The sequence below is a fragment of the Lissotriton vulgaris genome, chromosome 1_1, assembly GCF_964263255.1.
Source record: "Lissotriton vulgaris chromosome 1_1, aLisVul1.2, whole genome shotgun sequence".
NCBI classification, from domain to species: Eukaryota; Metazoa; Chordata; class Amphibia; order Caudata; family Salamandridae; genus Lissotriton; species Lissotriton vulgaris.
This window is the reverse complement of record NC_141685.1, coordinates 981,359,772-981,936,487: the sequence shown is the minus strand read 5'-3', so window position 1 is coordinate 981,936,487 and position 576,716 is coordinate 981,359,772. Positions and strand designations below refer to the sequence as shown.

The window sequence follows — 576,716 nt, the reverse complement described above, 5'->3', positions numbered from 1 at the left end:
GGGCTGTGTGTGTGCCGGCTCGTACATGATTGGTTTTGCCGGATGCAACGTGAACCTGTGGTTGTTACGGGGATTAAAACCCTAGTCTAGTAAAAGCACGTAACCCAACCGGCTAGGTACCTATAGCCAGTGGGGCACATACAAGTATCCCAACTACCTTGTGAGTGATGTAAAATCCTAGGCATGGATAGGGGACATCTCCCCTCACCCCCCTGACAGTTGGTTGATAAACATTCGTCCTAGGAGTTAAATTATCCCCCCGTTTAAGGAATCGCACAATTGCGATTCCTTAAATGCTTAAGCAAAATAAGGAATCGCATATTTTTGAGGTTCTTTATTTTGCGAATTTTTGTTACATGTCAAAACATGCAAAAAGACCGTTTGCGATTCGCAAATGCCGGAACTCTGCGAATTCTGGCCTTTGCGAATCGGAAACTGCTTGATACATCTAGCCCAAAATCCTAAAGGTGGCGCATAAGCCATTAAGAGCCCAGCTGGGTCAAAATGCGGTCCCACTCTCGCATGTATCAGCACAGACCTGCCGCTGATACAGGCACCTGTAGGGGGGTGGGCACTTCCCTTAACTAGCATTGCATCTAGTGGGAAGTCTTCTTAAGCTGCACCCCGGTAACCCAAGCAGTTCCTTGCCCAATCTGAGTTGTCCCCCACTGCTCCATTCTTTCCAGACTTGCATCCCCTACAGTACTGGCACTCCGTCAGGAGCTTTCAGGCCTTAGTGGCTTCATGGCGAGCTCACGCCGCCAGAGCAGGGGCGTAACACAGGCCCCCGCAGCCCACGCAGTGCGGGGGGGGCCCCGCGCTCCAGGGGGCCCCTCCGCGGCCGTGGAGCAGCTAGAAAGGCTGAAAGTGTAAAAGGGGGTTAATTTTTGCGCAAACCTAGGGACACACACAGGCACTATAAGGAGAGACAAAGTGCCATGAAGTTCGGAACTGGGGAGGGGAGGCACGGCATGGCGCCGGAAGGGGGGAGTGGGGACGTAAGGTCACGTCCTGCTGCCAGGGCGCTGAGAGTTACATTTTCTAGGGAACCAACGTGGAGGTAGAGGCTGGCTGCAGAGCTCTCTGGTTTGCGGGCAGCAGTGCCACCGGAAACATGGTGCTCGGCTGGCTGGCAGCACTACAGATCGGATCGCACCTTCTGCCGGGCCTGTTGCAGTGGGGCTAAAATATCTATGGCTGCCCCCTGCCAGTAAATAATTATTTCCGAGGTGGAGGGCTGGTCGAGGGAGAGTGCTGGAGCCTGTGTCTGACTGTGACGAGAGCGAGAGGTACAGGCAGAGTGAGGCTGCTTCTCATCACAGCTGTACAGGTCTCTGCAGTAATAATGTGCCCCATTTTCTGTCATGTATACAGATGAGCCCTAAAATAATGGAGTAAAGTCGAGACAACACCCTCAGAGAAGCAAAGAGCAGGACCACTAATGTCAGTCATGCTCATTTGCAGCACAACAATTAAAAGTGCGCAATAAGTCGTTACCAGTAAAAAAAAGACCGGAGCAGGTGCCTTGCTCTGTGGAAGGAAGGTAGGCCCAAGAGAAGCGGCTAGTACAGAGTGTTGCTAGGATTTTTGGAGCAGCAACTTAGACTGTGAAAGGTAAGGCTGAGTGAGAGCAGATGCGTAGCTGTTTGCCAAAAATGTTTTCATTTTTCTTGACGGATATGGCCTTTATGGAGAACACATGACTCAAAATTAATGTTTTCATATCGAAACAAACAGTGCAGCCTGGTGCGAGAGGGGGAGAGGGATAATGACAGCGAGGAAAGGGCTAGAGATTGAGCGCGTGGGAGAGAGGGATAAAAAGAGACAGAGAGGGGAGAGGGATAAAAGGCTATAGAGGATAGAGAGGAGAGGGATGAAAGGATAGAGAGGAGAGGGATAGAGAGAGAGAGCGTGCGAGAGGGGAGAGAGGGATAATGACAGAGGAGAGGGATAGGAAGCAAGCGCATGAGAGAGAGGAGAAGAATAAAAAGAGACAGAGAGGAGAGGGATAAAAAGAGACAGAAGAGGGATGAAAGGATAGAGAGAGAGAGCCTGCCAGAGTGGGGAGGGATAAAGACAGAGAGGAGAGGGCTAGAGAGCGACAGAGAGGAGAGGGATAAAAAGAGACAGAGAGGGGAGAGGGATAAAAGGATAGAGAGGAGGGGGATAGAGAGAGAAAGCGTGCGAGAGGGGGAGAGGGATACAAAGAGACAGAGAGGAGAGGGATAAAAGGCTAGAGAGGAGAGGGATAAAAGGATAGAGAGGAGAGGGATTGATAGAGAGTGCAGGGGAGGGATAATAACAAAGGAGAGGGATAGAGAGTGAGCGCGTGAGAGAGAGGAGAGGGCTAGATATAGAGCGAGTGAGAGAGGAGAGGGATAAAAAGAGGAAGAGAGAGGGGAGAGGGATAGAAGGCTAGAGAGGAGAGGGATAGAGAGAGAGAGCGTGTGAGAGGGGGAGAGGGATACAAAGAGACAGAGAGGAGAGGGATAAAAGGCTAGAGAGGAGAGGGATAAAAGGATAGAGAGGAGAGGGATTGATAGAGAGTGCAGGGGAGGGATAATAACAGAGGAGAGGGATAGAGAGTGAGCGCGTGAGAGAGAGGAGAGGGCTAGATATTGAGCGAGTGAGAGAGGAGAGGGATAAAATGAGACAGATAGATAGGAGAGATAAAAGAATAGAGAGGTGAGGGATAGAGAGAGAGCGTGCAAGAGGGGGAGAGGGATGAAATGAGACAGAGAGGATAGGGATAAAAGGATAGAGAGGAGAGGGATACAAGGACAGAGAGGAGAGGGCTAGAGTGAGCGCGTGGGAGAGGGATAAAAAGAGACAGACAGGAGAGGGATAAAAGGATAGAGACGAGAGGGATAGAGAGAGCGAAAGCATCGTGGTCACACACAGAGGAAAGCTTGCATTGTGAGATATAGTTGCCGTAGTAGTTTATTCAAAAGACTGAGGTGTTTCGATTGGAACTCTCTTTGTAGTGTTATTTCTGATATTTACATGTGTTGATCGTCTTCATTGCTTAATTTTGCCTGCAAGAAAGTGTCACTCATAGTCACAGAAATGTCACTCATAATTACACTGAAATTATGAAAATGTCACGCATGGCAATCTGAAACCTTGGCAGCTATGAGGACGAGCTGGGGGAGTCTGCCCCTCCCCATCTCCACTCACAGGGCTACCAGCAGCATGTGTGCTGACCTCATTGTACCCCCTGTAGTTGGTAGATATGATTATTTTATTAATGAACATGCCTATTTGTTTAACAATAACCCCCTCCCATTGCAGGCTCAGGCCTCCTGCATTTTCAAGCATGTGCTACTGTGGAGCTTCTCCTATTAGGGCTCGGATTTAAAGGCGTCTTGTTTCTTCCGCTATTCAAAAGGTCGTGCTACTGTGGATGGGTGTTTTTTGGAGGGGGCACATGCCAGCCATGCATTTAAAGAGCTTGGAAAGACCTCGTCTTGGCAATAAATAGGGTTATAAATAAAAAAGTATGTATTAATTTGTAATGTGAATTTTCTGTCTTTATTCCCTTTAATTATCAGTCATGGATCTCATCATTCAGGCAGCCAAAGAACGCAATTAAAGTGCATTCTATTTGTATTTGCTGTTCGAAGTATACACAAATAAGTGCTGAAAATACAGCTTTAAGTGTCTGCTTATTTTGTCGGGGGGCAAAGTGGTAGGAGGTGGGCCGGGCCACTGGAGGGGTCCCTCATTGTGCTTTGCAGGGGGGCCCCCTCAAGTTTCGTTACGCCACTGCGCCAGAGAGCTCAACTCGGACCACTCTTGAGTACAAAGGGAATTTTCCACTGCCCTCTAACACCGATACTTCCTACTTTTCCCTGTCCCAGCCATGTCTCAACAATTTTTACTACAAAACAAAATGCTTAAATCCAGGCTTCGCTGAAATACACCACATAGACCCTGATGATCCTCGTCTGCTCAGACCTTGCCGTTCTCAGCGTTCATCCTGATCCATTTGTACCTAGGCTGCCCTAGGGCTCTGAACTGGCTGCAAGATGACATTTTAGTGTTATATAAAAAAACCAAATTAATGAATGAATAAATAAATAAATTATTATTATTCCTGGCTGAAAATAAAATAAGTCAGCAGCCAATGATATCAGGGTGTAGCTTTTGTAGGGGCTCCTCCCAAAACTGCCAGGGCATTGCTTAACGTATAGGAGTGCTAAGAGGAAAAACTGCATGTTGGTCAATATACAGGGCGGTGACAGCAATGTCAGGCTGATGCTTACATGCACAAGGATGCTACCAGTGACATCAAGGAGTTGATGAATATGCTAGAGTGCTGCCAGTCATGTCATGGTGCCATTTACTATACCAGGGAGCTGCCAAAAACATCACAGTACAGTTTAATCTATCATGGTCTTGTCAATATTTTCAGGGAGTACATAATGTGCGAGGGTTAATGTGCAATATTATGGTCAATATGACCTGGTGGTGTTATATTTGCCAGTGGTCTGCAAATTCTACAAAGAATTGACAACCCACAAATGCCACTCTAAATATTCTACCTTAGCTAAGGGTGAGAAATTGTGCGCCAACACAAACAATACCTCACGACTAGAGCCCGCTTTATAAGTAGCCTGGAAAATGGCCGGGATTATTCCCATCCTTGGAGTAAACGATTTCAATGTGGACTTTGTGGACCTCCTTAGAAACGAGGAATTACTGGGGGGATTCTGGAACGTCATAGGTGCCAAGGTTTCAGATTGCTATGTATGACATTTTCCGAATTTTAGTGCAATTATGAGTGAACTTACAACGACTATGAGTGACACTTATTTGCGAGTAAAATCAAGCAATGGAGTAAGGGCCACATGCATCAAGGTATTTAGGAGTCGCAAACGGTGCGAATCGGTAAATTCGGCCGTTTGCGATTCCTAAATATCTTGTTTGAATGCATCAAGCATTTTTGGTAAAATCGCTATTTTTAGCGAATTCCAAAAATGCAATTGCTTTTAAGGAATCACAAATTTGCGATTCCTTAAAAGCAATGCATGATTGCTTTTGAAATTGCGAATTCGCAATTAGCGGGTGCAAATTACCACGAGGGTGAACCTCGTGGTAATTAGCGAAAAAGATTTAAAATGCACAAAATTTCATTTTAAACACGGTCATGTCACAGACACACATGTCCTTAGGACATGTGTGTGTGTAACATGCACTTAAAAATGCATTTCAGGGGTGCAGGGGGGGTCATTTGGACCCCCTGCACCCATGGAATGCATTTTTGAAATGAAATGATTTTTTTTTTATTGTTTCAGTTAATTAAAACCACAACAATACATTTAAAGGAATCAACTAATGTTTTCAAAGTTTCTTAATATATAAGTGCAATCTCTGTTAGTAAGTTCTAAAACATTCTCAGTCTAGTACAGTGTTTAAAATAGAATGAAGTGAAATTAAAATACAGTCTGTCTAACTTAGTTCAAAAGTTCTTGTTTTTTTTCCATGGAATGCATTAACATTTTGCGAATCGCTAATAGAAATTCGCAAAATGTCAATGCCTTCCCATTGATTCCTATGGGCCTTTTGGCCCATAGGAATCAATGGGAATTGCGAAATCGCTATTTAGAATTCGCATAATCATTGCGATTCGGTAAAAATTGCGATTTTCACCGAATCGCAAAAATTATGCGAATAAATTGATGCATCCCGTTTTGCGATTCCTTATTTGCGATTCCCTAAAAATCGCAAATAAGGAATCGCAAAACCTTACAATGATGCATGTAGCTGTAAGTGAGGCATATAAATATCAGAAATGATACCTATTTGAGCAAGAGAAACTCTAAGAAGATCTTAAAACTGTTACGATGCACCAGAAGTGCAAGGGCACTAAGGTGTGAATGTGCGAAGTGCTCTGCTCCTAAGCACCTCAAGCCACTGACCTCCAGGACCTCCAGCCCTCTCTGAATTCTAGGGTGCTCCATACACCCTATCATACCTTTTACACTCCTAAGGGGCCACCAATGGTGCATGCACAGAGAGCACATGTAGCATCGTGCTACAGGTGTAAATGTGCTGGACCCTGGCACCTCCAGCACTCCCTGAGCTTTGATGAGCTCCCTCTGCCCTATCATGCCTCTCACACTCCCAAGGGGACACTTAGGCTGCAGACACACTTATAGAACTCAGGTAGGGTCATGCTACATGTGTGAATCAAGTGCTGTGTGACTTCAATATTGTCACGTGGCTGAGAGCTTGCTCCACTCTGGGGCTCCTGGAAAGTACACTTTGTAACTAATAGTGTAGCCAGAGAGACTAGTATTCGAAAATACAAAGTGAGGGGCACTGTTTACGAATGGTGTAAATACAGAGTTCAATTCAACTAATTTCTGTGCTCCTGTTCTTGGTAACGGCTTGAGCGTAGGATCACATGAGAATCCCAGGCAGAGCCCGAGTGGGAGGGTTACGTTAGAGACAGAGAGATAAATGTAAGGGCAGGGAGACAGAATGACTGGCATCGGCATCTCTCTGCAGGAGGGTGCCAGACTCAGGCTGAGAGCCACCCCCTGCTGCAAATATTTCAGTTTCGAATGCTGCAGCCCACTTTAGTCCAGGCTGACTGTCTCTGCTGTGAGCCCTGTCTGTCCTGGCAAACGCTGCATGAACCTTACCAGTCAATGAGTGTAATGGAGGTTAAATTATATCTCTGATACGCAACCTGTATACCAACGCCAAAGCTAATATCATCATAAATACTGCAATGGTTGGGTCAGTTTCAGTTAAACGTGGCACGAGGCAAGGGTGCCCACTATCGCCAGTCCTCTTTGCTTTTTTTATCGAGCCTCTCGCAGTCGCATTGAGGAACTGTGCGGAAATTCTTTCCCTGATTCCATTAATGGCTAAAGTGAAACTGTACGCAGATGACATCATGCTTATTATTAAACCCGAATTACGAACTCAAGCCAAAGTATTTCAGATCTTTGAGGATTTTGAAGCCCTGGGGGTATATCGTATAAATAAAAAGAAAAACGGAAATATTAGTCTGTGGGGGTAAAACTCTGGAATTGCATCCCGATATACATAGGTGTATCAACACTAAGCCCAAGAAATATCTCAGAGTCTTTTTCTCAGCGTCAGTTAAAGATTTGTATAATTAGAATTTTGATCCCCTTCTCCGGAAAGTTCAAGCATTGTTTCTTCGCTGGAATGCTTTGCCATTACCCATTCTAGGTCGAGTGGCCTTGATAAAAATGTCAGTTCTCCCCTTATTCAATTTTTGTTTTCAACTTTTTCATGCTTTATACCGGGGTCTTTTTTTACTAGGGTAGAATCGATGTTCTCGGTCTTCATCTGGGCGAAGAAGACACCCCGCATTGCATTAAGTACTTTATATGAGGATTTGGATCAGGGAGGGCTCGCCCTGCCAAATCTCAGGGACTATTGTAATGCATACTTTGCACAGTACTTATCAAGATGTAAAGGTCAAATCTATAGTAAACAATTATATATTCATTTCTTTTTCGATTTATTGTGTACAGAAACTCAGATACCAGCCCCTCTGCAGGTGGTTAAATCTCCCAAATTAGTCCATTACAAGTCATTACTATGTTTTTTTTTTAAAACGTCAGGCTCTGTTTAAAAGATATTCGGTTCCCCCTATTAACTCAACAACTTTACTGTCCAGTATTCTCCCATTGATGGGGGTGGTACAAGGCTTAGATCTAGATGGTAATTGGGCTGGGGCAGGATTTTCTAAAGTTTTTGACTTTTTGAGAAATGGAGTTTGGATCACCTCGGTGGAAATGTCGCAATTAACCCCTAGGAACTTTATGTTGTTAGGGTCTTAGAATATTGTGTATAAGTTTCTCGTGCAACTTGACACTACGCAGCTAGGTCCATCAAGTCAATTAACTAATGAGCTTTTAGTTATTAAATTTGACAGAAAACCTGGGGATTGGAAACGTTGTCTAGCTCAGAGTAGGAGGGCTGACTTAAGTCAGAAGGCAATTAAAAAATGGCAGGAGCAGGAAAACCACGCAATGTCCTTGAATACTCGGGCAGTTATTAATAAATTAAATTTCAGTACATTGCGTGGTGCTAATTGGCACAGAATGCTATTTTTCAGTAAATGGCTGCTGTATCGTACACCTGCCTCTATCTCTAAAATGTACTCCAACTATTCAGCACACTGTTTTAGATGTATGCACCATTCTCTAGCCAACTGCTCACATGTAATGGTTTATTGTGTCAAGATTGTGAAATTCTGGGAATACATTTTTGCTTTTTTCCAAATTAATCCTGCATGGTTTTGACTCGGAACTTATGTTTTCCGATCAGATAGCTAAATTACTGTACATTTCTATGGCAGTGGCTAGATCTTTTTTGTTACAGCAATGGCGTACAGAAAAGATTCCATCTATGTATGAATGGCTGCAAAAGATGAGACGAGTTAAATCCAGTGAGCAGATCTATGCACTGCGCGTAGGGGGGATTAGAAGATTCGATAAGATCTGGGGGACATTTTTTTATTAAATCGGAGAGGAATTATCTTTTTTTTGAGAGAGAGATCTGGAGAGATTTTGAGGATTCAAGTATATTGTAATTTTATGCTGTGCTATAAATCTTGGCCTATAGTGTGTTGCTTTAGTTAAAAAAAGGCTTTTGTTTGTATTTTATGTTTAAGAAATGATGTTGAAATGTTAATTTGTAATGACATTAAAGGACTTCAATAATAAAAATATTAATTAAAAAAAGAGTGTAATAGAGGACTCTGAGTATGTCCACTGCACTCTCTCTTGCCGGGCCCAGCAATAATGAATTTGCTGCAAGCGGCGCTATCTTATGCTCCACAACCCAGTCCACGCCACTGCGAGCACTCAGCAGCAGAGAGCAGCGATGAGAGCTGAGCGCCACCTGCAAACCAGTGAGCCCCTGTGCCGGCATTCCTCATAAACGTTCCCTGGCACTCTGGCAGCAGGATATGGCTTCTCCTTGTGGCACATCGACCAATTGTATCAAATTACCTGACTGAGGTTAGGCTGTCTTGCGCCGTAGCGAAGTTAAGAATGCCCCAAGCCTGTTGGAACAGCATGCGTATGCCGCAGCCACAGGTGGTGCACTGCCACCTGCCACATACTCAGTTCCTTCAACAGCACTTCACAGTGACAGCTGACATTTGCAGATGTGCATGAAAATTAACTTCAGCGAGAGATGCGAAGCATCACACTGAAATGGGTTAGTCTAATGCCTGATGCGTGGTACTTGGCAGGACTGCCCCTACAAATCCCTCTCATTCTTAACAATATAACTGAAAACTAACATTTGACCAGCTTTATATCTCATTGTTCCTTTGAACTCTTTGACTTTTCCTGCAATGGTTCCACTTTCTAACACATCAAGTCTGTTACAGGACCAGTATTACTTTCTGATGGACCTTACTTCTTTCGCCAACTCTACTATTCCATTCCTTCATTTACCAGCCCTCCAGTTATTGTTCTTTTGGCCATCACTCTGCCACCAGAAAAACCTTTCCCTCGACTAATTCCCCAGTAGTTCCTCAGTTTTCCTCAGGTTTTTACACAGGGATTTTCCTGTATTAAAATAAACCTATCAGTGGAAACACAGCACGCCATAATGACGACTCAAATGTCACTCTACACACTACATCACTATGTAACACCATACAAAATATCATCACACTATTTGTCACCACTCTTTCACCAGATCACACTACACTACGTTACTCCACATATTATAGTACAGCACCCACACACAATAAACCACATTACACAATCAATCAATCAATCAATCAATCAATCAATCAATCAAAACATTTATAGAGCACGCTACTCACCCGTGGGGTTTCAAGGTGCTGAAGGGGCGGTGGGGATGCTGCTACTGCCCGAAGAGCCAGGTCTTGAGGTGTTTCCTGAAGGTGAGATGGTCCTGGGTCATTCGAAGGTGTGAGGGGAGGGAGTTCCATGTTTTGGCTGCTAGGTAGGAGAATGATCTTCCTCTGGTGGTGGTTCTACGAATCTGTGGGATGGTGGCGAGGGCGAGGCTGGCAGAGTGGAGTTGGCGGGTGGGAGTGTAGAACAAGAGGCGGTTGTTTAGATATTTGGGGCCCACGTTGTGGAGTGCTTTGTGTGCGTGGGTGAGGAGCCTGAACATGATCCTCTTGTTGGCGAGGAGCCAGTGCAGTTTTCTCAGGTGGGCGGTTATGTGGCTGTGGCGAGGGAGGTCGAGGATGAGTCGTGCGGAGGCGTTTTGTATGCGTTGTAGACGATTCAGAAGTTTGGCAGTGGTTCCTGCGTATAGGGGGTTTCCGTAGTCCAGTCTGCTGGTGATGCCGGCCTGGGTGACGGTCTTTCTGGTTTCGGTGGGGATTCATCTGAAGATTTTTCGGAGCATGCGTAGGGTGTTGAAGCAGGAGGACGAGACGGCATTGACTTGCTTGGTCATCGTAAGGGATATTTCCGGGATGAATCCCAGGTTGCGTGTGTTGTCCGCGGGTGTTGGCACGGAGCCCAGTGCTGTGGGCCACCAGGAGTCGTCCCAGGTGGAAGGGGATTGTCCGAGGATGAGGACCTCCGTCTTGTCTGAGTTCAACTTCAGGTGACTGAGTTTCATCCATTCTGCGACGTCTTTCATACCTTCTTGGAGGTTGGTTTTGGCGGTGGCTGGGTCTTTGGTGAGAGAGAGTATCAGCTGGGTGTCATCCGCGTAGGAGATGATGTTGATGTTGTGTTTGCGTGCGATGGTGGTGAGGGGGCTCATGTAGATGTTGAAGAGGGTTGGGCTGAGCGAGGAGCCCTGGGGTACGTCGCAGATGATCTTGGTGGCCTCTGAACGGAAGGGCTGGAGGCGGACTCTCTGGGTTCTGGTGGAAAGGAACAAGGTGATCCAGTCCAGGGCCTTTCCTTGGACACCAGTGTTGAAGAGGCGGGTTCTTAGAGTGCGATGGCATACAGTATCGAAGGCTGCCGAGAGGTCCAGGAGGATGAGGGCGGCTGTTTCTCCGTTGTCCATCTGGGTTCTGATGTCGTCGGTGGCTGCGATGAGGACAGTCTCAGTGCTGTGGTTGGCTCAAAATCTGGACTGGGACGGGTGGAGCGAGTTGTTTGCCTCGAGGAAAGCAGTCAGCTGTTTATTTACAGTTTTCTCCATGACTTTGGCCGGGAAGGGAAGAAGAGAGATGGGGCGGAAGTTCTTGAGGTCTCTGCTTGTACTGCCTACCCCACTTTTTTCAGTGCGGGGACACGCCGGTAGGCGTACACCAGGTGCTTTACAAATCTCCCTAATATTAAATAATAATTTGGGGTCCGCCGTGGCTTTCTTCAGAAGGGCGTTGATTTCTGCGTGCTTCCAGGTCTTGGGGAAGGCGGCTGACGTGAACGAGATGTTTAGGACGTTCCAGGGATGGCATGCGATGATGGTGTCGACTTTGTTGAAGATATGATGGGGGCATGGGTCAGAGGGGGAGCCGGAGTGGATGGAGTTCATGATGTTGGTGGTGTCTTCAGTGCTGATGGGGGTCCAGGCGCTGAGGGTGGAGGGGGGGCCGCTGGTTCGATGACTGGAGGCAGAGTCTGGGGTCCAAAGCTGTCGTGTATATCTGCGATCTTGCAGTGGAAGAACGTGGCAAGGGAGTTGCACCACACCGAAGTAAAAGATTTTCTACCAATAAATATTTCATTTTAATATCACTATCATTAAAAGAACGTAAAAAAAAACAGAAAATGAGCTCTACTCTACTCAACACCCTAAAACTATTTAATTAATTAAATACTTATTTACAATGCTTCACAGGTGCTTGACTGGTGTTTTTCCACTCAGGTCAAAGCGCAGAGAAAGAAAGCAATTTCAGCTTACACTATGTGAAGTTGCATTAGTATGGGAGGGTAAGAGTTACACATACATTTGTTTCTTATATATGGAACTGGCAGTGACATCAGGCTCATGCTACAGACACTGTTTTGCTGCTTTACATATAAAAGTTTGTTTTGGGGTCTCATGGCAACATGTTTATATAAGTGACATTAGGACTGAGTGCGGCCAGACCAGTCCCCACCTTTTCACGTAACATTAAGGTTGAGAACACAGACCTCTAGTATGCAAGTGAGTCTCCAGCACATCACATACATGCATAATATGTCTGTGTTTTTGCTATTGTAATTGCATTTACATAGCGCTTACTACCCCTGTTGATTCATCAAATCGCTTTTTCGGTGAGGAGCAGGCTACTTGGAACCCAAAAGGTTTACTGGTGAATTACTATAGTGAAATATGAAATTAATTTGAGCAGTGGTTAGACTGTCATTTGGATTGAGAAGGGTTGTGGTAGGATAGAGGAGCTAAAGTTTTGCAGCTATAGAGCGCTTGCTACCCTTGATGAGGTGTTGTGCTTTTCGGCGAGTAGCACTTTACTCCGGAACCAAAAAAGGATTAGTGGTGAATTAGTCTAGGAAAAAGAGAAATTAATTTGAGTGGTGGATATGCTAGTCTGTTATTTGGGCTGAAAATGATAGTGAAGGGATGGAAAAGTTAAGGGTTTGTATTTATACTGCGCTTGCTACCCCTGATGAGGTGTTATGTGTTTTTAGGTGTACCTATGTTTGTGTATGCGTTTTAAATCTTGCACCATAACTTTGAGCAACCTCTTTGCCTGCTTGGAATGAAACTAATTGTACCTGTCAGCTAGAAGGGCTAAAGGGATTGATCTCATTTCACGTTTTATGGTTCCTGTGTACGTGCGCGATATAAGAATTAAAAAGAAAATTCTATGACTGCAAACAAACTTCTCAGATACGTAGCCTTCTCTTGCTTGGGATAATCTGGCAGGCAGAGGCGATACGGATATACGCTGAGGTCATTTTGGTTAACAGCCACGTTGTCAACAACTAATTGCAGCTGGAGTACTTTATATAGCCTCCACTGCTGCAGAGGCAGGAGGCAGAAGCACATTTTGGCAGCAGGAGAGCTCAGATTGTGGAAGGTAGGTAAGTAGTACATTACTAAGGATGGCACTTCCACTACGGTGATCAGTTTCTCTTTTACTTTCTCCATTATGGATAGTTTATGAAACTGTTTTGATATTGTTGCAGTTTTTAGGTTCGAGGTTAGCCATGACCTTTTAATGTTATTAAATTGATATGTGTAATATACTTATGTATGTGGATTGCAGCTAGCCCTCTTCATCCATTGGTCTCTTATTGTTTCATTTCTTGGTATTTGCAGACGATGTATCTCAATCAGAGATCAAAGGTTTGAATTATGTCAAATTGCTTTTTTGAGACGGGGACAATGATACATGTGATGAGGTATGTCATAGAGGGCTGTATTGTCATAGTGGGTGTTTTATAGGCATGGGCATAGCATATGTGATTATTTCTAGCATAATTACAGCAAAACTACTCCTAATTATGTGTAATTGTGTGAGAAGTGTAATCCAACATTTAGCGTTATTTTGTTAGGGCAAAATGTATCCTTGCATCCAAAATGGGCCAAAGGAGGCCTTTTGTGCTAAGACAATATCACTAACTGCTACAGGACACAAACAGCAGTAGCCTTCAGCAGCTTACACTCTCTTAGTTAATTGTTTCTGTGCTCCTGCCATAGGATTGTTGTCCAAAAGTAGTCCTAATAACTCTAGCTGGAGTATTTTCATATTTTCAGTAATTTTACAACATGAGAGCAATGCATACTTACTTAAATTACTCCACAACTCCAGCATATTTAAAATTTTGACAAGGCTTAGTTTACTATTAGTGAGGTAATTAAGAGGTGTGTGCAAAGCACAGGTGAGAGGTAATTGAATTTTCAGGTGAGCCCTTTGAGCATATACAATTTAAGGTGTGTACGTGAGAGTGATGGGCTCTCATATGAGACTTGCTGTGACATTGGAGAGATCATACATGATTATGTGTGATTTTGCTGTTTCTGATTGTGCAAGGCTCATATGTGTGTGCGAGTTTTAGCTGCAGTGCAAAAAAGATGAAATGAAAGGCCAGATTCATCAACATTTTGCACTGGTGAGTAGTTACCAAAAGTAATTTATGCAGTGCAAAGTGTTGAACTGTCATACTTTCCAGTGCAAAACTTATTTTGTGCTCTATAATTGCCTTACTGTAACAAACAGTAGCAATTTGTACTGCTTCATGCTTCATTGCATCCAAGAGGTGTCCTGTGGTTGACACATGAGCATTCCCAAACTACCACCCACGGAGTTTGACACAAAGCCTGATCTGCTAACAAAGGTAGATGGGATTGTGTCAAAAAACGTGGATTTTCCTAACTGAATAGTAAAGTAAAGTTCTGTTTTTATCAAAAGCACAGAGGAGAATATTATGCCGACTTTTCTTTCCCAAAAAACCCATAATGTCTTTCATCAGAACAGTAGTAGTAATCATAGAGAAAGACTACCCATAACACATTAGTAGAAGCCATTGAACCAGCACTGCCTCAAAATAAGTGCCAGGGCCCTCAAGAGGAGGCTCTGCAGCTTGCCCCACCAACTGCAAGATCAAACTAAGCATAGGTATTTCTTTCTTGATTATAAGCTCAGAGTCCAGGAATAAAGTGTACATATATATATGTGTGTGTATGTATATTGAGATATATATGCATGTGTACATATCTTTATATATCTAAATATATAAATGTAGTTAGAAAGTTATGCTTTTGCCAAATTATCCCCCATTTTAATAGCTGAATGATACTGGTGGTATCTGACTGTACCCTGTGCTCAGCTTAGCAGGTCCATGGTCAGTGCTATGTTTAACAAGGTGCAAGTAATAGTGTACACTTCCAATTGGCAATGACAGACCCTATAAGTCCCTATTAGATAATAAGGGCAGGGGGTGAAATCTACCTACAAGTTCCTAGTAGATAATGGGCCATGGACGTTTAGAGGCCCAGCAGATTTCCGGCACATACATATGTGTGCTTCTGTGTGCTACTCACCTCTTAAAGGCAGTGCTGCCCTGCAGCCTGTCTTTAACAGTAAATTATCACAATTGGCATTTGATAGACCCTATAAGTCCCTAGTAGATAATAGGGCATGGAAGGTTAGAGGCCCAGCAGATTTCCTGCACTCGCATGTGTGCACTACTGAGTGCTGCTGTCATTTTAAATGCAGCCTGGCTTTGCAGACTGTCTTTAAAAGTGCATTCTGTACAAACATGACTTTGGTGGTATGGGCACTTTAAAATGATATTCTATCTTACTTTACCATATTAGGCAACCTCCAGGTCTCCCTTGATGTCCCTGGGGTGGGGATCATGTAAGTATAAGTAGAGACCTTATAAAATATGTTTAATATGTCCTGGTGAGAAAAAATGCCCATTTCATTTTTTCCCCATTGTGGATACATAGCTCCATAGGCTAACACTGCTCTTTTTTATGTAGATATAAGTATTGCTAGGTAACGAGTAAAATATCATTCAAGGACTTAAAAGATTGGTATTGATAAATAGAACAACTTGCCACTGTTGAATTTATCATACCTAGTACAGTAGAGAAGTTATAGAACTTTCTCTGCTGTAAGCCAAAATCCAGCCTTCTAGGGGTCTCTGCTGATTGATCAGCCTTAACAGGCTTAGCCAGGCAGCTTTGACTAGGTGATAAGTGGCCTGGCCGGAGCACATCTGATGGAAATATCTCTGCAGCTGGGGAGGATGGGTCCTGTAGGGGGGTCTGGGTAATTCAAACTGAGCTCAAAGAGAGAGCAGATCAGTAAGGAATGCCAGGCGTACCTACCCCCAAATCCTGTGCCCCACCCAGATGAAGACTTAGAACAGGAATTTGAAGAGGTCTGTGGGAGCAAAGCTAATGGAAATGAGCCACACTGTGGGATGGTTTAGCTAGCTCTTACTACTCTGGAGAGAAATCATCCATGTTGGATTTTAGAAGTGCAGCAGTGATTTATAGGGCAAGGAAATGCCACACTTTGGAGGAAGCTGTTGAGCTTTGAGGTAGCACCCATCATCTCATTGGACAGAGACCCCCCTGCTTGTCGCCCGGAACACTGGATAAATATGAGAGAGCTGCATAGTCTCTCAGATCTGCTTCCATATACACTTCTTATGATCTCACAAATTACATTATTCATGACAAGGTCTGTCACATCACTAATGACATAATTGATGCCATTTTAAAAGACAGCACAGATGACATCACTGATGGCATCATCCACATAATCTCTGACACACCCACTCACACCCCAATATAACCTTTCATACATCCACTCCAACTTCTACATTACTCTTCTCAAAACGATTTACACACCCCTACCACTACATACACACCCACCCACTGATTCATAGGTCTACACAAACATCCATTCAGTCTCCCATACAGGCACTCATACATCAATTAACTCACTAATACAGCCACTGATATATCCCCTTGTATACCTATACAGCCACTCACACACTGTCAGTCACACATAAAGCTACTCACACATCTACTCACTCACCCAAAGTGCCAATCACACAGCTACTAACTGACCTGTACAGTTATACACACATCTACTCACTTATTCATACAGATACTAACACATACTCACTCACCTATAAAGTAACTGACACAAGCACACACTCATGCATGCAGCCACTCTAAACAACCACTTACTCACTCACACATACAGGCACTCATATACTCCAACACTCACCTATACTGCGTTTGAAATATACAGTTACTTACCCATATACCACTGACGCATCCATTCACTCACTCGCACAGCCATACACACACTCAGTCACCAATACAGACCTTAACAGATGCACTCACTAACCCATACAGCCACTGACTCACCCACTGTCAGGAATTCCTGTCACACTATCCTTAGCTCGCCATTTGTTATTTGCCAACATACATGTGGTCAAAAGATTAATCATGTTGCAGTAATTCCAACAATGAATTAACTGTGACCAGTGGTTTCTTTCATTATTCATGTGTTGCTGTTTTCTGTGACAAATGCTTATTTGTATATTGTTTTCTTTTTTAACATTTGTTTTTGCCAATGCTTGTTGGAAGTAAGGAGACCGGAAAGCATGTGCATTTGAATGAGACAGCTGCTATTTGAAACTTAAACATGTGCTTGGTACTTGAATTTATACATTGGCAGAACATGCCCAGACAATGCCCAAGATCCAGGCTATAAATAGCCTTGCTCTTCAAAGCACTGGTTGCTTGGCTTTTTCACTCCTGCATGACGTTTAAGGCTTCTACAGATCCCTGCGTCATTCAAGCCTTCAAGGAAGAATTCCCCAGAGCCTTCTCCTCTTCAGCAAGCACTGTAACTTCAGCCTGCAGGCATTTCTCCCATCTTCAAGTTCAGACAGAGTTCAAGGACATTGCAGTGCAGTGAATCACTCAGAAGAGCTACGTTTTCAATCATTGTTTATTTTAACTAAGTCTCCTTTCCGCTTCAGTTATCTCTGTGTTAATTGCTTGGGACTTTACATGCATTTTTGATGAGTGGACATTTTGGGACAAAATTGATCTTGTAAATTATTGTTATTCGTGTAAAGAGTGTAACCCTGTTTGTACACGTATTTGGCAGCGTGTGCGCAGAGAACAGATCTTCTACAGGTCGCCTGATTTAGGCATACATTGTTTTTGTTTGTTTTAAAAGTGACTTTATTTGAAGGCGAAAGTAACTCCCTCTAAAGGTGCTCCATCCCCAAGTTGTTGGAGAATGCTGGCAGCGTATTGAGGACACTTTGGCCAAAGCATTAAATCATTGACATTTGGAAAATTCTTGCACACATTAAGGTGAGATCATAGAATGGTATAAATCAATTGCATAACATCTCATGTTATGATATAGATTACTGAGCATAATACAATGCCTGTTTATGCTATAGAAGCAAAAAGGTAATGTGAACATTAACCCACGTGTATGTTTTACATGTAGTCCAATGAAATTGGGGAATGCAATGCTTATGCGATTTATGTATTTTTTTAGGATATATCTCAAGTAGCTTGCCGAGTAACCTTCCAGAACCTGGCTTGCCCAGACGGCACATCTCCTTTTGGTGAAGCACGAAGTGTAGCAGTCTCTCTCTCTCTTTGTCTCTCATCCCAAATCCTCTTCCATCTTTGGACACCTTCCAGGGCTTCTGTTTTTATCAGCAGCACTGAGAGGTGCTCATGGTGGGTTGAGGAATCGTCATCGCCCTTGCAGACGGACTTAGTTTTCAGGTGAGTGGCTGCACTCACATCTTACATAAAGCCATGCCTCAAAAATTAAGTCTGCCTTGGCGATGGATACCCCCACAGAAGATGACACCATGAGTGTACAAGATTTGTCTAGACTAGTGTTAGGCTTACAGCAGGAAGTCGCCATGTTAAAACAAGAAAATCACACGCTAAACTGCGAGTTGCAACAATAAAAGCCATGGGAAAATCCTTTGGTGACCACCTCGGTCAAAACTAAACCAGTGGTTCAACCAAAGCGCTTTACCTTCACCCCATTGGGTACAGAAGGAACAGGGATGACACAACCTGTAAATGTCAGCGTCACCACTCCAACTCCAGTCCCATTGGCTCCCCCTGAAAGGGTCTTTGGAGACCAGACTAAATTTAGTATTTTTCTGAACCAGTGCCAATTACATTTCCTCTGTAAAGCAGCTGCCTTTCCCGATGATGCCTCAAAGGCATTCATCTTATCCTATCTAGGTGGGACTGCAGCCACGTGGTCAATACCCTTTGTCGAAAGGGATGACTCGATTCTGCATAATTTTCATCTCTTCAAGGAAACTATTCAAAAACTCTTTGCAAGACACCAATTTATTCAAGCAAGCGACAATGAGATTTTGAATCTGCGTCAAGGCAATAAGGATTTATTGTTAAGCATGGGCGGAAAATCCGTTCCGCTCGTGGATTTTGCGGATTTTCGATAAATTTGCAATCCGCGAACGCTCGCGATTTTACCGAAAATCCGCAAATTCGCACACAGCTGATTTTTTTTTCTTGGTGATACAATTTTGCGGCGTGCGGTGTAAGTTCGCAATTGCGAACATGTAGGTGCGGCGGGCAGCAACAATCTCGCACTCGCGAAATTACAAAATTTGCAATTCTGCACAAGAAATCCACTAGCAAGCAGCATAGACCTTCTGAAAATGATGATTTTTATCAGAATAACTCCTCAGGTTGACATTTGCCTGCCCTTTTTTGGATTTGAGGCATTTTGACTTTCTTTGGATCACTCTTGGATTAGAAATAAACGTTCACAAGTAAATTTGTTGGCATTACATTTGCTGTTCTGCAGAAAAACGAGTTTTGCTAAACTGAAAGCACTCAGCAGCAGGTGCAAAAGTTCAAATTCATCATTAGTAACCATTCCCTGTAGTGCTTCCTGACTGGGGCCCCTCCAGAGTTCAGTTGCTAGTTGCAACAATTGTATGACCCTGCTCTGACCCTCACAGCTGGATCATAGAATAGCTACAAGTAGGCCACAAAGGTCCTGGGAAAAAAAATTGCACTGCAACAGAAAGTAAATTACAGATAAGGAAGCAGGTGCAGACTGGAATTTTAAAACAGTGACACATTAATAAATCAACCCCAAATTAATTCATGTCAGTTGAAGCAGGGCAGGTGTGCTTGCTTTTCCCCCCCATAATCTACAGTGATGATGAACCAGAGGGTGGCATTGATGTACCAGAGGGTGGCATGGGTGAAACAGAGGGTGGCAGTGGTGAAACAGAGGGTGCTGGGAATCTGTGATGATGACCAGACATAGAAACAACATAATCGCGACCGTTGCAAGCCGACATGTAAGTTCGCAATTGCAAACTGGTACAAAACCCTCGCGAACTGGCAGAAATCCTTGCGAACACAAAAAAAACCCCGCAAATTTGCGAGAATTCACGGATTTTGCGGATTGCGAGTTCGCAAATCTGCAAATTCGCAAACGCCAGATTCGCAAAATTCGCCCATGCTTATTTATTGTCTTACATCACATCCTTTAATTGGCTGATTACTGAGACACAATGGCCAGATGAGAAAACAATATCACTTTTTTATCATCACCTTCGGGATGATTTAAAGGATGTACTTACCCAAATTGTTGATTTGCCGTCTGATTGTGGTGAATTTATTGACTTAGTGGTCTGCTTAGATCATTGTTTGGGAGAAAGAAAGAGTGAAAAGACTCGTGGCAAAATGCCTGAAGTTAATGTAGTTAAACATGAGAAGAAAGAAACATCAAATTCCAATCCTTCTGCTGATCATACCGAGCCCATGCAGATTGGGGGAATTAGGGGACCTTTATCCAAGGAAGAGAAGGACAGGAGACGGTGCTTCAATCTTTGTTAATACTGTGGGAAGCCTGGGCATTTCGCCTGAGAACGTTTGACTAAGAATGCCCCAAAAAGGGCGGTCGCAGTAATTGTGTCCCCTCTCCCGCTTGTAAAATGTAAGCAGTCGGAAAACTCCCAGGCCTGATAAGGAGTGAGGCCCCCTTATCGAGCACAAAAGACTATTTGGCCTCTTATCATTTTTTAGGAAACACTATGACAACTACGCCTCCCCATTTAACTTTAATTGTCACATTGCTCTTATCAACTCAGACTAGAAAGGTTATTCCGTTATTGTTGGATTCTGGGGCTACCGGAAATTTCCTGGACATTGCCCTAGCTAAAACTTTAAACATCCCAACTGTCAAGAAAGAGGTTCTTGAACTTGTGCGTGCCGTAGATGGTTCAGAATTATCGTCAGGTTTAATACTTTTCCAGACCTCTCCTGTAACCATGATCTGTGCTGATGGGCACACTGAACAGATCCAATTAGATTTAATTGACACCCCTGTGTTTGGAGCCGTACTGGGAATACCTTGGCTCCAATTACACAACCCTAAAATTGATTGGTGCAAGCGCACAGTAACATTAGATTTTGCACATTGTTGGTAGAAATGCTATTCACTTGATCAACATCCTATAACACCTGTGCACTGTGCCTCCGTGCTTGAGAAACCAACCTTGGTGCATGGGGTGCAAAAGGGGGAATCTGAAATCACTCTACCTCAACAATACAACAATTTTCATGATGTGTTCTCTGAACAACAGGCAACACAGTTACCACCCCACCGGTCATACAAATGCTGTATTGATTTTCTCCCCAGAGCTTCTCTACCTTGCAGTCGAGTATACACCTTGCCTGAACCCGAGACCCAATATTTGCGAGAGTACTTGGATGACTTATTACTGAAAGGATTTATTAGACACTTCACATCCCCCGTCAGTTCGCCACTCTTTTTCGTCCCGAAGAACAAAGAACTTTGTGCCTGTATAGATTATTGCACCTTAAATAAGATGACAGTAAAAAAACGTTATCCACTCCCCTTAATACCGGTACTATTAGATCAGGTACGAAATTCCACCAACTTTACCAAATTAGACCCGAGAGGTGCATACCACCTAATTAGAGCAAACGATGGGGCTGAGTGGAAGATCGCATTTAGGACTAAAATCGATCTTTTTGAATACACAGTGATGCCTTTCGGTCTATGTAATGCTCCTGCAGCATTTCAATTTTTCATCAATGATGTGCTGCAGGATTTCCTGGAGGTCTTCGTAGTAGTATACATAGACAATATCCTGATCTTCTCCTCCACCACCGAAGAACATGTGGGACATGTCCGCACTGTGTTACAATGATTAAGAAAACATCAGTTATTTTTTAAGTTAGAGAAATGTGTCTTTCATGCTTTCATGCTTTCATTCTTGAATTTTTGAGTTAACTAATTTCCCCCAACGGCATAGCTATGGATGATTCCAAAGTTCAGGTCATTCTGAAATGGGAAACACCCGGATCACAGAAAGACATTCAGAGATTTTTGGGCTTCGCTCATTTTTATCGATGGTTTTTTCCTCAGTTCTCCTCTGTGGTGTCACCCATTACCCAGCTTCTCAAAAAGGGAGTTACATTTCATTGGTCCTCAGCAGCAGAAGCAGCATTCCAAAAACTCAAGCGGGCCTTTACCGAAGCCCCTCTATTACATCACCCAGACCCTTCACAACCCTTCTATGTGCAGCCTGACGCTTCTCAGGTTGCTATTGGTGGCATTTTGTCCCAGAGAGATCCTACATCGGGGCATTTACATCCAGTGGCTTATTTTTCGAAAAAACTCTTGCCTGCAGAGCAAATCTATACGGTGGCCGAATGAGAGCTGTTGGCCATCAAGCTTGCTTTTCATAAATGGCGTCACCATTTGCTAGGAGCCCGTCACACTATAACCATTTACTCTGATCACCGAAATTTGCAATTCTATCAGATTGTCAAAGCATTAACCCTAGGACAACTATGATGGCTTTTGTTTTTCAACAAATTCGGTTTTGTAATCACATTCAGGCCTGAAAAAGAACAACAGAATGCTGACACGCTGTCATGATTACATTTTCCAGCTCCAGAAAAGAACACTGACCCACCTTCCACTATTATTCCAGAACACAAGATCATTGCCATATGTGTTACCAAAGATTTCTTAGAACAGGTCCAGGTAGCGCAACAAAAGGAGTCCATACCTCCTTATACCATTAAACAAGGAGACCTGTTAAATCATGATAACCGGTTATACATTCCCACACAGGAATTGTGTGAAACTGTCCTTCACTGGCATCATGACACAGCATTTGCTGGTCATCCAAGGATAAAAAAAATTCTAGAATTATTGCAGAGAGACTTCTGGTGGCCCACCTTCCTATTGGATGTTAAAGAATATGTCAATTTCTATCCAATCTGTGTACAATCCAAACCTCTTCATGTTGCATCTGCTGGTCTTTTGCAACCAATGCCTGTCCCACCTGCGCCTTGGCATAGCATAAGCATGCATTTTATTACCCGTTTATCCACATCAAACAGTTTTTCCATCATATGGTTGATAATAGATTATTTGACAAAAATGGCACACTTTGGCCCACATGCATCAATGTAGGATTTTGCATTTCTCAAATAGCGAAAATTAAGGAATCGCTATTTGAGAAATGCAAAATGCTATGCATCAAGAAATCCTAAAAGTTTTTAGGATTTCTTCATTTTCGAAAATTGCGATTCCTTAATTGCGAAGTGCAATTAAGGAATCGCATTACATTGATTCCTATGGGCCTAGAGGCCCATAGGAATCAATGTAGTCAATTTGAAGCCAGTAGCAAATTGCGAGTGGCACTTAGAACATTTCATGGGTGCAGGGGGGGGGTCCAAAGGACCCCCCCATGCACCCCTGAAATGTATTTTTCGCATCATGTTGCACACACACATGTCCTAAGGACATGTGTGTCCGTAACATGAACGTTTTAAAAATGCATTTTCTGCATTATTTACAGTTTTTGCAAATTTACCGAGTAGTTCAACTACTCGGTAAATCTGTCCCGCAAAATGCGATTTCTCTTTTGAAAATGTATTCATGCATTGCTTTTAGGAAATCGCACATTTGCGATTTCCTAAAAGCAATCGCATTTTTGGAAATCGCTCAAATGTAGCGATTTCCAAAAATGATTGATGCATTCCAAAATGCATTTTTGGAGTCGCAAACGGCCGATTTTAAGGAATCGCACCGTTTGCGACTCCATAAATGCTTGATGCATGTGGGCCTTTGTTCCTTTAAAATGCATGCCCTCGGCTAAGGCACTCACTAGCCTGTTTGTACAAAATTGGTCAAACTACATGGATTACCAACATCGATAGTGTCCAATAGGGGATCACAGTTTGTTGCTAGGTTTTGGCGAAGTCTTTGTTCCTCTATGAAAATTGATATTTGCCTATCCTCTGCTTACCATCTTCAAACGGATGGTCAAATGAATGCCTAAATCAGACCCTTGAGCAAACAATGCGTTGTTTTTTCGCTACCATGACCCCCGACTAGAATATGGTTTTACCACTAGCCAAATTTGTACATAATAATTCAATCCCCCAAATTTCACCTTTTTATTGTATGTTTGGTTACCATCCCAGAATGCTCCCTGTTTTGCAGTCATCTGTTGTTAATCGGGTCCCAGCAGTCCATGAACATAATCACCAACTAGTACACATTCAGACACAAGCTAAGAAACACTTAGAGTCATATCAAAAGCAGGTAAAGACACAAGCAGATAAAAATAAACTCCCAGCTCCACAATACGGAATAGGAGACCAAGTATGGCTTTCAACTAAAAACCTGTACATGGACGGATCTCGTAAATTAAACCCAAAATACCTGGGACCATTTACCGTCACCAAAATGATCAATCCTGTGACAGTAAAACTAGATCTCCTATTAGATTATCGGATTCATCCGCTTTTTATGTTTCTTTACTATGACCATACTCTCCCACTACTCAGACAGGACCCCCCCCCGATTAAGGTACAAGGAGAATGGGAGTTTGAAGTGGCCAAGGTTTTGGATGCAAAGAGAATCCGGGTAGTATTGCATTATTTATTGGCATGGAAGGGTTACAGTGCAGATGACAATTCTTGGGAACCCGCTTCTTCAGTAGATGCCCGCCGAATGGTGCAACAATTTTACCATCAGAACCCCTCTAAACCCCAACCACTACCAGGACTTTTGAAAGATAGCACTGTCAGGAATTCCTGTCACACTATCTTTGGCTCGCCATGTGTTATTTGCCTACATACATGTGGTCAAAGGATTAACCATGTTGCAGTAATTCAACAATGAATTAACTGTGACCAGTGGTTTCTTTCATTATTCATTTGTTGCTGTTTTCTGTTACCATTGCTTATTTGTATATTGCTTTCCTTTTTAACATTTGTTTTGCCAATGCTTGTTGGAAGTAAGGAGACCGAAGGGCATGTGCATTTAAATGAGACAGCTGCACTTTGCAGCTTAAAAATGTGCTTGGTAACTGAATTGACACGTTGCCAGAACATGCCTAGATAACGCCCAGGATCCAGGTTATAAATAGCCTTGCTCCTCTAAGCACTGGTTGCTTGACTTTTTGATTCCTGCACGTCGTTCAAGGATTCCACAGAGCCCTGCATCATTCAAGCCTTCAAGGAAGAATTCCCCAGAGCCTTTTCCTCTTCAGCAAGCATTCTGACCTCAGCCTGCAGGCATTTCTCCCATCTTCAAGTTCAGACAGAGTTCAAGGACATTGCTGAGCTCGTGAATCTCTCGGAAGAGCTACGTTTTCAATCATTGTTTATTTTAACTTAGTCTCCTTTCCACTTCAGTTATCTCTGTGTTAATTGTTTGGGACTTTACATTGATTTTTGATGAGTGGACATTTTGGGACAATGTTGATCTTGTTAATACTATCCTTTCTGAGGATAATAATTATTTTGTTTTTATGACCATTGCCTAATGTAAATGCACATGTTACTTGGCTGAGAATAGGCAATAATTATTCTTATTCTTGTAAAGTGTGTAACCCTGTTTGTACGCGTATTTGGCAGCGTGTGCGCAGAGAACAGATCTACTACAGGTCGCCTGATTTAGGCATACATGTTTTTTGTTTGTTTTAAAAGTGACTTTATTTAAAGGCGAAATTAACTCCCTCTAAAGGTGCTCCATCCCCAAGTTGTTGGAGAGTGCTGGCAGCGTATTAAGGACACTTTGGCCAAGGCATTATATGATTGACATTAGGAAACTTCTTGCACACATTAAGGTGAGATCATAGAATGGAATAAATCAATTGCATAACATTTCATGTTATGATATTGATTACTTAACCTAATACAATGCCTGTTTATGTTGTAGAAGCAAACTGTATATACCATAGTCCTTACTGAGAGACAAACTAGTTGACAAGGCATCACACAAAGAAAGGTAATGTGAACATTAACCCACATGTATGTTTTGCATGTAGTCCAACAAAATGAGGGGATGCAATGCTGATGTGCTTTGTGTATTTTTTTAGGATATATCTCAAGTAGCTTTCCGTGTAACCTTCCAGAACTGGCTGGCCCAGACGGCACATCCTCCTTTTGGTGAATCACGAAGCTTAGAAGTCTCACTCTCTTTGTCTCTCATCAAAAATCCCCTTCCCTCTTTAGGCACCTGCCAGGGCTTCTGTTTTTATCAGCAGCACTGAGAGGTTCTCGGGGTGTGTTGAGGACTAGTCATCGTACCTGCAGACGGACCTGGTTTTCAGGTGAGTGGCTGGACTCACATCTTACACCCACTCACTCATCCATGCAGGCAGTCACACACACCTTCACCCATCCATACAGTTACTCATACACCCATACTGATACTCAAGCAACCAATCAATAACCCATATGGTCACTGATGTACCCACTCACCAACCCATACATCTACTTAGACACCATCCGAGAGACTGATCCAGACATTCACACAACCTAGTCATTTACCCAAACAGTCACTGAGACACCTGATCAATAATGTATACAGTCAGTCATGAATCCACTGAATCATCCATGCAGGCACTCATACACCCACTGATTCACCAGTATATCTTGGTACATATATTTAACTCTAATAAACTTTTTTAAAACACAGTCACTGGATGATGCCATCCGTGATGTCACTGACCATGTCATGGGTGATGTAATATGTGAGGTCATAAGCAATGCATTGAGTGGCGCGAGTTAAAGTTAGCTCACTAACTATAACGGCTGATTTTTTCTGGTTTTGTACAAGTGAAACATCAGCCTAATTTTTAACGTTCCTGTATAGTACAGTGCACAGTGAAGGGTTTTTGCTTCTCATTATTCTAGTTAGATAAAAAACGCTAGTAAGGGGAGATAATCATAGCACAAGTCATGCTGGCTCATTATTGTATGAGCACCTTGAATACCTTGTAAAAATAAGGCCTTAGTAACTGTAAAGATTTGAGATGACTTTACACAAAGCACATTACACTTTTATACCGTATGTGACATGTGCTCACTTTATCTAATGCCAGGGCCCAGTAAAAAATAAAAAAGCTTGTGAGATATCCAGCAGGACATATTATAGTGATTCATTTTTTACCCCCACTGATTGGGATAACTTATATTATGTAGTGTGTAACTATAACAAGAGTCACACAGGCTCATTATTATATGAGCATTTTGAACAAAGTGAAAAATAAGGGCCTAGTAACTGTAAAGCTTTGAGATGATTTTACAAAAGGCATGTTGCACTTTAAAACCTTATATGAGGTAAACTCACTTTATTTATTGCCAGAGGTCAAAAAAAGGCTTGCTAAGATACCCTGCAGGTCATACCATAGTAATTTACCTTGTTACCCCACTGAATGGGATTACCTTAGCGTGTAGCATGATTAATAATTAATAGGGGAAATAGGGCACTTTAGGCACAGTGGAAATAGTAGGTGGAACATGTCTGTCGAAAAAACACATTTTGGCAGTATATTTTAGGTGGTTTTTAACTAGGAATCAATTGTTTTAATTATGGGAATAAACTTTATTTTTTAGTTGGGCATTTAGAAATTTTGTAATTTGTGATGTTATGTATGAAATGTGCAAAAAGGCGTTACATTGTAAGTTTTTATTTACTAACCAATACATTCTTCTTCTTAACTTTCCTGTAACCTTTCGTTTCTCAGTGAACATATATATATATATGAGATAACTTTCCTGTAACCTTTAGTTTCTCAGTGAATATATATCTTTCAGTCATACAAAACCACAGAAATTCAGCCATTATAGTTAGTGAGCTAACTATAACTCGCGCCCCTCAATGCATTCCTTATGACCTCACATATTACATCACCCATGACATGGTCAGCGAATTCACTGATGACATCTCAAATATATATATGCACTGATGTGTTCCGTCAACCACCAGCTCAAATTAAGCAGTGACTAAGAATGAAAGTCGAAGGTGTGGCAAAGGGTTAGAGGGCATTCTCAATTCCCTAGTATCAGTACAAGACTGTTTAACACACCAAATTGCACAAAAATGTAGAATGGGAATTAAAGGGAGGGTAGGTCTCGGAAGTAGAAGCAATCTACAATGTATCTCAAGATTGCAAAATATGCCCCAGTTGGACAAAAATGCATTGAGGTGATATCCAAAGATCTAATATTAGACACTTTCCTGAATGATCTCAAATATAATAACATCAAAAACTTGGTAGATAATATCTTTAATCGAAGTACATTGCTATCTAGCCAAAAGTGAAACAACCAATGACCCAAGGTCACATCCCACTACGCTGAATAACATGGTTTCGGGGGTAAGTGTTCTATCTCCTTTAGGTAACCTGCGCACCAATGGGTGTTCACTCACTGGCTTATTATGTCCTGTCGCATAAAATGCATAAATGGCCAATCTATAACCCTTCAAACTGCAATAAGAATTGAACATGCTCCTATACAGGATTACAATTCCTCTCCTCACGCCAGCAAGTCCAAGATACGTAAGCTGATTAGTATTCTATGTTTATTTGATGCCCAGAAAGCTTGGATAAGCTCTGAAGCCTCTTTTGAAAGTCCTGGAAGATGCCAGGAAGGCCCAGAGGCCTCTACACCACCGAGACGAGATTGCCCTCTAATAAACAAAAGTAAATCATCTGAGCTTTTCAAAGAGTTGCTATAAATAAAACATCAGCTTCCTGCTGGCAGGCCTGTCCCAGGGACATGTATATCATCACTAAAGCCGCACTCAAGCTAACGAAGGTGGTGGGGGGATCCAGCGGTTGCATAAAATGTCCGAATTCAAACCTGCGGCCCCAGTAATTGAAATTTACGGTGTACAGGCTAGAGTGGCAGCCCTCTATGGGACCGAGCTTTGGGGGCACGAGAAATCTCAAATTCTATCCAGGGTAGAGCATGCATTTGTTAGGAACCTACTGGGTCTTCCTGTAAGTACCCCTCTGTTACCACTGCGTATGGACTTAGGGCTACTCCCTATATAGGAAGTTATGCCCTTACATCCTCTATTATATTGGAAAAGACTGTGGCCCGTCCGGAACTCTCCTGCTATAAAAATGAATTTGTGGAAATTTGGGGCACATTAAGAAGCAAGAACATTAGGTGGCTTGCCCACATAAAGTTAACAATTTACAGGTTAGGCATACCGAATCTTTGGGAAACACCGGAAGTTGCTTGCCCGGAGATATCTAAAGCTGACCTGAAGCACCACTACAAGACATATAACCCAGCTTCCCTGCATGAAAGAACTACGGGGGAAAACTGACCATTGAGTTCCTCCAGGTCAAAGAAGATTACAAAAGGGAGGAATTCCTAGATTTAATATTCCCCGCAGTAGCACGTAAATTTTATATGCAATACAGACTTGGCAATCTCCCACTCAGAGCACTTACACGCAAATGGGTTAGAGCCATGAGTGGGGAGTGCCCTGCATGCGGCTCTGGTCTAGAGGATGAAATCCACACATTTTTCTTCTGCCAGCGTATCAGGGTCTACGCAAGCACTGGCTTATTGCAATTTGCAGAAATCTAGGTTTTCGTCGGTGTGCGCATGCATTTAGGGTGTTAAAATACGATACTCATCCCCCAATAGTTTTTGCAGTTTCCCGTTTTTTAAACGCAATGCGGCACAAACACAGGAAATTAATTATTGTTCCTATATGAAGTTCGATAATGAGAAGTAGTTTAATCTTGTTTTATACTATGTACAGTATTGTATGTATTTGTATATCTCTATACACAATGTACTTTTAATTGTTATTTCTATTTATTGTCTTAAACTTTGTATTATATGTTTAAACTTTTATGGTCCTTGGCGGCCGAAATAAAGCTATTGATAAATGTATATCATCACAAAAGGAGGAAAAAGGTTAAGGACCCTTCATGACTAATCTTGAAAAAAGATACCTGTTACCAGAGAATCTGGGCCAGGCCTCCAATTGAAATAACATTATAACTGAGCTGTTAATCAAGATGTAAAGATTTCAATCCTGAAAGGATCCAGACTCTGAGAAACCTGTGCATTTAGCAAATCTCCATGTTGTCCCTGCATTTTTAAATACTAGTTTGCTAGTCAATTTTCTGGAACCACAGGATATTCTGCTCTCATGGAAATAGCTGAGTTGAGACAAATCTTTGTAGTAACTTCATCAAGTCTGCTAGCATGATTGACATTGATCCTCCAAATCATTTATGGATTGCACTACTACCAGGTTGTCCAGCCTTAAGGGAGTCACACCTTCCACTTTGCTTTTCTCGAAGCTCTAATCAATGCATGTGCAGCAATTACTCCCATTCTGAGCATCCTCCCCTATTTGAGTACCTTCCACGTCAAGCCCCTTATCCACGGAAATATGAGCCTGATTCTAATACCAAATTTGGGCGAATCAGGAAGATTGGTCTTCTGTTCCATGTTTTCATATGGCTTATCCACCAGGAAATTTCTAAGCAAGCCTTACTGTCTAAAGCCAGACCTCTTGGTAAGTATCTTTTTCAGGCGCTGCAAGGACCAATAGTTAAACCAAAATGGAAAATTGCTTGAATTTAAGAAGATAAAAGTCCCACCCACCTCGCACTCAAAGACACTGTCTGCAGATTAAATAACAACTCCAATTTTCACTTGATAATTTTGCTTCTGAAAGTTTTAATAACTCTCTTCCGGAATCTACTAAAAATTCAATTAGCTGGGAAAGGGTTCTTGAAATATACTAAAAAGTCTCAAACATGAATTAGTTATATGGCTGAAAGGAAGATCATATCATTCAGATATCTCAGTATTGAAGCAAAAGGGTGCTTTTATGCAAAGCAAACCTTCTGAGCCCTGGTTCACTAATAAACAGCTTTAACAGAAGAAAGCTTGTACAGAACTAGAGATATTATGCTAGAAGGGCTGTAGCCTTGATAGTAAATCAATCTACTCAACTACTCTTCACATTTGTAATAACATGGTTAGGGAAGCATAAAACCTTTATTGTACGTCTCAACTGCAATCATCAGGGAATCCCCAGGCGTCTGAATTTTGACAACCACAATCCTCAAAAGACTCGTAATGATTTAGCCATTTTTTTCTTCTAGAAAATTTAAATAACTTCATACTAATTTATGGGACCCAATCATAATGCTTTCCTTGCTAGGTCAACCACTATTTCAGCCTAGTCTGGTGGAGAAGTGTGGCTCAATTGTTAGAGCGGCAGACCCTGATGCAGAGGTCTGGCCCGGGACCAGGGTTCAATTCCTGCCTCGGCGGCTCTTGGGCTCAATTTCCCCGGACCTTATAATTCTCGCCTCAGTGCCTATTCTAATCATGGGTCCCACTCTTCAACTCTGGCCAATAGCTTGCTTAATCTCCTCAACGGCCCCATCAACGCTAGAATGCCTGGCTTCACCTTGGGGGTGCCTAGGAGTGGGCACTTCACAGGGAAAGGCCAGGAAAGGTTCCTTAGCAGTATTCGTACAAGCGCCGAGATGCCTCATGGTGATTTGTGCGCTATACAAGTACCATTACATTACATTTACATTACATTACATAAAGTAAAATATTTTGAATATCATTTCCTGCCGCCTATTACATCCAGGCATCAATGCTGTTGTCCCTGCTTTTATAATCTTATGCAACTCAGCCCCAGACACTGTAGTAGTCCTAGCTAGTTGCAAACATGCCATAATTTCTCCAATACCTAAAACGACAAGTGTCAATCTTGCTGTCCCTCTAGTTAGAGCTCAGTTTTCCTTATTGTCAGTCCTCATTAACAGCTAGGAAAACATGGCAACCACATTTTGTCATCCTAAGCATGGCAACAACATTTTGTCATCCTAAGCATGGCAACAAAATGTTGTCATCCTACCTCTCTAGCTAATCAATGCTGGAGCCAGTTCTTTCAGGTTTCAAGACGTTAAACAACACTGAGTCAGCACGTGTGGAAGATGAACTGCACTGGGTATTCGATCATGGAGGGGATATTGCAGCACTGATTCTCTAAGATCTCTCTGCCACCTTTGATATTATATTCTATGAGATCCTTTTAACTCAGACTTGTGGGACAGGATTCAGTAGAGTAGAACTAAATTGACTGACTTCTTATCTTCTTGGTTTCTTTCAGGTATTTGCTATTCAATCATCCATGGCTAAATCATTTCCTGTCCCATTTGGAGTCCAGCACAGCTCCCTGGTGAGCCCCTCTCTAGTCAACATATACATGGCCCTTTGGGAAAATTCATTTGCTCCTTTGGCCATTTTTCAAAGATGTATGCAGATGACATTCAGCTGGTTACCCAATTCCATAAATCTTGAGACAAGAACAGCTCTTCTTTATTTGATTGCATTTCAGCAGGGCCAACTGAATGGATTTTAATGTCCCTAAATGAACTCTGAAAAGACTGAGATCCTGTTCCTAGGGTGTTCCAACTCCCTGCAGACAATCAGTTTATGATTTTAACCTTTAACAGTCTACGTATGACCTTTAACATTAGGTCCAGCCTTGGCTTTCATGCTGAATGACAAGCTCCCTTTGTCTTCTCAAGTTTGCAAGACTATTTCTTCAATTTATTTCCTGTTTAAAACAACTAGACAAATCTTTTCTTATCTGCCAACACACAGTTGTAAGACAGTAACCCATGTTCTTATGATTACAAGGAATCACTATTTTTGCGGGGCTTAAAATGTTTCATCACTTCACAATGTGGCTGTTTACCTTATTCAAGGATAGGAAGAAGTGTTCATGTTACCCATTATATGCATACAGTTAAAATGCCTTCCAGTGGAAAAATAGATCAACCTAAAGTTACTCCGTCTCATTCAATATGCTAATAACAAACTTGGTCTAAGGTTCCCTTTAGGACCAATTCCATTTACAGTCTCCTTGTATTTTCTGCCCAATGGCAGAAAATTATTTGGCATTTCCCCTTTTCAGGAAATTTCGATGCCTGACCAAAGTTTCATTCGGCTCATTGCCAAGCTTTAAAAAGACTGTCCATGTTCTATAAAACAGATTGACTGACATCTCCTTTTTAGGAAACTACTGAAAACCTTCTTTGAGTGTGGTACCATTTGAACTTTTTTTTGCTCCTGCAGTAATTTTGACTTCAGAGTGGGGATGCATTTTTTATAACAGCTCACTCTCTATGAATTAACTAACATAGCATAACATAATGTAATAACGTAACACAATGCAATGCAAAACAATGTAAAGTAATGCAGCAAATATGACATGACATTACATCTAACCAAACCACTGAGTCACCTGTGACTAGTATGTCCCTGAGATGTCTCCATCTAGAGGCAACCGTATACAAAGTGATTGAGTCCCTTTATATGTTAATGATTGGACAACATTTGTTGTTCTTTTGCTTAACTGAGGGCTGATTATGAGTTTGGCTGCCCAAGGCCTGCCAAACTCACCATCCTATAGCGGTAGTAGTCCAGCCACTGCTGCACTGTCCGACTGCCAGATTACAACTAGGGTGTTCGGACCACGATTGCACTGCCGCAACTGCCAGGAAACCATGTTCCTTGGCGGTGGTGCTGCTGTCTGAGGGCCGGAATATGTGTGGTGGTTCCCTGAGGCACAGCCAAGCATATTGCAACTTTCCTCACTGCCAGCAGTGTCATGGAGGTCTTCCTCTATGCCACTGCTGGCAGTGAGAAAAGAAGGGCTTCATTTTTCCCCTGTGCATGGGGGTGCATGCAGGGGGGCACATGTCTTACCCCCCTGTATTTTTGCACTCCCAGTTCAGACATGGGAAGAAATGCACAACATGGTGCCTTCCTTCCTGTGCAGGAATGTGCACTGGCGGTCCCATGGCGGTGCTGTTTAAGGTTCACAGTAAACCTTTAAACAGCACCCGATAGGAACACCATGTTACCCACCTGCCAGACTACAAACATAATTGTAATCTGGCCACAAAACTACAAAAATCAGCCAACGCTATTACCCCGACACACGCTTTACCTGCCCTAGATGTCCAGAACCGGGCGCGTCCTTTATCCACACGTTTTGGAGTTGCCCAGCGCTCCACTCATACTGGGCTACAATTCATGCCACGATTCATGTCACCTTACTAGAGGTCACAGGACTCACAGATCTTAATACGTGGGAGGCCTGTGCGCTAGGCTTCACCAGGCGCCGTAAGCAACAGAAAGTAGGGACACGTTTCGCTGCCCTGGCGATCCTGCTTGCCAAAAGATGCATAGCCATGCACTGGAGCGCCCCGGAAGGGCCATCAATTGAGGCCCCAAGTGTGGGGACCGCAGAGGAGGAGCTGCTCCGATCTGAAGAGCTGCGGGGAATGCGTAAGCATCACATCTCCATGCATTCAAATACCATGCAGCAGAAGACCTTCATGAGCAGGCCACGCTGCCACCAGCAACAGTGGTACCCCAAGAGAGCGCACAGCACGCCACCACTTCATAGTGACACATGATCGAGGATAACTCATAACCAGACCGTGTCAAGTATCGTATACAACACACACTGGTGCCCACGCCCCACACCCTGCACTACAGGTGTTAAAACTGACACCAGCTTCTTGGCCTCTCAGCCTTCATTACAGCGAGTCATTTTCCATCCAGTGAATCACAGTTCTAGTTACCAATATTTTTGAGTTATTTTCCTACAGTCTTTAGGCACAACTCGGGGTGGTTTATAGCACCAATGCAACAGGTCAGCACATAAGGGACAAAACAGCATACAATTCGTGACTTGCAATTGAATGGAGCTCAATAACATACCAATTCCAGTAACAAAGACTCTGAAAGTGGCCTAATGTATGTTAATTCTTATTATCATAATTTCTAAGAAATGCACAGCAGGCAGAATCTGTATTGAAGTGTTTCTCCTTAAACTGTTAAGTTTTATGCACCCTACATAATAATAAAATGCCAATAAAAAGAGTTTTTTTTTTAAAAACTAAAAAAATCAGAACTCACATGAGCTTCAGTATATAAACAGAAACTAAGTAAATAAGTAAACACAGCACCTAAGTTTTGCAAATCAATACACATATAATTAAAACACTGGTAATTAGCTTGTGAAATTTCAACAAAAAATCAAGATTGACGGATCCATGTAATAGATGAATAGCACATTTAAGACACTGCTAAAAATGAAAGTGCCTAATGCAGTTATAGTTATAGATCCTCTCCACTAGAATAGAAAGTCATAAGGAGGAATGCTTTCAATCTTTTCTAACTATCAATATTAACAAGCAGTCAAAGTTCCTTGCTAATAAACTACCTTGTTAATAATTCATCCGTAAAACAAAGACACTTGAAACATAAGTCCCTTCAAACAAAGGTAGCTCTGTTCTTCAGCAGAAAGTCACAACTGTAGAGAAGGTCACCTGGGCCTAAAATGTTCCACGTACGGGTCAATTATTCCTCAGACAGGCACCTGAGTTTCTTGACACGCACACCTGAAAGATAATTACTCTCACAAATGCATGAGAAAACTGTAAGCAGCTGTTTAAAAACATGCCTACACTTAGCTTGAGGAGGAGTACGATTTCACAAAAAGGAAATGGTCACAGGCAGTAACGCTGGAACAAACACCCTACCAACATGAACAAACGCTGAGCCACCAAAGGTAATCTGACAGGAAAACTCCAATAACAGGCGCCTGCCTACGTTTCCGTGCAGTTAAATGCTGGATCATGAGGCACATACTAGACATTCAAATCAGTTTCTATTCCTGATTCCTGTGGTTGTCCTGTTGGAATGGTGTACCACGGCACATCTCCACCATTTTCTTCCATACTCTTTGTGAGTTTTTCCCCATAATCAGACACTCGAAATATAACCACTGAATGTGGGATGGGCATGAGTATAGCTGATCATGACACTCGTCCCTCACTCTGGCAGAGGGACTGGGAGATGGACTTGCCTTGTATGTCAGCCAATCTCCCTTGTCCTCCACATGAGGGTATGGAAGCTTCTCTCCTTCACTGAGAGAAGAGCATGGGCTGTTAGGGCTCATACGACTGCCCCTATTGGGGACTTCAACTTGATGTAAAGTGAATTGACCTCTGTCTAAACAGATCACTGAGATAATCTCGATCCATTGAGAAACGCAAATATTGGAAATGTAATATCGCGAATAAAAATATTTCCTTCGTACACAGAATAAAAATAAACACTAATATTGAGCACAAATATCAGAAACACTAATATCGTTACCTATAAATGCGCATATAAAATGTCACAAATATTCATTATGACAATATCAACTACCAGATAATTGTCAAAACCACTAAGAATTACTCAAAATAAATTCAATGTAACAATTTTAACATAAACCATTTACTTCAAATAACCTCTGCCCTTATTATTAACTTCTATAATTGAATTAAAGTAAATTACACCAACACAAAATAAACATTCCCTCCCAAAAAATAAATATGTAATAAATTAATTTTACAAAAAACATAATTTTCATATTAAAAAATAATTAACTAAAATTGTAAGTATACATTTTTTTAAAAATTTCCACAGTTTTATCCCCTAAAAACCTAGCACCCCTCCACTAAAAATATGTTTTCTTTAAGCAATAAAAATAAATTAAAACAATTAACATAGACATTGTCACAATTTAATAAAAAAATCTTTAACAATTAAAGATATATACATATATAAAAACAATTTTTTTAACACATTACATACTATTTTATAATCAAAAACAATATGATGTCAAATGATATTTACTACATTGATATTTTAAACACCAATATTATAAACAATACTAAAAACAATAGGCTTTACTTCAATATTACTTACCATGATATTTGTGAAGTACTGATATTCTTGACACAATATTTCTGCAGCATCATATTTTTTATTCCATATTTTGTCTAAACACCACATATATTGGCCCTGTAGAAAACACGGCCACCAAAGTAACATATCAGGGAAGAGTATGCTTTGTAAAGATAAGAAACAGCATGGGCATCATTACCAATCTTCTTAATAAAACTGTCATCCAAAAAAAGGCTTCAGCTTCTATTTCCTTTTCAGGTCCTGCTGAATGCCCAAGATTTGTATCAGTCTTTATCAATAACCACTTTCTTTATTTTAAGGGATAAGGCTGTATGTCTGTATAGGGTGCCTGTGAAAGACTCATAAAGGTGTGGAATTTATGTTTGCATACTGTGAGCTCCTTTGAGTTTGTGAGGTTTTGGGTGGCACGTTCTCAGCTGGCACTTAAATGTGTGTAACTTGTGGAGATTGCAGTGTCTGCAGTCAAGATTAGTTGTGTTTGAAGAGAGCTTATATAAGTGCAAGTAAGATTTTGATTAGGCCTGGGCGGTGAACTCCGCTCATGGAGTTTTCAGAGTTTTCCACACTCTACGGAGCACACAGAGTTCCGAAAATGTTTTTTCCTTGCTCGTGCTTGCCGACGCCAAGTTGGCGAGCGCGATCGAGGAAAATCCACCTCCTGGCAAGATTTCTCAAAGTGGATGGTCATATTTCTCAATGCAGGTGGCCGCAGATGGTCACAACCACTCTTATTGAGAAACCTTCCAATCGCTTTGAAAAGCTGCAGCTCGGGTAGAAAATCTACATGAGGGGCAAGAATAGAAGCAGTGCCCTTTTGCCCTGCGCATGGTGCCTTTCTAACTGATTTTACAACGTGGGCCAAACAATCGGCACTGAAAATCAACGCGACCGGCATGACCAAATGTACTCCACCTCTTGCGGAACTCCGCATAGCCCAGCAGTGTTTGTGGTCCCTTCGTGGAGCTGCAAGTAGCGAGCGGAACTCTATCCAAGCCTAATTTTGATGTGTCATCTGAAACAAAATCCCGATTGCATCAGGATCACCGTAATCATGCTCCAATTTAGCAAAGAGTTGAAGACACACCTCTTTAAAGAACCCAACATTACAAGGTACAATCCAATAAACAGCAACCTCTCCTATTACCTCCTGACTGTGTGCTTGCTTTTCATCCGTTACAGCGGTCTGCCACCTTTTTAGCTAGGTTTTTACAACACAAATTTCACATACATAAATACATTCGATGTTGCTAGTGAAGTGCCATGATTTTATTCAGCAGATTATTTTTATACAAATTTACAAATTTTTACTTTGCCAAGTGGAAAGTAGTGGGTCAAGTCAGTTGATATTTTAGATGTCTATATGTTGATATAAGTATGTGTGCGTGAGCACACATGCGTGGTTGCCTGTGTATGTGTTTGTGCGAATGTTCAAATGTCGGCAGTGCTGAATAAGTCCTTCGTCCTGACTCCATAAATTGGAGACCACTGGTTACACAATGTATTTACAGAGCTATTCAATGGCAAACAATTTTAGTAGCAAGCCCTATATCAAAATAGGTTCTTATTGAACCATGGTTATGTAAATGTTGTATTCTGCTACGTATTTGTTGGGCAAAACAGAAAACTCATGCAGTGAGACCTGATAGGGCTCTGGTTTGGTTACAAGAGTCAAATAGCAAGTAAAGCCCTCAAGAGTTGGGATGTAAGTGATATAGCAAATGTCTAATAAAACAATGATAAGACTATTTCCAAATTAATAATAGGGTGTTTTCTTGAATACCAGTGTTTCACTATAAAATACCAGTTAATACCACTGGGTTGCAGTTTTTAGATATGAACTTGTCCTCACATATAATGCCCTGACAACACTGCCCTGACTTAACCATGACTTGTCAGTTTAGTATGTGTACTGTTTGAATGTCCAATAGTGTTTTTGTGTGAGGTATTTCTTTAGCACAAGTCCTGAACTGAATTTCTACAAGATTGTTTCAGGTTTGAGACTCAATTAAAATGTTTCATAGTGAAAAAAAACAATTTGTGCAAAACCACATAAGTTGCTCAAGTGGAGGAGCTCTGTTTTCAACCCAAGAATCCTGGTTATGAATGGAACAATATAGCCACTGGGTGGGGTTTACCTTCTCTCTCTCATTTAACAACAAAAGACAATGATATGGATTTCCTTCAGGAGAAAAATGAATACATTGTGGTAAATAAATGCATACATGGGGGTGCCAGAGTGCCAGGTTCCAAGATGGCCGCACACTAGTGAGGCTCCTTGTGCCAGATACCCCATCCATTGCCATCTGGGCAGATTTTCCCCGCTCAAGTTCCTTGACACTTAGAAGCTGCAGTGACTTCACTCTGTCCAGATTTTTGTCACCCCCAGACAGACTTTGATGTGAGGAAGAAATGAAGATTCGGCTACCTATGCTGCTCACACACCTGTAAATGCAACACAAAAATATGATGGACGGAATGTTGAACATTGTCAAACATTCACCCCCAGTCACAGATCTGGGTTTAATCTATCGTTATTTTGCTCACCACACCATACCAGTTCAGACATGGCCATATGCAAATCAGTCTTGACCCTGTGCCTCAAGGGAACAGTCCAGACCAAACTACCAAGCCATATCTTCCCAAGACTGGAATCAAGCATCCTAGGACCAGTTTCAGGCTTTCAGCCCTCATCAGCCAGGATAGCTTGACTCCAGTGGCATAGTGAGCACTGGACTCACGTCTGGGCATACCCTTCCCACTTAGGGTGAAAATGTAACACAAAAAGATGATGGACGGAATGTTGAACATTGTCAAACATTCACCCCCAGTCACAGATCTGGGTTTAATCCATCGTTATTTTGCTCACTACGCCATCCCAGTTCAGACATAGCCATATGCAAATCAGTCTTGACCCTGTGCCTCAATGGAACAGTCAAGACCGAACTACCAAGCCATGTCTTCCCTGGACCGGAATAAAGCATCCTAGGACCGGTTTCAGGCTTTCAGCCCTCATCAGCCAGGATAGCTTGACTCCAGTGACGTAGTGAGCACGGGACCCACGCCTGGGCATACCCTTCCCACTTAGAGTGAAAATGCTACACAAAAAGATGATGGACGGAATGTTGAACATTGTCAAACATTCACCCCAGTCACAGATCTGGGTTTGATCCATTGTTATTTTGATCACCACGCCACCCCAGTTCAGAAATGGCCATATGCAAATCAGTAACAGCACGATGGTGCCCACGAGCCGAGCTAGCCTGTGAAGCATTGTTTGGAGGGGCCTGTTACCTGCCCCCATCGGCATGCTGAACAATAGCTTCAGAGCAGGCAGGGCTGCTACTGTGGCTGTGATGATCTTCTCCCCCACCTCACCCCCCAGCGAGAGATGACCATGGGTGCTGGGAGCCGCAGGGAGGCCGTCAGGGCCTGTTGGAGACCCACGGATAGGACAACTCACCCTGCTGGGGGCAGCTCGTGCCTCTGGGGCTGTAGCTTAGCCTGGACTCAGGGCTCCACCATCACACCTATTCGTGTGAATGGCCTCCATGGGACCCACAAAACCTGATGAAGAGCGTTGACCTGGGGGAGCTGAAACCCAGGGGAGCCAGCATGCCCCGATTTCACAACTTCCCCCTTCCATCTCTCCTAAAGCAGGGACTGTGGCTGCCATGGACTACCAGGTGATGCTGTGACAGGGCCGGAGGCTGCGAGGAAGCAACACGAGACCTGCAGCTGTGGGAGCTAGGTGGTGTACTGGTGTGCGGTGCCACCCGTTGTGTCTGCCGGATGATGCTTGGGCCTTGAGTCGCTCAAGGAGGGGCTCGAAGACTAAGGCTAATGAGGTCTATCTTGGCCTGCCAATGAAGTGTGCTGGGCTGCAATGTGGTCAGGGCGGACACTACACCTGCGTCCCCTGTAAAGCTTATTATGCAGCCCCCAGAGAGCACAGCTTTGGCAGCAAGAAATCCCTGCTATGAACCATCCATTTATTGATATGCAATGAGGGGTGATTGAGGCACAGAGCCCCACTATGATCGAGTTGTGCAGCAGGGCACTTGACTGGCTTTGGAGAGAGGACTGCTGACTGTGAGATTGCTGGTACCCGACCACAAAGTGAGGTGAGAAACCCGTGACTGCGAGCCCTCCGAGTCTGTGCTTTCCAAAATGGGGAAAGCTGAGGACATACAGGCTAAACTACAGTTTGAGACCAAGAAGGTGGCCAAAATGCACCATACTGAAGAGGCCACTACCTCTCAAGAACGTTTACAGGAGCTGGAAATGGACAAACGTGCCTTAATGCTCAAAATCCCAAAAAGCCTTGCCTCAATAGACACTTAGATCAAAACCCTTACCTCCTGGATTGACAAACTAACCAGTGCCATTATAATCACAAAATGCGCATTGTCACGGCAGAGAACTTCTCCCAGATGGATGATGAAGCTGCTGGTCATACCAAGAAACTCCTGGATATGGGGAAGTTGCTCTGCATCATCAAGGCAAAGAACGAACACTTAGGGCCTGATTATGAGCCTCCTGCCAGAGTGTCTCTCGTGTCTGGTGAGCTTTTTTTGGTGGTCCTATGGCAGTGCATCTGAAAATGGACACTGCAATGGGAACGCCCAAAAACACCCCAAAAAGTTCCTGCAAAGGCATGGACTGTAAAGTCCATGCCATGCAAGAAATGGGGTGCATCCTCACAGTGGGGAAAATGTTGTGCCCCCCTGCATGCACCCCATGGCCCTGAGGCAACAGCAGGCCTGGACCCCTTTGCTTCCTCTTTGCCACGGTTTTCATGGAGGAGGAACCACTATGAAAACCCTAGCAGACAGTAAACTCTTAATATGCTTGGCAGGACCACAGCGGTCCCGCCAAGCATATTGCTGCCTCAAGACCGCTGTGCCATCGCCAGGGAACGGCGGATCTCTGGTGGCTGCAGTGGTCAGACCTCCCTAGTTGTAATAGGGTGGTCGGAACACCGGTGCAGTGGTGGCTGGACTGCCACCATCGCGCCCCGTGAGTTTTAAGGTCCTTGGACTGACAGACTTGTAATTAGGCCTTGATAGGCAGGATCCTGCAGAAACAAGTTGCGCATATCGGGCTATCCTGAATCCACTGCCACGTGCAACATGACGGACTACATCGAGTCCTTTCTCAAAATGCTCCTGGGAACAGACCATTTCTACCCCTTTTTCGTGCTGGAATAGGTGCACCGGTTCCTATGCCCCAGGCCCCCATCCTGGGGCACTACCACATCTCATAATTGTCTTGCTGTTCAACTACTGGGACACCACCCTGAGACATACCAGAGAAAAAAGGACCTTAACCACAAGGGCTAGAAGGTTTAGATTTTTTCTGATTTCACCCTCGCACTGCAGGAGGCATGCTGTGAATATGTGCCCTTAAATTGTAAGCTGAACCTGCCTAATGTGCAATACACCATGCTGTACCCAGCGTGATTGAAAATCAGGCATTATGGGAAATCCCACCTCTTCATTATGCCTCAAAATGCTAAGCCATTCATCAATAAACTCCTCAAGGATCAACGTACACATACTTGGAAAGGAACGCAGGGTCAGGACAGCAAGGACGGTTACTCAGAATCAGTTTCTCATGACTGAGGTGGCTGTGACAAGCTATGGACTTATTCTGGACTGACGGATCTGATCTACTTACTGAGATTATCCTAGTGCACTTGCTTTGTATGGTTGCCTCTCATTTCTCATTCTCATGCTTTGGCTGGTAGGCACTCCCACGACGGTGGTGTCATTTGGCCAGCACTCTGGACCCCCTCAGGGTGACCCCACATTTAAACGTACATATTGTTTGGAGTTGCTTTCATTGTTTTGACAAAGGGATGAATGGTGTTTTTGAGTGTCATCACTGGCAGGTTGGGGTTGCTGGTGTGGGAGTGGAGATTTATGTTCTGCATGGCAGACACACTACTATGACCTCAGTCACTATACACACAGGGGGTATGGCGCTTTTGACTTCTGTGCACAGTGGACTAAGTCTACAAATAGGGCACAGAGCCTTTATCACCTCACTTATGTGCTGCTTATCCCTCTGTCCTGGTGCACAACTTAACTGCCTCCCTTCCGCTCATTATGCTGACCTGGAATGTGAGAGGGCTAAATAATACCCGCAAAGCATGGCTAGTTTTAGCATATATTGGTTGTCACAAAATTAATGTTCTCCTCTTGCAGGAGACCCACCACCCACCACAGCTCCCTAGCCTCTCAATGGAGCGCACATGGCTCCCTCTCCAATTATGCTTCCTATACCTGGGGGATGATCATCCTCATTAAATGAGGTGTCCCCTATTGCTTTTTACTTGAAGCTAGTGATCCACAAGGCCGCTATGACATAATACAGGTGAAACTAGGGGGTAAACATATTGCCCTCATGAACTCCTACTCCACTAATACTGACTAATCTGACTTTGTCACATGGCAGTGGACATGGCAGTGGCAAACCAAGATCAGGTCTTGGTTTGCCACTGTATACTTTTGGGAGGGAAATTTAACCTGGTCCTAAACAGAAAACCCAATTGTTCCAACACCGCTATCTGCAAACATCAGGTGGCCTTGGCTGCCATTGCTAACATACTTACTATGGGAGAACTCTGGTGCACCCGTTCCCCACTCATACTGAGGGCACACATGTGTCTACAGTCCACGGTTCTTGGGCCCTCTTAGATTATTGGCTTTATACAGCGGACATTTACGGGTGAGTGACGGATGTTGGCCAGCTTCTCCACACTTCTGACTGACCATTCTCTGTTTGCGTTGGCAATACCTACACCTTCTACCAAACACTGTACTTTCACATGACACCTATCCCCACTTTCCTTCCTGGACACAGTATTCGCTAAAGAGTTGGCAAGCAGAAATCCTGCAATATTTTTGAGCTAATGAAGGGTCTGTAGGGTCCTCTGGAATGGTGTGGGAGGCGTTCAAATCGTACATTCGAGATATATGCATTGCAAAACATCACTGGGTGCGAAAGGCACTTTGAGCAAACCATGGCCAGCTTGAATGGGAACTAAAAACCTTAGAGGCCAACTACCAGATGTCACCATCTGCTACAATTCTGGCTGAACTTTGATGCAAACAGACAGAGTTCTCGGATGCAGCACAACAGGAAGTCTACCATTCTCAGTGTGGGAGGACAAGGGCCTATGGCGATGTGAGAGACCAAACAGTGAGCGGAAAATGATCTCTCACTGCAACATAGGTAGCCAAACTTATCACTTCCATAAAGTCAGGCGCCCCTATGGACCCTTGTCCCCCCACATTTATCATGAGGTCTCCGACACAGTGTCCTCACTGAACTGTTGAATAACATCATGTCGGAAGGAAAGTTTTCAGCAGCCTAGAAAAAAGCATATGTACTCCTGTTGACAAAAAAGGGACTCTTGATCCTCAGGATATTACCGGCCCATCTTATGACTCCCGCTGCCTGCTAAGATACCGGAAAAAGTAATAAACGAGGAAATGCTGACCTTTTTAGACTCAAAAAACATTCAGGATTTGTCTCAACATGGTTTCTAGTTCAACCATTGCACACAGTAGGACTTAGCAGCATCTCGGGAAGGAATAAGAATGGAGGTCGACAAGGGCGGGAAGGTGGCATTGATTCTTCTTGATCTATCCTATGCCTTAGATATGGTCAACTACTCAATTTTTATTAGCCTGCTTTAGACCATTGGCTTCAGAGATAGAGCACTTCCCCTTCTCAGCTCTTTTCTGTGGGTTAGAGAGCAAGTTATTACCCATGGGGATTTTGTCTGTGATCCCTTCCCCCTTCCATATGGGATGCCACCATGCTCCAATGTATGTCACCCCAGTGGCATATCTCCTCCGCAGCTATGGCAATAGTAACTTCTTATGTTGATGACACACAAATTGTGGTGTCAATAACATCTTAAGTTGAGAAAGTGGCCAAAAACTTTAGGGAATGTATTTCTCATATTGTGAGCTGGAGGGAGAGCAATTATCTGAAACTAAGGGTCTGTTTACGATAGCAGGAGGTCAAACCGCCACCCGCTATTGCTGTGGTCAGGAGATCCCCCAAAAGCTGGCGGTGGTCCGACCAATGCATTATGATGCGACCACCTGGCTGGCAGTCGCAAAGTGCTCCTTTTCATGGAGTCTTGTACTGCAGCCCAGGAAAAGGGCCACAGCACAAGCTGCTGTGAAAAGAAGCACATTCATAGACCGTGTGCCATCTTCCATGTGGTGCATGGCACACAGTGCATTGAGGTGAGTGGGGGCACTACTTGTGTGTCCCCAGGGCCACTTTACAGTGGACCCGATAGACCCCATAGACATTTCTGATAGCCTTTTCATGGCAGTTTTGCCGCTGCTAAAAGGCTCTTCAAAAGGGATATCGTATTACCGATGATGGTGCCTGCCTTGGCACCGCCGCCCTGTTGGGATCACTGATTCTAGCAAAGGTGGCGAACTTCCAATCACTGCTTTGCGTCCAACCGCCAGTATTGGAATCCGGTGGTCAAACAGAGGGGCTGTCGTGGTCAGGCCATCACTGTGGAGGTCCACCCGCCATCATAATCAGAACCTAAATTCAGTCAAAACTGAAGTAATACCCTTTGCAAATGACACAACCTTCTGAGGCTCATCTTGGTAGCCGCCAAGTTTAGGCCCACTCCTTTCCCCAGTCCAAAAAGCAAGAAATTTGGGAGTTGTTTTTACAGGAAATTATGATTTTGCAATCAGATTAACCAAATAAATCACTTCATCTTGTTTTTTCTACTAGAATTCTAAAAAAACTCTTTACTGTTATTCCTCTAGATCTTCAAAAGACAGTCATTGTTACATTAGTCGTCATAAAAATTGACTACTGTAATGCCTTATATGTAGGCTCTCAGCAACATTTATTGCAAAAACCTCAGATCTGTCAAAATGTCGAAATTGACATCTGTTTCTCAGTTCATCCGAAGCCATCACTGACTCCTGGTCTGGGACAGGATGAAGGTCAAAGCTCTCTCTCTGGTGCATAAAGCTCTCCATCGGACAGGATCAGAGTCCTTTAAAAAGTTGTTTACCTGGTATAGACAAGGACGTACACTAAAATCGGGCTCAGCTAAACTAGTAGCCGTCCTCAGAATAAATAAGGCAAGATGGGGCGGCAAGAACTTTTTGCTCTGCGCCTCTGAACTTTAGAACTCAATTCCCTGGATGTTGAAATCCCAATACAATTTGCTTCCCTCTAGGAAAGGACTAAAAACCTGTCTCTTTTGTCTGGTTTCCATTTAAAACCATCTGCTATTAGTAATTGCATTGGGAACGCTAGTGCCAAGACACCCTTGGGCATTTGAGCGCTATACAAAATGGTTACTTACTTACACTTGCTATACTTTTGTGACCTGACTGACATATCCAAGACAACACACCTAAGGAAGGGGGATGGTAACGCAATATACAAGATTTCTGATATATTGCCGGAACTAGTTGACAATTACACTGCCTTATATGCTTCCTCTGCCTTGCCACACTGCGGGAGCATACAAAATATTTCGACTGGCTTGCTTAGGCATGGATGGACGGGCTGTACAGATGCCGCTTGGCAGGATCCCATTTACCTAGAGGAGGTCCGATCAATTATATGCGAGCTCCCTGCATGGAAAGCATCAGGAGACGGGTTACTGGTTCAGTTTTATAAATGCTATGCGGCTTTACTGGCCCAGCAACTCTTGCAGGTATTTAATGAAGCAGTCAAACAAGGGGTACTTTCCCTCACAATGAGGCAATCTAACCTCATTATGTCACTTATACCGAGTAAACCGCTGGATGCCCCTGATTCATATCAACCACTATCACTTATAAATCTAGATGCCAAGATCTTGGACAAAATATTGGCCAACAGGCTAACTCTTATGATGCCCACCCTGGTGCTCCCAGACCGGGTGGGGTTTATACCAGGCAGCTCTACCACACATAATTTGAAAACCCTATTTATGCTTCTGCACCAGCTTAACCCAACGCAGGAGGCAGTGGAGGTCTTCTTGGATGTCACCATAACCAACGACTCCCTGGAGAGGTCATACGTCTTTGTGGTACTCGTGTGGATAGGCATCACACAGCAGTTAATACTCTGGGTGAAATTATTGTATACTCTCCCGACCACTCGCAGATGCATGGGGGCTCCCGTCAGAGAGCTTCCCTTCCCCATTGAATGGGGCACCGGACAGGGCTGCCCACTGTCCCTCCCTTCTTTGTGCCCTGGCCTTGGAGCCCCTGGCCTGAGCCATATAACAGCTGCACAAGCAGAGGGAGGGTTGACTTTTTCCCGCCAGACCTTGTAGTGTCCCTATATGTAGACGGTATCATGCTGTACCTGACAGACCCGGTACACAACCTTACCCCGTTTATCTGAGAATATACTCTGCTTCGCACTGTTTGAGGGGTATCTATAAACTGGAACAAATCCACAATGGCCCCATCTACACTAGACTTCCAAGTTCCCTGGTCAAAGCAATCTATCAAGTATCTGGGAGTCTGGATACACTGTGATAAAAAAAATGGTCCAGGAAAATTATGGGACACCTTTGACCCTCATTGAGGAGTGCGTGGTCCATGGGAGGACTCTCCCACTATCGCTGATGAGATGGATTGCAATGGTAAAAATGATTATTTTGCCTAAGCTTCTTTACCTATTCACCAACATCTTCATTTCTCTTATCAAGCATTTTATCACCACATTCAAGCTGCATCTAATTGCATTGATCTGGGTGGGACAACAACCCCGGGTGAGGTGGGAAAAACTGATTCTGCTGAATGCTAAGGGAATTCTCCAGACTTTGAGCTATTTTACAGGTGCATGCAAGTGCATTTTGCACTCTCTCGGTACGTACCTCAAACTTACTTGGCACCTCAGGAAATGGGCCCCGCAATGGGAATGCCAAAAACAATTACCACACGGCATGGACTGTAAAGTCCATGCCGCTCATGAACTGGGGTGAATACACACAGGGGGGAACATGCTGTGCCCCCATGCATGCACCTCTTGTGCCTGAGGCATAAGGGGGTCCTGTAGGGCCCTCTTTCTTTCCTCTACGTCATGGTTTTCATGGAGTAGGAACCTCCATGAGAACTGGCGCATAGAGGAAACTCATAATATGCTTGGTGGCACCACAATGGTCCCACCAATCATATTGTGGCCTCAAGACCGCCACAACACCGCCAGGGAATGGTGATTGCCTGGTGGCTGCGGCAGGGCAATGGCTGTCCGACCGCCCTAATTGCAATAGGGCTGTCAGAAGACCGCCACAACCGCGCCACTGTGAGTCTGGTGGTCTTTGTACTGCAAGACTCGTAATCAAACCCCAGGTGCTTTACATTGCTTGCACTCCTGCTGGTGAAGAGGCAGGTCTTGTGTGTGTGGGGGGACGTGGCCAACCCAGGACCTGGGACTGGCTAGAAGACATTTTTAATTTGTAAGTCACAACAGCAACCCAAAAAGGGTTTCCCAGCGCCAGCTAGGAAGGACCAAGAAGAAGGGAACACTTATTGATTAAACAGCCAAGTTTTTAGGCTTTTACGAAAAAATGATCAACTGCCCAATTCTAATTTTAGGTACAGAGAATTTCGCCTGAGTGGCAGAGCCTGCAGGTATTGTGGGGCCGCTCCAGATATGATTTTGAACATGAAGCTCAGGGCTTTGAACTTAATTCTGCTCTCCACCATGAGCCAATGAAGGTCATGCAGATGGCCTTAGATAGAGGCAATTCTGCGAACCTGACAAATCAGTCTGGTGGCAGAGTTCTGGACTACCTGTAGCTTGCGGGTTACCTCCTTATTTGCCCGCAAATAGAGGATGTTGCCATAGTCCAGTCTTGAGGTGTGTGAGAAGTTGGCCTGGTATATAATGCTCACTAATTCTAGTGATCACTTTGTACCATGCCAAGCAACCCTTATGATGATGGTTGTAATTCAACCTTGTAGACCAGTTATCCTAGTGGTAACGTGGACAAAGCAGTCTTAGGCTAAACTCTGAAAGGCATGTGAAGCCAGCTGTTATACCATACACAACCCCCTTGAATACCAAATGAAAGGGACACCACACAGATATATATTGAAAATATATATTGATTTATTAACTATTAAAATCCCCTGGACTCTTTATGAGCACAGAAGCACAAGCGTAAAATCACAAGACAGTTTAAAATACACAAAAGTTGCACAATATGGATGAGCCCTAGGGGCCACCTAAACCATATACTAAGAAAATGGTATAAGAGATACCTAGAGGAAAGTGAAGAGGCCTAGGGCCTTGGGAATCGCTGGAGCTATTCGAGACTGGAGTTAACTAAGTCGGGAAAGGCCCACGGGACTCGGGTGCAGTGTTCAAAGTGCACGCACTTCTCAATACAAAGTCTATGGTGCGTAAAAAGCACAAAGTTAGAAAGTTAGGAACCTTCCGAGTGACCTACGGAGCTGAAACTTAAAACACAGGCCCTTGGGATGTGTACCAGTGCAGGAGCACCGGCGGAGCTGAGTTACCTCACCCACAGGAAGCGGGTGCACAGGGTCGAAGTTGTGTCGGGTTTCGTCACGCTGGTCGATGGTGCTTGGAGCTGAAGATGCTGCAGGCGGCTCGATGAGAAGAGTTCCGGTGGATCCAAGGGTGGATCAGAAGATGTGAAGACCTGAAAGCAGAGGGGACAGTGTTCAAAGTCACTAGCCAGTGACTACCGTGGAACCAGATTGGAACCAGGCGATGTCGGGTGCAAACAGGCGTTGTCGGGTAGCTTCTTTCTGCAGCCACGTGGATACGCGGGGTCGAGGACGTCCAGGAGTCGGTCACGAGCTGTCCCATGTAGGCTTCTCGCTGTTGGCGGTGTCGGCGACCTAATCGGAGCAAACAGGCCTTGGCAAATGCAAGCCACGCAGAAGTTGAAAGATGCTGTTCACTCGGACCAGCAAGGTCAGAGCGGGTGCTCCTTTTCACAGGAGCTTGGGTAGGTCTGGAGCAACCAGACCTGCTGTTTAAATCTTCGGGTTCGTCGCCAAGATGGCCGCTGACCACGTGGCTAGTGGCCGGGATGGCGCGTCGAGTGGCACAATGCAAAAGGGCCCCACGCAGATCGTGGAGATGCTGGAGGGCTGATCTTCTGTGCAAGGGCTGCTCGGTGGTGGGGGTTCTCAATCCCCAAAGCACAACGTCGAGGATACCTCGGAAGCTGCGCAGTCAGCTTTTCGAGTGTCTTCCAAGAGGTCCGGTCCCACGTCACTCGGTGCCTCCACGGGTCCCTTCTTCGCAGGGACTGTGGATCGGGCTCTGAGAGGTCTGGGAGTCTGGTTCTTGTCGGGCTCTGGGCTCGGTCTCCGGCGGGAGGCGGCGGCAAAGCAGACGTCGAGTTGCTGGTTGGTACCTGTGTTCACAGGGTGGCCACTCCTAGGCCACAAGGGAGATTCTCTTCAGTCTTCTGTGCAGCAGAATGTCGAAGTCCAGTCTTCTTCTTGTTTAAAGTTGATTTCGGGATGATCTGCTGTGCAATGGCACTGCTCCCCCTCTTATTCCAAAACTGGGGGTGGATCACCTACTAGGTCCCTCCTCTGGGAGGAACCAGGAAGGGGGGCGGTTACACCCCCTTTCCTTTGTCCAGCTCCACGCCAGGACTGGGGCTGGAAGGCCCCAGAACCGGTTTGGACTGGCCTATGCACGGGGACACCTTGTGTGCCCCGGGCATGTCTGATTCTATTCAGCCCTGTCCTACCCAATACACAAAATCCTGTCTGGGGTGGTGCTCGCACCTCCCAAGGCAGGAAACCCTTTGTCCAGGCCACCATCTGCCGAGTTTCGGTCAGCAGCAGGAGGCCAGACTTGTGTCTGTGGTGGCAGCGTCCATTTTGTGAAGCTGAGGCTCTGTTTAACTTTAACCGGGGTTAAGGCTACACACATGGCGTGTCCCTCTAGAAGGGTGGAATGCTATCCCCGTCGCCAGAATTGGCGAGGGGATAGTATTCCAATTCGTATGACACCTTACTCGACATGTTTTGATAAAGCCAAACCAAAGATAGCATTTAACCGCGAGGATTATAATGCACTTAAGAGTATATGGTATGGCAATATCCCGGAACAGCTTAGGGAGTTGTTCCCGACAGCTGCAGACAGGCTCAGCTCATGCCAGAGCACCATCTCACATATTTCCAAGCACTCTGCCTCCAGGATTGATGAGGCCTTCCATAGGAGTGGCTGATAGGAACATATGTGTCCAGTTTAGGGTTAGGCACAGACATACTGCACCTAAGTAAGAGGTGGTTACACCGACTTACCCCAGCTGAGTGATCAGCCAGTTGTGTCAAATATGGAGGCCAGGCCAGGGGTGGCACAATACGTGCTGCAGCCCCTGGTAGGCCTTGGATACACCTATGCCCTGGGCACCTAGGGTGCACTATTACAGGGGCTCATAAGGTGAACCAGTTCCGATTCGTAATGCACCTAAAGTGCATTGGCATTAATTTAGAGAGAGAACAGCAGGCTGTGGGTCTGATTAGCAGGCCCACAGCCACATTAAGTCAGAAACCAGTGAAGCAAAAAGCAAAAATTTGGGGTGACCATAGGATAGCAGACCCTACTCTCCTACATAACCCCCCCCCAAACGCAGGGACATTAGACTAACCTTGACCAGTTGTGTCTTCATGTTCTAAGTGGAAGTACCTGGAGAGACCATCTGCGTTGCCATGGTCAGTCCCTGGGCGGTGCTCCACTGTAAAGTCCATCCCCTGTAGGGAAATGGACCACCTGAGTAGTTTGGGGTTTTCACCCTTCATCTGATTAAGCCATAGGAGGGGCTTATGGTCGGTCTGAATCTTGAAGTGAGTGCCAAATAAGTATGGTCTCAACTTCTTCAGGGCCCACACCACAGCAAAGGCCTCCCTCTCTATAGCTGACCAACGTTTCTCTCTGGGGGTCAGCCTTCTGCTAATGAAAGCGATGGGCTGGTCCTGGCCATCTACATTAAGCTGTGAAAGCACTGCTCCCACTCCCAACTCAGAAGCATCTGTTTGGACAATGAACTCTCTTGAGTAGTCAGGACTCTTCAGGGTAGGTGCAGAGCACATGGCCTTCTTCAGGTCATCAAATGCCTTTTGACAGATTTCTGTCCACTGAACCTTTTTGGGCATCTTCTTGGATGTCAGATCATTAAGAGGAGTCACAATGGACCCATAGTTCTTAACAAACTTCCTGTAGTACCCAGTCAGGCCCAAGAAAGCTCTGACCTGAGTCTGGGTAGTTGGAGGGGACCAGTCCTTGATGGTCTGGATCTTACTCTCCAGTGGTTGAACTTGGCCTCCACCTACAAGGTGGCCCAGGTATACAACCTTGCTCTGCCCTATCTGGCACTTTGTTGCCTTGATAGTGAGGCCTGCCTTCTGCAGAGCCTCAAGCACTTCCTTCAGGTGGATCAGGTGATCCTCCCAGGTGGAGCTAAAGACAGCAATATCGTCCAGATAAGCTGCACAAAAGTCATCCAACCCAGTGAGGACTTGGTTCACCAACCTTTGGAAGGTGGCAGGTGCATTTTTCAAACCAAAGGGCATCACCACAAACTGATAATGCCCACTAGGGGTAGAAAATGCTGTCTTGGCTTTAGACTCCTCAGCTAACCTGATTTGCCAGTAGCCAGCTGTCAAGTCAAATGTGCTCAAATATTTGGCAGAAGCCAACTTGTCAATGAGCTCATCAGCCCTTGGATATAGGGTGTGCATCTGTCCTGGTGACAGCATTGAGTCCTCTGTAATCCACACAGAACCTCATCTCTCTCTTGCCATCTTTGGTGTGAGGTTTGGGGACCAGAACCACTGGGCTAGCCCAGGGGCTCTCTGAAGGCTCAATGACACCTAATTCCAGCATCTTTTGCACCTCAGTCTTTATACAGTCCCTGACGTGGTCAGGTTGCCTGTAAATTTTGCTCTTTACAGGAAGACTGTCACCAGTGTCCACCACATGTGTACACCAGTTAGTCTGACTGGGTGTCAATGAGAACATATGCCCGTATGCCTGTAGAACTTGTCTGCAGTCATGTTGCTGATGTTCAGTGAGGCTGCCACCTAAGGCCACACCATCAACTGAGCCATCCTCAGGGTTCTGAGTGAGCAGGTCTGGGAGAGGGTCACTCTCTTCCTCCTGTCCCTCATCTGTAGCCATGAGCAAGCCCATGTCTGCCCTGCTGACATATGCCTTCAATCTGTTCACATGGAGCACCCTGTGGGGGCTCCTGGGAGTTCCTAGGTCCACCAAGTAGGTAACCTCTCCCTTCTTTTCCAGAATTGTATGGGGTCCAGACCATTTGTCTTGGAGTGCTGCTGGGGCCACTGGCTCCAACACCCATACCTTCTGTCCAGGCTGAAATTCAACAAGGACAGCCTTTTGGTCATGCCAAGCTTTTTGTAATTCTTGGCTAGCCTCAAGGTTTTTGGATGCCTTTTCCATGTACTCTGCCATCCTGGAGCGGAGACCAAGTACATAGTCCACTATGTCCTGTTTAGGCTTTTTGAGAGGTAACTCCCATCCTTCCTTCACAAGACACAGGGGTCCTCTTACAGGGTGCCCAAACAACAATTCAAAGGGGCTGAAGCCAACCCCCTTTTGAGGGACCTCTCTGTAAGCGAACAAAAGGCAGGGCAGAAGGATGTCCCATCTTCGCCTGAGCTTTTCAGGTAATCCTTTAATCATGCCCTTTAGGGTCTTGTTAAATCTCTCAACAAGCCCATTGCATTGTGGGTGATAAGGAGTGGTGAACTTGTAGTTTACACCACATTCCTTCCACATAGCTGTTAAATATCCAGACATTAAGTTGGTACCTCTATCGGATATTACCTCCTTAGGAAACCCCACTCTGGAGAAAACTCCAAGTAAGGCCCTGGCCACAACAGGAGCTGTTGTGGTCCTAAGGGGAATTGCCTCTGGGTACCTGGTGGCATGATCCACTACCACCAGTATGAATCTGTGCCCAGATGCTGTAGGGGGATCCATTGGACCAACAATATCAATCCCCACTCTCTCAAAGGGAACCCCCACCACAGGTAGTGGTATCAGGGGGGCCTTTGTTGTTCCACCTGCTTTACCACTGGCTTGGCAGGTTTCACAGGAGCGACAAAACTCCTTGGTGTCTTCAGACATGTGAGGCCAGTGAAAGTGAGGGACAAGCCTGTCCCAAGTCTTGTTCTGGCCTATGTGTCCTGCTAAAGGAATATCATGGGCCAAGGTGAGTAGGAAGCCCCTAAATTGCAGAGGTATAACCAACCTCCTGGTAGCACCAGGCTTGGGGTCTCTAGCCTCTGAATAAAGGAGTCCATCGTCCCAATATACTTTATGGGCACCTTGAGCATTCCCAGCAGCCTCAGCAGCAGCCTGCTGTCTGAGGGGTTCAAGAGAAGGACAGGTTAACTGAGCCTGCCCCAAGTCTGCCCTAGAAGGTCCCCTGTCCCCAGAAACTCAACCTGATCAGGTTCAAGTTCTTCAGGGACAGTTCCTTCAGGGGTCTCAAGATCAGTTTCCTGTGAAGCCTGATCCTCACTTGTAGGCAGTTGGGAAGGCGCAGCCTTAACCCTCCTGTTCTTCTTCTTGGGAGGTACTTGGTCCATTGTTCCAGGATCCAAGACCTGAGGTTCAGAGAGGCACTTTTTGGCCTGTGACCTGGTCACAGCAAGGATATGTGATGATATCCCTAACATCTCTGCATGAGTCCTGTACTCAACTTCTGACCATAGAGAGTTCTCCAGGTCATTGCCCAACAAACATTCTACTAGGAGATCAGCACTAACCACAACTTTCTTTAGGCCAGTTACCCCTCCCCAGGAAAAGTTAACAAGTGCCACACTATGTGTAGTAGTGACATTGCTGGCATTGGTCACCAGGTAATCATCGCCTGGCATGTATTGTCCAGGGTCCACAAAGTTAGGTGTCACCGTAGTGACACTGGCACATGTGTCCCTGTAAGCTTGAGCCACTTTGTTGTTAATCAAAGGTGTCTGTCTGTATTTGCCCAGGTTACTGGGACTTATGTCAGGGGTCAAATCTATGTCCCCTTCACAAACCAGAACAGCCTGTGTAAGGGTTCTGACTAGGTCAGAATCTCCTTCAGTTCCCAAAGTGATTCCCACTAATCCCTTGGCTTGAGGACCAACACTGCTAACTGTACTAGTGGTTGCAGGTGCCTTAGGGGCTGCAGTGCTGGGGGCTCCACCCTTTTTACACTCACTTGTCCAGTGAGAGGTGTTCTTACAAGTTTTACACCAGGGTTTCTTCTGACCTTCTTTCTTCTTCTTCTTGGAAGTTTGGGACCCACCCTCTGTCTCAGTTTGGGGCCCTGTTGAAGACTTCTGGTCTTTAGCTTTCTGCTCCCCACCCTTCTGGTCTGTTTTCTTCTGGTCACCACCCTGGTTCTGGTTCTGGTTCTTTTGCTTAACTCTGGTTCTTACCCATTTATCTGCCCTCTTTCCCAATTCTTGGGGAGAGGTCAAATCTGAGTCAACCAAATGTTGATGCAACTGCTGGTTCTGACAATTATTTAAAATTTGTTCTCTCATCAGCAAATTATACAATCCTTCATAGTCTGTAACCTTGCTTCCCAGCAACCATCCCTCCAGAGCCTTAGTGGCACACTCAACAAATTCAGACCAGTCCTGAGTCTGTGTCTTCTGGGTATCTCTGAACATTAACCTGTACTGTTCAGTGGTTAAGCCTAACCCATCAATCAGAGCACTCTTCAGGACCAGGTAGTTTCTAGAATCCCCATCACTAACTGTGAGGAGTCTGTCTCGGCCTCTACCTTCAAAGGAGAGCCACAAGATTGCTGCCCACTGCTCCTGAGGGATCTGCTGTACTCTGCAGGCTCTCTCCATTGCAGTAATCCATTTATGGATATCATCCCCAGCTTTGTAGGGGGGCACAATCTTACTCAGGTTTCTATTATCAAAAGACCTGTCTTTATCCTTGTGGATATTGCTGCCACCAGTGGGTTCTATTATCCCACTCTCTCTAGGCTGTCTTGCTCTAGCAAGTTTCTCCTTAGCCAGGGCAACCTCTAACTCTTGCCTCTGGATCCTAAGCTCAGCCTCTCTCATCTTGGCCTCATGTTCCCTTCTCTGAGGGCTAGTCATCTCCTTTCTGGAGTGACCATGAGAGCCTCTAGAGACATGGGAGGTATTGGATTCACCTGAGTGATGCCTTCTCCTCCTATGGCCCTGGTTAAGTCCACCTGGGGGTCTGAATGGGTTGTTACCTGATTCATTCCCAAGTTGACTTAAGTTAGCCTGGTTCAGTCTACTGACCAGCACCTGACTATCTCTGTCATCATCTGACTCACTGCTTTCCACCTCCTCCTCCTCTTCTTCTTCCTCTTCCTCTACATCTACTTGAGGAGCTCCACTGGTGGAGGCTTCCTCGTCTACTAGGATGATAGGGGTAGGGGTGTCTACAGTGTCATCCTCTGAAGGATGGCCTCCCTCAGCATTCCCTGTGGGGTTTGCTTTAGAGGTCTTTAGAGCCTCAGACTGATCCAAGAGCTCTCTTAGGTGGTCTGTAGTAGGGGAAGGCCCTGTCTTCAGACCCCTTAAGACACAAAGCTGTCTTAATTCCTTAAAGGGAAAAATAGCAAATTGGGATGGTGCCCTTGGAGGGTCACTCTCAACAGGAGTAAGTCCACTGGACCCCTCTGTTCCCGACATTGCTCTAGTGTGGGTGGATGTGTTGCAATCTACCTACACTGGTGTTTACCTACTAAACCTATCTAGTAGTTGTAGCTAGGGTGTGCTACTCCCTTTGCTCTACAACAACTAAGTTCAGTAGAACTTATGTATACTAGTCTTGTTTTATATGTACCTAGTAGGTACCTGTATGATCTTTCAAATGATAATCTCAAAGATTGTAATGGTAAAACAACAGCAAGCTCAGATCCCAATCCGCTGCTCACCAATGTGAGAAGTTGGCCTGGTATATAATGCTCACTAATTCTAGTGATCACTTTGTACCATGCCAAGCAACCCTTATGATGATGGTTGTAATTCAACCTTGTAGACCAGTTATCCTAGTGGTAACATGGACAAAGCAGTCTTAGGCTAAACTCTGAAAGGCATGTGAAGCCAGCTGTTATACCATACATAACCCCCTTGAATACCAAATGAAAGGGACACCACACAGATATATATTGAAAATATATATTGATTTATTAACTATTAAAATCCCCTGGCCTCTTTATGAGCACAGAAGCACAAGCGTAAAATCACAAGACAGTTTAAAATACACAAAAGTTGCACAATATGGATGAGCCCTAGGGGCCACCTAAACCATATACTAAGAAAGTGGTATAAGAGATACCTAGAGGAAAGTGAAGAGGCCTAGGGCCTTGGGAATCGCTGGAGCTATTCGAGACTGGAGTTAACTAAGTCGGGAAAGGCCCACGGGACTCGGGTGCAGTGTTCAAAGTGCACGCACTTCTCAATACAAAGTCTATGGTGCGTAAAAAGCACAAAGTTAGAAAGTTAGGAACCTTCCGAGTGACCTACGGAGCTGAAACTTAAAACACAGGCCCTTGGGATGTGTACCAGTGCAGGAGCACCGGCGGAGCTGAGTTACCTCACCCACAGGAAGCGGGTGCACAGGGTCGAAGTTGTGTCGGGTTTCGTCACGCTGGTCGATGGTGCTTGGAGCTGAAGATGCTGCAGGCGGCTCGATGAGAAGAGTTCCGGTGGATCCAAGGGTGGATCAGAAGATGTGAAGACCTGAAAGCAGAGGGGACAGTGTTCAAAGTCACTAGCCAGTGACTACCGTGGAACCAGATTGGAACCAGGCGATGTCGGGTGCAAACAGGCATTGTCGGGTAGCTTCTTTCTGCAGCCACGTGGATACCCGGGGTCGAGGACGTCCAGGAGTCGGTCACGAGCTGTCCCACGTAGGCTTCTCGCTGTTGGCGGTGTCGGCGACCTGATCGGAGCAAACAGGCCTTGGCAAATGCAAGCCACGCAGAAGTTGAAAGATGCTGTTCACTCGGACCAGCAAGGTCAGAGCGGGTGCTCCTTTTCACAGGAGCTTGGGTAGGTCTGGAGCAACCAGACCTGCTGTTTAAATCTTCGGGTTCGTCGCCAAGATGGCCGCTGACCACGTGGCTAGTGGCCGGGATGGCGCGTCAAGTGGCACAATGCAAAAGGGCCCCACGCAGATCGTGGAGATGCTGGAGGGCTGATCTTCTGTGCAAGGGCTGCTCGGTGGTGGGGGTTCTCAATCCCCAAAGCACAACGTCGAGGATACCTCAGAAGCTGCGCAGTCAGCTTTTCGAGTGTCTTCCAAGAGGTCCGGTCCCACGTCACTCGGTGCCTCCACGGGTCCCTTCTTCGCAGGGACTGTGGATCGGGCTCTGAGAGGTCTGGGAGTCTGGTTCTTGTCGGGCTCTGGGCTCGGTCTCCGGCGGGAGGCGGCGGCAAAGCAGACGTCGAGTTGCTGGTTGGTACCTGTGTTCACAGGGTGGCCACTCCTAGGCCACAAGGGAGATTCTCTTCAGTCTTCTGTGCAGCAGAATGTCGAAGTCCAGTCTTCTTCTTGTTTAAAGTTGATTTCGGGATGATCTGCTGTGCAATGGCACTGCTCCCCCTCTTATTCCCAAACTGGGGGTGGATCACCTACTAGGTCCCTCCTCTGGGAGGAACCAGGAAGGGGGGCGGTTACACCCCCTTTCCTTTGTCCAGCTCCGCGCCAGGACTGGGGCTGGAAGGCCCCAGAACCGGTTTGGACTGGCCTATGCACGGGGACACCTTGTGTGCCCCGGGCATGTCTGATTCTATTCAGCCCTGTCCTACCCAATACACAAAATCCTGTCTGGGGTGGTGCTCGCACCTCCCAAGGCAGGAAACCCTTTGTCCAGGCCACCATCTGCCGAGTTTCGGTCAGCAGCAGGAGGCCAGACTTGTGTCTGTGGTGGCAGCGTCCATTTTGTGAAGCTGAGGCTCTGTTTAACTTTAACCGGGGTTAAGGCTACACACATGTCGTGTCCCTCTAGAAGGGTGGAATGCTATCCCCGTCGCCAGAATTGGCGAGGGGATAGTATTCCAATTCGTATGACACCTTACTCGACATGTTTTGATAAAGCCAAACCAAAGATAGCATTTAACCGCGAGGATTATAATGCACTTAAGAGTATATGGTATGGCAATATCCCGGAACAGCTTAGGGAGTTGTTCCCGACAGCTGCAGACAGGCTCAGCTCATGCCAGAGCACCATCTCACATATTTCCAAGCACTCTGCCTCCAGGATTGATGAGGCCTTCCATAGGAGTGGCTGATAGGAACATATGTGTCCAGTTTAGGGTTAGGCACAGACATACTGCACCTAAGTAAGAGGTGGTTACACCGACTTACCCCAGCTGAGTGATCAGCCAGTTGTGTCAAATATGGAGGCCAGGCCAGGGGAGGCACAATACGTGCTGCAGCCCCTGGTAGGCCTTGGATACACCTATGCCCTGGGCACCTAGGGTGCACTATTACAGGGGCTCATAAGGTGAACCAGTTCCGATTCGTAATGCACCTAAAGTGCATTGGCATTAATTTAGAGAGAGAACAGCAGGCTGTGGGTCTGATTAGCAGGCCCACAGCCACATTAAGTCAGAAACCAGTGAAGCAAAAAGCAAAAATTTGGGGTGACCATACGATAGCAGACCCTACTCTCCTACAAGGTGACAAGAGCTTGAACCACCATTCTCTGGGTCAAGCTGGGCAGCATCCAGATAATCTTTTTGAGCCATTTCAGTGTGGTAAAACAATTTGCAGCCGGTATACACCCGTTACAACGCATCTTTCACTCCACACTACCATTACAACGCGACTTTTACAACGCATACCATTACAACGCATTGCGCTGGGGGGCTTGGTTTCTCATAGATGGTGAGTTGTCTATGATGAAGCCAAGATTGCGAATATGGCCAGAAGGTTCAGGCACAGCACCCATTTCAAAGGGCCAATGTTGGGGGCCCCAAAGATCTTTATGCTTCCCCAGGATCAAGACCTAATTTTCTCCCCATTAAGTCTAAGACAATTAGCCTGCATCCAAGATGCAATATTACGCAGACCTAGCTGCAAAGCTGATGTTACAGATGCTTTCTAAGCATAGAGGGAGAAGATAATCTGGGTGCCATTTGCATAGGAGAACAAGGATAACCCAGTCTCTTCTGCAATGTTGGCTAAAGGTCTGACATACACGTTGAACAATAAAGGGTTTAAAATAGAGCTCTGAGGTACCCCATAGGGGGAGACATGCTTATTGGACCAGGCAGCAGGAGAGAAGACCTGGAATATACGGTCCGTGAGAAAAAAAAAGAGGCAATTAAGTGCTGTTCCAATTATATCCAAGGATCATAAAGCCTCCACTAACACGGTATGAGACCGTGTCAAACGCTGCGTTGAAGCCCAGCAGTATGAGGGTTACTGTAGCTCCTGCATCTAGATGGTATCACAGCCTTTCCTTGACTCCAATGAGTGTTGTTTCAGTCAAAGAACCTGCTCTAAAGCCTGACTGAGATGGATGCAAAAATCTTTGTGATTCAACAAATAGGGTTAGTTGAGAGTTTATGTGCTTTTCAAGAATTTTTGAAAAGGACAGAAGCAGTGAAATAGGCGGTAGTTGGACGGCTGGTCCGGATCAGCGTTGGCCTTCTTTAAGAAAGGAAGCATCATTGCGTGCTTCCACTCTGAAGGAACTGTTGCTTCCTCCAGGGAGGCGCTCAGAAGTTTCATAATTAACAGGAGTGAAGGTGACTCAAACTGTTGAAGCACCGAGATTGGAAGAGGATCACAATGTGAACCAGATGAAATGCTCTCGATAATCCATTTTAAGGAGTTCATATCTAGTGGAGAGCAGGATTCAAGTGTAGCCCTAGATTCTGATGTCTCATTGTCTTGGTAAAAGATTGTCCTAGCTAAAGGAGGAAATGAGGATGTTTGTTGAAGGCTGTTGTCCGGTTTCCTATCCTTCATTTTGGAATATATTTTTTCTACTTTATGGAAAAAATATTTGGCCAAGTCTTCACATTGTAGATTATTTAGTGCAGGAGGCATGGCTTGGTTTCAGAGCCCGAAAGCTTTTAAAAAGGGTCTCAGAACAATTCAATGTACTAGAAATAGTCGAAGTGACATATTCGGCACAAGCCGATTTGCAGAGAATATGGTTAGTCCTTTTTAGCCTTTTTGTATGCGAGTTGGGTGTCAGGCGCATAGTCCCTCCTCCAGCGTCTTTCCAGAACTTTGCATTTTGATTTTTCCAATTATAAGTTGTCAGTGAACCAAGGTGCAGGAGGGCGATGGTTGTTCACCTTCCTGATAGAGGGAGGAAGACAGGCATCAATGGCTTTTAAAAGCCACTCTTGAACAGTACCCAAAAGAGTAGTCAGCATTTGTTTGGTTATAGGAACCTTGGAGGATGAAAGCTTATTAAGGACTTGAATATTTAGTCTTACCCAATTCCTGGTAGGTTTGCTAATATTAGCGGCAACTGTAGGTAAATTAGCTGACATCTCAAAGCGGAAGCTGACTGCAAAATGGTCAGACCAGCTTAAGGGAAGAGCTGGTGAGCATTGAATATTTGACAGAATGAAAAAGAGAGGGTCCAGTAGATGGCCAGCAACGGGAGTGGGACCAGATTTGCAGAGTGTAATATTCAATGCCGCCAGATCATTGATAAATGTAGTGCTATTCACATATGCAGGATCATCCAAGTGCAAATTAAGGTCGCCCAGAATTGAAAAATTTGCTGTATTGAAAAGAAAAGGTGTTATTGAATCCGCAAAGGATGAAACCCGCAGGCCAGACAGCCCAGGGGGACGATACAGTAATATGCCTGAAAAAGTGAACTTGTGAGACAAGGTAAGCTTAAATAACGCTGCCTCGCAGCTCACAAGTGGCAGTTCTTCAAATCTACACAGAAATGATTTCTTATAAATAATGGCAATACCCCCACTGGGCTTAAGCCCCATATCTTTCCTGACTATGCATAGTTAAATGGTAGGGTGGCCCTATTATCAGGGCAAAAACTCATATGCTGCCATGTTTCAGTTAGAAACATGGCGTCCAGTTGCTCATTAATCAGGAGGTGAAATATGTCTGCTTTATGCTTCTGTAATGAGTAACAATTGATACTGAGGAAGACAAATTCCTTTCTGACTGGGGTAGCACAGCCAAAAGAGGAATCTGCTCGTGAAGATCAGCTCAAGCTTTACTATTCCTTGCTGCCAAGGCACTTCACCTGAAAAAACATCTTGGGTCCCCTGCAGGCATAGGTGTTGAACCATGACCGCAAGAAAGTGCCACTCTCTCATTGAGGAAATCATGCCCTGGAAGTACAGACACCAGTGTCTCCCAAGCAGCCGCACACTGTCCTGGCTGGCTCCCAGGGAATGGGTGGAGCGGGACTCAGATGGTGGGCTCAATCTAACCCTAGACACTCATGAACTAAACCTGGGTATAAATTTTCCTGCTTTCGCCAGTCACATGCTCTCCGTATGCCTCTTGTCGTAGCTGAACATAGCCTTGAATCATGCAACCTTATATGCCCTGCTATGCTTTGGTTTGTTATTGCGTTTCCTTTTATTTTATCTTCAGTCCTACATCAGGCTTCTATTCGTGCTGTATGATGAAAATTGATAATAAATAAAATAAATAAAAAGGTGCACCTATTACATTTTAAATGGTGATGAAACAAGAACTTTTTCTAGGATAAAGAACTCATTATAAGGAAGGAAAGGCATTTTACTATTTATCTTGCTATAACTGACTTCTCCAACTTAACAAAGCAGCCAAAATCAGGTCAGGTTGAACGGCTCCGTCATGGCAATTACAAGTATTAGAAAAACAAAGGTCTCACTAAAACTCTGACTCCTCTATCCCCACCACCACAGAGTTAAATGTCTTCACAGAGACAAGGGTGGAGGGCATAGCTCAGCAGCACACAGATGGGAGTTCAGATGGGCCTATCAGGCTTTTTATATTTTGGATTACTTGCTGGGGTTGGGACAGACTTTTATGAGCTTGTCATGAATGGACTTTGGAGTTCAGGCCATTCAGTTTCTCATGGCCTTTGCCAGTCAGCTCATCTGAACCCCTCAGGGCATGATGAAAAATTAAGAAAGACTTCTTCACTGTGATGGTGGACAGTACATCATCTGCTGCACAGGTAGTGTGTGAAAATTGCAACAAAACACAGTTGATGGACAGAATGCCGATAGCCAGAAACCGGTCCTTGGATGCTTGATTCCGGTCTGGGAAAGACATGGCTTGGTAGTTCGGACTGGACTGTTCCCATGAGGCACCGGGTCAGAGCTGATTTGCATATAGCCAGTGTCTAACCCAGGGTGGTGTGGAGTGCAAAAAAACGATGGATTTAGGCCCAGATCCTTGTACTGGGGTGAATGTATGACATTGTTCTACATTCTGTCCATCAACTGTGTTTTTTGCAATTTTCACCCCGAGTGGGCTGGGTATGCTCACTGGGCTGGGTATGCTCAGACGTGAGTCCCAGGCTCTCCACACCACTGGATTCAAGCTATCCAGGCTGAAGAAGGCTGATAGCCAGAAACCAGTCCTTGGATGCTTGATTCCGGTCTGGGAAAGACATGGCTTGGTAGTTCGGACTGGACTGTTCCCATGAGGCACAGGGTCAGAGCTGATTTGCATATAGCCAGTGTCTAACCCAGGGTGGTGTGGAGTGCAAAAAAACGATGGATTTAGGCCCAGATCCTTGTACTGGGGTGAATGTATGACATTGTTCTACATTCTGTCCATCAACTGTGTTTTTTGCAATTTTCACCCCGAGTGGGCTGGGTATGCTCAGACGTGAGTCCCAGGCTCTCCACACCACTGGAGTCAAGCTATCCAGGCTGAAGAAGGCTGATAGCCAGAAACCGGTCCTTGGATGCTTGATTCCGGTCTGGGAAAGACATGGCTTGGTAGTTCAGACTGGACTGTTCCCATGAGGCACATGGTCAGAGCTGATTTGCATATAGCCAGTGTCTAACCCAGGGTGGTGTGGAGTGCAAAAAAACGATGGGTTTAGGCCCAGATCCTTGTACTGGGGTGAATGTATGACATTGTTCTACATTCGTTCCATCAACTGTGTTTTTTGCAATTTCCCCCCCGAGTGGGCGGGTATGCTCAGACGTGAGTCCCAGGCTCTCCACACCACTGGAGTCAAGCTATCCAGGCTGAAGAAGGCTGATAGCCAGAAACCGGTCCTTGGATGCTTGATTCCGGTCTGGGAAAGACATGGCTTGGTAGTTCGGACTGGACTGTTCCCATGAGGCACAGGGTCAGAGCTGATTTGCATATAGCTAGTGTCTAACCCAGGGTGGTGTGGAGTGCTAAAAAACGATGGATTTAGGCCCAGATCCTTGTACTGGGGTGAATGTATGACATTGTTCTACATTCTGTCCATCAACTGTGTTTTTTGCAATTTTCACCTCGAGTGGGCTGGGTATGCTCAGACGTGAGTCCCAGGCTCTCCACACCACTGGAGTCAAGCTATCCAGGCTGAAGAAGGCTGATAGCCAGAAACCGGTCCTTGGATGCTTGATTCCGGTCTGGGAAAGACATGGCTTGGTAATTTGGACTGGACTGTTCACTTGAGGCACAGGGTCAGAGCTGATTTGCATATGGCCAGTGTCTTACCCAGGGTGGTGTGGAGTGCAAAAAAACGATGGATTTAGGCCCAGATCCTTGTACTGGGGTGAATGTATGACATTGTTCTATATTCAGTCCATCAACTGTGTTTTTTGCACAGGTAGTGGGGGCACACACTGGGGCTTTGAGAATGAGATGCAATTACCAAAGGACTGACTCGTTTTGGTCTCAGGAGTCCAGAAGGACTTCACACTGAGCCAGGCAAGTTGTTCAACCCCTGAACAAGTATTCAGTGGGTCACCCACCTCTACTTTTCTACATGTTCAAATAAGCCAATTTCAGAACACTATTGCATTAAACCGCTTAACTTGCATGTGCATGAAAAAGGTTACATCGTAGTTTTAGCAGGCGTTGTTAAAAATATCGTTTTCAGTTGTTTCACACAAATAAACCTTCCCTTTTCTGTTTTGGGGTTTTTGTTCTGAAAAGTCCATAACTTGGATAGATGGAAACTGGTTGATCCTAGTTGGTTTTTCAAACTTCAGTACATTTCAGAGAAACTTTGTCAAAGTAAGTAGGGAATGATAAAGAGCTGGAAAAACAACAAAGTGGAAGTATACCCAGAGTTAGCCTCTATTAAAGGCCAATATCTCTGCTTCCTTTCTTTTCTAAAGCCCTTCAAAAAATGTTGAATCATGTCACCAACGCATTTGTTGAAACTAATTCAATACTCCACCAGAGTCAGTCTGGATTCAGGGCAAAGTTCAGCACTGAGACGGCATTGCTGAAAGTCATAAAGGATGTTTTGGATATGGGTGGCAAGGCTGTACTGATATTACCGAACCTATCTGCGGCCTTTGACACCGTCCCCCATGACCGCCCCCTGTTGAGGCTTCGGTAGTGCGGTTTTGGGGGTACGGTATTGTGACGACCGGATTTTCGGACCAGATAGAATCAGCTCACAAAACACCATCAATCCAGCCGAAACGTAACCATCTCCCTCCTCAGGACCCATTTATCCAGGCACCTGGGTACCTCCCTGAGGATGGGGAATTAGCAATATACAAGCTCATATCATCAAAAACACCACTAAATCTATAGGATTACTAGGAATACTCACTGATTACTAAGGACGTCCATGCTCTACACCACACTCATACCTTATAGTCTCGCGGCAACTCAGACCCAGACTATGCTACCCTCCTACTCATAGTGAAGGGGGTAGTTCCGATAACTTACCATTACACACTGACCACAATCAGTGCTCTCTCAAGCCACAATCCTGTGGGTATACACACTGACCACAATCAGTGCTCTCACTATTTCATACATACACAAGCCACAATCCGGTGGGTATACACATTGACCACAATCAATGCTCTCATTAACGCCACTTTCCCTAGCGGCGATCTCATTACACACTGACCACACTCAGTGCTCACTCAAGCCACAATCCTGTGGGTATATACACTGACCACAATCAGTGCTCTCACTAATGCCACTCTCTCTCTAGTGGCAATCTCTGTCCTATGACTACCTTCAGCTCTCTCTCTCTCTGTTGGGAAGTTTCTCTCATACATCTAATATCTACTGGGGATGTAATTGTTATATTTTATGTGGTACACAAGAATGGCCAAATCACAATATGCAAAGGTTTTTATCAAATACAAGTGCTCCTCCACTCCCTTGCTCAGTTACCATTTACCTGGACGGGAGTCGCATCCGTTCACATAACAGCATCTGACTAGAAGAAAGGTTAACTTTATTATGAATAATAAAGATTGCACAATGGTTCACTAAGAACTGGGGTTCCTTTATTCATTATTAACATCAACAATAACTAGCAATCTAGACATAGCCTGAAAAGTAAAAGGGGAACAGACACATACACAGATCTGCGGGGTCTCTTTATTATAATAGAAAGCTTTATTACTAATTATAACAGGCTGCACACCGCTGAAAGAAAAAGGATTAGCAATACAGTAGGGAATCTAGCCTAGGAAATAAAAGACAAGATTAATGTATATGGGCACTAATATAACAGGACAGATATCACCTGCTTGATATGAAGTCTTGTTCTAGCTGTCATCTGGGTTCCTCTCTCGTCTGTGCCTTGGTTCATCTCAGATTCTCCCCTGCACTCTTGGACACACATCTGCGCTGATCACTCTGCACTGGATTCCTCTCCCCCACGAACTGTCTTCACCTTCAAACTTCAGTCTAATGATATAGTTTCTGCCGCTCTGATAACCGTCTGCTTCACTAGCTTCTTCACTCTGTCTGATTATCCCAGCTCCAATGTCCAACTCACTCCAGCTGCTCCCACAGACTAATCCACGATATAACTTCAGTCTCTTCCAAAAGGCATCACTCCAGACTCCAGCTGTTAACTGCCTGCTCCAGCTGATCACAACTCATTCTGATAAGTAACTGCTTCTGACTGCTTTCTTCAGCTCCAGCAATCATCTGCCTTCTCTCTCCATTCCAAAACACCAACTTACTTCTCTCTCCAGCTCCAACTGACTTGAACCATCCCAAAAACCGACTGACTGCTCTCTCTGGTTCCAACTCACTGACTGACTGCTCCGCCTCTTCTGCACTTCGCTAATATGGAATGCTCTCTCCTAGTGGAAAGTTCCAGCCAGTAGCCTCCTCCCACCGAATCCATGCACCAGGCTCCCTGCTCCAGACACCCCCACAGTGATCAACTGCTTGTTTCGTCTAGAGGCCTGAGCCCAGGGACATTTCCTGATAAGATTCAGCTCCGGCCAGTTCTCTCCAGTTTGCAAAGAGCGAACAACACCTCATAACTAAAACATCACCTTTACCCTGCAAGCATCTCAATCTGCAGAGGCAGAAAGCAAAATGGAGTCTCTCTGGTTCGGGGCCTTGTAGGCCCGAAAAGGACTTAACTCTATCAGAGTACATACACAAACCATACCAATATGTAGTATAAAGTCAGGACTACAGGATCCACCCTCTACTATAGGTAGGATGATGAAAGGACACATAATTATGTCAAATCCAATAGTCAATAGATGGATTAGAGCCAAGAATAAGGGATCTATCATCATATAAAGCAGCTATCCTCTAGTTTATGCTTCTAGGTCTGAAAAGGGGCCTAAAAAGACCAAAACAAGCTAAGAATATGGATCCAGGATGGTAGCAAGCTTAAAGTCACCATCAATCAGAAATAGAGCAAAAAACCCGGTCAGAACAGGTATTCAACTGGTTTGCCTCCTTTTTAAAGGATCACCAGCAAACAGTTTAGATCTCACCTTTAGCTGCTCTTATCCCTCCTCTGGAGGTGGGTTTTCCTCGGGGCTCAATTTTGATCCCCACCATTTTTAATATATATATGGCACCCTTATGGAATCTGGCTGAGGGCCATAGAGCAAAAATAGTATTGTATGCGGACGACACACAGTTGGTCTTCACTTGCAATAAAGACGCAGTTTTTAAAGGAGACGTGATTAACTGCTGCCTAACAAAAGTGTTCTCCTGACTTCAATTAAATCAGCTTAAATGCAATCCTGAAAAGTCGGAGATCATCTTCTTTGGCCACCCCCCAGCGCCGTCTGGCGTAACTGGTGGCCAGCTGACATGTCCTCCCCTACATCTTCCGTAAAGACTGTGATAAATTTATGGGTGAAGATGGACAGGAATCTCTCCATGCAGACAAAGATCCAGGCAGTGGCTTGATCCTCCTTTGACATGCTAAAGATGCTAAAGCAGTTTCTGCCTCTCCTGCCTATCACCGATAGGAAAACGGTGGTCCAAGCACCAATAGTCTCCAGGTTGGACTACGTGAATGTACTGTACCTATGGTTGTCGGAGTATTTATTGGCAAGGCTGCAGATGGCCCAGAATGCAGCAGCCAGAGCTTTACTCATGCTTGTCCCTAGAGCACGGATGTACACACAGTTGAAATCCCTGCATTGGCTCACAGTCTGCAAGAGGATTCATTTTAAGGCCATGGTTCTGGCTTTTAAAGCTCTCCATGGCATAGGTGCCGGGTACATTGTGAAGAGAGTCCAATTTTATTGCCCTCAACGTACACTAAGGTCCTCAAAACTTCAGCTGGCACTTTAGTTCTGAAAAAAAAACTTCAGCTGGCACGTACCCCCAAATACCACCGATCGGGGGTCGTTCCTTCCAGGTACAAGTGGAGCAATTGTGGAATAAGCTGCCAGGTTCTTCTTATATTCCGGAAATCACTGAAAACCTGGTTATTCCAACTATAGTACTCAATTTGGTGGTCATAGTGCTTCAGGGCCGGCTTTAGCACTGGTGGCACCCTGTGCAACAATGTTTGTTGGCGCCCATCCCAATGGCACCTCCACCACAGATTCCCTTGCTACCATTCTTTGACAATGCCCCTCAAGTCTCCATAACCACTGTCTCTTAGATTCATTTCGTTTTAAAGAGACACTCATGCCAGTTTAAGATGTCAGAAAACTTAACATCACCCATGCATTGCAGACGATCAATCATCGCTGTGAAAGTCAGTATATGGGCTAATGTTACATAAGATAGAGGCCTGCAAGGTAGGAGTCACATGCCATCCATACTGGTGGGCAGTATTGTTAAAGAGTCCTTGGACTGGAAAAGCACAAATTCAGAATTTAAAATGTAACAGCATTGTTAGGGGTTCTCTTTATATAAAGAATGTATTCCTACTCAAATGACCCCCTTTTGCAACAATAGGTCAACAAAAGTCTGGGGAAAAAATATATAGCTCTAATATTTTCCTTGAAGTTTGCATGCAGCTCTTTGATGGCAGTTGTTCACTCACTGCTCTATATTAAGATTATAACTTGTAAACTGCAGGTAAAAAAAGGATCTCTGACAAAACCGGTAACCCAATGACCTATTTATATTATATGCACTTTGTTAATGGGACACGTTCTTTGCAGAAGGCATGTCAAGGCATGTCAACCCTCTGCCCTATGACCAGCCAAAACTTTCACTAGAAAAAGCTCCATACTCTCTCTAGGAATATCATTAGTCACTGGAGTTGTCATTTTTTTACGGGGACAAAGTACACGGCATCAGGTGCTTTTAAAGCGAGGAACATGGCGCCCCCACCCCAAGTAAGTGCCCGGTGCTGTGGCGCCGATTGCACCGCCCTAGAGCCGGCCCTGTAGTGCATAGTCAATGTCGTCATCACGCCTTAGCAGCGGGACACTCAATTGAGTAGCTGCGCGCTTTACAAATACCCATTTAACATAACATAACATACTGTTTAGCCTCTGAATTTAACATAAGATCCTTATTTGTCAGTTTCTTGGGGCTCCTGAGTAAGCTCTACCATGCCTGGAAATCCCAATTTCACATGGTTTGTAAATTTGTGGTACCCTCTTCCAAAACCGTTATGATATTGCCCCTTAACAATAGGGAATTATTGCAAACCTCAATGTTTCTAAACCGATTTCTGCATGTTTTAACCACCTTCTGGGACATTTTCTATGGACATATTCCGGCATGTTTAACAAAACTGACTCCACTGCATATGAATTCAACCTTCTTGCTTATACTGCTGTGGAAGAGAAACGGCAATACGGTCCTAAAAATAGTACCACGTTATCAGGAATTCTTTAAAACGTTTTGAGAATTAGCCAGGTGCATTAAATGCCAATGTTTGCGTTTTGTAAATGCATTTGGACATTTTTTAATTGCTTAATCAATTTAAGCAATATGCATGATCGTGACCTCTACAAAACATGCCTGACCTCTCACTACTGATATTTCCTGTCAAATGTTGGAGCAGCGTGCCGTAATCACAAAACCGAATAAAAAAGACTTAAATGTACTCCTGGATCATTACTTTGATCTTTGAATTATTAACATTTTAGTGATTCGTAATGAATACCTGAAATGTTACAGAATATCATAAATATGTGATTAGAGAGATGCAAATGTAGTTTCTCAAGAAAAACTGTAACAGAAGAACAATATTTCATGTTTCAAGTTTCAAGTTTATTTTATTTGCATAGTTCGTTAAAACCATTGCAATACAAGAATATTTCATTTCAAGACAATTTTTACATACAAAAACTCCTTCCTTCTAAAAACATAAAAATTCTGTTAAAAGACTGTACTATGATTGTTAAAATGTTACAAGTCTAGTGTCTATTTTATAGGCGCATTATGACTAGCAGTGCACATCTTGTTTGTTTGTCCTGGATATTTGGTTTAAGTCTGTATGTTCCTTAGTGTGTTAATCGTTAATACATACAAAATGAGGAGTTTGTAGCTCAGAAATAAAGTTCATTAGAGCAAGAAATCGAGCTCCTCCTGTTCCTGCTTTTTTTTCCGTATCACTGGGTAGGTTATCTGTTAATAATTCAGTTTCTGACATTTTCTTTTCGCATGTCATCAAGAATTTTACCAAGGAACAGTTTCATTGAGGGTCACTCAGTGCGAAACAAGCCAGGACAGCCTGCCTCCTAGTTCGAATTCCTCGCTGGGTGAATTTAACTTTCAGCAGTTGTTTCCGTTCTTGTGAGAGTTGTTTGCAGGAGCATGGTAGGTGCAGCAGATCTTCGGGTGCTGACCCGCATAAGCGGCACCTAGGGTCCGCCTTCTCCTTTAGCCAGGGTGGAAAATGCTGAGTGCACGGTAGCAGGCCAAGTCTAAACTTCATAAAACACATTTTTGTATGCTTGGCATAACCCAAAATGAAGTACTTCTGAGCTACTGGCTCACAGTAGGTATTCAAAGTCATCCATCCGTGATACCTTTCAGCGAGTTAGGCTTTATCCTCCAGCCACGAAAGGAGTTTGACTGTTTTCCAGACTAGTTTCTTAAGCACGCCGGTACTAGTGGTTGTTTCCCACAGCTGGTTCACTCCCAATTTGTGTAGGCCATTTTTGAGATATCTTGCTGCGGCTCAGGTGGTGTAACGTTTTATCTCTTTCCATAACTGTGCATTTAATGTCCTTGGAGCGGCTTTCCATATTTTGTCCCACGCTATCAATCAATCAATCAATCAATCAAAGACATTTATAGAGCGCACTACCTACCCGTAGGGTCTCGAGGCGCTTGGGGGGGGGGGGGAGGTGCCGCTACTGCTCGAACAGCCAGGTCTTGAGCTTCTTCCTGAAGGAGAGGTGGTCTTGGGTCAGGCGCAGGTCGGCCGGGAGGGAGTTCCAGGTCTTGGCGGCCAGGTAGGAGAAGGACCTTCCTCCTGTGGTGGCTCTGCGGATGCGTGGGACGGCGGCGAGGGCGTGGCTGGCAGATCGGAGGTGGCGTTTGGGAGCGTAGAAGTTAATGCGGCTGTTGAGGTAGCTCGGGCCTTGATCGTGGAGAGCTTTGTGTGCGTGGGTAAGGAGGCGGAAGGTGATTCTCTTGTTGACCGGGAGCCAGTGTAGGTCTCTTAGGTGTCCGGAGATGTGGCTGTGTCGTGGGATGTCGAGGATGAGTCTGGCTGAGGCGTTCTGGATGCGCTGGAGTCTCTTCTGGATTTTGGCTGTGGTTCCGGCGTAGAGTGCGTTGCCGCAGTCCAGTCGGCTGGTGACGAGGGCCTGGGTGACGGTCTTCCTGGTCTCTGTGGGGATCCACCAGAAGATCTTCCGCAGCATGATGTATGCCCCATGTCTTTTTGTTTTGTTGAGATTTATTGTTAAACCATTTTCTTTTGAATAGTCCTGTATAGCGTTTATAAGATGTTGAAGGCCCACTTGTGTTTGGCTAATCATGACTATGTTGTCTGCGTATAGGAGACATGACAATAAAATGTCTCCCAGTTCTGGAGCTTGTAAGGTGCAGGCGTTTAATATCGGTACAAGATCAGCTATGACCAGGTTAAAAAGTGTAGGTGCTAAAATGCAACCTTGTTTAAGCCCGTTGTCCGTTGGTATGCGTCTTGACAGGTATGATCCGTCACCCAACTTAATCTGGACCCAGGTGTTGGTATGTAAGTTTATCAGCAGGTTTAGAAGGGATTGGGGGAGCCCCCTGCTACGCAATTTGGACCACAGTCTGTTTCGATTGACGTGGTCAAAGACTGCTTTATAGTCGATAAAGCACAAATGCAGGGAACTCCTTGTCATTTCGGACTTTTCAAAGAGCATTGCCATCGTTATTATATTTGTGATTGTCCCTACTTCTTTCTCAAATCTATTCTGGTTTATTGGGATAGCGGATTTTTCTTCTGCCCATGCCTGGAGCTCTTCCAATACCATACCAGCAAAAGATGTTTCCTCATTGTCCATTAGTGCCACTAGTCGATAGTTCTGTGGCTTTGACCTATCCCCTGACTTGTGAATTGGTGCAATGATACATCCTCTCCAGGACTCTGGCAGGATGTTTGACATCCTTATTTCCCTGAACAGTGGTTCTAGTGCTTCTGCCCAGAAAGTTGGCTCTTGCTTCTAGAGCACCGGTGGTCTTCCATTTGGGTCAGGTGCCCCTTCTCCCCTGCCCTTGCCTATTTGCCTTTTATTGATCTTGATTCGATTTGCTGGCGAGTCGTCAATTAGGATGTCTTCATCAGCTTCGCGAAGTGCAATCTGGTTGGTTCTTGCATACACCGTGCTGATGTTAAGACCGTCAGATGCGCCCGAGGAATTTTCCCCCTTTGTGCTAAACTCTGTGTCTTGATGGAAATGAGACCAAAGATATTTTTCCATACTTCCTCAGAAATGTTTGAGGAAATTCCATTGTGGTTAGGATGAACACATTTATTTATGGCTCTCCAAAAACCTGTGCTGTGATTTTGTTTGATATCAGCGTGTAGTTTTGCCCATAGATCATTCTCTATATCTTTGTTAGCATCCCTTTTTTGTTTTTTCAGCAGAGCCTTTTTCTTTCGCAGTGAGTTTTATTGTGTTATATCTTGAGTATTACACCATAACTGTCTCAATGAGCGATAGATAGATTTCTTGGTATGCTCAATTTCTTTCATAGCAGATTGCGATATTGACTTCGCTCCGCCGAATCTCTGGTGGGTTTTGGGTTTGATGTTGGTTGCATAGACTGCCATGGTTTCAGTGAAGTTTTACCACTTCCTGACCTCATCTAGTCCGGTCCTCAAGTCAAAGTGTTCTTTTGCAGTTCCCAGCATTCTACAATATGTGGCAGTCCCAAATGTGATTCTCTTAAGATTAATAGTGAAGTCTGTTCCATGAGGGGTCCGGCACTGCTCGAACATATAGACAGTTGTTCTGAGCTAGATTTCTTGTGGCCGGGGATCGCTGTCTCCTTTATCACCTAATTTAAATAGGGTAATTTGGTGGAACAACTCAAGGGAGACAAAAGTGTAGTCTAGTATGGTGTTCGTTCTGAATGAACTGTGTGCTGCTATGGATGGATTATCTCCTCTTGATCTGCCATTTAGTGCTCTTAAGTTTAGATGTTCCAATTCCTCCAGAGCCAACTGTTCCACCTTAGATTTCTTGCATGAAAATGGCTTCCCTTGCGTTGGGATATTCCAAATTGTATTTTGTAAGGACATTTCATCGTCCACGGACTATCCCATTAAGTTTAAGGTTAGGTCACTCGTAGCAATAAGATCCATTGTGGGTCCTTCTTTAATGTATGTTTCTACCAAATTGCACATTTCTTTTATTAATTTGCTTTTTTGTTTTGGTTGAATATAAACGTTGATTATCACAATGTTGAAGTCCATTGCTTGTGTTGAGTCCGAAGAGAATAAATTTACAGCAAGCGCTGCCGATGAAGGGGGACTTAGTTCACGGGCGGTAAGATTGATTGCGCATGCAACATATATGATCAGACCCCCCTGAAGGTGACCATATTTTGCCCCTGCTAGTGCACTTGTGTAGAAGAGCAGGAATCCTTGCATATCCCAGCCAGGTCTCTTGTAGAGCCACAATATCAAAAGTCCTGGTATAATTGATAAATTCCAGATCCAACAGTTTATTTGCCATGCCATTCACGTTCCATGAGCATATCCATATAGACCCTTTAGTGTCCGGCCTTTTTTTTGTTCCAGAAAATCATCAATCTTTTTTCTTGTTGTTTATTGTTCCCATTTGAGCGATGTAGTGGAGTCTTGATGGCTTTCAGATTCTGCTGAAAAGACTTCTCCATTAATTTGGCTTTGCCCCATGGCTCCTTTCAGTACCGATGTAGTGGACCTGTTTACCGACACCACGTTTTCCCCTGTGTGTTTTGGCCTCAACAGGTCGGTATATCCTGGCTTAATATATGGAGTAATATTTATCCCCAGCTCTTGAAAATGTCACTTTCTTGGTGTATTCTTTGTACAATAGTAGATGGGCTCCATGTTGCTATAGTTTTTTCTCCTGCCATGGAGTCCTGCATTTGATCAATTCAATCGAGTCTAGGTCAGTTTTCTTTATCTCAGTCAAGGATGGAATGTGGGATAATAGACGGAGTATGTTGGCTCGGTTCATGATGTCATACCTACCCTTAGAGGTGTATTCTGGTATGAACAAAAGGGCACTTGTTTCTTTCCAGTTTATGCCTTTGGGGTCAGTTTTTTGCTTAGAAATTTGTGGGACAGAATTATTCTAACATTCTCCTGTTTACCATATATTCCCGACTGTTCTTGTCAATTGTACCTTTTATTCAGCTTCCGTCAGTCGGCTTGCTGGCTCTCTTTGATATAATTCTGCGCTGATGCGGTTGGGCTCTGAGAGTATCACAAGATGCTGTCCCTGACGGTGCTCTGTATTTGTAGATGCTGAAGATTGTGTGTCTATCGTAACCTCATTTCGAGATTGACAAGTGCTAGTAATTTCCCTGTGGACCAGGACCTGATTGAAGTGATGGCTCCTCTTTGTGATCTTTGGATCCGTACATTTAATATCCTGATTGTTCAAATTTGCTTTGCTTCCCCCAGAGACATGACCATTAGTATTTGTATTTTGCGAAATTCCAGATGGCATGTCAGCCTGGTTATAGTCTTGCGACTGAGTTCTCGTCATAGTTTCGGTTTTAGTATTTTTGAAACAATTTATAATGCTGTTCCTTTCCGAGGATGCCTGTGTAGAATCTGTATCCACTGCCTCTCCTAGTTGCTCCATCGTTCTTGCTTCTAGGGTCCTGATTGTAGATTTTTGACTTAATACCGCCTTCATATTAATTCCTTTTGTTTAAGTTATTTCTGGTATCAATGGATTTTGTTGGTCAATCTCTTTTTAGGTTGTTGTTGTCCCAAAGAGGCGCATAAATCCATTTTTGTCACAGATTTGTTTTTGGTTCTGACCTTTTCACTTTTGTGCTCGTCTTTGTTTTGCATTCAGTCGGTTTTCCCCTTTCTCCTCTCCTGAAATCTCTAGCGCTTTATGTGCAGTGTAAGTTTTTTCGACTGATCATATTTTTTCTATTGTTTTGTATTTGTTTAGTCATGGTGGGTTGATTCTCACCTTTTGTGGTCTCAAGTGGGAGGGTTGTCATGTCTTTATAGTTTCCGTTTAAGGACTGTTCCACTGTCAAATCAGAGCGGCTGTTAATTGAGCACTTGTTTATTTTTTGCGCATAGATCACTCAACATTGTCTGGAGAGTGGCTAGTTTGTCTACAATCGGGCTGCATCCACAGCTTTGACTACTGGCTAAAGCATAGTCCTGAATGTTCTCCAGAGAGGTGTTCAGCGTGCCAAGCTTACTGTCAATTGCAACCACCAACACTTCCAAAGTGTTCATTAAGGTTAGTTGAGTGTCCATTTTGTAGGACTGATATTGTAAGGCCTCTACTAGGAGTTGCACTGTTTTTAGCAAACTTGCCCAGGTATTCCCATTATCTGATTGATGCACGTTTTTGGATTGTTTCTTAGGCGCGCTCTTTAGACATCCAGGTACGTTTGTTTTAGCTTATGGACCCTCTTTTCTATTGTGGGCCATATACCCCACTTGCTCCTCTGTTTTTGTGTCTGTTGGGGTATTGTTCCTGCCATTATCCTGAGAGTAGGTTTCAAGGAGTGCCTCCCATTCTTCCTTGTCTAGGTATGAAAGATTATCCAGATTATCGCTCTCGTCCAGTTTGCTGATTGCTGGGGTGGGATATCGCGAGGTTGTGTTGAGTTGGTGATGTAGCAAACAGTTTTTTGTGTTCAAAGACAGGGTTTTTCTTTTGGATTTCGGGTGCACCCACTGTTATTTTTTGTTTTTTTCTATTTCATCGCAGGCATGTGTGTTCTTTCCTTTGCCTGTTGGTTTTCTTCAAAGCTGTCTAGCTCATGAATTCTTAATGCCTCGGTTATAACGAAGTTACCCCCTTCAGCCTTGTATCGTGATTTGCTCTTAGGAGAAGGAGTGTTTAAAATGACTGTTTCTTCGAAGTTGTGAAACCCTTTTCTTTCAGTAGTGGCTTCCCATTCGTCCCCGATCTTTATCTTTGTATTGATCTCCCATGTTAATTCCATAACTTCTTCCTTGGGTTTATTTCCCAGGGTCTGAGGTATCCTGGGGGCTGAGCAAGCTAGATCCTGTAAGATTGTTGGTTGGTTTATTCGTTGGTTTGTTGGTAAGATGACTGGACTGTTTAGACCAGTGGCTTCCGCCCCGCTGCTTTGATTTATGTTTCCTTCACCCTCTCTGCTTTCCAGTTGGTAAAGGGGCTGTAGGGGTGTCAGATGGCCCATTGTAGCAGTAGGGCCTGAGAGAAGAGTGTCGCCGGCGTTTTTTAGGAAGAAAAATTTTGTGTCTATTTTTGGCTGAAAAAGATGATGCTTTACACATTTTCTTCCTGGAGTTATGTTGTTTATGTTGTATGGCTTTTAGTGTCTGAGGTTAATTCAAATATGGCGTCAGGATTCTGTGTAGCAGGTCTGGTTTTTGCCTGTGGTTTTCCCACGGTGCCAGCAGGTACTTTCAGATTCCTTTTCCGCTTGCTGGAGTTATTTGTAGATATAACTCCTCCACGCACACGTCCTGACCTCATGCTTTGCAGTACTATGCTGCAACTATGTTGTTTGATTTTATCGTTCTATTGTTTTATTGTTTTGAGACTTGCACTGACTTGCCATTGACTTTACGATGGCCTTACAGGTTGCTTGCACCCCCTTTCTATTTGTTTTTTTTTGTTGTTTGTGCAGTAACTCCCAGTTCCCAGCTCCTGGTTCTAATGCTATTTTCGAGCTGGGCTGAGCTGGGTTAGGCTGGGCTAGACTGGACTGGACAGAGGTCGTTGGTGAATCCAGACACTGCTCTGCTCAGAAAATGGTTTGCGTTGGCTTGCCTTGCGTGTTATCTCCCCTGGCCCTTAATCAGAATGATATGCCGTGCCGACAGTCCCTGCAGTCCCGGCAAAGTCCCAGCACCCACCACCCAACACCTGCTGACAGAGCAAGGCAGGCGGGCAAGGCTGGGCAGGCGAGGACTAGGAGCAAGGCGCAGCGAGGAGCGACAAGGAACAACAAGGAGCAACAAGGAGGGGCCTGCCACCCAACAGAGGCTGTGAGCGATGGCCTGAGGCCTCAGCTGCCTTGGCTGCTATAACAACTTTAGCTCATAGCAGAGACTTGGCAGTGGCTCTCCTCCCCCTGCCTGCTCCTGCCTACTCCTGTGCGTAGAAACACAGTGCTAGATTCGCACTCAATGCGATAGTTTGCCTGGTTCTGGGTGGGTGAGCGGGCTCTCTTGAGGCTCTAAAGGCTCTCCAAGGAGCCCCAGTGCAGCTGATCACGTCATCCACCTCTCGCCGCTTCTCACCTCAACACAGCTTTTGGAATCCTGGACCTGGGGATCTAGTTGCATGCAGGCTGTCCTCTGTTGGATGATTGTAGCAGCAGACACCTGGGGGCGCAGAGCCGGAGAGGGGTGGCTGTCACTGAGGCCAGAGAAGTGAGGGCTGTGCGAAGGCTGTTTGAGCGATGAGCACCGTGCCTCGCAGTGAAGAGATGCGCCGGGAGCACCAATGAGAATTTATGAAATGCAGGGCGCCACCCCCCTTAAGGGCGTGGCGCCGTTAGTGGCAGCCAAAGGGCCACCTAAATGAGGGAATCACTTCCGGGTCACCCGACCCGGAAGTGAAAGTATTGGGGCTACCGGAAATACGAGGAAGGTGCCCCGGAAGCAGACAGAGGGCACGAGGCTTAAAAGCCAGCGACCATCTGTGTGACCCCCTCTTTGTCTGCTGACCGCCCAGGAGTTGGACGTCGCAGAAGGAAGTTGCCCGAAGACCGTCGCGTGGACTGTAGTTTCGCGAGGGTCAATCCGACTCTGGGGTAAGGTTAGCGGGCCTCGCAGTGTGTGTGCGTTGTTTCTTTATGCTTTATGGCGTGTGAGTTGTCCCTCGAGTGAGCATGTGGGGCAAAGAAGGATTTTGTTAGAGCGGTATGCGGGGAAAGCGCATGGCACGTGTGAGTGACTCGAAAGAAGGAGGGGGGCGGGGGCATGCATCGCGTGAACGATAAACATTGCTGTGTGTGCAGAACCGCTCCTTCCTTCCTTTTATGCTTCAAGCATAATCGCGTGCATCGTTGACGCAGGGGTCGGGAGGGCATACAAATAATTTTGAAGGGTTTGAAGATAATTAGGTGTTGCCGCGCGACCGGTTGCAGCGCAGATCCCTCTAGCCCCGCCTTGTTCGTCAGTGTCTAAGGTTCGCAATGTGGGAGAGGGCAAGGGCGCATAGCGGTAATAATAGATGGGCATGGCAAGAATAGTGAGCTGCTTTATTATCGACACGCATCGTGGAGGAGACGCGCCCCCCCCTCCCCTACCAGGTTTTTAAAGGGATATCCCAAAATGACGAGGAAAGCCCGGCGCTCTCAGGAGGATTAAGTGCCTCATCAGGGAGAGACGTGCTCATTGTTAAAAACATTTAGCGGTCAAGGGAGCTCCCGAATCATACCATTAGGAGCCGGGCTAGTGTAACTAATGCAGTTTAATTGTTTCAAGAGGCATTCGAAGGGGTGCTGATTTAGGTAACAACTGCCTCATTAGAGAAGGGAATTTTATGTACAAAGCTGAAAGCATATCATTTTATTTATGGTTGCAATGAAAAGCATAGGTACATTTCAAAATTAGTAACTTCAAATGTAATCATAGCAGGTAGTGAACACCAAAACATTTGGTGTAATGACACAGAAAATGAAGCCTTTTCTTTTTAGAGGCTGAAAAGAGCGCCCTGGAATAACTAATTCTTAGGAACGCGGGGGTGCTCGATAATTAACACAGCAGACAAGCACAAGGGGTGATTGCTTTACAGGCTGGTAACTTATCATAAAGGTCATTATATTATCGCACCCAGCGTTGCATTCGCAAGTAATTAAAAAACATCCTTGTTCGTCCTGGGCAAGCTGACAGCAACGACGCTTGGGGGGGCTAAAGGCTGGGTAAAAGAGATGTGTATAGACCTTTCAATTGGGTGGATAATCCGGATGCATGTATGTCAATTAAGTAGCACTAACACAATTTTCTTTTAAGTGCAGAATACCGCCAAAACGGCCATCGAAGGGCAAAAAGGCCCCAGCCAGAAGAGATGACTACCTTGCGCTTACAGAGATCATGGAGTTTACGAAAGAAAAAGGCGTGGATTGGGCTCTAAAGACTATGAGAGAAGGGGCTAGAGCGGACGCGAACGCACAAGAGGAAAGAGGGAGAGGCAAGAGAACGCGGCGTACGCCGGAAAGATTTAAAGAGGCGTTGAAAGACAAGCGGCCCAGGGCAGCTGAGCCCCAACCAGCATCACCTGGTGAGAAGGAGGTGCTAGAGACAATAGATTTGAGCCCGAACACGAATAGGGACAATGACGCTCCTGAGGGAAACCGAGATATTTTGAATGCAGCGCAAACAGGAGGGGCGCCCGCCGCTAATGCGGAGGCGCTCTGCTCTGAGGTTACTTTGCCGCCAGTGGTTGCGCAACCGGGTAGCGGAGTGGCACAAGTTGGGGTGCAATCTGGAGGAGTAGCACAATTACCGGGGATGCAGTTATATAATTCACATGGGTAGGCAATCAGTAATGGCCCTGTAAACACGATGATTCCCACCACAGCATATCCGGGAAGTGGGGGGTCTGTAATGATGAGCGCCTTCCCGAATGTGGGGATGTCTACCACAGGCTCCAACAGCTAACATCGCCGTTAATTTGGCTGGGCCATCTAGTACTCAGATGCAAGGGGGGGCTGGGGTGCAGACGGCATGTCATCCAATTTTAGCATACAACCCGTTAATGTACGGTTCCGCATCTCTGACCTTATCGCCATCTACGGGGATCACTTGGCACGTACCCGCAGACATTAAGGAAAAGATACTTAAGGGCGAATACGTTGATGTGTTCGATCTTATTAATGCAGGGGTGGTCTCAGGTAAAGCCAGAGGAGGTAAGGAAGGCGAATATAACCAAAAAGAGGTATGGGTAGACTGGTCCATGAAGAATTGGATCACGGGATTTGCCATTTATGCCGCAATTATGTTGGAGAAATACCCCGGGTTGGGCCCTCAAATGATGAGTTACATATCCTTGATACATGGGGCGGCATCTGAGTTCCCAGGCGTGGGATGGTTAAAATATGATAACAAGTTCAGACAAATGAAAGCAGTACACCCAGGGATAGCATGGGATCAATGTGAGATCAATCTATGGCACACAGTTTTTTATTCTTCCCCTTCAACGTCCAAGACCAGTTCCCCTACTCAGAGCCAGTCCATTCGGAGCGACAAGGGGGCTGGAGATAAAAAAGAGTCCTGCTGGCTGTTTAACAAAAATGAGTGCACCAGGGGGACTTCATGCAGGTTCAAACATTGCTGTTCCTACTGTGGGGGAACATCTCACCCAGAAATCAGATGCTTCAAGAAATCAGGAAACCCAAAAGAGCAGCCGGCCCATACCACTCCAAAAGGGAAGCCATCTAAAGCATCCGACAGGCCTCCCAACTCCCATTAAAAGACATGTTTTGACACACCTCCTTAGCAAGTATGACAAACTAGAGGAGGCTCAGTTCCTACTTAATGGTTTTACGTTAGGTTTCCGTATCCCGTCTTCAGCTACCCCCACCAGCGTCCCGCCTCGCAACCAGAGTTCGGTGCTCCAGAATATGGAAGCAGCGCAAAATGAGATAATGCAAGAAGTTGTTTTGGGGTGAGTCGCAGGTCCATTCAAAAATCTCCCAAACCCTGATCTGGTCTGCTCACCCCTGGGTTTAGTTCCTAAAAAAGAGGAAGGTAAATTCCGTCTTATACATAATCTATCTAGTCCCCCAGGGTTATCTGTCAATGACAAGCTGGATCCAGATCTCTGCACAGTGCGCTATACAACGTTCGACACAGCAATTGAAAAACTGCAGGCTTTGGGTGAAGGAGCTTTAATGGCCAAATCCGATATCGAGTCAGCGTTTAGGCTACTCCCGGTTCACCCGGAGGATACCAAGTTCTTGGGCTTCACTTTCAAAGACAATTATTTCATAGATCTGTGCATGCCCATGGGATGCTCCATCGCTTGTGCAGTATTTGAGGCTTTTGCCAGGTTCTTAGAATGGGCGGTGGAACAATTCCTGACCTCAGACAAATCCCATGCGGTTGTACACTATTTGGATGATTTTCTATTTCTGGGTCCGAAGGGTTCACAGTCATGCAGGAAGGCCCTGCTGGGCTTCCAGCACCTGGCTGAAGCCCTCGGGGTACCATTAGCAGCCGAAAAAACAGAAGGCCCTAATACATGCTTGACATTTCTGGGCATTGAAATAGATACCAGAGAAGGCGTTTGCAGGTTACCCATGTCAAAAGTGGCTGCCTTTAAGGCGGCGATTGATGACTGCTTAAAAGCAAAGAAAGTTACATTACACCAGCTACAAGTCTTGGTAGGGCAACTGAACTTCGCCTTGAGGGTCATACCAATGGGCAGGGCATTCTCCAGGAGTATAGCAAGGGCAATGTCGGGTCTTCGTGCAAAGCACCATAGAGTTGATGTGAACTCAGCTGATGTGAGGAGGGACTTGCTGACCTGGAAGTGTTTCTTACAGGATTTCAATGGCTCAGTGTTATGGCGGACAGCGAGCACCTCAAATGCGGACCTTGAATTGTTTACTGATGCAGCAGGGAGTGTTGGTTTTGGGGCAATTTTGGGTCCTAAGTGGTGCATGCAGTATTGGCCAGAGGACTGGGCACAACAGGGTCTGACGCGCAACGTCACTTTCCTAGAACTGTTTCCCATAGTAGTGGCTTTACATTTGTGGGGTGATACGCTCGCAAACACATTGTATTCTGGTCAGACAGCATGTCAGTAGTGATGGTCATCAATAACCAGAGAGCAACTTGCACATGGGTGCTGCGTCTACTAAAAGAACTAGTATTGCAATGTCTGAGTCACAATGTACATTTCACTGCAAGGCATGTCCCTGGGGGTGAGAACCAAGCTGCTGACGCTTTATCTCATTTTAAGTTGACAGAATTCCGCACACATTGGCCACAAGCAGAGAAGACAATGACAACATTCCCAGCGGAGCTATGGAAGTTTGGTGCCCCACGGCCTCTGAGTTGATAACTGCATCCTTGGCCCCCAAGACTAAGAGTATGTATCAGAAGTCGTGGGAATGTTATCAGTTATACCTAAGGGGAGCGGGCCTAGTGGATGCTTTTGTACCCCTGAGCGTATTAGGCTTTATAGTACATCAGAAGGGGAGTGGGAAATCAGTGGCATTGATGAAGAGACAGCTGTCAGCTTTGGCATTCTATGCGGGCTTAAAAGGGGTTACAGATCCAACAAAGGATCAGAGGGTGAGGAGAGCCGTGAAGGGATGGGAGCGCTTAACATCAGGTGTGAAGGACTCGAGAAGGCCTATAGATGTGGGAAAGCTGGTGAAGATCTTAGAGACCCTGCCGCTCGTTTGCTTTTCCCCTTATGAGACTCAACTATTTAGGGTAGCATACGTGTTAGCCTTTTGTGGAGCCCTTAGAATTTCGGAGTTGCTCCCGGCCTCTAAGGCGGATAGGGAAGGAGGTATAAGGTGTACAGACATAATCGAGTCAGAAGATGTCCTGAGAGTCAGGGTTCGAAGGACTAAAACAGATCCTTTAGGCAAGGGGACTTGGCTACAATTAGGCAGAGTGGCGGGGGAGTCTTACTGCCCAGTGAGGCTGATGAGGGAGTTCATGCAAACCAGGACTCAAGGGTGCGATGACAGAGTGTTGCTCCACAGGAACGGCTTACTCCTCACCAGATTTCAGTTCACAAGGGTAGTTAAAATGACCTTGTCAAAGATGGTCGTTGACCCGGCCGACTTCACATCCCATTCTTTTCGTATCGATGCAGCAACTACAGCTGCTGGCATGGGGTTGCCGGAACAGACTATCATGAGATTAGGACGTTGGAAATCAACATGCTATGAACGTTATGTGCGCCCGCAATTAGTATGAAAGTCCCCGTCATAACCCCCCCTCCCCACTGTCAAAGGCGGTTCTGACCATTTCTTTCGATATTTACTCTAGGTACTACCTCCCAAAGAACCCAAATATGTTGGTGCGGCCACTCCTTTATTCGCAGGGCGGGGTTGATCTTCAAGGAAATGCTTGAGAAAAAAGTGCAAGTGGCGCAAGGATGGGACCATCATTGGGTAGGAATAGGTGGTCAACACTTAGCTGACGTCCAGAACGATTTGAGGGTGGCCTTAGGCAGAGGCATGCCCTATCCCGATGTATTCGTGTTGCATTGTGGAGGCAACGACATGATCCCGGCGGGAAGGAGAGGGGTGAAAGAGTTTTTGTTTACTACGCTAGCAGCAGTCAGAAATATTTTGCCAGAGGCCATGTTATTATGGTCTGAAGTCATTCCGAGGCAGACTTGGTCGCGGGCGCACCCACGAAAGCAGTGAATAAATCAGTTAAAAGATTGAACCAGTCAGTGGCGGAAATTCTTCAGAGGTCTTGCATTCGAACTATTCATCACAAGCTAATACAAACGTCCAGGCCGGAGCTATACGCGGTGGACGGAGTGCACCTATCAGAGGCGGGCACTGAAATTTTTATACAAACAGTCTTAGGGGCCATTTCCGAAGCCCTGGAGTGCAGGGGGAGAGGACGAGTCCACCAGTAAGCGCCTCGCCCTGTGGCGGGGTCCTGGACAAGAATATCACGGGAACTTCTTTGGGCAATGCCAGTTTTACCTCAGAACAGGTTTTTAAATCATCATGGGCTCCGGGCTGGCGAGAGAGTTGGGGTTGACCTGCTGGTGGCCCAGGCTTCTCTAGCCCTACCCTGGAAGCCGCTCGTTGCCACAAGTGGTGGCAGATTATTTACCTGCGGCTCTGTTGACCGGAAGGTGGTTAACTTAAGGAGAGCAGGCTAACTTGGTTGTGGCCTGCTGGCACAACCCGAAGGTCAACCAAAAGCCCATTGGAGAACGGGCTGTAAAAGAGTAATTGTATATAAGTGTGAGTATCTTAATACTGTGATGTGAAAATAATTTTGAGTTTAAATAAAGAAATGGTCAATGAAGTAATTGACATGTTAAATCATCTTAATAATCATCTTAATAAAAATATGCACACTGCAGAAAATCAAACAAGGCTCGGGTGTTTAATTTGGGAAGGGGACTTAATGAGTTGGGGGAGTGTGCACTTTGTATGCCAACTATGCAGGGCGCCACCCCCTTAAGGGTGTGGCGCCGTTAGTGGCAGCCAAAGGGCCGCCTAAATGAGGGAATCACTTCTGGGTCACCCGACCCGGAAGTGAAAGTATTGGGGCTACCGGAAATACGAGGAAGGTGCCCCGGAAGCAGACAGAGGGCGCGAGGCTTAAAAGCCAGCGACCATCTGTGTGACCCCCTCTTTGTCTGCTGACCGCCCAGGAGTCGGACGTCGCAAAAGGAAGTCGCCCACCCACCCATCCCAAAAGTAAAGCTTAGGCAGGGGCAGTAGGGCGGGGTCCTGGACAAGAATATCACGGGAACTTCTTTGGGCAATGCCAGTTTTACCTCAGAACAGGTTTTTAAATCATCATGGGCTCCGGGCTGGCGAGAGAGTTGGGGTTGACCTGCTGGTGGCCCTGGCTTCTCTAGCCCTACCCTGGAAGCCGCTCGTTGCCACAAGTGGTGGCAGATTATTTACCTGCGGCTCTGTTGACCGGAAGGTGGTTAACTTAAGGAGAGCAGGAGTATACTCCAGTGGTTTTTGTTTCCCCCCCTCGTTCCTGGACCTACAAAGTACTTTTAGGGGGTACCTTTCTTCATAAAATGGTTATGCGTGGTAACAGTGCATGCTTTGTAACACATGGGTGGTAAAGGTACTTCGTGGTTACGGCCGCGTTGTAATGGCTGTCTCCCGGCTAACTTGGTTGTGGCCTGCTGGCACAACCCGAAGGTCAACCAAAAGCCCATTGGAGAACGGGCTGTAAAAGAGTAATTGTATATAAGTGTGAGTATCTTAATACTGTGATGTGAAAATAATTTTGAGTTTAAATAAAGAAATGGTCAATGAATTAATTGACATGTTAAATCATCTTAGTAATCGTCTTAATAAAAATATGCACACTGCAGAAAATCAAACAAGGCTCAGGTGTTTAATTTGAGAAGGGGCCTTAATGTGTTGGGGGAGTGTGCACTTTGTTTGCCAACTAAGAAGAAAGTTTTGTGGAATTTTGTAAAGGCTGTGGTGGCAGATTCTGCAACCATGCTTGCTGTCTCCCCTTCTGCTCTCTTGCCCTCCTGGGCAGTCACAGGCAATAACAGAGCTGATACATGCCCCAAATTGAAATGACCGCTGCCTCCCCTGCCTCTCCTCGCACTGTCCGCACTACCCTGCACGCTCGACAGGTTGGAAGTAGTAAGACGTCGGTGTGGCAGATCGGGGGCGGGAAACTGGATGCAATGGAGAGCTGCCTGCACCCTCGCGGCAGTCTCAAGGGCTTCCACAGCATGGACTGCGTATGCGGATGACAGCGTTGGGTGTCGGCGTAGAGTGATGTGAAGCAGAGAGGCGCCAGCAACGTCGACAGTGGCAGCACAGCGGCAAGTAGGCTCTTTTCAAGACCCGAACTGGAGGCTTTCAGAGTTGGATGAGGAGAGAGGTTTAAGACAGCTGGGCAAGTGGAAAATTGATGAAAAAGTGTGCTTGTGCACAAGGAATTTTCTCCATGGGGGATCGTACCCCCATGGTAATTTGATGGTGTTCCCACAACATCCCTTCTCTGAAAACGCATTTAGTCCAGCTCCTCGCTGGAGTACACTTTAAACATTTCCAGGATGGAAATCTATGTTCAAATAATTACTGGTGAATATTTATACAGTTATGAGTATGCAGATTTTCACCTGGTAGATTAGCCCAGGAGCATCCATAAGACCTCACCTAGCCCCTAAATATGTGGTCAGAAATGTCACCATACTAAGGGCATTTCTGTGGTTGCTAGTGAGACCCTGTGTTTATTTTCAGAACTTCATTGAAAATATTTAATATAGATGTGCATGATTTTATATGTTTATGAGTAAAATGTAATACCTATACGTTTATGCATGTTTTCAATTTTCAGTGCAATGGAGGGACCATATTGGGTGGCAAAGTCATCAGAATTATGCACAAGAATATTCAAATTATGATCCATAATGTCAAGCGCAAATAATTTCATCCAGTTTGGGTAGAAACTATTTGTTTTGTGAAATCCAAAAATCATGCACGTTATGGAGCAAATGCATAAATCCATAATTGTGCTGAAATCACTGCAGTTCCCAAATGGAAATAATCCACAAGTTCTCACCATTGTCCATTGGTTTATCAACAATTTATTAATGGGAAACATCCTTTACACCTCCCATGCTCCCTGCACCAACTTTCTTCGCTCCCGCCCCAACGACGCACACAAGTGGTTTACACCTGCTTTGAAAAACTTTAAGCTTGAGGTCCGTCAACTGGAGCGAAAATGGCGTTCCGCCTATTTAGAGCAAGATAAGGACAATTACCGTAAAGCTCTCAGGGACTATCATAAGCTGATCTTAAAACATAAAACTGAATATTTTTCTGAAAAAATTCTCAAAGCTAACAACAAATCCAGAGAACTATTCAACATAGTGGAAAATCTCAGTACTAGTGATAGAACCTCCCTTCCGATAACCCCCACTCAGGAACTCTGTAATTCACTTAATTCTTTCTTTTTTGATAAAATTTGCACCATTAAACAGAGCATCGCCACCACTCAGCTATCTCTTTTGTTCTCCGATGTTTCCCATAACCCTGCCATTTTGACTTCATACCCTCAAATTGATAATGTCATCTTATCCAAGCTTCTCACTAAAGTTAAATCAGGCTCCCCTGACGACATCTGTCCCCCTTTCATTCTGAAAGAAATAGGCTCCCTCTTCCCTGAGGGCCTACTCCCCTTGTTGAATGGTTCACTCATCCAAGGGAAAGTTCCAAGTAACTTCAAAAAAGCCCTACTCATTCCTCTTTTAAAAAAGATAGGAGCTAATCCATCAGACCCTCTGAATTATAGGCCTATTTCTTTGTTGCCTTACTGCGCCAAACTTTTGGAATCTCATGTCTGTGAGAGTATCTCCGCTTTCCTGGAGAAATCTGAGTACCTTGCACCCAACCAAGCTGGCTTCCGCCCTTGCCACTCAACCGAAGCAGTCATTCTTTCGGTACAGAATTCTCTGAGGCGGAATGCGGACGAGGGGATTCACCAGGCCTTGGTGCTATTGGATCTTTCCGCTGCGTTCGACACGGTCGACCACACCATCTTGGTCGACCGTGTCGAGCAGGCTGGCCTTAGAGGCTCGGCTCTGAGTTGGATCCGCTCGTTCATTTCTGGCCGAACTCAATCGGTCAGACTGGGTACCTTTACGGCCCCCACCATCTCCACCAACTGTGGAGTGCCTCAAGGCTCTTCACTGTCCCCCCTACTTTTTAATTTATACCTGCGCCCTCTTCTGTTTTCTCTTAGAAACGCCAATGTTACCATCTTCAACTATGCCGATGATTTGCAGCTCATCTTTCCCCTTAACACCAAGGACTCTGTGGTAGAATTTCAAAACACCATGTCCCACATTTTGAGTTGGATGAGCTGCAATCACTTAAAACTCAATCCAGGAAAGACCGAATTGGTCTTACCTGGACAGAGTATACATAGTTGGAATCCCAGTTTTTGGCCTTCCTGCATGGGCGCCCCACCGTCTAAATCATCTTCGGTAAAAAGTTTAGGCATCCATATCAGTGAAGATCTTTCCTTGAAGAAACAGGTGGGAACAGTTGTTTCCTCCAGCTTTTTTCAGCTGAAAAAAATTAAAAAAATTGCACGTTTTTTTTCCTTTTCCGCTCTTACTCAGATCATCATCTCCTTGGTCCTATCCAGACTGGATTTTTCCAATAGTCTTTACCTTGGGCTCCCAAAAGGAGAGCTTAAACGCCTCCAGCTGGTTCAGAACCAAGCAGCCAGACTCCTTTTGAACATCCCCAGAAGGCAATCAGTCAGATCTGGTCTGAAACAACTACACTGGTTACCGGTGGAACAACGTGTGGCCTTCAAGGCGGGCTGCATTTTATTCAAATCTCTGCATGACACTGGCCCCTTATTCACCAGGAACCTTTTCCATAAATATAATCCTTCCCGATACCTCCGGTCCACCCATAAATCTTTGCTGATTGTGCCATCGTACAAGAGGAAACGTCTCGGAGGCAGCTGCTTTGACCATCTGGCAGCTGTCTTCTGGAACTCGCTCCCCCCTCACCTTAAACTAAGCGACAATCTCCTCAGTTTTAGACACCTTCTGAAGACCTGGCTCTTTTCGCAGGCATACCCTTGAGCTGCTTTTTCTTTATCATATGACTGACGTGCCTTGTTCCTTCCTATAGCGCCATGAAGCCTCCGGGCGTACGTGCGCTCAATAAATATTTGTTAACATAACATAACATAACAACTGTACCGTTACAACGCAGGATTTACACGAAAGTCGTTACAACGACTTTCGCTGGAGGGCGCTCTAGGATAGGGGATAGTTTAATTTACTATCCAACACCTTCCCTACTATCCACGGGGACTGGAGTTGGAATAGTAAATTAAACTATTCACTATCCAGCGGCCCCCCCAACGCAAGTCGTTGTAACGACTTGCATTGTTAAACCTGCGTCGTAAAGGTACGCGTTGTAACGGTACGCGTTGTACCGTCATACATCCGTATTCATGAAAGTTAAATGAAACCTAAAAATTATAATCCAATCAGTGGCCATTATTTGCTATATTTTATAGAGACTTGGTTTGGGTTTTACCTGCCCTGTGCTTATGACGAGTTGACCTTGTCACAAACAATGGGATTTTGAGAAATCCAGCGCAGGAGGGGGAATATAGTCTAGCAACGATGCGGTTAACTAACCACTCAGTTGTTGGCCTTGTAGTTTATGTCACCAAAAACCCTTGATGGAAATATTGACCCGTATTACATGGTTGCCCTTTATGTATTCTTTCTCTCATGCCCCTCTTTGTGTGTGGGGGGGAGAAAATATATGCATATTTCCTGAAAAAACAAAGGAGTTATAATTAGGTCTTATAATAATTTTAAAAAAATGTTTTTTTTTTAATACTGAAATTCACCAGTTAGACATAACACATCAGTTTAACTTGCATTGCCGTAGATTTCAGACACCATCAATGACGTAATATGCAGTCATAAACAGTGCATCATAGTGTTGCAAGTTATACTGATGTCAGTTAAGTTTTTCTTGTTTTAAAAAGTATTTTTTTTATAATTACGAGATCTTTGTACAACTCCACTTTAGCATTTGTTTTTTTTCAGCGACTTTTCTGTTTTGTTTTCACATAAGTTAAAATCTTACTGTCTTACTTATGTATAACTCCAATTTACCCTTTGTATTTTTTACAGTGAATTTCATTTGTTTTGCTGTAAGGTAATACCTTAGTATGATACATCTGAATCCAACCCATGTGTGGTGTTTGCCACAGGGGTATTAACATATATATATAGATTGCAGGGGCCATATTATTACAATAACAGATCTCACCAGCTCCAAATAATGCCCAAAGCCTTCAAGTCCACCATTCATTTAAATTTCTGAACACTACACATAATGCCAGTTCAGCTCAGAAGCCATCACGCTAGCATTATAGTGTTGAATACTTAAGTACATCTATGGTGAATGTATGATGGTATAAGACATTCCACTGCAATGTATGCCTTTACAATGCATGCGTTACAATGCAAGTGCCGCAATGTATGCCTTTACAATGCATGCGTTACAATGCAAGTGCCTTTACCATGCATAACCTTTACCATGCATCTTTTTATAATATATATGACTTTATCACACATTCTTTACAATGAATTTCATTGGAAAAGCATGTATGTTAAAGGCCTATGCTTGGTAATAGAGCTCCCTTCACCCTGCCCTTACCCCAGTCCCGGGCACCCCCACCCCTAGACCCCAACCCTTATTAAAATATTCAACCGTGGTCCTGAGCCATGAAAGTATACTCCAGCGTGCCCCCCTGCCCTTTTTAGGTCGAGGACCGTAGGCTGCGCTTGCGCAGTTCGGTCCGAAGATTTAATGTTTCTTAGAAAGGGGGCTTTAACACGCCCCTCTTCTCCATTGGCTGGCCTCATAAATGCTGGCCAGCCATTGGAGGATAGGGTGTCACTCCCTTTAAGCCCCGTCTTTTCCCGATTCGGGGGCCTTTGTTCTCTCTTCTTTCTCTCCCTGTCGTCATCGGGAGAGAGCAGCCCCTCATCACTCTGCCTGCACGCGCCAGTCGGCCCTCTGATTGGTATTCCTTATTAACCAATCTGAGGGCCGACTGGTGCGTGCAGGCAGCGTGAGCAGACTCTGCCTCGCTTTTCTTGCCGCCGCCATCAATCACCCAAGTGGTTGAAGTGCTGCTTGTTTTTCTTTTTTGTCGTATTTTGGATTTTCTTGTTCGCTACCTTTTTAAACCACGTGGATAATATAAACAGCAACAAAGTGAAAAGACAACTTTCTTTTGCATACAAGTTGAATTTGGAGCTTGGCACTCCTGGACGGGATGGCGACGTTATGCGTCTTTGGTTTGACGTTTCTCTCCTTGGTTTTGCAACAGGTAAATAAATGAGCGGTGGAGGCAGGCGTCGCGGAGGCCTGGGTGCTAGGTGGGGGGCAGGCAGTCAGGTCTGACGTGGGTGTCTCTCTTGTGTGCAGGTGTCCTGCTCGGGGGTCTTCCAGCTGCAGGACTTTGTGAACAGCGACAGTCTCCTAGAGAACGGGCGCTCCTGCTGGCCCGACTGCCGAACCTTCTTCAGGGTCTGCCTGATGCACTTCCAGAAGGTGCCCTCCCTGGTGGCCTGCACCTTCGGCAGCCTCGTCACCCCGGTGCTGGGGGCCAACTCGTTCGCCATCACTGAGGTCCCGGGATTCAGCAACCCCATCAGGCTGCCCTTTAACTTCACCTGGCCAGTGAGACTGCGGGATGAGTGCAATGAGACCGGGGTGTGTCTGTGTATGGGGGGGTGCAGGGGGCATCAGATCGTTTGTGCGTGAGACTGGGGTGGTTTGCGGCGTATGACTGGGGGGCTGCAGGGATCGTGCTTGTGACTGGGGAGGCTCAGGTTAATCAGGATAGTTGTGTGTGTGTTTGATTCTTTGCGAGTGAGGTGCGTGCTAGGATGGATCGGATGACAGAGGGAAGCTTTTGCATGTGAATGAAAATGTCCTGGTGTGTGCGATTAACACAAACTGTATGCGTGTAAATGTCTGAGGGGCTCTGCTGTGTATGGTTGAGTGACTGGAGACACTGTTGTATGTATGCCCAAGCAGAGAGAGTAGAGAGAGTGTGTGTGTGTGTGTGTGTGTGCGTGTGTTTGCGCGTGTGTGTGCATAGTCTGAGGGGCTCTGCTGTGTATGGTTGAGTGACCGGAGACACTGTTGTATGTATGCCCAAGCAGAGAGAGTAGAGAGAGTGTGTGTGTGTGAGTGTTTGTGTGCATTTGGGTGTGCGTGCGTGTGTGTGTGCATTGCTGTAACCCCCTGAAACAATGACCTAAGCTAAAGTAATAGAAACTACTGATGACATAAAAAACAAATGCATCAGTTGAAACTTACCAAATAATGGTGGAAAGGGTTGGATTGTGTCAGACATGAACAGGATGGACTGGAGGATGATGTCTATCATTAATATATTTACTTGTTTAAATGTGCATTATTTAAATAGCTTTTTGTCAATAGTGTCTACAAACGAGAACTTACAGGAACCCCTCAATTTTACACGTAATCTACTGACAAAAAATGTAATAAACACGCAATTACATTGCAACCTAAAATATACATATTCAAACAATATGTGTTTTCCCAAATATTTTATTAAGCAAAAAAAAGAAACCGATATTTTAATTCATAGGCAAAGAGGGGTGGAGTGGGTTTAGACAGGCATCATAAAAGGTGCCGTTATAGAAAATATGCCTGAGTGCAGAGTGAGTGTGACTGCAGTGTGAGTGCAGAGTGAGAGTGAGTGCAGAGTGAGTGCAGAGTGAGTGCAGAGTGAGTGCAGTGAGTGTGAGTGCAGAGTGAGTGCAGATTGAGTGCAGAGTGAGTGTGAGTGCAGAGTGAGTGCAGAGTGAGTGCAGAGTGAGTGCAGAGTGAGTGCAGAGTAAGTGCATAGTGAGTGCAGAGTGAGTGTGAGTGCAGAATGAGTGTGAGTGCAGAGTGAGTGTGACTGCAGAGTGAGAGAAGAGGGAGTGCAGTGAGTGTCAGCGCAGACTGAGTGCAGACTGAGTGCAGAGTGAGTGTGACTATAGAGTGAGTGCAGATTGAGTGCAGTGAGTGTGAGTGCAGAGTGAGTGCAGAGTGAGCGTGACTGCAGAGTGAGTGCAGAGTGAGTGCGAGTGCAGTGAGTGCAGAGTGAGTGTGAGTGCAGAGTGAGTGTGAGTGCAGGATGAGTGTGAGTGCAGAGTGAGTATGAGTGCAGAGTGAGAGTGAGTGCAGAGTGAGTGTGAGTGCAGAGTGCTGCTAATGTTTGTCACGTGTATGTCCTACCGCCTCTAAAATAGTGACTACTTGTTTTTATGTAGCAGTTCATACCATACGTATGTGATTTCCAAGCACTTATAATAACTGGCGATAAAAATGTAATGTTTCTCAGTTCACCTACTTCCTATCAATGGTATGCTGGAATGTTGCATCAGCCTTGCCAGCATTCGAGCACATGAACTGAACATTACTGCACGTTTCAGTCACTGGAGTTCAACTCACTGAGTCATGTTTAACAATCCTCTTCCTCTGTTACGTTGTGTAGGTTTTGGTCATCACGTCCCTTCTCTTCTTTCTCTTGCCTAAATAACCCACCAAGTCTAGTGAAGTCTGTATAAGAGGCTGTACCCCTTTTATAGTGCAGAGGTCAGTTGTATTTGCCATGTACTAGTTTCTTAAGCGCATAGAAGCAGGATCAATTCAACAAAAAACATTGTTCCGATTGCAACACTCTGCAGAGAGGCCATGGACTGAATGAGCATCATGGCCTCTTGAGCTTCTTGCTTGCTTGTCCAGCATGAGTTGCATTGGTGGACAGTGTCAGAAGCTTGTTATTTGAGATTGTTTTAAGGACTTCACACGTACACAGAATGCAATTTTGCAAATGTCTGAAGGCAAATTCGCTCACTTTGTTACTCTGCCCCCTCGTTGCTGGTGCTTGCTGTCCGGCACCATCGTTGCTTGTGCTTGCTGTCCTGCACCCTCGTTGCTTGTGCTTGCTGTCCTGCACCCTCGTTGCTTGTGCACCCTCAACTCCATTCCCAACTCCACCCTCCGAATCCAACTCCACCCTCCGAATCCAACTCCACCCTCCAAATCCAACTCCACCCTCAAAATACAACTCCACCCTCCAACTCCACCTCCACCATCAAAATACACCATCCAAAAACAGCATCCAACTCCAAATCCTACCCTCCAAATCAAAATCTTACAAAAGAAAAAACACACTTTGTATATGTAAGAGTGTGGCTGTGCATGTAAATGTGTGTAACTCTAAGACTCTTTACTACTCACTCTTTCACTCCTTAATACTAAATATTACACTCTAGACTACTCGCTCTCTAATACTCTCTACTAATCACTCTCTACTACTCACTCTAATACTGAACTACTTAATCTACAACTCTCTAATACTGCCTAATAGATTTAGTAATGAGAAAAAATGCTGTGAGGTACTGACTGCAATACTCTACAAAAAACTTTCTACTACACACAACTTACTACACACTACTACTCACTCTTTACTACTCACTCTCTAATATTCTCACTACTCACTCTACTAGTTACACGACAAATATCTAATACTCTATACTCACTGTACTACTCAATATCAACTACTCACTACTACTCAGTCTACTACTAAAGTACTTATTCAACAACTCTCTAATACTCCCTACTCACTTTAGTACACAAATAAATACTCTACAGTACTCACTATAACACTCTATTACACACTCTACTACACACCCTTTACTACACTCTCTACTACTCACAAATACTCACTCAAATAGTCACTCTATACTACTCACTATCAAATATTATCAATACTCACTTGAATAATTACTATACAACTCCATAACACTCTCTTCTCACTGTAATACTAAATATCAACTACTCGCTACTACTCACTCTACTAAATAGTATCTAATGTATAGTACTTACTGTAATACTGTACTACACACTCTGCTACACTCTACTACTCAACATTACTCACTCATAATTAGTCACTCTTTACTACTGAAACTAAAAATAAACTTTGTATATGTAAGGGTGTGGCTGTGCATGTAAATGTGTGTGGCTCCAGGACTCTTTACTACTGACTCTCTCACTATTTAATACTCACTCTTTCACTTTTTACTACTCGCTCTCTAATACTCTCTTTACTAATAACTCTCTCCTACTCACTATCAACTACTCACTCTACTACTCTACTACTTACTCTGTGTGTGGGTGCTAATGCAATAGGTCTTGCATATGCAAGCGATTAAGCTATTGGCAATATAAATGACAATGCCATTTATTTATGATTTAAAAAAAAAAAAGAAAGAAATGTCATGAGCAATGCCAATAGCTCTACCTTTAATAATGCTGAGACCATTGCATTGTAAATGCTTGTTAAATATGTCCGACCCCTGCCTTGTGCCCTAAAACAAGACCCCAGCAGGATCCCTTCCCCCCGCCCTTTTTAAAAATACCCGACTTTTAAGCCTGAGTCTTGAAATACCACCCTACCCTTACCCCCCCCACACCCTAGGATTTGTTTTTTAAAACCCACCCCCAGTCTAAAGACCAAAATCAGTACCCCAACGCACCAGGTCCAATCCCCTTATCTATCTACAGGAATATGAGGCAGCTCTTCTGACGCGAGACGTGGCAGAGGACGTCAAGAGGAAGCAGAAGGGTCTCTCCATTTCCTATAACAACGCTGATAGCCTTGACCAAGCCAGTGCCTTTACCACAATTACCAGCATATACCGTTCCCACCAGTGCAACGTACATGCTTTTACCATTTCTACCTTTACAATGTTAATTTGTTGTAAAGGCATACGTGGTAAAGGCATATGTCTTGTAAAAATATGCATGGTAATGGCTATAAGTGGTAACAAAAACCACTATAGCCTTCCTCTGGGCAAGCATGTTGGACCCATCAATTACCAATTTATAGTAACAAGCAAGGGGTTCTTGAGGCTCAGCTTCCTATGCATACAGATACCCCCTTCCACTCACCTAAAATTAGCCAAATATGTGGTCCTGATGAAGGTGGAAGATAACTGTCATTCCCACCGAAACGTGCTCTTGACCTGACTATTCTGAATTCCTAACTGACAACACCAGTGTGGATTACCTTTGAAAGTTTCTCTTCATTTCTTCTATCAGGGTATGTTTGCAAGGTTGGGGAGTTCCAAGTGTGAGATAAGAGTGTGTGAGTGTGTTACTGCGTATGAGGTGAGAATGGTCAAGTGTGGTTGAATTTACAGGGAGCGTATTAAAGGTCATTATTGCTATCGTTGTTACTGCATATGTATAGTTTTTAGATCTGTCTCAGCACGATAGACAAAAAATATGTGATGTATTATGATGAAGAATAACTGCATTAGCATTTATGAATAATTTGTGTACTCACAAACATGTTTTAACTCTGTATAATCAGTCTATTTTTGTAATATTATCAACTATAATAGTTTGTCTTTAAAAACAGATTATACATATTAAATATTAGAAAAATTGTGCCTATGTTTATGCCTTAACAATCTCCATGATGGACAGCCCACAGAGCTCTAGCACGCCTAAAAAGAAACAATACAGGTCGTGCAGGAGTATACTCCAGTGGTTTTTGTTTCCCCCCTCGCTCCTGGACCTACAAAGTACTTTTAGTGGGTACCTTTCTTCATAAAATGGTTATGCATGGTAACAGTGCATGCTTTGTAACACATGCGTGGTAAAGGTACTGCGTGGTTACGGCTGCGTTGTAATGGCTGTCTCCCGGGGCCATATCTCATTGTTCTGGTTGATTCAACAGTCTACTGACCACAGGGCAAATGTGTTTGATCTAAATTATGTGGTATTGTATTACTGTTTCCTATATAATAGTATGATGTGAATAACGTTGGATGTATTAATGTAGCACAATGAAACTCTTTTTTTTACTTTGATTTCACTCAGCGGTATAATGAAGTTGGAACCCCGTCAACTTTTTCTTTTTGTGGAGATTCTTCTGCTGTTCATGATGAAGTCTTCAGGCTTCAACCCATCCAACTACCTGTCCCCAATATTAGGGAAGGGGATGACACACTCTGATATAACAAAGCAAGGAGTGTTAAGATGGATCTGCAGAATGTTCCAAGAAACCCCAAATTTCAAAGGCATTACCTTACCACCACAATCCTGCCAAGTAAGTTCTTTGAGCTTTGAAAGTGTGAGAGAGCATCAGTAGAATGTCAGCAGGATATACATGTGAGCACACCTGTAATATATAGGAGGTGATTGTACCAAGAGAAAGGAGAAGTCAGAAACTGTGCAAGAACAAAGAATGCATGACAAGGATGAAATGAATGATGAGTAAACTTGAGAAGGAAATAATTAAAAGAGGCATTGGTGCATTTAAGAGTTGTTTCATTGTGAACTTGTTTACAATCTTGCCTCATAAAAATTTCGCCCATTACTGCATAAAGTGGGGACACTTGGCGAAGACAAAGCAATTCTGAAGATTTGGCACAGACAGTCAGCCACATGAGATGAGGTTCGACGGTCAACTATAGCAGTTTACATATGTTGTTGTCTGGATGCTGATTTTCGCTTCCTCGGAATCACATATTTGTATTTGTGTTATGGGTTATTGTATGCTGCATAAAAAGTTAAACCTTGCGCATAGCTCTTTTGGTCACTGTCACCTGTATTTTGTCTTGGTCATTCTCCAAATATTTTGTATCCTATTAATGACCCCTGCATTACAAGTATTACAGGACAATCAAGGTAATCTGAAAGAAATTTGTTTTCTGTATTTTGCATTACTTTTAATTTGGATCGTCCCGAAGATGCTATTTGGGGATCACTAGAGTGATATGTGCTACCAGTGATATTCCATCAGCAACACTCATAATTAGGGCTCCTGGTTTTATGGTATTTATTTTTTTAACATTCCCATCTGTATTTATCCATATTTATTTTTGGGAATTTTTTTCTGTATATATCCACATTTATTTGTTTTGCTAAGCAAAAGAAGACGCTGCAGCTAGTATTTTTCCACATTTATTTAATTAGACAATGCACACTTGAACTCAGGCATTATAGGTATATATATATATATATATATATATATATATATATATATATATATATATATATATATATATATATATATATATATATATATATATACATATATACACATATACACATATATATATATATATATATATATATATATATATATATATATATATATATATATATATATATATATATATATATATATATATATATATGTATATATTAAGTGTGGGCTGAAAATCCGTTCCGCTCGTGGAATTTGAGAATTTTTGACAATTGCTGCACCATTTTCGATCTTGCTGCGTGATCGCGCAATACTTTTGGACCGCGAGTACATCATAGCGTCACGCCATCTTGCCCTGCGAGACTTTCAGAACGCGAATACGTCATAAGGGCTCGCGATCAAGCATCGCAAAAGTAAACTATTGCGAACACATAGATGCACCGCGCAGCTGACATCCGGCGGGAGATTTGAAAATCTCTCTTTCCCGAAATAGCAAAAATTGCAATTCTGCACAAGAAATCTATCGCTGGCAGCATAAACCTTCTGAAAATGATGATTTGGATCAGAATAACTCCTCAGATTGACATTTGGCTACACTTTTTTTGTGCAAGGAGTCCATTTTTGGGGGGGGGGTGGGAGGAAGTAAGTGCCCCAGAGTCTCCAACTTCCTGTTCCTGTCCAGCAGGCTCCTCCCAGTGCTTTGTCCATGTCCTGGTCACTTTTCATTTGGATCTGGAGCTGGAAGGATTACTCTTTGTGGCTGCTGCTGGATATTTGTATTTGAGGACTTTTTGTTTGGATCACTTTTGGATTTGAGATTTTACAAGTAAGTTGGTGTTGTTTGGGGCATTGTAATTGCTGCAACTACAATTTATAACATTTTTCACAAATTTAAAAAATATATATTGTGGGTAGCCACAGTATCCAGTAGGCCCAAGGTTAGTCATGGGTGCATGATACAACTGTTTCTGTGAGTTTTGTTGAACTTAAATATCATTTACGACATGGATGGCATTGAATTGAATAGCTCACTGTTATTATATCTATGTGGATGTTTTTTGTAATTTTGGGGTGTGTGTTAATTAAAGACACACTAGCCAGTAGGCCCAGGGGTAATCAATCAGTGGTGCATGGGCAAGTCTTTCTCTGTGTTCTCTTGATTTTAAACATCATTTAGGGCATGGATGCCATTGGATTGGGGTGATTTTTGTGTGTATTTCGATTTTTTGATTGTTGTTGGGGCCTGGTTCAGGGCCTGGCCTTGTGGGTGGGGGCCATTTTGAGACCTGGTACAGGGCCTGGCCATGTGGGTGGGGGTCTGGGGGCCATTTTGAAGCCAGGTAGTGTGCCTTGTGCCATAGGCCTGCACCCAGTCTGCCTTGCTTGCTTTCATCCATTATGCCCAGGGGTACTCAGTGGTGCATGGGCCAAGTCTTTCTGAGTGTTCTCTTGATGTTAAACATCATTTAGGGCATGGATGCCATTGGATTGGGGTGATTTTTGTGTGTATTTCAATTTTTTGATTGTTGTTGGGGCCTGGCCATGTGGGTGGGGGTCTAGGGGCCATTTTGAAGCCAGGCAGTGTGCTTTGTGCCATAGGCCTGCACCCAGTCTACCTTGCTTTCATCCATTATATGCCCAGGGGTAGTCAGTGGTGCATGAAACAACTCTCTCTGTGCGGTCTTTCTTCTATTAATTTAAACATCCATTTTGGATTAGAATTGCAAATTGTATTTTGGGTCTTTCCATTTTTGGGTGTGTTTTGTTAATAATAATAAATGCCTAGTTGCAAACATTAATTGAAGCACGACATATGCAACATTTATTTAATTGATGTTCCTCTGGATTCCTTTGCTTTAGGAGCACAAAGACTGAGGTGAGAACCAGGAATCATCCTCATCATCAACACTTGTTGTAGTGCCAGGAAAAAGTCTTGCTGTGGTGTGTGCACAACGTCAAGTGACGTCACGTGTGGTGGCCACAGACAACTCTGCAACTAGTGCAACTGCGTCCTGCTGTTCTGACATCTGAAGAAGATGGGCCCAAAGAAAGGTGGCCGTAGCTCCTCTACCAAGAAAGTTGACAGTGCCACTGCCAGTAAGAAGGAGCAAAAGAAGCAAGTGGCGCCACTAACCAATGAGACTGGTGTGCCGACAGACACTTTTTTGGGGAAAGAAACGATGCCTGCAGCAGCAGTGTCCGCCGGATACCAAGCGGGGAGCAGCACCTCCGCTTCATTGGTATCAGTGCCACCACGCCAAGTTAGGCCCAAGTCCATGAGTGCCGCAGAGGCAGCCTCTTTAATTGCTGTTTCACCATCAACCAGTGATGTTGGTGTTGACTCATCGCAAAGTAGCATCCAATCAATGCAGGGTGTAACTCATCTGGCGAGTGTTCAACCACAGCCGCAACGACAACCATAGGTGCAACAAGGAGAGGCGCAAGGAGAGGCGCATGGAGAGGCACAACTGCCCACAATGCTTGTTCCTCCAGAAGTAGGGGCACATCAGGAAATCGAGTTTCAAGCGGAGGTATCATCCAAGCAAGCCACTCCTCCTGATGATCCATTGTCTTCCAGATCCCAGCAAGAAAAAGGTCAAGGAGGGCTCTTACAAGTTCTTCTTCAAGCCCCCTTCCTTCTGATGATCTGGATCTTGATTGGCAGCCGCCAATGCAGTCTGATAAGGAGGTACACCATTAGCCGACAAAGGTAGCTGAAAGGAAGGTTCCCGCAAGGCTTTCACTTATGGGGGATGATGACAAACAAGAAGTAGAAGTGGTGTATTCTGCTGCTGATGAACAGTCTGACGATGACGACCCAGTCATCACAGTCGTCACTCCAGCCCCAGTGGGTATGCAGCAGACAGACATTTTTACCCTATCCAAAAATGCTGCTTTGCAGGATGTGTGTGGCGTGGCACCACTGGTGGTACCACCACCAACACAGGTAACTACTACACCAACACGACCTACAGCTTCCATATTTTCTCGTCAGAAGGGCAGGCAGGTTCCTCCATCCAGAACGACCTCCATTACCTCAAGTAGTGGTGCTGCAAGTGCACAACAGAGTCAAATTCAGCCACGCCCATCCTCCACTTCATCTGGCATTAAAAGTAGCACCACCACCAGAAATCTCCAGTCCCCAGTTTGGGACTTCTTTAGTATTGGCAAAAAGGCGGAAAACCTAGTCATTTGTTCGATTTGTAAAAAAGTAGTTAGTCGGGGTAAGCTTGGTACCAACTATGGTACCAGAGGCCAGAGAGGTCCTCTAAAAAAACACCACTTTATCCAGTATGAGGCGCACCTAAGTAACATCCGGAGAGCCAAAAGTACAAATCCAAATGTAGACATTGAAATTGCATCTGATGACGAGGAGGAGCTGATCGTGCAGGGGGGAGGTGAACAACCGAGAGACATTTTTTCTGGTAAACACTGTACCCCTGGCAGCAGCACTGCCATGGTAGCATCCACACCCTCCTCTACCCCAGCAACATCAAGGAGGCACAGTAGTCTGGTAGAGACACCAATGCGAAAAAGTACATCGATGAGCCTAACTGTGTTGAAGAGGTCTGGATTCTCCTCATCACATATGAAAACAATCCAGAATACCATTAAAAGCATGTTTTGGTCGGAGGCGCCATTTGAACGCAACCACCTAATGGCACGTCTTTATAATGCAATGCTGGCTAAAATGTTAGCGCTGGACCTTCTCCTTTTTTCTGTCGTGGAAGGGGTGGGTTTTCTAGAATTTGTGGCAACAGTCTGCCCTAAATGGAAGGTTCCCAGCCGGTCCTATTTTGCCAGAGTTGCGGTTCCAGCACTACATCAAGATGTGCTGGAGTTGATTGGGGCAGCTTTGTAGAAGAGTGCTGTTCACACTATCCACCTGACAACAGACACGTGGACCAGTTGTCAAGCCATTGATTACATGTGCATCACTGCACACTGGATCTCTTTTACGGGGGTTAGAGACAAGATAGTTGCAGGTGGTCACAGTGCGACAATGTTTCAAGCTACTCGGAAACATGCAACAGTAGCTATGTTTGCCATGGAGAAATCTCATAAAGCAGTAAACATTTTGGAGGAGTTTAACAGTAAGGTCTTTAAATGGCTGCATACAAGAAAGCGCATGATTAGTTATGTTTCCACGGATAATGGCAGTAATATAGTTAGGGCCATGAATGATGGTAACTATTTCAGAGTGCCGTGTTTGGTGCACAGTATTAACATTGTTGTTCAAGATTTCTTGAAAAAAGAAAACAAAGTCAGCCAGTTACTGACCACCTGCCTAAGAATCTGCACACATTTCAGCCATTCTTTTAAGGCTCGGAAGCAGCTGAGGATCATTCAATGTGTCGGTAGAGTGCCAGTCAGAGGACTCATCCAGGAGGTGGCAACACGTTTGAACTCAACCTTCTACATGCTTGAGCGTCTGTTTGAGCAGTACTTGGTAATCAATGAGTATGTCTTTAACGCACAGGGTTCTTCTACGAAAGACATGAGGCTAGAGGTGGAGGAATGGGACCTAGTTAAAAGCCTGACAGACATGCTTCATCCTTTTGAGGTCTTCACGGGGTTAAGTCAGCAGGGAGGACTGTAGTTTGAGCAAAGCTATCCCATTGTTGCGCATGCTAGAGCACCAACTGAAGGCGGTGTCTTCAACGTTCAAAGATGATACTGACAAGCAAGAAGCATATCAGTTGGCGAAGAGCTTATTAACCCACCTACTTTACAATGCAAGGCTTAAAGGAATACATTCTCAACAACATTACATTTATGCCACTCTTCTGGATCCACGGTACAAAAAGGCACTGGCCAGCAATACATCCATTCCTTTTAATGAAGCAGATGTTTCAAAGTACAAACATTGGCTAGCTCTGTCAGCCACTCGGTTCGAAAAAGAGCGGCAGGAAATTGAAGGAACCTGCAGAAGTACTACTGAATCAGCATGCCATCCGGCATTAATGTCCACTTCTGGGGCCGAAGGCAGTCACTTTCCCTCAGAGCTGTTACAGACACCAGCAACCATACCATCATCATCTTCTTCACCTGCGCCAGGCTCAGCCAAAATATTGTCGGACAAAGCGGTACAAAAGGGGGTGGTGAAGGACGGAGCATCCGAACCAATCAAACACTCACATCCAGTCAACAGATCTGGGTTTAATCCATCACCGTTCTTTAGCCCACTCTGCCACCCCAGTTCAGACATGTCCATATGCAAATCAGTCTGACCCTGTGCCTCATGGGAACAGTCCAGCACGAACTGCCAAGCCATGCCTTCCCTGGACCGAAAACAAGCTTCCTAGACCAGTTTCTGGCATTTCAGCCGCCTTCATGGCAAAGTGAGCAAGGGACTCACGTCTGAGCATATCCTGCCAACTTACGGCGGACAAAGCGGTACAAAAGGGGGTGGTGATGGATGGAGAATCTGAACCAATCAAACACTCACACCCAGTCAACAGATCTGGGTTTAATCCATCACTACTCTTTAGCTCACTCTGCCACCCCCGTTCAGACATGGCCATATGCAAATCAGTCAGATCCTGAGCTTCATGGGAACAGTCCCTTGCTCACTTTGCCACTGGATTCAAGCAAGCCTGGCTGAAGACGGCTGAAATGCCAGAAACCGGTCCTAGGAAGTTTGATTCCGGTCCAGGAAGGCATGGCTTGGCAGTTCGGGCTGGACTGTTCCCATGAGGCACAGGGTCAGACTGATTTGCATATGGCCATGTCTGAACTGGGGTGGCAGACTGGGCTAAAGAACGGTGATGGATTAAACCCAGATCCGTTGACTAGGTGTGAGTGTTTGATTGGTTCAGATGCTCCGTCCATCACCAACTCCTTTTGTACCGCTTCGTTCGGCATAAGTTGGCAGGGTAAGCTCAGACATTGAGTCCCTTGCTCACTTTACCACTGGATTCAAGCAAGCCTGGCTGAAGATGGCTGAAATTCTATGAAAATAACAAGGACCCCCTGATTATGGATTAAATTCCTGGGTCAAGGTGAGACGATTTGTGTGAAGTAACAGGCCCAGGCAAGATATCGAAAGAAGGCGATGTGAGTGAAGTTAAAGAAAAAATATGTGCACTGAAAGTAGCAAAAGTATTCAATTTAATAAATTCAATATAAAATCATAAAAGTAATTTGTGATGTGTATACTTAAAAATACATAGAGTAAAAAGTTATATTTATCAATAATTGAATACAGTTTGAGTCAATATGGATGGTAATAGCCCAATTCATATAAAAAGACAAGACGGTTTCTTCTACGCGTTTCGACACAGTCGTGTCTTCATCAGGAAAATACCATCTTTAATGGGGAATCTAAAAACAAGTAAACAATTTAAAAAAAAATAGTACACAAGTATAATATATAAAGTGCATATTCAGAGGCCAAGTTGTGGTACAATACATAGCCTTCAATTTGGTGAGTAAAACATGATGTAAAGCTATTAGCTTTTCTTCTAACAAAAAATGTCTACTTCTAACATTTGGTGGACCAATTGATTTACAAAGTCATGATTAATATCCTTAGTGATAATAAAGGGTGAATAGAGAAATGAAAGTGAAAAAAGGAAAGGGATAAGAACTGGAGAAATAGCAACACTGGTATATTGTTAGGAATAATGGTCCACAAAAAAAGGGGTATCTATTGAATGTAGAGTATGCAGCAATGTGTGTGAGTTTATATTGGGACTCTATACATGGAGAGGCTTGTGCATTTAGGTGGGGCTTTATTGATAACCTATACAGAGGAGACTTAAGTTAAAGACAGACTTTATTTTGTTATTAGATGAAAAACCTCTAGGTTGTCTATGGTTGTTATCGTTGGCTTGGTTTATCTTACCTTATTATAACCTATAGGGAGGAGACTTAAGCTAAAGACAGACTTTATTTTGTTATTAGATGAAAAACGTCTAAGTCGTCTATTATTGGTATTGTTGGCTTAGTCTATCTTACCTTATTATACATCACAGAGAGGTGGTGAATATTGGACAAAGGTCACGATGGGACGACCAGTTAACTAGAAAATGGCGTCGGTATAGAAACTGTAAGAAAGGTAAAAACGCTAGATGAAACTGGGGGATATTGACGGGTACGCTAAAGAGAGCTGTGATGAGAAGTCTCCGGGGTGTTTAAGAGAATGAGGGGTGTATATAGATACTTGTAGGCTCCGTTGGACTAGAATACTGTATAAAGCTGTAGATGCCGGATTGAGAATGCTGGTTTGGAACTATTGGTAAGCTTTAGGGCACCTTAGTTTGTTGAGCAGGGATGATGTCAGCGAGAGGCGTTGCAGGCATATGATAACATCGCTTTGTGCCCTGTGGTATTAAGATACATTGTAAATACTTGCGAACAGTGATTAGTGTACACTATAGGACCATGAATTGATCCAATGGACATGACTATTATTTGGGTGTTGTGCTCTGGTCGATTGACAGTATAACATGCATTAAATACCTGGATGGGACTACTACGTATTGTAGGGTGCGATTCGTTGGTCGAATCTTCCCCTTGCCAGTCGAGACACTTGCAAATAGGCGAAAATTCACTATGAAATAGAAATGTGCCCGAGAGTTTATTTTGGAGTGAACCCGGGTACATGGTTATCATTCAAATGGGGAAACGGGTTGGTAGTTTCAAATGCAATCAATATAGTGGATACCTTAATTAAAATAACGCATATAGTAAGATGCAGTCCATAGGGTGGCGCGTTATGTCGAGTATTCCTCTCTCTTGTTCTGGATATTTGTTAGTAGGAGGAATCTCGCTGTTAAAATAATGATACACGCCGGTAATGGTAAGAAATGCACCCGGGAACAAGTATATCCTTTAAATGACACGTCCTAAATAATAGCAGTTCAAAATGTAGTTTTACTAAATACCTGTGTTAAAATTGTGTGCATGAAGAGATGCAGTTCTTGAGGCGGCGGGTTTGGTCAAATGTTCCGCTCTCGATTCAAGACGTATTATTAATGGGCAAGCTCTTTCTGTTAAAGTGAAAGAACATGACCCGGGTTAGTTAATGGTCACATTTGGCTCTAAAGGAGCGACGAAGATTTGCAATAAAGGTACATACCTCAATATCGGGCCGTTAGGTTCTCACGAGGTACTCTGTAATTTCTCCAACCGGCAGCAATGAGTGTAAGGTGGCTGTTGGTTTGTTTATATATGCAGCAAGGTGATGGGACGGGTTTGAATGTCCCGCCTATTCTTAAAGTGAGAGGTACCTAAGTAATAACTGCATCTTACCATATGCGTCATTTTAATTAAGGTATCCACTATATCGATTGCATTTGAAACTACCAACCCGTTTCCCCATTTGAATGATAACCATGTACCCGGGTTCACTCCAAAATAAACTCTCGGGCACATTTTTATTTCATAGTGAATTTTCGCCTATTTGCAAGTGTCTCGACTGGCAAGGGGAAGATTCGACCAACGAACCGCACCCTACAATATGTGCTAGTCCCATCCATGTATTTAATGCATGTTATACTGTCAATCGACCAGAGCACGACACCCAAATAATAGTTATGTCCATTGGATCAATTCATGGTCCTATAGTGTACACTAATCACTGTTCGCAAGTATTTATGATGTATCTTAATACCACAGGGTACAAAGCGATGTTATCATATGCTTGCAACGCCTCTGGCTGACATCATCCCTGCTCAAGAAACTTAGGTGCCCTAAAGCTTACCAATAGTTCGAAACCAGCAACCTCAATCCGGCAGCTACAGCTTTATACAGTATTCTAGTCCAACGGAGCCTACAGGCATCTATATACACTCCTCATTCTCTTAAACACTCCGGAGACTTCTCATCACAGCTCTCTTTAGCGTACCCATCAATATCCCCCAGTTTCATCTAGCGTTTTTACCTTTCTTACAGTTTCTATACCGACGCCATTTTCTAGTTAACTGGTCGTCCCATCGTGACCTTTGTCCAATATTCACCACCTCTTTGTGATTTATAATAAGGTAAGATAGACTAAGCCAACGATACCAATAATAGACGACTTAGACGTTTTTCATCTAAATAACAAAATAAAGTCTGTCTTTAGCTTATGTCTCCTCCCTATAGGTTATAATAAGGTAAGATAAACCAAGCCAACGATAACAACCATAGACAACCTAGACGTTTTTCATCTAATAACAAAATAAAGTCTGTCTTTAACTTAAGTCTCCTCTGTATAGGTTATCAATAAAGCCCACCTAAATGCACAAGCCTCTCCATGTATAGAGTCCAATATAAACTTACACACACTGCTGCATACTCTACATACAATAGATACCCCTTTTTTCGTGGTCCATTATTCCTAACAATGTACCAGTGTGGCTATTTCTCCAGTTCTCATTCCTTTTCTTTTCTCACTTTCATTTTTCTATTCACCCTTCATACCCTTTATTATCACTAAGGATATGAATCATGACTTTGTAAATCAATTGGTCCACCAAATGTTAGAAGTAGACATTTTTTGTTAGAAGAAAAGCTTATAGCGGTACATCATGTTTTACTCACCAAATTGAAGGCAATGTATTGTACCACAACTTGGCCTTTGTATATGCACTTTATATAATATACTTTTGTACTATTTTTAAAAAATTGTTTACTTGTTTTTAGATTCACCATTAAAGATGGTATTTTCCTGATGAAGACACGTCTGTGTCGAAACGCGTAGAAGAAACCGTCTTGTCTTCCCATATGAAATGGGCTATTACCATCCATATTGACTCAAACTGTATTAAATTATTGATAAATATAACTTTTTACTCTATGTATTTTTAAGTATACACATCACAAAGTAATTTTATGATTTTATATTGAATTTATTAAATTGAATACTTTTGCTACTTTCAGTGCACATATTGTTTCTTTCACTCACATTGCCTTCTTTCGATATCTTGCCTGGGCCTGTTACTTCACACAAAATGAAGATGGCTGAAATGCCAGAAACCAGCCCTAGGAAGCTCGATTCCAGTCCAGTGAAGGCATGGCTTGTCAGTTCGGGCTGGACTGTTCCCATGAGGCACAGGGTCAGACTGATTTGCATACAGCAATGTCTGAACTGGGGTGGCAGAGTGGGCTAAAGTAAGGTGATGGATTAAACCCAGATCTGTTGACTGGGTGTGAGTGTTTGATTGGTTCAGATGCTCCGTCCATCACCACCCCCTTTTGTACCGCATAATATTGTCGGAAGCGGATTGAATAACTCATTAAGGGTTTGCTCGTTCCAGTCCTGATGCAAAGGCCACAGATGGTATGCAAAGTGGAGCACCCCAGGATGACATTGAGTGGATGGTGCAGGCCTATCTGGATGACCCAACAGAGGTCTTCATTGATCACAACCCATTGATGTATTGGTATGGGAAAAGGGGTCAATGTCCACTGATCACCAAGCTGGCTCTACATTATTTGTCTTGCCCACTCGCAAGCGTATCTTCTGAACTTGTTTTCAGTGCTGCTGGTGCCATTGTAACTTCAAAAAGGACCCACCTCTCACCCAAAATTGTGGAGAGGTTAACAATGATCAAGATGAATCAGCACTTCCTACCACCAGATTACAAAATACGTGAATCCACGCAGGAAGAAGAGGAGGACACCGACTTAGGTGATGGAAGTTCTTCACTGTTAGCTGACCTAATCCCGTTGCAAGTCACAGAGTTTGAGGACGAGCTCTATTTCCCTGACACCTAGGCCTGAAATACTGACTTCCTTTTTTTCGTCCTTATTCACTTTTATTCCTGTGTGTCTTTCTTTGTTTTGCAACTTTTACCACAAGAAAACTCTAATCACAACAAATCCATCACCAGCACTGTCTTCGTCTTCGTCCTTTTTGAAGGTGCCGCTGTCTGCATTCCTGAAGTTCACAATTTCACAACTCAGTCATGCTCCGGCTCTAACCTCCTCCTCCAGACTCCCCCTACCCATTTCCCTCAAGCAGATGGCTGGATTACGTAGAAACTGTCGCTTTGTAGACGACTCCATGTCCCCTTAAAAAAGAAGTGGGACTGGAATTACTGACTATATGCTGATTGCTGACTGTTACTTCGGAAATGGACACGAGAGGCTGCCCTGTGGGCCTTAACTTTAAGAACAAGATGCGGACAAAAAGTGGAACAGGTAATGAATAATGAGATGGCATGCAGTGAACAACACTGGCTGTCTGGCTCTGTTGAAAGCAATTGCTGTTTGTTTGTTGTGCATGAAATGAATCATATGTGTTCTGTTATTATTTAATCTTTTACACACTAAATCTAACTCAAGTCTACTCTGTTTTTACCTTGTTTAATTCAAATTGTACTTCTACTGCAGGGGCCACTACGTTGCATTTGTAAATATGGAAAATGTCCTTGGACTCACTCTGTGTAGACTGTGACTGCATGAAGAACATTGAGTTTGCCAATATACCATGATGATGAGTCTTGATGATCAAAGTTACATAATATCTTTATTCTTTACAGTCAGCCACTGGGATGGATGGATCATCATCGTCGGTTTACGGAAGAACTATGGCCATTTCTTGAGTGGCAAACAGGTAAACAAGTCAACAACAACCACAGCAGAACTACATGTCTGTCTAGTCGTGGTATGGAATGGTCGAGCCAGTGTAGTGGTGTTATGCCAGAGTCCAGAGACAGCAGTTCATGTAAAATTGCGGCTATGTGGCTTGCTGCATACAATTAGATATGCTTTGTCTGTCTGTGTCAAAGAGGTATGCTACATCAGGTTGGTTGGTTCACTCAGTGGTGCCTGCCTTGACTGTCTGCATGGCCCTGGCCTGCTGTGTGCTAACTACTATCCCTGAAAAGGAGACTCAGAGTATGCACTTTTGAAATGATGCTTGTTGTATGTAATACTGTTGCCTCTGAAACTGAAAGTGTTATTTTTGCACTGCACAGCATACCTTATATTTTTTCTCTGTGGTGTTTTAATATCACTTCCTGTTTTTCCATCAACAATTACAGGCCGGCTTTTACCCTGTGCCATGGGAAAAACATGAACTCAGGCTTACCATTAGCAATCCGCAATTCCGCATCCGCCAGGCAGGCAGTGAGTGGACAGTGTGTCTGGTCACCAAGATTGATCGACGGAGCGTCAGAGGGAATGGAGGAGTACAGCTAATAAGAGGAATGGCTGGATGCATGCAACTTCCCAAATTGAACAGGACAACTACAACATACAGTTACAGTATCCTCTTCACTGCTCCTTATGTTTAAAATAATGTTATTGTTGTCAACTTCTATGAGTGTGACTCTGTGCGTTTGCTCTCTGCTTCAAAATCATCCCTACAGCTATTTGATAAGTTTCTTCGCTACTTTTAAAACTAATTTAATGTACTAATAAGTGTTTATTCTCTCTGAGGGCAGATAGGCAAGTTAAATTGCGTAATTACTGCAGCCCTGTACTGTCAAATTGTTTATTCATAGTTAGTACGTTGTAGTAAGTACTACTTTTCAGTAACCTAACCATCCATTTAGCAAACAACTTCATGCATGCAGTGCACTTTTATTATGTCCCTTAAAAGATTTATGGATATCTTCATATCCAAACATTTCTTTTTCTTCATTTGTTGTTTGTCCATGCTGTGTTTTTTTTCATCTCTCCACAAAATTTTGCCAAAGACCCCCTTCCCATCCAATTTTCAAACCCTAACCCTCTTCCCCCGGGCTGTGTGGTTTTCATTGAAGTGTGACTAAATGACAACAATAATTCCACACACTTGCTGAAAAGGATAAGGTCAAAGTAACAGAAAATCAATTTCAAGGCTGGTGAAGGAATCCGAGGATACATTCTTATTCTTATTCTGCTTGACAAACACCCATGAGTATTTGCAAATCAAATCAGAATTTCATGTGCGCCATCAAGTGGATTGATCATCAACAACATCCTCCTCCTACATGTCACGAATGCTTACGCTGCTGTGTCCATCACCTTCAATTACTATCTCTTGTAGTAGCTATACTCCACACAACTAGTATTTATATTTTGAATACTTTAGCATTGCTTAGGCTACAATTTATGTCACTGTTCTTGTGTACTGTACTATCTATCGTACTGTTCTAATGCTCCGCTCAGGCCACTCAATGTTTAATTTCCTTTTTTTTCATATGCTGCTACTGCCAGTGTGTACCACTACTACTACCACCACAACAATGGCATCCAGGATTCCATAGCCAACCTTAATCGTCATTTGCCATGCAGCCAGCCCTGTGCCTAGCCCTATTCTCAAACACGAATTACAGGTAAGATAAGCATTTTGAGGGAAGAAGAATAATGGAGTAGGAGGAGAGGAGAGACTGACGGTAGTACTAGTAAAGTAGTGGGACAATTGAATTCACTAACTCTGTCAGTGGCACTTTTGTACAAATTTGGGCAATTAGACAATTTGAATCAACTAGCCAGTTAAGTTTCAGGAAAACAAACGTACAGTTAAACCCCCCTGCCTCCACCACAAAACAGTAAAAAAAAAATGCGTATGCTAAGTTTAAGTAGTAATAAATAATTATTGGAGCCCTAACAAAAATAAACTATCCCACAAGAAGACCCGACCACCCCCTCCCTAACCCCAACTAATGTCCATGAATCAAATCAGTCCCCAAAAGTCCAAAACCCCCAACGCCCAATTCCCACCCCCCCCAAAAGCCTTTAAAAAAGGGGCAAGGGACAGTCTCTCTACTTCTGGCGGCGGTGTCCTTTGGCCAGGTGGTCACGCTGCTCTCTCCGGAAGGTCCTTGAGCAGGGCTTTCAGCCTCCCCACCTCCTGCTCAAGGTTGGACCCTCTCAGGGTCAAGCGGTGCATACGACCCTTGCACCTGCAGGCACTGTGGGGGGGCAGCTGTTATTTTTGCTGCTCAGCGGTGGCGGGTGGCTGCCGGACCGCGGCTCTGTACCCCTGGAAGTTTGCACTGACTGGATGACTCAGGGGCAGCGGAAGAGGATGCAGCTTTCGTGTATGTTGTTGACTGCGACTGCGTGTCATCCTCTCCTCCTGGGCCACCAGCCGCCGATATTCTGCAACAATTGCCTCCAACTTCCATTGCCGGGCCTGTCTAGCCAACTCCTTCCTAGTTAGTTTAGAAGGAGTATCTATATGAAGAAAGAAAAACGTACTGTAACCAAGGCTCTTTAAGATTAACACAAAATAATTCAGCAGAAAGTTGTGTCACAGTAGCACTAGCAACTTGCAAGCACAGTACATAACATTTGTGGCATGTATCTATCTAACCTCCCACTTCGTCGGCCTCTGCTCTAACATTAGTGGGAGTTTCAGGAATTCTACTAGCACTATATGGACTCACTACATTAGACTCAGACAGTACACCAGTCTTCTTCTTCTCTCTTGTTTAGCGAAATTGGTACGTAAACTTGTGGAAGCCGACATAATGCCAGCACAGTCAACTTGCACCCGAGAAAAACAGACGCAAGCCATGATGACACAGACTTGTGTTACTGTTACCACTTACCAGTCCAGTACATGCAGGTGGTGAAGCTCTTACTTTTCTATTACGCGTGGCACTGGCCATGCTCTGTTACAAGGGCTACTGCTTAATTAATTTAACTTTCACCCTGCCCTGCCCCTGACTACTATAAAAGGAAAATTAAGAAGATAAATAACAGAGTCAGTGAGTGGTCCCCGTAATCGCCGAATATATGCTGTGCTTGCAAACTACTGTTACTAGTCATGGTAGTATTCTGAAAAATTAAAAATTCTACTTTCCTCGGCTTTGCTACTCTGGCATGGACGTGTGGTGTTACATGCTCTTCAAAGTAATACTCTTCATCCAGTGACCGTCTACTCTGTCTACATACACCTATGCTACCTATGAGGAAGATACCATCCAGGCATCCATCCATTCAAAGTAAATGTCAATAATTCTTCTTAATGTCTCAACTGGACAAACCTTACTTTTTCTCACTGAAAAACAACCTTTTTTATTTTATTTTGAAAACCGCCAGCCATGCATCCGTGCTTGACTTCCATTTGAATTTCAACCAAAGGATATATTGCGCACACATACAATTTCTGTTTCACCCACCCAGGTAGTCCTCTTTACCTTCTCCTTCCACCCATCCTTGCTTCAGCCTTCAACCGGCCATGCATCAGATTCCCAGCCACCTCAGGCAGCATTCAAAAACACCTATCATTCTTTGCCAGTCATTAATTTTAACTCGCTCGTCCTTCCTTACACACTTCTTTCCCTTTTCGTTCATTACATCCATCAAGTTCATCTCTGATCTGACTTGGCTTCTCAATAAAACTTTCACAGCTGAGTTGAAGTCAAATTTAGAGGAGGCCATTGGTTACTCGTCAACTCCCGCCGCTAATGCTATTGCTAATGAGAAGTCAAGGGTGACTGTCTACCTGGTTGACAAAAACTTAGCTCTAAATTTGTAAGTCTTCTTAACAGTAAAGTGTACTTGTACTGAACAACATATACACCCCTGCAGAGAGCCCACTCTGCAATCTCAATAAGTAAGGAATACAATAGCTTACAAGTGCCCGCCACTATCGTGGCATCCTCCACCGCAGTTCCTTCTGGCTGTGGAACTGCATCTGCCCCTGGAGTGACCACCTCCGCGCTGGCCCCGGCATTGGTGGCTGGCTGTGCCGATGGTGTTACACCTAGAAAATACATTTAATATTTTTAGATGCCATATACACCACTCCCTAATTTGTCTAGGAATGAAAAAATTTTACTAGTACTACATAAACAAATTTAATAATTTGTGACTCTCTAGTCTAAACTTTCTTCAGGGAAGGCTGTTCTTTATTCATGCTTAGCCATAACATGTGATGCTACACTTTTTGGCCCAACTGATGAATGCTTGCTTTTTAACACCCACCATTTTTCTCATAACAGACAGAAGCTTCCCTTCTACGAACAAGAGCAAGATCATGAATGTTAGTCAGAGTCGTCAACGATTCATCGCCACCTAGACTTTAAGTTCCAACTAGGTGAGGTCTCTCCCACAATTAATGTGTGAAATCAGCCTCTTTTCTGTCGTTCACCGTTTATCTTATAGCAAGTTGATTTTAATACATGTTTTTATATAATGCACAATTTGCATTTTTACAGAGTACACACAGAGCTAGTTGTTTTACTTTTAATAAAGCTTTAAAACTTACATAGACTCTGTGGATTTTGGTCATGAGTGAGAGAGAGAAAGGTTTTGCAATTTGCAAGCATGAGTCAGTGACTCTGAGATGTCGGGACTCTGATTACGTAGTCTTATGTTTTGGGTTGCATAATCATTGGGGATCATCGCTGCATTCGGGAGCTAAATAATGACTCTGACACACTAGCTAGTCAGTAGGGAGATTGGGGGTTCAACTTCTGTTATGACTGAGGTATGTGGAAAGTCTAACTGCGCCTATTATATCACCAATGCCCTATTTCTTGTCCATAGTTCTGTATGTGCAGAATAGTCCCTGTAACAGTAGAAGTATGTCCTCCTATCCAATACAAAAGTAAACTAGTATCTTATTCTTGGTGGCCATTGACATTTTATTGTTGGGAATTGTCAAAGCATAAACATTTAGAAGACTTCAATAGACATTATGGACAACACAGAGGACTGCACTTCAGTGCCTAGAGCTATTGCTGAATAGGAGTTTTGTTTAACACATTTTGCGAACTGTGCAAGCTTAGCTAGCTACACAGACAGACTAATAATAATCTAGTAGTAGCACAGAGAGTCAGAGTAGAGGCAGGGTAAGAATTTAGAAACAGTCTACAAGAAGATCAAAGACGTTTTAGGAAAAAATAGAATTATGAGGAAGGTTTGGAATAAATAGGTGCTGTAAAAGATAGGGAAGTATAATTAATAATATTAACAGGAAATCTTACTGGGGCCAGCAGAGGAGCCCTCGGCGGACCTATCCTGGCCTTTCTGTTCCTGCTCCGCCGGCGCCTCTACCTCCTCCTCTGTCCTCTTGCTCCTGGAGGGAGCTGATGTACAACATGAAAGAAAGACACAAACATGGAGTATTGTTGTGAACCAAATCAAACATTTCAAAAAAACAATAAAAAATTATTTCGGGGAAATAGACAACAATTGCACTAAATTTATTGACCTATGTGATGTGGTGTACTAGGATATTAGTATTGCTGGATTCGAGGAACGTCTAGTTGGAAATTTATGTAACTCACTAAACCAACTACAAAAAGGTTCTACTAGTACTGGCAGGCAGCACTCCGCAGCACGCAAAGTGACAGACACAGTCCGTCATGATTGCAGACCACTAAAAAGTTTCCTACTAAGTTATTAGTAAATAACCAGTCATAATTATACTCAACCTATCAATCCACCACCACTATCTCTTCTTAGTGGCAGGAGTACAAAGGAAGGACTGGACTTGAGACTCTAGTGTTTTGCATTACTCAGTTCTGTAAATTACACTCATACATAATCACTCAGGCCAAATGAGCACAAAATTGAAAACAAGTAAGCATAGTAACACCGCCAGTGAGCAGGCGAGCACCTGCAATCACAGAAGCTTTTGAAACATAATTTACCTGCAATGTAATCTCTAGTGTCTAGCATTACGCACTTCTGTAGAGTACACTCATACATAATCACCCAGGCCAAATGAGCACAAAATTGAAAAAAAGTAAGCATAGTAGCACCGCCAGTGAGCAGGCGAGTGCCTGCAATCACTGAAGCTTTTGAAACATAATTTACCTGCATTGTAATTTATAGTGTCTAGCATTACGCACTTCTGTAAAGTACACTCATACATAATCACCCAGGCCAAATGAGCACAAAATTGAAAACGAGTAAGCATAGTAGCACCGCCAGTGAGCAGGCGAGCACCTGCAATCACAGAAGATTTTGAAACTTAATTTACCTGCAATGTTATCAGCAGCATTCTTGCTCTTCGGAAAAACAAATATTTGCAATATCATAATACAGAGCAGGAGAAAACAAAGTAGTCAATAAATAGCTACTACTACTCACCAAGCCCCGGAATCTCGACGCCAAGCAGGTCGCGCAGGTCGTGTTCCCAGTCCAGGATGTCGGACCACCGGTGTGTCGCCTGGCTGTAGGTGCACGGACCCCAGACTCTCGACACATGGCCCAACACACCTTCCCCCATAGCTGGCGACGCTCCCGGAGTCCGTAACCGGTACCGGGCCTGCCGCCTACTGCGACGGTCTTGGGGAGGTGGCGCTGGATAAAGAATACCAGTGCAGCCACCTCCACCGCGCTGAAGATCTCCCGAGCAGTTACTGCCTCCCCCCTTAAGCGCCAGTAAGGGAGCCGGCTACGGGGTGCGGGACCCTTCCCCTTAGACTTGCCAGCTCCCTTTGCCATAGTCCAGGGTGAAAGAAGGAAAGAATAGGGAAAAAAAAAGAAAAAAAAGAAAAGAGAGCTAAACAAAAAAAGTAGTTATTAAAGTAACAAAAAGTTGAAAAAAACACAAAATACAGATGTAGAAAAATAGAGATAGATAATGAGTAAAAAGATTTTAAAAAAGTTCAAACAAACAAAGGATTGCAAAGATTAAATCAGGATAGAAAAAGCATACCCAGAACCATAGCAATGAATGAAAAACAAGATGGCCGCGCCCATTGCGACCACCTGGGTAAGTTTGCACGATATTTCCCCCGCGAGCACGCAAAAACAGACACGAACACGTAATTGCGCCCCGCACGTAGGAAATGCCCAATGCGAGCATGCAACTAGCGCAAGGAAACGGAAATACGCAACGCGAACACTGAAAACAAGATGGCAGCGCCCATGTACGACTGCATGGGTAACTTCGCTGTAGCTGCGCTTAAAAAAAACCCCGCAAACACGCAAAAATAAAAATTCCACAAATTCCCACAGATTCGCGAATTTTGCGGACCGCGAGTATGTATTCGCACAAATTTGTGTACCGCGAAATCGCAAATTTCGCCCATACTTAATATATATATATATATATATATATATATATATATGTCAAATTAAATAAACACAATACATTCACTTGAAAGCTTTGTCATTGTAGGACAAGAACATGTGTATTTCAATAGACTTTGAGGACATTGACGCTCTTTATGGTTGTTTTTTACCTTAATGCTGTCTGGTCTCCTGACTATAGTACATACTATTCAGAGTACAGACTGAGGTAGTCCCTGTGTCCTAGTTATCCATATGGTCTGTACGGCTTAACCCCGTTAAGGACTTCTGATGTACAACTTCTGATCTACAACTTTATCAACTGTTAACCCCTTCGCTGCAGGGGAAATTGCCCCATGGCGCGGGGTGAGCATGGCCCTGCGGTGGTCGTGACTAGCCATGCTCGTCATGAGTCATAGTGGAGCTGTGCTCATGATGAGCTGGGCTCATCACGACTCCGCTCACTGATGAATTCTCCCGCACAGGGGGGGAATCAATTGCACGAGGGTGGAGCGCAGCCGTTATGACAAGCCCAGCTCGTCATGAGCACAGCTCCACTGTGACTCATGATGAGCTGGGCTTGTCATGAGCACCAAAGGAGTTAACACCCTTCACTTCAGAGCAAAAGCAGTCCAGGGAACAGCGTGCGAGTGGCCTCTTGCTGCTTGTACCCGTTACATGAGCCAACATTTCACTTTAAGTGATTTGGCCAGAATCACGGGATGGGTAAGTAAACATAAAGATTCAAATTTTACTTTAATGCCTCACATTTCTTCATGTTTCTCATGCCCATCTTGAATGGTTACCTTTTGCTTGGGGATCGTTTTTTCCCAAAGAAAATAATGATGTTTTACATCATTGTGCATTGTTGCCTGTTATGCATAGAACGCTCCAAAGGCATTGAAGCACTTGATATGAGCGCCAGTTTGATTACACAAAATCACTCTAATTTCTACAGGCACTGGTAAATCAAGTGATTTGCCCAGGATCACAGGATGGTGAGCAGACGCCGAGATTTGGACATGGTTACTGCCAGTGAAGGACCAGTCTAAGGGGCTTGACCAAATGAGGGAATCCTACTTGCCTATGCCCTTAAGCTGTCCCTTATTGGCAACCGTTTGAAGTTATTAAGAACGCTCCATTCATGCCTAAGAGAGGTGTTTGACTGGATGACCAGGTCATCGCTCAAATTGAACGGCTCAAAAACTGAGCTGATGATCTTGGGCCACTCAAGTTTTGCCCTCTCGCCGAGCAGCTGGCCCAACTGTATGGGCACTCCGCCTGACCCAAAGAAGGAGATTAAGAGCCTGGGGGTCTGGCTGGAGCCTGATTTGTCCTTTAGGACACACGCCAAGAAGATCGCTGGCGTGTGTTATGGACTGCTCCGTTCGGCCCGAAAGGTTCTCCCCCTCTTACCTGAACTCTCCCGGAAGCTGTTAGTCCAAGGTCTAATCATCTCACGCCTGGACTACAGTAATGCACTCTTTCTCGGAGCACCGGAATCAACGTTCAAAATCCTGCAACAAGTGCAGAACGCGGCAGCCAGGCTGCTGCGGAACGTTCCGGCCAGGCAATCAGCCAGGCCCGCTCTAAAGGCACTCCATTGGCTCCCGGTCAAAGAGAGAGTGACCTTCAAGGCCCTCTGTATTGCTCAAAAGAGCATTCAGGGGAAAGAACCTGCTATTCTGAAGGACATGATTCGGCCCTATAAGCCCACTAGAGCCTTACGCTCCGATAATAAACACCTCCTTCAGATAAAGAGAATTAGGAGAGCCCGTTCAGGTGGCAGGAGCTTTTCGATCCATACTGCACACGCCTGGAACTCCCTCCCACTCTCACTACGCTCTGAAACAAACCTGCTCAGGTTCCGGAAACATCTGAAAACGTATCTATTTCCAGAATAATTCCAGATCTGTTCTGCTCCACACAGGCAGCTTGCTCTGATTCTCTATAAGCGCTGGGATGCCTCTGGGTAACCGTGCGCGGTACAAAATTCGTTTAATTAATTAATTAACTCCAGTAGAGGGATGACACTACTTGGGACTCAAAGCCAGAAAGGATTTTTGTGTGGTGATGCTAGAGAGGTGTTGCATATAACCCCTTCTGTTTAAATAATTTCTGAGTGAGTCGGGACAGCACCCTGCATTATCAATGCTGGCACAGTCACTCGAGATGATATAATAATGACCTTTTCACTCCTTGAGAATTTCCCCCAAACAGGAATGGTAAAGATACTGAGACCATCTACCTCCTCTGACATCATGATGACCCTCCTGGTATCGCTCCGTGCCCCCTGCGCTTGACTTTGTGAATTTTTCAGGTTCAAACTTTCCTTAGTGTCCATTACTTGGCTATGACATCACTATACCAGACACTGTGATGGCCAATGGCCACACTGTGATTTTAGAGTGTCCCAGGGTCCCCTCCCACTTACCCATGGTGGTCCCTCCTTTTCCTTTCTAGTGATCCACACAGGCACCGAGTCCAGAGAAACAGCCAGCTAATTCCAGCCTAAACAGCCGAGAGTGTGCATTCAAAACAGCCGATAAGTGCTCCTGGCCTGCTGCTTTCAGGGCGGTAGAGGCTCACTGCAAACAAATCAGTTTCTCTCAACATGGGGGTGCTTAGAGTAATTTAGATGGAAGAATAGTATGCAGGAGAATCTGGCAACAGTTTCACATTTCTTTCTGCAGCCCCTGTGAACCTCAGACACGGATTACCACATGGTTGGTTGGTCAGTATTTTGCCCTGTCTTTTTATAAATACAGAGAAAGGAAAAAAAATTTCCACCTGTATTTATATGTAAATATCTGTTTAAATGGAAAACCAGGAGCCCTACTCATAATCAACTTCAACTGCTTGTAAATAAATGCAATTGGGATAAAAATAAATATTATCAGTCAGTAAACTCTAAGACCTAGATTTCCTAAATTGTAAAGTAACTCAACCAAGTTTGGGTACTACATTGTGCAAGACAGAAAACAAAGTCCAAAGCCATATCTACTAAGATTGACCTGCTTCTGCGGTCAGTCCCTGCACTGGCAATTTCACATGGTTGCCTTTTATCACACACAGTACTGCACTACGGTGCAAAGGTGACAGTACGCTGTTTAGTATAGCATTTTTAATGGGAGTTGACCTTCCTGTGGAGATTCCTATTCCTAGACAAACTCAGAAGGAATCTCAACGTGATGTTTGCTATGCAATATGCTTGGTTGTTTTTGAGAAGCAAACACATTTTCCCTTGTTACGGTCTGCTTCATGTAGGTGTTTGTCTTTTACTCAATGTCCAGTCTGGCTACCTTACTACATTGGGTTTTGCATCAGAACCACCTATGGTTGTATGCACTGAGTTGCCCCCTACCCCCCCCCCCCCAGTAGAGACCCCTTGATGCAAAGAGACCAGAAATTGGCATTTTATTTCAGCGCAAACGATCTTTTTCACTTGGTAATAAACACCATTTGCTGCCTTGCACAGTCAAAGACATGGTAAAGCTGGGCCTTACGCTTTTCACATAATAACTTTTAATGTGTAGGGAGAACAAGAGCACATGACCTCAGATCAAGTAAAAAAATCTCTTGGGTAGATCTCAAGGGCAGGAACATCACTACCAACTTTATCTCCAAAAAGGGCATGCTTGTGCAGGCTGACACTAAACAAGGCCCATCCAAGTATCATAAATGTGGTATTAGTTGGGGGTCGAGGTATGTACTGCCTTCAAGTAACACATGCAATCTTTGTTGGGATGAATCATTCAAGTTTCTAAATAAACCTGATAACAACCACCCTGCAGCTGTGCTGTGGCACAGAGCAGCCAGTCTAGATTTAGAGGCAATTTGTAAAACATTTAGCAGGACTAAATCAGTAATTATTATGCAAAATATTAAAAATCCTAAAATTATTTAGCAATATTGAGTAAAATGTAATCAACAGAACTACACCAACATGACACAAATCTATTAAGGGAAACTGAAGATATACATTTGAAAATTTTCAGGCAATACAGGGTTAAGAAACAAAAAGTTCCAGAGATAGTGAAGTGATAGTGATAGTGATAGTTGTGGTAGAACATTGAGATAGGAGAAAATTGAAACTAACCGAAATGGAGCGTGGGTCAGGGACACTAATGGGGTTCGTCCTGGTCAAACATTTTACCTTCTCACTTTAGTCCTTTAAGCCTCAATTCACCACAGTAGTACAATTCTAAAGCCTTTCCTCCTCCCCAGACGTCACTGTAGGCCCTTGGAGACTTACATGGTGGCAGTAGGCCCATCCTGGTCCAGTTGCGACTGATCAGTTGGGCTGATGCAGGAATGGCCTCTTGAAGCCTGTTGTATTGCCGTAGCTTAAGCAGGAGGTCAGCCTTATGACCCTTGGTGTCCACTTCTTTGTCCTGGGTACAATAGAGAGAGCAAGTCTGCACCACAATTATGTCTGACACAAGATAGTGGATGAGAGTGGCTCCTGGGGCACACCATCCAATGGAATAAAGTTTCCCAGGGCTAACCCTACCCACTTTGGACATTTTCAAGATAGATGAAGTCCTCTGCCACACCTAACTTCGGCTCTGAGGGCTGTAGTTCTCTGTGGGCTTTAAACATGGTAATCATAGTGTCCTATATATTATACAGATCAAAAAGAGAGAGAGGACTAGATAGGCTAGTCCGGATCCCCTGGGTTATATATGTAAAATCAATAGGGACTAGCTAATTTTAGGGAGAGTATAAGAGACTCAAGTACGTCAGACAATATAAGTAAGGAAAAAACGCTGTTTTCCTTAGTAAGCCCTCACCCACCGACCTAGTCGGTGGCATGCTTCATCATCGGGCCCACCACAGTGGCACCGAATGTGCCCCGGGTGTGCTTCAACGCCAGGTGACTGCGGAGCTGGTATATTGCTGAGTGTGCAGTGAAGGTGTGAGAAGGTGAAGTTTAAAATGCTATACGAGGGATCCCAGCACCCGAGGGTTAACAAATTTTAATAAACTGGGTCTCTGTTAGCAGGTTAAAAGGCAAAAGAACGTAAGTAGGAGTGTTATGATGACCTCCAGCGTCCAGTGTGGTCTACATGTTTCAGCCAGTGCCTTTATATTCTAAGCTGGCTTTCCTCAGGACCAATAGGATAAGTGAAGGTGCAAAATTAAATAATAATAAACTATATTAAGTGGTTGTGTTATTTTTTAACTATGTGTTGCGCACGCTAAGGCGCCGTAGCTGTTAGAGGGGGATTCCCTCAAGCTTTGCTACATAAAACACAAAGGACAAAGACAGGACGTACAAGGTAGAGTCATGTTAAAATGGTAGGTTTTTCTGACCCATTGATTGCCGACTAATAAGGTGAAGTGCGACCTATATGCGGCTAGTGTGGGCTCATGGCTACTGCATGGTCCCAGTGAGGGTTTAATAAAACCGTTAGTGAGAGGTGGTGGGCTAAAAAAGCGAAATCACAAGGTGAGGTACAGGTAAGTAAGATGCTGGGTCCTCACTCTGTGTTTCCACTGCGCATGCGCCTCTACACGCACTGATCCGCCGCACAGGCGCAGGAACCGCCTGCCATGACATGGCGCGCTATGCGCACCCCTCCTTCTCTGTCTACCAATTTTACCTCTACTCAGGTGAAACGCATTAAACAACCAGTATAAAAGAGAATCCAGGCGGCCCACTCATTTCGAACCGGGCGCCGCGGAAGGACGAATAGGTCCAAGGAGGAACCAGACCGAACTACTCGTGAGTAAACAAGACCACTATACCTACAACTGGGGTAAGCACCAATCCTCTTTCCTTACAGGTTAGACAGCCTTGTACAACCTTCTATTCCCACAGGGTCTCTTTCTCTGCCAGGCGACCCATGAGGCTTTGTACCAGAAAACACAGAGTGAGGACCCAGCATCTTACTTACCTGTACCTCACCTTGTGATTTCGCTTTTTTAGCCCACCACCTCTCACTAACGGTTTTATTAAACCCTCACTGGGACCATGCAGTAGCCATGAGCCCACACTAGCCGCATATAGGTCGCACACCACCTTATTAGTCGGCAATCAATGGGTCAGAAAAACCTACCATTTTAACATGACTCTACCTTGTACGTCCTGTCTTTGTCCTTTGTGTTTTATGTAGCAAAGCTTGAGGGAATCCCCCTCTAACAGCTACGGCGCCTTAGCGTGCGCAACACATAGTTAAAAAATAACACAACCACTTAATATAGTTTATTATTATTTAATTTTGCACCTTCACTTATCCTATTGGTCCTGAGGAAAGCCAGCTTAGAATATAAAGGCACTGGCTGAAACATGTAGACCACACTGGACGCTGGAGGTCATCATAACACTCCTACTTACGTCCTTTTGCCTTTTAACCTGCTAACAGAGACCCAGTTTATTAAAATTTGTTAACCCTCGGGTGCTGGGATCCCTCGTATAGCATTTTAAACTTCACCTTCTCACTCCTTCACTGCACACTCAGCAATATACCAGCTCCGCAGTCACCTGGCGTTGAAGCACACCCGGGGCACATTCGGTGCCACTGTGGTGGGCCCGATGATGAAGCATGCCACCGACTAGGTCGGTGGGTGAGGGCTTACTAAGGAAAACAGCGTTTTTTCCTTACTTATATTGTCTGACGTACTTGAGTCTCTTATACTCTCCCTAAAATTAGCTAGTCCCTATTGATTTTACAATCATAGTGTCCTCCCATGTCTAACACTAGGTTTTAGGCAGTCTCTGTACCCTCAATAAACTCAGAGACAGGCGTCTGAAAAAACAAAGCTAAGCTTTCAGTAACCAGACATTAGATACATACAAATTATTGTGGCATTCTGTTTATCTCCTTTGAAGTACACCTCAAATGGTATATGAAACCCCACCAGACCTGTCACACAAAATGTGAGACCTTAATTTCAGGCTGAACACTGTGTTTGGGCCCTGACTTTCTTTGACAAAAGAAGAGCACTGATCAAGTGTCATCTATCATTTGCCTGTGACATGGAAGTTCTCTTAGAAGTATGCCGCAAGTGTCATATGAACAACCTGAGCAGACTTGTCAAGCAGGTACTAACACTCCAACAGGATCTGATACTGTGATGTCCACAAGCAGTCCTCTGTGATGGAGGCCTGTCTGACTGGGGAAAAAAAGAAGAATGCAGGCCTGGGTGTTAGCTTCACCTGCTTGTGATAGGGTAGACCTCTTTGAAGTTAATCAAGTCCTTGGGCCAAACCCTAGGCCATGCTGTCAAGGGAACAACAACACCTTCTTACACTCAAGGTGTTTTGTCTCAGTGCTGAGAGCAACTTTACCTCATTCACACCCCCTGAAATGCTAATTAGTGACTTATCAAAGAGGGAGAACAAAAGGCAGATTTAGCTTCCTTATGGTCACTAACGTCCAATTAGGGGGTAACTTTTAAATATTTAAATGGAAGATTTAGGCCTTTCAAAAGGGGTTGGTGTGACAGGCCCAAATACAGGTTACTGATGGCTGGCCTCAGGTTGTGTTTACATTATTAATATAGAGTTGGTACAATGGGTGCTGCTGTCCACTTGTCATATTTAACTTACAGGCCTGGGTAAACCTTGCTATCATTTATTAGGGACTCATATGTAAGTTAAACATGCCAATCATGTGTATACCAATTTCTTCATGTTGAAAGGAGGTATGCAAACACTTTAGCCTGGTTAGCAGCAGTAAAGTGCACAGAGGTATATAGCCTGCAAATTATAGTGTTCAGCAATAGGCAGAAAAATCAGGGGTGATGCTGAAGAAAGGGCAAAATTCCCAACAACTATTCTGGCTAATTATCTGATTACAATATCAAGGTGAGAGTTGTGCACATGAAATTCTGCTAATCTTCGTATTCGATCAGAACAGACAGGGATCATGAGTGCTGAGCATCAGAGAAAACATCTGTACATAAGATGACATGCAAGTATACCGAGATCGCAACAGGAAAAAGTCATGAATTCTTAAATGTGTCCAAAATCCTAAATTTCAATTTCCTGACCCCTTACTTTTTCCTCTATCAAGACCATTTGAGGAATAGAAGACTAGTGTAACATGTAGACAGACCCAGTTTTCAAATAGGAGCAGTACTGAAATCTCTGAAATGGTAACTAAATCTCCTCAAACAAAAACAGCCCTCACAAGTTTCATAAAGAACCCTATGGTCCTCAGCGCTGGTGTCAACTGTCTTCTGGTCTATGCCAGGGCATTTTTGCCAGGTTACATCCACACAAAGGAAAGTCACTTAAAAAAGCCCAAACCATGGCTAGTTGTCACAGAGAACCCTATGAAAGCATCATTCCAACACTTTTCGCTATTTGGACCTCAAAATGGTCACAAGAACTGACTGCAAAAGCAAATAGATACTTCTCTTCTGCTGACACCCACCTGTAGGGTAGCCTTGCCATTGGCATTCCCAAAGTTCTCATGCTCCGGCTAATCAGTGCAGAACTAATAAAAACAATGTATTCTGAATACAACATATCCTAGAGCCAGATTATTCTGATGCCATATGATACTAAGCCAATCATATTTCTACTTAGTAAGATTTGACCAATGTGACCCATTTCACATGTTGTCAAAATGTTTAAACAGAGACAACTAAATGGTTATGCTTCAAAATACATGTCCACAGCAACCCTGATCATTTGCTAACTAATATTCTTATTTTTGCTCTCTGAATGGAGAGATGGTTTCCTTGCAACCCAGATGAGTGCTTAATTTGAGCCTGTGGTTACAGGTGGGGCTCATCAGCACACATTTTGGGGGATTTGAACGTATTCCTCATCACCGGTCGTTGATCCAGAGATAAAGGCATCAAAGGGGAAAATAGAAGGAAGTTTCAATAAAAATTGACAGCACATACCTCCCCCCCCAAAAAAAAGATTACATTTATGTTGATGCTCTTAGTCTCTCTGACAAGACCGTACAAGATACAAATGACGTTTACTAACTGAGCGGGCCAGTGTGTTCCTACAAATACTAACTCTACTTTTTGAACTTCTATCACAAGACATGTCACCCTTGTGAGAGTAAACAATGACAATATTTGCCATAAAAAACGAAAATAGGAGGAAGACAAACAGTGACAAACAGTGATAAAGGGAGAAAAAGGTATGGAAAAGAACCTGTAGGAGTGAGGTAAAGGGACATGGAGTTTAGGGTGGTGGATGCAAGTGTAAGAGGCATGATGTGGAGTCAAGGTTGGACAGACATTCAGCAGCAGGTTGGGAAGGCTCCTGAAAATACTTTAGGACCTGCACTTATTCTTTTACAAACTATCCCCCGACCTGAACATCTGTTGATGATACTTCTAAAAGATGATCATTGTAAACATGAACATGCCTCACAAGTAACTGTCTCCTTTCACAAGTGCATATAGAAGCAATTAAGTAACCTAGAGGTGGTAATACAAACAAAATAAGCATAAAATAAACAAAAAACATAACAGCTTATTGTAGCTCACGGTCACAATGAATTTAGATAATATATGAACAACCAAGTATATGCATGTTTTTAGGGTGTTTGGACAAAATGTCAAGTTAAAAATATCAAGAGACAGAAATTAAATATTGTGAACCAAAATAGTGTACTGCACAAATATGGTTGAGAAGAATATTTGTTGAAGTAAGTAATACTGTTTTAAATAATATTGATGTTTTAAAAATCCTTTTCATTGATGTAAGACCTTATTACGATAGCTGTGGGACTGCTGCCGACAGAATGTGAGGCGGTCTCGCCGCTGCCAGACCGTTGGTCCAACCACCACATTTTGATGCATGTGGTTGAGCGTCAGCCACTTATGACAGGATCTAGGATCATGTTGGGGTGGGGGTTTAAATTGTCTTCCTTGCATCGGACCGGTGTCATTCCGACAGCCTCGACCCGCCATGGAAAGGCTGTCAGAATGGGCTTTGGGGGTCCAAGCAGAGCCACTGTAAAGAGGGCCTGGGGGCAAATGTAGTGCCTTCACGCACATTCATGCACCGTGTGCCAGGAAACACATGGTGCCTGGCACGCGGTGCGTGGATGTGCACAAACTGCTCCTTCATACTGCAGCCTGTGCTGCAGCCCTTTTCCTAGGTCCGGAGCACAAGCCGCAAAGTAAAAGAGCACTTTTCTAACCGCCAGCACGGTGATCTCATCCTAATCACCTGCTTGGGGGACCGAAAAAAAAGAAGGGGTCCCAAAACATGATTTCCCAATGCAGTTTTCCATAGGGATTTTATACACCTACACCAAGTTTGGCTGAAATGTAGCCACACCAGATAGGATCCCGAATCCACTGAAAGGATCAGAGTCCCCAGATATATATCTTTTTTAAACTTAAATATCTATAAAACTACTAGACAGATTTACTCCAAATCACAAAAGGCACGCTTTCGGGACCAACATCTAGCTTTCTGCCAAATTTAGTGCAATTCCAATCAGCAGTTCAGGCTGTAATCGTGTTATATATATATATATACTCCTGTGCAACAACCAGTCAGGCTTATATGGTCCTTTAATAGCCAACATGGGGCTTTGTGTAAGATCATAAATAAACACTGGGATTTGGTGAAATGTGATCCTGTCATTGGTAACGGCATGCCCAAGAAACCGGCAATAACCTACCGGAAAGCTTTTTCCCTACAGGACGCTCTGGTTAAATCTAGTCCTGAATTAGAAATAAGAAAAGATTGGCTGGCAGGTAGTAAAGGCTTCAGGAGGTGTGCTTCTTGCAAAGCTTGTATACATGGGGTGAACAAGACAGAATACTGTATCCCTTTTTCCGATGTCCCATGTAAGATCAATAAAAAGCTCACATGTAAAAGCGACTTCTCAGTATACGTGCTGGAATGCCCGTGTGGGCTAAGATACGTGGGCAGTTCCAAATTCCTGTGGCGAGGCACTTCAGGGAAAAACACAACAGTAATAGTGCACTACTGAAGTACTATGCCATTGATTCCATCGCACCAATGAGAAGGGGTGGCAGCAGGGAAGCCGCACTGCGGAGATTGGAAACCAGGTACATCCTCATGTTAGATAGCAAGGCACCCAATGGGCCTAATGCATCGGAAGACTTTTACACCTGTCTTTAGATCATTCCTACATCTTCCTTCTGCTGTATTGTTGTTCTTTAATGACACCACACTAAAGTCAATTCAAATAAACGCATCAGACGGCTTTTTGTATGTAATTCCAGCTTGGCCGGGGCGTTTGTGACTTTTTCTTATGTGATGTCATAGTGTTTAATATAATGTTCAGATATCCTGCCACTCCGATAGACAGACTTGGTTACAGTCAGTTTAACATCTGTGATGTATTTAATGACGATATCAGGCTTTTTGTCTTTTTAAATATCACCCAGCACTTTATTTCACATTTTTTCATTATACAACGTAGTGATTTGACTTTTCCAATATCAGCCAGATTAGTTACAATTGCACATATTTTACCGAAGAGTTTATTTGTTGGGGATTAATGATTTTTCATTCCCCCTTAATGATTCTCACGATATAAACTATCTCGGCAAATATATGGGTTTCTAATGCAAATGCAAGTTGGTTAAAAGCATTGACATGTTTCTAATGCATAAGTATAATTATGGATTTAACAATTTATGGTTTACACGGTATGTGACCGGATCATGTATTCATATGTAGATATTGATCAACATGTATATATGTGCTTAAATTATCTTGAGAAGGGTTGTTTACAAATGGATTTACCCATTCATTGTACTTCTTGCTGCATTTACATCACTACAGTTAGACAGACATGGTGCCCGTCTATTTATCTATGTATAATGTAATGACTGGCTATGTATACTTTAAGGATTTATCCCAATACTTGTATTTTGGAAAGTCGCGGTGTATGGTTAATTTCAACATTAAGTTAACATGTTGTATGTTTACTATGTTTATCACACCGGTGTACATATCTCTACGTTGATTGGCTAACGCCATATGCACTTGCACTTTAAATTTCTGCTATTCCCCTCTGGAATGCCATGTGACCAAGGCCTCTGGGAGGCCGAAACGTTATGCTGTCCGTGTGTTGCAGAATAAACTAAACTTACTCACGGTAATCTTTGGGTCTGCTGTTTTCTGATGGCGTTGGTGTGATACGATACTTCGGCGCTGTTTGGTGAGAACCCGTGTGGATATATATATATATATATATATATATATATATATATATATATATATACGCCGAGAACGTTGTTGTGTCTTTAATCAAAAAGATACCAAGTTGAGGCCCATTTGCATTTCACGGTGAAATTTATTAGCGTTTCACACCCAACGCGTTTCGCAGCCGCTTGATCACGAGTGAGTTCAAGTGTTAAACAATAAAGTTATGTACAAGTGAAAAAAACATTCATCATGTGACCTTCGATCAACAGTGAAAACATACTCTCTCACAATCGGTTATTACTGATATATCATCACTTCATGTAATAAACAGTGTTAATTCACACATTTATATTATTTAAAGTTTATCAGGCTCATAAATGTCATTCTATTCTCGACTGTTTTGGTGATCGTTTGACTCAGGAACTACAAGTCCCATAATCCCCAAACCGGTTACATCAAAAGGCAGTCTTCAAATTTCAAACAGTCAATAGTCTTTGCTCCGATGCCACTATATGCATCAAAAACCAAAATAATCGGTGCCAAAATTCGGTTGCGACAACTGTCATTCACCATTTCATCATTTCGCCCTAGTGGGCTTATACTCTTAATGTCTGTAGTCTCATCGGAACCCTTATGTCTCCTTCCCGAAACATATATGAGTGCCCATTTTTAGATTCCGCTACCCTTCTCTAATGATTGCGCCCTAGTGGGCTTATGTTCACAGTGCTTATTCTAACCCATTATCACAGTACCTGGGCATTCATAGTTTCCTTATTCCATTATTTCGTCCATGGATTAATAATCAATCTTTCATCGAAAGAAAATTGACAAAATATCGCCCCAGTGGGCAAAATCAAATTTATGAGCAGAAATGGCATCTTGTAACTGTGTTCCATCACCCAGTTTGTAATATCAGGTATTATGAGCCTTTAACATTCAGGAATGCTTAAATCTTCATTGACCTGTAAATGAGAGAGCAACCCATTAAAATGTATACTTAAGTCAGATCATATAAAATTCAGATTTTCAATATACTTGTCTTTGCAGCTAATTTTAAAACAATCTCAACAGAACAACTCTGGACTACTTCTCAACCAAGATGGACTGCTAGTGCCTCATCTCCATTATGCCCTGATGGGTACAGTGTTTGATATTTAATTATCATTCTCGATTCCAAGTGTCTCAGTTCCCTCAACCTGTCACCTCCTCTGTCTCTTTGCTGTATACAATCTAATACCACAAACACGCATACCTAAGGGGCACGAACATCTGAGTCAAGCGTTATTATTTAACCCTTGACGTGTCATTTTACACGAAAGCCCGGCCTCACATTGCAGGATAATAACAACACGGGAAACCCCTCCTTTTTCACAAGAGTGGGTACGGCAACTATCTTTATACAGACACCGTATAGACCGTGTATAGTCCTTCCGGTTGGCCCATTCTGCCCAGTGTGACTGTTTTGCTTAACGATTTGGCACAGACCTTTTAGAAGTTCCATACAGCGTTTGGCATGATTTTGTCTGTTATGCTGTTTTGCTTAACGATTTGGCACAGACCGTTTGGAAGTACCATACAGTGTTTGGCATGATTTTGTCTGTTATGCTGGCAATTTTAACAACTAGCCTATGTTTAAAGGATCGAGTGAGCAGGGTGACTGCATTGGGGACCTCTCAGACCTCTAGTCACACTTCAAGTTGGGTGAGGCTTTATATCCTTACTGAATCCGGCCACTTGGGGCTTTATCAGCATGCCAACCTGACGACCCCACACCGATAATCTGCCATTGAATAAACAAGTATTCAACATGAATGATTAGGGCGCAAAATGAAATGCTGTCCCATATCTTAACAACATCCTCTGACATTTAACCCCCTCCTCCCTAGCCTCAATCCCTATGGTTTCTCCCCTGATGTCAGACCTACCGGGTACTGTTGACACCTTTTTACTCTAACCATTAGGTGAGTAACTTGCTCCCACTGTTTTGAACACTTTAACTAAGATGATTGATGCTGCAACCTATTGTTTTTATGCATCCAACCTTGGGCTTGCCACTTTGGTTTTTAGTCACATACCAGTCACACCTATCACTAGTATGTCACAATATCACAGTGTGTTCATGGTCACTATAGGAATCACAGATTGTCACTTACCTGTAGTAACAATCTCTTTTGTCTCCCAATATAGGCAAGAGCAGGTGTTAAGCAGGTAGTACAACATGTGTGCTGTTTGCTAACTGATACTTTTGCAGGTCATGTTCTTGTAGATAGTAGGTTTTATTAGGTCCTGAAGAATCGCAGCCAATGCGCTTGAAGAGAGAAACATGTTGACCACACCCTTCACCTCGTAGTACTGTATCGTCTCTGGAAACCTAAGGTCCAGCGAATACAGACTACCCCTGATTTTACTTGCCGCAGAGGACCACCAGAATAACATTGTTTTCCGGTACCTTGTGCCTCATTTTATCTTCACCCACACCATCTACTCTGTCCTGGCCCCTCACCCACTCTTCACCCATAGGCAGTTGGATAAAAGATCTCCGATAAAGAGCCCCTCTTTGAGGTGTGCCAGTTGGGCATTGCACCGCCTGCCCAATGGGGAGCATTGCCTATGATGAAGCATGACTCTCGCAAGGGTGTGTGAGGCCATTATATCCAACATATTGGATGCCCAGGGTTAGTTCTCATCCGAGTACTACCCCTAGCACCTTAGTGACCCCCCCCTTCCTTTCCTTTAGGAACAGCCCAGTTTCCTCTTTGTTGTCTTCACTAATTTACACAGACATACAGTTTTATTGATAAAATTATGTTGCACACAAATGATATTGTGTGGAAATGAGGTTTCAGTGAATATATGTAATTTGCACATCACCAAGAAGTTTCTTGATTTGTTTTGATTCTATTAAAATCTTTGTTTCCATGACACTTCAGAATTGAAAAAAAATCTTTATTTTTGCTTTCCAAACTGCTGAATGTGTGCAGTACATTTACAGGTGTTTAAATTTTGCTGTGTTTTACAAAACAATATATCTTTTCAGATTTTGTTGTGTGTTACAAAAAAGTACAACTTTTCCCAATCTCTGGACTCCAGCAACATTGTTACATAGTTCACATTACTCTCTTTTTCAGACTGCAAAGTTAGTGGAGTTGTAAACAACAATACCCATATAAAAAAAATAGCCAGCAATTTGTCAGAAGGCATAGCCTGACATTTGACCTATGTTATTGAAGTGCAGAAAACTGCAGATTGCCACACACGAAATACATTCCCAGCCGTCCTCCTGCCTATCCTGCCCATCCGCCAATCACCTTCACCTGTTCCTCAGCACCCCCCTTGCGTGGTTACAGGCGCGGCTGTGCGGACCAGACACACAGGTCATTTTGGGGGCTGCATGGACATGATGGACACTACGGATAGGGCGGTTTAAGAGGTACAGGTGTAGCACAGGGGAGACAGCACAACGGGCAGAGGACCCACGCCTCCCTGCAGTGGGTCACGGGAGCGGTGGTGCGGTGGAGCAGTGGAGCAGCGCACCGCCATCGACACCCCCACACAATACATAGTGTCGCAAAAGAGGAGAAGGGACGAAGCGGCGAGCGGAGGAAGCAAACGCTCGAAGCCCGCCAGGAGAAAGCAAAACGGGGAGCCAGTAGAACAAAGGGACAGCGCACAAGAGCAGCTGAGGACATAGAACTTTTGGGAGCCCGAGAAAGTCCAAGAGAGCCTGTGCGCCAGGCCCAGGGAAGCAAAGTGCCTAGCTAGGCTGGGCCACTCATTTAACTGAGCAGCTGTTCACACATCCCCCGACCTCGTCAAGACCACATCGTAACAATTACCACCAACCACGACCAGAGTCTCGACGGGGGGTCAAAGGGACCCAATTGGGGAAATGAGATCAGGAAAAACGCGACAACCTGTGGAGAGCAAAAAACCCCCAAAAAAGCTAAGAAAGACAACCACGGAACCCAACACGTCATCAGGTATAGGGCCTGAATTAAATCCCAGGGAGAGGCTGGTATCCGTACCAACCCCTGAGTTAAAATCAGACCCCAGAAGGAAATCCGGACTCCTAAAATTCTTTTATCTCAAGGATCCAATGGCGGCCATCTACGCACAGACTGCGGAGGCGGGAAAGTTACCAAGCCCCATTGCGCCATTGAACGCACCCTCCCCCCGGGCCAATATTCTGCAGAATACGCCATGTAGCGATACAGCGTGTGTATCCCCACCACCGTTTTGGGGCTCCAACTGTCAAGGCAAACAAGAGTTAGTCATCGCCCAGGTGCATGGCCCCAACATACCCGCAGCTACAAACGAAACAGAGGGAGGTAGTGCAGAAAAGAATACCACAGATAATTGCCTCAAGAAGGACATCAGGTCGAGCAAGAACAAAAGTGAGGCAATCAAGGAGCCAACAGAGAATAGAGATCACGGAATGGCGAGCAAGAGCGCGCAGGAGGTCAATACAGACCACAAAAATCAATCCATCACATCTGGGCAAGAAGGAGACCCATGGTTACAGCCTCTTTTTCTATCCAATGACTCCCAACTTGAGGAACTCTCAGAGAGAATTATAAAGTATATCGATTCACAAGGAAGAACGTCACGAGAAGAATACGGTTTTGATGGCCGACATCTGAGTCCGGTTATGCGGGTCTCAACCCCGCGTGGCCTAGGGCCAATAAGAGGCCAACAAAAAGGAAGCGTAAATGACAGCATCATCATGCAGGCAAATCAACCATACCACGCGCATACCGACCCAATTACAATCTCATCAGGGAGCGCGTCGGACTTAGAGTCCAAGGACCCAAGTAAAATCCAAAATGCCGAGCCCGCCGCATCATGGACCCAACCTTTGTTAAGCACTCTAGAGCAAGCAATTAGGGTGCTGAACTTTCAATCAAACAAAATGGAAGTCCAGATCGACCTCATCACTTTGATGGCTGGGCATATCTCAAGCATAAACACAAAATTGGACTCCCTTTCATTGCTCCTGTCAACCCAGGGGAAATTAGAACCCAAAACCAGCTGGAGCAACCAACAACAAATCTGCGGATGTGAAAGTATTATTGAAAAGCTGGCAAGCCTCCCGGCCATTTGGATGGACATTTTAGGGGAAGTAAAACTATCTCGTGGCCACAGCCAGATGACAGAAACTAAGCCAACCCCGGAGAACTTTCAGTCGCGCAAGAGAAATCTCTCAAACGGCCCAAAGAAAAGCGAACAAATAATGGACAAAGTACCATTACTAAAGGAATGTGGCCCAGATAAAGGAGACCCAAATATTGAAGAAATCGAACCATCTCACCAATCCACATTTGAGGAGCATCCCACAAAGAGACAAAGGAAAAGGGCAAGGAAGGCAAGGCTCAAATACAAGAACAATCAACATATAGATCAGGGCAAAACTTTCCCCATCTTTAACACCAATACCCTCAGAGAAAAAAAATCTAACCTTTTGAATGGGCCGTCAGTGAGTGAGGAAATCCACATAGACCGACTCGACCACTCAAACACTTCATTCATATCAAGGGGTGATGGCCCCCGGTCAGGAGCCAAATTAACCAAATCCCCTTCCACAATGGAAATTAGTAAAACGCTCACAATATTGAACCACCAATCACAAGCTCCAGAACCGGGAAAAGAACAAATAAAGCCAAAACAGGTGGTCAAACAGGGAGGCATCGAGCAACATGAGCCGACCACAGCCCGGGTAAAAAATAGTTTGGATTCTAAATGTGACTCCAAAGAGGGCCACAATGTCGGCACAAAAACTACAATTGAGCAACAACTTTCTACCATATTGGAAAGTAACGCATATGAACCTCAAGGACCAGCAGCAATACCCGAATTTCAAACAGCCTCAAGCCCCATACAAATCACAGTTCTAGCAAAGGAACGCAAATGTTCGTTATTACGAAGGGAGCAAAGAACGGCCCAAACGCAACCCTATAACTCACTACTTTGCAAAACCGGAACATCACAAATGGAGCCAACTAATTACCCAGAGTTGTTTGATTTAAAGCTAACTTTTATCCCCGAATATGTAACTAGGGGGCCACAGGATTTCTTAAATCGAGGCAACTTGTTAAAATTGTTTAGCGAACTACCGGCTTTAAAAGAAATCAGTTCCCAGGATCTCAACTCTGTTGAATTTCAACAAAATGCTAACAATGGGGCGATTGAGGAAACAATTACAACTTGGGCCTCAAAGGATCTGGTAGAAAGAATATATCTTGAAAAATCGCAGTTTGAATCATGGGGAATATCTATAATGAGACACAAGCGCCCAAGGTACCCCCATCCCCTACAATCAAATAAAACTGTTCAAGACAAGGGACAGGGGAGCAGAGGTCAAAACATCTCTTGTCTACGTGGCGCCAGGGCCTCCACGATAGAGCCATCAAGCGAAAGTTGTAAAGCGCAAAGAAACGGTTTTCACCACGCTGATAGAACGGATTGGTCATGGATACCTAATGTCCTCGGCAATAAAGCTACCTAACCCAGATCCAAACTTCCCCGTAAACCAGCAGAACGAATTGCTCCCCCAGAACCTAACAAAGAACTCATCAGTTTCAATTTGTTCATGGAACGTGCATGGTTTTCGAGAAATGGCCCATGATAGTGAAACCAGAGGCTTTTTCCAACAACAAGACATAATTCTGATTCAGGAATCTTGGAAACTGCAATCAACCCCAGTCCAAGGTTTCCATGAACATCAAATATATGCAGAAAGACTCTCCATGCATGGCCATCCCCGTGGTGGACTATCAACTTACGTAACCCATAAATATAATTGGGTATCTGAGGAAATAGACGTTAGCCTGAAGTGGGCCCAAGTGATCAAATTCACCGAAGTATCGCCACCGGGGACTGAACCATGGAAATTGTTAATATTTAACATCTATATCCATCCAGACAAAAAGGTACAAAAAGAAAAACACGCAACATTATTGTCACTTATCAAGTCCATGCAAAGAACCTACTCGCAATACCCAATGGTAATTTCCGGGGACTTCAACAACGCCCTTATTGATCAAAACAAGGCGAAGGTGAAGATGACGGGAAATGATAGCGGAAAAAAATTTGCATCCAGCTTAAAAGACTATGGTCTGGCGATTATGAATGGCAATACTAAGGGGGACATGCCGGCAGCAGTTACATACCTGAGCGGCAGGGTACACTCAATAATCGACTACTCCTTAGTAAGTGACGAATTAACTCCTAACATCAAATCATTCCATATAGAACATCGGGTAGAAAGCGACCACTTCCCACAAATACTAACCTTGAATATTGCACCAAGTATGGCGCTAACAACGACCGCCCTTCTGTATCAGGCATCAAAGTTCAACTTGAAAAAATTGAAATGGCACGGAGAGGGGTTGGGCAAAATTACGGACACAGTAAAATCACATATAGCCAATTTTGGAATTCAAAATGAAGAGGACCTCGTAATAAGCTGGGAGCAAATGATTCAAGTTCTGCAGCAAAAGTTCCCAGCAAGGGAAGGGAAGCACAGTAACTTTAACATCAAGAAGGAGCCCTGGTTCAATATGGACTTAAGAGCCAAAAAAAGAAAGGTCGCTAAGGAGGTTCGGGCCGTCGCAAACCAAAAAATGTCGGGGCTAGTGGTAAACAAATCCAACCTGAGGGGAGCAAGGAACATCTACAGGAAGGCATTGAGAGCCGCAAAGTATTCATACAAAGAATCTGTTTGGAATAAACTGCTAATTGCGGGAAAACAACCTAATAGCAGGGTCTTCTGGGGCATCATAAACGAGCTTAACCAAGGGGCAAAAATCTTACAAGAAGCCGGGGTTGGAGCAGAAACCTGGATCAGACATGTGCAAACCCTATATAGCAATACAAATACAGGTCTCGTTAAAGATTCAGGGGCAGTTAAAGCCAACATGGAGGAACCAAAAGGAGTGACGAAGAAGGACAATTGGAAATCCAACCAGGAAAAACCCCTTAAGGGGTCAACAGACCCGGCTGACTTAATCACCAAAACTGAATTAAGAGGTATAATTTCAAGACTAAAGTCAGAGGGTGCAGCAGGACCAAACGGTCTACCGAATGCGATATTTAAGCATGACCCGGATCTGTGGGCAGAAATTCTAACGCCACTGTTCAATCGAATATACAATCTCGCAGAGATACCCGCCTCTTGGGAGGGAAGTATCATCCACCCAATTTTTAAGCATGGCGATCATCGCAATCCTGCAAATTTTAGACTGATATCCTTACTAGATGTAGAGGCCAAACTCTACGCCTCTTGCATTCTACGTGAATTACAAGTCTGGATATCAGAAACAAAGATCATGCCAAAATTTCAAACAGGCTTCAGGCAAGGAATGGGAACAACAACTAACCTAACCTGCCTGTCTATCCTAACCAAGCAATAGCAAATGGCACTCGCTTGTACGCCTGTTTCATAGACATCAAGTCTGCCTTCGATCGGGTAAACAGAGTGCGCTTGTGGAGCAAACTAGAGAGTTGGGGGATGCCTTACCAACTCCTAAGAGCCATCAAAGCTCTTCATTACCATACTTGGGTAAGAGTTAAGCATGGGCGAATTTTGCGAATCTCGCGTTCGCGAATTTTGCGGATTTTTTTTTTTTGTGTGTTTGCGCGGGTTTCTGCCAGTTCGCGAGGGTTTTGTACAATGTCGCAAATTGCGAACTTACCTGTCGGGTCGCAAGTTTCGCGAACTTGTTGTTTCTACGTGTCCAGCCTGATTGGGACACTCTTCTTCATCACTGCCACTCTCTGTCACCACTGCCACTCTCTGACTACTCATGCCACCCTCTGGCCCACCCATGCCACCCTCTGTTTCATCACAGCACCCTCTGGTTGTCCAGTCAGTGTACATTATTGTGGCAACGCAAGCACACCTTCCCTGCCTCAAGTGACCTGAATTAATTTGGGGCTGATTAATGTGTCACAGAATATTTTTTTAGCTGGCACCTGCTTCCTTAGTGCTTCCTGATTAGTGAACTTTTGCACTTGCTAAGTGCTTTCATTGTTGCAAAATTAGTTACAACACCTGCCCTGCCCCAACTGACAATAATGAATTAGGGGCTGATTAATGGATTTGAACTGCCAGCCTGGCTCCTGCTTGTCTCCCTTAGCTGTAATTCAGGACCTTTGTGGCATATGTGTAACTATTCTGAGGTTCAGAGCAGGGTCACATAATAGTTGCAACTGGCAACTGAACTCTGGAGGGGCCCCTCAGCAAGCACTACAGGTAATGGCTACTAATGATGAGCCTGAACTTTTGAACCTGGTAAGTAGTTACTTTCAGTTTGCTAAAATCGTATTTCTGCAATTTTGCACTTATTCGCGGGGCGCGAACTCACGCGAACTCACGCGAACAGTGCGAGCAAAATCCGCTGCTCGCGGATTTGCGGATTTTGCGGGAGATTCGCGAATCTCGCGGATTGCGAATTTCCCGAAAATCCGCAAAATCCGCGAGCGAAACGGATTTTCCGCCCATGCTTAGTAAGAGTAAAGTTGGGAAATGGTGGCAGTACCACCAGTAGCATCCAAACGCCCCAAGGCTTAAAGCAAGGCTGTGTACTAGCCCCTACCCTTTTTAACCTTTTTCTCTCTGACCTCACAAGCGCGATCGAATCAGCAGACAACCATCCTCCATTTTTGGCAAACAATCCAATATACTATTTACAATATGCCGACGATATTGTATTATTGAGCAAGACACCTATTGGCTTACAAAGAGCTATTAATAAATTAACTCTGTACCTAGAACGGGAAGGCCTAGCACTTAACAAAGAGAAAACTAAAGTGGTCCGCCTAGTTGACCGGCAAAACCTAAAGTACAAATGGATGGCCCAAGGGGCACCAGTGAAAGAACAAGAACACTATAAGTACTTGGGCATTACAATAACAAAAGGAGCAAATTATAAGGACCACAAAATAGCACTCAAAGCAAAAGTACAATCTTTAATCTTCGCGTATCGCTCTCTAAAGGAAAAAATGGACTGCCCCAACTACAATCATTTATTAAAAACAATGGCTGCACAGATTATGCCCACTTTATCCTATGGCTTAGTCACGTGGTGCGGTAAGGAGGTGGACCTTTTGAATGAACTACAAATTATAATTTATAAAGCGGTCTTCAATCTTCCCAAATCTGCTTCAGCCGCACAAGTCAGGCTCGAATTTGGACTGCAAAATCAGAAGTTCCGGAGCATGAGCGGCTTCGTGAACTTCTGCCACAAACTTAGATCTGCAGATCCAGACTCCTTGGACTGGCTAAGCTGGGAGGAAATTAAAAAACGAGGGGAAACTGAATCCATGAACAATTGGGGAAAGTATTTGACATTCTGCGTGGAAAAGTTAGAGCTAGCAGTCGCTTGGAAATCAGGGGCAGATAAAGTAAGTCTAAAAAAATCAGCCAATACGGCAGCAAAATGGAAATCTTTTTTTGAGGACAAAGAGTTATTGGCAAAACGGCGGCATGCCTGGACCATCCTAAACAGCTTCACAACCCCAAAAACACACACATATCTAACATCCCACTTCAGTGGTCACCTAAAAAAGTCTTTTACAGCCTATCGGATGGGGATGCATGTCACAAAGGATTTACTACCGTCCTGGAAATCATCACACCAGACGAATCAATGTCGCCTTTGTGGGTACAACACCGAAACACTTGTCCACCTTTTCTGCTTATGTCCGGCCCTGATAAGTCAGAGACGACTCTTATTGAAACCCATCTTTAATGCTCTCAACATTCGATCCTGCAGACACGCAGTCACAAGCTGGCTCGGTGGTTCCAACATAATCCTAGTATGCCGTGGAGTCAAATTCTTGGCAGAAGCAAGAAAACTTTTAGACCTAATAGAATATGAGGACCATCCAGTTCGTGGGCAAACAGGGCCAGCTTAACCCTAGGACCTCACAAGCCCCGCCCCCAAACAAAACAATAGCCGAGAGACAACAATTTTTGTAATTTTTTTAATAAATTTTGTATCGTTATTTTATTATGCACATTTTGTAATATTTTTAACTAATTATGCAAATAAAAAAACCTTTGAACCTTTGTGACAAGATATCTTCATTTATTGCTAGGACTTTCATGACCCACCAAAAATTGGCTCATCACAGAACCCACAGTTTGTGAAACAGTGCTGTAGAGTGAACTAGAGTAAGCCTGGGCGTAGTTCGCGTAGCCGCACTCCGCCGAGCTACGCGAAGATGCACTTGCACTCCGCGAACTACGCATAACTCCGCGAACATGCGTAGTAGCTTGCTTGACCCGTTCGCGAGCTGTTTTTCGTCTTCGGGAGCGCCGTGGAACTCTGGAACCTGCTCGACACCACATCTCCAGACGTCGCCTTCCTCACGGAAATATGGATGAATGCCTCCTCAGCGCCCAACATCGCCGTCGCCATCCCGGACGGATACAAGATCACCCGGAGAGACCGTGTCAACCAGACAGGAGGAGGCATCGCCATCGTCCACAAGAACACCATCCGCATCACAACCAACTCAGACGACACCCTCACAGCCGCCGAACATCTTCACTTCCAGATACACACTGACCCCAAGACCACACTCAGAGGCATCCTCATCTACAGACCCCCAGGACCTCACACACAATTCAGCGAAGACATCGCAGACTTCATCAGCACGCACGCCCTCGCCTCCGCTGACTACATCCTCCTAGGGGACCTCAACTTCCACCTGGAGAACAACAACGACAACAACAGCACCACCCTGCTGGTCAACCTCGCCAACCACGGACTCAAGCAACTGGGGAACACCCCCACCCACTACGTCGGACACACGCTTGACCCAGTCTTCTCCTCCAGAAAGTACATCTCCTTCAGCCACTCCACCGGACTCCACTGGACAGACCACAGCTGCGTCCACTTCAGCTTCAGAAAGACCACGACTCACCACCACCCGCAACAGATTCCCAGCAGGAGCTGGAACAAGATCACCACCGACCAGCTCACCACTTCACTGAGCCAGAACCCTCCCGCCAGCTCAACGGACCCCAACCAAACAGCCAACAACCTCACACAGTGGATCACCAACTGCGCTGACGACCTTGCACTTCTGAAAAACCATCCCAGCAGGCCCGGCAGCAAGAAAGCCTCCTGGTTCAACGACGACCTCAAGAACTCCAAGAACAGCCATACCCTCGAGAAAGCCTGGCGAAAAAACCTAACTACAGACAACATGACCGCCCTCAAGCACGCCACCCGCTAACACCACCAGCTGATCCACACCACCAAGAAGACACCATTCAAGGAACGTCTCGACAACAATGCACACAACAGCAAGGAACTCTTCAGCATCGTCAAAGAGCTCTCCAACCCCAGCGCCGGAAACAACAACATCACTCCCTCACAAGACCACCGAACCCACACCCCCCACGACCACCCTCCGCGACTGGACCCCGGTCAGCACCGAAGACACCATCCACACGATGAACACCATCCACTCCGGATCACCAACCGACCCATGCCCCCACCACGTCTTCAACAATGCCGACTCCGTCATCGCACCCCAACTCCGGGACATCATCAACTGCTCCTTCAGCACCGCCACCTTCCCGGAGAGCTGGAAGCATGCCGAACTCAGCGCCCTCCTGAAGAAACCATCAGCGGACCCTGCCGACCTCAAGAACTACCACAACATCTCGCTCCTCCCCTTTCCTGCCAAAGTCATCGAGAACACCGTCAACAGACAGCTTGCTGCCTTCCTCGAGACAAACGGATCCCTCGACCACTCGCAGTCCAGCATCTGCGCCCACCACAGCACCGAGACTGCCCTCATAGCAGCCACTGACGACATCCGAGCCCTGCTCGACAACGGGGAAACAGTGGCCCTCATCCTCCTGGACCTCTCCGCAGCATTCGATACTGTCTGCCACCGCACCCTAGTGTAGCGCCTCAGCAACATCGGAATCCAAGAGAAGGCACTGGAGTGGATCATCTCGTTCCTCACCGGAAGAACCCAGAGAGTCCATCTCCCCCGTACAGATCCAAGGCCACCGAAGTCATCTGCGGCGTACCGCAAGGATCATCACTCAGCCCCACCCTCTTCAACATCTACATGAGCCCCCTCGCAGCCATCGTACGCCAACACAACCTCAACATCATCTCCTACTCCGACGACACCCAGCTGATCCTCTCCCTCACCAATGACCCAGCCACCGCCAGAACCAACCTACACGAAGGGATGAAAGACGTAGCCGAGTGGATGAGGAACAGCCGCCTGAAACTGAACTCAGACAAGACAGAATGGGACGACTCCTGGTGGCCCCCTGCCCTGGGCAGCGCACCGAAACCAACGGACCACGCACGCAACCTGGGCTTCATCCTGGTCTCCTCCCTCTCGATGACCAGACAAGTCAACGCCGTCTCATCATCATGCTTCAACATCCTACGCATGCTCCGAAAGATCTTCCGATGGCTCCCCACCGAAACCAAGGAAGATGGTCACACAGGCACTCGTTACCAGCCTACTGGACTTCGGAACACCCTCTATACCGGAACCACAGCCAAACTCCAGAAAAGACTCCAACGCATCCAGAACGCCTCCGCATGACTCATCTTGGACATCCCCGGACACAGCCACATCTCCGGACACCTGAGACCTTCACTGGCTCCCCGTCAGCAAGAGAATCACGTTCCAACTCCTCAACCACGCACACAAGGCCCTCAACGACCTGGGCCCCAGGTACCTCAACAACTGCCTGACCTTCTACACTCCCACCCGCCAGCTACGATCGACCAGCCACGCCCTCGCCGCTGTGCCACGCATCCGAAGATCCACCATGGGAGGAAGATCCTTCTCCTACCTGGCAGCCAAGACTTGGAACTCCCTTCCCATCCACCTCCGCCTGACCCAAGACCACCTCTGCTTCAGTAAGCTACTCAAGACATGGCTGTTCGAGCAGTAGCGGACCCCCTCCCCCAAGCGCCTTGAGACCCTCTGGGTGAGTAGCGCGCTATACAAATATCCTGATTGATTGATTGATTGCCTGCATGCTCGTAATGTGTAGCGCGCGAAGTTACCCGTGAGGTCTGTCCCGCCCGCTCGCGTCCCCTTATTTCCGGTCACTACTAACGTGTTCGCGAGTTATTCTGTGCCAGATTGCAGTTTCTGTGTATTCGGCAACTCGATCTTACCGACAAGCATCCTCGCGCACGCGAAAATGCTATTGAGCGCGCGAGAACTAGGCTACGCAGCAGTTTGCGGAGTATTCGACAACTTCGCGTTCTCCGCGGAGCGCGGATTTGCCGAAACTCCGCAAACTCCGCGAACGGAGCGTAGTTCTTCGCCCAGGGTTAAACTAGAGCAGCAGGGCTAGTGTAAGTGAAGGTGGCCAAAGATGAGCAGATGAGCAGTGTAGGGGCTGAGTAAAGTTTTGTGTTAGGGGTGGTCTTGGAATTAGTTATGGCTAACATTATTTATAGGATTCATGTTAGTTTTAAACGTTTAAGAATTCTAAGTAGAATTTGGGTTACATATATGAATAGAGTTATCCCTCCTGCTAGGATTAGTGTTGGAGATTGTTAGGGTTAGACTTATGGATTCACAGTTTATTGCTAGGGATAGAATCTGGAAACGGTTGGGGTTCAGCTTGGTCTCATTGCTTAGCGATTTCACTGTGCAAATACCTTATAGCAGAGAACAGTTAGCATCACACATTTTTACTGGTCAGTATAGCCCCATGTATTCTCCTTCCAAACAGAGAAACAATCACTTACTAAAACCATCCATTGTAATACTGTAATCTTGCGATAAAAGTTATCGTTATGATTAGGTTAAATTTTGAGTTAGAGTTTGGCTTAGTTTTAGGTTTAGGATTAGGATTTGGTTTAGAGTTATGCTTTTTTTAACGGTTACAGTTATTGTATCTTTAGATATAGTATTTGTAATATGGTTAGGGATAGGTTTAAGGCTATGGTTTGAGTTAAGATTAGGTTTAAAATGAGAATTTCAAAATGTGGGGTTAGTTAAAGAATTTGTTAATGATTGGTTAGGTATTTGTTATGGATGGGGTTCGAGTTTGGGTCCTGAATAGGGCTGGGTTTTCCCTCCACAATGCTGGTTCCACCCCCTGTGGTGCGTCTGATGTCCCTAGCCTGGGCAGTGAAAGGAGTTCCCTATAACCAGTTGTAGCTTCTTCTCACACTGCCTGCACCCTGCTAGACAAAGGATTTTGGGTATTAAAAGGGGCTGTGTCCCCTTACAAAATGTTCTTGTCTTGCTACTTGAATCCTGCCAGGGGCTTGCTGCTGCTTGGGCCCAGGGGAAGGCTTGCCGCCCTGGGCCCTGCCCAGCCCCTAGATACCTGATGGACCTGGATGCCTGGAGGATCTTTTCTTCTTGGGGTCCTCTTTGCTTCACTTTGCACCAGGACCTTTTGCCAGATGGGAGCGCTGTACTTTTACTTTTGGTTGCTGAGGTCCCTTTGCTATGGGAGCCCTTCTTGGGGGGCTTGAGGTCTGCCTGCTCCCGAGCGCTTCGTGAGCTCTTTATTTGAGCTCTGCAGCGTGGAGCAGCTCTATGTCCTGCTCGTGTTGACCGAGGGTGCCCACCCCTCGTTATGCCCCTTTGTATCACCGCCGCAGCCATGAGCTGTTTGTTGACACGTTGCCGGGCCGCTGCCGCGACCCAGAAGTAGTGGAGGTGGGCGGGGCCTGGTGTCCCTTTGTTCCGCTTCCCCCTGCCTGGGGAAAGCCTTTGTGTGCTTTCTTTTCCGGTCTCCCGTATGGAGAGGGAGACCGGAGATACCTGCCTGCCCGCCCACCTGCCAGAATGCAGAGAGGAAGCTTGCGAGAGAGAGGTCAGGAGCCCACCCCGCCTCCTCGAGGACCGGGTGAAGGGGCCGGCGTGAGCGCGTAGACGCGGGGCTCCCATGCGGAGAGGAAAGCCCCGCGATTGCTGCCGGGTGGAGAGGTTGCTGCGCCGGGGGCCGAGGCACATGGTTGGTGCCGGCCTCCGCCACGTATCCCGGACCACGCGAGGAGCCCGGTAAGGAGAGGGCTCGGGGTGGTCCCAGTTGTGTTCCGAGCGGCCCCACTTGGCAGCGGGCCTCTCCACCGTCTTCCTCAGCATTAGTCCTAGAGCCAGAAAGCTCCTGCGAGGCGATCCTGCATTGAAAGTCCCAGCAAGAGGCTGGGGCCATATTTGTGTTTACTGAGTCCCCCGGGAGGGGCTCCAACATTACACAAGATTTGCTGAAAGAGCCTGTGCCTGGCCCTAGCGATGGGCTAACCAGAGGGAAGGGGCCCCAGTGGGGGTCCCCCAGGCACAGTGGTGCCAGTTCTTTAGGGGGCATGTTGGTGTAAAGAGCCTGTGTGGCTCTAGCCTGGCCTTATTTGTTTAAAGCGCCAGTGCACTCCCTATACTGCGCCTAGCTAGTTCAGGGGCCGAGAGCCCCAAGGCACATGCTTATTGTCTAGAGCCTGAGGGCTCCAACATGGGGCGCAATTTGCTTTAAGGGCCAGTGAGGGCCCTGTCGCAGGTTTGCTGATGTCACAGCTGCCCAGCAAGTAGTGGGCAGCTGCACCGTTTAGGCCCTTGTTGTTGTTCTCAGCTGCCCAGCAATTAGTGGGCAGCTGCAACGTTTAGGTTTGCACCTGTGGCGCACCCCTGACTGGCGCTGCATTGGCAGCGCGCCCTGACATTGGGGACACAGGGCATTTGAGCCCTCCTTGAGATGGCCAGTTGGCCAGGGGGCTGGTATGTGATTATTAAGTAATGTGATTTTCGGATGTTTATAATGGTAATTGCCTAATGTGATTTTTGCGCAATGTGGTGTTACTATGATTATGAGGTTATTTTACCTATGTAGGTTTATGTTAGTGAGAGTTTACTCCACTGTGAGTCACGCCCCTAAATGTGAGTTATGCTTAGGGGGAGAGTCTAATGTGTTTAGACTAGTGAGGAGATTGCCTACTGTATTTTTACTGGTTAGGCCTAAATGTGATTGCTGCGTAATGTGCTTTGCCTTTATGCTTGTGGTATACTTCTAAAGGTGCTTATGCTTAGAAGTTTGCTTTGCCTAGTATGTTATACTAGAGAGGTTATGTGTCCATGCGTGATCTAGGCCTATCGTTATTAGTATTGCATAGTGTGTACCTACCTGTTACCAGTGGTTACTGGTTGTGACCTATGAATGTTATTTTGTGCTACACGTATTCTAAGTTCTAGAAGTGCTATTTCTGCTAAGTGTTGATTCTGACAGTGGCCCATGTGGCCCTGTCCTGGTGTAAATAATCCTGTGTGAATATTGCCCGTGCCAGTTGGCACAATGTATATTGTGTGATACTATCTGATTTGTTTTGACAATACAAAAGTTATTTTTATATAACCTTGTGTGGAGTTCCTTTTGTGGTGTGCCTAGGATGTTGTTGCTGTTGTGTGCGCGCGCAAATGCTTTACACATCACCTCCGGGATAAGCCTGTTTGCTCGTGCCAAGCTACCAAGGGGGTTAGCAGGGGTTATCTTGGCGTGTGACTCCCTTGCCCTGACTAGAATGGTGGTTTCTGCCTGGCTTTGGCGTAAGCCTTAGCCAACCAGAAATCCCAGTTCTAACACTGTTGGACAGCAGTGAGGATTAGGACTTGTGTTTGCACAGTGCAACAGCGACAACTGGCTACATTACAAAACTCTGCATTCTAGATAGTCACATGTTTGGGATTATTGTTTATGATTTTATTTTTCCTCAAAGAGTGTCATTTTCAAATGGTGTTCCTGCGCTTTATGTTTAGTGGCAGATGAGAGAAAATGACAGGGCGGGACGCCAGTAGAGGGGGAGGTTCCCATAGATATGGAATCCCTTGCTGGGTCCAGTGCCCAATCCTATTCCTGTCCCCAGATGTGTGGGTAGATGGAAGAGAGGGAGTGTGGAGGAGAAATGGCTTGCTCGGGAGGGTGGTTATCCCCTAAGTGTAGCGTGTGTGTCTGGATTCCCCAGTTTGGTAGGATCCAGTGGTGGCAGCTAAAATGTGTCCAGTGCATGAAGTCCCATTCCCAGTTCCCAGAGTATGGTGCCTGGTGCTCAGTAAGAGGAGTACAGGTTAAGAGTCAGGGGCAGTGAGGAACTGTCTCGCCAGTCTGGAGGGGGAGTGTGTGGATGAGTGGTGTGTTGAACTGGAGGAGTTGGTGTGAGTTTTTTTTGTGATAAAAGGAGCTTGCACGGGAGGTGTACCTCTGGTGGTGTGCAGGAGGTCCTGCAGAGGCAGTGGATGAGAAGGTGGACGTCTGGAGGTGTGCTAGATGTCTTGCAGATACATTAGGGAGTGATTCTAAAAGGAGTGGCTTGTGTATCTGATGATCCTGTGTAGAGGAAGAGGTTCATGTGTAGCCCAGCTAGGTCCCAGTAGGATGGTAGGGGTGTAGGGGCTCACGTCCTGTCTCAGAGGCGGAGTGAGTGTGGGACGGTGTGTCCCACGTTGGCCCGAAACCCTGTCTCAGGGCCTGGAGGGTTCCCTAAGGGAGCGCCAGGTCAGGGACCTACGCTGTACTTACAGGTCATTTGAGGAGGATCTTCCTGTGTCCAGAGGACGGGGAGTGTCTGTAACCAGAACTCCGGCGGTCCTGGTGTTGGGCAGTATCACTCCTAGTGGAGGGTGCAGAAGTCCTGGTTCGCTGGGCATTTGACCGTCTAGAGTGCTTGACCATTTGTGGGGCCTCTGGTGGTCGTTCCCCGAGGAGGGGGGAGGCCAGGTTCAGGTTCAGCCTGACCTGGAGGGAAGGGCGTCTGTAATCAGTGTCCTGACCGGTTTTGGCTTCCAGGGGTACCGCTCCAAGGTGGGAGGGTGCAGAACTCTGGAAGGGGGTGCAGAGGGACGGTGTCCTTGCCTCTCACCCCGGTGCAACCTGAGGGTTTAGATCCTAGGTTGGGAGATTAGGAAACTTCTAGGTCAAGAAGGAATCTCTGCCAAAGTAGATCAGTTGAAGAGACTGAGGGGGCTGCCCTTGCTCTGTGATCTGGGGCTCACCTGCAGTTTGTTGTTTCCACTAAGGTAGAGGAAAGGTGACTTTGCTGTGTGCTGTGTCCCCCCACCTTCTTGAAGAGGGACTGTGCTGTGTGCTTTGTACCTCCGAAGTGAAATAGTTTCCAGATCCCAGGTGGTAGACCAGTTGATGGAGAGAGGTCCTGATCTGGTGGGAGAGATGTGTTCTGGTGGGTGCTTCCCTGGGAGGGTGCGGAACCCCAGAAGTAGAGGTAGGGTGGGGCATTCTTGCCCGTGACCTCTGGTCAGCCTGAGGGTATGGTCCCTAGGTTGAAGGATCAGTGGTAGTTGTAGCTACCCAGAGAGGGAGAGTGGGGAATGGCTACTGTGTGCCAGGGGTTACTGCCCCCCACTCTGTGAAGTGGACAGGACCTGTGACATTTGGATGGCCTAGTGCCTGGTCCTGGCCGTGGAGGACTAGAGAGTGCCAGTGGGGTATCCTAGTTGGGCCAGAGAGCTCTTGTTGAGAGAGATCCATGTGTTTTTCAGAGTGGCATAGAACCGGAAGGTGTCCCTGCCGTGCGGGCCCGTGTCCATGTTTTGTCGCCCAAAGCAGGGAAGCCCATCAGTGGAGTGATTGGTCTACCCTGCGTTTCGGCTGGAAGGGGGTTGTGTTGGACCTGACCCTTTTTTTTGGCAGGTTCACCCCGAAGCTTTTTGCTTTTGCCTAGCCTGTTTCTGTGACCTGGTGTTGTTGATTTTAGGTCTCTGCGCACTTTTTCACTGTGATGGTGATTTCTGCCTGGCTTTGGCGTAAGCCTTAGCCAACCAGTAATCCCAGTTCTAACAATTACAAATACCAATATTGTCTCTTTAGATTTTGTTTTGACAAAAGAGCTGGGGATAGATTTACAGAAAGGGGTACAATTAAGTTAAGGGTAGTTTCACACCTCGTTTTAGTGCTGGGTTAATGTGAATATTATTAATTTATTTAAACTGAATGATGTTTTTCTTTTTTGTCAACATTCCAGACTACTTTCTTTGTTCAGCCCTTCCCTTGTTTCTCACTTTTGTATTTTTTCTCTCTCCTAGCAAGTGGATGTTCATTTGTATTTTATCTCTCGATATTATGGTATTGATATTCTTCCCTGTTGTTATTTCGAATTTGATATTCCCAGACTGCACAAGCAAAAGAACACACATGAAAAATAACATAAATCAACAACACAGCAACACAACCAACAGAAAACCAACACACCCATTTCACTTTACAACGTAATAAAACAACCTAAAAACAAAGCACACAAACACTGGAAAACATTACAGTTGCATTTTGTTTTGGCGTTAGTGTGTTAACTTTCTGTTGTTTACTTTTTGTTATGTTTTTATTTTATGTTATGTTTGGTGTTGTGGGGCTAGGAGAATCATCCAAACATCTACACAATCTCATTTACGGTAAACACCCAAAAGGTAGAAAACATTCTTTGAGGACATCTGTAAAGAACTCAAGGCACTTCTTACTAGGACTGGGCGGTGTTTCAAAAAACTCTGCTCCGCAGAGCAGAGTTATTTCCTCACTAACACTCGCCAGTGTTAAGTTGCTGAGCACGAGCAAGTTAAATCCAGTGCTAGACCACCTCCCAGCAAGATTTCTCAACTCGAATGGTCGTAGATGGGCGCTACCCCTCACATTGGGAAAGCTTTCATTCCTGTTGAGGAAGTTGCTGCCAGAAGCATCTCCCTCTTTCACTGCACGTGGTAGCGTTTGCGCTGATTTTACAGGAAGGGGACAAACGCCCAGCGCTAAAAGTCAGTACAAACGGTGCGATGTAATGCACTACGATCTAGATCAGTGGAGTTTTTTTGTAACTTTACAGAGTTCCACGATGCGGAACTCCGCAAACTCTGCCAAGGTCTACTAATTACACCACTACCTGGCCTCTAAAGACACAGATATTCAGACTTGGATTGGTGTTTTCCTTCTGCTTCTTTTTTGTCTGACTTTGAAATAACTTGTTTGTGCCAATTTGATCACTAAGGTTTAGTTGCGTGCTCTGGACAATGTCGTTGTTGAAAAATACATTTGTATGTGTTTTTAGGTTTGCATTTTTTTATTTGGTTAACCTTGTACACAAAATGTAATTCATTTTGTCTAGTTGTCACTAGGCATACTTTCACACTATTTATTTGCACCACTTTTACATGTTGCTGGTTGTGCTCATCACAAATACTTACCTTGAGGAAAGCAATTTGGTTGTGGCTGTACTATAATTAAGTACGACTTCAATAGTCGCCTTAGCAATCAAAGTAACTGATGGGATTTGTATTGATGAGTAAGTGTAGACAAAGGCATAACTGCTCTATTGTAATGACCCTTCTCATCTGATCTTTAAAATTATTTAAGGTTAAGTTTAGAGCACAACACTGAATCAAGATAAGATACAACAAAACAGATATCAGACATATTGTTTATGGCAAGTGTATGAAGAGTTATTATCAGAGTTATTGATGATACACAAGTGACAAGCATAGGTTCAGGATTGCAAGATATTTGTCAGATTTTGAGGGTAGCCACATAAAATAAATTTACATCTAATTAATATTAACGTTATATAGCCAGTGGTATTCCAATCTTGGAAACCTGTCATGGCCCTGGCCTTTCTAGACTATGATGGTCTAGCGCATTCAATGTTCATTAGCGTGACAGTGTCATGAGAGGTTTTCCTTCAATAATCTACACATTTTAAATTAATGGTCCGGGCAAAAACTTGTCAAGTTCCATCTTGAATTCTTTAGTGAAAGTAATGTCTTGGATGTTCTTCAGGTGAAAGTGCTCAGTGCTGAAGTGTTAATCGACCAATACTACGGAGGATCTGTGCCATCAGTTGGATTGGTAGATGCACTGGATAAAATCTCATCACATAATGTCCTGGTGGACTTGAAAAACTACTTCAACCAGCAGTTTCATTTTGATTCTGAGCAATTTGATGAGGCCAAAGCTTTGATTCTCAATGGGATCGAGAGGACATCGGTGAAGCTGAAGGAGAATGATCCCCAGAGCGCGAGATCAGAGCTTGGAAAACTACTGCATATTGTTCAGGTGAGAAGATACCTAAAGAAACATGAGAAATCATGTCACTCTATCACTCTGCATCCGATATTATGGTCTACCTGTCACTCCACAGAAATTCTAGTATGTGTCTCAATCAATCAATCAATCAATCAGTGATCTGATAAAGCATGTCTACTCACCAGTGAGGGTCTGAAGATGCTGCAATTGATATCATGATGAATCTTTACAACCACTACTACCACTACTAGTACTACTACTAATAACAATATTATTATTAACAACAATAATGATAATAATACCGCTACTACCACCACTACTACTACTATTATTAACAATAATAAAACCTAAAAACAATAATGATAATAATAACAACAATGCTACTACTAATAATAATAATAATAACAACAATAATAATAATAATAATAATAATAATAATAATAATAATAATAATAATAATAATAATAATAATAATAATAATAATAATAACAGCGACAACATCACCAACAATGACAAAATGTTGTTATAGACTGGTTGCCATTTTGTAGCTTTGCACCAGTCATTCATTTATCGAGTTCAGAAGGATCTCTGTCTGGGCGCTCAAGGGATTTGAGCCTGGGGCTGCAGGTTGTAATCACTCAGGGCCTTAGTCACAAAAAGTCTCAGTAGTCATGGCGGAGTCTCTGCAGTCGTTGCGGACCCTTCGTAGTTGTAGAGGGATATCCACCATGCAGTTTCACACAGCGAGTCTCTGCCATGACTGCAGAGGTTCGTTTTGAATGGGGCCATTTGCTTTTGTATCTTACCAGCTGTTCCTCTATGTACTATTTTTATTTTTATCATTATTATTAATATTTTGCTATTACTGTTATTTTTGTCATTGCTATTCTTGCTAGAATAATTGTTGCCATTAATATGAATAACTTTATTATTGTTGTGCAGTTTGTGTGCTACTCAGCTTGAAATATTTTGATTGGTTCAGCCAATCAGAATGCCAGCACTAACTACTGTTGTTTGCCTCCATTATAAGTTCAGTGGCAGTATGACACTGGGACAATCAAGACAGGGCATATTTGCCTCTTTGTCTGCCTGTGTAGGGTAAGGTTAGAAGGATGTGTGCTGTTGGGAGTTACCAGCTACTAAACTGCACGTCCCTTCCTTTGTGTCCTCGATATGGCTCATGCCCCTAATTCTGGGGCAGGCAATTAACAGCTGTTATCACCCTCTATAGAGGGTGTTAATAACATTCCCCACGTTAAAGTCCAGACCTGTGGTCAATAACACTTAGGTAACAAAAATGATAAATAATATAGCCTTGGGCCCGCAGTAGTGGGCAATACCAGCCATTAAAGGCCCGCTCCGGCGTTAAAGGCCTGAGCCGAAAGCGAGGGCCTTTAACAAGGAAGCAGGACTTTAATGGCCAATATAGCCCAGCTACGGAGGGCTATAAGGCTATTAGAACATTCTGCCCCTATAGGGCAGAATGTTCTAACAAATAAAACAAAGGCCTTTTGGAGCCCAAGGGGGTTTAAATCCTCTCAGGCTCCGAGAGGCCTTTGTAAAACAACATTGGAATGTTGCACTGTGGCCCTTTACCGGCCCATACAAGCTTGGAGCACTCCATTGTATTCAATGTAGTACTCAACATTCCAATGTTCTAATACTGTTTAGTTCATAATATCAGTAGTGGTAACCAGGGCTTTAAATGGGCCGGGTCTCACAAGTGCTGAGCAGTGCCAGTTTTTTAAAGGGGGCTTCCAAATGGGGCTCTATCAGGCTCTGTTTTGTGCCCTGGCGGATCACTGACAGAACATCGACAGTCAAAATATCAAGTGGACAAAATATCGAGGTAAAAATATCGACTGCAAGAATATCGACTTCCTATCTTCAAACAGGTAAGTACAAAAATATCGACTCCAAAATATCGAGTGTAAAAAATATAGACTGTCAAAATATCAAATTTTTTAAATGTCTTAAAAGTAAATTAAAAGTAATATATTAATAAATTAAATTAATATAAACATATTTAAAATACCTAAATAAACGTAAAATTGAGAAATAATTAATGTACCTAAAATAATATATATATTTTAAATATATTATATATATATATATATATATATATATATATATATATATATATATATACATATTATTTACAAAACATATACAATATTTTTACTGTAAGATAGCGAAAGGGTTAAATTTACTTTAACGACTCCAGTGAGTGCAACAGTAGGTTAAGCATTGGATAGCATAGGGGTAAAAATTACTATTCCCACTCCAGCGAGAGAAACAGTAGGAAAAGCGTTGGATAGCGTAGGGGTAAAAATTACTATTCCCACTCCAGAGAGTGCAACTGTAGGGAAAGCGTTGGATAGCGTAGGGGTAAAAATTACTATTCCCACTCCAGAGAGTGCAACAGTAGGTAAAGTGTTGGAAGCGTAGATGTAAAAATTACTATTCCCACTCCAGAGAGTGCAACAGTAGGGAAAGCGTTGGATAGCGTAGGGGTAAAAATTACTATTCCTACTCCGAAGAGTGCAACAGTAGGGAAAGCGTTGGATCGCATAGGGGTAAAAATTACTATTCCCACTCCAGAGAGTGCAACTGTAGGGAAAGCGTTGGATAGCGTAGGGGTAAAAATTACTATTCCCACTCCAGAGAGTGGAACAGTAGGTAAAGTGTTGGATAGCGTAGGTGTAAAAATTACTATTCCCACTCCAGAGAGTGCAACAGTAGGGAAAGCGTTGGATAGCGTAGGGGTAAAAATTACTATTCCTACTCCGAAGAGTGCAACAGTAGGTTAAGCATTGGATAACGTTGGGGTAAAAATTACTATTCCCACTCCAGTGAGTGCAACAGTAGGGAAAGCGTTGGATAGCGTAGGGGAAAAAATTACTATTCCCACTCCAGAGAGTGCAACTGTAGGTAAAGTGTTGGATAGCGTAGGTGTAAAAATTACTATTCGCACTCCAGAGAGTGCAACAGTAGGGAAAGCGTTGGATAGCGTAGGGGTAAAAATTACTATTCCTACTCCAAAGAGTGCAACAGTAGGGAAAGCGTTGGATAGTGTAGGGATAAAAATTACTATTCCCACTCCAGTGAGTGCAAAAGTAGGGAAAGCGTTGGATAGCGTAGGGGTAAGAATGACTATTCCCACTCCAGTGAGTGCAACAGTAGGGAAAGCGTTGGATAGCGTAGGGGTTAAAATTACTATTCCAACTACAGTGAGTGCAACAGTAGGGAAAGTGTTGGATAGCGTAGGGGTAACAATTACTATTCTCACTCCAGAGAGTGCAACAGTAGGGAAAGCGTTGGGTAGCGTAGAGGTAAAAATTACTATTCCCACTCCAGAGAGTGCAAAAGTAGGGAAAGCGTTGGTTAGCGTAGGGGTAAAAATTACTTTTACCACTCCAGCGAGTGCAACAGTAGGGAAAACATTGGATAGTGTAGGGGTAAAAATTACTATTACCTCTCCAGAGAGTGCAACAGTAGGGAAAGCGTTGGATAGCGTAGGGGTAAAAATTACCATTCCCACTCCAGTGAGTGCAACAGTAGGGAAAGCTTTGGATAGCGTAGGGGTTTAAATTACTATTCCAACTCCAGTGAGTGTAACAGTTGGGTAAACGTTGGATAGCGTAGGGGTAAAAATTACTATTCTCACTCCAGAGAGTGCAACAGTAGGGAAAGCGTTGGATAGCGTAGAGGTAAAAATTACTATTCCCACTCCAGAGAGTGCAAAAGTAGGGAAAGCGTTGGATAGCGTAGGGGTAAAAATTACTTTTACCACTCCAGCGAGTGCAACAGTAGGGAAAATATTGGATAGCGTAGGGGTAAAAATTACTATTACCACTCCAGAGAGTGCAACAGTAGGGAAAGCGTTGGATAGCGTAGGGGTAAAAATTACTTGTCCCACTCCAGTGAGTGCAACAGTAGGGAAAGCTTTTGATAGCGTAGGGGTTTAAATTACTATTCCAACTCCAGTGAGTGTAACAGTAGGGTAAGCGTTGGATAGCGTAGGGATAAAAATTACTATTCCAACTCCAGAGAGTGCAACAGTAGGGAAAACATTGGATAGCGTAGGAGTAAAAATTACTACTCCAACTCCAGAGAGTGCAACAGTAGGGAAAGCGTTGAATAGCGTAGGGGTAAAAATTACTATTCCCACTCCAGTGAGTGCAACAGTAGGGAAAGCTTTGGATAGCGTAGGGGTTAAAATTACTATTCCAACTCCAGTGAGTGTAACAGTAGGGTAAGCGTTGGATAGCGTAGGGGTAAAAATTACTATTCCCACTCCAGAGAGTGGAACAGAAGGGAAAGCGTTGGATAGCGTAGGGGTAAAAATTTCTATTCCCACTCCAGTGATTGCAACAGTAGGGAAAGCGTTGGATAGTGTAGGGGTAAAAGTTACTATTCCAACTCCAGTGAGTGCAACAATAGGGAAAGTGTTGGATAGCGTAGGGGTAAAATTACTTTTCCAACTACAGTGAGTGCAATAGTAGGGCAAGTAAATACTTTTTATTTAAATATAAATAAAATAAATAGTAACACCAGTTACAAATTAACTAAAATATTTTACAATTGTGTTAAATATATTAAATAATCAATTTAAAATATAAATAAAAATTATTTAATAATAAAAATTACCTACTAATACTAATTATTTACCTATTAATAATAAAATAATTAACAATTTTAAAGTATTTTGAAAAATTAACTCAATACATTTTTTATTCAAAAATGTAATTACTTACAATTAAATTACTTCACAAGCTATTCCCCTAAAAACACACGACCCACTACAGAAATCAATTTAATAAAAGTAACATAATTATCAATCAATCATTTACAATAAATTACAAAATATATCTTAATTATTAGAAATTAATAATTAATTTACAATTAATTCTAAATAAATACCAATAATTAAAATAACATATTAAAATAAATATAATGAAATTACTTCCCAGCCTATTCCCCTATAAACCCACAACCCGCTACAGAAAATAAATTACTAAAATTAACATATTGATCAATTAATCAATTACATTGAATTACCAATTATATTTTAATTAATTGCCAATCAATAATTAATTATCAATTAAGTCTAAATAAATACCCACAAATTAAATTACATATTTAATTAATTATAATAAAATTACTTCCCACCCTATTCCCCTATAAACCCACAACCCGCTACAGGAATTTTTTTATAACATTAACATATTTATCAATTAATCAATTAAAATTAATTACCAATTATATTTTAATTAATTGCCAATTTTTAATTAATTAACAAATAATTCTAAATAAATACCAATAAATAAAATAACATATTTAATTAATTATAATTAAATTACTTCCCACCCTATTCCCCTATAAACCCACAACCCGCTAGAGAATTATACTACACAAAAACTAAATATTAATATTAACTTACCTTAAATTTGATATCTTTGTTGTCTCTATTCTGTCTAGTCGATATTATGTCCATTCTATATTTTTTATTCGATATTATTGCTATTCTAGTCGATAATAATTTTTTCTAGTCGATATTTTTGTAGTCTATATTATGTCCAGTCGATATTATGTCTATTCTATATTTTTAACTCGATATTATGTCTTGTCGAAATTAAAAACTCAATATTTTGACTAGTTACCGCCCTGGCTCAGGCGGTCGGTTTTTCCCCAGACTGCAGTGACAGTAGGCACATCGACATGCGCATGCTCACACTGTTAAATACTCACCAGTAGAGAAGTTACGCATGACATCATGCCAAGTTAGCGTTGAAAGGAAAATCCTTTAAAAAGAGCTATTTTCTCTCTCGATATCCCTTCTCTTTTTAAAAACTCAGAAGCAGCAACATTGTTGTGGTGTCACCAGGGCTTTAAGTGGAAGTTTTTCAATTTTATATACACCAAGCCATAGTTGCTGCTTATTTATCTTATGCAACTAACAACCATTGACAAAGCCAATACTTGTTGTAGGTATGATGTTATTTGTTGTATCATATAGCTAGATGCAATGACAGAAACAGCAACATACAAGTCGGGCAGCACACTATGCTATTAACAGATTTTTAGTTTACGTGTTTTTAAGCCACGCACTTAGTTACATTGGCCACGCCCCTTTGAGAGACCCTCCAGTTTTTTCATCCCACTTAAAGCCCTGAAAGTATCTACATTCATACACTAAATAGCCCCATTAGTAGTTTCGAATTAACACGTTGTTTCTCATGATTTGTATTTTTTCTTCCTTTCATGATTAAGTAATAAGCTCGTCTGTATGTTTTTTTCTATGTAATGTTTCCTTCAGGATTTTTACAGTCACAGTAATTACCTGGAATTGGGACACAGGGAACCAAATCCAGGCATAACTTCTCCAAATATTAAAATTGGAAATCTTTCAGGTAAAACGACTTCCCTCCTTGTGAAATAGACACAGCACAGATGTGGTGATAACATTTTTGTAATCCTGTACAGCAGCATCATTTCTCGAGGATCAGCAGTTCCAACCTCTGTCCCTGTACACCCTCCTGAACCCTGACTTTAGTAGCTTAAGGGCGTGGGGTGGAGTGTCACTTCACTGGGCAGTTCTGATGAACATAGCTTTTTCTTTAGAGCTCCTTTTGATCTGATCGAAGTGCTGGTCTACAAACAGAAGCCCATGAATACCAGTGTAAGAAAATAGTATGATTGTTATCTGGGAGGGAGAACAAATGAAACAAGAACGCATGGAAGCAAAGGGAGAAACATAGATGGGTGGAAGGAAGATTGGCTTGAGAGATGTTTGAGTGTTGAGATGGAAGGCAATGTGGATGGATGGATGCAGAGATAGATTAGGGATAGATAGAGATAAGGACTGGAAGCTTGATGAGTGGATGGAGAGTATGGCTGGACAGAGAGCTGGAAGGATGGAGATAAGATCGGATGGAGAGAAGATTGGACGGATCCAGAGAAGGATGAATGTATGAAAAGGAAGATGGATGGATGTATTTAAAAAAGGAATGACACAAATGAATGTATGATGGATGGCAAGAAGGCGGAACTGATTTATGGATGGATGGATGGATAGAGAAAGGAAGGAAGAAAGGAAAAAGAAAGACGGGTGAAGAGAAGGAAGGATAGATGAAAACAAAGATAGCGACAAAGAGGGAGGGATGGAAAGCTTGAAAGAGGACAGAAAGATTAGATAAGGGAGGAAAGATATAAAAAATACAAAGAAGGAGTGAGAGAAGGAAGGGGATCTAATAATTCCCTCATTTTGCCGACCTTGCCCAAACACTGGAGAACCATATAATAACAAAGCTCACCACAATAAAACAATGGCAAACCATAATAACATTACACATATTACTATACGAATCACATTGTCCTGTATTTACAATATCATATTATAATTGGCCTTACAATGCTGAACTGTGTTACACCACCCCAGAGTTAACCATGAAAACATATGTCACCCATAGCAATGCAAACCAAGTTGTGTGATATGCAACCTTGCCATACCATTCCATTAGATACAATGCCATTAAACTTGGCCAATATTTTAATTATGATTGGGAAATTCCTGAGTTTTAAGTCATGAGAACTTACAATAATCTTTGCAATTTCGAACAGTGTAAATTGTTTGTAACATACGAAAAAAAAGTCCCATTAAAAAAACACCTCGAGACTCATTCATGCACCTAATGCCTCCAAAGGAGACACTTTTTGCTCACACAACTATCTCCTGCCGGTATGTCAGGAGATACATTTTTACATGAAAAGCGTGCTTGTTTAATAAACCAAAACATAACAACATGTAATTTCGTTAACGTGCATTGAATTTTGTAAAATTTCATGAGACAAATTGTGATTTCGAACATTCCTTTTCTGATGCAATACTCCCCTTAGTAAAATATCTTGAAATTAAAAAAAGGATGGCTGGAGTGCTACTCAGCTACTGGTAACTACTTGGGGCCGCATTCCAGTCCATTGTTATTTTGTATACCAAGCACCTCAATTTGGACCCAGCCATTTGCAAATCAGTCTTGGCCTGGCTCCAATGGGAACAGTTCAGCCTGAACTGCCAGGCCAGTCTTCACTTAGCCAGAGCACCCGTAACCTAAGACCAGTGTTGCCCTTATTATGGCACATGAGCCGCGTATAGCCTGGGTCCGATGGCACATTGTGCATGAGCCCTACGTATGGGTATAAACGTCCCATTCAGGGCGTCACACTGAAGCATATACAAGTGTGATGGATGGAATTCTTGAATTAATCTCTGTCAGTGATAATAACTCGGGCCACATGCCAGTTAATTGTATTTTGCACACCATGCCACCTCAGTTTGGATCAGCTCTATGCAAATCAGTCTTGATCATGCTCCAATGGCAACAGAGCAGCCCGACCTGCTAGGTTAGAGTCCCCCCCCCCCACTAACACCCCCCACGAGCTGGAGCACAAGCATCCCAAGACCAAACTGAGGTGGCATGGAGTGCAAAATAGAGATGGTTTGGGATGCAGGGCCCAAGTAATTACCAGTGGCTGAGATTGATTCAAGCATTCTATCCATCACTTTTTTGTTCGCTTCAGATGGAATTCTATTCAGCATTAAATCACACCAGACTGAAAAAGTTAGACCATACCAGGTGACTCATACCTTATCATCATACCACTCCACACCACACTTGCTTTACAATACTGTACCACATTACACCATAGCTGAGTGGGTCATCTCAGACCATACCATCATCACTACCTAGCCCTATAATACCATATGTATATAGGAAATAAATGGCCTTATTTCTCGAGAGTTCTGCCTGTTTTTCCAAGTCTTAGAGGTCTATTGCATTTACAGGCCAAAGACAGGGTGTACAATATCAATGTTGATTTAGGGGAGGCTGCATAGTAAAGAATCTCAGATATTTGCAGCAAAACACTAAGGGGCATATTACCAACAACTAGCGATAATTATCGCTAGGTTGGCTTAGCGGCAATATTTTTATCGCTGAGCTGCGGCGATTTTTATCGCTTAGGAGCCTAAGCGATAAAAATCGTCCCAAATGCATGAATATCGCTGAAAAGTCTGCAATATTCATGCATTACCGAGCAAATGCTCTTAGCCATGTTAACCACCTACCATTGGATAACATGGCTAAGAACTGCTCAGGGGCAGGTGTTAGCTTTTGGAGATATTCGCGCTTAGCACGAATATCTCCAAAAGTTGGTAATAGGAGATAGCGATGTTAGCGACTGTTTCCAGTCGCTAACATCTTGGCCCGCCCACTTTGCATGTCATTAGTGATAAATATCACTGACATGCAAAGTGGGGCCCAAGATGATCGCTATCTCCTACTAGCTGTCGCTAACTGGTGTTAGCGACAGCTAGGTAATAGGGAGATAATTTTATCTCCGCTTTCTTGGCTTTTAAAGCCAAAAAAGCGGAGATAAACCCCCATGATAATATGCCCCTCAGTTCTTGTAGAGGAGTTTTCTGATTTTAAGACTTAACTATCTGTGTGGATTTACATGTAATTTGACTTTTTTTCTATGATATTCTTCCAGGTCCTACACAAAGAACATGTGTTAACTGTGATGAATCATGTGAGAACAACATACCGTCTCAAATCTTGGAGAACAACATCCTCACGACAGGTTACTTCATGGCTTATCCATATATTCCATTTATCTTTACATCTCGAAAGCCAAAGGGTAAGTTGGTCTTCATACTTGACATGCCTCAGAAATGAGATTTGAGTGCATGTGTGCATGTGTAAGGAAGGAATTGCCATCAAAAACAACAAGTAAATGGCAAAGCCAAAAGGTTTGGCATTTGTACTGCATGGTCTTGCCTTTGTCACTGCTTGTTTTGGTACCGGGGAGAAAAAAATTACAAAAGCATATGAAAAATGAATGTAATAGAATCCAAGCCTCCCTTTGTTTAGATGGTTTGTGGGTGCCCTCTCGCCAGTGCTACCTGCGCTACTGAGCAGCTGACAGACTGTAAAATAGTCCCCCATGCTTTGAAATGGAGACTCAAGAAGTCAAGTCAAGTCAAGTCAAGAGATTTATATAGCGCGCTACATACCCATAGGGTCTCAAGGCGCTAGAGGAAGCGTGGGGAAATTACTTCTCAAATATCCAAGTTTTAAGTTGTTTTCTGAATGCTAGGTGGTTCTGAGTAAGGCGAAGGTGAGTGGGAAGTGAGTTCCAGGTTTTAGCTGCCAAGTAGGAGAAGGATCTACCTCCCATGGTGGTTTTGTTGATGCGAGGTACAGTGGCAAGGGCTAGGTTGGAGGATCGCAGCTGACGGGAGGGGGTGTAGAAGGACAATCGTGTGTTGAGGCATTCGGGTCCAAGTTCGTAAAGTGCTTTGTGTGCGTGGGTTAGGAGGCGGAAAGTAATACTCTTATTTACGGGGAGCCAGTGGAGATTTTTCAGGTGACCAGAGATGTGTTCTTTACGTGGGATGTCTAGTATGAGCCTGGCTGAAGCAATCTGGATGCGTTGTAGTTTTTTCTGGAGTTTTGCGGTGGTACCGGCGTATAGTGTGTTTCCGTAGTCCAGGCGGCTCGTGACCAGTGCGTGGGTGACCGTTTTTCTAGTATCGGTGGGGATCCAGCGAAATGTTTTTTTGAGCATGCGAAGAATGTTGAAGCAAGATGATGAAACGGCGTTGACTTGTCTGGTCATCGAGAGTGAGGAGTCCAGGATGACGCCCAGGTTCCGTGCGTGGTCCGTCGGGATGGGTGCTTTTCCAAGGGCTTCTGGCCACCAGGAGTCATCCCAGGCGGAGGGGGAGGTGCCTAAGATGAGGACTTCTGTTTTGTCTGAGTTCAGTTTCAGACGGCTGTGTTTCATCCACTCGGCTACTTCTTTCATTCCTTCGTGTAAGTTGGTTTTGGCGGTGGTAGGGTCTTTGGTGAGTGATAGGATCAGTTGGGTGTCATCCGTGTAGGAGATGATGTTGAGATTGTGTTGGCGAGCGATGGCCGCAAGGGGGCTCATGTATACGTTGAAGAGGGTGGGGCTGAGTGACGATCCTTGTGGCACGCCGCAGATGACTGCAGAGGCCTCTGACTTGAATGGTGGGAGGCGGACTCTCTGTGTTCTTCCGGTGAGGAACGAGGAGATCCATTCCAGTGCTTTTCCTTGGATTCCTACGTCTCTGAGGCGCTGTAGAAGGGTGCTATGACAGACTGTGTCGAAGGCAGCGGAGAGGTCGAGGAGGATGAGGGCGACTGTGTCTCCATTGTCCAGTAGAGTTCGAATGTCGTCTGTTGCTGCGATGAGGGCGGTTTCAGTGCTGTGTTTGGCTCGGAAGCCGGACTGTGAGGAGTCAAGGGATTTGTTGGCTTCGAGGAAGGCGGCGAGCTGGTTGTTGACAGCTTTCTCAATGACTTTGGCCGGGAATGGAAGAAGCGAGATGGGGCAGTAGTTTTTGAGTTCGGTGGGGTCAGCTGTGGGTTTTTTCAGAAGGGCGCTGAGTTCTGCGTGTTTCCAGCTTTCCGGGAAGGTGGCGGAGTTGAGGGAGCAGTTGATGACATCTCGGAGGTGTGGTGCTATGATGGAGTTTGCTTTGTTGAAGATGTGGTGAGGGCATGGGTCAGTTGGGGATCCTGAGTGGATGGAGTTCATCAGGCGGATGGTGTCCTCAGTGGAGATTGGGATCCAGTCGTTAAGGATGTTCAAGGGGGATGAAGGTCCTGCGGAAGGTTGGGTGGGTTGGTCTTCGGGTCGGTTGTTGAAGCTGTTGTGGATGTCTGCGATTTTGTTGTGAAAGAAGGAAGCTAGGGAGTCGCAGAGGGCTTGGGAGGGGGTGATGTCGTTGGAGTTGGCTGATGGGTTGGTAAATTCTTTGACGATGTTGAATAATTCCTTGCTGTTGTGGGCGTTGTTATCTAGACGGTCTTTGAGTGCGGCTTTCTTGGCAGACCGGATCAGTTGGTGGTGTATGAGGGTGGCGTTTTTGAAGGCGTCCCTGGTGCTGGTGTTTGGGTCTTTTTTCCAGGCCTTCTCGAGGGAGCGACAGAGTTTCTTCGATTTCTTAAGGTCATCGTTGAACCAGGAGGCGTTTTTGCTGCCTAGTTTGCTTTGGTGTTTTTTCAGCGGTGCTAGGATGTCGGCGCTGTTGGATAGCCATTGGGTGAGGTTGATGGCTGCTTGGTCGGGGTTTGAGGAGTGGGCGGGGGAGTGTTGAAGAAGCGATGAGGAGATCTGGTCGATGGTGATTTTGTTCCAGTTTCTTCGCAGAGTAGGTTGAGGATGGTTGTGAGTTGTGGTCTTATTGTAGATAAAGTGTACGCAGCTGTGGTCCGTCCAATGGAGAGTTGTGGTGTGACTGAAGGAGACATGTTTGCTGGAGGTGAAGATAGGGTCGAGTGTGTGACCTGCGATGTGGGTGGGCGTAGAGACAAGTTGTTTGAGTCCGAGGTCGGCGAGATTGTCCAGAAGGGTGGTGGCGCTGCTGTCATTGCTCTTTTCCAGGTGAAAATTGAGGTCTCCCAATAGAATGTAGTCCTTGGAGGGGAAGGCGTGTGGGGTGATAAAGTCAGTGATGTCGTCACTGAATTGTGCACGGGGTCCTGAAGGTCGGTAGAGGAGGGTGCCTCTGAGTGTGGTCTTGGGGTCGGTGTGGATCTGGAAGTGGAGGTGTTCGGCGCTGGCAAGGTTGACGTCTGAGCTGGTTGAGATGCGGATGGAGTTCTTATGGACGATAGCGATTCCTCCTCCTGTTTGCTTGATGCGGTCCTTACGGATGATCTTGTATCCTTCTGGGATAGCAATGGTGATGTCTGGGGCTGAAGAGGCATTCATCCATGTTTCTGTTAGGAAGGCGACGTCCGGTGAGATGGTGTCTAGTAGATTCCAGAGGTTGATGGCGTGCCTGTGGACCGAGCGGGTGTTGAGCAGGATGCATTGTAGGTGGTTGGTGTCAGATATCTGGTTGGTGTTAGTGGATGATGAGTTTTTCTTGGTGCCGTCGAACTTGCAGGTGTAGCATGTGAAGGGTCCATGGGTGTGTCCAGGAGCGGCTTGGGCGCAGTTGGAGAGTCGGCCGGGGTTAAGGGCTAGGAGGGTGGCGACGTCTTATGTAATGCGGGAGGGCTGGGCATTGCGTGGACCAGGGGGTCTGGCACTGGGCGCGGTCCAGGCGCGGACGGGCGCAGACGGGCTTACCTTTGGAGCACCTTCGGCGCGGGTTGGGCGCGATCACACCAGAACAGCCAATAGGAGGCAGTGACACCTAAATAGTCCTACGTTCTGTTACAAGATGTGGCTGACAATGCCACAAGCCAAGGCACCAAGACCAAATAAGGCAATGGCTGAATTAGGCTTACTCGGACCCCTTTAAATGCAGAAAACCTTACAAAAAGTAAGCATTTGCATTTCCTAGGGAAAGTGGCAGAGGCACCAGGAGCGGCTCTCAGCCCAAACCATGGCCTGTAGGGTCTCCAGCCCACAGGGGAAATGCCCAGTAATATAAAAGGCCTGTCTGGCCTGAGAACCGCATGGAAACATAAACTTTCAGTGGTATGGAAGGAATGTTCCCAGGAGAATAACCTTCACTGCATGAAGAGCTATTGTACATCAACAGGTTTCAAACAGTATGGCACCAGCGTCTCACAGAAGACACTAGGGGGCATATTATCAAGGGTGGCGATAGGAAATTATCGCTGCTTTAGCGGCCGTTTTCGTCCGCTAAGCGGCGATAATTCCATCACCCTATTAGCAAGCTGTCGCTAACAGCAGTTAGCGACAGCTTGTAGGCGATAGCGAGCCGTTTTGGGCCCGCTTTGCATGTCAGCGATATTTATCGCTAATGACATGCAAAGTGGGTGTTTCCAACGTGTTAGCGACTAAAAACAGTCGCTAACCTCGCTATCGCCTATTACCAACACAGGCGTAGCGTTGGAAATATTCGCGCTAAGCGCGAATATCTCCAAAAACTAACGCCTGCTCAGACCAGTTCTTATGCTTTGGAAGAACAATGGTTCAGGGTAGGCCTCAAGGGGTCCTTGGTAGAAAAAAGAACAGGGAGCGAATACTTAATAAATCGCTAGGGAGCAGAGGTAGTAGGTACAAGTAGGAGTATTTTATTTTACTCTTTTCTCAAGGATATACATAAATAGTCATACTCTTTTTCAGGTGCTCAAGTGAATAGTGTGGTGCAGGAAGTGACATAAGTGAACAAAGTGAACGGACTGTCACACAACAACAACAAGGATAAAAACACAACAATTATATACAAATAGAACTAGTGAAATTCCTTGGGTAGGTCGACGGCGTTTCGATCTATATAGTTTTTAGATCTTCATCAGGACAGATGAGCCTCCTGAAACTATAAGAATTTCAATTATAATCTGTTTCTGACATGTATGTTTGCATACCTACATGTGTGCCTTTTTTTTGTTACAAAAGATTTTTTGTGCTCCCTTCCTTAATAAAAGTATATATACACACACACATATGCACGTGTTCAATAATCACATGTGCATTTCAGTGTGAAGGTATGATTCAAGATGCCAGGAGGAAGTATACAATTGACCTCACCCTGGTATGTGGCGCTTATTGTCAAGGATCATTGTTTAAGCGCATGCATTATTTTGCCCAGTTAATTTCAACAAAAATTAATTAAAATGGTCTTTACCTTGCCTGTGCTTGTGTAGGCAAGGAAGATTGTTTGGTGGTGCAGCTGATTAACTGCCGTGGTTCCCAATGGGAGCTGCAGATAATAAAATCATAGAGAATGGGATAATCTAGTTAGCATTCTTTACATGTTTGAGGAATCCCTGTTTTAGGTTGATACGGTAAGTAAAGATAGGGCCAGTAAGCGAAGTAAGGGGCCAGAGAGACTTGGACTTACATTATGTTGTATTTAGAAGGTCTTCTAATAGTAGAAAAACATGTGGCGCTCAGTCACTGCTGCTGGGACGAGGGTCCTACATGAGCTTGTACAGTGGATAAAGGACACTTAGTTATGATCTGCAGATTGTTAATGCTAGGGCTCTATGGGGCTAAGTTTAATGAAGGTACTTACTTAAGGAATTTTTCAAAAAGGAATCCGATTTAATTCGAAAGGGTCCTTTTAGCGCGTTCTTTGCTGTTGATTTCAAAACAACGAGATGCCTGAAACTATAAAAACCAACTGGTAAAATACGTGGCTCGAGGTAATAGGTTTTAAAACGCCAACGTATTACCCGTGATTGGAGGTCGCTTACCTAATTCAAGCAGGATTTCAGCAGGAGAAGGGGGGTCCGAGTGCCGCTTCCGAGGTTGCTCACAGCTTGTGAGCGCTCGGCCGCCATTAATAGCGTGCAGGGATTCGTGCGTGCGCAACCGCGGTAGTGTTCCAAGCGGAGCATGCGCTTTAGAGATTAAACGCGAGCATGCGCCGGGAGTTAGTTTGAATCATCAGTGAGTAGCCTGCGCAATGGGAATGGTATGGGATACCAGGGAGCATGCGTGAATTGAATACTGTGACCAATGTACCGGGATACTGAATAAAGTATATGCCCTAATTACTTATTCCATTGGAATACGAAGGGGATTTTAATTAAAGGATGCTGGATTAAATGGGAGGGGATGTTCAATTAATTATGAAGCGTCCACTAACAATAATCAGGAAAGGGAGTTTGATGGGGTACTCTCTAATGTGATACACTTTCCACAGTATTAATTAGATAATACTCAGTACATGATTAGGAACAAACATTTCACTCTCTAATGTGATACACTTTCCACAGTATTAATTAGATAATACTCAGTACATGATTAGGAACAAACATTTCCCTCATGGATGAGTGAAATGTTTGTTCCTAATCATGTACTGAGTATTATCTAATTAATACTGTGGAAAGTGTATCACATTAGAGAGTACCTCATCAAACTCCCTTTCCTGATTATTGTTAGTGGACGCTTCATAATTAATTGAACATCCCCTCCCATTTAATCCAGCATCCTATTCCAATGGAATAAGTAATTAGGGCATATACTTTATTCAGTATCCCGGTACATTGGTCACAGTATTCAATTCACGCATGCTCCCTGGTATCCCATACCATTCCCATTGCGCAGGCTACTCACTGATGATTCAAACTAACTCCCGGCGCATGCTCGCGTTTAATCTCTAAAGCGCATGCTCCGCTTGGAACACTACCGCGGTTGCGCACGCACGAATCCCTGCACGCTATTAATGGCGGCCGAGCGCTCACAAGCTGTGAGCAACCTCGGAAGCGGCACTCGGACCCCCCTTCTCCTGCTGAAATCCTGCTTGAATTAGGTAAGCGACCTCCAATCACGGGTAATACGTTGGCGTTTTAAAACCTATTACCTCGAGCCACGTATTTTACCAGTTGGTTTTTATAGTTTCAGGCATCTCGTTGTTTTGAAATCAACAGCAAAGAACGCGCTAAAAGGACCCTTTCGAATTAAATCGGATTCCTTTTTGAAAAATTCCTTAAGTAAGTACCTTCATTAAACTTAGCCCCATAGAGCCCTAGCATTAACAATCTGCAGATCATAACTAAGTGTCCTTTATCCACTGTACAAGCTCATGTAGGACCCTCGTCCCAGCAGCAGTGACTGAGCGCCACATGTTTTTCTACTATTAGAAGACCTTCTAAATACAACATAATGTAAGTCCAAGTCTCTCTGGCCCCTTACTTCGCTTACTGGCCCTATCTTTACTTACCGTATCAACCTAAAACAGGGATTCCTCAAACATGTAAAGAATGCTAACTAGATTATCCCATTCTCTATGATTTTATTATCTGCAGCTCCCATTGGGAACCACGGCAGTTAATCAGCTGCACCACCAAACAATCTTCCTTGCCTACACAAGCAAAGGCAAGGTAAAGACCATTTTAATTAATTTTTGTTGAAATTAACTGGGCAAAATAATGCATGCGCTTAAACAATGATCCTTGACAATAAGCGCCACATACCAGGGTGAGGTCAATTGTATACTTCCTCCTGGCATCTTGAATCATACCTTCACACTGAAATGCACATGTGATTATTGAACACGTGCATATGTGTGTGTGTATATATACTTTTATTAAGGAAGGGAGCACAAAAAATCTTTTGTAACAAAAAAAAGGCACACATGTAGGTATGCAAACATACATGTCAGAAACAGATTATAATTGAAATTCTTATAGTTTCAGGAGGCTCATCTGTCCTGATGAAGATCTAAAAACTATATAGATCGAAACGCCGTCGACCTACCCAAGGAATTTCACTAGTTCTATTTGTATATAATTGTTGTGTTTTTATCCTTGTTGTTGTTGTGTGACAGTCCGTTCACTTTGTTCACTTATGTCACTTCCTGCACCACACTATTCACTTGAGCACCTGAAAAAGAGTATGACTATTTATGTATATCCTTGAGAAAAGAGTAAAATAAAATACTCCTACTTGTACCTACTACCTCTGCTCCCTAGCGATTTATTAAGTATTCGCTCCCTGTTCTTTTTTCTACCAAGGACCCCTTGAGGCCTACCCTGAACCATTGTTCTTCCAAAGCATCTTGTTACCCCAGGTTCTACTGTATGGGGTCCCCTTGTTTCTAACAAACAAACAGACCAGTTCTTAGCCATTATATCCAATGGGAGGTGGATATAATGGCTAAGACCCTGCTGGCAATAATGCGTGAATATCGCAGTATTCTCAGCGATATTCACGGATTTTGCCGCTATCGCCGGGAATTTTATCGCTTTTGAGATAAATGTTGCTAATAGCACATTATCTCAGCGATAAAATCCGGTGATGCCCAGCGATAAAAAGATTGCCGCTAAGCCGACATAGCGATAAATATCGCTATTTGTTGATAATATGCCCCTGTATTGTGTGAAAGAAACCCCCCTCAGCACAACCTTCAGTTGTCTCAGATTGCATGAAAATGCGTATTGGCACACCTAAGAGGTCTAGCAGAATAACAGACCAAAAGCCCTCACAGGATAATGTATTAGAGACATATTTTTTTGTAAAATCAAAAGGTCTTGGCTAACACTAGACCTAAAAATGCTCTCAATAAAACAATCTTCAATGCATTAGAGAATCTGTGACATGCCAGAAATTCTTACTATAGATCAGTGCATTACAAACTCTGTCTACACACAGCTTTAAACATCTTTTATGTGTAGGGCATCTGATAAGAGATGTTAAGGGGAATAAACATCTCAGTACACAATATATATCTTTTTTAAAGCCCTGTCCATTAGAGAAAATCATGTAGTGTACAACAGTCCAACATTTATAAGGTAGCACAAAGCTATAAGTGGGTTGAAAAGGTGCGGGTGTCTCTAAAAGGTCTTCAAGGCCAAAGAAATGTAAGTATGAATACTTTCCAGTAGCCGTGGCCGATGCAATTAAAGGGGTTTCTTAAAACATGTAACTTGAGGTCTTGTGCTTTAGAAAATGTGCCACCTGACTAGTATTTGAGTGCCTCTCAGTCATTGTATCCAGACACATCAAGCAATAACAGACATGTGCCTAAAACAAGTCAGACCTATTGGCTCTGCCAGTACATGTTAGAAGTATTGGATACGTGAGTAACAATGATGTTGTGAAAAAAATAGAACTGAAAATGATTGAATTCCGAAAATAAGAGACAGTGATTTTAACGTTACTGAGATCTGTGGAATAGGTAGTGGCCTTCAGAGTGTCTCAATCACTTATCTTCTCCCCTTCACATAACTTTCCTCTGCAAGCCTCGCGTTGACACAATTACACCATTTTCTCATCACATCTTTCTGATAACTTCTATCTGCTTACTTCACAACAATCGATTTCCTCTTCCACACCTTCTTTTCATTTGTCCTTCCGCATGTACTTCCTTGCATCTCCTTTACTTCGCCACCTTCCATTCACACACATCGAACCTCTTCACCTGTAGACAGTTTATATTCTTTACCTTTCACTCTGTCAGCTTTCTACCTTCTTCACAGATTTTTTCATATAATCACAATCACACCCGCACTCCCATTCACCCCCGGATAAAGAGAAGTTTGGATGAAGAGAAGGATGAAGGAATCTACACAAAAGATAGAGTGATAGATGGAAAGAAAGTAGGAAAGATGGATGGATGGTAGAAAGGATGGATGGATGATGAATGAAACAGGAGGGAAGGTAAAAGAAGAGGATGGGGAGAAGGAAGGATGGATAATAAGAAACAGCAAAACATACAAGATGATGGACGGAATGTTGCACAATGGCAAAACATTCACCCCCAGTCACAGATCTGGGTTTAATCCATTGTTATTTTGCTCACCAAGCCACCCCAGTTCAGACGTGGCCATATGCAAATCAGTCTTGACCCTGTGCCTCATGGGAACAGTCCAGACCGAACTGCCAAGCCATGCCTTCCCCGGACCGGAATCAAGCATCCTATGATCGGTTTCTGGCTATCAGCCGTCTTCAGCCAGGATAGCTTGACTCCAGTGGCGTAGTGAGCAAGGGACCCACGTCTGGGCATACCCTTCCCACATAGGGTGAACAGCAAAACACACAAGATGATGGACGGAATGTTGCACAATGGCAAAACATTCACCCCCAGTCACAGATCTGGGTTTAATCCATCGTTATTTTGCTCACCAAGCCACCCCAGTTCAGACATGGCCATATGCAAATCAGTCTTGACCCTGTGCCTCATGGGAACAGTCCAGACCGAACTGCCAAGCCATGTCTTCCCTGGACCGGAATCAAGCATCCTATGATCGGTTTCTGGCTATCAGCCGTCTTCAGCCAGGATAGCTTGACTCCAGTGGCATAGTGAGCAAGGGACCCACGTCTGGACATACATGACATTGTTCTGCATTCTGTCCATCAACTGTTGTTTTTGCATTTGTCACCCCGAGTGGGAAGGGTATGCTCAGACCTGAGTCCCGTGCTCTCTACACCACTGGAGTCAAGCTATCCTGGCTGATGACGGCTGATAGCCAGAAACCGGTCCTAGGATGCTTGATTCGGGTCCAGGGAAGACATTGCTTGGCAGTTCGGGCTGGACTGTTCCCATGAGGCACAGGGTCAAGGCTGATTTGCATATGGCCATGTCTGAACTGGGGTGGTGTGGAGTGCAAAAAAACGATAGATTTAGGCCCAGATCTCTGTACTGGGGTGAATGTATGACATTGTTCTGCATTCTGTCAATCAACTGTTGTTTTTGCGCATGGATAATAAGAAAGACAGATGGAGAGGAGGATGTATGGATGGATGGAAAAGGCAGAGCGATGAATGGATGGAAAAAGTACAGAAAATATTGAGGCAAGGAAGGACAAAAGACAGAATGAAGGATAGAGATAAGAAGGGAAGGAAAAAGGAATTTCTGAATTCGCTCTGGCAAAAATAACTGCTGGGTTCTCTTGCCTCACCCTCTTGCTACAAGCTATTTAGGACACGGTTGAAAGCAGGCACGGCTGGTATAGGTAGCATCGGTTATGTGGTGGGGCGGGGGCTGGGGAGAAGGTGACATACAAAGGGATAGGGAGAATAAATAAAACCATTTACCTTGTTCTCGCTGCACAAGATAAGTGGCTTTACTTAACAAGTTGGACGCTCATTACGCTCGTCATAACGGTCTGTACGCTCGCACGTGGGGCTAATTCCCCCGCTGCGCTGAACGTTCCATGAAAACGGGTGTGGCCGTGACGAGCTCAGCTCGTCATGAGCACACGGCCACCGTGGCTCACCATGGCCCACCGTAGCTCATGACGAGCTGAGCTCGTCACGAGCACCGGGGTTCTGTGTGCGCCCCCAGCACAGCGGGGGAATTAGCCCCGCGGCCAACAGGTTAAAAGTTCAAAGTGGGCACAGTTTTTTTGTATGGCTACTCCCTTCAGTCAAATCCAGAAAAAACGCATGGAAAAAAAAATGTAACCATAGCAGTGCTTTGCGACCCCTAGATGGTTTCATTAATTAATAATGAAAGGAGGGATCCAGTGGGCCTACCACGGGGGAAATCCGATAGTGGGAATGAAACATCCAACTCCTGTAACATGCGCTTACGAAAAGTTGTCGAAATACCCCACTCATTCTCATGTCTGGGAGCACAGACTTCAGGTGAAAGCTGCAGTGTGGAGTAACGTGACCCCGAGCATTCAGACCATGTGCGCTCACAGAAAAAACACACAATGGCAAACTGAATTTGTCTGGTTTAATGTTGAAACAGAAGCATGCGCAAGCTCCTATTTGTGCATACCTTTACTTGTACACATTATTACCATATTAAATCCACACCCCGTGAAGTGCCTCTGAATCTTTGGTTCGCATTGAAATGTCATCAGGACGATTTTGAATCTCTGTGTAATCTCTGATCTTGCTGCTGCTGAGAGTTCAAGGTCCTCCTCCACCCACATACTCCCAGAGGTGAGCCATATGTATCTGTCTGCTCACTCTGTTCCTTTTTGCCTGCTTGACTTGTCTACTATTTTATCGTATTCTGTCTGTGCTGTTGTATTACACTGTTGTATTCTGTTACTGCTGTTGTATAACACTGTTGTAGTCTGTTTTTCTGCTACTGTACCTCATTTTGTATTTCGTTTTCTGCCTGTTTTTCTCCTGTAGCCCTTCCTAGAATTTCAGCCTTCTCCTCTCCCACCCCCCTCGCTCACCCAATCGCTACCGCCTCCCAGCTGCTCCTCCCTCCCACCTCCCCTTCTTATGGTGGCCGCTGTGTAGCCGCACGCAGCGGGCACACTGCTGGCACGCAAAAGGCAAGCCCGTCCGAGCCTAACCCCTGGCCCCGCGAGTGCCACAACACCCATCACTACTATAAAGTCAGCCTCTTCCATGCACTCAACACCGGCCATTCATCTACCTGCTTCCAGGACACCCTGAAGCACATCCACGGACCCTTCACATACCAAAACTGCGGCTTTACCAACCTGCGTACACCAGCATGACCTGCCCCTCTCAATAGGGCAGGTCTCAACCATCTCAGATACATACTACTCAACACCTGCTCTGTCCACAGGCATGCCGTTGAACTCTGGGACCTACTCGACTCATCCTCCCTGGACGTCGCCTTCTTGATGGAGACCTGGATAAGCACCTCATCGGCACCCGACGTTGCCATAGCCATCCCTGATGGCTACAAGATCACCCGCAGGGACCGCACCACCAAACCTGGAGGAGGAATTGCCATTGTCCACAAGAACACCCTCAGAATATCGACCAGCACCAAAGACAGGCTCAGCTCTGTCTAGAGATGCTCGTACCGCCTGGCTTCTCCCTCATCACTAAAGACAGGATAGAGCAGAGAGGTGGAGGGGTAGCTATCATCCACAAGGATAGTTTGGCCGTCTCGGAAACCACCTCTTTCGACTAGAATTCCTTTGAATGTCTATCCGCCATCATCAAGACCAAAGATAATGATTCTTTACTATGTCACCTGCTCTACCACCCCCCAGGCAGAAACAACGCTTTTGGAGAATGTTGGACCCGGCCCCTTTGGCAGGTTCACCCCAAGACTTTTTACTTTTTCCTAGCCTGTTTCTGGAACCTGGTGGTGGTGATTTTAGGCCTTTGCGCACTTTTTCACTGTGGTACAGTGTAAAGTGCGCGAGCTCTCTGTGTATGTGTGGTGAGTGACCTGCCCTCCAATAGGAATGAATGGGAAATATGTATGCCCATGGTAGTTCCTGATGTGTGGGGAGTGCAGGGTCGAATTTGATATGTGCGAACTCATGAGATTGAATGCTGCGTAATGATATATGCGGCATGACTGTGTCTAGTGTAGAAGTGCCACTTTTAGAAGTTGGCATATTTGTGTAATTTGTGTCTGGCGTGTGATTGGCTGGTGAGCCTGGTCCAGGAGTGCATGGGCCTGCTTGTGGATTGACTGTCTGGTTTGAGGGTGACAGGGGCTGGGGAGCCCCAGGAGGTTGTCTGAGTCAGCCCGTGGATGAAAGGCTGCATCTGCTGCCAAGGAAGTGGAAGGAGATAGCACCTGGGAGTGAAGAGGGCTGTGCCTGCCTGCCACAATGCTGACTCCACCTCCTGCTGGGCGACTGTCACCTCTGCCCCTCACCCTGAAAAGAGTTCCCTATAACCAGTTCTAGCTGGTTCTCACACTGCCTGCACCCTTTAGACAAAGGATTTCTCTGTATAAAAGGGGTGCTGTGACACTCTAAAATTTTTCTTGTTTCTGACTTGAATCCTACCAGGGGCGTGCTGCTGCTTGGGCCCAGGGGAATCCCTGGGACCTTCCCAGCCCCTGGATATCTGATGGACTTTCCTGTTCTGAGAGCTGCTGGGCTCCACCTTATGTCCTGGACTGCTGAGGTCCTGGATCCCTGAAGGACTTTGCTGGACTGGTGACCTTTGGTTGCCTATAGCGCTGGGAGCGCTTTATTTTCCCCTTCTAGTGCTTGGGAGCGCTTCGTTTGACTTCTAGCGCTTGAGGGCGCTTTTTCTGGACCTTCAGCGCTGGGGAGCACTTTAATTGACTTATCCTCAGGATTGCGGAGCCTATCGAGTGCCCACCTCGATTTATTGTTTATTTGCTTCCAAATTTACTGCTGCTGCCCGGGGCTTGAAATCGCCGAGAAACCGAAGGAGCAGAGCCCTGATTGGTCAGAGCGACAAGCCCCCTCAGTAAATGCCAGCGCTGTGATTAGCGGGCCGTGGGAGGCTCACCCGGGAAGGCCGTGCTGTCATTGGTGCAGCGCTGGAGGCTGCACCGACGAGCCACGCTGGAATTGGCCGGCGCCAGGGGAAGGAGGAAGAATGATGGCGGCCGGTCGACAGGGGTCCCGTGAGCGGAGGGAGCACTGCAGGGAGAGGAGAGGAAGCCGCGAGTGAAGCGGAGCCCCCCCAACCAGCCCGATGAGTATCGAAGGGCTGGGGTTAGGCGGGGAGCTCCGCGGGCGGCAGTGCCTGATCAAGGCAGTGTTCGAGCGGCCCCGTGGCAGAAGGCCGCTCCTCCGCGATGCGGTTGAGAGCCCCGAGAGGCTCAAAGAGCACCTTTGTCTTTGGGAGTCCCCGGGAGGGGGGACTCCAGCTCACAGCGCCGCATCTGTTTCCCGAGCCACGGAAGGCTCAAGGCGCCCTTCGTACAGAGCACCGAGAGGCTCCAGCTGCACATTTGTTGGGCGAGTCCAGAGAGGCTCGCGGGGGCATCCAGTTGAGCCCCGTGTGGCACCGTGAGGGCGATGTAATTAGGGCGGCCCCAGTTGGCAGCGGGTCGCCCCAACGCAGCCTAGAGCCCGAGAGGCTCCCTGAGGGCATATTTTGTGTCAGAGCCCCTGAGGCTCTAGCGTGATTTAGGGGGCCATTGTCCTTTACTAGAGGGCCCTAGGGACACAAAGTGTCAGAGCCTGTGTGGCTCCAACGTTTGGGGCATGTGATATGCCCAGAGCCTGTGTGGCTCCAGTAGTTGGCCGCAGTGTTTGGTGACAGAGCCTGTGTGGTTCCAGCAGTGGGCGCAGTTTGCGCCTAAGGGTCAGTGAGGACCCTGTCGCAGTTTGGTATTTCCCAGCTGCCCAGCAATTAGTGGGCAGCTGCACCGTTTAGGTCTTGTGATGTCCTCAGGTGCCCAGCAAGTAGTGGGCACCTGCAACGTTTAGGTTTTGCGCCAGTGGCGCACCCCTGACTGGCGCTGCATGGCAGCGTGCCCTGACATTCTGGACACAGGGCTCTTTAGTCCCTTTATTAGATGGGGGCTGGTATGTGATTTTATTTAGGCGCAATGTGGTTATCTATGTGATGGTAATTGCCTAATGTGTTTTTGCGCTATTGAGTTAGGTTCTGGCACCTCTGAATGTTTTTATGCATCATGTGTCTTCCTTGATTTTACACCCCTGAATATGTTTCATGCATCATGGGTAATGTGTTCTTGTTTATACCCCTAGGTGCTGTGTAATACTTAGGTGGTTGTTCTTTTTAGTACAGGTGGTCCCAGTGAGGTCCTGGTTCCTGTTACCAGTGGTTACTGGTTGTGTGCCATAGTTGCTAATTTGTGCTACTATGATTTTTATTCTTTATTATTCTTTATTCTAGAAGTGCTAATTCTGATTCTGACAGTGGCCCACGTGGCCCTGTCTTGTATACATAATCCCTTGTGAATATTGCCCGTGCCAGTTGGCACCATGTATATTGTGTGATACTATCTGATGTGTTTTTATAATACAAAAGTTATTTTTATATAACCTTGTGTGGAGTTCCTTTTGTTGTGTGCCTGGGATGTTGTTGCTGTTGTGTGCTGGCGCAAATGCTTTACACATTGCCTCCGAGTTTAGCCTTACTGCTCGTGCCAAGCTACCAGGGGGTGAGCAGGGGTTATCTTGGCGTGTGACTCCCTTGCCCTGACTAGAATGGTGGTTTCTGCCTGGCTTTGGCGTCAGCCTTAGCCTACCAGAAATAGCCAGTTCTAACAGAGAACAACTATCCGACCTGATAGCACAAAGTGCACTTGGCGACTTCAATAACCGAATTCTTGGGGACCTGAATCTACGATGGAACGAGACACACAATCCTCTAATCCAATCACTATCTAGCCTCCTCGAGGATAACAACCTTAAACAACACTGCACTGAGGAAACTCATTACAAAGGAGCCACATTGGACGCCATCATTTCGCAAAAGAACTCTATCACGATCAACCACATACTTCCCGCCGACTGGTCAGACCACCACATGATCCTATTTTATATCAATCACCCCACTATCTCCCATCAACCTCCACATGACCCCCCAAAATGGATGAGAAACATCTCCCAAGTACCTCTGGATACCCTGGAAGCGCAGTTAAGCTCACTTCTCTCGGACAATAAAGCCCACCTCTCCACCAAAGATCTCACTGATCGGTACAATTCCGAGCTAGTGTCCATTCTCGACAAGCTAGCTCCACTAAAGCTCAAAAGAAGCAGAACCACTCCATCCGGAACTTGGTTCAACGATGACCTCAACACAGAAAGGAGAATCCTAAGAGCCAAAGAAAGAAAATGGAGAAATAACCCGACTGCCATCCTTCGTGACCAACTGAAATCAGCCCGTAGGAAGTACAACAACCACATCAAAAATAAGAAATCCAACTTCTTCCGCGAGGCACTGGACAAGGCCAAAAACAGACCGAAGGAACTCTACAGCATCATCAGACAACAAACCTCCAAGCCAGTGTCCTTATCTGTACAGGCATGCAAAGAACTCTGTGATAACTTTGCCCACTTCTTCAACGATAAGATAGCAAGAATCGAACTATTATTAGACATCAATGAATCACACCCCAAGAAGAGCAGCTCGGCTGTACCCCCTGCCCTCTCTACTGGCTCTTCAATCACCCCCTGGTTTAGCTTTCGTCCCATTCTAGAAACTGAAATATTCTCGCTAATTCGTCCTCCAAACCATCAGCTCACATCTCAGATCCCATTCCTCCCCTACTAATCAAGAAACTGAAGCACGCTTTTGCACCTATATGGGGCAAAATCATAAACAGCTCCTTAAAAAATGGAGTGGTCCCTGATTGCCTAAAAATGGGACAAGTCAACCCCTGCTAAAAAACCCGGTCTAGACTCGACAGATCTGAACAATTTCAGACCTATATCTAACCTCCCCTTGCTCTCAAAAATACTTGAACGCTGCGTTCTTCATCAACTGATACAACACCTGGACATCATCAACCTCCTAGACCCCCACCAGTCTGGCTTTAGAAAAGGCTGCAGCACAGAAACCGCGATGCTGAGCATCATAGATGACATCCATGGTTCTCTAGACTCAGACAAATGCTGCCTCTTCATTCTCCTTGACCTCTCTGCAGCATTTGACACAGTGGACCACAAACTCCTCATCAAGGCTCTCCAAGAAAGAGCTGGCCTCGGCGAGGTAGTTCTTAAGTGGTTCTCCTCCTTTATACACAACCGCACCAAATTAATAAAAATCAAGAACTTTACCTCCGAAACCCAGCAAGTTAACAAGGGCGTCCCCCAAGGTTCGGTGCTCTCTCCACAACTTTTTAACATCTATATGGAACCGCTCGCCAAATTACTCAATAAAGCCAACATCCGCTTCCACCTCTACGCGGATGATATGCAGATCTACCTGGAAACCTCCTCTCTTACTGACATCCAAAGATTAAATGATGTCCTGAACGATGTTCAAGAATGGCTAACAAACAACCATCTGAAACTTAATCCAGACAAAGTCGGGAGAAGCCCGCGGGATTCGGGTGCAGCACGTAAAGTGCGGCTTGCACCAATGCAAAGTCAATGGTGCGTATAAGTTACACAAAGTTAGTTTAAAGATACTTCCGCTGAACCTAGAGGAACAAAACTTAAGACACAGACCCTAGAGGTGTGTACCAATGTGGGCACACCGGCGTTGCAATGTTACCTCACCCACAGGAAGTGGGTGCACAGGGTCGAAGTGGCGTCGGGTTTTGACACGCAGGTTCTTGGTGCTTGGAGCTGGAGAAGCTGCAGGCGATGGGAAGCAGAAGTGTCCGGTGTGATCCAAGGGTGGATCGAAGTCGAGATGAATTTGAAAGCAGAGGGGACAGAGTCTGGGTCACTCAGCAGTGACCAGGGTGGAACCAGGAAGGAACCAGGCAATGTCGGGCGCAATCAGATGGTTGTCGAGAGGCTTCTCTCCGCTGTCACGTGGGCTTTGGGGCATCTGCGACGTCCAGGAGCAGGTCAAGATCTGTCCCACGCAGGCTCTCGCTGTCAGCACCGTCGGCTTCAAGATTGCAGCAAACAGCACTTGGCAAAAGCAATCCACGCGGAACCGGGAGATTGCTTCTTACTCCAACCAGGAGGGTCAGAGTGGGGGCTCCTTTTCACAGGAGCTGGCGCAGATCTGGAGCAACCAGAAAAGCAAGTCGGTTTCAAGTTTTCGTCAGCACAGGGGCCACAAGCCAGCTGGCTAGTGACCGGGTCAACGCGTCGAGCCAACACAAGCAGAAGGGCCCCACGCAGCACTCGTCGAGTGTGGAGGGGGTAGCTTTGGTGCAACTGTAGCTCAGGGTTGGGGCTTCTCAAACCCTGGTGTACAGCTTCGAGGGTCACTCGTGGGCTGCACGGTCAGCGTCTCGTGGCCTTTTCAAGATGGCGTGCCCCACGCTTCCGGTCGCATCCACGGGTCTCAGCTCTGCAGGGACTGTGGATCGGGCTGGGGGAAGGCAAGCAAGCTTGATCTCGTTGATCTCTGTTGCTCGAGTTCCGGCGGGAACTGCAACAAAGCAAGGGTCGAGGTGCTGGTTGGTACCTGTTTGCACAGGGTGGTCACTCCTTGACCACAAGAGAGATTCTTCAGTCTTCTACGTTGAGTAGGAAGTCGAAGGGTCCAGAATTTGTTTCTTATGTTTCTTCAGGATGATCTGAGTTGCATTGGCACTGCTCCCACTCTTATTCGAATCTGGTGGGCTGGACATCCTGCTAGGTCCCCTCCTATGGGTGGGACCCAGGAAGGGGGTGGTTACACCCCTTTCCTTTGATCCAGGCCGTGCTGGGACTGGGGCTGGTGTGCCCCAGAACCGGTTTGGCCGGATTATGCAAGGGGCAGCCTTGTGCTCCCCAGGCAGTGTCTGGTTTATTTGAAACCTCCCTGCTACAATCCACTATCTCCTGTCGGGGGTGGTTTAACACCGCCCTGCGACAGGAAACCCTTTGTCCAGGCCACCATTTGCTGAGTTTCGGTCAGCAGCAGGAGGCCAGACCCGTGTCTGTGGCAGCGGCATCCATTTTGTGGATCTGAGGCTCATTTTAAATCAACCGCGTTTCAGTAAAGTAACATGTCTTCTCCCTCTAGAAGGGTAGAATGCTACCCCCGTCGCCAGCACTGGTGAGGGGGTAGTATTCCAATTCGTATGACACCTTACACGACATGTTTTGATAAAGCCAAACCAAAGTTGCTATATAACCGCGAGGATTATAAGGCACTTAAGAGTATATGGTATGGCATTATCCCGGATCAGCTTAGGGAGTTGTTCCTGACAGCTGCAGACAGGCTCAGCTCATGCCAGAGCTCCATCTCACATAAAACCACGCACGCTGCCTCCAGGATTGATAAGGCCTTCCATAGGAGTGACTCACAGGTTTATATGTGTCCAGATATAGGTTTAGATATAGGTATACTATATCTAAGCAAGGGGTGATTACACCCACTTGCCCCAGCTGAGTGAGCAGCCAGTTGTGTCAATTTTAAGAACCAGCCAGGGGTGGCAAAAGCTATGCTTCAGCCCCTGGTAGGCCTTGGTGGCACCTATGCCCTGAGCACCTATGGTGCATGGTACAGGGGCTGACAAGGAGTCCATTTCCAATTGTGGTATGTACCTATAGCACATGTATTACAAATTTAGAGAGAGAACAACAGGCTGGGGGTCTGATTAGCAGGCCCACAGCCTCAGTAAGTCAAAAACCAGTGAAGCAAAAAGCAAAAATTGGGGTGACCATAGGATAGCAGACCCTACTCTCCTACACAACCCCCCCCCCCCCCCAAACGCAGGGACATTAAACTTAACCTTGACCAGATAAGTCTTCATGTTCTAAGTGGAAGTCCCTGGAGAGACCATCTGCATTACCATGGTCAGTCCCTGGGCGGTGCTCCACTGTAAAGTCCATCCCCTGTAGGGAAATGGACCACTTGAGCAGTTTGGGATTTTCACCCTTCATCTGATTTAGCCACAAGAGGGGCTTATGGTCTGTCTGAATTAGGAAGTGAGTACCAAACAAGTATGGCCTCAACTTCTTCAGGGCCCAAACCACAGCAAAGGCCTCCCTCTCAATAGCTGACCAACGTTTCTCCCTGGGGGTCAGCCTTCTGTTAATAAAAGCAATGGGCTGGTCTTGACCATCTTGATTAAGTTGTGAAAGCACAGCTCCCACCCCCAACTCAGAAGCATCTGTCTGTACAATGAACTGTTTGGAGTAGTCAGGACTCTTCAGGATAGGTGCAGAGCACATGGCCTTCTTCAGGTCATCAAATGCCTTTTGACAGCTAACTGTCCACTGAACCTTTTTGGGCATCTTCTTGGATGTTAAGTCATTCAATGGTGTCACAATGGACCCATAGTTCTTTACAAATTTTCGGTAATACCCAGTCAGGCCCAAGAAGGCTCTGACTTATGTTTGGGTAGTTGGACGAGCCCAGTCCTGTATGGTCTGGATCTTGCTGTCCAATGGTTGAACCTGACCCCCACCTACTAGGTGGCCCAGGTACACAACCTTGCTCTGCCCTATCTGGCACTTGGTAGCCTTGATAGTCAGGCCTGCCTTTTGCAGGGCCTCCAGAACCTTCTTCAGGTGGATCAGGTGATCCTCCCAGGTGGAGCTAAAGACAGCAATTTCATCTAGATATGCTGCGCAAAAGTCATCCAACCCAGCAAGGACTTGATTCACCAACCTTTGGAAGGTAGCAGGTGCATTCTTCAAACCAAAGGGCATTACCACAAACTGATAATGTTCACTAGGGGTAGAGAATGCTGTTTTGGCTTTTGACTCGTCAGCTAGTCTGATTTGCCAGTAGCCAGCTGTCAAATCAAATGTGCTCAGAAACTTGGCAGAAGCTAATTTATCTATGAGCTCATCTGCTCTTGGAATGGGATGTGCATCTGTCCTAGTGACAGCATTGAGACCTCTGTAGTCCACACAAAACCTCATTTCTCTCTTTCCATCTTTGGTATGAGGTTTTGGCACAAGGACCACTGGGCTAGCCCATGGGCTCTCTGATGGCTCAATCACTCCAAGCTCCAACATCTTTTGCACCTCAGCCTTTATACAATCCCTGACATGGTCAGGTTGCCTGTAGATCTTATTCTTCACAGGCAGACTGTCACCAGTGTCCACCTCATGGGTGCACCAATTAGTCTGGCTGGGTGTGAGTGAAAACATATGCCTGTGGGCCTGCAACACCTGTCTGCAGTCCACCTGTTGCTGCTCAATGAGGCTGCCTGCCAAGGCTACTCCATCAACGGAACCATCATCAGGGTTCTGGGAAAGCAGGTCTGGGAGAGGGCCACTCTCTACCTCCTGATCCCCATCAGTGGCCATGAGGAAACTCATGTCCTCCCTGTCAACAAATGCTTTCAAACGGTTTACATGGAGCACCCTGTGGGGGCTCCTAGGGGTGCCAAAGTCAACCACATAGGTGACTTCTCCCTTTTTCTCAATGATAGGGTAGGGTCCAGTCCATTTGTCCTGGAGTGCTGCTGGGCCCACTGGGCCCAACACCCACACCTTCTGTCCTGGCTGGAACTCAACCAGAACAGCCTTTTGGTCATGCCAAGCTTTCTGTAATTCTTGACTGGCCTCCAGGTTTTTGGATGCTCTCTCCATGTATTCAGCCATCCTGGAGCGGAGACCAAGTACATAGTCCACAATATCTAGCTTAGGCTTTTTGAGAGGTAACTCCCATCCTTCCTTCACCAAACACAGTGGACCCCTCACGGGGTGGCCAAACAAAAGTCCAAAAGGGCTGTAGCCAACCCCCTTCTGTGGGACCTCTCTGTAATCCAAGAGCAAGCAGGGTAAAAGGATGTCCCATTTCCGCCTAAGCTTCTCTGGTAGACCTTTTATCATTCCCTTTAGGGTCTTGTTGAACCTTTCAACAAGCCCATTGCACTGTGGATGGTAGGGTGTGGTAAACTTATAGTTTACTCCACACTCTTTCCACATTGCTTTTAAGTATCCAGACATAAAGTTGGTACCTCTGTCTGAAAGAACCTCCTTTGGAAAGCCCACTCTTGAGAAAACTGCAATGAGGGCTTTTGCCACCGCAGGTGCTGTGGTGGTCCTCAGGGGAATTGCCTCTGGGTACCTGGTGGCATGATCCACTACCACCAGTATAAATCTGTGCCCAGATGCTGTTTGAGGATCCATGGGACCCACAATATCTATTCCAACTCTTTCAAAGGGTACCCCCACCACAGGTAGTGGTATCAGGGGGGCCTTTGTTATGCCACCTGACTTACCACTGGCTTGGCAAGTGACACAGGAGCGACAAAACTCCTTGACATTTTCTGACATGTGAGGCCAGTGAAAGTGTGGAACAAGCCTGTCCCAAGTCTTATTCTGGCCTAAGTGTCCTGCAAGGGGAATATCATGGGCCAAGGTGAGAAGGAAACCCCTAAACTTCAAAGGTATAAACAACCTCCTGGTGGCACCAGGCTTGGGGTATCTAGCCTCTGAATAAAGGAGTCCTTCATCCCAATAAACTTTATGGGCACCTTGAGCATTCCCTGCAGCCTCAGCAGCAGCTTGCTGTCTGAGGGGTTCAAGTGAAGGGCAATCTAATTGGGCCTGCCCCAGGTCTGCCCTTGAGGGTCCCCCTGTCCCCAGGAACTCAACCTGGTCAGGTTCAAGCTTCTCAGAGACAGTCTCCTCTTGGACTGCAGAATCAGTTTCCTGTGAAACTTGATCCTCAACCTGGGGCAAGTGGGAAGGCACAGCCTTAACCCTCTTGCTCCTTCTCTTGGGTTGTGGTTGGTCTAATGTTTCAAGATCCACCACTGGTTCAGGAAGGCACTTATTAGCCTGAGACCTTGTCACTGCAAGGACATGAGCTGAAATCCCTAGCATTTCTGCATGAGTCCTGTACTCCACTTCTGACCAAACTGAGCTTTCAAGATCATTGCCTAACAGACAGTCTACTGGGAGGTCTGCACTCACAACAACTTTCTTTAGGCCATTTACCCCTCCCCATGAGAAGTTCATAACAGTCACACTATGTGAAGTAGTGGAGTTGCTTGCATTGGTCACTAGGTAACTTTCACCTAGTGCAATCTGACCAGGGTCCACAAAGTCTGGTGTCACCATAGTGACACTGGCACAAGTGTCCCTGTAGGCCTGAGCCAGTTTCTCATTGATTAAGGGAGTCTGCCTATATTTTCCCAGGTTACTGGGGCTTACTGCAGTGGTCAAAGATAAGTCCACATCATATAGGAGAACTGCCTGTGTGGGGATTCTGACTAGGCCAGATTCCCCCTCAGTACCCAATGTTAACCCTACTAACCCTTTAGGTTGTGAACTACCACTGCTGACTGTACTAGGGGGTGCAGGTGCTTTAGGAGCTGCAGTGGTAGGAACTGGATTTTTCTTAGTGCATTCACTGCCCCAGTGTGACACTGATTTGCAGGTATTACACCAAGGTTTCTTTGGGCCATCATTCGTCTTTTTGTCATTTTGGGAACCACTCTCCTTATTACTAGTTTGGGGGCCTGAAGACTTCTGGTCCTTTTCTTTATCTTTCTGATTCACACCCTTCTGGTCTATTTTCTTCTGGTCACCATGGTTCTGGGGTTTCTGCTTAATCCTTGTTCTGACCCATTTGTCCGCCTTCTTTCCCAATTCTTGGGGAGAGGTCAGATCAGAGTCAATAAGGTATTGATGCAACAGCTGGTTCTGACAGTTATTAAGGATCTGCTCTCTCATTATAAGATTGTACAATCCTGTATAGTCTGAGACTTTACTTCCCTGCAGCCAACCCTCCAGAGCCTTAGTGGCCCAATCAACAAAATCAGTCCAGTCCTGAGTCTGTGCTTTTTGGGTGTCTCTGAACAACAACCTGTATTGCTCAGTGGTTAGGCCAAACCCTTCAATAAGAGCACTCTTCAGGACAGAGTAGTTTCTGGCATCCTCAGGTCTAACAGTGAGGAGCCTATCCCTCCCCTTCTCAGAAAAGGAGTACCATAAAATTGCTGCCCACTGATCCTCAGGCACCTGCTGTACCATGCAGGTCCTCTCAAGAGCAGTCATCTATTTGTGGATGTCATCCCCTTCCTTGTAGGGGGGCACAATTTTTGTCAGGTTTCTATTATCATAGGCCCTGTCTTTCTCTTTAGGAACTTTGCTGCCACCAGTGGCATCTAAGCCACACAACTTTCTTTCTCTTGCTAAAGCAAGTTTAGCTTGAGTCAAGGCTATCTCTTCCCTCTCTATCTGGAGTTGGACAGCCCTCATCCTGGCCCTATGTTCTTTCCTCTGGGGGGAAGTCATTCCCCTTTGAGATTCTCTTGAGACACTAGAAACATGAGAGTCTCCTTATCGAGATCTCACCCTCCTGTTGCCTGGGAGAATTAAGTTATGGGATCTGGGGAGGCGCTGGCCCTCTCCACCCCCATGTAGGTCTAGATTGGCCTGGTTAAGCCTGCCAATCTGTACCTGGGTCACTCTCTGATCATGATCTTCAGGCTCCTCTATCTCTGAGCCTTCCTCTTCCTCTTCCTCCTCTTCTTCTTCTTCTTCTGGAAGATCCTCATTCTCAGGGGAATTCACCCCCTCACCTGAATCTAAGGGAGCCTGACTCACCTTATCTAAGTCATCCTTTTCCAGGATAGCTATCAGGGAAGGAATGGTAGGGCCTCTGCCCTTCTTTAGCCCCCTTGCTGTGCACAAGGCACCCAAGTCTTTGTGGCTAAGGTTGTCATATCTGGAAGTTGCCTTGGTAGGGTCAACTGCTACTGGAGCAGAGCCTGAGGCTCCACCTGTATCAGACATGACTGCTAGTGAGGTGTAAGTGGTGCACTTACCTACACTAAGTGTTTTCCTACTGTACCTTGCTAGTGAGTTGTAGTCAGGGTGTGCTAATCCCTTTAATCTACAATTACTAAGTTCAGTAGAACTTAATATGCTAAGCTTTTGATTTATATGTACCTAAGGTACTTGATGTGATCTTTCAATTTGATATAAAGATTGCAATGGTAAAACAAACAGCAAGCTCAAATCCGCACCGCTGCGCACCAATGTGAGAAGTTAGCCTGATATGTGATGTTTCTAATTCTGGAACCACCTTGTATCAGTCCAAACAATCCCTTATGGTGTCTGGTTGTAAGTCAACCTTGTTAGACTAGCTATCCTAGGGGTACCATGGACTAAGCAGCCTTAAAGGCTTAACTTAAGAGCTCGTGTTAAGCGAGCTGTTTTACCACATACAATCCTGTAATACCAAATGAAAGGACACCACACAAGTATATATTATAAAAATATATGTGTTTATTTCTAAATTAATCCCCAGTACTCTTTATGAGCAAAGGGGCACACGCGTTAAATCAAAACCACAGTATAACATACAAAGTTGCACAATTATGGATGAGGGCGGGTGGCCACTCGAACCATATACAAAAAACATGGTATAAGAGATACCAATCGAACAGTGGTTAGGCCTAGGGCCTAGAGAATTACTGGGAGCAGTCAGGACTAGCAATGCTGAAGTCGGGAGAAGCCCGCGTGATTCGGGTGCAGCACGTAAAGTGCGGCTTGCACCAATTTAAAGTCAATGGTGCGTAAAAGTTACACAAAATTAGTTTAAAGATACTTCCGCTGAACCTAGAGGAACAAAACTTAAGACACAGACCCTAGAGGTGTGTACCACGGTGGGCACACTGGCGTTGCAATGTTACCTCACCCACAGGAAGTGGGTGCACAGGGTCGAAGTGGCGTCTGGTTTTGACACGCAGGTTCTTGGTGCTTGGAGCTGGAGAAGCTGCAGGCAATGGGAAGCAGAAGTGTCCGGTGTGATCCAAGGGTGGATCGAAGTCGAGATGAATCTGAAAGCAGAGGGGACAGAGTCTGGGTCAATCAGCAGTGACCAGGGTGGAACCAGGAAGGAACCAGGCAATGTTGGGCGCAATCAGATGGTTGTCAAAAGGCTTCTCTCCGCTGTCACGTGGGCTCTGGGGCATCTGCGACGTCCAGGAGCAGGTCACGATCTGTCCCACGCAGGCTCTCGCCGTCAGCACCGTCGGCTTCAAGATTGCAGCAAACAGCACTTGGCAAAAGCAATCCACGCGGAACCGGGAGATTGCTTCTTACTCCGACCAGGAGGGTCAGAGTGGGGGCTCCTTTTCACAGGAGCTGGCGCAGATCTGGAGCAACCAGAAAAGCAAGTCGGTTTCAAGTTTTCGTCGGCACAGGGGCCACAAGCCAGCTGGCTAGTGACCGGGCCAACGCGTCGAGCCAACACAAGCAGAAGGGCCCCACGCAGCACTCGTCGAGTGTGGAGGGGGTAGATTGGTGCAAGTGTAGCTCAGGGTTGGGGCTTCTCAAACCCCGGTGTACAGCTTCGAGGGTTACTCGTGGGCTGCACGGTCAGCATCTCGTGGCCTTTTCAAGATGGCCTGCCCCACGCTTCCGGTCGCCTCCACGGGTCTCAGCTCTGCAGGGACTGTGGATCAGGCTGGGGGAAGGCAGGCAAGCTTAATCTCGTCGATCTCTGTTGCTCGAGTTCCGGCGGGAACTGCAACAAAGCAAGGGTCGAGGTGCTGGTTGGTACCTGTTTGCACAGGGTGGTCACTCCTTGACCACAAGGGAGATTCTTCAGTCTTCTACATTGAGTAGGATGTCGAAGGGTCCAGAATTCGTTTCTTATGTTTCTTCAGGATGATCTGAGTTGCATTGGCACTGCTCCCACTCTTATTCGAATCTGGTGGGCTGGACACCCTGCTAGGTCCCCTCCTATGGGTGGGACCCAGGAAGGGGGTGGTTACACCCCTTTCCTTTGATCCAGGCTGCGCTGGGACTGGGGCTGGTGTGCCCCAGAACCGGTTTGGCCGGATTATGCAAGGGGCAGCCTTGTGCACCCCAGGCAGTGTCTGGATTCTTTGAAACCTCTCTGCTACAATCCACTATCTCCTGTCTGGGGTGGTTTAACACCACCCTGCGACAGGAAACCCTTTGTCCAGGCCACCATTTGCTGAGTTTTGGTCAGCAGCAGGAGGCCAGACCCGTGTCTGTGGCAGAGGCATCCATTTTGTGGATCTGAGGCTCATTTTAAATCAACCGCGTTTCAGTAAAGTAACATACCTTCTCCCTCTAGAAGGGTGGAATGCTACCCCCGTCGCCAGAACTGGCGAGGGGGTAGTATTCCAATTCGTATGACACCTTACACGACATGTTTTGATAAAGCCAAACCAAAGTTGCTATATAACCGCGAGGATTATAAGGCACTTAAGAGTATATGGTATGGCATTATCCCGGATCAGCTTAGGGAGTTGTTCCCGACAGCTGCAGACAGGCTCAGCTCATGCCAGAGCTCCATCTCACATAAAACCACGCACTCTGCCTCCAGGATTGATAAGGCCTTCTACAGGAGTGACTCACAGGTTTATATGTGTCCAGATATAGGTTTAGATATAGGTGTACTATATCTAAGCAAGGGGTGATTACACCCACTTGCCCCAGCTGAGTGATCAGCCAGTTGTGTCAATTTTAAGAACCAGCCAGGGGTGGCAAAAGCTATGCTTCAGCCCCTGGTAGGCCTTGGTGGCACCTATGCCCTGAGCACCTATAGTGCATGGTACAGGGGCTGACAAGGAGTCCATTTCCAATTGTGGTATGTACCTATAGCACATGTATTACAAATTTAGAGAGAGAACAGCAGGCTGGGGGTCTGATTAGCAGGCCCACAGCCTCAGTAAGTCGAAAACCAGTGAAGCAAAAAGCAAAAATTGGGGTGACCATAGGATAGCAGACCCTACTCTCCTACAGCATCCCAACTCCGAAAGATCTTAAACAGCTCCTTCGAGACCACCCCTTTCCCAGAGAGCTGGAAACACGCCGAGATCAATGCCCTACTCAAGAAACGTAAGACAGACCCAAAGGACCTCAAGAACTTGTGGCCCATCTCCCTGCTCCCGTTTCCGGCCAAAGTCATTGAGAAGATCATCAACAGACAGCTGACCCGCTTCCTCAAAGAGACCAACACCCTGGACTCGTTCTGTAGTGTAGTTCCTAGTTTCCCACTAGGCCCTGCGCATTGGAATAACATAAACAGTAGTATCGACGTGGAACTGCTTATATTCCAGGCCTCCACTGACTATGCTAAACTTAATTGGGTTGTGTTACCAACTAGCTCAGAGGTCACTGGAAACTTTCTTCTCTGCATAGGAAGTGATCAGCTTCCTTGGCACAGACAAGAAGGGATTCAGCTTTCCAACAACCGTGCAACATGACAACTTTGCTCCTCAGATCAAGAGTCGATCTCTAGGGTCGTGTGAAACAATAGACATAGATTTCACTCAGTCAGTCTAGTGCAGTTTACTTTCACAGTATGTAGAGAATAGAGAGACGGGCGTTTATCAATAAAGGGTTAACATTTATTGAACAGTCTTTCTTCTCGTACAAGAGAAATGTATTGCCACAATTGCAATAACTGTTATTATGAAAAGTACGTACAGTAAGATAAGAATAGCGAAATAGAACTGTAAAAGCATTGATATGGTTTCTTAGCCATACAATGGTTTAAAAGTAATAAAACATATATACAGTCATATATACATTAGGCTAACATACTCAACTGGTGCTTCTAACTAAGCCTACCCCAATGTGCCTGACCTAAGCCTAACACGTGAGAAGGGGGAGTAAGTAAGTAGCTTAAGTTAAGTTGGTTTTGCCAAGGTTTGTTTCAAGAATTCTCGTCTAAGGGTTTAGTCAACACCATACCTCTGAATAGAATGATGGAGGATTGGTATCTCCTTCAGGGGTCTCTCTCGATATCCCAGTCACCTGCGAGGGTAAACTGGAAGCGCCGGGACTGGATTTCTCTGCACGAGAAAGGCAGCGGCTTCTCTCAGCGCGTCGAGGAAGGAGGGGTGACAGCGTCCGCGGGCAGCTGGGCTGGATGTCTTCGCAGAGGACGGCTGCACGGCTCCTCAAGCGTACTGCACCATAGGTCGCGCTGTAGCGGCGATAATGGTAATCAGTAGCTTCACCACCACAGGATAGCAGGCTGCAGCGACAGAGTGCTAGTTTTTACCAACACGGGGTCATGCAGGCAGCTGGCATCAGCAACATGTTCGCTCATTGCTTAAGGCAACATTGGTAATATTTATACCTGACAGGTGCCGGGTTTGACGCAAGTTTGCTGGACATAAGACGTCAATTAAAGATGTCACTAGGAAGTGATAGTTATCAGTTGCTCATTAGAGTTCCATTACTAATCAAAACATAGCAAGCGGGGATTTCCAGGTTTGCTAAGTTTTTATCTTGTTGAAGAACTCGGAGTGTTATCTAGGAATATCAGATAGTGACTGCTGCTCTGTCATTGCACTAATTGGTCGCAAAGGAAGTAGCAGAGAGTCATGCTGGAATGTGGCTCTGTGGCTCTGCTCGTGTGAGGCCAGAGATGACTTTTCAGAAAATCGTACTTGAACGGTTATGCCAATATAGGGAAAAAGGGGCTTTATAGCCGAATAGGGGCATAAGGTCACAGTATCGATCAGGAACCTAGATAAGCACATGACACCCACTCCACGAATTCATGTCCATCAAAATTACTAAAACTAAGCAATTAGATGCATGTGTAACATTGTGTAACATAGCCCACCCCAAAATACATAAATGCATTCGAAATAGGCGTACTTGTAATACATGGAATTTAGGTACTGTACGTAGTTTTAAAAGCATAGTAATCATTCAAAAATTATTACATATGAAGTCAATGAACGATTATGCAAAAAGAATTACACATGAAGTATCTCTGACAGAAGAAATGCGAGATAAATCATCACATAAAAATGCATTGTAATAACATGTGTGCTAGAGGCTGGTGTTATGTTGTTATGTCTCTAGATGTGTTTAGAAATAGAAGTGTGAAGCTTCTGTTCTCTAAGAATAGTTTTTACGTTAAGCAAAGAATTGTTCGTGCCAAAAAGGTCAATATTAAAAAAATTGTCCAATTCAAAGAAAAATCAGTTTACCAAAGCTCCTGGCAGTTTTATGTTGATCAAAACTGAAGGCCGAATTCAGAGTTCATGGAAACGCCGTGTGTCGGAAAGCTTTTCAAAAGTTATTGTTTCTCTGTGGGTGAGAACATCGTATCAGACAGGCTCGCAAAGAATTGGTCTACAAAATCAGGTGATAGTTCAACCAAATTAGATAGCGCTGTAACTTGGCAGGTGTGAGAATGATTGCTGTCATCGAAGTCAGGACCAGCAATGCTCACAGAACGTTGTACCTGGATGATGTTGCTTTTGTCACTCGCTCCACTGTTACCACTTGGCTGTAGTACAGGAGTCTCCACGAATGCCGTCATCAGGATTGGTAGCCGCTGGGGACAACACAATGCGTGAGCCGTTATTGGACTTAGCAAAGTATCGACGTCCATTGGTACTGCTGATGGAAGTGAAAGACAGACGTCCAACACGCATTCCTCGCCGCAAAGCATACACCGTAGCACAGGTAAAATGCAATTTTGCCATATTGGTCTGAATGAAAGGAACCAGGTCATGTTTAGATCTCTCAGCCTGACCAATCCGAGGACGTTAGTTATCCTGTCCCTGTAGCGCATTGCTAGGATTGTTTCTTCCATTCCCCATTCCCATGGGAGCTATGTCTGAGCCGAGGCTTGCCATAACGTAGCAGGATGGTCAAAAATAGAATCCCTGCGATGAGTCCAAAAAATAGTGGAATACCACCAAAGATGGAGTGCACAAAATTAGGAAAGATTCCCAAAATTGCCTGGAAGGGTGTTAGCAGTCCCGTAAAGACTGTCTTAAATATGCCTGGGATGCTTGTAGCACTAGACATGTTAAGGAGTTGGTCGAGCATTTGTACGAAATGCACAGGGCAATTTGTTGATAAAAGGTCATGGACCTCAGTAGCCGTCCTTGCGACTAGAAGATCATACGTCTCTTTAGATGACGTTATAGGCACTGTTGTCTGTAAAAGCACAGATTTCATTTTGCTTAATGTATCAATTCGTATAGAATAGAGATTCAGACGAGGCCAGAGGGGAGTCACTATGTCTGGAGGCCCGCTCGGGAACAATGCTTGCATACAACATTTGACCATGGACGTTACTTCTACTAGATAACTTTTTCCGGGCGCGAGGCCACAGCACCTGTGATCCGTTCTTAGAATGTAACTCCCGTTTGCGAGTTGCATAAAGAAGGGCTCTATCTGAGTTGCAGGTGTGACTAGCTGGTGGCATGAAAGGTTATTTGAATTTCCATCACATGCTCCGTGTAAATTAATACCCTGACACAAAAGTATACCGCTTAGTGAGTGTCTACAATTTTCACCACTAAGAAATACATTTTTGTCGCTGTCACTATAGCAAGAATGAGTGTATGGTAATTTCCATTCGGATTTAACATATCCCTTACCCAATTGTTCATATTGGCCAGCAGGTATGTATTCAAGGCACTTTTTAAAACGGAAAGTTGTTATCGGAATTGTGATAATTCCGTGTATTATCCATTCAATGACAGGGCTCTCTGACATTGTCAATGGTAATCTCTCGAGTTTCTCGATGCTCAAGATTGTATAGTCTGCTCCTTTCTGTGCCAAACTGATCTGTTTATCAGTAAGGTTAAAAATGGAAAATAATGACGTTGTGTTTATCAGACGCCAAGGCACATAGCCTGAACGAAGATTTTGCAGCGTCCAGCCTAGTTCTATAATAGAGCGTAATTGAGACTGGCCATGTTGTAACATTAGCAAATCTCTGTCTATCACATCAAAGGCAGAGGATACAATATTGTCCAAAGAATATATTCTGGAAGACAGAGTCATTAACCCATTGTCTACCACAGAAAGTGATTTTTCCAAATTAATACGATCAATTTCTCGTATTTTTTCAGCAGTTTCAATTTGCTTTACTTTCCAAGCCTCGTTGTAAGCAGCATAGATGCTGGTCGCTATGAAACGCTTTTGACGCTGTTTGCGTGGTCCAAGAATGAAATCGCGCAAATCAGCACCATCCTTTAATAAAGACAAGTGTTGCTTAATTTCAGCCAGTGTGGATGTAGTTAGCCATTCTAGGCAGAGTTTGCCTACACTGTATGTGGTTATAATTCCTGGATGTTGTCTCTGGGAGTATCTAGGGTCTAATCTGGTCATTTTTAACCCCTGTGTTTTATTCAGGAATCGATCTTGACAGCTATTTGTGTCTGTAGGCCAGATTAACCATTTTTTCCAATCAGGATGTGTTCTGCTGAAATGTAAAATGTGTGACACGTCTAACTCATTATCTGCAGTTGTATTCTCAGCTATTGGCTTTGGTATAGACGGTGTTTTAAGGTCTTTGTTCTTAGCTAGGCCAAGACAAGATGTTTGGTGTACAGTGTCATTTAAAAATAACATTTGTTCTGGTATCATGCAGGTTCTAAACAGTGCTTCTATGCCTTGCACCTGCCAATCTTTTGTACCCCAAATTGTTTTCGTTTCAATATTATTTTTCCAATAATCAAAACCAATTGTCATCATTTTGTCATAAAATGCTTCTGAATATATCAATTTAGAATTTGTCAGCATTGTTTTCATGCCTGTTTTATCTAACAGTTTATAATAAAACGTTTCTGCATTACTTGTGTTAAACCCTGAGAAGTATTTGTATTTCTCAAAAAATGCTTTAGAACTGCTTTTAGGTGGTGTAGAACAATGTTCCCATTGATTATACATAAAAACATTTCTAGGCTGTGCAGATTTATGCAAGTAATGATCCCCGTAATGGGTGTAACAGAATAACTGCTCATAACTAGATGAACCTTGTAAATAGTCATGATCTGTGAATCTAGCTGACATTACTAAATCAGACATCATGTCATTAATACTGTTAAAGTCCCAATCATCAGAGAATGTACTAGGTGTAACAAAGTCACTTAAGGAAACCTTTAGTTGATGAGGATACTTCAGGATTTCGACCGGACCATAGATCTCATAGTCTGTTTTCTCCCATACTACCCCACCAGGTATTGGAATTGCTGTGACATTTGCTGTTGACAGTTCTCTTTTCTTCACGTGGGATGATCTGTGTGGTTTCAGGACTAGGTTGATGTTCTGACTTGCTGTGTCCATTCAATTGTAATGAACTTCCCTAAAATTAAAACTAAAATTAGGCAGAGTAGGAGTATGAATACCCCTGTGATAATCCAATGCTCAATCAACGGCGAATCCAGATAAAGTTCTTTGATTTGTTGAAGGAGTCCTGTTGTATTTTCTTTAGAATACTTTTTTGTTTCTGGCATCACTTCGGGGTCATTTAAATCTTCAGAGAAGTTGTCGAAGTTGATGAAATAACCAGAGGCAGTTCTGTCAATTGATGGGATTGTTCTTTCAATCTGTCTCTCGGTAGCACTTTCTGATGCCACATCATTGTAGACTGGTGTTGTTTCTTGACGAACTGTTTCAATCTGTGTTTCAAGAGGCACGAGTTCCATGGCATTATTGCATAGTCCTTCATTGTGCACTGCAGGCTGATTGAATGTGATTAGTCTTTCAGTTTGAACCTCTTGGATTGTTGCAAGTTTGGGTATTCTGTTGTTTCTTGGGAGTCCACTGGGCCTACTGTTTATTATAGGCCACATGCTTGTGGTTTTACCAGATCGATAGACACGACTCTGTTCTCCTTTTTACCAGCAAGGGGCGGTAGCACAACTGATCTTGTTCTGGTGACTGCTAAGACAGGTACTGCTTTTCTGTAAGAAGGCCCAAATTCCTTCTTAACCGCGATCTTTTCTCTGACTAGATCCCCAATCTTTGGAATCCAGACAGGCCTTGCTGGGGCTGTTGCGGGTGGTGCCTCGTCAGTGGTACTTGGCTGTTGCTTTAACTTTATGTTGCTTAATGATTTTCTTGTTTCATTCAGTTCCTGTAAAACAGCCAAACGGTATTTTACTTCAAACTGCGTTGTTTCTTTGTGTACCACTGACATCTGACTATCGAGGTCCTGAACGTTCATTCTTATTCCGAACAATAGTTCGTATGGGCTGAAACCTTTTAGAGAATTTCTTGGCATGTTGTTAAGACTAGTCTGGACACTTATTAAATGTTTGACCCACCCAGCGCCTGAACCTAATACCTTCGCTGTTATAGATTGCTTTATATCCCGGCTTTTTCTTTCTACCACACTTGTGCGATGGACAAGAATACCACAACCCAATTCCCATGCTAGCCATGGCCTCCCTATAAGCTCGAGAGCTGAAGGCAGGACCCTGGTCAGAATGGAACGTGGTAATTGCGTATGTGCCGATAAAGACTCGCAAATCTTTTATAACCGTTCTAGCGTCAGCCGAGCGCTGGGGCCACATTATTTTAAGTGCATTTCGTCTTAACTATTAATAGGACGCAGGACGGGGTGTAGGCAGCGTTACGCTCTTTCTTATTGGTAGCCGGTAGCAACGTTCGCTACTGCGATCCCTATTGCAGTTTTCACAGTTGTTTGCATATATTTGGTGTTCTACACTCATTCCCGGCCACCAGAATACTGATTGTAATTCAGTCAGTGATTCCTTGATCTTTCTGTGCCTAAGACCCAAACCCATGTGTGCGTCTGCTATTAAAAATATTCTCCTGTTCATGTTTGGAATTACTCTATCCCCCACTCCAGGGATTCGAGCAAAAGGAACGGAGTTTGCATCGATTATGTATGCATAATTGAGTGGATAGTTTACGGGTAGTGCTGCACAGTCGCCTGTTACGGTCGTTTTTACTGCTAGCATGGTTTCCCCGTCTATATACTTATCTGTACGCTTTTTTGTGGCTACGGAAGCCGGTTTAGTTGCTTCCGCGGTGGCTGTATTAGCCAATGAATTCCCTGCAACGTGAACGCCATCACGTTGAAGACTCTGTGCGTGAATCACGTGAGTCTTTTGTAGTTCTTTGTGTAAAAGAGCTACTTGTTCCCAAAGCAATTTATGCTTTATTGTGGCACCTGTGTCATCTTTGTAGTCGTTTTCGATCCAACTCTGCAGTTTGTTGTTGTAAGAATTGACGCAAAAATGAGAATCGCACACTATAAGTGTGGGGAATTCGCGTTCTGCATTTTCGAGCGCCATCTTTAAAGATCTGATTTCAGTTCTCTGAACCGAACAGTTTCTTACAGATTCAGCTTTTGTTACTTTCGGTCTGAATTTACCGCACAGCCAACGACCTTTAATAATCGCACATGCTGCATCGTAGGATTTTCTCTCTACGTTGAAATGCTGTACAAAGCTATCTGTATAGATTATACATGCGTATTGTGGGAGAGGCAGGATTTCGATTGGCAGAGGATATTCTTCTTCATATTCTAAATCATTCAGTTCTTCGTATTGCGGGGCGAAATAGTATTTCACGTCTTCCGCTCCTAGAGAATCTATGCACTGTATCCATTTTGGATCCAGTGACACTGTAGGCAGGTTTACTGGGCTGAATAGCGCTTCGAAGGCGGATTCCGCTGTAAGGATATTAATCCATTTGCCGTGTGCTAGTTCTCTTTCATTTGCTAATGCGATTTGCACTGCGTTCACAGTTTTTTCTGTGCGACTGAATGTTTTTTCTGCTTGTGTGTACAAGTGAGACTTAATTGAAATTGGTACCTTTTCTCCCTCATTAGAGGTTAGGTACGTGAATCCGCATCTTCCTGGGATGACTCGGATTACAAGATCGATCGTGTTGTCACGTGTATCTAATTTTGTTTTTGCTAACATGTCTGTTTGCAGTGATCTCAAAATTTCTGTGTGTTTTTGAGTCCAATTGATTTGTTTTAAATCAGGTTTAATTAGTTCGTAGAGAGGTTTAACCCTCTCTGCGTAATTTAGGATGTAAGTTCTTCCGAAATTCAGAAAACCTAGTATGGATTGTAAATTCTTCAGCGTTTTTGGAGCTTGGAGTACAGCGCACTTCTCTAAGAAGTTGTCCGCTAGGCTTTTCCCTTCACTTGATAATTCGTACCCTAAAAATAGTACTGTCAGATGGGCAATTCGGGACTTTTTAAAGTTGAATTTGTAACCCTCTGCTGCGAACCCAAGTATAATGGTGTTCACTCTTTTTAAGTGAGTATCCAAGTCGTCGTCTGTGAGATAAATATCATCTACGTAAGATAATGCTTCATCATCATAGATTTGTAGTAACTCTGTTACCCTAGCTGAGAATAGTCCTGGGCTGTTCTTGAACCCCTGTGGGAGTCGACAGAATTTTTTCTGTGACCCAAATGCGGAGAAAGCGGTCAAGTATCTGCTTTCTGGTGCAATGTTTTGACAAAAGAAACCATTAGAAATGTCTAATGTCGTTTTGTATTTTTTCCTAACTATGTTATTCATTAGGGCTGCACTATGCGAGTTTTGTACTGCAAAAGTTTTGCAACATGTATTAAGATGTCTGTAGTCCAAAACTAGACGATATGAATTGTCTGGCTTGGAGACAGGAAACAAAGGATTGTTCATTTGAGAGGTGCATGTTTCAATCACCCCCTGGTACTCAAGTTGATCTAAGATCTCCCTGACCTGTTTTTTAGCTTCTTGCTTTATGGGATACTGCCGTTGGGCAGTTGGTTCACTTTTTAGTTGGATTTTGTGAGGAGGTGAATCCTCATCCCATCCTACATGATTTTTATACAATGCAGGTGCCTGGGCTACTGCCCATTTCCTTGCATATGTGTATTTTTTGTGAATCGGTATGTGATTCGAGAAGGCAGGCATAATTACCTCTTCGCCACGAGGGCACTCCCTGACAAACTCCGGGGGCCAATCTTTTTCAGCTAACAGAATATCATAGCCTTTTGAGAGCTTATCCCAAAATAGACCCTTAATTTTCCTAGTCTTATCACCCTCTATACGCAATGTTATTTCGTATATTTTATGGGGCTCGCTAAGCCTGGCGTCGGCAGTTTCAACCTGAATGTATTCATTCGTGTCCACTGTCTCCAGATGACTCATCAAGTTCTTGCGCGCTATACTGATTTCTGCTGCACTGTCCAACATTGTCAATGCCCACTCCCCGTTTTTCAACTGTGTCCTCAGTATTCTCGGCTTGGTTGATTACTCTAATACTGGCTACCTTCTTTTTAGGAAATTGAGATTTCTTATTTTGAGCAGGTTCCTTGTCTTTGGACTTGGTGTGCTCTCCTGGGTCTGACCGTCCTCTTCTTTCCGAATTCTGTGGAAGAGATCGAGAGGGACGTGTATCAATACTTTGATATCTATCAGGTTTTTTTATATTATCCCTATTTCTAAGGTTATATCTTTTCTCAGAGGGCTCCCTCTGGGGAGACTGGCGTTCTCGAGTCGGAGTTCTTTCCCTCCGTCGAGGAGACCTTCCTCTGGACTGGAAAACTTTTTCCTTGGGAGTGGATTGTTTATTTCCATCCCAGCTCTTTTTAGGAGTGTTTGAATTATTTTTAATAAATAATTTTTCAGGATTTTCGAGCAGTTGGGGCTTAACTGGTTTCCCACCCAAGCTGTCTCTACCTAATTCTTCATAGCATTTTTCTATGATTTTTGCAAGCTTAACAGGATCTTTTATATCTGTTTCCCTCAACTTCTGGCGAATCGCCACAGATGCTGCTTCTCCCTTTACATTGGCTAATAATATAGCCGTGACCTGCTTGAAGTCTTTCAGTAATTTCATACCTAGATTTAAAGCTGGTTCTGGACCGAATTCATTTTGAATCTGTTTTAGCACTTCTGGTATTACCGCCATAGACGGAACACCGTGTGTTTTTGTGTAAATGGAAGCAAAGACTGTACCCCAAGTGTCGCAGTCCTCCACGTGTGGTGCGATTCCCATAGGAAGGCAGATGGTCAAGATTCTGTGTTTCTCAGTAGGGGTAGTATCATGAAATACTGCCTCTATTTGAGTGATTTTCTGTGCTAACCAGAAAGGAATTTGTTCCCGTTTTACGGGTGTTTTACCAAGACATGACTGTATGTTCTGTGGTGTAATTTTATTAGTGTTCCCCTGATGAGGGGTCAGCTGTGGTGTATTAACAGCTGGCTGGACTGTTGCAGTCCGCATTACATATTGGACTAATTGCCTATGTATTTTTATTAATGTTTTTAGCTGTGCTAACAGCTCTTCTCTAGACATTCTTGCAATGTCAGGATGTGGTGTGTAGCTGGCTAGAACCGGCCACGTGGCTCCTGGTCTACCTAGTGGACCGAGCCTAGTTATGTGATCATTGTGTTTTAGGGCGCCATTAAACCAGAGCAGGTGCTCTTGAAATTTAAGTGGGATTTCAACCTCCTCGAAAGGAGCGTACTCTCCCGGAGGTTCCTCTATTTTGTAATAGTGAAACTCTTGTGTTATAGCGTTTACCGCTGGAAAGTTTATCCATGAATAGAATACCTCTGTCTGCCGATACTCGTGAGCCTCTATCACGAAAATTACTGTACCACCCTGAGGTGGCAGTCCGTTTTCTATAAGTTTTAAAGTTATAGATCTTCTTAACTGGACCGGGATGATAATAGCACCCGGGTCTGTGTATTCGGGACCTTGCTGAGTCGCATCTACTGCGGCCCCATTGGTTCCGTTATTTCCTCCTGGCATTGTAAAAAATGCAAGGTTTGCAGAGTGGGTCTCCAAGGAGACAAAGATTAGATGCACAATATTTTGGAACACTGTATCCTTCAACGTTGAATAAACCAGAGCTTTACATAGGAATCTCTTCCTACTAAGGTCGGGCGGATTTTAACCTTTCACCCACTCCAGACGTCTATTGGAGTATTTACGGGAGAAAGGGGTGTGAAATATGCACGACTGAGTTAGTTACTCTACAAGTCTTACGTTAGTTTATCGCCCTACCAAACGTTAGGGCGCCATGTAGTGTAGTTCCTAGTTTCCCACTAGGCCCTGGGCATTGGAATAACATAAACAGTAGTATCGACGTGGAACTGCTTATATTCCAGGCCTCCACTGACTATGCTAAACTTAATTGGGTTGTGTTACCAACTAGCTCAGAGGTCACTGGAAACTTTCTTCTCTGCATAGGAAGTGATCAGCTTCCTTGGCACAGACAAGAAGGGATTCAGGTTTCCAACAACCGTGCAACATGACAGCTTTGCTCCTCAGATCAAGAGTCGATCTCTAGGGTCGTGTGAAACAATAGACATAGATTTCACTCAGTCAGTCTAGTGCAGTTTACTTTCACAGTATGTAGAGAATAGAGAGACGGGCGTTTATCAATAAAGGGTTAACATTTATTGAACAGTCTTTCTTCTCGTACAAGAGAAATGTATTGCCACAATTGCAATAACTGTTATTATGAAAAGTACGTACAGTAAGATAAGAATAGCGAAATAGAACTGTAAAAGCATTGATATGGTTTCTTAGCCATACAATGGTTTAAAAGTAATAAAACATATATACAGTCATATATACATTAGGCTAACATACTCAACTGGTGCTTCTAACTAAGCCTACCCCAATGTGCCTGACCTAAGCCTAACACGTGAGAAGGGGGAGTAAGTAAGTAGCTTAAGTTAAGTTGGTTTTGCCAAGGTTTGTTTCAAGAATTCTCGTCTAAGGGTTTAGTCAACACCATACCTCTGAATAGAATGATGGAGGATTGGTATCTCCTTCAGGGGTCTCTCTCGATATCCCAGTCACCTGCGAGGGTAAACTGGAAGCGCCGGGACTGGATTTCTCTGCACGAGAAAGGCAGCGGCTTCTCTCAGCGCGTCGAGGAAGGAGGGGTGACAGCGTCCGCGGGCAGCTGGGCTGGATGTCTTCGCAGAGGACGGCTGCACGGCTCCTCAAGCGTACTGCACCATAGGTCGCGCTGTAGCGGCGATAATGGTAATCAGTAGCTTCACCACCACAGGATAGCAGGCTGCAGCGACAGAGTGCTAGTTTTTACCAACACGGGGTCATGCAGGCAGCTGGCATCAGCAACATGTTCGCTCATTGCTTAAGGCAACGTTGGTAATATTTATACCTGACAGGTGCCGGGTTTGACGCAAGTTTGCTGGACATAAGACGTCAATTAAAGATGTCACTAGGAAGTGATAGTTATCAGTTGCTCATTAGAGTTCCATTACTAATCAAAACATAGCAAGCGGGGATTTCCAGGTTTGCTAAGTTTTTATCTTGTTGAAGAACTCGGAGTGTTATCTAGGAATATCAGATAGTGACTGCTGCTCTGTCATTGCACTAATTGGTCGCAAAGGAAGTAGCAGAGAGTCATGCTGGAATGTGGCTCTGTGGCTCTGCTCGTGTGAGGCCAGAGATGACTTTTCAGAAAATCGTACTTGAACGGTTATGCCAATATAGGGAAAAAGGGGCTTTATAGCCGAATAGGGGCATAAGGTCACAGTATCGATCAGGAACCTAGATAAGCACATGACAGTTCCAATCCGGATTCCGCAGCAACCACAGGTGGAGGAGTGTGGCTCAATGGTTAGAGTGGCAGACTCTGATGCAGAGTTCTGGCCCGGGACCAGGGTTCAATTCCCACCTCGGCGGGTCTTGGGTTCAATTTCCTCGGACCTGACAATTCTCGCCTCGGTGCCTATTCTAATCATGGGCCCCACGCTGCAACTCTGGGCAATAGATTGCTTAACCTCCACACCGGCCCCAACAGCGCTAGGATGCCTGGCTTCACCCTGGGGGTGCCCAGGAGTGGACACTTCCCAGGGAAAGCCAGGAAGGGTTCCACAGCTGTATCAGTAATAGCGCCAGGAAACCGCTTGGTGGCAGTGCGCTCTACAGATACCTTGGCATTTACATTTACATTTGTAGCACTGAAACTGCCCTCATCGCAGACCTTGCTGGACAATGACAAAACTGTGGCTCTCATCCTCCTAGACCGCTCAGCCGCCTTCGACAATATTTGCCACCAGACCCAACGCACACACCTCCAAGACAAAGCCCTGAACTGGATCACCTCCTTCCTCATCAACAGAACGCAAAGAGTCCGCCTCCCCATTCCGATCCGAAGCCACCAAGATTACCTGCGGCATACCCCAAGGATCATCCTTCAGCCCGACCCTCTTCAACATCTACATGACACCACTCGCCAAACATGGTCCAATCACACAACCTCAAAATCATCTCATACGCCGACGACACCCAGCTGATCCTATCCCTCACCAAGGACCCTGCCACTGCCAAAACCAACTTCCACAAAGGAATGAAGGCCGACGCCAAGTGGATGAAGAACAGTCGCCTGAAACTGAACTCGGACAAGACGGAGGTCCTCATCCTTGGCTTCACCCACTCTGCCTGGGACAACTCCTGGTGGCCAGCCTCGCTGAGAGCTGCGCCGACACCCACCGACCACGCACGCAACCTGGGGTTCATCCTGTACTCAGCACTGTCAATGATCTAGCATGTCAACGCCGTCTCCTCCTCCTGCTTCAAATCCCTCTGCAAGCTTTGCAAGATCTACAGATGGATTCCCACCGGAACCAGAAAGACGGTCACACAGGCCCTTGTCACAAGCAGGCTGGACTACAGCAACACCCTCTACTCTGAAATCATGGTCAAACTCCAGAAAAGACTTCAACGCATAAAGAACGCCTCTGCACGACTCGTCCTCGACATACCCCGCCACAGCCACATCACTGCCCACCAGAGAGACCTGCACTGGCTCCCCATCAACAAGAGGATCACCATCAAGCTCCTCACCTATGCTCACAAAGCACTCCATGACACCGGACAAGCATACCTCAACAAACAACTCACCTTCTACACCCCCAACTACCAGGTTCGCTCTGCTGACCTCGCCCTCGCCACTGTTCCACGCATCCACTGAACGACCACCGGTGGCATATCCCTCTCCCACCTGGCCGCCAAAACATGGAACACCCTCTCCATCCACCTGTGCCAGACCCAGGACCTGCTGACCTTCAGGAGACTTTTCAAAACCTGACTGTTCGAGCAGTAGCAGCACCACCCCCCCGCCCCACATGCGCCTTGAGACCCTTGCAGTGAGTAGTGTGCTCTACAAATGTCTAATTGATTATAATGTACATAAATGTGGATCAATAACTCATATATTAGTATCTAGTGTGCAGGGCCAGCCTTGGGCAGGGGCGAACTGGGCCCAGGACCCGGGAGCCTATTTCAAGGGCGCAGCAGGGAGCTGCCTGATTTAATATCATGACAATACCAGAATGTCATACCACTTGGTCTCAATCTGGTCCTGTTAAAGACTTTTTAATTAGCCCTTAATGTACCTCAGCGTAATTGGTAGCACCCCATAATCCCCTGCCCTTCTCCCATCTTCATCACACATCCTGCCATTACACTGCAACAGCCGCCGAACCCCACTACAAATACCAAATTTTCATTCTGCCCAGGAAGCTGTTCCGGTCAATCCAATTTAGGGTTACCTTGCTAGTGTGGGATCTGTTACATGTACGCATAACTGCACCCATGCCTAGTGGCAGAATCTTGGCCATGAACCAATCTGGCAAAACACATGAAATGATCCTGCTTTCAATGAAAAACCAATGGAACTGTGTGTATTAATGACCTTGACATCATAGCAGACTGAAAGAACCTAGCCAGGAACATTGACCCCTAAAACTGCCAATCCTGCACTATTCAAAGGTGCTAAACTACATTACAAGTAAAACAGTCATGTCTGACCAATGTACACCATAAAAAGGGTAGAACTCGGATATAACTCACTTACCAGCTGCAGCTCCTCTGCTATGGCGGAGGAGTGTCGCCCTCTCCTGCCAGCTGCCTCAAAACATCAGGAAAGGAAAAATAACACAATATCAAACACGTTTTATTATCATTTTATTTTTCCTTTCCTGTTGAGTCTTTGGGGGCAGGGCCATGGAGATGACATGTGATATGTGCACTATGATCAGAGGGCATAACGATTTGTCCTGCTGTTTCTTGCCAGCTAGACCATCATTCGAACTGAAGCTGCCTCCAAACTGAGCTGCGTTGCCAGGTTGGAGACAGCAGACACAGGCTCCCAATCCCACTGGGAGCGCAAGCTCAGAGTGCTCAAGCCATTCCTGACGCTTCTTCCAGCAGCATGAGAGCAGCATCAGGATTGGCCACAATGGAGTCTGGGAGCCTGTGCCCACAGAGGAGAGGAGCAGAAGAGCGTAACGCAGCTGGCTGCAGGTAAGCTATTTAAAAAAAAATGTTTTTATTTGTCGGCCCCTGACTCCTTCGCCCCACCACTCTTCGACAACACCAGCCATTACTGTCACTAACAGGATTATAAAACCTGGAGGTTCCTTTGAGCAACTTTAAAATTGTGTTGTGAACTCTAGTGCATTTGTGAAATTTATGCTCAAGGTTATTGCTTATTTGCTTTGGGTACATTAATACATTAAGCCAGTGATGGAGGGGACACCCATGGATACCCGCCCTATTTAATGCAACAGGCAGGAGTCAAACCCTTTTTTTAATGTGCATTCCTAGTCTAGCGGTTCATGACCACTGGGGTTTTAGAGGTTGTGTGTCAGTAGGCAACAGATTTGAAAAATGGGGAAATAGCCTCTGACAGTTAGTTGGGGTGAAAGAGGTCAAAGTTTTAATATTCTTAGGATGGCCTGAAATTCTCTACCGGAATAGGTCTTTGAATGCTTCCCTTAAGGTATCTAGCAAAGAACAAGGGGCATTTGATGAGGTAATTGAAACCTACATTCCATCCATGAGCTAGCTCTGTCTTTACATAAGTGACTTCTAAGTGTGTTGCACAAGCCCTTCAAAGCGTGCATTTGGCACATTTTCTAAAATTACAAGCTAGTTTTTAAAGCAGCAACAGAACTCAAAGATGTCCACATGATATGCTGAATTCAGGTGTCATAAACTGCATGCTTCTCTCACACACTTACTCATCCATCACATTGCTAAGCGATGTTTCCTATAACACAATAACCGTACCTCCACAACACAGAAACACTTTTCACAGAGGATTGAAATAAGACAACACACTTCCAACTGTAGATAATGGCATGTAGGTGGCCCTCATAAGACCGCATGTTGCTTCCCTAGCCCTTCCCCCACAACGCCAAAGCCGCTGGCAAGCGAGGACAGAGATCGAGATGTCACAGAGCTATAACCGCGGGATTGCGGGAACAGAGCTGTTAGAAATGGGATTTCTGGTTGGCTAAGGCTTGCGCCAAAGCCAGGCAGAAACCACCACTCTAGTCAGGGCAAGGAAGTCACCCACCAAAGATAACCCCTGCTCACCCCCTTGGTAGCTTGGCACAAGCAGTCAGGCTTATCCCGGAGGCAATGTGTAGCGCGCACCCAGCAACAACACCCAAGGCCCACCACAAAGGAAACTCCACACAAGGTTATATATAAAAATAGCCTTTGTATTATACCAAACACATTAGATAATAAACACACAATTTACACTGTGCCACTGGCACGGGCGGAATATACAGGGGATTATATACACGGGACAGGGCCACATGGACCACTGTCAGGAATAAGCACTTTTAGAACTAGCACTTTGTAGGAATAGCACTTAGAACATGGAATAATTGTAGCACCAAATAGCAAATGTAGCACACAACCAGTAACCACTTGTAAAATGTAAGTACACCCTACGCAATCCTAAACACCTTAGGCATATATCACGCACGGAACCATGAACTCACTAGCATAACCTACACTATGAAAAACAACCTCCTAAGCATAAACACACGTTTAGAGGTACAGGCAAAAAGGCATTCCATAAATGCATAGATCACGATAGGCAAGTATCACATTTGCGCAAAAAGATCACAGAACTGACCCCAGGCCAACTTGGCCTCTCAGGGGCTCACAGGCCCAATGTACAGAATGTCTGGGCTGGCTGCACAGCCAGCCAAAGAAGAATGCTCAAGGCCTAAATGATGCAGCTGCCCACTAAGTGCTGGGCAGCTGGGTAACTGAGCCTGGCACCAGCGTGCCTCCTGGCTCTCCTCTGGGGCTCTGAACACAATGATGTCCCCGTAGATGTACGAGCCACGTAGGTTCTAATTAGCAAAAAATATTGCCACCACTGTGGGATCGGCCTGCTGCAAGCTGGGGCCGCTCTACCACCAGAAATGCCAGGAATTGTTGGAACCTCGTGGGCTCTGAATAACTGTACTGTGTGCTGGAGCCTCGTGGGCTCGAAAGCCTTTCAGGCTCTATCTGCCAGAAATGCCCCCGTGAGCCTTGTGGGCTCTGAAATCGAGAAAGACTCTGGCGTTGGAGTCCCGCTCTGGGGACTCGCGAAACAATGGCCACCGGAGCCCTTTTGGGCTCTAATTACAGCTGGGCCTCTCTCAGGCACCACGAGCCCCCTTCGGAGCTTTCCCCCGGCCCGTCGGCACTCACCGGCTCCTTCCTCTCGGTGCCGGTGCTCTTCTCGCCGGTACTCTGCTGCCGGGCTCTCCCTCACCAGGGACTTGCTGGCGGCTGCTGCACGAGAGCTCCCGCTCCTCGGGGCTCTCACTCCGCCCCCATCCGCTGCAAACCGGGGCTCTCCCTCGCTATTGGGAGCCCTAGGAGAGAGACGCCAGCTTCCGTTCTGTGGCGCAGGAGCGCGGGGTAGGCTCCTGTCTGCTTCCTGCTTTGCTCCCGGTTTCCACCAATCCGAGCGCGGCGCGGGGAATGACGTCACGGGGGTGTCCCGGGCCGGCGCTGATTTCCACATGGGGTAGGCTCCCGGTACAATTAAATATAAAGTCCCTGGTGGGGTGGGCACCAGCCAGGGGTATCACAGACTCGGCAAAATCGCGGGGTGGCACCTGTGTCTCAAAACTGGGCAAAATACAAGGTAGGCACCCGTGTATTTTAAATATCGCAGACGCAGGGTGGGCACCTGCGCTCTGAAATGAAGAAACAAGGGGAAGATCCCCAGGCAGCCTCTCTGCGCTGCAGGCCCCCAGCAGTCCTCCTAGGATGAAAAGCAAAGCGCTCTCAGGTGCTATAGGCAAAATGAAGTCCAGAAAAGTCTTGTAGGAGGTGGGGGGCAAAGGCTGGGCCCAGGGGCCAGCTCACAGGGCCCTCCAGGCAGGGAGGCAGTCCCCAGTGGCAGTCCCCTGGCGCCCAGCAGCAGTAGGCCCCCCTCAAGGTAGGATCAGGAAAGAGAACCTTTTCATGGGGTCACAGCCCCTTTTTATACACATAAATCTTTTGTCTCTGGCTGCAGAGTGGGGGGAAAACCAGTTGCAGTTGGTTCTGGAGCACTCTGTTGTGCTCAGCCCCTCTCTCTATTCACAGGACAGGCTAGGGTCATCAGTCGCACCACAGGTGGCGGAGCCAGCATTGTGTAGGGAAGGCCCAGCCCTATTCAGGTCCCAGGTGCACTCCTCCCACCCATCTAGATGTAAATCTCCCTATTCACCACCGGGGCAGACCCATACTGACTCCTGGAGCCAGGCTCACCAGCCAGCTCCAGCCAATCACAAGCCAGACAGTCACTTCACATTCATTACACAGGCATGCCAGCTTCTAGAATTGGCACTCCCACACTAGACACATTAAAGCCACACACATCATTGCGCAGCATTTACTCTCACGAGTTCGCAGATACCAAACTCGACCCGGCACTCACCATGCATCAGGAACTACCATGGACACACACATTCCCCATGCATTCCTAAGGGAGGGCAGGCCAATCTCACAACATGCACTCAGAGTGCGCATGCACTTTACACTGGCACACAGTGTTAAAGTGCGCAGAAGCCAAAAATAACTAACACCAGGTCACATACCAAAGCAAAAAGTTTATGGGTGAACCTGCCAGAAGGGCCAAGTCCAACACAACCCCCTTCCAGCCAAAACACAGGGTAGACCAATCACCACCGTGATGGGCTTCCTTGCTTTGGGCGATAGCACACAGACGTTGGCCCGGAACTGCAGGGACACCCTCCTGCTTTACGCCACGGTGAACCCATGGGGTTCCTTCTAATAACGCTGTCTGGAACAACTGGACTAACCCACTGGTACTCCCAAGCTGTCCACGGCCAAGACCAGGCCCTAGGCCACCCAGGTGCCACTGGTCCTTGCCTATGCACAGAGTGGGGGGTAGTAACCCCTGGTACATAGTAGCCATTCTCTACTCTTCCTCTCCTCAGGACAGGGCTAGACTGCCACTGGTTCTCCAGCCTAGGGTCTACACCCTCAGGCAGACCAGGAGTCACAGGTGAGGCTCTCCTCCCCCTACCTCTCCTTCTAGGGTTCTGCCCTCTCCTCCTTTGAGCGGTACCCTTAGAACACCACTCTCCCAACCTAGGGTTTAACTCCTCAGGTTGCACTGGGGTAAGAGGCGGGGACTCCCACCCTCCGCACCCCCTTCCAGAGTTCTGCATCCTCCCAACTGGAGTGGTACTCCTGGAAGATGAACCGATCAGGACGCTGGTTTCAGACATCCTACCCTTCAGGGCAGGCTGATCCTGAACCTGGCCTCCCAACCTCTGGTCTAAAACCTTTGGCGGAATACTTGCCTGGCACTCCAGGACTTCTGGGGACTTACACACCATCCCCCTGAGGCTAACACATGACTCATATGTTGTGTGACCGTCTGTCTGGCACAGAGCTCCCGTTCCCTGTCCATCTGACAGTGCGCGAAGATCCCCTCGAACAGAAGTGGTGTCACCCCGGTCCCTCCAAGGGAACGTAGCCCAACTGGCTAGTCCCTGGTCCACTGGTTCTTCCACTGGGGAACTCATCCCCCATTCACTCCTCAATCAGACTTTTGTGCCATCTCAACTGGAGTGGCACTGCCGGACACCAGAACCCCTGGAGCTCTATTTACAGATGCTCCAGGTCCTCTATACACTAGGTGATCTTCCTCAAATGGACTAACAGGACAGCCTAGATCCCCAACCTGGTGTTTCCTGAAAAAAACATCCAGGCTCTGAGACAGGGCTTCGGGCGTTTGGGACTCTCTGTCACACACGCACTCCCGCTCCACTGAGACAAGTCATAAGCCCCTACACCCCTCTTGATACTCTGGGACCTAGCTGGGCTACTCTGAACCTCTTCCACCATGCTGGGCTGGAAAATACCTGAACCACTACTTCTGGAATCACTCACCAATGTTTCTTCAGAACCTCTAGCACTTTCCCAGAACTCTGCTTCCTCTGCAAGCTTCCAAGGACAAAATGAGTTATACCTCAACAGGTGCTGGCACAACCATGGACAACAAATACTGAGCAACTGCTCTTTGAGAAACATATTCACTACTCCTTCGACCTCCTGGTCCGGGTTAATCGCCAGCCAAACATCCAGTGCATCTGAACAGTCATCCACAAAATCCCCCCCAATCCTGGTGAGACAGTTTCCTACTGCCCCTGAATTTCAACCTATACTCCTCTTCTTGGGAAACAGGTACCATACTCTGGGAACTAGGAATGGGACTTCCTGGACTGAAGTCTATGGGGCAGATTCACAGAACTAACTGAAGACAAAATCCTAAACTTACTACTTTTGGTATTCACAGAAGTTAGGATTTTGTCTTAAGTTTGTCTTAAGACAGACTTAAGACAAACTTAAGACAAAATCCTAACTTCTATGAATACCAAAAGTAGGAAGTTCAGGATTTTGTCTTTAGTTAATTCTGTGAATCGGGCCCTATATCGCTGCCACCACTGGACTCAACCCTCCCTGGCAAATCCAGAAAACTATAACTGCGCTCAGGGAATAATCTACCCTCCAGAGCTAATTTCTCCCTGGCAAAGACCCTCTCAGCCTCCCCATCCTCTCCTGCACACCCAGCTGTGCTATCTCCTTGGCATGCTCTAACCTGAGCTACTCCAAAGCCAGCTAGTGCTCCCTTTCTTCCCTCCTATCTACCTACTCCTCTGGGGACGGAGAAAGGGATTGGGTGCTGCACCTGACACTGGACCCAGCAAGGGACTCCCTATCTATGGGGTCTTCACTATCTACTGGCGTCCATGCAGTGTCATCTTCTTCCTCCTCTTCAGATTCCTCAGGGCTCCCCTCAGACCCACCACCCACATGGCGTGTGGCCCGGGGCCTTTCCTCCTCACTGTGCTCAAGATCCCATTGATCCTTTTGCAATAGGATCAGGCTGTTCCTAAGTTCGGACTGGGTGTCTGACTCACCCACCTCTATGTCTCTATCTTCAGAGAACCTTACTAACTCCAACATACTGTATCTAAACAGACTACAGAAATCAAAAAAAGGCTCCATTTTGGCGGACGTTCTCGAGAAAAGTTTAACACAAGGAACCTAGGTGTCTGAGCTAACACAGGAGTACACAATTCACAAAGGACACCTTTAGGAGAAGAAATAATGGAACTACAAAAAGCAATAATCCCCAAAATTTGATTATCTAAAATCCAGAGTTTTGTGAACCTGCCAGAATGGCCAAGTCCAACAAGAGCATTCTTCCAGCCGCCAAAGAAAGTCCTAGAAGGGCAGGAGATGATTGGGCGCTGGCAGCTCCTGCTGATGTTGCTGGATATTTCTTCTTGTGGACATTTTCTGGCATATTTTTGCGGAAGCCTGAGACCTGCACACTGGTATGGACAATAGGACTCGAACCGACCTGCTTGGAGCTAGGTTCCCGGGTGCGAAAAGAGGCAATAAGCTGTAAAAAGCTCACCTGGACACATGCACAGAGCTGGTGGGGGATTAAAGCACCTAGGACCATTGACACAATCCACCTGGGGGTAGAGCCGTGACTGCAACTTGGACTGTACTAAAAAATCACTGAGGCAGCACCAAGACCAGTTGGGGGGTCCCCACTGGGAAACTCACCCACTTGATCAGCAGCGGCCCGAGAGACTGTAATGGTAGCAGGCTAACCAACACTAAGGCAAACATGATCGAAAAGATGATGGAAGGAACATTAGTAAATTGGCCAGGGCCTGAGATGGCACCCAAGACCCCGGGGGGACAAGACTCCCTCTCACAGGTTGTTGAGGCTAAATATAAAGCACATGGCCCTATGCCTGGGTGAGTAAGCATTAAAGTTGGGGCGATTCTGTCTGCTGGAAGCGCTGGTGCTGGGGGTATAAGTGGAACGTATAAGCAAAGATCCTGTGTTACCCTCTAGTGAGAATAGTAAGAGTGATAAAACACCGGGCAACTGCATAACTTACTGTAAAAGTCAAAGTTTACTGGTACCAGTTCAGGGTGCAAATCAAGTTGATACATCCTCTGGCACCAAGCGTACGGAGTACGTTTTGCTCTTCCATAGCAAAGTGAATTCCCCCAGCAGCGCCTGAGCCCAGGGCCCAGAATTGCCATCTCTCCCCCCTTGACCATAAGGAAGCCTGGACAATCAAAAACTGCTGGACAACTCCTACAGGGCCCTGAGCACCCTCTGACAGCCGAGGGTCAGGGTCACCAAACACCAAAGAGCAGCTGTACTCTAATGGAAACCTCTAACCCGCTTGAGACTCCCAGTCCTTTGCAAATGATTCTGGTGGAGATCCTGGAGGAAATAAAATGTATGGCAGCCAAGCAACAAATAATCACCAAGCAGGTGGAGAATCGATTAGCCAGCCTTAAAGGGATAATCACCCAAGCCCTGGATAACATTGAACAAATGGAGCAACACTTCTCGAACTCTTAAGATAAGTTGTCGCTGAAATCTGGGACCATGCAGCAGACGGTGAAGCAGTTGTCACTGGTAAGGACAAAACAGGAAGAATTGGAAAACAATTGTTGATAGTCAAATCTTAGACTTGTTGGCACTCCGGTGCACAAGAAGGATGCTGAAGGGGCAATCACTTATATGAACAACCTGATCAAGAGGTTTTTAATGCCTGTTTTTTCACAGGATTTAACAATTGTATAGGAGCATCGTCTACCTGCCCAAGCCCCCGCGAAACCAAATAACTAAATTTCTCTGCATGTTCCTGATAGCTTTTGCAGACTTTTGCATCAAAGGCAAAGTGTGATGGAAGGCTATTCAGGAAACTTTTCTTGGATATGACAGCGCATGAGCCCAATGGCGAAAAGAATTAAAAGCACTACTTCCAGCTATTCAGCAAGCAAGGGTAGAGACTACCCTCATTTATGCCACCAAGATGAAAGTTCTGCATAAAAGACCGTTCATCCTCTGTGCAACATTGAAAGAAGCACAAAAGTTCCTGAAAGAACTTACAGAATGCATATAATCAGCAGCGATGCCAATTGCAGCAATACTGATAGATTTTCTTATTCTTTTCGTAAGGGGTGTTGGCCGGGCAGGGAAGTATGGCACAGCAACATGGTGCCAAGTACAGGAGGGACGAGATTCTGGTGCCATAGCGGGCTGGCTCCCATGGATGTTAGGGGATCAGCGGTCACTATGCAGGTGGTGACAGTGTGAGCTGGGAAGCATGAGACGAAGGGACTAGAATTAACTGAAATGGGAGAGTTTAGATGATGGGGAAAACAAAGAGTATGGAGAGATTTAAGACAGAATTAGTCGAAGAGGTTCAGGCATGTAAGGCTCTCCATTGTATAAGCCCATCAGCACTTTAGTTTTTAAAATGCACTCACACTTTAGTACATTGCATTTAGTTACTGGGTGGGGGAGGCAGTTCTCCCTCAAGATATAGATGGCAACGATATGGAGGAAGATGTATATAGGGAAAATAACTAAGTCCACCCTATTATTGGGGAGCCCTTGGACAAGGTCAATTCTTGGAGGTACAATCCTCAGACTTCTCTCCTTTCATATGCAAGTGGTGAAAGCAAGTGGACTTTATCTACTTTATGTTTCCTGCATTCAGCACATCACACTTTTTTTCAAATGATTGATGAACTTTACCATCTTATGTGAATGGGTGCCTACAATGGAAGGAATGGCTTATAACTTTTTTTTAAATATAGGAGCGTCTCTGGATGGCAAGTGAGACAAAAGACTCCCAAGATTTTTGGCAGATTGTAAACTCTGTAAATCCCCTGGGCAAGAGCCTCCAAACAATGGACTATGTTAACCCAAGTAAAGACTGGCTGACCCATTTCTTTAAAGTCTTCGATCCGAAAGGGCAGTCCTTGAATACAGATCCTAATACGACAGTTACCTGCAATCCAACTGCAATTCCATAAAAGTACTAGATGTAATCTTAGCCATCAAGAAAAATAAGACAAGTCACAATGCAAACATTTACAGCGCATGCTTTTACAATGCGGTTTTCACATTGCAACATGCATTACAATGCTTAATTTTTTACAACGCATGCCATCACAACGCATTTTTGAAACTACATTTACAACGCATTCCATTACAACGTATACCATTACAACGCATAATACTTTTAGGGCAACAGTAGGGTAAGTGTTGGATAGTGTAGCAGTAAAAATTACTATTCCCACTCCAGTGAGTGCAACAAGTAGGGTAAGTGTTGGATAGTGTAGGGGTAAAAATTACTATTCCACATTACTTACCTTAAAGTGTCTTGTAATGACATGTGTTGTAGTGACATGTGTTGTAATGGCATGCATTGTAGTGACATGTGTTGTAATGGCATGTGATGTAAAGGCAGTTGCGTTGTAACAACCACGTTGTAAAGGTAGTGTGTTGTAATGACTGCGTTGTAATGGAAGTTTCCCATCAAGAACAGTCTCTCTGGGAAAGTGCCAGGCCCTGGCAGAATCCCATAAGACCTTTTTATATCCCTTACAAAATTCTGGGGACCCTTAATTACAAGTAGTATAAAAAAGCACAATCACAGGCCCCTTGGTTAAGACCTGGCAGGAGGCTGTCATAGTCCCTATCTTCAAAAAAGAGATAAGAGTCAGCATCATTTTTATTGCCCGATATCCCTCCTAGATAGCACAGTTAAAATCCCAGGAAGGGTGCTACTGGCCAAATTTGAAAGCTGGGCCACAGAGTCGTGTGGTTTGGCACAGTTCGGCTTCCGTCGAGGGCTAGGCACCATTAAGCAATCTTTAAATCTTTCCCTGATTGTCCAAAAGTATATTAAGGCTCAAATAGGATGTGTCCACATTGCATTCATGAACCTAACATGTGCCTTTCACATGGTAGACCACCCAAAGCTGTGGTCCATAATGCAAGGCATTTACAGTCCAATAATCTCCCTACTCAGTAGGCTACATGAACATACCACAGCTAGAGTACGGTACAGTAGGAACAGAGACTTATCTGAAGGCTTCCCATCAATTTCCCTGGTTAGACAGGGCTGTGCCCTGGCAACATTTCTCTTTCTAATTTATATTAATTATCTGGGTGATTAGCTGATAACGGATATGAAGGACTTGCCAAAAATCAACGAGAGAGAAGTTATTTATTTTATTTTATTTTAGGTTTTTATAGAGCGCGTAGTCACCCAAGAGTATCCCAGCGCTAAACCTCAAGCTCCTAAAGGTTGAAGGAAGGGGATGTCGACGACTTTAAGGGAAGAGTAGGGTTTTAAGGGACTTCCTGAATCGCAGGAGGTTTGGTTCCGATCTGAGACTCAGGGGGAGCGCGTTCCATTTTTTTGCTGTATTGACTGAGAAGCGGCGGCCACCTGCACGGGCCTTCTTCACCCTGGGAATCATGATAATGTTTCCATGTTCTGACCGAAGTGCTCTCGTAGGTCTGTAGGGTGTGATCCAGTTGTTGAGGATTGGTGGACCTGCGTTGTGCAGTACCTCGTGGGCCAAGCAAAGGGCCTTGAATGTTACTCTTTCCCTAATCGGGAGTCAGTGTAGTTTCCTCAGTGCAGGTTTGGCTGATGTTCTGGCTGGAGTATTCGTAAGTAGTCAGGCTGCGGCATTCTGTTTTTTTTGCAATGTTTGGAGAGTGGATTCCGGTGCTCCCAGGTAAATGGCGTTGCTGTAGTCCAGCCTGGACAAAATTAGGCCTTGGATCAGCAGTAGTCTGGACTGGAATGGGAGTAGGGAGTTAGTTCCTGTGCTGCTTTATGCAGATGATGCCATCCTTATTGCACAAACAGATAATGTGCTCTGGATTTTATTAGACGCTTTTAATAGTTTTATGAGTAGTCTAGGACTAAAAAAGAAATAAAACCAACCGCCTGATTCATCATGCTCCCGTTTTGCGAGGCCCTAATAGCGATTCATAGCGAATCGCTATTAAGGACTCGCAAAACGGATTCATGTAGGAATATGCAAAAAAAATGCGATTCCTTACAATTCCTTATTTGCGATTAGCTAATTGCTAATCGCAAATAAGGAATAACTCTCCATTCATTCCTATGGGCCAAAAGGCCCATAGGAATGAATGGGGAGTATTCCTTATTTGCGATTAGCAATTTGCTAATCGCAAATAAGATAGCGATTTGAAGGGTGCCAGGGGTGTCCACAGGACACCCTGTAGCACCCCTCAAATGAAATTTTACACATGTGTTGCACAAACACATGTCCAAAGGACATGTGTGTGTGTAACATGCAACTCAGAAAAATGCATTTAAATGCATTTTTCTGAGTTTTCGCAATTTACCACGAAGTCTGACCTCGCGGTGAATTGCGCCTAGAAATTGCGAATTCGCAAAAAAAAATAGGATGATGAATTGCATTTAAGGAATCTCAAATAGAGATTCCTTAAATGTAATTCCTCGCAAAATTGCGAGATCGCAATTAGCGATTTTTACATTTGGGATGCTGAATCCCAATTGCAAAAATCGCTCTCGCAAAGGGCCAGATTCTGAGAATCTGGCCCTTTGCGAGCGCAAAAAAGCTTGATGAATCAGGCTGCAAGTCCCTTGTAATGAAATGTGGTCCCAAACTAGCCAAGACTAGATGGTTTTCACATGGTGGGGAAGAAATTATTCAAAATCTGCATTTCACGTAATTGGGAATTCCTATCGACGTAGATCTTAATTGGAAATTCCTCTTGTACATAAGAATCATGGAATTCCAAAGAGCAGTAGATGCTGCTTTTAGATTCGCTAAAAGATTGGGGAACAAACTATTAAAAAAAACGCTTGGCATTTTTAAAAGCACCTTGGGCACAGGCTTTTGGGGGTATACTAGTGGCAAATCCTTACAATTGTATCTACATTCTTCCTCGATGGCCTTTTGCCATGAAGAGTTTGAACTTGATTACATATAAGACTATATCAAGCTACAACCACTTTTGTTATGACAAAGACTGTGGAAAAACACAGAAGCCCATTTATGCAGAAAAATCTTACAAGATTGTCCGAAAGTGGACAACTGCTTGGATATTGCATGGCTCAAGTATATTAAAACGAGTTTCGAAAGACTTGGTGCCCCAACATTTTATCTTAATCCGGAGAGTTTATCCACTATTTCCCTAACTTTATTCAAAAAGTACAAAGGTCCCAGGCAGAGGGGGAGGGTTAGAAAACAACCGCAGGACTTTTCCGTCAGGCCTGCACTTTATTTATAGGTCATTGTAAATGAGAGGCACAAGTTCCTTTTGACACAGTTTTGTATCCACACTAGACACTTTCTGTTTGCTTACCCAGTAAAAGGTAAGTGGTTCTCGACTCTCCACTGCTGTCACTGTGAACTTCCAGCAGAACAAAGCACTTTGCACTTTTTTCTTTTTTACACATTTGATACTGCATACTGAGTGCGGTTTCTTCGGCCTATATTACGAGCACGAAAAAATCAGATCTTATGCAGCAGCCTTTGCTTTTTTGCACTGCTTGTGAAATGGAAACATGATACATTTTGTTTTAAATTACATTTTAAGTGCCATAAAGATAAGATCTAAATACTGAATGATTCTCTCATTGCACAGATGTCTTTTAACACTTGTTTTAGTGTTTTAGAAAGTATGTTTTTTCATCATTTTTACGAAGCCTAATACTGTATGTGGTTTTCTTTTATTTGCTTTAATTTTTATGGCTCAGCTGAGCCGCATAAAGTATTTGATGATGATATAGGTGTATATTTGCACAATGCACACTGCACTTTGCACCGCATTTTTGCGCTGAACACTTTACCGCACAAAGATATGGGCTCTGCGGGCAAGTTTTGACAGCTGCAGCAAAAGTCTGCCATGGCACCCAAGGAATGCAAGATCCCCCCCACCATGTAAAGATATAACATTGTGAAATGATAGCACAATCAGAGGAGTAGCAAATATTCACCTAAAAGGCCAATGACCTAAACAATAGGCGAAAATGCAGCACAGTTGAAATCTAAATATTAACCGCTTGGGTACTATGGACAGATCAATTGAATCCTCAGCCATGGTGCTCATGTGCTAAGGACAGAACCATTTTGACCTAGCACTCACCCGTGGAGGAAGCGCTGGTGCTCCCCCTGCGCCCACCTAAAGGCAGGGGATGGCACAGGAAGCACTACCGCTGCCATCTCAAACCTTCGCCCCCCTGGTGATCTGATGACATCAATGTCATCAGAGCAGGCCGGGGACATGCTGGTGGCCATTGCTTCCAGCACATTGGAGAAAAAGTAGTTTTTTTTTAATCCTGGAGGGATCAGGTTTGGCAGGGAGGTACGGGGAGGAAATAATTTTTCCTGTGCCCTGGTATCTTTTTAGAGTGCATTCTGGGAAATAGAATCTAGTGAAAGCACCACAAGTCAACCCATCCTAGATTACACTGGGTGTCTACTTTAAAAAAATGTTTATATTTGCTAGGTTTCCCTAGGTGCCGGCTGAGCTAGCCCTAAACTCCACAGCCAGGCACATTGCAACAAGAGGGTGAGTTTGCAGTGGACAAATGTGATTCCTGTCGCAGGCACTAGACCGACCTACACAAGTGAGGTACCATTTTTAATGAGAGATTTAGGGGAATACAGAATAGTAGAACATGTTTTATTACCAATTGTCTTTCTCTGTATTTGTGCGTTCCAAATGTAAAACAGTGTGTAAAAAAGAAGGTTTTTAGAAAAATGGCCTCTAATTCACATGCTAGTATGGGTACCCACAAATTCTGAGATGTGCAAATAACCACTGCTTCTAAACTCCATATCTTGTTCACATTTCGTAAATACATAGGTTTCCTTGATACCTGTTTTTCACTCTTTATATTTTACCAAACGAATTGCTGCATACCCTGTACACAATAAATAACAATTTGAAGGTTCAGCTGTTATTAGCTCTTGGTACCTCAGATTCTTGGTGAGTCAAAAACAAGCCCTATATGTCCTTGCAACCAGATGGGTCCAGCAGACATAATGGTATATTGATATAAAAAAATCTGCCATAGTTAGAAGAAGTTACAGGTGAAAACGTAGGCACAATTAGCAGTCATTTTAAAGTCAATTTCAATATTTCTTTCTTTCAACTGTTTCTTTCTATAGGAAAACCTTGAAGGATCTACACAACTAGCCCCTTGCTGAATTCAGAATTGTATCTACTATTTAGAAATATATATCTTTCCAGAATCTACCATTGTGTTTACACCCATTTCTCCACTAACTGGAAGAAGGGTAAAAGTTCAGAAAATAGGAAAAAGGGGCCATTCTTCTGCAGCACTTTTTCCTGTTTTTCCCCCTAAAAACACAAATGTAGCTGTATTTTGGCACAGTTATCGATCCCCTCCAGGGGAATCAAAAATACCCTGGGTACCTTCAGAATACCCAGGATTTTGGAAAAAAAGGACGCACATTTATTGTGGATCCCTTATGTGGACAAAAAGTTATGAGGACCTAAGTGCAAAGTAGTAAGTACACAAAATAGCTTAGGACGGAGGAGGAAAAAGCCTAGAACTGAAAATGTTCAGTCCTATTATTTTCCACTAGGAGACCCATTTCAGGGAAGGGGATAATTCATGTCCCGCAATATTCAAGAATTGGGCTGGACATGTATGCTTATGAAATGCTAAAGCATCCCATACTGTGGTGGTCATATACATAATAAGGTTCTGAAATACCACATAAGCTACTCTCAGACAGACAGGGAGGGCAGGTGGTCCCTGATAAGTGGAATCTTAAGTAATGCCTGTGCTGCAGATGCCAGAATCTATGCACCAATTGCAGATGGACCGGCTCCAATGTCGAATCTCTGCCAAGCTTCGTCAGCAATCCCGGGTAAATTAATTTTGGGCGCAGATTTCAATTTACTGCTCAACCTGACACTAGATTCATCCTCAAGTACTCGAACGCAGTATAAACCAAGGTATGTCAAACTTTACTTGAGTAGATGAAAACCCTACAGCTGGTGGATGGTTGGAGAGACAAATATCCACCCAGATGTGAGTTTATCTGTGTTTCCGAACGCCATAGTCTGGCAGGCCAGCTGGATTTCTTTCTGAACTCTAAGAGTGTACTTGTAAGGGATTATATACGTACACCAAGTGGGTTTTCAGATCACTCTCTAGTTATGGTATGAGTTCTAGGCATGCAGCCAGATAAATTAACTGCTAGGTTGACTTTCAGCATGGTTAAGCTAGAGGAGGAGGACTGGGTCAAAGAGATTGAGAGCAAGGTAAATTACTACATCTTGGTTAATCAGCAAACAGCCAGTCTAGAAATGGTTTGGGACATCTTTAAAGCAACTATACGGTCGCATATAACCTCACAAGCATAGCAGAAAGGAAGAGCTTAGCAAGACGGAGGATTGAGTTAGAGCAGGGCCTAAGGAAACCTAATGCAGAAGTGTGTCGTCACAAGACCATTGGTAACCGACGAAGCTATTGATACTGGATTACTACTACAAGATAGCCCACACTGCCAATAATGCTTACCAACAAAAATATACCAAGAGAGTGAATACACGGGGAGGTTTCTGGCCTGGCAAGTATGAGAACAAAGGGTTCAGAATACAATAACATCACTTTACATGGAAGAGACTAAGGTTCTGATCACAGTTCCAGGACGTATCCAGGCTCAGTTTTTAGAACATTACAAATGGATTTATAGCACCACTCATGTGACTGATGTAGAACATCTCAGAGGCTTCCTGGGAAACTTTCCTATCCCCAGGCTTAAATGAAAGCACAGGGGTTAACAGCAGTATTCACCACAAGAAAGTGGTGCAGGTCATTAAGTCTCTACCCAACAGGACGGCTTATGGGGAAGTTTGTCTACAGGCTGAATTTTATAAAAGATATCTCATTCTGTTAGCAACTAAAATAATGTAACTCGATAACCACATATTAGAGGGGGTAATATCTCTTCAACGGTACACAGACAAAATATCGATTTTTAAATATTGATATACAAAAATATCGAAGTTTAAATATCGATGGGACAAAATATCGAAGGTAAGTAATATCGACAGTCTTAATATCGATATTAGTATGATATCAGCAATATCGAAGTTGTAAATATCGATGTCAATTATATCGAAATTAATAACTTCGATGTTACTAATATCAATTTTTAAATAAATTTAGTGTATATTATATTGTATTTATTATGTTTTATTATTTATTTTTAATGTAATTTAATTAAATATTGTCTTTTACTACTGTAGCGGGTTGTGGGTTTATAGGGGAATAGGGTGGGAAGTAATTTAATTATGTTAAATTAATTATTAATTAGTAGGAATTATTAATTAATTAATTGAGAAATAATTTTTAATTATTTTTAATTAATTGATTAATTGATAAATATGTTCTGTAGCGGGTTATGGGTTTATAGGGGAATAGGGTGGGAAGTAATTTAATAATAATTAATTAATTGATATATGTTTGTACATATTTTAATTAATAATTAATTGGTAATTAATTTCTATTAATTAGTTAATTAATTAATATAATTTTGTACATATTTATAATTATTAATTAGTTAGTAATTAATTAATATTAATTATTTAATTACATTAATTATAGTAATATTTTTTATATATAATTTATTATTATTCTTTATTAATTAATTGGGAAAACTAATATTAATTATTAAATTAAATTAATTACAGCAAATGTGCTAATATATTTACTTTATTGTTATTGTTAATTAATAATTAATTGGTAATTAAAGAATATTAATTAATTTTGGGTAAAGGAGTATTTTTAGGGTTCAGGGTCAGTTTTCAGTTTTTGGGTAAAAGGGTATTTTTAGGGTTCTGGGTCAGTTTTCAGTTTTTGGGTAAAGGGGTATTTTTAGGGTTCAGGGTCAGTTTTCAGTTCATGGGTAAAGGGGTATTTTTAGGGTTCAGGGTCAGTTTTCAGTTTTTGGGTAAAGGGGTATTTTTAGGGTTCAGGGTCAGTTTTCAGTTTTTGGGTAAAGGGGTATTTTTAGGGTTCTGGGTCAGTTTTCAGTTTTTGGGTAAAGGGGTATTTTTAGGGTTCTGGGTCAGTTTTCAGTTCATGGGTAAAGGGGTATTTTTAGGGTTCAGGGTCAGTTTTCAGTTTTTGGGTAAAGGGGTATTTTTAGGGTTCAGGGTCAGTTTTCAGTTTTTGGGTAAAGGGGTATTTTTAGGGTTCTGGGTCAGTTTTCAGTTTTTGGGTAAAGGGGTATTTTTAGGGTTCAGGGTCAGTTTTCAGTTTTTGGGTAAAGGGGTATTTTTAGGGATAAGGGTCAGTTTTCAGTTTTTGGGTAAAGGGGTATTTTTAGGTTTCAGGGTCAGTTTTGGGTTTTTGGGGTACAGGGATATTTTTAGGGTTCAGGGTCAGTTTTGGGTTTTTGGGGTACAGGCGTACAGGGTAAAAACAAAAAAATATTACATTAAATCAAATAAATTACAAGAAAAAAATTAAAATTACATTAAATTATTAAGTGTTTAATTTATTTTAAATGTATATGTATTAGTTTTAATTTTGCTTTAATATTTTTATTTAATATTTGTAAAATTATATGTATTTTAAAATTATTTTTACATTATTATTAATACATTTAATAAAACGATATTTTTGATTCCGATATTTTTGTACTACGATATTATTTTTTCGATATTTTTGTACTTACCTTAATGAAGATAGGATTCCGATATTTTTGCTGTCGATATTTTTGCTCCGATATTTTTGCATTTCGATATTCTGTCTGTCGATATTATGTCAGACATTCCTCTTCAACATTTAACATGGCTAAAGTGGCAAACTTGTTAAAAAAAAAAAAAACCCCGGAGAACAGTACTTCATACCGCCATCTGTAATCTCCTCAATACAGACTATAAAATAGTAATGAAACTTGTAGCCAACCAAATGAATAAAGTAGTAAGCACCCTTATTCGTCCAGATCAGTGTGTGCTCATCTCAGGTAGGCAGCTGTCAACAAACACAAATTTTCTGATTGAGGCATTGAACTACTTTAAACAAAAAGAGATCCCACAACATATATTTTTATTAGATGCTGAGAAGGCCTTTGACTTGGTTGACTTTCAGAGCCTGTTTTTTTTCCTCAAGAAGTTTGGGTTCTCCACTGCTTTTATTCAGGTGATTTTTAGGAATATATCTTTCCATTCCGCAAACAAAAATCCCGCATACCATCACTCCACATTTTTTTGTCCGCCAAAACCATTACTCCTCAAGCCGTAATTCCGCAAATTTTTACAACGCATATGACTTTCCTACGCATGCAAAAACACGTGTGGTGAAGTCATATACTTTGTAAAAGTACTTTATTTTTAAAAATATATATATATAAATATTTATATATAAATATATATATATATATATATATATATACACATATATATATTTTTAATTAAAATGAAACATTTCTTTAAAATTACATTATATTCAGAACTATATTAATATTACACACATATATATATATATATATATATATTTATATATATATATATATATATATATATATAAATATATATATATATATAAAAATATAGATATATATTTTTTTTTTTTAATTAATAATTACCCTATACACCTTAAAAACGAATCCCACCCTAGTCCCTTTAAATACCCCAGCACCCTTAAACACTAACCCATCCTGACCCTAAAGATACCCCTGTACCCCAAAACCCAAACCTACCCCTGAACCCTAAAAATACCCCTGTACCCCAAAACCCAAAAGAACCCCTGAACCCTAAAAATACCCCTGTACCCCAAAACCCAAAACAACCCCTGAACCCTAAAAATACCACTGTACCCCAAAACCAAACATACCCCTGAACCCTAAAAATACCCCTGTACCCCAAAACCCAAACATACCCCTGAACCCTAAAAATACCCCTGTACCCCAAAACCCAAACCTACCCCTGATCCCTAAAAATACCCCTGTACCCCAAAACCCAAACCTACCCCTGAACCCTAAAAATACCCCTGTACCCCAAAACCCCAAACAACCCCTGAACCCTAAAAATACCCCTGTACCCCAAAACCCAAAACAACCCCGAACCCTAAAAATACCCCTGTACCCCAAAACACAAACATACCCCTGAACCCTAAAAATACCCCTGTACCCCAAAACCCAAACATACCCCTGAACCCTAAAAATACCCCTGTACCCCAAAACTCAAATGTACCCCTGATCCCTAAAAATACCTTTGTACCCCAAAACCCAAACCTACTCCTGAACACTAAAAATACCCCTGTACCCCAAAACCCAAAACAACCCCTGAACCCTAAAAATACCCCTGTACCCCAAAACCCAAAACAACCCCTGAACCCTAAAAATACCCCTGTACCCCAAAACCCAAAAAAAACCTGAACCCTAAAAATACCCCTGTACCCCAAAACCCAAAACAACCCCTGAACCCTAAAAATACCCCTGTACCCCAAAACCCAAACCCAGCCCTGAACCCTAAAAATACCCCTGTACCCCAAAACCCAAAACAACCCCTGAACCCTAAAAATACCCCTGTACCCCAAAACCCAAAACAACCCCTGAACCCTAAAAATACCCCTGTGCCCCTTAACCCTTAAATACCCCTGCACCCCATAACCCAAACCCACCCTTAAAATACCCCTGATCCCAAAAAACATGTACTCCAAAACCCCAAACAAAAACCATATGAATAGAAGCTTTATTCGATTTTCTATCTTAAAATCATAAAAGCATACAAAGATAACAGTAATTAAAATAAGTATATACATTCAACACAAACATAACTTCACGTTCAAGAACGACATAGTCCTAAACCTCAAAAATCGGCGGTGAGACATATTTTCAAAGGGTTTATCCCTATCTTGAATAGAGATACACAAATTTGTCATTTAGAGTGAGTGAGCTCAAAAGTTGCGGCAATTGTGCGATGAAAACCATCTGTTAGCAACACGGAAACTAGTACCACTGGGTACCTGGGCTTCCCCACCCAGCGGGTGGTGGTAGGCTGTTGTTGTTGTTCCTAATCGGGGGATATTTGGCGTACAGGGATAGAAATCATGTAAGTCCCAAGTCTGTATTGGACCATCCCCCTCAAGGGCTGGACAAGATCTTAAATATGGTGCAATGTTCTGATTCCTGAATCTGACCAGAACCAAGTCCCCTGAAATGTTTTTTGGTAGACGGCCCAACCAGCCCACCCTTCTCACAGACAGGATTCCGCCGTCTTTGTCCGGTGGTAGGGGTCTATTCCTTCCCAACCAGAATATAACTTTGTTCATTAGATCCAGCTGGCTCTCAGTTTTTCCCAGCGCAAGTGGTGGCACTCCAGTGAGGACGGACACATATGGCGCTGCTTGTGGCGGGAGGTGTATATTTGGTGCAATACGTACTGACTTGGCCTCTAGGGGGCTTGATATAACAGGTTTGGAAGGAGCTTTAAAAGTAGTTGGCCCTGGGATGATAGGAAGTACTGGAGTGGCTTGCTTACTTTTAAGGATAGCAGGGAGCTTAGCTTGTGGATAAGTGATGGTTGGCTGGGATCGGTTCGAGTTTACAGGATTCTCAGTGGGTTTCAGAATGGCCGTGATTTTGTTCTCGAGACCTAAGAGCCTTTCCCCTATAGCGTTGATTTGTTCTGTTAGTGGGGAAATGATGGTTTTAACAAGTTGTTCAATCTGAGTCAAAAGGGAGGTCTGGGAATAAGATATTGGTTCGTCCAGTTTGACATCAGTCTCCTTGATGGTAGGGGGATTATGAACGGGCGTCACGGGAGTAACAGTTGGTGTATGAGGTTTTGATTGAGTCCTTTCGGCCTTGTCCTCAATGTTATCTCTATTGACAGGTAGTAACCATGAAAGTACGGAGGCTTGTGTATTGACTTTATTCAATAGAGAGGGGGTTTCCTGTAAATTGCCTTTAGTATTTGTAATACGGGTGCCGTTGGCGAAGAAGGGTGAGTCTACACTGACATATTTTGTTTTACATAGTCTGTTTAGCTCACCCCATGGCGAGGGATTCTGCATTATTGGGGAATTTAGTGGAGGAGATAATGTACTAGATGGGGAGTAACAGGGGCAGATTGTGTCTGTAACATGCACAGTTGGCCGGGAGCTTGTGGTAAGCATTTGGTGCATTTGCCCCGGTTGACACCCCTGCGCATCTGGGCTTGTTCCCCCCTTACAGGGCATGATCACAATGGCAGTAATGATGTTACGATCAAAGTTAAGTTATAGTATGTACACTATACCTCCTTTTGCAGAGATAACAAGGGGGGTGGCCCGTCCCGTCCTGTTCGGTCCACTGAGGGCCACAGAGGGCCCGCCCTTTGGCCGGGCTTAGCCCGGCGCGGCTCCCGCGCGCTCCCGCAACGCGGAGGTCAGTGTTAATTTCAAGGCGCCTCCTGACGCGTCATCCCCCGTCGTCAGCTGCACAGCGCTAGGGCTCTTGGGAGATGAAGTCTCTCCTGCCCCTCGGTCTCCCCTCCTCCGCTGTCGCGCTGGTGTCAGAGGAGCGCTGACGGCTGGGAGAGACCGGGCGCTGCGTGGGCGTTAATGCGGTAACCTTTCCCCAATGGCTGGGACTGAGTTCTACCCCCTGGTGCTGGCACGGATTTCCTGGCAATAGCCCCGCTCCACCGAGGTCAGTGTTAATTTCAAGGCGCCTCCTGGCGCGTCATCCCCCGTCGTCAGCTGCACAGCGCTAGGGCTCTTGGGAGATGAAGTCTCTCCTGCCCCTCGGTCTCCCCTCCTCCGCTGTCGCGCTGGTGTCAGAGGAGCGCTGACGGCTGGGAGAGACCGGGCGCTGCGTGGGCGTTAATGCGGTAACCTTTCCCCAATGGCTGGGACCGAGTTCTCCCCCCTGGTGCTGGCACGGATTTCCTGGCAATAGCCCCGCTCCACCGAGGTCAGTGTTAATTTCAAGGCGCCTCCTGGCGCGTCATCCCCCGTCGTCAGCTGCACAGCGCTAGGGCTCTTGGGAGATGAAGTCTCTCCTGCCCCTCGGTCTCCCCTCCTCCGCTGTCGCGCTGGTGTCAGAGGAGCGCTGACGGCTGGGAGAGACCGGGCGCTGCGTGGGCGTTAATGCGGTAACCTTTCCCCAATGGCTGGGACCGAGTTCTCCCCCCTGGTGCTGGCACGGATTTCCTGGCAATAGCCCCGCTCCACCGAGGTCAGTGTTAATTTCAAGGCGCCTCCTGGCGCGTCATCCCCCGTCGTCAGCTGCACAGCGCTAGGGCTCTTGGGAGATGAAGTCTCTCCTGCCCCTCGGTCTCCCCTCCTCCGCTGTCGCGCTGGTGTCAGAGGAGCGCTGACGGCTGGGAGAGACCGGGCGCTGCATGGGCGTTAATGCGGTAACCTTTCCCCAATGGCTGGGACCGAGTTCTCCCCCCTGGTGCTGGCACGGATTTCCTGGCAATACCATATACTTACCTTAGAACTTACCTTAAAACATATACTTTTATCAATCATGCTTTTACAACGATTTTCGTTGTAAAAGCATGCGTGATAAAAGCATATAATATATAAAGGCATGCGTTGTAAAAAAATGCGGAGTAAAGGTAACTGCGTTATCATGGAATGAGGAGCAAACGAATGCGGAGTAAAAAATGCGGAGTGACGGTATTTTACCGATTTTGAGAAATACTGCCCCTTCCTAAGTAGGGTGTAACGAGAAGAAATATCTTTATTTTCCTTGTTATTTCCTCTTTCCACATATGCTGCATTTAGCAGCACACAGGAAGAGGAAATGCCTCTAAGGATTGTTTTTGTGCCTTCCTGTACAAAACAATCCTGCTATAATGCTGCACCCTTTCACTATGGTGCAAGGGTGCCTGTAGTGGTGCTAGGCACACAGTGTGCCAGTGATAGGAGGCAGCAGAAAGGTGCCATATCTTAGTAGATATGACATATTTCTGCTGGCTCATTTTCACACAATGCAGACTAAAGACTTTGTTTTCAGCCCTGTTTTGCATGACACATTAGTAATTCTGCCCCTAATGATTAGAATGACCCCAAGTGCAATAATCTGACTCGATATTTAGCATCCGGCTGGCATAGCATAGAAGAAAGCAAACAACCTCATTTGCCTCCGGGTGCATTCAGGTGTGGTCGCTGGCATTGAACTTTAATAATACATGCCACATTGTTCAGCCAAGAAATGCTCTACGTACTTGAAACCTGGCACTATCGCAATAGACACATCCGGGGAGGGCTATTCGTGAGCACCAGCCTACATTAGACAAGGTGAGATTAATTTTACAGAATGAATACAGTGATTTGCCCATATTCACAGGTTTTTCACACAGAGACTTCAGCTGCTGAAAGCAGACAATATCTTCATGAGAAACTTTGGGGAAAATATGTGAGAAACAGCAAATCCTGCATGATAGTCCCAAAATAATAATTTGAATTACTAACCGTCCACCCAATCCCCCCAAGTGATCTTAATTCCAGAGTGTGGATATAACAGCAATTTGAAAAACACATTCAGAATGGGGCCTTTAGGGCCATATGTATGACTGTTGGCGCATGTACCAACCATATTTTGCGAGTAGCAAATAATTTGCAAGTCGCAAAATAGGGTTTAGTAACTCGTAATTAGAAAGGGGCGTTCTCTTCCTAATTGAAGCTCGAAAAGCTATGTAAGAATGTTTTGCAACCGCAATTGCGGTCACTAAGCACTCACAGTTTAACACCCTTCTCAGAAGGGTGGTAAAGCACTAGCAAGCGGTAAGGCGTCCCCAGGGGACCCCTTTCCCTAAGGGAATGCATGTGTAAACATTTTGTAAGGGCCGGCAGTGGTCCCAAGGACCACTGCCTGCCCTTAAAAAATGAAAATGCGAATATACACTTACATTTTTTTAATGCGTCCCGTTTTCCTTTAAGGGAAATGGGCTGCATTTAAAAAAAAGAAAACTGCTTTATTTAAAAGCAGTCCTAGAAATGGAGGTCTGCTGACCCCTGAAGGCCACCATCCCTGGGAGTGCTAGCCATTCCCAATGGGATAGCAAATTTCAACAGCCTCATTAATATTCAAGAGGCATGCAATTTGCAACCCCATTGGGAATCGCTAACAGTATCTCAAACACTGTTGTACATAGCATTTTGCAACTCACAAATTGTGAATTACAATTTGTCGCAATTTGCTAGTCGCAAAATGCTATAGTCATACATCTGGCCCTTAGTGTTTGTTTGGCTTAATAACATCCCTTTGTAAACCCTTTCCCATGGACCCCCCCAGACATCCCCCTCCAGGTGGATGCAGTCACTTACTACACCCCCCTGAAAGGTGATCTCTTTCGCTTCTTTATAATGCACACGGCATGCGACCTGCACTGTGAAACACGGAGCAGCTTTGAAACACCCACTCTATATTTTACTGCATGAGCTGCCTACTCTGGAGACAGCAGATTTAGTGTAATAGGGTGCACTGTCCCTGTTTGCACCTGGCTCATTTTTTTAAAGGTCCCTGATGGCACAAACAGATACAGGTACTGTGCACCAATTGCATAATAAGACCCCTGGTACAGACCTTTGTTAATCCTGAAAATTAATGATTTCCTAGATGGCCCAATTTCGGCAAAGTTAAAAAATGTCTGATGCATGGCCTAATCGTGTCAGCCCAAACTTCAGATGGGTGTTCAATGTTAATATAGACCCCAGAATATTGATGGTATACAATATCGAGGACAAAATGTTGAGAAAATACCTACAGCTAAGTAAGTGTAGATTTTATGGCAAGACCGGAGGCTAACATTATTGAAGTCTACTTTAAAGCCACCACAAACAGCTGCTGTTTAAAGAACATGGAACACAACAAAGTTCCAACATTATAAAACCGTAGCACACCCATCATCATCCTCCTTCTTTGACACTGCTTTGACAGGTAAGTACAATTCTAACAGCTCTGGATGCAGTTTTGTGTGCTGAATGTTTAACACTTTTTGTAGCCTACGCGATGTGAAGTGTGTTGAAATGTATTTACTCAGTGAATGTTTGGAATGTGGGAATAGGAACAGTAAATACTTCCCTATATGTACCACATTTTGATATTTTGTCTCTCGATTTTCTGCCCTAGATATTATTGCACCACAATATTCTGGGGGTTGATATTCAGCAGTACAATCTTGAAAAGATATTGTTTGCCAAGTCATCTATTTTTTTTTAATTCCTATAATGAAATGGAAATTCAGAGATGAGGATATTTGAAATGTAAAACGGCTAACAATAGCTCCACGTGTTTGGCTTTTGAAAGAATGCAGAAAAACCAAAGGGGATGATGGACGGAGCGTTGACAATACAATACAAACACTCACCCCCAGTCAACTGATCTGAATTTAATCCATCACCTTTCTTTAGCTCACTCCGCCACCCCAGTTCAGACATGGCCATATGCAAATCAGTCTGACCCTGTGCCTCATGGGAACAGTCCAGCCTGCAGAGTGGGCTAAAGAACGGTGATGGATTAAACCCAGATCTTTAGACTGGGTGTGAGTGTTTGATTGATTCAGATGCTCTGTCCATCACCACCTCTTTTGTACTGCTTTTGGCCACCATAAGTGTGGCAGGGTATGCTCAGACGTGAGTCCCTTGCTCACTTTGCCACTGGATTCAAGCAAGCCGGGCTGAAGACAGCTGGAATGCCAGAAACCGGTCCTCGGAGGCTTGTTTCCGGTCCAGGGAAGACATGGCTTGGCAGTTCGGGCTGGACTGTTCCCATGAGGCACAGGGTCAGACTGATTTGCATATAGCCATGTCCGAACTGGGGTAGCAGAGTGGGCTAAAGAACGTTGATGGATTAAACCCAGATATTTTGACTGGGTGTGAGTGTTTGATTGATTCACATGCTCTGTCCATCACCACCCCCTTTTGTACTGCTTTTGGCCACCATACGTGTGGCAGGGTATGCTCAGACGTGAGTCCCTTGCTCACTTTGCCACTGGATTCAAGCAAGCCGGGCTGAAGACGGCTGGAATGCCAGAAACCGGTCCTCGGAGGCTTGTTTCCGGTCCAGGGAAGACATGGCTTGGCAGTTCGGGCTGGACTGTTTCCATGAGGCACAGGATCAGACTGATTTGCATATAGCCATGTCCGAACTGGGGTGGCAGAGTGGGCTAAAGAACGGTGATGGATTAAACCCAGATCTTTTGACTGGGTGTGAGTGTTTGATTGATTCAGATGCTTCGTCCATCACCACCCCCTTTTGTACCGCTTTTGGCCGCCATAAGTGTGGCAGGGTAGGCTCAGACGTGAGTCCCTTGCTCACTTTGCCACTGGATTCAAGCAAGCCGGGCTGAAGACGGCTGGAATGCCAGAAACCGGTCCTCGGAGGCTTGTTTCCGGTCCAGGGAAGACATGGCTTGGCAGTTCGGGCTGGACTGTTCCCATGAGGCACAGGGTCAGACTGATTTGCATATAGCTATGTCCGAACTGGGGTAGCAGAGTGGGCTAAAGAACGGTGATGGATTAAACCCAGATCTTTTGACTGGGTGTGAGTGTTTGATTGATTCATATGCTCTGTCCATCACCACCCCCTTTTGTACTGCTTTTGGCCACCATACGTGTGGCAGGGTATGCTCAGACGTGAGTCCCTTGCTCACTTTGCCACTGGATTCAAGCAAGCCGGGCTGAAGACGGCTGGAATGCCAGAAACCGGTCCTCGGAGGCTTGTTTCCGGTCCAGGGAAGACATGGCTTGGCAGTTCGGGCTGGACTGTTCCCATGAGGCACAGGGTCAGATTGATTTGCATATAGCCATGTCTGAACTGGGGTGGCAGAGTGGGCTAAAGAACGGTGATGGATGAAACCCAGATCTTTTGACTGGGTGTGAGCGTTTGATTGATTGAGATGCTCCGTCCATCACCACCCCCTTTTGTACCATCCTAAGAATGCAGCATTTAGAGACCCAAAGGCTCATCAGAGCGTTTGTCTGAAAAAAAATATGACCTAGAAAAGTTAGATGTTCTTCTCCATGTTTATTGTGTTATTTCGTGAGAGATTTGCAAAGTGGAGAGTGTATAGTTACTTGTGGCAACAATGTAAATTGGCCAACCCTGATTAGCATTAACTCCATTCCTACCCAAAACCTAAATTGATTTGCTTTGTCGGTTCGCGTCCAATGTGGTGTTTGTACAGTGTTGACAATCTTTAGGCTGACAACCACTCTTGGGCTGGTGTATGGTGGAAGAGCTTGAGTCATGCACTGTGCACTCTGCTTGTGCCTGAAGCTTCACAATCAAAATGCTATAAATTCAAATGCTTTACACTGAAATGATTATATATCATCACTATTTAACCTCATGAACTGGGACATGGAGGGAGCTCTGTAGAAATGTCCTAACACTTGAGGCAACTGTGAGTGATCAACACGCATCGGATGCGAGCGACAATGTCACTGATAATGAGGGAAGTTGATGCCCTTGATGTGATCATTCCTAAGCTCCTAGAAATACAACAACTGGCACTTAAATATGTTATATTATATTGTTTTATTACTCGTATCTTGTATTTGGATCCCATTAGACTGCATGCTCGTAACTGTATACCCACTGTGACTTTATTGAAAAATAAAGAATAAAGGTTAAAAAAGAAGTAACTTCATGAACAGCCAAACACAGCTTGTAGCAAAAGGGTGCAGTGCATGGGCTCTTCCCTTCTACCAACTCCTTAACTTAACTATACTACACAGGGATCCAATAGTGACAGAGGTGTGCATGAGTAGTCACATGATACAGGCTGCTTGACCATATGTTTGGAGTGAAAGTCTTAAGTTAAATATAGATCATTACCTGAAGCAAAACACCAGCTGAGCCTTGGCCATTGACTCATCTAGTAGGCACCTGAACCGAGGCCTCACATTCTTGTCACTCCATATTTAATTAGATTGATGTTAACTTCCTTCATATTATGTACGTAAATAACTCCATTTTGGCATGACTATTTACACTAATATACTTCCTACTCCATTATACTCAGAGTAGCCCAAAGGTGCACACTGCATTCTTCAAATGCACCATAACAGTAGGCATCATCTAACTTCACCAGTCCCTATCACCATATTAGAAGGCTGGATTTATTATGGACTAATTTGATGGTCTACTTTGTCATTATGGAAACCTTTTCTCTATATCACAAAATGTCACACACTGTTTTGTGGGTTACATGTTCACATGGGGACACTGTGCACTTTTTTTTGGGGGGTATGTAGCTGTAATGATTTATGTATATAAACATTCTGAATTTATAAGAATCAAGCTGTATATGGTCTTGCTTCTCGTTTGGACATCCCTGTTACCCCCTTTTTTATTGCCATTGTGCGTAATAGTATTATCTATTGCTTACATATATTTTTTCCACATGAACCACTGTTTCTGGTTATATATCATCCAACTTCACAACATGATTCTGCCTTTCCAATGTTGTTTAACGAAATTCCATCAACATTCAATCCATCAAGATGATCCATATTTTGAGTAAATATTATTTTCTTTTTTCACATTTCTTATTCTTAATGCAATATGCAACATCCTTTTCATTGGTTAACAAATTATTCTGCTCTGCATGTAATATATGTTCATTGCCACAATGCATTTCGGACCGACCCGGTCCTTCTCCATGGCGACAACTTGTGAAATGAGGTGTGTTTCTCCTACCATGCAGGTTAACAGATGCCAACCAATCCTCATCCAATCATATCAACTATTAATACCACAACAATGTGTAGCTAAGAATCTGTTACATAGCCAATAGTTTAAAGTCTTGAGATAGTTTTAGTTTAATATTGCTAATAATTATGTGCAAACAGAATACATATGCAATAAAACCTGTTAAGAATTAGCTGAGTGAGGTTTATCCAAGCAAACACTTACTACGCTGTTGACTGCGTTGCCTGTGAATCGGTTAATATCTTGCTTTTACTTCGTTGGAGTAAAACCTTTTGGCTTTCCTTTATGAGCTGTGTGGGCTGGGTGTTAAACCTATTTGGGAAGAGATGTGGCCTACCAGTCAGAGCTGCTGACTTTAGAATCAAACTTGAGTTTTGGTCTTGCTTCTACATCCTGTGATTCTGGGCAAATAACTTAATCTCCCTTTGTTAATGATTCTGACCTTGGGAATGCCCCAGTTACTTACCGGTAATCTTCATCACTTCGAGTTCTAGTCTTCCTTGCCACAGTAATTAACGCATGAGCTGTAGTCTCTCACAGAAATGCCAACGTTAAAGTTAGTATACTGTCCTCCCATCCCTCCAATAGGGCCAACTCCACTATCAACCAATCAGATAAAAGGAGCGACCACCAACCAAGAAACCACACTAAACTACACTGTAGTGAGGAAGACTAGGACTCGGAGTCATAAAGATTGCTGGTAAGTAACCAGAGCATTACCTCCTTGTCCGTCTTCCTCGCCACAAAATTTCACGCATGAGCAGATACCAAAGCAAGCATCAGCTTCATGGAGAACAGAACACAGCCAACATATAGCAAAGATTGCAATACTGTGTTCAATACACAGACAACAGGGGTACAGAAACAAGAACATCAAGATGCAACTTCACCCAGAACTGATGCAGCAAAAGAAACAGAATTAATAATATGAAAAACAATGGTTTGGGTGGCCTCAAAAGGTCCTAATGTGGTAAGGTTTTCACTATAGTACTGGAATAAATCCTGGGAGAAAGTGTTTGTAAGGTTGCATACATATAACGTACTTTATTTCGGTTTTTTCTTTCAATTGTATTTTTTCAGGTGCTCACACATGTGACAAGGTGCTTATAGTGACTAAGTGAACATTTGTTAAAACAACTATATACAAGGTGTCACAAACAAGGGCATTCCCCCAAAAATATATACAGTAGGGTAGGGGAGTTTCCTTGAATGGGTCGACGGCGTTTCGATCTAAACAATTCTAGATCATCATCAGGACGTGAGCTTTCCTAAAAAAATGATGAAGTAAATCAGTTTTAATACTTTATCCTTACATGAACTTTCTAATCAAAGTGGTATGGTGCTCCCAGTGGCATATAATTCATGCACATTTCTATAAATTATTAGAAGTAGGCAAACGTGGATTGAGCGCGCTACTATGGAGGAGGTTCTTTTAGAACTATAAGTACTTTTTACGCGCTTTTTTGGAGCGGGTATATATGCTTACTTCGCGAGGTGATGGAGATGTTTTCATCAGAGTTTAAAGATCAATTAACGGCTGTTGTGAGTAAGTCCAACTGCCTGAAAGTAAAAGAGGATTTTAGGTATATTGTGATCCCTATGGAGTAACCGGTTATTTCGTGTTATTTTTGAAAAAACTTACTATGCATATTCTTGGACAAGCTCGTGAATTAAATTCAAGGTAGGATCGCTCTAGTTATCATGAATTGCCACATTTATCTATAGACAAGATAAACAAAACATTTAAAATTCGAGCATAATTGTTATTGAAGGAGCCAACTAAAAGGTGAAATTATTTACCAAAAATATTCCTTTTATTCGGATATTGGGGTAATTAGTAAAAACTGGCCGGTATGGATCTAGAAAAACATGAGGATAGTAATTTTAGTTTTAGAGCAGAGTAAATTGGGCATGCTACTAAAAAACATTCAGCTCAATTAGGATCATTACCCGGAGCTCGTGGCTGTCCAGACGTTCCGACGGGAGCTGTGGACAAAAGAATACGAGTGGCATTTAGAGGATGAATACTGCCACTGGACTATGTAGGAGAGTCTAGGGTAGGGGCATCCTCGGAGGCGGCGAATGTACTCACTGGATCACCGTGGGACGCGGCTCTGCTCACTGTGCCTCGCTGCTTTGGCGGTCGTTCGCAGAACTCTGTTTACTTCCTGGTTCTGAGTTGGCGCGTGCGCAGGTGGCCTTAAATGATGCGCATGTGCATTGCTTGGCGACTCGTGACTACGGGGAAACACGGCGCGCATGCCTGGTAGAGGATTATACTGACAGCGCGGATAAAGTCTAATTCTGGCAGGAATATTAAACGCTCACACGGAGTGTTGCGGAGTATTCCAACAGTTCTTTCAAAAGCGCAATTTTAAGTCTAATTGTGGTGGAAAGGTTAAGCGCTAACAGGGAGTCATACAAAGTATTTTCACACAATGTCATCAAAGCAGTACTAGTTTATGCAGATAGAGCCTAACTTTTAAGCGGAGTGATTAAGCGTCTACCGTGCATATTCACAATAGCTTATAAATGGTACACAAGGAAATATTTCGTGTCTATGGACTGAAAGAAAAACAATTTCAAACAAGATCAATGTTGGCAATAGTTCTGAACTCATGAGTTAGCCACAGTTATTCCACTCATCAAGAGTGTTGAGTCCTTTCTCAATACTCTTACAGAGAAAAATCCATTTGCACTCAAGGCGGTTCAAGGTTGTCTGCTGATTTCCCCCTCTTGCATTAGGCAAAAGCTGGTCAACAACCTGCCATCGTAAATCATTCTCTGAATGTCCATTTTCTACATAATGTTCCACTAGGGGTGCGGATAGCACCTTGCAGCGAATTCTGCTTCTATGTTGCGAGATCCTGGTCTTTATTTGCTGCGTGGTTTGGCCAATGTACAGTTGTTTGCATGGGCACTGTATACAGTATATAACGTTTTTCGAGTTACAGTTAGTAAACGATTTCAACTTATGTTTACAGTTCTCATATTCAAACAATTTGGTGTTAATCGTAAAATCGCATGCAGTGCAATTATTACATTTGTAGTGTCCTACAATAGGTGGAAGATTCAGACATGTCTCTATGGTGGTATTTTTATTGGTTATGGTAGCAGCTCGTACTAGATGGTCTTTGAGATTCCGGCCCCTTTTGAAAGAAAATAGGGGCACACCTGTATCAAGTTCTAAGGGCGCCAGTACAGGCCAATGTTTTTTAATTACTTTGCAGAGTTTGTTACTCACTGTACTGAAAGTTGTCACGCAAGTTATTCTCTTAAGGGGTTCTTTCTTTGTAGGTTGTAGGAGATGTTCCCTGTGGGCATACCAAGCTCGTTTCATGGCTCTCCTTAAAAGCTTCCTGGGGTAGCCTCTACTCATCAATTTAGAACACAAAGTTTCTGCTTCTAAAAAGAAATCCTGTTTAAACTTACAGTTGCGCCTAATTCTGAGGAATTGGCCGTAAGGAAGGCCATCCCTAAGTGCCCTTGGGTGTGCGCTGTGATATTCTAAGAGCGTATTACGCTCTGTAGGTTTTCTAAACAGTGTCGTGTACAGTTGTTCTTCATGACATTTAATTGTGACATCAAGGTAGTCAATCTGGTGTCTGTCAAAGTTGAACGTGAATCTCAGATCTGGTTGACTATTGTTAAGCCACTCACAATAGTCTCTTAGTGTGTCTTCATCTCCTTTCCAGATCATTAGCACATCATCTATGTATCTACTCCATTTAAGGATGTTGTTACGATACGGATTGTCAGAGTTCAGAATGATGTTGGATTCTAGATCATCTACAAAAAGTATGGCAAAATTCGGGGCAAAAATAGCCCCCATAGATGTACCTTTGCATTGTCTGTAGTAGGTATCTTTAAAAATGAAATAATTTCTGGTGAGGGCAATCTCAAGTAGGTTCATTATAAAGTCCGTCGGGACTTGATGGGGCGCTGGTCGATTATTCAGGTGTTTTCGAATTACATCCATCCCCTTCTGTTGGGGTATATTAGTATATAGTGACTCTATATCTAATGTGACAAGAAGTTCTGAATCAGGATGGTATGGGTGGGATTCGATGAGATTTATTAAATGAGTTGTATCTTTGATGTAAGTCACTGTTTCTTTTACCAAATCTTTTATAAAAAAAATCAATATACTTCCCTAAAGGTTCTACCACTGAGCCACATCCTGAAAGGATTGGTCTCCCTGGTGGAGCAGTCAAATGTTTATGTAGTTTGGGAAGAGTATACAGTACTGGGGTCCAAGGGTCTTTATTGTTAAGGAACAGATATTCATTTTTGCTAATGTAACCTTCTTCTAGGGCGTCTTTCGTAATCTGCTGGATTGTTTCGCTAATCTAGCAAAAGAAACAGAGGCACCACCCCAAATATCCAGTCTAGTATGCTGCATAAAGGTATGAGGAGAAGACCAAGTGGCCGCCCACCAAATATCCCCATGGACACCCCCTTAAAAGCGACCCAAGACACAGCCACCAAAGAGTAGAACGCCCCTGAACCAGGAGCGCCACCACCCTGTCCTGCGACCTGTAGGCCACCAGAATGGCCTCCTTCAGCCAACGGCTAAGGGTATGAGTGAAGGGCTTATAACCAGACCGGCTCTGCCTAAAGGTGACAAAAATAAGGTTCCCCATACAGAACCGCCTAGTCCACGACAAGTACACCAACAAATCCCTCTTCACATCTACGAGATGCAACCGCGACTCCTCCTCAGACCGAGGCTTGGGAAAACAGACAAGCAGGACCACTTCAGCAGACCTCTGAAACCTTTATGCACAAAAGTAGGGTGTGTCCTCAACACCACCTTATTCTCCAGAAAGCACTAAAATGAGGCAGATCTCAAGAAAGACCCCAACTCATCAATCGGTCTGGCTGAAGCAATAGCCACCAAAAAAGACGACCTTCAAGGTAAAAAATGTACACAGATTCCAGAGGCTCAAATGGACTCTCCTGCAATGCCTTCAGAACCAACAGCAGACCCCACATAGAGGCAAACAACATTGGTTGAGGCCGCTTCAATGCCAGCGATCTCAATAAACGAGAAACCAGAGGCTCCACACAATCAAAAAGAGGACACCAGAAGGCCAGAAGAGCAGCCAAATGAGCCCAGAACGTAGAATGGGCCAAACCCAGTTCAAAACCATCTGATTAAAAATACAGAAATCTGACAGGATCCACATCCTCAACAGAAAACCCCTTCCTCAGACACCAACCAGAAAAAATGGACCAATGCTTTGTAAAAGCCCGCAAAGTAGAAGGATGCTGAGACTGTTGAATGAGTCCGGCCACCACCTGGGAACACCTCCTACTCATCAAACTCCGCCGTTCAACACCCAAGCCTGAAGATGCATTGACTAGAACACCTGGAACGGAATTGGGGACTCAACAACAGATAATACCAATACAGAATTACCCAGCACTGGTGAACCACCAGCTCCAATAAGTGGGGAAACCAAGGGCACCAACACCACCCTGGAACAACCAGAACCACCAAATATTACCCCTCCTGATCTTCTGCAACACAGTCGGAATCAGCAGAACTGGAGGAAAAGCTTACAAAAGACCCCAAGACCACTGGAAGGACACTACATTCACCTTAAACAAACCCAGGCAATGCATAATCATGCAAAACAGGGGAGCTGGGCATTGTCCAGGAAGGCAAACAAGTCCACCCTCGGAGACCCAAACCTCGTCTGTAAACTCAGGAACACCATGGGGCCCAGAACAGAGAACCCATGGACCCTACCTTTCCCTACCTGAGTGACCACCACACCTCACTTCACCTCAGTGACAACCCACCTGCCTTCACCTCTGCTATGACCCTGCTGTACCAAAATATATCCCTTCCATATCCATCAGTAATCACCTGATTGCCACACTCCATCCCCACCTCAGTCATTATCTGACTACCACCACATCCTTTCCACCAACTTAGTCACTAACCACCTGCACCAGCTCAGACACTACTCACCTAGCCCCAAACCTCACCCCATCCATAATCACTCGCATGAACCTTTGCCTTCCCCACTTTACTTTCTACCCCCTGTTCCCCACACTCCCTCCTCCACCCGTTGTACAATATGGCTGCCTGCAAAACCAATAAGAAACACTTTTACAAATGAATTGTTTGCATTTTAATCTTGAATGTATGCAATTTTTTTAGTTTGAATTATTGTCTGCAAATCAGCCGAGGAACTGGTGAATACTCCAGAAACAAAAACCAAACACGAAGGTGCGTGGCACCTTTGCCACCTCCACACCGCTATTTAGTCCACCACTGCACTCCGATGAAGAATACCTTGCAGGATAGATGCCTTGCACTGCACCGCCTTCATGTGGCTTTATTGAAGCACTCCCTGCTGGTGTAATGGCACAGGCAAAAGTAGTGTCTTAAATGTATTGCACTTGAAGGGGCAGAAACTGCTTCCCAAAATATATACTAAATAATGTTGCATGTATGAAATTAATTCCAACTGAATCATTATTTTACTACTCACTAGCCCCACCTCAGACTCCACCCACCTGACCCCAAACCTCACCCGATCCATGATCACTCATATGAACCACACCCCCCTTCCACACTTCACTCTCTATCCCTTGCTCCCCACATTCCTTCCCCATCCCTGGTCCAATATATATGCCCGCACACTGCCCTGCTGGCCAGAGTCCCAGTTCCCCAATACTCTGGAAATTAAAGGGTCGATCCTTCCCCATGTACCCCTGTTCAGCTTGTTTGCTTCATATAATACATTATTTCAAAGGGATATGCCCTGTGGTTATTTTGTAATTGAATGAATATCGATGCCAAAAGCTCTGCTTCAAACTTCACAGTTGGCACATTTAAATGTCAGCGCACTAAATGCCAAATATGCTTAGTATAGAAGTCCTCTCAGGCCTCCTTATTCTCCTACTAGACACTCCCTCTCACTTTACCTCACTCTTACAGGCTCTTGCTTTCTCCCTTTCTGACAGTTTTTCAGTCTTTCTTGTCGTCTGTCTATCTGCATTATTTGTTTATACATTTTTTGCAATCTGTTGCAGAAAAAATAAAAGCCAGTTCTCAAACATAAGTGCTGGTGCCCCCACTGGCAACCACTGGTTTGAATACAGCACTGGATATGCCTAAGCCCTCTCTTGAAATGTTCTCTTTGCCTTACAGCTGCTGCCTTGCTCCACACAAATTGTGCCTACTCCCTTGCGATGCCTCCCTGCGCCCACCAGTGGCCAACCTGCCTGGGGCATGTCCAATCTGAGGAATGCCAAGAAAACAATTGCGTTGCAAAATTGAAGTAACCAGCATGAGATCTGGACACACTTTTGAAAATAAATCGCCTGCATTTTAATTTTGAATATATGCAATTTATTTTTGCTTGAAATGTTATCTGCAAACCAGCCCAGGACCTGGTGCTCACTGGGAGACTCCAGAAACAAAATGCAACAGGAAGGGCCATCTTTGCCATCCCCTCCTCACTAAGTCCAACACTGCAATCTCATGAAGGACACCGTGCATGAAAGATGCCTTGCACTGTGCCGCCTTCAAGTGGCGTTATTGAAGCACCCCCTGCTGGTGAAAGGACACTGACAAAAGTGGTTGTCATAAATGTATTGTACTTGAAGGAGCGGAAAATTCTTTCCATAAGATATAATAAACAATGTTGCATGTATGAAATGAATACATTTGTAATCCCATTTTGTTACCAGCCACTACCTGAAGTGATTAACAAATATTTGTAAACAATGTACATGTCCACAAACCATCAATACAATACTTAAAATCGAAGCAAGAAACCCAATGACTGATGAGGGTCGGTGACATGAGGTATTTCTAGCCCTGAAAAGGGGTTGCATCCTTTTCTGTAGCACCCCATTTCATTACAAGAATGGAGGCTATATTTTGCATAATACTTTTAATGCAGTATCCAAGCACCCGCATACATCACAAAGTAAAAGGCTCCAGAACAGAATATTAGGAGCATACAATAGGCATGAGCCATAAACAATCTGCCTCTTTTAAATGTGGCACCGAGCAGATAAGTTAAACCTTTATTACCTGCTTATTATCTGTCTCTATATCTATTTTACACCACTTCCTTGTTTCGTGGGCTCTACCCCACTTCCCGAACCCTTGCCTCCATACCGATCTCTAATTTACGGAGCTCTCACTCCTCCCACTCCCTCCTTATGACGGGAGCATCTTCGCTTCTTGTTTACCTTATCTTATTCTCGCTTTATTTCCCGTCTCTTGCCAACAGACGTAAGTTTTATTTGAATATCGGTATGGGTTTTATTGTCTAAATATATAATATTGCCATCCTTTATAACAGCATATATTGTTTAAATATTCTGTATTGCTGCTATAATATACCATAATTCCAATACTACCATAAACCAGCCTAACTACTTGGGAGTTCTTACTCGAAACAATGCTCGCCGCACTCAAAGACACCCGCTTCAGCTGCAGTACCTCTCTTCCTTTAGAGACGAGACGCAGGCCCAGGCTCAGTGCAAGGCATTAGAGGAAGGCTCCTTTGCAGCGGGGGCACTACGTCCTCGCATTGCCAGGGGCCATTCTTCCTCATACTCCCGGGCTCCAGCTGATCGAAAGACACCATTGAGCTCAAGGCACCTTTTCTCTATGGAGATTGGCGGCAGCTGTTCTCTCGAGCACGTGAGCATCAGTGCTCGATTCCCGATTGTGATCAGCTGCTGCCAACCTCGCTCAACGCCCAAGTGGATTATAATTATATATTTACATAAAAAAGGGGATTGGAAAGCGATAATCCTGTTTTGTGCCATCACAGACCTCCAACATTAAAGTCCTCGTATTACCTTAAAGTGCCCTTACTACCAACGCTATACCATATCAGGGTCCAAAACCTCCTGTCCATTATTCCCAACCTATACTACCTGCACAATGTCTGACATCAATTCAGACAACGATATTGCCCCTATCGCTAGCATGGACAATTAAGCCTTTAAAAAAATCATCCATAAGGTAATGAGGTCCTGCATGCTTGAGACCTTGAGTCAAGTGATGACTTCAAAGAAGCCCTTCCCTACCGAGGAGCACAACATTACAGGGAACCAGGGCTCCCACACCTCTGATGACCTCACAGAAATAAGGGGGAAAAGACAATGGGAGGTCCTAGCACCTCAACTAACTCGGGAGGTCTAAGCACCTCAACAATTAACAGAGGTCCTTGCATCTCAAATTCCCTGGGTGTCCTTAGTGGCACAACCTATTCTAGTGTCCTTAACGGCACAAAACATCTGGGTGTCCCTAGTGGCACAAAACATCTTGGAGCTCAATATGAAATGGGAGATAATGATTTTCAAGATGATGAGGCTTCTGACATACTCAATGAATATGTCCCAGACTTGGACGAAAATGACGACCAAGAACTTTACAGGCAACCGACCGAGGAGGAACTCCCATCCTGGTCGAAGGTAGCATCCTCAACCCCTTAGGAGAGGAAATGTTCTCGCCACTTAACACCAAGCATCCCAGAAGCTCGGAATGGAGGCCACAGGAGCATGTGGCCAAATTTATAAAGAAATGGCTAGGAAATCTTTTAGAAAATGATACCTGTAATTTACTTAGTGCTGTATGCTCTAGACAATCAATACAGGACAAGACCTGCCAAGCCCCTAACCTAGACCCGGAGTTAATCAAATTCCTCTTTAAGGTCGGCATAGATCTGAGAAATGGGCTGGAAAGATTCTGAAAAGGATGTCAAGACCACCTCCTTGATGTCCTGGGACCTCTAGCCAGGATCATTGACACTGCTGAGGAAAGCCACATTAATGCCACACCCCTGGACATGGATATATTTAGGGGATGGAGCCAGAGAGCGTTGATACTCCTGGGCAATGCCAATGCCAGCATCAATGAGGAAAGAAGGAGGGTCGTACTGACAAAAATTAACCAAAAGCTGAGTGATATGGTGGACAGAGAACCCTCTCAGAACCCCAAAGGGTTACTCTTGGTGAAGACCTTATAAAGTCATTAGGGAAGTTTGTCTCAACATTTACAGCCCTAGATAATGTACAACAGAATATGAAGAGAGTATTCAACTCTAACCTTTTTGGACGGTCAACCAAATGCCCTATTCAAGATTTTGTGGCTACGGAAGAGGCTAACAATCTTCCCCAAGTCTACCTCCAGAGAGGGCGAGGCCCTCATAACAGAGGCTTTAGATCACATGGATCCACCAACAGCAACAATCACCAAAGTGAGTACTTTACCTCCTCTTCCTGCTACTTCTTTCCAAACCCCTACACAAACTTGTTTCTCAAGAGACATCCCACTCACTCTAGATCAACAAAAATGAGTAGAGGAGGAAATATCCTCTATGCTCCAGAAATATGGAATAATAGAAGTCCTACTGGAGACGTTGAGGTTATTTATAAGTACACTCTTTCTCGTAGAGAAAAAGAACAAGGGCTGAAGACCCGTTATAAATTTGAGGGAACTAAACAAATATCTTGTTTACAGGCACTTCAAGATGGAAGGCATCCATCTCCTGAGGGATTTGTTACTAGAGGGAGATTGGCTAGTCAAACAAGACCTAAAAGATGCAAAATTTACATTCCAATAGCCAAAATCCACCAACCCTTCCTTCAGTACATGTTGTAAAACCACCTGTACCAGTTTCAAGCCCTATAATTTGGTTTATCCTCTGCCCCATGGTGCTTCACCAAGGTCATGAGAACAATCACCTCGTCCTTAAGAGAAAGAAGTATTCGCCTAATCTTATACCTATACGACTTCCTTATAATGTGCCATGCCCATTCTCAGATAGTCCAAGATCTGAAGACCCTAATGGGTCTATTAGAAAACTTGGGGTTCATTATAAATAAAGAAAAATCAATTTTCTCTCCCTTCAGAACCCTGGAATTCCTAGGCTTCACCGTAGATACAACAAAGTGTCTCCTTTTACTCCCATCAAAGAAAATAACCAACATCAGGAAGGAAATAAGACATGTCCTCAAACAAGAAAACCTAACTCTAAGGGAACTAGCCAGACTGCTGGGTCTCCTCTCCACCTCCATCTAACCCATCTTTCGGGGTCCCGTAAATTATCGGGCTCTTCAAAGACTAAAAGCGAGAGCTCTGAAATCCGTCCTTTGGTATAGACATTGCATTATCCTAGATCAGGAAGCAAGATCAGAACTAGCCTGGTGGCTAGAGAATCTAGACGCCTGGAATGGCAAAGCAATTTTTGGTACTGTACCAGAGTCTGTTTTAGAATCAGATGCGAGCCTTCATGGCTGGGGAGCTTGCCTTCTTGATCAGAATACGGGTGGTATCTGGTCGCAAGAGGAGTCCTCTCACCGTATAAACTATTTAGAACTAACAGCTGGTCTTTACACATTAATGAGCTTCAGACATTCTCTCCAGGGCAGATCGGTCATCTTAAAGATGGACAATATGTCCGCGGTAGCCTTTATAAACTGTCTGGGAGGTACCAAATCTCTGGACCTCTTGAATGCAGCCAAAACACTTTGGATGTTTTGCCTGGAACACAAAATCGCTCTGGCAGTGAACACTTTTTCCCAACCTTAGAAAGGAGTAAAAGCATGCGCTTTCCCTCCCTATGCCAAGATCCAGAGAGTTCTACAGAAAGTGAGACAGGATCAATGCTGCCTTGTCCTAATAACTCCTTCTGGCCATCTTCGGCCTGGTTCCCCGCCACTTTAGAACTAGCTTCCAAACCCCCATCTTGATTCCTACCCTAGAGAATCTTCTAACAGACATGGATGGAGGAGATCACCCCCTAATTCAGAGCGGGAGTTTTAACCTTCTTGCCTGGAGATTGTCAGGAGATCCAATGAAGTCTCAGGACTTTCATAGACAAATTCAACTCTTCTCGGAGAGTCCTGGGCCCCTGGCACTCACTACAGGTACAACAACACATGGAGATGCTGGGTACGTTGCTGCTTGGAAAGGAACCTGGATTCCATGCAGGCACCTATTGTTGAGATAGTTAACTTCCTTGTAGAACAGTTTGAAAGGGGTCTCAGCTGTAGAACAATCAATTGCTATAGATCGGCTATCTCTGCAGGCCATACCCTCATTAACGGTAAAACCGTAGGTAAGAATGTCATTGTTTGTAGAGTAATGAAGAGTATTTGACTAAGGAGACCCCCTAAATCTGAATACGAGTCTCTCTGGGACGTTAAGTTAATTCTGGATCTTTTCTACAATTGGCCTGATAATACTCAGTTGAATAGGAAATCACTATCCATCAAGCTTGCAACACTGCTATGTTTAATTTCTTTTCAAAGAGTTTCTGATGTCAAAGCTCTTGATATCACCAATAGATCCTGTACTATGTTTGGTGTCAAATTGGAACTAATTAGGAGACCCAAGACTATGTCTGATTCAATTTTTTATCCACGGTTTGATTTATTCCCTAAACTATGTGTGGTAGACTGCATGAGAGAGTACAATCGCAGAATTAATCGTCCTCGTGCTCAGGGTGTGAATCAGTTACTTATATCTTTTGTTAAACCTCATAGAGGTATCACTTCTACTTCCATTGCCTGATGGGTGAAAACTGTTAAGAAGTTAGCAGGTATTGATTTAAAGAAATTCCAAGCTCACTCACTTAGAGGTGCTACCGACAGTAAATCTTTCTGGTCTGTTGCTAAGTTAGATGAGATTCTCAAAGATGCTGACTGTTCTAATACTAGCACTTTCGCATGACATTACTATAAACCAATCGAACACTTGTCTGATGTAGTCTTACAAAGCTACCAACATGCATAATGTAGCTCCATTCTTGTACTGAAATTGCGATTCTCCTATTACCATGACTAGAGAATCTGGATGTCATTAAAGACATAGATGCTAACATTCTCCAACCCATCCTTTTCCTTGGAAGGCTTACTATATATACTTCTCTAAGTCTCTAATTCCTTTGATGGAAAATGTTTTCTAATGTTTTAAAGATTATTATTAAGAAATTCTTGTTTTAATAATTTCATCATATTGTTTAGGTTGCATTGTGCTTTGCTGGTCTTTCCATCCTTTCTGGAAATGCTTATATTTCTCTCTCTTTTCGGGTAACCTTTCATAATTTCGAGAATGTTGGCCTTTTGGTCCCTTTGTTCTTCTTCGTCCTTTATTTTGCGTTTGGTCTGAGACAAGTGTCTGGAAGACTAAATTTCGGGACTTATTTTCTTCTCCTCCACATTTAAAAGAGGCAGATTGTTGATGGCTCATGCCTATTGAATGCTCCTAATGTACTGTTCTGAAACCTTTTACATTGTGATGTATGCTTCTGCTTGGGCACTGCATTAAAAGTATTATGCATAATGATAGCCTCTGTGTCTTTTATGAAATCCAGATTCTCTAGGTCATGGTAATAGGAGAATCACACTTATCAGATGCTTTTTTCTGTGCCTGCTCCCCAGGGCTACCACACTTTCAAGTTTCAAGTTTATTAATGGATGGATTTAGGCCCAGATTTCTGTACTGGGGTGAATGTATGACATTGTTCTACATTCTGTCCATCAACTGTTGTTTTTGCATTTGTCACCCCGAGTGGGACTGGTATGCTCAGTCGTGAGTCCCGTGCTCTACATGCCACTGGAATAAAACTATCCTGGCTGATGAGGGCTGAAAGCCCAAAACTGGTCCTAGGATGCTTGTTTCCAGTCCAGGGAGGACCTTGTTTGGCAGTTGGGGCTGGACTGTTCCCATGGGGCACAGGGTCAAGACTGATTTGCATATGGCTGGGTTCAAACTGGAATGGCATGGTGAGCAAAAAAATTATGGATTTACACCCAGATCTCTGTACTGGGGTCAATGTATGACATTGTTCTGCATTCTGTCCATCAACTGTTGTTTTTGCATTTGTCACCCCAAAGTGGGACGGGTATGCTCAGACGTGAGTCCCGTGCTCTCAACGCCACTGGAATAAAGCTATCCTGGCTGATGAGGGCTGAAAGCCCGAAACTGGTCCTAGGATGCTTGTTTCCAGTCCAGGGAGGACCTGGCTTGGCAGTTGGGGCTGGACTGTTCCCATGGTCCACAGGGTCAAAACTGATTTGCATATGGTTGGATTCAAACTGGAATGGCATGGTGAGCAAAAAACCGATGGATTTAGGACCAGATCTCTGTACTGGGGTGAATGTATGACATTGTTCTGCATTCTACTCATCAACTGTTGTTTTTGCATTTGTCAACCTGAGTGGGACGGATAAGCTCAGACGTGAGTCCCGTGCTCTCCATGCCACTGGAATCAAGCTATCCTGGATGATGAGGGCTGAAAGCCCGAAACCGGTCCTAGGATGCTTGTTACCAATTCAGGGAAGACCTGGCTTGGCAGTTCCAGCTGGACTGTTCCCATGGAGCACAGGGTCAAAACTGATTTGCATATGGTTGGATTCAAACTGGAATAGCATGGTGAGCAAAAAAACGATGGATTTAGGACCAGATCTCTGTACTGGGGTGAATGTATGACATTGTTCTGCATTCTATCCATCAACTGTTGTTTTTGCATTTGTCACCCCGACTGGGACGGGTATGCTCAGACGTGAGTCCTGTGCTCTCCTTGCCACTGGAATCAAGCTATCCTGGCTGATGAGGGCTGAAAGCCCGAAACCGGTCCTAGGATGCTTGTTACCAGTTCAGGTGGACCTGGCTTGACAGTTCCGGCTGGACTGTTCCCATGGGGCACAGAGTCAAGACTGATTTGCATACGGCTGGGTTCAAACTGGAATGGCATGGTGAGCAAAACAACAATGGATTTAGGCCCAGATCTCTGTACTGGGGTGAATGTATGACATTGTTCTGCATTCTGTCCATCAACTGTTGTTTTTGCATTTGTCACTCTGAGTGGGACGGATAAGCTCAGACGTGAGTCCGTGCTCTCCATGCCACTGGAATCAAGCTATCCTGGCTGATGAGGGCTGAAAGCCCAAAACCGGTCCTAGGATGCTTGTTTCCAGTCCAGGGAGGACCTGGCTTGGCAGTTCGGGCTGGACTGTTCCCATGGGGCACAGGGTCAAGACTGATTTGCATATGGCTGAGTTCAAACTGGAATGGCATGGTGAGCAAAAAAATGATGATTTAGGCCCAGATCTCTGTACTGGGGTGAATGTATGACATTATTCTGCATTCTGTCCATCAACTGTTGTTTTTGCATTAGTTACTAAGGGGCCCATGCATCATTGTAGGCAACTGCGATTCCATAATTGCAATTATTAAGGAATCGCAATTATGGAATCACAATTGCCTATGTATGTAGGTTTCGCTAAAATATTAGCCATTCCTACATATTCCTTAATTGCTAACTGCAATTCGCAGTTAAGCAATAGCTTTGTATTACTTCCTAGGGGCCTGCAGGCTCATAGGAATGATTGGGAATTGCATGCGCAATTTGTGAGTACCAAATAGGTACTCACAAATTGCGCATGCAAATTCAAGGGCACAAGGGGGGCAAAAGGCCACTCTGATGCACCCCTGAAATTTGCATGTGATCACATGTTGCACACACATATTCCCCAAGGGCATGTGTGTGTGCAATATGGCACTTTAAAAAATGCACTTTTTTGCATTTTTCAGTTTTCGCGAATTATCATCAACTTTAAAATGATGGCAATTTGCGACCCCAAATTGCGAAATAGTAATTTTAAATTGCATCATGTATTGCATCGATTACGATTCCCTAAATGCATTCGCAATTTAGGTAATAGCAAAATTTGCAATTACCTAAATTGTGAGATTACATTTGGGTTGATGCATCCCAAATGCAAAAATACTGGTAGCAAAGGGGCAGATTCTGCACTTCTGCCCCTTTGCAACCGGTGTTCACAATGATACATGTGCCCCTAAAAACCATTGGAATAAGAAAACAATCAATAAAACCATGAATATAACAAGTAAATATAATGCACACATGAAAAATATATGAAAGAATAAAAGACCTATCTTGTGGGCTAAAGCCCATAAATCAAAAGTTTTGACTCTACATATTTGTTACATGTGCAAAAAGTGTCAACTGCAGAGATCTGTAAAGCTATAAAACTATAACTCAATACTTGGAGAAAATCCATTTACTGAAAACCAGAAGCCACCCCTTCAGGGCCCAGGTACAGAAAGTGTCCCAGTGCTACCAGACTCTCAGAAACTTCAAAAGAGTTTCTCATGCATTGTAAACTGACAATAGTATGACAAACTGAAAGTCTCCTACGAGCTGAGCCCAGCTGTGATTGACAAATGTCTCAAGCCATGAGCTGAAGGCTCTGGATCAAAAAAATCCAATGTCTTCGTCGTCCCAAGACGGGAGGGGAGTAGATCCTAGCGGTATTCCATCACTGTGTCCATTAGTAGTACTACATTGAGCCGACAAGAAAGAAAAATTTACTGTACCTATATGAGAAGTGTGTGTTGCCTCTTGACCATATTTGTACCAAATGTGAGATTGATGTGTCTTACTAATCATAGAAAAGTTTCAATAAAAAGAGTTAAAAAAAAATCCAATGTCTGAAGGAGGCTGACCCTAGACCATTTGGAGTACAGCTTTCCAAACTTTTCATGTTGGTGACACACTTTTTGGAGATGCATCATTTTGGGACACAGTAAGGCAGTGTAGCGAGCGATCATAGTGAGCGAGCCCGAACCACCTAAGGGGGGTTTAGGGGGTTCTCACTCACTCTCTCTAACCGTCTCACTCTCTCTCTCTCCCTCTGTCTCCCTCTCTCTCCCTCTCTCTCCCCCTGTCTCCCTCTGTCTATCTCCGTCTGTCTCCCTCTGTCTGTCTACCTCCCTCTGTCTCTCTCTGTCTGGCTCCCTCTGTCTGACTCCCAGTCGCCCTCTTCCCTCTGTCTGTCTCCTTCTGTCTCACGCTCTCTGTCTCCCTCTCACTGTCTCCCTTTCTCTGTCTCCCTCTGTTTCCATCCCTCTGTCTCCCTCCTTCTGTCTCCGTTCCTCTGTCTCCCTCCCTCTGTCAACCTCCCTCTTCCCCTGTCTCCGTCTCCCTCTCCCTCTCCCTCTGTCTTCCTCTCCCTCTGTCTCCCTCTCCCTCTGTATGCCTCTCCCTCTGTCTCCCTCCCTCTGTCGCCCTCCCTCTGTTGCCCTCCCTCTGTCGCCCTCCCTCTGTTGCCCTCCCTCTGTCGCCCTCCCTCTGTCGCCCTCCTACCTCTGTCTGTCTGTCGCCCTCCCTCTGTCTCCCTCCCTCTGTCGCCCTCCTACCTCTGTCTGTCTCCCTCCCTCTGTCACCCTCCTACCTCTGTCTGTCTGTCTCCCTCCCTCTGTCGCCCTCCTACCTCTGTCTGTCTGTCTGTCTCCCTCCCTCTGTCACCCTCCTACCTCTGTCTGTCTATCTCCCTCTGTCGCCCTCCTACCGCTGTCTGTCTCCCTCCCTCTGTCGCCCTCCTACCTCTGTCTGTCTGTCGCCCTCCCTCTGTCTGTTGCCCTCCCACCTCTGTCTGTATGTCACCCTTCCACCTGTCTGTCTGTTGCCCTCCCTCTGTCGCCCGCCCTCCGTCCCTCTGTCTGTCACCCTCCCACCTCTGTCTGTCTGTCGCCCTCCCTCAGTCACCCTCCTACCTCTGTCTGTCTCCCTCCCTCTGTCGCCCTCCTACCTTTGTCTGTCGCCCAGCCTCTGTCTCCCTCCCTGTCGCCCTCCTACCTCTGTCTGTCTCCGTCCCTCTGGCACCCACTACCTCTGTCTGTCTGTCTGTCTCCTTCCCTCTGTTGCCCTCCGACCTCTTTCTGTCCGTCAGTCTCCCTCCCTCTGTCACCCTCCGACCTCTGTCTGTCTGTCTCCCTCCCTCCGTCACCCTCCTACCTCTGTCTGTCTCCCTCTGTCTATTCCCGACAGTAGACGGAAGAGGTATATCGGTTACATGGGCACATGCCACCGCATTTCTTTAGAGGCCAAAATATTTTTGTTAAGAATAAAAGAAAAGAAAAAATTGACCCAGTGGGGAAGGAGGACACGGAGAGTTCTATTAAAAAGCTAACAATATTTGTTAAAAAAAAAAGAATGTTATTTTCGCTTCCTGCAGAATATATGGTCGGAATTCTTTTTCTTTTCCATACACAGAGCAGACATAAGCTTTGTACACAGACGAGCTGATTGCGTGCCCTGCTGTGTAGAAAGCCTGGCACTTTGCACTCTAACTGCGTTTTGTATTTAAATTTCTCGAATTTCGCAGAAAGTATTTGAATGACTCACGGTCCCCCACATGCCAGCTCTGTATTTCATCGGCGCAAGGGGGGGATGTTTTATCAGACAATCGGGTGTTTTCAACAGAGACCAGGGGAGAGTGGGTGAATGACGTCGCCGGCAGATGCCTTAAAGCACAGCTTAATGCCTCTTAATTTGCAGCAGTTATGTGCTAAGTGGCCATTAATACCAGTCTCAAACTGCGACACACCCACCCTCTGCAGGTGACACAGTACTGTGTCGGGACACACACTTTGGAAAGCTCTGCTTTAGAATTACTACAAAATGTAACATGTTTGGCATAAATAGTGCAAGCGCCATTCACGCCCTACCTAGAAAGGAAGAGAAAATTTATAAACAATGATATAGGAAAAAGAAAATCAGCACAGTATGCTATTATATAAGAAAATATATTTCAAAGCTTAACAACAAAATCTTTTGTATATAAACAATAAATAAATAATAAAAAAAAAATGTTAATGGAAATGACTGCACGTTTTGAATAAACGGAGTACCACTAACAGTAGATGACTGTACCAGGAAAATAAAAAAAAGCAACCATGATTTCTCAGGTAAATGTATCTTGTTTTTGATTGGAAGAGATACATTGGTGCCACAGTAAAATTCGACTTTAACTTATTTAGTGGTATGATCAGTCCATCTCTCTCGTGTACAAACCCAGAGACTCTCTCTCTTTCTCTCTTTCTGTCTCACCTTCTACTATGAAGTCAAATTATGCAATTTGGGCCTAATGTTTGATGGATCAGGTTGAAAAACAGCCTATATTATTACACTGTGATGGCCCAGATTCATTTTCTGATCTCCCTTGGTTGTACTAATCTGGCACAGTGCACAACAGCCATTTGCAAAGGTTCACAGGCATCCTCTCTCAGGTTAGGTTAGGTTGGTCTTCTATAGCGCACGGCTACTCCAAAGGAGTGTCCCGGCTTTTTAATTAGTGACCGGAAAAAAACAGACAATTACAACAAAAAAACGGAGCTCCTACAGGGAGTAGAGAGATCCAACACTGCAAAGAAAGAGCACTATCGGGCAAAGAGCCATGTTTTAAGGCCCTTCCTGAAAGCCAGTAAATTGGATATACTGCGCAGTGACAGTGGAAGAGAGTTCCAAAGCTGCGGAGCTCGCAGCCTGAAAGAGCAACCTCCAATGCGAGCCTTTTTTACTCGGGGAACCACTGCTAAAAACAGAGACTCAGATCTCAGAGAGCGAGCCGGGTGGTAAAAGGCGAGTCTCCTTTGGAGATACTGAGCTCCCGTGGCATGCAAGGCCTTATGGGCCAGTGTCAAGGCCTTAAACTCTATCCGCTTCCGGATGGGAATCCAATGGAGCGACTGCAATAGGCTGGATACTCTGGCATGTCTGTGGAGGCCAAAGATAGCCCGCGCGGCCACGTTCTGCACCACCTGCAGATGTTGCAGGAGATACTCCGGTAGGCCAAGATATAGGATGTTGGAATAATCCAATCTTGAGCCGAATAATGCCTGGACCGTAGTTCTCCTGTGCTCTTCCGAGAGCAGGGAATAGAACTTCCGGAGCATCTTGAGGAGGCTAAAGCAGGTTGCCGAGAGAGCCAGAACCTGGGATCTTAAAGTCAGCCCATTGTCGATCTTAATTCCCAGATTCTTAGCTATCTGGGACGAATGTGCTGGAGGGAACATGTCAGCAGGCCACCATTCATGCCACCCTGGGTCAGATAAGCAACCGAAGAAGAGTATCTCAGATTTATCTGAGTTGCACTTGAGGCTGTTTAGCTGGAACCATTTAAAAACAGCCCCAACGCACTCACGGATCCTCTCTCCGTCGAAATCTTCTCCTTTCTGACATGAAAAGAGGAGCTGGGTGTCGTCGGCGTAAGATACGATCTGGGCCCCGAAAGACTCCAGCAATGTCGCCAAAGGGGTCATAAAGATGTTAAAGAGAGTCGGGCTCAGCACGGAGCCCTGAGGGACTCCGACTCCCAGTGGCGGCATCTCGGCGGAGCTCGGAGAGGCCCAGACCGTTTGTCGGCGGTCAGCTAGAAAAGATCTAAACCAGCTGAGCACCGTCCCCCTCAGACCGATCTCATAAAGTCTGGCGAGGAGACCCTCGTGGGGGACGGTGTCGAAGGCCGCCGACAGATCAAGCATGACAAGCATGACTTTGCCTCCCGAGTCCAGCGACTCTTTCATGGCCTCAGACACCTCCAGCAACGCTGTCTCAGTGCTTAAATTGGGGCGGAAACCTGATTGGGAGGAATGTAGTAGATCATGGGACTCCAGAAAATTGGAGAGCACGATATGTACATGTTTCTCCAAGATCTTAGCCAGTGCGGGAAGGAGCGAGATAGGCCTATAGTTGGCGAGATCCCCTAGGGCAAGGCCGGGCTTCTTAAGGAGGGGAATGACCATTGCCTGCTTCCACGCCTGCAGGACCACCCCTCGACTCAGAGAAAGATTCAAAAGCGGATTTGCCAAAGGGTTTACAATATCCGCCATTTTGGCCAGGAATTTGGCAGGGCAAGGATCCAAAGGGGAACCAGATTTAAGATTAGCCATGAATGCCAAAGACGCGGATATTGAAAATGGCGGAAATACCGTCAGGACTGGGCCTGTGGGGATCGATGGAACTGGCCCATCCACGGGGCTAAGAGGAGCATCAATCTGCCTCGTGGTGAAAGAATCCTGAATCAGCTTTATCTTATTGGTAAAGAAATTGGCCAGGGCAGATACCCATGACTTAGAGGGGGCAGTCTGAGTCGAATTAGACCGGGGAGTCGTGAATTCTCTGACGATCGAAAAGATCTCCTTGTAAGAGTTGGCTGCTGACTCAATTCTCCTGGCAAAATAGCCTTTTTTTCCTGGAGGATTTCCCGGTGGTAGGCTTTGACCGTTGTTCTATAGACAAGCCTGGCATCGGCATCATACTGAGATCGTTAGGCCCTTTCGGCCACTTTGCATTGCCTACAGGAGTACGACAGTGCTTCGGTGAACCAAGGGGCAGAAACCCGTTTAGGTGTTGATCGGGGGGAATCACAGGGGCTAGATCGTTCAGCCTATCCATCAGCCACAACTGCAAGGAGTCTAAGTCTTTGTCCAGATTGCCCGTCACAGGGAAAGGATGATCCAGCGAGGCCTGAGCCAGCATCTCTGGAGTCACCCGATGGTACGCCCTGGATACTGGTCCCTGGTGTCTCAGAGCAGTGCTTGGTGGTTTCTTAAAGCATTGAACATAACATTTGGCCAGATGATGGTCTGACCAGAGCACCGGCAATAATGCTGACATTTCAATAGGGGACGTAGAGAAAATCTGATCTAGAGTGTGACCCTTGTCATGGGTTGGTCCAGAAAGATAGGGGGTCAGGCCTAAGGGTGACATGATATCCATCAATTTAATAGTATCCGGGTCAGAACTGTCATCCATATGGAAATTAAAATCTCCGGCCAGCACACAGTGCTCTGCTCTAAGGATCAGCGTCGAAATTATTGACTGGAGCTCCTCAAAGAAGGACCCTGCAGGGCCAGGGGGCCTGTAGACTAGGAGTCCTTTAAAAGATTGTTGAGGTGTCAATGATATGGAAAAGGCAAGGGATTCAGAGCCCTTGATGACATCCATAGGAATGATAGAGCATGCAAAGGATTTGTTCACCACGAGTGCTACACCCCCACCCCTTCCTTTCAATCTATCTTGCCTAAAAATGTTGTATCCTGGGGGTATTGCAGTAGCAATATCGGGATTGGACGACTCGCCTAACCAGGTCTCTGTCAGCAACAAACATGCTAGTTTTTCAGTAACAAGGAGATCAAAGATTTCCTGGGCATGTCTGCGAACAGATCTGGTGTTTAAAAGTAGGCAGAGGTGCTTAGCACCACTGACCTCCCTGGTTGATAAGGAGGGGGGGCGCTGGCCAGAGTCCAGCCGCAGCCCGGACATTTCCTCTTGCCCCTATACCGACTAGGAAAAACCCTATAACAAGCACAGGAGGCCCTTTGAAATGAGCGGAGCTCCTGGGGCGAATAACAAATCATGGCTGCGCCAGGGAAGGAAGACCGCTGCACAGAAGGACGAGCCCTGCCTGCCACTCCGGGCGCCTCCGGGACGCCTCCGGGCGCAGTCGGGCAGGACTCTGGCACGACTCCGGCGCAGATCCGGCGCGTCCGCTGTACGCGTCCGCTGCGCAGAGTCGTGAACGTTCTTTTTATAGCGCTGCTAGAGCGTGTGAACGGGGTGGCCCACACCCAATATGTCCGCCAAAGCCAGATCCCAGCCCTCGGCGTCGATGCTCGGCCGAGGGTGGTCCGGGGGAAGGGGAGGGGGTAAGTAACAACGAAGCGCTAAGGAGCGCTATGGAAGTCTCAGGTCCCAAATCACTAGCGCCTATTAATCAAGGGCAAAGGAACATCAACATTAAAATGTCTCTGGCGCTTCTTAGTCAAGCGCAAGAGGCAGCAAGTTAAAAATGTCAAACACAAATTTTAAAATAAAGAAAGAAGAGAGCGAGACCTCCCGGTTTCCGCCTCAGGAGGGAAAAGGTCACAATAGATGTTAATCCCTAGGCGAAGTCTCAGATACCTTTTTATAGCACTGCTAGAGCGCGTGAACGGCGTGGCCCACACCCAATATGGCCGCCAAAGCCAGATCCCAGCCCTCGCGGTCCGGGGGAAGGGGAGGGAGGAAGTAACAACAAAGCGCTAAGGAGCGCTATGGAAGTCTCAGGTCCCAAATCACTAGTGCCTATTAATCAAGCGCAAAGGAACATCAACATTAAAATGTCTCTGGCGCTTCTTAGTCAAGTGCAAGAGGCAGCAAGTTAAAAATGTCAAACGCAAATTTTAAAATAAAGAAAGAAGAGAGCGAGACCTCCCGGCTTCCGCCTCAGGAGGGAAAAGGTCACAATAGATGTTAATCCCTAGGCGAAGTCTCAGATACCTTTTTATAGCGCTGCTAGAGCGGGTGAACGGCGTGGCCCACACCCAATATGGCCGCCAAAGCCAGATCCCAGCCCTCAGCGTCGATGCTCGGCCGAGGGCGGTCCGGGGGAAGGGGAGGGGGGAAGTAACAACGAAGCGCTAAGGAGCGCTATGGAAGTCTCAGGTCCCAAATCTCTAGCGCCTATTAATCAAGCGCAAAGGAACATCAACATTAAAATGTCTCTGGCGCTTCTTAGTCAAGCGCAAGAGGCAGCAAGTTAAAAATGTCAAACACAAATTTTAAAATAAAGAAAGAAGAGAGCGAGACATCCCGGCTTCCGCCTCAGGAGGATAAAGGTCACAATAGATGTTAATGTACTCAGGTACAGTGAGGCCTAACTTCCAGTGTGAACCCTTGCAGATGCAGAGGTGGAGGGCTATGAGTGTCAGCAGACTTCCACCACTACATTTTTAAAAATTCTGTAATTGGAAATCTGATCCAGAGGGAAGCAAGATGGCGCCTGATTAACGGCTGCGGTGATCGCTCCTCGCTATCAGGCTGCAGTTTGCAAGATTAATGCATACCAAATAACTTTTTGAAATGCAAATTAAGGGATGAACGCATCCCTCATGACCCGTGGATGTAGGAAAGGTGACGCTGCGACTGAGGAACTGCTGGCGGCGGTGTCAGCAACAGCACGGCTGGTGCTGGCAGAGCTTCGCTCCAGGAGACCCACAGCCACTGAGAATGGAGGAGGAGTAGGGGCGGACAATCCGGGTGGTTCGCAGCTGGACAGTGCTCCACACAACGGCAAACGGCGAGGATGCCTCCAAAGATTACACGTGGAGCCCGAGGGGAAGCTCTGGATACACAGGCTTGTGCTTCAACCCGGGACAGCGCGGAAACGGCGGCTCCCAAAGGGGGATGAGTTGCAGGCTCTGCCAATGTAAAAGTCTCGACCCTTCATGCTCTCCTGGACTGCACATCTAAAGGTGAGAGCTCTTATACTTTTAAAAAGAAAGAAAAAGGTGTAGTGAGCACAGGAGCTAAGGGGGCAAAAACAAGACTTAAAGACTCCGGTAAGGGGAATACTATTGCGAATTTCTTCTCCGAGCAAGTTCTATTCAGTGACTGATGGCTCTGATGGATCTGAGCTTAGTCCATCTGAGGCAGAAGGGAGTAGTAACTCTCAGATCTCCAGCTCATTCACAAGCCCTGGCCCGCTGCAAAAAGATACAGTAGTGAAAAACAAAAAACTTATGAAGAAGCAGAGTGACGGCCTAGCTCTGGAGAAAAGCGTGGAGGGATATCTCAGAGAAAGTAGAGGACGTTTGTATCCTGCTCTGAAATGGGATTATTCTGCCGCCAGGAGTACTTATCCGGATAAAACAAGGCAGGAAGAGGACAGAGACGAGTCGGCGCCGTCTTTGAAAATTATTTTTGACTCCATTAAACAGCTGCAGGAGGAGACTCGCATAGATGGAAAGAAAAAGCTTCAAGGGGCTGTAAGAAAAATGGCCAAAGCCTGCACAGATATAAATGTGAGGCTGTTCCATGTTGAAAAATGCACAAGCACATTAGAGGACAATGCAGAGAAAGCCCAGGCACATGTTGAGTCATATGATAAACAGCTCGTAGATCTTCAATGCAAAACTAAAAATAATCTATAAAAATACATCCAGAGTCTTTACTTCAGAGGGTCCAAGCGAAAGCTTATATGGACTATTTTTCTAATTTGCAGGCCGATTAAGTTTTTCAATGTTTTTGAGTCACGGTTTTGGTGTAGTGGGAAATATCCGGGGGTAGCTAGGCTAGTTGATTCACTCGGGAGACATTGTAAGGAAAAAACAAATTTGTTAAATTCAATGAGTAGGGATAATCAAAATGAGAGTTAATGGTCAATAGTAAAACAGGGGGGAGGGACATGAGGAGATTAATGGGGATAGTCAAAAGTGATATTTATAATGAGGAACTGTTTGGCACATAAGCAATAGATATGAGTGCAGCGAGGGGGATCGACTTTCAGGCTCCATCACAGAGACCTTAGGCCTGCTTGCTTCACAGTATAGGTGGGGGTCGGGGCTGGGGTCAGGAGGGCAGGGGGGTTAATAGGGGGGGTCTGGGAGGGGTAAACAAGGGAAAAAACTCACCATCTAGTAAAGAAAACAGTTACGGATCTCAGTCATTCAATAAAAAAGTGGAAATGTGCGTTATATCAAATATAAGGCTATAGGCATTATGTTCAACTGTATATCTTATACAAGTATTAACCCTTAATGTTTGTGGGTTGAATGACCCTGTCAAAAGGAGGATGGTAGGAGACTATCTTTAGACTCTGTGTGCTGATAAAATTTGTCTACAGGAGACACTTGTTGAGGGGGTCACGAAAGTTTCTTCTAGAACAGTTAGGCTTCTAACTAATAGCATGTACCTCGCAGGGAACTAGGACCAGGGGGGTGGCAATACTAGCCAAACAAAGTGGATTAACCTATAAAAAATGTCTAGCCGATAGGTATGGTCAGTGGGTAATTGTGGAGTGCCAAATATTAGGATTTACTTTCACACTTTGCTCAGTTTATGGTCCTACGGTGGATGATGCCGAGATGCTTAATTGTGTTAATCAACAGCTTGCGAATAGGTCACTTCTGAGAATCGTTTGTGGGGACCTCAATATTAATGGTCTAAATGGGTTGTGGAAAGGAGATCCAACTAAATTTATAGGCCGTAAGAAGAAAGGCCACAGAGCCGTGATTCAAATGATGGAGGATAATGGGCTTGTTGACGTATGGGAGCATCTAAACCCCTTGGGGACGGGCAGTATCTACTACTCCGCACCTCATAGGATAGTGGCTCGCTTAGATTATTTTTTAGCCTCTTCTTCTATTATCTCACTGTGAAAAATAAAAAAAATCCCGCGATTGGTATCTGATCATAGCCCCCTGGTTTTAGAGATTCAGATTTAAGCAGGGGCTAAGAAAAGCAGCAAGCTGGACATTTCAAGGAGCCTTATTACAAGATGCAAAATACGTTGAGCATATGAATAATTGGCTCAAAGAATTTCTTGAGGTTAACTGGGGGAGCGCAGAGGGGAAAGCTGGAATTAGGGCGGAAATGATGAGCTATTCTTTGAGACAGAGTAAAATGGAAAAAACTGAGAGGGAGGCCACACAGAGATTAATTGCGGACTTAGAGGAGGAATTGGTAAGTGCAATTAACTATAGCCTTAACATTGAGGAGATACTACAAAAGTTGGCTCTAGCAAAGGCCGCAGCAGGGGATGTTATTATTGCTGCTAAAGCAGCAGGGAAGTATTTGGCATGGAAGCAAACCCATCTCGAATTGAGTGAGCAAGTTGGACACATACTGGCTGTAAGGACCAGGCAGCTAGCCACTAAGGGGCACATTACAGAGAATAGAACATCAGATGGGGCAGTCGCTACTACCCCGAAGGATATCTGTAAGGCTTTTCAGGGGTTTTATCAAAATGTATATAGCGAGGATACGGCCAGGGACCCCAAGGAAGTGAGGAATTATTTAGAGCTAATCCCATCCGAGGCTTTTTCCCTAGAAGATTCTACTGCATTAGAAGCCAGCTTTAAAGATGAAGAAATCCAAAAAGCCATTTTAGATTTGCCGTCGGGCAAGGTGGTAGGCTCGGATTTTATCCCCTTAGAGCAGAGTTATTCAAACTGTGGGGCGCGCCCCCCTGGGGGGGCGCGATGCCATCTCAGGGGGGGCGCGCTCTCCACCATAAAAATGTCACCTTTTATTGTTTCCCATGGCTGAGAGGCAGAGTGGCGCTGCAGGGGCCCTAAGAAGGGGTGAAAACCATCAACGCCTGATTAACATGCAAAAGGTCATTAAAAGACCTGTGAGGAACTCGAAGGGGGCTGTGTGTCTGCGAAGCTGAAGCTGCCCCATCCCGGGCTGCCACCCAGAGACGCAGGAGGGGTGGGGGCGAGGGGCGAAAGAAGCCCTTTAATTCCAATGGGCGCCTGTTCTTGGCTCGTGATATCTGCGAAATTATTCACCGGCTGCTGGCAGCATAAAAATAATGAAGAGGTAGTGAAGGCACCACGGAAATAGCGTCCCCTTCTCCAGAGTCCTTGAAATACTTGTCTAACAGCGTAACCAGTAAGATGTAAAAATGTAGAGAGATTTTCGGGCTCCTTGTAGAAACCGCGCCCTTTCCGGTATAGATTAATTTGGGTACAATTAAGGATCCAGATCTGTCCGGAGAACAGGAGGGCAGGGGCATTATACCCGGCATGGCATTTACATCCACGCTTTGCTGGCACCCAGAGGGAACTGGGACAGTTAAAGACAAGCCGGAGGCGGCAGGAGATGAAACACATAAAAGGATCTGGGATTAGAACGGGGCATAGAATGAAAGAAAGTGTAGGAAGGAGAATGAGAGGAAGAGGGAGAAGCAGAGGAGGAAGGAGAGTGGAAGATGGAGAAGCAGAATGGAGGACGAGAAAACATGGGAGGGGAAGGGGATGAACGAGGCCTTAGAAGTGAGGAGAGGCATATACTGAAAGGTGAGAAAAAGAAGGCGTGCAGAGGAAGAGAGAGGTTAGGAGGTATGAAAAAAATGGGTGGTAGTAGGAGGAAGAGGGAGATAGGAAGTGAGTGTGGAATAGAAGGGAGTGAAAAGAGAAAGGAAGAGATAGAAACCGAAATGAGAAAGAAGAAGCGTAAAATTGAGCAACAAAATGGAGAGAAATGGAATGAGAGAAGATGAGAGTGTGTGTGAGAGAGAGAGAAAGAGGAAAAGAGTGCAAGTGAACGAGAATAAGTGAAAACAAGAACGTGAGTATGTTATTTATGTATTTATTGTTTTGCAAAGTGTTTAACAGTGGTCTTTTTGTCACTTACAGTAACATATGGACCGCCTGGGCTCACCATAGCGCGCTTAGGTAGAAAAAGCATAAGTATGAGAAACCCATTTTCCCCAGCATATGCTTATTTGCACGTTTCTGCAGATGGATTGAGAAAAAGTTGAAATTAGAATCTTTTGTGAATATAAATGGCATTCTCCTTCCAGAAGGGCTTTTAAAATGTGCCAGGATTTTCTGCAGGTTATTTCGTTCATGTGTTATCGGATACAGAAGCACTGCCGTAATTCGCTCACTGCTCACCGACTGCAGTTTAAATTTTACACCCAGTGCTGCTTAGGATGGCCAGAGTTGAAATTGTTTTTTTTTAATGCCATTGGACAGTGCTTCTCAGTGGAGAGCATGGTCTTTTAATGGTACTCATTTTATTGACCACAGAAGTTTCTTTGAGGAGGCTTTGCAAGAATTAAGTGGAGAACCCGTAACAATTTGCACACATTTTATCTTGAAAAATGTAGTTTTGGACTGTGTAGTAAGCCTCTGTCATTTCACCACACCAACTCGCAAACCTGCAGTTTTCTAAACACTCTTACTGTGTTTAACATTATTAGCCAGATATGGACTGGGAAATGCGGATAACAGTCGATTATGTAAAATACCAGGTTCCAGAATTTTTTGTCAAGTGGTGGGGGGGGCCCGACATCGAAATAAATTCAGCTGGGGGGGCTCAACCTAAAAAAGTTTGAAGACCTCTGCCTTAGAGTTTTATAAAACTTTTTTTTCCTCATTAAGTGAAGCTTTGTGTTGTATAATGCGTCAGTTGCAGAATGGTGTAACACCCCCGCAGTCATGGGGAGAAGCTACTATGATTATTTTCTTTAAAAAAGGCAAACCCTCTAGTGAACTGGGGTCATATAGGCCGATGAGCTTAATGAATAGCGATGCCAAGATTTATTCAAAAATCTTGGCTAGTCGTCTTAGCTTAATCATAGGAAAAGTGATCTTGCTCCGGCAAAACGGTTTTATCCCGGGTAGGGGAACTGCAGAACACATTAGGAGAGTCTGTGCTCTGTTCGATGGTACCTCAGTCACACAAGACCCTATGGCGCTTATTCTGCTTGACGCGGAGAAGGCATTTGATAGGGTCTCGGGGGCTTTCTCTGGTCGGCACTGGAGAAAGTTAATATCGGCAGGGGGTGCTTAAGAGTGCTACAGGTTCTATATAAGAATCCCAGGATCCGTGTTCGGGTCATGGGTGAACTGAGTGACTTAATAGATTTTAAACGAGGAACTAGGCAGGGGTGCCCATGTTCACCCCTCCTCTTTGCTTTTTATATCGACACGTTTATCAGGAGGATAGAATCAAATAGAGGTATTGTTCCAATACGACTTAACAGATTAAAAACAAAGATCTTGGAATACGCGGACGACCTAGCCATTACTTCCGCTAACCCTGCTGGAGCTCTGGGTTTAATTGAATACGAGGCAGATTGCTTTGGGGCAGTCTCCAGCTACAGATTTAACAGGGGGAAGACACAGATCGTTGTCACTGAGAAGATTAGCCTGGTGGACTCACAAGTGACTGAATCAGCTACGTATTTAGGCGTTGTAATTTCATCCGATTTAATAAAGGTTGTTGAAATGAACCTTTCACCAATAATTCAGAAGCCAAGGAGGGATCTTGATAGGTTGAAAAATTCGCACCTATCAATCGTGGGAAGATGCAATATCATTAAAATGCTATTCCTTCCGAAGGTTTTATATTTATTTAGAACAATACCTCTGAAATTTGATAATAGGTGGTTTAAGGAAATGGAGAGAATGATCAACAGATTTATATGGGCACAAGGGAAGACGAGAAGAGCACTCAAGGTCATGAGTCTCCCTAGGGAGAGAGGAGGCTGGGCAGTTCCCGATTTAAAATTATATTATTGGGCTGCAGTATTACAGTACATACGTGGGTTGTTGGGTGGAACTGTGACCGATAACTGGAGGGATGATGAATCTGTACCAGATGTATACAAGCTACTTCTAAAAGGTGAAGCACACAATTGGTTACTCAGGTTTTATGAGGTCAGCTATTATAAAAAAGTGAAATGTAAGACCTTAGGAGCGGCAGTATCGGTTTGGTCCTCTGTTAGGAAAATGCTGGGATTAGGCAGAATGAATCACTATACTCCCCTGTAGAGGAATCCATATTTGCCAGAGACGTTTCATGACAATATAATGAGGCAATGGGATGGGTTGGGGTATTAGACAGTAGGAGACATTATAGACTCTGATGGCATAATTACATTTGAAATGGCACAAACGCTGTTTAATTTGGAGCGTAGGGAATTTTTTACGTTTTTACAGGAACGATCTGCCCTTGATAAAAAAAAGTCGGGGAGCAAAAGCTTTTGACAGAGATGTTGTTATGGATAGGGTGGAAAATCGGAAGGCTGTACCATCACTCAGATATATTGCGAGTTAAATCAAAAGCAAAACGATGATATTGAAAAGCACTCTGAGAAATGATGGGAGAAACTGGATATTGAAGGTAATGAGCTTGTAACATCGCTCAAGTTAGGATGCACGGTATTGAAAGTAGTAAATTTACAGGCCCAACACTTTAAAACGGTATTTAATATTTACTATACTCTTGCTTAAATAGTCAGTGGGGAGGACGAATGGGAATCTGATGTCCGCGGTGTGGCAGCACGGAGGCTGATGTGGTGCATATGTTTGCTGCCTGTCCAAAACTAGACCAACTGAAAAGGGCAATTGAGCATTTTATGGGTCAATCCTTGAGGATTATAATAAATGTATCTAATGAATTAGAGATTCTAGATACTTTCAGGGAGGGAGCCTCAGTAGCGCACCAGGAGTTCTTATTTATTGCCATGGCGGTCGCTAGGATTTGTGTAGCAGCATCTTGGAAAGATCCTAACCCCCCCACCTTTCAACAATGGGTTTCACAGCTTTTAGCCATCCATGGCCTGGAAAAAGGCCTTTATGAGAAGAAAGGGTGGAAGGCTAAGAGACTGGGGAAACGCATCTGGGCTCCGCTTACAGATTGGAAAGCCAGGATGGAACAATCCCGGCCATAACTTTAGGTTATGGATATGTACTGCATAAACTGTATGTGATATGGTGTAACGTCGCTCTTGCTTTCTTTGTAATGTTCTGTCTTGGTATAGATTAATTTTTTATATTAATGTAAGGATTATCTCTGATCCAGAAAGGGACTGGACCTCCAATTTAAAAAAGATGTTCCAGTATTCAGTTAAACTACATCTGACTTTAGAACCTCTGCTGCAACTTGTTGCTAATGAAATATCTGATACTTAAATCCTCATTCCCAGCTAGATGAAAAGGCTAATTGGCTAGAAGGATTTTGTAACTCAGATGATTATTTTCTAGTTTACAAGCCTTCTGAAAAGTTACCCATCTGCCAAGTTTACATATAATCGCCTTCCCTCTAAATCTATATCCAGTATCTGAGGCGTCCTGATATTCTTCATGATTAGACAGAATAATATTGCCATCTGAACACATTTGAAATACTAAAATACAACTATTTATAACTGACTGAGGAGAATGTGAAATTGAGGGATTTATTTCCACACTCAAAGAAATATTGACTTAATAGTATTGTATTTAAAAAACAAAACTACTGTTCTGGAGGTCATGGAGAATTTTTACTCCCACATTTCACACAATTTTCTGTTACAATCTGAACAGCTGACCAGGTCATTCAATTACCTAGTTGGAAAAAAGAGGCATCACTATTAGCCTGACAGTGCATCGGCTTATCTCCCTTTTAGATGTGACTTCAGATAATTTTGGACTTATTTAGTTGAAAGTTGTTGAGCATTTGGCAGATAGTTTACAACTCATGCCAAAGTAGCAGGTGGGATTTAGGCCTAGGCAATCTACCCTCCATCTTGTATTTGCCTAACCTTATATTATGCACAAAAGATCTGAGGCAGGTTCATTATGTATACATTTTGCTGACTTCAAATCATCCTTTTATGTTGTGGATCGAAATGTGTTGTCACAACCAAACATCAATGGGCATTACGAATGCTCTTCTATCATTGGGTGCAATGGGGAGATGGAAAGCAAATATTTAGTTGGTCCATAGATAATGATAAATTAGATGAAGTTATATAAATGAGTTATTTTCAATGAGAATTGAGTTGTGTGTAACATTTTGAATAGGTACTCATGATGGCCCGAATACGTTTTCAATGAACAAAATTGTGGCCTAACCATAACACCTTTACTAAAGGATTATCAGATGCAAATTGCACCAACTCCTTCATATGGCCTGTCAGGACTGTTTGTTGATCACAGAATTTGAGCGATGGGCTGCCATCTAGTGTAGGTTTAAAAGATATTTAGGTTGTGCTCCCTCCAAAATAAGAGTCAGATTGCATGTAAAAGGTTTATGGCTTCCTGGACAATTCATGGTAATCGTAGTTTAGCAGCAGAGTGCTTAAAAAATCTGCCATGGATGGGGTGCTAGGGGACCTTCAGGGGTTGGCGATAGACCTTCTCTACCCGAGAGTCCCTGACGATGCTGGTAGCAGAGAAGGGGCTGGCGGGGGGGGGGGGAGGTGGGGTGGGGGGAGGCGAGGGGGATTTGTGTCATTTCATGGTTGTGGGTTCTTGGGAGGATGTGGGGGGTGGGGTGAGTGAGGGGGGTGTTGGGGGGAGGGGGATTGGTTAAGCATGACATGTTAAGCATACACACAAACGATCTGGCGGCCCTACGTGCAGGACATTGGCCTCGATTGACCCTTAATGCACGTCATGGGGAGGGATAACCCGGCAGGTGGGAGTGGGGCACCAGATGTGCTCAGGGTACTCACTTGGAATGTTAATGGCCTGGGCTGTAAGGTTAAGCGAGGGTTAGTAAATACCTATGTGAAGAGATCTGGGGCTGCAGTTATACTACTGCAGGAGACACATCTATAGGGCACGAACTGCGCCTTTTTGCAAGAGGACGCTATAAAGTATTAGCCCATGCAGGCTTCACATCTGGCTCAAGAAGAGTTGCGATCCTAATTAAAAAATATCCATCCATGTATATAGCACAGACCTGGATAGACTCACAAGGGACATACGTGGGGGTGCGACGCTACTGGAATAGGAAGGAATACACGTTTATATCAGCTTATGCCCCACTCAAACTCCAGGCAGCTACACTTAGGGGGGTTGTTGACATACTTCTCAACATTTCTGACACGATCCAGGTCCTGGGAGGGGACTTCAACGACGTGATGGATTTGGGGGCGGACAGGACAGGAGTCAGGGACAGGCCTGCTAGTCCCACTCTGCTGGTTACCACAATGGAAACGGTGGGCCTGGTGGACGCGTGGCGGTGGATGCATCCAGAGGGTAGGGGAAACTCCTTTTTCTCAGGGGCACATAAAGTGTACTCCCGCCTTGACTATATATTCATGGCTAGACAGGAGCTGTGCATCACTGATGTGGCAAAATATCAGGCGAGAGGCATCTCGGACCACTCACTCTGCTACTCAAGGCGGGAGGACAGAGAGGAGAACGGCACAAGGTTCTGCGACTGACGGCATGGAACCTCCAAAATGCCGACATACTGAGAGGCCTCCGGGCTGATTTGAAGGTTTATGTCACAGAAAATGAGGGGACGGTGACCTCCAGGGTGACGCTATGGGAGGCTCTCAAAGTAGTAATGCGAGACAGGGCCCATGCTCGGTTGGCGGAAGATAAGAGAAAAGTGCAGGCGGAGGTGCTAGCCTTGGAAGCCCAGATCCTTGCTTTAGAGCAGGAGCACCTGGCCACTAGTGACCTACAAACGCTTAGACGATTATCGGACTTACGGGTCCTATATAAACATCTGGTAACGGGTGTGGCGAAAGCACAAGCCCTGGCGACCCTACACCGCCAGTACGATGTGGGCGACAAGTCCGGGTGGCTCCTGGCGTGGCTAAGCAAGAAAGAAAGGGATGCGCAATGGGTCGAGAAGGTGAGAGATGCCCAGGGAGGTTGGGCCAGAACAGATGACCAGATAGCCAACGAGTTTGCTGGCTATTATGGGGCCTTTTATGAGGCACGGGCACAGGGGACAAGGGAAGACGCCCTGCAATACATGGCGCATATCGAACTTCCGGCCCTGGAAGACGCAGATCCACTGGATCTTGAGGCGGACATAACTTTGGAGGAAGTTAGGGAGGCTATGACTAAACTCCGGGCGGGGAAGGCATCAGGCCCCAATGGCTTCCCAGCTGAATTTTTTTTTAAATGGCAGATCTCTGACCCGCCATTTACTAGGCTTGTTCGTAGACGCAGAGTCCAACGGGATGTTTTCGCTGGATCTCCGTCAGGCTACGATTATCCCAATTTTTAAAGAAGGTAAGCCGCCCTATGAGTGCTCCTCCTATCGCCCAATTTCCCTCCTAAACGTGGAGGCAAAACTCTTTGCAACAATATTGGCCCTTCGCCTCTGGCGGGTGATTTCGGGATTGGTCCATCTGGACCAAACGGGGTTCCTCCCTGAAAGGGCGACTCAATACAATCTGAGGCGAACCCATAACTGGCTTATGGAGGTAAGCAAAAGAGAGGATCCACACTGGTTCCTCTCCCTTGATGCAGAGAAGGCATTTGACGTGGTCCACTGGCCCTTTCTGGAGGGGGTGCTAGACGCTTCGTTTTTGGACCCAAATTCTGGAAGAAGATAAGCTTGCTATGCACTGACCCCAGGGCGAGAGTCCGGATCAATGGGGTACTGTCAGGGGACTTTCCTATACGGCGGGGTACCAGGTAGGGATGCCTCCTGTCCCCACTGCTGTTCGCCCTTTCTATAAAGGTATTGGCGTGCGCAATCCGGCAAAACAAGAGCATCAGGGGGTTCAACATACGGGCGTCAGACACGTCTGTGGAAAAACTCTCCCTGTATGCTGACAACGTCCTACTATATATTACTGCACCAGAGACTACCATACCAGCGCTATTCTTAGAGCTTGAACAATATGGGTCTCATGCGGGCTACCAAATCAATTGGCCTAAATCTATACTATATGATCCCCAAAGACGGGTCGAGGGACCCACCCTCCCCGAACGGCTGAAAAAGACTACGGAGGGGTTTACTTACCTCGGGGTGTTCATAACGACAGATAAGGCGCTCTCCTTTGAGAGGAATATTCACCGAGTACTACACAACTTTACTGAGGCTGTGGCACGATGGAAACTTCTTCCCCTAAAGCTCTTGGGCCGGGCGGCAATGTTTAAAATGAGTGCGCTTTCACAGTTCCTGTATGCCTTCCAGAAGGAATACTTTCCCATGCAGGCTAGGGTGTTCAAGGATATACAGGCAGAGCTCCTGACCTTTCTATGGCTGGGGAAGCAGCCTAGGGTGGCACTGTCGACCCTACAAAGTCACCAGTACAATGGGGGTATCTCCTTGCCCGACCTGGAGGCCTACTATTGGGCAAAACACCTGATCGCCATAAATGAATGGATGCACGCCCCTGCCACCCATCCCACTTTTGCACTAGAGAGACATACCATGGAGGCCCACACCTGCCTACATTATCTATACGGAGGTAGGGGAAGAGCTAAACTGCTGCCTGCTACGAGTCTCACATTGGGGATATGGACAGGGCCGACGAAAGCGATAGGATGGGAACGCAGGCTCACGAAACAAACACCACTGTGGAAATGCGCCTGGCTAAAGGAGTTTAATAAATTAAAGGGATTCCGGACTTGGGACGCCATTAGCATATCGACTTTGGGTGATGTGATGAAACGAGGGGTGCTACAATCATTTCCCTCACTGCGCCAGGAGTATGGACTCCACCACACACAATACTTTAAATACATGCAATAGCGACACGCATGGAGGACGGAGGGGGCCTTGACAGAGGCGCTTCCAGAGTAAGCGCCTCTTGAGGGTCGTCTCCGACAGGAAAGGATTGCCAGTAAGGCAGTATCCCTTACGTACAAAACAATAATGAATAACAGGCTAGACAGACTAGGGAATCTACGAACAACTTGGGAGCGAGAGGTGGGCAACATGGATGAAGTAGACTGGGGTATGGTCCTAATGCATCCCAGGGGGGTAGCAGTCAAATCCCGCTTATCGGGAAAATAACTGACCCGGGATGTCTGAGAGGTGGCACTGGCATAGGAGACTTTTACCATACTATCTGGTCCTGTCCGAATATTTAACTCTTCTGGGGGGTGGTCCTGACAGAGTTGGGGGAGGTGCTGGAGACCACCATACCTTTGGATCCCAAAATTGCCCTACTGGGAATGACGAACGATGTGGATCTGGCCAGACCCTTGCTGATATTCCTGGTACTGGCCCTGGTGGTGGCCAAGAGAGATGTGGCCCGGAAATGGGGGGCACCGGACACACCACAACTAGAAGAATGGAGAAGGGGGATGGACCTATATATGGCCACTGAGAGGGTAACATACAAAGCAAGGGGGTGCCCCAAGAAATTTGGCAGGGTGTGGGGTAAGTGGAGGCGCTATCATGGGCTGGATGGAGGGTTGTGAGATGCATGAGGGGTATGGGCTTTTATTCGTCAAGGAGTGGTTCTGGATGAGGGGTCTAAGGCTGTTCTGCGGATGGAGCCGGGTGAGAGGCCTAACTGCACTATTGAACACTGTGGCTTATGTTTTTGATCACGGGGAGGGAAATGTGGATAGGGAGGCAGGGGGATGGGTGTGCTGCTTGACATTGCCATGCTTGATGTTTGGTTTCATGGTGATAAATGCAAATAAAAATGTTTTTTAAAAAAATCTGCCATGGATCACAAGAAATATAATTAAAATAATGTACTTTATATAATTGTCTTGTGCATATTAACTTCAAATCATGGTTTTAGGCGATAAAGTTCAAGTTAATATGTGTACAATGGGGCAGTTGAATATGGAGAAATCATTGCTGGTACACAAGCTTTCCTAGCCATCCAAAAGTCTTTGACATTCTCTAATGAGGTCAAAATAACAAAAAAAACTTGCAATGGTGTATTTTTCATTAAATGGTATTCGCCCATGTTTTCATGGTCACTTGCTACCTTTTGTTCTCGGTGCACTGCACTATCACTATAATTTAAATATTACCTCACTGTTAGAATTACCTCTAATCAACCTTGCTGTCAATGCTAAGGATGGCTCTCACTTGAATTGGCATGTCTAATGCTCTGAAGTCCATTGGTATTAGAAGCATGTAAGCTATATCATTAACCTATAATTAATAAAGTGGATATTTGGTCGGTGCACAGGACATTTAAATATTGGCTCTAGAACCATAGAATGTCACAGTAACCTTATTTGGATTTTCAATCTGTGAATGAATTGGTATTTTAACCAGGACTTTTTGACGTTCAATCAATTGTGTTCAAGAATTTTAAATGTCAATTTTTTTTAAATATAACTTTAACATTGGATGCTGATTATATTTTTATGGACGAGAGGTGTAATGCAGAGTTCTTATAATAGACTTATATCACAATATGCATTGACTTCATCCTTCTATTAATATATATTTGCTCGTAGGAAAATGCAGCCATGGAGGCAGTACTGACTTTGGAAGTGATGACGAGCCTGTTGGTGGCATTAACAAGGATATGGAAACTTCCTCGCATGGCTATCTTCACTATGAAGCCGCCGAAGTGGCTGTCAAGGCAACTGCTGAAGTACTGGAGCTCATCAAAGGCAAAGTTGGGGTCCAAAGAATGGCGAGGTATTATATGGGAAAGACTGGTGTCCTAAAGTGGACTATAACTCGTGACTGGCATGATAGCCTGACTGTTCATCCTTATACTCATTGTACATTAATCTAATAATAGGTCATTGACTATGGAAAAAGGCTTGCATAATAAAAATAAACATTGGCAAAGCCAATAAGACTTGATTGTTTTACCAATAAGCAAGGAACTGAAAATGGAGGCTAGCCCTTTCAGCTTTGGCTCAGAGAAATGCGATACTTGATTGCTTTCTGCGTATTAAAAAGCTGATATCAGCACTGTCATGATGTAGATTACAGTGCCTTGGCCCGTTACTAGAGGACTCTCCACGCAGACCCAAGTCTTGCTGTAGCTGGCCTCAATACATTAGGGCACTACCAGTTATCCCTCAACTCACACATGTCTTTGTCTCACACGTTCGAGTACCATAGGTCATTGCTGGATGTCTTTCAAATCAGACATAAGTCTCTAATTGAAGCAGGCTGCAGACCTGAGAGCAAGGCAAGTGTTCGCCGAAACGTGCCGAGTGCTTTTGAAACCATACCTGTACAACATGGCGGGTTAAATATTGGCCGAACGAGCAACTTTAGAGTGCGCATTTCCTTTCTTTTGTGGAGATCATTGCTGTGGTTATATGCGGGTTCTCACACTTGTACGCGCACCAACGCCGACAGGGCCGGGTTTGTGAAACTGAAAAAGAATATACATATATATATCCCAGCATTTTATCTATTTACATCCGAAAATCCAGGAATCAAGCCATCAAATAAGGAGGTAGACAAACAATGCGCTCTCAACCTAGACTATTCATATTTTAATCCATTTAACCCACGTGTGTATTCATAGAGTTTACATAAAGTTAAAGCTGAAAATGTCACTTTTACCTACAGATGGCAAATGATTCCAGTGCTTTGATGGGTTTCGAAAAACGTTGCTTGAATACATTGAGAGAAATACCCTCATCTCTCTAGCAATAATAAGCTAATATCAGGAAAGCGGGCACACTATGTGGTTTTTAACAAAAAGGGAGTAACCCTGTGTCCCTCAGAACCTGGGTAAATTATAGTTAAATAAAAATTCGTTCTGTCGGGTAGAACAAGCGTAAGTTGAGGATGCTATTAATGCAATCTGAAACAAAAGCTCTCTAACACACAGCGATAAAGCAAAGACTTAGCACTTAATGAATAAGACATGAGAACAAAAAGAAAATGTTTGTGATGAGTTCATTTATATCACAATTACTTCATTCATTGATATACACATTACCATGGTAGACTGTCAAGATAAATAAGTGCATGGAAGTGACAAGTGTGCACGGTGCTCAGGTGGTGAACATAATATACAGTGTAAATATTTTCATATATACAAGTTTTTTATAAAATAGGCCAAATGTTGATTTCAATCCAAAGATTCCTATCGTTCCTAGTATAGAATCCTGGTGATGCTGGACCTAGGAAGAGCGTCGACGTTTCGACCCCGTGGTGCCCCAATGGGTGGTCACAGCGGGCCTTCCTCAAGACAGGCGAGGTGGGGGGGGGACGAGGATTTTTTGATGACAGTCCTATTGAAGTCCATGTGTCTCAGCTTGAAACAATGGGGCGCAATGGCCCAGTATCTCAAATATTGGAAAAATCTGAATTTGTGGAGGATGGTCAGCGGTCCCATCCAGCTCCTGCTAGTAGTCAGGCTTATTTTTCCAGTATTCGAGATACTGGGCCATTGTGCTCCATTGTTCCAGTCGAAACGTCAATGCTCTTTCTAGGTCCAGCATCACCAGGATTCTATACTAGAAAAGATAGAAATCTTTGGATTGAAATCAACATCTGGCCTATTTTGTCAAAAACTTGTATATATGAAAATATTTACACTGTATATTATGTTCACCACCTGAGCACCGGGCACACTTGTCCCTTCCATGCACTTATTTATCTTGACAGTCTACCTTGGTAATGTGTATATCAATGAATGAAGAAATTCTGATATAAATGACCTCATCACAAAAATGTTCTTTTTGTTCTCATGTCTTAATCATTAAGTGCTAAGTCTTTGCTTTATCGCTGTGTTAGAGAGCTTATGTGTCAGATTGCATTAATAGCATCCTAAACTTATGCTTGCACTATCTGGTCTGCCATGTTTAAAAGAGTGTCAGTTCGCTTCTCTCTCTGGAGAGCCTTGGGACATTGTGTGGTGGCTCCCCCCACTCCTGTGCAACTCTGGTAGAAGCATGGTGCAGTATTTATGTAAGGGATTGTAAGTATGTAAGGTATTTGTAAAGCGCTGGAATCACCCCAGCATGCTGCTCTTGAGCAGGACAAGAAGGAGGCCAGCTCGTCCTCCAACACACAAGCTGTTCCAGATGAGGGGAGATTGCCAGAACTGCGTAGTCTGTGGTGGTCTCTCATGCTCTCTCATTGTCCCTGCTTTAGGTGCGATGCTTCGTGTAGGAACACCCAGGTGGAAAACTCAGCCAGTTTAAAACGAGAATGCCCTCTGGGTAAAGCTGTGCCCCATTACACACTGGGCTGCCCCTTTAACTCCTTTGCCGCGGCGCAAATTCCACCACAGTGCGAGGAAGGGCAGGGTTGGGCGTGGTGCTGCGGTACTAATTATGGCTCCCAGCCGTCATAAATCACCGTGGGCATGTCACGGTGGGCATGTGCTCATGACGGCCGGGAGCCATTAGAACTCTGCCCACTGATTAATTCTCCTGCACAGGTGGGGAATGAACAGCACATGGACGGAGCTGCAATGTTCTGACGGCTCCCGGCCGTCATGAGCACACGCCTACCGTAACTCATGACGGACGTGAGCCGGCATGAGCACCGAACGGGTTAAAATTCTTCATATGCCGTTGGTGGTGTCCCAAGGAGACAGCAACACCACAAGATGCCCAGCGTGTGTTTGGGGTCCATCCAGTAGCAGCCGCCGGCCCCTCAGGACTACCACATTAGTCTACTCTTAACGTTTGGGGAGGTCTTATTATCAGAAAAAGCACTGGCTGGACAGTCATTTATGAAGTGTTGTTTTTGTGTGCTGCTGAGTGTCTAGCACACATCACAGGAGCCATGACTCTCTGAGTAGAGAGGCAGAACACTGCCTCTCTACTCAGAGAGTCAAATACCGAAAAGGAGAGCCTGTGTCCAATTTAGAAGTTCCACAGTACGGAGGCAACCGGACGCCAATGAAAAAATTCACTTATTATTAAAAATGTTGGCGTACCCTCTGTTTGCCAGGGGGGCCCTGCCACCCAAATTCCAGATACTGATCTTAAATTTCAAGCGGAATACAACACATGTGTACAGTGATGGAGCCGGGATCATGCCACAAGGTAGCATAATCCTGATATCCAGTAAACCTTTGCAGGAAGTGCCTGACATTCCATCCAAACTAATCACACTGAGCAACGTTGGAGCATTAGTAAAACATCTCTAGAACAATTGCCTAAATAAAAGATATATATAATATTCTTTTTCATTTATGAAATATGAAAACTGAATATGTTATGCATTCCTTTACCATTTTTTACAACAAAAAAAGCAGAGAATAGATAAAAACGCACAAATGGGCTCACTTATGTTTAATTGAGACATTAATAAAATAAACCAACGCCAAGGGGAGGAGGGGGTTAAAGCCCTACCTTAACATTGTGTCATACATTAACCAGCGGCTTCTTTCAGGTGGAGTGCATAACTGTTGACGTCCGGACTCTTGGCAGTCTGAGTCACATCGCACCTTTGGGTTGGTCACTTTAGCCTGTATCAAGCAAGGAAAGATAGTGACATTGTCAGCAGTGACATCGTTTGGTGTGTGCTTGTGATGTCAGTAAATGCTCATTGCTCGTTTAAGAGGAATGATACTGTTTTACGTGGTTTGTGTTTATGTCTGGCCTCTGCTGCTTATGGAGCAGGACAAAGACTGATTTGCATATGGCTGGTCTCTAGCTGGAGTGGCTTGGTGTGTGAAAGCTGATCTCCAGCCCGAGCTATCGCCTATGGCTAAGATTAATTGAGGCATTCCTTCCACCACATGGTTGGCTGTTGTTAGACTTTTCGTAACACCTTAAGTTCCACAGACCTCACTTTTTTGTCATGTTTCTCGTACAGACTTCTGAATTTAGGAGCAGGAGGTGTCTGGAGTTGTGTTATTGACACCAGAGAGGTTACCACAGGAGACCTAGCACCAAAAAAACCGAATGTGTTCTCGATTGTTGACAGTAAAAAAGGAACCCTAACCGAGCCATCAACCTATGTACTGGTGCCTTTCAACTCGACAGGTGAGTTTGATTCCCAGGAGAATGCAAGATGTGTCAGGTTTATATTGCTATTGATAGCACTTCACAGGCTCCATTGCTATATAGATCGTATTTATTGAGATAGAAGAAGATAAAAAGCGCACAAAGTGCACCAAGATCGTGAATCCTTGTTAAGAAAGGGGATTTTACAGCAGTGTGTGTGTCCAGGTCAATGGCATAGCTGCATATTTGCCCCCTCCCCCATTTTGTTACAAGCTTTACATATTGAGTCAAAACCAGATTCCCCAAGGCCGACATACGATGATCTCAAACAGGCTCATAGCTGCCCCACTACAGATAGCGGGAAGGCGGGCTTCAGGGCGGTAGCCAGTCTTATGTAAAGCTCTGACTGAGAGCAGAAATGGGTCACAAGCCTATGAATAATAAAATACACCACAACTGTGTGGAATAGGCAGCTCCCATATGAAAAACGAAGGGAGAAGAATCCATTCGCAAAAACAGACTAACTGACCTGGATATGCAAATAAGTACACACCCAACTCCTCTATAGCCTCATCAGAGCAGGGACCCCATGTCTGCTGGGCTGCAGCCTGTAATTTCTGTCTCAGCCGCCACTGAGGGCAATAGTGCAGCACCCTTTATCTCTATCCTGATAGTAAGAATACTTCCTTTTTTTGATCAAGAGGGACTTACTGATTTGTTCTATGGGTGGGACTGCCCGTGACAGGAAATCCAAAAGGAAGTTACCATAATCCCTCTACATGGTAAATAGCATGTGGCAGGGGAAGAAGGCCCCATGGCAGGCATGGTCAGAGGATGTCGCTCTGTTGGTGGGGGAAGCAGATGGCAAGGAGAGATCAGATGGTGGTGGCAGGTGGACAAGGGAAGTTACGGCAGACAGTGCAGTGCAAGCACGTTGGTGGTGGGACTCAGGACTTAGCCCATGGGTGGATGCCTGAAACTTGAAACTGCTGCTGACTGACAGCAGACAACACTGTCTTGCTCAGCGCCTTTGCTGGGGCAGGAATGGTTCCTACTGCAGTAAATGGCGGCTGAAGTTGGTTGTCTTCCTTTTTTGTAACATTTAAGTTCACCACTTGATGAAACTTGTAAAGTTTAACCAAAATGACCAAAGTTGTATGTTAGTAAACATTAGCAAATTCACACATCCCTAATTTTACAGTCATGATAAATGCATACAATTTCGATATATAGATCAAGAGGATATCATTGCAAGATACTTTACAAAGCATGCTTATACCCAAAATGGTAGTTCATGAAGTTTCATGTGATATTTACTGTCCTTAACACTTGTTTATCTGCCCTTCATAAGGCCTGATTTAGATCTTGATGGACAGGTTACTCCGCCACAACCGTGATGGATATCCCGTTCACCGAAATATGAATTCCAATATATCCCATGCAAATTATATTTCAGCGTTGAGATGGAGTAACACATCTGCTTAGATCTAAATGTGGCCAATAGTCTCATTTGTCCAATTTATTTTCTTGGCCGGAAACCACCGCTAATGCTCATAGATGAAATCACAACATTTGGTTACTTGATCTTTGAAGTACCATCATCTATACCCACGACCTGGTATAACAATGAGAGATGTTTGATTTTCTCTCATTTCAGGGTTTGGACCAGTATTCCTGACAAAAGATGCTGACATTTTCAAGACTAAAGTTGCCAATTTAAAACCAGAGGCTGGTGGCCAAGATCCAGGCATGTGTTTATCAGCACTTGGGGTGAGATACAGCATTACTACAGGGCATTACAGAGAGCCGGGGGGTTTCTATGCCAATGTGTAATTAGGAAGCAGACTCTATAACCATGTGATGAATATACATTTGCTCATGCTTGTGCAAAATTGTGTGTCGTTGTTTCTACAAATGTTTTTGTTTCACTGTGAAAACTGCAGTGTTAAAAAAATTCAAATTAACCCAGTAAGACTGCCCTTTGCAGTAGAAATATATTCAAGTCACCCATTATCATCCCCAAGATTTTCAGTCCATCAGCAGTACTGAGTAATAAGCCTTCCACTCTATACAGCGAGTAAGTTGCAAAATCAGGCCATATTGGTTCATATAAATATGCCCACAAAGCAACATTAAGCAGTATAATCTACTCCACCAACAATCACGACTTGCAATGTAATAATTGATTCAAGCAGCATCAAGCAACAAAATTGCCTGCAACATAGAAAAACCCGGGGAGCCAAAAAGCGATCGAAAGAGCTGTTTACGTCTGCGGAGCAACGCAGAGCATCAGCTTAAACCTTATTGGTTTCATTCTAACAGAATTGCAATAGTCACAGCCAGAATCATGTCCAAACAGGCCAATCTAATGAACATCTCATTACATCTTTGAAAAACAATTCCAAAATCACCCCCTTCGACAAATGCCAATAGGTGTGGCTATGGTACTGACCTACAGTGAGATTAAACTTCCTCAGCTCCAGGTTGGTCACTTAGGAGGAGCTGGTAGTTGCAAATTTCGCTAGATGTTTCTTGTTTGCAGCCTCTAAAATGTATGCATCTCTAAAAGGTTTTAAAAGCAATCATGTATTTGATTGACATATGATTCTTCCTGTTATTAAAAGCAAAACTACGGTCTGCGCGCATTGGAGCTTATTTTGGTAGGTATGGCACATTTTTGTATCAGGGGTAAGCAAAAACCTTGTTACCTAAACAAAACTTTAGGTAAATGATCTTTGCGTAGTTTGCATCATTTCCTGCTTTCTGCTCACCTACGCCCAAGCGTATGTTTTCTTTTATAGGCGTTAGTTCGTTGGTTTTAAGACTGGAAATCTTATTCCTGCAAATACTGCGAGAGTGTGCTGCTTCAGAACTTCACAAGCAATTTGTATCTAACTTTTTTTTTAAAACAACTTTATTGGCTTTATTTGGTATTCAATCAATTTCTTTACGTCATGTAGTACTTTAGCAAACATTGATGTTACAGGTTCATTCACATCTCACCTTTGTACCTAGATAATGTATCCCCTTGTGTATAGTGTTTCTGTTATTCCAGATCCTTCACATTATACTCTGTTTGCTTATTTACTGTGTGATTATTACTCTAGCCAACCTTTACCCTCAACTCCTCCCTCCCCTTCCCCTCAGGTGGAGGTCTATTACCCAACTTTGGGGCCCATTACGATGGTGGGCGGACCGTAATGGTAAACGGGACCAAAGGCCAGAGGCGCGGCAGTCTCGCTATGCCAATTAGGATGCGCCCGCCACCCTTGCGGTCGCATCCTCCATAATATGCATTGTGGCAGGTGGTGCTGTCAGCAGCACCTGCCGCAATGCACAAAATGCATGTTGTGCATTGCATGTACAACGTGACAGGCACCATGTGGTGCCTGCACCTTGTGTATGCCAATAAAGGGGGGTACCTATGGTACCCCCAAAGTGCACCACCTACACCCTGGGGGTCCGCAATCAACACCCAATGCCAAAGACCGCCTGCCTTTCCATGGTGGCGTTGAGGCCTATTTTCGCATCCATCATATTATGGATGGTGGTGCCTGCAAGGCACTGGCACCATATTTTCTGCCATTTCCGCCCGGCCGGCAATCCGACCGGCGGAAAAGCGGCAGACAGTCGTTCCCGTCCGCTGCAGTCCCCCTTGCACTACTAATATGGCGGGGGTGTCACAAGCACATGTAGCAGGGAGATCGCCAGCGCAGGGCCGGCGATGGCGATCCATCCGTTATAATAGGCCTCTAAGTGTCTTCTCTGTGTCTGATCCAGTCTAAAAGGGAGTAAACAATAGTTTAGTGTATATCCCCTATCTCTACTTGCCTAGTATATTTATTTTGGAATTGTCCTTAGGTCTCTGGTCATTGTCGTCCAGTCCCTAATGTCATCCTCTATTTTCATTTGTATTTAACTTATAAGATTATTCTCTTACTTACCGGACTCTGCCTTAAGGTTATATTGTAGACAATTCAGATCTGCTTGGCCTACCTATTTTGCTAGCCGTATTGCTTCAGCTTCCAGTTAACCCAAGGAAAGCTTCCCAGTAGTTTTACCTCTCTTACAAATCCATTTCACTGTACAAGTGCCTTGGTTGTCCTTCACACCTTGTCTTTTGTTTTTCCATAGTAAATTAGTCAACATGAGACAGGCTTTTCTCTCTCAAGATCTTGTCTCCCCTCAATCTAATTCTACTCTTCCTGCTTCAGACCAGACTTTTCTCTATTTCTCTTCTCTCTCACTTGAAACAACCCCACTGCAACCTGCTGCTGTCAGATCTGGTTCATCTTGTAATTACAGATCTGCAAAGCACGACTTATCACCTCTAAGGGTATTCAGGTGCTGGGGGCTGTCATGGAGATTAAGGGCCAGATGTAGGAAGGGCATTACCGGTCGGTAACAGCCGAAATCGGCCATTACCGACCGGTAATAGCCTTTTCTGATGTAGGTGGTATATTTACAGATTCGGTAAATAACAAATCGGTATTTACCGATTCGGTATTTACCGAATCATCATTTACCGATTCGGTATTTACTGAATCGGTAAATGAGATGTAGGAAGCACTTTAAAGAGTGCTTTTGTGCTTTAAGGATTCGTTATTTACCACCAACTATTAGTTGGTGGTAAATAACGAATACCTGTGTAAATGCAAATCTGTGCATTTACACCTGTGTCATGTGACAGACATACATGCCCTTAGGGCATGTATGTGTGCCACATGTGCACACCAGCACTATTCAGGAGTGCAACAGGGTATCAAAGTGACACCTTGCCACCCTTGACTCTTTCCCAATTTTACCCAATCGGTATTTACTGATTCGGTAATTGACATTCATTCCTATGGGCCTCCAGGGATTCTGTATTTTTACCGAATTTTTATCTACATTGCATTTACCAATTCGAAAATACTGAATCGGTAAAATTCGGTATTTTCGAATCGGTAAATTTCAATTACCTACATCTAGCCCTAAGTGAGGTATTGCCCTGAGTCACATGATGCTGAGTTGAGCTGCCGCCGGTGCCAGGGATCGAACTGGGAGCCACATGTTTCGGAGTAAACCACTCTAGCTGTTACGCCACACCTCTCCTTCTTTGTCCTGCAAGCACTCGCCGTCTGTTACCAAACTGAACTGCCCCTGCACTTCAAGAGCTATGTAATTAGACTCTCTCTAGCTTTACAGTCAGGGGCGTAACACAAGGCTGCAACAGTACCTGTGGTGCAGGGGTCCTTCACCTCTTCAAGAGGGCCTCTAATCCTTCAAGGTGCCCCCTATTCATATAAATAGCAATGAATAACTCTAAGGTACGGAAGAGCTTTGGGCAACTCATCACATTCTGCAGGGGGTCCCTGTCACTTTGTGTTATGCCACTGTTTACAGTACCTTGTGTATGAAAACAAACTTTTATTGTTTGTTGTTACCCTGCTAAAACAAAAACTTGGTTGATCATGGTGCTCTCAGTAATATTCACCCTAATTCTTCATATCCTTTTCCTATCATGATTTTGGAAATTGTCAACTTTTTTGGAATAACATTTTTGACCCTCATCAGTGTGGTCTTTATTTTCATCATCGTGACTTTGAATGATAAGGATTTTCTCATGATAAAAAGCTTTTCATGTACTATGTTTTACAATATGGTGATAAGGGAAAGGTGTATTTAAGGTCTTTATATTTCTTTCAGCTGTCACTTGAGTCAACACCACAGTTTTCATCAATCTATGTGTTCACTGCTGCACCAGCTAAAGACATTTATTGGAAGAATTATGTGACCGACCTCATAGAAAGGAAGAAGACCTCGGTAAGTAACTCACAGAGGGTGGGCAATCGAAGCCTAAACTCAATAACTTTCTAGGAGAGAGTAAAAAATGAAGCTATGAGTGTGTGTCTGTTAAGAGTAAATAGGTGGAGTAATTCATGTGGCTTCCCTGTCTGAGTCTTAGCAAATGCATATGATACTGAAGTGAGTATTGGCTAAAGACAAAATGAAACATAATGGTGTTAGTGCAAGGGAAGAGAGTCTTTCATTAATTTCTACCTATGCAAAGGAATAAAATAGAAGCCTAAAGTGAGTTATCATCATTTGGTGGGAATGCAATTGATTGTACTATGGAATATGGAGGAGGGACTATCAAAGTCACATAATATTGCAAAAACGTTATCCAGTGCCAAAAGATTGCGAAGGTATGTTCCCAGAGAAAGGTATACATTTACTATACTTAACTACACATCTAAGCACCTTTAAGATCTATATGTTGCCAACGTATGTATATGGGGCCTTAGCTATAGAAAATAGATCCATACAATCCCTGTCTACATTTTGGTACCTCCTCGATAACCCAAAACCTCACAAGGCAGTTCTATTTGAGATGTTGATGAAAGAATACCCCTGTATTCCTTTCTTTGTATACCGAATAACTACGGTCTCCAAGAACACTTCTTATCTCAAAGGCCACTGATTGTTCTAGTTGTAAGAATGTATATATCGAAAGCAGAATGGACATTTGAAAAAAGTATATTTGATAAATACATTAATATGCAATGCAATTGCTTGAATTGTCTCCCAGATTCAAGCAATTGCATTGTTCAATAATCAGGGACTATTAAACTTCATTAATGTATAGGGAAATTTACAAGAGGTTTCTAGCTATAATAAATATTGGGCACATTTATATAATGGCTCCAGATTGATTGGTATTATAATTTATCTTCTCATAAAATCATGAGATGTTAGATGGTGCCACCTATGTTTAAGATCATCAAAAAAGTTTACCCTCCTTGAAAAAATCCTTTCCTTCACCATATTTGTTCAATGTCAAAGTCAATAATCTAGGTATTAATGTTGTCAAACCAGTGATCAGAAACATACTAGCTATTCGCTTGTTGAAGGACCTTTCTTCAAGCTCTTACGCATATCTCCCATACTCCATTCCAGAGGAAATCCATTTCAGATGGGCATGGTCTCTACAATCACAGATCAATATCAGGCCTTCCCTCTATCAACAGAGCACTCAAAACAGCTGTTACCCAGCAATGTACACAATACCGGGAGTCAAATTCACTTCTAAATAAATCCTGTGTTTCTGACTAGACGAGGAACACAGAAAATGCTTCTAAGCAAGGAGTAAGGCATCGAATTTTCTTAGACCTCTCTGCGGCTTTACACACCATTGGCCACACATACTTCTCGAAAGGTTAGCAAGAGTAGCAAGCGTGGGTGACAAAGCATTAAGGAGGTTTATCTCCTTTGTCCTAAACTGTATCTGTCAAGTCAAACTACACCCTTTCTTCTGTAGAAAGGCCGGCACCAAACATGTGATACCCCAAGGATCAGCATAGACTCCTTTTTTTTATTTTTTTTATTGAACCAGATCCAGACAGACAATATAAACAGAGAAAACAAATTACACTCAGCTCATTACAAATAATAAATCAATAACTGAGTCAACATAACAATTGAAATAAACGACACAGGATTATAAAAAGACAATATAACAAATGTTCTAGCAAATTAGATTATATCACAGTTACGACTCCAGCTTTCCAATTCGTAATTGGGTGCCATATTGATTCTCCAAGTTTCTTTGCTCTAGTTCCCCTAGTAGCATAAATAGCCGTCTCAAAACTAAAAACTGCTAAGAATCGGGCCAGCCACATCTGGAAGCTGGGGGTTCTAATTCTTTCCAGCGGGCTGACAAGATGATTCTAAGAACAGCCGTTCCAATGAATAGCAGTCTTTCCTCATGTTTTGAAAGTTCTAACGAAGAATCATAGCCAAAAAAAGAAAGTGTTTCGGATTCAGGGAGCTTACTCCCAAATATCTCTTGCCAATAATCACTAATCGCGGTTTTAATTAAAACGAGCTTGGGACAGCTGCTAAACATATGTATTAATGTCGCTGGGCCCTGTAAACATCTAAGACACAAATCGTTTTCCCTTTTGCCCCAGGTAAATAATTTGGCTGGTGTATAATAAAGGTTGAAAACAGTTTTATAAGTCTGCGCTTTAAGGTTGCAAGCCATAAAAAGTAAATCGCTTAGTTCCAACACTTCATAAATATCAACATTAGGATTGCTAAGTTTAATAGCCCAGTTTGTTTCTGTTTTCTCTAGATCATCTTGGGTGTTAGTTAACAAGATATCATAAAGCAATCCTATTCTTGTACATGGTGTATTGACGGCTTCAATGATATCCACTCTCATTAAACTTAAGGCCAGTCCCTTTGCTTTAAGATTAGCATAGATTTGTACAAATTTGATATAGTCACCATTAGAGAGTTGATATTTATTTTTTAAATCTATAAACGTAGTTTCAAAATTATTTAACAAAAAATCCTTAATTCTACAAATTCCAAGTCTCTGCCTTTTCCTAGCTATAGCATCATGGGAGAGACCATAGGTAAGTTTTGGTTGCCATAGTGAAGTATATCTGTTAAGTTTCCTGATGTGCATATGCTTGGCAATCTTAGCCCATACCTTCCAAGCACTATTTACATATCTTTCTAATATCTTTTGCTTCTATTTGCTGTAGAAACAGCCCGTTTGCATCTCTCCCAAGAACCAGCTCATATATTGATGGCAAGACATTATCGTCTATGGTAGCTATCTCAGGACTAAAATTGACTAAGGATGACATTTGTTTAAGAAGTGCTGCCCAATGGTAAAGACTGGTATTAGGAATGGCAAGCCCACCGCTATCTCCAGGTAGTGACAATAACTTATGAGACCTCCTGATCTTTCCTTGTTGCCATAGGAATTTACTCATAAGAGAATCGAGTATTTTTAAAGTCTTGGAATCTACTGCAAAGGGAATTGCGCGGAACATATATAGACATCTAGGCAGCACATTCATTTTAAGAAAATTACCTCTTTCGATGATTGATAGGTGTAGACCATTAACTAAGCATGGGCGGAAAATCCGTTTCGCTCGCGGATTTTGCGGATTTTCGGTAAATTCGCAATCCGCGAGATTCGCGAATCTCCCGCAAAATCCGCAAATCCGCGAGCAGCGGATTTTATGGCTTGCTCGCACTGTTCGTGTGAGTTCGCGGCTTCCCAGTACAACTTCGCGCCCCGCGAATAAGCGCTAAATTGCAGAAATACGATCTTAGCAAAACTGAAACTACTTACCAGGTTCAAAAGTTCAGGCTCATCATTAGTAGCCATTTCCTGTAGTGCTTCCTGAGGGGCCCCTCCAGAGTTCAGTTGCCAGTTGCAACTATTATGTGACCCTGCTCTGAACCTCAGAATAGTTACACATATGCCACAAAGGTCCTGAATTACAGCTAAGGGAGACAAGCAGGAGCCAGGCTGGAAGTTCAAATCCATTAATCAGCCCCTAATTCATTATTGTCAGTTGGGGCAGGGCAGGTGTTGTAACTAATTTTGCAACAATGAAAGCACTTAGCAAGTGCAAAAGATCACTAATCAGGAAGCACTAAGGAAGCAGGTGCCAGCTAAAAAAATATTCTGTGACACATTAATCAGCCCCAAATTAATTCAGGTCACTTGAGGCAGGGAAGGTGTGCTTTGCTTTGCCACAATAATGTACACTGACTGGACAACCAGAGGGTGCTGTGATGAAACAGAGGGTGGCATGGGTGGGCCAGACTGTGGCATGAGTAGTCAGAGAGTGGCAGTGGTGACAGAGAGTGGCAGTGATGAAGAAGAGTGTCCCAAACAGGCTGGACACGTAGAAACAACAAGTTCGCAAAACTTGCGACCCGACAGGTAAGTTCGCGTTTGCGAAATTGTACAAAACCCTCGCGAACTGGCAGAAACCCGCGCGAACACAAAAAAAAATAAATCCGCAAATTCGCGAGAATTCGCGGATTTTGCGGATTGCGAGTTCGCAAATCCGCAAAATTCGCGAACGCGAGATTCGCAAAATTCGCCCATGCTTACCATTAACCCGATCTAAATCTTTTTTGATTTTTTCAATAAGAGGGTTAAAGATAAGACCGGTTATTAATTTAACATCAGAACTAATAATGATTCCCAGATAAGTAGCCTTATCAGATCTTCTCTGATCAATATAATTAGTATTATCTGTACAAAGTACAATTGTCTTCCCCCTGTTCAAAGAATACCCTGAGTGGATACCATGTTCGGAGGTTAGGGTCACGATTTACTCCATAGCCTCAATCGGGTCAGAAGTAATAACCGCGATATCATCGGCATAAGCCAAAACTTTTGTCGCATATTGATCACAAATAATTGGATTGATAGATTGGCTCTCAAGAAATTTTAAAATTAATGGGTTTATATAAAGTGCAAATAGTAGGGGTGAGCAAGGGCACCCTTGTCTGGTGCCCCTGGTGATGTTAATATGACCAGATTCAGACCCTAACATCTGAAGTTTTGCTCTAGGTGATATATACATGGATTTAATAGCTTTAATGAATTTAGGGCCGAAATTATTGTGTAGCATAACTGCCCAAAGGAAGCTCCACGAGACACGATCAAAAGCCTTTTCAGCATCCAGTAGGATCATTGACATCCGACCCCCGTGACAGACATGGCATCGAAAAGGGCTATCGCCCTACAGGTGTGATCAGTAGTACCTTTACCAGGAACGAAGCCATGCTGCCACGGGGAGACAAGATGTTCAATAACCCCACTGAGTCTTGTGGCCATCACTTTGGCGTATAATTTGAAATCCGAATTGATTAAGGAAATGGGACGATATGAAGTTAATTGCTCAGGGGGTTTTCTTTTCTTAGGGAAGACAATTATATTTGTTTCATTCCATGAATGTGGAGATACACCATTCCATTGGATCCCTAGAAAAAGATCAAGGAGCAGAGGATGAATTAATATCTTGTACAGGTCTATTGGTATTTTATCGGGTCCAGCTGCTTTACCCGATGAAAGTGACAGCAGAGCAGCTTCCACTTCATGTAGAGTAATTTCAGCTTCTAGATCTTCCCGGGTAATATCATCTAGGGTTTTTGATGCCTCATCATTGTGAAGGAGGTTATTAAGAAAACAATATATTTCATTATCGGTAGATTTAACTTCTTCAGTATAGAGTTTCTGATAGTATTGCTGAAATTGTTGAATAATATCGGGCGTTTTAGTGTATGTTTGACCGCTATCAGTTATCTGACTGATATGATTGGATACATTTTTTTGTCTTGTACGTAAAGCCAGCTGCCTACCAACTCTCTCCCCACTCTCATAAACGTCTTTCCTGTAAGCTTTATATGTTTGGGCCGCTTTTTCATAAGACTTGAATTCAATTTCGCTTTTAACATTGATAATTGATACATCGATTGTTTTGCATCTAATCCTTGCGAGATGATCATGGTGTGATTTTCTTCCGCCTTTGCTAAGGCCGCCAGTTTCAAGTTGTAATTACTAATATTTTGTTTTCTAGCCCTGGCTTGAAAGCTTATAGTTTCCCCCCTAAGTGCTGATTTATAGCAGTCCCATACCACATTCCTTGTGGCACTAAAGCGATTAATATTGAAGAATTCTTCTGTCCAATTTTTGATATACGTAATATATTCATTATTAGAGAGCAATTTGCGATCAAATGTCCATTGTCTAGATTTTTTAGCTGAGGCTTCTACCATCATTGTAAAGACAAGGGCGTTGTGGTCTGATACAATTTTAGGGCATTTACTGATAGAAGATTGTGTAATTAAATCCCTAGTTGAAAATACATAATCTATACGGACATGCTTCTGATGTTGTGCGAAAAATAAGTGTACCCAGAATTCTGGTTGTTCTGATTTTTTGCCTCCCATATATCAATTAGCCCCACACTATTCACAAGTCTCCTAATTGCTTTATATACTTTGGGTTTTCGGCCAGTATAAATCTGTTGTACAAGACTATTATTATTGAGCATAGGGTTAAGAGAAATATTAAAATCCCCACAAATAATTAAAGGGCCCTGCCAGGTAGCAAGTTCAGATTCAAGATATGTAAAAACTGTAGGGTCGTCCTGATTGGAGCCGTAAAAAGTGCAGATGGTTATGCCTAAGGCAAGTTTCACAATTGCCCATCTTCCATGAGAATCAGAGAGATGACGTACAGGCCCACCTAAGTGTGATTTGGCTAGGATTGCAACCCCTCTTATATTTGATGACTGCGTAGATGCAGCTAACAAATTGTAGCCTCTTATTTTCAAAAATGATCTCCTAGCCCATGGCACATGTGTCTCTTGGAGACACAATATATCTACTGGGTTCAAGCCTATTAGCACAGACAATCGACGCTGTTTCTCATTGTTCAGTAATCCCCCTACATCCAGGTTTGTATAACCAATTTATCCATTATTCATCACAGATTGACCAAAAGACTCTCTGGGTACCTTATTATTACAATTAGTTATTATCCAATTCATAGATTTCCTAGTTAGTTTATTGGAAAAGAAATAAAAAAATGTTGTCGTTTAGTCTGGTTCTTTTTCATTTTTTGTTTGAGTTCCCCACCAACCTCCCCAACCCCCTCTAGTAACCCCACCCTCCCCACCCGCTCCCCCCCCCCCAAAGTGTAGGCCATAAGACTCAACCAGAGTCTGGGTGATGAAAGCAGTGTAATACCTGAGCTACCGCTTCAACTAAATGAAAGGAAAAATGAATAGTATTAGAGTGTATTAAGTGTATTGAGAAAAGTTAGATAAACCAGAGAAGAAAAAACCGAAAAAAGTAAAAAAAAAAAGAGAGAAAGAGAGGGAACCCCTCCATTGAGAAGAAAGGAAGTATGCTACTAAACATACCTAGACAAAGCATGAAAATTATTTTTAGCTATGGTATAGCTTTTTCATAGTCTCCCGATTAACATTATTAATTCTTATCAAAAAGGTGACTAAATAATACACTGACAAGTAAAGAGGATTGCAAATCTAGCTTTCCATTAGAACTCTGTTCAAACTATTATTAATGCAGTTCTTCTAGGTAGGCTTTGGCTTTGATCTCAGAAACAAAAAATTTAGTCTGGCCGCCCCAGACGACCTTAAGCTTTGCCGGATTGTTCAGAAATGCTTGGGCTCCCTTCTCCTGAAAGGGTTTGATTAGTGACCTTAGGCACCAGCGTCTCTCAACAGTAGCGCGACAGAAGTCCGGTCTAGTAAAGAAAGTAATTTCATTAAAGGTCATTTTGTGATCAGGTCTAGCCTTTTCTGCCACTGTTTGCCTTAACAAAAAGTTACTAAAGTATACTAGGATGGCACGAGGGTATATTCCCGGTTTAGGCGGGGGGGGGGGGGGATTAAAGGGCATTCGATGGGCGCGCTGAACTTCAACGTCCCAATTCCAGGTCGTAAGTTCAGGCATCAACTTGCTAAGTAGCTTCACACCAAGAGTACGTATATTTTCCCCCTCCATTTTTTCAGGGACCCCCAATATGCGTAGATTATTCTTGCGCTGCCGGTTCTCAAAATCCTCCAGCTTCCATTTGATGTCAACTAATTCGGCTTCTTGCAGCTTAATTTTCCCTGAGTTCGCGGTTGCCTCGTTTTCTGTAGAGAGTACCCTTGCTTCTATTTCGGTAATTCTTTCGCCAATTTGGTTACATGTCTTAGTCAATTTTTTAACCACCCCTTGAACCTTGCGTAGAGCTGCCCGAGATCGCTTACTATCAATAGCCGTCTGTTCCCTATGGGCAGCAATAGCTTGTAATATTGTTTCAACAGCATTTGAGGGGATCTCATGACTATTGTCCATGTCTACTTCTACATCAGACCCTTGTGTAGCTTGTGTAGTTTGTATATAGGTTCGAGAGATAGCAGGGTGTTCGACTGACGCTCGTTGACTCAGCCTGGATACTGTTTTAGCTTTAGATCTGATCGTGTTAAATTGTAGATCTTCCTCGAGGCTGCCTTCCTCCGAAGTATTAGAAAAGAACAATGATTCCTCATTTTCATCTTCAGATTCATCACTAAACTTTTCTTTCCCCTTTTCAAGTGATCCAGACTCTGACTCAGCCTCTAGTCCTGTCTCATCTGAGAATGAGTAAAATACATTTGTCTCTTTATCGCCTTCAAGAAAAGCCGGGTGATTAGAGTTTTTATTTTTCGGGTCAGAATCATATGTTGGCTGTTCTCCAACATTAAGATCAATGTCTATCAACTGAGGCGGAGGGTCGATAGCTAACTGTCCATGAGCTATAATGGCTGGGATAGGTGGTAGCGTATTCGTTTTAGTGCACACAATCTCAATCTCGACTATCTCCTGGCTAGGAGTATTTGCTGTATTTGCTGAGGAGATCTGCATGTCTTGCCCTTCAGCTTGTTCAACTACGCCCATAATGTTCTCTCCAGCCCCAGAAAAAGACATACTATGTTTTCCCGTAATTATTTCTTGGCTGGTACCCGCACTAGAAGGTGGGTCAACAACTTCCGCTTCATTGAACTCCCCAATAACTTGTATACTCGCAGTTTTGGCGGTTATAACAGGCTGTGCATGTTTAGGCGAGTCCGAAGAGTTAGCAGCGGTTTCCAGGCTCTGCAACGATAAAGGTTGTGGGTTCGGAGAGACGCTTACTATAGCTCCTTGCTTTCACATCAGTAAATCAATAACTGTGTTTGCCGGAGTACCCATTGTCGGCGTGTTATCCTTATTTATTTTGCGTTTGGATGCCAGCACCTCCTGTCGTGGTGGAGACTCAGCAGAAGCAGTAGACTGTTTCTAATTACTGGTTTTCGTGGATGTGCTGCTGCCAGATACAGATCCTGCTCCCTTCTGTGATGCATCCTGTTGTTGCTGTTGCTGTTGCTCTTCCACTTCTGCTTCGCGGAGGACTCTGGCAGCCTTTGCTAGCCTCGAGCGGGCTGCCGCTGCAGATGCGGCTTTAGATGTTAGCTGTTATTCCGGCGAGCTTGCACCAGGCTGCCGCGGCAGGGTATGAGGGGGAAAATATAAGTCTGCACACCGCCTGTCCCAACGCTACGTACAGCCCCTCCGAGAAATGCTTCCTCCAGCCTTGTGAGCGCGTAAGGAAAACGAAAAATGCGGAAGAAGCCTCTGCCTCTGCCTCCGTCTTGATCTCCGAGGTACAGGAGGCACTGGAATCCTGCTGACACTGGAGTTGCGATTGAGAGCACCGGTGAGTGATTCTGCCCCCAATTCTACAAACGACCCAGCCAAGCAGTGCCTGCAAGCCCTTGAGTGAGTCCGTTGTCTCCCGTGTTTGTTCATCGGGATGTGGCGTTTCAAAACCCACGCCGAGTAGTTTCATCCCAATCCACCTTTAGAGTTTTTAGTTTCGGCTTCTTATGCCCATTCAGCTTTCCCGGCAAAAGAATATCCTTCTCGGTTTTTCCGATCTTTCCACTTTCTTTATCCGATTCTTCTCACTGCTTCGTAATGCTCCGTTTCATCTTTTGACCTCTCACCGATTTTTGTTTTTATGCTCGTTTTTTATGTTCAACGCAATTGTACATGAGAGTGAGTTATTTGTTCCATTGCTCTCTCCGAGTATCTTAACTCACTCCAGCATTTCATACCGCAAGTCGAAGGTGTAATGTGTACGGTGTTCTCAGTGAAGAGACAAGTTGAAGCAGAGCTCAAGTGTTGTGCTGCAGCGGCGTCTACGGCCAGACCGCCATCTTGACCCCCTGCGGATCAGCATAGACTCCTATGCTACTTAGCGTCAACAAGGCTCTATTTATTAGGGCTCTCATGTCACCTAACTTTTTTTTACCAAACATGCCGATGACCAACAGATTTATTTTCAAACTGGAATGCTAGAGATCTTTACAATGCCTCCCTCTGCCTATCTCACATTTAGATGGGCTGCAGAATCACTATATGTTCATAAATGAAGACAACACTGAGCTCCTGTTCACTCTTATTCACAGTGGTGGCTGGCAGGGAACAGGGGTGGCAGGGCAGGGGAATGAACAAAACAAATAATAAAACACTTACCTTTTCCCACCGACTGTCTCACCGTCATTGCTTCTCTTCCTGGCAGTCCCGGATCCAGGAAGTACCTAGGTTCCCCTAAGCCAATAACAACGCTGCAATGCAGCATTGTGATTGGTCTGAGGTCTGTGGTTTGGTACTCAAATTGGGAATGGGAGCCTGTGCATGTCCCTCACCACGCTGTGTAAAAATCCAGCCTGGTGAGGTTCATGCAAAGTGCACATGACTGTTTGGCTGGCCTAAGACTGCTGGCAAAGCAGTTGTGCACTCATAGAGGGTCATTAGGATGGCGGGCAGACTTTGTCCGCACACCATCCTTTCGTGAAATGGGACCGCCCGCCATTGCTGTGGGGGTCCTGTGTTGACATTAGGATGCGCCCGCCACAATGGTGGGCTCATCCTGCATTCCTGGCATTGCATGGGCGGTGATCTCAGCACTGCCTGCCGCAATGCCAGGAAGGCATGTAGTGCACAACTTGGCAGGAACTCCATAGGTACCCCCCATGTGCACCCCGAACCGCCTGTCTTTCCATGGCGGGAAAGCCGCCACAAAAAAACCTTTCCCAGCAGACATGCTAATATGGTTGGCCGTGTCTCCCAGACACCGACACCACATTAGCAGCTTTTCCGCCTGGTCGACTCTGCGACCGGGCGGAAAACCGGCAGACGGTCTTTCCGTCCGCCGGTGTCCCCCCCCGCCATGGTAATGTAGTGAGGAGGAATTTGTAAGTGGGCATTGGTTTATGGTGGTATGGATCGCCACCGCCATACGGGTGGTGGCGATCCGCCCGCCATACTTATGACCCCCTTAGTGTATGCCCACCACTCCTTCCCCTGTGCCACCAGCTCACCCCACCCGCCCTAACCCCGCCCAGTAGCAAGGAAAATGAAACTTATACTAACAACGGTATTGTCATTTTCTTCTTCTTTTTTCTGCTCTGAGAGCAGTGGGGTGCCGCTCCTCTGCCCCTGCTTATTCACCAGGCCTGAATCACATCACTGGATATGGCCCCCCCCCAACTGTCTGTTTGATAGCATGGCTTAATAGCAGGCTCACTTTCCTACTCCAAATAAATGTTATTATTAAACAGCACTTACATCTTCTAAGAATCCTGTCTGTTTTCCATCTCTCACAGAAAATCTCACTCGCCTTTTTAATTCTCATGTCCAACTTTGGTTATTTCAATGGTTTTTAAACCATACTTTCTAAGAAATCTCTACACAAACTTCAACTATTTAATTGATAGCCTGAACCAATACAACTACATGCCACTGGCACTAAACCTCCTCCACTAGACTCTGATAAGAATTATACTAATTCAAAACTCTCTGCCTTATCCACAAGGCTCAATGTGGTCTGTGCCCAAGAATGAACACAAATATGTTTACTCACTGCTTAATTTCTAAAAAATAAGTACCCAGGCGCTTCTCAGGAGAACACTGCAGCTTCCACCACCCATTACCACTGCCAATGACAGTACCAGCACAAGTAATAACATCACATTACTACAAGTGTGACAGTTCAGATTATTTCAGGGACCCAAAGCTATAAGAATGGCTTGGGGGCAAGGTAACAGTTGTTATTAATGTATATAAAATGAATAAACAACTTTTGTTCTGCTCATCTCTAAATTACACAAACAGTGCCACCATGTGTCAGCTCTCATAAGTGCCAGTGTTGACAATTAAGTGCCGGTGCCGAACACCAGAAACCACCGGCTCAAATTAAACACTGTGTTTATTCTTTCTCAACCAACAAGAAAACTAAGGTCTGGCAATCTAAACCTACTCACTCTCTAGCAATCAAAAATGATTCTGTCAAAATAGGGAAATACCTGAAAATTCACCCCTACATCCAGACCTTTTGGTAATCCCCTCTATCACTGCTGGGAGGTTAAGTAGTGGGTGAAATATTCCTGACAATATTCTTGCTATTATGCCTTTGCTGTCAGCCATTCGTGATCAACTGGTAGGGAGGAGGAAAAAATGTCCGCTTATTTCCCCATGGCAAGTATTCAGTTATCAAAAAAGGAAAAGGGACACTTGTTACAGTTCTAAACCATTGGTTAGAAAAATGAATGAAACATCCTCAAAAACTCAATGTTGATTGGAAAAGCGGTATATATTCTTCATCCGCCCCACATTGATGTTATGGCATTTATCATTGGATGTTACAATACGTGCTCAATGCCAGCCTCATCCAGAGGCACCTCTGGTATAGAATGCAGTGTCCAGAGATTGAGGGATGCCCCCAAAAAGAAGGTGTACAGAAGAACAAAAATATTAAAAAAGAGAACGTCACCAAAATACTTTAATGGAGGGTGAGATTCTATTAGAATAAAATATAAGGGTACTTTAAGTAGATTGAGTTACTAGATCCATTAGTATTATTAGAATAAGCTAGTCGACATGTTTCAGCTCCTCTTGGCCCAGCCGGGTCTGTGGACCTTTCGTCAGGACTAACATACAAAGATATATATACTTACACGAATTGTGTAGTACATTTAAGTGTCCACTTGTTGGCACTTAGTTACCAAACGTGCTCTCAGTGATCTGTAATAGAAAAGATTACTGAGAATATTTGCCCTGATTGTGCTTTGTGGTGAACGCTACTACAGGGACCAGCAAAACAGCGTTTTTGCCCGCCCGCCTCCCGCTCCCTGAACCCTCATCTGCAGAGGCAGAATCGACGAGTGGAGCGCGGCGCAGGGGCAGGAAAACTACCATCCCCAGCATCCCTAGCGGCACCGGCCGCGTCAGTTTCGTGCCAGGAGGCGCAGAAATACGGCGTCACCCCCGTCTCGCGGGACGCCGGGCGAAGCCCGGGCAAAGGGCGGGCCCTCTGTGGCCCTCAGTGGCTGAGGTAGGCTGAGCTGGGCCCAGTTATTTTCATTGGTATTGTCGCTATTCATACCATATACTTCTGGCTGCTAGAGGAAGTAACACTTTGTGAATTTAATAAGTTGCTCCCTTCCTATCTGCCACCGGTGAGTTATTGCTGCATCTCCAGAGCTTTATTTATATTTTTACGGACATTGTACTACTCTGTGATCTCCATTTCTGGAGGTAAACTATTTGTAAAACAACGAACTGTCGTAAAAATCTGCTAAAGATGTCTAAAAAACTTCGCTCAGGAAGACTAGTGGGAGGAAGATCTGGTGTTAAAACAGATACCAACCCCACGCGAAATAAATCCGTAAATAATCCACCATTGAAGGGTCAATGCCAACTCTTTGAGTTATGGGATAAACCTGCGGATAAGAAGTCTAATTCTGTTATAAAGGAAGCTCTCCTCTCTGCGGCTCAGGAGAATCTTACTCAAGTTGTTACTAACTCTATGTCCCCATCCTTGCTGCCCGCGCCACCGCAAACAGCAGCGGTGGTAAATTCCTACCTTGTACATCTTGAAGGGGAGGGGGAGAGTAAGCTTGACGTTCTTGCAACAGAAGAGAATCAACCACTTATGCCACAAGCTCTTTCTGTGAATGACAGGTTAGGTGGGGACTCCTCATCGTTATCTATTGATCTTGAACTTTGCGGCCGCTATGTAAATGCAGCTAGTTTAGAGGCTTCAGAATCTATTAAGCCCTCTGGGGGTGCTACTCCATCTGGGCTAATGTTATATAGTAGCACTTCTTCGTTAAACGGACAGGACATGTCTGATTTGTTAAACGCTTCCAGGAGTCCGGGTCTTAATCTCTCCGGTATTGGTCCTCCAGCTGAAGCTAGTAATAAACCTATATCGGAATCTATGATTGCTTTGGAACAATTATTAGCCTCCATATTAGTTCTCCTGGGGAAATTTGTAGGCAACTCGGATTGTATTCTGGACTCGGTTACCCAAATACTGAAGACATTGCTACAAAAAACACCAGATACGAGGAGTGTTCCCTCCTCCAAGGCCGAATCCAGCTCGCCAAAGGGGAAAATAAACGTGCCTATAGTGAATTCTGGTATAAAAGCAGCAGCAATAGTTCATGAAATTCATACTACAGTCCTGCCTTTAACCGCAGTTCCTAATTGTGTTAAGAACTCTGTTCTCGAGATCGAGGAAGAAAATAAATCTATCTCTGGCTCCAAAGTGGTTCAAGATCTATTTCCAATTTTCATGTCGGAAAATAAAAAAGAACACCCTGAAGATAAACAAGAAGTAAAGGTAAAAACTGGTAAACACAAAAATAATAAAGGGAATAAAAGGAAACCGATCCGAAAATACAGGAAGAAAAGACAACAACGGATAATCTTCCAAAACTCTAGAGTTTTGTCTGAGAATGAAGAAATAGACTCAGATCCAACCTCTATGTCCTTAAAGGTGGATAGTGAATTTTGTCCACCAACGACTTTGGAAGACTTACAGCTAAAGAAGGGTCCTGTCCCGAGTACTACTCCATCGGTAGCAATAAGAGCCTCTAACTTACATCAACTCGGGCCCCTTAACCCTTTGGCCTCTTCTTTTTCTCTTGCTCTAGAGGTTGGAGATTGCCCTCCTCCATCTCCCCAGCCAATAAACTCAAGGGCTTATGTGGACACTCTTGTGCTAGACTTTTTACCTTTATTTGATGCAGACTTACCCTTAAACAGAGCATGGCTACTTAAGCGTTTTAGCGAGATGGAAAGTCTTCACCCTATTCAATCTAGGGACATTGAACTAGTCTCTTTGTCTGGTGGAGACAGGGTCTCATGTTTAAGGGTTAAATTCTACTCCACAATTATTGTAAATTTGATATTGCTTCAAGCTGAGAATTTCCAACGTACTGGTATTGATGTTCTCCCTATTTTTAACCATGGTAATACCCACCCTTCCCATGGGATGACACTAAAGGGTGATAAACAAAATGGGGTAGCTTCTCCACTTAGAGACCTGAAGATCTGGGTCTCTAAAGGGAAACGTTCGGTCTCCCAGGTAAAGCCACTTCCACTGCATCAGAATTCCTCCTTAATAGAGGATAATAATCGGTGGAATTGGCTGCACAGTGCTTTATCGACTAAGACCACAGATAACCCCAAATTGTTTCACCATCTTTAACACCCCATTGAAAATTATTTCTTGGAACGCGGCAGGGATTCATAGTAGCCCAGAGAAATTTGACCTACTATTTTCTCTGGGAGCAAATGTGATCTGCATCCAGGAAACATGGTGTACTAATTTGCTGGATGTTTTAAAGGATTTCTATGTGCTGGAAGTGCCAGCTGCCCCATCCAAGAAAGGTCACGCTAGGGGGGGAATTGCTTGTCTATTATCAAATAAATTGCAGTGGAGATTCTCCCATTATACTGACCCAAGTAATCTTTTTCAAGCTATAACAATAGCAAATTTGTCTAGTAATTTAAAAAAGTCATCCGTTGTAATTATTAATGTGTATATCCCTCCAGAAGAGCGTTTTAACTCTATATTGAAGCAGGTATTTCGATATATTGGCCAAATTAAATATGTACCATCCCCTCCGGAAGTTTTCCTAGTAGGAGATCTGAATTGCAAAATTTCCAATGCTAGTCTGAAGCTTTTCAGAAATAAACCCAAAGAAGAGGCGCATCTTGTACCCCAAGCCCTCTTCCCAGATAAAATAGTGACTAATAAAAGAGGGAAAATTCTGCTAGAAGAACTAGCGGCAGTTGAGGGACTTATATTAAATGGGAGATTTCCGTCTGATGTGCCTGCTGAATTTACACATAAATCACCTTTTGGGTCCTCCATCCTTGATTATGCAATTTCGGACTATGGCTTGTTTCCCTGTATTCAGGATCTTAAGATAATCCCCACAACTCTGAGCGATCATAGTATAATGCTCATAACTATTACTTTAAACCCTCTGCCCACTGTGCCATGGTCCCTTAACGGCAGTGACGCTGCTTTCCATGCTCCCACGGGAAGATGCTTTTGGAATCCTTCGGCCATTAATGGGGTGCATGATATATTATGTAAAACTCTATTAGAATTAAATGAGTGGCGTGGTTTAGAAATAGCTAAATTTGAAAATCTTATGCGAAATATCATTTCAAATGTAATAAAGGCTACCCGCCCTAGAAAATGGGTAGTTGTGCCTAGTACACTACACATCCTGAACAAAGAAATAAATAAACTAGTCCGGGAGCAATATTTAGATAGAGTTATGGAACGTGAAAAAGAAATCTCTAGATTAAAAAGAAAGAGATGCAGACTAAAGGCGAAAATAAAAAAGGAGAAGAAAGATACAGTTTGGATTAACTTGAGGGAATCAGTTGTTCATGGTAGGACGAGAGAATTTTGGGCAATAATTGGGAAGGGATGTGGTACTAGAATAAGTTCTTGCCCCATCCCTATAGCTGAAGAGGTATGGATCACTTATATTCGGGACCTCTATGCGGGGAATTGTATTCCAGGTGAAGATATTGTTCTAGCTGCAACGCCTGAAGGACTTATTAATTATCCCACAGAGGAAGCAATCGAAATGGCCATAAAGAATATGCGCGCCTCTGGTGCAATGGGTCCCGATGAACTCCCTATGACAGTCTTGAAGCAGGCTCCCTTAATGTGGAGTGAAATCCTGCACCCATTGTTTAAAGCCTGTTTCTTGTCAAATACGGTACCTGCCTCCTGGAGGGGAAGTATTTTGGTCCCTATTTTTAAGAAGGGAACTAGGGATAGCCCCAGTAATTATCGTTTGATAGCCCTCCTCGACTCTATCGGAAAGGTTTTTGCGAAATGTCTCTTAAATTTTCTTTCCGATTGGGTCGAGGAGAACAATATCTTGCCTCTTGAACAAACTGTCTTCCGTAGGGGGCATGGTACTCTAGACAACCTCACCACTCTCCATGTGGTAACTGATAAATATGTGCAGGTGAGAGGGGGGGTGGTGTATGCGGCTTTTATTGATTTCTCCACAGCGTTCGATAAAGTGGACCGTAGAACGCTGTGGAGAAAATTGGCAGCGCTTGGTGTTCCATCCTATCTATTGGAGCTTGTCCGCACACTCCATACAGAGACTTGGTGTAGTGTCTTGCAAGGGGGCGAAAGGGGGCTTTCCCCTCAAATTTCTTCTTTGAACGGCCTTAAACAAGGCTGTTTACTGGCTCCCCTTTTGTTCTCCTTGTATACTGTAGACCTGCCTGCTGCCTTGTCTGCCTTGTCTGTCAGCGAAGGTATTGCTCCGGTGATTGGGGGGACCCCAATATCTTGCCTGATGTATGCCGATGACGTCCTTATTTTAGATCTGACTCCCAAAGACCTTGCAAATCGGCTACATCCCCTTCATGATTTTGCTGTTGCTCATTGCATGAAGATTAACATTTCTAAAAGCAAAATTATGTGCATAGCCGGGAAAAAGAAGTGCCGATCTGAGAATTTTGGATGGTATATCGGTGGCCAAAAACTGGAGGTGGTTAAATCTTATACTTTCCTGGGGAAAATTATTGCGGCTAACTTGAGCGAGAGGCCTCATATTGAGCATAGTTCGCGCAAAGCCCTCGCCCATGGCAAAGGTTTAAATTCCCTCTATCAGGCCACTGGGAAAAGCCACTTTTCGTGTCTACTGGAGGTATATAGGTCTAAAATTCCCGCTACGATACTATATGGTATCGAACTTATAGAGATGAAATATTGGGACTTTTGCCATAAGATTGAGGGGAAACTCTTAAGATCCCTATCTTCTCTAAATACCGCGAGCCCCTTGGCCGCTTGTAGGCTCGATTTCGGTCTCAGGAGTAGCTGGGTACAGGGACTATGTGCCCTGGTAAGATGGGTGGCCTGCCTGGCTAGAGCTGAACTGGGGACGATGAGAGCTCTCCTCAAAACTGAATTACTGGGTAATTTTAAAGCGTTTTCACAACTTGCAAGGAATTTCAGAAAAGCTGTAACTCTTCTAAAGCTAGATGAAAACACTATGTTTTTGCATTCTCCCTTGCAGTTAAAACTCTTATTAAAACAGGCCTCGTGGGAACTATGTTTTCAGTCAGATAAGAACATAATCTATGAAAAAAGGGAAGTAGACCTTCTCCTTAATTCTTACTCAATTAAGTTGGCCCAACCCTATGTTACATGGAACTTGCCGCATGGTATTCGTAGATTATGGTTTCTTTTACGTTATGATCTATTACCTTTAAATCTACTTTTATCCAAATGGTACGGTTCCTCCCCTATGTGCAATTTATGTAACCTGAGCACTCAGGATCGCATGCATGTTTTGTTGATCTGCCCTGCGCTTCGTATATTGCGTCTCAAATGGTTAAAACCTATTTGTCTCCGTCTGGGCATTTCTACTTTGAACAGCTTTCTCCAATCACTTTATTGGCCTCCTAATGAAATGTTTTGTTTCTATATTTTTAATTTTTTTAAAGGCTTTTTAGCTATTTATTAATATGTTTCTGGAGATGTTTGACACCACTTCCTGTTGTAGATTTGTCATCATATGTTATTGGTATTCAAATGTGTTATGGAATGTTTTTTCTTTGATATGTACTTGTTTCCCTTTTTTTTACTGTGAAGTTTATGTGGCCCTCGTTGAGAGCCAAAACATAATAAATGACATTGAATTCAAAATAATTTGAATACAAAAGAGAGACAAACAGCAATACATAACTTTTGGGTATCTTGCTCTTTTTTGGTTTTTTTTTTAAATCATCTATATTGGATGATTGCGTTAAATATCGCAAAAGTTCAGGAGAGAAAAGGACTATTTTGGTAGAGGATCAAGATATCTCTAAGAGCTGTATGTGATGGAAGAGTTAAATCATTCTTCTACATTTTCAGAGTAATGTCTAGATGTTAAAATAGGGGGTTGGGTAGGCTATGTTCGTCGCGCTAGGCTCACGTTGCAGTCATTTGCAGTATGTGGCATATTTTCATTGAGAATGTTTTTTAGTGTCTGCGTTATTGCATATTTCAAAATCGTTTTTTTATTCTATTTTAAAAAAGACATGCATCAAGAAATCTGTGTGCTGATTTTCAATGGATTTCAATGACGGGCGTGATTATTACAATCAATTGCGGAATGCAGCATATTCACATCAAAAGACCATTACAAATTTCACAGCATTGCTCCGTTCTAGAAACGTTTTGCCCAATATTTTCCTTTTTCAACAAGATAACATGTACCGAAACAAACCACTTGCCGAGTTTCACAACAGCGAGCGTGACCGCTATAATTTCGTAATGTGGTACACAATTCCCACAGCTCAAGGGGGCCCAGGTCACGCTGAGGATTAATCCCCACAACTTGTCAAGTTCAGAAAACCTTGCGATTAATGTGAAGTGAGGATCTATGGTGTATTAATCCCCACAACTTGTCAAGTTCAGAAAACCTTGCGATTAATGTGAAGTGAGGATCTATGGTGTATAATTATAGGTTGTTTAGCGCGAGGCTACAGATTTATTCCTCTTGGTAAACCTTACCTTAGCACAAAGAGCGTATTTCCTCGTCAGGGGGTTGCCTCTTATAAAGCGCAAAGCTGGAGAAAAGGAGGGCATACTGTTAAAATCACCCCTCCTGTACCTTACCGGTAATTGTAGATAAACGTTAGGCCGCCATTATCCGCGTGGTTTGAAGTGCTGTGGCTTGTGCTGACTCTGCCCCTTGACGTCAGGCGGGTGAGTTTAGCACGTTTTTAAAGGGCCATGAATGGTGAATGGAGGCAATGGTTTTTTCAACAACAACTTTATGCTCGGCTTGCTGGGATGTTACGGACAGCGAGAATTGTTGACAATAAGCAAACATGTTACATTACGATGTCAAAAGGGCATAAACATGTCGCTCTATGCTGTTATTCGAGCAAGAAGTATATTCTTACTAGATTGTCAGGTATACTACGTTTCTAAGCGTGGTAAATATGCGGGGGAATATTAGACTATTCTGTGGGTCTTTTATTCACTCTAGTGTACTTTTAGTATGCAAAAAATGTGTACCAAGTTTACAAACTAGAGATCTAGTCATAATGCTTAAACCGTATGATGATGTCTATATTATCACTGAGTAGGCTTTTAGTCTCATCTTTATTTCTTCTTAATCATGCACATGAGTGAGGAATCGTATTATCTCATAGGGCAAGCCTGAATTCCTTATCGTAGGTTACTATTTTGCAAATTGATGCCATGGAATATTATCGTTAAGACCCAGCAGATGGGTTTGGCGACGGTTCACCCACCTCTGTTCCTTTTCATAGAGTTTCTTTTCTGCATTCTGTGACTTATCTGTTAGCATTTCTAGCACAGTCCAGCGGAGATCCTCACAGGAATGTTTCATTTCCACAAAGTGCGATCATAGTTTTGTGGTGTTCTTTTTTAATCTAATATTGCTTTTGTGTTCCCCTATTCTTGTTTTGACTTTTCTACAAGTCATCCCAATATATTTTTTCTGACATGGACAGCTTACCATGTTGATGACGTGGGTGGAATTACAGTTTGTGTGCTGTCTTTGGGTCCACAGTAGGGTCTCTGTTAACTGTAATGATTTTGATGTTGTAGTTGATTTGCATGCTATACATGTCCCGCAAGGATAGTGTCCTGTGATCGGTGTCATGGAAGCGTCTCTTGTTTGGACAGGTGGTTTGCTTTTTGTGGGTCGAGTATGTACCAGTGCATCTTTCAAATTCTTAGTTCGACTGTTGGCAAATCTCGGTTTTGGCCAATCGAATCTTCCTGTGTTTAGTATATGCCAATTTTTGTTGACCAGTTTTTGGACTTCATAGGTGGATGGGCAGAACGTCGTAACACAGGTGGTTAAGCCTGGCACCTGTTCTTTCGGATGGATTTGTAAGAGGCAGTCTCTCGGCTGGTTGTTTGCTCTTTTTCTGCATTTGGAAATAGTTCCTGGAGTGTAGTCTCTCACCTTTAATTTTTCACTGAGTTCTTGAGCCTTTATTTTATAATCACTATCCTCACTACAATTTCTTTTGAGTCGTACAAATTGACTGTATGGGAGGTTGTCCCTCAGTGGCTTTGGATGGTAGCTCTTGTAGGATAGAGGCTATTCTTAGCCGTTGGCTTCGTATAGGTTTTTGTTTGCAAAGTATTGTTTTCCGTGAAAATTGTGAGGTCCAGGAAATCTAATTGTGAATTGTTGGCCGTGTAGGTGAATTTTAGCCAGGGATCACGTCCATTCAGCCAGTCAATAAATAGTTTTAGGTCCTGTTCGATATTCCAAATTAGGAGGATATCATCAATGTATCTCTTCCAGTATAAAATACTGGAAGAGAAGGGATTGGACTCGTTTAGGACATATTGACTTTCAAAGTGACTAACATACAGGCCCGCTGTCAGCCAGTCAGATATCTAACACTCGCTAGATGCCTCGTATAAGAGTAACTATATGACTACATGTTCTATGTGCCATTGCAATTCACTTTCAAAGAGGCAAACTCCTATTATCATTCTGAACTGATTTTTTGTCTGAGATGCTTATACGGAGTGTCTCTGTTCTCATCTTCCACCTTGTGCCCCTGCTGCCACTTCCAAGCACTTGGAGACTACCTTGGAAATAAGAAGCTCATTACACACAAAAATCAAGAAAAAATATAAGTCTCAAAGGGTCTAAGTATGAGTGACTTGTAAATTTCTTCCCGCGCATTAACCCCTGGTTACACATGGGACATGGGTTTAATTTTATTTAGTGCATCCGATAATTATTGGATGCATTAAAAAAAACAAAATTCAATTAATTTTGGCAGTTCAAACCTGCTGAAATTTAACAGGGGAAAACATATGGTAATTGCTGCATCATGCAACTTTTGGTGCGTTAAATACCAAAATGTGCATGTAATTCCCCATAAACTCATATTAGGTGTTATCAATCGTACCTGATAAATATAACCTAAAGAATTGTTATGTAACAGGGGTGATAAACAATGCCTACACTCATAATCAGCGCCATAGTGTGTTGTATTTGTCAAGCCATCAACAGCAAGCAATAAAGCTGAGCACCGAGAAAATCCAGAATGCACATATTGGAAACTATAGCTTTAAATCATTGAAAACAATGTCCCCATCTTACAGCCACACATTTGTAAAAAGATTTTAGAAATTGCAAACATATTGATCATGTTCATTACTGCCAATAATGTAAATGTTTCCTTGAATAGATTTTAAAAATCCAATTCATAGGTTGAATGTGGGCCCAGCAAATAGCATAATGTCCATAAATTCTACTACTGATTGTATCACATTGTGAGAAGCTGTTGTTGCTTGAATGGGGTGTTCACTATGTTCAAGCAACAACCACAATCCCTGCTTGGGTTAACCACAAAGTCACTACATTTACCTGTGCTTAACCCTCCTGTAACTTGGCACAAAAGCAGTCAGGCTTAACATAGAGGCAATGTGTAAAGTATGCAGCACATAAACAGTCCTAAAGTGAAAATACAACACAAGAAAACTCCCATACCGATTTAGAACAATAGAGTACATTTTTATAAATTAATTGATGCCAAAATGACAAAAATCCAATTGTTGATCCTGCGCAATGAATTTTAAAAGTTTAGGATAAAAATGTATTCCTTAAAGATCAAAGCACCAATGGTTGACATCAAGCCACACAAGACTGAGTCAAAGTAAAAAAATATGGCCGACCACAATAGAGCAAGACTCAGATAAAAAAAGGTGGATTAGGTCCAGTCGGCACTTACCTTCAGAGTTAGAACACATTCCAGAAAAAGTGTTCTGAGAAGATAAAGTTCAGCGCAGCAAGGCTGCAGGCAGTGTTTGAGGAAGAGGCATTCTCATTGGGGAGCCACTGGTCAAAGCCTCAGTGAAGGTTCCTAAATTCAGACGTAGTCTCTTTTTTTGTAAACTGAAAATGTTCCGCGAGATAAGGCTGCAAGCTGTAGCCAACTACAGTTCCACTAGGCCGGATACCTCTTGGGCAAACGCCCTCTGAACGAGATTTGCTGCTCTGGAGAAGAACATAGAAGGAGCTGCCGCAAACTCAACCAACGATATATAATGGGCAGATAGACAAGCAGGTTTGTCCCAGTCTTCTCTCAGTTCTCAGAGAAGTTTTTATCCCAAATTGTTCCCAAGTGCCAAGTTTTGGATTGTGCCTATCTGGGAACCTTTAGCACCAGCACCAAGGGTTCAGGACTGGAGGGGCACCAATTTGAGCACCAGGACACACTTAGACTAGGCCAGGTGTGGGTTCAAGATTGAGGGAGCCTTTTCTGTCGCTGAGGTTCTGATCGGGTGGCTAGCCAACTAGTCCCTTGGAGTCACTCTTGTACTCCAGTGTTCAAGCAGTGGAATAGGGTTTAAACAGCAAGGCAGACCTCTGAGGGTTCATGGCAGGCTCCAGGCAGCAAAGTAGTCCTTCAAAGTGCGGCAAAGCAGTCTTTTGGAGCACACAGCAACCTACAGCAGCAGGCAGTCATTCTGAAGGCCCAGAAAGTTAACTTAAGAGTGGTTCGGAGGGTTCTAGTTTTATACCTGGTGCCGTCCTTGAAGTAGGACAAGGTTCTAGAAAATTCTCTTTGAAGTTCTTGAAGTTTCCTGCCTCTCCTGCCCTGGCTCCAAGCTGGCTGCATGAACAATACAATGGTGACAAGTCTTTTGTGTGAAGGTAGGACACAGGCTTTTAAGTTGCAAGTGGGACTGTGCCCTGCTCTGCCAGCCATCATTCCAGTGATGATCCATCCAGGCACACCTATTGCCTCTATTGTGTGGCTGTCTGGGAGGAATAAACAAAGTTCAACAGACAATTACACCCAGTCATGTGACCCAGAAACAGGCTTCATGCACCAAACAGTGAGGGGAGGAAAAGGCAAACTTTCTAAAATAGGCATTTTCCATATTGTAACTTACAATCTGACTTGACCATTTAAAACGGTTTTAAAATACATTTTCTTGGACACCAAACAACATTTTTACCTGTTCCCAATCAAAAGTGAGCATTTAATAAATGTAATAAGCTAACACAATGTTATCCTATGGGAGAGGTAGGCCTCACAGTAGAGAAAAACAGATTTAGGAGCTCTTCACTACCAGGATATCTAAACCTTAAAAGTACATGTCCAACCTTTTAATTACAATGCACCCTGGGCTATCCTTGAGCTTACTTTAGGGGTTAATTATATGCAATAAAAGGGTAGTTTAAGGCTTGGCAAGGGTGTTATATTGCCAAATCGAATTGTCAGTTTAAACTGCATTCAGACAACAATGGGCCCTGTGACAGCCAAGGGACTACTTAAGAGGGTGGCGCAATAGGTGCTGCAGGCCTACTAAAATAATTTAATTCACAGGCCCTAGATATATGGTATACCACTTTACTAGGGACTTGTAAGTACATAAATATCCCAGTCCGGTGTAAGACAATGTTACCATGTTTCGGGGCAAGAGCAGAAGCACTTTAACATGAATTTTAAGGTCCACAAAAATTAATTCAGAAAAAAATAGGAGATGGTCATGGTTACTGTTAGAAATATGATTTCTGGTTGGCTAGGGCTTGTGCATAAGCCAGGCAGAAACCACCACTCTAGTCAGGTTAAGGGAGTTACACGCTGAAGATAACCCCGGCTCACCCCCTTGGCAGCTTGGCACGAGCAGTCAGGCTTATCCCAGAGGCAATGTGTGAAGCGTTTGCGCAACACACACACAACAGCAACACAGTAGGCACACCACAAAAGAAACTCCACACATGGTTATATATACAAAATAGCCTCTGTATTATTCAATTATATTAGAATAGTAATCACACAATATACACTGAGCCAACTGGCCCTAGGAAATATTTACAGGGGATTGTATACACATGACAGGGCATATTGGGCCACTGTCAGAACCATCACAAAGCACAAATTGTAAATGTAGAACACAACCAGTAATTACTGGCAAAATACTGTACTCAGCATTATATCCTGCAACATAAATCACATTATGCCATCAGCATCACCTTAGGCGTAAAAAACTTTATGCACCAACCTCATAAGTATACATGTTATGCAATCACCTCACATTTGTCATAGGCACCATATAAATCACATTAGGGCTTGGCGCCCTACCAACCAAACACTGACCCACTGGCCAACTGGCCTTCTCTCTGGGGCAAGCACTGCGCTGGGGCAGGGCAGGAGTGCACCTAACTAATTTCTCATCCACCGTATAAAAATGCCCTCAAAGAAATAGTGGCGCTGACACTACTGTGCCTCCTGGGTCCCTACTGGGACTCTTCACAAATGACCCCCACGTTGCAGTTGCTCGCTGCGGCAGCGCAACTGAAGAACAAAACAGCACTGGCACCACTGTGCCACCTGAGCCCCACTTCGGGACTCTTAGAACAAAAAGTGCCCCCTTGGTGCATCTGCCCGCTACGGCAGTGCAGCTGTGAAGATAAATGCAAACAAAACAGGTGATGGACCGAATGTGGATCAATGTCAAACATTCACCCCAGTCCAAAGATCTGGGCCCAAATCCATCGTTTTTTTGCACTCCACACCACCCTGGGTTAGACAATGGCGATTTGCAAATACTGTAGACCTGCCTGCTGCCTTGTCTGCCTTGTCTGTCAGCGAAGGTATTGCTCCGGTGATTGGGGGGACCCCAATATCTTGCCTGATGTATGCCGATGACGTCCTTATTTTAGATCTGACTCCCAAAGACCTTGCAAATCGGCTACATCCCCTTCATGATTTTGCTGTTGCTCATTGCATGAAGATTAACATTTCTAAAAGCAAAATTATGTGCATAGCCGGGAAAAAGAAGTGCCGATCTGAGAATTTTGGATGGTATATCGGTGGCCAAAAACTGGAGGTGGTTAAATCTTATACTTTCCTGGGGAAAATTATTGCGGCTAACTTGAGCGAGAGGCCTCATATTGAGCATAGTTCGCGCAAAGCCCTCGCCCATGGCAAAGGTTTAAATTCCCTCTATCAGGCCACTGGGAAAAGCCACTTTTCGTGTCTACTGGAGGTATATAGGTCTAAAATTCCCGCTACGATACTATATGGTATCGAACTTATAGAGATGAAATATTGGGACTTTTGCCATAAGATTGAGGGGAAACTCTTAAGATCCCTATCTTCTCTAAATACCGCGAGCCCCTTGGCCGCTTGTAGGCTCGATTTCGGTCTCAGGAGTAGCTGGGTACAGGGACTATGTGCCCTGGTAAGATGGGTGGCCTGCCTGGCTAGAGCTGAACTGGGGACGATGAGAGCTCTCCTCAAAACTGAATTACTGGGTAATTTTAAAGCGTTTTCACAACTTGCAAGGAATTTCAGAAAAGCTGTAACTCTTCTAAAGCTAGATGAAAACACTATGTTTTTGCATTCTCCCTTGCAGTTAAAACTCTTATTAAAACAGGCCTCGTGGGAACTATGTTTTCAGTCAGATAAGAACATAATCTATGAAAAAAGGGAAGTAGACCTTCTCCTTAATTCTTACTCAATTAAGTTGGCCCAACCCTATGTTACATGGAACTTGCCGCATGGTATTCGTAGATTATGGTTTCTTTTACGTTATGATCTATTACCTTTAAATCTACTTTTATCCAAATGGTACGGTTCCTCCCCTATGTGCAATTTATGTAACCTGAGCACTCAGGATCGCATGCATGTTTTGTTGATCTGCCCTGCGCTTCGTATATTGCGTCTCAAATGGTTAAAACCTATTTGTCTCCGTCTGGGCATTTCTACTTTGAACAGCTTTCTCCAATCACTTTATTGGCCTCCTAATGAAATGTTTTGTTTCTATATTTTTAATTTTTTTAAAGGCTTTTTAGCTATTTATTAATATGTTTCTGGAGATGTTTGACACCACTTCCTGTTGTAGATTTGTCATCATATGTTATTGGTATTCAAATGTGTTATGGAATGTTTTTTCTTTGATATGTACTTGTTTCCCTTTTTTTTACTGTGAAGTTTATGTGGCCCTCGTTGAGAGCCAAAACATAATAAATGACATTGAATTCAAAATAATTTGAATACAAAAGAGAGACAAACAGCAATACATAACTTTTGGGTATCTTGCTCTTTTTTGTTTTTTTTTTAAAATCATCTATATTGGATGATTGCGTTAAATATCGCAAAAGTTCAGGAGAGAAAAGGACTATTTTGGTAGAGGATCAAGATATCTCTAAGAGCTGTATGTGATGGAAGAGTTAAATCATTCTTCTACATTTTCAGAGTAATGTCTAGATGTTAAAATAGGGGGTTGGGTAGGCTATGTTCGTCGCGCTAGGCTCACGTTGCAGTCATTTGCAGTATGTGGCATATTTTCATTGAGAATGTTTTTTAGTGTCTGCGTTATTGCATATTTCAAAATCGTTTTTTTATTCTATTTTAAAAAAGACATGCATCAAGAAATCTGTGTGCTGATTTTCAATGGATTTCAATGACGGGCGTGATTATTACAATCAATTGCGGAATGCAGCATATTCACATCAAAAGACCATTACAAATTTCACAGCATTGCTCCGTTCTAGAAACGTTTTGCCCAATATTTTCCTTTTTCAACAAGATAACATGTACCGAAACAAACCACTTGCCGAGTTTCACAACAGCGAGCGTGACCGCTATAATTTCGTAATGTGGTACACAATTCCCACAGCTCAAGGGGGCCCAGGTCACGCTGAGGATTAATCCCCACAACTTGTCAAGTTCAGAAAACCTTGCGATTAATGTGAAGTGAGGATCTATGGTGTATTAATCCCCACAACTTGTCAAGTTCAGAAAACCTTGCGATTAATGTGAAGTGAGGATCTATGGTGTATAATTATAGGTTGTTTAGCGCGAGGCTACAGATTTATTCCTCTTGGTAAACCTTACCTTAGCACAAAGAGCGTATTTCCTCGTCAGGGGGTTGCCTCTTATAAAGCGCAAAGCTGGAGAAAAGGAGGGCATACTGTTAAAATCACCCCTCCTGTACCTTACCGGTAATTGTAGATAAACGTTAGGCCGCCATTATCCGCGTGGTTTGAAGTGCTGTGGCTTGTGCTGACTCTGCCCCTTGACGTCAGGCGGGTGAGTTTAGCACGTTTTTAAAGGGCCATGAATGGTGAATGGAGGCAATGGTTTTTTCAACAACAACTTTATGCTCGGCTTGCTGGGATGTTACGGACAGCGAGAATTGTTGACAATAAGCAAACATGTTACATTACGATGTCAAAAGGGCATAAACATGTCGCTCTATGCTGTTATTCGAGCAAGAAGTATATTCTTACTAGATTGTCAGGTATACTACGTTTCTAAGCGTGGTAAATATGCGGGGGAATATTAGACTATTCTGTGGGTCTTTTATTCACTCTAGTGTACTTTTAGTATGCAAAAAATGTGTACCAAGTTTACAAACTAGAGATCTAGTCATAATGCTTAAACCGTATGATGATGTCTATATTATCACTGAGTAGGCTTTTAGTCTCATCTTTATTTCTTCTTAATCATGCACATGAGTGAGGAATCGTATTATCTCATAGGGCAAGCCTGAATTCCTTATCGTAGGTTACTATTTTGCAAATTGATGCCATGGAATATTATCGTTAAGACCCAGCAGATGGGTTTGGCGACGGTTCACCCACCTCTGTTCCTTTTCATAGAGTTTCTTTTCTGCATTCTGTGACTTATCTGTTAGCATTTCTAGCACAGTCCAGCGGAGATCCTCACAGGAATGTTTCATTTCCACAAAGTGCGATCATAGTTTTGTGGTGTTCTTTTTTAATCTAATATTGCTTTTGTGTTCCCCTATTCTTGTTTTGACTTTTCTACAAGTCATCCCAATATATTTTTTCTGACATGGACAGCTTACCATGTTGATGACGTGGGTGGAATTACAGTTTGTGTGCTGTCTTTGGGTCCACAGTAGGGTCTCTGTTAACTGTAATGATTTTGATGTTGTAGTTGATTTGCATGCTATACATGTCCCGCAAGGATAGTGTCCTGTGATCGGTGTCATGGAAGCGTCTCTTGTTTGGACAGGTGGTTTGCTTTTTGTGGGTCGAGTATGTACCAGTGCATCTTTCAAATTCTTAGTTCGACTGTTGGCAAATCTCGGTTTTGGCCAATCGAATCTTCCTGTGTTTAGTATATGCCAATTTTTGTTGACCAGTTTTTGGACTTCATAGGTGGATGGGCAGAACGTCGTAACACAGGTGGTTAAGCCTGGCACCTGTTCTTTCGGATGGATTTGTAAGAGGCAGTCTCTCGGCTGGTTGTTTGCTCTTTTTCTGCATTTGGAAATAGTTCCTGGAGTGTAGTCTCTCACCTTTAATTTTTCACTGAGTTCTTGAGCCTTTATTTTATAATCACTATCCTCACTACAATTTCTTTTGAGTCGTACAAATTGACTGTATGGGAGGTTGTCCCTCAGTGGCTTTGGATGGTAGCTCTTGTAGGATAGAGGCTATTCTTAGCCGTTGGCTTCGTATAGGTTTTTGTTTGCAAAGTATTGTTTTCCGTGAAAATTGTGAGGTCCAGGAAATCTAATTGTGAATTGTTGGCCGTGTAGGTGAATTTTAGCCAGGGATCACGTCCATTCAGCCAGTCAATAAATAGTTTTAGGTCCTGTTCGATATTCCAAATTAGGAGGATATCATCAATGTATCTCTTCCAGTATAAAATACTGGAAGAGAAGGGATTGGACTCGTTTAGGACATATTGACTTTCAAAGTGACTAACATACAGGCCCGCTGTCAGCCAGTCAGATATCTAACACTCGCTAGATGCCTCGTATAAGAGTAACTATATGACTACATGTTCTATGTGCCATTGCAATTCACTTTCAAAGAGGCAAACTCCTATTATCATTCTGAACTGATTTTTTGTCTGAGATGCTTATACGGAGTGTCTCTGTTCTCATCTTCCACCTTGTGCCCCTGCTGCCACTTCCAAGCACTTGGAGACTACCTTGGAAATAAGAAGCTCATTACACACAAAAATCAAGAAAAAATATAAGTCTCAAAGGGTCTAAGTATGAGTGACTTGTAAATTTCTTCCCGCGCATTAACCCCTGGTTACACATGGGACATGGGTTTAATTTTATTTAGTGCATCCGATAATTATTGGATGCATTAAAAAAAACAAAATTCAATTAATTTTGGCAGTTCAAACCTGCTGAAATTTAACAGGGGAAAACATATGGTAATTGCTGCATCATGCAACTTTTGGTGCGTTAAATACCAAAATGTGCATGTAATTCCCCATAAACTCATATTAGGTGTTATCAATCGTACCTGATAAATATAACCTAAAGAATTGTTATGTAACAGGGGTGATAAACAATGCCTACACTCATAATCAGCGCCATAGTGTGTTGTATTTGTCAAGCCATCAACAGCAAGCAATAAAGCTGAGCACCGAGAAAATCCAGAATGCACATATTGGAAACTATAGCTTTAAATCATTGAAAACAATGTCCCCATCTTACAGCCACACATTTGTAAAAAGATTTTAGAAATTGCAAACATATTGATCATGTTCATTACTGCCAATAATGTAAATGTTTCCTTGAATAGATTTTAAAAATCCAATTCATAGGTTGAATGTGGGCCCAGCAAATAGCATAATGTCCATAAATTCTACTACTGATTGTATCACATTGTGAGAAGCTGTTGTTGCTTGAATGGGGTGTTCACTATGTTCAAGCAACAACCACAATCCCTGCTTGGGTTAACCACAAAGTCACTACATTTACCTGTGCTTAACCCTCCTGTAACTTGGCACAAAAGCAGTCAGGCTTAACATAGAGGCAATGTGTAAAGTATGCAGCACATAAACAGTCCTAAAGTGAAAATACAACACAAGAAAACTCCCATACCGATTTAGAACAATAGAGTACATTTTTATAAATTAATTGATGCCAAAATGACAAAAATCCAATTGTTGATCCTGCGCAATGAATTTTAAAAGTTTAGGATAAAAATGTATTCCTTAAAGATCAAAGCACCAATGGTTGACATCAAGCCACACAAGACTGAGTCAAAGTAAAAAAATATGGCCGACCACAATAGAGCAAGACTCAGATAAAAAAAGGTGGATTAGGTCCAGTCGGCACTTACCTTCAGAGTTAGAACACATTCCAGAAAAAGTGTTCTGAGAAGATAAAGTTCAGCGCAGCAAGGCTGCAGGCAGTGTTTGAGGAAGAGGCATTCTCATTGGGGAGCCACTGGTCAAAGCCTCAGTGAAGGTTCCTAAATTCAGACGTAGTCTCTTTTTTTGTAAACTGAAAATGTTCCGCGAGATAAGGCTGCAAGCTGTAGCCAACTACAGTTCCACTAGGCCGGATACCTCTTGGGCAAACGCCCTCTGAACGAGATTTGCTGCTCTGGAGAAGAACATAGAAGGAGCTGCCGCAAACTCAACCAACGATATATAATGGGCAGATAGACAAGCAGGTTTGTCCCAGTCTTCTCTCAGTTCTCAGAGAAGTTTTTATCCCAAATTGTTCCCAAGTGCCAAGTTTTGGATTGTGCCTATCTGGGAACCTTTAGCACCAGCACCAAGGGTTCAGGACTGGAGGGGCACCAATTTGAGCACCAGGACACACTTAGACTAGGCCAGGTGTGGGTTCAAGATTGAGGGAGCCTTTTCTGTCGCTGAGGTTCTGATCGGGTGGCTAGCCAACTAGTCCCTTGGAGTCACTCTTGTACTCCAGTGTTCAAGCAGTGGAATAGGGTTTAAACAGCAAGGCAGACCTCTGAGGGTTCATGGCAGGCTCCAGGCAGCAAAGTAGTCCTTCAAAGTGCGGCAAAGCAGTCTTTTGGAGCACACAGCAACCTACAGCAGCAGGCAGTCATTCTGAAGGCCCAGAAAGTTAACTTAAGAGTGGTTCGGAGGGTTCTAGTTTTATACCTGGTGCCGTCCTTGAAGTAGGACAAGGTTCTAGAAAATTCTCTTTGAAGTTCTTGAAGTTTCCTGCCTCTCCTGCCCTGGCTCCAAGCTGGCTGCATGAACAATACAATGGTGACAAGTCTTTTGTGTGAAGGTAGGACACAGGCTTTTAAGTTGCAAGTGGGACTGTGCCCTGCTCTGCCAGCCATCATTCCAGTGATGATCCATCCAGGCACACCTATTGCCTCTATTGTGTGGCTGTCTGGGAGGAATAAACAAAGTTCAACAGACAATTACACCCAGTCATGTGACCCAGAAACAGGCTTCATGCACCAAACAGTGAGGGGAGGAAAAGGCAAACTTTCTAAAATAGGCATTTTCCATATTGTAACTTACAATCTGACTTGACCATTTAAAACGGTTTTAAAATACATTTTCTTGGACACCAAACAACATTTTTACCTGTTCCCAATCAAAAGTGAGCATTTAATAAATGTAATAAGCTAACACAATGTTATCCTATGGGAGAGGTAGGCCTCACAGTAGAGAAAAACAGATTTAGGAGCTCTTCACTACCAGGATATCTAAACCTTAAAAGTACATGTCCAACCTTTTAATTACAATGCACCCTGGGCTATCCTTGAGCTTACTTTAGGGGTTAATTATATGCAATAAAAGGGTAGTTTAAGGCTTGGCAAGGGTGTTATATTGCCAAATCGAATTGTCAGTTTAAACTGCATTCAGACAACAATGGGCCCTGTGACAGCCAAGGGACTACTTAAGAGGGTGGCGCAATAGGTGCTGCAGGCCTACTAAAATAATTTAATTCACAGGCCCTAGATATATGGTATACCACTTTACTAGGGACTTGTAAGTACATAAATATCCCAGTCCGGTGTAAGACAATGTTACCATGTTTCGGGGCAAGAGCAGAAGCACTTTAACATGAATTTTAAGGTCCACAAAAATTAATTCAGAAAAAAATAGGAGATGGTCATGGTTACTGTTAGAAATATGATTTCTGGTTGGCTAGGGCTTGTGCATAAGCCAGGCAGAAACCACCACTCTAGTCAGGTTAAGGGAGTTACACGCTGAAGATAACCCCGGCTCACCCCCTTGGCAGCTTGGCACGAGCAGTCAGGCTTATCCCAGAGGCAATGTGTGAAGCGTTTGCGCAACACACACACAACAGCAACACAGTAGGCACACCACAAAAGAAACTCCACACATGGTTATATATACAAAATAGCCTCTGTATTATTCAATTATATTAGAATAGTAATCACACAATATACACTGAGCCAACTGGCCCTAGGAAATATTTACAGGGGATTGTATACACATGACAGGGCATATTGGGCCACTGTCAGAACCATCACAAAGCACAAATTGTAAATGTAGAACACAACCAGTAATTACTGGCAAAATACTGTACTCAGCATTATATCCTGCAACATAAATCACATTATGCCATCAGCATCACCTTAGGCGTAAAAAACTTTATGCACCAACCTCATAAGTATACATGTTATGCAATCACCTCACATTTGTCATAGGCACCATATAAATCACATTAGGGCTTGGCGCCCTACCAACCAAACACTGACCCACTGGCCAACTGGCCTTCTCTCTGGGGCAAGCACTGCGCTGGGGCAGGGCAGGAGTGCACCTAACTAATTTCTCATCCACCGTATAAAAATGCCCTCAAAGAAATAGTGGCGCTGACACTACTGTGCCTCCTGGGTCCCTACTGGGACTCTTCACAAATGACCCCCACGTTGCAGTTGCTCGCTGCGGCAGCGCAACTGAAGAACAAAACAGCACTGGCACCACTGTGCCACCTGAGCCCCACTTCGGGACTCTTAGAACAAAAAGTGCCCCCTTGGTGCATCTGCCCGCTACGGCAGTGCAGCTGTGAAGATAAATGCAAACAAAACAGGTGATGGACCGAATGTGGATCAATGTCAAACATTCACCCCAGTCCAAAGATCTGGGCCCAAATCCATCGTTTTTTTGCACTCCACACCACCCTGGGTTAGACAATGGCGATTTGCAAATCAGCTCTGACCCTGTGCCCCATGGGAACAGTCCAGTCCGAACTACAAAAGCCATGTCCTTCCCAGAACGGAATCAAGCATCCGAGGACCGGACCGGTTTCGAGGTAACACCTCTCATCAGCTTGACTCCAGTGGTGTGGAGTGCCTGGGACCCACGTCTGAGCATCCCCAGCGCACTTATGGCGAATTTGCAAACAAAACAGGTGATGGACCGAATGTGGATCAATGTCACACATTCACCCCAGTCCAAAGATCTGGGCCCAAATCCATCGTTTTTTTGCACTCCACACCACCCTGGGTTAGACAATGGCGATATGCAAATCAGCTCTGACCCTGTGCCCTATGGGAACAGTCCAGTCCGAACTACAAAAGCCATGTCCTTCCCAGAACGGAATCAAGCATCCGAGGACCGGACCGGTTTCGAGGTAACACCTCTCATCAGCCCGGCTAGCTTGACTCCAGTGGTGTGGAGTGCCTGGGACCCACGTCTGAGCATCCCCAGCGCACTTATGGCGAATTTGCAAACAAAACAGGTGATGGACCGAATGTGGATCAATGTCACACATTCACCCCAGTCCAAAGATCTGGGCCCAAATCCATTGTTTTTTTGCACTCCACACCACCCTGGGTTAGACAATGGCGATATGCAAATCAGCTCTGACCCTGTGCCCCATGGGAACAGTCCAGTCCGAACTACAAAAGCCATGTCCCTCCCAGAACGGATTCAAGCATCCGAGGACCGGACCGGTTTCGAGGTCCATCACCTGTTGTGTTAGTGAAGATAAATGCGGCACGGGCACTGCTGTGCCCTCTGGACCCCCACTGTGGCCCTAAAAACAATGTTTCAACATACGCAATTCCATTTCTTCCACCATATATGGATACTGAAATTATTGGCTTTTTAAGTTAAAAATGTGAGGCTTGTGACGCAAGACAAACATTTTTAGACAAACATCCAAAAGCACCATATTTAAGCCTATCCAGAAAGTTTCTCTTTGATGAAAGCTGTGAATGGCCCAACAAAGGCAAGGTGAATGCCAATGAAACCTGGTGTGAAACCAGGTGAAAATCAGATTATCATTCAGAAGGTTTTAGCATTATCTGCAAACTTGGATAGCAGTTCTGTTGGAGTTGTTCGTATTACAGATGTTCAATATAGCAAGAAAGGGACAAACATGAAGGGAAATATATCGTTAGGTGGTACCCTCCTAAATCCTTATTCGTCTCTCTCACTCTTACTTCACACGGCCATTGATTCTCATCGGCTGTCTCCTGTGTTCATACCCAGAAAAGTTCAACTTGTGTCTTGAACAAAACAGACTTGCTGTTTACAAAAACAGTGCCCATGAAACAGTTACAGAGCAACAAATATTTAGGACTGTCTGGGAAATGTTGCTTAGTTGTTTGACTTCTTTTTAATTTATAAAGGCAAAATGATCTTCGAGCAATAAACTCAGGATGTATTAGATTTTATACAATTTCTAATGATTATGTTAATGATATGTGTGCTCTGCTGTAGGTGAATTTCGTGATCGCCAATCCTCTAGCAAGAAGAAAAAGGGGTTTGTTGTGGTTGCTTCTTTCTCCAACCTCTCCTCGGAAACCTGATCCACCGATAATCTCATCAAATCCAGATTATAAGGACATAACTTCATTTTCTGGAGGAGAGATTCTCTCTGTCCCGCCGCTTCTGACAAAGCCATTGGCAAGCCTCATAGCTGATCAAACTCAGCGTTCTAAGGTAAAGTGATTAAAATACTTCATTCATAAAAACTGTGAGGTGGGCGTACTACTGAAGATCGGAGATTGTAGAGACTTGAGGATGTGGGAAGCAGTTAATAACTACCAGTAGTTATGGTAGGTGTAAATCAGAAGGCTCTGACTGCTCACTTTGCAGAGAAGCAAAAAGGAACACAATTGTGGCTCTTGAAAGAAAATAAAGAGCATTAATATTTCATCACAAAGACTGAAAAAACTTTATTTCTAAGTCTTGCATTTTATTTTTTTGTTTTAGGGTTCTTATAAACAGCCTTCCATTAATGCTTGTTCACCTCAGAACACTTTATGTGAATGCTAGAAAAAGGAAGCCATACTGTGAAAATGTAGACAACAGTTTGCCCAACATCTGGCAGCTGTGAGAACCACCAAATTGGGGTGCTGAGATAATGGTGAAGGCTAAACTATAAGGATGTAGAGTGATTGGTGCCAATGAATAGAAAGAGTCAATGTCAGCTTTAAGAATTGGAATGTCCAAAAAAGAGTACTCAGAATGTCAGTGTGGGTTGGGTAATTCCTTTCCTAGTCACTTGATCACCTGATCTCTCTTCAAACTTGAGGTATATGGGTGGCCTTCTAAGATTTAATCTTGTTGCCCTGGCGGATGTTTGCAAGATTCTAATTGTCGAACACTCACGAAAAATTAAGCAACATCAGACAATGTATCACAGCAGTAGAGGTAAGTCCACAAAAACATGGAGGTCTGAAAGGCAGCAGTGCTTTTACGAAAAGTGTGAACACAGGCATAATCTGTGCTCCTGTTTCTTCTGATATACCTTAGAAGTTCCTACCGAATAACAACACTGATTGGATAATGGCACAAAAATTTGCCGATGAACTTAATAGCGCATTGGCAAAATCAATTAAAAATTCATACGCACTTATAATGGAGAGGTGAAGAGGTACGGCTGTTCAGTGACTAACTTAATGGGGGTTCGTGTATGTAAACTCTAATGCACGCTTTACACTTGTACAATATAATTATATACACCAGGCATACCTCTCTCCCAAAATACTCCATGTCATTCGCCCAACTTGAAATTAAACAAGAAGAATCCTACTCAGAGTGCACACCCAACTTGATCTGACAGATGCCCAAGGTGTGGGACCCTGGAAGCAGACTTTATGCATGTGGTGTGGAATTGCGCTTCCATAGTGCCCTACTGGAATCAGGTAATGCGAAACCTAAACGGTGCGACAGGGAGGGTATTCCCGTGTAATCCACGCAAGGTATTGCTAGGACTGATCCCATTCCCTACTAAAAGGAAACTTGGTAACACATTTCTGGTGCTAGGTTTGGTGCTGGTCATCAAGTGGATGGGTGCACGTCCACCCACATACACAGAATGGTCACGTGATAAGTCTGAATGGGCAGCGCTGAGGAGGTTAGAATGAATAATAAAAGTTATGATGAACACTTGGAGGACAACCAGTCAGCATGGAGGCAGAAGCTGATTGAATTGCGGAATGAGCAGGAGGAGGAGGAGAAGGATAGATTCGCTGACGAGGCATAAAGATTGCTGCACTAGGTCTGGATATTTGGGGACACAACAGAGGGTGAAGACAATTTAGTTGTATCCCAGGGAATTGGATTGAAGGTGAACAAGAGGCCAGAGAAAAATTTATTGAGCCTGTCCACAGCGAGGGTATTGGACCAATACCCGTGATCCCAGTTGACTGAAATATTTATATTATCAAAAAGCATATTACATACTCACATGAGCAATAAGAGGGTGGGGAAGTTGAGGAATATGTTTTGTTCCTTATGTTTTGATGTAAGCCTGCATCTCCGTACCTGGAGTATTGTAATAGTGCTGGAAATGTTATACAACCAAACTGCAAACGAATACAAATTATATGAAAAAAACAAATTTAAAGGGAGTTAAATAAAATGCAAAAAGGGGAATGAAAAGTAGGCTATCTACTAGATAACCAATGTAATAGCTGTGGACCTCCCCTTAGATGTCGTTCAATACCAATAATGAATGCTACTGTTACACAATAAGGACCCATTCAACATTAAAGAGGTGATGAGCAGTTGGAAGGATGGGGTCTCCGGGGAGTCTAAGAAGGATACCTCCACAAACAAAGATTTCACTGCGACAATGAGAAAAGTTGTGGCCAAAACAGAGTGGGAAGGAGCATAGTTATTTAAATTCAAATTGAGTCTTTAAATACATACTGCTCGAAAAAGCACTCCCTGGTGAGAATTGAATTTTATTTCAACGAAAGATAGGTATATAAACAATGTACTTAATATCTGTCACACAGCCCTTTTTAGGTCTCGCCTGAGCCAGCGCATGTGCTGGCCTGGCGAAATATTTAGTGAGTGGCCTTTCTAAATCCGACCACAAGCTTTTGCTTGTAGCCTAAAGCTTGCGGTTACACGCGTGGGCACGCGCACAGCCGCCATCTGGCTTTCCTCTCGCTTGCCCGCTCAAGCACCTCTCACCACCACAGAGCGCGTCTCGCGTTTCCTTCCCTTTCTCCACGACATATTTTCTCCTCCTTTTCTCCATGGTGCTTTAGCTCTTCACCTTTGCTCTCTCTTTAACCTTCCTTTATTCAAGCTTGTGAGCAGTAGTACAGGTCACATTGCTATGTCTCTTGGAGTTCGAGCTTTGATTTTGATTTGTAGACTTGAAGTATTTTTAACTTTTCATATTAAATGGCCATGTACGAACATTCTGTTGATGTGACTTGTGTTTGCACCATGAATATTTTATAGATGCACAAGATGTGCTTTTCTGCCATCTAGTGGTTTCAATTAAACCTCGCGTATTTTCTAATTGTGTTTTTGGTTTTTTGTTGGCTTTGGGTATGTATCTCCTCTGACTCCCTTATTTACATGTAAAAGACAACACTCCCGCCTTCTTTCTTCCAAGTACGTGGGAAACAATTCTTACACTTAAACTACCTACTTAACTTTGGCTTTATCTGCTATTATACTCCGCGTGACCTGCCTTCTCCTCCTCTGCACGCCTCCCCCATTGCATGCCTAACTGTCATCTGCATAGTGCAGATCACTGCCTTAGCGTCGCCATGGAAACAGAATGCAACAGCAGAGCGGCCCAGGCGCACACAGCCATTCCCGCAATCACTGCCTCATCTCACGTGCACCCTTCGCCAACTCAAACTCTGTCCTAGCCCTGTCTCTTGGGGCTCTGTCTGTTGACATGTAGTTGCATACCAACACTTCCTGTCTGGCTGTCCATGCGCACAGCAATACCTTCTACTGTGGCTGCTAAGCCCCTCCCGTCTCCTAGCAATACGTAATCCATTGACAGGGGGTGGATCATGGGGTAGGAATATTATACTTTTATTGGTGCACATGTTGCACAGGGCCAATTTGGGTGTACACTGGGTGCTCAGATATATGTAAAAACGTTTCCCTCAATTTGCAACTACTAAGTAGTTACTATATTGTGGGCATGCATGAATGTGCAGTGTGCTTTCTTAAGCATCATTGACACTCTCCAAATGAGATATGCAAAATACGTTTAAATATGCCTAGGATTATGTACATTATTCACATATTCAACAGGATCTTTTTTGTAACTCGTGCAGCGTGGGCATGCGTATGTTAGCACTTTCAGTGGAGACTGACTAACACGACAATAAGTGCCAATGAAAAACGTGTAGCCCCAGTGTTATTCCATATATTTATGAGTTTGCCACACTCACCCCATAATGTATCATCTTCTGCATAACCTATTTCTATCTCCAGCAGATAAAAAGTGAGAAATTGCTCAGCATGGGGTGAGGTGATCAGTGCTGCAACACTTACGATGACTGGTCACCCTCAGACATAAGTGTTACATTTTGCACCCCCTGTGTAATTTAGTCAAATTACCTTATTCATTTGACACTCCACTGTTAAAGTTCCAGGGGGTTTGCTTACCTTTCAGAAAGCTTTGTGACGCAGCCTGACACCGAGTAGCATATCGCCGAAATTCACCTTCTAGCGTGAGTCTCTGCGCTATAGTAAGTGCCCATAACATAATAATGTTAAAAATAAAACCACAAGTCCCACAATGCCTAGTGCAAATGACTTTAAAGTCATGAAGGGCAGGTTTAATTCACGAGTTAGGTAACTCGATAGAGCGCTTCAGGAGCTCACAGTGAGCTGCAGAAAACCAACAAAGTAAATGCTTTTCTTCGTTTTCACTGCTGGCTGCTAGCTGCATTTAATAGACAATACTAGGTCTGTTGTTGACTGGCAGCCCTTTGTCTTTGTCAGGGCCTGTTCATGTTTTGTTGCTGTTTTAAACCATTATTACTGGGAAACTGCTCACCCCTTACAAATATAACAAGCATTGCCATAGCCAATAGGTCTCGCCTTTGGTACCTTATACGTTTTTAGCCATGCACCAGTTGATGTTGTTGCACCAAGGATATTGTGCTGCATAACTAAATACTTATAAGGTCCCAAAGGCGATACCTATTGGCTATGCCATTGCTTGTTTGACTTATCTTATAAATATCACCTATTTCATTCTTCTGGAGGAAGATCTGTTAGCACTAGTGATTGGCTTTTTGCAAGCGCCCACGTTTCTAACAGAGGTCTGACAATGTCCTCTTCTTCTGCTTGTTCCTGTGCAATTGTCACAGTCTTTGGGGATTGGTCATGCACTTACATATTCATCTTTAAGGACTACTCATTTTTCTTCTAGTATAGGAGATTTCTGGAAGTGCCTACATTTTTTTGAAGTGGTCCGACTGTGTTGCACCTGTCCCTAATGTCAATGTCCTCTGGTAATTTTGTCAAACTGTAGAAAATATATAGCTGTTTCTATCCATTATGGAAGTGATCTGACATTATATGTTGATTTTCTGTATACCTGCCATGCACGTGGGATCTTTGTTAACTTGTACTTCCCCTGTTGTACACATTATTGTCTAGGTTTTGGTATTTTATGCAAGGAGTAGTCCCTCAAAATCAGACTATGCCTTCAGCTTCGAAGTGGATCCTGCCTTACAGGAGGTGAGGCTGTCTCTTTCAGGGGTGGTGAAAGCTCTCACAGTCATCGACCCAAATGGTAAGTTCTGGCAGTACGTGGCATTCATTTATATTTTCTGTACATGTTCTATAGAAATGCTATACATATGAATATAGTTTTATGATGCACAACTATGTTCGTTGATGTGCAGGGAGCTGATCCAAAGAAGGTTGGTAATCCAAAAAATGGAACAAAACCAATTCATCCTGTCCTGGGGTTCCCCTCTCTATCAAAAATGTGGCAAAATACAGACTTCTCATTGATAAAGCCCCCACCAGCTCCGAAGTAAGAAACTAGCTTCCAAATTTTCGCTGGGGGAGTGCTACCCCCCTTTTGATAGTGACTGCTTGGTACAAGACCATGAACATGACACTTTGTAAAGAATGCCTCGGAATGTTAACCTGAGGGATGGAGGAAAGCCATCTCATTTGTAGACGTGTGTTATGCACTCACAAGCAATGTAGCCTCACTGTGGAGGTGCAGTTACAATACGCACACATCGTGGTGGCAAGTTCAGCATGTTGCAGTGGAATTGCTGCCCCATAGTTTTTCCTGTTGCTCCGGTCATGAAAGTGGATGTTCCCTCCTGGCAAAAATAGTAGACTAAGGCAAAATCTGGGTTACTAAGGTGTAATATAGTGTCATTTTGGTAATTTTGTGTTACTCTTTTCGCACAAAACTCCTGAAATGACCCTATTATGCCATGATGTGTACCTAAAACGTTACAGTGAGCAAGCTGGAAGAACACAAACAAAAGAACATGAGCAGCTGTTATTCGCTTTTTTTAAAGAATATTTTTAGTGTGCTAAAATACAGCGCCAAATGCCATTTTTGCTTTTCACATTATTAAGTACAATTTTGAGTAATTGTTTTATGATATTTCGCACAAATATACAAAAGCAAGTTGTGCAAAGTTCACACACCCCTAATAAAGTAGCCAGTTGACAGATGACTGCCTCACAGTAGAGTAAAATCTTCCTTTCGCAGAGTGCCAGTGATTCACAGGTTTACCACTACTAATCTTTGCATGTATTTTGCTACCAGCCCTTCACAGATAATTCAATACCTGTCAATGAGAGCTGTTCCACTACTTCCCCTTTGTGGTTCTACAACCACCACCCCATTACAGATATACCTCCAACCCGCCCTATGAAACTTTTCCACTAGCGCACTTACAGCTGTGAAGAATGTTCCCACTTCTTCTCGGAAAAAATAGGTAAAATTGATCAATCCTTCCTTTCTACATAGCTCCCGTCCAACTCCCAATGCAAACCTGCCCTAACCTCTAATGCCTTCTCCACATCCTCTCGACCAGTTTACCCCTTCTCTCTACTACCCACTATTCTACCGCTCCCCAGCGGCTCTCTCCACCCACCTACTTCCTCACGCCCCCAACCACACATATCCCCTACCACATCGCCAGAAACCAACTCCTCTAATTCACAACTAAAGAACAATGCCTCCTTGCTCAACTTCCTCCCCAGTGACTGAGCTAGAAGTCTTTCAAGTAATTGGTAATCTTAAACGGTACTCCCACACAAAATACCCCTTACCCTCTAACCTTGTTCCTGCCCTTAAGCACATCATCACCCCATACTGGACCACAATCATCAACACCTCTCTCTCCACTGGCTGTGTCCCCACCTCCTTCAACTTGGAAAAATCTCTCCTGTAATCAAAAACCCCAGGGCTGACCCCAATGACATAAACAATCTCCACCCCATCACTAACCTCCCCCTTCTCTCAAAGGTTCTTGATAAATGTGTCCTACTACAACTAGACAAACACATCGAAAACTTCAAACTACTCTCGACCGCTTTCAATCAGGCTTCAGGAAAGGCTGCAGCACCGAAACGGCAATGCTCACTGTCGTTGATGACATACACCACTCACTTGATAATGACAAGACCTGCCTTCTTATCCTCCTTGATCTCTCTGCAGCGTTCAATACAGTAAACCATTCAGCCCTACTTAATGTGCTTAGGACCCGTTTTGGCCTTAATGGAACTGCCTACAAATGGTTTGACTCCTATCTACAACACCGAACTCAGCAAATCAAAATCAAAACTGTTTTTCTAACCCCACTCCTGTCTCCCTTGGAGTCCCCCAAGGATCTATTCTCTGTCCCTTCCTCTTTAACCTCTTTATGGAACCCCTCACCATCATTCTTAAACAAGCAGGTATCAACAACCACCTCTACACTGATGACACCCAAATCTATTACAATATTAAAATTCATGCTGACATCTTATGCCTGAACAACACCCTCACTAAGATCCAAACCTGCTTCCATTCCAATTATCTCAAACCTAACCCTAATAAAACCAAAATCATTTTCTTCTCCCCTAAAAATAATCCTCTTCCCGTTCAGTCCTGGATCTCTGACCTTAACGCACTAAACTGTTCACTCACCCTGTCTAACTATGTCAAATCTCTTGGTACTTCTATCGACAACACCCTAACCCTTAACACCCACATCAAAAAATCTGCTAAAGGAGCCCTATTTACTCTCTGTCACCTCAAGAAAGTCAAACCCTTTATACCTACCAATGACTTTAAACTTGTAGTTCAGTCACTTGTTCTTTCACGTATTGATTATGGTAATGCCATCCTCAACGGAATCCCCAGGGTCCACCTTGCTCCTATCAAAGCTGTGCTCAAGCTTGCAGCCAGGCTCATCTCAGACTGCAAACGCTTCGATCATATATCCCTGGCTCTCAAATCTCTTAAATGGCTCCCTATTGAAGGCAGATCTGCCTATAAAACTGCCTGCATTACTCATAAACTCCTCCACCAAAACACTCCACAGTGCCTCTCCATGAAACTCCTCATTGCGGCAACACACAACATCTGAGAAGCACCAACACTCTCCTCCTAATCCCACCACTGCATAAAAATAAAGCCACACAATCACGCTCCTTCTCTGGTAATGCCCCTGTCATCTGGAATGCCCTCCCAAGAAACCTGCACTGTAACCCCTCCTATTTCAGCCTCAAAAAAGACCTCAAAATCCACCCCCTCAATTATTATTGAGGATCTTAAACTGTGACCTGCACTTGATCTCTAATTCACCATGTTATATTAGTCCAGTAATATTTGTGCATTTCCTGAACATCATCTACCTAATTACTTGATATGTATAGCTCTTGCCCCTGTTTATCTATTTGATTTGTATATTTTGCATGTTATTTTCATTATCTTTTATCTACCTGTATGCCATGGTTAGCCCGATTATTATTGGGGTCCTAACCTGTACCCTGCACCTGATCTCCAATTACCATGGTATATTTGTCCATTTCCCGAACATCATCTACCTAATTACTTGAAGTTTATAGCTCTTGCTCCTGTATATCTATTCTGATTTGTATCTCTCACATGTTGTTTCGTTATCTTTTTTATCTACTTGATTGTCATGTTTGCTTTATATTATCTTCTCATGTAAAACACTCTGATACCTCTGGGTCTAGCCAGCGCTATATAAAAGTTTTAAAATAAAAATGAAAATAACAGCTAAACCACTAGAACCCCCCCTTGTCCTTCACATTTATATCTTGACCATCTCTTTACAGCTTGCTGTACCATTATGTGCCCTTTATAGTTAAATTATACATGGGATTGTAGGATCCCTGTTTAGAACCCATCTATATATTTTTTATAATACATATGATTCTGCAAGCCAGGCATGAACACCTGTCACTAATTTATTTACAGTTGTGACTCACCCAGTCGATGATTATAAAGAAAAGATGTCAGAACTCAACTGAAATAAGTTATGACTGTTGAGTTCTGACATCACAATACCTGCTGCCAGATCCATCAGGTGAGAGGAAAGGAAGGGCAGGTTACAGAGCATAATTAAAGCAGCTGTACATTGACAAAATGTAAAGAACAATTTATTGCAACACGTTTATTTGTGCTCTCCTTGGGTAATTATAAAAAAGCTAGAATATTTTTGCATGTTTCTACTGCTCCCCGTTTAAAAACACAATTGTACTAAACTGCTTTTAATATCTTCTTGGCAACAAATATTTAACCACTTTTTTGATGTGTTTAATTTTACACTAGTGATGCTATTTTTCTTCTTTCTGTTTGTAAACATACTCTCTCTTTCATGTGAAAGAGCTATGCACCAGGGAATTAAGTGGTTATGTGGGAAAGGTGATGTTTTGACCATTATAAGGAATAAAGTACCCTCTGCCATACATGTTCCATCACCTTATAAAGGAACTCAGCCTTCTGCCTCTTTCCTGTATATGATCATGGTACTCCTCAGTGATTTGCATTATCCCTATAATATACAGAATGGGGTACTTTATGCCATATATCTCTCCCTATCCGCTATGGCCACAACCAATCTGTATGATGATTCTAATACCTGTCCTTTACAGATGTACTAGTACATAGCTGTATAGCAATACCAATATCACCCGTATAGATATATTTCAATATTCCACTACATGCCCGTCACAACTTTATCACAAACTTACCTTTAAAACTGTACCACTGCAAGCCCTTTATTCCTTTTCCACTGTCAGCCCTTTACATCCACATCACTATACCAGTACAAACCCCTGCAGTCATATCATCATCTTCCCATTAAAGCTACTCTACTTCCTGCCCTTCGTGGCTTTGTCTTTACCTGCCTTGCATGGCTCTAGTACATTCAACCAGTATGATGATTCTCCTAGGTGCCATTTACAGTACACCTCTACAAGTCATTTACACCTGCCACAATAACTGGACCTTTTGGCTATACTTTTACCATCTCTTTTCTGCTGTTCCACAGCTTCCTTTTTGCAGTTGTGCCACTACCTGCCATTAACTAGGCTATCTCGTAATGCTGTTTCAACTAAACCTAGTCCCAAACTACAGGTTCCCTTTGGGATTTGAATTAATACAAAGCTGTTCTTTTAGTCATTGCCTTTTTTGCTGAAAAAGGCCTTGAAAACCTGGCTCTTTCATTAGTAATTCTGCTATGTTTCTGTTGTCCTTCTCCTTTTTTCAATAATGGGTCAGAAAGCGCCGGGACACTCCTTGGAGTAGCCGTGCGCTATATAAGTCACCCATAAGTCACCCATTAACAAATGTTTTAGAGTATGTAATGTGAATGGCAAAGATGGACCCTGTCATTAACTGAGCTGTCATCTGGAATCACTTTTTTTTAAACATATGTTATTAAACTAATACCTCGATCATTAGAGTTGAGGGTGGGAGCGTCGAAGCTGTTGCTGACCTAAGATGTTCATACATCCCTAAACCTTAACTTTATATTTTACCAAAATAAAATACATTATTAGGCCTACTGAATTGTCAAGCACACATTGCTTCTTGATTCGGATGCCTGCAGATACCAGTAACCACTGATCGTGTCTTTCATGCCATTTACAGGGTTACTAAATACTATTCCGATTGGAGGATCAGGACTCTTAGGCGGTCTATTGCCAACAGTGGGAAATGTTCTCCAGGTTGGAGAGACACTTGTCGTGAGCCTTCTGAAGACTCTCACGGGTGGTGAATGGAAGCTAAAGATACTGTCTCTTGATGACTTCACTGTTAAAGTAGAAGGTATGTCGCTCACTGTCTTCACTAATTTCATATTACTCAGAGGTTTGCAACTTAGTCCCACATGGCAGGATATAGACTAGGCGTTCAGGCTATCCAAAGAATATAAATAATCAAAATAATAAATGAAGCTCCTTACCAAGCCACTGATCATACTGATTATGTTTGTATAATATAGACCTTAACTAAAATAGTCATTTATTACAGAGGTACTTATTCACAAAGGCAAACTTAGACCTGATGTCAAACTTTATACCTGAAGTCTAATTTTAGACCTAAAGTCTAAATGTAGGCCTAAAGTCTAACTGTAGACCTGAAGTCTAAGTTTAGACAAATTTAAGTCTAGACTTCAAGTATAAAGTTAGACTTCAGGTCTAAACCTACACTTCAGGTTTAAAGTTAGACTTTAGGTCTAAACTTAAACTTCAGGTTTAAGTTACTTTTGTGAAGCCCAGTTTGACTTTTGACACTTCGCTTCGTTTGCTGCCTAAGCGCATAGCTGGACCTGCGCTCATCTGCTCACCTGCCGTATCAGCTCCTCGAAGCTCGCCGCACCCGCTCCGCGGGTGCCGCTTCGCTGTGGGTCTGAGAGCTGACTGTTGCTTGTTGCTTGTGGGGGCACTCCTGATTGAACTTGGTGGCCTGCAACGCTACAGGGCTGCGAGCGTGCAGGGACTACCTGACCCAGGTGTCCCTGCGAGACCGAGTCCAGCTTCCGGTCCGCTCTCCCTGTAGCTCCACCCCCCGCCCACTGGAGGACCATTGAAATCAGCTGGGTAGCCCTGGACCCTTGGGACACTTCGCTTCGTTTGCTGCCTAAGCGCATAGCTGGACCTGCGCTCATCTGCTCACCTGCCGTATCAGCTCCTCGAAGCTCGCTGCACCCGCTCCGCGGGTGCCGCTTCGCTGTGGGTCTGAGAGCTGACTGTTGCTTGTTGCTTGTGGGGGCACTCCTGATTGAACCTGGCCCCCTGCAACGCTACAGGGCTGCGAGCGTGCAGGGACTACCTGACCCAGGTGTCCCTGCGAGACCGAGTCCAGCTTCCGGTCCGCTCTCCCTGTAGCTCCACCCCCTGCCCCTCTCCAACTACTATAAAGAGTGTTTGTTTTCCCGCAGCGCGGGACGCAGCTCGGGCGAAGACCGGGCCAAGAGCGGGCCCGTTTGTGCCCGTTCGTGACCGACAGTGACCGGACCGGGCTACTCCTCTAAATCTTCCTGCTGTCTGATATTGTGTGGATCATGGTCGGACGGGAAACCAGGAGTAAATCCCTGTTGGCTGGAGGATCTCATTCTGCTGCGGGAGGTATGGAGAAGTTTCTTACTAGGGCTAATAACATTATTGACAAAGAAATTGTCACACTGGAGAAACGATTGTCCAAAGAACTAATGACTCTTAAACGTTCTAGTATGGGCCCCTTAGCCAACGCTAAAACTCCAGAAAGACCAACTGACTGCTTGCCTGTGGTGGATGCACAACTTTTACTCTCTGAATCAGCCCCTCCGCTAAGAGTAGATTCTGTTGTCATACCAAATCCCTCTATTATTGTAGCTGATTCTAGCCTTGTCTCTGATTGTGATAATGTTTCCTTTCCCTCTGTAAATGAAGAAAGCACTACCCACCCTACCACCCAGGGGGAGAAAGAAGGGGCTATTAAGAAACGGAAGAGACAGTATATCAGAAAGGGTAAAAATACCGGGAGGGCATCTAAAACAGACAAAATAGATGGAGAATCTATATTGTTGAATACTAATCGTGAAGGGTGCCCACCCAGTAACGATATCTCTATGGATAAAATTGCTACCCTACTTAAATCTATTATCTTTCCATTAGAGGCTAAATTAGATAGGCTTGATTTCAGAATGTCAAATATAGAGAAATCAACTGCTATTCTTTTAGCTAATTCCACCAAGCCTAATAGTCCCTGTCCCCCTCCTAGTATGCCCACTCCCCAAGTTACTCATCCAACTATTGTGTCCCAAATTCCTGTTTCAACGGCCGTAAGTACCCAACTTGTTCCCCAAGTCTCTAATACAGCTAGCCTAGTTGCCCCACAGCATATTCCAGGCCCCCTCCCAGGTTTGCATATCCCACCTACACTTATGTCTAATGATACCCAAGGGCCCCCACCTAAGGATCTCAAAACTCCAAGAACTAGACGGCCTGATCTCCCCCCGGAGGCCAACCGGTTTATGGTAATCCTGGCAGGAGCACCTCCATTAGATAGGGGTGAAACTGAAACCTTTAATTCCCTTAAAAACCAAGTTATAAAATGGCTTAATTGGAACCGACCTTTACCGGCACACCTGCACAATGAAGTTATTATGGTGAGGAGGGTACCATGGATTGGTAAGACTCCAAAATCCATTAATGGAGATTGTATCACTGTCAGTTTTAGAGATCCCCGTACTGTGTCTTACATATGTGCGGGAGTTAATAGGTCACCAGATTCTACTATCCAGACTCTCCCTGTTTCCTTTTTTTTCCCACTTATTAATCCCATGTATTATGATGGAGGTAACGATTGGACTAGGGTTGAACGTAGGGGAAGGTCATTTCATCCAAGAATCCCCAGATTTCAGACCCCGCAGAACACCTTCTGGAATCATAATCGATATAGCTGTCTAGATGGGCTTGAAGGAGTTGACTGACTACCCAGTGTGTATACCACTGCTCCCCCTCTATCCAAAGAGACTAATTTTTTCGATAACGGGGATACTGTGGAACATAACATCTTGCCGGTAATGGGAGGTAAGACAACTCCTGACTTACCCGATCTGATCCCCTTAACTCCAGATAAACTAACTGAAGTCCATCTTCCATCGCCAGCCGGGGTTATTGCTGATAGGGGATGTACAAGTATATTGCTTTCGCCCATGATTACTCCTTTAGAAGAGATATCTACTCCAAGTGACCAAGGGTATTCCATGGTGAGCTGGAATATAGCTGGGTGGCGTCAGAGAGCTTCAGCTCTAGGGTGGAGGGAACTTATTCTTGGGTTTGATATTTTATGTTTACAGGAAACATGGTCTACTATAGACATTCACTTTGATGGTTTTGTTTCTTATAACTGTGTTGCTCAGGAATCTGTTATGGGGAGGGCAAAAGGGGGCCTGCTTGTTCTAATATCGGTAGATCTCCCGATAACCGTAAGATCCTGCTCTATTGTTGGCACACATTCACAAATTCTGGAACTACAAGTCAAAAAGGGTAGGAACACCTTACTGATCAATCATTATAATAATACATTAGATCCTACCAGTACCCTAGTCGTGGATGAACTGGAAGCCTATTTGAACAAAATTTGTAACAAATCCCACAAATCTTTTGACATCATATGGGGGGGTGATTTTAACATCAGAACGTGCCCGCACTCTCACACCCCAGTTTGTGGGTTTGATGGGGATTCGGGGGAGAATTTAGCACATTTCCAACACTCCCCATATGGGACTTCCCTTAACAGGCTTCTGTTAAAATTTGACCTAGTTATCCACCAACCAGCTCTTGATAAAATGGGCAATATTGTCCCAACTTTCAAAGGGAGGGATACTGAGTCTGTTATTGATCAGTTGGTGATCTCAACCCCTATGGTGCCATTTTGTACAGTGCCAATTATTAAGGACTATTGTTTGAGCGATCATAATGCTCTAACTATGTCTATTCTTACCTGGGGCCCCAGAAACACGCCTACAGGCAGGGTCGTTGATGATATTGTTCCAAGTAGGCCTAACGGAACCCGGATAAAGTGGTGTACGGAAAAATCAGAGAAACTATATAGTACAGCTGTGGTAGTTGGTTCCAGACAGATACTTCGCTGTCTGGAAATCAATGCCCCCCCTATGGGTATTATAGCGGATTTTGAGGAACTTGGTATTATTGTTAATAGAATTTTTACTAACAATAAGATCAATACCAAACGGGATAATGTTGGCTGGTTTGACCAAGCTTGCACAATGGCGCTAAAAACCCTTAAGAAGGCGCTGTCTAATCTCCCAAGAGACAGGGAAGTAGTCAAAACTTTGAGGTCCAGTTATAATATAGAATTAAAACGCAGGAAAAATGAACTCCGGGACCCAGCCTGGGACAATTTGGATAGTGCCGCAGCTCTCCGGGACTGTAAATTGTTTTGGAGTACAATTAACGCCCCATTCCTCCAGAAAGAAGATTTCCCAGTACTCACCGCACAAGTAAGCGAAGATAGCTGGGTCCGATATTTTACCGGAATTTTTGATCCTCATGGGGAGTCTAATGATAAAATCTGTATGAACCCCTTGTTGACTTCGCAGCCTTTGGGAATTACCATCCGAGAAGTAGTCACGGCAATTAATTCCAGTAAAGGAGGTAAAGCTCCAGGACCCGACGGGGTCCCGATAGATTTCTATAAACACGATCTGGCCCTCTGGAGCCCATTATTGACCCAGGTCTTTAATGCTGCCACCGATTACTCTACCCCGGCAACTTGGAGCGAATCAATTATTATTCCTATTTTCAAGAAGGGAGACAGAGGTGAGGCCAAAAACTACCGCCCTATCTCCCTTTTAGATTCCTCCCTTAAAATTATGAGCCGGGTTTTACTGCTACGCCTGGAGGAGTGTGCGGCCGATAATAATATCCTGGCACAATCCCAATATGGTTTTAGAAAGGGCTTGGGGACCATTGACCAGTGCATTAACCTTAACCTTTTAATAGGGAAATATACTAAGGTTAAATCCGGCTCCTTGTTCCTCTGTTTTGCGGACCTCTCTAGTGCCTTTGACCTGGTGAACCATTCCCTGCTGTGGACAACCCTTCTCGACATGGGAGCACCCTCAGCTATTATCCATTTCTTAGCTAGGTTATATTCCAATCTTTCAGCCCAGATTCGATATGGTCCAGCAGGAGAGTGTACCAAAAAGATTATGGTCACATCAGGCATTAGGCAGGGGTGCGTATTGGCCCCCTTGCTTTTTTCCCTTTTTATTAATTCTATGGAACAGGAATTAAAACAGGTCCAAGCTGATGCACCGCAAGCAGGAGGCCTACCTATTCCAGTGTTGTTATATGCGGACGACACTGTTTTATTATCTAGAACCCCAATCGGCCTCCAGCAGCTAATGAATTGTTTTTATGATTTCATTCAGGGTAAGAAACTTAAAATTAACAACTCCAAAACATTCATAATGGTTTGTGGCAAAAAGGTGAACACTCTTAAGTCTTTTTATTTTAAAGAAAACCGAATTGAGGTTGTAGATAACTTCTGTTATCTGGGCATTACTTTTAATAGTCGGGGCTCATGGACACCAGAACAAATTAACATAAAAGCTAGGATGGGGAAGGCTTCGCTAGGTGTCTTCCGTTTTGCCAACAAACTGGGCAGTCGACGGATCCCAGCAATGTTAAATATTTATAGACACAGATGTTCATCAATAGCGCTTTACGGTTCAGGGGTATGGGGGCACTGGCCTAGCAGAGAATTGCAAACTTTGGAAAATCTGTTTTTGAAACGGTTACTTTGTTTACCACCATCGGCATCTACCTATCTGGTCCATGAGGAACTAAGGATGGACCATTTGGCCGATTTAATAGAATTGAGACCTCTCCTGGTATGGAGATCTATTTGGCTGAAGGACGAAACAAGTTTCACAAAGAGCATTATCAAAGATTGTCTGCTTTTGGATAAATTCAAAAATATACCATGGATAAAGTATGTGACCACTACCTATAAAGAACTCTTTGATTTGGAAGTATGTAATGACCCCGAAATTGCAACTACCTTATCCAAAAAGGAGGTGAAAGAAGAATTTTTTAGGGTAAAATCCGATAAACGAAAAGCTGATACAAGTAATTACTCAACTCATGCTTTCTATTCCTCCAATGTAAATGAGGGCTCTGGTTTACCTACCGATCTTAAAATCATCTACAGACAATCCCACCAATTTGTCCTATCTAGATTTAGACTAGGTATCGTCCACAATCTTGTGGCCTTTCCAAAGATGAAAAATTATTCTACCTCTGCATGTCCATGTGATGGATTAACCAAACAAAGTACCCTGCATTTTATGTTAATCTGCCCCCTTTATAAATCCCTACGTATTTTTTATCTGAAACCGTTATTTAAAAAATATTCCGTGTCTTCTACATCAAATGCCATGAAATTTTTATTTTCACTTGCTAGCCCGGATCTGTGTTTTTTTATCGCAACCTTTATTCTGAAATCTGTTGCTGCAAGAAAAAGTATGGTTTTTTAGCTACTATTTTTTTCTATTGGTTGACATTTGTGTGCTCTGAAACCAAACCATGATGATATGTACTTTCCTTGTGTAATGTTATATGTCTGATTTTATCTGTGTACTTTTATGACGTTTTTTTAAACTGTCGAATAAAGTTTATAAACGAAACGAAAACGACTTTTGCACAAACTGCAAATATACGCACAGAATTTGTTTTGTTCAAACATATGTGACTCGCAAGATAGCATAGTTAATCCCCCAAACAGGACTTCCGTGTCTCTGCCCTTTAATCACTGGTCAGGGAGCAGTATCAAGGAAACCCACCTCTGAACTCTCCAGGAGTCCAGCATCCCATGAACAAAATTAGCAATTCACTTGATAATGCGCTCCAGGAGATGGGGCCCACAACAACCACAGTGAGTAAACAGAGGTCCTTCAATACACTCATATCAAGAACACAAGGTTCACACAAATAAGATCACTCCTGAAGTTTTGTCAGAGGATCATTTATTTAGCAGTGACACATAGCGCCTGCACAGGCCATGTGCGGATCAGCTGTTAGCGCCATGTAGATTACCATACATATTGTAGTACACCGCATCAGAACTTTGGATAATCACAGATCAGCTGCTGCTTCTCCTTGAAAACCAGCCCTGTGGGGCAAAGGCACATTTAAAAAAACACACTATTTTGTGGTATCAGTTTTACTATGTGTCCCTTTTTCCTTGATCACAGATGCTTTTTGTTGTACCTTTCAGGGCACAGTGCAATGACTTTCAGGTATCAATTCCAAGAAGCCTTCGACGGGCCGCATCCTGGTTTTGTTGGGATTGATCATCCATTAACCGCAGGTACTTGTTTCACTATATCACACCTAAGGACACTACCAAGGAATGTCAGTAGCTTTCTCAGGGGTGTGCAAAGTAAGCAAACTTACTCTTGCTTAGTTACCGATGACTGGCTTACTCATAGTTTTTGGGCCTTCTCCTTATGGAAACCAGTAATATTTCTTTGCGAGTGGTATTACTTTGTCACAAATGCTGATTGATGCTGTAAAAATACAGGAGGGCTTTGAGTTAGTTCTAACAGAATTTTCTTCACTGATTTAGAACTGTCTTGGTCATGGCTCTTTCTTCAAAAACTTATAAGAGGCACAGCTTTTATAAAGTCCATATTCAGAAAAATTCAGAATCTATGTGTAAAAACTGTAACATTTTCAAGAATTAAAGAATGTATATGACAGAAAAACATTTGGCAGCCCTGAACTTATGCAGTAGATTAGACACTTTGGTAGTTTAGTTAAATTAATAAATCACAACACCGGGTTGCACGGAGGAGATTGCCGATGGTGGGCTGTGCCCCTCTGTATCACAGACCGGGGGAGGTGGCGCTCGCCGGACGCTGTGGAGGGTGAGGCCCCTGAGCTGCACCGAACTTGTGTTGCAGGAGTGCTGCGACTTCTTGCCTAAGAGGGACGTGTTGTATCACCTGCATTGGGAGGTCCCCAGCAGACTCGGAGGCGAATGTTGTACCCAGGCTTGTGAAATCCAGCCTGACTGAGGAGCTTACTGGCTGACCCACAGATTCAGAGAGACTGCTGTGGATTGAGCACTGGTGTCGATGTCCAGGTGAGGAAAAGGCGGGATGGGGAGCGGAGGAATCCTGGAGTTTTTGTTGGGCCCAGGCCTAGCACCTGTAGGTGGTGCACACCATGCCATGAGCTATCCATGCACTACGGCAGACTCACATCGATAAGGACCCGGCACAAGTCTGGTGGGGGACTCTACTAACTGGCTCAAGTCACTGATATAAGCCGTTGGTCATAGCGGGTGCCAGAGGCATGGGGTTGGATTGAGCCCAGGCCCTTGGGTGCACAGCTTGATCCGCTGTTACTCGCTGGGACCCTGGGGAACAAGGAATCTGGTTGGCACTGTTAGATCGGAGGAGGTGACCGGGTGGTGCTGCCTTTCCTCGTGCCCTGGTAGTGAGCTATTATTGGGTGTACTGGGGAATACTTTGGTGTTGCCAGAACGAAGATTTCTGGCTAGCATACACCTGAGTGGAGGATGGGGGCCGGATGGCCACACTTCACTGCAATGCATGTCATACATAGTGCCTGGTGCAATGATGGGCCACCTGCACACGAAGGCGGTGTCAACACCTGGCCAGTCATCCGTGCCTGTGAACTGAGCAACTGGGGGGTCACTGGCTGTTTAGGCAGGTGACAGCGGACACCCTGGACTTCAAACTAGACTTTGTACTCACAGCGGATACCTCCCTCGAACAAATGTGCACTTCCCTTGAGTGCCTCATCGACAAAATCACAGTCGACTTCACCTTGGAGCGTGCAGATCATCACAAGCCAACTGACAAGGTACACAACATTGAGCAAGAACTGGCTGAAGTCCACCCTATTACCAGGGTGGACTTCAGCCTACAGGGTGTGAAGGGTCTGTGCAAATAGCTGTCATTTGCAGAGCCAGTCATGGTGGGAGTCGTAGGATAAGCAGACATTCCCTGCCATAACTACAAGACACCCCCAATCTGGAGCAGGTTATACAAGAGAGGCGGAAGGCGCTGCATAAGGAGGAGATGATGCGCAATTGCACTCAGAGACAGGATCGAAACACTTCCCCTGAACGCTCCCCCAGCGACGATGGCTCCACTGCGACGTGGCCTTCTGGTGCGGAGAGTTTCTGGATTTCTGCGGTTCCCGGTGGTCAGCTTCCTGTTGCTGATGTTCCGCTCTACTAAGGTCAGCATTTAGAGGGGATCAGGTCCAGTAATCCCGCAGAGGGAATGGAGCAGTTGTTCAGGTGAGTGACATATGGCAGGGGTGGTGGTGGTGGTCTCCTTGGTGCTCCTAGTAGCAGTGACAGGAGGTCCATGACGTTGTTGAGCTTGTAAGGATGAATTGTGAGAGTTCTTCTATTATCCAAGGGCCACACTTATGAGGCCCTAGAGGCACTTTTGCACCAATGTAACATCACTTTCTTGATTTTCCGGTGGCGCAATGTGCCACATCATGTTTACAAGGTCACATAAAGCCACTTTACCTGGCTTTTAATCGCCTGGTAAATATGAGCCCTTTCAAGCATAAACCTCATGAATGGGGCGTTCCATGGGTGTTGCTGTGGGCTTTCCCACGCAAAACCCATGGAATCTGAAGCATTCCCAGATTAACTAGAAACCGGAAACCAGGGAATGCGTCAGAATCTAACAACGACCCAAGGTTGGCGTTCGGGAGGTGCAATGAGGATACATATTTTCATTTCTGCAGCACACATAGCAAGAGGATATCGCCTGAATTGATTGATTTTGTGCAGGAAGGTGTACCTTCCTGCACAACATCAATCAGCTCCGCAATGTAGGCACCCTTGGCACAAAGGTTCCTGCATTGGCACATTGCAGCCATAGTATGCTAACGTAGGAGAAAAAGACAGGAATGCGCCCTTTCTTGTTGATGATTAAGCAAAAGGGGGTGGTGATGGACAGAGTTTCTGAATTAAGCAAAATACTCTCACCCAGTCAAGAGATTAGGGCTTGATCCAACACCGTTTTTTAGCTCACTGCACCATCCCAGCTCAGAACCTGGCTATATGCAAATTAATCTGTCCCTGGCCCAGTGCATCATGGGAACAGGGCAGACCAAACTACCAAGCCAATTCTTTCACTGGAAAGGAAACAAGCTTCCGGGGACCGGTTTCTGGCATTACAGCCGTCTTCGGCCCGGCTTGCTTGAATCCTGATGGTGCAATGAGCAAGGGACTCACGTCTGAGTATACCCTTCCACGCTTATGGTGGACAAAACAATTAAGCAAAAGGAGGTGGTGATGGACAGAGTTTCTGAATTAAGCAGAATACTCTCACCCAGTCAAGAGATCAGGGCTTGATCCAACACCGTTTTTTAGCTCACTGCACCATCCCAGCTCAGAACCTGGCTGTATGCAAATTAGTCTGTCCCTGGCCCAGTGCATCATGGGAACAGGGCAGACCAAACTACCAAACCAATTCTTTCACTGGAAAGGAAACAAGCTTCCGGGAACCGGTTTCTGGCATTACAGCCGTCTTCGGCCCGGCTTGCTTGAATCCTGATGGTGCAATGAGCAAGGGACTCACATCTGAGTATACCCTTCCACGCTTATGGTGGACAAAACAATTAAGCAAAAGGGGGTGGTGAAGGACAGAGTTTCTGAATTAAGCAGAATACTCTCACCCAGTCAAGAGATCAGGGCTTGATCCAACACCGTTTTTTAGCTCACTGCACCATCCCAGCTCAGAACCTGGAGTGCAAAAAAACGATGGATTTAGGCCCAGATCTCTGTACTGGGGTGAATGTATGACATTGTTCTGCATTCTGTCCATCAACTGTGGTTTTTGCATTTGTCACCCCGAGTGTGATGGGTATGCTCAGACGTGAGTCCCATGCTCTCCACACCACTGGATTCAAGCAAGCCGGGCTGAAGACGGATGGAATGCCAGAAACCGGTCCTCGGAAGCTTGTTTCCGGTCCAGGGAAGGCATGGCTTGGCAGTTCGGGCTAGACTGTTCCCATGAGGCACAGGGTCAGACTGATCTGCATATGGCCATGTCTGAACTGGGGTGGTGTGGAGTGCAAAAAAAACGATGGATTTAGGCCCAGATCTCTGTACTGGGGTGAATGTATGACATTGTTCTGCATTCTGTCCATCAACTGTGGTTTTTACCTTTCTTGTTGATGGGCGCATCCCTGCACTTTTGTTTTGTCGCAGGGCAGCACAACGAGGTTTCTATGCAGTGCTGTCCAACACAAAAACCTCTTAAATGAGGCCCCCAGTGTGTTTGCCCCATTTTTAGGGTCGAGTATTTTCTGATGTTAAAAAACTGCCTTCTAATTGGACTTAGCAGCAGTTTCTTTTCTTTAGCGACGTACAAGGAAATACTTTGTACGTTTTGCTGGAGTTTTTATGCTGGAATGCCTACCGTGCATCTCATTTTCTGCAAGTCACTCTAAGTGAACTGGCGCTATGAAAAATTCACGTTAAACCTAAAAAATGCAGCTAACTGGAATTAGCTGCCACCTGTAAATAAATACGGCGATAAAAAAACCCTGTAACCTCAAAACATTTACGCTACAATGGCGTTAAGTCCTTGTAAATATGCCATGAGGTTTGTTGCACTGTTTTGGGCAAAACATGTGGAGCATGCTCTAAATAAAGTCTCAGTTCCCTGAACCTGCCAACCTTTTGTCTCCAGACAGATTTTGTGTCTATTTTATCTTTCCAAAAGTTGAAACCATGTTTAGAAAGTTGGGAAACAATGGAAGCAGAGTATATCAGCTTGGTGTTTGGTAGCATATTTTTCTTTACAGGTGTAGGTGCAAGCCTATAGTGATTTGAGGCTGGGTCTGATGTGTCAAAACCAGAAAAATAGAGAAACTTTTGTGAAAATGTCTTTTAACTACCTTCTTGCGGTGTTGGGCAGAGTACCCATTGTGTGTATTTATAAACATTGTGTGGGATACTAGCTTTGTGTAAGAAATGGTGATCATAATGTTGATAACAGGAAATGTCACCAAAATTAGATGTACCATAATTCATCGTTAGAAATACAGCTGATTGCTCTAGATCTAAAAGCAAATTGTGCACAGTTTCAATATCCCAATGATCAGAGAATGTACTAGAGGTGATGACATAATTTAATGGCATTTTAAACATATATGAGATTTGCAAAACTTTAGTGTGACCATACACATCAAACGATACCCTGTCCCAAACTATTCATTTAGGAACTGGACCTGCTATAGTGTTCACCAGGACAGGTCCCTCAGTTCACAGTTTGATGCATGTGGTTTTAGAACCAAGTTCACAAGTTGTACTTCAGAGCATTCTGGGAGATAATGTCCATTCAGGAAAAATACAGTTACGAAACCAATCGAAAGGATCAGGAAAAGTCATCCAATTGTAATCCAGAGATGAATCTATGGAACAACAAAGTATGTTTTTCCTAGCCAAAGATAGAGAGCATGCACTCATAGGTGGAAAGGGAGAGGTGGTGTTGGCAGTTCAGGTTCACTTGAATATGATGTATGATGGAATATGTGGAGAAGTGTGGTTCAATGATTAGAGCGGCAGACCCTGATGCAGAGGTCTAGCCCAGGACCAGGGTTCAATTCCCGGCCTCGGCGGGTCTTGGGCTCAAAATTCCACGGACCGGATAATTCTCGCCTCGGTGCCTATTCCAATCATGGAGTCCCACTCTGCAACTCTGGGCAATAGCTTGCTTAATCTCCACAACGCTAAGGATGCCTGGCCTCCACCTTGGGGGTGCCCAGGAGTGGACGCCTCACAGGGACAGCCAGGATGGGTTCTACAGCGGTATTTGTACAAGCGCCTTGAGACCCTTGCGGTTGAGTAGTGCGCTATACAAGTATCAATTTACATATCAATTTACATTTACATATGATGAAAAGTCGTCATAATGCACAAAGCAACCAGACCCCATCAAACCTATTTATGGCAGCTCAGCAGGTTTTGTAAAACCAGGAGATGACTCGATATCTGTGTCATATTCACATAGACGTCGTTCATTTTTCGAATTGAGGTTTCTGTACTGTTTGATTGCACAGTTGTAGTTTTTTCAACAGGGAAAAGTATCATTTCATTGTTTTTTTTTTTTTTTTTTTAAATATATTTTTATTGCAGGAATTAGTGAAAATTACATATCAGACCAGCCAGATAATCGCAATCAGAAACAAATGGGTATTTCCGTAGTCCCCTGTTCAACAACCAAAGTACACAGCCATTCAGCCCACAACCCAAGGGCCGGGCGGCGAACACCAAAGGGGGATCCGGTATAAGGTCGAAGCTGGTCCGGATGATCTAAAGGTCTTCATCTGCTTTTCTAAATCATCCTACAAAATGAAAAGAAATCCACCCCAACAAACTCGTGGTACTACTGGTACCCCCCCAACCCCCGCCATCAGTGTGTGTGGTAGTGTATGTAGTAAAGCCTATGTGAAGTGCCCTGGAGTAGCCAATGGACATCTGAAATAAAGTTAACTATCGGGACGTGTCGCATCCTCACTCTCGGAATCGCTGGAAGCACAATCATCTCTGAGGGCCTGCACTATCGTCTCCCATTCCAAGGCCGATTCTAGTGCTTTCTCGTTTTGCTGTCGCCTAGCCAATTGGTATCGCAGCGTACTCTCACCCGCCGCCCATTTCAACAGTTCGCCGCGCCACCTAACCTCTGTTGGACCAGACCGTGCCTTCCAATTCCTGGTTACCTCACGTTTAGCGAGGAGAAGCCCCAGATCGATAAATTTGCTTGAGATCCTATTCTTGGGGGTGTGCGGGAACCAGTGTAGGAGCCCCATCGCCGCGTCGACCGACAAGGACCTCCCTGTCACCCTATTCAGGGCGTCTCCAACTCCAAGCCAATAGGAGGACAGTGCCGGGCAAGACCACAGCATATGGAGGAGATCCGCCTCAGACGACCGGCATCTGGGGCACTCTGCAGAATCCGCGGCAAAGTACTGTCGGATCTTCGCCGGGGTCAGATAGGCCCTATGGAGCACATAGAAGTGGACCAGTTGGAAGCGGGCATGGCGCGTGCCCTTCCAGGCCCGCCTCATGAGTTGTGACCAGGTCGTTTCCGGTATCTCCTTCCCTATGTCAGCCTTCCATCGGGTCCGTAAAGTGGCGAGGGGGGGTAACCCCTCGCCAATCAATCTGCTATACAGGCATGTGACTGTCTTGACCGTCCCCGCGGACATCATGACGTATTGGCATACCGGGGATGTAGGGGGTTCCTCCAGCCCGCTTTTCCAGTGTGTTTGTATCGCACGGACCAGAGCCGTTTGCAAAAGGAAATCACCCCGAGGAACGTCAAAGCGGTCTATGAGCTCTTGGAAGGGCAACAGCGCCCCGTCTTCGTAAAGGTCCCCTACCAGCTGCAGTCCTGCGTCCTCCCAGAGCCCCAGGCGCGACCAGTCTCCCCCGTGAGGGAGGGCCGTCAACATACCAAGTGGTATCTCAGGTGCGTAGGGCAACCTCAGCTGTCCCCGGGCGTGAGCTCGGTTCCAACACAAACAAATGGTCTTTTCCTCGAGCGTCAGGTCCTGCAAGGCCAGACGTTGCCGGAGTGTGATGAAGGAGATAACGTGCCTAGGCATCCCCGTACCCCTCCCAGTCTCCGGGCCGCGAAATTCTCGCGCGACCTCCTGGGTGAAGGTCTGGAGTTGCGCCGCCAAATAGTATTTCTCAAAATCCGGCACCGCTAGGCCACCCTCGGTCTTGGGCCTCATCAGGGTCTTGAGGGCCACTCTCCGGCGGCCCGAGCCCCAGAGAAATCCCACTACCATGGATCGCAGTAAGCGAAAGGTGGCCGGCGGGATCCAAATCGGTAATGCCCGAAAGTAGTAGAGCAGCCGGGGGAGTGCCACCATCTTCAACAGTGCGATCCGCCCTGCCACCGAGAGCGGCAAGGTGGCCCAGAAGTCCATGCTGCTGCGCAACGCACGAGTGCAACGGGCTATGTTCCCATCCAGGAGGTCAATCGGGTCGTGGTATATATAAACCCCTAGGTACTTAAAACAGTCAGGTTCCCATCTAATCCCCCCGCTGATGTCCGGACAGGGCGTTCCCCTGCGAACCGGGAACAGACAAGTCTTGGACCAGTTGACCCAAAGGCCCGAGACCCCTCCGAAAGCTGTCAGCGCTGACGCGGCCCCCCTCAAGGCATCAACCGGGTCCTCCAGGAAGAGCAACAAGTCATCGGCATATAGCGAGACATGGTGCGAGCCAGAAGGCTCCCGCAAACCGTTGTAGTAAACCCCGGACCGGAGCAGCACCGCCAGAGGCTCCACCGCGAGTGCAAAGAGCAGCGGGGACAGTGAGCACCCCTGTCTCGTGCCTCTCTCCACTGGATATTGCGCGGGGATCAGTGGACCCGCCCTCACCCTGGCCAACGCCGAGGCATACAATACGGTGGTCCACCTGACAAAGCCCTCACCCAAGCCGAATCGCAGCAAGACACTGTGCAGGTAGTCCCATTCCAGGCTATCAAAAGCCTTTTCCAGGTCTACTGAAAGAACCACCGGGCACGGGGCGTCTGCATGCAGATCCCCTAATAGACGAAACAGCCTACGAATGTTCATGGTTGTGTTCCGCCTGGGAATGAAGCCAGCCTGGTCCTCGTGTACCAATGAGCGCATGTGCCCTAACAGCCTCGTAGCCAGTTTGCTGCTCAGGATCTTATAATCAACCGTCAACATCGATAGGGGTCGGTAGGACGCCGGGTCAGCCGATTCTCTCCCAGGCTTAAGGAGGGGAACCACTAAAGCCTCACACATCGAGCTGGGGAGGCGGCCCAACCGCTTTGCCTCTCTGTATACTACTAGTAGCCGAGGCGCCAGGAGGTCAACGTAAGCGGAGTAAAATTCAATCGGGAGGCCGTCTAGGCCCGGGGTCTTGTTCCTCGCCATCCCTTTGATGGCTCTGCGAATTTCACCCAGTTCAATATCGGAGCCCAGAGCCTTCGCCATGTCCGGCTCCAGCGCTGGTAGCTCTAGGGGCCGCAGGTATTCCTCAGTCAGGTCGGGGTCCCGGGCAGAGCCACTGCGGTACAATTGTTCGTAGTAGCGCAGGTAACAACCCAGAATCTCCGGTTGAGTGTGTACTTCTGCACCTTCCGCCGTGCGCATGGACGTCGTCAAAGATGTCTGGCGCGTAGGGTTGGCCAGCCATGCCAACAACGCGCTCGACCTATCCCCCTCCGCGAGCGATCTAGTAGTGTAGGCCTTGTAGTCAAAGCAGCGCAGCCGCTCGACCGCCGCCGCCACCGACTCCCTCGCCGCCGCCGTGCGCTCCTGGAGCTCCGGATGACCGGGGCGGCGGAGTTCCATCTCGCGGAGCTTCCTATCAGCCGTAGCTAGTTCATCAAGGATGACTCGCCGCATGCCCACTTTTTTAGAAATGCAGTAGCCTCTGACCACCACCTTAAAGGCGTCCCACTCCAACGCTCTCGATCCCGCAGTACCCCCGTTAGACGCGAAGTACTCCGAGATCCTGTCCCCCAACTCCGCCTTAAAAACTATGTCCTCTAGAATCTCCGGGCGCATTTTCCAGGTGGGCACAGCCGGGACCCCGGGAAACCAACGAAGGTCCATCAGGAGGGGGTTGTGGTCTGATATGGTCCTGGCTAAATATTCAGAACGGACAGCAGCAGAAACCACCTCCGCCGAGCCCAGAAACCCATCCAGCCGCACGTGTAACTCATGCAAGCTAGAGAAAAAGGAGTAGTCCCTAGTATCCGGGTGCTGTGCCCTCCAAACATCCGTGAGCCCCCAGTGCGACTGCCAGTCCTTCCGCCCCTTCGCCACCCGGCGGACCGGGGAGTCCGGGAGGGGGGGGGGTGCGAGCGGTCGGCCTCCACGTCCACTACCGAGTTGAAGTCGCCACCGAGGAGGAGGGTTCCAGAGAGGAAGTGGGCCAACGTACCCGATAACCTGGAGAGGATGGCAAGCTGGTCCACATTAGGCGCATAAATGCAGCAAATATTCAAGTCCCTGCCCCCCAGACTGCCCGAGAGCGCTACGTAGCGACCCTCCGGGTCCACCAGTGATGTGGTAACCTGAAAGGGAACCCCAGCCCTGATCCAAACCAGTGCCCCTCTTGCGTAAGCTGAGTACGAGGTGTAGAAGACCTGCCCCCTCCACCTACGCTGGAGCGCCGCCCCCTCCGCCTTGTTAAGATGAGTCTCCTGGAGCAGCGCTATCTGTACCCCTCTACGCACTAGATAAGCGTGAACCTTGTGTCATCTAGACATAGTGTGAAGCCCTCGTACATTCCAAGTGATGCATTTCACATTAGTAATATCAACCATAGTCCCATATTGTCCGTTCTGGGCCTCCCCACACAGGCCCCAACCAAAAACTAGCGACAGTCAATGCAACACTGATGGCGGCCATTTTCCCCAACAAAGAAACAACAACTCCCCTCCGAAACAAACCCTTACCCACCCACCCCAGAACAGGACCCAAATACTGCCATCCAGTTCCCATCCAAACCATACTCCCAACAATCCCACAATCCCCGACTAATCCTGCGGTCGCCACCGCAGGAAGGCCTTAAGGGCAAGGTGCGGGCTGGGCGCCGGTAATGGGCCCTCGATTCTCGGACTACCGAGATTAAGTTGAACCCAGGTCAAACCGCTGTAGCCCAGTCGGGGTCCCCCCTCCCCCCTCCACCAGGGCCTGTGATCGTTCGTCTTCCCTCACCACCCCCGCCGCACACCCCCACCCAAATGGAAGCAGCTCACCCCGTCACCCCTGTCCATCCAGCATGCTCTCAGCCGAGCCCGGAGTAACCACCGGCAAGTGGACACTATCTGTCTTCGATTCTTCCGTGTCCGTTGGGGCCCCTTCGTCCCCAAGTCCCGATTCCTCGATAATGGGGCCACCGTGCGAACCAGATAAAGTAGACACCATCTCCAACACTCCCCTCCGCTCCGCCAATGTCTGCACTGTCGAAGGCCTGCCCGGCCTGCCGCGGCGGCTGCGAAGTCTCTTGGAGCGGCGTTGTTGCCCAGGTTCAACTGCCAGTTGGGACGACGAGCCAAAACCATCTTTGCCAGCTCTATAGAGTTCAAGGCAGTTACAGACGTCCTCCGGGGTATCGAAAAACTGGGTTTTGTCGTCTACGATGATGCGGAGCCGTGCAGGAAAGAGGAGCGAGTATTGGATGCCCTCGCTCCGAAGTTCGCGCTTGATCGCCAAAAAGGAAGCCCGTTTGCGCTGGGTCTCATAAGTATAGTCCGGGAAAATGTTCACCTGGCTATTCTCGACCTGAAAAGGGCCATTGTGTCTGGCGGCATTGAGGATGGGGTCTCTGTCCGAAAGTGTAGCAAGCGCGCCACCACCGGACGCGGGGCGCGGCCCTGTTGCGGCGGTCTCGCCGGCACTCTATGCGCTCGTTCCAGGGTGTAGAAGGAGGACAGGCCCTCTGGGGCTATTTTGTCCCAGAGCCAAGCTTCCAAGTAGGCCACCATGTCGCCATCCTCAATCATTTCCGTCAGGCCCACCACCCGAATGTTGTTCCGTCTATTGCGTCCTTCGGCGTCCTCCGCCCGTCTCTCCAGGACCTCAATCCGGGACAGGGCATCCTTCATTGTCGCGGCCAGGGTCCTCTGTGCCCGCTCCAAGACCTTCACGGAGCTCTCCACCTCCTTGACTCTATCCGAGAGCTTACCGTGGTCCGCCCTGAGAAGGCCCAGACTCGTCGCGACCTGGGCGATGTCTTGCTGTAAGGCCGAGCGCGTGGTTGCGATCGCCTCTAGGACCCGGTCAAATTGTTGCTGCAGCTGGGGACCCCCAGAGCTCTCCGGGTCTCCTCGGTCATCCCTATCTGGCGCCTCCATATCCGAGGCGGCTGGAGTAGTCCCCTTGGCCCCTTTCGGTTTTCCCATGGCGGCGAGGCCCCGTGGAGGAAAGTTCGTCAAGGGCACCACCGAGTGCCGGTGTCGCCCAAGTCGCCCCTGGCACTCAGTTGTCGTGACGAGGGTCGCCGATCGTCGTCTCCAGGGCCCGCTGCGTTTCCGAAACCTCGGGCCGTGCCACCGCTGTGTCCTCGGAGGCCAATGAGGAGGAGGCGGGGACGACTGGCGCCAGGTCGGACGGTCCCGCCAGGCCAAAGAGGATCCGGAATGAGTGTCTCCAATATTGCTTGAGACTCCGCAGCGCCAGGGCGCTGTGCCGCCCATCGAGGTCAGCCACTTGGTGGGGGTAGCCGGGAGCGGCTTACGGAGCCGTCTTCAGGAACTGGGCCGCCGGCCGTTCATGTCCTGGATCCGACCAGAATTCAACCAGCCGTCTATCTGGGGACGGTCGCCGTGTCCGGACCCTTCCTAGTTGGCATCCAGGTTAAAGTTCCACTGGGTGGGAGGATTAGAGCGGATGCTCTGTGTCCAGCTATGCCCTCACGGTTCCAGGGTCCCGGCCAGGAAATCGGGGAGGCCCGAGCACCATCTTGGGTCTCACTCCGCGAACCCCTGAACTTCGATTTTTCGTCGGAACCACTGGTTTTCAAATATCACCGGGCGGCCTAGCAGGTCCCCACCGGTTCACCCATCGGTTTGCGGGGGTCGGGGTGCCCCGCGGGCTCCAATCTACAGGATCAATGTGGGTTCAGTCCCGGAGCCGAGCTCTCAGGCGACCATCGCCATCGGCGTCCAAGCCACGCCCCAGTATCATTTCATTGTTGTTTACATCTTCTCTGTAGAGAGTGGAATCTTCTACCATTATTAAAACTTCCATCTAAACTTCCTGTACGGTAGCGAGAGGAGTGTGGTGGCTACCCAGGAGTCTATGTGATCTACTGTTGAGAATCGGCCACATAGTTTGGTTTGATCAGATCAATTGAGACAAACCTTTTGTCTCAGAGGCTGGCAAGAGACGGAATAAGACAGTTCTGGTACCTTCAGCAGCCAGGTCAGGCACAGGTGCTCTGTAAAAAGGCCAAAATATTTTTTTTCTCTGACCAAGTTCCCAATCTTTGGTACCCAGTGAGATCTTGCTAGAACTACCTTCACTTCCCCAGTGGCGGTGCATTTTACTTGGACGATGCTTTGTAAAGCCAGAAATTCATTGAGTTCCTGTAAAATAGCCAAACATTCATTTATGTCCAATGGTGTTTAAGCCACCACTGTGCCAACACTAAGCATGGGCGAATTTTGCAAATCCGGCGTTCGCGAATTTGCGTATTTGCGAACTCGCAATCCGCAAAATCCGCGAACTCTTGCGAATTTGCAGATTTTTTTTTTGTGTTCGCAAGGGTTTCTGCCAGTTCGCGAGGGTTTTGTACCAGTTCGCAATTGCGAACTTACTTGTCGGCTCGCAACGGTCGCAACTTTGTTGTTTCTACGTCTGGTTCATCATCACAGGTTCACAGCACCCTCTGTTTCACCACTGCCACCCTCTGATTCACCCATGCCACCCTCTGGTACATCACTGCCACCCTCTGATTCATCACTGTAGATTAAGGGGGGGAGAAGCAAGCACACCTGCCCTGCTTCAACTTACATGAATTAATTTGGGGTTGATTAATGTGTCACTAAATATAAACTTCCTGTCTGGCACCTGCTTCCTTATCTGTAATTTGCTTTCTGTTGTTATGTTATGTTATGTTAAGGGCACTTATAATGCGCACAGATGCTCCAGCAAAGGAGCGTCCTGTTGCCGTACAATTTTTTTTCCCAGGACCTTTGTGGCCTACTTGTAGCTATTCTATGAGCCTGCTGTGAGGGTCAGAGCAGGGTCATAAAATAGTTGCAAGTAGGCAACTGAACTCTAGAGGGGCCCCTCAGGAAGCACTACAGGGAATGGTTACTAATGATGAGTTTGAACTTTTGCACCTGCTGAGTGCTTTCAGTTTTGCAAAACTCGTTTTTCTGCAGAACAGCAACTGTAATGCCCCAAACAAACTTACTTGTGAAAGTTGATTTCTAATCCAAAAGTGATCCAAAGAAAGTCAAAAAGGCCTCAAATCCCAAAAAGTGCAGGCAAATGTCAACCTGAGGAGTTATTCCGATAAAAATCATCATTTTCAGAAGGTTTATGCTGCTTGCTGGTGGATTTCTTGTGCAGAATTGCAAATTTTGTAATTTCGCGAGTGCGAGATTGTTGCTGCCCGCCGCATCTACCTGTTCGCAATTGCAAACTCTTGCGATGCGTCGCCAAACTCCCGCGGGATCCCGCAGCAAGATCCAAAATGGCGCAGCACTCGCAAAATATCTAGAAAAACAACTCGGCAAACGCTGAATGATGGTACGTGATCGCCGCGCGCCGCAATATTGTATCACCAAGCAAAAAAATCAGCCGCGTGCGAATTTGCGGATTTTCGGAAAATTCGCAAGAGTTCGCGGATTGCGAATTTACTGAAAATCCGCAAAATCCACGAGCGGAACGGATTTTCCGCCCATGCTTAGCCAACACTATCGAGGTCTGGTACCCATATTCTCACCCCAAACAGGCATTCGTATGGAGTATGGCCCCTGGCAGCGATCTTCTTGGCATGTTGTTAAGAGCTCTCTGGGCCCTATATAGGTGATTGCCCCAACTGCTACCCTAGCCTAATACTGTTGCTTCTAAGGACTGCTTTAAGTCACGGTTCTGCCTCTCGACTACTGAATTTCCCTTGGGATGGTAGGGGGAAGAGTACCACAAGGCCACATCCAAACTTCCCATGGCTTCTTTGTAAGCCTGAAGCTTAATGCCAGTCCCTGGTCAGGACGTAGAGTGCCAATTGCCTATGCCCCGATAAAGACTTGCAAATCCTTTATAACAGTTCAATCATCAGCCTAGACCTTTGGCCAAACCCACAGGAATCTGAAGCATGAATCCACTGCCACCTGGATATACTTGTTAGTCCCATCTGAGTGTAAGGGGCCAAAGTAGTCCAAATAAACACAAGCCAAAGGTTTGTCCGAAATCAATAGAAGTGTCTGTGCTGGACATGTTATGGTGGATCCCTTCATCTGCTGGCAGATGTTGCATTTAAGGAGAAAGTCCTTGGTCTGTTTTGTTAGACCTGGCCACCAATAGCGATGTTTCAGTAAAGATACTGTAACCGTAATCACTCTGTGAGCTGACCCTTGACCCTCATGTGCAGCTAGTATCATCCCTAATCTGCGATCAATATTTGGTATTACTCTATCCCCTACTCCTGCAATCTGAGAATACGGGACGTTGTGTGCATCTAACTTGTAGGAGCACTTGAGTCAATAGCCTTTCGGCAGTGCACACACATTGTGTATAGCATTAACTGCCCCTATAGTTATTTCATCCTAGTACTGAGTGTGTTATTGCAGCAACAGCAGCAGTATGAACTGTTGCCTTGGTGGCTGCAGCTGTCATGGAATTCCCCTCAACTTGAACACCAACACATTAATCACTCAATATATGAACAACATAAGCCCGTGCAGGCCCTCTTTCAGCTTTGCCACCTGTTCCCAGAGCAACGTATGCTTTACAGTGCAACCTGTAAAATCTCTAAACCCATTCTGGTCCCAGTAGTATAGATATTCATTATAGGACTGGACACAGTAAAATGATTCACACACAATAAGTGTGGGGAATTCACGATCCGTATTTTGTAGTGCCAGTATCAGGGCTTTTAGTTCTGCCAGCCGTGCTCTACAGTGCCCTAGGGACTGAGTGTGTGCTTTCCCAGGCTAGAACCTTCCATCATGCATGCATCCTTTAACAATTGTGCATGCTGCAGAATATTGCTGTTTCGTTCCAACGGCTAGCTGGGCAGATCCATTGGTGTAAATGATGCATTCATAATCGATCCAGAGGCATAATTTAATTCGGCTGAGGGTATTCTTGTTCGTACTGTAAGAATGCTTGTGTTTGCAATGTAGAGGCAATACTGTAATCTACATATCTTACAGTGAGAGAGTTAGCCTATTGAATCCATCTTGGATGCAAGGCTTTGACATTAGGAATGCTTGCTTTGCTAATGGCCTCTTTGTTTTTTTTTTTTTTTTTTTTAAAACCTTTATTTACAAATGCACAGTACACAGCGTCTGCCTACAACCCCGCAGGGCCGGCCGCTATGACAAAAAACAGGCTGAGCGAAAAGTGCAATATGAGGCAGCACGTTGCTGGAGCCATCTCTCACATCAACATTATCGGCAAGAGCGTAACATCATACAAATAGGATAAGAAAGGTTTAATTTTATGTTTTTGTCGAAGAGAACACTAACAAACAAACACATGGTATAATAGTGGCATGGGTTGCTGGAGGTGGGGGGGGGGGAATGAATGTAAAGAAAACAAAAAAAACCGACGATGGCGAGGGGGGGGTGGCGCGCGCAGGAGAAGCATGTGGCGAGAATAGGAAAGGAACGTAAATCACGGAGAGGAGGGAAGAGGGACCTCGTATTCAAGTGGGGGAGAACAGATATCCCCACGATAAGCATTCCAGGGAGCCCAAACTCTGGACCACTTCCCCGGACTCCCCCGGGCCTCATATACCGTCTTCTCTCGGAACATGGACCAGTCCATGTTCTCCTTCCAGGCACTTAACACTGGCGGTCTAGGTGAGCCCCAAAGCTGCGCAATATCCCTCTTCGCGATCATATTGCCAAGGGTGACCCAAAGTGTCTGGGCAGCAGTGCAGTCAGACGGTTCCCATACATTCAGGAGACAACGACGCGCCTCAGGAATCAATGGGACCCCCGTGACACGGCTCATCACATCATGCACCCTAGACCAGTACGCTACAATCACCGGACATTCCCAGAGAACGTGAAGAAAGGTACCATCCATCCCACACCCACGCTTGCATCGACCATCCGAAACCAAACCCATTCGCACCAGACGCATTCCAGTAAGATACACGCGATGAAGGATTTTCAATTGGACAAAGCGAAGTCGTGCAGGAATAGCCACCTCCTTAGGGGAGGACACGGCGGACTGCCAGTCCTCGTCGTCCAATTCAAGTCCGTCGGCCGTCCAGGCAGCCCGGAGCTTCTCGAGCTGGTCAGTTCTATTATTAATGAGCTTCTTGTAGATTAAGGAGATGGTACTGTCTGGGACGTGGCCATCTAGAACCCGATCCTCCAAAGGGGAGGACTGCGGAACATCCGTACCGGGGGGGAAGACAGAAGACAAGGCATGCCTCACCTGCATGTACCGGAAGTGCTCCCTATCATCGAGCCGGTACTCTAGCTTCAGCGATTCAAAGGACTTAACCGTGCCACGTGTCCACAGGTCCCCCACAGTGCTAATCCCAATCATGTCCCATTTCTGAAATCCCTTCGTCTTCCACAGATTGCCCAGACGTTCCGAATCATACAGTGGCGTCATACGAGTCAGTCTACCGCCCCAGCCCGTGGCCACCGTAGCGTCTCGCCATGCCCGCACCGCACATTTCGTTGGGCCCGTAAGAAGTCGGAAGGGGGCCTTAGAGTACAGCGCCCTATTAAAGTTGCCGCCGGGCAACAGCAATTTATCCAAAGCAAAGGCAGGAGCGGACTCCGGAGCGTATGTCGCATGGTTGATGGCACTCAGGTGTGAGGCCCAGTAGTACCGTCTAATGTCCGGCAGCGCAATACCTCCATCGTACCAGGAGAGCGTTAGCTTGGACAAGGCAATGCGGGCACGGCCGTCCCAGATAAGTTGCCGCTGTAAACTCTCGACTTCATGGAAGTAACGAGCTGGAACAGGGTCGAAGAAATTTTGCAGGGCGTAGAGGAATCGAGGGAGCGACATCATTTTAAAGAGCGCCGCCCGGCCCAATGGAGATAAAGGCAGATCGCGCCAGCGCCGAACATCCTGCTTCAGTCTGCGGAGTGGGGCATACAAGTTCCGCTCATAGCGGACCGAAGAAATCATGGATACATGGATCCCAAGATACTTAAAGCCGTCCGTCGCTACCAGGATGGGAAATCTGCGGGGGAGAGGCGGCAGAGTACCAGCTATGGCGTAGACACAGGACTTGGTCCAGTTAATGACAAGTCCCGAGTTTTTACCGAAGGACGTGAGGACGTCGAAGAGAACATTGAGCGACTTCTGTGGGGAAGTGAGATAGAGGAGGATGTCGTCCGCGTACAAGGAGATACGATCCTCAAGGTCAGGGGACCATCGGATCCCTTTGATCGAGGGTTCCCACCGGAGCCACGCGGCCAGAGGTTCGAGTGCCAAAGCGAACAAAAGCGGAGAAAGAGGACAGCCTTGACGTGTGCCACGGCCCAAGGGGAAGGGGTCCGAGCACCGACCATTCACCGCAACCTGGGCTAGCGGCTGCTCATAGAGAAGCTTGACCCAAGCGATAAAATTGGGGCCAAAGCCAAATTTAGCGAGGGCTGCCCATAGGTAGGGCCATTCAATAGTGTCAAATGCCATCGTGGCATCAAGGGAAGCGACTACTGCTGGCTCGGCGAGAATAGAAGCTCTCGCGAGGACACTATGGAGCCTACGCAAATTAAGAGCAGTGTTTCTGTGGGGGATAAAGCCGGATTGATCCGGGTGGATCAGGTCACAAATCACAGCAAGCATACGATTGGCCAGCACCTTAGCGAGGATTTTGGGTTCCGCATTAAGGAGGGAGATGGGGCGGTACGAGGAACACCGGTCACGAGGTTTGCCATCCTTATAAATGACCACTATAGTAGCGAGGCGCTGCTCAAGGGGGAGGCATCCAGCCTCAACCGCCTCGAGGAACATGCGACGCAGGTGGGCGGCCATCTTGTCGGGGCAAAGCTTGTAGAGTTCAATGGGGAGACCATTAGGACCCATTGCCTTACCCGAGTGAAGGGAACGGATTGCGAGGGCAATCTCATCGACAGTAAAGGGGGCCTCTAGAGCAAGGCAGTCCGCATCAGACACAGTAGGCAGAGCAATGTCACGTAGGAGTAGCCTGGAGTCGGCCTCATCCCGGTCACTAACAGGCGTATAAACCGTACGGAAGTGGTCAACAAAGCACTCAACAATCTCACCCGGATCAGAGACAGTCACACCAGAATCACGAACAATGGAGGGAACAACACGACTCGCACGCTCAGTCTTATCCAACCACGCAAGAAGTTTGCTAGCTTTGTCACCCACATCATACAATCGACCAAGTTGATTAGACCGCATCAATTTAGCAGCATCCGTGACACAGGCTTTATAGTCTGCTTGCTTCAATTCCAATTCATGCAACAGTGCAGGCGTGTCATTCCCACCCAACTCGCTTTCAAGCGCAGTAATTTCAGTTTCAAGAGCCACAACAGCCTCCCTCTTGACCCTACGCTCAGTGGCAATGAGTGACAGGGCGGAACCCCGAATAACCGTCTTAAAGGCCTCCCAGAGAACGGTGGGGGAAGTGACTGAGCCCATATTCTCAGAAAAATAGCAATCTATTGCCTTAATCAAGTCTGAGCGGAGCCGGGGGTTTCGAAAGTGCCAAGGAGGAATCGGGGGAACTCTGTTACCAGGAAGACCGCCCACAGAAATCGTAATTAGCAGGGGGGAGTGGTCCGAGATACCCCGGGGGAGATGTCGAATCTCACGAACAGTGGACAAAGTGGAGGCTAGCATAAGAAAATAGTCAATGCGGGAGAGGCTGCCGTGCGCACCAGAGTGAAAAGTGTATTGGTGGAGTGTGGGATTGAGTGAGCGCCAGACATCCACCAAACCAAAAGTGTCAGCCATTTCACTGAGCCACATCTGGGACTGTGGCAGTACTCTAGGGGGTAGCCTGTCGCAGTCGCCGGACATGACAGAATTGAAGTCCCCGCCCAGGATCAGCAAGCCGTCTGGCAGCCCAAGGAGAGTCCTGCCTAAATCAGCATAAGTGGTAGCCTGCAGTCCCGGGGGGATATAGACAACAACAAACACGACCTGCTTACCCTCCCACCTCCCCGAAACAGCAGCATACCGCCCACGTTCATCAAGGATAACATCATCGATAGCAAGAGCAAGGGAGGACCTTACCATAATACCCACACCCCGGGAACCCGAGGTGAAACCCGCATGTGCAACCAGTCGATAACCCCGGCGGTCTAAGGCCTTGCAAGCATTGCCAATCAAGTGGGTCTCCTGGAGAAACACAACATCGGGGGCGTGGCGCCTCAAGAATTGCAGTACAATGCCACGCTTGATCCTGTCACCCAAACCATTCACGTTCCAAGAAAGAATCCGCATTTCACCCCCCCCCATTACGACGAAAACATTCCACACCCACCCCCCAGCAGAACCCACTATGAAAAGTCATTGCAAGATGTGAAGTACCATGGAACAAATAACAAAACAGAGTAAACAAAACAGAACCAAGTCCCCAAACACCAACCCCAAGACCCAAACCCGTTACAACACCCCCCTCCCTGCACCCCTGCTGACTAAAGAGCCACCCCCAACTGCAGTGTGCCTGTCGCCCCATACTTCTACACAAAGAACCCCCCGAGGAGGAAGGGAGAAATCACCCGTTACCGCACCGCCACGGGCAGAGTCATTAGGGAATAAGTCAATGTACACAGAACGTTTCATAGTCTCAATCGGAACCTCTGGGGCATCTGTTACTCCTGGGCCGCTGCACCACCTTCCGCACCTCCAGGGCCTCCGCTCCCAAAGTCATCTGCCGGCAACGAGTCCAGCCAGTCGGCTACACGTTCAGGTTGATCAAAGAAATAGGCACGCTCCCGATATTCGATCCGGAGCCGGGCCGGAAACAGCATGGCATATTTCAGTCCCCGGTCCCTTAGACGACGCTTCACTCCAAGGAACCCTGATCTTTGTCGCTGCACTTGGGGAGTGAAATCGGGATAGATGGAGACAGAGTTATTGTCATACTTCAGGGGACCATGCTTACGGGCGGCCTGGAGGATAGCATCCCTGTCCCGGTAGTGAAAAAGCCTGGCGATGATAGGCCTCGGCGGGTTCCCCGGCTTCACTCGACCTCCAGGAAAACGATAGGCGCGCTCCACGGCAAAGAACTTACTAAGTCCCGCCGGAGCTAATTGGGCGACTATGAGTTCCTCGACCAAGAGATCGGTCGCTACAGCACCATCACCTTCCGGCACTCCGACAAGGCGTATGTTGTTCCGCCTGGCCCTGTTATCATAGTCCTCCATCCGCTTAAGCAGTAAGTCGTGCGATGCACGCAGATTGCCAATTTCGGACTGCGCCTCAACCATGTCGGTCACCAGGCTCGATGTCTTGAGATCTAGTGCCTTCACCCGCTCATTTGTTTTGGCCAAGTCGGCCCGAATCAGAGTCACATCCACCGCCACCGTGTCTATTTTGGTCACCACGGCTTCAAATTGTTGACTCATGTCGGCTTTAAGTCCAGTAATGGCAGCCATTAGGTCTTGGAGCGACACTTCCGAAGTAGACGATGTGTCTGTTGGAAGTCCTTCAGCACCCATACATACGGTCCCGGGGGAGCCCCTCGGCTGGGTGTAGCGTTCGATCATGTTCGACTGGATCGAACCCCCCCGGGTTGCCGCCTTCCGGCGTTTTTCGGCCTCCACTTTCGTCGCCATCTCGCATGCAGTGTCGGTCAGATAGCCAGGGGAGGTGACGAGAAGGTAGAAAAGTCTCGAAACTCCGATGCGCCACTGAGACAGAGGTGTCGCAGCCTCCTTGCCAGTCCAACGGAGGATAGTGCAGGCTGAGAGGGCCGCAGGCAAGGCAGAGTAGGAGGAGACAGGAACAAAGAAAAGGAAACCGAAAATGAAAGCAATTCACCTCCGGCGGGCCAGATGCCAGGCAGCCGTTGTTGTTCAATTACAGGTCGGCCAAAATGGGCAGCCGAGTCCCCGGTCGCGCCCGCGGGCAGGCCAGAAAGTTGCAAAGTTCAGAAAAATGGTCCCCAGGGTCCGATTTTGACCAGAGAAGGATCAGTAGCATCAGCGATGATGGCGCTGCAAAAGCCCGTCAAAATGACCAGGATAGGTGAAGGATAGATAAAGAAGGACGGTGCGGGTCTCGGGAGCTCTCTGCTCACGCGACCATCTTGGATGCCCGCGTAGCTCCTCCCCCGCTAATGGCCTCTTTGGTCGGTACTGTGGTAACAACAAATATTCGCTCATCCTGAACCAGTGCTCTCTCTGTCACAACAGCAGTCTGTTCCGCTTTGAGTATTTTTTCAGTGGATGCCAAACTTATTTCAGCATTTGTGTACAAATGTGATTTGTACGCAATAGCTACTGTATCACCTCCATTGAAAGTGGTGTAAGTGTACCCAGTCAATCTAGCGACTACACGGATGATCAGGTTAGTTGTGTTAACATACGTGTGTAAATGTTTAGAAGTTATCATGTCAGTTAGTAAGGAATGTAAACTATTTGCTTTTTCCTGTGTCTAATGAGGCACTGAAAAATCAGGTCCAATTAAGTAGTGGAATGGTTTTACCCTTTCTGCGTAATCCAAAATGTAAATTCTGCCACATTTAAAAATCCTAAAATGGATTGTATGTTGTTCAGAATTTTCAGAGGTTGGAGCAATGCACATCTCTTTAAAAAATGTACCGCCAGGCTCTTGCCTTTATTTAATACCTCATTTCCCAAAAACAGGAAATTGAGATGGGTGTGCAGACAAAATATCGAGTTTTAAATGGCGACTTACAGAAATATCGAGCCCTAAATATTGTGAGTGAGAAATATCGACAGCAAGAATATCGTGGTCAAGAATATTGATTTAAGGTAAGAAATATCGATTTAAAAAATATTGAGGTAATATCAGTAGCAAAAATATATATGGTTTAAAATATTGATTGTTTCACTAGTTTTATACATTTTAATATATATTTTAAATATATGAGATGTATTATTTTTGTATACAAATTGTTTATATTGTTTAATGTATCTGTTATATTTTTAGTAGTTATTCATTTTATTTTAATTGAATTTAGTGTTTTTTAGATCCGTAGCAGGTTGTGGGTTTATTGGGGAATAGGGTGGGAAGTAATTTAATTATATTAAATCGATGATTATTTTTTTGTTTATTATTATTTATTTAATTAAGATGTTATAGTGTTAATTGTGTAAATTAATTTATTATTGATTAATTAATAATTGGTTGTTATTCATATTAATTAATTTGTAATTATTTATGGCTATTGTGTAATTAATTATAGGTGTGCTTTTGGGGTTTATAGGGGTAAAGGGTGGGAAGTAATTTATTTTTGATTACTAAATAAGTTGTTAATTGATAATTCATTTATTGAAAATTAATTATGGCAATTGTGTAGTTAATTTTAGGTGCGGGATGTGGAGTTTATAAGGGTAAAGGGTGGGTCGTAATTTATGTTTAATACATTAATAATTAAATGTTAATTGATATTAATTAATTAATTGTAAATTAAATATGAAAATTATGTAAATACTTTTAGGTGTTTTTTTCGGGTTTATAGTGGTAAATGTTGAAAAGTAATTTGTGTTTAATTAATCAATAAACAGTCATTAATTAATGTTAATTAATACATAGGTATTTATTTAGGGCAATTGATTACTTTTTTGTGTGTATTTTACTTTAAAAGGGGAAAAGTTTGGGTATTAAATAAATGTTACTTACTATTTAATTAGTCGTATAATAATAATAGTTTCTTATTTGAAAATAAGTTTTAATTGTGTAATTCATTTATTTCAACTTATTTTGTATTTTTTTGAATTTTTTAAATATTGTTTTGTTTTTATTTTTGAACTGACTGGAATGTGAATAGTAAATTGCATCTCTCTGGTATCAAACACTTTCCCTACTGCTGCACTCACTGGAGTGTGAATAATAATGTTTACCCCTTTGCCTTCCAACACTTTCCCTACTGTTGCACTCACTGGAGTGGGAATAGTATTTTTTACCTCTACACTATCCAACACTTTCCCTACTGTTGCACTCACTGGAGTGGGAATAGAACATTTTATCCCTCCGTTCTCCAAGACTTTCCCTGCTGTTGCACTCAAAGGAGGAGATAGTAATTTTTACCCCGCCACTATCTAACACTTCCTCTACTGTTACACTCACTGGAGTGGGAATATAAATTTTCACCCTTCCGCTATCCAACACTTTCTCTACTGTTGCACTCCCTGGATTTGGAATAGTAAGTATTTACCCCTCCGCTATCCAACACTTTCTCTACTGTTGCACTCACTGGAGTTGGAATAGTAAGTTTTTACCCCTCCGCTATCCAACATTTTCCCTACTGTTGCACTGACTGGAGTTGGAATGGTAAATTTTATCCCTCCGCTATCCAACAATTTTCCTACTGTTGCACTCACTGGAGTGTGAAAAGTAAATTTTACCCCACTACTATCCAATACTTTCCCTACTGTTTCACTTAATGCAGTGGGAATAGTAATGTTTACCCTTCTGTTATCAAACACTTTCTCAACTGTTGCACTCACTGGAGTGGGAATAGTAATTTTTACGCCTCTAATATGTAAAACTTTCCCCACTGTTGCACTTATTGGAGTGGAAATAGTAATTTTTACACCCATGCTATCCAACACTGTCCCTACTGTTGCACTCACTGGAGTGGGAATAGAATATTTTATTTTCCATTCTCTGACACTTTTCCTACTGTTGCACTCACTGGAGAGAAGATAGTAATTTGTACCCCTACACTATCCAACACTTCCTCTACTGTTTCACTCATTGGAGTGGGAATATAAATGTTTACGCTTCCGCTATCAACACTTTCTCTACTGTTGCACTCACTGGAGTTGGAATAGCACGTTTTTACCCCTCCGCTATCCAACAGATTCTCTACTGTTGCACTCACTGGAGGTGGAATAGTAAGTTTTTACCCCTCCGCTATCCAACACTTTCCCTACTGTTGCACTGACTGGAGTTGGAATAGTACATTTTATCCCTCCGCTATCCAACACTTTCCCTACTGTTGCACTCACTGGAGTGTGAATAGTAATTCTTATCCCTCCACTATCCAATGCTTTCCCTACTGTTACACTTAATGCAGTGGGAATAGTAATTTTTACCCCTCTGTTATCAAACACTTTCTCAACTGTTACACTCACTGGAGCGGGAATAGTAATTCTTATCCCTCCACTATCCAACACTTTCCCTACTGTTGTACTTATTGTAGTGACAATAGTAATTTTTACCCCTCCGCTATCCAACACTTTCCCTACTGTTGCCCTTATTGGAATTGGAATAGTCATTTTTACCCCTCAGCTAAGCAACACTTTCCCTACTGTTACACTCACTGGTGTGGGAATATTACTTGTTACCCCTCCGCTATCCAACACTTTCTCTACTGTTGCACTCACTGGATTGGGAATAGCAAGTTTTTACCCCTACGCTATCCAACACTTTCCCTACTGTTGCAGTGACTGGAGTTGGAATAGTAAATTTATTCCCTCCGCTATCGAAAACTTTCCCCACTGTTGCACTCGTTGGAGTTGGAATAATACATTTTACCCTTTTGCTATCCAACACTTTTCCTATTGTTGCACTGACTGTATTAGGCCCTGGTGGTGAACTCCACTCCATTCCTGGAGTTTTCTGCCCTTGCCCTCCACGTAGCCGAGGAGTGCAGAAAACATCACTCAACATAGTGCAGCTGAGTTTTCCCCTGCTCGCGAACGGTAAGTTTCTACCAAACGGTAGAAAGACCAGCACGAACAGCAGTTTGCATTACACTCCGCCACTTGCTGAACTTTGCAGAATTTTTTTGTCACTTTGGGGAGTTCCATGTACGAAACCTCGCGAATTACGCCCACGCCTTGACTGTATTTTGAAATGTAAGTTGAAATATTTTTAAATAGTTTCAAATTTTTAATTCATAATAGATGTTTTTTAAATTATATTTTATGTTATTGGTATGTACTGATACAAGCATTTAAATATTTAAACAATACTCGCTAATATATGTATTCACTAAGATACACTTAATAAGCCAGTTAACCAATCATTTTTTTATAAAAAAACATCCATTTAGACACCTATTTAAACATTTATTCTTCCATCGACCTTTTCATATATAATATTTAAAACATATTTAATTTTCCGAAAGATACACATTCACTGGATGGTGTCATCAGTGATGTCATGCGTGATGTCACTGACCATGTCATAAGTGATTTAATATGTGACGTCATCAGCAGTGCATTGCAGGCGCGCAAGTTATAGTGAGTCCAACTAACTATAACGTGGAATTTCATTGGTTTTATGTCAGTAAAATTTCCAGCTAACTATACCTGGTGTCAAACCTATGTTTTTTTCTGTGAATTTAATAGGTTTTTTAAATGCTAATTCCTAACTATAACTGGTGTGAAACCTATGTTTTTTTCAGTGAATTTCTTAGGTTTTTTAAATGCTAATTCCTAACTATAACTGGTGTGAAACCTATGGTTTTTTCAGTGAATTTCAAAGGTTTTTTTAATGCTAATTCCTAACTATAAGTCTCACTTTATAAGTAAGACTGTTGGCGCTCTAGTTGTTCTTTAGAACACTCTGGTACATTCTGTCATTGGGCTATAGTTGGGCTACATCTTGCTGATATTTGGCCTACATTTTTTTTTGTCTCTGGTGGCCATCTTTGGGCTACATTGGGCTACATTGAGCTACATTTGGGCTACATTTGGGCTCTAACATATATATAGCCCAATGTAGCCCAATATATTTTTTTTCAAAGTTAATTTTCTTAAAAACCACTGGAGCTGAGACATAGCGAAGGCACATCGGGCTACCAGTTCCTACAATTTTGGCAATTTTTTTTTTTGTATATTGTTTTTTTTTTTTTTCCTCGGAGCGCTCCCGGTGCGCGCCCCGGTGAGCGCCCCGGAAAGCGTAGTATTATGAAGCGCCCCATGGCGCGTACCGGGGAGCGTCCTGTTAGCGGCCATATCGCGAACGAAAACATGATCGTGACGTATCGCGTAGCCGCGTCCGTGTGATACGCACGGCGTAAGCGCACCCAGAAGCACTCGAGCGAATACGATCACGCAACGTAAGCATCTGACGTGCTTACGCGACGCGCCCCTGGGGGCACGTAGCGTAAGCGCGTCGGGTCATGTGACCTGAAAATAACACTTTTCATTGGTTCATAACAGTTTTGGTTTCATAATGATGAAGCCCCTGGTCTTGTGACCTGAAAATAACACTTTTCATTGGTTCAGGACAGGTTTTTTTCCAAATGATGAAAGACCCCACCTGTTTTCCTTATTCTGACTTTGTCCTTTGACTGAGGAAGACCTGTTTGTACCTCTCTGTACCTTTTTGAACTGGCTTTTTGAAATGGCTTCAGTAGCAGCAGCAGCAGGAGCATCTCAGCCGCAACCACCACCTCCACCACCAAGAGGCCCACCACAACACTACATTGGTGGGAATGAAGAAGAGGAGGAGGAGGAGGAAGAAGAGGAGGGGGAGGAGGACGAGGTGGCTGCAAGAAACAAATACCCCATACCAACCCAAGCCACATATTGTATGGGAGTTTTTTTCCATCCCTGAAGGAAAAAGGAAAGTCAATGCAGCAAAGGTGACTTGCCTTATCTGTGGTATGGAACTCTCAAGGGGTAACCCAAATACAAAATATTCATTTGGGAAAAATACCGTGATAAGGCACATGCAGCGCAAGCATCCTATTAACTATTCTGCTGCAGAAATGAGAGAACTGGCCAGCAACCTTCCCCAATCTACACCCAGCACCTCCAAACAAAAACAACCCACTCCATCGGGACCAGAAACAAGGGAGACAATCCCTTGCATTCAACCACGGTTCGGAGAATTTAGGGTCACCTGTATTTTTTGTGGAAAGACCATCTCATATGGTGAACAGAGCATAAAGCTGATCCTCCTTTCTGGTGACAACCACAAATGTCCCAAGAAACCCTAATTTTTTCCTGATTTTTTTTTGCTCCTGTTGAGCCATTTTGAATTCCCTGTTTTTTCGTTTCGCCCCATGAAAAATACAAAAAAAATATAAAACTGTTCAGAAAACCCCCCAAAAAGTAAAAAAATGTTCAAAAAACAATAAAAAAATGTAAAACAACAAAAAGAAGAAAAAAAACAGTTCTTTTTAGAACTACCTCCAATTTCTAAAAAAAGCCTACATTTTTTAAAAACTCTATTATTCATTTTTCCCCATGGGACGCTCCCCGGTGTGCGTACCGGGCGCTCCCCCCGCAGAGCCCTTTTATGGCCCCCACATCAAACCTAGGGGGTCAGGGGGGTCTACTCTGCCCCCTAATGGTCATTTGCCCCTTTGTTTTTGCCACCTCTTGTGTCTTGATTTTATCGAGACACAAGATGGCGGCCGCTCCGGACTGTTTCGAATGTTTACAGACACCCGAGAGCCAATCAGCTTTCCGTGCGCAAGTCGCGTGGCACGCCCGGTGCGCTCCCCGGTGCGCGTACCGGGGCGCTGCCATAGATATATATATTTTTTTGAACCTAAATTACTCAAAATCCACTGGAGCACATATCTTGAGACATAGGCACATCGAGCTACCAGTCCCTACAATTTTGCCAAGTTTGGTGGAAATCCATTCAGCCGTTCGGGCTAAAAGTGACTTCGACCGCCCTATGGAAATTAACATGGGGAAAACACGTTTTGGGACCCCCCTTTTATCTCGGCCCCCGCTTGACGAATCCCCCCCAAACTTTCAGGGAAGGAGCAGAGCGGAGCGGGCCATTTTCTTTAAGAAATTTGCGAAGATTTGTCCACCGGCGCCAAAGTTATTCCCAATAGAATGTTGTGGATTTCCTATGGAAAGTAGATCCTAACTATAACTACCTACTGGCGACCGCCAGTAGGTAATATATATATATACCAATGGTAGAACAAGTGGGTGTTTATTAGCTGTGTACTGGCGCGAAGCTGTGATGTTGGCAGGCATTTGAGAAAGTCATTTATGACAAAACGCGTCATGCTGAAGCTGTTTGAGAAATAAACCACCTACCTGGCTCCCCGCTGTGTCCCTCCGATTCTTCCTTTGGTTTGAATCCTGTGTGGCATATATATATATATATATATATATATATATATATATATATATATATATATATATATATATATATATATATATATTCAATGAAAAAACCATAGGTTTTAGCCCATATATAGTTAGGGATTAGCATTTTCAAAACCTTATTTTACTCGCATAAAACCATTGAAATTCGCATATTAGATGCGCTAACTATATATCGCGCTCCCGCAATCCACTGCTGATGATGTCACATATTACATCATTCATGACATGCTCAGTGACATCACTGATGACATCACTGATGACATCTCAAATGACATCACTGATGACAGCACTGATGACATCTCAAATGACATCACTGATGACCCATAACTATATATGCGAATTTCAATGGTTTTATGCGAGTAAAATAAGGTTTTGAAAATGCTAATCCCTAACTATATATGGGCTAAAACCTATGGTTTTTTCATTGAATTTCAATGTTTTTTTAATAACAAATATCAAAAGCTGTCAAATGTCAAGTACGTGATAGGTAAAAACATTTTTGTGTTTATGCACGCTGATGTGCTTTAAACGCTGCCCCCCCCCTCTTTTCTCTTAGAAGTACTCTCTCTTTGCAGATAGTGAAGGGTAGTTAACGCAGGCCTTTGCCCCCGTTGTAATCCGTCGTGCCTGCTTGTCTCTCCATTTGATTGATTGTTATCCGAGCATTTACTATTTTAGAATTTATTCTCTTTGGTTCATTCGCTATTTACTAACAAGCACAAAGCCGCAATACTCTGTTTAGTCTTTGCAGATAGTGAAAAATCGTGTTAAAAAAAAAAATAATCGAGCAAAATCAGTAGGCTACTTATGGGATCTCTTTTTGACCTCGCTAAAATAGAAACATTAGGAACAACCCTTCATGAGAAATACGAAACTAGTGAGATGAACTGAGCTCCACACCATGATGGCTGCAAGACAGCTCGGCTCCGCCACCCACCCCGCCCAAAATAACGATAAACTCTATGCAAATATTATAAATATATACAACACACCAGCAAAGTAACAGGGTAAAACATTTTATTAAATAACTATTTACATAACTATTTTATACTTTTTGTTGCCTGATCCGGCTAGCTCTATCGATCGAGCATGAAACTCATGCATTCTGATAGCAAGCGTTGCTGCTGATGCTATGCAAACAAAAACTGGTTTTCAGTTTGTACATTCTTCAAGATTTTTCATCCAAGGCTGGTTGAGAGTTTGTAGAACGATGGCTGCAGATTTTCAACATACGGTGTGGTGGCGCGGACTGGGAGGGTGCGCTTGACTTCTGCCCCCTCCACAAGTCGTGTTGCCCTGGCATGGCCTAAGATCGCCCCCGACATAGGCGACCGGCTCCCAGGGTCCGGCGGAACTTTTTGCCTTTTGATGACTCTTCCATTCTGGACCTTATCCCACAATCCGTTTGACCTGAAGACACGCTGTAGTGGGGCGCCCCTTTACCGTTTCAGTTGCCATTCCGCCCGCTTTTGCTACACTGTGCCTCTTCCGCCATTCAGCTGTTTACTGCACGCTCTTGCGACTACAGCGTCTCGCTCACCATGTAGTTGAGTTGCTCCCGCTCTTGCGATGCAACTATAGGCGGCTGCCACAGGACTCTTAAAATGGCGGCCGCCTCTTCAGATTTGGGCGTGGTCCACTAAAATGGCCATGGGACACCTTGGAACTCGGACGCTTGTCTGCTAGGGCTTGGGCCCCATTCTCGAAAGTATCCACTGAGCCTTGAAGATTCTACAAAAGTCTTGGGGGCCCCCGACTCCCGCAGGCTTCTGGTGGGGAGCGGCTGCCATGATTGCTCGTGGAATGGCCACGACTGAGATACGAGATGGTGGTGCTCTCATGCTAATGCCAGCTTCAGTCTGAAACATCCAGAAACACTGTAGACTACCAATTCGATCAGTTCCGGTAGCGCCCCAACGTGACCCGGTAGGGAAGAACTTGCCCTCCCCTCTTTGACTGATGGTTCTTGTTGCCTGTCCCTTCTGTTGTCATTTAACAGAACTTTTTAGACTGCTGAAAGGGGCGGTGTTCCGACCGCTGGTTGGTGGAGACATTTTGACTATATTCTGGACCTACGTTGTCGCGTAATGCGTTATATGATACGCCACGTTAGCACACCCGGAAGTACTCCAGTGCGCGAAGCGCAGCTTCCCGGACGGGATCCGGGGCGCGGCGTGCAGCGCGTAACGTAAGCATAACAGGTCATGTGACTTGTTAATAAAACTTTTCATTGGTTCATTTTACTTTTGTTATACTAATGATGAAAGGCTTGGTCATATGACCTAAAAATTACGCTTTTTATTGCTTTCGAACATTATTTTTTCTTAAACATATATGTTATAATGTTCCAGGCTAATGTATTTTCCCGGAAAATTTACAACTGTCCTGCAAGTAAAATATATTCCTTTTTCTAGCAAAAGGGCGTTTCTTCGTCCCATGACGGAGCCGTTGAGCAAAAGATGCTCGGCCTGCTGTCTTAGTCGCCGATACGCCCAAATATCAGATTCTTATCGATCACTTTATGTTGCAGGAGTAAAAAACACAACAGCCCTTGACCATTTATCTTTACTGCGTTCCTGCGTATTATACCTTTTATCCATCATGTAATTGGACTGCTTTATTTCACTTGCCTTTTACTGATTCGAAAACAGAAACTAAAATTAAAAACTTTACCAATGTAAATACTACTACCATGTTTTGTTTTAAAAACCTTTATTGTGAAAATGTCAGTATACAAATACGGGCCTATAACCACGTGGGCCGGCCACGGAGCAAAACTGGAATCGTATATGATGAGGAGACATTTACACTGTAGAGGAACGCAACGAGCGGGCCATTAGGTTGCAAGAACTAAGGTGTCTAACAGTTGCGGAATCGGTGGACGTACATTTTGAAATTAAAATACGACAGGGCCACTTACAATAAAATGATCTAGATATACATTTGCGGGCAAGTACCATGGGTGACGTTAATTCGAACTTTCAATAGTACAGTAATCAATAACACATCAGAACTTAATATCAATAGGGATGTCGAAATATTCAATCAATTCTCATTCCCGTCCGCCATGTGCTTCAAAACTGCATACGTATCTCGTGACATCAAGGTTGTGCAACCAGTACACAACAAGGAGGTACGAGTCCCATTTATACCGGCACCATTTTGGGCGAGGCCGGGCAGGTCCAGGATATAGTCAAAATATCTCCACCAACCAGCGGTCGGACCAGAACCCCTTTCGGCAGTCAAAAAAGGTTCAGTTAAATGACAACAGAAGACATAGGCAACAAGACCAACAGTCAAAAGAGGGGAGGGCAAGATCTAAAGCCATTGTTCTACAAACTCTCAAGCAGACTTGGATGGAAAAATCCTGAAGAATGTACAAACTGAAAACCATTTTTTGTCTGTATAGCATCACCAGCAACGCTTGAGTCAGCTTTGTGTGAAGCCGCCATTTTGATTCAATCAATAGCGTCCCCCTGCACACATTCAGGGACCTGGTCGTGTCTAAAGGTTAAACGGATTGTGGGACAAGATGCAGAAAGGAAAAGGAAAAAAGTTCCGCCGGACCAAGGAACTTTCGGCGCAGCATTGTAGGATGGCCACACCAGTGCGGCAACTTGCTAGACACCACCTCGGTGCCATCCAGATCTCGGCGCGTTGTGCTTCCTTCGGCAGCTGGATAGCGAGTGAAACACCAAGGGGCGCCCCACTGCAGCCGAGGAGCCTCCATCTTGGGGGCGACGCACAGCATCACATTGCTTTCTCGAACAGCCCCCACTGACTGACGCGACCTCACAGGCCAACGGGGCGCCCCACGCCGAATTTCGGCGCAGCATTGTAGGATGGCCACACCAGTGCGGCAATTTGCTGGACACCACCTCGGTGCCATCCGGATCTTGGCGCGTTGTGCTGCCTTCGGCCTACTGTAGCAGCAAGTGCGGGCGCAACTCTGCTGGACGGCGAGTGAAAAGATAAGGGGCGCCGCACTGCACATCAGGTGCCTCCACCTGGGGAGGCGAGAGAGGCCAGTTTGCGCCACCCCCCCCCTCAGGCACCCCACACCGACTTTCGGCGCAGCATTGTAGGATGGCCACACCAGTGCAACTTGCTGGACACCACCTCGGTGCCATCCGGATCTCGGCGCGTTGTGCTGCCTTCGGCCTATTCGCACATCGGTCCGCTACTGACGCCGCCTCACGTGCCAACGGATTTTCTACGCTTTTTATAGCAGCGCGTAACGTAAGCATAACAGGTCATGTGACTTCTTTATAAAACTTTTCATTGGTTCATTTTACTTTTGGTTTCCTAATGATGGAAGGCTTGATCATATGACCTAAAAATATCACTTTTCATTGGATTAAAACATTTTTTTTTCCCAAACGATGAAAGCCCCACCTTGTTTCTAGATGTTTCAGACTAAAGCTGGCGTCAGCCTGAGAGCACCACCATCTCGTGGCTCCGTCGTGGTCATTCCGTGAGCAATCATGGCAGCCGCTCCCCACCGGAAGCCTGCAGGAGTCGGGAGCCCCCAAGACTTTTGTAAAATCTTCAAGGCTCAGGGGACGTCCGAGTTCCAAGGTGTCCCAGGGCCATGTTAGTGGACCAGGCCCAAATCCGAAGAGCCGTCCGCCATTTTAAGAGTCCTGTGGCAGCCGCCTATCGCTGCACCGCAAGAGTGGGCGCAACTCAACTACATGGTGAGCGAGACGCTGTAGCCGCAAGAGCGGGCGATAAACAGCTGAATGGCGGATGAGGCACAGTGTAGCAAAAGCGGGTGGAATGGCAACTGAAACGGTAAAGGGGCGCCCCAGTACAGCCGACGAGCCTCCACCTGGGGAGACCCGTTCACGCCGCCTCCCCCCCCCCCCCCCCCGGGGCGCCCCACGCCGTTTTTCGGAGCAGCATTGTAGGATGCCAAAACCAGTGCGACAACTTACTGGACATCACCTGGGTGCCATCCACATCTCAGCGCGTTCTGCTGCCTTGGGACTATTCGCACAACAGACCGCTACTGACGAGGCCTCCCCGCGCACCCCCCGGGACGCCCCACGCCGTTTTTCGGAGCTGCATTGTAGGATACCAAAAACCAGTGCGGCACCCAGGTAACATCACCTGGGTGCCCTCCAGAACTCAGCACGTTGTGCTGCCTTGGGACTATTCGCACAAAACACAGCTACTGACCATTGTTGCTTCTTTTTTCAAAACATTTTTAAAATGTATTTACTGTTTTTGTTGCGTTCTATATATTTAAAAGTTATTAAAGTGTTATAATCCTACTTTGTTGGAGTACTATATATTTATAATGTGACACATAATTAGGCTGTGGGGTTTTAGGTTTAAACCTATAATAACTGAAAAAACCCCACTGAAAGAGAAATAGCCCTCACCAGTGAAAACATATAAACACTGAAAAAACACCTGCACAACCACAAACTAAATGCCATTCAAAGAAAGGAAAAAGAGAGTGAAATTCATTTATTTTCATCCTGACGGGGCTAATACAATGTAACGTTGTTATACAAGCTAGCAGTAACAAAGCCTGGGCTAACATTATTCTGCTTGAGTTTTGCTGTTTAGGGATGCCACTAAAACATTGTTTCTTAATCCTTTTGCTTTTTTTTTTTGGTCTTTGGTCTAAAGATGCAGGGTTTAGAAGCATGTTTTATGTCTTGTTTAAATATTTTATAATTTGTAGAGAATCAGAAAATATCAAAATCATATTTGATATTTTGACTGCGTTTGATTCTTTCACTGATCGGTAAAATGGCTTGTTTGATAAGAACCTTTCCTAATATGTGTAATCACATTTACCCACAGAGAATGGGTAAAAACCCTTAATACATCAGCCCACAGTTTCTAGTGGATCAGTATTGACAGTAGGTGAATTGCCAACACCTTAGGCTTTAAACATTTAATGCAAGGTATAGTGACAAGTATATGTATAATGAGTGCTATCACCAAGCATCTGGGATAGTGATGAAAACATGACACCAGACTTTAGGAAAACATGGAGTGTCACTTGGAAAGCTCTGCAAAAAATGTTGTTTCCAAGTTCAATAAAGAGTGTAGTGATATTGTTTGTATTTGCAGTGATTCAGCTACATATATGAAAACGTTGTGTGATGACCTATCAAAATTGATACCTGAGCTGAAGTGATTCCCTGTAGGAGATCCTTGCCACTTGTTAGATGGTATGTTGAAAGCATCTTTGCAATCTTCAGAGTTAATGAGTGATGCTATTGACTTTTTAGTCCATTCTGGTGCACTGTTTCCTTATGTACAGAAACTAAAACAAATATTTATAATTTTGTGCTTTATGTGGCATTAAAGAAAGATTCATCTCAACTGTGTCCCTTAGCTGATGGTTCTCCCTCCAAAGGGCTATGAATGCTATATTATTATTGTGGCAAGCGTTTACAGAATGTTTGCTGAGTGATGGTGCCAAAGGCAAGAAATGTGAGGATCTTTGGTGGCATAAAGATAGTGATGTGAAAAAAGTGCACTCTACTGAAATATTAGATTTTTACAGGAAAACATAACTTCTGTAGTGGACATATTCAAAAAAACTAGAGTTTGAAAAAACCCTTGTCTGCCAAGTGTTCAGCATAATTGGTGTAGATGTGAAACATCTCCTTGAGAGTAGGATGGGCACACCTTTAGTAACTTTGGCACTGCAATCAGTATTGGCAGGGAAAGCTATGTCAGTGGCCAGAGTTAAAAAATTGTGTACTGGCTGTTTTGGAGTTGCCCGTCTAAAGTGCCAATGTTGAGAGGGTCTTTTCACAGAAGTTTACATGGGAAGGAAAGGGCGAGCGCACATGAGCAAAGACTCACTGAAGAAGTATTGTATGGTGTATTACAATAAGTTTAATTTTCAAAACTCTATTTGGACCCCTCGCATCCATCGCACGCCAACACAACCTAAACATCATCTCCTATGCTGACGACACTCAGCTGATCGTCTCCCTCACCAAAGACCCAACCACTGCCAAAACCAACCTACACGAAGGATTGAAAGACGTAGCCGAGTGGATGAAGAACAGCCGCCTAAAACTGAACTAGGACAAGACGGAAGTCCTCATCCTAGGATCATCCCCCTCTGCCTGGGACGACTCATGGTGGCCCTAGGCAGCGCACCCAAACCAACGGACCATGCTCGCAACTTGGGATTCATCCTAGACTCCTCCCTCTCGATGACCAAACAAGTCAACGCCGTCTCATCATCATGTTTTAACATCCTACGCATGCTCCGAAAGATCTTCCGATGGATCCCCACCGAAACAAGGAAGACAGTCACCCAAGCACTTGTCACCAGCCGACTTGACTACGGAAACACCCTCTACGCCGGAACCACAGCCATTTTGCAGAAAAGACTTCAATGCATTCAGAACGCCTCCGCTCGACTCATCCTGGACATACCTCGACACAACCACATATCCAAACAACTGAGAGACGTGCACTGGCTCCCCGTCAGCAAGAGAATCACGTTCAGTCTCCTCACCCACGCACACAAGGCCCTCCACAACCTAGGACCCAGTTACCTCAACAATCGCCTATCCTTTTACACCCCCACCCGCCAACTACGATCGTCCAACCAAGCCCTCGCCGCGATCCCACGCATCCGAAGAGCCACCATGGGAGGAAGATCCTTCTCATACCTGGCGGCCAAGACCTGGAACTCCCTCCCCACTCACCTCCGTCTTACCCAGAACCACCTCTCCTTCAGGAAGCAACTCAAGACCTGGTTGTTCGATCAGTAGCTAACCCCTCTCCCTCAAGCGCCTTGAGACCCTCTGGGTGAGTAGCGCGCTATACAAATTTCTGACTTGACTTGACTTACATTGTCTATATATCATGTTCTATAAGTGCCGAAAGCAAGCAATATTAAAAGCAAAACGTTCCATAAACACTGGAAAAACACTTTTTGTGTGGTTTTTAGTGGCGCGAAAATGTGTAACCACTGACAACAACTGTTTTTTAAGGTATTGAAAACAATGAAAAAACCCCACCAGAATTTACCAAAAATAGAAACTGAAAACAGGAAAGCCTATACATAATTGTAAAAACTTTGATGTACAAAGAGGCATCCCTGGAATCTTCCGCTTCAGGCTCGGTCCCACACACCCTCACAGTGAGAATCCCCTCCCCAAGCACAATACAGGATGGTTATCAGATAGTAGGAACGCGTGTGGTGTGACAGATCTACTGTAACTCCTTTGAAGAGGGGTGATTCTCTACAGCTGGGGCCATAAACTACATCTGCAGGGCTAGGTGATAGCCTGGGACCGGCCTGAACAATCGGACACAGAGGAAGAAGAGTGTCAGAGGGTGCGGTAGTGAATAGGGTGAAAGGGTGGTGTCGGGCGGGCACAGGGTGTGATTCTCAGGGAAGAGCAGCGCACATGGGAGGAGGTTTCTGGCCCATGCATGAGAGAGAGAGCGGGGGTGACCAGTGCGTGGGGGAGATGCTTGCGAGGGTGAGGAGCCATGCTGAGGATCGGCGGCGTGCAGAGAGTGGGTCTGGTCAAGGCATCTAAAATGGCTGCCGTGCTCAACAAAAGTGTGGCATTGCAATAAAGACAAGATGGCGCAGACAATGTTTATCAATAAGGATTAATTTATAACAATTATTTAAAACAAAATATTTACTCGCAGTGACAAAATGGCGGTCAACACTTCCTGATTTCCATCGAATCGAACGTTAACAGGCGTCACGCAACAAAAAAAAAAACGCTCACGCACAGCCGCTGGAAGACATGTATCAACATATATGAGCCTCCTCAGCCACCCTCAGAAAACAAAAGGGGTCAGGATACGTCTCCCGTACCCCCTTATACCTAGTAATTTAATGAAATCGAAACACAAAATGGCGAATTCACGTTTCGCTACCAGTTTGCGAACCGAGAAGCGCTTCTACCTCGAAAAATCAAATTTTTATTATTTGCCCCACGGGACCCTTTAATAACCCCAACATCATTCCTAGGGGGTCAAGAGAGGTCTACCTAGCCCCCTTTCATTAAATTCCCCCTTCGTTTTTCTCCTCCTCTTGTCTCTCGATCCTACCGACAGACAAGATGGCGGCCGCACCGGACTGTTTAGAATGTTGACAGACACCGGAGAGCCAATCAGCTTCACTACGCAAAGCTCCGTTACGCGCAAAGTACGCGATCTGGGACGCTGTCACAGATATACCTGTTTTTTAAACGTTAATTTCTCAAAATCCACTGGAGCACATATATTGAGACCCAGCAAAGGCACATCGGGCTAATAGTCCCTATAATTTTGCCAAGTTTCGTGCAAATCCATTCAGCCGTTAATTTGCGAACCGAGAAGCGCTTCTACCGTGAAAAATCACATTTTTTTAATTTTCCCCACGGGACCCTTTAATAACCCCAACATCATTCCTAGGGGGTCAAGAGGGGTCTACCTTGCCCCCTTTCATTAAATTCCCCCTTCGTTTTTCACCTCTTCTTGTCTCTCGATCCCACCGAGAGACAAGATGGCGGCCGCTCCGGACTGTTTAGAATGTTGACAGACATCGGAGAGCCAATCAGCATCGCTTCGCAAAGCTCCGTGACGCGAAAAGTACGCGATCTGGAGCGCTATCTGGGACGCTGTCACAGATATATAAATTTTTTAAAACGTTAATTTCTCAAAATCCACTGGAGCACATATATTGAGACCCAGCAAAGGCACATCGGGCTAACAGTCCCTACAATTTTGCGAAGTTTCGTGCAAATCCATTCAGCCGTTCGAGCTAAAAGTGAGGCCAAAGAGGAGGAGAAAAACGAAGGGGGAATTTAATGAAAGGGGGCAAGGTAGACCCTTCTTGACCCCCTAGGAATGATGTTTGGGTTATTAAAGGGTCCCGTGGGGCAAATAAAAAAATATTGATTTTTTTGCGGTAGAAGCGCTTTCCGGTTCGCAAACCGGTTAGCGAATCGGGACGTGAAATGGGAATTAGCCATTTTGTGTTTCGATTTAATTAAATTACAAGATGGAGGAAAAACAATGTGAGAAATGGGTATAAGGGGGTACGGGAGACGTATTCTGACCCCCTATGTTTTCTGAGGGTGGCTGAGGAGGCTCATATATGTTGATACTTGTCTTCCAGCGGCTGCGCGTGAGCATTTTTTTTTTTTTTTTGCTGCGTGACGTCTGTTAACGTTCTATTCGAAGGAAATCAAGTGTTGACCGCCATTTTGACACTGCAAGTAAATATATTGTTAAAAATAATTGTTATAATTGTTATAAATTAATCCGTATTGATACACATTGTCTGCGCCATCTTGCCTTTATTCCAATGCCACACTTTTGTCGTGCACGGCAGCCATTTTAGATGCCTTGACCAGACCCACTCTCTGCACGCCGCCGATCCTCAGCATGGCTCCCCACCCTCGCAAGCATCGCCCCCATGCACTGGTCACCCACGCTCTCTCTCTCTCTCTCATGCATGGGCCATAAACCTCCTCCCATATGCGCTGCTCTTCCCTGAGAATCACACCCCGTGCTGAGGAAAATTCAGCCCAGATTACAACCGATGCCCAGGCTGCTGGCACAAGACGCCACTTAGTTCCCATCTTGAACGGTTACCAAATAAAGAGACGGGCGCTGGAAGCAGAAACACAAGAACAGAGTTTTATTTCTCATGAGGACATGAGGAGAGCCTGTCATTTCGGACACGCACATAGTGTCTTCAGGAGGTGCTCTAACAAGTTTCTCTGAGGTTTCGTCTTTTATACACATGTTTATGATGCACAAACATTCCTTATTGCAATAAAGATACTTCGAAGTAGGAAAAGCATGAGGCAACAGAGGGTATCAGTCGGGAGAACAATGGGGCAGCTTTGAGTTTCATGTCTATGAGGGTGCGAGAAGGAGGTGGTAAATCTTAAACATTGGCAACATTCCTAGTCCTCCAGACGGAGGGTACTTGGGTAAACCTCACCTCGGAATATTCCTTAAACTTTCCCTATTTAGTTAAACGTAGGAATTTATTCATTGGTGCACGTCATTCTTGGTTGTATTATTCGGGGTGCCAAGCGAAGTCATATTTTGTCATCCTGTAATAACCCGTCAAGTTTCTGCTTCAGGCTGCCCTCCCAAGCGCTGGGTTCAGAGAGAGACATAGTCATTGTTTGCTCGTCGTGTATAGGCACACTATTCAAACCCTTTTTCCCATCCCATCGGCCGTTAAGTCACCATTTTTCCGTACTTTAATCGACGTGCCGAAGTGACCTGCAGAAAAGAGGGAAAAAGAAGGGGCGGGGGCAGCGTTTAAAACACATCAGCGCGCATAAACCCGAAAAGGCTTTTACTTACTACATACTCGGCCTATCTCCACGGGATGCAGTCCCTACCATCTCGGCGTTTAAGCCCAGGGGGGACCGGTAATGTGGAGAGATAATTATCGGAGGCCTGTGGATAGCATAGGTCGCCCAAGTGTGGCATTACGGATCGTGTGCAGGGGGGGTCAAAACAAAGGGCAGTCGGTGTAAAGTGGGGGCGAGCTCGTGCTCTCCTTTGAGGAAGAGAGATAACCTACAGTGGTACGGGGTCGTTTTCGTTCGTACTAGGGGGGCCAGGTGACATTCCTTCGGGGTGGCTTAGGGGCATTTAAAACAACTTCCCTGATACAGGTAGCATATAAAGTAGAGGCTAAATACCAGGATCTTTATCGATTGCTTTATGCTGTTCAAAAATGAAAAACACATACAACAAACCTGGACCATTCATATTTGCAATGTTTCTGCGTACTATAATTTCTAACCCTTAACTAATCGAGCTGCTTCATTTCACCTGTTTTTTTTATATCGGAAACAGTGGCCATTTATTCGAAACTTACCAATATACGCGTTACAACTACGTTTGCTTTTTCAAAAACCTTTAATAAAAATGTTGGTGCACAAATACGGGCCTACAACCCCGTGGGCCGGCCACGGAGCAGGCTGGAACTGTAAATGGGGGGGGGTATTTATTTGTGGAAAACATAACAGAGTCAGTGGTCGTTGATTTCATAGTAAAAAGTGCGACAAGTGCAACAAAATCATATCGGTAATTCATTGTGAGCAAGTACCAAAAGTGTCGACAATTCGAACCTTCAATAAATACAGTAATCAATGATGCATTAGAACTTAATATCAATTCATTGTCCGAACGTGTAATCAGTACCCGTCCTATGTCAATTCATTGTTCGAACGTATAATCAATACCCATCCCGGATCAATTCATTGTCCGAACATATAATCAGTCTTATCCCATATCAATTCATGTGCTAAAAACTGCATACATATCTCATGATATCAAGGCTGAGCAATCGGGGCACAACAAGGAGTTGAGAGTTTCATTTGTACCAGCGCAATTTTGGGTGAGGTCAGGAAGGTCCAAGTATAGTCAAAATGTCTCCACCAACTCGTGGTTGGACCGGGACCTCTTTCGGCAGTCCAAAAGTTTTCGTTGAAGGGTAGCAGAGGGGACTGGCGACATGAACCATCAGTCAAAGTGGGGTGGGAGGCAACAATCTCTCCTACCGGGTCATACTGGTGTCCCACCGGAACTGATCAAGTTGGTTGTCTTGCAGGATTTTGGTCATTTCAAGACTGAGGCCGGCGCCGGCATGAGCGCGCCGACGTCCCGCGGCTACGTCGTGGTCGTTCCGTGGGTGATCATGGCAGTCATTCCCCATCAGGGGTGTCTGCGGGGTCGGGCCCCGTGGCTCTTATAGAATCTTCAAAGTTGAGGAGAACGTTTCTGGATGAAGGACTCATTTTCTAGCTGAACTCAGAAGCGCCGTTGCACCGCAACAGTGGACGAGACCCCCGCTGGGTGAGCGGAGCATCATTGCCTCGCAATAGTGGACGAGACCTTTTGTTGGGTGAGTGGAGCGTTAGGGGTGCAGCTGAGGGGCCCCCACCTGGGGGGGTGGGAGAGGCTCGTTCGCGCCGCCTCTCCCTCCCAGCGCACCCCACGCCGACTCCTGGCGTTGATATCCGTGATGTCCGGACCAGGCGATAAGAGGGGGGGGGTCGGAGGCAGAGGCAAGACATCCCCCCCGTGGCCTGCAGGGCGCTGCTTCAGGACCGAATGGGGAGCTCATACCAAGCCGGGGCCAGACCAGGAGATACAAGGGGAGGGGGGGGTCGGTGGCATGTGCAAGACATACGCCCCGTTGTCGTAGCCATTATTGAAGAAAGAAGAGGGATCCCGTCGGCCTCGGCTCCTCTCCTGGCCCAGGGGGAGGGGGGTCGGTGGCATGTGCAAGACATCCCCCCCGTTGTCGCAGACATTATTGAACAAAGAAGAGGGATCCCATCGGCCTCGGCTCCTCTCCTGGCCCACCTTACGCGACGACCTCCCCGGCTGCCAGCAGGACCCGCCCTACACGTGCCGAAGGCCTCGTCTTCCGGATGGGCGTAGCCGCGAACCTGTTGCACTTCGGGAGTTTCCGGAATGGGGGTAGGTATCTGCTGATTTGTATCTATTTCATGTTACCGTTATTGGGCGTGGCGGGCGGTGGGACAGACATGCTTGGAGCAGTGGGGGGGTGGCGGAGCCTAGCTACCTCGTGGCTGCCATAACGTCAAGCTTGGCTTCTCTCACCACTTTCATGTTTCTTATTTCTAGCGAAGTCAAAAACTCATCAGTGGCCTACTGATTTTGTTCGATTTCTTTCCCTTCCTTTTCAAGTGTGTTTCATGCTAAAGTTTCTGTTTAACAGGATACAGTGATTACTTTGTATTTTACATATGTCTTCTTTATTAGGGGTACCCTCCGGTTGAGCCAGATGATGTACCTCTAAAAAATGGTCCGGGTGGAACTAGTTTATCAATCAGTGGGGAGTAGATGGGCATGACAGATTACAACGGGGGACAAAGGTCCGCATTACCCACCCTTCACTACTTGCAAAGACTAGACAGAATATTTCTATTCCACGTTATTTGCAAACAGAGAATACCTCGAAAGAACTATTCCTTGAACAATAAATGTCCAGCCAATCAATCAATCAGTGGGGAGTAAAACAGGCATGACGGATTACAACGGGGGACAAAAGTCTGCATTACCTATCCTTCACTATCTGCAAAGGGAGACAGAATATTCCTATTTTTCTCTGTTTGTAGACAGGGAATATCTCAAAGAGCAATAATCGATAAAAAAAAATTAGTAGGATTATAACACTTTAATAACTTATAAATTTATACATCGCAACAAAAAAAGTAAACACCTTAAAACATTTTTTATTAAAACAGAAGCAACAATGACAACTAACAGTAGTGATATCCTGGGCGGGTGATGGAACTGGGATTGTTAATGGAAAAACATCTACAGAGAAAGCTATTGGTGAATTATACTTCTCCGGAAATTTAAAACTCACAAATGTTTCATTTGTGTAATCGTTTCATAAACATGTACATTAAAAAACTAAATACACTCCACTGTTTTAGAAAATCTTTACAGCTTGCTAGATCACCCTTTAAAGTTACAACTACGAAAACATACTTACTTAAGCTGTTGAATTTGGCTTCAAATGTAAAGCATAAGTTCAAGCTAGCATATCATATGTCTAAAAGGTTTCACATAATTGATATGCAAATTTAAATACTACCCTTTCTTAATGGTGACTTCTTATCTCTCCTATATCCCACAATTTCCATGAGCAAAGCAAAAGAAATTCTGAGGCCCTGAAGAAATAAGGCTTACTGTGGGGTTCAACTCAATCTGGTGTTTGGGAGATTCCATGTTTTAGGGTGATATTCTGTGACAGGGTGCAGGCACCAGAAGAATTTTAGCCTAGTTCATCACATTGGAGAATGAGGGTCTGGGTAAATATCTAATCTGGCGAAGAACCATCCCTTCTTTAAACCCCATGGTGACCAACTATAGTTTATTCTCTATTTCGTTCCCTTGCCATAACAAAATAAAAGTCTTGGGTTATTTATGGAAGGGAATACTTTTTGTTTCTTCCAATTTTTAAAAGAAAAGAGGAGGGGGGGGGCAGCGTTGAAAGCACATCAGCGTGCATAAATACGAAAATGTTTTTACCTACCACGTACTTGACATTTTACAGCTTTTCATATTTGCTATTAAAAAACCATTGAAATTCACTGAAAAAACCATATGTTATAGACCATATATAGTTAGGAATTAGCATTTACAAAACCTTAATTTACTCGCACAAAACCATAGAAATTCGCATATATAGTTAGTTGCAATAACTATATATCGCGCACCCGCAATCCACTGCTGATGATGTCACATATTACATCATTCATGACATGGTCAGTGACATCACTGATGACATCTCAAATGACATCACTGATGACATCACTGATGACATCTCAAATGACATCACTGATGACAACATCCAGTGACTGTATGTTTCTGTAAAGTTAAAATATGTCTTACATATTGAAGAATGAGTGGATGCATAAGTGTCTGGATGAAGGATTTAGTAGGTGCATGACTGACTGTATGAGTGAGTGATTAAATGTGTCTCACTGAGTGCATGGGTTAGTGAGTAAACTGTCTTAATTTGTGCATCATTATGTCTGTTGTTCTGTAAACTGCTGCTTGTGTTGATCAGTAGCTTTATGATTAAGTATATGGGTTATTGATTGGTTGCCCAAGTATTTGTATGGGAGACTGAGTGTGTGTGGGTGGCTGGGAGGTGTATGACTCTGTGCATAGATGTGTGAGCAGTTGATTCACTAGATGTATAGGTTCAAAAGTGCATGTGGAAACAGCTGTATGGGCGGTTGACTGTGTGCATGAGTGTATTGGCGAGTGAATGGATATCTCAGTGCAAAGTAAGTACATATGTAAAACACTTTACATGTGAGAGTTGACATATATAAATAACTGTGCATAAGAGCCAGTGAATTTGTGAGTGGCTGTATGGATCATTGTGAACTTGTATCAGGGATTGTATAAGAGAGTAAATATGTGTTAGTATATGTTTAAATAAGTAAGGTGTGTATAACTGTATAGTTGAGGAAATGGAAGTGTGATTGATTCTTTGCATGACTGACTAGGTGTGTGAGTAACTCCATGGATGAGTGACAGTCTGTGAGTGTCTATTTACTCTGAGTGTATCTAAGATTATATTAGAGTCTGAAGAGGTTCACCGTATTATCACATGAATGATGTCATCAGTGATGTGATCAGTAATGTCAAATGAGATGTCATCAGTGATGTCAAATGAGATGTCATCAGTGATGTCATTTGAGATGTCATCAGTGATGTCATCAGTGAAGTCATTTGAGATGTCATCAGTGATGTCATCAGTGATGTCACTGACCATGTCATGAATGATGTAATATGTGACATCATCAGCAGTGGATTGCGGGTGCGCGATATATAGTCATTGCAACTAACTATATATGCGAATTTCTATGGTTATGTGCGAGTAAATTAAGGTTTTGTAAATGCTAATTCCTAACTATATATGGTCTATAACCTATGTTTTTTTCAGTGAATATATATATATATATATATATATATATATATATATATATATATATATATATATATATATATATATATATATATATATATATATATATATCATTCACCAAGTAAAAATTAATGTCTGCACTCGTCCAATTGCTTAAGTTGGGTTTTATTCAAGAGACTCAGATAGCCCCCTTCACCTACGCGTTTCGACCGCAGGTCTTGATCACAGTGTTGCAATTGGATGAGTGCAGACATTAATTTTTACTTGGTGAATGATTATTTGTGGGGACACGTTCATCCCTGCTGTCTGGCACCGACCGTCAAAAGCGTGCACCTTCTTGGGAACGAATTGGTGGTCAATATATATATATATTCACTGAAAAAACCATAGGTTATAGACCATATATAGTTAGGAATTAGCATTTACAAAACCTTAATTTACTCGCACAAAACCATAGAAATTCGCATATATAGTTAGTTGCAATAACTATATATCGCGCACCCGCAATCCACTGCTGATGATGTCACATATTACTTCATTCATGACATGGTCAGTGACATCACTGATGACATCACTGATGACATCATCCAGTGACTGTAAGTTTCTGTAAAGTTAAAATATGTCTTACATATTGAAGAATGAGTGGATGTATAAGTGTCTGGATGAAGGATTTAGTAGGTGCATAACTGACTGTATGAGTAAATGATTAAATGTGTCTCACTGAGTGCATGGGTTAGTAACTAAACTGTCTGAATGTGTGCATCAGTATGTCTGTTGTTGTGTAAGATGCTGCATGTGTTGATCAGTAGCTATATGAGTAACTATATGGGTTATTGATTGGTTGCCCAAGTATTTGTATGGGAGACTGAGTGTGTGTGTGGGTGGCTGGGAGGTGTGTGACTCTGTGCATAGATGTGTGAGTAGTTGATTCACTATATGTATGGGTTCAAAAGTGCATGTGGAAACAGCTGTATGGGCGGTTGACTGTCTGCATGAGTGTATTGGCGATTGAATGGATTTCTCAGTGCTACATGTCAAAGTAAGTACATATGTAAAACACAGTACATGTGAGAGTTGACATATATAAATAACTGTGCATAAGAGCCAGTAAATGTGTGAGTGGCTGTATGGATCATTGTGAACTTGTATCAGGGATTGTATAAGAGAGTAAATATGTGTTAGTATATGTTTGAATAAGTAAGGTGTGTATGACTGTATAGTTGAGGAAATGGAGGAGTGATTGATTCTTTTCATGACTGACTAGATGTATGAGTAACTCCATGGATGAGTGACAATCTGTGAGTGTCTGTTTACACTGATTGTATCGAAGGTTATATTGGAGTCTGAAGAGGTTCATCGTATTATCACATGAATGATATTATCAGTGATGTGATCAGTAATGTCAAATGAGATGTCATCAGTGATGTCATCAGTGATGTCATTTGAGATGTCATCAGTGATGTCATTTGAGATGTCATCAGTGAAGTCATCAGTGATGTAACTGACCATGTCATGAATGATGTAATATGTGACATCATCAGCAGTGGATTGCGGGTGCGCGATATATAGTTATTGCAACCAACTATATATGCGAATTTCTATGGTTTTGTGCGAGTAAATTAAGGTTTTGTAAATGCTAATTCCTAACTATATATGGTCTATAGCCTATGGTTTTTTCAGTGAATTTCAATGTTTTTTTAATAGCAAATATGAAAAGCTTTAAAATGTCAAGTACGTGGTAGGTAAAAACATTTTCGTGTCTATGCACGCTGATGTGCTTTGAACGCTGCCCCCCCCCCTTTTTTCTTTTAGGAGTATGCTCTCTTTGCAGATAGTGAAGGGTAGGTAACGCAGGCATTTGCCCCCATTGTAATCCGTCGTGCCTGCTTCTCTCTCCATTTGATTGATTGTTATCCAAGCATTTACTGTTTTAGAATTGGATCTCTTTGCTTCATTCTCTAATAAAAACAAGCACAGAGTCGCAATACTCTGTTTAGTCTTTGCAGATAGTGAAAAATCGTTTTAAAAAACAAAAGGAATCGAGCAAAATCTCTTTTTGACCTCGCTAAAATAGAATCATTAGGAACAACCCCTCATGAGAAATACGAAACTAGTGAGATGAACTGAGCTCGACGCCATGATGGCTGCAAGACAGCTCGGCTCCGCCACCCACCCCGCCCAAATTCTATAAGTTCCGGTGGAGCCCCAACGTGAACAGGTAGAGAAGAACTTGCCCTCCCCTCTTTGACTGAAGGTTCTTGTAGCCTGTCCCTTCTTTTGTCATTTAACAGAACTTTTTGAACTACTGAAAGGGGTTGTGTTCCGACCGCTGGTTGGTGGAGACATTTTGACTATATTCTGGACCTGCGTTGTCGCGTAATGCGTCATATGACGCGCCGCGTTAGCGCACCCGGAAGTACTCCGGTGCGCAAGGCGCAGCTTCCCGGAAGCGATCCAGAGCGCGGCGCACAGCGCGTAACATAAGCATAACAGGTCATGTGACTTATTAATAAAACTTTTCATTGGTTCATTTTACTTTTGTTATTCTAATGATGGAAGGCTTGGTCATAATAACGCTTTTCATTGCTTTCGAACATTTTTTTTTCTTAAACATATATGTTATAATGTTCCAGGCTAATGTATTTTCCCGGGAACTTTACAACTGTCTTGCAAGTAAAATATTCCTATTTCGAGAAAAAGGGCGTTTCTTCGTCCCATGAGGGAGCCGTTGAGCAAAAGAGGCTCGGCCTGCTGTCTTAGTCGCCGATAGGCCTGAATATCAGATTCTTATCGATCACTTTATGTTGCAGGAGTAGAAAACACAACAGCCCTTGACCATTTATCTTTACTGCGTTCCTGTGTATTATACCTTTTAACCGTCATGTAATTGGACTGCTTTATTTCACTTGCCTTTTACTGATTCGAAAACAGTGGCTATTATTCAAAACTTTTCCAATGTAAGTACTACTACCATGTTTTGTTTTAAAAACCTTTATTGTGAAAATGTCAGTATACAAATACGGGCCTATAACCACGTGGGCCGGCCACGGAGCAAACTGGAATCGTATATGATGAGGGGACATTTACACTGTAGAACAACGTACCGGGCGACCCATTAGGTTGCAAGAACTAAGGTGTCTAACATTTGCGGAATCGGTGGACGTACATTTTATAATTAAAGTACGACAGGGCCAGTTACAATAAAATTATCTAGATATACATTTGCGGGCAAGTACCATGGGTGACGTTAAATCGAACTTTCAATAGTACAGTAATCAATAACACATCAGAACTTAATATCAATAGGGATGTCCAAATGTTCAATCAGTACTCGTCCCCGCCCGCCATGTGCTTCAAAACTGCATACGTATCTCGTGATATCAAGGTTGGGCAACCAGTACACAACAAGGAGTTACGAGTCCCATTTATACCGGCGCCATTTTGGGCGAGGCCGGGCAGGTCCAGGATATAGTCAAAATGTCTCCACCAACCAGCGACTATGATGATGTTCATAAGCTCTATTGATTAGAATAACACTCCTCTCTCCACATGAAATTAATTTGCCGCAAGTTAAACATGTCATTTTCATTTGTCCAAAGTTCTTCTGAAGATTTAGAACCGTTTCCCTTGCCTCTGATTCTGTCACTGCCACTTCATTGGTGGATGTACTGGCAGGTCGGAGATTATCCACCAAATCAAACTGCAGATGAGATGCCTTCACCTGGGGAGGCGGAAGAGGTCCGTTTACACTACCTCCCCCCCCCCCCGGGCACCCCACGCCGTCTTTCGGCGCAGCATTGTAGGATGGCCACACCAGTGCGGCAACTGTCTGGACACCACCTCGGTGCCATCCGGATCTCGGCGCGTTCGAGTCACTGTACCGCAAGAGCGGGAGAAACTCAGCTGGACACGCCGTCTTTCGGCGCAGCATTGTAGGATGGCCACACCAGTGCGGCAACTTGCTGGTCACCACCTCGGTGCCATCCGGATCTCGGCGCGTTGTGCTGCCTTTGGCCTACTGTAGCAGCAAGTGCGGGCGCAACTCGGCTGGACGGCGTGTGAAACGCTAAGGGGCGCCGCACTGCAGATGAGGTGCCTCCACCTGGGGAGGCGGAAGAGGGCCGTTCGCGCCGCCTCCCGCCGGGCACCCCACGCCGTCTTTCGGCGCAGCACTGTAGGATGGCCACACCAGTGCAACTTGCTGGACACCAACTCAGTGCCATTCGGATCTCGGCACGTTGTGCTGCCTTCGGCCTATTCGCACATCGGTCCGCTACTGACGCCGCCTCATGGGCCAACGGATTTTGTACGCTTTTTATAGCCCAAAGCCGCATAAAAGGTCATGTGACTTGTTTATAAAACTTTTCATTGGTTCATTTTACTTTTGGTTTCCTAATGATGGAAGGCTTGATCATATGACCTAAAAATAACACTTTTCATTCGATTAAAACATTTTTTTTTCCCAAACGATTTTTTTCTCACTCGGCAATCAAAAAAGGTTCCGTTAGATGACAACAGAGGGGACAGGCAACAAGAACCATCACTTAAAAAAGGGGAGGGCCAGTTCTTCCCTACCGGGTCACGTTGGGGCTCCACCGGAACTCATCGAATTGATAGTCTACAGTGTTTCTGGATGTTTCAGACTGAAGCTGGCGTCAGCATGAGAGCACCACCATCACTTAGCTCCGTCGTGGCCATTCCACAAGCAATCATGGCAGCCACTCCCCACCGGAAGCCTGCGGGAGTCGGAGGCCCCCAAGACTTGGTGGGGAGCCATGTAGGTAATATATATATATATATATATATTACCTACTGGCGGTCGCCAGTAGGTAGTTATAGTTAGAATTTTTTTCAATGTTAAATCTCAAAATTCTATTTGGAATAACTTTGGCACCGGTTGACGAATCTGCCTGAAAATTTCCTGAAAATGGCCTCGTCGAGCCCCGGTTCTTCCTTGAAAGTTTGGGGGGGATACGTCAAGCAGGGGCCGAGATAAAAGGGGGGTCCCAAAACGCGTTTTCCCCATGTTAATTTCCATAGGGCGGTCGATTTCACTTTTAGCCCGAACGGCTGAATGGATTTCCAGCAAACTTGGCAAAATTGAAGGGACTGGTAGCCCGATGTGCCTTTGCTATGTCTCAAGATATGTGCTGCAGTGGATTTTGAGTAATTTAGGTTCAAAAAAATATATATATCTATAGGCGCTCTCCGGTGCGCGCACCGGGGTGCGCTCCAGGCGCGACACGCGACTTGCGCGCAGGAAGCTGATTGGCTCTTGGGTGTCTGTAAACATTCTAAACAGTAGGGAGCGGCCGCCATCTTGTGTCTCGGTAAAATCGAGACACAAGGGGTTTGAAAAAAAAAGGGGCAAATGACCATAAGGGGGAAGAGTAGACCCCCTCTGACCCCCTAGGTTTGATGTGGGGGCTAAAATAGGGTCCTGCGGGGCATTACATTTTTTTTTTTTTTTTTTGTTTTGCGCGGGGGAAGCGCATGGTACGCGCACCGGTGAAGCACGGGGAAAATCCAGGACCATATTTATGAAGGCCTTGCGCTGCCAGTTTTGCGCCGCCTGTGCGTCAATTTTTGTGACGCACCAGCGGTGTAAAAAAATGCGCATTGTTACGCAATATTTAAAAAGTGACGCATCTATCTAGATGCGTCAGTTTTTTTAAATATAGTGCAACGAGGCACATTTTTTTACACTGCTGGTGCGATGCGTCACTTTTCTGTGCGCACTCCTTATGACATTCCAGATGTGTCATATTTAATGTATGACGAATCATGTTGCAAGGAGTTACAGATACATCAGTATTTCTGACATATCTGTAAACATAAAAGTGACGCGAGGCAGGCGCAAGATTTTGACGCAACAGCATCCTAAAAGTGACGCAGAGAAATCTCATAGATTTCAGTACGTCGTTATTACCAAGCTTTTTGCGGGGGAATGCCCCCTCTGCATACATTATACCTGACGCAGATATAATGTGGCGCAGAGTTTTAAAAAGTGACCCATGTACCTAGATGCGTCACTTTTTAAAAATAGCGTCAGGTATAATGCATGCAGAGGGGGTGTTCTCCCGCAAAAAGCTTTGTAATAGCGACGCAGTGAAATCTTTGAGATTTCACTGCGTCACTTTTAGGATGCTGTTGCGTCAAAATCTTGTGCCTGCTTTACAGCAGGTGTTAGACTGACGCAAGACCTTTCACATGGTGCTTTTTCCATGTGAAAGGACACATTACTGGAGTTGCGTCACTTTTGTGACGCACTCCAGCAATGCGTTACTTGGAATGTCATAAGGAGTGCGCACAAAAAAGTGATGCATCGCACCAGTGGTGTAAAAAAATGCGCCTCGTTGCGTTATATTTAAAAAGTGACGTATCTAGGTAGATGGGTCACTTTTTAAAATCAAGCGCCACATTATATCTGCGTGAGGTATAATGCATGCAGAGGGGGTGTTCCCCCGCAAAAAGCTTTGTAATAGCGACACAGTGAAATCTTTGAGATTTCACTGCGTCACTTTTAGGATGCTGTTGCGTCCTTTAAATATAGTGCAACGAGGCACATTTTTTTACACTGCTGGTGCGATGCGTCACTTTTCTGTGCGCACTCCTTATGACATTCCAGATGTGTCATATTTAATGTATGACGAATCATGTTGCAAGGAGTTACAGATACGTCAGTATTTCTGACATATCTGTAAACATGAAAGTGACGCGAGGCAGGCGCAAGATTTTGACGCAACAGCATCCTAAAAGTGACGCAGAGAAATCTCATAGATTTCAGTACGTCGTTATTACCAAGCTTTTTGCGAGGGATTGCCCCCTCTGCATACATTATACCTGATGCAGATATAATGTGGCGCAGAGTTTTAAAAAGTGACCCATGTACCTAGATGCGTCACTTTTTAAAAATAGCGTCAGGTATAATGCATGCAGAGGGGGTGTTCCCCCGCAAAAAGCTTGGTAATAATGACGCAGTGCGTCACTTTTAGGATGCTGTTGCGTCAAAATCTTGCGCCTGCTTCACAGCAAACCTTTCACATGGTGCTTTTTCCATGTGAAAGGACACATTACTGGAGTTGCGTCACTTTTGTGACGCACTCCAGCAATGCGTTACTTTTGTGTTTACAGATACGTCAGAAATACTGACATATCTGTAACTCCTTGCGAATTGATTAGTCATATATTAAATATGACATATCTGGAATGTCATAAGGAGTGCGTCCAGAAAAGTGACGCATCGCTGTTTTCACGTAGCGATGCGTCACTTTTCAGAAATGAGGCCTCCAGTTTATTCACTGTGTCATAACTTTCTTTTCTAACACTCACCTTCTTTCATTCCTCCTACTTCACTTCCTTTCACCTCTCATACCTTTCTGTTCTTTCTTACTCATTCTCCTTTCAATTATCAATGCACTATATTTCACTTACTCTTCATTTTTTTAAGAATATAGCTCTTTGATGAGAATTGGAGGTAGTTCTGAAAAGAACTTTTGGTTTTCTTCTTTTAACTGAACAGGAACAAAAACAGGGAATGGAAACTGCTCAACAGGAGCAAAAAGAAAACAAAAAAATTAGGGGTGGGAAGGGCAGCGATGGTTCTCCAATGCTCGAACCATGAGCATGACACTTTGCTCCCCATAGGTGAGGAGTTGATTGCAGTATCTGCATTTGACGACCCCATGGTTAAATGCAGGTTGTATGTTTGGCACCTGCTCCTGCGATTGCTCTCTCCCAGAAGAAGTTGCTCCTCCGGTTGATGTAGAGGCCCCATCTCTGGGAACCTCTTGTGCCAGAGCCCTGACACTTTCCCGGGCAAAATTCTGGGGGTGCCTCCTCTCCACATGTCGGATCATGGTAAAGTTCCCAAAAGAGTAATTTTTTGGGGGGTTACCCCGTGACAGGACCTGTTTGCAGATCCTGCACTCCACTTTTGGTGCATTCACCTTTTTCTGGTCTGCTGGAAACTTAAAAAATTTCCAAATGAAATGCTCTTTCACCTTTGGTTGAGGAGGCTCTTCATCGATGATTTCAGGCTCATCTTCACTGCTGGATGGTCTGGCAGCCATGATTAACCAAGAAATATGCAAGAGCAAAAAGGCAGGTCTTTCAGTCACAAAAGTGAAAGAAGAAGTGAAGGAAATGGGTGGGGATTTCATTAATTGTAAAAAAAACTGTTAGCAACCAATGAAAAGTGTTATTTTAGGGTCACATGACCCGACGCGTTTACGCTGCGCGCTCCGGAGCACTTCCGGTGCGTTTACGCAGCGCGATCGTAGGCGCTTCCGGGGCGCAAACGTGGCGCGATCGTAGGCGCTTTTGCGTGCGTTTACGCGCCGCGAACGTAGGCGCTTCCGAGGGCACTTACTTTGCGCGCCGAAGTGACGTCATCAAACTTTTACAGAAATGCATAATCATTTTCCTTATTAAAAAAAACTAATTTTATTTGTATGGTACGAAATGTTTTGCATTATTATTAACTTTTCATTCATATTTTTTTTCACGAACGACAGTAGCGCTCTGGGTGCGCTTTCAGATGAGCTCACGGAAAAGCTTACCGGAGAGCTTAGCTGAAAGCTTCCCGGAGCGCGCACCCAGAGCGCAAAAGAAAAAAATTATATAAAAAGAATGAATACTTAAAAAAAAACTGCAAATTGTAAATAAAAAAAAAAGGTTAGAAACTCGATATACAAAGGAATTAGCATTATAAAAACCTATGAAATTCAATGAAAAAACCATAGGTTTCACACCAGTTATAGTTAGGAATTAGCATTTAAAAAACCTATCAAATTCACTGAAAAAACCATAGGTTTAACACCAGTTATAGTTAGCTGGAAATTTTACTGATATAAAACCATTGAAATTCCCACGTTATAGTTAGATGGACTCACTATAACTTGTGCGCCTGCAATGCACTGCTGATGACGTCACATATTACATCACTCATGACATGGTCAGTGACATCACTCATGACATCACTGATGACACCATCCTTGTGACAGAGTGAAAGACCTAATTTCAGTGTAATGTAACGCTTGAAACACATATTCAAAAATAGAAACAAACATTTTCAAAAAAATGGAGATACCCAAACCAGTAACAACAACTAATTCAGTAATTCCACCATCTATATACACATCCACTCATTCACCCACAGTTCTATATAGTCACTCATATATATACTCACTCATCATATGTAGTGATACACCTATACATCCTGGTACACATCAGTAGTCATCCAAAAGTTACTCACACACATACTCACACATGCAAATAAACTATTGAACATCCATTTATTTGCATATACATTTATACACACACTACCACCTTACTTCTAAGGAAACTTACACATACTTACTCTCTTAAACAATCACTTATAGAAACACATACTTATTTAAACAGGAACTCCTACAATCTCTCACTATATATACTATACTCACTTATATACATCAATACTCACATATACTAGATTAAAAGATATGTCGTTACGAATGAAGACACTAGTGAGACAGTCATTCACTCACTAACACACACATATACACACTCATCCACCCATACAGTCCTGCACATATGCTGTCTTCAAAACACATACAAACAGTGAGTCAGTCACCAACCCCTGCAGCCACTTATACACAAAGAGAAACACTGATACAAACATTTAAATATTTAAACAATACTCGCTAATATATGTATTCACTAGGATACACTTAATAAGCCAGTTAACCAACCAATTTTTTTTTTAAAAAACATCCATTTACACACTTATTTAAAATGTATTCTTCCATCAACCTTTACAAATACATATATAAAACAAATTTATTTTTCAGAAAGACACACATTCACTGGATGGTGTCATCAGTGATGTCATGAGTGATGTCACTGACCATGTCATGAGTGATGTAATATGTGACGTCATCAGCAGTGCATTGCAGGCGCACAAGTTATAGTGAGTCCATCTAACTATAACGTGGGAATTTCAATGGTTTTATATCAGTAAAATTTCCAGCTAACTATAACTGGTGTTAAACCTATGGTTTTTTCAGTGAATATATATATATATATATATATATATCTGTATCTATATATATATATATATATTTTCACTGAAAAAACCATAGGTTTCACACCAGTTATAGTTAGCTGAACATTTTACTCATACAAAACCATTGAAATTCCCACGTTATAGTTAGTTGGACTCACTATAACTTGCGCGCCCACAATCCACTGCTGTTGATGTCACATATTACATCATTCATGACATGGTCAGTGACATCACTGATGACATCACTGATAACATCACTGATGACATCTCAAATGACATCACAGATGACATCACTGATGACATCTCAAATGACATCACTCATGACATCACTCATGACATCATCCAGTGACTGTGTGTTTCTGTAAAGTTTAAATATGTTTTACATATTGAAGAATGAGTGGATGTATAAGTGTCTGGATGAAGGATTTAGTAGGTGACTAAACTGTCTGAATGTGGGCATCAGAATGTCTGTTGTTGTGTAAGCTGCTGCATGTGTTGATCAGTAGCTATATGAGTGGCTATTTGGGTTATTGATTGGTTGCTCAAGTATTTGTATGTGAGGCTGAGTGTGTGTGTGGGTGGCTGGGAGATGTGTGAGTTTGTGCATAGATGTGTGAGCAGTTGATTCACTTGGTGTATGGGTTCAAGAGTGTATGTGGAAACAGCTGTATGGGCGGTTGACTGTGTGCATGGGTGTGTTGGTGAGTGAATGGATATCTCAGTGCTACATGTCCAAGTAAGTACATATGTAAAGCACAGTGCAAGTGAGAGTTGGCATATATAAATGACTAATATATAACAAAAAAGAAGGAGTACCACCATACATGCTTGGAAATGTGGCTGGAACGGAGGTTGTCATCCATACATTGGGAAATTAGCTGATTGGTTAAAAGGGTCTTGAAACATGGGAGGATTGAAACCAGGCCAGAAGTTTCCCTGCCCTCTTCTTCCTCCTCTGCCTCGCTGTTTGTTGGTACTAGCATTTGACCCACTAATGCTGCCTGACGAGTGGCTCGAAACATCGGAATCAGATGTGGGCTTCTCTGGTGGTTTAAAGTCGGGGTCAGAGTAAGGGTAGGTTTTGACGAAGGAGAACCTTTTCAGATCCTTCTGAAATTTTGTCACTTTTTGTTGAGTCAGGTTATCCTTATATTCATTTATCTCCTTGTTTATTTCATCAAGTTTTCTTTTGTACCCAGTTATGCTTGTCTTGATATGTGTCTCAGTTTTTTGGATTTCTGTTTGGATAGCTTCCGACAATCTCAGGGCTGTTTTTAGAATTAATACAATCCAATCATGCGTAAAATGCCACGCTATTAATGCCCAATCCTTACTGAATGTTGGATCATTTAAAAAGATCCGTGGAACGTCGGTCACCAGAAGGCCCTTCGGGGCCATGTTGTTTTTCACATACTCTTTTAGAAGGGTACCGTGTAATATAGTCCCTATTCGTTCTCTCTTCATCTCAGTTAACTTCTCCCAATCACCTGTCTGTGATATTGTCTGTGAGATGCTGGCATCAGCAAAACCGGAAATTTCGCCCATGATAGCGTCAATCTCTTCTGTGTCTTTTTTAACTCACCTACTTCTTTTTTTGCATTCATCACTCACATACCCGCTCCAATGTATCCCAGGTGTCGCAGCACACCTTGACGGCACTTGGCTGTCAAGGTGGCCCCGATGATGAAGCATGTCACTGACCAGGTCGGTGAGTGAGGGGTTTATTAAAAACAAAGAAGGACTTCTTTTTTCTCATTAGAACTCCATCCCACAAGAAACCGCTCTTTTGAGCTTTGTGTATGGTGGTACTCCTTCTTTTTTGTTATATATTTACCTATCCCAGGGGATCAGGAGTACGTTTCTGTCCACCGAGGTGGATAAAATCCCTTTACTCTCCCTACTTGTTTACAATATATATAAATGACTATACATGAGAGCCTGTGTTTGCGTAAGTGGCTGTATGGATCAATGTGTACTTGTATCAGTGATTGTAAAAGAGAGTAAGTATGTGTTAGTATATGTTTGAATAAGTAAGGTGTTGTGTGTATAACTGTATAGATGAGGAAATGGGAGTGTGATTGATTCTTTGAGTGACTAGGTGTGTGTGTAACTCCATGGATGAGTGGCAGTGTGTGAGTGTCTGTATAGGTGTATGAGTGCATATGATAGTGTTGTATCGATGAGTGACTGTATGTATGAGTGATTGTATGGGTGAATGAGTGGATGTGTGTGTAGACTTAGGAATCAGTGAGTGCGTATGTAGTAACTGGTATTGGTGTGTCAATGGTTTCAAGAATGGTAGTCTGTATTTAACTCTGGGTGTATCAAAGGTTAGATTAGAGTGTGAGGAGGTGCATCGTATTATCACATGAATGATGTCATCAGTGATGTCATCAGTGATGTCATTTGAGATGTCATCAGTGATGTCATCAGTGATGTCATTTGAGATGTCATCAGTGATGTCATCAGTGATGTCACTGACCATGTCATGAATGATGTAATATGTGACATCATCAGCAGTGGATTGCGGGCGCGCAAGTTATAGTGAGTCCAACTAACTATAACGTGGGAATTTCAATGGTTTTGTATGAGTAAAATGTTCAGCTAACTATAACTGGTGTGAAACCTATGGTTTTTTCAGTAAATTTCAAAGGTTTTTTAGATGCTAATTCCTAAATATAACGAGTTTGTAACCTATGGTTTTTAAAGTGAATTATACATTTTTTTTAGCTATTTTTTATCGCTATTAATTATTATATTTTTTATAAAATTATTTAAATAATGTATATTTTTCTTACCTTAATTTTTCAAAGTATTTTTCCTGTGTTTAAAAAAAAATCTTTTTACCCCGGAGCGCTCAGGGTACGCGCACCCGTAAATGCACCCATACACGTAGCGAGAGCGCTATTCCCGCGTGCGAAAAAATATATAATTATGTATTTAAAGTAAATAATAATGCTAGACATTCAGTGGCATACTCATAAAAGTACTAATTTTCATTTCTAATAACCGTATTTCACCTTTAAACGCATTTAAAAAAATCTAGCAAAATGTCATTCTGACGCGCCGCATAAGCGCACCCAGAAGCGTTCCCGGAAGCGCCTACGTATGTGCCGCGTAAGCGCCCCGGAGCGCGTAGCGTAAGCGCGTCAAGCCATGTGACCTTAAAACATCACTTTTGATTGGTTCATAACAGTTTTTTTCCAACTATTGAAAGCCCCCACCCATTTCCCTCACTACCTCTTTGACCTTGGAGAGAGAAAGAGCTGTTCCCTGCTTCTTCTGCAACATCTCTTTTTTTTTTCAACAATGGCTAAAAGACCCAGCAGCGACTCTGAGGAAGACTTTGTGCCAGAGGACCCTCCTCGGCGCAAAGTAAAAGAACATTTTATTTGGAATTTTTTTACCTTCCCCGAAGGTGAAAAGAAGGTGAATGCGGCAAAGGTGTGCTGCAAAATCTGTGGCACCACCTTGTCACGTGGTGACCCTACAAAAAAGTATAGCTTTGGGAATGCCACGTTAATCAGGCATGTTGAGAGGAGGCACCCCAACAATTATGCGAGGGAGAGTGTCAGGGACCTGGCGCGCAATCCCCCAACAGACGGCGGTAGCACCTCGACTGGTGGAGCAACACCTTCAGGGAGACAAGCTGGAAGACTAGTTCCTAACGTGCAGCCGGTCTTTGCAGGTCTCAAATTTATCTGCAAGGACTGCGACAAACTGATTTGTTATGGGGAGCAGAGCATAGAACTGATTGTTCGGCGAAAACAAGAACACCGCTGCTCCACCCACCACTAACTTTTCATTTTTTTTGGCTCCTGTTGAACAGTTTTGGATTCCCTGGTTTTGTTTTTCTCCCCCCAAAAAAACAAAAAAAGTTTAAAATCGTTCTGTAAAAGTATTAAAAAAAATAAAATCAAAAAAAGAAGAAAAAAAGTTATTTTTAGAACTACCTCCAATTCTCCAAAAAGAGCTATATTCCTTATATATTCTCTTATTCTTTTTTTCAATGAATGTGCACTGCATAAATGAATGGATAAAATGACTGAATGAAGGGGAGAAAGTGACTGAGGGAACAAATGACAGAAGGGGAGTGAGTGTGGGTGAGTTTATGACAGTGAGGGATGGAAGGTGAGTAAGGGTAAGTGAAGAGGGAGTGAAAGAGTGAGGAGATGGAGGGAGTGAGGGTAAGACAGAGGGAGTGAGGGAAGAGGAGTGAGGAAGTGACAGGACAGAGGGAGTGAGAGAAGGAGTCAGTGAAGTGGAGTACTCTGAGAGAGGAACGGAGAATGAGTGAGGGAGCGAAGGAAGGGAAGAGAGGGGAAGGGAAGTGAAGCAGGGGGACTGAAAGAAGATGAGTGGGGCATGAAAGTATAGGGAAGGGGAGTGAAGGATGGGGAATGAGGGATAGTGAGGGAACCGGAGTAAGGGAACGGGGGTGAGAGAGGGTGAGAGAAGGGCAGTGTGCGTGAGTAAAGAGAAGTGAAAGAAGGTGGATAAAAGTGAGTGAGGGTAAGACAAGGGGAGTGAAGGAGTGAGGGGACAGAGGGAGTGAAGGAAGGAGTGACAGAAAGGGACTGATTGAGGGACCAAAGAAAGGTAAGTGAGGGAGTGTGGGTGAGTTACAGAGTGAGCATGACGGAAGAGGAGTGAGAGAGTTAGGGGACGGAGAGAGTGAGGCTAAGAGAGAGGGAGTGAGGGAAGGGGAGTGAGGAAGTGAGAGGACAGAGGGAGCAAAAGAAGGAGTGAGTGAAATGGAGTATGGTGAGAGAGGAAAGGAGAATGAGTGAGGGAGCGAAAGAAGGGAAGAGAGGGGAAGGGAAGTAAAGCAGGGGGACTGAAAGAAGTTGAGTGTGGGAGGGGAGTGAGGGAAAGCGGAGTAAACATGGGGATGAGGATAAGTGAGGAAAGCGGAGTAAGGGAATGGGGTGAGGAAGGGTAAGACATGAGTAGTGAGGTTGAGGAAAGAGTGGTGATAGAGGGTGGATAAAGGCAAGTGAGCGTGAGACAAGGGGAGTGAGGAGACAGAGGGAGTGAAGGAAAGAGTGAGAGAAGGGGACTGAGTGAGGGAGCATAGAAAGGTAAGTGAGGGAGTGTAGGTGAGTTAAAGGGAGTGAACATGAGGGAAGGGGACTGAGAGAGTGAGGGGGCGGAGGTTGTGAGGCTAAGAAAGAGGATGTGACAAGACAGAGGGAGTGAGTGAAGTGGAGTAAGGTGAGTTAGGGAATGGGAATGAGTGAGTGAGCAAAGGAAGGGAATAGAGGGGAAGAGGACTGAAGCAGAGGTACTGAGAGAAGGTGAGTGGGGGTTGTAAGCAGAGTAAGGGAACGGGGGTGAGGGTGGTTGAGAGAAGAGTAGTGAGGTTAAGGAAAAGAGTGATGAGAAAGTACATTTTGTTTGTCAAACTTACCTTATAAGTAATGTAAACCTAATGACATATTTTTAATAAATTTAATATCTGTGGAAGAGGAAAAAAAACATTACTTATATTTTTTATAATATTTATTTCAAAATACAAGAGACAAGGCAGGAGATTAAAAGTCATAAAATGGTACTAAGAGATAAAGTAGGAGTGAAGGACACAGAAAAGGAAACAAAGGATTGGTGAAGAACAGAGAGAGTGAAAAAGAAATAGAGGGAGAGCAAATTACTAAGAGGATAATTAGGCGGATAGATTCAGTGACTGATAGGAAGAGAGGGAGAGAGAAATGAACTGAAGGTGAGTAAGATACTAAAGGAATGTGAGTTAGGAAAACTAATGGAGGAAAGGGGAGTAAGGAAAGGGGAGTGAGTGACAGGGAAGGGGGAGTGAGTGAGGGTGGATTCACGACAATGAGGGATGGAAGGTGAGTGAGGGTGAGTGTAGGGGTGTAATTGAGTGAGAGGACAATGGGAATGAGGGTAACAGAGAGGGAGTGAGGGAAGAGGAATGAGGAAGTGAGAGCACAGAGGGAGTGAGAGAAGGAGTGAGTAAAGTGGAGTAAGGTGACTTAGGGAAGGGGAATGACCGAGAAAGCAAAGGAAGGAAAGAAGGGGAAGGGGAGTGAAGCAGAGGGTCTGGGATTTCTGATGATTTAATGTTAGAAGTTCTTTCAAATTACGAAAATTCAGAACAATTAATTTATATTTAGTAATTAAAAATTGTTAAAAATGTTTATTTTTAAAAAAATACTACTTGTAGGTACTTAATTCACCCAGATAACACAACAGCTCATCGCGGTTAGAGCCCGAACGGCTCAACGGAATGACACCAAATTTGGCAAAGTTGTAGTCCTCGGTTCAGACTTTTGCTTATATGGTGTAAATTTGTTCAGTAGTTCTTGAGAAAATGACAATTAAAAGTACCTATATATCTATGGCCTTGGTGAATGTGCGCATCTTCCGCGGACTATAAGCGCACCGTCCCGATCACGCGCTAAATGCTGATTGGCTGTCAAGTGGTTGTCAACATTCAAAACCAGAAAGTGTTCCCCGCCATTTTGTGCCTCAGTAGAAGCGAGGATCTAGAAATTAGTGGAACAAGTGTTCAAAATGTATAACGTGGGCAGGTAAGAAATATTTTGACCCTCTAGACATGCTGAGGGGGTCCCACAAGGACCCCTAGGGCCCCAATTTATTTTTATTTTTTTTAATATAAATGTGCGATGAGTACATTGATCCTCTGTAAAAAAAAAAGAAAATGAAGTGCAGGTCCCTGTGCTTGTTTAAAAATTAGCTATCTGGGTGGGACAAACCCCGTGGTCTAAAATATTGCATTTGAAGCTGGGGCAGAGAAAAAAGCGGGGTCCCAAAACGTGTTTTCCCCATGCAATTATCCATAGGAACCGTTGATTGCGCCTATAGTCCGAACGGTTGAGCGTAGGTATACCAAATTTGGCAAAGAGGTAGTCCTCGGTTCAGACTAGTGCCTTTTGCTTAAATGGTCTAAACACGTTCAGTAGTTTCTGAGGAAATTACAAGTACAAGTGCATATATATCTATGGCCTTGGTGGATGAGCGTATCTTGCGCGCACACTAAGCGCACCGTCCCGATCAAATGCTGAATGCTAATTGGCTGTCAAGTGGTTGTCAACATTCGAAAATTTAGGAAGTGTTGGCAGCCTTTTTGTGCCTCGGTAAAAGCGAGGATCTAGAAATTAGTGGAAGAAGTGTTCAAAATGTATAAAGGGGCAGTTGAGAAATAATTTGACCCTCTAGACATGCTCAGGGAGTCCCACAAGGACCCCTAGAATCACAAAATATGTTTTGCTTTTTTGAAAAAATTGAGAAATGTGCGTTGGGTGCATGGATCCGCCATAAAAATAAAGGAAGCGCGGGCTCCTGTGCTTCTTTAAAAAGTAGCTACCTGGAATGGTCAAATCCCGGGGTCTAAAATATTACATTTGATGGGGATTCAGAGGGGTCCTGTAACCTAGGGATCGCCATTCCACGTGCTACAAAATAAATAGGTGAGGGAGTTCTAAGGTCCATCTAAGTCCCGGGGATTACCACCCTCCGAGTCTTTTTATATTTTGAGAGGGGGTCACGTGGTCTCCATTCTGGAGCAGTCGAAGGCTTTGGGGAACACTACCCCCAGGAGTGTCTCAAGTGATTCGGGTGTCCGTGTTGTAGTGCTGCTGTCACCCGGGTCTTACATGTAAATGTGTCATTATGTCTGTGAAGTCCCACAACATGGCCAACATGGAAGGTACGGGAAATCACTGATCCTACATTCATCCAAAGTTGCAAACATAAAAGATGGTGGACATGACGCATTTCTGCGAATATGAATAATTGTTGTTCATTCAGTGGAGTGTTGTAGCTGTAGTAATACAGGGCTATGAAAGCTTTTGGATGTAGTTTTGGGCACTTTATGGGTAGCTAATATATATACGTATGTGGTCAATCGGATATACTGTCGAACTTGGTGCTGAAAATCAGTGTTCAAGGCTTGGAGTTGCGTCCACATGCTGTTATTTTAGAGTAATGATGTAAGCTACGCCTGCCTGAAAATGTACCGTAAATACTGTACTCATGTAAATTGCTGACATATTTTTGGGTCTACTTTGCTCTATATAAATATGCACAAAAAAACAAAAAACAATAATTAGCACACACTTATAAATTGATTCTACAGTTTCTTTGCAGTATTGTAATGATCCACTTTGTACGTTCGTATTTGTAGAATGAGCGAGAGAAAGTTATATAATCAAAGCTTTTGCAATTGCAGAGGTAAGATGATTGCATACGTTGTTTACAGCACAATATAAAGTGGTAGGGCGCAAGAGCTGCATTTTACAAACATAATAAATACACAGACACAGATATATAGTTGAAGTGGGTACAGGCACGTGCTCTCGACTCCATTTTATTACGTTGCTGTTGGTAACAAGTAGAATAGTAATCATGATATTATACACAGATATTCAATCATAAACGGTTTATGAATTCTGCTGTACAAAGGTAGGAGCACTATATGTGAAATAATACAGAGAAGATTCTATCGTAAAGGATTCATGAGTTGTGGTGCACTGAGGTAGGGGCAGTTTGTGTGGAGTCTGCGATGATGCATGGTTCAGGCAGACTGGTAAAAATGTGTTTTGAGTATTGAATTTTGCCTAAACAAGGGCACGTGGCAATTATTTACAGTGTACTGAGTTAGTGGTACGTCTGGTGTTTACCGTGTGCTCACCCTGCGATGATGTGTGCTCTGAGCGGGCTGCACTCAAACCATTCACTGTTGCATACCGGACTATATAAACTTTGAGGGGGGGAACTAACATCAATGGTTATCCATTGCTGTGCAAACTAGGTGTACTGATTGCTTCCCATAACAAATTAAATGATTCCACTTCACGCAATGCATTCTAACTTTCCCAAATTGGGGACGTATGTCTGGCGGAGATGTTGAAGGTGATACCCCAGAGGTACTTGGTTTTGCCAGTGGTGGAGGTACTTTTTGGCTCAATCTTCTACATTCTTTGTGACCATCGTTCACAGATGCCGCAATTGACGGTGCATGCCCATACTAGCAGTGCAACATCACTATTTTTTGTCTCTGCTTCAAATAAATCAAGGCTGAATTTAATGCTGTCTCTAGTGTAGATCAATAGGTAAATTTAGGTTGTGAACCCTACTGTCCGCAGTGTACATCGAAGCCAGTAGTCAGTACAGTTATAGAACAATGCTTCTTTTCACTTACTTTAACAAAATCTGAATACATTCAGTATAATTGTCTCTGCATTGAATAAATCAAGGTTGAATTCCCTACTGTCTATAGTGTAGATGCAAAGCTGAATTCAAGTTGTAAACCCTGCTGTCCGCAGAGTAGATCTTAGGGTGGACTGCATTATCTGCAATCATGATTGAAATGAAAGATAGAACATGTATGTAGCGTAAATTTTATTATTCAACTAAATCTATAAGTGATATAAAATACATTTTAGAAGGAAGCATACTTAAAGGATATTGTGGAGGGTTTGATAGGTTTTATACTTAGTTTGGTTTGCACTGAGTTAGTGGTACCTGAAACAACAATGTTCTGTGGAGCCTGCGATGATGTGTGGTCTGGGCAGGCCGTACTGATAGCAATGTTTTTTGTCTTGGGAATTCTGCCTTAGTAAGGCCATGTGTCAATTGTTGTAGGTTTGAGGGACGTTACTTTGTTTGGTACTGCACTTTATAAATAATAAATGAAGAATCAGTTGAATTTTGCCTGAATATGGCCATGTGGCGATGAATTATGGTGCACTGAGTTAGTAGTACCTTTGGGACTGAGCGTGTACATAACCTGTGATGATACATGGTCTGGGCAAGCCGCACTGGGGATAATGTATTTTACTACTGAATTGTGCCTTAATAAAGCCTCGTGGTAATTATTTATGGTGTACTGAGTTAGCGGTACGTCTGGTGTTTAGCGTGTGTTCATCCTGTAATGATGCGTGGTCTGAACGGGCTGCACTCAAAGCATTTACTGTTGCATACTGGACTACATGTTCTTTGAGGGGAAAAAAAGTACCATGGATGGTTTTCAATTCTTCAGCAACAAAATGTTCTGAATTACATGATTCTCCCAGTGGTGTAGACATTTTTGTCTCCAAAAGAGAAATTTAGGTTTTCAATGAAGAAAAAGTGAGGTTCAAATTGTGCCCTATGTTGTCTACAGTGTAGAGTTTCATTAAGTGTGCCTTTGAATTTTATTATTCAACTAAATCTATAAGTGATATAAAAGAAGTTCCTAAAGGAAGCATAATCAAGGGATATTGTATAGGTTTTGATAAATGTTATACTTAGTTTGGTATTTTACTCTGCAAATAATAAATCAACAGTGTAATTAATTGTGAGCTCTGATGACCGCAGTGTAGGCAGGAGGCAGTGGTTAGCAAGAGCCCACAACCATGTGGCATTGATTAGAGCTGCACAGTATTGGTAATTTAGTGTGTGTGCAGCCAGCGATGAGAAGTGGTGCACAGAGTTAGTGGCACCTAAAACAACAAAGTTCTGTGGAGCCTACGATGATGCGTGCTCCAAGCAGGACTCACTGGTAGCAAAGTCTTTAAAATTAAGTTTTCTTATAAATACTGGTTGTACTTTCACGGGAGTAAGTTGCAGTAGATCTCCAAAAACTATGATATGCTTTCTTCCAAATAAGACATCTGATTCAATACGGTCATGTGGCGATGAATGATGGTCTTCTTCTTAACACACGTTCTCTGAGTTGTCACTCGCTGGATATCTGGAACCTGCTTTATAACTCTAATGTGTCCTGTCTTTTCTTGACAGAAACTTGGCTAAGTGACTCCTCCGCCCCGGATTTGGCCAATGCCATCCCTCCCAACTATTCTATCTTTAGGAGGGATAGATCATCCGGGAGAGGGGGCGGTGTGGCTATTATAGTTAACAAACAGCTGCACTGCTCTACATTTCCGGTTGATAACATCCAGAACACCGAGGCCCTTGGCTTTACTCTCCACCTCTCCCCCTCTCAGGCTTGTACAGGTATTCTTATATATAGAGCCCCTGGCCCCTTGGGCTCCTTTTTGGACGATTTACAAGTTGCACTTTCAGTCCCATGTCTTAAGTCGGAGCACTGCACCCTTTTAGGCGATTTAAACATACACATGGACGATGCCACTAACCCAGACACTATGAAACTAATGGATATAACTACCTCATTAGGACTGCTACCGTTTATTCAAGAACCTACTCATAACAAGGGTCACACTCTGGACCAAGTCTACTCCACCATTCCTATTGGCATCCAAGCACCGCAGCCGGTGTTATGGTCGGATCATTATTTAATTACTTTTTTCCTTTCTAGTGTTCCATCTTCTAGGATCAAACCCACTGCCTCTCCTAAGCGTATTTCCAGACCTTTCCACCTTCTCTCTAATGAGATGCTGCTGCAGGCTATTGACTGTGCACCCTGTACCTTGTCAGGCAACTTAGAAGATGACCTAGCTTATTTTGTCGATTTGCTCACGATGAGACTGTCGATTCTTGTCCCAGAGAAAATAGCTAAGTCGGGAGACAGACGGCCCTCAGCCCCTTGGTTCACTTCTCAGCTTAGGGAAGTTCGCCAAAATTGTAAGAGAGCTGAGAGAGTTTGGAGGAGGGACTATAACCCCTTGGAGAAAGTAAAGTTAAAAAACTATGACTAGATCCTACTATAATTTGATGTGGAAAGAGAAAAAAATCTATCTTGAACGTCGCATCGATGAATCTGGAAACACATGTAAGGAAATCTTCAGAATAGTTAAAGACTTTACATCACCGTCCCTAGGCACCCCGACCCAGTCTCACTCAGAATCCTGGCTGGGTGAACTGGCCTTTTACTTTGTTAATAAAATAACGTCCATCCAAGCTTACCTTGCTGCTTATTCCCAACTAACAGATGTAGACCTGCCAGCCGTTCACACCTCCTCAAAATTTGATCTGTCTCCCACTCTTTGGGAATCCCCCCCTTTGAGTCTTGATTCTTCTTTAGACCTATTGTCTGGGCTGAAGTCGGGCTCACCCCTTGATCCATGTCCTGTTACATTTCTTAATAAAATAGCTCCGGCTCTAAATGGCCTCATCAACCCTATTCTCAACTCCTCGCTGTCTTCTGGTGTAGTCCCTCGGGCTTGGAAGTGTGCTCTTATTCTTCCACTCCTAAAAAAACCAGCCCTAGATCCTGCTGTCCATGCTAACTACAGGCCAATCTCTCTCCTCCCTGCTCTGGCGAAAGTGGCAGAAAGACACGTGCACAGATCTATCTCTAATTTTATCGAGGAGAACCATCTGTTGCACAGCACTCAATCTGGATTTCGTGCCAATTACAGCACGGAGACCGCGTTACTTGAAGTCACAGAGGCCATCAGAGAGGTGTTGGATGTTGGAGGAAAGGCCATGCTGGTCATGTTGGACCTATCGGCGGCGTTCGACACCGTTCCTCATGACACCCTTCTTTTACGACTCTGGGAGTGTGGTCTTCGGGGGACGGTGTGGAATTGGCTCAAATCCTTTCTAGCCGACTGCCGACAAACGATCTGGGCGCCCCCGTACTCCGCCGACATGGCACCTCTGGAGGTAGGGGTCCCTCAGGGTTCTATTCTTAGCCCCCTGCTTTTTAACATCTTTTTGGCCCCCCTGGCAGGGGTGGCGGAGTCCTTCGGTGCTCAGATCGTGTCCTACGCCGACGACACCCAACTCCTGTTTACATGTGGCAGGAATGAGGTGTTCAACGGGACTCTTATCAGAAGCTGTCTCGAGGCAGTTTTTGGGTGGTTTAGAAGGCACGGACTGAAATGCAACTCCGATAAGTCGGAGCTGCTCTTCTTTGGCTGTGCCACTGAACCGAATTGGAAATGCTGGTGGCCGCAAGACTTGTTTCCGCCTGTAAATGTGTCCACCAAAGCTAAAAATTTGGGAATCATTGTTGATAGTGACCTAGCTTTTGGACCCCAAATATCTTGCCTTTCTGGGAAATGCTTCGGCATCCTTCGGATGCTCAGAACATTTCTCCCCCTGATATCACTTCATCACAGAAGGGTTATTGTTCAATCACTCATTGGGTCCAGATTAGACTATGCAAATGCTCTTTACTTGGGACTCCCAAAATACCTTTTGATGCGTCTTCAAGTAGTTCAAAACTCAGCTGCCCGTGCTATCTACGGGCTTCCTAGACGCACTGGTGCCTCTGATATGTTAAGAGAATTGCACTGGCTTCCGATAGCTAGGAGAGTCCTCTTCAAAAGTCTGACGCTGACCTTCAAAGCCCTTCATGACATTGGCCCTAGTTACATCAGAAAACGTCTTGCTTTTTATAAGCCTAATAGAGCTTTAAGGTCTGCCTCCTTGTCCAAAATGGTAGTTCCGACCATCAAACGCGCTAGACTGGGTGGCCGCTCTTTTCGCCACCTGGCTCCTCGCGTTTGGAATGAGCTTCCCCTATCTCTGAGACAGATCCCTAACCTCATGTCCTTCAGAAAGGCCTTAAAAACCTGGCTATTCACCAACTAGGGCCCCCTGTTTTTTCTTATATTCCGTTATGTTGCTGCCCTCTGCAGACTTCTTCGCCAAAGCGCCGGGACACTCCCTTGGAGTAGCCGTTGCGCTATAGAAGAAAATTTTAACATAACATAACATAACATGGTGCACTGAGTTAGTAGTAGTTTTGGCACTGAGTGTGTACTTAACCTGCGATGATGCGTGGTCCGGGCAGGCCGCAGTGGGAGTAATGTTTTTTGCCTAGTGAATTCTGCCTTAATAAGGCCATGGTGAGATGACTTGTGATGCAGTGAGTTAGTGGTACCTGAAGATGATTCGTGGTTCGGGTGGGTCACACTGGTACAATGTATCTTGCCTACTGGAATGCGTCATGTGAAATCGACATTCCACCTGAGTTGTGAGCACTCACAATGTAGATCGAAGGCAGTAGTCATCACAAACATCAAGAAATTCTTTTTGTCATATCCTTTAACAAAATGTGAGGACATAAAGTACAATTATCTCTACCTTAAATAAATCAAGGCTAAATTTCATACTGTCCGTAGTATAGATTCAAAGCTGAATTGAAGTTGTGAACCCTGCTAACCGCACTGGAGATCGAAGGCAGTACTCAGCACAGATATCGACAAATGATTTTTTGTCACATACGTTAACAAAATCTGAGGACACAGTACAATTGTTTCTGCCTTAAATAAATCGACGATGAATTTAATGTTGTTTGTAGTGCTGATTAAGCATGGGCGGAAAATCCGTTACGCTCACGGATTTTGCGGATTTTCGGTAAATTCGCAATCCGCGAGATTCGCGAATTTCCCGCAAAATCCGCAAATCCGCGAGCAGCGGATTTTATGGCTTGCTCGCACTGTTCGCGTGAGTTCGCGGCTTCCCAGTTCAACTTCGCGCCCCGCGAATAAGCGCTAAATTGCAGAAATACGATCTTAGCAAAACTGAAACTACTTACCAGGTTCAAAAGTTCAAGCTCATCATTAGTAGCCATTTCCTGTAGTGCTTCCTGAGGGGCCCCTCCAGAGTTCAGTTGCCTATTTGCAACTATTATGTGACCCTGCTCTGTCCCTCAGAATAGTTACACAAAGGTCCTGAATTATAGCTAAGGCAGACAAGCAGGAGCCAGGCTGGAAGTTCAAATCCAGTGACACATTAATCAGCCCCTAATTCATTATTGTCAGTTGGGGCAGGGCAGGTGTTGTAACTAATTTTGCAACAATGAAAGCACTTAGCAAGTGCAAAAGATCACTAATCAGGAAGCACTAAGGAAGCAGGTGCCAGCTAAAAAAATATTCTGTGACACATTAATCAGCCCCAAATTAATTCAGGTCACTTGAGGCAGGGAAGGTGTGCTTTGCTTTGCCACAATAATGTACACCAGAGGGTGCTGTGATGAAACAGAGGGTGGCATGGGTGGGCCAGAGGGTGGCATGAGTAGTCAGAGAGTGGCAGTGGTGACAGAGAGTGGCAGTGATGAAGAAGAGTGTCCCAAACAGGCTGGACACGTAGAAACAACAAGTTCGCAAAACTTGCGACCCGACAGGTAAGTTCGCGTTTGCGACATTGTACAAAACCCTCGCGAACTGGCAGAAAACCGCGCAAACACAAAAAAATCTGCAAATTCGCGAGAATTCGCGGATTTTGCGGATTGCGAGTTCGCAAATCCGCAAAATTCGCAAACGCGAGATTCGCAAAATTCGCCCATGCTTAGTGCTGATGCGCGTCTGGTATCAAGTGGTGAACTCTATTTGAAGGCAGTACTTAGTACAGACATTGAAGAATGTTTTTTGTGGCATCCATTAACAAAATTAGCTCTGCCTTACATAAATCAAGGCTTACTTGAATGTTGTTTGTAGTGTAGATGGAAAGCTGAATTCAAGTTGTGAACCCTGCTGTCGGTAGTGTAGATCGAAGGCAGTTGTTGACACAGACATGGAGGAATGCTTTTTGTCACTTATTCAAACAAAATCTGAAGACATATAGTAGAAATGTCTCTGCATTAAATAAATGAAAAGACTGAATTTTCTACTGTTCATAATTTAACAAAAACTGAGGACATAGTACAATTGTCTCTGTTTTAAATAAATCGAGACTGAATTCAATGTTCTCTGTAGTGCTGATGCGCAACTGGTATCAATTTGTCAACTCTACTGACAGCACTGTAGATCGAAGGCAGTACTCAGCACAGATACCGACGAAAAATTTGTATCACTTATTTTAAGAAAGACTGAGGACATAGACTAGAATTATCTCTGCCTTACATAAATGAAGGATAACTATAATGCTGTGCGTAGTGTAGATCCAAAGCTGAATTGAAGTTGTGAACCCTGCTATCCGCAGTGTAGATTGAAGGCAGTAGTCAGCACAGACATAAGTCTGCGGTGCTGTGGTGCTGAGTTCGCAATGGGCCTGTATCGAGGAGGCACGTGGTCATGGCAGCAGTCACGTGGCAGGGTGCGGACCTTCGCTGTGGCGGAGTCTGATGTCTTTGCAGAAGTATATATATTCATTAAACAAACCATAGGTGTCAGGTCATATATAGTTAGGAATTAGCATTTAAAAAACCTTTGAAATTGCACCTATATAGTTAGTTGGACTAACTATATTTTGCGCACCCGCAATCCACTGCTGATGATGTTACATATTACATCATTCATGACATGGTCAATGACATCACTGATGACATCTCAAATGACATCAATGATGACATCACTGATGACATCATCCAGTGAATGTAGTTTGCTTCGATATTTAAATATGCATTATATATATAGCAATTTGCATTGAAGTATGAGTGGATATATAAAAATAAATATTTGGATGGAGGACTTTAACAATTTATAGTGTCTCACTAAATATAGTGGAAATTGACTAAACTGTGTGAATATCTGTATCACTTTGTCAGTTTGAGAGTGAATGTGTGTGTGGTTCGGTAGAGGGTGTGTGACTGCCCAAAGATGTGTGAATAGTTGATTCAGTAGATATATGAAGTTAAAACTGCATGTTCTAACAGTTGTTTGGGTGAATGAATATCTTTATGGGTGTGGTGATGAGCAAATATATTTCTCAATGGTACATATCCAACAAACTAGAAAAATAAAAGGCAGTGTATGTGTCAGTTGTTGTATATAAATAAGTATACATAAGACTCAATGATTGTGTGAGTGACTGTATGGATAACTGTATACTTGTAATAATGATTTTAAAATTCACTAAGTATGAATTACTATCTAAATGAATAGATGAAGTGGTTTTTGTATAAGTGTGTAGCTAAGTAAGTATGTAAGTATGATCCATTGTTTGCATAAGTGAGTAGGATAACTTCATAAGTGAATAGGTTGTGTGCTGGTGTGTAATATCGGTATACGTGTATAAGTATTTTTGATAGTGTTCTAATTTTCATTGACAGCATGTATGAGTGACTCTACAGGTAAGTGATTAGATGTGTGTATACATCTAGGAATCAATGAGTGGGTTTTTAAATACTTGTATTGCTGTATCAATGGGTTCAAATATTATACTCTGTATTTTACAGAGTGATGAAAGATTTTACTAGTGTATGAAAAGGTGTATGTGATTATCACGTGGATGATGTCATCAGTGAAGTCATCATTGATGTCATTTGAGATGTCATCAGTGATGTCACTGACCATGTCATGAATGATGTAATATGTGACACCATCAGCAGTGGATTGTGGGTGCGCGAAATATGGTTAGTCCAACTGTTAGACCTGTCTGGCTTTTTGGCGAAGTCCCTCCTAATTTTTATTTATTTTGTCCCCTTTTTGCCCCTCATACCCTTGTTAATTTTTGTGTCTACTGACTTTTTGTAGGTGTTGGTCAGGGGGTTAGGTGTTTTCTTCCCCCCTCATAATCTTTTACCTTAGGCCCAGAGGCCTGTTCTGACAGGAAAGTTGGCACCACCTAAAATGGTGGCCACCAACTGCCCCAACTGTCACCAACAGAACCTGGCCATAGCCTAACATAGGGCATTCCAGAACCTTCTGGTCCATTCTGGACCACTGAAGGGCAGCCTATATAAGGTGGAATGCGGGGCAGCCATTTTGTCTACCTGTGGAAGTCAGCTGGAGGACAGGCTGTAGCCAAGGGTGGGAGAGGTTAGACATAGGGTTGATCTCCTAGATAGGGAAGCTGCCTTGGATTGTCACCTCAAAATCCCCCTTTTGGGTTATTTGTCCTGACCCCTCTGGGAAGGATTACTGGAGACCCTGGGCGCCTAGCTTGCCCCTTGTCCAAACTGTACAGGGGAAGTTCGAGGAGAAGGAGACTGCAGTGCTGCGGTGCGCAGTCCTCTGCCCAGCAGAAAGAGACTCAGGAAGGATAACCTTCCTCCCTAAAATCCCAACCCCTTCTTCAACTCAAGTGCTAAAAGGACTTTGTGAGGAGAACTGGGTACAGAATCAAGCCAGCGCTGTCCCTACCTTCCTGGGTGCTGGGGGAGGCTGGTGTCCTGAGGAGCCCTGGCTGGATCTGCAGACAACTGATCCCTGGAGTCCTTGGTGGAAGGCATCAAGCGTTCTGGAAAAGCGCCCAACCCCGGGATCCACTGAGCCTGGGAAGCTTGTCAGGGCTTCCCTTCGAAAGCGGGACCCCGGGGGCACCTTCCGCGCTCCAGTCGCGTTACCGAGTGGAGTCCCGGTTTACAAAGAAGAGCCTGGGCGAGACGCTTTGCTAAGGCGCCATCGCGCATGCCCAGTCGGCTATAATATTCCCTCAGGAGGGGCCTAGGACTGAGCAGGCCCGGTGCGGTGTCGCTTCTCCCCCGCGCATGCGCAGGAGAGCCCGGGGGCGTGTGGAAGCGCCGACGCGACGCTGAGGAGAGCTGTCCGGAGGCAGCCTCGGCGAGTGGCAGAGATCAAGTGGGGCGCCGAGGGACAGATCCTGGACGGTGAGGAGCAGCCCTGTGGCGAGGCTGCATCACCGTGTCTGCGCTCCGTTTTCTGTTTGCTGGAGAGGTCTCTGCTCCTCTGAGAGGGAGCGAGGGGGCCGAGTAACAGCGGTGAAGCGCCCTCGAGTCCAGAGGGTGAGCGGAGGACTCGACTGCTGCCTGCTCCTACAAGTAAGCGGGGAGGAGTGAGGGGAGGCGAGGGAGAGCTGGTTAGGCCTCCTTTTCGTCTGGTTTCCTTCCCACACTGGTTGAGCCTGAAAGGAAGAAGGAGGGGGGAGAGCCTGGAAAACGAGGGGCTTAACTGTGGAAAAACTACCTATAACAAGGAGCCTGGTTAGCTGAGGGGTGCAAAGAATATAAGAGTCCCAGTCAACCCCTGGCTCTTGTTCATTAATGACAGTTGGCCCCCCTCTGATGGAGTAGAGTGTCTGAAAGGCAAAATAGAAGCACATTGCATCATTAACTGTCCTATGGACTTAGAAGGGTTATCTACCAGACCTGGTTGTGGTGCATATTCAACTGTAATGAGCTATTGGAATTAATTATCAAACTGCATAGTAATTTAAGAGTGTTATTGCTATTGCTGAGACCAGTTATAGAGTATAGGTCATCTTTAGAAACTATGCCTAATTAAGCGCTAGAAATGCTAGGAATGTACAGCTGATGATTTAAGCTAGCACCTTGACAGAATCTGTAACAAATTCCCTGACTAATAAGATTTGTGCTTTCATCTCATAAGGAAATCTACTTGTATTTAGGTGGCGCTGAGGTTTTTCCTCCCAAGGTTCTAGCAGAGTGATAAATAACCTGATTGATTCTAAGGTACAGTTTATCCTAATGTACAAGTGTAATAGGAGTTCAGGGATATAGCAACTGCTTTAAAGACAACGTGTTAATCTGCTATTAATTTCAAAAGTGTAACTGCTGATTCTAAAAGTGATTTGAAATGTTTTGAGCTAATTACATGTGAGCTACTTATATTTGACAACACAGATAACATTATTTTTATATAAAGCAGTACGTATTTTCACATAATTTTGGTGTAGTGTTTTCTGTTTGAGTGCTATTGCGTGGAATTACTTTTGGGTGGACTGCAACCTTTACACTGTGCCTCTGAATGTTAGTCTTGCCCTAGGCCAGGCTACCTAATTCCAACATATTGGTGCCTAGCGGTGGGATTGCGGACTTGGTTGCAGCTACTTACTAGTAATTTGACGTAATACACCCAACCTACACCAGGAGTTTTCTCCTTGCGGCCCTCCCAATTAGTCTTTTTGTTTTTTCTAAATTTATTCCTGGTGGTGGGTGGAGTTGGCTTAAGGTTGCCCTTGCCCCTTTGAAATTTCTGGTGTGTATCCAGGTTTTCCAGACTCACAATGGAGTTTGCGGTGGAAAACCTGGAAGTCTATTCCGTGCCCCAATTGAGAATGTTCTGCCAACGAATGGGGGTCTTTTTCAAACATGGTGCTAGGAAGGGGGAGCCACAAGATGGGCACTCAGAACTGGGTGGACTTCCTTGATTACGCCAGAAAGGCCTTAGAGGGTTGGGTCAAGGGCAGTGAGGTAAAAGATTATGAGGGGCTGTACGATCTGTTTTTGAGAGAACACCTCCTCGAGAAATGTTTTCCCGAGCTGCGCCAACACCTGGTAGACAGCAAGCTGACCAATCCCCGGAAGCTTGCAGAGGAGGCGGACATCTGGACAAGTACCCGGGTGTCCTCCAAGGGGACTGGAGGGGAATCTCAAAAAGCTGGACAGGGCGCCCCCCAGAAGAAGGAGGGGGGGGGTGAAAAAGAAAGAGTTCTCTAAAGGTCCCCAAAATAACTTCCAAGGGAAGGGAGCAGGTTTCACCCCTAGGGCAAACCCGCCCCGGAACCCTCATCCTGGCCAGAGCCAGCAGCCCAGGGTTCTCCACTGTTTTGAATGCGGTGGCGTTGGACATTATAAGGGAGATGTCAGATGCCCAAAGAGACCACCCCCTCCCACCGGAGGAAAGTCACCGGGAGTAGCTAGTGTAGCGCTCGGGGAGGAGTTGCCCTTAGATAAGGAGGGTGAGTGGGCGGGTGTCACCTTAGTGTCCCTGGGAGAGCGGGAGATGGTGCCAAAGATCCAGGTGCCCCCAAATACTACAAAGTATGGGCAATGGGTTACCATCAATGGCCAGAGAGGGGAGGCTATGAGGGATACAGGAGCCAGCATGACTATGGTGAGAAGTCAGCTGGTGTCCCCAGAGCAGGTTGTTCCTAATGTACTCCACCCTGCCGCGATGGCTGACGGCAGAATGGGCCACTATCCAGTGGCTGAGGTTCCCTTTGAGTGGGAGGGGGTTGCAGGTTCACACTTCGAGTTGCCGTAAGCCCTGCCGTGCCAGTCGATTGTCTGTTGGGGAATGACATGGAACACAACACTTGGAGAGAGGTGGAATACCGGACGCATTCTGCGATGCTGGGTACACCTGACTGGGCCTGTGTCAGCACACGGTCTGCGACTGCCCGGAGAGGGAGTTCGCCTGGGTTGGAGCCTGGAACAATGGCCCAACCCGCTGCTAAGAAGGGACAGACCCGGAGACAGAGGAAGCCTGCTCCGGCTTCCACACCCCATGAGACAGATCGGCCACCTGCGGTGGTGGACCAGGAGTCCGTGGAGGGGGAAGTAGACTCTCTGGAGGATTTGCCCATCCCTGCGGAGTGGCATGTGGAGGGAGGTCCTACCAGAGAAGAATTCTGTAAGGGGCAGAGGGAGTGCCCCACCCTTGAGGGACTGAGGCGACAGGCTGAAGCCCAAGCAGCAGGTGATGTTACGGGACATTACCATATTTACTGGGAGGATGGACTCCTCTACAGTGAACCCAAGGTACCCTCGCCTGGTTCATCGAGTGCCTTGGTAGTCCCGCAACAGTACCGAGCCTTTCTTTTGGAATTGGCTCATGCCATACCCCTGGCAGGACACTTAGGCCAGGACAAGACCTTTGCACGGCTTGTTCTCCACTTTTACTGGCCTCAGATGAAAGCGGCGTCCAACACATACTGTAGGACATGTGTAACCTGCCAGGCCAGTGGGAAAACAGGGGTGAAGCTAAAAGCTCCCCTGGAACCACTTCCAGTCGTTAGCACCCCCTTTGAGAGGGTGGGCATCGACATTGTAGGGCCTTTGGATCCACCAACAGCAGCTGGTCACAGGTTTATCCTGGTACTGGTGGATCATGCCACACGGTACCCAGAGGCAATACCTCTGAGGACAGTCACTGCACCTGTAGTGGCAAGAGCCCTAATGGGAATCTTTACCCGAGTGGGATTTCCCAAGGAAGTTGTGTCCGACAGGGGGACCAACTTCCTGTCAGCTTACATGCGGGCCATGTGGAAGGAGTGTGGAGTGACCTACCGGTTCACCACTCCTTATCACCCCCAGTCGAATGGACTGGTTGAGAGGTTCAATAAGACCTTGAAGGGCATGATCAGAAGTCTGCCCGAGAGCCTGCGGAGGAAATGGGATGTCCTCCTACCCTGTTTACTCTTTTCCTACAGGGAAGTGCCCCAGAAGGGAGTGGGCTTCAGCCCCTTTGAGCTTCTGTATGGGCACCCTGTACGCGGTCCTCTCAGCCTGGTGAAGGATGGTTCGGAGAAATCTCCCAGGAAACCCCCCCAGGATGTGGTGAGCTACATGCTGGCCTTCAGGAGCCAAATGGCGAAGTTGTGGAAGCAAGCTTCTGACAACTTGGAGGCCAGGCAGTCATGAAGGAGTGGTACGACCACAACGCTCACCAGGTGGAACTGGAGCCTGGACAGAAAGTGTGGGTGATGGAGCCTGGAGAGCTTAGCGCCCTCCAGGATCGCTGGACAGGCCCCTTTGAGGTGTTGGAAAAGAAGGGTAAGGCCACATACCTGGTGGACCTTAAGACCCCTCGACAGCCCCTACGGGTGCTACATGCCAACCGACTCAAGCCCCACCATGAGAGGCCCGAAGTCATGCTGATGATGGTGACTGACGGGGGAGAGGAAGCGGAAAGCAAACCTCTCCCAGATCTCTTTTCGTCCCAAGAGAAGGATGGGTCAGTGGAGGGAGTGATTCTCTCTCCCACTCTCACTCCTGAGCAATGGGAAGACTGTCGCCAGATACTGGAGCAGTACTCTTCGTTGTTCTCCCTTGTCCCGGGAAGGACCCACCTGTGTACCCATGATGTGGACACAGGAGACAGCCCACCAGTGAAGTCCAAGACCTACCGGCTGTCTGACAAGGTGAAGGCTAGCATACATGGAGAAGTTGCCAAGATGCTAGAGCTGGGAGTAATTGAACCTTCCAACAGCCCTTGGTCCAGTCCGGTGGTGCTCGTGCCAAAAGCCGCACCACCAGGCACCACACCTCAACTGAGGTTCTGTGTGGATTACCGAGGACTGAATTCAGTGACAAGGACTGATGCTCATCCGATCCCTAGGGCGGATGAATTGATTGACCGGCTAGGAGCTGCCCAATATCTGAGTACCTTTGACCTCACTTCAGGGTACTGGCAGATCTCCTTGACAGATGGAGCAAGGGAAAGGTCAGCCTTCTCCACGCCTGAGGGACACTACCAGTTCTGTGTGATGCCCTTTGGGCTCAAGAACGCCCCTGCCACATTTCAGCGGCTGGTGAACCAGGTCCTCTCTGGAATGGAGAGTTTCTCTGCTGCTTACTTGGATGACATTGCTGTCTTCAGTAGCAGTTGGGAGGACCATCTGCAGCATTTGCAGGCCGTTCTCCAGGCCCTGAGACAAGCTGGATTGACCATCAAAGCCAGCAAATGCCAGATTGGGCAGGGGTCGGTTGTGTACCTTGGACACTTGGTGGGTAGGGGGACGGTGCAGCCCCTGCAGGCTAAGATTGAGGCAATCATGGCCTGGGAACCCCCCAAGACACAGACTGAGGTCCGAGCTTTCCTGGGCCTCACAGGATACTACCGTCGCTTTGTGAAGGGGTATGGCACTATTGTAGCGCCCCTCACAGAGCTCACCTCCAAGAAACAACCTCGACGGGTAGTTTGGACAAAGGCTTGTCAGCAAGCCTTTGAAAAGTTGAAACAGGCAATGTGTGCGGCACCGGTCCTGAGGGCCCCAGACTTCTCCAAGGAGTTTATTGTCCAAACGGATGCATCAGAACATGGCATTGGGGCAGTGTTATCGCAACTCAATGAAGAGGGCCTGGATCAACCTGTAGTCTTCTTATCTAGGAGGCTGCTTCCCCGGGAACAGAAGTGGAGTGCCATTGAGAGGGAAGCTTTTGCGGTGGTGTGGGCTCTGAAGAAGCTGCGGCCATACCTCTTTGGCTCGCACTTCCTGGTTCAGACCGACCACCGACCCCTTCGTTGGCTGATGCAAATGAAGGGGGAAAATCCCAAGTTGTTGAGGTGGTCCATCTCCCTACAGGGAATGGACTTCCGGGTGGAACATCGGCCTGGAGTGGACCACGCCAATGCAGACGGTCTCTCCAGGTATTTCCGCCTTAGTGATGAGGACTCCCAAGGGGTTGGGTAGTTCTCCCCACTTTCAGCTGGGGGGGACGCGTGTTAGACCTGTCTGGCTTTTTGGCGAAGTCCCTCCTAATTTTTATTTATTTTGTCCCCTTTTTGCCCCTCATACCCTTGTTAATTTTTGTGTCTACTGACTTTTTGTAGGTGTTGGTCAGGGGGTTAGGTGTTTTCTTCCCCCCTCATAATCTTTTACCTTAGGCCCAGAGGCCTGTTCTGACAGGAAAGTTGGCACCACCTAAAATGGTGGCCACCAACTGCCCCAACTGTCACCAACAGAACCTGGCCATAGCCTAACATAGGGCATTCCAGAACCTTCTGGTCCATTCTGGACCACTGAAGGGCAGCCTATATAAGGCGGAATGCGGGGCAGCCATTTTGTCTACCTGTGGAAGTCAGCTGGAGGACAGGCTGTAGCCAAGGGTGGGAGAGGTTAGACATAGGGTTGATCTCCTAGATAGGGAAGCTGCCTTGGGTTGTCACCTCAAAATCCCCCTTTTGGGTTATTTGTCCTGACCCCGCTGGGAAGGATTACTGGAGACCCTGGGCGCCTAGCTTGCCCCTTGTCCAAACTGTACAGGGGAAGTTCGAGGAGAAGGAGACTGCAGTGCTGCGGTGCGCAGTCCTCTGCCCAGCAGAAAGAGACTCAGGAAGGATAACCTTCATCCCTAAAATCCCAACCCCTTCTTCAACTCAAGTGCTAAAAGGACTTTGTGAGGAGAACTGGGTACAGAATCAAGCCAGCGCTGTCCCTACCTTCCTGGGTGCTGGGGGAGGCTGGTGTCCTGAGGAGCCCTGGCTGGATCTGCAGACAACTGATCCCTGGAGTCCTTGGTGGAAGGCATCAAGCGTTCTGGAAAAGCGCCCAACCCCGGGATCCACTGAGCCTGGGAAGCTTGTCAGGGCTTCCCTTCGAAAGCGGGACCCCGGGGGCACCTTCCGCGCTCCAGTCGCGTTACCGAGTGGAGTCCCGGTTTACAAAGAAGAGCCTGGGCGAGACGCTTTGCTAAGGCGCCATCGCGCATGCCCAGTCGGCTATAATATTCCCTCAGGAGGGGCCTAGGACCGAGCAGGCCCGGTGCGGTGTTGCTTCTCCCCCGCGCATGCGCAGGAGAGCCCGGGGGCGTGTGGAAGCGCCGACGCGACGCTGAGGAGAGCTGTCCGGAGGCAGCCTCGGCGAGTGGCAGAGATCAAGTGGGGCGCCGAGGGACAGATCCTGGACGGTGAGGAGCAGCCCTGTGGCGAGGCTGCATCACCGTGTCTGCGCTCCGTTTTCTGTTTGCTGGAGAGGTCTCTGCTCCTCTGAGAGGGAGCGAGGGGGCCGAGTAACAGCGGTGAAGCGCCCTCGAGTCCAGAGGGTGAGCGGAGGACTCGACTGCTGCCTGCTCCTACAAGTAAGCGGGGAGGAGTGAGGGGAGGCGAGGGAGAGCTGGTTAGGCCTCCTTTTCGTCTGGTTTCCTTCCCACACTGGTTGAGCCTGAAAGGAAGAAGGAGGGGGGAGAGCCTGGAAAACGAGGGGCTTAATTGTGGAAAAACTACCTATAACAAGGAGCCTGGTTAGCTGAGGGGTGCAAAGAATATAAGAGTCCCAGTCAACCCCTGGCTCTTGTTCATTAATGACAGTTGGCCCCCCTCTGATGGAGTAGAGTGTCTGAAAGGCAAAATAGAAGCACATTGCATCATTAACTGTCCTATGGACTTAGAAGGGTTATCTACCAGACCTGGTTGTGGTGCATATTCAACTGTAATGAGCTATTGGAATTAATTATCAAACTGCATAGTAATTTAAGAGTGTTATTGCTATTGCTGAGACCAGTTATAGAGTATAGGTCATCTTTAGAAACTATGCCTAATTAAGCGCTAGAAATGCTAGGAATGTACAGCTGATGATTTAAGCTAGCACCTTGACAGAATCTGTAACAAATTCCCTGACTAATAAGATTTGTGCTTTCATCTCATAAGGAAATCTACTTGTATTTAGGTGGCGCTGAGGTTTTTCCTCCCAAGGTTCTAGCAGAGTGATAAATAACCTGATTGATTCTAAGGTACAGTTTATCCTAATGTACAAGTGTAATAGGAGTTCAGGGATATAGCAACTGCTTTAAAGACAACGTGTTAATCTGCTATTAATTTCAAAAGTGTAAATGCTGATTCTAAAAGTGATTTGAAATGTTTTGAGCTAATTACATGTGAGCTACTTATACTTGACAACACAGAGAACATTATTTTTATATAAAGCAGTACGTATTTTCACATAATTTTGGTGTAGTGTTTTCTGTTTGAGTGCTATTGCGTGGAATTACTTTTGGGTGGACTGCAACCTTTACACTGTGCCTCTGAATGTTAGTCTTGCCCTAGGCCAGGCTACCTAATTCCAACACCAACTAACTATATAGGTGCAATTTCAAAGGTTTTTTAAATACTAATTCCTAACTATATATGACCTGAAACCTATGGTTTTTTCAATGAATTTGCAAGGTTTTTTTAATGCTAATTCGCGCTTACCCCGGTAAATTTTTTAAATTTCAAAAACATAATATCTACGTATTTAATGTAGATTTTAAAGGTAGACAATATCTGGTATAATGAAGAAAATGTTTTTTTTAAACTTGTAAGAACAGTATATTACTTTTTGAAGTAATTACAAATATCGCGAGGGTACGTCGCACCTGCATGTAATGTGAGAGCTCCGTCGCGCACCGTAAACTCTTCAAGCGTTTACCCCCGAATGTTTAATAAACTTAAAAACTTTATATCTACGTATTTATTTTACAATGTAAAAGTACACATTGTCTGGGATAATAAAAAACATGTTTATTTTAAAGTTTTAAAGACCGTATATTACTTTATTAAAGCAATAACGAATCTCGCGAGGGTGCGTCCTACATGAGCGCAGCATAAATAACACGTAAGCGCATCGTAAGATGACGTAAGCGCTCCGTAAATAGAACGTAAACGCAACGTAAGCTTACGTAAGCGCTCCGTAAACGCTCCGTAAGCGCTCCGTAAGCTTACGTCCAACCATGTGACCAAAAAACAAAAGATTTTATTGGTTTATAATACTTCCTACTCCAATTGTTGAAAGACCCCTCCCATGTTCATCATTCTTCTTTGGCTTTCAGAGAAGCAACACATATTTTCTACAGCTCCTAGCTACAGAAAAATACTTCAAAATGGCTGAACATCCAGAGTCTGACCATTCTTCTAATGAAGACTTTGTTGAAGAGGGCCCTCGCCCAAGTAAGAAGAAGGAGTCCATAGTCTGGAAGTTTTTCAGCTTTCCAGAACATCAGAAGAAAGTAAATGCACCACTGGTCACCTGCAAGATCTGTGACACAGTGTTATCTAGCGGAAATCCTAATAAAAAATATTAATTTGGAACCCACAGCATGGAACGCCATGTAAAAACTATACTCCCCAACAATTGGAGTAGAGCTGTGGTGCATAGATCTCAGGAGCAGGACTCTTCTCCTAGTACATCTACAGCAAGAACCGGAGTACCACCAATGCCATCTTCAATGGTGGCAAACATTCAGCCAGAACTGAAAAATGTAATGATGCAATGCATACATTGCAATAAATTAGTAGCCTTCGGACAACAGTCCATTGAAGTAATTTTGCAGAAGAACAGGAACCACAGATGCAGCAAATTCATTTTTTCTTTCAATGTCATAGTTTGTTCCTGTTGAACAATTGTTTTGTTTAAAAAGTTAATTTTTTTTACGTTTTTCCTGCAACAAAAAAAGAAAAAAAATAGTTCTTTTAAGAACTACCTCTACTGGTTAAAAAAAGAACTACATTTCTATGTTTGTATGTAAAAGTTTGTCATAGTGAATGTCAAAGTGCTAAACTATAAGGATGTGGTACAGCATAAATCTATAAGGTGTTTACCTATAGTATACTGTATTACTTCCAAAGCACTGAAATGTAACATATCTATATAAATATGTTACAACTCTATGGGCCAGATGTAGGTAATCTCGATTTACCTACTCTTAAATACCGAATCATACCAATTCAATATTTAAGAGTAGGTAAATGGTATGTAGGTAATTTCTCTTTTGAAATTAACGAATCGGTATGATTCAGTAATTTTACCGAATCGGTATTTACCGATTCGGTAATTGCCATTGATTCCTATGGGCCTTAAGGCCCATAGGAATCATGTCAATTACCAAATCAGTAAATACTGATTTGGTAAAACTAATGAATTGTCAAGGGGACAGGGTGTCACTTTGACACCCTGTTGCACCCCTGATTCTGGCTTGTGTGCCATGTGACACACATACATGCCCTTAGGGCATGTATGTGTGCCACATGACACAGATGTACATGCACAGATGTGCATGTACACTGGAATTCGTTATTTACCACCAAATAGTATTTGATGGTAAATAACAATTTTTATTTTATTTTTTTATTTTTATTCAGGCATAATAAGTAGGACATCATTACAGCAGTACATCAGTTCAAATTTAACTCAAATAATACAGTGTTATAAATAATTGAATTGCAGGGTTTGTGATCAAAAGAGACGAAGAATCAACATAGATGGCATTTTAGATAATTATAAATTATACAGCAAAAAAGAAGAAAAAAAAACACATTCTAAATCAATTATAAACATGGTCAAAAATCACCCAATACCACCAGGGACGATGCTATTTTTCCATTCAGTTATTGGGCACCACAGTGCATCTCCTCGTAATTTGGATCGTATCCCTCTTGTTTTAAATATTGCAGATTCGTATCTATAAGCTGCCAAAAGGCGTGCTAACCACATCTGAAAACTTGGAGGCTCTGCATCTTTCCATCTCGCAGATAGGAGTATCCTGAAAACCGCCATACCAATAAAAACTAATCTTTCTTCATCTTTTTCCAGATTTAAGGTAAGATCATAACCAAAAATAAATAGGGTTTCTGATTCTGGTATTGTGTGTCCAAAGATTTCCTCCCAAAAGGAATTTATCATGGTTTTTACTAATGTCAAACTAGGACAAGTGTAGAGCATATGAGTAAGAGTTGCCGGCCCTTGACTACATCTTGGGCATAAATCATTCTCTCGTTTACCCCATGTGAATAGTTTAGCAGGAGTAAAGTAAAGGTCAAAGATAGTTTTGTACAATTGTGCCTTAAGATTACTTGCCATCAATAACTTTTGACTCATAATTAAGACCTGGTCTAAATCCACGTTTGGGTTATTTAATTTTAAACACCACTTTTTTTCCATTTTATCAAGATTGTCTTTCTTCATGCTTAAAAGAATGTTATATAGAGTTCCAATTCTACTATTTGTCCTAAAAATTACGTCCATTATTTCGTACTTATGTAGGCAAATTAATGATTCCTTAGCTTTTAGTGTGGCAAATATCTGTGCAAACTTCAAAAAGTCCCCATTCGGTAAATTATATTTAATTTTTAGATCTAAAAAAGTTGTGTCATAGTCTTTTATTAGAAAATCGCCAATTGTCTTAATTCCTATCTTAGCCCAATGTTTTAAAAAGGCAGCTGAATCCTGTACTTGAATAGAATTAGAGTAGAGAAGTGGTGTATAGCGATTAATTTTCTCAACTTTACTATATTTAGCAATTTTACTCCAAATTTTCCAAGCATTGATCATAATTTCACCTTTAAAAGCTTTATAGTTTCTTGTCTCAGTTTTTCGCAGTAACAAGCCTTCTGCCTCTCGCCCAACTATAAGTTCATAGATTGACGGTATTTCAGCACGCCCCTCTACATTTCGTTCGCTATAGCCTCTGAGCAGTGGCATAAGCCGTTTTAGTTGTGCTGCCCAATAATATAATTCCATATTAGGTATAGTAAGGCCGCCTTTCTCGATAGGTAGAGACAGTAGTTCAATAGATCTCCTAATCTTCCCATTCTGCCACACAAACTTAGATATAAGTGAGTTAATCGCTGCTAAAACCTCCTTTTTAATGGCAAGTGGTATTGCTCTAAATAAATATAGACACCTGGGCAGCGTATTCATTTTAACATAATTAACTCTCCCTATAATAGACAGATGAAGGCTATTGACCCTTTTAAAATCGTTCTCAATTTTTTTCAGTAATGGATCAAAATTAATTTGTGTAATTGTTTTAGTGTTTGCACAAAGTTCAATGCCCAGATAAGTAGCTTTTTCAATTCTTCGAGGATCAATGCAAACTGTGTCAGGTGTGCTTATTATAATCGTCTTTCCTTTGTTAAGGGAATACCCAGAGTAAGTCCCAAACTCCGACGTAATTACCTCTATTTCATGAATAGCTTCTGTAGGATCGGGTGTGACTATCGCAATATCGTCAGCATATGCCAGTATTTTCGTTTCATACTGATAACTAACAATCGGTTTAATAATAGGGCTCTCTAATAATTTCAAAATAAGAGGATTGATATATAAAGCAAATAACAGGGGTGAGCATGGGCACCATTGTCTAGTACCTCTTGTTATATTAATAGATTCAGAGAACAATCCGGCGGCGAGGACTTTCGCTTTGGGACGGTGATACATTGATTTTATTGAGTTAATAAATTTGGGGCCAAAATTATTGCGTGCCATAACTTCCCATAGAAATTTCCAGGTGACACGGTCAAAAGCTTTCTCAGCATCCAGTAAAATCATAGACATTCGCTCCCCCCTAGCTGACATGACGTCGAACAAGGCAATTGCCCTACGGATGTGTTCAGTGGTTCCCTTTCCAGGGATGAAACCATGTTGCCATGGGGAGGCGAGCTGTTCTATGACCCCACTGAGCCTGCTTGCTAGAACTTTTGCGTATAATTTGGAATCCGAATTAATAAGGGATATAGGGCGATATGATGTGAGAAGCTCTGGGGATTTTCCCTTTTTTGGAAAGACGATTGTATTAGCTTCCTCCCAAGAAGTTGGAGGTACCCCATTATATTGAATTCCGAGAAATAAATCATGTAAGATCGGTAGTAACTGATGGCTATGTGTCTTAAATAGCTCAATCGGTATTTTATCTGGACCTGCTGCTTTGCCAGAGGCTAACAATGATAATGCGGTCCTGACTTCTGCAATTGTTATTCCTTTTTCGAGGTCCTCCCTTGTATCAGTGTCCAGTGTTTCCATAGCCTCAGAGTTACTGAGAAAATTATTTACAAAGGCTTCTATTTCTTTATCTGATCTGTTAATATCCTCTGTATATAATTTCTGATAATACCCTTGAAACTGGGAATTGATTCCAGCTGCATGAGTAAATGTCTGTCCATTTTCTATTATAGTAGCTATGTCCCTTTTTGTAATTTTCTGGCGCGTGCTAAGTGCCAGTTGTCTACCCACTTTCTCTCCGCTTTCATAAACTTGTTTCCTATGTGATTGATATGTCTCAGCAGCTTTCTGACTGAGTTTAGAGTTTAACTCTGACTTTAGTATAGCTATCTGCATCATCACCTGGGTTATATCTTGTCTTAACCTGATTTTACTGATATGCTCTTCTTCGGCTCTAGCTAGAGCAGTTATTTTCACTCCAAATTCTTGTTTTTCCCCATTCCTAATTTTAGTTTGATAGTTAATAGTTTCCCCTCTTAAAGCGGCTTTATAAGTATCCCAAACAATATTCCTTGAAGCACTAAATCGATTCATGCTAAAAAATTCTTCAGTCCAGACTTTAATAAAATCAATATATTCTTGGTTGCATAGTAATTTCCTATCGAAAGACCATGTAGTTTTTTGACCATAAGTAGTTTGATAATCAATTGATAATAATAAGGGATTATGATCTGATAGTGTTTTCGGAAGTTTCTTTATTTGCAAAACGGAAGTTAAGTCTTTAGATGTAAAAATGTAATCTATCCGTACATATTTTTGATGGGGGTGTGAATAATACGTGTAACCAGAGTCTGCAGGATTATTTTGCATCCAAATATCAGTCAGCCCTAGACTACAAACTAAATTACTAATAGCCTGATAAACCTTTGGTTTCCGACCTATATATTTTAATCCGGTTACCTGCGATGGCAAGGATGGTATTAAGGAAATGTTCAGATCGCCGCAAAAAATTAATGGCCCTTGCCAAATGGCTAATTCTGTTTCCAGTTTTTCAAAAGATATAGGATCATCCTGATTGGATCCATAAACAGTGCATATCGTAATTCCGTTAGCTAATTTGGCAATTGCCCATCTTCCATATGGATCTGATGCACAGCGTATTCCATGTCCATGATAACTCTTGGCCAATATTGCAACCCCCCTTATATTTGTCGTTCGAGTTGAAGCTACTATCAGATGATATCCCCTCAGTTTTAATAATGCTCTTTTGATCCATGGAATATGGGTTTCCTGTAGACATAAAATGTCTACGGGATATAGTTTTAATAATTCTTCAAGTCGTACTCTTTTGTCTCTAGTCAATAATCCTCCTATATTCCAGGTTTGTATATTAAGCTTACCCATTATTGATATGGTAGTTTTGTCGAGTAGTGTAACTCAAATCATGTTCCATATACATACCCTGCTTTATATTTTCCAAAATTAACTCTACTCCTGTTATTATGCCTGATTTTTTTCCCCTTTTTTCTCCCATTTCCTCCTTCCCTTCCCCCCTCCCTCTGCGTCGTCCCTCCCTCTTGCCCACCCCTTCACCGCTTCCTCCCTTCTTGCTGAGGCTTCCAGACTCACCCAGAGTCTGTGTGATGAAGTTGCTGCACTTCTACTGAGCTACCAATATAACATAAAAGAGCAGAAGAAAAAAAACCAACAAAAACAAAAAAAAAAAAGGACAAAGTATTCTTATCAGGATTCTACATCATATTCAAATATATCATATTATATCCTATAATTTCTCATAAAAGAGAAGAAAAAAGAAAAAAAAAGCCCCTTGTATACAGTCTATATCATACATCCTTAGGTTTGAAAATTTCCTGCTTCTATATACTATCTCCACAAAGAGAAACATCTTTAATTCACCCATCAAAACATACCGTCAAGACACGAAGATGGAGACATTTCTCCCCATAAATTGTTAAAGTGTTCTAGCCCAAGTAAGTTAGATTCTATGACATTTCGTCTAAATATGCTTTTGCCTTTATCTCTGACTGGAAGAACTTAGTCTGACCAAGGTGGACAATCTTGAGAGTCGCCGGATTGTTCAAATAGGCCTGAGCACCCTTCTCTTGAAATGATTTAATAAGCATTCGCAACCTCCATCGTCTTTCGACGGTTGCATGACAAAAGTCAGGTCTCACAAAGAAAGAAAAACCATTGCAAGCTATCTTCCGGTCTGGTCTCGCTTTATCCGCTATCGCCTGTCTTAGTAAAAAATTACCAAAGTACACTGGAACAGCTCTTGGATATAGTCCCGGTTTCTGTGGTAGATTAAAAGGGAAACGATGTACCCTTTGGATTTCAACTTCCCAATTCCAACTCTGTAGTTCAGGCATTGCTTCACTAAAAAGTTTAATAATGAAAGCTCGTATGTTCTCTCCCTCAACTTTCTCTGGAATTCCCAGGATGCGAAGATTATTGCGACGTTGCCTATTTTCGAATTCCTCGAGCTTCCACTTGATATCCACCAGTTCTGTTTCCTGTAATTTAATTTTCTCACAGTTTTCGGAAGAATCCTTCTCTGCTGCCATTACCCTTTGCTCCATCTCAGTTACCCGTTCTCCAATCCTTGTGCATGTCTTGGATAGTTTCTTTACAACCCCCTGCATTTTGCGCAAGACTAAGCGAGATCTTTTGCTATCCTGGGCCGTCTCTTCTCTGTGAGCTGCTATAGCCTGGAGGATGGTCTCTAGTGCAGAGGGGGCTATTTCTGAATCACCTGGGATGTCTGAGGAAGAAGCCTTATTATATTCAGGTTGACTTGCTGTTACTTTCTTTAACATAGTTTTTGTATTACTTTTAGACTTAGTTTTCACAGGGTTGGATATCTGTCTCCCCTCATCATAACTATCTTCTGAGGAGTATATATTTATTTCTGATTCATCTTCAGACGATTCAAAGCTCTCAGACCATTCTCCTAAATTATCCGCTCCTACCTCTTCAGTGTCATCGGAGAAAGAATAGAACTCCGTGAGGTCTTTTTCCCCCTCTTGCAGCTGTCCCGGTTGTGTAAGCAAGTGCAAAATGTTATTCGGAATTGGATCATTAGTCTCTTTATTTGCTATAGTTTGATTGGAGATTGTACGTTGGGATGATTTAGATGCGTTTGGTGCACTAGATATCTCCTCCGTAGTAGTAATTGTTTTGCCTAGCGCTGGGGTTGCCACTATTACGTTAGGTACAATCTGGTTATTATTTATTATAGGAAGAGACTCCTCAGGCACAGAATTAGTCTGTTCATTCTGCATTCCTATAATATTGCCCCCAGGGCCCGAGAATGACATTGCCCGGTCAGCCCCAATCTGCTTTTCTTGATCCAGTATTATTACTTTAGGCTGATCAGTTGAGTTGTTTTTTAAGACCTCGTCATTTATAATGTTATTTGTACTGGGAATATCCACATTCAGAGCATCGCTAATTGCTATGCTCTCGGGGTTTTCAGGGTTAATAAGGGTATTGGATGTTCCTTCCTCAGGATCAGAAATGGCATTCTGTTGTCCCTCAATTGCAAGATTCTGATTCTGATCCCCATTCAATATTGGAGTAGATACAGTCTCGGTTTCAAGATCAGCTTCTAATTGCAAATGATTCTGATTTGGGGTCTTTCTAAACATTAAGTCATGCACAGTTTTCCCTCCTACGCTGTTTATTCTTCTACGGGTCGCTAAGATTTCTTGTCTTGACGACCCCGAGGGAGAACCAGTTGTAATTACTTGTTTTTTAGATTTTGCCATCTTTACCTGTAGCTGATCTTCATCTTCCATTAGCCCTTCTCGCTGCTGTCTCTCTGTCTCCTTTCGCAGCACCCTCGCCGCTTTCGCAATCCTAGCTCTGGTGGCTGCAGCTGAGGCACTTTTAGGGGGCATCACTGTATCTTTTTCCCCTGGCGTCTTGCTCTGCAAAACCTTCTTCAAACGCCAAACAGAGCCGTCCAGAGAGGAACTGGCGTTTTGCCACGTTAGTTCTTGGAGCTGACTCGGCTTCCGTAGAGCTGCTACTGCTGTCTGTAGACACACTGTTTCCCTGGAAACGCCACCGCGTAAAGGAGCCGGGCTCCACCAAAGGGTAAGTGTATCGAGTATTACACAGCGTTTGAAGGTTTTCAGCACATTATAACAGTATCTCATTCTTAGTATTGCCAAAGAAACCAGCAACAGTATCCCACTTCCAACTGTGAAGTGTCAATTGTATCAGTAATTGTATCAGTAATCGGCGTTCTCCTTTCACGGCGCCCGGAGCTTTCCCGCGGGAGCTTGCAACTGTATCCGCTGTCCGGCTTTCGGCTTAGATGTATCAGTTACATTTCCACAAGCGGCGCTTTCCTTTCACGGCGCCCCGCGCCCAAAGCTTTCCCCCGCTGGATCTTGCAACAGTATTTCGCTCACTGCTCACAGCTTTCTTATTCAGATATGTCCGTTACAATTCAGGCAGCGGCTTTCACGGTGCAGAGGGCTTTTTCTGTTGTCATCCAGCAAGGATATCGATGTCTTTTCTTTTCCCCTTCTCCGTTTATCGTGAAATTTTTGCCTCCCCTTCTTCAATCCTTCTCTCTATAGTCGTGTAGAAATTTCATTACGCATGTAGAATCCTTTGTAAAAGCATTTTCACTTGATCCATATCGTCAGTATTGGAGCTCAGCAGAGTGCTGCAGTCAGCCTAACGTCTAGGCCGCCATCTTGCCTCCCCGGTAAATAACAAATTCCTAAGGGCCCGTGGCACTGTTTTCAGTGCCACCTACATCTAGATTTACGGATTTGGTAAATTTACTGATTCGGTATTTTACCGAATCGGCAAATTTACCGAATCGGTAAATTTACCGATTTTGTAAAATTTAGGGCCCCTACATATCAAACACCAAATACCGGTCGGTAACAGCCGAAAACAGCTGTTACCAACTGGTACTTGGTGTCCTACATCTGCCTCTATGTTTCAATTTGCACTATTAGTAAAACTGCATGAATTAATTTATATGTATTATGGGCAATTTATAATAGCCTTGTGTGTCTTTTACACACCTATTGCTTCACATGCGTGAAGCAACAGTGGTACAAAAGATAACTCCTTGCGCCACCTTTAACAAAAATAGGAGCATATTTACAAGCCCCATGCGCTACCTTTAACAAAACTAAGAGCATATTTACAAGACCCACGCGCCACCTTTAACCAAAAGAGGAGCATATTTACAAGCCCCTTGCACCACCGTTAACAAAAAGAGGAGCATATTTACAAGCCCCTTGCGTTACCTTTAACAAAAAGAGGAGCATATTTACAAACCCATTGCGCCACCTTTAACAAAAAAAGGAGCATATTTACAAGACGCTTGTGTCACATTTAAGAAAAATGAGAGCATATTTACAAGACCCACGCGCCACCTTTAACAAAAATAGGAGCACAATTACAAGCCCCTTGCGTCACCATTAACAAAAAGAGGAGCATATTTACAAGCCCCTTGCGTCACCTTTAACAAAAAGAGGAGCATACTTACAAGTCCCTTGTGCCACCTTTAACAAACAGAGGAGCATATTTACTAGCCCCTTGCTTCACCTTTAACAAAAACAGGGGCATATTTACAAACCCCTTGCATCACCTTTAACAAAAAAAGGAGCATATTTACAAGCCCCGTGTGTCACATTTAACAAAAAGACGATATACCAGCACTTGAGCAAAGCATAAGAAACAATCTAGAAAAAGAGAGACATATTTACTAGCCCAATGAAATCATTAGCACTATCTCTATACCAGCATTCAATGCAAGCATGAGAAACACTTTAAAAAGAAGACTACCCTATAAGCTAAGAGATGCAAACTGTGAGAAAACACAGGTAACATTATGGAAAAAGGTGAAAGTATAATTCCTTAATTCACACAAACACTCAGTGTGCTCCTTGTCAAAAATCTTTAAGCCAGACATATTGCCCAAAAGAAACATTTAGCATGTTAAATTGTTTTAGACACAGAGCACAGCCCATTTAAATGTGCACTACATTACAATGCAGAAACCTGACTCATTTTCAAAATACAACAATAATGAAGCCCAATATGCTTTTTTATGCTTCCCAATACTGCAAACAGCACTCTCTCTATATTAAATGAACCATTACTCACCTTTGAAATCGTTTTTGAAAAATTAGAACAGTGTCAAACACACAGCAGATTTTCTTAAGCAGAATCCCTGAAATGCAGCTCAGACACTGGTACCAGAAATGGCACAGTTTCCCATTAATTCTTCACACATATCTGTGGTCATAACCAATCAAATATCTTCCCACACTATTTCAAAACTAAACTAACATTTTAATTTGTTCTACATTTGCACACTTTCAAACTCACATAATATTCATTCATCCCCCTAGTGCTCATTCAGCCTGTTACCATGGTAACTCCCACCTAACTAAGGACACAGGTAAAAAGTTCATCATACAATGTTGCAAATGAACCCAGCAAGGGTGTTTGAGCTCTCAATATACCAGCTAATCATGTGCATTGTTCCTTTCAAAGACCTTTTTTTCAACCATTTGAGTGGCTTCTTTCAAAAATCAAAAGTATGCACCCTAATATGCTGTGTTGCATTTTCAGAAAGCACCAATCATTTCTTAAGCTTCAAGTGCACTGAATGTCATCCTTTTTTTTTCTAAACTGCAAGCTTTCCAACTGCCATTTCATGTACAGCCCTCATCTGAGTACAACCAGACCTGCCTTGAAGATGCCTTCAGTATGGATTGGTGGACACAGCTTTATTTTCTGGTCTAAGAGGTACGCAGCAAACAGAGGAATTCACAACCTTGATTTACCAAATGTGGATATTTTGTGGATTGGCCAGAGAGGATTGAGATGTCACCAATTGATACCATTGGTGAAGTCCTTTATGCATCTCCCACACCCTGACCTCATAATTGTGCACTGTGGTGGAAATGATTGAGGCACATTGACTGGGGTAGGTCTGGAAATGCTTTTAAAGGACATCTTTGGACAATTGATGTCACTAATTCCTCAAACTGCCTTTGTCTATTCCAATATATGCCAAAGACAAAAATGGAATTGGTCCAACCAATTTTGTCCGCAGATTGAGAAAGCAAGGAAACATGTAAATAAATCTGTTTCTGCTTACATGAGAGACTATGGAATGGGTAGTATATACCACAACAACTTGCATTTCAACATGCAAGGCATCTATAGGAGAGATGGTGTACATTTCACTGATGATGGGAACAGAGTCTTTCTCTGTAACATCAGACTCTGCATTGGTACTTACTTGTAGGTACAAAAAAACACAATGAACACAACGGCTCTTTTTAGAGCCAAATAACATCTAAACACTCAAATATGTTTTTTACCTTTATTTTTTTTATTAATTTTTAAAAAGGTCCGCGCACGGAGCACTTTCCGAGCACTACTTGTACGCGGACCTTCTGAAATATTTCATTTGTTTTTTAAAAATAAACATTATTTTTCACCTTTGGAGTCCTTTAGAGGCCCCCTGAGAAGGCCTAGGGGGTCATGGGCACTCAACCCTGCCCACTTTCCACGTTTTCATCTTTTATTGTTAACTTTCTTTTAAAACCACAAAATGGTGGCGGTAGGGTTCGCTCTCCGAGCACTCACAGGGCACTCTCCGAGCACTTCCCGTGCGCGGACCTAACAATTTTTTATTTTTTTTAAATAAACATTATTTTTGACCTTTGGAGTCCTTTAGAGACACCCTTGAGAAGGCCTAGGGGGTCATGGACACTCAACCCTGCTCCCTTTCCACGTTTTCATCTTTTATTGTTCACTTTCTCTTGAAACCACAAAATGGCAGCGATAATGCACTCTATACTACAAGTCTTACATCATACCACAATCACTTGGCAACTACCTCATAAATTACAAACAAACAATTCTTACTTTCTAAATATAAATTTAATCTTCAGAATTTTCAAAATTTAAAAGAACTTCCAACATTAACTGATCTGGTATTTCTTCTTCATTCACATCTTCTGGATTCTCCTCATGAAAAGTCTGCAAAGAAATTTCCTGGCACTCTATGGTGTCCAAACATTCTACTAATTCATCATCCACAGACTGATCAAAGAATTCCACCAGGTCTTCGCCTCCAACATCATCTTGATTATTACTGACACTGTCAATTTCTGGTTCATTGATAATCTGAATATAGGTTGCAGAAAATTCCTCATTGTGGTGATCCATTTTATATTTAAATTTTCTTGCTGTAACTTGGAAAGAAAAATAAATCACTTTAATTTATCGTTTTTAGAAATACTTAATATTAAACTAGCTTTATCAAGTCTTTAGTAATAAGGATAGTGCACTGCTGTTAGGGTAGTATAAAAAGACAAGGCAGCATTGGTATTTCAAAAATTACAGCAATGCAGTTACATTTACACGGTTCCCATACTATCATGCAATCTCCATGTCTTTACATTTCAATAAGGCTTAAGGATATGAGTAAACTTACTATATACCACAAAAATGTTGCACTCTATACTACAAATCTCACTTCATACAACAATTATTTGACCACTACCTCATAAATTACATTTAAAAAAATTTAATTTCTCAAACAAATTTTATTTACTAAATATAAATTTATTGTTGGGAATTTTAGAAATGTAAATCATCGTCTAACATTGCATCATCAGCAATATCAACATTGAAAATCTCCCAAAAAGAATCCTTAAAGTCAATGAACTCCAAAGCTTCCATTAAATCTGAATCCAAGGATTCATCATAGAAATTCTCCATGCCATCTCCTCCATCATAAAGTTCTCCATTAAAATTACTCTCATCAACAGGAACATCGAAGACTGAGAGAAAAACAACAATATAAAGAGAAAAGAAAAAGGAATAAGTGAAACAAAAGAATTTTTAGAAAAAGATAAAAAGGAAAAAGAACAGTGTTGGACAGAAAGGGACACAGTGAGAGAGAGAGAAAGACAGAGAGAGTAGCAAAACATTTTTTCCTATTAACTTAAACTAAACAACATAGATCTCCTTACAAATTAACAACTAACCTTCTAGAAAACTGTTGAACCGTAAATACTGTATCAATCTCACACCAGGAATTCAACTCAACAATAATCCCTCAGAAGTGTACCTCAGACACTATAATTACAAAATGGCTGTGTTTCCCTCTCATTTCTCATATATATTCAGATACCCAGCCAATCAAATTTCATCACACACAAAATCAAAACCAAAGTAAGATTTTAATTGGTTCAAAATTTCAACACTTTCAAACTCACATACTCTTCAACCTACACCCACTGCTCTCTATCTATTACCATACTAACTCTCCACAAAACACCTATCTAAACCCAAAGGTGAAAAAGTCACCACTCAATTTTACACTTAACCAACATCTAAACACTCAAACTTGTTATTTAAATGTATTTTTTTGTATTTTTAGACCACCGTCCGCGCACGGTGCGCGGACCCCGCAATTTAAAAAAAAAATTGTTTTTTTCGATCTACGGGGTCCTTTAGAGACCCCATGACAAAACCTAGGGGGATCAGGAATCTCTAACTTGCCCCCTTTTCAAGTACTAGCCTTCTGTTAACAGCTACCTTCTGCCACAAAAACAAGATGGCGGACAGCACTTCCTCATCTCGACTGACTGGAATGTTGACAGACGTTCAAAAGCCAATCAGAATTCCGCTCGCGCGTGCTATGGTCCGCGCACAGTGCAAGGACCGTGCATGAACCGTGCGCGAACGGTGTCCCACCCATAGATATATAATTTGGGAACATTTAATTTTCTCAACAACTACTGAAGTGATTTTCACCAAATATAAAAAAGGCACTACTGCATACCAGTCCCTACCATTTTGCCAAGTTTGGTGTAATTCCATTCAGCCGTCCGGGCTGTAGCCGTGTCTAAAGGTCCTATGGAAAATTGCATTGGGCTACATTTCACATTCAATTTTTGCAAAAACTACTAGAGGGATTTTTTCACCAAACATAGCAAAGGCACATCTCCATACCAGTCCCTACCATTTTGCCAAGTTTGGTGTAATTCTAATCAGCCTTTCGGGCTGTAGCCGTGTCTAAAGTTTCCTATGGAAATTAACATGGGAAAAACAAGTTTTGGGACCCCCCTTTTCTCTCAGCCCCCGCTTGACGAATCCCCCCGAAACTTTCAGGGAAGGAGCGGAGCGGAGCGAGGCTATTTTAAGGAAAATTACACACAGATTTCTCAATCGGCGCCAAAGTTATTCCCAATAGAATGTTGGGGATTTCCTTTGCTAACTAGGTCCTAACTATATATACCTACTGGCTGTTGCCAGTGATATCACTGACCATGTCATGAATGATGTAATATGTGACATCATCAGCAGTGGATTGCGGGTGCGCGATATATAGTTAGTGCAACTAACTATATATTTGAATTTCAATGGTTTTGTGTGAGTAAAATAAGGTTTTGTAAATGCTAATTCCTAACTATATATGGTCTATAACCTATGGTTTTTTCAGTGAATTTTCAAGGTTTTTTAAATGCTAATTCCTAACTATATATGGTCTATTACCTATGGTTTTTTCAGTGATTTTTCAAGGTTTTGTAAATGCTAATTCCTAACTATATATGGTATATAACCTATGGTTTTTTTCAGTGAATTTCAATGGTTTTTTAATAGCAAATATCAAAAGCAGTAAAATGTATTCTTCTTTTAATGGAAAAATACATTTTATATGTATTTAATTTAATTTTTTTATGTATACAGTTTTTTTTCCTACATCCACTGGGCTCACAGGTATGCTGATAACAGAAATGTACACAACCTCAATTTACAAAATGTGGAAATGAACTGGATTGGCCAAAGAAGATTGGATGTCACCAATTGTTTCCTACATGCGTTACAACATGCAAGACATCTACAGAGGAGATGGTATGCACTTCTCAGATGAGGGGAATAGAATATTCCTCCTGAATTTCAGACTGTGCATTGGAACCTACTTGTAGGTACCTAAATCAGCCACAGAACCCAAAAGCTCTTTTCAGAGCTACCCTACCTCTGATCATTCAAAATGTTTATCTTTTTCTATCTTTTTTCACTATTTTTCACCAAAGTACGCTCCCCGGTACGCTTACCGGTGCGCGTACCGGGCGCTCTCCCCGCATTTTTTTATTTTTTTTATTTTTTGCCTATATGAGCGTCCTAAGCCGCCCTCAGCAAACCTAGAGGGTCAGGAAGTGTCTTCCGTGCCCCCTTCTCCCCATTCACAACATTGTTTGCCCTCCATCTTGTGTCTCGACTCTACCGAAACACAAAATGGAGGACTCCCGTAACGCTGCCGGTACGCGTACCGTGGCGCACACCGGTAAGCGCTCGCTAAAAAAAGGTGGGAAAGTAGTTTACAGAAAAACCACTGGAGACACTTTCATCAAATATAGAATAGGCCCTACTGCATAGCAGTCCCTTCCATTTACCCAAATTTGGTGGTATTCCATTGAGCCATTTGGGCTGTAGACCTGTGTAAATATCCTGAGGTAAATTACATGACAAAAACACATAGGAAACTGTTTGAATTTTCAACCAAATAAAATGTTACTTACATTTTGTTCTTTCATGTGCTGACATTTGATTGGTTAAGTACATGAATATGTATATAAAAAATGACAGAGAAACACAGCCATTTTGACTAACACTACCTAAGGTACATCTGTAAAAGTATTTGACAGAAAACTTCAACTACTTTAAAGAAGGTGAGTTGTTAATTTGAAATGAAATGAAATGAAATGAAATTTAGGTCTTATATGGCGCATGGCTGCCCGTGAGCGTCCCAGCGCTGAAATTGCAGAACTTCTGAGGGTGAAGACGGGGAGAGGGAAGAAGTTGTTGCGGGAAGAGGTGAGTTTTTAGGAGCTTGCGAAATTTCAGAAGATTGGACTCAGAACGAAGGTGAAATGGCAAAGCATTCCAGGAGGTGGCCACAGTGACCGAAAAACGGCGTCCTCCAGTTCGGGCTTTTCTAATTTTGTGGACCGTGGCCAGATGACCTTGAGCTGAGCGTAGGGGCCTATTGGGTCTATATGGAAAGATCATGTCTTTTAGCATTGGAGGCCCTTGATTTTGCAAAGCTTTATGGGCCGTGCAAAGGGCCTTAAATTTGACCCTTTCACGGATCGGCAGCCAATGTAGTGCCTTAAGGGCGGGTTTGGCTGAGACCCTGCGAGAGGTCCCAGTAAGAATCCTAGCTGCGGCATTCTGTGTTCTTTGAAGAATGTTGATCGTGGATTCCGGGGCAGCAAGAAAGAGAGCATTGCAGTAATCTAGTCTTGATAAGACTAGACCTTGAACGAGCAATTTCTGGGAGGGTCCTGGAAGTAAAGGGAGGATCTTTCTGGTGGAACGCAGTAGCCCCACGCAAGTGCCAGCTGTGTTTTGAGGGATAGATCCTGTTCAAGCCAGAAACCTAGACTTTTTAATTCAGTCTTGGGTTGAGGGAGGGGGCCTAAGCATGCTGGCCACATGGCAGATGGAAGAGAAGATATTTTATTTCCCAACAGCATGAGCTCAGTTTTCGAGCCATTGAGCTTAAGCCTTGAGGCGGACATCCAGGCATGAATGCCCTCTAGACAATCATGAAGGTTTTTTACCTTGTCCTCTTCCAGGGAAAATGATACGATCATTTGGGTGTCGTCAGCATTTGTGACGGCTTTTATCCCAAAAGGGGAGACCACGTCATCCAGGGGGGCCATGTATGTGTTAAAAAGTGTAGGGCTCAGTGAAGAGCCCTGGGGGACCCCACACTGGAGAGGGAGAGTGTCGGATCGCACATTCCCTTCGCAGACCTGAAATGTTCTGTCTTTTAGGAACGAAGAGAGCCAGCAAAGGGCTGTGCCCCTTACTCCCAAACTGAAGAGGCGCTTGATGAGGGTTTTGTGGTCCACCGTATCAAATGCAGCGCTTAGATCCAGGAGGATCAGTAACACTGATCCTCCCGAATCCAAGATGCATCTTGCCTCTTCAACTACCTTCAAAAGGGCTGTTTCCGTCCCTTGACCTGGACGGAAGCCTGTCTGTGTGGGTCGAAGGAGATTGTTGGTTTCAAGGAAGGCAGACAATTGCTTGTTGACTACCTTCTCTGCAATCTTACTTAATCCAGGAAGGAGTGAAATTGGGCGGAGGTTAGTCAGATCTGTAGGGTCCATACCCGTTTTTTTCTGCAGAGCTTTAACAATGGCATGTTTCCAATTAGGGGGAACCACTCCTTGGTTAAACGAAGCATTAATGAGATTGGTGGCCAGATGCGAGATGGTGGGTCCAACTTGTTTGAGAATGTGGATAGGTGCTGGATCGTTAGGGGAGCCACTTTTCAGGTCTGAAAGGGTTTTTAAAAAATCGTCCTCAGAAAGTTGGCTGAAACTGTCTACAGTTGGGCCACTGACAGAGGCTGATGGAGCGGTCAGGGAATTATCATCGTTTAAAGGAGGAAGTGACTGTAGGATCTTGATAATTTTATTTTGAAAGAAACAGGCTACTTGGTTGCATCTGTCAGTTGTGGGTTGTTGGTTTGGGAGGGTGTTGGGTATAGTGAGGAGCTCTTTAACTATTTTGTAGGTCTCCCGAGAAGAATTAGAGGCAGCTTTGATTTTTTTATCAAAGAAGGAGGCTTGGGCTGCTTTTCGCGCCGCTTTGTAAGTCCTCATCGCTGCTTTATATTCTTCCTTGGTGGTAGGATCCCATGTTTTCCTCCATTTACGCTCATGGCTTTTACAGATTTTCTTGAGGTTCCTGAGTTCCTGTGAGAACCATGGTGATTTAAAAGTGGTACTTCTTTTCTTTAAGTCTATCTTCGGGGCGACTATATCCAAGGTGGAGGTAATCCAGTTGGTGAAGTTATCGTTGGCTAGCACAGGATCAGGATCTGCGAAAGGGGTGGATCGTGTCAACTCCTGTGTCCAGTCTTCAAGAGGTATTTTGGACCATGGTCTGTCCCGTTCTCTAGGCGTTTGTAAGTGGCAAGTGAATTTGCTAGTTTGCCACATAAAAGGGATGAGAAAGTGATCAGACCACGGGAGAGGGAGTGCAGGGCGAGCTTCAATTTTTGTAAGATTGGCAAATAAGGGATCTAGGAGGTGACCCTTGGTGTGGGTTGCCTCTGAGTTGATCAGATGAAGGTCAAGTACTTTCAGTTCTGAGATAAGGTCCCCAGCAATTTTATTAGTACTGTCCTCAAAATGTAGGTTTAAATCGCCAAGCAGGATAAAATTAGGGGTCAAGGTGCAAGAAGAAGTGGTGGTGTCCAATAATGATCTGACAAAGTTACCTGTGGTCCCCGGCGGGCGGTAAATCAAAAGACCTGACAGGGATTTATTGGGAGTTAGTTGAAGTGCAAAGTAAGCATTTTCACAGTCCTCAATCCCTCCTTCTTGTAGCCTACAAGTAATGGAATTCCTGTAAATAATCGCTAGTCCGCCTCCTATGCCTTTTATTCTATTTTGATAGTGTATGAGGTAATCCTTGGGTAACATACTCACAATATCAGCATCTGAATGGGGCGTTAGCCAGGTTTCCGTGAGAAAAAGAGTATCTAATTGTAGGTCCTGAATGAGCGTTTTTATCTCTAGCGCATGCTTGACAGCCGATCTACAGTTCAATAGTGCCAGACTAAAGCTGTTGGTTGTCTGGTTGGAGGATATCTCAGGAGCATCGTTGTGGAAGGTAATTAAAGGGATCGGGGTTGGGAGTGAATTTGCTGCGCAAAATTGTAGGAGGTAGTCCCTTGTATGTCTAATACGATGCTCGTGAAAAACGGGCATAGTGGGTGGCCCTGTGCCCGGCCTGGCCCGGACAGGCACAGACGGGCGTGCCTTTGGCGCGCCTTCGGCGCGCCGCCGGCGCGCCCGCTGCGCCCGCCCGCTGCGCCGACGTGCAAGTCCGTTATTTTTATACATGGTAGAGGGGGAGGGAGGAGGGTGGGAGGGGCGGTCAACTGGACCGTCGACCTTCCCTACCCAAGATGGCGGGTCCGTTTGGTGAGGCGATTACCAGCGCCTGTCCCGAAGATGCTGCCTGGCGAAGCAGTCTCGCTGCAGGTAAGGCAAAGTCCGAGTCTAAAACAGCAACTGTTTAAAATATATACAATTTTTAAGATTATCTCGGCTCCAGCTAGCGGGTGCACGGGCACGACTGCCCAGACGAGCCTGTGCTCTTAATAGCGTTCCGATCAGGTATTATTTAAATTATTTCACAGAGTGCGCAAGAGAGCGCTAAGGGCCCCGGCTTCCGCCTCAGGGTAAAGATTTAATTAACGTTCAGCAAAAGTCACGAAGGTGTAAGGGACCGCCCTTAAGTAACCAGGGAGGGCGGGAGGGGCGGTCAACTGGACCGTCGACCTTCCCTACCCAAGATGGCGGGTCCGTTCGGTGAGGCGATTACCAGCGCCTGTCCCGAAGATGCTGCCTGGCGAAGCAATCTCGCTGCAGGTAAGGCAAAGTCCGAGTCTAAAACAGCAACTGTTTAAAATATATACAATTTTTAAGATTATCTCGGCTCCAGCTAGCGGGTGCACGGGCACGACTGCCCAGACGAGCCTGTGCTCTTAATAGCGTTCCGATCAGGTATTATTTAAATTATTTCACAGAGTGCGCAAGAGAGCGCTAAGGGCGCCGGCTTACGCCTCAGGGTAAAGATTTAATTAACGTTCAGCAAAAGTCACGAAGGTGTAAGGGACCGCCCTTAAGTAACATGGGAGGGCGGGAGGGGCGGTCAACTGGACCGTCGACCTTCCCTACCCAAGATGGCGGGTCCGTTCGGTGAGGCGATTACCAGCGCCTGTCCCGAAGATGCTGCCTGGCGAAGCAATCTCGCTGCAGGTAAGGCAAAGTCCGAGTCTAAAACAGCAACTGTTTAAAATATATACAATTTTTAAGATTATCTCGGCTCCAGCTAGCGGGTGCACGGGCACGACTGCCCAGACGAGCCTGTGCTCTTAATAGCGTTCCGATCAGGTATTATTTAAATTATTTCACAGAGTGCGCAAGAGAGCGCTAAGGGCCCCGGCTTCCGCCTCAGGGTAAAGATTTAATTAACGTTCAGCAAAAAAAATTTGAAAGGAGAACTATGTTATGCACTTTAAGTTAATTTGGGAAAACGTTTTCAGATAGTTATATACTATCCCTCTATAAGAGTTAGACATTGAGAAAGGCTTATTTATTTAAATTATTGATTGAGTTAGGCTTCTGTGGTATAATTATGAATTTACTTAGGCTTCCTAACAGGCACTTTATAATAGTTCTACTTCCTGCCTGAAACCATACACTGCCCAAAGATAACTTCACTGTTAAAAACTCACAAGTACCTGTCTGAACTTAAACCCAACAGTGCCCTATCTCTACTGATATATTTATTTTTTATGCAATTTACAGCCAGAAAATGGAAGCACAACCAAAAGGAAAATAATATTTCATTTGAAATAAATATGGATAACAATCCTAACGAAAACAAAGAAGAAATAGACTTTTTGGATGACACTGTAGACCAAGAATTAATTAAATGTGTAGATGAAATTGAAGAATGGAATGAAAAGGAGGACATACCAGATGAACTAATGTTGCAAATTCTTTTAGATTTCGAAAAATCGGAACAATAAATTTAAATTTAATAAGTTAAAATTGTTTGAGACATTATTCTTTTTTATATGAAAATTATTAAATAGTACCCAAAAAGATATGATATAAAGTGAGACTTAAAATATACTGTGCTACTTTTTTGTGTTACATAGTAAGTTTGCTCATAGTTACTTTCTTTCTCCAACTATATTATCTCCAATGTGTACTTAACATCTCTTTATCATCTCCTGCCTCCATGTTGTTTCTGCATTCCTGACAGACTATGGTATGAATTCCATATACCACAATAACTTCTGAAACAACATGCAAGATATCTACAAAGGAGACGGTTTATATTAAATTTTAGACTCTGCATTGGTACCTACATGTTGCTACTTAAATTAAAAAAAACAACAAAAAAAAACAACAAAAAGAACAATCAATAAACATACAATATTTGAAAAGTCTATCATTCTTTTTTCCCCATAGTACGCTCCCTGGTCCGCTTCCCGGTGCGCGTACCAGGCGCTCCCCCCGCAAAAAAACGGAAAAAAATAATTTGTTTTTTTTGCCCCGCGGGGCCCTTTTAAAGCCCCCACATCAAACCTAGGGGGTCAGGGAGGATCTACTCTGCCCCCTTATAGTCATTTGTTTTGGCCACCTCTTGTGTCTCGATCCTACCGAGACACAAGATGGCCGCCACTTCGAACTGTTTAGAATGTTTACAGACACCCGAGAGCCAATCAGCTTTCCATGCGCAAGTCGCGTGGCCGCCCGGTGCGCTCCCCGGTGCGCTTACCGGGGCACGCTTACAGATATATATATTTTTTTAACCTAAATTATTCAAAATCCACTAGAGCACATATCTTGAGACCTAGCAAAGGCACATCAGACTACCAGTCCCTACAAGTTTTCCAAGTTTCATAGAAATCCATTCAGCCGTTCGAGCTAAAAGTAAGTCCAACCGCCCTATGGAAAACTCAATGTTAAAAACACGTTTTGGGACCCCCCTTTTTTCTCGACCCCCACTTCACGAAACCCCCCCAAACTTTTAGGTGATGCTCAGAAACAAAATGTGCAATTTTCCTGAAAATATCAGCCAATTCCATGCATCATCGCCAAAGTTATTCAACATAGAATTTGCAGAAATCCCTATTCAAAAAAATCCTAACTATATATACCTACTAGCGACCGCCAGTAGGTAATATATATATATATATATATATATATATATATATATATTCACTGAAAAAACCATAGGTTTCACACCAGTTATAGTTACCTGGAAATTTTACTGACATAAAACCATTGAAATTCCCACGTTATAGTTAGTTGGACTCACTATAACTTGCGCGCCTGCAATGCACTGCTGATGATGTCACATATTACATCACTCATGACATGGTCAGTGACATCACTCATGACATCACTCATGACACCATCCAGTAAATGTGTGTCTTTCTGAAAAATAAATATGTTTTATATATGTATTTGTAAAGGACGATGGAAGAATAAATGGTTAAATAAGTGTGTAAATGGATGCGTTTTTTTAAAAGAATTGATTGGTTAACTGCCTTATTAAGTGTATATTAGTGAATACATATATTAGCGAGTAACTTTTAAATATTGTAATATATGTATCAGTGTTTCACTTTGTGTATAAGTGGCTGCATGGGTTAGTGACTGACTCACTGTATGTGTTTTGAAGACAGCATATGTGCAGGACTGTATGGGTGGATGAGTGTGTATATGTGTGTGTTAGTGAGTGAATGACTGTCTCACTAGTGTCTTTATCAGTAACAAGATATGTTTTAATCTAGTATATGTGAGTATTGATGTATATAAGTGAGTATAGTATATATAGTGAGAGATTGTAGGAGTTCCTGTTTAAATAAGTATGTGTTTCTATAAGTGTTGTTTAAGTGAGTAAGTATGTGTAAGTTTCCTTAGAAGTAAGGTGGTAGTGTGTGTATAGTTGTATATGCAAATAAATGGATGTTCAATAGTTTATTTGCATGTGTGAGTAACTTTTGGATGACTGTCGGTGTGTAACAGGATGTATAGGTGTATCACTACATATGATGAGTGAGTATATGTATGAGTGACTATATAGAACTGTTGGTGAATGAGTGGATGTGTATATAGATGGTGGAATTACTGAATTGGTTGTTGTAACTGGTATGGGTATCTCCATTTATTTGAAAATGTTAGTTTCTATTTTTGAATATGTGTTTCAAGGGTTACATTACACTGAAAGGAGATCTGTCACTTTCTCACAAGGATGGTGTCATCAGTGATGTCATGAGTGATGTCACTGACCATGTCATGAGTGAGTCCAACTAACTATAACGTGGGAATTTCAATGGTTGTATGTCAGTAAAATTTCCGGGTAACTATAACTGGTGTGAAACCTATGGTTTTTTCAGTGAATTTAATAGGTTTTTTAAATGCTAATTCCTAACTATAACTGGTGTGAAACCTATGGTTTGTTCAGTGAATTTCAAAGGTTTTTTAAATGCTAATTCCTAACTATAAGTCTCACTTTATAAGTAAGACTGTTAGCGCTCTAGTTGTTCTTTAGAACACTCTGGGACATTTTGTCATTGGGCTATAGTTGGGCTACATCTGGCTGATATTTGGGCTACATTTGGGTTTTTTTGTCACTGGTGGCCATCTTTGGGCTACATTGGGCTACATTGGGCTACATTTGGGCTCTAACATATATATAGCCCAATGTAGCCCAATATATATTTTTTCAAAGTAAATTTTCGTAAAAACCACTGGAGCATATATCTTGAGACATAGCAAAGGCACATCGGGCTACCAGTCCTTACAATTTTGCCAAGTTTGGTGGAAATCCATTCAGCCGTTCGGGCTAAAAGTGAGTTCGACCGCCCTATGGAAATTAACATGGGACCCCCTTTTATCTCGGCCCCCGCTTGATGAATCCCCCCCACATTTTCAGGGAAGGAGCGGAGCGGGCCACCTACTTTGAGAAATTCACCAAGATTCGTCCACCGGCGTCAAAGTTATTCCCAATAGAATGTTGTGGATTTCCTATGGAAAGTAGATCCTAACTATAACTACCTACTGGCGACCGCCAGTAGGTAATACATACATACATATATATATATGTAGAAACGCTGTCGCTCCTGGCTTCGCTGCACAGACGGAGACGGATCACTGTATGGTGCTCCAAAAATGTTTATTGCCTGCTTCGGTCCTGGCACGTTTCGGCTCTAGGTTGAGCCTTGATCATATGACATGTATATATATATATATATATTACCTACTGGCGGTCGCCAGTAGGTAGTTATAGTTAGGATTTTTTTCAATGTTAATTCTCAAAATTCTATATAGAATAACTTTGGCACCGGTTGACGAATCTGCCTGAAAATTTTCTGAAAATGGCCTCGTCGAGCTCCGGTCCTTCCCTGAAAGTTTGGGGGGGATACGTCAAGCGGGGGCCGAGATAAAAGGGGGTCCCAAAACACGTTTTCCCCATGTTAATTTCCATAGGGCGGTCGATTTCACTTTTAGCCCGAACGGCTGAATGGATTTACACCAAACTTGGCAAAATTGTAGGGACTGGTAGCCCGATGTGCCTTTGCTATGTCTCAAGATATGTGCTGCAGTGGATTTTGAGTAATTAAGGTTCAAAAAAATATATATATCTATAGCCGCGCTCCGGTACGTGCACCGGTACGCGCACCAGGCGCGTCACGCGACTTGCGCACGGAAAGCTGATTGGCTGTCGGTTGTCTGTAAACATTCTAAACAGTCCGGAGCGGCCGCCATCTTGTGTCTCGGTAGGATCGAGACATGAGAGGTGGCCAAAACAAAGGGGTAAAAGACTATAAGGGGGCAGAGTAGACACCCCCTGTCCCCCTAGGTTTGATGTGGGGGCCATTAAAGGGATTTTTTCGATTTTCCCGGGGGAAGCGCCCGGTACGCGCACCGGGGAGCGGACCGGGGAGCGTACTATGGGAAAAAATCACGTAAATTTTTTTTACGTTTATTAATTGTTTTTTTTTGTTGTTTTCTTAATTTTATTGACTTTTATTAATTTTTTTATTTAAAATTATTAAATATAAATTTATTCCTCTGATTCTTTTTCATAATTTAATAAAACTTGTAACATAATATTGTCCGGTATTTCCACATAATTATAAGTACATGATTCCATTTGTTCCAAACATTCTATGAACTGTTTATCCAAAGAGTCATCCTTGAAATCAACTTCATCTTTTTGCTCTTCTGGTTTTTCCACCTTTACTTCGATAGAAGTAACATTTGCTTGATTTTCACCTTCCATTTTCTTTCTGAAAATTGCATACAAATTAACTATATTAGTAGAGTTAGGGTACTGTATACCAGAGAAGCCTAATTAAATCCATAACTATTACAGAGAAGTCTATCTTAATCTATAACTATTACAGAGGGATAGTATATAACTAAAAGAATATTTTTTCTTAAATTAACTTAAAGTGTACAACATACTTCCAAAATAACAACTTACCTTGGAGAAATCAGTTGAAGTTGTCAGTGTTATTTGTTTTCAAATGTACTTCTGGAAGCAGTAGCCAAAATGGCTGTGTTTCCCTCTCTTCTTTTATATATATTCTTGTACTTAACAAATCAAACGTCAGGAAATAATCGTAGACAATGAAAGAAACTTTTTAATTGGTTGTAAATTCTCACACTTCATATGTGTTTTTGTCATGTAATTTACCTCAGGATATTTAGACAGGCCTGTAGCCTAAATGTCTCAATGGAATTCCACCAAATTTGGGCAAATGGTAGGGACTGCTATGTAGTAGGACGTACTCTATATTTGATGGAAGTGTCTCCAGTGGTTTTTCTGAAAATTACTTTCCCACCTTTTTTTATGGAGCGCTTACCGGTGCGCGCTCCGAAACGCGCACCGGCAGCGTAACGGAAGTCCTCCATTTTGTGTTTTGGTACAATCGAGACACAAGATGGAGGGCAAACAATGTTCGGTATGGCTAGAAGGGGGCACGGTAGAGACTTCTTGACCCTCTAGGTTTTCTGAGGGGGGCTTAGGAGGCTCATAAACGTAAAAAAAAAAAAAATATTATTTAATTTTCCACGGGGGAAGCACCTGGTACGCGCACCGGTAAACGTACCGGAAAGCGTACTTTGGGGAAAAATAGTGAAAAAAGTTAGAAAAAGATAAACGTTTTGAATGATCAGAGGTAGGGTAGCTCTGAAAAGAGCTTTTTGGTTCTGTGGCTGATTTAGGTACCTACAAGTAGGTTCCAATGCACAGTCTTAAATTCAGGAGGAATATATTTTATTTCCTTCATCTGAGAAGTGCACACCATCTCCTCTGTAGATGTCTTGCATGTTGTAACGCAAGTTATTATTGTATATTGAACCCATTCCATAGTCTCTCATGTAAGCAGAAACAGACTTATCCACATGTTTCCGTGCTTTCTCAAATTGTGGACAAAATTGGTTGGACCAGTTCCATTTCTGTCTTTGGCATATATTTGAATATACCAAGGCAGTTTGTGGAAAAAGTGTCATCAATTGATGAAAGTGTCCTTTAAGAGCATTTCCAGACCAACCCCAGTCATAGTGCCCAAATCATTTCCACCACAGTGCACTATTAAGAGGTCTGGGCTTGGCAGATGCAAAAAGGTTTTCACCAATGGTATCAATTGATGACATTTTAATCCTCTCTGGCCAACCCACTTGATTTCCACATTTGATAAATCAAGGTTGTGATAATTTCTGCTTGTTGCATACCTTTGAGCCCAGTGGATGTAGCTATGTCCTATAATCCATACAGAATACATGATGTGAGAAGGTTCTGGTGCAGTCAGATGAAGTGTAGGAATGAAATGGCAGTTGGAACAGTAGGAGTTTACAAAAAAATAATTGTGGAGTTTCACTGCTCTTGAATCACAAGCAATGATTGGTGGATTCAGATAGTTGAAAACTGAAAGTTAGGGTGCATGGTTGTGTTGTGTTAAATAAGCAATTTGAATGGTTAAAAAAAAGTCACTAAAAGCTAAAATACCCTGGATAGGCTGGTGTATTGAGAGGTCAAACATCCTTGCTGAGTTAATTTGCAACATTGTACAATAAACTTTTGAACCTGAGAGTTCAGTTAGGAGGGAGTTGCTATGGTAACAGATAGAAAGATCTGAGAGGGGGAAGGGTGTTGGTTTGAAAATAGTGAGGGAAGACTTTTGATTGGTTGAATTAAGGCATATGTGTACAAAGTTAGAGATTTTCTATGCCAATCTTGGTTTCAGTGTATTGAGTGCACACTTTTTGCTCTGCTAAAGAGAAATTGGTGTGTGTGTCTGACACTGTTTTCAATCTCCCAAAGCATTTGTAAAGGTAAGTAATGATTTATTTAATTTAGATAGAGACTTGTTTGCTCTATGGAGAATATTTAGAAGCAGATAGTTATGTTTCAGAAGTCAAATTGTATGCTAGTATATAAGTCCTGTGTTGTGTTTCTTATATGTTATTCAAAAAACGATTTTGGGTGAAAATGAATGGTATTTGCATTTGGCCCTTTTTTATGATTGCCTTGTGCAGCTGATGCATCACTTTAAACATGGGTAATAAGTGACGCACTGGTGGCGCAAGGCCTTCATAAGTAAGGCTCTGACTTTGTTTGCTGTTGATTTGTTTTTGGATTTTTGATAATGCTTGATATCAACATTTGAAAGATAGAGGATTTGTATTTGGGGAAACAGTGACGTTTCAAAAGTGATATTCTGTGCTTGTACATAGGTTGTGCGCAGTGTTTTTGAAATGTTATTCAAAAAACGATTTTGGGTGCAAATGAATGGTATTTTCATTTGATCCTTATCTATGATTGCCTTATGCAACTGGTGCATTACTTTATACATGGGAAATAAGTGACACTCTTGTGGCGCAAGACCTTCATAAATAAGGCCCTGACTTTGTTTGCTGATATTGAGTGGTTGTACATAGGTTCTGCGCAGTGTTCCTTACATGTTATTCAAAAAATGATTTTTGGGTGCAATTGATTGGTATTTGCATTTGGCCCTTTTTTATGATTGCCTTGTGCAGCTGATGCATCACTTTAAACATGGGTAATAAGTGACACATTGGTGGCGCAAGGCCTTCATAAATAAGGCTCTGACTTTGTTTGCTGTTGATTTAATTTTGGATTTTTGATAATGCTTGATATCAACATTTGAAAGATAGAGGATTTGTACTTGGGGAAACAGTTACGTTTCAAAAGTGATATTCTGTGCTTGTACATAGGTTGTGCACAGTGTTTTTTAAATGTTATTCAAAAAACGATTTTGGGTGCAAATGAATGGTATTTTCATTTGACCCTTATTTATGATTGCCTTATGCAACTGGTGCATCACTTTATACATGGGAAATAAGTGACACTCTTGTGGCGCAAGACCTTCATAAATAAGGCCCTGACTTTGTTTGCTGATATTGAGTGGTTGTACATAGGTTCTGCGCAGTGTTTCTTTCATGTTATTCAAAAAACGATTATTGGGTGCAATTGATTGGTATTTGCATTTGGCCCTTTTTTATGATTGCCTTGTGCAGCTGATGCATCACTTTAAACATGGGTAATAAGTGACGCACTGGTGGCGCAAGGCCTTCATAAATAAGGCTCTGACTTTGTTTGCTGTTGATTTGTTTTTGGATTTTTGATAATGCTTGATATCAACATTTGAAAGATAGAGGATTTGTATTTGGGTAAACAGTGACGTTTCAAAAGTGATATTCTGTGCTTATACATAGGTTCTGCGCAGTGTTTTTTAAATGTTATTCAAAAAACGATTTTGGGTGCAAATGAACGGTATTTTCATTTGGCCCTTATTTACGATTGCCTTATGCAACTGGTGCATCACTTTATACATGGGAAATAAGTGACACTCTTGTGGCGCAAGACCTTCATAAATAAGGCCCTGACTTTGTTTGCTGATATTGAGTGGTTGTAAATAGGTTCTGCACAGTGTTTCTTACATGTTATTCAAACAGCGATTTTTGGGTGCAATTGATTGGTATTTGCATTTGGCCTTTTTTTATGATTGCCTTGTGCAGCTGATGCATCACTTTAAACATGGGTAATAAGTGATGCACTGGTGGCGCAAGGCCTTCATAAAAAAGGCTCTGACTTTGTTTGCTGTTGATTTGTTTTTGGATTTTTGATAATGCTTGATATCAACATTTGAAAGATAGAGGATTTGTATTTGGGGAAACAGTGACGTTTCAAAAGTGATATTCTGTGCTTGTACATAGGTTGTGCGCAGTGTTTTTCAAATGTTATTCAAAAAAAGATTTTGGGTGCAAATGAATGGTATTTTCATTTGACCCTTATTTATGATTGCCTTATGCAACTGGTGCATCACTTTATACATGGGAAATAAGTGACACTCTTGTGGCGCAAGACCTTCATAAATAAGGCCCTGACTTCGTTTGCTGATATTGAGTGGTTGTACATAGGTTCTGTGCAGTGTTTCTTACTTGCTATTCAAAAAACGATTTTTGGGTGCAATTGATTGGTATTTGCATTTGGCCTTTTTTTATGATTGCCTTGTGCAGCTGATGCATCACTTTAAACATGGGTAATAAGTGACGCACTGGTGGCGCAAGGCCTTCATAAATAAGGCTCTGACTTTGTTTGCTGTTGATTTGTTTTAGGTTTTTTGATAATGCTTGATATCAACATTTGAAAGATAGAGGATTTGTATTTGGTGAAACAGTGACGTTTCAAAAGTGATATTCTGTGCTTATACATAGGTTCTGCGCAGTGTTTTTTAAATGTTATTCAAAAAACGATTTTGGGTGCAAATGAATGGTATTTTCATTTGACCCTTATTTATGATTGCCTTATGCAACTGGTGCATCACTTTATACATGGGAAATAAGTGACACTCTTGTGGCGCAAGACCTTCATAAATAAGGCCCTGACTTCGTTTGCTGATATTGAGTGGTTGTACATAGGTTCTGCGCAGTGTTTCTTACATGTTATTCAAAAAACGATTATTGGGTGCAATTGATTGGTATTTGCATTTGGACCTTTTTTATGATTGCCTTGTGCAACTGGTGCATCACTTTATACATGGGAAATAAGTGACGCACTGGTGGCGCAAGGCCTTCATAAATAAGGCTCTGACTTTGTTTGCTGTTGATTTGTTTTTGGATTTTTGATAATGCTTGATATCAACATTTGAAAGATAGAGGATTTGTATTTGGAGAAACAGTGGCGTTTCAAAAGTGATATTCTTTGCTTGTACATAGGTTTGGCGCAGTGTATTTTAAATGTTATTCAAAAAACGATTTTGGGTGCAAATGAATGGTATTTTCATTTGGCCCTTATTTATGATTGCCTTATGCAACTGGTGTATCACTTTATACATGGGAAATAAGTGATACTCTTGTGGCGCAAGACCTTCATAAATAAGGCCCTGACTTTGTTTGCTGATATTGAGTGGTTGTAAATAGGTTCTGCGCAGTATTTCTTATATGTTATTCAAAAAGCGATTTTTGGGTGCAATTGATTGGTATTTGCATTTGGCCCTTTTTTATGATTGTCTTGTGCAACTGATGCATCACTTTAAACATGGGTAATAAGTGACGCACTGGTGGCGCAAGGCCTTTATAAATAAAGCCCTGAGTTGCTATTGTATAAACTTAAATATGTTGCAATTTATTGTTTATATTGTTTGCTTTTTGACATTACTTTGTTGTTTGCTAATAGTGGTCTTTCATGTGTTGTTTTTTAACAGAACAACAGATTCAAATCAACTTCTGAAAAGCAAGCAAAAATGCCTTCAAGGCAAAGAATTATCAAAAATACCATACGGAAAAGGAGAACATCAACAACAGAGTTTATGGAATCCTCTACAACAACTACTTCAAAAAACACCAGAAAAGCTTCTGGTAAGCCAATTAAGTCTTTTCTTCGCAACATATGTCGTAGAAAAAAAAATGATATTGCTAATGTGAATATTCAGAAAAAGTCATCAAATCTAAAAAGGAAGGAGAGGCCCACAAAAAATGTCTCGATTGGAGCAGGAGAGAAGAGAATGGATAGCAATAGAAGGGTAAATCTTTTTAGGGACATTAGTAGGCGAATGTTTCGCAATAGAGTAGTTTTAAATTTGCTAAAAAATGATAAGAAAAGTAAACTGAGAGCTGCTTTTTACAAGAAAAAGAAAAGTGTAGAAAAGATTGTTGATCAGGCTTTTGAAGTTAAGAAAAAATTTTTTATTTTAATAATCAATAGAATTAGGATACTTAATAAGGCAATTGATGTTTTCAAATCGAACAGTAGATGGAAAAGAATTATTAATCGGAGTAATTTTTGTGAAGTATTTTCTGGTGAATGGATGCATAGTTCAAGTTCTAAGCCTTTTTTCAATGAGGAGAGTTACTTTCAGGAAAATGATTTGGTGCATGCAGTTGACACCAGTGGTCGAGCATATGAGGTGAAAGATGGTTGTGTGATGGAAAAAGAGAAACTTGTGTCTAGAGATGCAGAAGAGGTGTTAGCTGATGAAGTTTTAGGGAGACGTACTAAGGGTCCAGTGTACACATGGAAGTGTAGTAGTGTTTGTAGTGTGCGACAGGATTCAATCGATTTGCTTCGAAATTTCTTACGTACAAATAGTAAGAAAAGTCTCAAACAAAAAATGAAGATCTTGCAAGAGTTAGATCCTTGCAGAGTGAGAGAAAGCACAGGTTTGCATGGGCATTCACTAGCTTGTCTTTCTAGAAAGGTATGTCAGAGTGTTTTTCATCATTTTAGGATGTTAGCAGTGCATCATAATAAGGTGAGGAAATTAGTGAGAAAGTTGTATTATGCAAAAAGTCCAGCACTTAAGCTTAAACAGTTAAACAGTGCTCTTTTGCATGGATCTGAAGTGGATGTGAAGACTATTTGTGAAGAAATTGAGTTTCGTTATTTTGGGAACAAAGAGGACAGTGTAGAAATAGATATAGTAATGGATGATAATGTGGAAGACAATGGACAGATTTCAAGTATAGAAAAGTTTGACGAGGAAATTACCAAGTTTAAGGTGAAATCAAGTGAAAGGCCTAATTTAACTTGTGTGTGTTGTCGACGGACTCATTATAAGATTCAGACTAGGTTAGTTGATTTATATGCAAAAAGTGAATTGGAAAATAATAGTGAATGGAAGGATTTTGTAAGTTATTTGTTGGTGGAGAATTCTTTTGATTTGAGTTTTGATCAGTGTATTTGTAATTATTGTTTAAAAAAATTAAATGAAAATAGAATGCCTGCTAGAGCAGTTCATAATAATCTTCAGTTGATAGATATTCCTTCTGAATTGATGGATCTAAATACTTATGAATCTATTTTGATTCAATGTGTCCATCCTTTTCAGGCTATTGTACGCATGGAACCTAAGACAGGGAAATTGCCTCCATCAGATTTACAGAGAGGATTAAAGGGAAGAGTTGTTTATTTGCCTCTAGATGTAAAGAAAAATATTGATACAATTGGTATAGAAAGAGTAGAAGAGGATCCTCTAGTTATTCTAGTTAATGGGGTTCCGACAAAGAGTAAGAAAATCTGGCAAGATTTAGTGGATGTTAGAAAAGTCAAAAAGGCAATGTTGTATTTGGTCAAAAACAACTACTACAAAGATGTAAGTGTTGGAGCAGAGGAAACAGCTACAGAAGAAGACAGTGATTGTTCAGTTGGTCAAATTGAAAAAGTTGATGTGTCTAGAAGTGAAGAAATATATGAACATTATACTGTTCATCCTTTGCATTCCAAAGAAGTAATGGGAAATGCAATTGACTTGTTTCAAATGAAAGCAGCAAAAGGAAGTCCCATTAGTGTATGGGAAGAAAGTTTGGAAGCTCGTTGTTTTCCACAATTATTTCCAACAGGTCGTGGTGGACGATATGATGATCGACCAGTTCAAATTCCTGCAGCTGAATACCGGACTTTAAGATTATATGCTGAAGATCCAAGGTTTCGTCAATGCATTCCATATTTGTTTCATCTACTGTTTGAAAGTGATTTGTCTGGGCTTTCTTATGCAGTTAATCATATACTAAAAAGTGGAGCTCATTTGCAAAATGTTTCTGCAAGGGACTTTATGGAGAAAGTTAATCTGCAAGATAGTATTTTGGAATCTCAGCTAATCAATCTCATGGCATGTCAACGTGGAACCAATGAGTATTGGTTCCGTCGTCATGGAGAATTGAAATGTATGCTAAGAAACTTAGGAACTCCTACATGGTTCCTCACTCTTAGCTGTGCTGAGTATGCATGGGACGACTTACTTGAATTTCTACGAGAGGCAAATGGAAACATACCAAATATAGAATTGAAAACACCTGGAGAACTGTGTTCTTTGGATCCAGTGAATGTTTGCAGATATTTTAATCATAGATTTGAAGCTATGATGTCTTTTATTACCAACAAAAAAAATCCTCCCCTTGGAGAGGTTTTGGATTTCTTTTGGAGGAAGGAATATCAAGCGAGAGGTGCTCCTCATATACATATGTTGTTGTGGATTAAAGATGCACCCAAATTTGGATCAGATTCAGATGAAACAGTGATGAGTTTCATTGAAGAGTATTCAACATGTGCTGTTCCAAAATCTACTGAAGAAAACAATTTAAGGCAACAAGTTTTACGTTTTCAATCTCATCGTTGTGGAAAGTAATGTTGTCGAAAATTTAAAAACAAGGAAAAGTACTACATGAAATGTCGTTTTGCATTTCCTCGACCAGTGATTTCTAAGGGAAGAGTAAATAATTTGATGTCATCTCTACGACATACTGTGACGAGGAAATCTCCCAAAAATACATACAATTTGAAAAGAAATGAAGAATCTAAGTACATCAACGATTACAACCCAGTGATTTTGTCCATGTGGAATGCTAACATGGATATTCAGTTCATTGCTGACAACTCTATTGCTGTGGCTCGATATGTGACATCTTACATCACCAAAAAAGAAAAGACAGAACTGAAGGAAATGTGGGAGGACATTTCACATGAAAAGAGTCTAAGCAAGAAATTATACAGTTTCAGTCTGAAGATGTTGTCGCATCGAGAAATTGGAGCATATGAATGTTCTGATTGGTTATCATCAGCAAGTCTCTATGCCAAATCAAGAACAATCATTTGGGTGAGTCTAGGTCTTGCTGCAACACGAAACCGAGTTTTGAAATCTGTACAAGAAATTGAATATTTGACGGAGAAAGAACCAAACAGTACAGATATTTTGAAGACAAATATGTTGGATACATACTATCCAAATAGAAGTACTCACCTTGAGAACACTTGTTTGTATGAAGTTCTGAAAAACTACAGTTATAAGAGGAACATCACAGAAGATATCAATAATGGAAAATATGCACTCCTTGGCTATGAAGGATGTTTAGTGAAGCAGAAAAAAGGCCATTTGATTAATCATCGAAAATTGAGTTGTGAAGCTCCAGACAAAAGAGAATTTTACTATTTAGCTCTTTTGCAACTCTTTAAGCCATGGCGTACAGAAGAGGAACTACTTGGAGATTTTCTCTGTTATGAAGACTCTTTTAATGCAACTAAGGATACCATAGAATGTCCTATTTTTCTAAATTATCTGCAAATGTTGAATGAAGAAATGGAGCAAGAAACCACAATTGCTGAAGAGATAGCTAGAGACAGTTCTCAAGATAGTCAGAGTTCTACTTCATTGAGCCAGGATCCACTAGGAGGACCAATTATCCAAAATGAAGCTGCCACTGCCATGGATGAGGTGGAAAGAGCTATGGAACAAGCTCAAGAGGATGGAGTTAACTTAGAAGATTTGGTAAAGCAACTAAACATTGAGCAGAAAAAGATATATGATGAAGTCACAGAGCAGATTGAACATGGATTCAGACATGAGAAAAAAGAGTGCTCATGTACATCATTTGACTCTGTCCGACTACATGTAAGTGGAGAAGCGGGGACAGGAAAAAGTTTTCTAATTAAAGCCATTGCAAGTTATCTGCAGAAAAGGACTGATTCACCACTCTCTTGTGTTGTAACTGCTCCAACTGGTCTGGCAGCACATAACATTAAAGGGATTACTCTACATCGTTTACTGATGCTGCCAGTTGAACATGATAATAAATTGCATTACAACAAGTTATCTGGAGATGCCTGTTCTGAAGTTTCAAGAGTCTTGAAGAAAATGAAACTTCTTATCATTGATGAAGTAAGCATGGTCTCAAATCTAATGCTGGCTTTTGTGCATTTGAGAATGCAAGAAATTCTTAGAACAGAGTATGATGTGTTATTTGGAGGAAAACACATTATTGTTTTTGAAGATCTATTGCAGTTGACTCCAGTAAAAGGACAACCAGTGTTTAAAAAGCTCACACATGAAGATACCAGGAAGTCCCTTGGAAGCATTGGAAACGTTAATATATGGTTAAATTTTAAATATGCTGAACTGCTTCAAAATATGCGACAGGCCAAGGATGAAGATTATAAAAATATTCTACAAGATGTAAGAATTGGAAAAGTGACTGAGCTTGGGAAAAAAGCTTTGCATAGTCGATTAATTTCAAATTTGTATCCAAATGAAAACATTCTTCCAGAGAATATTTTTAAAAAAATGACTGAGAAAAAATCTGGGATATGTTTGATGCCAACTCTGCAAGAATGTTCCATCTTCAACAACAAAATGTTAGAGTTAGAAAATGAAGAGATTGTGAAACTGGAAGCAATAGATAAAATAGAGCATATGGGTGCAACAATTGTTTTGTCTGAAAATTTGAAAACTAAATTGGATTCATTGGAGAAAAGTATTTCTAAAACAGCTGGTTTTCAAAAGACTCTGAATGTGTGTTTAAATTGTCGTATCATTTTGAGAAGGAATTTAAATGTTGAAAGAGGTCTGGTAAATGGAGCAATGGGTTATGTTGTTGATTTTGTGAATTACAGAACTTGAGATGGAATTGAATTTTTAAAAATAAAATTTGATGGCATTGAACAAGTACAACAAATAAGTCGTGGTTCTGCTAGATTTTTACTTGTAAAAGACTTATATGTTCACCGAAAACAGTTTCCTGTTTGTTTGCCATATGCATTAACAATTCATAAATCACAAGGTTTAAGTGTAGATAATGCTTTAGTGAACATTGGAAGATCTGTGTTTAAAGAGGGTACGGCATATGTGGCATTATCCCGAGTCAGAACTTTATCAGGATTGTACTTGATTGCGTGTGATGAGACAAAGATTTCTGCAGATCTAGATTGTGTTAAAGAATACAATAGGTTAAGAAGAGAGTATGCTCCACATTTGCCTTAATATCCTCTGTTTGAAAAACGTGTGGTAGGCGGAAAAAGAAGAAATGAGGATAATTGTAGTGAGGTAGTTGCAAAAAGACAAAAAGTAGAGAAAACTGTAATTGAAAACAGGAAGAAAAAGAATTGTGGAGAAAATGTTGTTGGATTTCAGTTTGAAAATAGTTCTGGTGTCAACTGCTATGCTAATGTAGTGGTTAATGTTGTTTTTTTTCTTAAAAGTTTACAAGAACAGATTGTTGAAAATCGGGATCAAAGATTGTGTGGTTTATTGAATTCTGTGTTTGAGAAATGTAGCAGTGGTACAGCACAAATAGAAAGTGTAACAGAAATTCGAAATATTTTAGATATGTGTTCTGGTCAAGATAAATTTTTACAGAACATTCAGCAGGATTGTCAGGAATTTTTAATGTATATGTTTGGTGTTTTGGAAGATGAAGGTGTAGATGTAGATAATCTTTTCAGCATTTCTTATCAATGGCAGCATGACTGCCACAATTGTAGTTTATCAAGTACTACTAGAATAGACACTGAAAAATGTATATATTTGACTTTACCTGACTGTAAATCAGTGTCATTTAAAAATCTAGTTAAAGCAGCAGATCATAATATGGTGTGTACCCAATGTAACTGTACAATGCTGTCCACATTATTTATACAAAGTTATGGGCAGTATATCATTTTAGTTTTCCAACGATGTAGACCTGATGGAACTAAATTGACAACTTCTATCAAAAAGTTTGTAGCTTCTCAGTTATCAATTTCAGGAAGAACCTTTACAACTGAAGCTATTATTTATCATGACGGTTCTTCGACAACCTCAGGACATTATACATGCTACTTAAAATCTGAAAATGGATGGAGTTACTGCAATGATTCTCATTTAACTTATAAACAACGTTTGCCTTATGACTCTACAAATTCTTATCTAGTGTTTTTAAAACCAAAGTTTTAGTAAAGGGAATTGGCCTTTGAAGTCGGGAATAGATAATAAAAGTTAGTTAGTTAGTTAGTTAATCAAATATTTTAAATTATTTATCTCATGTAGATACTTTAAGTGGATCTCAAAGTAAAAAATACTGATATATCTGACACAAATTGGCCGTGAGGAAAGTGTAGGTATGATGTTCTTAGATCTTTTTTCATAGGAAGTCGATGAAATGGAAGTTATAGAGCACAGCAGACTTTTTTTCCACCAAAAGGACCTTCACTATCTTCTATTTGGCCTCACGGAAAAGTAAGTGAATCAAAGATTAGTGTACATATATGAGATGTATGTTTGAATGGGTTTTTTTAAACACAATCTTTTAGATTGTGTTTTTTTTTTCCCGCTGTTATATGATGAAGACTTTGAACTCACTAATTTAAGTGAAATTCAATATATTCTGAGAACAGCAAAAATAAATAATGTAACATATTGTAGAAGTTATTGTGTAGTTTGCATTGTGTAATTTATATTGTGTTCACATTGTCTCACACTCATTTTCCTTTTTCACCCTTATTTACCTCTCTTTACTAATTTACACTCTTTTTTCATCGCTGTTTCTTTACTGCACTTCATTCACAACTTCTCAATCTAATAGGAACTGTCTGCATTTCCTCTGTTCCTTCCACCACTTTTTATCTTTTTGATATTCTCTCAGTACCACTGCTTTAGTTTCCTAACCCTCTCTTTCTCCATTTTTTTTCTTTTGCACTCATTGTACTGTAGTTCACTTAGTTCTTCCTTTTGTTTTTCTGTGTACTTACTCTGTCACTCCTGTTTTATCAATCGTTCTATAATAACCTCATTCCTTTCATCCCTTCACTCTGTGACTTCACTTCACTCACTCTCAATCATCTTCTATTCCTCTTTTTTATTTATAGTTTCTCAATCAGACTTCTCTCCTTTTCACTCATTTTTCTTTTACTTTCTTATCTTTACTGATTTTGTTTTGATATCTTACATTCTTTTAGTATATTACTTACCTTTAGGAATTTGTTCTCTTTCTATTTCTTTTTCCTTTTTTTCTCTTTCTACATTACTTTTTTTCTGTTTTTGTATCCTTCACTATTGCTTCATTTCTTAGTAAACTTTTGTAGATTTTTAAACCTCATGAACTGTTTCTTCTATTTTATTATATATGTTTAAGTATTTATAACGTGTTTTTTCTTTTATCTTTCACAGATACAAGTTTTCATTGATTTTATGGTAAGTGTGTTTACAAAATGTTTTTTGTTATCACCTTTTGTTTTATTTTCACTATTTTTCTCTCACCCTACCTCACCCCTGTTTCCTTACTTTGCTTCCCTCACTTATTCTTTTCTTCCATGTTTACTTCCTACCACCTTCAACTTCTTTCAGTACCTCTGCCTATGCACACTCCTTCACTTACCTTTTTTACTGGTTCACTTAGTCCCTTTGTGACACTCCTTCTTTTACTCTCTCTCTTCTTTCTCTCTTTTACTCCCCATGTCTTACCCTTATTCACTTACAAGTACCCTCTTTCACCCCTCTTTACTTATACTCACTGCTATTTACTTTCCCTCCGTCACTGCTATTCCTTTCCTCTGATTCCGTCACTACCTGTCATTCCCATACTTAACTGTCCTTCCTTTTACTTTCATCCTCCATTCACATTCTCCCAGAACCTCTGCTTTAGTCTTCTTCCTATTTCTTCTCTTCTTTTGCTCCCTTATTCATTTACCTTTTCTCAGTTATTTCCTCTTATACCTTTTCTCTGTTTTACTATCTATTACACAGTCCCTCTGTGTTCCTCTCTCTAACTCTATTTCTCTTAACACCACTCTCTCTATCCCCATTCCTCATAGTCACTCCTTCATACTTTTTTTTTTCTTTTTTTTTTGAGTGCGCTAACGAACGCGCACCGGTACGCGCACCGGGAGCGCTCCTGCGTCACATATAAAAAAAAGTAAAATACAATTCAAAAACAAAAAAATTATCTAAATATACATTATAGTGTTCATTTTCATAAAAACATACCTTTTTAGCTATAGACATTTTTGAAAAAATAAGCATGGAAATTTACTAAAAAGTACATAGGTATGAAGCCCTATAAAAAGTTAAAAATTAGCATTTAAAAAACCTTTGAAATTCACAGAAAAAACCATAGGTTTCACACCAGTTATAGTTAGGAATTAGCATTTAAAAAACCTTTGAAATTCACTGAAAAAACCAGAGGTTTCACACCAGTTATAGTTAGGAATTAGCATTTAAAAAACCTTTGAAATTCACTGAAAAAACCAGAGGTTTCACACCAGTTATAGTTAGGAATTAGCATTTAAAAAACCTATGAAATTCACTGAAAAAACCATAGGTTTCACACCAGTTATAGTTAGGAATTAGCATTTAAAAAACCTATTAAATTCACTGAAAAAACCATAGGTTTCACACCAGTTATAGTTAGCTGGAAATTTTATTGACATAAAACCAATGAAATTCCCACGTTATAGTTAGTCGGACTCACTATAACTTGCGCGTGCAATGCACTGCTGATGACATCACATATTACATCACTCATGACATGGTCAGTGACATCACTCATGACATCACTGATGACACCATCCTTGTGACACAGTGACAGACCACCTCTTAGTGTAAAGTAACCCTTGAAACACATATTGAAAAATAGAAACTAACATTTTAAAAAAAGTGGATATACCCATACCAGTTACAACAACCAATTCAGTAATTTCACCATCTATATACAAATTTACACATTCACCAACAGTTTTATATATTCACTCATACATATACTCACTCATCATATGTAGTGATACCTCTATTCATCCTGTTATACACTGACAGTCATCAAAAAGTTACTCACACATATACTCACACATGCAAATAAACGAATAAACATCCATTTATTTGCATATACAGATTTACACACACTACCACCTTAATTCTAAGGAAACTTACACATATGTACTCTTTTAAACAATCACTTATAGAAACCCATACTTATTCAAACAGAAACTCTTACAATCTTTTACTCTCACATAAACTGACTTATATAAATCAATACTCACATATACTAGATTAAAATGTATCTTGTTACTGATAAACACACTAGTGAGATAGGCATTCAATCACTAACACACACATATACACACTCATCCACCCATACAGTCCTGCACATATGCAGTTTTCAGAAAATATACAAACAGTGGGTCAATCATTGAAACATCTATGTGCTAAGTAACATCCCCACCAAACTATACACACACTCATACTGATACTAAAAAACATATAATAACCCATATACACACACATGTAGTTACTCACCAACCCATGCAGCCACTTATACACAAAGTGAAACACTGATACATATATTTAAATATTTAAATATTACTTGCCAATATATGTATTCACTAAGATGCACTTAATAAGCCAGTTAACCAATCAATTTGAAAAAAAAAATTAATACAATAATTTAAACAAATATTCTTCCATCGACCTTAACATACATATATAAAACATATTTATTTATCTGAAAGACACACATTCACTGGATGGTGTCATCAGTGATGTCATGAGTGATGTCACTGACCATGTCATGAGTGATGTAATATGTGATGTCATCAGCAGTGCATTGCACGCGCAAGTTATAGTGAGTCCGACTAACTATAACGTGGGAATTTCATTGGTTTTATGTCAATAAAATTTCCAGCTAACTATAACTGGTGTGAAAACTATGGTTTTTTCAGTGAATTTAATAGGTTTTTTAAATGCTAATTCCTAACTATAACTGGTGTGAAACCTATGGTTTTTTCAGTGAATATATATATATATATATATATAATTCAATGAAAAAACCATAGGTTATAGGCCATATATAGTTAGGAATTAGCATTTACAAAACCTTATTTTACTCGCATAAAACCATTGAAATTCCATATATAGTTAGCTAACTATAAGCGCTAACTATATATCGCGCACCCGCAATCCACTGCTGATGATGTCACATATTACATCATTCATGACATGGTCAGTGACATCACTGATGACATCACTGATCACAACATCCAGTGATTGTATGTGTCTGTAAAGTTTAAATATGTTTCACATATTGAAGAATGAGTGGATGTATAAGTGTCTGGATGAAGAATTTAGTAGGTGCATGACTGACTGTATGAGTGAGTGATTAAATGTGTCTCACTGAGTACATGGGTTAGTGACTAAACTGTCTTAATTCGTGCATCAGTATGTTTGATGTTGTGTAAGCTGCTGCATGTGTTGATCAGTAGCTATAAGAGTGGCCATATGGGTTATTGATTGGTTGCCCAAATATTTGAATGGGAGGCTGAGTGTGTGTGTGGGTGGCTGGGAGGTGCGTGACTCTGTGCATAGATGTGTAAGCAGTTGATTCACTAGGAGTATGAGTTCAAGAGTGCATGTGGAAACAGCTATATGGGCGGTTGACTGTGCATGGGTGTGTTGGTGAGTGAATGGATTTCTCATTGCTACATGTGCAAGTAAGTACGTATGTAAAACACAATACATGTGAGAGTTGAGATATATAAATAACTGAACATAAGAGCCAGTGAATGTGTGAGTGGCTGTATCGATCACTGTGAGCTTGTATCAGGGATTATATAAGAGAGTAAATATGTGTTATTATATGTTTGAATAAGTAAGATGTGTATAACTGTATAGTTAAGGAAATGGAGGTGTGATTGATTCTTTGCATGACTGACTAGGTGTGTGAGTAACTCCATGGATGAGTGACAGTCTGTGAGTGTCTGTTTATACTGAGTGTATGTAAGGTTATATTAGAGTCTGAAGAGGTTCATTGTATTATCACATGAGTGATGTGATCAGTGATGACAAATGAGATGTCATCAGTGATGTCATTTGAGTTGTCATCAGTGATGTCATTTGAGATGTCATCATTGATATCATTTGAGTTGTCATCAGTGATGTCATTTGAGATGTCATCAGTGATGTCATCAGTGATGTCACTGACCATGTCATGAATGATGTAATATGTGACATCATCAGCAGTGGATTGCGGGTGCGCGATATATAGTTAGCGCTTATAGTTAGCTAACTATATATGGAATTTCAATGGTTTTATGCGAGTAAAATAAGGTTTTGTAAATGCTAATTCCTAACTATATATGGCCTATAACCTATGGTTTTTTCATTGAATTTTCAAGGTTTTGTAAATGCAAATTCCTAACTATATATCCACTATAACCTATGGTTTTTTTCTGTGAATTTCATTGGTTTTTTAATAGCAAATATGAAAAGCTTTAAAATGTCAAGTACGTGATAGATAAAAACATTTTCGTATTTATGCACGCTGATGTGCTTTGAACGCTGCCCCCCCCCCTCCCCTCTTTTGCCTTAGTAGTACTCTCTCTTTGCAGATACTGAAGGGTAGTTAACGCAAGCCTTTACCCCCGTTGTAATCCGTCGTGCCTCCTTGTCTCTCCATTTGATTGATTGTTGTCCAAGCATTTACTGTTTTAGAATTGGTTCTCTTTGGATCATTCTCTATTTACAAACAAGCACAAAGTCGCAATACTCTGTTTAGTCTTTGCAGATAGTGAAAAATCGTGTAAAAAAATAAAAGTAATCGAGCAAAATCAGTAGGCCACTAATTGGATCTCTTTTTGACCTCGCTAAAATAGAAATATTAGGAACAACCCTTCTTGAGAAATACGAAAATAGTGAGATGAACTGAGCTCCACACCATGAGGGCTGCAAGACAGCTCGGCTCCATCACCCATCCCGCACAAAATAACGACAAACCCTATGCAAATATTAAAAATATAGACAACACACCAGCAAAGAAACAGGGTAAAACATTTTATTAAAAAACTATTTACATAACGTTGGTTTATAAGATGATGTCAGTAGTGGACCGATGTGTGAATAGATCGAAAACAGCACAAGGCTCCAAGATCCGGATAGCAAGCTCCTGGATGTTGGGTGCCATAGTTTAGAGTTCTGAATTTCAGCCTTTTTCAATGCCTGTGCTTTGTTGAATCAAAATGGCGGCTTGACACAAAGCTGACTCAAGCGTTGTTACTGATGCTATGCAGACCAAAACTGGTTTTCAGTTTGTACATTTTTCAAGATTTTTCAATCCAAGTTTGGTTGACTTTGTAGAACGATGGCTTCAGATTTTCAACATACGGTGTGGTGGCGCTGACTGGGAGGGGGCGCTTCGCTCCTGCCCCCTCCCCAAGTAAGATTTTCATACGTGAAAGTACGTTAATGGTTTTGGTCCCTGAGATGCTTCGATGTCACTACCATTCTCAAATAGCATAAGTTCTGGATGTTGGGTGCCATAGTTATGAGTTCTGAGCAGCGCTTGTAACACTGTCTGAAGCTTATTTCCACCTACTGCAGCTTCACTATTCTCAAAGTAAGTGAGTGTCGTTTGTGGACCTGACTGCATTAGAAAACAATGTGATATGTTACCTTCCTAAACAGCTTGACGGAGGCCCCTGAGGGGCGGTGTGATGGCCATGGACTCGGAGAAGACGCTTGGCTCCGACACCCTCCCCAAGTATTATAGCACTGGTGTAGCCTGAGATCGCCCCCGACATAGGCGGCCGGCTCCCGGGGTCCGGCGGAACTTTTTGCCTTTTGATGACTCTTCAATTCTGGACCTTGTCCCACAATCCGTTTGACCTGAAGACAAGCTGTAGTGGGGCGCCCCTTTATCGTTTTAGTTGCCATTCCGCCCGCTTTTGCTACACTGTGCCTCTTCCGCCATTCAGCTGTTTTCCGCCCGCTCTTGCGACTACAGCGTCTCGCTCACCATGTAGTTGAGATGCGCCCGCTCTTGCGGTGCAGCGATAGGCGGCTGCCACAGGACTCTCAAAATGGCGGCCGGCTCTTCGGTTTTGGGCCTGGTCCACTAAAATGGCCCTGGGACACCTTGGAACTCGGACGCTTGTCTGCTAGGGCTTGGGTCCCATTCTCGAAAAGCGTCCCCTCAGCCGTGAAGATTCTACAAAAGTCTTGGGGGCCTCCGACTCCCGCAGGCTTCTGGTGGGGAGCGGCTGCCATGATTGCTCGTGGAATGGCCACGACGGAGCTACGAGATGGTAGTGGTCTCATGCTGACGCCAGCTTTAGTCTGAAACATCCAGAAACACTGTAGACTACCAATTCGATCAGTTCCGGTAGCGCCCCAACATGACCCGGAAGAGAAGAACTTGCCCTCCCCTCTTTGACTGATGGTTCTTGTTGCCTGTCCCCTCTGTTGTCATTTAACAGAACTTTTTGGACTGCTGAAAGGGGTTGTGTTCTGAACGCTGGTTGGTGGAGACATTTAGACTATATTCTTGACCTACGTTGTCGCGTAATGCGTTTTATGACACGCCGCGTTAGCGCACCCGGAAGTGATCCGAGGCGCGGCGCGCAGCGCGTAACGTAAGCATAACAGGTCATGTGACTTGTTAATAAAACTTTTCATTGGTTCATTTTACTTTTGTTAATTTAATGATGAAAAGCTTGGTCATATGACCTAAAAATTACGCTTTTTATTATTTTCGAACAATATTTTTTTTTCAAACATATGTTATAATATTCCAGGCTAATGTACTTTCCCGGAAAATTTACAACTGTCTTGCAAGTAAAATATATTCCTTTTTCGAGAAAAAGGGCGTTTCTTCCTTCCATGACGGAGCCGTTGAGTAAAAGAGATTCGGCCTGCTGTCTTAGTCGCCGATACGCCTGATTATCAGATTCTTATCGATCACTTTATGTTGCAGACATGAAAAACACAACTGCCCTTGACCATTTATCTTTACTGCGTTCCTACATATTATACCTTTTATCCGTCATGTAATTGGACTGCTTTATTTCACTTGCCTTTTACTGATTCGAAAACAGTCACTAAAAGTAAAAACTTTACAAATGAAAATACTACTACCGTGTTTTGTTTTAAAAACCTTTATTGTGAAAATGTCAGTATACAAATACGGGCCTATAACCACGTGGGCCGGCCACGGAGCAAACTGAAATCGTATATGATGAGGAGACATTTACACTGTAGAAGAACGTAACGAGCGGGCCATTAGGTGACAAGAACAAAGGTGTCTAACAGTTGCGGAATCGGTGGACGTACATTTTGTAATTAAAATACGACAGGGCCACTTACAATAACATTTTCTAGATATACATTTGCGGGCAAAGAGTTACGAGTCCCATTTATACCGGCGCCATTTTGGGCGAGGCCGGGCAGGTCCAAGATATAGTCAAAATGTCTCCACCAACCATCGGCCAGACCAGAACCCCTTTCGGCCCTTTATGCTACAAGATGGTGTCTTCCATTCAGAAAATATTGGTGGCAGCATTTTGAAAGGAAACAGAAACAGCCGTTCTCCTAGTGAGTTTCACATTGTTACATTTAGGAAGAATGTTGAAGAGTAGTATGTGGAAAATCTGAAGCCATTTTTCTACAAACTCTCAATCAGACTTGGATGGAAAAAAAAAACCTGAAGAATGTACAAACTGAAAACCAATTTTTGTCTGTATAGCACCAACAGTAACGCTTGAGTCAGCTTTGTGTCAAGCCGCCATTTTCATTCAATCAATAGCGTCCCCCTGCACACATTCAGGGACCTGGTCGTGTCTTCAGATGAAACGCATTGTAGGAAAAGAAGCAGAAAGGAAAAGGAAAAAAGTTCCGCCGGACCTAGTGAAGCTGCAGCAGGTGCAAATAAGCTTCAGACAGTCTTACAAGCACTGCTCAGAACTCTCAACTGAGGCACTCAACATCCAGGACTTGCCATTCGGATCTTGGCGCCTTGTATTTTTGTTTTGTTTTTGATGGAGGGGAAACAACAAAAAACAGACATTGAAAAAGGCTCAACAGTGCAGGGCGCCTTGTGCTGGTTCCGACCTATTCACACATCGGTCCGCTACTGACATCACCTCATAAACCAACGGGGCACCCCACGCCGACTTTCGGCGCAGCATTGTAGGATGGCCACACCAGTGCGGCAATTTGCTGGACACCACCTCGGTGCCATCCAGATCTCGGCGCGTTCATTCAATCAATAGCGTCCCCCTGCACACATTCAGGGACCTGGTCGTGTCTTCAGAAGAAACGCATTGTAGGAAAAGAAGCAGAAAGGAAAAGGCAACAAGTTCCGCCGGACCTAGTGAAGCTGCAGCAGGTGCAAATAAGCTTCAGACAGTCCTACAAGCACTGCTCAGAAATCTCAACTGAGGCACTCAACATCCAGGACTTGCCATTCGGATCTTGGCGCCTTGTGCTGGTTCCGACCTATTCACACATCAGTCCACTACTGACATCACCTCATAAGCCAACGGGGCACCCCACGCCGACTTCCGGCGCAGCATTGTAGGATGGCCACACCAGTGCAGCCACTTGCTGGACACCACCTCGGTGCCATCCGGATCTCAGCGCGTTCGAGTCACTGTGCCGGAAGAGTGACCGGAACTCAGCTGAACACGCCGTCTTTCGGCGCAGCATTGTAGGATGGCCACACCAGTACGGCAATTTGCTGGACACCACCTCGGCGCCATCCGGATCTCGGCGCGTTCGAGTCACTGTACCGCAACAGTGACCGCAACTCAGCTGGACACGCCGTCTTTCGGCGCAGCATTGTAGGATGGCCACACCAGTGCGGCAATTTGCTGGACACCACCTCGGTGCCATCCGGATCTCGGCGCGTTGTGCTGCCTTCGGCCTATTCGCACATCGGTCCGCTACTGACGCCGCCTCACGTGCCAACGGATTTTCTACGCTTTTTGTAGCCCTATGTCGCATAACAGGTCATGTGACTTGTTTATAAAACTTTTCATTGGTTCATTTTACTTTTGGTTTCCTAAAGATGGAAGGCTTGGTCATATGACCTAAAAATAACACTTTTCATTGGTTTAGAACATTTTTTTTTCCCAAACGATGAAAGCCCCACCTTGTTTCTGGATCATTCAGACTGAAGCTGGCGTCAGCATGAGAGCACCACCATCTCGTGGCTCCGTCGTGGTCATTCCGCGAGCAATCATGGCAGCCGCTCCCCACCGGAAGCCTGCGGGAGTCGGGGGCCCCCAAGACTTTTATACAATCTTCACGGCTGAGGGGACGCTTTTCGAGAATGGAGCCCAAGCCCTAGCAGGCAAGCGTCCGAGTTCCAAAGTGTCCCAGGGCCATTTCAGTGGACCAGGCCCAAAACCGAGGAGCCGTCCGCCATTTTAAGAGCCATATGGCAGCCGCCTATCGCTGCACTGCAAGAGTGGGAGCAACTCAACAACATGGTGAGCAAGACGCTGTGGCCGCAAGAGCGAGCGCAACTCAGCTAGATGGCCGCCACCTGGGGAGGCCCGTTCACGCCGGCTCCCCCACGCCCCCCCCCCCGGGCCGCCGCACGCCAATTTTCGGAGCAGCATTGTAGGATACCAAAACCAGTGCGGCAGTTTACTGGACATCACCTGGGTGCCTGTCGTACATGTTGTGTCAGCCATGTGACACTGGACACAGACCGCTACTGACGAGGCCTCCCCCCGCACCACCCGGGACGCCCCACGCTGTTTTTCTGTGCTGCATTGTAGGATCCCTAAACCAGTGCGGCACCCAGGCGACATCACCTGGGTGCCGTCCAGAACTCTGCACGTTGTGCTGCCTTGGGACTATTCGCACAACAGACCGCTACTGACGAGGCCTCCCCCCGCCCCACCCGGGACGCCCCACGCCAATTTTCGGAGCAGCATTGTAGGATCCCTAAACCAGTGCGGCACCCAGGCGACATCACCTGGGTGCCGTCCAGAACTCTGCACGTTGTGCTGCCTTGGGACTATTCGCACAAAAGACAGCTTCTAACCATTGTTGCTTTTTGTGTTGAGAAATGTTTAAATGTTTTTAGTTTTTGTTCCGTTTGTTAAAGTTAGTAGTTAATAAAGTTTTATAACCTTACTTTGTTGGAGTGTTATCTATTTTTTTAAAAACGGGTGAATGGGGCCTTGATTCGGGTTATTGTCATGTGTGGGCTTTGGAAGTGTGCTGCTGCAGGATCGGACATTTCAAACTCAAATGCACGTTCTTTTTCTTACCTTTCCGAAGCATGGAGCGCAATAGCAGGCAGAGAAAGGGTGATGCACGTGTTGAACACTACCTGACCTGGCAAGTTGCTGGCAGTGCCCCCCCGCCCGCTCCTGAAAGAGGGCACACACACACCGCCGCCCCGAGTACTTCACAAATCTTTAAAAGACCATGCGCTTGTTCATGAGGCTTAAATGGTTTATCACCTCTTCTAGAACCCCTACATCGACCCTCTGACGTTTCATGGAAAAATTACCATGTAACACAATACCAAGCCCTGTCAGCTGAAACCCCCAAGGAATCGTGGGGCATATTATCAAGGGGGTTTATCTCCGCTTTTTTGGCTTTAAAAACCATGAAAGCGGAGATAAAATTATTTCCCTATTATCAAGCTGTCGCTAACACCAGTTAGTGACAGCTAAAAGGAGATAGCGACCATCTTGGGCCCCGCTTTGCATGTCAGTGATACTTATCACTAATGACATGCAAAGTGGCGTGCCAAGATGTTAGCGACTGGAAACAGTCCCTAACATCGCTACCTTCTATTACCAACTTTTGGAGATATTCGCGCTAAGCGCGAATATCTCCAAAATCTAACACCTGCCCTGAGCAGTTCTTAGCCATGTTATCCAATGGGAGGTGGATAACATGGCTAAGAGCATTAGGTCGATAATACATGAATATCGCTGACTTTTCTGCGATAATAGCAAGGTTTATCTGCGATAAAAATCGCCGATGTGCGGCGATAATTTTTGTCTCTAAACAAGTTAGAGACAAAAATTATCGCTAGTTGTTCGTAATATGCCCCCGGGTTTTTGCTTGCAGAAATCGGGAGGCGGGAGACTAGCACTGAAATCAGTACTCTCACGCCTGAATCAGGAGGATTGGCATGTCTGAATTCTCTACAGCTGGGGCCATAAACTACATCCGCAGGGTTAGATGATAGCCTGGAACCAGCCTGGAATCTAAAATGGCTGCCGTGCACGACAAAATTGTGGCATTCGAAAAAAGGCAAGATGGCGCAGCCGCTGGAAGAGATATATCAACATATATCAGCCTCCTCAGCCACCCTCAGGAAACATAAGGGATTAGGATATGTCTCCCGCACCCCCTTATACCTAGTACTTTAATTAACGAAGCACAAAATGGCGAATTCCCGTTTCGCTACCAGTTTGCGGCCCAGTTCGCGGCCCGTGAAGCGCTTCTACCGTGAAAAATCATTTTATTTTTATTTTCCCCACGGGACCCTTTAATAACCCCAACAACATTCCTAGGGGGTCAAGAGGGGGATACCTTGCCCCCTTTCATTAAATTCCCCCTTAGTTTTTCACCTTTTCTTCTCTCTCGATCCTACCGAGAGACAAGATGGCGGCCGCTCCGGACTGTCACGCAGCAAAAAAAAAAAAAAAGCTCACGCACAGCCGCTGGAAGAGATGTATCAACATATATCAGCCTCCTCACCCACCCTCAGGAAACATAGGGGATTAGGATACGTCTCCCGCACCCACTTATAACTAGTAATTTAATTAACGAAGCACAAAATGGCGAATTCCCGTTTCGCTACCAGTTCGCGGCCGCGCTTCTACCGTGAAAAATCATTTTTTTTTTATTTTCCCCACGGGACCCTTTAATAACCCCAACAACATTCCTGGGGGTCAAGAGGGGGATACCTTGCCCCCTTTCATTAAATTCCCCCTTCGTTTTCCACCTCTTCTTCTCTCTCGATCCTACCGAGAGACAAGATGGCGTCCGCTCCGGACTGTTTAGAATGTTGACAGACACCGGAGAGCCAATCAGCTTTCTGCGCGCAAAGTTCCGATAAGCGAAAAGTAAGCGGACCGGATCGCTGCCCAGAGCGCTGTTACAGATATATATCTTGGTTTGAACGTTAATTTCTCAAAAACTACTGGAGCACATATATTGAGACCTAGCAAAGGCACATCGGGCTAACAGTCCCTACAATTTTGCCAAGTTTCGTGCAAATCCATTCAGCCGTTCGAGCTAAAAGTGAGTCCAACCGCCCTATGGAAAACTCAATGCAAAAAACGCGTTTTGGGACCCCCCTTTTTTCTCAGCCCCCCCTTGACGAAACCCCACCAAATTTTCAGGGGCTGCTCAGAAACAAAATGTGCCATTTTCCTGAAAATTTCAGCCGATTCCGTCCACAAACGCCAAAGTTATTAGACATAGAATTTTCAAAAGTTCCATAGAGAAAAAATCCTAACTATATATACCTACTGGCGACCGCCAGTAGGTAATATATATATATATATATATATATATATATATATATTACCTACTGGCGGTCGCCAAAGTTATTAGACATAGAATTTTCAAAAGTTCCATAGAGAAAAAATCCTAACTATATATACCTACTGGCGACCGCCAGTAGGTAATATATATATATATATATATATATATATATTACCTACTGGCGGTCGCCAGTAGGTATATATAGTTAGGATTTTTTCTCTATGGAACTTTTGAAAATTCTATGTCTAATAACTTTGGCGTTTGTGGACGGAATCGGCTGAAATTTTCAGGAAAATGGCACATTTTGTTTCTGAGCAGCCCCTGAAAATCTGGTGGGGTTTCGTCAAGGGGGGGCTGAGAAAAAAGGGGGGTCCCAAAACGCATTTTTTGCATTGAGTTTTCCATAGGGCGGTTGGACTCACTTTTAGCTCGAACGGCTGAATGGATTTGCACGAAACTTGGCAAAATTGTAGGGACTGTTAGCCCGATGTGCCTTTGCTAGGTCTCAATATATGTGCTCCAGTAGTTTTTGAGAAATTAACGTTCAAACCAAGATATATATCTGTAACAGCGCTCTGGGCAGCGATCCGGTCCGCTTACTTTTCGCTTATCGGAACTTTGCGCGCAGAAAGCTGATTGGCTCTCCGGTGTCTGTCAACATTCTAAACAGTCCGGAGCGGACGCCATCTTGTCTCTCGGTAGGATCGAGAGAGAAGAAGAGGTGGAAAACGAAGGGGGAATTTAATGAAAGGGGGCAAGGTATCCCCCTCTTGACCCCCTAGGAATGTTGTTGGGGTTATTAAAGGGTCCCGTGGGGAAAATAAAAAAAAAAAGATTTTTTCACGGTAGAAGCGCGGCCGCGAACTGGTAGCGAAACGGGAATTCGCCATTTTGTGCTTCGTTAATTAAATTACTAGTTATAAGTGGGTGCGGGAGACGTATCCTAATCCCCTATGTTTCCTGAGGGTGGGTGAGGAGGCTGATATATGTTGATACATCTCTTCCAGCGGCTGTGCGTGAGCTTTTTTTTTTTTTTTGCTGCGTGACAGTCCGGAGCGGCCGCCATCTTGTCTCTCGGTAGGATCGAGAGAGAAGAAAAGGTGAAAAACTAAGGGGGAATTTAATGAAAGGGGGCAAGGTATCCCCCTCTTGACCCCCTAGGAATGTTGTTGGGGTTATTAAAGGGTCCAGTGGGGAAAATAAAAAAAAAATGATTTTTCACGGTAGAAGCGCTTCACGGGCCGCGAACTGGGCCACAAACTGGTAGCGAAACGGGAATTCGCCATTTTGTGCTTCGTTAATTAAAGTACTAGGTATAAGGGGGTGCGGGAGACATATCCTAATCCCTTATGTTTCCTGAGGGTGGCTGAGGAGGCTGATATATGTTGATATATCTCTTCCAGCGGCTGCGCCATCTTGCCTTTTTTCGAATGCCACAATTTTGTCGTGCACGGCAGCCATTTTAGATTCCAGGCTGGTTCCAGGCTATCATCTAACCCTGCGGATGTAGTTTATGGCCCCAGCTGTAGAGAATTCAGACATGCCAATCCTCCTGATTCAGGCGTGAGAGTACTGATTTCAGTGCTAGTCTCCCGCCTCCCGATTTCTGCAAGCAAAAACCCGGGGGCATATTACGAACAACTAGCGATAATTTTTGTCTCTAACTTGTTTAGAGACAAAAATTATCGCCACACATCGGCGATTTTTATCGCAGATAAACCTTGCTATTATCGCAGAAAAGTCAGCGATATTCATGTATTATCGACCTAATGCTCTTAGCCATGTTATCCACCTCCCATTGGATAACATGGCTAAGAACTGCTCAGGGCAGGTGTTAGATTTTGGAGATATTCGCGCTTAGCGCGAATATCTCCAAAAGTTGGTAATAGAAGGTAGCGATGTTAGGGACTGTTTCCAGTCGCTAACATCTTGGCACGCCACTTTGCATGTCATTAGTGATAAGTATCACTGACATGCAAAGCGGGGCCCAAGATGGTCGCTATCTCCTTTTAGCTGTCACTAACTGGTGTTAGCGACAGCTTGATAATAGGGAAATAATTTTATCTCCGCTTTCATGGTTTTTAAAGCCAAAAAAGCGGAGATAAACCCCCTTGATAATATGCCCCACGATTCCTTGGGGGTTTCAGCTGACAGGGCTTGGTATTGTGTTACATGGTAATTTTTCCATGAAACGTCAGAGGGTCGATGTAGGGGTTCTAGAAGAGGTGATAAACCATTTAAGCCTCATGAACAAGCGCATGGTCTTTTAAAGATTTGTGAAGTACTCGGGGCGGCGGTGTGTGTGTGCCCTCTTTCAGGAGCGGGCGGGGGGGCACTGCCAGCAACTTGCCAGGTCAGGTAGTGTTCAACACGTGCATCACCCTTTCTCTGCCTGCTATTGCGCTCCATGCTTCGGAAAGGTAAGAAAAAGAACGTGCATTTGAGTTTGAAATGTCCGATCCTGCAGCAGCACACTTCCAAAGCCCACACATGACAATAACCCGAATCAAGGCCCCATTCACCCGTTTTTAAAAAAATAGATAACACTCCAACAAAGTAAGGTTATAAAACTTTATTAACTACTAACTTTAACAAACGGAACAAAAACTAAAAACATTTAAACATTTCTCAACACAAAAAGCAACAATGGTTAGAAGCTGTCTTTTGTGCGAATAGTCCCAAGGCAGCACAACGTGCAGAGTTCTGGACGGCACCCAGGTGATGTCGCCTGGGTGCCGCACTGGTTTAGGGATCCTACAATGCTGCTCCGAAAATTGGCGTGGGGCGTCCCGGGTGGGGCGGGGGGAGGCCTCGTCAGTAGCGGTCTGTTGTGCGAATAGTCCCAAGGCAGCACAACGTGCAGAGTTCTGGACGGCACCCAGGTGATGTCGCCTGGGTGCCGCACTGGTTTAGGGATCCTACAATGCAGCACAGAAAAACAGCGTGGGGCGTCCCGGGTGGTGCGGGGGGAGGCCTCGTCAGTAGCGGTCTGTGTCCAGTGTCACATGGCTGACACAACATGTACGACAGGCACCCAGGTGATGTCCAGTAAACTGCCGCACTGGTTTTGGTATCCTACAATGCTGCTCCGAAAATTGGCGTGCGGCGGCCCGGGGGGGGGCGTGGGGGAGCCGGCGTGAACGGGCCTCCCCAGGTGGCGGCCATCTAGCTGAGTTGCGCTCGTTCTTGCGGCCACAGCGTCTCGCTCACCATGTTGTTGAGTTGCTCCCACTCTTGCAGTGCAGCGATAGGCGGCTGCCATATGGCTCTTAAAATGGCGGACGGCTCCTCGGTTTTGGGCCTGGTCCACTGAAATGGCCCTGGGACACTTTGGAACTCGGACGCTTGCCTGCTAGGGCTTGGGCTCCATTCTCGAAAAGCGTCCCCTCAGCCGTGAAGATTGTATAAAAGTCTTGGGGGCCCCCGACTCCCGCAGGCTTCCGGTGGGGAGCGGCTGCCATGATTGCTCGCGGAATGACCACGACGGAGCCACGAGATGGTGGTGCTCTCATGCTGACGCCAGCTTCAGTCTGAATGATCCAGAAACAAGGTGGGGCTTTCATCGTTTGGGAAAAAAAAATGTTCTAAACCAATGAAAAGTGTTATTTTTAGGTCATATGACCAAGCCTTCCATCTTTAGGAAACCAAAAGTAAAATGAACCAATGAAAAGTTTTATAAACAAGTCACATGACCTGTTATGCGACATAGGGCTACAAAAAGCGTAGAAAATCCGTTGGCACGTGAGGCGGCGTCAGTAGCGGACCGATGTGCGAATAGGCCGAAGGCAGCACAACGCGCCGAGATCCGGATGGCACCGAGGTGGTGTCCAGCAAATTGCCGCACTGGTGTGGCCATCCTACAATGCTGCGCCGAAAGACGGCGTGTCCAGCTGAGTTGCGGTCACTGTTGCGGTACAGTGACTCGAACGCGCCGAGATCCGGATGGCGCCGAGGTGGTGTCCAGCAAATTGCCGTACTGGTGTGGCCATCCTACAATGCTGCGCCGAAAGACGGCGTGTTCAGCTGAGTTCCGGTCACTCTTCCGGCACAGTGACTCGAACGCGCTGAGATCCGGATGGCACCGAGGTGGTGTCCAGCAAGTGGCTGCACTGGTGTGGCCATCCTACAATGCTGCGCCGGAAGTCGGCGTGGGGTGCCCCGTTGGCTTATGAGGTGATGTCAGTAGTGGACTGATGTGTGAATAGGTCGGAACCAGCACAAGGCGCCAAGATCCGAATGGCAAGTCCTGGATGTTGAGTGCCTCAGTTGAGATTTCTGAGCAGTGCTTGTAGGACTGTCTGAAGCTTATTTGCACCTGCTGCAGCTTCACTAGGTCCGGCGGAACTTGTTGCCTTTTCCTTTCTGCTTCTTTTCCTACAATGCGTTTCTTCTGAAGACACGACCAGGTCCCTGAATGTGTGCAGGGGGACGCTATTGATTGAATGAACGCGCCGAGATCTGGATGGCACCGAGGTGGTGTCCAGCAAATTGCCGCACTGGTGTGGCCATCCTACAATGCTGCGCCGAAAGTCGGCGTGGGGTGCCCCGTTGGTTTATGAGGTGATGTCAGTAGCGGACCGATGTGTGAATAGGTCGGAACCAGCACAAGGCGCCCTGCACTGTTGAGCCTTTTTCAATGTCTGTTTTTTGTTGTTTCCCCTCCATCAAAAACAAAACAAAAATACAAGGCGCCAAGATCCGAATGGCAAGTCCTGGATGTTGAGTGCCTCAGTTGAGAGTTCTGAGCAGTGCTTGTAAGACTGTCTGAAGCTTATTTGCACCTGCTGCAGCTTCACTAGGTCCGGCGGAACTTTTTTCCTTTTCCTTTCTGCTTCTTTTCCTACAATGCGTTTCATCTGAAGACACGACCAGGTCCCTGAATGTGTGCAGGGGGACGCTATTGATTGAATGAAAATGGCGGCTTGACACAAAGCTGACTCAAGCGTTACTGTTGGTGCTATACAGACAAAAATTGGTTTTCAGTTTGTACATTCTTCAGGTTTTTTTTTTCCATCCAAGTCTGATTGAGAGTTTGTAGAAAAATGGCTTCAGATTTTCCACATACTACTCTTCAACATTCTTCCTAAATGTAACAATGTGAAACTCACTAGGAGAACGGCTGTTTCTGTTTCCTTTCAAAATGCTGCCACCAATATTTTCTGAATGGAAGACACCATCTTGTAGCATAAAGGGCCGAAAGGGGTTCTGGTCTGGCCGATGGTTGGTGGAGACATTTTGACTATATCTTGGACCTGCCCGGCCTCGCCCAAAATGGCGCCGGTATAAATGGGACTCGTAACTCTTTGCCCGCAAATGTATATCTAGAAAATGTTATTGTAAATGGCCCTGTCGTATTTTAATTACAAAATGTACGTCCACCGATTCCGCAACTGTTAGACACCTTTGTTCTTGTCACCTAATGGCCCGCTCGTTACGTTCTTCTACAGTGTAAATGTCTCCTCATCATATACGATTTCAGTTTGCTCCGTGGCCGGCCCACGTGGTTATAGGCCCGTATTTGTATACTGACATTTTCACAATAAAGGTTTTTAAAACAAAACACGGTAGTAGTATTTTCATTTGTAAAGTTTTTACTTTTAGTGACTGTTTTCGAATCAGTAAAAGGCAAGTGAAATAAAGCAGTCCAATTACATGACGGATAAAAGGTATAATATGTAGGAACGCAGTAAAGATAAATGGTCAAGGGCAGTTGTGTTTTTCATGTCTGCAACATAAAGTGATCGATAAGAATCTGATAATCAGGCGTATCGGCGACTAAGACAGCAGGCCGAATCTCTTTTACTCAACGGCTCCGTCATGGAAGGAAGAAACGCCCTTTTTCTCGAAAAAGGAATATATTTTACTTGCAAGACAGTTGTAAATTTTCCGGGAAAGTACATTAGCCTGGAATATTATAACATATGTTTGAAAAAAAAATATTGTTCGAAAATAATAAAAAGCGTAATTTTTAGGTCATATGACCAAGCTTTTCATCATTAAATTAACAAAAGTAAAATGAACCAATGAAAAGTTTTATTAACAAGTCACATGACCTGTTATGCTTACGTTACGCGCTGCGCGCCGCGCCTCGGATCACTTCCGGGTGCGCTAACGCGGCGTGTCATAAAACGCATTACGCGACAACGTAGGTCAAGAATATAGTCTAAATGTCTCCACCAACCAGCGTTCAGAACACAACCCCTTTCAGCAGTCCAAAAAGTTCTGTTAAATGACAACAGAGGGGACAGGCAACAAGAACCATCAGTCAAAGAGGGGAGGGCAAGTTCTTCTCTTCCGGGTCATGTTGGGGCGCTACCGGAACTGATCGAATTGGTAGTCTACAGTGTTTCTGGATGTTTCAGACTAAAGCTGGCGTCAGCATGAGACCACTACCATCTCGTAGCTCCGTCGTGGCCATTCCACGAGCAATCATGGCAGCCGCTCCCCACCAGAAGCCTGCGGGAGTCGGAGGCCCCCAAGACTTTTGTAGAATCTTCACAGCTGAGGGGACGCTTTTCGAGAATGGGACCCAAGCCCTAGCAGACAAGCGTCCGAGTTCCAAGGTGTCCCAGGGCCATTTTAGTGGACCAGGCCCAAAACCGAAGAGCCGGCCGCCATTTTGAGAGTCCTGTGGCAGCCGCCTATCGCTGCACCGCAAGAGCGGGCGCATCTCAACTACATGGTGAGCGAGACGCTGTAGTCGCAAGAGCGGGCGGAAAACAGCTGAATGGCGGAAGAGGCACAGTGTAGCAAAAGCGGGCGGAATGGCAACTAAAACGATAAAGGGGCGCCCCACTACAGCTTGTCTTCAGGTCAAACGGATTGTGGGACAAGGTCCAGAATTGAAGAGTCATCAAAAGGCAAAAAGTTCCGCCGGACCCCGGGAGCCGGCCGCCTATGTCGGGGGCGATCTCAGGCTACACCAGTGCTATAATACTTGGGGAGGGTGTCGGAGCCAAGCGTCTTCTCCGAGTCCATGGCCATCACACCGCCCCTCAGGGGCCTCCGTCAAGCTGTTTAGGAAGGTAACATATCACATTGTTTTCTAATGCAGTCAGGTCCACAAACGACACTCACTTACTTTGAGAATAGTGAAGCTGCAGTAGGTGGAAATAAGCTTCAGACAGTGTTACAAGCGCTGCTCAGAACTCATAACTATGGCACCCAACATCCAGAACTTATGCTATTTGAGAATGGTAGTGACATCGAGGCATCTCAGGGACCAAAACCATTAACGTACTTTCACGTATGAAAATCTTACTTGGGGAGGGGGCAGGAGCGAAGCGCCCCCTCCCAGTCAGCGCCACCACACCGTATGTTGAAAATCTGAAGCCATCGTTCTACAAAGTCAACCAAACTTGGATTGAAAAATCTTGAAAAATGTACAAACTGAAAACCAGTTTTGGTCTGCATAGCATCAGTAACAACGCTTGAGTCAGCTTTGTGTCAAGCCGCCATTTTGATTCAACAAAGCACAGGCATTGAAAAAGGCTGAAATTCAGAACTCTAAACTATGGCACCCAACATCCAGGAGCTTGCTATCCGGATCTTGGAGCCTTGTGCTGTTTTCGATCTATTCACACATCGGTCCACTACTGACATCATCTTATAAACCAACGTTATGTAAATAGTTTTTTAATAAAATGTTTTACCCTGTTTCTTTGCTGGTGTGTTGTCTATATTTTTAATATTTGCATAGGGTTTGTCGTTATTTTGTGCGGGATGGGTGATGGAGCCGAGCTGTCTTGCAACCCTCATGGTGTGGAGCTCAGTTCATCTCACTATTTTCGTATTTCTCAAGAAGGGTTGTTCCTAATATTTCTATTTTAGCGAGGTCAAAAAGAGATCCAATTAGTGGCCTACTGATTTTGCTCGATTACTTTTATTTTTTTACACGATTTTTCACTATCTGCAAAGACTAAACAGAGTATTGCGACTTTGTGCTTGTTTGTAAATAGAGAATGATCCAAAGAGAACCAATTCTAAAACAGTAAATGCTTGGACAACAATCAATCAAATGGAGAGACAAGGAGGCACGACGGATTACAACGGGGGTAAAGGCTTGCGTTAACTACCCTTCAGTATCTGCAAAGAGAGAGTACTACTAAGGCAAAAGAGGGGAGGGGGGGGGGGCAGCGTTCAAAGCACATCAGCGTGCATAAATACGAAAATGTTTTTATCTATCACGTACTTGACATTTTAAAGCTTTTCATATTTGCTATTAAAAAACCAATGAAATTCACAGAAAAAAACCATAGGTTATAGTGGATATATAGTTAGGAATTTGCATTTACAAAACCTTGAAAATTCAATGAAAAAACCATAGGTTATAGGCCATATATAGTTAGGAATTAGCATTTACAAAACCTTATTTTACTCGCATAAAACCATTGAAATTCCATATATAGTTAGCTAACTATAAGCGCTAACTATATATCGCGCACCCGCAATCCACTGCTGATGATGTCACATATTACATCATTCATGACATGGTCAGTGACATCACTGATGACATCACTGATGACATCTCAAATGACATCACTGATGACAACTCAAATGATATCAATGATGACATCTCAAATGACATCACTGATGACAACTCAAATGACATCACTGATGACATCTCATTTGTCATCACTGATCACATCACTCATGTGATAATACAATGAACCTCTTCAGACTCTAATATAACCTTACATACACTCAGTATAAACAGACACTCACAGACTGTCACTCATCCATGGAGTTACTCACACACCTAGTCAGTCATGCAAAGAATCAATCACACCTCCATTTCCTTAACTATACAGTTATACACATCTTACTTATTCAAACATATAATAACACATATTTACTCTCTTATATAATCCCTGATACAAGCTCACAGTGATCGATACAGCCACTCACACATTCACTGGCTCTTATGTTCAGTTATTTATATATCTCAACTCTCACATGTATTGTGTTTTACATACGTACTTACTTGCACATGTAGCAATGAGAAATCCATTCACTCACCAACACACCCATGCACAGTCAACCGCCCATATAGCTGTTTCCACATGCACTCTTGAACTCATACTCCTAGTGAATCAACTGCTTACACATCTATGCACAGAGTCACGCACCTCCCAGCCACCCACACACACACTCAGCCTCCCATTCAAATATTTGGGCAACCAATCAATAACCCATATGGCCACTCTTATAGCTACTGATCAACACATGCAGCAGCTTACACAACATCAAACATACTGATGCACGAATTAAGACAGTTTAGTCACTAACCCATGTACTCAGTGAGACACATTTAATCACTCACTCATACAGTCAGTCATGCACCTACTAAATTCTTCATCCAGACACTTATACATCCACTCATTCTTCAATATGTGAAACATATTTAAACTTTACAGACACATACAATCACTGGATGTTGTGATCAGTGATGTCATCAGTGATGTCACTGACCATGTCATGAATGATGTAATATGTGACATCATCAGCAGTGGATTGCGGGTGCGCGATATATAGTTAGCGCTTATAGTTAGCTAACTATATATGGAATTTCAATGGTTTTATGCGAGTAAAATAAGGTTTTGTAAATGCTAATTCCTAACTATATATGGCCTATAACCTATGGTTTTTTCATTGAATTTTCAAGGTTTTGTAAATGCAAATTCCTAACTATATATCCACTATAACCTATGGTTTTTTCTGTGAATATATATATATATATATTCAATGAAAAAACCATAGGTTATAGTCCATATATAGTTAGGAATTAGCATTTACAAAACCTTATTTTACTCGCATAAAACCATTGAAATTCCATATATAGTTAGAAGCGCTAACTATATATCGCGCACCCGCAATCCACTGCTGATGATGTCACATATTACATCATTCATGACATGGTCAGTGACATCACTGATGACATCACTGATGACATCTCAAATGACATCACTGATGACATCACTGATCACAACATCCAGTGATTGTATGTGTCTGTAAAGTTTAAATATGTTTTACATATTGAAGAATGAGTGGATGTATAAGTGTCTGGATGAAGAATTTAGTAGGTGCATGACTGACTGTATGAAAGAGTGATTAAATGTGTCTCACTGAGTGCATGGGTTAGTGACTAAACTGTCTTAATTTGTGCATCAGTATGTTTGTTGTTGTGTAAGCTGCTGCATGTGTTGATCAGTAGCTATAAGAGTGGTCATATGGGTTATTGATTGGTTGCCCAAGTATTTGAATGGGAGGCTGAGTGTGTGTGTGGGTGGCTGGGAGGTGCGTGACTCTGTGCATAGATGTGTAAGCAGTTGATTCACTAGGAGTATGAGTTCAAGAGTGCATGTGGAAACAGCTATATGGGCGGTTGACTGTGCATGGGTGTGTTGGTGAGTGAATGGATTTCTTATTGCTACATGTGCAAGTAAGTACGTATGTAAAACACAATACATGTGAGAGTTGAGATATATAAATAACTGAACATAAGAGCCAGTGAATGTGTGAGTGGCTGTATCAATCACTGTGAGCTTGTATCAGGGATTATATAAGAGAATAAATATGTGTTAGTATATGTTTGAATTAGTAAGGTGTGTATAACTGTATAGTTGAGGAAATGGAGGTGTGATTGATTCTTTGCATGACTGACTAGGTGTGTGAGTAACTCCATGGATGAGTGACAGTCTGTGAGTGTCTGTTTATACTGAGTGTATGTAAGGTTATATTAGAGTCTGAAGAGGTTCATTGTATTATCACATGAGTGATGTGATCTGTGATGACAAATGAGATGTCATCAGTGATGTCATTTGAGTTGTCATCAGTGATGTCATCAGTGATGTCATTTGAGATGTCATCAGTGATGTCATTTGAGTTGTCATCAGTGATGTCATCAGTGATGTCATTTGAGATGTCATCAGTGATGTCATCAGTGATGTCACTGACCATGTCATGAATGATGTAATATGTGACATCATCAGCAGTGGATTGCGGGTGCGCGATATATAGTTAGCGCTTCTAACTATATATGGAATTTCAATGGTTTTATGCGAGTAAAATAAGGTTTTGTAAATGCTAATTCCTAACTATATATGGACTATAACCTATGGTTTTTTCATTGAATTTTCAAGGTTTTGTAAATGCAAATTCCTAACTATATATGGACTATAACCTATGGTTTTTTCTATGAATTTCATTGGTTTTTTAATAGCAAATATGAAAAGCTTTAAAATGTCAAGTACGTGATAGATAAAAACATTTTCGTATTTATGCACGCTGATGTGCTTTGAACGCTGCACCCCCCCCCTCCCCTCTTTTGTCTTAATAGTACTCTCTCTTTGCAGATACTGAAGGGTAGTTAACGCAGGCCTTTACCCCCGTTGTAATCCGTCGTGCCTGCTTGTCTCTCCATTTGATTGATTATTATCCAAGCATTTACTGTTTTTCAATTGATTCTCTTTGGTTCATTCTCTATTTACAAACAAGCACAAAGTCGCAATACTCTGTTTAGTCTTTGCAGATCGTGAAAAATCGTGTAAAAAAATAAAAGTAATCGAGCAAAATCAGTAGGCCACTAATTGGATCTCTTTTTGACCTCGCTAAAATAGAAATATTATAAACAACCCTTCATGAGAAATACGAAAATAGTGAGATGAACTGAGCTCCACACCATGAGGGCTGCAAGACAGCTCGGCTCCATCACCCACCCCGGCCAAAATAACGACAAACCCTATGCAAATATTAAAAATATAGACAACACACCAGCAAAGAAACAGGGTAAAACATTTTATTAAATAACTATTTACATAAAGTTGGTTTATAAGATGATGTCAGTAGTGGACCGATGTGTGAATAGGTCGGAAGCAGCACAAGGCGCCAAGATCCGGATGGAAAGTCCTGGATATTGGGTGCCATAGTTCAGAGTTCTGAGTTTGAGCCTTTTTCAATGCCTGTGCTTTGTTGTTTCCCCTCCATCAAAAACAAAAAAAATATATAGGGGGTCAAGATAAGTCTACCGTGCCCCCTTCTACCCATTCTGAACATTATTTGCCCTCCATCTTGTATCTTAATGCGACCGAAACACAAAATGGTGGACTCCCGTGACGCTTAAGGTTCGCTAACCGGGCCGCTTTCCAGAAAGCGGTCCTAAAAAAAAGTGGGAAAGTAATTTACAGAAAAACGACTAGAGACACTCTCACCAAATATAGATTAGCTCATACTACATAACAATCCCTTCCATTCTCACAAATTTCATTGAAATTTCATTTAGCCATTTAGCCTGTAGACCTCTCCAAGTACCGTGAGGTAAATTACTTCACAAAACACATCTGAAGTGTTGGAATTGACAACCAATGAAAATGTTACTTTCATTTTCTACTTTTATTACCTGACATTTGATTGGTTATATACCTGAATATATATAAAGGAAGAGAAGGAAACACAGCCATTTTGACTACTACTTGTTGTTGTATATATCATTTAGAATATCACTAATAACATCAACTTGTTTCTAAAGGTAAGTTGTTATTTTTAAAACTGAAGTATATTGTGCACTATAAGTAAATATGGTAAACTTTTTCAGATAGTTATATACTATCCCTCTGTAAGAGTTAGACATTGAGAAAGGCTTCTTTATTATAATTATGGACTGATTTAGGTTTCTATGGTATAATTATGAATTTACTTAGGCTTCTTCACAGGCACTTTTTAATAGTACTACTTCACGCCTGAAACCATACAGTGCCCATAGATTACTTCTCTGTTATAAACTCACAAGTGCCTGTCTGAACTTAAACCCAACAGTGCCCTATCTCTACTGATATATTTATTTTTTATGCAAATTACAGCAATAAAATGGAAGGTGAGCAGAATGTTTCCTTCGAAATTGTTCTGGAGAACAACACAGAAAAAGTTATTGAGGACAATGATGACTCAGATTTCATGGATGAATCACGGGACCATGAATTAGTTCAATGTGTAGAATCTGTGGATCATTTACATCATTATGATGACGGTCAAATGTTGGAACTTATGTTCACTGAACAAGAACACATATCAGACAGTGAAATGCTAGACGTTGTATTAAATTTTGAAAAACAATCCGAAAAATAAAATTGTATGTAATATTAAAAAATTGTTTGAGTCTTTAATCATTTTTATATGTAATTCATAAACTAGTTAAATGTTAGAAATGTTATTAAATTTTGAAACACAAAAAAGCTCACGCACAGAGCAGTTTTTAGCCATGTTATCCAATGGAAGGTGGATAACATGGCTAAGAGCATTTGCTGGATAATGCATGAATATCGCTGACTTTTCAGCGATATTCATGCATTGTGGCCGATGTGCGGCGATAATTTTTGTCTCTAAACAATTAAAACGAAGCACAAAATGGCGAATTCCCGTTTCGCTACCAGTTTGCGGCCCAGTTCGCGGCCCGTGAAGCGCTTCTACCGTGAAAAATCATTTTTTTTTTTATTTTCCCCACGGGACCCTTTAATAACCCCAACAACATTCCTAGGGGGTCAAGAGGGGGATACCTTGCCCCCTTTCATTAAATTCCCCCTTAGTTTTTCACCTTTTCTTCTCTCTCGATCCTACCGAGAGACAAGATGGCGGCCGCTACCACTTTGCGGCCCAGTTCGCGGCCCGTGAAGCGCTTCTACCGTGAAAAATCATTTTTTTTTTATTTTCCCCACGGGACCCTTTAATAACCCCAACAACATTCCTAGGGGGTCAAGAGGGGGATACCTTGCCCCCTTTCATTAAATTCCCCTTTCGTTTTTCACATCTTCTTCTCTCTCGATCCTACCGAGAGACAAGATGGCGGCCGCTCCGGACTGTTTAGAATGTTGACAGACACCGGAGAGCCAATCAGCTTTCTGCGCGCAAAGTTCCGATAAGCGAAAAGTAAGCGGACCGGATCGCTGCCCAGAGCGCTGTTACAGATATATATCTTGATTTAAACGTTAATTTCTCAAAATCCACTGAAGCACATATATTGAGACCTAGCAAAGGCACATCGGGCTAACAGTCCCTACAATTTTGCCAAGTTTCGTGCAAATCCATTCAGCCGTTCGAGCTAAAAGTGAGTCCAACCGCCCTATGGAAAAATGAATGGAAAAAACGCGTTTTGGGACCCCCCTTTTTTTCTCAGCCCCCCCTTGACGAAACTCCACCAAATTTTCAGGGGCTGCTCAATGTGCCATTTTCCTGAAAATTTCAGCCGATTCCGTCCACAAACGCCAAAGTTATTAGACATAGAATTTTCAGAAGTCCCATAGAGAAAAAATCCTAACTATATATACCTACTGGCGATAGCCAGTAGGTAATATATATAAATTTTTACATATGTTTTTAATTATAAAATAAATTAACATTTTAATAACTGTTTTAAAGTAAATATGTATATATATATAAATTATATTTGTCTTTTACTTTTTTAATTAAGTTTATTTGTTATATTTTGTTAAAATGTATATTAAATGTTATTATTTAATATATTTAATATGTATTATATATATATATATATATATTGTTGTCGGGTGCACCCCCGACTGGCAGGCACCCGCCTTTGAGTGCGACAGGCTGGTGCGAGTGGAGCTGATATATATATATATATATATATATATATATATATATATATATATATATATATATATATATATATTCACTGAAAAAACCATAGGTTATAGACCATATATAGTTAGGGGTTAGCATTTACAAAACCTTGAAAATTCACTGAAAAAACCATAGGTTATAGACCATATATAGTTAGGGATTAGCATTTACAAAACCTTAATTTACTCGCACAAAACCATAGAAATTCGCATATATAGTTAGTTGCAATAACTATATATCGCGCACCCGCAATTCACTGCTGATGATGTCACATATTACATCATTCATGACATGGTCAGTGACATCACTGATGACATCACTGATGACACCATCCAGTGACTGTATGTTTCTGTAAAGTTAAAATATGTCTTACATATTGAAGAATGAGTGGATGGATGAGGGATTTAGTAGGTGCATGATTGACTGTATGAGTGAGTGATTAAATGTGTCTCATTGAGTGCATTGGTTAGTGACTAAACTGTCTGAATGTGTGCATCAGTATGTCTGTTGTTGTGTAAGATGCTGCATGTGTTGATCAGTACCTATATGAGTAACTATATGGGTTATTGATTGGTTGCCCAAGTATTTGTATGGGAGAGTGAGTGTGTGTGTGTGGGTGTCTGGGAGGTGTGTGACTCTGTGCATAGATGTATGAACAGTTGATTCACTAGATGTATGGGTTCAAAACTGCATGTGGAAACAGCTGTATGGGTGGTTGACTGTGTGCATGAGTGTATTGGTGAGTGAATGATATCTCAGTGCTATATGTCAAAGTAAGTACATATGTAAAACACAGTACATGTGAGAGTTCACATATATAAATTACTGTGTATAAGAGCTAGTGAATGTGTGAGTGGCTGCATGGATCATTGAAAACTTGTATCAGTGATTGTATAAGAGAGTAAATATGTGTTAGAATATGTTTGAATAAGTAAGGTGTGTATAACTGTATAGTTGAGGAAATGGAGGTGTGATTGATTCTTTGCATGACTGACTAGGTGTATGAGTAACTCCATGGATGAGTGACAATCTGTGAGTGTCTGTTTACTCTGAGTGTATCTAAGGTTATATTAGAGTCTGAAGAGGTTAATCGTATTATCACATGATTGATGTCATCAGTGATGTTGTCTGTGATGTCATTTGAGTTGTCATCAGTGATGTCATTTGAGATGTCATCAGTGATGTCATCAGTGATGTCACTGACCATGTCATGAATGATGTAATATGTGACATCATCAGCAGAGGATTGCGGGTGCGCGATATATAGTTATTGCAACTAACTATATATGCGAATTTCTATGGTTTTGTGCGAGTAAATTAAGGTTTTGTAAATGCTAATCCCTAACTATATATGGTCTATAACCTATGGTTTTTTCAGTGAATTTTCAAGGTTTTGTAAATGCTAATCCCTAACTATATATGGTCTATAACCTATGGTTTTTTCAGTGAATTTCAATGGTTTTTTAATAGCAAATTTCAAAAGCTGTCAAATGTCAAGTACGTGATAGGTAAAAACATTTTCGTGTTTTTGCACGCTGATGTGCTTTGAACGCTGCCCCCCCCTCCACCCCCCTCTTTTCTCTTAGGAGTACTCTCTCTTTGCAGATAGTGAAGGGTAGTTAACGCAGGCCTTTGCCCCCGTTGTAATCCGTCGTGCCTGCTTCTCTCTCCATTTGATTGATTGTTATCCAAGCATTTACTGTTTTAGAATTGGTTCTCTTTGGTTCATTCTCTATTTACAAACAAGCACAGAGTCGCAATACTCTGTTTAGTCTTTGCAGATAGTGAAAAATCGTTTAAAAAAAACAAAAGGAATTGAGCAAAATCAGTAGGCCACTAATGGGATCTCTTTTTGACCTCGCTAAAATAGAAACATTAACAACAACCCCTCATGAGAAATACGAAACTAGTGAGATAAACTGAGCTCCACACCATGATGGCTGCAAGACAGCTCGGCTCCGCCACCCACCCCACCCAAAATAACGACAAACCCTATGCAAATATTATAAATATATACAACACACCAGCAAAGAAACAGGGTAAAACATTTTATTAAATAACTATTTACATAACTATTTTATACTTTTTGTTGCCCGATCCGGCTAGCTCAATCGATCGAGCATGAGACTCATGCACTCTGATCTCCTTGGCCTCAGTCAAGCATCAATAGTAAGATTTTCATACATGAGTGTACGTTCATGGTTTTGGTCCCTGAGTTGCTTCGAAGTCACTGCCTTGCACAAATGGCATAAGTCCTGGATGTTGGGTGCCATAGTTCAAAGTTCTGAGCAGCGCTTGTAACACTGTCTGAGGCTTATTTGCACCTGCTGCAGCTTCACTATTCTCAAAGTAAGTGGGGGCCGTTTGTGGACCTGACTGCATTTGAAAACAATGTGATGCGGTGCCTCCCTAAACCGCTTGACGGCGGCCCCCGAGAGGCGGTGTGATGTCGCAGACTTGGAGGGGGCGCTTGGCTCCGACCCCCTCCCCAAGTCTTGTTGCCCTGGTGTGGCTTGAGATCGCACCCGACATAGGCGGCCGGCTCCCAGGGTCAAGCGGAACTTTTTGCCTTTTGGTGACTCTTCCATTCTGGACCTTGTCCCACAATCCGTTCGACCTGAAGACATGTCCTGCGGTGCCCTAGTCCGACCATGACATATTCCTGCGCCAGGAAACGGCGTGGGATGCACTAGAAGGGAGAGGCGGCGCGAACGAGCCTCCCCCACCTCCCTAGGTGAAGGTTTTTCAGGTACACCCCAGCGCTTTACGCAACCAGCTGAGTTGCGCCCGCTCTTGCGGCTACAGCATCTCGCCCACCATCCACTTGAATTGCGCCCACTCTTGCAGTGCAGCGATAGGCGGCTGCCACAGGACTCTCAAAATGGCGGCCGGCTCTTCGGATTTAGGCCTGGCCCACTAAAATGGCCCTGGGACACCTTGGAACTCGGACGCTTGACTGCTAGGGCATGGACCCCATTCCCAAAAGCGTCCCCTCAGCCTTGAAGATTCTACAAAAGTCACCGGGGCCCCCGACTCCCGCAGACTTCCGGTGGTGAGCGACTGCCATGATTGCTCGCGGAATGGCCATGACGTAGCCACGGGGTGCTCTCATGCTGACGCCAGCTTCAATCTGAAACATCCAGAAACACTGTAGACTACCAATTCGATCAGTTCTGGTGGAGCCCCAACGTGACCCGGTAGAAAAGAACTTGCCCTCCCCTTTTTTGAGTGATAGTTGTTGTTGCCTGTCCCTCAAGTTGTCATTTTACAGAACTTTTTGGACTACTGAAAGGGGTTTTGTTCCGACCGCTGGTTGATGGAGACATTTTGACTATATTCTGGACCTACGTTGTCGCGTAATGCGTCATATGATGCGTCGCGTTAGCGCACCCGGAAGTGCTCCGGTGCGCGAGGCGCAGCTTCCCGGAAGCGATCCAGAGCGCGGCGCGTAACGTAAGCATAACAGGTCATGTGACTTGTTAATAAAACTTTTCATTGGTTCATTTTACTTTTGTTATTCTAATGATGAAAGGCTTGGTCATATGACCTAAAAATAACGCTTTTCATTGCTTTCGAACATTTTTTTTTCCCAAATGATGAAAGCCCCACCTTTTTTTTCTCACTCTGACTTGTAAAGCAAAGGACCCAGATGCATTTACAGTTTATCACTAACAATGTTCCAGGCTAATGTATTTTCCCGGGAAATTTACAACTGTCCTGCAAGTAAAATATTCCTATTTCGAGAAAAAGGGCGTTTCTTCGTCCCATGAGGGAACCGTTGAGCAAAAGAGGCTCGGCCTGCTGTCTTAGTCGCTGATAGGCATGAATATCAGATTCTTATCGATCACTTTATGTTGCAGGAGTAGAAAACACAACAGCCCTTTGACCATTTATCTTTACTGCGTTCCTGCGTATTATACCTTTTAACCGTCATGTAATTGGACTGCTTTATTTCACTTGCCTTTTACTGATTCGAAAACAGTGGCTATTATTCAAAACTATACCAATGTAAATACTACTATCATGTTTTGTTTTAAAAACCTTTATTGTGAAAATGTCAGTATACAAATACGGGCCTATAACCACGTGGGCCGGCCACGGAGCAAACTGGAATCGTATATGATGAGGGGACATTTACACTGTAGAAGAACGTAACGGGCGGGCCATTAGGTTGCAAGAACTAAGGTGTCTAACAGTTGCGGAATCGATGGACGTACATTTTATAATTAAAATACGACAAGCCAGTTACAATAAAATTATCTAGATATACATTTGCGGGCAAGTACCATGGGTGACGTTAATTCGAACTTTCAATAGTACAGTAATCAATAACACATCAGAACTTAATATCAATAGGGATGTCGAAATGTTCAATCAATTCTCGTCCCCGCCCGCCATGTGCTTCAAAACTGCATACGTATCTCGTCATATCAAGGTTGGGCAACCAGTACACAACAAGGAGTTACGAGTCCCATTTATACCGGCGCCATTTTGGGCGAAGCCGAGCAGGTCCAGGATATAGTCAAAATGTCTCCACCAACCATCGACTATGATGGTGTTCATAAGCTCTATTGATTAGACTAACACTCCTCTCTCCACATGAAATTAATTTGCCGCAAGTTAAACATGTCATTTTCATTTGTCCAAAGTTCTTCTGAAGATTTAGAACCGTTTCCCTTGCCTCTGATGCTGTCACTGCCACTTCATTGGTGGATGGACTGGCAGGTCGGGGGTTATCCACCAAATCTCGAATTTGGGCAGCACTATAAATAATCGGGTGCCACCTCTCCATATGACGATGCATGGTATAATTACCATAACTATATTTTTTTTCGGTTCCTCTGGAGAGTACATCGTGGCAGATGAGGCAGGTAACGTACCGGGCATTTACCTTTTTCGCATGTGGAGGAAAGGAAAAAAATTTGAGCGTCCGAGTTCCAAGGTGTCCCAGGGCCATTTTAGTGGACCAGGCCCAAATCCAAAGAACAGGCGGCCATTTTGAGAGTCCTGTTGCAGCCGCCTATCGCTGTAGCATCAAGAGCGGGCGAAACTCAGCTAGACGGCGCCCCACTGCAGATGAAGTGCCTCCACCTGGAGAGGCGGGAGAGGCTCATTTGCGCCGCCTCCCTCCCCCCCGCAGCATTGTAGGATGGCCACACCAGTACGGCAACTTGCTGGACACCACCTCGGTGCCATCCAGATCTCGACGTGTTGTGCTGCCTTCGGCCTACTGTAGCCGCAAGTGCGGACGCAACTCAGCTGGATAGCGAGTGAAACACCAAGGGGCGCCCCACTGCAGCCGAGAAGCCTCCATCTTGGGGGTGAGGCACCGCATCCCATTGCTTTCCAATGCAGTCAGATCCTCAAACAGCCCCCACTTACTGACGCCACCTCACAGGCCAACAGGGCACCCCACGGCGACTTTCGGCGCAGCATTGTAGGATGGCCATACCAGTGCGGCAACTTGCTGGACACCACCTCGGTGTCATCCGGATCTCGGCGCATTGTGCTGCCTTCGGCCTATTCGCACATCGGTCCACTACTGACGCCGCCTCACGGGCCAACTGATTTTTTTGGCTTTTTATAGCCCAAAGCCGCATAACAGGTCATGTGACTTGTTTTTAAAACTTTTCATTCGTTCATTTTACTTTTGGTTTCCTAATGATGGAAGGCTTGATCATATGACCTAAAAATAACACTTTTCATTGGATTAAAACATTTTTTTTTCCCAAACGATGAAAGCCCCACCTTTCTTTTTCTCACTCGGCAATCCAAAAAGTTTCTGTTAGATGACAACAGAGGGGACAGGCAACAAGAACCATCACTCAAAAAAGGGGAGGGCAAGTTCTTCCCTACTGGGTCACGTTGGAGCTCCACCGGAACTCATTGAATTGATAGTCTACAGTGTTTCTAGATGTTTCAGACTGAAGCTGGCGTCAGCATGAGAGCACCACCATCTCGTAGCTCCGTCGTGGCCATTCCGCAAGCAATCATGACAGCCGCTCCCCACCGGAAGCCTGCGGGAGTCGGGGGCCCCCAAGACTTTTGTAGAATCTTCAAGGCTGAGGGGACGCTTTCGAGAATGGGGACCAAGCCCTAGCAGACAAGCGTCCGAGTTCCAAGGTGTCCCAGGGCCATTTTAGTGGACCAGGCCCAAATCCGAAGAGCCTGCCGCCATTTTGAGAGTCCTGTGTCAGCGGCCTATCGCTGCACCGCAAGATTGTGCGCAACTCAGCTGAATGGTGGATTTTGGCACAGTGTACCAAAAGCGGGCGGAATGGCAACTGAAACGGTAAAGGGGCACCCCACTACAGCAGACGAGCCTCCACCTGGGGAGGCCCGTTCACGCCGCCTCCCCCCGCCCCCCTCCCCGGGGCACCCCAAGCCGGTTTTCGGAGCAGCATTGTAGGATACCAAAACCAGTGCGGCAACTTACTGGACATCACCTGGATGCCATCCACATCTCAGCGCATTCTGCTGCCTTGGGACTATTCGCACAACAGACCGCTATTGACGAGGCCTCCCCCCCCCCCCCCCAGGGCACCCCACGCCATTTTTCGGAGCAGCATTGTAGGATACCAAAAACCAGTGCGGCACCCAGGTGACATCACCTGGGTGCCGTCCAGAACTCAGCAGGTTGTGCTGCCTTGGGACTATTCGCACAAAAGACAGCTACTGACCATTGTTGCTTCTTTTTTCAATTTTTTTTTAAAATGTGTTTACTGTTTTTGTTGCGTTGTATATATTTATAAGTTATTAAAGTTTTATAATCCTACTACTTTGTTGGAGTGCTATATATTTTTAATGTGACACATAATTGTAAAAACTTTGATGTACAAAGAAGCATCCCTGGAATCTTCCGCTTCAGGCTCGGTCCCACACACCCTCACAGTGAAAATCCCCTCCCCAATCACAATACAGGATGGTTATCAGATAGTAGGAACGCGTGTGCTGTGACGGATCTCATGAGGTGGGGGCCTTGATCTACTGTAACTCCTTTGAACAGGGGTGATTCTTTAAAGTTGGGGCCATAAACTACATCCGCACGGCTAGGTGATAGCCTAGGACCGGCCTGGACAATTAGACACAGAGGAAGAGGAGTGTCAGAGGGTGTGGTAGTGAATAGGGTGAAAGGGAGGTGTCGGGCGGGCACAGGGTGTGATTCTCAGGGAAGAACAGCGCAGATGGGGGGAGGTTTATGGCCCATGCATGAGAGAGAGAGCGGGGGTGACCAGTGCATGGGGGAGATGCTTGCGAGGGTGGGGAGCCATGCTGAGGATCGGCGACGTGCAGAGAGTGGGTCTGGTCAAGGCATCTAAAATGGCTGCCGTGCACGACAAATTTGTGGCATTGGAAAAAAGGCAAGATGGCGCAGACAATGTTTATCAATACGGATTAATTTATAACAATTATTTTTAACAAAATATTTACTTGCAGTGACAAAATGGCGGTCAACACTTCCTGATTTCCTTCGAATCGAACGTTAACAGATGTCCCGCAGCAAAAAAAAAAAAACGCTCACGCGCAGCCGCTGGAAGACATGTATCAACATATATGAGCCTCCTCAGCCACCCTCAGAAAACATAAAGGGTCAGGATACGTCTCCCGTACCCCCTTATATCCTGTAATTTAATTAAAACGAAATACAAAATGGCGAATTCCCGTTTCGCTACCTGTTCGCGAACCGGGAAGCGCTTCTACCGTGAAAAATCAAATTATTTTTTTTTTGTCCCACGGGACCCTTTATTAACCCCAACATCATTCCTAGTGGGTCAAGAGGGGTCTACCTTGCCCCCTTTCATTAAATTCCCCCTTCGTTTTTCTCCTCCTCTTTTCTCTCGATCCTACCGAGAGACAAGATGGCGGCCGCTCCGGACTGTTTAGAATGTTGACAGACACCGGAGAGCCAATCAGCTTCGCTTCGCAAAGCTCCGTTACGCGACAAGTTCGCGAACCGGAGCGCTACCCGGGACGCTGTCACAGATATATCTGTTTTTTAAAATGTTAATTTCTCAAAATCCACTGGAGCACATATATTGAGACCCAGCAAAGGCACATCGGGCTAACAGTCCCTACAATTTTGCCAAGTTTTGTGCAAATCTATTCAGCCGTTCGAGCTAAAAGTGAGGCCAAACGCCCTATGGAAAACTCAATGTTAAAAACGCGTTTTGGGACCCCCCTTTTTTCTCGGCCCCCCCTTGACGAAACCCCCCCATATTTTCAGGGGTTGCTCAGAAACAATATGTGCCATTTTCCTGAAAGTTTCAGCCAATTCCGTCCACAAACGCCAAAGTTATTAGACATAGAATTTTCAAAAGTCCCATAGAGAAAAAATCCTAACTACATATACCTACTGGCGACCGCCAGTATGATATATATATATATATCCAAACACCTCCCTCCGTTTTGGAAGAATCAGAGGCCACAACGGGGAAACCGGAGGGAACACGTGTTTAATGCTGAATTAGGGCATAATGCATTTCGGCCTGGCATAGGCCTTCCTCAGATGCCATCAGTAATGTTCTGGCGATTTTGCTGCTCATTTAAATAATACCTGCCACTGTCCCATTGGTTGCGGGGCGCCACACCTTCAAGTGGAGTGAAATCACACTGCCTGCTGTTCGTTGGAACTACAGGCCCCACAATGCCACAGCCAGGTAAGTACTGCTGTCGGTGTCTCCAAGTGGAATTGCGCTTATGTGGCAGGGTGTTACGAGGAGCAAACAGTCAATAACCAGTGAATTATTCAATGTGCTCCCTCCGGACCCCGAACATTCCAGCCCCCTAGTGCCGATGTCAAGCAGGCAGGGACAGAGAAGCCAGTGCTGTAATCCGTCCTCCGTGAAGTCACGGTCCGCTGGTGCAGCCGCCCAGAGATTCATCAGTGTTCAGGGGCGAACTCCGGGTTATAGCAATACCTTGCTGGAAGAAAAACTGCCGAAACAGGAACCAGATGAACCCAGAGCCTCTTGGCGGAACGGAGCCTCTGCAGCGCGTTATCTGGAAAACGCGCAGAAATATCCAAACACCTCCCTCCGTTTTGGAAGAATCAGAGGCCACAACGGGGAAACCGGAGGGAACACGTGTTTAATGCTGAATTAGGGCATAATGCATTTCGGCCTGGCATAGGCCTTCCTCAGATGCCATCAGTAATGTTCTGGCGATTTTGCTGCTCATTTAAATAATACCTGCCACTGTCCCATTGGTTGCGGGGCGCCACACCTTCAAGTGGAGTGAAATCACACTGCCTGCTGTTCGTTGGAACTACAGGCCCCACAATGCCACAGCCAGGTAAGTACTGCTGTCGGTGTCTCCAAGTGGAATTGCGCTTATGTGGCAGGGTGTTACGAGGAGCAAACAGTCAATAACCAGTGAATTATTCAATGTGCTCCCTCCGGACCCCGAACATTCCAGCCCCCTAGTGCCGATGTCAAGCAGGCAGGGACAGAGAAGCCAGTGCTGTAATCCGTCCTCCGTGAAGTCACGGTCCGCTGGTGCAGCCGCCCAGAGATTCATCAGTGTTCAGGGGCGAACTCCGGGTTATAGCAATACCTTGCTGGAAGAAAAACTGCCGAAACAGGAACCAGATGAACCCAGAGCCTCTTGGCGGAACGGAGCCTCTGCAGCGCGTTATCTGGAAAACGCGCAGAAATATCCAAACACCTCCCTCCGTTTTGGAAGAATCAGAGGCCACAACGGGGAAACCGGAGGGAACACGTGTTTAATGCTGAATTAGGGCATAATGCATTTCGGCCTGGCATAGGCCTTCCTCAGATGCCATCAGTAATGTTCTGGCGATTTTGCTGCTCATTTAAATAATACCTGCCACTGTCCCATTGGTTGCGGGGCGCCACACCTTCAAGTGGAGTGAAATCACACTGCCTGCTGTTCGTTGGAACTACAGGCCCCACAATGCCACAGCCAGGTAAGTACTGCTGTCGGTGTCTCCAAGTGGAATTGCGCTTATGTGGCAGGGTGTTACGAGGAGCAAACAGTCAATAACCAGTGAATTATTCAATGTGCTCCCTCCGGACCCCGAACATTCCAGCCCCCTAGTGCCGATGTCAAGCAGGCAGGGACAGAGAAGCCAGTGCTGTAATCCGTCCTCCGTGAAGTCACGGTCCGCTGGTGCAGCCGCCCAGAGATTCATCAGTGTTCAGGGGCGAACTCCGGGTTATAGCAATACCTTGCTGGAAGAAAAACTGCCGAAACAGGAACCAGATGAACCCAGAGCCTCTTGGCGGAACGGAGCCTCTGCAGCGCGTTATCTGGAAAACGCGCAGAAATATCCAAACACCTCCCTCCGTTTTGGAAGAATCAGAGGCCACAACGGGGAAACCGGAGGGAACACGTGTTTAATGCTGAATTAGGGCATAATGCATTTCGGCCTGGCATAGGCCTTCCTCAGATGCCATCAGTAATGTTCTGGCGATTTTGCTGCTCATTTAAAAAATACCTGCCACTGTCCCATTGGTTGCGGGGCGCCACACCTTCAAGTGGAGTGAAATCACACTGCCTGCTGTTCGTTGGAACTACAGGCCCCACAATGCCACAGCCAGGTAAGTACTGCTGTCGGTGTCTCCAAGTGGAATTGCGCTTATGTGGCAGGGTGTTACGAGGAGCAAACAGTCAATAACCAGTGAATTATTCAATGTGCTCCCTCCGGACCCCGAACATTCCAGCCCCCTAGTGCCGATGTCAAGCAGGCAGGGACAGAGAAGCCAGTGCTGTAATCCGTCCTCCGTGAAGTCACGGTCCGCTGGTGCAGCCGCCCAGAGATTCATCAGTGTTCAGGGGCGAACTCCGGGTTATAGCAATACCTTGCTGGAAGAAAAACTGCCGAAACAGGAACCAGATGAACCCAGAGCCTCTTGGCGGAACGGAGCCTCTGCAGCGCGTTATCTGGAAAACGCGCAGAAATATATATATATCAGAACTGTGTTTGCCCCGAGTGTCACCCGGTTCCAAACCAAAAGAAGCCGCCACTCCAGTCAATCCATTTTTAAGAAGCAAGTAGATTTATTATTCGATCCTCTACAGCATGTCTCACAGCGACAACCAACGCGTTTCGTGAGCTCCCCACTCACTTGATCACGGTTGTTACAAACACTGTTTGCTGAAAATAATTTAAAAAGGGAGTCCCTCCCACCTCGGTCACATGATTACAACCATACGTTTTCTATCACAATGGCCTTCTGGGACTTGTAGTTTCAAAATTGCATAATGTAGTTTCACATTAAATACAAAGGAAATCAGCTTGGATACCCTCTCCCTGCTGATAAGTAATTCTTAAAAGTAATATAATTTTTCAAAAACGACATTATCTCTTAAGGTTTCTTTGTGAGTCAGAAAAAACAATAATAATTCTAAATCAGTATTCATTGTCAGACATTTAAATTGAAGGTCGGGTGGTTTGCTTCAGTCTAGTTACTACAGACATATTAAATGCCCTCTAGTGGGCTGACTCAGTCATGTGCTTCCATATTTTTATTATCCCGTCCCTTATGAGTATGCCTCATTTTAGTTTTGTTCATAGGCACGGTTCTTTGATCCAGGTCTTATTCCATCAGACCTAATCTAAGCCCTCTAGTGGGCTGACATCACTGAGGGTAAAGTGTAATGATTAGAAAGTAAGTTCTTATAAGTTATTGTGCTTTTTATCCAGGCCCAGATCTTGGCTTGTTTCACTGCTGTGCCGTGGTTTTATGGAGGGAAAAGAAGTTATTATGGAGTACATCAAGAGAAGCTTTCTATTTGTTTTTTAAATGTGTACATAAAGTTCTTCAGACTGGTTCAGTCCGTAAGGGGTCATTGTTCGAAAGTTCAAGATATGGCGTGATTCCTTTTGGCGCAACAATGTCTGTAGTAACTAGACTGAAGCAAACCACCCGACCTTCAATTTAAATGTCTGACAATGAATACTGATTTAGAATTATTATTGTTTTTTCTGTCGTTTTTGAAAAATTATATTACTTTTAAGAATTACTTATCAGCAGGGAGAGGGTATCCAAGCTGATTTCCTTTGTTTTTAATGTGAAACTACATTATGCAATTTTGAAACTACAAGTCCCAGAAGGCCATTGTGATAGAAAACGTATGGTTGTAATCATGTGACCGAGGTGGGAGGGACTCCCTTTTTAAATTATTTTCAGCAAACAGTGTTTGTAACAACCGTGATCAAGTGAGTGGGGAGCTCACGAAACGCGTTGGTTTTCGCTGTGAGACATGCTGTAGAGCAGTGGTTCCCAAACTTTTGACTCTTGAGGACCCCCATTGAGTCACCACTGGAAGCCGAGGACCCCCAAGCAATTTGTATGAGTTAAATTTCAAATATTAAAACAGTAATTCGAAAAAAATACACACATGTGCACACAAAACAAATTCTCAAAGTACTTAGGCGCAGATTTACAAGTGACGCATCCATGCATTTCAGCAGGGATGCGCCACTTATTGTGCACCTTGCCTCCGCCACCATTGATGCGCCGCATTTACAATGCTGCGCCTCATGGGGCAAAAAAGCACAGATGCATGACGCATCTGTGCCGTAAAGGTGATGCATTGCTGGAGTTGCGCCGCAAGCGCGACACAGAAACAGCAATGCTCCGGGGGCCCTATCTTGTTAATGCTGCGTCAATCCTTACGCCTGCTTCAAGCAGGCGCAGGGTTTTGACGCAGCATGGGCCACAAAGTGACTGAGTGAAATCTTGTAGATTTCACTCAGCCACTTTTAGGAGGCGTTCCTGCGCCGGAACGCCTCTTTCTGGCGCAGGGCTTGACAACGTGGCACATCTCCCAGATGGGTCATGTTGTAAATACCCTGCAACATGGCGCGTCTTTTGCGCCGCCGCTGCATCACGAAAGTGACGCAACAGTGATGTAAAAGAGGCGCAAGAGGCTTGTAAATCTGCCCCTAAGGATTTTGGGGCCAGATGTACGACCATTTCATTTAGCGGCTCGCAATTGGCGACACATTGCGAGTGGCACATTGCGAGTCGCTAAAATGAAATGTACAACAGTGTGTTTAACACGGTTTTGGATTCCCAATGGGGTCACAAATTGCGAGGTTCATTAATATTAATGAGCCTCTCGCAATTTGCGAGCTTATTTGGAATGCCAGCCCTCCTAGGTATAGTGGCCTGCTGGGCTCTGCAGGCCACCATGTCTGGGACTGCTTTTAAATAAAGCAGTTAAAAAAAAAATCTGCCCATTTACCGTGCATTCAAAAAAAAAAATAATGAAACGGTTTCGTTTCATTTTCTAAGGGCAGGCAGAGGTCCCTGGGACCACTGCCTGCCCTTAAAAAATAATTTTGCATGCATTTGCAAAGGGGAAGGGGTCCCCTGGGGACCCCTTCCCATTTGCGAATGCATTACCATCTACTTGACGTAGGTGGTAATTGCGAGTGTTTTGAGACCGCAAAACATTTGTACATGGTTTAAGACTCGCTATTTGGATGGGAATGCCCCTTCTAAATAGCAAGTTGCAAAACCTATTTAGCGAGTCGCAAACAAATTGCGACTTCGCGAAATAGGCAATGTACATGACCCAATACGTTTTTGCATGTGAAAGCGAGTTCACAAAACCGTTCGCTCATATAAAAATGGATCGTACATCTGGCCCTTAGTATTTTATATTGAATAATAGCCCCTCTCTCACCTGCATTTCATTTGTTTTCTAGCATCTCTCATACCATTGTAGGATGCCAGCGCACTTCACATCACAAACAGAGATATTGAATCATACATGTAAATCAGTGTGTATATAAAATGTTTAAAGAGTGCTTGGTCTCGAAAAGCACAAGCTCAGGATTCAGAACTAAACAGGGGCTAGCACTGACTTTAACATTAAAAATGTATTTCCACCCAAATAAATCTTTTTAGCACCTACAGGATAATGAATAACGGGGAAAAAACAAAAGTTACTAACTGGTACCATGCAGTTTGCAAGCAGCTCTTTGATGACAGTTTATAGGTCCCTCTGCTACATTACGATTGTCACTTATGAAGTGCACAGTAATATAAGAATCTGTGTCAAAAGCAGTAACCACGAACCTAAGCCTATAAAATGCTGCTTTTTAAAATGCATGTTACACGTTCTTTGCAGTAGGCACAGTAACCCTCTGTACTACATTAGTTAAGTCAAAGCTGCCACTAAACAAAACTCTCCTCACGCTCAAGCAGGTACATTAATCACTGGCTTTATCTTGACACTTTTATTGTTGCTAGAAAGCTGCTAATTATACAATAAACTTTTCTGTACTTTTAAAACTGTTGCCTGCGGACCCCCTGGGAATGTGTCACGGACCCCTGGGGGTCCGCGGACCACAGTTTGGGAAACACTGCTGTAGAGGATCGAATAATAAATCTACTTGCTTCTTAAAAATGGATTGACTGGAGTGGCGGCTTCTTTTGGTTTGGAACCGGGTGACACTCGGGGCAAACACAGTTCTGATGTATAGCGGTTTGGTTCTACCGCGCGAAGCCACGCACTTGCTAGCAGCGCCTGAAACGTAGAGGAGAGTTGAACCGTCCAGTGAATATTTGAAATTCCTCTTGTGGTGCTCATCGCGTTAAATCTTGGAGCCGAAGGAAGCAGATTTGAGAAGCGTTTGCAGAGGACGGGAACCCACACTGCCCGGAGGGCTCATCCGAGGTAAGAAGGGATCCCCCTCTCTCCTTCTCTATATAGACGGAAAAACTAAAACATCCAATTTGCACATTTCCTTACGGAACACTATTTGAAAAATATAAAGGAAAGCCTGGCGATTAAGCAACGGCAGATCAAACAACGGGTGTGTTTTTTCGATGCGCAAAGACAATTGGAATGAGCGCGTGACACACTGTGAAAGACGCGTATTTATCCAATGACACTTGTATCCATTCCGGAGCCAAAATCAGCCCATTTAGTTTGTATGCCGACAGTCACTCAAAGAAACAGAACAAAAATACAATTTATAATAATTGATCCAGAACAGCACATCACAGCATCGTAGAAAGGGAGAAAAGAGAAGCCAAAAGAAAAGAACATGTTTCCAATATGTTCGATAAGGGCAACATGGAGAAAGCTCAAGCAAAACAGAGTGATACACCGAAGGATGATACAAAAGGCAAAATAAGACAATGGGAAAAATTAACCAGAAAAGAAATCAATAAGTCCTGGGAAGTCATTGCACTACGTAAATACTTGGAAGCAGAAAGAGTCCCAAGGGGACTAAGAATAATGTTGATGCCAAGTCAACAGGATGTAACGAATGAATTACTACAGGAATGGGGAGCTTTCATCCTGAATTCATCATTGGGCCTAATAAAAATATTAGTTAGGCATATCGAGATTGCCCTGGAGAAAATAAAGGAACAACTCAAAGAAGTGGAAAAAGAATTGGAAACTCTTAAATTAAACCAAGAAATGACCAAATTCAAAGAAGATTTGGAACAACAAATAGAGCAACATGAGGAAACTGTAAGATTGAGAAAACACAATAAATTTGTAAGGGACGCAAACGATTAGGCGGAAGGGAGAATTTTCACATTTGCCCGAAAATATGACCCCTATAAAAAACCATCACAAACCAAAACCGTCTCATCCTCCAGCTTATCTTCAATCACATCAAACGAACAAACAGATGAAGACTCACACTTGGATGAAGAACAGCAGCGTTTTTTAGGGGATATGCGCCTCGTGCTTCAGCAGCGGCAATGGGAACAGGAGCAGGGGGCGCCCAGACAAATGCGAGGAAGAGGAAGAGGCCGTGGAAGATCCTGGCAACCCAGACAAAGAGGTCAACAACAACAACCCCAAAAAAACCCAGAAGAGGCAGGAGGAGAAAACACACAAAATCAACAAAGTGGACCAGAAACGAGGGGTATGAAACAGAAGAGGGGCAAATGATGGAAGAATTACAAGTAGTCAATCTATCAAAAAGGACAATGACAGCAACAGAAACGACGTTACTCAAGAGAGGCATTAACTTTTGTCCCACAAGGAAAATGGATTTAGCTCAGACGAGGATAGATCTGTATCTATACATACGAAAAATAAAACTGGCCAAACATTTTCTAGAGAGACAAAACAAACCCCAAATCAACAGAATCCCCATGAAACCATCCTCAGATCTAAGTGTGAAAGACGCAGACGGGTATTTAACCCTTCTAAATCTGAATGCAGAGGAAGAAAATGAAATAACCCTGGGAACAGCAATACCACAACTAGGAGCTGGGATGAGCAAAATGAAGGCTAAGTCCAAATTTTATCCGCAACTCACTCCAGGCAACAAAATCGATATCTTCCAGGAGGAGGTAATACAGGAATTATATAATATTCCAAAAATGAAATTCAAAGACAACTTAACTCCACAAGAACGAGAAGCATTGACAACCCTCATCAATGACAAAAATGTGGAAATAAAAATGGCAGATAAAGGAGGCAACGTGTTAATTTGGGATAAGGACTTATACACGGAGGAAGCGATGAACCAACTATCGAACTCCGAGTATTATGAACAACTAATGAAAAACCCGATGGATCAATTAAAAAGAGAGCTAGACCAGAAACTCTTAACATGGGAAAACAGAAACCTAATCGACTATGAAGAAAGGAAATATTTAACAGTCGACTTCCCTCGAATGGCTACCATGTACTTTTTACCAAAGATCCACAAAAATTCCACTAGACCACCGGGAAGACCGATAGTGTCGGCAAATGGTTCATTGATGGAACCAATGGGCAATTTCATTGATTTCTTTCTAAGACCCTATGTGGAGAGCTTAAAATCATACCTGAAAGACACAACAGACTTTTTGTGTACTATATCTGATTTGGTTTGGCAAGATAACTATCTCCTGATCTCCATGGATGTTATCGGATTATACACAAACATTGACAATGACTTGGGTTTGATGGCTTGCAAGCATTTCTTTGAAAAACGCAACATACATTACAAGGAACATAATGATATGTTGTATGAAATGATCACTCTGCTACTGACAAACAACATTTTTTTCTTTGGAGAACAACTCTATCGGCAGCGCAATGGCGCTGCGATGGGCTTCTCATTCAGCCCAGGCTATGCTTGCATAGCAATGGGTTGGTGGGAGGAAGAGATAGCCTGGAACCAACAAAACACAAAATTCACCCAACACATTATACAATGGAAGAGATTCATTGACGATCTATTCATAGTGTGGGATGGCAGTGAGAGTGAATTTGGAGAATACTTTGAATTGTTGAACAACAGTACGAGAGGATTGAAATTCACTTACACAATAAGCAGGCAATCCATATCTTTTTTAGACACAGAAGTATATGTCAGAAACAACAAAGTGGAGACAACCTTACACAGGAAGAAAACAGCCACAAACTCAACTTTGGAAGCCACGAGCTTTCATCAACCTGCCCTAATCTCTAGCATACCGTATGGTGAATTTCTCCGTGTGAAACGAATCTGTAGTGAGAAGACAGAATGGGAAAAGCATAGTGCAATGACAATGGAGAGATTCCGCAAGAGAAAATATGGAAAAAACCTGACTAAAAAATGTCTGGAAAGAGCAAACGAGAAACCAAGGGTGGATTGTCTCAAACCACAAGTCAAAGAAAATGAAACAGAAGAACCAATAAGACTTATATTGGATTATAGCAAAGAATCAAAACAAGTTGTCCGGATCCTTAAAAAAAACTGGAAATTGCTAAAACTGGACACAACAATTGGTCAAAAGATGGGTGACCACCCGGTGGTCACATACCGAAGAACAACAAACTTGAAAGATCGATTGATCCATAGTCATTTCATGAACCCTAAAAAAACTTCTTGGCTTAAAACAGTTGGGTTCAATAAATGCTATAACTGCAAGGTTTGTGAGATAGCCAAACCCACAAAACAAATCAAAATGGCTAATGGAAAAACCTGGAAGATAAAAGAATTGATCACTTGTAAAAGCCAATATACAGTTTATTTGATTGAATGTCCGTGCAAGCTACGCTATATAGGAAGCACAATATGCGAGCTGAAAAAGCGTATCTTGGAACATACAAGGGCCACTACAAACAAGGACAAAGGAAATGCAGTGGCCAAACACATGGAGACGGATCATGAAGGAAATTGGCGACTTCTAAAATTTCTGGGATTGGAAACATTGCCCCTATCAGAAAGGGGAGGACACCGGGAAAAATTGTTGCGCCAAAAGGAATCACGCCATATCTTGAACTTTCGAACAATGACCCCTTACGGACTGAACCAGTCTGAAGAACTTTATGTACACATTTAAAAAACAAATAGAAAGCTTCTCTTGATGTACTCCATAATAACTTCTTTTCCCTCCATAAAACCACGGCACAGCAGTGAAACAAGCCAAGATCTGGGCCTGGATAAAAAGCACAATAACTTATAAGAACTTACTTTCTAATCATTACACTTTACCCTCAGTGATGTCAGCCCACTAGAGGGCTTAGATTAGGTCTGATGGAATAAGACCTGGATCAAAGAACCGTGCCTATGAACAAAACTAAAATGAGGCATACTCATAAGGGACGGGATAATAAAAATATGGAAGCACATGACTGAGTCAGCCCACTAGAGGGCATTTAATATGTCTGTAGTAACTAGACTGAAGCAAACCACCCGACCTTCAATTTAAATGTCTGACAATGAATACTGATTTAGAATTATTATTGTTTTTTCTGACTCACAAAGAAACCTTAAGAGATAATGTTGTTTTTGAAAAATTATATTACTTTTAAGAATTACTTATCAGCAGGGAGAGGGTATCCAAGCTGATTTCCTTTGTATTTAATGTGAAACTACATTATGCAATTTTGAAACTACAAGTCCCAGAAGGCCATTGTGATAGAAAACGTATGGTTGTAATCATGTGACCGAGGTGGGAGGGACTCCCTTTTTAAATTATTTTCAGCAAACAGTGTTTGTAACAACCGTGATCAAGTGAGTGGGGAGCTCACGAAACGCGTTGGTTTTCGCTGTGAGACATGCTGTAGAGGATCGAATAATAAATCTACTTGCTTCTTAAAAATGGATTGACTGGAGTGGCGGCTTCTTTTGGTTTGGAACCGGGTGACACTCGGGGCAAACACAGTTCTGATGTATAGCGGTTTGGTTCTACCGCGCGAAGCCACGCACTTGCTGGCAGCGCCTGAAACGTAGAGGAGAGTTGAACCGTCCAGTGAATATATATATATATATATATATATATATATATATATATATATATATATATATATATATATATAGATAGATTTATATACAAATCAATATTTTGTACTACTATATTTTGTACATCGCTATTTTTTTGTCAATATTTTTGTATTTACGTGTACAGTATAGGGAGTCAATATTTTTTAGTCTATATTTTTCCAGCAATATTTTTGACATTGATGTTGTGTCAGTCAACCATTGATATGGTCAATCATTGATTTTTTAAAATGTAATTTGTAACCCAGGTGAGCAAGCGCTCGAATTATGTGGTTTACTCTAGCCAAATGTTTCATTAATTCATCGTCCGTCAGATAAATATCGTCTACGTAGGATAATGCCTCCTCATCAAAATTCTGAAGTACCTGTCACTCTTGCTGAAAACAGCCCGGGACTATTCTTATATCCCTGTGGAAAACTACAAAATTGCTGCTGAGACCCTAGGACTGAGGATGCGGTCAGATATCTGCTTCCAGGCACTATATTTTGTCAGAAAAATTTATTTGAGATGTCAAGTGTTGTTTTGTATATTTTCCGCAAAATATTATTTATTGGTGCGGCACTATGTGCATTTTATTGCAAATGTGTGTGGAAGTGTTTAAATGTCTGTAATCTAAGACTCCTGTGAGTATGAATTTTTAACTGATTTTGTTACGAGATCAGAGAACACAGTTGAAATTACATCTTCCCCCATTGGGCACTCAATTATGAACTCAGGTGGACCATATTTTTAAGCCAAGAAAAATTTCATAACCACATGTCAGGTTGTCTCAAAGGAGATCCTTCACTTGCTGGGTATGTACCCCTCCATTTGGAGTGTTATTCTTATAAGCGATGTGGAACACTTACCCTTGTATCAGGTATTTCCACCATAAAATACTCACTCAGCTCTACCACTACCATATAATCCATCAGGTTCTGGTGAGCCGTTGTGACTTCTGCCGTACTGTCCAGCATCATCACTGCCCATTTCCCGTTCAGAAGTAGAGTCCTTAGTAGCCTGGGCATTTCTTAATTTGATCCTAGCAACTTTCTTCTTTTTAAATTGCGTTTTAGGAATCTTTTGCTTGTCTTCCTGTTTAATGATGTAGTCTGAAGAGAAGTATGTCTCCCTTTTCAGCTTGACTCGCTCTTCCAAACTGCGCTCTTTTCCGGATGACTTACGACAAGGTCAAGAGGAACGTGTATCAGTATCCTAATACCTGTTAGGCTTCTCAATATTATATTGGTTTCTAAAATGTTCTTTTCTTTCTTTGTGTTCCTGTTGAGGACACCCACCCCCATTATTTGTATTTTATTTTGTTTATGTTTTTCTTTGTTATCCCATTTCTTCTTAGAAGAATCAGGTGCTTGCTTAGAGTTATCTATTTCAGAATTCCTGTTATTTTCCAGGTCTGGCACCAAGATTTTCTCTACCCAGTGAAGCATATGTTTGTTCAATAATCTTAGGCAATTCTCACTCCTGTGAGTGGGAGTGAATTCCCTCAGGCATTGGCATACAGCCACTGCTGCTACCTTCCCTTTTATGTTACTTAACATAATTGCAGAAACTTGGGCAAATTTGCCCATTAGTTTCATCCCCAAGTCCAAGGCACGCTCTGCCCAAGGACTCATTCCAATTTTGATTCAATACATCTGGCATTGCCACGATTGAACGGGTTCATGAGCTCTGGTATTAACGGCAGCGAAGATTGTACCCAAAGTGGCACAATCTTCTATCCATCCCCATTGGCAAGCAGAATGTCAATATTCTGTGTTTTTCCTTGGGACCTGTATGGGGAAAAACTGCTTCAACTGAGCTTTTTTCTGTGCTATCCAGAATGGAATTTGCGCCCGAGTGGTAGGAATATTTACCATAACAGAATTCAGCTTTTGGGGGCTGATATCCATAGTAGCCAATTGAGGTTGTGCAGCCTGAACAGGTAGAGCTGTCAGTGTTGGCATTATAGACTGTGTAAGAGTTCTGTAAATGTTTACTAAATCTTTGTAAAGTGTACACTTTCCTGCTGCTGGTAAAGTAGCAATGTTTGGATGCAGTGTATAAGAAGTTAAGACTGGCCAGGTCGCTCCTTCTTTACTGAGCGGACCGAGTTTCACTTTTTCTGTGTTATGGGGCAGGGCACCTTCAAACCAATTAATATGCTCTTGGTAAGTTAATTGGACTTCTATCTCCATGTATGGAAAATATTCATCAGGTGGTTCATCTTCAATGTAAGTGTGAAACAACTGTGTGCATGAATCTGCAGGTGGGATTAGAATACCTCTGTTCTGAATGCGTTGTGTGCCTCAACCACAAAGGAAACATCCCGACCCGGTGCCGAGAGGACATGTAGTAGTCATTTCATTGTTACTGCCTTTCTGCAACTTTTTGCAATATTTAAAGCAGCTACTTGATTTTCAACGTCATCTCTGTGTTCAGACATTGTTAAAGAAAAAGGTCTTTATAATAGAATAAACTTAATGAGATTTGGTATGCACAGTGTAGGAAATTTGTAATCCTCCAAACTTGACAAACCTACAGCCAATACATAGCTACTCAGTTGAGGGGGATTTCCCTTCCCTCTACGGATGTCTCCAGATAAGTGTGGACTGGGGTCTCTGAGAAAGTATGACTGAACTACTCAAATTGACTGTTAACTAAGAACCCAACCAACCTTAGCAGCACAATGTTGTGTAGTTCCTACCAATACATAGGATCTGTGCATTGTTTGGACAACATAAACTATGGGTCTGGTGCCTAGACTGGTTCCAGACACCCTTACAGGATATGTTGGCCTGTAGACCAGCTACTTCACAATGCCACCGGAAACCCCTATAACTCTACCAGGGAGCGAATGGTTTCTGGAAACCACTGAACATGATAACTCTGACCCCTCAGGGATCATGGAAATAGATCAGAACCTTTTGCCCAGTCACTTGTGTTTACTTATTCTCAGAGAAGTATACAAAGAATACACTATGGGACATTTTTAATATGTTTATTAAACCAGCCCTATTCTTGTATAAAATCCATGTACTGTAATGATCAATAGACAGAAGCAGATGAAAGTGATTACAAGCATCAAAAGCGTAAATAGTTGATATAGTTTTACCATGGTGCTAAACCAGTGTATATAAGCAGGCATATAAAACAAGGGAGTAATCTGGCATACTTTTACCATGTGAACTCTATTCTGAGCGTACCTAAAGTATGTGTAGATGTAGAGCCAAGAAAACCCCTAGGGACGATTCAACCCCATTGCCTGAACAGAGAGAATAGAGGACCCCTTCTTTGTCACAAACTGGACTGGGCATTTTGGAATGCTGCCGAGCAGGGGGCTGATTTCACTGCGGTGGGGGCTGATTTTGTAGATTGAGACCTGCGTGTGCTTTGAAATAAACAAAGCAAAACTAATTTCATTCAGCAAACGCAGGTCCCCATCAACTAAATCAGCCCCCAGGTCACCGAGATCATGGATTGGAATCATGGGGTGGCAAGCAGCGGGGTGAAGAATCAAATAAGATATCTGGGAGTCCAAATAACTCAGAATATTGAAGATATCATAAAAGTAAACTGGAAGAAAGTTTGTCATGAAGTTATAGGTTTGCTTTCTAAATGGGCAAATTTACCACTTAATATTTACAACAGGGTTAACCTTATAAAAATGATTACTTTGCCAAAAGTGACATTTATGTTTAATTTTATCCCACTGATGTTTCAAAAGAAAGATATAGCAAAACTCCAGGTAAGAATAGGAAGCTTTATATGGGCATCAAAAGGTTCCAGGATCTCCTGGAAAAAATTGCATAGGAGGCTTTAAATTGGAGGATTGGCATTACCAGATATACTAGCCTATTGTTATGCCTTCCAATTCAAGAATGTTCGTATGCTGGCCAATAAGGCTGATAATATAATGATTGGCACGCTTTTTGAAGCATTATAGGCAGATGTACCAAATTTTCTTTTTAAATACAGGGATTCAAATTTCTTTTTAAGTGAGGCTTAAGATTTTAAAGTAAGGACTGACGGTTGGGATGTATGTGCGGAACACTCTACAAATCCCATATTTTTCATCATGGGCACCAATTTGGGACTCTCCCGGTACACCGGAGTGTTTGAGGGACCAAATGAGCCAACCTTTGAAAACTGGAGGTATTTGTTGTTGGGTGGACCTTGAGGTTGGTACAAATTTGATGAGCTGGGAAGCATTGAGTAACTGCACCAACGGTCTGCTGACAAGGTTCAAATATTACCAACAAAGCTCTTGGTGGGCTACGCAAGACTGGGCAAAGGTTAAGGATACTAAATCTGACCAAGTAATGAGAACCGGTCAGTGGCGTACGGAAACATCGTTTTGGTATTGGGCCTTTGTGGAGACAGAAGGACATATTGAGAATGAAATTCTAAAATTGTGGGGCGAAGAGCTTGAAAAGCGGGATCTAATGCAAATGTGAAGTAATTCGTATTCTACGCTGCGAACAGTAGCAAAATCAGCACCACGGAAACAAAATCCTCTGTTTACCACATATAGGGTATATTGGTCTCCTGTAAAACTCTCTAAGGTCACTAGCAACATTTATACCTGTCTCAGGTGCATGCAGGCAGAGGCTGATGATACACATATGCCTATGTCATGTCCCAAAATTGTCCCCTTTTGGAATGCAATAATTCTCTTTCTGGAAGAAATCATATTGATACAATTAAAAGTAACATTAACTTTAATTTTTTTTGGATTAAGTTGGGATCAAGAAGTGCAAATTTCTTCTGTAGAATCCTAATTTTTGTTTTATGTAGTCTTGCTGGCAAGACGGGAAATCTGTAAATTATAGAAATCTGGGAATCCCCCAACATTTTCTGATTGCCTCCGTAACATTGTATATATTAGTGAATTTGATATGGCATGCGATTAAAAAAGCGGAGAGAAGGTGTGGACTCCCTTGATAAAGTGGAGAGAGAAGGTAACGTGAGTCCAATGATTATGCCACCTACTCTGTTGGCCATATTATCTCCTGGCATCCCGGTTGGCACAGTTAGTATGCAGAGATGGAACTGGAAACAGCTGTATACTTGTGGGCTATTTTTTCTGGGTCTCGCTCTAGGATCTACAACCAGGGTCCCCAAAATAAGACCTAGAGAGACTAGGAGTATAACCCATCAAGATATTGAGCAAAATGAGGATAAAAAAAAGAACCATGTCATACATTCACCCCAGTACAGAGATCTGGGCCTAAATCCATAGTTTTTTTGCTCACCATGCCATTCCAGTTTGAACCCAGCCATATGGAAATAAGTCTTGACACTGTGCCTCATCGGAACAGTCCAGCCCAAACTGCCAGGCCAGGTCCTCCCTGGACTGGAATCAAGCATCCTAGGACCGGTTTCGGGGTTTCACCCCTCATCAGCCAGGATAGCTTGAATCCAGTGGCATGGAGAGCACAGGACTCACGTCTGGGCATACCCGTCCCACTCGGCGTGACAAATGCAGAAAAAAAAAATTGATAGACAGAATGCAGAACAATGTCATACATTCACCCCAGTACAGAGATCTGGGCCTAAATTTATCGTTTTTCTGCTCACCATGCCATTTCAGTTTGAACCCAGCCATATGCAAATCAGTTTTGACCCTGTGCCTCATGGGAACAGTCCAGCCCTAACGGCCAGTCAGGTCCTTGTGTGTGTTTGCAAAAAGCACACCGTGGTACAATGAAGAAAAGTCACAATACTGACCAGTGCATGCAGATTGAATGTGTGTGCTGGATGTATGTGTTTCTGCAGTGGCACAATGCATGGAGGTGACAGTACTGGAGTGTAAGTGTGCTGAGAATGTATACTGAGTGGGCATGTGCCTATAACGATACATGACATAGGTTCCATTTTGGAAATCCCAGGCCATCCTGGTGAGACATGAGGAGTCGAATCCCCCAGACAGATTTGGATATTGCTGCATTCCTGTGAGCTGGGTGGGACACACACTGGAGTTAGGGAGGCATAGACTCTCTCTTTACACTTTTGATTCAGTAATAGATACAAGGGTGGGGCCTGGACACATCTCAGGAAGGAGATGGGGCTAATAAGGAAATCATAAAGATTAGGGCTGGGATTAACCTTTTAATGTACATATCACTGTAGCTGACACCCAGGTGTGAACTCTGGTCACTCCAATGAACTGTGTTGTGGGGCAGTCAGCTTTGGAGTCTTGCATGCTGTGACAGACAGTCTTTCATGAGGAAAGAAAAAAAAGAAAAGGAGTACATTTCAAAAGAAGCAGATACCGACCATAACACTGGAAGACTCTGACCCTAAACCACATTTTGCTGTTGGAAAAGGATTATATGAAGGGAAGTATGAGATTTCAAATGTTGTCCTTTGCCAAGCAGCCAGATTGGCTGTGTGAGAAAGGGAGTTTCTGCAACACTTTTGACTGTGACCAGGACTTGGGCGCCGAGGCCTGCTATTCTCCCTGCTGGTTTAGGGGACACCGCCCTGTAAAACCAACATAACCTGCCCTGTAGCCTGGAGTGACAGTGCCTGCCTACTTGCCAAGGCCAGTAAGCCCTGTGATGAAGTGAAAAGTGTTCGAGGGAGCCAGGTCTATTTTCGAGACCAACCGAGAGGACAACTGAAACAAGGTGTTAAGAGAACAACTGAGCACTGATCAGGTTGTTGTCCATGTGTATGAATTGTCTGGTGACCACCGTATACCAGCACAGGGCTGCCGTGATATGGGCCATGCAAGGAGTGTCATGCGAGGGAGCACCAGGCATGCACCCCCTTGCTGTAAACACTGGAACAACCCTGCAGTGCTGCTCGAAGGAGAGAGTCTGTGCATGCCTGGTTCTGCCACGTGTACCTCGAGCAACCTGACTTCACCAAACAGGGATCAGGACTCGGAAGTGCCTGTGGAGGTGCACTCGCTGCACTGCTGACCCCTTCTGTACTGCTGGAGTGGGTAAGACTGAAACTGGGCCTTTGTGGCCCCGGAAGGAGTCGCTGTTAATGGTGCTGAGGCACCATATACACATTTGGCTAAATCCTAAGGAGTCAAAGGGGAAATCTTGAGTAAGGTCTATTAGTAAGCATTCCCTGAATGCGGCCACCAGTGAATGGGAATAATCTAAACCATGTTATAAGTAAGAGGGTAAGACATTGATTCACTTGATAACGACTAGTACCCCAACCTAAAGGGGATTGTGTTATTGCTCACCAATGTTGCTATCCCTTTGCATATGTAGAGTTAGAAATAAAATACTTCTTTTTCTACAAAAGTAGGTATTTGACAAGACTTTGATTTACAGTTAGTACTGTACGCACTCTGAGTTATGAGTTGTGTTAACTCATCCGTATTTGCAGGCCTTCTGAAGGAGCCTTAGATGTATTGTTCACATCTACCACAGAAAGGCAAGTGCAGAAGGGGTATTTAGCCCAGTTGCTCAGGATCCGTAGTGGGTCAAGCCCTGGAACATCAGGAGTAAAAGGCCTAAATCACCACTGTTGGACCCAGTAGCCCTTGCATGCAGCATGGCCCTCTGAAAGGGGTTCTGACATGTTCCTAAAGCTACCTGTCTCATTCTATAGAAATGTCTTACCTTCTGTTAGAGCACTTTGATGAACTAAAGTGGTATATCACCACATGGACTTTAAATAGTGGTAAATCACAAAATGGTTACATTAATCTTACTAGTAGAAGTTTAGTTATCACCACCTAAATACAAAGTACTAGCACATTAGTAAAATGAAGAAAGTGAAAGAAAACGCCAGCTAGGAGCTATATCTAAACCGTAAGTTTTGCAAACAGATGCCCTGCCACAGGCCACAGTGATCAAGTTAATATTGCACTGGACTATTCCTAGACATAGAAAACAGTCATTGGATTATGTGAGTGATACAGAGATTGCCTTTAACCACCATTACAGAGGAATATATGCCACACAGTGAACAATTCTCAACAACTGCTCCTGGGTTATTATTTCTGTGCCTAGAGTCAATGTACCTCTAACCTTCACTTTAACTGTTTACCTTCTGACACTACTGGCTTTTTCTCTTTTGCAGGTTCGGAAGCAGTAATGACACTGTCAGTCACTGGACTTACAACCTATGACTCGTACAACTTTCACAGCATCTCCCTGATAGACCTCGAGGGCAATGAACTCCAGGCCTTGGAGCTGCACCCACTGCCTCAACCTGGAGACTACTGGGCTGAGCTCAAGGCAGCGCCGTCCCAGCCTTTCACAGTCGTGCTTCGCGGCGTGGACACCCTCACTAATCTGGTCTTTCAGCGGCAGTCAAGCATCACGCACAGACCCTCCAACATAACCTTGAAGGTAGGGGAACAAACACGTTGGGGCATGAACGAGTGCCCTTAACTGGAATAGAGGGATTCCCTGTACCCACTTTAAGAACCAGGGCGATATTGCGGCATAGCAGGGTGATACTAATGAACTGCAGAGTAGCGCTGTAAACCGAGCGAAGTCAGGAAAGACCTGGTAGCTGTTGTGTTGTGGGTGGTGCGGCACACTGAGATTACTAGGCCCAGCATGTGGAGGCCCCAATGATGACTCTTACACAGGGATGCGTGTTACTGGTCTGCCCGGCATCACCAACTGCCGTACGCGGGGCAGAGACCCTTTTTATTACAGCACGTCACGTGTCCTGACGTCCTACGCCCGTCATATCACTGGCGTAGAAAACACTAGAACACAACATTCCTCCCCAACCAACAAAAATGAACGTTAAAGTTTTCGGAGCTTTCTCTTTTAACTTGGCAGTCCCAGAGTTCTCAGTTCTGCTTTGACGAATGAAAATCTTACAATAATTCAATCATATAAAGGGAACAGTCTTACTTGAAATAGTCTCGGAGTCGACATTAGGGCGGGGGGTTTCTTCTTAGCCGGTGGTGAGAGGCCCCCCGGCCCGGGGTGAGGCCAGCCCCAGCCGGAGACGGCACCTCTTGGAGAGCGGGCTCAGGATCGCCCGCCAGTCGGTCTCCCTCATGGCTCTCCACCTCAGCTGGACAGGTATTCTCGCCAGCCGGCGCCTCCTGATCTTCTCGGAAGCACACTGGGCTCTGTGTCATGGGCGAGCATCCTCGTTCTGGACTGGGTGTTGTCTGCAGTACTTGTGCCGCTGGGGCGGCGATAGTGTCTTCTTCAGGGTAGTACTTCTTGAAGTGCGACACGTTGTGAGTCACTGTCTCTCTGCCCCTGGCGGCAATGACCCTGCTTCCCTTCACATTAATCACAGTCCATGGCCTTGGCGCGATTTTTTAGTAGCACTACGTCACCTCGGGTGATCTGCGAGGCTCTGGCCCTTCTCCGCTGGCTGACTTGAGCGTATGCTTTCCTTCGCTGAGTTTCTATTTGACATTCATTCGTGGGATCAGGGCGCCACCGTGGGTGATGAGGTATGGAGTCGGTGATAACCCGGCCCATGAGGAGATGTCCCGGGGCGACCCCCTTAGTGGTGTGGAGGGTCTACCGATAACTCCTCAAGAAGGTGAATATGGCCAGCTCCAGTGCCTGCCCTTTGTCATGGGCAATGCGGATGACTTTGTTGAGTGTTCGCATGAACCTCTCCACTTCGCCATTGGCTTGTGGCCATCTTGGGGTTATTCGGCAATGTTGAATGCCTACCGCTTTGAGATAGTCTGCCAGTTCTTGTCCCTAAAAAGGAGGACCGTTGTCTGTTCGTAGTACTCTCATCAACCCGTGGGCGGCCATGATTTTCTCCAGCTTGGGAATGACTTCTGTGGCACTCGTGGTGGATACTATTTCAACCTCGGGGTACTTGGAGTGGTCGTCGATGGCTACCAGGGTGTGCCGGCCATCCGGAAGGCTGCCAAAGTCGAGGCTGATGCACTCCCAGGGAGAGTGTGGCCGAGGCTTCACAATTACCGGTGTTGCTCGAGACCCTTCCCCCGTCACCTGGCAGGCTGCACAGGCTCTCACCGTGGCTTCTACAAGGTCATCCATGAGGGGGAATCATACCTTTGTTCGCAGTCTCGATTTGGTCTTGACCATTCCTTGGTGGCCTATATGAGCTAACTGCACCACCTGGGCAGTCTGTGCCTCAGGGGTCAGGATCTTCCACTCTTCCTTGGCCTTGTGCCAGTTTCCGCTCCCCAGCGCCACTCTGGCCCTTTGTAGACACTCATCCCTCTGGGTGGCTTCCGCAATGCTCTCTACGGACATTGGCAAGGGGCACGACCTGGCGGTGACATATCTCACGTATTCCTCGGTGTCGGCGGCTTCCTCCATTTCTCCAGGGGTAGCTGCTCGGGGATGTCGGGATAGGTAATCGGCCGGGTTCCGAGATCCCGGTTGATACTCCACTTTGCAGTTGTACTCTTGTAATTGTAGCATCCATTTCTCAATGCGGGGTGGAGTTTTGTGGAGGTCCCCGAAAACAGAGCCACTAGGGGTTTGTGGTCTGTGGCAACTACGAAAGGCTTCCCATAAATGTACAGATGGAAATGCCGACACCCCAAGTGGATGGCTATCGCCTCTTTTTCAATTTGGGAATATCTTCTTTCAGTGTCCGTGAGGGACCGACTGGCGAACTTTACCGGGGTCCAGTCTTCGTCCGCCCTCTGCCTTTGCATCAATACGGCCCCTAGTCCCACAGGTCCAGCATCTACTGCCACCAGCCTCAGCTTCCAGCGATCGAAGAAGGCCAGTGTTGTAGCTTCGGAGAGCGCGTCTTATATTTCCTGAAAAGCTTTTGACTGCTCAGGTCCCCACTTCCATGGTGTGGCGTCTTTCGTGAGTTCTCTCAACGGCAGTGTTAGGTTAGCCAGATCCCGTATGAATCGGCCACAGTAGTTTACCATGCCCAGGAAGCTCCGGACTTCCGTGACTGAGGTGGGGGCTGCGGCTTCCTTAATGTCCTTGACCTTGTCCGGATCCGGATTGACGCCGTCGATGAAGAAGTTGTATCCAAAGAACTGTAGTTTCCGCTTCAGGATTTCACACTTCTCACGATGCAGTGTGAGGCCCGCTTCCCGCAATCTCCAAAGTACCTGGGTCAGGCGACTGGTGTGCTCTGGTATGGTCCTGGCGTGCACCATGATATCATCGCTGACATTGATCACGCCTGGTATGTCAGCAATGAGTTCCTGTATCACGTTTAGGAATACCTCAGCCGCACTGGATACTCCGAAGCTGAGACGTGTGCATCGGCGGAGCCCCAGGTGTGTGGAGAAGGTCGTGATGTTGCGTGACTCCTCATCCAGCACTAGCTGATGGTAGCCAGACCGCAGGTCCAATTTGGAGAACCAGCTAGCTCCAGCCATCTCCCCAATCAAGTCATCGATGGTGGGTGTTATGTGTCTTTCTCTCTTGATGGCGGCGTTGGGGAGACGCATATCTACACAAATTCGCACCGCTCCTGGTTGTTTGGGTTTTCTCGTGACCACAATGGGTGACACCCATGGAGTGGGGCCAGACACTTTCTCTATGATCCCGGCCGCCTCCAGCTTTTTAAGTTCTTCTTCTACCAACGGTCTCAGATGGAACGCAATTCGGCGGTGTCTCAGAGCTAGCGGCTGCACGGTCGGATCAATGTGGAGATGCACCTCCTTCCCAGTGAACTTCCCAATTCCTTTGAACACATCCGGGAATTCTGTTATTAGCTGATGGATTGATTCCTGATGCACCCCAAAGGCGAATGTAACCACCCCCAGATCTTCCGCTGTACGGCAGCCCAAGAGCATTTCTTGCCCGTCCTCGGACACAAACACGTTGGCGGTCACGGCCTTGTCACCATGTGAAATGGATGTCTTGAATTTTCCACAAATTTTCAGTGGGGTGTCTTGCCCATATGCGAATACAGTGGTGTTGGAGGGGCTTAGCACCGGCGGTGGATCTAGAGTCTGATGTAGGGTGGAGGTCATGAGATTTATGGTCGCACCAGTGTCAACGACGGCCATGACTTCCTGAGCACCTACCCGGATACTGCACTGCGGTAGTCGTCTGGCTCTTTGGGTGGTGTTGCCAATCATGTGCACTTTGTGCACCGTTCTCTCCTCCTCCTCATCATCGTCCATGTCACTTTGGCTGGGGTCCCCCTCCGGCACATCGTTTACTACCTGTCGGGGCTTGCAAAACTTCTTCGACCGACAGACTTTTTCGAAGTGGTTAAAGCGCCCACAGCCGGAGCACCTTCTTCCCTTGGCGGGGCACTCTGTCGCGGGGTGTGGTGTGCCCCCACAGTATCCGCACGCCTTTGGCGATGTCCCCGTGGCACCTCCTGTGCCTTTTTGTTGGTCCATTTTTGTCAGGGACTTGACAGTTACCTTGTTGACTGGCTCGGCCTTCACTGGCGCTTGCAGGGCCGCCTCCATGTGGGCCGCTCGGGCCTTTGACAGTTCTTTGGTGCGCCCCAAGGTCAGAATGTTGGCTAACGGTTTGCCAGATTCTTCTAGAATACGCTCCCTGAGGTTGGCAGAGGCGCAGCCTTGTATTATCTGGCTGCGTATTTCCTCAGTAGTGTCTGCGAATCCGCACGTAGAAGCTAGGTTCTTCAGCCGGGCGTGATACGTGTCTAACGACTCTTCCGGTAGTTGTCTTGCCGGACGGAATATGAATCGCTCATAGTCCTGGTTGGTCATGGGCTCAAAGTGCGCGTTCAAGGCATTAATCAGCGAGTGGTGGTTCTTTGGTGGCGCTTCCACTAGGGTTTTCGCTATATTGTGGACATCTTTCCCTCCCAAGTGAAGGACCATAGCACGTTTTTGTTCTTTGTGTACTTTGGTGGCTTCGAAAAATATTAACAGGCGGTCTACCCAGTCCTTCCACTTCGGGGCCAAGGACGATGGAGATCCTTCCACAATGAATGGTTCGATCGGGGGTATGGTGGCCATGTCTCTTGAAGCAGCGCACCGTTCACCAGTGCGTGCTGGTGGTCGTAGGGTGTTTCCACTATGCTATTAGACCGGTTCTGCACTTGGTTGTGCCTATGCTTTTTAGGGCTTATGCCCTGTGCCTGGGTTTGACAATGCTTGCTGGCTGCTGGGGGTTTTCCTCCTTTTGCTGCCCTCTCGCCTCCTGTGGCCCGCCTTCTCAGCCGTTTTGGAGTTGCCTGTGATCTCGACGTGTTTTCCTGTTCTTTCGGCAGCCTGGGGGTATCCTCTAGGCCTGTGCTCCCACGTGTTTGTGCGCTCTTGCGGGCTGGGCGAGTGCTCCGTGGCTCCCTATGTCATGTGCTGCGTCTGGGGGTGTGCCCACCGCCTGGGGGCTAAGCGCTTCTCTCCTGCTCGGCACTTTTTCCAGGCCTCGCGCCTGTGCAGGGAGGGAGGAGGAGGGCCCGCGGCTCGTGGTGAGGGGTGTGCGATGTGTGCCTGGCCAAGCTGAGGATTGTGGTACTTCGCAGGTGCACCGCAGCTCACTTCTCACATTTGCCGTCACTGCGGCATCACTATATGCCTCCAGGGCACAAGCACCTCAAGCGGATGTTCACGCTCGTGGCTGCCCTGATACTGGTCCACCATGCAGTGAGGGCGATCCCACCCTCGTCGCCAGCTGTTGTGTTGTGGGTGTTGCGGCACACTGAGATTACTAGGCCCAGCACGTGGAGACCCCAATGATGACTCGTACACAGGGATGCGTGTTACTGGTCTGCCCGACGTCACCAACTGCCGTACGCGGGGCGGAGACCCTTTTTATTACAGCATGTCACATGTCCTGACGTCCTATGCCCGTCATATCACTGGCGTAGAAAACACTAGAACACAACAGTAGCAGCATATGGCAGAGTGTGAGGGAGGAAATGACGTGCCACATACATCGGCAAAAGAGGCATAACAGCATTGGATGATGATACTAACTAGAGAAGGGAGTAGATCGTATTATGTTTCCAATAACTGATTGGAAGGCATTATGTATGAAGTTGCTGTGGCACAGACATTCTAGTTCAGTGATTACTGACTCACATTCTATGCACACCCACTCACCAGGCATTATTGCAAAGTAATTATTAGCAATGCATTTTGGTGCATAGTACCTGATATGCTGATAATTTGTGTGCAGTAATGAATGGAAGGGGACGCATTCTGTGCACAGATCCAGGTATGGATGGTGTACCCAAAGTGAATTACCGCTGACTGGGAGGCGCAGCCAACCCTAGAGGGAGGGCAGCTAGCCTAGTCCATGGGCAGCAGACAAAGTGCACAGCAGCAGCAGGTGGGGGGCACACCTAAGAAAAGGCCAATGAGGGACCAAGGCAGTTTTGATGTAAAGGGCCCCATCGGGTAGAGAGGGCGTGTTCACAAGAATCGCTTAAAGGGTGACCTGAACAAACAGTCCACAGCTGAGTCCCACCCACACCAGAGAAGGTGGGTGTCACAGCCGTAGGTGCCAAGGGGAACGGTGTCACAAAGTATAACAATAAATATCTTCACATAAGGAGGGAAAAGGGCATTTTCCCGAACAAGGTCCTTGGGATGCCTTACGGCAGGGACTCTTGAGGGCAGACAAATGGTAAGAAATTCAGCCCAAGCATGGCCATGGGGCCAGGAGCGCCAGACAGTCGGTAGCAAGTTAAAGCCTCGAAGCTGTGACCCGCTGCACCATGTGGCAGAACTGGAGCTGTCACTGCGTTCGGAAAGTGATTTATGACAACCTTGAAGTGTGGTGATTAATATACAATAAGCATAGGCATACATGAGCCCCCTTGCAGCCATCGCACGCCAACACAACCTGAACATCATCTCCTACGCCGATGACACCTAGCTGATCCTCTCCCTGACCAACGACCCCGCCACCGCCAGAGCCAACCTACACGAAGGGATGAAAGACGTGGCCGAGTGGATGACGACCAGCCGCCTGAAACTGAACACAGACAAGACGGAAGTCCTCACCCTCCGCCTGGGACGACTCCTGGTGGCCCCCCGCCCTGGGCAACGCACCCAAACCGACAGCTTCATCCTGGACTCCTCCCTCTCCATGACCAGACAAGTCAACACCGTCTCCTCGTCCTGTTTCAACATCCTGCGCATGCTACGTAAGATCTTCCGGTGGATCCCCACCGAGACCAGGAAGACCGTCACCCAGGCCCTCGTCACCAGCCGACTGGACTACGGCAATGCCCTCTACGCCAGAACCACCGCCAAGCTCCAGAAGAGACTCCAGCGGATCCAGAACGCCTCGGCGAGACTCATCCTCGACGTCCCCAGACGAAGCCACATCTCCAGACACCTGAGAGACCTGCACTGGCTCCCGATCAACAAAAGAATCACCTTCCGGCTCCTCACCCACGCACACAAAGCCCTACACAACCAAGGCCCGACCTACCTCAACAGCCGCCTCAACTTCTACGCTCCCAAACGCCACCTCCGCTCGACCAGTCACGCCCTTGCCGCCGTCCCCCGCATCCGCAGAGCGACAACAGGAGGAAGGTCCTTCTCCCACCTGGCCGCCAAGACTTGGAACTCCCTCCCGACCGACCTACGCCTGACCCAAGACCACCTCTCCTTCAGGAAGAAGCTCAAGACCTGGCTGTTCGAGCAGTAGCGGAACCCCCCCCAAGCGCCTTGAGACCCTCCGGGTAAGTAGTGCGCGATATAAATGCCTATGATTGATTGATTGATTGATTGATTGATTGATTGGATGTACATTGTGTAACCTGTTATGAAAATGCCTTATGCTGAGGTACATGATAAGCCAGAAATTAGTATGTTGATGACCAATGCCATCATGACAAAAGTGTACTAACTTGTTTTGTGAATAAACTGCGGCTGTTCTAGCAGCACAAAATGTCTTGGTGTACAAAATTGATGGGAGAGAAGGAAGGGCGGGAGGGCCCGTGACTTACTCACACAGCTGGGGGTGGTGGGGGGGGGGGGTAATATTCTGTTCACTCTACCTAAGGTGCTGGCACACTATCAGTAGAATAAACATATTCAACAGGCGTGTTGTTGGTGCACAGTAACTGATGGGCACGCATTACTCAGACAGACAATGCCCGCCTGCCTTTCTAAGCATTGGAATCTGTGAATAGATAGGGACACATTGACTTTTATGGGCATGTTTCTTTATTTTGACACCAACATTCTAGCACAATGCTGTCACAAGAAGATATTGTCACTATGCTGACCTTTGTACACCTAAACTTCAGGGAAAAAGCAGTAGCACATGAATCAAGTTTACAATATTCATTTGCACAGGAATTCTGAGATGGCGCTTAATTTGAGACGGTGTCAGAGGGAAAGACACACAAACGGAAAATGAGGTAGAGGAAGATGAGATAACGTTACCAAGAGCGAAAGCAGGACCCTGCAAGAGTGAAACATAGGTGCTTTGTGTGCCTGGTAGTAGATTAAACAGGCCTGAGGTGGATTGGAAACTACACAGTTTTGGCATTGACATTTAATAGTGCAGGCCGCGGACTTCTGAGCAGTGCTTTGAGGGACCGGCACTCTTTATTTTTGTAAAGGAAGCACTGTCTGAAGCACTGTCTGAGAACCGCATACAGCTTGCACATACTTGCATTTTAATTCTGATGGACGTATTCTGTCAGTATGAATTCTGGAGGATACATTCTTCTGTCCCACGAATTATGATGGGCAAATATTTCTTTGGTATGAATTATGCTGGACATATTCTCCATTCACATGAATTCCAGTAGAACTATTCTGCTTGCACCTTTCGGGTGGGCATACTCTTGATTTGGGTGGGCCTTTGCTGCTATTACCATAGGATGGATTGTGAAACCTATTTTTCCTGACACGAGTCATAATGTACAATATTTGTTAGTTGGCAGAATTCTTTAGATTGGCCTGCTTTCTTCTGTGGCACAATAAAATCTTTTGTTGTTCCCTGGTGTATGACAATCTATCAATCAATAGTTTGCATTAAAACCTATTGTTACTACTACATACAAAATGCTGAAGAATAATATTTACACATCAGCTCAGAAAAGAGTGATATTCTTACACGTGAAGTACTGGATATTCATATTAGGACTCCATCATAAGAATATGCTTGAATAAGAGATTGACGGACGGGGTACTACGTCACAGTGTGACAGATATCCTATCCACCTTTTTAAACGTATATTACACTCTAACCGCCTGATTCATCAAGCTTTTTTGCGCTCGCAAAGGGCCAGATTCTGAGAATCTGACCCTTTGCGAGAGCGATTTTTGCATTTGGGATTCAGCATCCCAAATGTAAAAATCGCTAATTGCGATCTCGCAATTTTGCGAGGAATTACATTTAAGGAATCTTTATTTGAGTATGGCCCGCATTGTTGCAAGTGAATGCCTTAATTTGAAAAGCACCCTGTCTCGACCGCAAAGCCCAGTAAAAGCTGCTATTCGAGGTATTATGTTGAAAGGGGTAGGTTCTCAGTGTAAACGATGCAAATACCTCTAGAGCAATATGCACGTAGAGTCTACATTGTAGACTGTTGGCACGGGATGCACTTAATGTGAACCACATGCTGTGCTCTACAGAGAATGCACATCGACGTGTTACAGCTTGTGTCTAACTTGGAATAATGGAAAGTCTGTTCACTGGATGGTGAATAAACGCATCATCAGCAAATGAGTTTCACTATGTTCCAATGGGAATACCTAAAAAGGTGAAAATTAGAATGATAATTGCCCAAAACTAGGAGGAGCTTTCCTTTTAGTGATATGAAACATTATGTTCTTGCCACCCTAATTAGTTCCCTCTTCCTGCTTTCAGTTGTATTCCACAAAGCAGAGGTGGGAAAAACGATCTCGAGCAGCTTCCTGTTTGTATGTCTCACATGGACGACGTAAAGTGAAATCAATTTTACATAAAGGACTTTAGAAGTTTCTTGAGGTGGTGAGGTGATATATGCTTTATTTCGATACATAAATATCTTAAAAGCAGTACATACATTAAAAATACATTCTCAAGGCCAAGAATAAAATACATTGTAATTTAAAAAGAATAAAACAATCGGAAACTATTACAATAAATAGTTAAAAAAGAATTAAATTGAAATGGAAAGCCTTTTTGAACGGATCACCCATGCCCATTTTCAAAATTTTGTAACACCACAGACAATGGGGGAGGATGTGCCAGTCAGTAAGATACGGAGGGCCAAAAAATGCTGGCGTGTACCTAAAAGTCTACACAATGGTATGAGCCAGCGCCTCCTTGGAGCACAATAGTCCAGGCATTCAAAAAGAATGTGTGCCGCGGTCTCAACAGTCATCCAGACCCAGCTCCCCCAATAGACTCTTAACATCCCTTAGCCATTTTATTCGATGCCATCCCTCCATTGCAATCACCTCAGACAGGCCTGCTGCATATGAGGCTAGCTCGGGGACCCTCCACAAGGGAGCCCACAAGAGCAAGGGCCGGAGTCGCGCCTGGTTCGCAATTGGTCTGCAGCCCAAGTCGAGAAGCACTGGGACTGTAGGTGTGCTTAATGGAAGAGCCATAAGATCTTTCGGAAACTTACTTTCCGCTTTTGCTAATACCTCAAGGTTTGAGGTGCCCCACAACTCCACCCCATACAGGGCGGCAGTAACCCCTCTAGCTTTGTAGATGTCTATAACCGGGGAGATGCAATGTTTAGAGGATGAGCGATGTTCCCTGAGTAGGACGCCAGTCACCCTTTTGTGGCTGAGCAGCATCTTTTGAATATGTGGGGGTCCATCCCATGGAATTGCTGAGGCGGATCCCCAAATAATCAAACTCGCAGACCCTCTCCAGGGGAACAGTATTTAGAACCGGGGGGGGGGGGGCTAGCTTTTTGAGAAGGTTCATGGTCAGGAATTTGGTCTTCTCTACATTGATCGTCAAGCCCCTGAGAGTGCAGAACTCCTGGAAGCTGTTGAGGAGCTTTTGGAGACCCTTGGGTGTCTTTGCAATGAAAAGGGTATCGTCGGCAAAGAGCAGGGTGGGGATCTGAGTGCCCGCCAGGGATGCAGCAGCATCTGCTGGTTCTTTGAGCAGGTGCTCTACCACACCATTCACATACAATGAGAATAGTGTGGGAGCTAACACACATCCCTGGCGGACGCCCCTACACACTGGGATCCTATTGGTTTTCTCCCCATTCGTGCCCTACCGCACCTGTGCATAATTGTCTGTATGAAGTTTAATCAAAAGCGACAGGATGTAGGGGGGCAGCCCCAGCCCCTGCAGAACCCTCCATAGCTCCTCCCTAGGTACTAGGTCAAAGGCAGTCTTCAGGTCAATGAAGGCCAAATAAAGACTGCCCTTGCCCAGCACCACCACTTTCCAATACAGGAGCATCAGCCTGAAGGCCTGTTCGATCGTCCCAGTACCTGAACGGAATCCCGCCTGAAAGTCAGACAGTATCTTGTGGTTATCAGCCCATTGGAGGACCCTCCCCAAAATCACCTTCCCGACCACCTTTTGGGAAGAGTCGATGAGACTAATGGGCCTGTAATTAGCGGGGTTGCCCCGACACCACTTTTTGAATATCGGGACAACCCCCACCCCTTTCCAGGAATCAGGTACTAATGCGCCCTTCACAATTGCATTTAGTAGTGTAGCGACCAGATGTCCCCATTCCTTGGGATCGGTTCGTAGCAAGTCATCTGGTATCCCATCCGGCCCAGCTGCTTTTAATGGGATCAAGGACTTTATTACGGCCTCCACCTCCCTCGCGGTAAAGCCATCAATGCCACTAACAATAACATCATCCTCCAAGGAAAAAGGCTCACTAAGGTCCCCTTCAGGTTGAGAATACAGGGCCTCAAAGTGGTTGTACCAGATCTGGACGGGATGTTACACGCAACCAGCGATACAGCTGGCCTATTCCTTGTTCTAACCAAGCTCCAAAGGCCCCTTGCATCCTTTCCCTTGCTTGCTACCAAAAGGTCTTCACAAAACGTCTCCTCCCACTCCTTTTTCGCTGCCCTTAAGGTGTGGGAGTAATCCTTCCTTGCTGTCCTAATTGCTAGTTGGGACCTGGATTTGACTGCCCCTATCAAGGCTTTTTTCATGGTCCTGCATTTTTTCGTAAATCATCCCTGTCTGTTCATGGGTTTAGACCTGTTAGTCGCACCAAAGGAACTACTAGGTGAGATGAAAAGCTTACTTAGGGCCCTACCTAGTTAGGTCACAAAAAATCTGCGTGGCCTCCTCAGGCGCATGAGACAATGAGCCTAGATTGCTCTGGGCTGCGGCCAGCAGTGCCCCTATGGCTGTGACTTTCTCAACAGATAAAACGAGCTTGGCCCACTTCAGTCGCCTCCCACAGTTAGATACACTGGCCATCTAGGGGTTGGGAGGATAGAATATAAGTAATTAAATGACTTATATATATTTTAATGCTGGACCAGCCGGTCCTAGCTTTTGTACAACAATGATACTTTGTATCTCCCAAACAACACCGGCTGGTCCAGCATTAAAATATATATAAGTCATTTAATTACTTATATTCTATCCTCCCAACCCCTAGTTTCTCTCTTTCAGTGTTTGCAATTTTTTTTGTTGTTTGTGATAAAAATGTTGGTATTATTTTTTCAATAATTGTTTTATTTAATGTCTGATGTGAGAATACTTTCTAATGTGTGACATAATGGTTTCTAAATGTGTAAATAGTCTTTGCCTTGAATGTTTGTTAAAGTTTGTTTAGCCTCGTAAATATTTGCAATCAATGTCTTTTTCTGTCAGCAATTCTTTGAAAATATAAAAAATACAAAATGATTTACACAAAGTAATGGTGTCTAGGGAAGCGACAATAAATTGGTTTCTTACCATGTATCAAAAAAACGTATTGAGTCACTGTGGTTTGGGTACTTTGTGTTGTTCACTATTGATATTAGGTCTAGCCCTCACCACATAAAGGACCTAACCCCTTTTGTTCCCAACTAGCATGTCATCAAGGCCTAGGGGCTCAAACGTACAATTTAGATCACCCGCCACCAAAATGCACGATTTTTTTGGCCGCTGCCTAAGGAGATCTTCCAAAAGAGCAATGATGGGCGATTGTACACCTCCCCTAGTACCTCTAGCATAGATATTGAAGATGTCTAGGAGCAGCCATCCCCGAGAATCCTTTAACGTGATGTTGAGGATATCAGGTGAGTTTGTGGGGTGCTCCTTCACCCTGCAATCTAAAGAGACAGCAACCCAAATGAGGAGACCACCCGAAGGGCGACCCCTCCCTGACAAAGGGGGGACAGCTGGAACAAAGTGGGATGAATATCCCACCTTATGACAGGGCTCCCTACCCCACGTCTCCTGGAATATACAGATGGAATATCCCTCAACTAGAGCGTTCCAGTCAGGCAACCCCAACTTCCTATCGATTCCTGCGATGTTCCAGCTGAAAATCCTGAGGACTGGATCCGCCACAGCTGGGTCACCGCCAGAGTCGAAGCCTCCTCCACCCTCCAGCAGGTCCTGGGTCGTTAGGCTACCAACCCCACCTTGCCTCCCGGGAAGCTGATTACTCTCTGGTATAGGGGTGGGGACTACTATACTAAGGGGGAGTGTGCCATAGTCAATGGTCAGCCCACTCAGCTCAGTGACATCACCTGAGTTACCGACTCCAAGAACCTCCCCAACGATACCGTCAGTTCAATATCCTGGTGGTCTCCACCCAGGCGATGGCCAGACTACCTGAGGGTGGAATTGTGGATTAGCAGGAAATTCAGAATAGGCAGAGCTATTGCTCCAACACATTGCGAATTCTCGTTCAATCGGGGTAATGACTGATCTTGGATAAAAAAAGGTTAGGTCCACTATACCAATTCCTGGGCCCCCGGGATTAGGTTTATAATTGCAGATGGTTTGTGCTACTCTACTATCCCTGAAATTGACCACCACACAGTCTCCTTCCAAATGCTTGTGACCATAACCCACCCATCCCACCCTTCTGACTCCTATAATTTATCCATCAAGGCCCCTAGGAAGGGGTCTGTTGGACTCTAGCCAGTGCAACGTTTTATTTTTTAAGGCTTGATGGGAAGTTTCTTGTCCACCAACCAACAACCTGTCCCACACACAATACCAGTGACGGGGCGAAGTTCGAAAAGTTTCCTAAAATGAAATTCAGCGGAGCGTAAACCACAATTGGCAATCCAGAGATAGACAGATAAATGGGAAGCCAAGACAGAGCTGGCCACTTCTACATTGAAAATAAGCACTGCCCAATTTAAAAGAAAGAGTTCTCACACACAACAGCTGAAGAATCAATGTGTAAGGAAACCGTACTTCAACAGTACGCCTCAGTCTGAAGGGAAGTGATGTATCAGCAAAACCAACGAGTTAGGAGGCAGTGTAGAAGGACAACGGAGGTAGCCAATGGTAATTACATTAAAACAGACAAGGGAACCCTAAAGGTATGTTTGCAGGGACCTTGGGTAGTCTACATATTTTACAGAACAATGGTCCCTACTTATGCACAATTTCAAACTGATAATCAAAACACTTAATAAGTGTAGTGTTTACTGTCCAGCCGGACAGAAAGCTTTTTATTAAGCGTATAAATTCAAAAATATATAAAAGTTGTAAGAACACACAGTAACAAGTGGGCACAGCCGTGACCCACAACATAAAGGACAGAACAACGAAAGCAATGGCCAAAGGGCAAAGCTACAATAGGTCTGTGAACTTGTTTTCAGTTTTTACAGACATTAATTTTTTTGAAAACCAAAACGTTGCATTTTTACAGTACTTCTGTGTCATATTGCATAAGAGGTTTTTTCAAAAGTCGACGACGTTTCGATGCCTCACTACACTCTGGGCATCATCATCAGGACAAAAGAATGCACATTGTTGCCCTATAAATTGTTATCACTAAGCCTTTCTGTACGTAAGATGAAATACAGTTTCAGTAAATTATAGAGTGGCAAGTAGCTCGTGGTGATATCACGGAGCAGTCTCGTTAAGGGACAGCTTAGCAGAAGGTATGGTCTGCCCGTGGCATGATAGCCCGTTTCGGGAAACTGGAGGCTCAGTGGCGAGTGCAGCAAAAAAAAAATTCATGTCTGTAAAAACTGAAAACAAGTTCACAGACCAATTGTAGCTTTGCCCTTTGGCCATTGCTTTCGTTGTTCTGTCCTTTATGTTGTGGGTCACAGCTGTGCCCACTTGTTACTGTGTGTTCTTACAACTTTTATATATTTTTGAATTTATACGCTTAATAAAAAGCTTTCTGTCCGGCTGGACAGTAAACACTACACTTATTAAGTGTTTTGATTATCAGTTTGAAATTGTGCATAAGTAGGGACCATTGTTCTGTAAAATATAATGGTAATTACAGGCAGGAGAAAAGTCGGTATTATTGATTACTGCAGATTTTGCAGACAGCGCATGTGCGCTGTAGCTCGACCTAAAAATGTCTAGGTAGGTGCAGAAAAAGCAGTGGCGTTAAGAAAGAATGCTTGTTTAGTGGGTAGACATGCGGTTTCGTGGTTCTAGGAGTTTGTGCATGAAGGTTGTGTTCGGATAGACGTAAAGCCACTGGAAGGGAGTTTGAGGCAGCAGAAGCTCAGTGGCCCCTCCACTTACCTGCAAGGTATGTGGAGGGGCCCCCTCTGGACACAATCAGGAGCTTACCGCAGTCTCGTAGCCAGAATCATATTTTATGGGGGGCGTGAACCTCAGCTATGATGGAACATAAAGCTGTGCACAATACGTATATTCTTTCCCAAGTAGTATTTGTAGTGGAAATGTACAGTATGCAAGATTTGAAATTGCACACTGTGTTTGGGTGCTTTTTCAAACAACAGAAATTCTATCTTGGTTGGGTTGAGCTTCTGCTAGGTGCTGGGCATCCAGGTTGGCATGATATGCAGGCAGTGTTTGAGTCACTGGATGTTAGAAGTGGAGGAGACTTTCAAGTAAAACTGAGTATCATCGGTGTGTGTTGAAGGAAGCTGAGAGGTCCAGAAATATCAGGAGGCAGTGGTAACTTCATCTGGGATTAGGAGGGCATTGTTTACGACGTGTAAGGTAGTAGTCTCATAGCTACAGCATGATCTGGAGGCAGACTGGTAGTTGTACATAGGTAAATGGCTTCATTTTCAAGTGCAAGGCATTTACAAATGGTAACCATGCAATAGTAAATCAATGTAATTATGCACAGACCTTTGGCTGGTATTAAAGTCTACTCCTCCTGTCCCTAAACTGCAGGATGTGGGACTCAGAAACTTTCTGGCGGCTTTCCGCCTGGAGGACTGACAGACCGGGATCGCAGGCAGACCTGCTGTCATTGATATCAAATTGCCAGTCGTGCTGGGATGTGAGGCAATGTGCTCCCAACCCCCCTTCTGTCGGTCTCGACTTTCTTGTTTGCCCCATTTAAGGAGATATGACTTCTAGAAACGTTTCTAAGTCTGAACATAGAGAGGGCCACACCAGAATCCATGTCAAACAGCATCCGATCAACCTTGAGACAATCTGAGGCATGGACTTCAAACTGCGCCCACTCACTTTCCCGGCTTCGTCGACAACCGCACTGTGATTCCGCTCATAAGCAACCCACCGTCATCAAACACCACATCAGATCCAGCTTGTCCCGCGGATGACTTTTCAGAAACCACATTTTCCCCATAAAACTTTCTAAGTCAAAAGGTAAACCTTCCACTGGCAGGAACCTAGTCCCTGCATACGACCCACGCTTCATCACGGTCATACTTAATTTTTTATATTGAACTGGTCTAACACGATCAGATGGCCACGATTGCTGCTTATTCGTATCTCCGGTTCTACTTATTGGATTTTTATTGCTTTGGTATAGTCTTGTTTATTAAAATGTACTATATTTTCCTAAATTGTCTTGAGATTTTTGTTTTGTTGTGTTTTCACTTTATTACTGTTTGAGTACTGCATACATAAGTTACACATTACCCCAAAGGTAAGACTGACTGTTGTGTGGCAAGCTACCAGAGTTAAGCATAGGTTTAGTTAGTTACTCTAGTGGTTTATGCTGATAAGGCTTGTGAATATTGTTTGAGGTGCGTGTTTACTCTCCCAACCAATACTCCAAGTTCTTACAACTAGCAACACTGGGAAACCAAGGCTGCTGAGATTTTGTTAAATTCAATCATGGGTAGGTATTCAAGGCACTGTCTTAGCAATGTTTATTTAGACTGACTTGAATACCCACCTCTGTAAAATCCATTATGACAGATGTTAATTGTGAATAATGCAACCAGATCTAAAAGAATGTGGACACTGACAGCCAGCATACACCTCTCCCCTCAGGTTACCCAGATTCAACAGCACTTTCAATCCCATTCTATGGTGTAGAAGAACGTCTGCATATACATGATGGAGGAGGCCATGCTGCTCTATGCGATACTTATTTGAGTCCAAGATGCCAAATCTAAAGCTTATTTTGAAATGGGAAGGAGAGAAATAGTGTGGTAGTTGCAAAGGTCTATCGTATCAAGGAGTTACTTCATTTTCCTTTCCTCTTCCACTTTCATTTATTTCCTCCCATCTTTGCCTGTTGTCCTGCCTCTTCCTTGACAGCATTGTGTTTGTTCTTCTCTCGCAAATTGTTCTCTGCAGTCCATCACTGTGGTCCTTCAACCCAGTCAAGTCAGTTTCTCACACAGATCTCTTAGGACACTGTGGTTGAGTGTATATAGCTCAATGGTGTGGGGGCAAAGAAATCACTGAAATATTTGCAACAGAATGTAAAAGCAGCTACAAATAAGGTTTCTCTCATAGGGAGCAGGAGACAGAAGCAGTAGCATTTTAAACTTAACTCATATGCAGTAATTGTACTGCACAGATAGCAGCATTGCAGGCTTCTTGGCAACACAAACCAGATAGAACACTGGCTAGAAGGTGAGAGTTCTTCACACAGAGAATAGGTATACCTTAGGCAGCAGGACTAGAAGCTTCGCTCACACAAGCAGTAGAGGTAAAACACAAAAGTACCTCTGCAAGTTTTCTTCAAACATAGAAACATTGGCAGATGCAATGCAAGCTTTCCTAGACTAGGACAAAAAAGGCACAATATAGACAGCAACTATATTAAGCACTGGCAAAGCCAATAGGTCTTGCCTATACTAGAGCTGTTGGCTTTGGAACTTTGGTTTTTCCATGTTGTACGCCAGTGTGGCTGCTGTCCAGCGTGGTGTCTACAAGTTAGTGGCACGGAGTGTCCTAGAGTAAAGTGGGTGGGAGTGGAGTTCCGTACACTGGATTTGTTGGAGTAGGGGGAGTAGAGTGTCATAGAGTTGAGTAGACGGGAGTAGAGGTCACTTGTTCAGTGGGAGAGAGTGTTATAGATTGCAGTGTCAGAGTGCACTACCGTAGAGTGGTGTGGAGTGGAGTGTGGTGGAATAGGGTAGAGTGGGCTGAGGTAGTGGGATGGACTGGACTGGAGTGGATCGGGGTGGATTGGATTGGGATAGAGTGGTTTGGATTGAGTGGGGTTGGGTGGATTGGAGTGGGTGGACTAGATTGGCATGGGGTGGATTGCAGTGGATTCGATTGGATTGCAGAGGGGTGGATTGGATTGGGTGGGTGAACAGATTGGGGTGCATTGGATTGAGGTGGATTGAATTGGGGTGGGGCGAATTAGATTGGAGTGGGGTAAATTGGATTTGGGTGGGATGGATTGGATTGGAGCAGGGTGGATTGGATTAGGGTAAAGTGGTTGGATTGGAGTGGGGAGGAATGCTTTGAATTTGGAGTGGGGTAAATTGTTTTGGATTGGAGTAGGGCACATTGGAGTGGGGCTGATTGGAGTGGGGCAGATTGTTTGGATTGGAGTGGGGCTGATTGGCTGGGGCAGATTGTTTTGGATTGGAGTGGGGCAGACTGTTTGGGATTGGAGTGGGGCAGATTGTTTGGAGTGAAGTGGGGCAAATTGTTTTGGATTGGAGTGGGGCGCATTGTTTGGATTGGAGTGGGGTAGATTGTTTTTGATTGGAGTGGGGCAGATTGGAATGAAGGAGACTGTTTTGGATCGGAGTGGGGCAGTTTGGAGTGAGAAAATTGGAGAGGGTCAGATTGTTTTGGGTTGGGGCAGATTGGAGTGAGAAAGATTGTTTCAGATTGAAGTGGGGTGAATTGGTTTGGAGTGGGTGGATTAGGGTGAGGTGGATTGGACTGGAGTGGGGCAGTTGGAGTGGGGCAGATTGTTTTGGATTGAAGTGGGGCAGCTTGTTTGGGACTGGAATAGGGCAGATTGCAGTGGGGCAGATTGTTTGGGACTGGAATAGGGCAGAATGCAGTGAGGCAGATTGTTTTGGAGTGGGGCAGATTGTTTTGGATTGGAGTGGGGCAGACTAGAGTGGGACGGGTTGGGAGGATTGGAGTGTGCAGGTTTGGAGTGGATTTGATTGGGGTGAGTGGGTTGGATGGATTGGTGTGGTGTGGATTGAATTGAGTGGGGCGGATTTGAGTGGGGTGGTTTTGGGTGTACTGCACGATTATGTGTTAAAGCATCATTTCAGAAATTTCACATAAGAAAGAAAGGATGTCGCTTTGCAATAACATAATCCTAAATTTTTGAGAATAGCGCCCATGATCAAAAATGATATAAAGCATGAGTGCAAAGTCAGAAAAGAAGACTTGCCAAAATAAAATAAAATTTACTGTAGAAATTAAACTTTTGCAATTTTATTTGTCCTGCTGGGTATTATTTTGCCAGTCATATGCCGTCTGTTTGCAGGGCACTAAAAGTTAAAAAGAACAAAATAGTACCTCAATCACGTCAGGAGTAGCGGACGGACACTGATTAAGTTGAATCAATCAGTGCTTGGTCCCTGCTCCACAGATATGAACGGAAATTATGTTAGGCATGCAGTGACGAATTACTAGGGTGTAAAGAAGAGTGCCACGCAAGCAAAATGGTAAGAAACTGGCGGGCTCCAAGCCCTTTTCTCTAAACACGAGTGTCTCGTAAGCAAGACGCATGCTCTCGCAGGCTGGACCCTAAAAATTACTCTCAGGAAAAGCAGCTGATCCATGGAAATTAGTTGGGCAGGCATCTCTCCCACAACATGGTGCATCACAGAAAGGAGTTGTGCAAGTGTCCTTCACATAGTTATATGAAGAAGCAGGAGAACGCTCCATCACAATATAGGTAGAGAATGGTAGGAGATGAGTGAAAAACTTGCACAAAACATGAGCAGCATGGGCCGCAGGTCTTAAAACAGGTAGGTCACTGGAAGTAAATGTTATATCATGCATATTTGTAGAGCGCACTATATCAGGGTTTTCAGGTGTTGAAACTCACCTTTACAAAATAAATACCGTAGATGACAACTGTGCAAACCTCACTGATATTTACAAAATAAAGAGACAGGAAGCAATCATCATTTCAAGGCTCCCTCACAAAACATGTACATACTGTTAGGAGGGACAGGTGTGCAAAGCTACCAAGGGGCATTAGGTCATGTAGCAGGCTTTAGAGCTGTCCTTTATTTCACGTAACACTATCTAACGCATGTTCACAGGCATGATGTTTGTGTAAAACAGAAATTCAAAGTGTGATTGGATTACAATTTTGAGTGGTTGATTGTGTTACATATAATAGGGCCCACTGGCACCATTTATAAGTATGCAAGAAACAATTCTGAAGTGTGAAAGTAAAACCTGATGTTCTGGGAATACATTAAAACTCCAACTGCAGTTATACATTTCAAACATTTCTTTTGTTGCATTTACACCTCATTGCAATATATCAGGAAAGTTGTCCAGTGGTTCCCTTTCTGCTAGAGAGTGCATAAGTGAAAGAAATGCAACTTACCCACACCACAGTTTTAAAGAGGGTGTCATGTCTGGGGAAAGATTCAGTTCCATTTCCTGTGTGTCGGAATGATTCAGACAGGGTACAGGCAAAAAGAGAGACTTTCTGTCCCTCTTTGGAATTGCCCGCTCTTTTTCTCTAGTCAGGTCAGACTCCCAGCACGTATGCAGAGACAATGTTGAGGGAGGTTAACTTTTCATGCACGTGGTCTATCGTGCCTCCGCCTCTCTCAGAGGTCATACCCTGGACAACAAACTGCCCTCCTGCTTCTGCAGCCTACTATCAGCAACACAACAACTGCTGTGTTTTGGAAGGGGCCTCATTGCATAGGTTATGTATTTGAAGTAAGGGTGTATTTTAAGGTTGAATATTTTCTTTTTACACTGTGCACATTTTAATATAAAGAGTTGTAATAATACTGCACATGCTGCCTGCGTCGTGGCTACGGCCCAGGCTCTCCGGCCGGAGTACTCTGCTAAGAGGCCCTTCTGGAGCATGATGCCCCCCCCCACACTGCGGGGGCTATGGGGGCCTGTGTTACACTCCTGCAGGAGCTGTAAACTTTGTATAACCCGCCACACCTTTCATGGCTTACTAAAGTGTGTTAAATTAGACAGTGCATACCCTGCGTTCCACCTTGATTTGTTTGAATCGAAGTGTCCACTTGAGGGGCACCTCTATAGCACCCTAGTGATACCAACCTCTCACTTTTTTTTCATTTCAGGGATTCAGAGCTGTGCCTTTACCTCCAGGATGCAAAGCTGACATTCCTTTTACAATTCAGAACATTGGGCAAACTTCCACGTACATCATCCGTGTGGCAGGGAGCAGCATTGTGGAAAGCTACAGCCCCTCAAGGTAATCTCTCTTCTTGCTCATATGCTCTCAAGGTGTAATTAATATAACATTACAATGGGGCTTCACTAAGCGAATGTGCCAGTGTCACTCATTCTGAGTGAGAGTCACTCCCACACAAGGCATTCATGTATCTTCTTTTTCTAAGTCAGTATGAAGGCGGTTATGGCAGATGTTTCATCTAATGAGGATTTACCTCTCTCCCGCCCCCTCTTTATTGTTAAATTATTGACACATCTATTGAGGCATTTTAGAACTGTCATTTCTTTGTTCACAGAGATAAGTGGAATAAAAACATGCAATTATATAAAAAGGCTAAAAGGAAAGGCAATTATCTCTATTGTGTATTTGATACCACTCTAGCTGAGCAGCCTCTCACTTAGAGAAGGTCTATAACATCTGAAGTTACTTCCTTCATTGATTTATTGACTGTAGGGTCTCTCCACCTGAGCAGTCCTCATCCATCCATTGAGGTCGCACTTCCTCTGGAAAGTCATTTACTGGTGACCGCCTCTATATCCTCTTCTTTTCACAGGTCTTATCGCTGTGAGTCATTGACATCATTTTTTATATAGGGAGTTGCTCAATGGTGGGTTCATTTGCTATCCCTAAATCTGATTAATCTTAAACTATGGCATGTCTCTGATCTTTCTCCCTCTGTATTGTATAATGTCACAGCCCACTTTGTGCCCCATTGGCTTATTATAATTTCTTTGTTTTTGCAGTTTTTTTATATAGCGCAAACTTGACCCGAAGGTATTGGCACGCTTTACATGAGCACCAGTTACGTTACACAAGGACACATTAATTTTTGGTAGGTCCGGTGAGATTAAGTGATTTGCCCAGAATCACAGGATGTTAAGCAGAAGCTCAAACCTGGTTCAACAGCTCCAAAGTCGGCAGCTCTAGCAATAAGGCTAGAACCTCAGATGTCTGTCACATGAATGTCTGTGATGAGTCTACATCAGAGCATTCGTTTTCTTGGTTAGTGTCTCTTCTGGCTCTCAAGTTAATTTTGAAACCCACTCCCAAATATCAAAGGGGAGTATCTTTGAAAAGTGGCCGAAGAATTGTGATATTTACTTTTGTTAGGACAATGGAGATAACATTCTGCTTTTAATACTCTTGTAGCAGGTGCCTTCCAAAGCAAAATGCCTGAACCTATTTTGTGGCAGGGTGAATTTTTCTCAACTGAGTTCACTTTTGTATTTTGCTCCATTATGTGCATTTTGCACCTGATAATGTCTTCCACAAAGTTAGTTTTGCACCATTCCCATTCCAAATGTATTAATTTTTTTAGATTGGCCAACTTTGGGTGGCTAACTTCTGTAACTGGTATTTATATGGGGGTGACAGTGCAGGGCTTTGGAAATGTTCAAATTAAAGACATCCAGGATTTGTTCCAGAGTTGCATTGGACATTATGATGGGAACTGGACTATATTGAAGGTGTTATAGGTGTGTCCTGTTGCACTCGCCATGCCACTAAACGTGGTTTGATTTGAGTGACCTCATTTTGGGAGGTTTGAAGCATGTCAGAGAGGTATGTCAAGATTAGTGATCTTCTGACCTCAATTCTGGGCTTTATTCTGGCCCCCAAATCATTTACCTGGCCCCCAAAGTGGTTTACTCACAGCAGCACGTTTAGGGGTTCCCCCAATTTTACACCAGGTTTTAAAGACTGACACAGTTCTGTTTGGAAGTGAGATTACATTAAAATAGTTTTTGAAATCTAAACTGTCCCGCTTCACCTCAAAGTTGCTAGCTGAGTAGACTGAAATGTGTGGTTTTGGCACATATGTATGTGCTCGCTGAGCAGGCTGTTTATTTTACTGAGCTAAGGTATCAACGTTTATACGTGTGTGTTAGATTCCCTCTACTTTGAGAGCAATCCTAATTTTCCCTCCTCTACTTTGGAGTATCAAGTTGCCGGTGCCACTAACCTCTATATTCTGTGTGGCACCAAATCTTTCCCAAATAATATTGCTTCAAAATACTAAGTTACCCATTAAAACAGAGGCACATGAGAAATAATTTTCTTAAGAACATGGAATGATCATTTGTTACAATTTGTCTTACATTTAGACTTTTTATCTAGATACCCGGCAGCATGACGAGAAGGATATAATTTTTTTACCAATACCATGTTGTTTGTTTAGTTTCTACGTTTCATTTGAACTGTGGTAGTTTTTGAAGACCCTAGTCACTTTTTCAAGTCTGAAAAATCCAATGTTTTCTAATAAACATCATGATAAGATCATATATACCCAATATAATTTATTTGCCCTATGTGCCCTCTTTAGGGTTAAGCTTGAAAGGGGAGAAAGCACTGAAGGTCAAGTGACCGTTGCTATTCCTGATACAGCTGAAAGTGGCACATCTTGTAACATTGAGATTGAGGTGGTGGAAGAAGATTTACACGATCATACCACTTGGTTTATGGAATGTTTGATACAGTTTCCCAGTAAATAAGGTACGTATTAATCCCATAGCCTTGTGTTGAAGTATTACACTGACATGAAGAAATCACCTGAGAATCATATAACAGTATGATCCCTGATAAACACAAAATAAATGCTGTGTTGGAAATAAGGGAGAATTCCAAATGGAGCTAAGAGCTAAGTAGATGACAAGGCAGCAGAAGGTAAATCTAAATCTATAGGGGTGTGCCCAAGGAGATTTGAGCTGCAAATGGGAGATCATTGTGGGAACAGGTGGTATTTTGAAACAATGCATCTTTGTCAATCTCTGCTCTAATCATGCTTGTTCACCACACTGGCCACAAGCATCTTAAAATCTATTTACATTCTTAATGACGCATTGGATATTTTGTGGAGTTAGGTAAGTGAAGCACACTTTACCAGGTCTGTAAACCCAGCTTCAACTCTTGTGTGTACTGGCTATTCAAGAACTGGTTCCACATGACTAGCAACATTTGGGTGATATACTCACCTATCTCATAAAACAGATTTAACCAGAGACGTGTAACGTTCGGTGGAAATATGGCCAACTGAAGCTTAATAGTGAAATTAAAAAAAAGTAGATACATGGAAAAAAGCTGAAAAATAAGCAAGCAACCTGTGTGCTTTTTCATCCTGCAAATGGTTTTATAAACATTCATTGAGGGTAAAAATGTTGAGAGTTGATGAAAAAAGTAAGCGAGGAATTAGATAGTAGAAGGAATATCCCTTTCACTTTGATTACTCATGTTTTGCCTATTTATTTATAATGTCATATCATTACTCAAACACGCTAAAATAACATAAATATGGAACATTTATCTTGATAGAGTTTTTATTCAATACTTGACATTAGATACTCTATGTAGTGTGATAGGATATTTTTTCACTTGTCTTACTTCAACAGTTGTTAAAATTATAGCACGATGTATATAAAGGAATTACTTGGACGATTAGTAATGATGTTTGACAAACTCACAATCTCTTTTGTCAATATGCATTACGCTGAATGCACCTTCTTTAATAGGAATATAAAAAGAGCCACAGCTCACAACACATCTCTTATGAATTCTTCGCATATATTTAAATGTTTGCTTTTTGTGATGCCACTTCAAACTTCATGTTTTGGAAATTAAATAAGAAAAATGACAATGATGCATTGTCAATATAGATTTCCACGAAAGAGTGACAGATGTGTTTTATGGAACCCAAACGTGATATTGGAAAAATAGTGAACATTTAAACCCCATATTGCAATGAATATGAAATGATCAAGTACTCTGACATGTACTCACGACTCGGCCATAGTGTTGACTTCAATGACACTTTGTTCTGTGTGCATGTTGTGTAATGGAATTGGTAAACATATGGTTCATCATTTTTTATTTAGGGTCTGACTCATTGATTAACAATTGATTGCTGTTTAATCTCATTGCAGGCTTTCCTGGATATACACATCCTTCAAAGTGACGACGATTTTAAGCCTCAACTAAGCAAAGAAATTCAAATTACTACTTATTCTTTAACCAGAGTTTAACACTTCTATTCCAATTTTATACGATTATCTTCTTTTGCAAACTGCAAATTACTTGAAAAGGGCAGTCCTACTGTGCAAACTACAAATTCCTGTGCAAATTACTTGAAAAAACAACCCTTGTGTGCAGAACCCATGTTGAGATCTATTTCTGATGACACAAAATGTGATCTATTTAGGAATGTTTAGTTTTATTGACTATGGGCGTCTGAACATCTATGCTACGATCTATGTGCAGTCACTTTAAAAACTGGGGGTCAGATTTACGAGCCCCTTGTAACACTGTTGCATCGCTGTTACGTCACTTTTTTGTGACACAGCAGTGGCATAAGAAATGCATCCAATTTACAACGTGACGCATCTAGGGAGATGCGTAACATTGTAAAGCCCTACGTCACATTATACCTGCGTCAGCTATAATGTGACATAGGGCAGGGTGGGCCTTCCCAAGCAAAAAGCCAAGTAGAACTGACGCAGTGAAATCTACAAGATTTAACTGCGTCAATCAACGCCTTCACTGCGTCAAAATCCCTACGCCTGCTCAGACAATGCGTAAGGAATGACACAGCTTTTTGAATGGGACTCACCCATCTGCTGTGGTGCATTGCTGGAGATGTGTCGCTTTAATGAGCAACTCTAGCAATGAGTCACTTTTGCGCTAACAGATGCGTCAGAATTTCTGACGCATCTGGTAATCATTGCTTCATGGAGCAATGTATTGTAAATACAGCACATCCATAGTGGTGCAAGTACATTCAGGAAGGACATCTATGCAGATGTTTTAGTTCCTTGTAAATCTGCCCCTGGCTCTTCACTTTCTATACTCAATGCCTTGAGCCACTTCTAGCCAAAAGGAATATAGAAACATACTTATATTCTCTGTTGAGAACTTTACAGTATCCTAAATGTTAAAAACACAATCAGCAGATTCCTAAACATAATCAGAAATGTTCTCTGATAATGTTATTCCTGCGTTTGGAAACAAACTCCACCTGTCCTGGACATTATTTAGAATACCACAAGTACTTCTGGGAGCTACTCCAATGCATAAATATTCACTTATTTACAAATAAAATAAATGTGTATTTTAAAGGGTGAATGCCGAAGCTTAATTCCATTTACTCTTGCTAATGTTATTCTTTCCTCTCCATGAAGAAAAACAGTTTTTTGCAATGGGGAACTGACTGACTGCACACTATGAAAAATTAAGCTTGGTCTCCGTCTGTTTTCCATCCTTTTATTTGATTTATTCTTGTACTTGGCAGGAGTGCATCTACGACTATTTTCAAAGTGAAACACTAGCTGAACAAGGTTTAGCGAGTTTGTAGGTGTTCACAATCTTTTGTAAGTTTTCCACCCTGAATTCCCACGAGCCAGGTGTGAGGAGATTTACTCATATGTACAGTCACACCACATTGGTAGAAATATCAATGAGTAAATCTTCTTATTAGTGCTAATTCACGTTTCCGAATCATACATTTGGATTTGGATTCTTAAATGACTAGCTTGAGCACCTACGTTTTGCATGAGTGTTCAGTTAGCTTTGTGGATCGTGAATGATTTTTATCTGTAGCAATATTTACCTAAGACACAGCCAATTTTTAATAGATAAAGAGAAAAGATTTAAATTACTACCTTTGGGTTTTGTGTCCTAATACCTGCCAGCATTGCATTGTTCTTTTCCGATTTACTCGTTTTGTCATGTAAATAAATCAATAAAACTGGCGTTGCGATTCCATTGTATATTCTCTGCATGATTAAGACATTAGACTGTTGCTTCATTTTGGTTTGATATTGCAAATAAAGAGTTACCTGTTTGCCATCACTGTATTATTTTGCTGGTTGAAATTCATGCAAACATTCTGGGGCTTATTTATGGGCCGCTTGCCCCGCCGGTGCATCACTTTTTGTGATGCACCGGTGGTGTACAATATGCACCAGACTGTGACATATTTACAAAGTGACGCATCAAGTAGATGCGCCACTTTGTCAACCCCTGTGCTACATTATACCTGCCTCAGGTATAATGTATGTACAGTGGGAGTTTCCTCGCAAAAAAGGCTTGTAGAAGTGTTGTAGTGAAATCTAAGAGATTCGACTGCGACATTCTAGGACGCCACTTCATCAAATCCTTATGACTGCCTCGCGGCACCCAGAAACGGACGCAAGCTGTTTCACATGGGGCTTGCCCCATGTGAAAGGACATGTTTTCAGACATGCTTCAGCAATTCGCCACTTTTGCACCTACAGATACATCAGGAATACTGATGTATCTGTAAATCCTTGCAAGCGCCATACTGTAAATACGGTGCATCCATGGTGTCGCAAGGAGGGCGCAAAAGTTTTGCATCGCTTTTTTCATGCATCTACGTAACACTTTACATTAATGAGGTCCTCTGTTTCTATTGCTTAATGTGATTTCCATGATTTCCATTGTGGAGACACTGCATATATTGCATTGTAAGTTGGTATACAACGCAATTGGTATAAATGTTAGCAACATCTAGAGTGTACCAATTAGGGACATGTATTACATTGTTGCCTGCCAAACATTTTACAGATGTTCATTGGATTTTTGCAAGTAAAATGATTGATACTGAGTTGTTCTGTCTGTCATTTGTAGAGGTAAACATATACTAGGGGCGTGTTTTACTTCACCATTGTCCATTTATCATTCACTAATAATTAATGTTTTCCTATCCTGTCAGAGGTGCTGGGGAACTCAATATAATTTTTTATAAAGATATTAAATGGGATTCAAGTTAATAAGTTGTATGATCAGATGCAATGTTCCCCATATCAACAATCTCCTTTGAAACATGCCTTCCATGGGACGTACTCAAATTAAATTCTGAGGGACAGTACATGTTCTAGCTCCTTCCTCATTTTCAGCTTTTTACCAACCGTCTTTGATAGTTACGTGTCTTCGTATAGATTATATCTTTCCTACCACAGCTATATTCTGCCCCCTTCTTTGCCCATCATTCAATTGCAAATCTCACATATCACCAAACCTTGAGCTGTGTTAAGCGACCTCTCTTTTGTCTACTTTAATTATCATTTATTTTTGTATCCTATTTTTTTCTGTCGCTTTAGCTGAAGCAAACCTTGGCTAATGTTTTCCTAAAAAAAAAAGGAGAAAGAATTCAGGGTGCCACTTCATCATTAATTGTTTCCTCCATTGTCAATTTTTGGTAATAAGTAAGTAGTTCTCGTCCCTGTTAAAGACCTGTTGTGAAAACATAGAGTCACTGTTGGACTGGCCTTTAGGGTAGTCTGGCACTGCCAGATGGGCCTTCTAGGTCCATAGTGTGGACCATTTTGGTTTGGGCCTGTGGGTCTTGATAGGACCAAAGAAAAACTAACCATGACCTTCTCTCTCACCCAATGGACGCTTTCTTCCCAACTGCTTCGTCTCCTCACACTTCGAGGGTCGTCTACATCTCTATTGGCAGGTGGCCATCTTATAAAGTTTTAACCAGGCTGCCCTAGAGTGCATAAATGGGCATATTTGAATGTATTTTATGATATATTTAGACATGCCATGCAAATATGACCACCTCAGATGCACAAGTACCCATGGCAGTCATCTTTGTATTGAAATTCTTAAAATACAAGAAAATATATTAAGAAATGACCATTGTAGAAGCATGCACACCCATGATAACTATCTATGCATGAGTATTGTTTTCCATAAGCGTACAGTCTGAATTCTATGAGTCGGATTCGCGAAGCTTTTCTTCATGAGAAAATGTGTCTTACTGCTGAGACTTTAGGAGCATTTCTGATCTAAGTCAAGATTAAGACAACTCTACGCAGAGGTAAAAGTTTTGGAATCAGGAGCAATAGAGTCCTGACAATACAAGCAGGTGGATCATTGCAATAATTGTTGCCTTCTTTCAATCTTCTTTCTTTACTATAATTCTCATTTCATGAACTACCCCCAACATTCAAGATACAGGACACATTGTGCTCTGCTTTTGAATTTACAATTTTGCACCAAAACTTTTGCTGCATTCACATATGCATTTAAGTAAGGCATTTTACCACTATCAGTCTAAAACGTATCTCTATACTATGTGTAGTAGTTTTTTCAAGTCTTTTTTGCTCATGTGAGTGAAGGTCCATGAGATGTTTCTTTGTGACTTTCTTGAGCCTATGTCTGCCAAAGCGTGTAGACAACACTACCTTGAAAGTGCCTAAAATCAAAGTGATGAAGCAAGGATTCGCATGTAGAGCGACTTGCTTGTACTCAACCTCTCTAATAACTCATAACGTAGTAATAAACATGTTTTGTGTACTAATATTTGCACCACATAACGTTACTAGTATCTAGGGGAAGCTTGTCAATGTGCTTTTACTAACTATAATCCGCTTGCACTAAAATGGTTGCTGCTACGCTGGATTTTCTACTGTGCATGCGTCTGTCATACTCACGTGACATGATGTATCTTTCGCTTGGAAGGAAATTTTTGCTTCTGCGCACTAAAACTAAGACGGCTGCAATGTGTTATTAACGTGCAAGAAGCTTGCATAGCTGCTTTTGCTAAGCTGTTAGTGTGAACTTTCAACCCTGGACTGTACAATACTGAACGCTATTGTTACTGATTGATACATTCATTGCCGGGTGGAATAAAAGTGCATGGGAAAATAAAGTTATGGGCGGGAACGTTAATTTTAATATCAAGAAAAGTTTAATTTTTGGTATGGTGTGATGACACTTGCAACCTTGGGGGGTGGTACACTGACCTGGAAAATAGTATAACTAGGGTAGGCTTAGTTAGCTAATTTGCCTGACTTGTCCGAATAGCTGACCTGTCACTGACCCAACGTATTCAATAGGTGATCAGGAGCAGAGGTACTGGCGTGCCCTCTGTCAGAAGGTTCAAAACCCAGATCGGGGTTTGAGAGCTGAAGTGCTGGCGAAGCACTTTTTCTTAGAGATCGATAACTCTTACTGGGTTCTGGCTGTTAGCTGCAGGGAGGGAGTAGCGCAGGTGTTGCAACTTTAACTGCGGGTGCTGGTCTTAGCCCTAGGTGGCCCTGTCCTGATCCAATTTGGCTGTACCTGTCCTGATTCTGATCTGCACCTGTTTGCCTTGCTGACACCTGCCTTTCCGGGGGTTCTGTTCTTTAATCAGCCCATGGCCAGGGTTGGTCTTCACACACCGTTCTAGGTAAATATTGAATGTGGGTTTGTTATTGTATTGTTTCCTTTCTCTTTACCTTCCCTATTGTTTAATGCTTAAACAGCCTTATGAAATCTCTGCAAAATATTATACTAAAAATTATCTTGCTAATTGAAAGATTTCTCATTGCAAATGCTTTGATTATGGCATTTATGAAATTTCAATAGATACAAAGTTAAAAAATGTTCCTGAGTCTGTGGTCAATTTATGCAGGAAATGTTATTTGCTACCTATTTTCTTGCTAACTCCCTGATCCAATAGGTCTCTAGGTACCGGTGACAAGAATTGGTAAGTCAATGGTATAGGACTTTTTAGGTAAACACACAACTTGCGTGAAAGGTTAACCTGTTCAACAAAGGTGTTAAATGAGTATATGGGCCCAGGTGAGTCTGGTAAACTAGTCAGGTTAACCCATGTGCTCCATCAATAGTTTGGCCATTTATTTGTGTTTGGATGTTTGATAGAATATAGAGGAAAAAGAAATTATGTGGGCAGAATATTGTGCCAAAAGTAGGTAAGTATAGATTTACTATTCTTAACTCCACATCTATGTACCTTGAAGATATGTATATCGTCAAGGTACACAGATGTGGAGTTAAGTATAGGTAAATATGGCTTACCCATAGAAACTTACCATCACAATATTTTTGTCCTCTATATTCTTGCCAGAATATTTTTTCTACACAACATTTTTTCTCCAATATTTTGTGCAAACACCAAGCGATCTTCCTCTACTGGTGTCTCAGCTTCTAATTTCTGTGGCAAAATGATAAAAAAAAACTAGTAGGCTCTACTCTGTGAGGCATTCATCCACCGAGGGTCACAACATTACACTTGTAAATTCCCTTTGAAGTCAGTGCAAGATAAAAACGTCTCGATTGAGCCTCATTTACAACTGGGTGCAAGGATCAAATTAGGCACAATCCATTTTCGTATCCACTTTTACTTTTGCTCCGATCACTAGTTTAGCACAAAAAATGCTATTTCCCTGGCAGTGTGTACTCTTTGTTGACCCTAGCTATATTTAATACTTTAGCAAAAGGCATCAATCTCTGTTATCTGCTGGCTGCTTAAAACATATCAATGAAAGTCATTAGGAAAAAAAGGGTTGTCACTCCTCAGATTATTTCTGTCTAAATGAAAGAAAAAAAACACTGGCAACACCATGAGGTCTTGGGGTGGTTAGCAACCTTTTTTGTTTTGTCAGTGCTTGTTTTATTTTATCATGGCTTTTAGAAAACTTTATTGTTGAGGGAGCTGTCTCATCAAGATAAAAAGCATTGGCTAAACGACAATATATTTTTTGATCTCAAACAGCATACATTGCATAGTAGTTCCTGGCATTGACTGGCATTACTTTTTGTGAGAATATTCGCCTTGTGAAAGAGCAGATCACCATCTCTCCGAGAATTGTTATCTAGTGGTTGAAGTGGGCTGACCCATTGTCCCATGATGCATTCGATAGTGGGTGGAAGAAAAATGTGAATGGTACAACAGCGGACCAATGCAGGAAGAATGCTGGTTGATAGCTCCTAAATTAAAGTCTATTAAAGATAATTTTAATAAAATCAAAAGGTCTTTGCTATCTCTAGACCTAAAAATGCCAAATATAATATTTGGAGATCAATCATTTTTGTTTTTCTAAGAGGACTTTTAAGGATCTTAGGCCTTCATGAGATTTCAATATTTTGCTTCTCTCATCACGATCATCACACTTTTAGGGGACACTCATTAATTAATTGTAATAAGGTCCCTATTTATCAAGGGGATGCGTCGCTGTTGCACCATGCAACGTGGTGCATGCACGATCAAGCCACAAAAGGCCACTTTACATGGCCCTGAGTAGCTTGATAAATTAGGAGAAATGTAACAAAGGGCAAGTCGCTGCATTTCGTTGCATTACTCTGCTCTTGGAAGGCATTCCATTTGTGTTTTGTGGGTGTTCCCACGCAACTCCCATGGATTTTGAAACATTACCAGATTTACTATAACTGGTGGACCTGGGAATGCGCCTTCCCAGGGGAGGTGTATCGAAGAGAAATATCTATATTTTTCATTGTTACTTCCTCTTTCTATCACATGGATGGAGGAAAATGCCTCAGGGGACTGTTTTTGTTCAGGAAGGTGCATCTTTCACCAGCACATCAAAAAAGCCAAACAAGCAGCCATCACCACCCGCACTGACTCCGCTGCCAACTACACAAGGGAAATCTTCAAAATAGTCAAAGAATTCTCCAACCCGATAGCCACAGAGAACACCATGCATCCCTCCCAAGAACCCTGCAACACCCTCTCAGACTGCTGTCACAGCAAGATCACCAACATCTACAATAATTTTAACATCCAACTCACCACCATCATCCCCGACGAGCTCAACCAACCAGCAAACACCAGCCATACGATCACCACCTGGTCACCTATCACCACCCACGACCACCTCAGCCATCATATCTTCCATCTACTAATGGGCGCCCACAGACGCCAGCCTCCACCACCTCTTCAACCTCGCAGCAAACCCAATAAGCATGCAACTCACCGGCATCCTCAGCACCTCCATCTCCACAATAACCTTCCCGGACACATGGAAACACGCAGACATCAGATCCCTCCTGAGGAAAGCCTCCGCTAACTCCAGGTACATCAAAAATTGTCGTCCGTTATCCCTGCTCCTCTACCCATCCAAAGTTCTTGAGAAAGCCATCAACCAGCAGCTCACCAAATACCTGGAACAAAACCCTCTACTGGACACCTCTCCATCAGGATTTCATGCCAACTACACCACTGAGACCATGCTGATTGCCACCGCACATGGCATATTTCAGAACACTCCTCGACCATGGAGAAACGGCAGCCCTGATCCTCCTTGACTTCTCTGTGGCATTCAAGACAATCTCCCACAACATCCTCCTCAACAGACTTTACAACAGACTGTAAAACAGCAACAGACTCTACAACAGCAAGACATCTCAAGTGGATCTCCTTCCTTTTTTTGTTTCAATCTGTTTTTATTTTTAATTTTTTATTAACAAAACAGACTTACACATTGCAGATTACAATTCATTATACTTGTCTTTTGCTGGGCATTCATGATATAGTTTACATTAGCTCATGGTGGTCTGCACCTACCTGAAATGGTAGTAGTGTTAGTTACTCATGTATACACAAGGCTTGCTTATGTCTCGTGTTAACCTCTGCCACTGTAGGCGGCGCTTCAATCTCCAGATGTACCCCATCTGATTTTACATGACACATTTGCTCTGAGGTAGTCTGCTAACATGGGAGGCTGGTAGGAAGGAAGCGGGACAATGTAAAAGAAAAACAGGTAGTGGGAGACACTAACTGGAACAGTCCGTAGCCCTCCCTTTAGGTGTGTGCTGTGATGTCTGTGTCAGATGTTGCATGAGTGAAATCAACTGTGTCTGTATCAGGATCATTGTGTCTCCTCCAGTGTGTGCCCAGGGTTGTCGTTTGGGGTCAGTGCATCTATCTCAGCACTGCAGTGTCTCTGTAAATCATTCAGAATCGCATCCCAGTTTGCTGTGATTGGGGTCTGTTAGGGGCCTAGTGTGTCTTCCTGATGCAGTGCAATGCTTTCTGCTTTAGCCCATATCTGCAGGAGTGGATCCCCTCCTTCCTCACAGGATGCACACAGAGCATCTGACTGCATCCCTTCACCTCCGTATCCAAAAACATCATATGCGGCATACCAAAAGTACCATCCCTCAGCCCCAACCTTTTCAACATCTACATGACCCCTCGCAGATGTTGTGAGATCCCACTGACTTAACATAATCTCCTATGCAGACGACACTCGACTAATCCTCTCCCTCACCAAGGACCCTGCCAACGCCAAAACCAATTTCTGCAACGCTATGACCAACTGAGCCGAATGGATGGGAAACAACTGCCAACAACTCTGACAAAACTGAAGTACTGATCTTCTGGAAAACCACTTCCTCACCCACTTCTTCACCCACACCCACACCAACCGACCATGCGTTTAACCTCAGCATCATCGCCAACTGTCTATGAAATGACAAGTTAACACAGTTACCTCCTCCTGCTTCCACACACTGTGCGTGCTCCACAGAATCTTCAGATAGATCCCAACCAATACCAGAAAGACCGTCACTCAGGCCCTTGTCACCAGCACCCTCAACTTTGGCAACACCCTTTACACCGGCATCTCCATCCAGCTCTTCAAAAGACTCCAGACCAATGCAGAACGCTACAGGACTCATCCTAGACCTCCCAAAATGAATCCACATTTCCCTTCATCTGAGAAACTTCCACTGGCTCCCAATTCAGAAAAGATCTCAAGATCCTCAGCCCTCCATGACCTAGAACCTGCCTACCTCAACCATCGACTGAACTCCCACCAACCAGCTAAATACCTATGCTACTCTTCACTCACCCTCTCACAAACCCTCCGGATCTACCACACCTGCAGCGGTGGCCGCTCCTTCTCCTACATCTCAACCAAGACCTGGAACGGCCTCCCCCTCCAGCTCCCAAGTGCCCCTTCACAGGCAGATTTCAAAAAGAAACTCAAGACCTGGCTCTTCGACAGAGACACAATGCCTATATACCCCTAGGGGTGTCAGATTTGCACTTTACAAATGCTGATTGATTGATCGATTGACTGTTCCTATGGGGAGCAGGGTCAAGACTGATTTGCATATGGCTGGGTCCAAACAGGAAAGGCAAAGAACTATAGATTTAGGCCCCGGTCCCTGACTGGGGGGTGAATTTTTGACATTATTAAGCATTTTGACAATCAATTGTTTTGTTTTCATTTGTCCCCCCAAGTGGAACGGGTGTACCCACACCTGGGTCCTGTGCTTGCCATGCCACTGAATTCAAGCTATCCTGGCTGATGAGGGTTGATACTCTGTAACTGGTCCTGGAGTGCCTGTTTCCAGTCCAGGGAGAGCCTGGTCTAGCAGTTTGGGCTGGACTGTTCCCATGGGGAAGCATGGTCAAGATTGATTTGCATATGGCTGGGTCCAAACAGGAATGGCATGTTGAGCAAAAAAAAAAGGATTTAGGCCTAGATTTCTGACTGGGGTTGAGTGTTTGACATTGTTCAGCATTCCATCCATCAATAGTTCTTTTTGAACTAGTGACAGCACCCCTACCCCCATTCTACCTGAGAGTAGACCACTCTTGTTCCGTTCTTTCCTGGGTATCTCTTATTTCTCTTGGAGTAGATCTCTCTTGTTCTGAGTTGTTGCCAATTGGCATTTGCTATACCTTTGTTATTTATAAGTAGTTATTGAATTTAAAGAGTTGATAAGAACAAACATACCTTTAGTTCAATTGGATGTGACTATAAGACTGTGGATATACATGATAGCTTCTTTAAAGCCCTACTGGACTATGGTAAGGTGGTCCCTTGAATTATATCATTGCCTTGTGATGAGGTTACTGTGGTGTGTCTGCTGACATTTTACTTGTAGGTTGTTTACTTAATGAGTATGATACTTTTATGGTATTTATAATGGCCTCTTTGTCCTTAACGTGGTCTCTTTGTGTATGTGTGTGATAACCTACTCATGTGTATGACTTTATTTTGATTTTAAACATAGCCCTGCTGAATGTGTGGTGTCTCATTATGTACAGAATGGTCCTTTAGTCATATAGGTCTTTTATTCAGGGTAGTAACCCTGAAATGTGTCTGATGGTATGCTGAAATTTTTTAAGTGACGAGCCCGTAATTGCAGCAGGAGGGGCAGGACCACAAGCCCCAGCAGTCTTTGCGGCAGTCGCTGCCAGCATTCGCCTTCAGCTTGCATATGGAGGTGCATATATACTGTTGCCAAGCACAGCAGCACCAGAGCCCCTAATTTCTCCAGGAGGAGGTAGGACCACAAGCCCTGGCAGTCATCACCACCAGCATTCACCTTAAGCTTGTGCCAGGAGGCACATATATCCAGCGGCCGGGCCCCGCAGTGCTGGAGCCCGTAATTGCAGCAGGAGGGGGCAGGACCACAAGCCCCGGCAGTCTTTGACCATCGCTGCCAGCATTCGCCTTCAGCTTGCACCAGGATGCAGATATATCCAGCGGCCGGGCCCGGCAGCATTGCAGCCCGTAATTGCTGCAGGAGGGGAAGGATCACAAGGCCCGGCAGTCTTTGCGGCCGTCGCCATCAGTATTCGCATATGTACATCAGAGGCGCATATATACAGTGGCCGTGCCCGCAGCATGGGCAGGCCCGTCTACATCCGTCAGAGACTGAGGAGGCTGGGCTGGGTTAGCTCTCTTGGTTTCGTGGCAGAATCAGCAGTGGGCAGAGTCTTGGACGTACACAGGAATCTGGCGAGGACCTGATCCCTTACTTCCTGAATCGAGGCAACAAGGTTAAGCCTGTGGGGCGTTTGTTTACTGGGGACTGTGTACAGCTAAAGAGGAAGGGGGCCAATAGATTTTCAGTTCCACTCCTCCCGCTTAGCAGATTGCTTGCATGCACTGATTCTCTGACCTTCTGCTTTTCAACCCGTCCACCTGTTGTACTTACCTCTGATTCCCTGGGGAGGCTTCCAGTCATCCAGTCAACTATTGATACCATCCACAGTAGAGGCCCCTACAAGTTATGTTTTTGGTGACTTTGTGCTGCTAGGCTAAATATACGCTCCCTACCCAGTCTGGCCTCATAGAGAAATGAAAGGCAACCACCCAAGTGGCCACCTTATCCCCAACCATGGACTGCTTTCTGAAGAGAGCAGCGGGGTCCTCAACAAGGAAATTGAACAGGTAGCTAGGCGCCTCTCCCACTCTCCAATAAACCAACTGGGAACCCATTCCAACATCCCGGCAATTGTTCAGACCTCCTTGTCTTCTGTGGAACTTGAAGAATCAACAGAATCTCTGCCACCACCCGCTGGTCAAAGCAAAACTCCTGAAATTCAGGAGGGGAAGGGAGGGGATTCAACAAGGCATACCCAGCTCCTGTCTTTTTGTCTGGACATGGGCCGCTAGTTGCCAACCCTGAAGTGGCAACAGCAATTTTCCGAAAGGAAGTTCAGGAGGAGGGACCTGGCAGGGGATCTGGGGCCAGGGAAAAAACGCAAATGTACGACGGTTGGGGCCGAGGCAAAACGTCTTAAGGGCGATTCCTTAACCCCAAACTACCCGGGAATAGTAGCCCTGTCAAAAAACGAGCTGGCAGTAATGCTGGAAACCTGTGTGGGAACCTTCTGGATGGACTAGATTCCAAGCTGGAACCCATCAAGCAACGTCTTACTATAATCAAGAGGGAGCTCTCTTCTTCGTTCCAACAAAACAACAGGGCAACTAATATAGCCCGCACTGTCCAAATGGTCCTTCCAGTCAGTGGTTGAAACATGGGCCAGGGTCAACAAATCTTAAAGGGAGTATCGGGGGAGCATGGTACAGTTGGCGCAGTTAGTAATCTCCCGCGCAGGAGCATCACCCAAACTACTACCTCCAATCCCTACCCTCACCTGTCTCCTCCCCCAAAGGAAGGGCCATAGATGGAGCCTACAAGGAGAGAGGAAAGCCAAGGCGGTAAAATGATCACAAGGAGGGAAACCGCTGGATGTGATGCTTCTACATCAGCATTAGGGTAGCCGGGTATTCAGCGTGTAGGTCCAAAATATATACACTTACCCCTGAAGTAACACCTTACTTCGTAATCCTGGGAAATGTACCATTGCTGAAGCCAGGTTCCACCGAAGACTTTTACCCGCTAATAAATAAAGCCCTGCACTGGCTAAATAGCAACACAACTCTGGCATATAGAGTGGAGAGAAACATCAGTATGGTACGGAGGGTGGCCTGGATTGGAGGGTCTAAAAAGAGCAGTAACAGGGACTATGTGATAATATACTTTAATCAGCTCCACATTGGCCCTTCCCTTGGGATTTTCTACAGACCAATGTTCCTGGTACCAACACAAAACTCACAGTTCCCAAGGAGACTCATGAGTACGGCATCTTATGAGTGGCATCAGGACCGTCCCCTGTTCCAGTCTTTAATGCCTTTACTCCCTTCGGGCTCCTCGTCAACTATGATTGACTGGGAGGATCTGTATAAACGCTCTGTGTGACATCTTCTCCAGGACTGGAATGCATGAACCAGGTGGAACTAGACATCTTGGGGTTCAATCCTAATGCTACACCATATCTTTCTCTCATTTCCTGGAATATAGCAGGTTTGGTAAACAAGTTCCCAGTCTTAGAATGTCGTAGCTTCGTTCAGAAGTTTGACATAATCTGTCTGCAGGAGACCTGGGCTGTGGACAGTTCTTTTTTGTTGGAAGGGTATACATCTTTCTTTGCACCTCCAAGCCCGTCTAGAACTGGTCGAGCCAAGGGGGGACTTGTGGTCTATGCTTCACTCAGGCTGGAAAGTGGTATTGTAGTAATAAAAACAGATAATCATTCTATGCAGGTCTTGCTATTTTCCCAAGGGTCTAGTAGTTTGTTGCTCCTGAATTTTTATAATGCTGTTTCATCCCTCCCTGAGGTATGCAATATAGCTCGTTTGGGTACATTTTTGAAAAGCTTTAGTGCCTCCACAAGTTACACCCCCAACATTGTTCTGGTAGGTGAGTTTAATGTTCACCCCTGTGGGGACCAGAGAACCCATGGTTTAAGGGTCCCTGTCTGTCCCCGCCATTCGGGCATGCATTTTGAACATCACTGGCAAGGGGATTCCCTTAATGCTCTAGTATGTGATTTTGACCTACAATCAGCGATGGGTAAATTGGATCCTGCCCAGAATCTCTTTACACCTACTTTTAAAGTAGGTGATTTAATTCTCGTTTGCACCCCTCTGTTTTATCTATATTGGACTTCTCAGTCAAGGCAAGTATCCACAGCGACCGCAACCCTCTTTGTCTTAACATCAGATGGCTGGCACTAGGTCTCAAGAAGGGGAGAGGGCAGTAGGGGAGGAGGCGCCCTACAGCCTACAGATTGGGGTACTCCAGCCAGGAGCAAGGGCATACGTCAGAAAGAACACAGGTGGTACTCACATTGCTCAGCCTCAGTGAGTGGGTTGCTTAAGGCCAAGTGCAGCCAAGCGTGGGGTCTAAATTACAGCCAGTGCAGCATTGGTTCCCAAAAAAGCCGTCCCGCCATGTGTGCGCCCAGGTCACCGCTAATTCACAACAGCTGCTCACCGCACTCCCAGCTTGTATCTAGTCAGCGGGGCTCCCATGCAATAATGGTCGAGGGGGGAGCAGCGCATCATAGAATGGCTCCAGCCAAACAGCCGCAGGAGCACCAGCACCAGCCTCAAGGTGGACACCGCCAACACCCCCAATGTCAAAGCCAACACAGCAGCGCGGCGACCCAATGCCCGGCCAGCCACCTATCAGGGCTCAGGGCACATCATCCTCAAAGAAGGCAGAGGCCATTCAGCAATGCACGCAGGCAGGGTGGTCGACACGCCTTCAGGGTGAAGGTCTCTGCATGGAAGTTGGGCCCTCCATCAGCGGGACCCCGATTTGGAGCTAATCCCTGCTGGGCAAATGAGGGACGGGTTGCGCGCTGGCCTGCGCTGCCACCAATCGCCCCCAGGGCTGGCAGCGACGGTAGCAGAGCACCAGACGCCGGCTCCCAGCGGCCTTTCCTTCCAATGACACAGGCCAGGAAACGGCAACAATAATCAGGCCAGGATATCTCGGCCGTGTCGGGGATCTGCAGCCTCGTCGTTTCAGTAAGAGACCCCGAAGATTCCGCTAGCAGGCAGACAGGGTCTATAGAAAGGAAGCTCCCAGGTTCGGCGGGGATATCATGGTGTGTCAAGTGCCGGCCGGGAGCTCCGCTACAGCGCGACCGTCATTTTCGGCACCCAGCCATGCCCCGATTAATGCAGGTTAAAGCCCAGGGCTACCCTCTAAAGGTCAGGTGCAAATTAGTGGTGGGCACAGGTGTGCTCAGTCGCTCTGCACTCTTCCTATTGGGAGGTTTCTCATATGAGCAGCAGGGGTCGAGAGCGTTGTGGACACTGCACTAAGAGGAGTTTATGACTCAGCAGTGGAGCTTACGTTGTCTGAGTGCGTTCGGAACCCCAGGCAACCATCTTGTTAGTGTGGAGCAGCACTTGGGGTGAGGGGGGTCAATCTCGACATGCAAGGGGGGGCTCTTGTTGGACCTGGTAGATTCAAGGTCAAGCAGTGAGCAGCAAAGAGCTCATATCCGTGGTGAGAGTTTGCAACTCAAAGCTGGTCGTATTAGACCAGATGAATTTAGTGTCGTATTAGACCAGATAAATTCATGGTCAGACAGTGAACAGCATGGAGCTCCCATCTGTGGTGAGGAAATTGCCATTCAGTGGTGGTGGTTTTGTGGTTGTAAGGTCAGGGTTCGACGCCCTAGGCGGCCATCTTGTGGTTAGCACCGGAGAGTACTACACCTCAGGAGAGGAGAGGTCAGTCTCAGGTTGCGGGTGGTTCACGCTGCATCAAGGACCGGTTGGCTGTCTTTAAAAAGATATTTGGCGTAGTTGGGTTAAAAGTAGAGCATTTGACTTTTGGTGCCGATTTTGCAGGCATGGAGGCCATCTTAGGGACAGGCACAGGCGAGTGGTAGGGAGTGTTGCCAGCTTTAGTCTTTGTTGCCATGGGGAAGGTTGCGCCCCACTTGTAACGCCTGAGAGGCTGTCCCGCAGGGGTTCTGAGTACCTCAATTCAAGTACTCACTTGGTGGCTCAACAATAGAGCAAATCCGGTTTCTGTATGCTCGCCGAGGCAGCCATCTTGGAGTCAGGCATCCACGGGCTGCGGGGGTCAATGCTTTCCTGGCGTCTCCACGCCGCTTCTTTCTTCCGGTGCTCCTGTCTTGAAATGGGGCCCACGAGGGATTCGCAAGGAGGTGAGTGCCTGAGTGACCCAGGGACTTCACTTTCTTCCCACCAGTAGAGCATCAGTGGGGGCAGACGTGGGTTGGGGAGCTATGTTCCTTCATTTTCGGGGCTCAAAGCGTTCTTGTAGATTCCGCACCTCTTCTTTCTTCCAGCGCTCCTGTCCCGACATGGGGCCCACAATCTATTCGCAGGGTGATGAGTGCCTGCGTGACCGAGGGACTTTCAGTTTCGTTACGGGGCTTTGTACCTTCGCCCAATTTCTCTGTGGGTTCCTCCGTATGGCGGCAGCGATGTATATTGCTTCAAACCCTTTTTTGCATGATCCGGTGGGGAAGCGGCAAAAAGGGTGTGCAGGGGGGACAAGCAGGAATTTCCTTCCCAGCGGTCATCTTTGGTCCTGAGTTCTAAAAGATTGCCTGGCCCTTGATTACACCCCATGTATATAGTGGCTCAAATATATTGAAGTGACCTTATCAAGCTTGGGGAGTGGTGATCTTTTTACTAACCTGGACCGGACAACTAAGAGAGACCGGAACCTTATAAAGGCGAGTTTCTCTGAGCAGAGGGTTATGCAAGGGACGAGAGGGAGCTCCTGAGCCCTGTGTACGCCGCTTTGTCATGTTAAAAACCGTCAAGATGGCAGAGCCGTACTTACTGGGTTTCATAAACTCTTATGGCAGATTTCTACTAACAAGGTTTCGGTTTGACCTTTTTCACCTCCATCTGGCTCATCCAAGGGGTTGTAGTAAGAGCCAAACTTTGCTGTCCTGTGGCTGTGATGGTCAATCTCCACAGGACATGACCCATTTTATGATGTTTTGTTGTTATTATGAAATGCCCAGAGAGTCCTTTATAATTCCAATTCTGAAAAAGGCTAACTTTAGGCAAGTGCGCCCAGCTTTCCTTTACCAACAAATGCTGACAGGTAGCACTGTGTTTTATGTACTTGAATTTTTAAAATTCGCTATCAGACTTAGATCCAGCTGTGATTAACCAGCCTGCTCTCCCCAACTGTATTTACTGCATTGACCTTGGCTGAATTGTTTCTATTGGCGTAGCATGTACGAAATTGGAGTCAGTGATCTTCCTGCATCCCCATTGATACAAGTTATTTTCATTCGCCAGTTGATCCCAATGAGGATTGTTTTTACTAGGCATATTATTGTATTTTATATTTAATATGTGCTTTCATTGTTTTAATATCTGAAACCAAATAAAGATTATTTGATTTTCGAATTAGGGTCCCCTGGGGTGTATGGTTGTCTTAAGATGTTCTAGATCAGGGGTCTCCAAACCGGTCCTGGAGGGTCGGATCCATGCCAGATTTTTAAAATTACTACATGTATCTCAATGGGGATATCCAAAAAATGTGGCATGGATCCGGCCCTCCAGGACCGGTTTGGAGACCCCTGTTCTAGATGGTCTCTTAATGTGTAATGTGGGCTCATGTTGAGCACAGAAATATGTAATGGTCTTTTAAGACATATGACAGTTGAAATTGTTGTTATTATTATTTGGAGTGGGTGTTCAGCCACCTCAAGGAATAATAAAACTAACTTGTCAGGATGGACCCCACAAGTCACTAAATTAACCGGAGCTCAACCCCATTAGAGATATGGCACAGAGCAGACAGTCGGAACTGAAGACAAAGTGTAATATATTTAGGTAGTACCAACACAGTAATAAAGTCATAACACCAGGCAATAAAACTCCCACTCCAATTTAGGAAAATAGAGTAAAATTCACTAAACAAAGTAACACAAAAAGTACAAAAATCCAATAAGGGTAACAGGGAAAATGAATGTTTAACGTTTAAGAGGAAATAGTACCAAGAAAGCACTAAGGACCAATGATAGTCTTTGGCAGCAGTAGACCAGGACCTAGGCGTACTTTGAGGCCAACCACGATGGATTCAGAGATTGGATTCACCAAGTGGGATGGTCAATCAAGTATTTTACCTTCAGAATTAGTCTGTAAAATGGAGTTGAAGTCTTTCAAAGGGTCAAGCAGCAGGCTGTAGCCAGAGAAGTCAGAAAGCCATTGGTTGAGGTATAGCTGAAGCCAATGTATTAAGTGGTAAAGGCTCAAAGTGGGAGGTATGTTCATTTTTCCCTCCTCCCTTCAAATGAGGTCCAACCGCCACCTATATATTTTTTGCACTTTCAGCTGGTCGAGATTTTCTCATAGGGACTTGGCCTCTGAATTGGAGGTTCTTTTTTTCCAGTTGGCAATGCAACAGGCTGACCCAACGGGGTCCTCTAGAGGTCAAATAAGTTCTAGCAGATGGTCCATTGAGACAGATTTGCTACTGCAGAGATGTTTCAAGCTGGACAAGCTTGTTTATTCATCCCGCAAGGCGGTGCCTTTACAAGATCAACTCTGGTGGTTGGTCCTGGTCCCCAGGCAACTGGAAGTCAGAATATTTCTAAGATCATAAACTTTACAAGCATAAGTCCCACTTTTCTTGGCTCTTCACATAAGGCTCCCAGACTTCAATGGAGACTCTTAAAACTTAAGGGTTTGATTAGCAAAGGTAGACTGGGAATACAGGAGAAAGTGTTTTTGCAGTTGTTGTGTCCCTGCTACCACACAGGAGGTTAGGCCATTAACCATTGGACTCCACTTCTTTGTCTCAGGTACAAGAGAGAGCAGCTCCGGTTCTTCAAGACTTCTCTTAGGCTACAGCATGCATGACCAAGTCCTCTTCTGATCTGTTGAAGGTACATAAAGTGTTCTGAGGAGGGCTCTTGAAGGTGGAACATTATTGGGGTTTAGTGGCCAGTGAATGAGGGTGACTCCTGGTCCCTTATTTACAGATGGGGTGAAAGCTCCCTGGGGTAGCCCCTACCTACTTCTCACACCATTCCTATTTGCCCTCCTACAAACCACAAAGTGCAACCTACTCCTCGAATTCAAGATAGGGAGGCCATCCTATCCTTGCAGAGTCCACTCACATGTTTGGCTAGGGAAATGAGCAGTCCTCTCCTGTGCAGTCACGACAAACTGGCTTTAGGGGCTGCTTCCTGTGGTATCCTCATGTTGTATGTATGTTCTTGTATCTAGCTGCTCAGCCCAGTGTGAGTTTGATATCTACATCTGAAGAACTAATAAACATCATCTATATGTACCTGATCTGGTCTACAGCGTTTACCTATGTCAGCTCACTACACTTCCCTGTCCCTGGGTTTGAAGAAAGCCTGCTTAAGGTGGGCCTTGTATTGCCTCCCTAAAGGCCTCACTTGATATCTACTTTTGAAAAGGCAGGCCCCATATTGGTCCCTTTCAAGTTATTGAACTGCGTACACCCCTTCAACAATCCTTCCTGCAAGTAGAAGAAAACGCCACCCCAACTGCATGCTGCTGTCTCTGTGAGCAGTTTTCAGACTTCACAGTCAGGGAGCGAGCCAGCCTAACAAAGCTAATGATAATTATGCTAACTGAGATTCAGGCAGGAAAGGTGTAACTTTCTAAAAGTTACTTTCCCCACATATTTAATAACAATCTGACTTCATGAAGGAATTGGATTGTTAACACATATGAAAAAAAGACTTGGAAAGACTATTCCAGCAGTTTCCTGTCAAACGTTACAGATTAAAGTTCATAATCGGTACTATGAAATTTTCCAGGCTCTAGATACAGCCCTCTCAGACAAATCAGCATTTGGGGGCTAGTCCCTGGAGGAACTTGTCTACTTTTATTTCACACGTTTAACTTTTAAATATCAGGGTCCCTACCTTGTGGGCAACAAGATGTACTTGGGGTGACTTATTAATGGTTAAAAACAGGGTTTCCTGCTTGAAGAAAGGGTTATTTTGACAGGTTTGACAGCAGTCATCAGGCTATTGTAGTCAGGCTACACATGGAAGGCCTAAAGAGATGCTCTACAGGCCAACTCGTTGGATGGGACAATAGGTGATGCAGTCCACAGGTGGCATTTAACTTCCATGCCCAGGGTGCACTTTCTACTCCATGTGCCAAGAATTTGTAAGCAAGGTAAATATGTCATCCATGGGTAAGTCAATATAATCATGTTTAAGGGAGAAGCACATGTGCTTTACTCATGTTTAACGGGATAAAGTGCACAGAGTTCTAAGTTTAGCAAAACAGATAGGGCTAAAATAGGGGGGGCAATCACACCAAAGACAGTTATTTCCTACAATTGTGTTTTGTTTTCCCTTCTATAATGTATCTCAATCCGTATATAGTATTTTGGTGTTCATGATCTTGTCTTCCTGTTTATGAAGGTCTAATGACATATACGATGCTCCTTGATGTGTAAAACTTCTTTCAGTGTTTACGGTGTCTAGAAACTCCTTGCAAATACAGGTGGGCACATTACACCAATCCTTTACGGTGGCTAGATGATTACAGAATTTCATCATCAGATGCCTTTTACATAAGGGTTCTACCGCATTTGTCCTAATGAAGACCCTATGGAAATAATTGTAGCATTGAAACATCAATGTATGAATCTGTTGACTGGCATTCAATGTGTGTTTAAAAACTGTACTCAAAATTTGAGTTGTTCTTTCTTCCTTACCAGTTCACAGTGTTGTTTTTACTTTTGTAAATATCACTATAGCTCTTCTTTTCATTTCTGTCACTATTCACTATCAATGAGCCTTGAAGCACCTATCATAACATTTTGTTTGTAAGTAAATAATATACTGCAAATAAATACCAATGTATTTCCATGTCTGTATGTTGATGTATTTGTAATGCCAAAGAAACACAGACTACAGGCTTCCTCTGAGGGAATCATTGCTGTTTTAGATGTGTTAAAGGCATCTATATGAAAATGTAGAATGCAAGATTCTTGTGAGCATTAGAAGGACAACAAAGTTGAATTCCAAAATGCATGACAACAAACATAGCCAAATTAACTCAAACTGCCACCATGCCATTACAACGAACACAAACTCTAATCCTAAAACTTCCTTTGAACTTATGTCTTGCCCTAACTTTGACCTTAACCTTGATTGTTAACTCTGACCATATGCTAACACTACCCCATGCCTAACCATTAACTTCTCCTGAACCAAAACCATCATCTTATTGCACATCTAAAAAATTACCCTTACCTATATCACTAATTATGACGTTAACTTTAACCCTTGTCAGTGAGTACACTAACACCAACAATAACTCTAAACTTAGCCCTAACCCAAAAACTAGCCCTAATCCTAACCATATAATAATGCTGACCCTAAAAATGATGCTTACCTGGATCCTGACATTGACTATAGCATAAAGTATTATTTACCATAACTCTATTCTCGATTACCGCTACAGGAGAAACTTGGCAGTGAATGTCAAAAAAAAGAATATTGAGCCCCACACCCTGGGAGAAATCTGCCAGGGCATGAGGGTCAATTTTTTTTTCTCAGAATAAACTTTTGTTTTGGGAGTTTGTTTCTGAGAAAGAAAATTGTGTACCACTAGAGTAATGAATGTCAAAACCAATCGCAATAGTCCTCCAAACATTTTGTATATTAAAAGGAACTGTCATAATGGTGATTCCTTTCAATGTACGGAGATGACTGCTGGGCTGTTAGTCATCTCTAAATCTGAGGGACGCTAGTCCGTCATGGTGGCAGAGGGGATGTCTTCGGCCACCCTGACGGACTGTGCTCCATCCGTCAAACCATAAATCAAGCCCCATATCTTTGAGTTGTATAATATTTTTCCCATCTGGATGATATTCTCTTCATTTGTATCGTTCTCCAGGAATATGATTGCCTATTGCTTTGTAGGATATCTTTGTGCTATGTATGTCTTTTGATGTGTATGGTGATCTCTTGATATTTGTAATAGCCTGCTGGTGTTTAGGATGAGCTCTTTGTAGGCAGGAGACTTTATTAATGTGTAGTATTTCCTAACAATATGATGATTGTTCTCTATCAGCCTTCTATTACAGTTAGTTGTTTCTGTGCTATGGCTCATGTGTTTATTATGCTTTTATATTTCATTCTAGTTATGTTTCAACTCTGCCCTGCTCATAAAGTAATCAATATGTGTATTTGCAAACTGACACCAATTTCCTCTATGAAAAAATGAAAGATCATACTAAAATCTGCTTGCAACAGGAGATTGGTTAATAAACTAAACTTATGGAAAAGCCAACTTTGATTTATGAATATTTATTCAAATAACTCAATATTTTCAGAGAAAATGATTTGTAGGCAAATTCATTTCTGTGAGAAGGTCGTTCTGAACATCTAATCTGCCCAGATGTTTGGCTTTTGATCACCTTATTTTTTACCGTGTTACAATGGGAGAATTCCATAATCTGGGACTAACCCAGGATAAACTAATGGTAAAATGGACTGTGCGTTTTTCCGCAAGTGTCCACCTTGTTTGATAAGGGTGCTGCAATGAACGCAGCTAGAATAAGGGGCACTGGGCTAGTTACATGTGGATGCCATCTTAAAGTAACTCAGAAGCCTTTGCAGGAATTTTGAAACCGGGGCGGAGAAGGAATGTGGCAACTCAGAATAGGCCATAGGTGCATTGCTGCTGGCACCACTCCCCCCCCCCCCTTAAAAGGTATTGTACAGGGGGAGAGCTCTCTCTGGGTATGCTTTACCTTAAGAACACTGCGACTAGAGACTGATGCTATGGACAAATGGAAGGAGGGGCCTCCTGACTGCCCCAGGATTAAGAACTCTGTCTGTGATTGACCCCAGGACTAGACTGAGCTTCGTCACAGGGAGGAGAGAGGCCCAGAAGAAGAGAAAGATGAAAGGCTGGCACAGGGAGCCCGTGAACCCAGCTCCCTGCACAGTTTGTCATTCTTTGAGGCCAGGAGGCCTAAAAAAAGTGTTCCAGGTAGCTAGGGCTTACCACCAGGAGCAACATAAGCCAAAGATCATTTAGACCCTCCCATGAGGGCCTGAGATATGCCATCCTGATGGTAGGAGACCTTTTGTGAGGCACTGGCAATGAAGCTGGGGCTTCGTCGCCCCTTTCAGTCGTGCCCCCAGGGGCTGCCCCAAGAATAAGATATGCAATAGAGCACCTTCGGGCATTTCCTGCCAAAAAGACCCGGTCAAGAAGCATAGTTGCTCCCCCGGAAGCTGACTGGGGGCCCAAGACACCATCACTGTGCTGGAAGAGAAGACTGGCACAGTCAGACGAGCAGCGGGACCCAGGACCCCATCCCTGAGCTCCAAGAAGACCATTGCTACATGGGGCACCATCGCATCCCCCGTGGGTAGAGGAAAGAGCTCAGAACCCCATTCCTGGGCCCGAGAAGACCAGCAGCAGCACACGTGACTGCCTGCCCAAGCAGGCAAAACAGAAATTAAATGCAGCCCCCCCGGCAGCACGCAAGAGTGGCGGCTAGGTGGGGAGCTGGAGGGATTAGCCGAAGGTGGGCTCCCGGAGTTGCTCTCCAATGTGGAAAAAGGTCGCAGTGTGCCCGGGAGGGACCGGAGACCCAGAGAAAAGCCAGGAATGGAGTTGGGGTGCCAAAAAGGAAATAAACGAAGGAAAGGAAACCAACAAGTCGCTCCCCAATGCAGCGGGAGAACCGCTGTTTAATAATTCACCAGAAGCACGTTGAGCACCCCATAATGCCCTTTTGAGGGCATTCCTAAGGAAAAAACCCTCATCTGTAGTTTGTGGTGACCCCAGAAGAGCAGGGTCACTATCAACATGTTCCCAAAGTGCAAGGGAAGGTGTTTTCGAACAGATCAGCCTCCCGTCAAAAGAAGTGCCAGAGACTCCACCCTAATTTCGATGAGACCCTAGAATGATACCCACTTCAAAGCTTTGGAAGAATTTCTAAGCATTTACTTGTAGGGAATTTATGTATTGCAACTGGGAATGCTATGCAAATGATGGCTGCAAGCTCTACGACCTAAAGAAGTTCAATGCAAGATTTTATATTGACACCCTCGAGGGGTGAAAGGCTGGTAATTGCACATTCAGTGTTTTGATCCAAGTGATGTCCTCTATAGACTAAGTTAATGTGCAGTATTGTATATTGGATGTTATTCAAAATATATGCTGTAGTCTATAATTGCATAGTATTGTAATTATAAATGTGATTATATTGAATTACTCATTTTGACAGTTATGATGAGTATATTGCTCACCCAGACATGCTTAGACATTGATTCTTGCTATAATGCTTTATTTGAATAATGAGAATGGCAGCGCCACTAGTGATTTAAGTTTACATGTGTTATGGGCAACCATATTAGGTGCCCTCAATCTAGATTATATGGGAATATTGCATTTATTCCTATGGTGAAAAATCGCTGTCCACCTCATTATGTCCATTGATTAGGTCCATTGATTGGGCCTTGGACTGCACTGCAATACTACCCTATGATAGTCAAGCACTACAATGGGATGTTTGGTTCGCAGTGGAGGACAAATGTAGACCCATCACTTGTGCAGGCCACACAACCAATGCCTCATTTTCCAGCACTTTCACAAAGGTATACAACGTTTAGCACGCATTTTTTACCACGCACTACCACTACAACGCAGGCATTACCACGCATACCATTACAACGCATTGCGCTGGGGGGCGCTCTAGGATAGGGAATAAGTATAATTTAATATCCAACACCTTCCCTAGTGTCCACGGGGACTGGAGTTGGAGTATAAAATTATACTTACCACTATCCAGCACCTCTAAGCGCTATGCGTTGTAACGGTATGCGTTGTAAATACCGCGTTGTAATGGTATGCGTGGTAAAAGTATGCGTGGTAACGTCATACATCCTTTCACAAAATGTGTTCAATTTAACCAGCTTAAAAGTCAACAACATACCAGATTTAGATCCTATTCCTGTACCCTCTTTCTGGATCTCTTGAAAGATAAACATGACCATTTTCAATATCACGCAAGTTAATGGAAGGTGCGCATCTTACCCTTAAAATATATAACCACATTCTAAAGAGAAGTACCCCAGCACTTAAGTAAAAGCATGTATTACAAAGAATAGTACTTTATATCCCTGAAGCAATATCTCCATTTCATGGGGTAGTAAAAAAGCAAAAGTTAAAAGGCTACTGTTTACTTGTTTTTCTATCATAATATCTATCTTGAATACCAACTAACAACAATCCAAAATAGTCATTACTTCTGTATTTATAAAGCAAGTGCAAATTATCCAGTTGCCAAAGGGTATAATAGTTAGAACCATGTCTCCACAGGATTAATTTTTTTGGGGTTTTTAATAACTTTGGCACTGTTTGAAGAATCTTCACAAAGGTTTCCAAAAAGTGTCATCCGACTTAGCTTATTCTTAGAGAGTTTGAGGTGCTCCATCAAGGGGGGGGAGGGGAGTTAAAAAAGGGGGTCCCAAAACATGTTTTCCCATCCAATTTTTTATAGGAAAATTATGTACAAAATGGCTGAATGGAATTACATCAAATTTGACAGAAAACTAGATCTTGATTTAGAAAGTGTATTGTATAGTTGTAAAGCACACTATGATCTGCAAGGTTGTCCTGGTGCTGAGCAGGTGTGTATTCCTAGCCTGTCTCTGGAAGGTTGGGTAATTTAAGAGCCAGGTCTCCAGCTTCTTGCAAAATTCAAGAAGAGAGGAGGAGGCTCTGATGTGGAGTGGGAGGTTGTTCTACTTTTATTTAAACTTTATTTAGGAGTTTAGGAGTTCAAAAGCATATTTCCATGTGCATCCTGACAAATTATCACTAAACCACATCATATACAGATTGCATAGAGTTCGGCAAAATATAAGGGTGTGAATAATGCTTGTGGATGTCTACTTAGAGCAGTGCCAGGAGATCCATAGTAGGCGAGATATGTCATGCAAGATGAAGTGGTGTAGGTAGTGGCATGGCATCGAAGGGGAGCCATTGTGCAGCCAAAAGGGGAAGGAGATCTACACATGCCAGACAGGAGCAGGGTCATCATCGGTATGGCTTGGGTGAACTGGGCATTTACCCATCGGGCCAAAGGAGTTTCATGGGGCACATAATTATGCAGCATTAGGTTCCATAGGTTTTGTGAACTTCTCTGAGATGCAAGGTATGTGACGAAAGGCTCCCATATATATCCGCAGGCTTGGATGCATGAGTCATGAGATTCCAATACCATTCCATCTGCTCACAGCTTTATGCAACATCAGCTATCCAGTTCTGCTATTTAGGGGTCGAGGTTCTACGCCAGTGTATTGCCACTCAAAGTCTTGCCAAGAGAAGCAGCATTGCTGTGAGTTGGCAGGAGGCGACAGGGCCACCGTGAACCCAACCAAGCAGTACCACAAGGGGCAAACTGAGCTTCCGAAAGTATTTGATTCTCTGGATTGAGTCAAATATATCAGACCAGTAGGCCAAAATCTGACAGTATTCTCAGGGGAGGTGCAAAAAAAACCATGTTTGGACTGCAGTATCTTATACAATGGGTGTCATCAGTGAGCCACATTCTGTGGCGCAACATCAGGGTGTAGAAAAATCTTTGCAGGAATTTAATATGAATTAGGTGCAGCCTCTAATTGTGGGAGAGTGTCTCAGTCTGAGAGCAGCAATATTTCCAATGCTTCTCAGTAAGGGGAGGAGAGAAAACCCCCCTGCCACTGCAGCTGAGCTCGTGGAGCGCACATAGGAGCCTCTGACATCATATTTGCATAAAAGCAAGTAATTCATTTTGTAGAGGACTAGCATTGGAGCAGCAGCTCCAGTGCAGCAAGGGCTATGGGGACCCGGGGCAAGGAGTCATGCAACATTCAGCAAGTGGACCTAAGTCTGCAATAGAAGAATGAGGCCGGCCTTGGCCCATCTACTTCAAGGACTGGAGGTTCCACTCTCAGCTGCAGAATGACACAGTCACCGCTAGCAGCCCCCATGTGTCCACTAGGTAATGTGGAGCAGGTGGAGCAGTAGGAAAGCATCAGAAAATGTCTCCAGCTCCTTAATGATCTTCCCTGGGGGTAAGGTATTACAGGCTGAAGACCGGATTGTGTTCCCAGCTGTCAGAGCTACAAAGAGGTGCAGCCATCTTGCAGCAGGGCTCTCTGTATTTTGGAAGCAATGTAAGAAAACTCACATTCTCCTCATCTGGTTCTGTGTATGCATTGGATGTGTGCAAGTAGGAGACCTATGGACCAGAGGTTTCTGGGTGGTTGGTGGAAGGAGATGTTTCTGTTCAGGTAGGTGGGGTCTGAGTTGGGTAGTGTCTTAAATGTGTGTGTAAAGAGTTTGAATTGTGCATGTTTGTGTATCAGACCCAGTATTGTTCCCTAAGGTGTGGTGTGATGTAAGTTCCTTTTTTTTTTTTTTTTAATTTTTATTAGCATCATGAGTAACATCAAATACATATATATACAATGTCAGACAACTCATATAAGATAAGGCATCAATCAAAAAACAATACTAAAAATCAATATTTCTGTTGGATCATTAAGACATAATTACTCCCCAAATTTCTTGTATCTTCCGTTTTTGCCTCAGTCCCTCAGTCATCGCTAAAGAGTTTTCCATATTATAAATGTCTTTAACCAAAAGCCACCATTCCATGACCGTGGGGGGATGACTTTGTATCCAGGCCCTGGCAATAGTTAATCTGGCACATGTAAAAAGTATATTCATCAGGTCACGAGATCTATTGTTTACCCCAACAACTCCAATCAAAATATCCAATTGTGTGAGTATAATTGGCCTAGCCAATTTGGTCGAGATGACACCAGCTACATCCTTCCAAAAAATGGATAGCTCGGGGCATGAAAAAAACATATGAACAATGTTTGCCCCCTTGAGTGCACATTTAGGACATTTTGTACGATCATTCGATTCGTTCAATTCATTATTAAAAGCCCATTTTAGAATCCTGTCTGGTGAATAATACAGTTGAAACAAAGTTCTAAACAGCTGTAGTTTCAGACTAGACGATTGAACTGCATTATTTAGGCTATTTAGTGAGGAGGTTATCATATCTGGTGTTACATTCACATCCAACTTTGTACTCCACTTTTCTGCCACCTTACTAATATCATCCTTGTGTAAGATAGAGAAAGTCTTATAACCACAACTGATCAGTGCCTTGTCAGAATCCCTATACATACAGCTCCAGATTTCGGATTCCGATATACTATCAAGGCCTGTTCTACGGATAATATAATCCTTGATCTGATTGTATTTAAACCAAGCCCTTTCTGGTAATTTATACATCATCTTTAGCTTTTCAAAAGTAGAAAATCCAGTATGGTCATACAAATCTCCCAAATTATTTATGCCATTATCCGAGAGCATAAAAGTAGCTGGATCGTGAAAAACACCTGGTAACCCTGGATTATACCAGAGTGGTGTTTTGGCATGAAATAGGGAGATGTTATTCCTAACAAGGATAGATCGCCAGATATTTACTGTGTCTCGAATCGTCTTGAACCGTACTCGTTTAAAGTAGTTGGGGTCATTGAGTCTGTACAAAAACATAATAGCCTCATCCCCTAATATGAATTTGTGAAAATAAAGACATTTGTCAGAAATAAGTAGGCTGCGAAAGCGAGTTAAAAAAGCAGCCCAATAATATAATTTAAAGTCTGGTAACCCAAGTCCACCTTGGTCATAGGGGAGTTTAAGCAGAGATATCGCCCGTCATGCTTTCTTATACCCCCATATGAAGCTGCTAATGATACCCTCCAGTCTGCTAAAGTAAGTATTACATACTCTTAAGGGTATAGACCGGAAAAGATATAGAAATCTAGGTAAGATCTTCATTTTGATTAAGTTAATTCGCCCCAAGATCCCCATTGGAAGTTTGTGCCATTTCTTAAGAAGAAGAGAAGTTTCTTTTAATAAAGGTTCATAGTTGAGTGCAATTATTGAATCAAAATTATAGAGATTTTTACCCCGAGGTATGTTGCCACATTACATACTCCATCTATTGGTGTTAGTGAAGTAAAATTTGTAATTATTTGCGTTTTGCTGATATTTAACCTATACCCTGATGCCATACCATATTTATCTGCTTCGATACCTATACCTGATATCGCTTCAGGGACATTTGTAGAGAAAACCGCTACATCATCTGCATAAGCAGTTATTTTTAGTGCATTAAGGCCATTTTTAAACGGTACAATCATCTCTTGCTTGTGCAATGCAATCAAGAAGGGTTCTATTGCTAAAGCAAATAACAAAGGAGACAGAGGGCACCCTTGTCGAGTGCCACGTTCAATTGGAAAGATAGTTGAGCATTGTCCTGAGTAGCATACTTTACCCCTTGGTTGATCATATAGGGATTTAACCCATTTCAAGTACTGACCTTTTATGCCGAATGCAACCAAAGCTGCCCAGAGGAAGTCCCACCCCACGCGATCGAATGCCTTTTCCGCATCTAAAAGGATCATTCCGAGTGGGGTGGGACACGTCCTAGCAACATCAAATGCCGATATAGCAGTATTAATGTGAGCGGTAGTATCCCGTTTGGGGATAAACCCGTGTTGAAATGGTGAAACCATCTGTGGCATTAGTAACGCAAGCCTTGTTGCTAGTATTTTTGCAAATATCTTTGCATCAGCATTAATTAATGATATAGGTCTATAAGACCCTCTCTCTTGTGGGGGTTTCCCCTTCTTAAGAAAAAATATAATTTGAGTGCGATTCCAGGATTTTGGAGCTTGTTCTCCTTTACCAATAGCTTTGATAACCATAATCAGGAGAGGAATTAATTCTTCCATGCATTTTTTATAAAGTTCTAGGGGGATTGAATCTTCGCCTGCAGCTTTTCCCAGTGCTAGGGAGTTAATAGCTGCCTGTATTTCTCCTACTGTTATATCTGCTTCTAAGTGATCAGCTTGCTCATCCTCTATATTCTGTACAACATTTTCTGTCAGATAGACTTTTATATTATCTCCTGTTGGGATTGTTTCAGGCGTATATAACTTTTGGTAGTATGTGGCAAACTGATGTAAAATTGATTTAGAATCTTGATGTAATTGTCCGTCGTCACCTTCTATTTCCTTGATCAGCGTTTGGGCTCGGTCTTCTGCCACTTTATATGCCAAAATTTTTCCTATCCTCTCCCCACTTTCATATTGATTCAGCCTATATTTAGCTAATTTAGAAATGCTTTTCTCCCTAAAAATATTTTTCAAAACTAGTCTTGATTCCATCAGTTTTAAATTTAAATCTTCGATTTCTTTTGGCCTTGTAGTGGTAAAAGTAGCTAGCATCTTAGATAGCCTCTCTTCGATATTAGATATATCATCTAGTAATTTTTTATTTTGAACGCTATTGATTTTATTTTGCTGCCAAACAAACTGTTGTGTAAACCCACGGATGCTAGCCTTACATGCATCCCACACCATCAAAGGAGATGTAGAAGACCCATTGATATCAATAAAATCTTTTATATGTCCTTTCAACAAACTCACAAACTTAGTATCAGAGAAAAGATATCTGGGAAAGGAAAAGGGCCTAGGTGGATGCCTGTCCGTTTCAATTTCTATTATGAATGAAAGCGGGTTATGGTCCGATGTCACCCTAGGGCATATTGACATTTTACTAGTTGACAATATAGAGTTAGAGGCAAAAACCATATCGATGCGTGAGCAGAGTTTATGGGCGGATGAGTAATAAGTATACCCTGTTAAGTGTGGGTGAAGATACCTCCAAGCATCCTTGATTGCATGTATATTAGCCAAATCTATGATGGCAGCCCTCGTCTTACGCATCCTTTGCAACGCACCCTTTCTGGTTGTGTCCATATTATAATCCATAACACAATTAAAATCACCCAACACTATACGTTCCCCTTCCCAAGTAAGTAACTCCATATTGACCTGATCAATTATTCTTGGTTCGTCCTGATTTGAGGCATAAACCCCACAAATTATATATTGGAGACCTTCCAAAGTCACTTGCACCATGGCCCACCTGCCCGCTTTATCCGTCATTTTTTTGTTAACTTCTATTTTAAGCTGTTTATGCTTCAGTATGGCCACACCTCGAATTGAGGCATTGAAGTCTGTGCAGACCAAAAGATCATAGCCTAACTGATTCAATAAACGTCTATCCTTATATGCAATATGAGTCTCAGTTATAACTACTATCTGTGGGTTATGCATCCTAAGTTCTTCATATACTAGTCTCCTCTTAGTCCGACTGTTTAGTCCAGCCACATTCCAAACTAGAAGTTTTAATTGATACATTTAATTGGTATTATTAAAAATTCTGACAAGGCTTCTACCCAAAAAGAAACATAGCATTTTGGCAAACCATATAAGCTTCTCTTAGCCAAAAGAACACAGATATATTTATACTCATGATGCATTTTTTTTGTTTTTTCCCCTCCCCCATTTCCCACCCAGTGGCTACCTTCTGGTCCCCCCATTCGGTTGACTGCCGTTCCCTTGGCAGTCGGTGAGCGGATAGAACACTGATAGGATCCAGGCATTCAACACTAATCGTAGCAACACAAAAGCAACACAAAAAAGAAAAAGGAAGAAACCCGTGCTACCCAATGCTCGTTCATAGGAGCAATCGCTTAGTTACCACAAAAACTTTTAAAGCTAAAAATATAACTGAAGAATCAACAAAACAAAACCGTATGCGCTGAGCATTAGACACTAACTTAGTTGTTAGCTTAATCATTTCCCCTGTCGCCAGGAAGCAATAGCACCTTCAACCTCATTTACTTCCAAAAAGAAATAAGATCGACCGTTTTTAATCACTTTCAGCTTTGCAGGTTCCTGCAGATAAGCTTGATATCCAAGTTCTTTAATCGGATCGATGAATTGCTTCAATTTCCATCGTCTTTCTAGCGAGAGTTTGCTTAGGTCAGATCTCACAAAAAAAATAATAGAATCAATGGTGACTGGAGTGTTAGGCCATGCTTTTAAAGAAATAGCTTGTCGGAGCAGGTAGTTACCTATATAAATCAAAATCCGTCGTGGGAATTTACCACTCTTATCTTTTTGAAATAGGGGTAAGCGATGAGCCCGTTGGATCTGAGAGTCCCAATCCCAGTCTGAAAGGTCGGGAAATGCCTTTTGGAATAATTGGGTAATATATGCTCTCGGGTCCGCCCCCTCCGCTCCTTCAGCAATACCAAAAACACGGAGATTCTGTCTTCTCTGTCTATTTTCTAAGTCTTCCAGTTTATTTTGCATCTGAAGTAATTGAGAGGCATGTTTATTCACCGCTATTTCAGAATGCTGTGATTTCTCCTCTGTCACCACCACTCTTTGCTGCAGTTCCTCTATATCTTGAGACACTGCCCCCAATTTGCACGCCATCTCTTGCAAAGAGGTTTGAGTTCTGTTATTGTCCTCCCTCATTTGCTGATAGTGATTTTTAGCTTCTTGTTTTTGTTCGTGTAGAAGTTGTAAGATTGTCTGAAAAGAAGCAGACACCTCCCCTTGTGGAACCCATTCTGTTGGCCCGCTAGATAGAGAAGAAGCGATATTTTCCGTATGTATTTCTTGTATAACCTCTTCTGTCGGAGTAATTACTGCCTCGCCTGTATACCCAATTGGAGTATCAGGCAAGTCTTGGATTAGGTCTTGGGTTATACTGCCACTACTGTTATTGTTGCTTTTGCTACTACTGCAGCTAATTGACAAAGAAGGGGAGTTGTCTTCCATGAGTATCGTATTAGGTACTGAAGGGTGTGGCTGATCCAATAGACTTTCCCCCAAAGACTCTGATGATTCCTTATTCAAGCCAGATTTGTCAAAACTATCGGTCTTTGCTTTTGTCACCTTTGTCACATTAGAAATAATAGTCTGAGTGGGGCTGAGTGGTATAGTGATCTGTTTTAAGTCTTTGGAGATAGTGTTTTGATCGTTGGGGCTGTTACCAGACAATCTCATTGCCATAGATTTTACACCACCCTTGGCCTGTACCCATTGTCTGATTGGGCTATTCTCAGCAATCAATTTCATAAAATTTGTTTTGGATTTGCTTGTGATTTTAGTAGCTTTATTCTTATTTTTGCCCTTTGATTTCTTGGTGATGAGTGTTTTATTTTTGTCTTTGGTCGCTTTTAACATCGTATTACTTCCTATATCGTTAAGATCCACATATTCTTCATCTGTCTCAGCGAAATCTGTATTGTCAGTATTTTCAGCTCTCTCACTTTCTTCCACGCCCTCAGCACTCCCCTTGTCTGCAGGCATGCTAGTCGTGTTAGTTATTTCAATGTGAGGGGTGCTCACATTAGTATCAATATCAGAATTAGTCACTTTATTCAAAAGTTCTGAGGGCTCGATATCTCCTTTGGCTAGAGTAGTAGACAGATTAATTACCTCTTCCTCTGCACCAACCAGCTCCGTAGTGTCTGATGTAGATAACATGGTTACATTATTTAAAATATCGTCGTTCTGTGCTGCAGCGCTACTGCTTTGAAGAGAGTTCTCAGACTCCTCTGTTCTCACTTGAGCGCCCTCGTTTAATAATGGATTTTTTGCTGTGTTATCAACGGCGCTATCTACTGCATTACCTTTCCTTTGAGTTGGGTTTTTCTCCCCAAATTTACCTGAGTGCAGTTGTTCCGCATCTAAGGCTGCATCCATCGCGTTCTTAATACATGAGGATTTTTTACTTGTTGTAAGTTCATTTGTGGCCGCAATTGAGACTGGCAGGGGGGCCGTCGCTCTCCCGCTAGCAGCTGTTGTGCGGGTTGTCCGTGTAGGAGGTTTCGGCGCCATCCCGCTGCTGCTCCCGCTGCCGCTCGTCCCCTCTGGCGGTGCTGTTGCCGGTGTTGCGGGGGAACGCAGGCCAAACCAGTTGAATACCGTCAGTCTCGATCTGGTCCACCTCGTCAGACTCACCCAGCTCGGCCAGCCACTCAGGGGTTCCTGACGTGATGAAACTGCAGGTTTCTTTGCGCTAGCGGCCCGTAGCCGACTCAGGATACGGCTGCCGATCAGCCGTAGCTGCAACATTCAGAATATACTCCTCTGTCCTTACGGTGTAAGTAAGTCTTCGTTCAGGTTTTTTCCTCACATGGCATATGACTCAGAAAGCAGTGTAGGCTTACAGCTTCGCCGCTCCAGTATTGCATTGCTGTTTCAGACCATTAGCTTAGTATCCGCCTGGACCCGTTTCAGTGTTCTCCACTCCGGCGGTATCAATCCGCCATCTTGGACCCCGCTGTGATGTAAGTTACATGTGGGAGGTTGAGGATGAGTCTGGCTACTGATTTGTGCTTGGATTGTAGTCTTCTATTGAGGTATTTGGTGATCCCAGCATAGAGGGCACTCCCATGGTCCCACATGCTGGTAACCAAGGCATGATTGACAGTTTTTCTGGTGTTGCGTGGGAGCAATTGAAAGACCTTCCTTAGCATCAGCAGAATGTGGAAGCAGGATGCAGTGAAGGCGGTGATTTGTGCGTTCATGTACAGTTCATTGTCAATGATTATTTAGATATTCCTGGCGTGGGTTCTGAGTGTGGGTGTGGTCTGAGTTTGACCAGTCAACAGTTGGAGTCCCATGGTGAGATGTTCTTGCTGAAGATCACTACTTCTGTCTTGATGGTATTGAGCTTGAGGCAGTTGGCTTTCATCCAGTTAGCGACTTCAGTCAGGTAGATGGAGTAAGTCCACTCCTCTTCTGAGATGCTTTTCCAACTTCAGCAGGCCGTTCCAGTCCCTGATGGTCCCGGATGGGCATGCTGAAGTTGAGTCGGGTCAAGGCTAGAGTTAACTTGTACAACTATTTGTTCACAGACAAAATCTTCCTCAAGGACATCTGTTTTAACACTCTTAACTTTAGAACCAGATAGCTTGCTTTTGCAACCAACAGAAACATGACCCTTCTTTTTACACTTTGAACATACCACATTTAAGGCAGGACATTTCTTATCATTGGCGAAATGCCCTAGTTTGTCCCTCTGGCTGAGTGGTCGCTCCCCAGTGTCCCCTCGTGACACTCGGTATCGTTGTGCTGCTTCTGCCATTGTTTTTGTGCCTTATTACATTTGCCTGCTGTGTGCCTGCCTGCCGAGCTGCTGTACAAGTTAATTAATTTAATTAAGCGTGCCGCTTTCACCGCACTCGGTATCGTTGTGCTGCTTCTGCCATTGTTTTTGTGCCTATTACATTTGCCTGCTGTGTGCCTGCCTGCCGAGTTGTTCTCTCGCTATTTAATTAATTCATAGTGCCGCTTTTCACTTTATTTGAGCGCTCTGACTAGCGCGACGCTGTGCTCCCCCCTCCGCCTCCATTTTGTTGTTGTTGTGATCCCTAGAGCCCGCCCCGCCTCCCAGCTGAGCAGCCCTCCCACAGACCTCATCAGCGCCGCAGAACCTTAGAGCGCCGTGACTCGCTCCTGTCCCTCTGGCTGAGTGGTCGCTCCCCAGTGTCCCCTCGTGACACTCGGTATCGTTGTGCTGCTTCTGCCATTGTTTTTGTGCCTTATTACATTTGCCTGCTGTGTGCCTGCCTGCCGAGCTGCTGTACAAGTTAATTAATTTAATTAAGCGTGCCGCTTTCACCGCACTCGGTATCGTTGTGCTGCTTCTGCCATTGTTTTTGTGCCTATTACATTTGCCTGCTGTGTGCCTGCCTGCCGAGTTGTTCTCTCGCTATTTAATTAATTCATAGTGCCGCTTTTCACTTTATTTGAGCGCTCTGACTAGCGCGACGCTGTGCTCCCCCCTCCGCCTCCATTTTGTTGTTGTTGTGATCCCTAGAGCCCGCCCCGCCTCCCAGCTGAGCAGCCCTCGCCCCTCCCCCTCCACTATCCATATATGACAGTAGTTCCCGCGCGCAGCGTTCACGCGCAGCGACCGCGCCCAACCCGCGCCGAAGGTGCGCCAAAGGTAAGCCCGTCTATGCCCGTCCGCGCCTGGACCGCGCCCAGCGCCAGACCCCCTGCCCCTAGCGCCGCCCAGCCCTCCCGCATTACCTACGATGCCGCCACCCTCCTAGCCCTTAACCCTGGTCGCGCACCCAACTGCGTCCATGCCGCTCCTGGACGCACCCATGGACCGTTCTCCTGCCTCTCCTGCAAATTTAGCGGCACCGACAACATCCCCGCTACGACCACACCACAGATTCCAGACCCCAACCACCTACAATGCATCCTTCTCAACACCCGTTCGGTCCACAGGCACGCCATTGACCTTTGGAACCTCCTAGACACCATCTCTCCTGACGTCGCCTTCCTAACGGAAACATGGATGAACGCCTCCTCCGCCCCTGACATCGCCATCGCTATCCCTGATGACTATAAGATCACACGCAAGGACCGCACCGACCATACAGGAGGAGGAATCGCTATCGTCCATAAGAAATCCATCCGCATCTCTACCAGCTCCGACGCCAACCTCGCTAACTCCGAACACCTTCACTTCCAGATCCACATCGACCCCAAGACAACTCTCAGAGGCACCCTCCTCTACAGACCACCAGGACCCCGCGCAAAATTCAGTGAAGACATCACGGACTTCATCACCCCACACGCGCTCCCCTCCAAAGACTACATCCTTCTGGGAGACCTCAACTTCCACCTTGAAAAGATCAACGACCGCAACACCGCCACCCTCTTGGACAACCTCGCCAACCTCGGACTTAAACAACTGGTCACTTCCCCCACCCACATCGCAGGTCACACACTCGACCCCATCTTCACCTCCAGCAACCATGTCTCCTTCAGCCACACTACGAATCTCATCTGGACTGACCACAGCTGCGTTCACTTCACCTACAACAAACCGAAACCCATCATCCACCTCCAACCAACTCTACAAAGAAACTGGAACAAAATCACCACGGATCAGATCTCCACATCGCTCCTTCGAACCTCCCCAGCCCTCTCTTCCAACGCCAACGAAGCCGCCTCCAACCTCACCCTTTGGTTATCCAACACCGCCGACACCTTAGCACCACTGAAAAAACGTCAACACAAACTTGGCAACAAGAAGGCCTCATGGTTCAACGATGATCTCAAGAAGTCCAAGAAACTGTGCCGCTCCCTTGAAAAGGCCTGGAAAAAAGACCCATCCACCAGCACCAAGGACGCCTTCAAAAGCGCCACCCGCACTCACCACCAACTGATCCGAAAAGCCAAGAAAACAGTATTCAAGGATCGACTTGACAACAACGCCCACAACAGCAAGGAACTATTCAACATCGTCAAGGAATTCTCCAACCCCGCGGCCAACTCCAACGACATCACCCCATCTCAAACCCTCTGCGACTCCCTAGCCTCTTTTTTCCACAACAAGATTGCTGACATCCACAACAGCTTTGACAACCAACCCGGAAGCCAACCCACCCTACCATCTGCTGACCATCTTCCCCCCGTAAACACCCTTAACGCCTGGAACCTAATCTCCACTGAGGACACCATCCGCCTGATGAATTCCATCCACTCCGGATCCCCCACAGACCCATGCCCTCACCACATCTTCAACAAAGCAGACTCCGTCATAGCCCCGCACCTCCGAGACGTCATCAACTGCTCCTTCAACTCCGCTACCTTCCCAGAAGACTGGAAACACGCTGAACTCACCGCCCTTCTGAAAAAACCAACAGCAGACCCCACCGAACTCAAAAACTACCGCCCCATCTCGCTTCTTCCATTCCCGGCCAAAGTCATCGAGAAAGCCGTCAACAACCAGCTCGCCGCCTTCCTCGAAGCCAACAAATCCCTCGACCCCTCACAATCTGGCTTCCGAGCCAAACACAGCACTGAGACCGCCCTCATCGCAGCAACAGACGACATTCGAACTCTACTGGACAATGGAGACACAGTCGCCCTCATCCTCCTCGACCTCTCTGCAGCCTTCGACACTGTCTGCCACAGCACCCTTTTACAACGCCTCAGAAACATCGGTATCCAAGGAAAAGCACTGGAATGGATCACCTCGTTCCTCACCGGAAGAACCCAGAGAGTCCGCCTCCCACCATTCAAGTCCGAGGCCTCTGAAATCATTTGTGGCGTACCTCAAGGATCCTCACTCAGTCCCACCCTCTTCAACGTATACATGAGCCCCCTCGCGACCATCGCCCGCCAACACAACCTGAACATCATCTCCTACGCGGACGACACTCAACTGATCCTCTCTCTCACCAAGGACCCCAGCACCGCCAAAACTAACCTACACGAAGGAATGAAAGAAGTCGCCGAATGGATGAAACAAAGCCGTCTGAAACTGAATTCAGACAAAACAGAAGTCCTCATCTTAGGTACATCCCCCTCTGCATGGGACGACTCCTGGTGGCCGGAAGCCCTCGGAAAAGCACCCATCCCGACAGACCACGCACGGAACCTTGGCGTCATCCTGGACTCCTCACTCTCCATGAACAGACAAGTCAACGCCGTATCCTCTTCCTGCTTTAACATTCTTCGCATGCTCAGAAAAACATTTCGCTGGATCCCCTCTGAAACAAGAAAAACAGTCACCCACGCTCTAGTCACGAGCCGACTGGACTACGGAAACACCCTATACGCAGGCACCACCGCTAAACTCCAGAAGAAACTACAACGAATCCAAAACGCCTCAGCCAGGCTCATACTAGACATCCCACGCAACGAACACATTTCTGGTCACCTTAAAGACCTCCACTGGCTACCCGTCAATAAGAGGATCACTTTCCGACTGCTTACCCACGCACACAAATCACTCTACGACATCGGACCAGATTGCCTCAACTCTCGACTGTCCTTCTACACCCCCTCCCGCCAACTTCGCTCCTCCAGTCAAGCCTTCGCCACTGTACCTCGCATCAACAAGACCACCATGGGAGGCAGATCCTTTTCATACCTGGCTGCCAAAACATGGAACTCACTCCCCGCTTACCTTCGCCTCACCCAGAATCACCTAGCGTTCAGAAAGCAGCTTAAAACGTGGATATTTGACAAATAATCCCCCTCCCCTTCCTAAGCGCCTTGAAACCCTCTGGGTATGTAGTGCGCTATACAAATTTTATGACTTGACTTGACTTGACACCTAAAACATTTGGGAACAAAAGTATTTTTTTTTATTTTACAGCACTATCGGGTTTTGATCCCACCTTAGCATCTTCCTTGACAAGTTGTACAGAAGGGTGTTTGTCATTCTTTAAAGTATTAACTCATTTTAAGGAATGTTCAATCCTTTTTGCTACCTGTAGTACTTCATCCAAGGAAGGTTCATCTCTGAGCCATAGTTCTTCATGAACCTTCTCAATGTTGCATCCTAGCATAAACTGATCTCTTATTCTTTCATCTAACAATTCAGCAAACTTACAGGAAGAAGCAAATTTCCTGAGATGAGTGACATACACTTTAACAGATTCACCTTCCCTTTGTAATCCCTTGGTAAACTGATACCTTTCAATTATGATGTTCACTTTCGGCAAAAAATGTTTATCAAGCTTGCAAATGCAGATCTCATACTCATTAAGATTTTTACTCTCCGCATCACTGAGCTTAGGAAGGTGATTGAATATATCTTGGCCCTCTGAGCCCAAGCAATGCAATAGAAGAGAAGTTCTGCTCTCTGCACTTAGACTTACACCACACACCCTAGCATAGCGTTCAAAAACTTTTTTTCCATTTCTGCCATTTGATGGCATGCTCACCGGATTACATTAAGAAAAAGGGTGGGGGCTGTTACATTTTGCATGACTTACCAAATATGAGAAGAACTCAAATAAGGAAGATAAAAATGTGTATACATAAGATGTAATGCCTCTCTCTTTAAATTGTGAGAGACACAGATACAAAACAGAATGTAAACTCTGTCAAGTAAAGGGCCAACAAAATTCACGAAATGTGCATTTGTGTGACACCAAATTATAAATGTGCACGCAGCGTACCGAACTTATGCCAGTAAAGATGTGTGTGCGTGTCACAGTGGCTCACACAATGAGGAATCCAGGATTAGATGTGCAAGTCACTAAAACGATGAAGACACATAAAGTATAACACTTCAGAATTAGAGATGAGTGTATTCCCTCAGTCAAAGTGTGTGCATGTCACAGAAGAGAATACACGCAGTGTAAAACACCTAATAAATCATGTTAAAATGAAAGTGTTTCGGTAATTTCATTAAAGTGTGTGCATGTCACAGAAGGAAATGCACGTTGTTTAAAGTGTATTTTAAAGCAAGTTAAAATGAAAGCATTCCAATAGTTTCATAAAAATTCTCACAGTGAAAAAGAAGATAGAAAAAAAATCCGTTAATGCAAGATGGAGCACGTACAGCGTATGTCCGTAGACCAGAAAGAACACTTGCGTTTCAGACTTGCGTGTCAGTGAGCTTTGATAGTGGAGCGTTGACGAAATGCACAACAATGACAGTTCCAGGACTCATGAAAGGAAGACAATGTAGGAAGCGTTAAACTGATAAAGCTTCACTCACAAGATCATTGCTCCCTCGCGCTTAATTTCCACGCGCACAGCAAACAATGTTTTCTTTCAAGCGAAAGCCTCACGCTGAGTTGATCCGAGATAAATGCTCCCTCTGGCTTTACTTATCGTGTGCACAGCTAACAATGTTAACTTTCAAGTGAGGGATAGGAAGCCGTTATTTTAAATAAAATGCTTCCCTCACTATTGATTGAACACAGCAGGCTATGTTTATTTTAAATTTGAGCCTTGAAACAGCGCTATTGGCATCTCGCGCACAGCATGTATAATTAAACTCAAAGGCACGTGTTTTAAAGCACCACAGGGAGATAATTGTTGCCTCTTACTTGAGATTAAGAGCGCACAACAGGACAAAGTGAATTTAAAGAAACACCCTACTTCAGCGCTAATCCCCTTTCAAACCAGCTTGGCTTTGATGACAAGATCGGGACGAGCCCGCGTCGAATGACAACAGAAGAGGAGTCAGGAGTGTACAAACGCAGCGAAAGCTCCCAGCCCCTAAAAGTCTCTAGAAAAATACAATACTTTGAAGATGGAGACTTAGATTTTCAACGTGCTTAAGATGAGAATAGGGACGAGCCCGTGTTGAGTAATAAACATCAGGCAGGTAGAGATGCACTATCGCGGAGAAAGCTCCCAGTCCCAAACATGAAACAAAATAAAAACACAGGACCTTGAAGATGATACTTTCAACTGGGTGACACACGAATTTAGACCCAGATTTAAAGTATAAAGTAGAAGATGTTGAGGTTGTTGAGTACTTCCAGCTGCAGACTACACCAGTGTAAGATCCTCTTGCAGCTGGAAGGATGATGCTGGACACACGGATGTGGTAAGTATATTTAGGTTTAATCCAGGAAGAAGAAAGACCCATCCAGGCCTAAGACAGTCAGGTTAACAGCTCACCAACATTTCAAATAAAACATTCCAATCAGGACACTGAGTTAAGATTGCACCAGAGTAACCATGACACCATAACATCATGACATCATACACTGGCAAGTCTCAGATGCCACACCCAGAAGTAGATAGCATTCTGTGGCAGAGTACACCTAAAAGTGGCAAAGAAAAAAGTCTGGAGAAATTCCCACAAGTTGGGATGGATAATGTTTTGGTACTAGGAGAGATGAGGGCAAATTATTCTAAGATAGAAAAAAATCAAGAAAAAATACAGGCAACCTGTGAATCCCTTGGATCTAAAGTAAACTCCTTAGTGGATCGAGTACTTATAATGGAAAATCTAGAGGAAAAAAACAGGAAAAAATGTAAGAGCCTGCCAGGGAGAAATTGGCATGTTAAAATTAAATGAGAAGGAGCTCAGAGTAAAGATTGAAACGTTGGAAAACAATGCAAGAAGAAATAATCTGTGAATACTAAACGATCCGGAGGGGTTGGAAGGATAGAACATAAAAAAGTTTGTGGTAAACCTATTGAAAGACTATATCCCTGGGATGGATGAGAAAACACTGGATGAAGACATCTAGAGAGTGAACAGAGACCTTTTTAGGCTAGGTAAATTGAGGAAAAATGTTCAAAAAATTCTAGTGAATTTTAAAACCTACACCTTGAAAGAAAATATCTTGAGTGACGCTCTAAAAGCAGGTACTTTCACTAAAGCAGTCTACAACTTTAAAATCCGTTCCGACCTTTCAAGAGCCACACAATATTGGCAGTGGGATTCGGGAAACTAGATGCAAGAGCTCAGATCACTGAGGCAACAGTTCAAATGAAATTCCCAGCCTCACTAAGGATCATGTGGAAGAACCAGACATATAACATTAGCGAACCAAGAGAAGTAGTCAATCTTATAGAGCAAATTAAATCACAAAAATAGGGGATCATCGACAGTGTAAAACTAGAGCCTCGTGATGACGGCCCTCAAATAGGACAAACCAGCTTTGTCCGATTACAGCAGGGAGGGTTCTCCAGGGGAGGGTGGGGGGAGATTTCTGTTAAATATGTGCACTTTCTTTTATAAAAACACAAAAAATATTGTCCAACACGCAGAACATGAGTTTAGATAAGATCCTGATAAAACAAGAGAAGTTCTAAAAGGATGATGATGATGTGAAAGAAATAATTAAAAGTTAATGGACAAAATTTTGGACAATAACAAAGTAAAAGTCATATCCTGGAATGTGATGTATTTAAAAACAGTGAAGTGTGACGTTATAATTTTTTCGAGAAACTCATCTTTTAAAAATGGAATGGAGTGATATTATGAAACACCAGAACTAGCCTGAAAGCTACATTTGTACAAATCAAGCTTGCTGCATCACGGGGGTAGCAATTATCTTTAGAAATCACTAAGTATGGGTGAAATGCGCGAATTTGCGGTACGCGAATTCGCGCGAAAGCAAATTCATGGTCCGCAAAATCCGTGAATTTGCAGATTTTTTTTTGCGTGTTTGCGGGGGTCTGTGCGTGTTCGCAGGCTTTTTTTACCACAATGACCGCAAACTTACCCATGCGGTCGTACATGGGCGCGGCCATCTTGTTTCACGTGTTTGCATTGCGTATTTCTGGTTCCAGCCCCAGTTGCATGCTCGCGTTGTGCAATTCCTACGTGCGGGTTACAATTACGTGTTCGCATCCGTTTTTGCCTGTTTGCGGGAGAAATATCGCGTAAACTTACCCACGCGGTCCGCAATGGTCGCGGCCATCTTGTTTTTCATTCATTTCGTTGGTCCTGGGCATGCTTTTTGTATCCAGCTTGAATCTTTGCCATCCTTTCTTTGTTTGAAGTTTTTTTGATCCTTCTCTTTTTCTACATCTATATTTTGTGTTTTTTTCTACTTTTGGTTACTTTAAAACTACTTTTTTTAACTCTATTTTCTTTTCTTTACTTTTTCCCTATTCTTTCCTTTTTTAATTTTACTTTACTGTCCAGGACCATGGCAAAGGGATCCAGCAAAGATCTGAAGGGGAAGGGTCCTGCACCCCGTAGCCGGCTCCCTTGTTTTGGCGCTTAAGAGGGGAGGATGTGACGGCTAGGGAGATTTTCAGCCCAGTGGAGGTGGCTGCTCTGATCTTTTATGTGCAGCACCACCTCCCCAAGACCGTGGCAGCAGGGGCAGGCTTGCGTCAGGGTATGGCCTCTGTGAGCGTCTCCAGCTGTGGGCTAAGGTGTGCCTGGCCATGCAGAGGGAGTCGAGGGTCCGGGTGACCTACCATCAAGCGACGTACCTGTGGTCGGACCTCCTTGACCGCGAACAGGGCTTGCTCCACCTGCTAGGTGTGGAGATCCCTGGCCTTGGTGAGTAGCTATGTAATAACTACTTTGTTTTCTTCTGCTCTGTGTTATATTGCTAATATATGTTTTTCCCGAAGAGCAAGAATGCTGCCAATTCGATTACATTGCAGGTAAATTAACGTTTAAATAGCTTCTGTAATTGAGAGTGCTTGCCTGCTCAGTGGCGTTGCTATTATGCTTACTTGTTTGCAACTTTGTGCTTATTTGAGAGCAGATCTGCGTAATGCTAGAGAGCCTAGAGACTCAAGTCTAGTCCTTCCTTTGTACTCCTGCTGCCAGTAAGAAGAGATAGTGGTGGATTGATAGGTTGAGTATATTTTGACTTGTTATTTAGTAGTAGGACATTTTTTAATGGTCTGCAATCATGATGACGGACTGTGTCTGTCACGTCACGGGCTGTTGAGTGCTGGCAGTTGTAGAAGAACCTTTTTGTTGTTGGTTTAGTTAGTGATTTACATAAATTTCCAAGTAGACGGTCTGTGAATCCAGCAATACTGTACTATCTATCCTAGTTGACCAGATCAGCTAGGTCAATCAATACATGTAGTGCAATTGTTGGTAAT

General features: G+C 44.2%; 1 protein-coding gene across 1 annotated transcript; it reads left to right on the top strand.

The window, feature by feature from the left end:
• Positions 1 to 96,742: 96,742 nt before the first annotated feature.
• LOC147748339 (von Willebrand factor A domain-containing protein 7-like) lies at positions 96,743 to 531,075 on the top strand. Its single transcript, XM_086936415.1, has 15 exons — positions 96,743 to 96,964; positions 150,634 to 150,909; positions 157,199 to 157,292; positions 160,432 to 160,578; positions 269,614 to 269,800; positions 273,908 to 274,077; positions 275,696 to 275,808; positions 279,727 to 279,843; positions 315,202 to 315,423; positions 320,362 to 320,497; positions 325,847 to 326,023; positions 332,987 to 333,079; positions 507,131 to 507,402; positions 528,474 to 528,607; positions 530,907 to 531,075. Exons 1-15 carry the CDS (start codon positions 96,743 to 96,745, stop codon positions 531,073 to 531,075), a joined length of 2,529 nt encoding a protein of 842 aa, XP_086792541.1.
• Positions 531,076 to 576,716: the final 45,641 nt, after the last annotated feature.

Excerpts from the sequence above, each read along its gene's own strand:
- LOC147748339 (XM_086936415.1), top strand. The coding sequence starts at position 96,743 with ATGAAGTTGGAACCCCGTCAACTTTTTCTTTTTGTGGAGATTCTTCTG. Across the intron at positions 320,498-325,846 it reads CACAGTCATCGACCCAAATG|GGTTACTAAATACTATTCCG; the intron begins GTAAGTTCTGGC and ends TGCCATTTACAG. Across the intron at positions 528,608-530,906 it reads GAAAGCTACAGCCCCTCAAG|GGTTAAGCTTGAAAGGGGAG; the intron begins GTAATCTCTCTT and ends TGCCCTCTTTAG.